Genomic DNA, 576,716 nt, shown 5'->3' on the forward strand with positions numbered 1-576,716 from the left:
TTGTCTTCTGAACTTGGATGGACCCCACTCCACCACTTCTGCTGTTCTTGCCGGTTGTCCCATGGTACTGGCGTCTCCAAAATGGTGTGGTCTTCTGTGGCAGGGTTGCACTTTCACCAGTAGCCTCTCCTTTGCTATCATTGTGATGCAAAGTCAACTTTTCTCCATGACCTTTGCAGTCCTGGGGTTTCCACTGCTGCTCTGCCTGTTCATTCACCGATGGCCTCTTGTGGCCTCTCACAGTGCAAAGCCTCAACTGTTCTCCATGGTCCCTTTGTGCCTTCAAAACCAATACTACCTGGGTGACTCTTACATTACCACATTTGGTGCCCTCTGAAACACAGCTTCGGTGTGCTAACTCTCGGGAAACAGCAGAAGATGTCACCTCAATGATGCTTGTCTCTGCTAATTTCTCAGTTCCAGCTAAGCAGCATCAATTGTTCCAGTAACTCCAAGGTTTCCCTTCAAAGGTGTCAGTCTCTTGTTAATCATGGTTGATTCTTCAATTTTAGCTGACCAGATGCAGGTCCTTCGTACACTTGGCCCTGTGGAGTCTTGGCTTCACTCTGAAACTTCACAAGCCAGCCAGCCCTTCTGTCTGCACTGCTCTCAACATTCTTATCTTCCAACCCTCTACAGACATCCCACTGAGTTTTCAACACTCAGTAGCTTTTCTAGTCCAAAGTCCCAAAGTGCTTCCACAATTCTTCCCAAAACATGGTCAGGTCTCTCACAGTGATACCCTACTTCTAGTACCAATTTCTGTCTTAGTTTGGGTTACTTTTCCTATGCTGAAACACCATGACCAAAAGCAAGTTGAGGAGGAAAGGGACTATGGACACATCCATAGTTCATCACTAAAAGGACAGGGCAGGAACTCAAACATGATGAGAATCTGAAGACAGGAGCTGATGTAGAGGCCGTGGAGGGGTGCTGCTTACTGGCTTGCTAGCCATGGCTTCCTAGCCATGGCTTGCTAACCCTGATTTCTTTTAGAACCTAGGACTACCTGCTGGGGGATTATTCCACCAACAATGGGCTGGGCCATCCTACACCAATCATAAAATTAAGAAAATACTCTGCATCAGTAGTTATCAACCTGTGTATTGAAACCCTTTGGCAAACCTCTTTCTCCAAAACTACTTACATTATGATCACAACAGTAACAAAAATACAGTTACAAAGCAGTAATGAAAATAATTTTATGATTGGGGGTCACCACAACATGAGGAACTGTATTAAAGGACTGAAGCATTAGGGTGTTTGAGAACCACTGCCCTCCAGCTTGCCTACATCCATATCTTACAAAGACATTTTCCCAATTGAGTTTCCATGCTTTCAGACGACTCTAGCTCATGGTAAGTTGATATAAAACCATTCAGTAGAACGATTCTTTGTTTGTATGGGTCCTGAGCAATATCCCTTGTGACTCAGTTGTTTCAGAATCTGGATCTTGTAGGTATTAGTGAGAAGGAAGTAGATTAGGCAGATCTAACTCTCCCTAAATATACAAGATGGCATACCTTATAAGGTTACCAAGGAACTGTCAAATATTTCTATTTGATGGAATTGACTTTGCTTAAGTTTATACTTTATACATATTTTGGGTCTGGAATAAAATCAGCTCTATCCACCTGCATTCACTATGACTTTTAACAAATTGGGTGAATAAACAAATAACAAGCTCTTATACTATCTATATCAATAGTTCATTTTTCCAAGGTAATATTGAGATTTTGTTTGGACATCAGATTTGACATCCCATATAATAGATACATTATAATTTCCCTAAAATTCACTCTAGTCTGTAGATTTTTCATTTTATTATTTTAATTTTAAATAGCTTCCTTCACATGTCAATCCCAGTTCCCTCTCCCTCCCCTCATCCTTCACCCCCCACTATCCCCCCTCAGCCTCCCACCCTGTCGCCACTTTTGTAGATTTTAACTTTCAACTTTTATCTGAACCTGATATAATTTCATAGAAAATACTGATTGCTGTTAATATTGTGAGAAGATAAAGCTGATCTGAGATGTCACAGTTATGAATTTAAAATATCAAACAAAAATCCCTCATGCAATGTCAAGCCATATTTGCAAGACAGGAACCTTGAGAAGAAGCTGATGGTGTACTTTCTTTTCTCCACAAAATTTACATGATCTTAATTGATTTATTTTTTTCTAGTTCTTCTTGGAATTTGCTCTTAAGATGATATAATCAGCCGGGCGTTGGTAGCGCACGCCTTTAATCCCAGCACTTGGAAGGCAGAGACAGGCGGATCTCTGTGAGTTCGAGGCCAGCCTGGTCTACAGAGCTAGTTCCAGGACAGTCTCCAAAACAATACAGAGAAACCCTGTCTCAAAATACCAAAAAAAAAAAAAAAGATGATATAATCTGTGACTTATTACAGATTTTATCCAAGATATCCTGAAGTTTCCATAGTAACAACATCATGACTCTAATCATCTTTGTGACTAAGGCTGAGTGCACCAATACTCTTTTTTTGTTTTGTTTTGTTTTTTTGAGACAGGGATTCTCTGTATTGTTTTAGAGCCTGTCCTTGAACTTGCTCTGTAGACCAGACTGGTCTCGAACTCACAGAGATCCTCCTGCCTCTGCTTCCTGAGTGCTGGGATTAAAGGCATGCGCCATCAATGTCTGGCCAATATATACTCTTAATGCTATCATACTTTGTTGTAAATTCTTTGAAAGTGGCCTTGGGTGAGCTTATTTATTCCACTTTTCATTTTAGCTTATGTGAGATATTAGATTCAAGTTTTAATGTCTTTTTTATTTCCCTTACATTAAAAATATAATGTAAATTAAAAACATAATGATTAAGTAGCTTTTCAATAACATTGTTTTTCTGTATGCAATTGTCAAATAACTAAAATAATAAGTAAATATAATTTACAAGTCTCTGATTATCCTTTCAAAAGCTAGGAATAGCTAATTCTTATAAAGTTGGATAATTAATGAAATTATATATTTCTATTAGGTGGTAAAATTTTAAATATATTTCTTATATTCTTTTATTTTTAAAAACTTCAAGACGGTGCCAAGAGAAATAGCATTATTGTAATTGAGAATTTAGTAGACATAGATTCAGATAAATTGTGTGCCAAGCAATGCTATATTAACATTGATTAGTATAGGAAACAGATTTTTACAAATTTCCTGTAAGAACAATGTGAAATATTGAACACTATTCTCCTTAGGTCATTTTAGTCATTGTGATGATGGCTGATTTAAAAGGTCTAGAGAGTTTCAGCTTTTCCTTCTCTATTATGTGCTCAGAGTCCCCTGACTGAATACCCCGTTGGCCAATTATAGTCTTACTTGCCAGTTCTTGTTGGCTGCAAAACCACCCATGCAAATAGCTACCCAATGGCAACGGCTTCATGGGGATCTCTTCCAAGCTTCCCTTCACATGTCTAAAAAGATACAAAGCTAATACATTTACTCAAACCAGAAAAAGTCAGCTGATTTCCTTTAAATTCCAGTAATAACTGATTAAATTCTGAAATTTGAAGATCAATGCTATTTACCATAGCACTCAGACAAATTAAGAATTTACATCCAGCCAAATACAGGCAGAATCTATATGATTACATTCTTTTATCTTGGTCTTATTTATGAGTAAAAACATTTTTTTTTCATAAAATCTTTGGCATTTTTTTTCACATGGACAGTCATGTCTCCATATGACTAATTTTTTTTCTTCTAAAATTTTATGTTTTGTTTTATTTTGTCTTAGTGAAACAGTTTTGAATTCTATAAATAAAAACCTAAGATATTTCATTTTGGCCTTGTTCCTGATTTTAGAAAGTATGTAGTCATCACCTCCAAACAAGTTTAACTGCAAGTGTTTGTAGATATTCTTCATCAGCTTAAAGATATTTTCTATTCTTAATCACATACAATAATTGTAATTCTAAAAAGGTGGTTCATGAGAGAAAGACACCATGGGACAGGGTTCAAGCAGAGGGTTTTTTTTTTAATTAGGGAAAAGAATCATAAAAAGGGGAAGGAAGGGGGTAGGCCAGGCTCCTGAGACAGGAGCAGCAGGAGAGAGGAGAGAGGAAAGAGTGGGGAGACAGGGGGAGACAGAGGGAGGGAGAGAAAGAAAGAGAGAAGGATAATAGGTGGGTAGGACCTTTTAAAAGGGAACATAGTGAATATGTACAGGTGATGCTCTTAGTGGCTGTAGCTGAGGGTCTATCCTGTCAGAACCCCAAGGACAGACCAGTAAAGATGCCTGAATACTATCAATAATACATTTTTAGAATGAGTGAATGCTGAGTTTTGTTAAGTGTATTTCTGACTCAAGTGGTGTAATCATATGATTTTTTAAAAAAAATCTTGATGTGGAGGATTATGTTATTATTTAAATGTTAAACCAGTTTACATACCTGGAATTAGTCACATTTGGGCATGATCTGAATTCATGGAGTCTGGATCAGTCAAGACCGTGCTGGTGAAACCCACAAAGACAGCTGACCAGACAAAGGGAGCTCTTGAACGCCAGACTGAAGGCTGACAAGCCAACAGGGGTCTGGTCCAGTGTAGTGTCAGTGAGGAGGCCTGAGAAATCTCTGGGGCCTTAGGTAATAGATCGGTGTTCACCATGGAGTACGAATGAACTTTGGGAGCCCATTCCACATGGAGCGATGCTCTCTCAGCCTGGACACGTGGGGAAGGGCCTAGGTCCTGCCCTGGATGAAATGACAGACTCTGGAGATCTCCCCAAGGAGGGCCTCACCCTCCCAGGGGAATAGTGTGGGGATTGGGCCAGGGGCTGGGAGGGGGACTGGTGGAGGGACAAGGGAGGAGGGGTGGGAAAGGGAGCTGGGATTGACATGTGAAGCATGCATGTTTCTAATTTAAATAAAAACATATATTGAGAATTTTTTTAATTTGCTTTTAGTTTTTCTTTTTAGCCCAGTCACAATTCCTATGCTGCATATGTTTGTAAATTTTTAAAAGAGTTCATAAATAATAGTAGAATATAATGTGTTTTGAATAAATCCATCATCCATCTGCCCCTCCTCCTCTCCCTGTTCTGTCCCCCACATCCACCTCCTGAGTTCATGTGGGTTTTGTTAAATGTGTTGAGCTCACTTGTGCTGCCTGTATGTGCATGGGTGAAGGGCCACTTTCTGGATTGTTGCTAGCCCCTCAGAGCCTGCATCCCTGAAGGAAACTGACCCTTAATCACCTTTTTCATCATTGATCAACTACTAATAATAGCTCCTTAGCTAAGGGTGGGACTCATGAGCCCATTACCCATTCATGCTGGGATTTTGGCCAGTTTGATCCTATGTAGGTCTTGTTTACATTATCACAGCTACTGTGAATTCATGTGTGCAGTGGCTCTTTCATGCCTGGCAAATATTTCCTCTGTAAGCGCCCACTACTTCTGGCTCTCACAATGTTCACACCCCTCTTCCTTCATGGTCCCTGAGTCTTGGGAGAAGAGGGTGTAATAGAAATATACCATTTAGAACCGAACAATTGAGTTTCTTGTTCTCTGAAAACTAACAAGTTGTGGGTTTCTGTATTTGTCCATCTCCTGCAAAAGAAGCTTCATGGATATAATGATATAAACTTTTGGGGCAGTTTATTATTGTGCCCATGTAACACAATAACAGCATTAGTTCTCTGTAGGGCATATGATCTTGCCAGCCATGGGCTTTTCACCCAGTTAGCGGTGTCAGGCATGAGTTTCATCTTGTGGATGAATACAATCATAAACTAGTTGCTTACTACCATAACTTACAAATCATTGTTGCCCCAACGAACATATCCTGCTGGGTGACCATTGTTGTTTCATGGTTCTTAGCTGGGTAATATTGTTGATTACTTTTCTCTGCCAGTTGCATGCATAGCATCTTCTAGCACTTTGAAAGTTAACTAGATGGGATGATGCTTCTGGGTTGGTACCAGCTTGATTTTTTAAAAATGTACTATGTCTTAAGTATGTGATGTTTCAACAAGTCCTGGAGATTCAGAGCAGTGACAAGGGCCTGTAATAGTCAGATGTGTGTGTGGGGGTTGTCTAGCGAAACCTAGTGATCAACTTCTGGAAAAGTGGTAACGTATACCTGGCCATCAATGGACTTTTTATTTGATAGCCTATAATGCCTGGGGAGGCACACATACACACACACACACACACACACACACACACACACACACACACACACACACTGTGTGCATGTATATGTATGTATTTTGAGCTTCCATAGTAGGTTTTCACATAGCATTTTCAAGGGACTTTATTGTTTCTTCTTCCTCCCTACACTCTTTGCTCTAGCCTCTCTTCCTATCACTCTCCTCATTCAATCCTTACAGGTTCATTATCCCCCTCTCCCTCTTCATTCTACCTCAGTCTATCATCCTTCTCTGCTTCCAGTGGCACTTAATAGTTTGCTCCTTCTCTGTTTGCTTCAATTTAAACATATGTATTTAAAGATTTCACAACTACTGTCCACCTATCAGACCAAATATGTGAGGCTTGTCTTTCTATGTCTGAGTTTCTTAATTCAGAATAATTATTTCTAGCTGTCCATTTACCTTTTAATTATATAGTTCAGTTTTTCTTTAGAGCTGAATACTTCATTGTGTGTATGCAAAATTTCACAATCCATTCGAACATGGAGGCTGTTTCCATTTCCTGGCAATTGTGAATTAAGTAGCCTCGACAAGGATGAGTCAGAATCTCAGTAGAAAGATATAAAGTCCTTTGTGAATATACCCTGGAGTGCTACGCATAGATCCTGTGGTAGATATATATTTATATTTCTAATGAATAACCACACTGATTTACACCATGGCTACAGTAGCACACATGTCCACCAACATGGACAAATTTTCTACTTTCAGCACATTCATGGCAGCATTTGTTATAACTTATTTTTTTGTTTGTGTTTTTATATCTTAGCTATTCTAACTTGGGAAAGATGAAACCTCTACTTAGTTTTAATTTATATTTCCCTGAAGGTTAAGGATTGTGAGCACTTAAAAAAAAACTACTTCTCAGTGATTTGTATTTCTTCTTTTGCAAACTCTTTCTTCAGTTCCACGATTCAAATTTTAATTGAGCTGATTCTTTTTCTTTTAAAAATTTTTATTGATTCTTTGTGGATTTCACATCATGTACCCCAACCCCATTTATCTCTCTGTTCCTTCGTGTGTGCTTTTTGCCCTTGAAACCCTCTAGTAAAATTTACTGTTATTAAAAACAAAGAGTGATGAAGTGAATTTATTGATTTAGGTTGAACCATCCCTAAGTCTCTGGGATGCAGACTGAATTGTCGTGGGTCATCTTTTTAATGCATTCTTGAATTCAATTTGTAAGTAATTTACTGTGAAAATTTATGTCTATGTTCATTATGGAGATTGATTTATACTTTATTTTGCTGTTGTTGGGTGATGGGGGAAGTCCTTCTGTATATATGTTTGTCTTATTGGTTGATGAATAAAACACTGTTGGCCAATAGGGAAGCAAGAAGATACATATAAGACTTTAGACTCATACAGATAGGATAGATGATAAAATATTTTTTTAAATCTTACTAAATGGACCAAATATTGTAACTATAGTTCTTACTTGATAACTGTTCTATTATATATAATTTGACTATGTTAAAGTTGAAGCCTTTCTTTTTATTTAGACAGAAAAGAGGAGTTGATGGGGGGGAGTTCTTTTGTGTATATGTTTGTCTCATTGGTTGATGAATAAAATATTTGGTATAAATGTCTAATTCTCTTAAGCTATATCTTGGCAAAAATCTATTTCTCTTTACTTCCTAGTACTCTTTTAGTCCCAATTCACTTAAACAAACACTGGCTTTGGAGTTAGATCTGGCACTACTCTAAATCCAAGCATGTTGTTAAAATAAAATTCAGAGTTTCTGTATTATATCAAGAAGCCAATTGATGTAAGACAGAAGAAAACAAAATCTAGGGACTGTCATTTGTCTATTCTCAGTTCTTTCTCTGAAAGCCTAATTTCCCTCATATTTATTATCTTTCTTATTGTTGCATTTCCCGGTATGCATACCTATGACGGTTGAGATTTCTTTGTTGAAATTAACATTTAAGTCCTCCACAGAGAACAAAGAATTTCCTAACAGCATTCGTTGAAAACTCTGAAAAGAAAATGGGGCCCCACTTCATCGATTCCACCTGATCCAACTTGATGCATCTGAACTGACAACTACCACCCTGAAACTGGTTTGGGACTACCTTGCTCTAGATAACTCCAGACTAGCTAACCGAAATGGTGCACCTTCTTATTACACTCAGGTCACAGCCTCAGACAAGAACTTCAAATAAGATTAAAAACTTCAGTCAAGAACTTCAATCAAGCCGGGCGGTGGTGGCGCATGCCTTTAATCCCAGCACTCGGGAGGCAGAGGCAGGGGGATCTCTGTGAGTTCGAGGCCGGGCTGGACTGACAGCCTCTAAGACAATACAGAGAAACCCTGTCTCGTAAACCAAAACCAAAAAAAAAAAAAAAAAAAAAAAGAACTTCAATCAAGCATCTTCCACCAAACAAAGACTGCGTACAAAAGTTGTAGCTAGTCCACTCAAGACCTTCATTACTCTAACATTTTCTTCCTACAGGATCCCATGAGGTTATTGTCATCCCATTTCAACAGGAAGTAATTCTGAGAATACTAAGCCCCCTTTCCCTGCTGTTGACATTAAAGGACAATTTACACCTGTTTAGAGTTAGTTTTCAATTGTTTAGGGTTGGGATTGGAAGGAGGTGTTCAGACTTGGGCATCTCTTTCGGGTAAGTTTAGGGTTTAGATGGGATATATATGCTTAGGATGGGATATAGGTAGATTATTATAGTTTCTGGTGATTTATAATTTGTTTATTGCAATTCATCATACTGTGTAAAGTCTCATTTCTATTCATGATGTTTGATGCATAAATATCTATGCATATATGTTTTATATAGGTTTGAGACTTTTTGTATATTGACACAATTTAGCTTTGTTTCAAGACTAAATCTTTTCTTTAGACTAAAAGGGGAATTGTAGGGAGAGGCCTGTAGTGCTGACCACACCTGTTTGGGCGTGGTCACAGGTATGTAGAAGAGCTGAGAGGAAGGGGACTTGCACTCTCTTTTTTGGGTTCCAGTCTGGTCTCAGAAAGATGCTTAGACTAATCTGGGTTGCCAGTTTTCTTGTAAGTACTTTCCCACAATAAATAGTCCCTATATGATAATCAAGTGTATGTTTAAATTTTCTTATCACTTGGGTACTTTATCTGCTTTTTGTTTCAGGATAATATTGCCTTTATAAAAACAATTTGGAAGTCATCTTTTATATTCCATTTTATAGAATAATTTGAAGAATATTGGTGCTAGATTTTAATTCTGTCCTGGAATTTTTCTGATCCTGGGATTTTTTTCATTTTGTGTTTAATTTTTATTAATTTGACTTTGATCTGTCATTATCAATTTGACTAAAGGTTTTGTTTTTGTAATGTTGTTTGAGGCTTTTAATAGTTTTGAAATTTTTATTTATTACTTTTATGTTTATGGTATTTTGCCTGCATGGATGTCTGTGAATTGTGTGCATACAGTGTCTATGCAGGCCAGAAGAAGGTGTTAGATCACAGGTGACTGGAATTCTAGACAGTTGGGTCCTCTGGAAGAGCAGTCAGGTGCCCTTAACTACTGAGCTTTCTCTCTGTCCTATACTTGTTAAGCTTTTCAAATCACCAATTATTTGTTTTGATTGTTTGTATTCTTTTTATATTGATTTCCTTACTTATTTTGATTAGTTCTTCTTGCCTACAGTTTTGTGTTACTTGTTCTTTTTCTAAAGTCTTTTTGTTGTTGTTATTTTTTGTTGTTGTTGCTTTTTTGAACATTTTTAATTATTTAAATTAGAAACAAGCTTGCTTCACATCTTAATCCCAGCTCCCTCTCCCTCCTCCTCCGCCTCCCACCAAACCCCAAAACCTCCCACCCAGTCCCCACTCGGATCCCCTGGGAGGGTGAGGCCCTCCATGGGGCATCTCCAAAGTCTGTCACATCATCCAGTGCAGGGCCTAGGCCCTTCCCCATGTGTCCAGGCTGAGAGAGCATTCCTCTATGTGGAATGGGCTCCCAAAGTCCATTCATATACTAGGGATAAACACTGATCCACCACCAGAAGCCCCATAGATGGCTCAGGCCTCCTAACTGACACACAAATTCAGAGGATCTGGATTAGTCCTATGCTGGTTTGCCAGCTGTCAGTCTGGGGTCCACGAGCTCCCCCTTGTTCAGGTCAGCTGTTTCTGTGGGTTTCTCCAGCCTGGTCTTGACCCCTTTGCTCATCACTCCTCCCTCTCTGCAACTGGATTCCAGGTGTTCAACTCAGTGTTTAGCTGTGGGTGTCTGCTTCTGCTTCCATCAGCTACTGGATGAAGGCTCTAGGATTGCATATAAGGCAGTCTTCACTCTCATTATCAGGGAAGGGCATTTAAGGTAGCCTCTCCACTATTGCTTAGATTGTTAGTTGGGTCATCTTTGTAAATATCTATACATTTCCCTAGTGACAGATTTCTCTTTAAACCTATAGTGGCTCCCTCTATTATAGTGTCTCTTTTCTTGCTCTCCTTTATTCTCCCCTCCACCCCTGACTCAATCATCCTGCTCCCTCATGTTCTCCTCTCCCCTCCTCTTCTCCCCTTCTCTTTCTCCTAACTCCTCCGTCTCCCCTCCCCCATGCTCCCAGTTAGCTCAGGAGATCTTGTCCCTTTTGCCTTTTCTGGGGGACCTTTTATATCTCCCTTAGGGTACTCCTTGTTTCCTAACTTCTCTGGCAGTGTGGATTGTAGGCTGGTAATCCTTTGCTCTATATCTAACATCCATGTATGAGTGAGTACATACCATGTTTGTCTTTTTGTGACTGGGTTACCTCACTCAGAATGGTTTCTTCTAGTTCCATCCATTTACATGCACATTTCAAGATTCCATTTTCCCCCTGCTGAGTATTAGTCCATTGTGTAAATGTACCACATTTTCTCTATCCACTCTTTGGTTGAGGGACATCTAGGTTGCTTTCAGGTTCTGATTATTACAAATAATGCTGCTATGGACATATTTGAACAGATGTCCTTGTTTTATGAATGTTCAACCTTTGGGAATATGCCCAAGAGTGGAATTGCTGGATCTTGTGGTAGACTGATTCACATTTTCCTGAGGAATTTCCATAGTGATTTCCAAAGTGGCACTATCACATCATCAGCAAGTAGTCAAAGTTTGACCTCTTCCTTCTCAATTTGTATTTCCTTGATCTCCTTTTGTTGTGTTATTTTTGTGTTATTTCTCTAGCTAGAACTTCAGGTACGATATTGAAGATGTATGGAGAGAGTGGACAGCTTTGTGTTGTTCCTGATTTTAGAGGAATCCAGTTAAGTTTCTCTCAATTTAGTTTGATGTTGGCTTGCTGTATATAGCTTTTATTATGTTTAGGTATGTTCCTGTTATCCCTGATCACTCCAAGTCCTTTATCATAAAGGGATGTTGAGTTTTGTCAATTGCTTTTGCCAGCATCTAGTGAGGTGATCATATGATTTTTCTTTTTCAGTTTCTTTATACAATGGATTACATTGATGGATTTTTATATGTTGAACCATACCTACATCCCTGGAATGAAGCCTACTTGATCATGGTGGATGAATTTTTTTTTTTGTTCTTGGATTTGATTTGTCAATATTTTATTGAGTATTTTTGCGTCAATGTTCATGAGGAATATTGGTCTGTAGTTTTCTTTCTTAGCAGTGTCTTTGTGTAGCTTGGGTACCAAGGTAATTGTAGCCTCATAAAAAGAATTTGGCAATGACCCTTCTGCTTGTATTGTGTGGAATACTTTGAGGAGAACTGGTATTAGCTGTTCTTTGATTTCTGGTAATTCTGCAATGAAGCCATCTGGCTCTGATCTTTTCTTGGTTGAGAGCCTTTTAATGACTGTTTCTATTTCCTTAGGGATTATAGGTCTATTTAAATTGCTTATCTGTTCTGGATTTTATTTTGGTAAGTGGTATCTATCCAGAAAATTGTTCATTTCTTTAAATTTTTGAATTTTGTGGAGTACAGGTTTTCAAAGTATGATTTGATTATTCTCTGTATTTCCTCAGTGTCCATTGTTATGTTCCTCTTTTCATTTCTGATTTTGTTAATTTGTATATTCACTCTCTGCATTTTGGTAAATTTGGATAAAGGTTTGTCTATCTTGTTGACTTTTCTCCAAGAACCAACTCTTTTTTACATTGATTCTTTGTATTGTTTTCCTAGTTTCTACTTTATTGATTTCAGCCCTCAATTTGATAATTTCCTGGTGTCTACTCCTCTGAGGTGTATTTGTTCTTTTTGTTCAGCTTTCTCTAGTGTGACTATTCTCTTGTTTCTTCATGTGGGCACTTAGTGGTGTGAACTTTCCTCCTAGCACTGCTTTCAAAGTGTCCCATAAGTTTGGTTATGTTGTGTCTTCATTCTCATTGAATTATAGGAAGTCTTTAATTTCTTTCTTTATTTCTTCCTTGACTCAGAAATGGTGCATTGTGCATTGTTCTATTTCCGTGAGTTTGTATGGTTTCTGCAATTTGTGTTGTGGTTGAATTCTAACTTTAAAGCATGGTGGTGTGATAAGATACAGGGGGTTATTCCAATTTTTTTTGTATCTATTGAGTTTTGCTATATTGCTGAGTATGTGGTTGATTTTAGAGAAGATTCCATGTGGTGATGAGAAGGTTTTTGTGTTTGGATGGAATGTTCTATAGATGTTTGTTAAACCCAATTGGGTCATAACTTCTGTTAGTTCCTTTGTTTCTTTTTTACGTTTCTGTCTGGTGTTCCTGTCTAGTGGTGAGAGTGGGGTGTTGAAGTCTCCCACTATAAGTGTGTGAGTTTTATATGTGATTTTAATTTTATTAATGTTTCTTTTACAAATGTGGATGCCTTTGTATTTGGGGCATAAATGTTCAGAATTGAGACTTCATCTTGATGGATTTCTCCTGTGTTAAATATGAAATGACCTCCTTCATCTCTTTTGACTGATTTTAGTTTAAAATCTAATTTGTTAGATATTAGTATTGCTAACTCCATTTGTTTCTTGGGTCCATTTGATTGGAAAAATCTTAACTTTGTGGTACTGTTTGTTTTTGAAGTTGAGGTGTGTTTTTGTATGCAGTAAAAGGATGAATTCTGTTTTCATATCTATTGTGTTAGCCTGTGTCTTTTTATGGGCGAGTTAAGACCATTAATACTGAGGTATGTTAGTGGACATTGATTGTCAATTATTGTTTGTTTTGAATTTGTTGTTGGCGGTGGAATTGTGTATGGATTTCCATCCCCTTTTCCTCTTGGCTGTTGGTAAAGTGGGATTATCTATTACCTTTGTTTTTGTGGGTGTAGTTAACTTCCTTGGGTTGGAGTTTTCATTCCAGAACTTTCTGTAGGACTGGATTAGTGGATAGACATTATTTAAATTTGGTTTTGCCATGAAATATATTGTTTTTTCCATCTGCAGTGATTGAAAGCTTGCTTGGTATAGTAGTCTGGGCTGGCATCCGTGGTTTCTTAGTGTTGGTAGAATATCTATCCAGGACCTTCTGGCTTTCAGAGGTTCCTTAGAAAAGTCAGGTGTAATTCTGATAGGTTTGCCTTTATATGTTACATGGCCTGTTTCCTTTTCTGCTCCGAATATTCTTTCTTTATTCTGTATGTTTGGGGGTTTGAGTATTATGTGTCGAGGGGACTTTCTTTTGTGGTCTACTCTATTTAGCTACTTTATAGTTGCAATGTGTTTAAATTTGTAAAGACTGTGGGACTTAAAGTTATTCATATTTTTAAAGTGAGATCTTGGGGATTAATAAGAAGAGATGTGGCTTAATAGTGATGTAGTTGTGTGTCAAGCTGACAAGGGGTCAGTAGTACTGGCTGGTCTTGTGTTAACTTGAGACATAAGCTAGAGTTATCAGAGAAGATGGAGCCTCAGTTGAGGAAATTCTTCCATGAGATCCAGCTGTAAGGCATTTTCTTATTTATTGATCAATTGGGAGGACACAGTTCATGGTGGGTAATGCCATCCCTCGGCTGGTGGTCCTGGGCTCTATTAGAAAGCAGTCTAAACTATCCAGGGGAAGCAAGCCAGTAAGGTGCTCCCCTCCATGGCTTCTGCATCAGCTTCTGCCTCCAGGTTATAGCCCTGCTTGGTTTCCTATTCTGACATCCTTCATTGATGGAGTGTGATCTGGAAATGTAAGCCAAACAAATCCTTTCTTCCCCAACTTGCTTTTTGGTGGTGGTGTTCCATCACAGCAGTAGAAACCCTAACTAAGACAGTTTTAGTAGACTGCACAGGCTGTGTTGGCCATTGTGATTTTTCAGATTTTGTAACACATCTTTTCCAATTATTCTGGCTTTAAAGTTTCAGCTGAATAATCAGATGTTATTCCAATGGGCCTGCCTTTGTAAATTGAGCTTCCTCTCTTGCTGCCATCTATACCCTGTTTTGTTTTTATTTTGTGTGTTTGCGATTTTAATGATAATGTCTTGGGAATTTATTTTCTTGTGTAAACAGAGGTGGTGTTTTTGTTTCCCTGCTGCCTAGTCCCAAAAAGTCACACAGAGACTTAATATTAATTACAAACTGTTTGGTCTATTAGCTTAGGCTTATTACTAACTAGCTATTAAAACTTAACCCATTTCTATTAATCCATGTTTTGTCATGTGGCTTTACCTGTGTTCTAATACATCTTGCTGCTCCCATGGCTGGGTGACTTCTTCACAGACTCCTCCCTTTTCTTTCCCTGTATTTTCATTTTGACTTTTCACCTGATTCCATCTTGCCTTGTTATAGGCCAAATCAGCTATTTTATTAACCAATGGGAATAAAACATATTCATAGCATACAAAAGGGTTATCCCATAGAAATCTTCTATTTAGAATTCCATGGATATCTTTGTACCTGGATAGGTATGTCTTTCACTAGGTTTGGGAATTTCAATTCAGTAATTTCATTTAAAATATTCTCTGTGCCTTTGATATATTTTTTCTCCTTCTCTGTGACTGCAATTTGAATGTTATAACTTTTCATGGTGTCTCACAGCTTTCCCACATGATATAAATGTAATTATTTTTAAATTTCTCATTGAGTTTTACTGAAAGATCTAGTTCCCATTTGTCTTTCAGCAGACTCTGGTTTTCACACGATTCATTCTCTTTATGAGATTTTGAAATGCAGTTGTTATTTGGTTAATTGAGTTTTTCATCTCCTACATTATTTCAGTTTGACTTTCCTGAAACAATTCTGTTTGTATTGAACTGTATTTCCATGTCTTGGATGGACTTCCATATTTAATTTGCCAGTTTGTTTTCATTTTCTTAGAGTGTGTAGATATCCCCATTGAATTGTATGAACATGATTATAATCATTCTTTTGTATTAACCTGGAAGATCATCCATGTTTTTCTCATTGGGGATCATTACTATTGGATTGGTAGTTTTTTTTATTGTGATTGTTTGTTTTCTTGCATCACTTCGATTTCTGTTCTGAGATTTGCATGTTTGTAGTGCGATAGTGTTTTGTTTTTGTTTTTGTTTTTGTTTTTGTTTTTGGTTTTTATGAGACAGGGTTTCTCTGTATTGTTTTGGAGGCTGTCGGTCCAGCCCGGTCTCAAACTCACAGAGATCCGCTTGCCTCTGCCTCCCGAGTGCTGGGATTAAAGGCGTGCGTCATCACTGCCTGGCGATAGTTTTGTTTTACTTTACGCTCAAATCACCTTTCTTCAAGTGCAAGCATGTGCAATATCCAGGAGAAGACAAGGTGTAAGAAGGTTGAGACACATAAATGGCTTTTTTTTTTTTGTGGAACTGATATTGAAGGTTTAGGTTTTATGCTTAGTCTTCTCTTGAGATTCCACCACTTTCAGCAAAATCATCATCTGTGACTCAGCATGCCCCTTGCCTATCCATTGCTCTGTTGCCTTTTCATGTGGCTACCGTTCTGGTTGCTCTACCTTGAGGAAGTTCTGATAAGCAGTCAGATGGGGACATGAGATTTTTGGGAATGTAAGCGTGTAGTCAAGAGGCTAATGGAGGAACCAAAAGGCCTATGTGTGTGTAGGAACAGAGCCACCTTGGTAAAGCAGAGGAGTGCAGTACTGAAGTGTTTGGGTGGACTTTGAGGTGAGAGGGAGAGGATCTAGTTGGTCATGTAGGTGTGGGAAGTCCTGTAAAAATAGCCCTGTAGAGTGCAAAAGAGAGGACATCCTTGGTTGCATAAGTAAATCTCTGGAAGAGCCAGGAGGCTTTTGGTGTGGGAAAGACATTAATCTGGAAGACTGAGGAGAGGAAATGTCTACTGAATGGAAAGGAGCCCATTTACTTGACAGTGCAAACAGGGAGTCCCAGAAGAGCCAGATGGGCTTATTTTGACAATATTTTTACCTAACTTTACTCTTAGGACAATGCTGGCCACCCAGAATAAGGACAAGTTCCTTTTACTTCTATTTTCTGGAAGACATGAGAATTGGTATTATTTCTTCTCTAGCTTGTGGTAGACTATTATTTTAAGGTGTGTGACTTTAGTTTATGCTGCATTTGTTTAACTCTGTGAAGCTGTGTTACTGTGCTGGTCTAAAACACCTGGTGGTCCTAAGAAAGAGTTGAACAGCCAATAGTGAGGCAGGAGCAAGGTTAGGTGGGGCTGGCAGGCAGAGAGAATAAATCAAAGGAAGGAGAAGAAGGAACAGCAGCAAGAGAACAAAGAGAGGATGATGTCAGGCCAGCCATCCAGCCACCTAGTCAGCCACAGAGAAAGAAGGAAAGTAAGGTATACAGAAATAAGAAACATAAAAACCCAGAGGGAAAAGGTAGATGGATTAATTTTAAAGATAAGAAAGACTGGCTAGAAACAAGGCAAGCTAAGACCAGGCATTTATAATTAAGAATAAGCCTCCATATGAGTTATTTGGACGCTGGGTGGTGGATCCCCACAAAATGGACAGAAAGAGCAAAAGAGTAAAAACATTTCACACAATACTAACCATTATGGAATGGAACTTTTCTAAAGGCTATAAAGTATAGATTTATTTCTTTCATCAATATAGGCCTATTTAGTTTATTTTATAGTTATTTAAATGCACTTTGTATTGTTCAAAGAACTGGTCACACACATACAAACACACACATACACATATACACATATGTTTTCCCTAATTTTGTAACACTAATGAATATTTTCAGATTCCTCAGGAATCCAGTTGGAATCACAGCGTTTTTTTTTATTATTTTCTGTTTTCAATTTCACTATTCTGTGATCTCTAGTTTCTTTAAGTTGATTAGATCTTACTCTTTTTCCCTAGTTTCTTGTGGTCATGTTATTGATTTTGTAATTTTCATTTTCCTAAATTGGCATCCAAATACTATAAATAACACTGAATTTCATAAATACTGATTAGTTTCATTTGGCTAAAAATATTTTCAAGTTTCATTTGCAAAGTATTTGGCCTTTTATAAATTCAATATTTAGTATGTATCTTTTGGAATTTTTCCTACTGTGTTTCAGTACAGATTTCTAATTTAATTCTACTATATTGAAAATAATTGCTTGTATGCTTTAATTTTCGAATGTGCATCATTTGCTCTGAGAAGAATGTGCATTAGGCTGTTAGATGTGACATTTTGTAAATTTGTATAGGATAGCATTGGTTGATAGTGCTATACAAGTCATCTGTAATCTTTTTAATCTCCCATATCCTTAGTGACAGAGATATTGAAGTCAGCTGTTATAATGAGTTTGTCTATTTTTTCTTGTGATTTCTATCAGTTTTTCCTGAAACATTCTGATAGTCCATTGTAAAATGTTATACTTTTAGAATTGTTGGATTTCTTGAAAAATAGAAGACCCTCCATATTAAATATTGCTTTCATCTTTGATAATCCTCCTAGTTCAAGTTGGTCTCTTACAAAACTACCATAAATATTTCTGCTTGGGGTTGACTCACATTGGCTTTGCACGCCTTTCACTGGCTCTTGACATTGAAGTTGGTGTGAGCCTGTGTTCAAAGACAGTTTCTTACAGCAATGTGTGATTGAACCTTTAAAAACACAGCAGAGCAATCTTCCTTTTCTAATTGGTATATTTAAGCCACTCAAGAGAATGTGGTTTACTTCCATAATTTATATGTTTATAATTATTTTCTAATGCTATATTTGTTCTTTGATTCTTTTATACCTTCTTTCTCCTATTATGTTTTCTAGTTTCAGCTGGAAATTTCTATGTAATTCTATTTCTTTCTGAGTGTATCTCCCAGAGACGGTCAAGGTTTCTTTTCATCCTTTCCTTTTCTTCTTTTACCTTTTTACCCCTTCTTATTTTCTTCTTCTCTTTCTTTCTCCTTTGTCTAGTTCTACTTTCTTTCTGTCTCTGTTTTTCTCTGTTTCCCTCTTTCTCCCTCCATCATCCTTCTCTCTCTTTATAGTATTTATATGTTCTAAGAACATAGTGATTTTCAATTACTGTCTTTTCATAATTTTGGCAAATTCATAGATACAGCTGTTTCAAACTGCTGTTACTTAATTCTCTTTCTAGTCCTGTTTAGAGCTGCAGATTATGTGTGTGTTACACCTGGTGAAATTATTCCACTATTCTTAACATTTTGTACTTTCTTCCTGCTTAGATTTTACTTCAGGAACTTTATATGCATGACTAACATTCAAATTAACTCTTCTCTCCCTTTCAAGTTCTGAAGGTCCCATAAAATACAGTTTTTACATCTGCAAATCTTTTTTTGTCATCAGGTTACTGGTTATAGATCAATTCCAGTCTAACTAGGGATCAGACTGTGTTTGAAGTCTGTTATATCTGCAGGTGGTAAATTCCCTCAATTTCTTTACTTTCCTTGGGATTTTATTATTGTCACTTGATTTGATTTTTTTTTTGAGACATGATATCATGGATAACAGTCTGAATTTGAACTTACCATGTAGTCAGGGATGACCTTGAAGTTCTGATCTTCCTGCCTCTGCTTCCTCAGGGCTTAAATTACAGATAAACACCAGGTGTGATTTTGTGTGGTGATGAAGGGATTTTTCCAAGATAATCAAGCACTCTATGAACTGATATAATTCCCTAGAACTGTTTTCTAACTTTCAGTCTAGGTAAGTACTCTACTACTAAGCTGTCTTCACTTCCTGCTTTGTCCTAACTTTCTGATGCTTCTACTAGGAAGACCTGATACTGACAGTTGTCCTGTCTAACTTTGTTTCATCAATGCTGCATTTTAATTCATTTTAGTGACTGACATTACATTTACATAAATTGAATATGTACTTATTTTAATGAATAATTATACAATTAAATATGAGAGAAAATTTGAAGGTCAATTTAAATCATACTTTTCAGATTGCTTGATTATGCTTAAGTCACCTTTAAGATTCATAAAACTTTGCAAATCCAAAAGAAGCAAAAGGTTACAGGGATATTTTGTGTGAAGGTGCACAAAGATCCTATGTCAAGTCTACCCACTTAGCTAATACTGGAGGAGATAAACTGCCAGTCATTCTGACTTATCACTAAGGTCAGTCTAAGTCACCAAATTTTGAGAACTTTAAAAAAATTAAAATTCAATTTAGTTTAATTTTTTATTTTAGAAACAATCTTATTTTACATGTCAACCACCCATTCCCTTGCTCTCCTATCCTCCCATGCCCCCCACCCACTCCCCAAGGACAGTGAGGCCTGCCACAGGGGTCCATCAAAGTCTGTCACATCACTTGGGGGAGGGCCTAGGCCTTCTTCTGTGTATCTAGGCTGTAATAGTATCCCTCCATAGGGAATGGGCTCCCAAAGTCCATTTGTGCACTACGGATAAACACTGACTCCACTGTTAGAGGTCTCATAGACTACCCACGCCTCTGAGCTCATTTTTTTTAATTGCCAAAATAAAACAAAATTCAAAATGTCAGAAAGTGTTTTTCAACATTAGGTTTGCTTGGTTGGATACAATTTTAAAGTTACAAAAATGTAAATGAAGAACAGAAGACTTTATTGTGAGAAAAGCCAAGGAAGAAAAAGCATGGTCAAGGATTTTACATGTGTGTGTATATAATTAGTTTTCTTGGGTAAAACAGGAAAAGTCATGGCATATGGGAAGAAGGTAGAGGGTTTTTGTAGCCCTTGTGAGTTATTTGTGAGTAGAACTGTCTTTTTTATATATGAGTAATTTTAATGAGATATGGACCAAGTCTGTAGATTTGCCATAGAGATTTTTCACTATATATTACTATATTTAAGGATATTGCAAAAATTTAATAAATAGGTCACTGAATAATTCTTATGATGTAACCTACATAAGAGAAGCAACATTCAAATGGATTATTCCATTAGGTTACACTAAAAAATGGTCAAAATTCTGTAATTGCTTATTCCGTGTTATTCTCTTGTCCACTGGTAATCAAGAAATAAGAATCACACATCAGGAATGAAATATTGTCTAGGAATACCAACAAACTAAATGAACTTTAACTCACTATTCAACAGCAATGATCTAAACTGTTTTAGAGTATGTAGTATTCTGATGTACTAGAAATTATACTGTAAGTCTTGCAATTCCTGCTTCACTCATTATAAATACAGCAATAGGATGCCATTTCACGTGTATGGAACCTCTTAGATACCTTGGCCTTTTGATATTTCCTCTGAAGAGTTAGAAAAGACAATGTCACATGAACTGTGGAGTTATGTTTTGTTTACAAATGGAGTGAACATTTCATGTTGCATGCAATTTATTGATAATTTTATCTGAGATTTTAAATATGACCAATACAGTTTAATGTCAGATCATATCAAAAATAAATAGCAATGGACCTTCTTTCATGTTCAATATTATTCATACAGTTCACAAATTCTACAAATATACAAATCCTACTGCTGTTAACAATTCCCAGAAAAGTCCCTTAATGTTCATGAGATTTTGAATATTGAATAGCATTCCCTTCCCCTATTGAGGAAGTGGGTCAGATATAGAGTAGACGGGCTAAGAAAGAAAACTTAAAGAAAGCATAGTAAAACATTCAATGAAAGTGAAGTGATTTCCTTAGAGTGAGTGAAATAGGTTAATGGTAACAACCTTAATACACTATACACCATACTTAGGTCTCTCAAATGTAGTTAGATTTGTTTAAAAAAGCTTCAGACCTCATAAGCAGTAGGCCTCCCAAAAACAACACCACACACACACACACACACACACACACACACACACACACACACACACACACACACGAGAACCAAAAAGGAATGTGTAAAGCCAATAGTGCTCCAGGGACACTCAGTGAATAAGACAAGACTCCTGACTTCTAGGTGATTTTGTTCTGGAAAAGTGTGTGGTATGAACTCCAGTTCTGAGAAGATTCAATTAAGACTTCTTAGATTGGAGTTTTAAACAACTGTTTTCCCAATTGATTACGTTATAACTTGAGTTTACATGTATCATGTATTCAGAGGAATTTTGATAGTGTTGGTCTCTGTCATTGACACATATCTAGAGAGTGATAGATCATAATGGTGGACAATTTATGAGCATATTTAAGGTAAAGTTGAAGATTTAAAAATATGTATGAATGATAATTCCAATAGTGAGATATGATTCTGTGTTATTATTTGCTTCTGTTTCCTGACAATTTTCTGTGACTGAAAAAAGCAGTCTGTTCCCTGAAAGAGAAGAGCCAGAGGAAAAATGATTGAAGGATGAGGAGAAAAGAGTAGGAGGAGGAAGGAAGAGGAGAGTAAAGAGGAGAAAGGGAGAGGCGGACTGGGAGGAGGAAGAAAGGACAGGAAGGAAAGGGAAGGAGAAGGAGAAGGAGAAAGAAGATGACAGGGAGTAATGGGGAGGAGGAGTGGGAGGAAGAGGAGGACAGAGAGAAAGAGGTGGGGAGGAAGGAGACACATTTAGAGATGCTTTGAGAAAGCTGATTTTTAGGAATCTGAGCAGGATGATGACTTCTTGCTTTTCCTTATTTCTAGTCATTTTGTGATCTAAGTACCACTTTGCTTTCAGAACCAACCCCTAATATTGTCATATACCAAAAGGAATTAAAAGGAGGAAAGAACAAAGGTCAGAAGATATTGCATGTCCTTTATTTGTATTTTGGAGGTAGCAAGAACTCAGTAAGCATTTAGTGATTGAATAGACTTGGAGATCATACTCAGCATCAATCAACAGCCGGATAGTCTAAAATGTCTAAATTATAGGACAATTGGCATTTTCATGAATGTTAGATATGCTAGCCAGTTCTTGCTCAAACATTCATTTTAATAAGTCACCATATGCATACTAAAATTAGATCATTTTGTCTAACATAATTTTGGAGTAACTTGGAAATAGACATAGCTGGTTTGTTTGTATGTTACAAAAATAGTAGAGTAATTGCTTTGGGGCTGGGCCTGTGGCATGTATATATTAAATATTGTCTTTGATGTCTGTTTAAACTTATATAAACCATTGCATTCTTCATAAACATATTTTCCCTAGCAAAAAAATAGTCCCCATGATCTTAATTGTGATAATGGGGAAAGAAACTCCACCAAATTCACATCATTGATTTCTTATGAAAATGGCACAAAATTGGTATTCAGAATAAATTGTATTTTATTCACTATTTAGAAAGAATGGATATTTTCATTATCACTCCATTCTTGATCATTTTTCCAAACTGTGTAGCATCAAAAGGTCCTAGACATTTTTTATTGACTTTTACAAATTTGTGTGACTGTACTTCTCCATCAAGGGAACTCTAACACTACTTGACTGTGAGATCAAAATCTACAACAATTTGGTTTCTCCAAGTTTGAGAAACTTTACACTTTCTTTAGGGGTATGAATTCTTTATAAGGGGAAAATATTCATTAAGAATCTAATCAGAAAGGCTCAGTTAATATTTAACCACTAAGTTTGAGAAGCAGGCTAAGCAAATGTGTATCTAGAACTACATTCAAATGACAAAAACTGCTGATCATGAGAAGAAAATTAAGAAAGGAATCATGGATCATATCACTGCACGACAGTTAGCATCATGTGAATTTCAATTGTGATGTCCAATCTTGCTGTCAAATATTCATTTTAATTATTTTACATTACCTTTAATGAGTGAGCAGAAAGACAGAAAAAATTCCAAAATCTAACTACATTGCATTGTGTACATCACTTATGCTTTCTGGATGTCTTTTCACTTGAAAACACACAATAAATATGTTGGTTGTAATGACTTCATTAATACTAATGTTCCATGTTTCTTCAAAGCATACTCAGCCCAATTGAATTCAAACTCTATTGTAATATAAGGTTAGGAAAATAATAAATTCTCAGTAACCTTACAATTAATAAAGGGCTCTCTTTTACTTTATTTCAAAAATCACAAGCTCATAAGCGATGAAAGAAGTTAACATTTTAAAGGTTAGCAAGATATGATTGTCAGAATTCTGGTTAGTTTTTACAAAGTTACATTCATCCAACAACAAAATGAAAGGAAATCACTATTACAGTGCTAAGAAAGTCAAATAACTTATGGGAAAAGCCATTGAATTAGTTCAAAATTTCATTCATGCAGAGTTGTGGTGAAGAATAGTATTTCAGATGTTTTACTCTCTTTAAATAATGATGCAAACTTTAAAGTTGTGCAACTATGTTATCATCTTTGTAGCAATTCCATTTGTGAATTTCTTGGAATTCTAAGAACTCAATAACAATAATTTGAAATATCTTAAGGATTGAAATATGTATAAAATGATAAATTTAGGAGAAGCAAATTCTTCAACTATGTATTTTTACTGAAGGAAAAAATCACACACACTAATTTAAAAACTGGATTTCTTAATTTTATTATTGCCTTATTATAATATTTTATTCTCAGTCAGAAACTCCTATTTTGTTTTACTTTTCATTTCCTTCCAAAGTTGGGCCTCAATTAGTATTTAAGTCCAGATGTCCCTAGAGTATTTGGAATAGATTGTACCTAAGAGTAAGATGCAGTAGGTCATGTTTTCTAACTGAAGCAAATTTGTAGTGGGTGTTTTATTTCTTAGTCATGGATCAATGTCTAGTTAATGCTATTAACAACAAATGCTATCCCTTTGTAACAATAGAAGACTTCGGAAAATTATATAAATTAATTAAATAAAGATTTATAGGAAGTGGGCATGTAATGTATAATTTAGTATATTTTTGAGAGTCACAGGGATAAATATTTCACAACAAATATATTTTAAACGATACAGGGTAGCTTCGCTGAAAATACAGTGGGTCAAAAGCTAAAGGCCAAAAGTGTATCTGTGAATATGAGTATGTATGTGTTGGTTGGGGTACATGGGAAGGAACATGGTTGCCATTGTCTCTTTTCATCTTCAGTGAAGATGACATTGGCTGGCCTTCATGTTCAGGAGCAGACAGATTTGTTGGTGTGGTTCATGTGCTGCCTCTTACAGCTAAAATAAGTGTCTAAGAAATGGCAAAAAGCAAACCACATCATAAAGGTCATCTCCAGTGTGTGGTTCTGTCCCTCCCATTAAGCCATTAAGAGACCTCTCTCTCAATATCCATTTCAAGCATTGCTTCTTGAGTTATGCAGTAGATTTGTGGATGTGGATTTTACTGACCACATTTCTAACTCATAATAATCATGCTCTATGCTGATTTATGTTTAACATGAAGGTACTAGTATCACTGTGTTCTGTACTTTGCCATTGTCTGTTCTTTGTTATATAGCCAGTGATCCTCAATACATATGAACCTCCCAAGACTGTTCTTCTGAGGGAGATCCTGCAGAATCTTAAAATTAAATCATGTTTTCCTTGGCATTTATGTTCATAAAATTCAAATACCAGATTCTTTTGAGACTGTGGATACCTTGAATGACATCAGTGATTGAGTTTCAACCACTGCTAATCAGCTCGGTAGTTTACTTCAGTGACACACAGTCTGTCTACAGAGAGGGTTGATTCTGTGTGCTCAGTCTAAAACTGTCCTGAAAGGGATACATTTTTAAGTTATTGGTATTAACTAGCAAAATTGGTTTGGAAAAGCTCTGATAACTAGCATGAAGGACTTCAGACTAGCGATGCTGGCAGAGAAAATTAAATAATTAAAATTAGAACTTGTTGTATATGTGAAATTACTACAGGGGCTATTTCTATTACAAGTGAAATTATCCTTTACAAATATTTACAAGATCATACTACATTAACCTTGGGGAAAGTTTCAGAAAATACAAGTAAAAGATGATTTTTAACCTTTTTCTTATTCATCTAAACTTCACATAATTTAAATAATTGCCTACATAAGTTCATAAGGAAAAACTTAATGGATACAACATTTGAATATAAAAACTTCCATTCTCTTAATCTGAGAGTGTAAACTGTGAGATTTCCATGAAAGAATTTAGCCCTAATGTCATCAGCTATCTAATACAATTGTGAGAAATGTCCTTGACAGTGGAATCATAATGTCCTCAGGAGGGATAAAGACCCCCAATCTAATAATCATGGTTGCCATGGAGTTGTTAGTGGGGAAAAACAACAACAACAAAAGCAAGCAACAAGTAAACAACAACAAAGAAAATTTTCTCAACTTTTAGTTTGCTTATTATTTGAGGTAATAAAGTAGTGGATGACAACCTATAAATGAAAAAGTTTATAGCAACAAATAGAGTGAGTTGCTCATAAACAAGCTTTCTGAGTATCCTTGGTGATGAGTCCAAGAGGAAGAAATACACTTAAAATAGAAAGGTGAGCATTTAAAGGTACAAGGACTTAAGTGTTCTGAGGGCACATTCTATTCCCTAGTTCCCAACACATCTGCTGAGAAATGGGGGAGCCAGGGAGCATTCATGAGGTCTGAAACAGGAGCATAGCATCCCCAGCTGTTTATTGCCTCTGAACAAATTACAGCACCCACAGGTTTCAGTTTTCTTTCAGGGGAGCATAAAACGAACTCCGTATGGCCATTAAATTGCTGCTAGGGCTTAAGCTTGTCTCAAATATGCATCTGTTTCCCAAGATTCTTGCACAAAGCTTGCTAAGTTGTCTAAGCCTTCTTCTCTGAGAGTAATTGTAGAAATGTTGCAACGTTCACACATTCTTAAGTAAGAAAGTATGGGCTTATGATAGATCCATACACAAAATGGATCTTTCTAATCCATTTACAGAGTACATAATTATGGGGATATCTGTTTCTCATGACATACTTCTTTTCACTCACTGATAACATCACTTTATGATAAAATTCCAAAGAGATTGCCTACAGAAAGCAATTCCTGCATTGCTAAAACTGCAGCTTACATACCTTCTTTTGTGTTAATTTTTTCCCAAACTGAAAGCATCACATATGTTGCTAATGTGTTTTCCATGCTTATGTTAAGACATAATATGACTGTGTATTTTTAACTTGCACATAGTAGATGAATACCAGTGAAGAAGGCAAAGTCTACCACACAGAAGAGGTCAGAATCTTGGAAAAGTACAGTCCAAGCGTTACGCTGGTTGTGCCAATGGATTCCTTATCATTTTGCTCAAATTATCCTACTGACTGATCATTTTCCTTTGATTCTATTTCATCCATGAGTAATTTCTATAAATTTCATAACCTATGAATACTCTATAAATTACATAGGCTTGACACTAATTTGTGTTGCATATCACTTATTTTTAAAATTGAGTACATACTCAAATGACACTTTTTGGAGTCCAATTTTGATAAGGTGGTAGTGCAAAGATCATATAATTAATAATTGTAAAAGCAGGTGGTCATTGCACTATTTTGATAGACATGTTAATATGTTTGAAGCAGTCATTAACATTATATTTGTAGTTTGTGAAACATGAAGAATTTAAGGGTCTAAACCTCAGGACCACTGGATATATATTGCCCATTTATAGTGATGTATTAGAATAGTCAAGACTGGACTATAATTTTTTATAATAATGTAATTTCCTTATCTTGTTTTCACTGTAGCATTAACGGTTATTTTGTAAGTGGTTCCAGTAATCAAAGAAGTAAATTACTCATGCATTCTTCAAAACGAAGTTTTGTGAGATTTCGACTAAAGAATGAGGGTTAGACATCAATCTTTGGGTTGTATTTTTAATATCCACTATATTGATACCACATGCAATAAATTGGATTGTAAAGTCTACAGCTAACCATATTAGGGTACTGATTACCACACTGTTTCTATGTTAGATGAATGAGATGAATGAGTGGTCATTTTATAAGGAGGATGAATAATTATCAAACAAAATTTCTCAGTGAAATCAGAAGAACTGCACACTGGAACCAGTAGTCTAGATACTAGAACAAGGAAAGGTTTAGTTCTAATAAATATGCTTCACTTCATTTCACAAGCTCTATCAAACAGCGTCTTCCCTAATATATGAAACAATGGCTTGATTTTGAATCAGCAAAGGCTCACTCTAGCTATCTATTTTATTAAGTTCAAATTATGGCAGTGGCCAAAAGCTTTGATTCAGAACTATTTCCAACTGGTTTAAGTAAATTATATCTGAGAGCCTATTTTTTTTTTTTTGTTCAGCCACTTACAGAAAGATGTGGTTTTGTGCCAGCCCCCTACCCCACCAGAACAGTAAAAGAGTGGGTCAAGGTCATTTACACTTTTCTGCATATTTAATGGTATGTGTTGCAGGTTGTATGCATATTATCAGAAGAAAAAGACTAGGGTAGAAAACCAACCCTCCTCATAAAACATGTAAAACCATGTATACCTTCAGGCTTGGTTTGCTTCTTGAAGAGACTTTCTCATGCATGGGAGCCTCCTACATCACCATTCTCTAACAAACTTGATATAGATATGGTAAGCATCTTTATAGCTCTATGTAAATCTGAGTGGAAGGCCAACTGAGTCACACGCAGAAGGGGCCAAAAAGATGTCTTTGGTGTGTAGTGGTCTCTCCCTCACAATGAGAAAGTCACATATATATTTAAGGTACAATATAATTTCTGAAGGGAGAACAGTTTGCAAAGTATAGAGGCATCTTCAGTCAAGAACCTCCAGGCTTGGGTGTGCTAATACGTGCCTACAACCTTTGTAATAATTATGGTGGAATGGTTTTATGAGGCTCCAGGAGACTCTCACAAGTATCCTTCCATCTTTGGTTTTTATAGGTTCATCTGTTTGTCTCTTTTATTACAGTGAGAGCACTGCCTCATGTTAAGAATATTAGGTTACTATAAATTCTCTTTCTGCTTTGTTAGCAGTTTTGACTTAGCTAAAATTTTAAATATACTCAGAGGAGTATGCTAGAATAAAGCTCCTAAAAATGTATCATGAAATATTTTTACAGTATTATTCTCACTGTGGTGAGACTGGGTTAAAGACTAAAGAGGTACATCTCTCACACACTCTTTTTTTGTGACTTTATTTTCAGAGAGAAAATTGTTCTAAACTTATGCATGGTTTTCAGTTCCTTCCCAGTGACACTCATTGTTAATGATCAGATCCAAATAGTGAAGTTACTTCATAAGGGTACTTGTCTCCCACCAAAGAGACACAAGAGCAGACTCATAATTAGCAGAATCCCACTGGACTTGCTATCTGTGCTTCTGGCACATGGATAAAGCTGAGATGTGAATCAAGACCCCTCAGGGCCTTTCCCCATAAGTCCCTTGTAGAAACTCGTGGTCTCTAAGCAACAGCTCGACTCAGTGAGCCAGGGAGAGACATGCTCTAAAGGCTACACTAGGAACCGTGCTAGCACAGTCTCAGCTCAGAGCTGCTCTGATAAATTTACTAATGGCATTTCTACAGCAGATGCCATGTGTTAAAGAAACTCAGAGGCATTAACTCTGAAAAGCGGGGTTCCAGGGAAGGCTGTATTCTCTCCTCAGAAGGACCCAGGCATTTGCTCTACTGCTGTGTCAGCAAAATCAACAGTGTAGAGTTGGGGTAATTTTCTTTTTATCCCTGAAGGCTTACAATAATTATTTTTCACCGCCACATTGACTCTTCTGATTAGTGTCTTTATGAGGTTTTTATACCTATCCAAGTGATTTGGGGAGTGTAGGTAGTTGCAGTAAGTGTGCATCAATCAAGGAGGAATGCATAACCATGTTTACTCAGTAGTAATTCATGGAAGGGAGTTGTCAATCTTCTGGAAAGCTATGGATAAGGATGAATGGAATCTTAATGGGAATCAGCAAAAAGGTACCTTGGAAGTAGACTCACTTCAATAGAACATTTGGCTATCAAGGAAAAAGTCATGCTTTCCTCTTGCTTGACCTTGGCTTTCTGTTCTTGAAATCTGATCTGGATTCCTTGATAGATATTTGGTTTAGGCACATGACACCAGGTGAGTCAGGCAGAATAATTTGTATTTTCACTCCCTAAATTATGGGCAAACCTATCTATGTGTATCTGAATTAGTCAAACTTTTCCCCTTCAAGTGAAATTTCCCATTTCCCTCCAAACTTGGAAATTTGTCACATTCTAGAGCTTGAAAAATTTTCAAGTGAAACATTTTGTCTTGTCATCTCAACCAATAAAGTTCAGTACAAGAAAAACTCAAGCCAAGCAAGTTCTGATTCCATACCAAATGCCAAGCCCCTGATGACCTTTGCAAAATTTCATCTGTGAAATTTAAAACACTAATGTCTACTTTCCTGAATCATTTGTCCTTCTTTTAACTGAAAGATAGCTAGATTCGTTTTAAGGGTAGCTTTGTATCTTTCTCAAATGTTTTGGAGTCTCTCATTGGAGTTGCAGATTACACCAATTTCTCAGGTAGCTCAGAATGTTTGCCAAGGAGACAAACAGTCAAACAGAAGAATGCCAACCAGACAGACAGCATAATGGACATGCAGGGCAGTTGGGCTGGTAATATTGTTTTTGAAACACTTCCTTCTTGTGTGTTTTTGCTCACAATCCTCATAGGATCAGGGTGGGCTACAGTGATACTGCTGCTAGTAGGGAGCCCTTTTCATTTTCTAACAGGGGGCCTTTTTCATTTTCTAACAGCAGTACTTTAAAATTAGTTATTCAACATAATTTCAGTGAGCATATCCTGTCACCCACAGCACATGTGATATATCCTAATCTATAGATAGATATAGCAATCTCTCTCTCTCTCTCTCTCTCTCTCTCTCTCTCTCTCTCTCTCTCTCTCTCTCTCTCTCTCTCTCTCTCTCCTCTCTCTCTCCCTCTCTCTCTCCAGGGCCCTTCTTAATGGAGTATTATAATTTTACATACCCTTAATTGTCACTAGGCTTCTTTACATGGAGAATTAAGATGCCACGTGTAGAGCTTACTTGATCTGTTTCTGTCAAAACTGAAAAAGCCACAGATCTTACAGTGGGTCATCATTATGTTTAAAGACAGGCTCTGTGTCCAAACAGGAGTACACAGCCCTAAGGACAAATGTTGGTGACCCCCCCACCCAGGCACAAACTACAGTGGGCAAAGTTCCCAGTGCCAAGGCTTCTGCTACTGGCAGACACAAATAATTTTTCTTATTTATGAGCATTCATATTATTGGATTCTTTTTTTGTAAAACATAGATTTCCCCCATAGAAATTCAATAAACAAAGGACTTAACCACTGGATCAAGGAAGCAGAGCTCCAGTTTTTAACCTTCCAGTTGGGACTAGTCCCTACCAATGTTAATTTGTACTGCAATTGGTCTTCCAGGAGGTACAGGGCGAAATGACCCCATGGCAGGTCCAGGGCAGACTGTGTTTGCTGTTCAGTGGTGGCCTCTGTGTGTCATTGAATGAGGCTGGAGCTATAGCTGAATCCATAGCTGCTGGACCGTGACAATGGTGGCTGAGCCTCTTCGCTCTGTTCTGGAGAATAGCTGGGAAATGTCTGTGCACGGGACATCTTTGATGAGCCAAACCCATGACCTGGAGAAGAGGAAAGGAAAACTGTAGCAAGAAACACACCAGAAGAAGCAAAGAGCATCCATAGAAAATAGAACAAATAAATCTAAACAAAGACTTCAAACCCATAACGTCCAAGAATGACTAGGATCTGGGCTTTGGAATCTTGACTTTTTTCTTTAACCCAATACTGGGAATTGAATATAGGGCCTCTCACATGTTAGTCACGGTGTTTACCCCAACTCCCTTTTATTTTGAGACTGGGTCTTAGCATGCTGCCAAGGCAGATTTTGAACTTCTGATCCTCCTCCCTCAGCCTCCCAATTATCTGTATCACCATGTTAGGCTTTATTTGTTGATCTTTGATGAGTTAGAAACATATTCAAGCATCAGTACTTTTCCCAACTATATCTTTCTTAGAATTCTGGACATCTAGAGAGCTAGGCTAATTTTTATGCCTTTCAATATTCCCCTCTGCAACCTTTGAAATAAAAGCTGAAAATACTTCCCTGACAGGAAGCCTTTTAGTTTCTTTCTCTTCCCTATACTCACTTTCTGCAAACAAAAGCCAATGAAATACTTTCTTTAAACCATCTGTAAAAAGACAATTTGGATTTTACCCTCATCAGCTAACAACTAATTACTGAAAAGATTTTACAATAATAGGTTAGAGGGTTCTGGTTTCTCCCAGGAACTTTGTAAGACCCTATAAACGATGAATATCTTGATTCACCAAAATGATCTGATTTGATGGTCACTAAAGTGTTTTAAGAGTTGTCTCTTACATGAAATATACCCCAAGAAAATTCTGCACATGCATTTGTCTGTTTAGATGATAGTGTATGACACAAAATTGTCTAATGGAAACCAAAGCACAAGTGATTGCTTAAAATGTGCCAGCATGTTCACAATGTGCAGAGAGAAGTCCACACACACACACACACACACACACACACACACACACACACACAAACACACACACACACACACACTTTAGAAACACTTTGCAATAGTTGTCTTACTCCTTTTGTAACCAGTATTCTTTGTGTTTAAGGGTAGTTTGTACCTGATGGAAGGAAGGGTTTATCAAGACAGAAGAAAATGTGCTGCCCTTTCAGAGTTTATATTGAACTCAAGAGAGGAAATTTGACTTGTGCTTTAGCTGATCTCTTGGGAGAAGAATCCAGAGAACACTATCTGTTAACATAGAAACATGGGGCATCCATTGGCATAACCCCTCTGTGCTCCTGTCCTTTACAATGTCATAGGCTCAAAGCCAGTTTCACTGCCATGTGCTTGAAGACTCCAAAAATATCCTTGCAGAGCTTGAGATCTGGGGAGAAAACCCATAGGAACTGGGTAATTAAAGGCTAATTAAAACTGGTAGAACTGCCTAAATGTTTAAAAAATGTGAGAGAGAAATCTTGCTTTCTAGCAAGAAATTGTTTAACTTTGCTGGTTTGATTCTCTTGCTGGCCAGGGGTTGGGAAGAACTGGAGGCAGGTTGGTTGCATATCTTAAAGGAGGAAGAATGGGGAACCCTTTCTGCCCCTTTTGGGGTGTCTCTTCCATCAGGTATATTTGAGATTTTTAAAACTTTTTCCTTCTATAGTTCTTCTCTATAACTGAATCTATGATGTGATATACTAAATTGATTATCTACTAAAATGGTCTGAAAGTTGAATTGTGGACACATACCAAGTCCTCTGCTCTGATTTTCCTTCCTTAGTGTCTTCATGCTTTGGAAGAAGGGGGAGAGAACACACTTTTATATTGGTTGTATGAGCACTAAATAAATCAATACAAAGAAAGGAGTGAGTGACAGTAGGTGTGTCCTAAATGTTAACTAGAGCAGTAAGTGAAGGCCTGTAAGGAGGTAGCACCTTGCCATGATATAGATGCTAAGCTGATGTCATAAAAGTACTTTTTTGTGATTTTTGTCTCTTTATCTTACCATTACCTAATGAGAATTCATAGTTCTTTTAACTAGGAACATTTTGTTTATCAACACATGGCAGCTGGAAAGTATAGTATTCACTGGGACCTTGGGTAGTAGATCAGTGTTTATCATGAATGATCTTTGGGAGCCCATTCCAAATAGAAGGATGCTTTCTCGGACTGGAAACATGGGGAAGGGGCTAGGTCCTGCCCTGGATGAAATGACAGACTCTGGAGATTCCCCCAAGGAGGGCCTCACCCTCCCTGGGGAATGATGTGGGGATTGGATGGGGGATTGGGGAGGCTGGTGGAGGGACTAGGGAGGAGGGGTGGGAGAGTAAGCTGGGATTGACATGTGAAGCATTCATGTTTCTAATTTAAATAAAAAATTTTTAAAAAGAATAAAAAAAGAACATGCTCTTGGGGAGAGAGATGTTATGTGGTTAAGAGTGTATATTGCTCCTTTTTTTCTTTTTTTTAAATTTTAAATAGCTTGTTTTACATGTCAATCCCAGTTCCCTCTCCCTCCCCTCCTCCCGCACTCCCCTTCCCCCACACCCTCCCACCCTATTGACAAACCCATCCAAATAGGGGATATCAGAGTCTGTCATTTTACTCTGGGTAGGGTCCAGGCACTCCCCTAAGAGTCCAGGCTGAGAGAGCATCCCTCTTTGTGCTATAGGCACACGAAGACTGTTTGTATATCAGGGATAGACACTGATCCACAGCTCAGGGCCCCATAGGTTGCCCAGGCCTTCTCGCTGACACTCACATTTGGGGGGTCCAGATCAGTCCCATGCTGGCCTCCCCACTGTCAGTCTGAGGTCCAAGAGCTCTCCCCTGTTCAGATCAGCTGTCTCTGTTGGTTTTGCCAGCCCATTCTTTGCCAATTTGCTCATCACTCCTCTCTCTCTGTCACTGGGTTCCTTGGGTTCAGTTCAGTGATTAATTGTGTGTTTGCCTCTGCTTCCATCAGTCACAGGATGAAGGCTCCCAGATGGTTATAGACATCAAGTTCATTATCAGGAATGGGCATTCGAGGTGGTCTCTCCACTATTGCTTAGCTTGCTAATTGGTGTGAGATGGCTCAGCCGTTAAAGGCTAGGCTCACAACCAAAAATATAAGTGTATATTGCTCTTACAGGGGACCTAAGTTCTGTTCCCAGAGCTCATGCCTGAGAATTTAAAACTGTTTGCTATTTCAGTTCCAGAGGACCTAATGATCTCTTCAGGCTTCTACTGGCAACTGTATTCATGGCCACATACCCACCCTCTTCCCCACATATGCATATAATTAAAAATAAATTAGATATTTAAAAAGAATAGACTTTTGGCTTTGGCTCAATGCTATTAAAGTATAAAAAAAATGAAGGGTGGGGAGCCGTATCTTTAATTCATATTACTAGTGGCCTGAAAGTGAAGGCTTAAGTTAAAAATAGACTGTTTCCTATAAACATAGGATTTTCCTTTTAGTTCTATAATAATCAGAATAAAAAGCAGATAGTACAATGGACATTTACCAACGTTCTATTTTAAAAATCTCCAGAAAAGAGCATGTTTGGAGAGGAGGTGCCTGGTTTTACAGAGTTGATCAGCTGCCTTGAGAAAGACGGTCAGGCAAGGAGAGCAATCTGCGAGTACCAAGTGAATGGTTTGTTCTGTGAATGCTGAGCAGAATCAGAGCAGGCATGGGTGATAACACTACATATCACTACAATACCCCTAACTGTTTCCTCTTCACAGTGTGAACAGTGTGCATCTCACTACTACAAAGGGCTTCAGAAATAAATTGAACTTTACTGTACTCTTGTGGTTTCATTGTCCTACATGGGGAGATCACATTCTCCATAGGTATTATGGAAACTAAACACATTGACACATATGATTGTTGAAAGCCAGCAGAACCTGAAGGTATGTGCTTAATGTTAGTTTTCTTTTTCAGTACACAGTGGGCTCACACTCCTATCATCCTCTGCCCAGCACCCACATTCCCTTACCATCTTAATGTGAGGCATCTCACTATGACACTTTTTGAATGTTATTCCCTTTCAAGGTCACCAGGATATTTTTCATCTCCTCTCTGAATCAATTCTGGTTTAATTGGAAATTAATTTATGACTTTATTTTACTTCAACTATTGCTTCACTTCAGACAGTTCACAAATTATGCTAATCAACAAAATAACATACCTCAATCAGAACTGAATATATGAAGGCTGTTTGATAGAGACAATAAATGTGAACAAAGAGAGAAATAATTAAGCCTCTTTTCAGCATTCATTGGAATCATGCCCTTAGGCAGTGTTGATGAAAGCAAAAAATCAACACAATAAACTGTGAGGCTTAATTTAAGAAATCAATGGAATAGACCTATTCATCCTATTGAGGGGGATCCAGTGAACTGCTATGTCAGTTTTCCCCCAGTTGGCCATAATAAGGTGAATACATGCTCACAGCATTTTCACAGGGCTACAAATTAAAAGCAACAGATCTGCTAACACTGATAAGTCTATTTAAAAATTCTCTTGAATTTTTATTTCCCCTCTAGCTGTAGTCATGTCTGCTTTAGCAGAAAATGATATTTTGCTTGAATGTTCCATGTTTCTACAGTGTTGATGACTATATTTACCCAACGGGCTCAAGTACCCTCTGACATGGTAATTGTATGTGCACCCAACAACCTAATCTGCAGAGTTTCACTCTAGAAGGAAGATAATAAGTCGGGTGTAGAGTCATTTAGTGAATTTGCTTTATTCTAACAAAATTATTCCCGGAACTGAAGAACATCACATAACAATAAAGACACAATAAATGCCTGCTTTAAAAGGAAACTTCTCTGCTGGATCCCCAAATGCACAGTGAACGGGAAAGAGTACAAATGTTGTGGAAAATGGCAGTCAAGCTGGAGTGTCAGAGCCAGGATTCTTACATAGAGAAGGCAAGGAGAGAGAAGAAGGCAGACATTATGCCCGTTCTCCCAGTAGTTAAGAAGTATGTTCTCAGCATTTTTTGCTGAGCTCCCCCAGTTTGACTGACATGTGCTTTTCTACTTTTATTAACCAATTTTATTCTCGACGTACTTTCTAAAGGAAATTGTTTTCACAAAAGCCAGATGGATTCCGCAAACATAAAACTTTTCAGCACTAGTTGGTGAAAGGAAGTGGCCTTGATAAAGGCACTTAATAGTTATGTGCTTTAAAGATTTGTTAGAATCTGGAGTAGCTGAAAGGGTGTTGTTCCTTTCCATAATAAAACAACATAAAAGTTATTACATTATATATGAATTGGGGGAAGTTCTCTGGTGAGGAAAGAAACACATAGAGGAAAAGCATTAACAAAAGTCTCAGGTGGCTACTCAGGAGAGGTACTGTCTTTAACAAGTACCTTCTAGCCACTAGCAGCAAGAAAAATGGACAGGCTGCATCTACACCCCCGCACAGGAAGGAAATGGTAGAAGGAAGAAGGGGGTGACTCAGAGCTAGGTTGTCTGAGAGGACTTACCACGGTGTCTTGTGACCAGAGGTGGGTTTTATGCTGTGTTCAATACTTGACAGTTAATCTTAAAAATAGGTGAAAGTTGAAACCACACTAGAGTTAGATACAACCCACAGCTCCACCATATCTCAATAATTAACTACCAGGGATTAATTATGCCTAGGTATGCTGGGACTTATTACCAAAATTTCTTCTACAAACTGTATTTGAATTTTCCTCAGTTGAAATTGAAGCCAATGTACATATGGGCTTGATCTTTGTGGTCTCTTAGAGTGTTCCTAAAATTCCTATGGAGATGTGAAGGTGTAGGTTTGTGACCTTGAATAAACTTTGGGGTACAGCAAGGTTCAGGTTCAGCATATTTGATCCAATGGGGGAAATGATAATTGATTTAATACACAAGAAGAATGGTTTAGAAGAAAATTATAAAAAAAACTGCTGCTCATTAAGTACAAATTTCATGGAGATGTGTGCTAAGTATCACAGAAATGCTGTGCTGAAAAAAATCATTTTATCAACCTGAGGAGAGATTGTGTATCATTTGTCACCCTGACAGGACTGAGGAACAGACACTCAGATTGGTGGTAAAATAACTATTTCCCAATATGTCTGTGGAGGTGCTCTGTAAGATGCTCAGTAGGCTATTCAGAAAAGATCTTCTCTCATCACTGTGGTCAGACATTGTCCAATTCATCTGCATAAAGCAAAAGGAAGAGCTAAGGTAAATTCTCTGTTCAGAAGCTGAGATGCCCATCTTTCCTGTTTTTTGGACATAGAATTCTTGGCTTTCAGACTCTCTGATTTTCAACAAGTTATGTTACTTACTGATTTTCCTGAGTTCCCAGCTTTCAGATACCATATTAAGTAATTTTCCTCTTTTACAATGAACAATCTCCAATTCTTAATAAAACTTCTCATGTCTTATCCATGTCCTGTTGGTTCTGTTTCTTTGGGTAACTATATGGTGATAAAGACATCAAGTGTCCCCCAGAAGGTGACTGTGCCAAAGGCTTGGTCCCTAGCTGTCGGTGCTTTTGAGGAGTGATTCAGTCATTGATGAAATTAACATTCTAAAATGAAGGTTGCTAATTTCATGAATGACTGAACTCATTGTTGATTGAATAGCTTAATGGGCTCTAGGGAAGCGATCCTAAGAGAGGGAAGTAGGTCACTGGGCTATGCATTTGAAGAATACACCTTGCCCCTGGTCACTATTCTCTGCTTTTATGCTGCTGAACAGTGAGCACCTTTCCTTCATTATGATTTTTCTGCTGTGATAGTTCTGTCTTGAATTATGTCTGAAAACAATGGAGACATGCTGAAACCTTTGAAACCATACACCAAATAAACCCACCTTCTGTGAATTTCTTTGCCAGGTATTGTATCACAGCATTGAAGGACTGACTTATGAAATGATACATATTTTCATTTTACAGGTAGATAAACTAAGGAAAGCCTACAGATGTTTAACAACTCCTCATTTGGTAGAGCATGAATCGTGGCTCATTCTCCTAACATATAGAAGCTGAGGTATTTCCTCTAATATTTTGTTCCACTTCCTCAGGAAGGCTCTTTAGAAACACATCTCACTTTATCAGAAGACAATCAAATGTCAATTTTTCTATTCGGTCCCTAAACACTTCACCTAAGTGCCGGTAAAATAATGAAGTAACTGAAAGAACAAAATCAATTCAAAATATAATGTTATGTCCTAGTTTTCTAAGGCTGACATAAAAATATTTCAGCATGTGTGACTCAAGCCACAGTAGTTCATAGTCTCGATTTTGGTGCTGCAGCTGACAAGGTGAGGGTTACTGTCTTCTGAGGACACTCTCCTTGAGATCTCTTGACCTCATATTAGGCTCTGCCTGCTAAGGTCCATCGTTTCTTAGCATCATCACATCTTGGACAAAATATCCAACATTTGAACCTTGACGGACACACTCAAATCACATCCAGTCCGTAGAACCAGTAGATGACATTTTTGCTTTTCAGAGGAACTTTCCCTATTTTTAAGATATAATTGATATTGGACATACAAGTGAGCATTTTCCTGACCTTTCTCTTTGGGTTGTTTGTACTTATTGTGAGGTACTAAAATGCAGTTTAAGACTTCATACAATGAAGTAAGCTTTCTCGTTAGACTATTTTGGACTAGTAGCTCACAAATAATGGCACAGATGCTTGTTATGAAACCTTAGCCTTTAGCTTAGTCTTGTCCCCAACTAGCTCTTACAATTTATTTAACTCATTTTTTTAATTTTAGGAATTATCTTATTTTACATACCAATCCCCCCATTCCCTTGCCCTCCCATCCTCTCATGTCCCCAATGCTCCCCAACCCATCCCCACCAACTCCCCAAGAATAGTGAGGCCTGCCACGGGGGATCATCAAAGTCTATCACATCAATTGGTGCAAGGCCTAGGCCCTCTTTCGTGTATCTGGGCTGCAATAGTATCTCTCCATAGGGAATGGGCTCCCAAAGCCCATTTGTGCACTAGGGATAAACACTGGCTCCACTGTTAGAGGTCCTATAGACTGCCCAGTCCTCCTAGCTGGTACCCATATTCAAAGGGCTTGGTTCAGTCCAGTGCTGGTTCCCCAGCTTTACAACTGGTGTCCTTGTTCTCTCTAGGTCAGGTCAACTGTTTCTGTGCATTTCTCCAGCACAATCTTGGCTTCTTTGTTCATCCCTCCTCCCTCTCTACAACTGAATCCCAGGAGTATGGCTCAATGTTTAGCTGTGGGTGCCTGCTTCTGCTTCCATCAGCTACTGCATGAAGGTTCTAGGATGACAATTAAGGTAATCATCAATCTCATTATAGGGGAAGGGCATCAAAGGCAGTCTCTACATGATTGACTACTTTCTTAGCTGGTCTATGCTTGTGAATCTCTGAACATTTCCCTAGTGCCAGATTTCTCCTTAAACCTATACTGGCTCCCTCTATTAGGTATCCCTTTTCTTGCTTTCTTCTATTCCTCCCCTGACTCAGTCTTCCTGATCCCTTTTGTATTCTTCCCCCTTCTCTTCTCCCCTTCTCTTTTTCCTACCTCCCTCACCCCCATGCTCCCAATTTTCTCAGGGATTCTTGTCCCTTTACCCTTCTTCAAGGGACCATGTGTTTCTGTCTTAGAGTCCTCCTTATTGCCTAGTTTCTCTGGTGGTGTGGATTGTAGGCTGGTAGTCCCTTTGCTCTGTGTCTAATATCCATGTATGAGAAAGTACAAAATATGTTTGTCTTTTTGTAACTGAGTTACATCATCAGGATGGTTTCTTCTAGTTCCATCCATTTGCCATCTATTTCAAGATTTCATTGTGTTTTTTTTTTTCTGGTGACTAATACTCCACTGTGTAAATGTACCACATTTTCTCCATCCATTCTTCCGTTGAAGGGCATGTAGGTTGCTTCCAGGTTCTGGCTATTACAAATAATGCTGCTATGAACATACTTGAACATATATCTGTGTTGTATGACTATGCATTCTTTGGGTATATGCCCAAGAGAGGAATTGCTACATCTTGAGTTAGACTGATTCCCATTTTCCTGAGAAACTGCCATACTGATTTCCAAAGTAGTCTTACAAGTTTGCACTCCCATCAGCAATGGAGGACTGTTCCCCTTTCTCCTCATCCTCTCCAGCATAAACTGTCATTGGTGTTTTTGATTTTAGCCATTCTGACAGGAGTGAGATGGTATCTCAGATTTGTTTTGATTTGCATTTCCCTGATGGCTAAGGATGTTGAGCACTTTAAGTGTCTCTCAGCCATTTTAGACTCCTCTATTGAGAAATCTCTAGTTAGTTCTGTACCCCACTTTTTAATTGGATTATTTGGTGTTTGGTAACTAGCTTCTTGAGTTCTTTGTATGTTTTGGAAATCAGACCTCTGTCAGATGTGGGGTTGGTGAATATCTTTTGCCATTCTGTGGGCTGCCGTTTTGTCTTGTTGACTATTCCTTTGCCTTACAGAAGCTTCTCAGTTTCAGGAGATCCCATTTATTAACTGTTGATCTCAGTGTCTGTGCTACTGCTATTATGTTCAGGAAGCAGTCTCCTGTACCAATTTGCTCAGGTGTACCTCCCACTTTCTCTTCTAAGAGGTTCAGTGTGGCTGGATTTATGTTGAGGTCTTTGATCCATTTGGACTTAAGTTTTGTAGATGGAGATAGATTTGGATCTATCTGCTATCTTCTACTTGTCAGCATCCAGTTATGCCAGCACCATTTGTTGAAGCTGCTTTCTTTTTTCCATTGTATAGTTTTAGCTTCTTTGTCAAAAATGAGGTGTTCATAGGTATGTGGGTTAATATCGGTGTTTTCAATTCGATTCCATTGGTCTACCTGTCTACTTTTGTGCCAATACCAAGCTGCTTTCATGACTATAGCTCTATAATAGAGCTTGAAGTCAGGGATGGTAATGCCTCCTGAAATTCCTTTATTGTACAGGGTTGTTTTGGCTATCCTGGGTTTTTTGTTTTACCTCCTAAAGTTGAGTATTGTTCTTTCAAGGTCTGTGAAGAATTGTGTTGGGATTTTGATGGGGATTGCATTGAATCTGTAGATTGCTTTTGGCAAGATTGCCAGTTTTACTATATTGATCCTACCTATCCAAGAGCATGGGAGATCTTTCCATTTTCTGGTATCTTCTTTAATTTCTTTCTTTAAAGACTCAAAGTTCTTGCTATACACGTCTTTCACTTATTTGGTTAGCATTTTCCCAAGATATTTTATGTTGTTTGTGGCAATTGTAAAGGGTGGTGCTTCTCTGATTTCCTTTTCAACCCATTTATTATCTATATATAGTAGGACTTTCATTTTTTATTTTTTATTTAAATTAGAAACAAACTTGCTTCACATGTCAATCCCAGCTCCCTCTCCCTCCCCTCCTTCCCCACTCCCAGTCTTCCCCAGCTCCCTCAGTTCCCCACTCAATACCCTCCATGGGAGGATCTCCAGAGTCTGTAATTTCATCCAGGGCAAGGGCCAGGCCCTCTCCCATATGTCCAGGCTGAGAGAGCATCCCTCCATGTGGAATGGGCTCCCAAACTCCATTTGTATGCCAGGGATAAATACTGATCTACTACCCAAAGCCCCATAGGTTGCCTAGGCCTTCTCACTGACACCCACATTCAGGGGGTTTGGGTCAGTCCCCTGCTGGCCTCTCAGACCTCAGTCTGGGTCCAAGAGCTCCCCGTTGTTCAGGTCAGCTGTCTCTGTTGGTTTCACCAGTCTGGTCTTGTCCCCATTGCTCATCACTCCTTCCTCTCTGTCACTGGGTTCCAGGAGTTCATTTCAGTGTTCAACTGTGGGTGTCTGCCTCTGCTTCCATCAGTCCCTGGATGAAGGTTCTAGGGTGGCTTAAAGGATGGAATATAAGGTAGTCATCAAACTCATTATCAGGAAGGGGCATTTAAGGGCTATTGATTTTTAAAATCTTGTATCCTATCACTTTGCTGAAGGTGTTTATCAGCTGTAGGAGTTATTGTGTATAATTTTTTAGGCAACTTATGTGAATTATCATATAATCTGCAAATAGTGAAAGTGTGACTTCTTCCTTTCCAATTTGTATCCCCTTGATCTCCTTTTGTTTTCTTATTGCTCTAGATAGAACTTCAAGTACAATATTGAAGAGATATTGAAAGAGTGGACACACTTGTCTTGTTCCTGACTTTAGAGGAATCACGTTGAGTTTCTCTCCATTTAGTTTGATGTTGCCTGTTGGTTTGCTATATATATCTTTTATTATGTTTAGGTATGTTCCTGTTATCCCTGATCTGTCCAAGACCTTTAACATGAAGACGTGTTGGATTTTGTCAAATGCTTTTTCAGCATCTAGTGAGATGATCATGTGATTTTTCTTTTGCAGTTTGTTTAAATGGTGGATTACATTGATAGATTTGTTTTTTGTATGTTACATTAACCATGTTTTTAAATCTGCATTCTACCACATGGTTTGGTTACCTCTCCTCTGTACCATATGTCTGACTTGGTCTTTGTCTCTTGTCTCTTTTCTTCCCTGCATTCTCTCTCTCACAAAAGTCCTGCATATTCTCTTCTGCCTAGCCATTGGCCATTCAGCTCTCTATTAAATCAATCACAGTGAGATCTATTAAATCTATTAAATATTAAAGAATATTAAACTATTTCCTTTATACTTTTCCAATATTTGCATTAATTACTTTTCTCTCTTTTGCTCTTGAACTGATGGGAAATTTACTTTGGTTAATGTTCTCCATTAAGTGTCTCTTATTGTGTAGGGGCCAGTTGCATGAGCTTCAAAGACTGCTTGGTTTGAGATCCAGCTTTACCACTCATTCCCTTGTGTGCCTAATGTTCCCTAACTACCCAGTCCCTCAGGTTTCTCAGCTTTGGGATAGTGTTTATAATCGTTCCTACTAATCAAATATGTGCTTTGCTATCATGCTGTGCAGGCTAATAGCTAATTACCAAATGCTAATACACAAAGAGCAGAGACAATAAGTACACTTAAAAAAAACTCATCAAATATAGTTTGTGCTGCATGGGTTTGACTGTGTGATCTTTACTTGATGATGATTAGGCCACTAGGGGTCACACTTTTTAAAAACGAGTTGCCCTCTCAGAAGCAGCTATTAACTGCCTTAGATTGAGAAAGGATTGTGCCTACCTTTTTTCCTCATGTTGGACTTTTGTCTGGCCTGAGTCTGTACAATTGTCCATGTGTGGGGACACCAGACCTTGAGCAGAAACCCACTTCCCCTTCGGCCTGGGAGCAGGCATCTGTGTAATGTTTACTGAAAACAATTCAGTGCTTTAAAGCTCTTGATAGGGCTCAGATAAGGGCTTGCTCACTGAGATACCATGACTTTCACACCCCCTACGGCTAGATGCCTCTTCCTGTCCCCGCCCCCTGCGGTGTCTCCCCGATTCTGGGGCCTGAGATTAAACCACCAGCCAGGAGGGTGAGAAGTGGAAAGAATGGTATGTAAATGGATGGCAAAAGTCCTTAAAAAGGGAAGCTCCTTTTTCTTGGAGAGACTTCTCCTGAGACTTCTCTCTCCTAAGTGTACTTGGAATCTCCTCCTAAGCTGACTTGGGAAGCATAAAGTTTTCTTAAAGCAACCGACCGGTCTCTGTGTCATCTATCCCGACCACCTTGCTACATTCTCGGATGCAGGCCGCACAGCAGGTGCGACATCCATGCTCATGTAACTACTGTGAGTTCTTGCATGCAAATACCCTGCTGTGTCAAGAAAACACCGGTTACTTTCCACTACCTGTGGCTGTTACAATCTTTCTACTTTATTTTCCACAATCATTGAGCATTCTCCAATCTCTTATTCTCTCTATGATGACCAAATTAGGGTCTCTGTATTACCATCTAATGCAAAAGGAATCTTCTCTGATGAGGGTTGAATTAATCATTGAGTCATTAGAAGTTGGTTTAAATCTATGCCCGTTTAGCAGAGTAGTAATATAATAGGTTCTTCAGTAGGGCCTATAACCTCTTTGGTTATATGTTCTTGGTCCCAGTAATGGGCCAGATATGGATTACATTTTGTGGAATGCACCATAAATTCAAGCAGAAAGTAACTGATTACTTCCATGACAATTAATGCCACAATTGAATCAGTGAGTGTGTCTTACCAGGCTTGTAACAGATATAGCTTATAGTGTTTTAAATATTTCTGATTTACTCTGTCTTCTACCAGTCTCCTTTTTTCCTTGACTCTTTGATGTTCAAATGTTTGAATACTGTATTTATAATGTTAGAGTTCAGTTTCACGTTCATTTTTGTTGCCTGACTTTGTTGTGGGTTTTAAATTTGTTTAACCTTTACTTCCAAACTTAACAGAATTGCAGGAAAACTGTACCACTTTAGTTTAAACTTGTAACAACTTTCATCTCCTTATTTCCTGTTTCTTATTTTTCCATTAAAATGTTTTTACTTTTTTCTTGTATCTTCCCAGTTTATTTTTTCTATTTTTTAATTTAAATTAGAAACATGCTTGCTTCACATGTCAATCCCAGTTCCCTCACCCTCCGCTGCCCCCCACAAACAATCCCAGCCCCCCCATCCCATCCTCTCTCTTCTCCCCAGGAAGGGTGAGGCCCTCCATGGGGAATCTTTAGAGTCTGTAATACCATCCTGGGTAGAGCCTAGGCTCTCCCCCATATGTCCAGTCTGAGAGAGCATCCCTCCATGTGGAATGGGCTCCCAAAATCCATTTGTATGCTAGAGCTAAATACTGATCTACTATCTAAGGCCCCATAGGTTGCTGAAGTCTCCTCACTGACACCCACATTCAGGGGATATGGACCAGTCCCATGCTGGTTTTCAGTCACCAGTCTGGGGTCCAAGAGCTCCCGATTGTTCAGGTCAGCTGCCTCTATGGGTTTCACCAGTCAGGTCTTGACTCCTTTGACTTCCTGGTTCTTTTCGTTAATGTACAAACATACAGAAATATAATATTTACTGCTATTATTAATACTGCTGTTATCATTGAAGTTATAGACTTGTCTTACAGGTGAATACATGACTATTCTTTACTCGTATCTTTAAAACTTTTATAAATTATTCAAATGCATAATGTTTAGTTTTATATAGCACTCAGTCATAATTAGACTGGTGATTTAAAAACATTAAGATACTGACAAATATCAGATATAATGTAGTTTTAGTATTACTAAAGATGCTTTAATTTATTAAAGTAGAATTTTTAATAGCCACTTCATACATTTTTTCATAACAAAAATAGTTTTATAAATTTTGTGGTTGATGTAACATCCATTTGTTTCTGTTGCTTGCATTTAATTTGTCTTATATTCTAATTCTTATAATTACCTACCAGGATACTAATTTTCTACAACTGTGATCTCTTTATGAAAGCTAGCTTGACTCTTTACTATTAGCAGATGGAGAATGCATTTTAATAATTATAGGCTTTACAAACAGTCTATGGCAGCCAATTAAATGACAAATGTTAAAAAAGGAATATTTTAAGTTGAACAACATGAGTACAGAATGCATGAAATGAAAATACATTAGTGTTGATGAACAAAGGAATGGCAAATAACCTACTGTGATTAATTTAAATGCTTTTAAAAGTACATTTTATCATCATTTTAAAGGGTTCTTTATAAAATTCGAGTACAGTAAAAATATAGTATATGTTGTTGTATATTGGTTTCCATTTGTGAGCATGTTGGCAGTTTTGGCAACCAATGATTACCTATGATTATAAATATACCAACTTCAAATAGAGACCTGAATGCTATTCTCAACTGATTAGTACTGAAAAAACACATTAAGGTCATACAAATTAAGGACAAGAGGATTCATATCAGCTAATGATTCTTTAAAATTATAATTAATTAGAAACTGGAAAATGGTGTTTGCTGCAAATACACATCTTTTTTCCTGAGCATGAGATATGCTTGGATATGACTTATGATGATAATGCTATATGTATAACTATCAAATGCCAAGTAAATTTGCTTGTGGATGGGTTTTCAGAAAGTCAGTCTAAATGAAACATCAGGATGCTGTCTAAAACCACCTTCAGATTTTTCAAATGATACAGCATATATTTACACTAACACAGATTGAAATCAAAGTTCACACTTAACCTAAAAACTTAAAAAACAATGTACAAGTCCCACTTCAAATTTGCATAACAGGATGAAATCTGGATTGTTCACCTCACTGGTTCTAAAAGTTTGAAAAATGATTATTACAATCAATTACTATAGTAAGAGTTTGACCAGGACTTATTAGACTGATTTTCTAAGATCCAGGAAACACTGCGATAATCACAAACAAAATCCTTCTTAACTTTGCAAATATTTAACAGTCTTATGTTTTTTTTTTGTGTGTGTGTATGTACACATGAGTGTGTCTCACAAAGTTCTATCACATAGAGCAACAACAAGGAAAAGTAATACAATTTTGAAAATATATCTTAGAGGTGCATAGTAGGGTTTCTAACCACTTTTTATGTAACACTATACCATGATCTAAAAAGTGTGTATAATAATTTGAATTATTTGTATAATAATGAAATGCAAATTCCCTGCCCCCAAAGAATTCCATCTCTATGTTCTATTTCCCTTTCATGATCATGGGAGTCCTTTCCATTAGTTTTTATCTTTTTAAATTTTATAAGACACATTTATCATAACGCAATCTATAAATCAGGCATAGTGATACACCTGGTAATTATATGCTGGGAGGTAGACACAGGTGTTAATGTTATATTAAGTTCAAGTCATACCTGGGCTACATGAGAATCTGTATAAGAAATAGAACATAAGGTTAAAACTTGTATTTTATATGTCAGAGTTAATCATTTTCACTCTTCTTAATTTTATACAGAACATGTATACTGGTTCCATGCTGGATTAGCAATAAATTTGAGATGATAAAACACTATCCTTTTTTGTCTTTTTTCTTTTCTCTTTTTCTCTTGAGACAGGGTTTCTCTGTGTAGCTTTGGAACTAGCTCTTGTAGACCAGGCTGGTCTTAAACTCACAGATATCCACCCTTCTCTATCTCCCAAGTGCTGAGATTTTGAGATGCCATAGATGTCATTTTGAGTCCTGGTTTTGTAGCTATATCTTTAGTTTAATTGCCTTAAAATTGTGATGGTGGAGAACATAAATAAACCAGTAGATAGAGCAAAGCCTGATATATTTAATCAATATATTTCATTATTATTTCTGGATCTTTGATTTACTGTGGAGAGACATTTCTCCAAAGAGACTGGGATGCCTAGATGCTGCAAGAATTGTGCAAGGCAAGTGTACCAGCTGGAACTTATACAACAGTACTATTCTATTATCACCTACTGGTGAAGAAGGAGGGGCCTTTGAAATGAAGGAAACAATTGTGTCTCTTTAGTTTGGAGTTTATCAACTGAATAGTAAGGCATGGTCAGGGAACAAGAACTTGGCAGTTACCAAGAATGTGCATGTCACAGATGAAGCATCACTCTTCTCTTTTGTGGGGGAATAGTACACATCAATTCTGAAGTTTATGTCTCTTGCCTGGGGAACATTAAGTCTCATGGCCTTGCTATCACCTCTTGCCTTGCTATCAGTCATTGAGTCCTATGGTGTCTACCTCCTTAGCACCTCACTGATCCACACATTTCTTTCATATTGTCTCTACCTTGACTTTATCATTAGGCTTGTTGCTAAGATTTAAGATGTCCAATTATTTTTCTTATCAAATTGACCACCTAAACTTAATATATTCTTTGCCAATGTAATTATGAGTATCTAGTTACTACTACTCCCATACATCTTTAGGGAAAGTGAAAACTTCCTAATGTAATGGGATTCTTAGTATTGTTAGAAACATAACTTTAGGGGTAATTTTAGACATAAATTTTACTTCTCCAGCAAAACCTATGTTAAAAATTTGTATTAGCTATGGAAACATTGATTTATGATAAGTCTGTCAGCGCTTTCTTCTACGTGAATTGTTACCCTGAACCAATTCTGTCATGCACTTGTATAAACATCTATTTATGGTATATGTATGTATGTATTTGTGTATGTATGGTGTGGTAGTAGTGGTGGTGGTGGTGGTGGTGGTGGTGTGTGTGTGTGTGTGTGTGTATTTACCAACTGAGGGTTTTTTATAACTTGAAATGTGTTTACCTTTTTACCTTTGCATTTCTCCAGTTTCTGTCTCATCCTCGTCTAACTTTAGCTTTCACCAAGCTAAAATCTCCTCTTTTCCATAGGAATATATTTAGAAGAGGGAAGTGGAGGCTGGCTATGGTTACTTAGAGAGACACAATCTCAAAAACAAACTAAAGGACTTGCCAGGCTGTCAACTTGGTAGAGGTGCTTGCCGAAAAGACTGGTGTGCTGGCTAGTTTTATGTCAAATTGACACAAGTTACAGTTATCTGAGGCATGTGGCAGGGGTGGGGAGTGGAGGTGGGAGATGGAGTGTAGGGGCTCTCAATTGAGACAATGCCCACATAAGATCCAGCTGTATGCCACCTTGTAGGGCATGTTCTTAATTAGTGATTGATATTAGAGGGCCCAGCCCACTGTGGATGGGGCCACCCATGGTTGTTGGTTCTGTATTCTATAAGAAACCAGGCTGAGCAAGCTAACAAGCAGCAGTCCCCCATGGCTTTATTATATCCTGCCTCCAGTTTCCTGCCCTGTTTGAATTCCTTTTCTGATTTCCTAATGATGAAAATTGACAAATAAGCTTAAGTCAAAACAAACAAACAAACAAACAACAACAAAACAAACAAAAAATAAAAACAAAAAAATGCTTTCCTCCCCAAGTTGCTTTTGGTTGTGGTGTTTCATCACAATAACAGAACAATAACTAAGACACTCAATAACCCGAATTTGGTTCATTGAACATAAATGATGCAGAGAAAACCTACTCAACCAGTTGTTTTTTGACCTTGATATGAGCATTCTGCACACACACACACACACACACACACACACACATACCACATAAATGCAAATGTATATAAGATTGTTTCCTCACCATTTGGCTAAGATTTAGTGTAAAAAACAATCACCTAGGAAGCCTGACTCCCCAGCCTGAGTGAAGAGCCACACCCTTTTTCTTTTAGCATCTGGTACACACCTCATTTTATCTTTTATCTCTTGAGTAGCTTCTTCTTTAAGCTTGAGAAGAGGAAGCTTATTTACCTTTGTGTTTTTGCAGCCTTGTGAAATGCCAGGCACACTGCGCTTAATAAATATTAATGACTAAAACTATGAAAAATGCATGTGACAGCTCAGTCCTGTGTGCACGGAAGAATGGATCATGCAGGGAATGAAGCAACCTCACATCTTGCTTTGCATACCTTTGATCATAAAAAGATTACATGTTGAATCAAAGCAATTAGAATGATGTGAACTGGTTCTGACTAATGGGGGGAACAGCAATCTTTTTTAAAGTGAAAATGTAAATCATAACATAAAACTAAATGGGATTGCCCAATATGCATTATAGGCATAAATATTGTAACAGTCCTAAGAGGAATGGAGACACTTTTTAGAGACACTTGCACTCTTCCCTTGGCTATCAGACTATGGAAACAATGGTATTCAAGGAATCAGAAATTTTCTAGTCTCTTGATGTTTCTATTACTATTATAAAACACCATCATCAAAGGCAATTTGGGAAGGAAAGGGTTTTTTTCACCTTGTAACTCTCATGTCAAACTCTACCATGTGGGGTAGGAGGCAGAAGTATGCAGATACCAAGAAGCAATGCTACTTACTAACTTTCTCCTTATGTTATATTCAGCTTAATTTCTTATAGAACCCAGTTACAGCAATCTAGGGGTGACAATACTGAGAGTGAGCTAGGTCCTCCCATAACCATCATTAATCAAGAAAATGATTGACAAAATCACAGACTTGCCTAGTCTAATCTTATAGGGGCATTTTTCAATTGAGATTCTTTTCTTCTACCAAATAACTCTAGCTTGGATCATGTGGACCCAAAAGCTAACCAGAAAACCCAGGAAGTTCATTGCAGGACAAAGAAAAGGCTAAAGTGTGGTGCCAATGAAAGGAAGGACTCAACTTATCTGACCAATATGCATGGTCAGCCTGTGTCTAGATAATGATGGGCCAGTGATGGACAAGACCACACACACCTTGACCAAGGTTTAGTTGTGTACACCTCCTGCCCTCTATTTGAACCCAAACAAGGCCCAGAGAGGGTGTCACTGGACCTCTTTAGACATTCCTTTTCCTAATGTGATCAAATTGAATAAATTTTCTTCTTTGAATTTCACCATTACCTGTGCAGTGATTTGAAAGAAAATGGCCCCCCAAAGGATTTGGGGATTTGTTGGAGTAGGTATGCCCTTGTTGGGGGATGTCACTGAGGAGGAAGACTTTGAGGTCTCATATATGTTCAAGATACCACCACTGTCTCAGTTTGCTTCCTGTTGCCTTTAGAACAAGAAGTAAGGACTCTTAGCTCCAGTACCATGTCTGCCTGCATGCTGCCTTGCTTCTTGCCATGATGACAATGGACTAAACTTCTGAAATGTAAGTGAGCCAACCCGATTAAATGTTTTGTGAGTTTTTTGTTTGTTTGTTTGTTATAAGATTTGCCATGGTCCTAGTGTCTTTTCACAGTGATAGAAACTCTAACTAAGACAACCTGTATCTTTCAGTGGCCTGTTGAGAAGAGGTGACTGAGCCTGGCCAGTTAACACTACCAGGGCAAAGGCTTTGGCCCTAATAACTCTGAGAAGAATAAGAGAAATGATATGATTGTCTCTAGCTTCACACAATGAATTCTCCCACCATGCTATCAATTAAAATGGAAATGCATTTGGTAGAAAGAAGACCCATGTCAATGAAGCTTGCTGGTAGACAGCTCTGTGGGTCTTTTGCACCTCTGCATGTTTTCTGAGCCAAGACACCGATTGACTTTTTTCCCTAATTCATCTTTTCAAAGGTATTTATAGAACTCAAAGATTTAGATTGGTTCTCATAGTACAAGAAATATAATGTCTGTTCTGAGAACACGCATGAAGCTAGAGGTGTCCCAAACACTGGGTTACACACCTATAACACATTTTACTTCCAGTACAAGGCCACCTGGCTACTCTATATGTTACCCAGTGAATGGAGCTTTGAACACCATCACAGATGTTGATGCAGTGGTTAGTTGTTGGGGAAGCCCTGTTATTTGCCTGTGCATTTGTCAATAAAGTACTGTCTGGCCAATAGAAAACCTAGATAGGAGGGACTAGGAGTCGAGGAGGATGCTGGGAAGGGGAAACACAAGAGAGTCAACATGTAACGCCATTGGGGGTAGGAAGCCTGGAACTATTCTCCGGTAAGAGACATACTTAGATTAACAATTATGGGGTAATTACTTAAAGCAGAGCTAGCCAGTAAGAGACAAACAAGGCCAACAGCTTCATAATGAATATAGCCTCCTGTGTGTTTATTTGGGACTGATGCGGATCTAGAACCAGGCTGGCGCGGCAGAGCCCAGGCGACTGGCGGGGGATAAACCAAAGCGGCTAGCAAAAGAAAAAGCTTCACTTAACAGTTAGTATCAAAGCGGTGAGTAGTCTTTGCCACACATGTTTCAGAGATTCTACTAGCAGCCATGAAATGGTGGGAAGTTAACTTCCAACACCACATATAGAGAATAATCTTAGATGTGTCTTTGAAAATAATAATAAATCATGATGTTTATGATTCTAATGCTAAAGGAAGTACTTTCAAAATTTTGGATGATTTTACATTTGCCCATTTAATAAGGCTGTATTAAGTTGTATTGAATTCCTTCCTAGCTCTGAAATAAGCACCATAATTAGGTAATTTACACAGCAGTGACCTATTGAATGGTTTCATACAGAGATATGAATAACTAACAACATGATACAAGGTTCAATGAATGAATATGGGCAACGTATTTTTTTGCTCTAGAGAACAAAAAGTGAGATAAGTTGCATTCTTATCACTTAAATCTACAGGATTGAAATGGACTATTAATCCCAAGTAATTTTCAGTACAGACAGCTCAGGAACATTGAAAGAGTTGTTCAAATTATCTCTTATAAAGAAAATAGATTTTGTTGTTACTGGTATTGTCTTGTTGGAGAGTCTATCTATCCTTTTGATGATGTTTTTAAAGAATAGCATGCTGTCAATGAAAAGATGAAACAAGAAGAAAAAAATCAGGGAGCTCATTTGAATTTTCACAGGGAAGCAAGAAACATTTTAGTAGCAACACAAAGAGGAGAAAATGAATGATTGAACGAAGCTGTTATCCTGTTAGAACCATTGTTAAAAAAGTGAAGCACGTTTTCTTCCTGAAGTATGGTAAATTGGTCTCAGAGATTTGCTGCTCTCCTCAATTACTCTAAGATACTATTGCTCTATGACAATAGGACCCTTTGAAAGGTAGAAAATAAAGTAATTGGAGGGTAAATAGGCCACAAGTCAGATGGTTGACATTCAGAGGATGACTCACTGCTGAATAGATATCCTATCAGAGAGTTTGTGTTGAGTTTCTTTCTGTGTCCTTTAACAGAAAGTTGCTTGAAAGATGGCAGACATGGGGAGTTTTGGGTCTGCAATGTTTTAGGATGTACCATGGAAAGCAGATAAATGTGGCCTAGCTGAAGAAGTGAATGTAGAGGGTTGGAGCAGGAAGTAGAGAGTCACACATGCTTGACTAGTGATTTTCAATCGCGTGCCTCACTTCCTAATTCTAGACCACTGCTCACCATTGTGTGTGATTCCCACAGTATGGCAAAACCTTGGCTTTAGTCACACCTACAAAAAAATGGTAATATATTTAAAAGACTTATGTTTCTGCCATTCTGATGTTTAGAAACTTTTGAATGATTTCATTATTTTGTTTAATGATAATAGGTTTCAATGATGTTCCCCACTGAAACTTCTTATTTAATTTTATTGTTTGAAATGGCCTGCTATTTCTGAATGAAGAGATGCATAATGTAAAAGTAGTAAGCTTAATGCTAGATGCCTTTTCCACCCTACATTCTTTGTGTTGACCTTTGTACCCAATGACTCAGTTCTGTGCACAGAAGTAGCTTGACATTTTCCTGAAATGGAATGTAGTTCATATTGTTGGAAAAAAATTCATCATTGCCTTATAAGTTTTTTCATAGCATTTTGCCTCTTGCTCGCCACCGAAGTTACTATTTTAAAAAGATTCGCATGAAGTTCTTTTAAATATACAAATCTATGCAGCAGAAATGAAATATGCATATTTTCACACCTGAGTACCCAAAGCTTGAAAACTCTGAGTTTCACTCATTTGGGTTCCTGAGATTTGGGGTTCTCACGTGGATTTTAGTGCAGAAAACAAGTTTTTCTTAAAATTGTTCTCAATAGCTAAGATAAAGGAATATCTAAATGTCAATTGGGATTTGATTGGACAGAGAAAACAAGAGTGTGTGTTTGTGTGTATGAAATGGAATTTATGTGGTAGAACACTATTGTGTTTTATGCAAGCAGTAAAGCAGCCATTTGCTTAAGAAGGGATGGACCTGAAGTATGTAAAGCTACCAAAAGTTCCTCCTGTTCTGGCATTTCAGGTATGAAAAAGGAAATAAGTTCTAGAGCTGCAGTTTAGCACTCTGTGCCTATGCTTTCTAGTATTGGCATGCATAAATGAAGACTTGACAGAAGGATGGATGTCATATTAGTGCTGTTGCTACAATAAGTAAACACTGATAAGGGTTGAAGAAATAGCTTCCAGGATACAGGCATTGCTGTACAACCATGAGAACCTAAGTTTGAATCCCAAAGAACCCATATAAAAGCCAGGCACACTGACAGGTATTTGTAGTTCCAGTACTCTTATGAAAAGATAAAAGACAATTTAAGGTCTGTCCCCGATCAGTGTTTATCCCTCGAATACTAACAGACATCATGTGTCCATAACACAAAGAGGGTTGCTCTTTCTGCCTGGACTCTTAGGGAAGTGCCTGGACCCTACCCTGAATGAAATGATAGACTCTACATATCCCCTATGCAGAAGGAATTGGCAATAGGGTGGGAGGATGGGGGGAGATAATGGGGGGTGCGGGAGGAGGGGAGGGAGAGGGAACTGGGATTGACATGTAAAACAAGCTATTTAAAATTAAAATAAAAAACCCCAAAAAAGACAATTTAAGTGCATCATCACAAGCTCCTTGTTTTGCCTAGCATATGCTGTGGTGAACAACAAAGATACTCTGTCTCAAAAACTGTAGAAGGGAAGGACTAAGGTGGTTCTCTAACCTCCATATATATAAGGTAGCACACAAACACTGCATACCCCTGAATCTGCACAAGCATGCACATGCCATCTCCTCCCATACACATAGTAGACTATTTTTTGAAATTCCATGATATCTCTGGTATTATACATACTGGAGTGACAAATGGATCTGGGAAATGATACTACTTAGTACTCAAGCACATTTTATTTTAAATAAATGTCTTTTCTATCAATAATGATAATAGTATTAATAATAAATAATACAATAGAAATTCACTTATATACATATAAAAGTCTGTTTCCCCTTTTGTATTTTAATACCTATTATTTGATTGAAAACTTTGCAAGAGCAAGTCAGATGACAATTGTCACTCAGATTCTGCTGGTGACTACTGACACCTATGTAACTATGAAGAGTTATACCAGCTGCCCGGGGATATCTTTCATTCATTTTGTTGCTTCCTTGGCTGGTAGCCAGGCATCCTTTACTATGCTAGTTTCAAGACGGTTGCAGTTCTTCCCCACATTGCCTGGCAGTCCTTGACCACATAATGCAATGTTACATTAGGAATGGTTCTTTGTCATATGAACAGGACAAATTATAGGCCCCAATTGTTAGTCAAACACCTACATGAGCATTGCTCTGAAGATATTTTTATAGGTGATGAAAATCATAACAAGGAAAATTATGTGATATAATCTTAATGACTGTGATTTAATGATCTGAAATAAGCCAACAGCAGCATTGAAAATTCTTGGGAGGAAGACATTCTGCCAATGGACAGTAGTTCAGCTTTGCTGCAATGACCCGTATGTCAACCTGACAATTGTCTACATAGTAACCACCCCCCCAACACTCATGTGGGCTGATTCACTGCCATAAGTCTCTCAATACATTTATACTGGCTCTGCCTATTCTTATTCATTATAGAATACACCATGTCCTAGAGATGTCCCAGGATACAGTGGAACTGCATCTAAAGTAGGTATGCCAATTACAGAGTTCTGGGGCAACCACAGATGCAATACAGCCCTGCCCAAGGGCCAGGTCCACTCTTGTCTCTGTGAGCATCAGAAGTCAGAAGGGTTTGGGCCACTTTATTGTTCCTGATCCTGAACTGAAGGAAAGTCTTCGGTGATCATTCATTGTGGCAAGCAGAATGTATTTTTGTTTGGTTCTGAGTCCCCAAGACTATTTCTAAATTTCACTGAAGTTTTACTTTTGCAAGCTTGAAGGGAAGTTTGTGAGCTCTTGTGAGATGTTAATGTAGGCAATACACTGGCCACAGGCTACTTATTTTGCATCTGGTATGTGGGATCCTGGTATGAAGTCAACTGATAGGAAACTACTCTGGATTGAATTGTGCCCCTCTCAATATTTGTGTTGAAGTCATAACCTCCAATACGACTACCTAGCTGCATCTTTGGCTTCTGTTTCCTTGTGACCTGCTTATCTTCTGTGCAAAGGTGGGGAAGAATTCACAAAGCACATGTGGTGGTCAGAACTCAATTTGCTGGGAGTACTCCTGTTCTTACACAATGAAGGTTCCAGGAATTGAATTCTGGTCATCATGCTTGGTGGCAAGTACCTTTATCCCCTGAACCACTTCAGCTGCCCAGAAATTCATTTTAAAGGAGAGGTCCTAAATTTGAAAGAGAGCAATGAAAGATCCTGGGAGGTTTTGGAGGGAGGAAAGAGAATGGGTAAATTAGTAATGTAATTGTATTATAATCTCAAAGATCACATTAATAAAAGTGATAACAACACAGTTAATGGCCAAGGCTTAACAGGATGATGCTGTGCACACAGTATTTAATCTTGTAAATGTCCAATGCATGTTATTTACTTAAGCTCATACCACAGAGGATGATATATCCTTTCTCTTCACAAAACAGAATCTCTCATTTCAAACCTGTTTTAAGACCTTTTAGTGAATTCATTACTTTGCTCATAGAGAGCATAGAAGCTCTCATCATGTGCACTTTCTGCTATTTAGAAGAGAGACAAACACACTACCCAAGAAATATAAAAGAAAGAATGAATCCTGTTGGCAGAAGGGAGTGCAGGGCCATCTGCTATGCTTCCAGAGTCCAAGGCATCTTTGGAAATGAGCCTTGTAAAGCCTCAGGTCTTTTTTGTCTGGAATTTGACACTGTACAAATTGAGAGCAATCAAGTTGGGGAAGGCTTCCTAATAGATTAATGAGCATGCTTAATGTTTAAAAGACACAGCAATAGAGAGGTTGAATAAAGATATCTGGTCAGTCTGTATCTCTATACTTGACTCTTCTCCGTTTTCTTAAGTCATAATGGCATATTTTCAGAAAACATAATTATATCTATAGATTTCAGTAAATCTTATATGATTTATTAAATGTAGATAAAACAGTAGTTTTCTTCATGTAATTCTATCAACCAATGAAACAAAATGAGATGAAATAAAACTTTAGTCAAATAGTGAATGACTCAAATTATAATCTACTTTTCTATATTCTATCATCTATCACCATCTATCTACCACCTATCTTTTATCAGTCTATATTCTACCATATTCTATTATCTGTCAAACTTCTATAATTTGTCAACATTCTATACCCTATGAAATTTCAGTTTTAGAGTCAACAACTGAAAATTACTAAAAATTTCATTTAGAGTTTAACCTCCCCATTATTTATTAAGAAGGAAATGTTTACTTATCAAGCTTTTTTGTCACCTGCCTTTTGCTTGCTTTTATTTAAATCGTTTATTCCCACAGCAATGTTCTTTTGTTAAGGCACAAACTTCACATGAAGAATGATTGTAATAGCACTAAGAATATCAACATTGCAAGCATGTCATGCCTTATTTGAAGCTCCAGTTAATTGCTTTGCTGAAGTTTGTGGCAGATCTCTGTCACATATCATTAATTATTATGTTCTTTTCTCTGGAGTTTCAAATCATACAAGGGATGCAAGTCTGCTGAAGCAAGTGATATGATATAGCATAAAGGTGACTGATATAAAGTTCTCCTCCTTGAGCATTCTCATTCAGTTTCACTGAGGCATCTCCCTGTGTGTTTTTCACCTGTGGAACCACACCCCTCTGGTCTGGGCTACCAGCTCACCTCCCTCCTCTCTCTTGAAGAGTTATACAAATATGTGTCACACTGTTTCCTGGTATGTTCTGTATCTGAGCTACGACATTTGCATCTATGTTCTGGTAACATGAAATGGGGTAGGATGGAGATGTTGTTTTCCCCTTTCATTCTCATGGATGTTGGATTTGATTAAATTGACTTCACAAATGTATTTGGAAATAAGTATCACCTCCATATGTTTTACTTTCTGTTTCTTCTTTATCCCCCCCTCCTTCCCTGAGTATGGTGGGAGGCTTTATTGGCCACAAACATTACTGTTGCATACCCCCACAGAGAAATTTTTATCTCAGTTCACAGCATCTCGGGTTCTATCTACCCCAGTTGGAGTCAAAATATCCTTACAAGCTCACATTTTCTGTTGTACTGCAGATTCTAACCACAGATAACTGGTATAACCTTGATCTTTAATTTCTCTTTTCAGTTGGTTCTTATTTTTGACTGCCACACTGTGGAGGTTTCCATGCTTTTATATGTTTGGTTTTCTCAAGGTTGTGATCTATCTTAAGCCCCTCATGGGCATCTCTCTTTCTTCTATCTTCCAGGGTCATCTTTAGCACCAACCCAATTGTTTTCTTCTCTCTTGTGAAGAGGCTGTAGTTCAGTTTTTGATAAAAATATAGTAAGTATATTGCTTATAGCAGTAATACTGTATGTATTTCACTTAATTTTCAAAACAGCATCAAGAAACGGGGGGGGGACAAAGAAATCTAAGTCACCATATCACAGAGATACATTCCCACCCATGATTACTGTAGAATTTTTCACAATAGCTAAGATGAAATCATTCTCGATGCCCATTGTAGAAAAATGGATAAAGAAACTGTTGTATACATAAACAATGGAGTTGCACTGAGCCATAAAGAATAAAATCATGTAATGTTCAAGGAAATGTATGAAATGTTATGACCATGCTAAGAGAAATAAATCAGATTCAGAGCACATATAAGAGTTTTTTACTCAGATGTGGAGTCTAAATCAATGTGACACACACACACACAGTATGAAAATAAGGAGCACTATGTGGAGGAAACGAGATTAAAGGCAGAGAAAGAAGAACAAAATGGAAAGTCTCGATAGGATGTGAAAACAGAAAGGGCTGCTGGGGAGATGAAAATGACATGCCTGCAGGAGTAAAGACAAGAAAGGGCAATGGCTATGACTAAAGTACAATGATATACGCATATTAAAGCATTAAAATGAAACCTAGCTTGTGTGCTAAGTGAAAAAAGCCAGTTCCTGACCTGTTTTTCACCTGGAAGAGCTGAACATGGCAGAGTAAGCCTGACTCTGATGTGACTGTTAGCATTTGCTGAGCTGCTGGATGAAATCTTGTACTCACTCCCCTGTTCCACACACAAGTTGTTCTCTGTGTACCCACCTGAGTTATGTGTAACCAATAACTAAAATCAAACTCTGTCTAGGTCTACCTTCCCATCCATGAACCAAAGTGGGGAAGCCTGGTTTGGACACTAACGTAGCTACACTCTTGTATAGAAGTCCTCTAATTTCTACCTAAAGAAAATAGTCATACAGGTTTGCAGAATGTTTTGTTTTCTCTATAGTTAGTTTTTGATGCAAGTTTCAGTTCTATTTGGACTTCCCCCAATCATATTCTGTCAGGATTGTAAGCATAGAAAAGTGAGTTGCAGGCCCTTGACTTTACCAGAATTCTGCAGGGTGATGATACAGCCTTCAATAGTCTTTACTTTAATTCTTCCTCTTAATATCCCCACCAGGACTTTAGTAAAAAACAAGCTCCACACAAACAATTCTGAGTTCATCACATTTAGATTTTTCTACACTACCAATCATGTATTTGGACATTCCAGGACATAATGTCTCTCAGCCCTCATCTTCAAAATAAAACAGGACCCTTGGCACAGGTTCAAGTTGTGAAGTTCATGTAGATTTGAAGTAGAATCCTGGCCTGGACACTGTGTACCTTTGAAGACAATATTATCTTATCTTGTCAATCAAGTGAAAAGTATTTCTTCTTTTTTTTTTTTTTTTGGTTTTTCGAGACAGGGTTTCTCTGTATTGTTTTGGAGGCTGTCCTGGAACTCGCTCTGTAGACCAGGCTGGCCTCGAACTCACAGAGATCCGCCTGCCTCTGCCTCCCAAGTGCTGGGATTAAAGGCGTGCGCCACCAACGCCCGGCTAAAAGTATTTCTTCAATTCTACTTTGGCATTTTGCAATTTATTCCCTAATGTGTCACTGCAAGACCAAGAATACAGATTGCCTTTGACTTAGTAAGTGTGGATTATTCACTCTAGTCATGCAAATTGGACGGAGTTGGCCTTCCCCTTACTTCCTTGATATTCAAATGATGGTAAGGACCTGCCCATCAAGGAACATCTGATTTCACCCCTGGAGTTTCAGGAGCTGACAAGACAGTGATATGACTATTTCTCTCTTTGCCAGCAACAATTATCCATTAGAAAGATCTGAAAATTCTTTAATTTTCAAGTTATTTTGTTCTTAAGTCTTAAATTTTATCATAAATACTATGTTTTGTTTATCACCATGAAAGGGGACTCTGATGGAGAGAAGGCAGTGGTACAGTGTCATCATTATATTCTCTTTAAGTTGGGGCACACGATATCAGGTGAAGACACTTTTTACACTTTACTCAAGGAAAAGATTATAAAGAAAAGTATGTGTAATTTGAAACAAGTACAGAAGTAACTGACCAACTTTGAAGATGGACTGTCTGGCAATTCTCTTTAATACTGTATCCTTTAATGTTTAAAATAACATTATAAACCACTGGCATTCTATTAAGTATATGCTAGCAACCACACACACACACACACACACACTCATGCTCATGTGTTGCCTGCTTCCTCTTTGTGAAAGTGTAATTCCTAAAGCCGGAAGCCAGATAATACACAGGAATTCAACAGATACTTACTTTATCTTGATATGTGGCATCATCAAGAGTATTCTTAGTAAATCTGTGGTTCCTTTTATTTTGATGTCCCACAATTTTGCTAATGTCACTAACAGAACTGGAAAAAAAAGGCCAGTTGTCTATAATTTAAACACACAGCAGAGTCATCCAGAGTTTTTAAAGTATGGGCTCTGGGAAGGGGAAATGGTTCTGGGGGGTATGGCATATATCATACAGATGTGAAGATCTGTTTGAATCTCAAGACCCCATGTAAAAGCCAGGTCCGTAATTCTTGTGTTCCTATGGCAAGATGGGAGGTGTAGCGAAGAGAATCTCTGGAAACTTGAGGCCAGATAGCATAGAGTAAGGAGTGTACGGCAAATACCAATAACAACAAAGTGACTTTGTCTCCAGCAAGAGCCAACACCCAGGGTCATCCTCTAACCTCCACAAGTGCATCATGACATGTTTACCCTAGTGCACACACACACAAAGTGTACACACACACACACAAAATAAATAAATAAATAAATAAATAAATAAATACATAAATAAACGAGGCTACCCAGTTCCCCTTCTAGAATTTCCGATTTAGCAGGTCATGGTGTTTGCAGGGCAAGGATGGAAATTTCTTATAAGTTGTGTGTGGTACGTTAATGAGATTAATTTCATGACTGTGTTTTAAGAGTTACTGGCCTATATAATATCTGGATTTCTATAAATTACAGTAGTTTGTAACAAAGAGTAAGAGAATGATTCATATCAATATACTGTCAATAACAATGTAACTTGGCACTCCTCATAATTAGCAATGAGATGGAGTGTGCTTTTATAAGTCCCCCCCACAACTTCTAACTAGGTTTGCATTAAAATTATCAGAATTACTGGAATTTATTATGGCAATTCAAAATTGAATGCAAGATGGTCTTGATCAGCTAGTGTTTACATTTTAGAAATTTATAAGGCTCTAACAGCAATCCAATTTCTGAATGTGTTTATTCGTTGATATAAAGGTTTAAATAAAAATCACCCCAGTAGTGTCTGTCTCTGATTGCCGAGTGTGCCTTTCAAAATACTGATCCTTAAGGCTGATGATCATAGGTCTATCCTGGTTGGTAAGTGAGATTTATATCACTGGTTGTTATAAAAGTCAATAAAAATGTGTATATTTGGTCGGTATTGCTAGTTTGTTGGCAGGTAAGCAGTTGCAAAATTTGCTTTTTGACTGTTATTATGCTGTGTTCATGTATTCTGAAGGAAATGATAATATTTTCTGCCTAATAAATATGGGGTAAGCTCATTAATTACACTGGGATTAATGTGTCATTTCATATAGATGCTCCAAAGATCATTTGTATTGAATATTTGACATTTTATATTATTAAGTAATAGGCCAACATTTAAAATATATCATAAATCCAAAAATAGAAACAGTATGCTCCTGAAAATATTTTTAATTTATTCAGTTGCCTTCCATTAAGAATTTCTATGCACCATAACCATCTAAAGCAGCATAATAGTGCTAATTTCTAAACTGTGGGGATTCTATTAATGACAGAATTTGTCCTACTAACTATAAACAGAGAAAATAATTCTCTTTAGTTGAGATTGTACTGAACTTGATGATAAACGATTCCAGATAGGAGAGACATTTAAATGGGCAGAATAAAAATTTCAGCACACAACTTTAAAATAGACAAAATGTTCTTGAATAAAAAGAGGCTTTTAACTATTGCCTGAGAATGTAAGGGGTATGGGAGGGGTTTGGGGAAAGGTAACTGTGAGGCACTGGAGGGAGAAAGCAAAACAGGAAAGTGATATAATGCTATATCAATTAAAACATATTTAAAGCCCCTGCTCTGTGACTGGGGGCTCTGCTCTGGGCCCCAACTCCCGACATCCCCCTGCTTCCATCTCCTTGGGCATGCCTTGCACCTAGAGAGGAGCTGCCCCACCAACAGGGATCACCTTGAGTCTGGTCACACCTCAGCCTTCAGTCCCCTCTAGTCCCTGCCCTGTGCTTGGGTTCCCTCCAGCCCGTGCCCTGTGCTTGAGTCTTCAGTCCACTCTGGCCTGTGCTTGAGAGTGTCTCAGATCCACCTGCAACCATCGTGAGACCCATCAGAGTATTAGACCAGCTGAAACACACTAGAAGAGATCCTTAGACCCAAGCACACTAGGAGAGGAAGAGACCCCATGTGCTCCCACTGAAAGAAGGTATGGGAATACAGCAATATAGAAACACAGAAGAACCAGTATGATACCACCAGAGTCTAGAAACTCTACACCAGAAAGATCTGAACATACCAACACAGATGATACAGAAAAGAATGACCTTCAAAACAAACTCGTGAAAATGATAGAGGCCCTCAAAGAGGATATGAGAAAATCCCTTAAAGAAATGGAAGAAAACACAAACCAAAAAATACAAGGAATCAACAAATCTCTAAAAGAAAGCCAAGAAAAAACAATCAGACTGATGAAGGAAACAATTCAAACAGCTCAAGTTCTGAAAACTGAAATGGAGACAATAAAAAAAAAACACAAACTGAGGTAATTCTGGAAATAGAAAAGCTGAATAAACAGTCGGGAACTCCAGATGCAAGCATAACTAACAGAATACAAGAGATGGAAGACAGAATCTCATGTACTGAAGATAAACTAGAGGAAATAGATTTGTCTACAAAAGAAAATCTTAAATCCAACAAATCCTTAACACAAAATGTCCAGGAAATTTGTGACACCTTGAAAAGATCAAACCTATGAATAATAGGTATAGAAGAAGGCAAAGAAGCCCATCTCAATGATGCAGAAGACATATTCAACAAAGTCATAAAAGAAAACTTTCCCAACCTGAAGAAGGAGATGCCTCTGAAAGTACAAGAAGCTTCCCAAACACCAAATAGACTGGACCAAAAAAAAAAAAGTCCTCTCGCCACATAATAATCAAATACTAAACATACAGAAGAAAGAAAGAATATTAACAGCAGCCAGGAAAAAGGCCAGGAAACATATAAAGGTAAACTTATCAGAATTACACCCAACTTCTCCATGGAAACTATGAAAGCTAGAAGGTCCTGGATCAATGTTCTACAAATACTAAGAGACTACAGATTCCAGCCCAAACTACTATTCCCCAAAAAAACCTCTCAATTACTATAGATGTAGAAAATAAGAGTCTCCATAACAAAACCAGATTTACACAATATGTATTCACAAATTCAGTACTACAGAAAGTACTAGAAGGAAAACTCCAACCCAAGGAAGTTAACTACACTCAAAATGACATGGGCAATAGATAATCTTACTTTACCAGAAGTCAGAAATAGGGGAAAAACTTACACACAAAACCACCACCAAAAAAACAGATCCAAAGCAAACAAGAATCAACAATCAATGGTCATTATTATCCCTGAATATCAATGGTCTTAACTCACCTATAAAAAGACACAGGCTAACAGAATGGAAACGAAGACAGAATCCATTCTTCTGCTGCATACAAGAAACACATCTTAGCCTCAAAGACAGATAGTACCTCAGAGTTAACGGTTGGGAACAGATTTTCCAATCAAATGGTCATAAGAAGCAAGCGGGTGGCCAGGCATTGGTGGCACATACCTTTTCTCCCAGCACCAGGAAGGCAGAGGCAGGCAGATCTCTGTGATTTCTAGGCTAGTTTGGTCTACAGAGTGAGTTCCAAGATAGCCTACAAAACAATACAGAGAAACCCTGTCTCAAAAAACAAGACAAAAACAAAAACATGAACAAAAAAGAAGCAAGTGGGTGTAGCTATCCTAATATCTAAAAAAATAGACTTCAAACTAAAATTAATCAAAAGAGATGAAGAAGGTAATTTCATATTCATCATAGGAAAAATCCATCAGGATGAAATCTCAATTCTGAACATATATGCCCCAAATACAAAGGCACCCACATTCATAAAAGAAATATTACCAGAACTCAAATAACACATTAAAACCCATACACTTATAGTGGGAGACTTCAACACCCCACTCTCACCACTGGACAGGTCAATCAGACAGAAACTTAACAAAGAAACAATGGAACTAACAGAAATTATGACCCAATTGGGTTTAACAGACATCTATAGAACATTCCATCCTAACAAAAATAATATACCTTCTTCCTGGCACCACACAGAACCTTCTTTAAAACCTACCACATACTTGGTAATAAAGCAAAACTCAACAGACAAAAAAATTGGAATAATCCCCTGTACCTTGTTGTAACACCACAGCTTAAAGTTAGAATTCAAGGTCAACATAAATTGCAGAAACCCGACAAACTCATGGAAATTGAACAATTCTCAATTGCATCACCACTGGTTAAAGGAAGAAAGGAGAAAGAAAGAAAGACAGAAATAAAGAAAGAAAGGAACGAAGGAATCAAAGATTTCCTAGAATTCAATGAAAATGAAGATACAACATACTCAAAACTGTGGGATACTCTGAAAGCAGTTCTAAGAGGAAAGTTTATAGCACTAAGTGGAGAATTACCACACTAGAGAATTAACAGAACACCTGAAAGTGCTAGAACAAAAAGAAGCAAACTCACCCCTGACGAGTATATGCCAGGAAATAATCAAATTGAGAGATGAAATAAAAAAGTAGAAACAAGGAAAACAATACAAAGAATCAATGAAACAAAGAGTTGGTTCTTTGAGAAAATCAACAAGATAGACAAACCTTTATTCAACCTAACCAAAAGACAGAGAGAACATGCTAATTAACAAAATCAGAAATGAAAAGGGGGATATAACAACAGACACTGAGGAAATGCAAAGAATCATCAGGGCATACTTTGAAAACCTGTACTCCACTAAATTGGAAATTTTAAAGGAAATTGGTGATTTTCTGTATAGATACCACTTACCAAAATTAAATCAAGAACAGATAAACAATGTAAACAGATCTATAACCCATAAAGAAATAAAAGCAGCCATAAAAACCATTCCAACTAAAAAAAGTCCTGGGCCAGTTGGCTTCAGTGCAGAATTCTACCAAAAATTCAAGGAAGAGCTAATACCAATACTCTTCAAATTGTTCCACACAATAGAAACAGAAGGATCACCGCCAAACTCTTTTTAGGAGGCTGCAATTACCTTGGTACTCAAACCACACAAAGACACAATCAAGATGGGGAGTTATAGACCAATCTCCCTCATGAACATTGATGCAAAAATACTCAATAAAATACTGGCAAATTGGATCCAAGAACACATCAGAAAAATCATACACCATGATCAAGTAGGCTTCATCCCAAGAATGCAGGGATAGTTCAACATATGAAAATCCATTAATGTAATCCATCATATAAACAATCTGAAAAAGAAAAACCACATGTCCATCTCACTAGACACTGAAAAGCCTTTGACAAAATCCAACACCTCTTCATGATAAAGGTCTTAGAGCGACCAGGAACATACTTAAACAAAATAAAAGCAATATACAGTAAACCAACAGTCAACATCAAACTAAATGGAAAGAAACTCAATGTGATTCCTCTAAAATCAAGACCAAGACAAGGATGTTCACTCTGTCCATATCTCTCCAATATTGTACTTGAAATTCTTGCTAGTGCAATAAGACAAAAAGGAGATCAAGGGGATACAAATTAGAAAGAAAGAAGGAAACTTTCACTATTTGCAGATGACATGACAGTCTATGTAAGTAACCCAAAAAATTCTACCAGAGAAATGCTACAGCTGACAATCACCTTCAGCTAAGTGGCAGGATACAAAGTTAACTAAAAAAATCAGTAGCCCTACTATATACAGACAATGAAAGGGATGAGAAAGAAATCAGAGAAACATCACCCTTTCCAGTAGCCACAAACAACATAAAACATCTTGTGGTAACTTTAACCAAAGAGATGAAAGACCGGTATAACAAGAACTTTGAGTCTTTAAAGAAAGACATTAAATTAAAGAAAGAAATTAAGGAAGATACCAGAAAATGGAAAGATCTCACATGCTCTTAGATAGGTAGGAGCAACATAGTAAAAATGGTAATCTTACCAGAAGCAATCAACAGATTTAATGCAATCCCTATTAAAATACCAGCACAATTTTTCACAGACCTTGAAGGGACAATATTCAACTCTATATGGAAAAACAAATGACCCAGGATAGCCAAAACAACCCTGTACAATAAAGGAACTTTCAGGAGGCATCACCATCCCTGACTTCAAGCCCTACTATAGAGCTATAGTCCTGAAAACAGCTTTGTATTGGCACAGACAGACTAATGGAATCAGATCAAAGACCCTGATATGAACCCACACACCTTTGAACACCTGATCTTTGTCAAAGAAGCTAAAATAATACAATGGAAAAAAGAAAGTATCTTCAACAAATGGTGCTAGAGCAAGAGGACGCTGACATGTAAAAGGCAGCAGATAGATCCATATCTGTCACCATGCACAAAACTTAAGTACAAATGGATCAAAGACCTCAATATCAACCAAGCTACACTGAACCACTTAGAAGAATAAGTGAGAAGTACCCTTGAATGAGTTGGTACAGAAGAACATTTCTTGAATATAACAACAGTAGCATAGACACTGAGATCGATAATTAATAAATGGGAATTCCTGAAACTGAGAAGCTTCTGTAAGGCTAAGGACAGAGTCAACAAGACAAAACGACAACCCACAGAATGGGAAAAGATATTCACCAACCTCATATCTGGCAGAGGGCTGACCTCCAAAATTTACAAAGAACTCAAGAAGCAAGTCTCTAAAACACCAAAGGATCCAATTAAAAAGTGGAGGTACAGAACAAATAGAGAATTCTCAGTAGAGGAGTCTAAAATGGCTGAGAGACACTTGAGAAAGTGCCAACATCCTTAGCCATAAGGGAAATGCAAATCAAAATAACTCTGAGATACCATCTCACAGAATGGCTAAAATCAAAAACACTAATGACAGTTTATGCTGGACAGCATGTGGAGAAAGGGGAACACTCCTCCACAGCTGGTGGGAATTCCAACTTGTGCAGCCACTTTGGAGATCAGTATGGAGATTCCTCAGGAAAATGGAAATCAGCCTACCACAAGATCCAGCAATTCCACTCTTAGGCATATATCCAAAAGTTATACACTCATACAATAAGGACATCTGCTCAACTTTGTTCATAGTAGCATTATTTGTAGCCAGAACCTGAAAGCAACCTAGATGCCCCTCAACTGAAGAGTGGATAGAGACAATGAGGTACACAATGGAGTACTACTTAGCAGAAAAAAACAATGGAATTTTGGAATTTGCAGGCAAATGGATGGCACTAGAAGCAAACCATCCTGAGTGAGGTAACCCAGTCACAAAAAGACAAACATGGTATGTACTCACTCATATATGGATTTAAACATGGAACAGAGGATTGCCAGCCTACAATACCACACCCAAAGGTCAAATACTGAGAAATTAACACAAGTTGTCAAATTCTTCTTTCCTTAACGATAATAAAGAAAACTTGTTTGAAAGGCCAGATGATTATAATTGCTTTTCTTGTGACTTATCTTGTAAAAATTTCAGTTAATCCTTCAAATATATATGATGACATTTCCGGGAAACCATGAGTGGCTTATTAGCCTACAATTACTAAGCACGGTATATTTGCATACTGTGATGATTCATTTTAATGTCAACTTGTCTCAAACAAGAATCTCCTGAGAAGGGAACCTCACTTGTAGAATTGCCTTTATTGTCTTAATATATGTGGGAATCCCAAACCCTTGAGTGTACTGTGGGTGACACCTCCTTTTAGCAGCCCAGGTAAGGGGATGGCTGCAGAACAATTCTTCACTTTGTGCTAACCTGTCCTTTCCTTTTACATATGGGCCTTCCCTCTTCCCACTGAGATGATTCAGCTTTTTGCTGTAGCTGCTTCCTTTGCTGATATTAGAAGCAGTGTTTCCAGGCTTCTGTCGTTAAGGACCAATGACTCTTCAAGAACTTTCCAGGCTGTGGTGCTAGAGTAAGAATGACCAGATATCAATCCTTGTTAATGGAGCAAATACTCATTCAGTGTGAGACAGCCACTGTGGGACTACTCCAGTTGATTAGGGTTTAGTCTCAAGAACTGAACAACTGCAGGGCACTCAGTCTTTCAGACAAGATACAATTTATTAATATTTAATGCTGGACTAATCAATAAATTCTCTCTCTCCCTCCACATACATACATACATACACGCACACATACATAACCATCCTGACCACTGCCATCATCATCCTATTGGCTCTGTTTCTTTAGAGGACACTGACTAACATTAGACGAGGACTTCTGTGGGATAAAACTGTTGCGAAACAGCTTGATCTGTTATATATTTTTCTTCAGTGTCATGGGTTCATGGAATATTAAATAAAGAACACGCAACAGGTTTAATTATAATTATGACACCACCTATTTGGCATGCAGCTATTACTTTAAAAATAGCTATATCACCATTTATATATATATTTATTTTTAAATTTAAATTTAAATTAGAAACAAGGTTGCGTCACAAGTCTGTTCCAGGTCCCTCTCCGTTTCCCTCCCCTCCTCCCGTGCCCTCTCCCCAACCCCCCCAATATCCCCTCATTTCCTCAGGGAGGGTGAGGCCCTACTTGGGGGTGTCCATAGTCTGTCATTTCATCCAGGGTAGGGCCTAGACCCTCCCCCAAGAGTTCAGGGTGAGAGTGCATCTCTCATTGTTGGATGGGAGTCCAAAGTCCATTTGCATACCCAGGATAAATACTGATCTAATACCCAAGGCTCAATAGATTACCTAGGTCTCCTCACTGGCACTACATTCAGGGGGTCTTGATCAGTCCCATGCTGGAGCTAAACCTTGTCAAGTCAGCTGTTTCTGGGGGTTAAACCAGCCCAGTCTTAATGCCTTTGGTCATCAGTCCTCCCTCTCTGTCATTGGATTTCTTGAGTTCAGCTCAGTGCTTAGTCGTGGGAGTCTGCCTCTTCTTCCATCAGCCACTAATGAAGGTTCTGTTTTCTAGACTGTCTGGCTATGGGATTGTAGGCTGGAACTCCCCAGATATATGTCTAAAATCCATATATGAGAGAGTACATGCCATGTTTCTCTTTTTGTGACTGGGTTTCTTCTAGTGCCATCCATTTGCCTGCAAATTTCAGAACTCCATTGTTTTTTTCCTGCTGAATAGTACTCCATTGTGTAAATGTACCATATTTTCTCTATCCACACTTCGGTTGAAGGGCATCTAGGTTGCTTCCAAGTTATGGCTATTACAAATAATGCTGCTATGAACACAGTGGAACAGACATCCTTGTTGTAGGAATGGGCATCTTTTGGGTATGCCTAAGAGTGGAATTGCTGGGTCTTGTGGTAGACTGATTTCCATTTTCCCGAGGAATCTCCATACTGATTTCCAAAGTGGCTGTAAGAGTTTGAACTCTCACCAACAGTGGAGGATTGTTTCCCTTACTCCACCTCTTCTCCAGCAGAAGTTGTAAATGTTGTTTTTGATTTTAGTCATTCTGACAGGAGTAAGATGGTATCTCAGGATTGTATTGATTTGCATTTCCCTAATGGCTAACGATGTTGAGCACTTTCTTAAGTATCTCTCAACCATTTTAGACTCCCCTATTGAGAGTTCTCTATTTAGTTCAGGCCCCCACTTTTTAATTGGGTCCTTTGGTGTTTTGGAGAGTAGCTTCTTGAGTTCTTTGTAAATTTTGGAGATCAGCCCTCTGTCAGATGTGAGATTAGTGAATATCTTTTCCCAATCTGTGGGCTGCCTTTTTGTCTTGCTTACTGTGTCCTTCGCCTCCCAGAATCTACGCATTTATTGATTGTCCATCTGTGTTTGTGCTCCTGGAATTATGTTCAGGAAATGGTCTCCTGTACCAATTCATTCTAGGGTATCTCCCAATTTCTCTTTTAAGTAGTTCAGTGTAGCTGGGTTGATGTTGAGGTATTTGATCCATTTGTACTTAAGTTTTGTGCATGGTGATAGATATGGATCTATCTGCAGTCTTCTACATGCCTGCATCCAGTTACTCCAGCACCATTTGTTGAAGATGCTTTCTTTTTTCCATTGTATTATTTTAGCTTCTTTGTCAAAGATCAGGTGTTCATAGATTTGTGGATTAATCTCAGAGTGTTTAATTCGATTCCATTGGTCTACCTGTCTATTTTTGTGCCAGTACCAAGCTGTTTTCAGGAGTATAGGTCTATAATAGAGCTTGAAGTCAGGAATGGTGATGGCTACAGATGTTGCTTTGTTGAGCAGGGTTGTCTTGGCTATACAGGGTTTTTTGCTTTTCCATATAAAGTTGAAAATTGTTCTTTCAAGGTCTGTGAAGATTTGTGCTGGAATTTTGGTGGGAATTGCATTGAATCTGTAGATTGCTTTTGGCAGGATTGCCATTTTTACTACATTGATCCTACCTATCCTAAAGCATGGGAGATCTTTCTATTTTGTCATGTCTTCTTTAATTTCTTACTTTAAATACTCAAAGTTTTTGCAACACAGGTCTTTCTTGTTTAGTTAGCATTACCCCCAAAGTATTTTATGTTGTTGTGGCAATTGTAAAGGGTGATGTTTCTCTGATTTCTTTCTCAGCCCTCTTATCATCTGTATATAGTAGGGCTACTGATTTTCTTGAGTTGATCTTGTATCCTGACCCTTTGCTGAAGGTGTTAATCAGCTGTAAAAGTTCCCTGGTAGAGTTCTTTGGGTCACTTATGTAAAGTATGATATCATCTGCAAATAGTGAAAGTTTTACCTCTTCCTTTCCAATTTGTATCCCTTTGATCTCCTTTTGAGTTCTTATTGCTCTAGCTAGAACTTCAAGTACAATATTGAAGAGGTATGGGGAGAGGTGAGAGCCTTGTCTTGTTCCTGATTGAAAGCTTTGCTGGGTATAGCAGTCTTGGCTGGCATTCGTGGTCTCTTAGTGTTGATAGAATATCTATCCAGGCCCTTCTAGCTTTCAGAGTTTCCATGGAGAAGTCAGGTGTAATTCTGATAGATTTGCCTCTATATGTTATTTGACCTTTTTCCTTAGGCGCTCTAAGTATTCTTTTTTATTCTGTATGCTTGGGGTCTTGATTATTATGTGGCAAGGGGACATCTTTTTGTGGTTTACTCTATTTGTTGTTTTGTAAGCTTCTTGTACCTTCATTGGCTTGTCTTTCTTTAGGTTGGGAAATTTTTCTTCTATGATTTTGTTGAATATGTTTTCTGTCCCTTTGAATTGAGTTTCTTCACCTCCTTCTATACCTATTATTCTTAGGTTTGGTCTTTTCGTGGTGTCCCATATTTCCTGGATATTTTGTGTTAGGGATTTGTTGGATTTAAGATTTTCTTTGATTGATGAATCTATTTCTCCTAGTGTGTTCAACACATGATATTCTGTCTTCCATCTCTTGTATTTTGTTGGTTATTCTTGCATCTGTAGTACCTGACCATTTCCCCAGTGTTTCTATTTCCATCATTCCATCAGACTGTGTTTCTTTTTTATTGTCTCCATGTGAGCTTTCAACCCTTGCACTGTTTGAATTGTTTCTTATAATTTTTGCTTCGTGTTTTCCTCCCTTTCTTGCATTTGTTGTATTTTTGGTTGTTTTTTTCTTCTATTTCTTGCATTTTTTGGTTTGCTTTTACTTCCATTTCTTCTTTTTTATTTTATTATTATTTATTTTTAAATTTAAATTTAGATTATAAACAAGGTTGCTTCACAAGTCTTTTCCAAGTCCCTGTCCGTTTCCCTCCCCTCCTCCCATGCCCTCTCCCCAACCCCCCCAATGTCCCCTCATTTCCCTAGGGAGGGTGAGGCCCTACTTGGGGGTGTCCATAGTCTGTCATTTCATCCAGGGCAGGGCCTAGACCCTCCCCCAAGAGTTCAGGGTGAGAGTGTATCTCACATTGTTGGATTGGAGTCAGAAGTCCATGTGTATACTCTGGATAAATACTGATCTACTGACCAAGGCTCAATAGATTACCTAGGTCTCCTCACTGACACTCCCATTCAGGGGGTCTTGATCAGTCCCATGCTGGATTTCCAGGCATCAGCCTGGGATTCAAGAGTTAACCCTTGTCAGGTCAGCTGTTTCTGGGGGTTAATCCAGCCTTTGGTCATCTGTCCTCCCTCTCTGTCACTGGATTTCTTGTGTTCAGCTCAGTGCTTAGTCGTGGGAGTCTGCCTCTTCTTCCATCAGCCACTGAATGAAGGTTCTGTTTCCCAGACCCTCTGGCCATGGGACTGTAGGCTGGAACTCCCCAGATCTATGTCTAAAATCCATATATGAGAAAGTACATGCCATGTTTCTCTTTTTGTGATTGTGTTACCTCACTCAGGATGGTTTCTTCTAGTTTCATCCATTTGCCTGCAAATCTCAGGATTCCATTGTTTTTTTCCTACTGAATAGTACTCCATTGTGTAAGTGTACCACATTTTCTCTATCCACTCTTTGGTTGAGGGGCATCTAGATTGCTTCCAAGTTCTGGCTATTACAAATAATGCTGCTATGAACATAGTGGAACAGACATCCTTGTTGTATGAATGGGCATCTTTGGATATATGCCTAAGAGTGGAGTTTCTGGGTCTTGTGGTAGGTTTTTTCCAATTTTTCTGAGGAATCTCCATACTGATTTCCAAAGTGGCTGAACCAGTTGGCACTCCCACCAGTAATGGAGGAGTGTTCCCCTTTTATGACATTTTCTCCAGCATAAATTCTGACAGGATTGAAATGGTATCTCAGAGTTGTTTTGATTTGCATTTCTCAGATGGCTAAGGAAGTTGAGTACTTTCTCAAGTGCCTCTCAGCCATTTTAGACTCCTCTATTGAAAATTCTCTATTTAGTTCTGCAGTCCACTTTTTATTTGGATCCTTTGGAGTTTTGGAGACTTGCTTCTTGTGTTCTTTGTAAATTTTGGAGATCAACCCTCTGTCAGATGTGGGGTTAGTGAATATTTTTTTCCCATTCTGTGGGCTGCCTTTTTGTCTTGCTGACTGTGTCCTTTGCCTTACAGAAGCTTCTCAGTTTCAGGAGGTCCCATTTATTAATTGTGGATCTCACTGTCTGTGCTAGTGGTGTTATGATCAGGAAGCAGTCTCCTGTACCAATTCGTTCAAGGGTACCACCCACTTTCTCTTCTATGAGGTTCAGTGTGGCTGGATTTATGTTGAGATCTTTGATCCATTTGGACTTAAGTTTTGTGCATGGTGATAAACATGGATCAATTTGCATTCTTCTACATGCCAGCCTCCAGTTATGCCAGCACCATTTGTTGAAGATGCTTTCTTTATTCCATTGTATATTTTTAGCTTCTTTGTCAAAGATCAGATGTTCATACATGTGTAGGTTAATATCAGGATTTTCAATTCAATTCCATTGGTCTACCTGTCTATTTTTGTGCCACTACCAAGCTGTTTTCAGGACTATAGCTCTATAATAGAGTTTGAAGTCAGGGATGGTGATGCCTCCAGACATTGCCTTGTTGAACAGGGTTGTTTTGGCTATCCTGGGTCTTTTCTTTTTCCATACAAAATTGATTATTGTTCTTTCAAGGTCTGTGAAGAATTGTGCTGGGATTTTAATGGGGATTGCATTGAATCTGTAGATTGCTTTTGGCAGGATTGCCATTTTTACTACATTGATTCTACCTATCCAAGAGCATGGGAGATCTTTCCATTTCTTTAAGGGATTTTCTCACATCTCCTTTGAGGGCCTATATCATTTTCCATGAGGTTGTTTTTAAGGTCATTCCCTTTTGCTTCATCTGCATTGGGGTATTCATGTCTCACTGGTGTGTAATCTCTAGGCTCTGGTGGGGTCATATTTTTTTTTGTTGTTGCTGAGTGTATTCTTATATTGCCTCTTCCCCATCACTTCTTCCAGAAGGTGTAGAAAAAGTCTTTTCCTCTCCTGGTGGGTAGGTGACCAGGGTTCCCTTTCAGTGGGTGCAAGCATATCCAATACTCTCTGGCCTCTTCTTTCTGTCCCCTGCCCTCTGCCCTGAGTATGGGCAGAATTGGACCAGCTCTCTCTCAGGCTCCTGGATGCTTGGTGGTTTGTCTGGGGGGAGTCTACCTGGCTGCAGTCCCCAAGCAGGGGGATCCAAGAGAGGGTGAGTGGGAGGAATTTGGGTCTAAGATGCGGACCCAGTGCTCACCTCTGCCCTCTGCCCTGGGTGTTCTGTTTCACATTTTTCATATGAATTTTATTTGTTGGGTCATTGCTTCTCATTATTCATTTTTTTGTGTGTGTGACATCTCTTGATGACTGTCAAGACTACCTTCAAACTTTGTGCTTCCCATTTCACCCTCTATTCAAGGACAGGGAAAATAAAGCCACAATACAAATGTTCATGAACTTTAACTCCCCGCGATGAAAATACTTCTTCAGTGACTATTTTAATATCTCAGCAGTATGTCTGCCTCCTTTATGCTACAATCTATAGAACAGATGCTATATTCCTTTGTGTTCTGTGCAGCTTCTGACTTGCTGATGGTCCTTAATAACAGCAGTCATTAGTGAGTAGCTTCCTAACCTCTCCTCCATGTGATTCCATTGTGGTAGTGAAATTAATCACACAGCTTGCTCACTTGCACCACCCTAAACTTTCATAGTGCAAAGATTCATCTTACTTACATAATAGTTTATTTTAACCTATCATCTCCATTCTTTTATATCCAAGCTTATGGACATTACTTTGGTAGATAACTTGCCAAAATCTAAGTGAGAAACAATTTGACTAATGCACAACACCAGAACTGGTTAGCAGTCTAGGTCTGACAAACAAACACTTATGTTACAAAGAAACATTTGATAATAAGCTTTAATGGGAGGCTCTGGAATGCAAGGCATCATGTGTCCTAGGAAAATGCTATAATACAAAGTTCTATGCATAGCTTGCCTTAGGGTTCTTTGAAGAAGGGCAAAAAAGTGGCTTAGTTAGAGGCTGAACCAGTTCTGTCTTGTTTATGTGCTGTAATTGTGGTCATAGGTTACAGATAGAAATAACAACTGCAACAGAAATTCTTCTTCTAAAGAATTCTTGTGAGGAATTTGTGAACATGGAACAAATAACAACTATGTGTAGTCAGGCCACCAACATTCCAGTGCATAGACAGAAAATATGAATTCAATCAATGAGTAAGGAATTTCTTTCAAGTCTCCTTGATTGTAGTTAAAATAAAGATTCAAGGGAATAAATGTGAATTCATAATTCTTATAGGATATGAAAGCTTACATCCAGACATGTAGTTTTTATAATTTAACTGTTAATAAAAGGACATTTTCTAAACTCCTCAAGCATAGACTTTACTTCAGTGATCTCAGCAGCTGACTACCTTAGACACTGGAAGCTACTTTGGGGACCTGGCAGTGGGGGACACTCATTGTCTCTATGACAGCACCTTAGACTCTCAGAATCTTAGACCCTCCTTCATTCACAAAGCCAAAGCAACAGGCAAACTTGAAAACTCTGATTTGGTTGTTTGGTTTGTTCTCTTTGAGTAGTCCATTGTCAAAAAAACAAAAAACAAAAAAGCAAAAAACGACAAAAAACAAACAAACAAACAAAAAAACCCAGCCTCTGCAATTTTGTGGAGAGAAGAACAATCCTTTCTCTGGGTTCTCTCCATTGAGTTACCTCTATTTTTATTTGGCTGGATTGCTTTTGAATGATAATTTATTCACAGTAGAGTTTTGGATAGTTTCCCCTCCCATACCTTTCTGTATCTCCCTTCAGTTTTTTCTGTATCCCATTTTCCAAAGTGTGGGTCGGAGCCATTTCTCTGAGAGATCTTGGCTACGCATTAGATCCTTCTGGAATTTCCTTCATCAGGTTATCAAGGTTGTATAGATTTTGTGAGGATATAAATCATCTTACTTTCCCCCAGCACATTTTTAATCCATTTTATTACATTTAGTGTATTTACCTCCCACTGCATGTTGTTTGTATTTTATCCAGAGGGAATATTCCCAATGCTCTATAAAATACACTTTTCCTCTATTAACTAGTAATTTTAGGGAAATTGTTATCAAAAACCAAATGTGTTGTGCTACTAGCAATTATGCTAATAACATGAAAGCATTTGAAAAATACATTATTGTAGCCAGCAACACTATATAATACACTGCAGAAAATTTAATTTGTCAGCATCCTCCTTTAACATACTAAGATAACTTTTAAAATATTTTTAAATGTTTATTTGTGTGTGGATGCTTTGCCTGCCTGGATGACTGTGCACCATGTATGTGCAGTGTTCACAGAGGAGGCAGGAAGGTGTTGGATCCTCTAGAACTGGAGTTCAGAATCATCTATGATTCTGAGCCAACATGTGGGTACTGGGAATTGAAATCAGGTAATTTGAAAAACAGTCAATGCTATTAACTGCTAAGCCATCTCTCCAGCTCCAAAGGTTATTTAATAACATAGTCAATAATGCTGGGAGTGTTAGGAAGTCTGCATAAATAGATAAATTATCACAAAATATCAAGGCAATATTATAAAAATGAGACAATTTTTACTAATGGACTTATATGTTTTATTATTTTTTCTGATGGACTTTTAATCTATCTCTGATGCATTTTGATAGAAACTATCATATATTCTTTAAATTTTTCTTAATAATAAGAACAAAGAAGTTGTTTGAGTAAATTTCTACTTTTATTGGTATAAGGTTTTGTAGGAAGCAATTCTTTTTTATTTTAGTAGATAATTTTTCATTGAAATTTGGGGTTAGGTATATTTCATAACAAGTATTTGTTAGAGGTCAGCTTTACAAAAGCAAAACTCTGTGAGTTTTCCATCTACTATAGAAGTTGTCAGGGTATAGTTAGACATATGTTTGCACCAAGCATAGTGTGGCTATAAAAGAGAGAGAGAGGATAGATTTGGTTTTCAGGAACTAACCCTTGGGGTGCTGGTGGGGGGTACATAATGAGGGGCAACAGGACCTTGCAAAGAGAGTAGGGGTGGTGATATGTGTGTGTGTACATGTGGGAGCCAGAGAATAAACACCTCAGGTGTTGTTCTTCAGGTGCTGTCACCTTCAAATATTCTTCCATTTATGTATTACTTATTGGGGTGTGTGTATGTGTTATCAGAGGACAGCTTGTAGGAATCAATTCTCTCCTTCCACTGAGACAGATGTAGGGAGTGCCACGTTGTCAACTTTGACAGCAAATGCTTTTACCTGGTCCATCTTTCCAGTCCCTTGTCTGATTTCCTTCCTTCCTTCCTTCCTTCCTTCCTTCCTTCCTTCCTTCCTTCCTTCCTTCCTTCTTTCCTTCCTTCCTTCCCCTCCCTCCATCCCTCCATCCTCCTCTCTCTCTCTCTCTCTCTCTCTCTCTCTCTCTCTCTCTCTCTCTCTCTCTCTTTCTCTCTGTCTGTCTGTCTGTCTGTCTTGCTCTCTGTCTCTGTCTCTACTTTTGAGCATATGTTTCTTAATGGCCTAGAACTCAACTAATTGATTAGGCTACTTGGCTACTTAGAGTCCTGCCTGTACTTGTACCATCATGTCCAGCTTTTTAATAGTGGGCTCTGAAGATGGGGCTCAGATCCTTATGCCTTCAAAGCAAGCAATACTGGCTGAGTGATTCTGTGAGTACTTTACAGTGACTTATAGGAATTAAGGATCAATGATTGAAATAAGTAGGCCAGGAAGCCAGTGTGAGGAGATAGGAGGAAGAGGATGGGGTGGGGAATACACCCTAAAATGAAATTGTCAAAGTCCTGAGGAGAAGATGAGACTTTGAATAGGACCACAAGAGCAATCAATGGGTTTTTAAGTAGGGCTTTAGGACAGGCAACATCATTACAGGATTGAACAGACTGGGTGATGGTGGTGGTAGTGGAGGAATGGATCACAGAGGTTGTAGAGGAAGAATTTAATTAGATAAACTATGTGGATGTTTTAAAAGTTCACATCACCCATAAATGCTTGTAGACCTGGAAATGATCATTTATCTCTAGAAACTTTGGCTAAAATTGTATTCATTGCAAGTTTTAGGTTTGATAGCTCCGAACAAAAGGAATCCCCAAAGATGGAAACAGCTTAAATACCTGATTCTAAGTGCTGATTATATCACGTAAGGTACAGATAAACTGGATGGAGTGTCACATAGTTATTATTAGCAATGCTTTATGGGTATTAATGATTCAAGGAGACTCCTAGGACATATTGCTAAAAAAATCATTATATATAGCATTGGGGCTAGGGATATGGGCCAATGAGTAAAGTCCTGGATGTGCATATGTGAGTACCTGAGTTTGAATCTCCAGCACCCACTTCAAACAACAACAACAGAGGCTTGGTGGTGGATGACAGTAACTTCCACACTAGGGAATGGAAAGCAGCTTTAGTAAGAGACTCTATCTACAAAAAAAGTGGAATGTGATATCTGTATGCACACATGGATACATACTCTTACTAATGAAAAATAAAGATTAAAAACAGCATTACGACAGTTTAACATGCTATAAATGAATATATAAGTGAGTAATAATCAAGAAGTCATGACACGTTATCCCTAAATGCTAGCACAATTGTCTCTGGAAATAAAAACTAAAATACAATTTCTGATTTTATCTTTAGTGCTCTTTTGTTTTTCAGATTTTCTTCAACAGTTACATATAATATTTTACCATAAATATGTTTATCTTGGAATATATTTAAAATGGAAAGTTTGCATAGAAGATGTCAATTATTCCTGTTACGTCCTAACGATGAAAGGAATGACTTCAAGAAATGATTTGATCACAAAAGACTCTGCATTAGCTGGCAAGTAGATAATAGACCATGAACGCAGTGTTTCTCTTCTTTGCCAGTTATGCTCCTAGAGTCAATGCAGGCAGGGATGATCATATGTCAAAATCATGGCCCATGAAGTGCAAAGGGAAGTCTGTCTACAAGTCCTGGAAAGATTTTATTCACCGACTAAGAAAAATAAGCTTTATTATGAAAACATTTCTCCTCTTCCTTGTTTTGAGGGTTGATATGATGTCTTGCGCTATAGCAGCCATGCTGTAACTATTAGCTGACAAGCTTGAAGACAGGAAGTGAAAGAAACACAAAGAAAGAGTCCCAACACCATCACTGAACAGCTCAGGCTATAGAATCAGCTAAATTAATTTTATTTAAGGAAAAAGCAAGCAAATATCCTGTCGATATAATCTATTTTATGCCAGCTGTTCTTTATGTTTACTTGACTTGGAGAAAAGGAAGGAAGGAAGGTAGAAAGGAAGGAAGGGAAGGAAAGAGGGAGGGAAAGGTGGGAGGAAGGAAGAATTTTGAAAGAAAACCTTATTATGAAGGCTGGGATCCTAGCAACCATTTCCTTCAGCTCTGCTGTAATTACTTTGCTTCTAAGTCCTTTGTGCAAACATGCTTGGGAGGTGAGAACATCTTCCCACAACTTGCCTGCCAGAATGTAGACAGGCGTAGGTTATATTCTCTGATACAGTTTCTAAAGTGATGTTTCCCCTGAGATAAAGAAACTTGAGAGTTAACTTAGTTTTGCTAGTTTATAAATGGCAGGAAGTGGCTTCTGTATTTTCTGTGGGAGCAGCACAGTCACCGTAGCCATAGCTACAGTGGGTTGTGGTACCTGCAGCAGGCAGGGCTCTCCTTTGTTGGTTGCCTGCATCTCAGGGTAGTATGTTGCCTACTACTAGGATGCAGTTGGATGACACTAATGATTTTATCTAAGACTCCATTTGGATGATTAATAAAGAGACTCACTGTCTCAGTGTCCCAGACACTGTCACATTTGCCACATGTACTAACAAACACAGTTTGGAGAGTAGGATTTGTAAATTTTTTTTTTGCTATTTTGTTTAGCCAAATACAGTAACTTTAAGAATTAAAAGAACTCCTCTATTGAAAATTCTCTATTTAGTTCTGCAGCCCAATTTTTAATTGGATTCTTTGGTGTTTTAGAGACTTGCTTCTTGAGTTCTTTATAAATGTTGGAGATCAACCCTCTGTCAGATGTGGGGTTAGTGAATATTTTTTCCCATTCTGTGGGCTGCCTTTTTGTCTTGCTGACTGTGTCCTTTGCCTTACAGAAGCTTCTCAGTTTCAGGAGGTCCCATTTATTAATTGTTGATCTCACTGTCTGTGCTAGTGGTGTTATGTTTAGGAAGCTGTCTCCTGTACCAATTCGTTGAAGGGTACCACCCACTTTCTCTTCTAAGAGGTTCAGTGTGGCTGGATTTATGTTGAGGTCTTTGATCCATTTGGACTTAAGTTTTGTACATGGCGATGAACATGGATTGATCCGCATTCTTGTACATGCCAGCCTCCAGTTATGCCAGCACCATTTGTTGAAGATGCTTTCTTTATTCCATTGTATATTTTTAGCTTCTTTGTCAAAGATCAGATGTTCATACGTGTATGTGTTAATATCAGGGTTTTCAATTCGATTCCATTGGTCTACCTGTCTGTTTTTGTGCCAATACCAAGCTGTTTTCAGGACTATAGCTCTATAATAGAACTCGAAGTCAGGGATGGTGATGCCTCCAGATGTTGCCTTGTTGAATTTTCAATAGAGGTGTCTAAAATGGCTGAGAGGCACTTGAGAAAGTGCTCAACATCCTTAGCCACCTGGGAAATGCAAATCAAAACAACTCTGAGATACTATCTCACTCCTGTCAGAATGGCTAAAATCAAAAACACCAATGACAATTTATGCTGGAGAGGATATAGTGAAAGGGGAACATTCCTCCATTGCTGGTGGGAGTGCCAACTGGTTCAGCCACTTTGGAAATCAGTATGGAGATTCCTCAGAAAAATGGGAATAAACCTACCACAAGACCCAGCAACTCCACTCTTAGGCATATATCCAAAAGATGTCCATTCATACAACAAGGATGTCTGTTCCTCTATGTTCATAGCAGCATTATTTGTAATAGCCAGAACTTGGAAGCAACCTAGATGCCCCTCAACCAAAGAGTGGATAGAGAAAATGTGGTACATTTACACAATGGAGTACTTACTATTCAGCAGAAAAAGACAATGGAATCCTGAGATTTGCAGGCGAATGGATGACACTAGAAGAAACCAACCTGAGTGAGGTAACACAGTCACAAAAAGAGAAACATGGCATGTACTCTCTCATATATGGATTTTAGACATAGATCTGGGGAGTTCCAGCCTACAGTCCCATGGCCAGAGGGTCTGGGAAACAGAACCTTCATTCAGTGGCTGATGGAAGAAGAGGCAGACTCCCATGGCTAAGCACTGAGCTGAACTCAAGAAATCCAGTGACAGAGAGGGAGGACTGATGACCAAAGGCATTAAGACTGGGCTGGTTTAACCCCCAGAAACAGCTGACATGACAAGGGTTAACTCTTGAATCCCAGGCTGATGCCTGGGAATCCAGCATGGGACTGGTGAAGACCCCTTGAATGGGAGTGTCAGTGAGAAGGCCTAGGTAATCTATTGAGCCTTGGGCAGTAGATCAGTATTCATCCTGAGTATACACATGGACTTTGGACTCCCATCCAACAATGTGAGATGAACTCTCACCCTGAACTCTTGGGGGAGGGTCTAGGCCCTGCCCTGGATGAAATGATAGTCTAGGGACACCCCCAAGTAGGGCCTCACCCTCCCTGGGGAAATGAGGGGATAATGGGAGAATTGGGGGGGAGGGCACCGGAGGAGGGAAGGGAAAGGGAGAGGGACCTGGAACTGACTTGTGAACCAACCATGTTTCTAATCTAAATTTAAACTTATAAATAAAAAAGATTTAATAAAAAATAAAAAAAAAGAATTAAAAGAACATGACGTTATAATTCTGAATTTGTCACCTGTGTACTGTTAGGGTTTTGAAAACAGGAGAAGACCTATCTGGAAGAATAAATAAAAAGTCATGCACTAAGATTTAAACTTTATTTTATTTTATTTATTATTATTATTATTATTATTTTTGGTTTTACGAGACAGGGTTTCTCTGTTTTGGAGGCTGTCGGTCCAGCCTGGCCTCGAACTCACAGAGATCCGCCTGCCTCTGCCTCCCGAGTGCTGGGATTAAAGGCGTGCACCACCAACGCCCGGCTCCCTAAGATTTAAACTTTAAAATGCCCCCTGAAGGCTTGATAAAGGCTTGCCTGCAGCCTGGTGGGTTTTGGAGAAGTCGTTGCATCCTGGGGTCTCTGACTTCATCAATGGATTACACATTAATAGATTCATAATTTGTTGACATTACTTTGAGGAGCTGAAAGCTCAGAGTCAGGGCCTGGTTGGAGAAAGCAGGTCCTTAGGGACATGACATAGAGGGACGTATCTCCTTCCAACCTCTTCTTTCTATGTGGCTGCTTTCCTCTATGTGTTCCTTGGCCATGAAATCCTGCCTCAGGGCAGGCTCAGAAACTTGGAGTCACATGACTATGAGCTGAAATCTCCCCCATAGCTTTCTCTTATTTTCAGAGGTTATAGCTTTAGATAATTAAGGTTTTGGAACTTGGCCCAGTAGCTTCTGGGCTCTTGTGCGTGTAGCCTCTAACAGTTATGCCATTGGCTTACTTGGTTTGGAGGGCGGCTATCATTGAGCGAGCAATGTTGCCAGATGGCTTCAAGTTCCATCTGTGAGTAGGTGCATTGTAATTTTCCACCTCTACCCTGGAAGAGCCATTTCTCTCTCTCTCTCTCTCTCTCTCTCTCTCTCTCTCTCTCTCTCTCTCTCTCTCTCTCTCTCTCTCTCTCTCTCTCTCTCTCATATTGATATATAAAATTTCCTATCATTTCTGACTTTCCCAGACAGTAACATTTTAAAATGGGGTAGGTACATTATCAAAGGGCTCAGACGTTGGCTCAGAAACTCGAGGTGACCAGGAAAATGGAAGCATGATATAAATCATTACAACAGCCTTTTAGAGGTCACTTTAAAAAATATAAAAGAAATGGGATTCTTCAACTATTGTGGAAACAAAGTCGAAAAAGTGTGGAGCTATTGCATGAGACTCTTCTTTCCTAAATGATCAGTTCTGACAAAATAGAGTAAGAGCTTTTTGTGTGACGGCAAGCCTCTTAGACATGTATGCAGATAAACGACACTGGATGAATAGCGTTTAATAATAGTACTTAATATCCTTCCCCCAGAACATAATGGGTAATTTCTGAAGCACAAGTGATTTCTGAAAAGAGGCACTAACTAGAGGCAAAATAAATGTAGGATGATTTAGCTTCTTTGTATGAGCAATTTGAAAATGCAATCAGGAAAAGCAGAAATAATTGTAATATAGGAAAAATTAGAATCTCATTTAATGAAAAACTGTTTCGTTAGTTGAGTATATAAAAGAAAGTTGAAATTGAGGAAATCCATAGATTAGTGCCATTAGGTTTCTTTTAGCATTTCAGTGCAACAGCAAAAGGAAGACAAATTGAATGGTCCTGATTGAGTGTCTGTACAGAGCATACTAAAAACTTAACTAAAAATAGTAAAAAGAAAACCCAAGAACATAATTCAATATGAGTAAGTTAGACTACAAGTGTTTCTTTGACTGTAGCCCATTGCTTTAAATTGTATATGCTGGGAGATGAATATAGATACTTATTTTGAATGCTTTTATATTAAAGTCAACAGCTTAGGGAATCAAGCTGTGCGGTTAGGTTTATAGGGTCTCTCATTTGGGGTTGGCTTTTGAGGGCTTTTCCAGAGATAACAAATAAAGCCACACCTTGAGTATATTAGCCCACGTCTTCCTCAAATGGCCAATGAAGCCTGTATATCCCAGACATTGATTTGAAATCTTTAATATTACATTTTCATCATATGCCTCAAGGCTGGTAAAACCATTTCATAAGAGTTTATTGACTTCATAGAGGTATTTTGTGATCTTAGATGCCTGTAAGATAAGTGCTGGAGAATGCACATCTTTTTTTATGAAAAAGTTCATGAAGAAATACTTCATTATATGTCTCATATATGGACAGCCTCTGTAACTTTGAAATAATGATTGCATAAGCCAGCTGTTGTATTTTATCTCATAGTCAAATGAGAATTCATGATTTCATTTGCTAGCAAACTAAGGTTAGGTTTCTAGACTTAAGACTTTTAATCTCCTTATATGACTGTCAGCATACTGTTGCTGACAAAATCTTTGTCAAACAAATATATATGTCTAATAGAAGATGGAAACTGATTTAAAACATTTGATATATCAGGAAGTGGTTTCATTTGGCTCACAATTCCAGGATCTTGTTATCAAGTCAGTATGTAAGCTGTAATGGAAAAATATCAAAACTGGTGACAGTTAACAAGGAATATAAGTTTATTATGTACTAAGGGGTTTTTGATAGTTGCATTAATTTTGCTTCTAAGCCAGTGACTTACTAACAGATAGTTCTGTTTTTCACATTAATAAACAGCATCAGCGCTGTCATTAAGATTCCTGCTCACATTGACACTGCCAGCACTGGGCAGAGGATTTCAACAAAGTCTGCATAGCCAAAAAACGTTCACTCTGAATTGGCAGCATGACAGAGTTAAACAAAAATGGCATATCAGTAAGATACTTATCTTTATCATCTAAAACTCATGAATGAAAGTAAGCCTAAAGTTTATTACTAAATTCTACAATTAGTAACAATAGCATTTGAGTATTATTTTAACTTCCTTAGGTGATTCCAAAATTAGAATAGAAAGCATTTTCTTTTCTCTGCAAATCTAGTAATATGAGAAGACATCTAATGTGCAGATGCTATATAATGGACTTATTTACTTTCTATACATTATATTAAAGATATAATACTATATATTTAAAAATTAACAACTTTATTGTAAAATAAAATAGACACATAAAGACACACACAAATCTAGCTTCCAGTCATTGTTAATTACTGCCAGTTTGAATGAATTTGGAGTCACTTAGGAGACACACCTTTGTGTATGTGCGTGAAGATGCTTCTAGGGAGGTTTGAAGACCCTCCTTGCCTGTTTGTGGCACCATCCTAATGGACTAAATAAAAATGGGGAAAAGGGAGAGGAGATAAGCACCCGCTCAGCTCTCTTTGCTTTTCGAAAGCAGGTACAGACTCTCATACTATCCTCACAATGTCATATCTGCAAACTGTGAGACGAAAGAAAACTCTTCCTTTTTAAAATTGCTTTTGTCAATCGTTTTTGTCATGGCAAAGATAAAAGCAACTACTATGTTCAATGAGTTGTTTTAAGCCTATTTATTCTATAGTTTTTGATCCTTTGTAACGATCATTCATATCAGAGCACAGAACTTTACTCTGTACCTTGAAGCCCCTCAACATCTTCATCCATATACAGTCCATTTTCTCCCTCAAAATAGCACTCCTCTCACTTTTGTAGTAATCACTTCTTTATAAATCTCCAGATTCATCCTTCATCCTTCTGCAATCTACCTAATCCAAACCCTTAGGGGCCTGTTCTCTGAGTGAAGACCCAGGATCCCCCTACTTCTCCTTCATGGCTCCTGTCAGCCTTTCCATCTAGTCCATCTCCATTCTTTGTAACTCTGCCACCTGTCATAACCTCTTTCCAATAGTAACCCAAAGCCCGCTGTAGGCTGGGGCTCAGGCAGTAGACCTTCAACCTCTTTCCTATCCCCTGTGCTGGTGTCTCCAGACTTACTCGTATGTGTTCATTGCTGGTTGGCAAATAGGAGCTAGAAATTGGAAATGGCCTAGATATCTATCAGCTGATGAATGGACAATGGAAATGTGGTACATTTACACATTGGAATGTTATTCACCTGATAAGAAATATGAAATCATATAATTTACGAATAAATTGAGGGATCCAGAAGCAATAATCTTGAGTGAGGTAACTCAGATTCAAGAAGATAAATATTGTATGTTTTATATTACATGTAGATGTTAGCTTTTAAGCTTTAGGTACATGTATTTCATTCAGAACAACCACAGAGGTTAGGTAACTATTTATGGAGCCAATGTGGGAGGAGATCTTCCAAGGAAGGGGAAATAGAATATAGTGCTATTAAGTTGGAGTTTTCTTTGACTATCTTCAGTGTTTGTGGCACTCTTTAAAAATGTATTCCACTTTGGTTTAAATCTTCCTTCCCACTTTTCCTCATTAGGCACTATGTTTTATTTATTTTCTCTTTTATTCTCTTAGTTTCTATTTGAAAAAACATTGTTGTGTAATTTCTATTTCTCTAACTTTGACACCCAATTTCAAAGTTTTTATTATCCTAAACTTAAATCGTTTCTTCAAGTACAAGCATTATTTTCCATATCACATTTGAAAGTATAAGGTTAAAGTTTTACTATTAGTAGCTATCTTAACTGTCTTTTACTTGATACTTCCCTACTGTTTGAGTTTGCTGAAACTATTCAAGAACAGCAATCCAGATAACCCAGTTTCATAGAGGTTCATCCAACCAGTTTCTACAAAAGGTCAAACTATATATAGTTTTGTCTTCGTTTCTAAGGTTGTCTGACTCCATTGCTTTACTTCTCGGATGTTTTCTGCTTGTTTTCAGTAGGCTTTGTTTATGTAACCTCCATTAAATGGTGTCATGATGTATTTTGAAGCCCCCCCTCCCCCGTGGGAGCCCTGACCCTATGGCCCTGTGGATTGGGGGGCACTGGGAGGTAAGGGGAGGGGAAGGAGGAGAGGTGGGAAGGAGAATTGTGCTTGGAGTATAAAATTAAATAAAAAAATAAACTTAAAAAATAGAAATGAGCAAAGCAAACAACAACAACAAAACCCAACCCAACCCAAACCAACCAAACACAAAGAAACTGACTGCATCATTAAAAGTTCAAAGGTAATGAATATGTGTTGACTTCCACAGGGTGTTCCTGGTTCTGTGTAACGCAGGGGTTAGCAATGATTAGGCAGTGATTGTGGTCTGCTGTTTTAAACCACCAAGGAAGCATTTCTTTCCTGTCCTTGGATGTTTGTGTGGTGAGAGAACTCATTTAGAGTTGATTTGGTGCAAAATCCTGCAGGTTCACTGCACTCTTACCTATGTTTTGATGAAAAAAATAAGAAGAATGGAATGAGACACAGTGATAGCCACCATGAGAAAATAGAAATAATACCAACCTATTAGAGTAAATGACTATGTAATGTTATTTGTAAAGCCATCTGAAAAGCATCATATTGGAAAAGAAAAAATATATCAGTTTGGAACAGGACAAAATAAACCCCATTGTGGGAACCAGCCGCAGAGAAAGACCCGGGAGAAATAAAAGACAACCTGTGAAGACATTTGCCATAATAGTTTCTTATGGTGCTTATGCTTCACATTCTTTTAATTTTAGTGTGTTAAGAATAATTTTTCCCCAGAACTAACAAAGAAACCCTGAATCTTGTTTCTATGAAGCTTGAATGTAAAAAGTTATTTCTGTAAAGGTTAGTGCCATTTCATATTTTAAAATCTCAAGGTAACTTGCTAATAACTTGTTAGCTTACTGAATTAAAAATACTTTAAAGTTACGACCCCAGTGAAACATAGCTTTTATATAGTAATTGTTAGTATTTAGGCATTTGTACTGGCACCTGCCTTTGGAATTCTGACAGGATACGCCCTCAGCTGCTGCCACTAAGAGCACCACCTGTACCTAGTCACTGTTCCCTTTTAAAAGGGCCCAGCCCACCTCCCATCCTTCTTTCTCCCTCTCCTTCTCCCTCCTCTTCCCTCCTCTGCTGCTCCTGTCCCTGGAGGCTGATCTCCCACTTCACCTTTCCCTTTTTACAATCCTTTTCCCTTAATAAAATAAACCCTTCACTTAAACTCTGTCACATGGCGTCTTTCTCTCTGGAGCCCTTTTAAAAATGACAACATTAATAGTAATTTCAGTTACATGAAATAAGAATGCATATTAGTTTCAAGAGTCTCATACCTATAATCCCATCACACAAGGGACTGAGGCAGGAGAATAGTTACAAGTCTGAGGAAATGCTAGGCTACAGTGGGAAGCCCTGTCTTAAAAGAAAAAAGAATGCAAATTTAAAAAAGGAAATTAAAGCAACTGATGTATATGCTTTCCTACTTGTTTATAACATGTTTTCCATGCTCAATTTGCATTTTATTTGGGTAAAAGTATTTGACTTCAATTCTGCTGGTGATTTTACACCCACAAAAAGACGAAATCCCTTTCCTTGGTACCAACAGATAGTATTTAATGCTTAGTTTCTCCCACACTTCACACTTCATTCATAGAACTATGCATTCTATGCAGAAGTAAGTTACAGTTTCATAACTCTCTTAGGATAAACACATAATGTTGTGGACAGAGAGTTATGAATCCAAAACACTAAATTAATTTCTATGAAACTGATCCATCAACAGCTTCAGTTTTCATATACAGGAGTCACCATAGCAGGTGACTCAGGACACGAGGTAGAAGAATCTTCCTAAAAACATAAAACTAAAACAAAACAAATATTCAATTAGGCTGATGGTGTTTTTACCTCCAAATTGTACTCTGTGTTAAGATATATTCTTGGGAGGTAAGTACACAACATCAAATAGCTTTAGTAATCCAGTAACTACCAAAAACTCTCTCTCTCTCTCTCTCTCTCTCTCTCTCTCTCTCACACACACACACAGAGATTCATGCTTTGTGCTTGAGATATAACATATATATGGATGTGTACAAATGTTTATGTTTGTGTATGCAGGTGCACACACCTGTATACACATGTGAAAGGCAGAAGATAACTTTGGATTTAATTCCTCACTGCTGTTCATGTTGGTTTTCAAATTAGTCTATCCCTCGCCTTCATCTCTCCAGCAATGGTAGGTTTGCTGACCAGCAAGCATCAGCATGTCTCCAGTTCTAGGATCATTAGAATTTGCCACCACACTCAGTTTTCTCTTTCTTTTGTGTTCTAGAGACTAAACTCAGATATCCTGCTGTTGAGGCAAGTATTTTGGCCAAGGATGTCCCTGCCTAGTCCCTAGAATATTATACTTTTAAAGATAAATGTGTGGCTACCTAGCATTTCTCAACCCATGGTTTCCAGAGTGGTGATCTCACATCCTTAGCAGCCAAAACAAGGCATTGCCACGTTTGCTAGTCTCAAGTAATGGACCTTCATATACTAAGAAATTAGCCAGAATGGGGAGGAATGGTGTGCTCTGCTTATATTGTTACAGATACATTTTTGGCCACACTTTTTCATTATATGGAATTACAGAACTGGTGATTAGAGATACTGCTTGGGAATATGAACCGTCAAGTATTTCCCAGAAAGTGTGCCAGGCTTGTTTGTATGCTTGCAGGAACTTTCTGAAGAATTCTCATGGTCTTCTCACTAAACTCACCTTGAAATGACAGGAGTTGCTCAGATCCATCTCTGCCTAATCCAGTAATTAGGACTCTGGCCACAGCCGGCTTTCCCCGCACTGTCCACTGCCCCGATAATTGCTGTGACATTTCATTTCTCTCTTCTGAAAGGGACACTCGGGTAGAAAGCTCATTCTTCTAGAAAGAGCTCCAGGCCCTCAGTTACTGTGTGATTGTGGTTCACAGTTCAATGCCTTGCTCTTTAGTTCACGGTCAAGGGCTGCTTTCCAGTTTGATTACTTTGAGGTCTAGGCAGAGACAGCACTTTTTCTTCTTTTCCACTTGTTAGGAGGTGGTTAAATGCAGATAAAGCTGCTCATTAAAGGCATTTTCCTTTGAGTGTGGCAACACATTCTGCCTACTACATGGATAAGATTCCCACATGGGCCACCATTAAATGAACCCCTCCAAATAATGAAGGAATTGTATTGCAAAAGAGCTTCATTTTGTCTTTTGGTTTTTGTGTGTGTGTGTGTATAGCACATCAACATTGCTGTCTGAATTTGTAGATGAAAAAAATCACAATGGTAGAAAACCATTCTGGAAGGCTTAGAATAGATATAACTTTCAATATAATTTCTTTCTCCTCAGATCATTGATAACAAGAAAGGCTCATTATCATACTGGAGCATAGGAAAACCTAGGTACTATCAGTGCAAAATATCTGAGGGTACTTCATAGAATAAATTTTAAAATTAATTTTATCATTATTCTGTGTGTGTTGTGCATGTGTGTGAGAAAAAGACAGAGGCAGAGACAGAGAGACAGGCATTTACCACTTGCATGCAGAAGTCAAAGCCTGAATGTCAGTTCTCTTCTCCTGTGGGTTCTCAAGATTTCACAGCCTCCCCTTTTCTCACTGCATTTTCTCCCTGGCCTTGGGTAGAACTCCCTACAATTGAATAGTGCTGTATACATGATGGATGCTAAATATGAAGTTGGGACCTGAATGACATGAGAAACAGGCAGGATCCTGGAAAAGTGAAGGAGAAACACATAATAGACTATCAGTTTGCTGAATGAGAAATAAACACCTTAGTGGTATGAGAAGCAGCCTGTGTTTATTACTGTCTTTAGCTAAAGTCTCGCTGCCATAGGTCATGATACGTCTAAGAAGAATAAGTAGACAGGATTTTGTTTAAATTTAATGTCTACAATACCACAGCTTCTCAACAGAAACAGAAAACAACTGCTCACTTCAGTCAGTGAAGCTGTTACTTTGCACTCATGTTGCTCCTTAATCCTATAATTCTCAGCAATAGGTATAATCTTTTTTCCTAGGGATGTTGAAAATGCCATTTCTTTCTGAGTTGCTCATTTCCTTCTCTAACATAGGGAAGATATGACTGGCAAGTGGTGATGGTTCAAAGAAAGCTTGGATTCTGTCTCCAGCGGTGAAAAGAACTCAAATTTGAACTAAAGTTTTACTCTGAATAGTTACATCATTTATTTTTTATTGTGAGGGAAGAGTTTGATTCTGAGTTCCTGACTCATCTATCCCCAGCAGTCATAAGTGTTTACTGGAAAGAAAGACTGCATCTTAAAGCAAAAATGATCTTTTGTCTTTGGGTGCCCATGTGACTACAATTACAAGTTTCAAAGGGACACTGGAGTTATATGCAATGGATGCAATGTAGCTTTATGTTTTAGACACTTTATTCATCATTGTGACCAAACACCTGGCAAAAAGCCAAGCTAAAAGATGAAGGGTTTATTTGGGCTCATAGGCCAGGGGAATTAAGTCAAGTATTCGCTGGTGTCATCCTTTGCCTCCTCCGACCTTGGCTGAACAGAAAGCAAGAGGCTAAGCCAGGCTGTAAACCCACTTACTCTCCCCACAGCCTACTCTCCAGTTTCCATACTTTCCCAAAACAGCACCTACATCTGGGCATCAAATTCTTACATTGGAGGGTTTCTACAGAATTGTTCACATCCAAATCATAAAACTTCAAAACTCTTGAGCAGTAACTAACCTGCTTTCTTTTCTGTCCTAACACGACGCCCAAACGAATGCAAGCTAATACAAATTTTATGCATAAAAAGAATTTGACACAATTTTCATCTTAAACCAAACCTGAATGTTACTATTTTACATTAGAAGGACTGATAATCTGAAATGGCACTTTTCCTAAGATGTTGAAGTGCTGTAATGTACTCTTTTCTGGTGTTTTTCTAATTTTCATGCATAGGAAAACATTATTACTCTTCCATGAGACCCTCCTGTTGAAAGGGTAGGACAGTTGAAGAATTTTTACATTGTTAATTTATAGATTGGGACATATTAAGGAAGTAAATGAGACAGCCATTTCTCATCAAGTTGTCGGGCTTCATTACCTGATGATTCTGCTACAGACCAGGGAGTGTTTAAGAGGCATTATGATGACAATTTACACATTCTGAGTACACTAATGCATACTGTCTTGTGCCAAACTCTTTTGCCAGTGTTCCAAATGATCACTCAGGCCTCTTGGATAGCTTTACTCACTGTTGGTTAAATGCCAAGTTTAAATGGATCACATATACTAAACTCCACCTTGGTATTGGGATCTCCATCTACTCAATTTTTATTTGTTACATATCATGGGTAATTTCTATTCTACCTCTCTAATACTATACACAGTGAAACTAAAATTGAGTTTCTAATTGTTTCATATTACAAGGGTCCCATTTATAGTTTTGGGTGATGGCCACGGTTTCTGGGAATTCAATAACTTGAGTGTGGAGAGGAAGGTGCAGGTATCCAGATTCCTGATGATACCCTCACACAAAGAGTGATCCCCTGTTTCATGAGGAAAGTGTCATAGAATTGATTTAATCTAGAAGAGACCCAATTTATAAACCAGTTCACCGTTAGAAGTAAGGAAGGTAGAGTGCTAACAAGTGTAGACCTCCAGCACATGAGTATCCCAGTCAATATACTCTCCCATATAAAACATATGGACCTTCTGGGGCTCCAGGAGGTTGCAGCATTGGAGAACTTGAAAATATCTAAGAGATGCCTGGTGATTCAGCAGCTTCTTCAGGAATATTCTGATGGTACCAAAGGGTTGATAAGTTAGTAAATAAGCTAGATCAATTGTGTGGATAGACATGAGCCAGCACCAGCCTAAATTAGCATAAAGTGCTTGTGGGTACAGCACAGAGAACTTGGATTATTTATTATTTATTGCATTTTAAATTATGTTTTTAAAAAAGTTATCTGCTCTTGGGGGGTCCTTTATGACATATATAAACTTACTAAATTAAATCATGTTCCTATCTTTTCTTGTTTTATTGCCTAAGGAACACATATTTCTTAGCTGATATTCACTAAATTTTTGAGTATTTTTGAAATTATAAATTGCATCTCAAAGCTAGAAAACTGAGACTTTCCATTACTAGAGAGTTACATTTCACCAGACAATATTCTCTTATACTCAAGGTATGAGAGATTAAATTGACTGCAGCACTCAAATCTATCACAAAGTGTGAATAAAGTTTTAACCTTTACCATCCTACATTTTAAAAATTGACTTCCTTATAGCAAAGATATATACACACTGGAAAAGAAACAGCATCTTCAAAAATGGTGCTGGTTAAACTGGATGGCTGTAAAGACCCCTATTTACCACCCTGAACAAATCTCAACTCTAAACGGATCAAAGACCTCAACATAAGGCCAGCTAGCCTGAATCTTGTAGAAGAGAAAGTGGGCAATGGTCTTTAGCTTGTTGGCCCAGGAAATACTTTATGAACAGAAAATCAAAAGCACAGGCACTAAGGACAATGATTTGTAAATGGGATAATATGAAACTGAAAATCTATAGTACAAAGGACACCATCATTCAGAAAAAAGCTGCAGGATACAGAATGGGAAATATCTTTACCAGTTGCATATCTGATAGAGGGCTAATATCTAAAATACATAAAGAGCTCAAAGAAAAGAGGACATCAAGAAAATAAATAACACAATTAAAAATGGGATAGAAAACTAAACAGAGAGTTCTCAAAATACAAAATATAAGAGGCCAAGAAACACTTAAGGAAATGCTCAAAATCCACAATCATCTAGGAATTGCAAATCAAAACTACTTTGAAATTTACATTATATTACTAGGAATGACCAAGATCAATAAAACAAATCATATATTGCTAGTGGCAGTGCAAACTTCTACAGCCTATGGAAATCAGGGTCACTGTTCTAAGGAAGCAGATACAGCTATACCATTCTTGAGCATATACTCAACAGGACTGTATATCCTACTATAGGGACACTGTCTCAACATTTGTTCATTGTTGCTGTATTCATAATAGTCAGAATTTGTAAACTGTCCATCAAGGATGAATGGATAATGAAAAATGTAGCAAGAAAAACTGTCCATTTTCCTGCCTCAGTCTCCTCAGTGATGGGTACATGCTACCCTGCTAAGGTTTATGATGTGTTTTTGAGTGATATATAAATTATAAACATAGATTTATAAGACCCAACTCTCTGTATCCTAAAATTAAATCTCCTTGTAGCTTTTCCATTTCAGTACATTATTTTATCTTACTAGAAATAAAATTCAGGGTAATTGAAGGTTTTCTTTATTATTAAATAGAAATAGAGTAGCTCAGGAGTTGAAGACTTTGATGTTTTAAGTTTCTGATGTGATTCTGCTCTCAGTAGGAGGATAAACAGAGACACTTACAAACAGCAAGATGAATTATATTCCAATTCTCTTTTATTCTCTCCTAGGAGTCATGCTGATTTTAGAAAGGCCTCAAGTTTGGGGACACCCATCTTCATTTTAACCACTCTATTCTTTTTTGTTTGTTTGTTTGTTTTTACGAGACAGGGTTTCTCTGTATTGTTTTGGAGGCTATCGGTCCAGCCCAGCCTCGAACTCACAGAGTCCGCCTGCCTCTGCCTCCCGAGTGCTGGGATTAAAGGCATGCGCCACCAACTCCCAGCACCACTCTATTCTTATTAGAATTACAAACCGTACCGACCACACTCTTCAAAATAGCTACTATAAAAATATAATAGCTATTAACAAAGATATGGAGCCAGTAATGTCCCATGTTCTTCCTAATGGAATAAAAACTGATAGGAAATTTTGGAGAAAGCTAACCATATCATTTAAGGCTGAGAATATAACTAATTGATAACAAAGATATTCCAGTCCTAAGATATACAAAGAACATTTACAAAAAGAACTATTCATAATAAACAATACTTCTATATATCTTAAATGCCAATTGGCAACATATGATAGATAATTAGTGATGTATATTCATAAGTACACTATAATATTATGTAAGAGTTAGAACAAGCCAATGGCTTCAATATTGATCAAAAACATCAAGTAATAAAATGTATATTCTCATGTTTTCATTTACACATAGTTAAAAACCAGGTGTTAAGGCTCAAGCTTTAAGTTGGAGATCAGAAAAGCAAAGTAGCCAAGCCAGTAGATCTTACCTCTACCTCAGCTCAGACCAAAGGGGTGATCCTCAGACTGCTCCTGACTTCACTGCTCCTCAGATTCTATCAGACGGCTATGTTCTCTTCAACATGACTAGAGACTCTCAATGATTCCTGTCCTCAGTGTGGCTGGAGAATGATTGCCAACTCTGAGACCCTATTCCTGTCTTAAATACCTTTCATGAGTCACATTAAAGATGTGAGCTCTAATTCTCAATGTATCCCTGGGCAGTATTGAACTAACAGAGATCCATCCATTTACCTTTACCTCCTGAGTCCTGAGAATAAAGATCTGTGTCACCACCTCCTGACCTCCATAGCTTGTGGCTGACATTGCTTTTCTGATCTTCAGGCAAGCTTCAATAAATCATAAAAAATGTATCACCGCAATTTGGCAAAACTTTGGGCACTAGTTCAGATACATGGCAATTTGAATCTTTAGCTAACCCAAGTAAATCTTACCACTTCCACCAAAAATGAAACTCCAGTCAAAGGAAGTTTGAAAGACCCTAGTATTCCTTTTCCTTATACATCTTTGTAAACTCTATTGTTTTCATGTGAAAAGTGGTCTGTTTCTCCGTGTTTCCATTACCTCTGGTTTGTACTATCCCCTTTCTTCTCCCAAAACAGCAAGCATTATTTCCTTTTTATTTTATGACTATATTGTCCCCACACACCATAGTTGGCTAAAATTCTAGTACAGACTTATTTGATTTGGCTTGATGTGATCAATATATGAATTTTTGTAGAAATGTAGGTTATTTTGTTATATACAGTATGTATGTTTTTAGGGCATTCCTGTGAAAGTTTTGTCATGGATTCAAGATGTCAAATACTAGCTACAATAATTATTGCTTTCTTTAATGCTTGAAGAGACACCATTGACAACATTATCTCCTCTCCAATAGTGGCTCATAACCAATTTAATAAAGTTCTCAGTATTCGTGCAAGCACTGTGATTTCTACAATTCATAAATTATTTCAGGTTTATCTAAATTTTCTTTTCTCATTTTTGTGGAATATAGTCCAATAGACAAAAGCAAGTGGTCTACGCATTCACTACATGGTTTCAACTGACCTCATATGATTATTTAATGTACCTTCAAAGGCACTGAACTGATAAACTAGAAAGCTTTTATCTCTTTTCTTTTCTCCCTATAATATGACAAATCACATTACTGACTGCCTTACATTTCTTCTATAGCTTGTTCTTTTTATTGCTTATTTTAGCATACCAATGCACATATAATGAAGTGCAAACACATTTTCTCAGTGTTGCACTTACTGCAATTACATAAAAAGAGTTAAACTGCTGGAAAAATTCATATATATAATCCATATACACATGTATATAAATGAGATAGTATAGCAAGAACTACAATTTGAAATTTTTCTAAGAAGGCATAGAATACAATGTGAATTGGCATAAATACTATATAATAAACAGTTTAGAAAAGGCACAATTTAATTATCATACACATTAATTATTCCTGTTAATACTACATACATATATATGCCAAATATGCATGGTGTTTTGATTCATTTACAGAAGATTTAAGTCTTCATATTAAAAAAAAAACACAACTGGGTGGTGGTGGTGCATGCCTTTAATCCCAGCACTCGGGAGGCAGAGACAGGTGGATCTCTGTGAATTTCAGGCCAGCCTGATCGGCAAAGTGAGTTCCGGGACAGGCTCCAAAGCCACAGAGAAACCCTGTCTCAAAAAACAAAAACAAACAAAAAACAAGCAAGCAAACAAACAAAAAACAAAAAAGAAAGACTTCAAAGAGTTAAAGCCATTTTATTTTTTAGTATAAATACTTAAAATTTGGATTGGCAACATATGTTCTCCTTGAAATGAAATTATGCATTATTGAGTAATTTTATAACCATGGCAGGTAGAAGACCATTAAAACATTAAAGGAAATAGAAATATTTCTACTTGCTGTCTCCTACTCTAATTTGTAAGACTGAATTTTAGAGCTAAGAAATTAGTTTCACATTATATTTTACTGAAGATATTTTAAAGTTTGCTAAGACTGAGTATACACAATTTTGAGGGCTTCACTCACTCAGAAACTATGCCTCTATAAAAAAGATACCAAGCATTTTAATGATATGCCCTTTGTAGTGCTCTTTAACAATTGTATACTAACCCCCTTTTTACTAAGTCATTACAAGACAGCACAACATAAGGAACAAGAAAAAGCAACAGAGAACTGGGGGAATTGTTCATTTGGTTAAATGCTTGCCCCACAAGCATGAGGATCTGAGTTCAGGTTTCCAGAAAACACTAGATAAGCATGGTTCATGTGACTTAGAAGAAGACAAGAAAATTTCTGGTGCTTGCTGGCCAGCCATTCTAGCTCAACCAGTGAGCTCTACATTCAGTGAGACCTTGTATCAAAAGTTAAGGTGGAGTTCTAGAAGGGAGGAGACTTGATGGCATCTGTAGACCTTTGGCACCTGTAGACACGAGAATGCATTAACACACACACACACACACACACACACACACACACACACACACATGTGCGTGCATGCCTGTGAGTGTGCATGCATGAACATTAAGTGAACTAATTGAAAAATAATGTTATGAATAAAGTATTATCAGAAAATAGTGAAATATAATATATGGTAACAATGAGCACAGCATGATTAAACTGCTGTGATAGGATTCTAAATTAGGCAATTGAATAGAAATAAATTCCATGTTAGTATGTACATTAATGGTAAATCTATTTAATGAAGAATCAAATGCTGGGTATAATTTAGGGAGCGTATCTGTCTTTTTTTTTCTTGGATTAGATGTACTGAGTCATTTAATTATTTTTCACTTGAGTATCCCTTTCTTCATTAAACTACAGTGGATTCTGTTGCAGAAAGAGAACCACTGAAGTGTTTAATTGAACAGACACCATAGTCAAGAAGTCTGAGGAAATAATTATAGATAACCTGAAAGACAGAATCAATTAAATTTCAATGCACAATATACATAAATGTACTTATTTTAATGAGATGCATAATTATAGATATATATTATAGAAGTAAATTCCAGGTTTGATGAATGAAACGTTTGATAGGAATTCACCCAAATGATCTTTTTGTTTTATAGCTCCACATAGGTAATCTTCTGTCCCTTAACATGTCAACAAAGTTATGCTGATGTTGGACTGTCATTATACACAAAAGTTCTGGGAAATGAAAGTGCTTGGTGATTGCATACATCATATGGCATTGATAATGGAAGGCAATCCACCAAGCCTGTTATTTTCCATTCTTTCAAAAAGACACTAAATGTACTTTAATTATAGTGAGTAGGATGAAAATTGTGCTTTTCAGTTTAAAGATTTGCCTTTGTGTTTATAGAATCAGGTTTTGACTTATATTTTCAGTGTTAGCATGGCTGATAAACACTCTGACTTTGGGTTTTGTAATTATACAAAAGAAATAATAAAGAAACTTTTATCTGCATTACTTTAAGGTCAGAAATCTATGACCACAAAAATGGAAAATCTAATGAAACTCCCCTTAACATTCTTAAGACACTATGTAAAAACTTTCTAAGAGAACTAAAATTTTCTATTTTGTAGAGATCTTTTTATCCCTATGGACTAGCTGTTGTCATATTTTATGTGTTCAGGAAAATTTTATGGATTCAGTTAAATGCAACAATAAAATTTTAACTGGAATGACGTCATGATGATTGATAGCCATTGTCATTCAGTCATATTTTAGAAATGAATTACAATTTTGTATGCATATACAAGTGCACCTATAGTATTTGATAATAAGCTCAAAGAGTATGCTTTGATATTGAAATGTCAATGCCATAACAATGCTTTGAATAGTTAAAAAGACTCCAAAAATATGATTTTTTAAAGAAAAAGCTCACAGTTCTTGTTCATGTCTAAAGATCACAGAATTCTCATGATTTTTATTATCATAAATTTTTATCACATCTAAATACATTTTGTCATTTTATATGAAAATTAACTTGTGATATTCTATAATATTACTTGCATTTAATGCCAGTAATGAAATGGAGGAAACAGATCAACAACCTTTTGAACATTTGAATATATATGAATATGTATGTGTGCGTATTTTTGAAATGGGTGTCACATAGCTCAGATAGCTTTGAACTAACAACATAGCCAAGATCATTCTTGATTCTTTGCCTCTAAATCTCAAGGACTTCTACTGCAGATATGCATCGCCGTGTTTGGTTTGAATGTTCATGTTAAGTAAAAAAATATTTAAGTTGTGTTTATTTTGCATGATAACACAGAATTTGCATGCTCTCTAAAACAATGAATATTAACTGAAAATTGTTTTAAAAAGTTAGTATAAAGCTTCATATTTTTCAAGCACATCTTAAATCAAGTACAGAAATATGAACTCATATGGTAGTAGTTTGGAATTTTACTTTTTTTGTAAATAAGAAAATATGGAGAGTAAATTTTTAAAAAAACTTGAAAAACGTTCTGAAAGATACAGAGTTTAGGTCAGAATCAGAATTCATTGTCATGGTTACCCGGAAAAAAACCAAACAAACAGCATTTGTCTTGCAAAGACAAGACTCTTGGTAAAAACAAGCATGTGATGTGTGTACCTGCAATGCAAGCCCCGGGGAGAAGCAGACGGGTGGATTAGTGGGACTAGCTCAATTTCCAAACTCAAGATTCATGGACAATTAAGGAAGACAATTGGCATCAACCTCTCACTCTGTGTGTGCACTGTATGCATGTACATACACACACTAACATACATGTACATACACACTCACACACATACGTGAGAAGTAATATGAAATCTCAAAGCTTTTCCTAAAGAAAGCATGAATAAATCATTTTCATTGAAGTATTAGCTTAGGTTTTTAAATTTCTAGTGTCAAGCATAAAAGTATATTGTTTGTTTCAAAGGGGAGAGTAAGAGAAAGGATGTGAAGTTGGAGGGAGTATTGAGAGGAGCTGGAGAAGGGGAGGGTACTGTGATCAGATTTTACTATGAAAAAAATGAAATATTTGAGCCTTTCTTAACTGTTATGGAAACACATGTCAATCCTGTTGTTCAATTTTAAATGAGTTAAGTTATGAAGAGTGAAGTACACTGTGGTTAGGTTTAACTGTAATGTTTACCTACCTATATAAAATGTACTCATAGAGAAAATGCATAATGTTGTATACATTTTTATTAGTGCTGGGACATACTTGGGGAAATATTTCATTTTCACTTTTTTCTTAATGCTTTTTCTATGCTTAATTAAAATACACTTTCAAAAATGTTGCAATGCGCAGATTGTGCTTGCCAAAACTTACCATAAAGTACTAACAAAGCCCTCCTATGCATTAGTTTCACCAATCTAATTATTTGCAAGCTAGCTATCTAGTTTATAGTGAATTTTGTGTGTTTTTCACAAACTTCTGACTTCATTTATGATTACTGTTGCTATGCTTGCTTGCTTGCATTGCTTTATGATGCTTCCTACATTGCCTTTGTTTCTTCCAGGCTGCTTTTTATTGGACCATGTGCTACAATATCCACATTCTTTTACACCTTTTTCCTGTCTAATGACTATTGCCTGGCTAAATATTATATGCCTCGATACATCTTGGCATCTATTCTGTTTCTCAAGGATCTGAGTTGAAAACCAGATTTCCATTTTTTTTCTGGGAAGGTTTTCGTACAGATATATTACTTATTATTTACTTTAGGAACACCTGATGCTCAACTTTTGTGTCAAACACAATCAGATACACTTATTTCTCTCTTTTGGAATTCATTTCTTGGTCATTTTATCAATTGTTGTTATTTCCAGAAATCTCTGCAGGTTATTTTCACCTATAGGTCCCTGAATTACCAAGTGATCAAACAACACATTTTTGTGCAGGATTCGTAAATCTACCATGATGGACACTTAAACTCTATGTCCTTTCCACTGTCTACACATTCATTAATGTCATAACTCCTTTGACTTACTCATCATGAAGTATATATTTTTCAAAAGTTTCTAGATGTATAGAGACATATTTTATTTATATTTCCTTTTTTTACTTTTCTTTGTCTGTCTACAAGCGGAAATCATGTTAAATACCTACTGAAAGTATGTAATTGTTGGAGAGTCAGCCAGCTTTCATTAAACCTGATACTTTTGAAGTGTGGGGAAGGAGAGGTGCAAATCTTTGAATTGGACATATAAACAATCTTATCAAATTGGTTTGCCCTTTGTGACAGGTCTTAAAGAAGCCTTTTATGACATGAGGGTCAAGCCTGGAAGGTGGGTCATCCATGAGGTCTCTATAACTGTGGGCTGAGGATTTGGTCATTTCTGTTATTCATCTGTCTCCAGTCATTTGTTGCAAAACATACTAATTTTGTTTGTGTCTGTGGGTGTGTGTTTTCAAACGCATTCTTGCAAGTGATGCTAGCTAGGAACACAAGATTCCAAAAAATAATAAGTCTTAACTACCTAAAAGTCCCAAGTGTCAAGGCTTGGGAGGTGGTAGAAATTTTAGAGTTAGGGCATAGTGAGAAGTTGTTAGCTCACTGGGCTCATGCTCTTGAGTGGCAGAGTTGGAATTTGAACTCTTTATAAGTTTCTCTGTTTTGTGGTCGCAAAGTGAATGACTTCTCCATTATATGTTTATGTCATGCTGCGCCATCTGTTCATAATCCCAGAGCAATGGGTCAACTCAATGTATGATTATACCGCCAAAACTCTGAGCCAAAAGGAACCCTTTCTCGTAGTCATGTTAAATTTAACTGCCAATATTTATCAGGGACTTTATGAATAACTGATTAAGTCAGTGTATCAGTCGTGACATAGAAACCCTCTCTGCAAACTGCCAATAGATAGCACTACCACACTGTGATGTTCACTGTTCTTGCTATCAGGAGCTTCTTGGCCCATCTTCCTTCCTCCCCATGTGACTTACTGAAACACCTTTTGGTGATAGTCTTAAAATACATTTCAAGAAGCCATATTCAATTGTCAAGGCAGAGATGTTTGTTTCAGGCTTTAGACTCCACCTCTAAAATGCAGCATGAACCTTAATAGCAGAACTGCCTTGTGTTTGTGGTACTGGGGATTGAACCTAGGGCCTCACATTAGACAGACAAAAGTTATTCTATTGACTTGTATTCCTAATCTCATTTTGTTACTTTTTATGTTGAAATAAGATCTTACTAAGTTGTTCAGGCTAGCCTTGAACTCACTGTGTAACCCATACTAAGCACAAACTCATTGTATAGCAGAGGGTAGCCTTGAACTTATGAAACTTCTACCCAAATCTACCTGCTTCAGTTTCTCAGGTAGCTGGAATTATGAGCCTCTGAGACTGGGGCTGATTTAACAATCTCGATGGTCTGATTTTTATAAGAAGGTAAATACTTACATTGTTTGAACTTCATTGCTCCATACTGGCTGAAATTTCATTGTTTCAGGTCAGGGCATGTGTATAGAAGTCTTTTGCTTGTCAGAGTTTACAAAAGTCTGTGACTAGAATTTCTTATCTGAGGAATGATGTGATTTTAACTAGTCCTTACACTTTGAACCCAGAGAAGTGGATGAGTGGTAATCTGCTGTATGGTAGTATGGATTATGATAGTCAAGAGACAATGAATACCAAGAGTGCTGGTATTGAGATATACCGTGACAATAGAGTTGGAGATGAGATATATGGTGGTCAATACAGGACAAATTAGTTGGACACAACTGTGAGCAATTCTAGTTCATGGTATACATCATACTCATCTTTATTCCTCACAGCCTACCTCAGGCCTGGTATTCATCTGGCATGTAATATTCATCTGGCTTATGAAATATACTGAGTCAATTGTTGGGTTAAGAGAGGATTGCCAGTTTTTGAGTATGATGCACAAGAGTTTGGTGATGTTAAAAATATTGCTAAGTAATTAATGCAGATAAAAGTGCTGCTTTGCTAAGTACGTTATGGATTATTTTTACCATAAATAAAATAATGAATAAATAAAATAGAATAATGAAGCTAATGAGAACATCATATTTCAAGTTCATATAACTTACTAAAATTATTCTTCTTAAAATACAAAATTTTAAGACAGGATAATTTATTAAAAGAAGATATTTGTTCATTTGCTTGCCTTCTGTGATATATATGTATATATATATATATTAATGAAATAAATTTTAAGAAAAAAACATGTAGAGAAAATAAATCAATATGAAGTTCTGGAATGTTGATATTCAAAAATATCAATATTACTTTCACTTTCTCTTTCTAAAGATCCAAGAAAAATGGGGCTGCAGGAAACTGATGTGTGCCTTATGCAGATTTTATACAAGTGTCTTTCTTTAGAGTTGTTAACTTTCATTTTTCTGGTTAGTTCCTTCAATATTGGCACCAGCTTAAAAATATGTGAGGGTAGTGTTCTATTATGTAGAATTTCATATAATTGAAACAAAGCAACTGGTAATTGTGTGATACTCTATTCCCATGTAGACTGATGCTCTGGAAATCGTGTTTGCCCTCACTGCGCTCATGAGTTATGCAGTCTCCTTCTTTCTTCCATTGTAATATCAAAGAGTTTTCTTTGTGGGAGAGGTTATTAATTATGGACCAATTTGAACTTTTGTTGACAAAATCCATTATGAATTACGTTTCCTTTCTGGAATTCTTATTTTACAATCCTGAGTACTATTATAGGAGGAATGGATTACAGTTTCATACATCTTAGGGAGTGGTGTTTGGCACAGATTTCATATGGATGCTTCATTTCAAGGGTTGGTGAAAGGTCATCTATAGTCAGTGCAATGCATGGTTTGCTTTTTAAATAATGTGTATGAGTTCCTACCTGCCTGAATCATGAAGGACAGCTAGTAATCTCAACTGCTGATTCATCATTCTAGTCCTTTGCACATTTTAAAATGGGTGAGTACTGGATTGTATAAAACATTTGTTTGTATTTGTTGAGATCATTTGATAGCATTCAGCTTCAAGTCCTTAATGCGAGGTAGTGTATTGATACATCATTATTAAACAAACCTAACAATATTGGCATAAATACAATAGAGCTGTGATGTGTGAGACTGACAACCTATATTCTTTTTTTCTTCTATGCTCATTTAAATGGAATTGAATGCTCAGGTAATTAATTATCTTTCCATCTATATTCTCTTGTAAACACATGCATTTGTGGCTAGAAAATTTCTTTCAACTACTAGCTTAGCCATATTTCCTAGGTTTTGTGCCATGGTCTCCTTATCTTTATTTTTTTTTGTGAGTTCCCCATTACATCTTTTTATTCAAGATCATAGAAATGCATTTCTAAATGTCAGAAGTTTAAACCATGTTCTTATTTTACTATATTATGACCAGAAAACACAAACACATGATTGGTTATCTTATAGATGTCAAGATATATCTGTGGGCTCATATATGCTCAGTTTAATGTTTCATGGATGTTTATAATGAAGTATTCTCTAATTTTGTTTTTACTTGAACTTCCTTAATGTTGATTAATTTTCTATTCCTCTGCACACCTTTTGGAGTGCTGTAACAATAATAGTGTGGTTATAAGGAGGAGAATGGACATGGTCATGAGGTAAAAAGACATATGGGTTGTGAGAAGTATTTTAAAATGTAGTGAAAAAACAGTAGAAAAGAAGATTCAGATTCACTATATTAGTCACGGTTATCTAGAGGAACAGAACTGGTAGAAATAATGTTTATAAAGGCTATTTATTAAGGGTGCTTACAGGTTGTGGTTCAGCCAGTTCAACAATGGCTTTTTATCAATGGAAAGTAATACAGTGATACAATAGTTGTTCAGTCCTTGAAGCTCCAGAAATTTAACTTAATCATAATCATTTCTTCCTTCAGAGGTAGGGATATAGTCAGTTAAAATTTATATATTAATTCTTTGGTACTTGTAAGGTTTTTCAGGGCCATACACTAGAATAGCCACCTTTCAACAGAAGATACAAACAATGTTTACTGAAGGGTGGTAAACCTGGAGGGCATTTGCACCTTTGCTAGGGAAGACACTTGAAGAGGCAACTGTGAATTCAATGGGAAGACCCTGCTGTTCATCCTTAATGATTAAAGCATAGAAAGAAATATGCAGCAGGGTGAAAAAGTATAGAATGAAAGGGAGCAGTGACTTCGAGAGTGATTTTGAAATCTGCAAAATAAGACACAAAAGAAGTTGGAGGAAGAGAGGAACATAATTGAACTTGTTGTAAACTTAGTTAAAAGCCTGAGAGATAATAATGAAAAGTAATGGTATCCCTCAAGGGTCAAACCAACTACTTTACATACACAATGTACTTTAAACTGTTTTCACAAAAGGAGCAATGCCCAAACCATACAGAACTTATATTTAAACACTAAGGATTTTCCACAAATTGCTTAGATGGCTTCCATCTGGGTCGTCTCATTTAAAGCCCATTTGAGAATAGCTGTTGCCTGCTCTTCAGAGAAATAATTCTTGTAAACCTTGATTATGGTTCAGAGAGAATGTACCCACACAGAAGGATGGAGACTATAAATGTTTTATTCTGTCCTGTCTTTAATTCTGTCAACCCGGGGGTTAGTCACAGAGTCACAAACAAGCTAGAAAACCAAGACAGCTTGTTTGACAAATCTAATCTGTGCCTTGAATGAGTTCTTTGCATTTTGTATCAGTGCCTGATAATTGGTGGAAAAGTGATCAATAAATGGGAAAAAAGTCTACAACACCTTTCTCCATACATGGAACCTGAAACCACAACTGACTTATTAGGACTTAAGGTGCTTTATGTGGGATTATATGTACAATATATTACCTAGTATAGTCTCTTGTTCACAGGAGAGTGATGCAGAGCATATGCGCACCTCCTTTCTGTAAAATGTTTTCAAACAGCTTCAGCTTCTTAAATTCCAATAAAGACTGTGCACACCCATGATAGAAGCTGGATCATTGTCTGTCCATGCTTACCACTTACTGAGTATGACAGTTAAGTTATTGAAGAAAAAGACTTGGAGTTTCCTGACTCATAGTATTGTGTAGTTTTCAGAAGAATGGATTTGATTCCCAGCAGTCAATGAAGATATGAATAATACATTGTGATTCCTATTTTTAAATAAATTTATTTAAATGAGAAACAATCTTATTTTACATATAAATCCCAGTTCCCTCTTCTTCCCATCCTCCCATGCCCCTCACGAAACCCCTCATCCACTCCCCAGGGAGGGTGGAGCCTTCCATGGGACATCATTAAAATCTGTCAATTCATTTGGGGTGGGGTCTAGGCCCTCCCCTGTGTATCTAGACTAAGAGAGTATCTCTCCAAGAGAAATGGGCTCCTGAAATCCGTTTGTGCACTAGAGATACATCCTGGTTCCACTGCCAGAGGCCCCATACATTGCCTAGTTCTCTTAGCTGACTCCCAAGTTCAGGGGTCCTGGTTCAGTCCTATGTTGGTTCCCCAGCTGTCAGAATGGGGTACATGAGTTCCCACTTGCTCAGGTCAAGTGTTTCTGTAGTTTTTCCCTACATGGTCTTGACCCCTTTGTTTGTCACTCCTCCCTCTCTGAAACTGGATTTCAGGAGTTTGGCTCAGTGTTTCTCTGCTTCTGCTTCTATCAGCTACTGAATGAAGGCTCTAGGATGGCATTTAAGGTAGTCAACATTCTCATTGTAGGGGAAGGGCATTTAAGGTAGCTTCTCCACTATTGCTTAGATTCCTAGTTGGGGTCATCCTTGTGGATCTCTGTATAATTTCCTAGTGCCAGATTTCTTTAAACCTGTATTGGCTCCCTCTATTGATGTGTCTCTTTTCTTGCTCTTCTCTATTCCTCTCTCCACTCAATCTTCTTGATCCCTCATGTTCTCCTCCTCCCTTCTCTTTTCCCCTCCTTTTTCTCCTCCCTCCCCTCTCTCCCCATATTCCTTAATTGTTCAGAGGCTCTTGTACCTCTCCCCTTCACTGGGGGACTATGTATGTCTCTCTTAAGGTCCTCCTTGTTTCCTAGGTTCTCCGGAGGTGTGGATTGTAGGCTGGTAATCCTTTGCTCTATGTCTAATATCCATATATGAGTGAGTACATACCATGTTTGTCTTTCTATGACTGGGTTAACTCACTCAGTATGGTTTATACTAGTTCCATCTATTTGCTTGAGAATTTCAAGATTCCACTGTTTGTTTTTTCTGCTGAGTAGTACTCCATTATGTAAATGTACTACATTTTCTTTATCCATTCTTCAGTTGAGGGGCATCTAGGTTACTTCAAGTTCTGGCTATTGCAAATAATGCTGTTGTGAACATAATTGAACAGAAGTCCTTGTTGTGTGAATGTGCATCCTTTGGGTGGGTGCCAGCAAGGAGGCCTGCGAAGTCTGTGGGATCTCCAACAGTGGAGCCAGTGTTTATCCCTCGTGCACAAATGGACTTTGGGACTCCATTCCTTATGGAGGAATACTATTGCAGCCCATATACACAAAATAGGGCATAGGTCTCCCCCCCAAATGATGTGACAGACTTTGATAATCCCCTGTGGAAGGCTTCACTTGGGGAGTGGGTGGGAGGTGGATTGGGGAGGTTGGTTGGGGCATGGAAGAATGGGAGGGTGAGGAAATGGGGGAATTGATATGTAAAATAAGATTATTTCTAAAATAAAAAAGTTTTGTTCTTAAAACAAAAGGGGGGAGTAAAATTGCTGGATCTTGAGGTAGACTGGTTCCCATTTTCCGGAGAAACTGCCATACTGATTTCCAAAGTGGCTGTACAAGTTTGCACTCCCACCAGCAATGGAGAAGTGTGCCCTTTTCTCCACATCCTCTCCAGCATAAACTGTCATTGGTGTTTTGGATTTTAGTCATTCTGATAGGTGTAAAATGATATCTCAGAGTTGTTTTGATTTGCATTTCCCTGATGGCTAAGGATGTTGAATACTTTCTTATGTGTCTTTCAGCCATTTTAGACTCCTCCATTGAGAATTCCTTATTTAGTTTTGTACCCCACTTTTTAATTGGATCCTTTGGTGTTTTGGAGACTTGCTTCTTGAGTTCTTTGTAAATTTTGGAGATCAGCCCTCTGTCTAATATGGGGTTTGTGAATATCTTTTCCCATTCTGTGGGCTGCCTTTTTGTCTTGCTGACTGTGTCCTTTGCCTTACAGAAGCTTCTCAGTTTCAGGAGGTCACATTTGTTAAGTGTCGATGTTACGGTCTGTGCTACTGGTGTTATGTTCAAGAAGTGTTCTCCTGTACCAATTCCTTCAAGGGTACTTCCCACTTTCTCTTCTAAGAGGTTCAGTGTGGCTGGATTTATGTTGAGGTCTTTGATCCATTTGGACTTAAGTTTTGTGCATGGAGATAGATATGGATCTGTCTGTAATCTTCCATGTGTCTGTATCTGTGATTTCCTCTCCTCTTTTTTTTTTTTTTTGGTTTTTCGAGACAGGGTTTCTCTGTATTGTTTTGGAGGCTTTGCTGGAACTTGCTCTGTAGACCAGGCCAGCCTTGAACTCACAGAGATCCACCTGCCTCTGCCTCCTGAGTGCTGGGATTAAAGGCATGTGCCACCAACACCTGGCTTGTGATTCCCATTTTTACAAGTTTATTTAATACAACCCTAGAGTAACTTTGTCATTAATGCAGAGACATGTTCAAGTAATAAAATTGATTATATTATCATTTTCAGCATCTTATTGCTTATTTATCTTAACTTTTGTAACATTATCTTGTAAAGGTAATATATGTCATTATTACTTATATTACATATAATATTACTCATTATATATCTTATATCTTTCATAACACCTTATTTATTTATTAAAAGATTTTTTGTTTTGTTTTTCAACACAGGGTTTTTCTGTAGATTTGGTGGCTGTCTTGGAACTTGCTCAGTAGACCAGACTAGCCTCAAATTCACAGAGGTCATCCTGTCTCTGCCTCCAGAGTGCTGGGATTAAAGGTGCGTACCACCACTGTCTGGCTTAACAGTTTTTTAAAACAAGGCCCTCTAAATCAACTGAACATAACTCTTATGAACTCAGAGACTGAAGCAGCAAGCACAGGGCCTACATGTCTTATAGCTTTAAGTTTAGTATTGTTATGGGACTCCTGAGATATGGTGAGATAGCAATGTGCAAAAGTTTCTGTGTGAATATGCACTTTTGAGCATTTAAATGCATATGCACATGGAAAAAGCTCATCTTATCTGTATTAATTCACCTGGTCATTTAATCATATCCTATGTGTATTATGTGATAAACAAAATGCACTATTTATGTACCCTCCATGAAACTTGATTGGCATTGAACTACGTATCTTACCTATATTTGTTGTGATCCAATAATTCAGTGGGGAAGTTTGGTGGAGAAGAAATCAAATTTAGAGCATATTTTAAAAATTTTTCAACTTAAATCAAAATAATAAAACAATTTTTTACAATCATTGCTGGATCATATTAATTAAAGAGAACACCTGGAAACCTTTATCTATTGATTTATGTAGTAATTACTGGGTGCTGAAAAGTGATTTCGTGTCTGATTTGCTTTACGTCATGTCTTCAGCATTTGTCTTGTGCTATTCCAGAGAATTTTACCATCTCAGTCCTGAGGTTCAAGTCTTTTACATTTTCAATAATGTAATGCTCTTGAGAACAAGATGAGCAGTACCAGATCCAGCCAAGAGAGTGCATGCCAGAGAAAGGGTGATCTCCAAAAGGCCCCTGGGCATCTAGTATAAGGCGGTTAGCAACACCCAATGATTGGGACTGGACACTGATGGGTTGAGTATGCAGAGTGATGGGGTTGGCGGAATGCAGCGTGAGTCTGTTCAGTGATAGTAAAGTCCTTAGGCTCTAGAACTCATTGGCTCCAAGAGCTTCTAGATTCCTTAGACAACCTGGAATGAGTGGCTTTGGAAAAGTGATTTCTTTGTTGAGGATGCTACGTCTTATACTTGATTGTAAGAAGAAAAAAATGATTCTGTGAAGGTTCAGAACTGAATCTTATTTTTCTCCTGTAAAATCCTGGGGTAGGTGAGCCTTAGAATCAGTATTTGTGGAATTCTAAAGGCTAGAAATGTGTCACAGTGTGAGCTTTTTATGAAGTCTTTGGGAGTGAAATTCTTCATGCATAATAGAAAGTGATTCTATTTGGAAGCAAATAATAGACCTTATTTGTATCAGGTAGCAAACTTGCCATTGCCAGAGAGAGAAACTTCTTAGTGTGAATTTAACTTATTTTAATACACTGACATTTACTTACATTTATTGAACACCTTGCATTAAATAATCCTATTTATTGAATGTGGTTAGTTCTAGTATGCTTATTTTAGGGACAAATAAAAATGAAATTTATTAAGGTTAACTATATTACCCAAAGTCAGACAGCTTAACAGTGGTAGAGTTACCATTCAAATCAGGTTTCTTTGACTCCAAAATTCAGGAATGGATGATGCCCTTTCACAAAACTTATCTCCCATAGTCTGTCTGAGTCAGTACCATAAAAATAAAACCATCCACAATGTCAGTAGAAAACAGCCCAAGGGAAAAATCTGGATTTAAGCAAATACATTGATATAAAGTTATGCTTTAGTTCCTCAGAGAGCAGAGAAGAGGGTCTGATTAATTATGACTGTAGGAGATAAGAAATATTTCACAGTAGGAATATTTTGTACATTAATTTGTCTCAAAACAGAGATATCCAGAGAGGTACTTTTTGTTTTGACTTACTTCTCTTAAGGTAAGGATATGCAGTAAATTTCCATAAATGTGGTTTAATAGACAGAAAGTGTCACTTCTGGGAGAGGAGTCATGTTTCTAAGAGCTGTTACTAAATTGCCAGGAGCATGCTGCTGCCAATGGGGAATGTTGATGTATTTGGCTACTTCTGATTGTCCTGCCTGCTTACTCCAAAAACATGGAATCTGAATATAGGAATGATGCAATGTAAACTACTCTTTCCTTTTGCTGCAAATTTCTGTATAAGTTTTTGGTTTAAAAGACTTTTACTCTGCAATCTATCTGGAAAAAGTGTCGTGGTGAAATTTTAAATAGAAAAATATCAATGGGAAAATTATACAGAATTCAAGTTTAAAACTGAATGGGATGTAAAGAAGGACAGAGGGTCATAGCTAACTGAAGAATAAATAAAACCTTTGATTTACCTCAGTAGTCTCTGTTGGAATTTTCTTTAGCATTTTCTGAAGGTTATCTCTAACTTTAATAGCCTGTTTCTGTCCCGTCCTTCTGAGAAATTGGAGCCACAGATGCCCTTTCTGTGAGCATCAAATGCCTTTGGTGTAATTAGGTGAGCTTCGGTGCTGACACTGGTGGTCTGTAGCTTAATTACAGACACACAGAGGGCAGAAGAGGGCATGCAATTCAGAGTTGGCATTTGGATCTTAATCGGTGTTAATGAAAGCAGAACTTCTAAAGCTCCCATCTTTACAGAAGAAGGAGCTCCAATCATCTTTATTCAAACTGTTCAGAAACAAAGCAAAGTATATCTGTCCCAATTAATTTTGCATAAAAATAAGAGATTTGCACATATCAAAAAATAGGAATGGAATGTCCTCCATAAGCACATTCTCTGAGACCACCACCCCTATCCTTTCAGTACAGTTTATTGAAGAAAAGCTAATCCTAGTGGGAGAGCAGCAGGTGAAGAGAGAAGAAATGGAGGTAATAGGTTAAAGGGACAGATTTACTACACCTCAGATTGGTTTGTGTGCTTGCTAAATTAATGACTAGCAATAGGAAATGTCTATGCTCAGTCACAATGTCCCCTCTCAATCCTCCCCTGCCAACTCCTCTTTCTCCTTCTCTCTATCTTTATTTTAATAGAGAGAAAGTATTGTGTCTAGAAGAGGCTCATCTTCCTACAAGCTGTTAACCAAAACACCAGAAGCAGGCTGATGAGTTCCCTTCAATCTCCCCCAATTTTCTTTCCTCTCTCTCCTTCCTTGTCCACATATATCCCAATACTTTAAAAGTTAATGAACAACTTGTGAGAATAGTAATTTTAAACATAATTTCAGAGTCAAAAGCTCAAAATCATGTTTTTTTTTTCCTTCAGCAGTGTAGGCTTCCTTGAATTTAGAGAAAGCATTTCTGTGTGGGTGTGACATGAACATTTGTATAGACAGAGAGGAAGTTAGATAAATACAGGCAATAAATCACCTGCTAATACAAATTAAAAATCTCTACCTCCTAAAATAAAGAGAAGTCCACTTCTGCAAGGAAAAGTGGGCAAAGTCCACCTACCGTGAGCTCCTTGGGGTGGTGGTGGTGAAGAGTAACTATTACTTAGGGCAATGGGAGGCTTGTTAGAAGCTAATGATTTCTTTTCTCATTTATTTGATCCGAACTCCATGATCTCTCACTCTGTCAGAGCACTCTCTGAGAGTAGCATGGAGGGAATCAGCTTAGTCTATGTCACTTATTCTCCAATCACAATGCCAAATGCTGCAACGCATTAACTGACATATTTATTTTTAAAGGAGTGTCTGGCAACATACAAAGAAACGAACAGAGCAAAACTTAGCTCAGTTTAAAGTGTAGAGGCTGACAGGCAATCGAAGTTTTATGTAAGTTTAATATAGATTAGTCTGTTTTCAGGCCATGAATTTTTTTCAGCTCTAGTACATGTGCTGCTTATTAATGAATCCAATCTATTAAACTTGGAGCACATAAGACTTTTCTCCTTTTCCTTCTGAATGAAATTCACTGCGTTTAATTCACATTGATCTGTAGCTTCATATCTCGGATGAAAAAATGTGATGAGGAAATTTTGAAAATGAATTTGCATTCCTGCATCTTACCTGTGGTTTGCTTGCTACAACAGCTAATCTTCATTGAGAGTTTTGCTGGGTTTAGAATTCTGTGGAAACTGTCTCTGATTGCACCTGGGACAGTGTTTCTAGAAAGGGATAACATAAGAGAGAAGACCTGTCTTGGATGTATATAGAGCTATCTCATATCTTTGGGTCTCAGGCTGAATACAAAGGAGACAGCTAGGGGAGAGTAGCTGCCTTCTTGCTCTGAATTCCAAGTAAAGTCCCGATGTGACCAGCTACCTTATCCTTCAGTTGTCACATGTCGAGTGTATTTCCCTGAACTGTTAATTAGAAGAACGTCTCCTGTCCTAGGATTCTTCTTGTTCATAGTCAATGAAATATAATTTACACTGAATAGATTCTTTTATTCCATGTACAGAAATTACCTTAATACAGTAACAAACCAGCTAACCAGAGAATAGTGTGACATGGAGCCTGTATGAATGAAAACTGACTGATAACTTGACAAACAACATTCACATCACTAGACTCTGCAAACTGCACAGTGACAGCCAACTGTGAAAAAGAAATGGTGGCAAGTCAAGGTCACAACTAAGGATGCAAGTTAACCATAGTGGTACATGCAATTTTGTTAAAATTAGAGATTCACAAAGGGGTACTGAAGTTCATTGCTTCTATTTTTATTTCTCCCTTGTTTCAGTAATTTTATTCAGTGCTGATTTCACTAGAATTTAGTTACAATGCAGAAAACTTCTAAGGATTCCTGTCCCCTGCTTATGTGGACTGCTACATAAGAGTAATTCATTTCTGTCAAGTGCCCCTAACAAGTTCATATCTATAACTGTTTTCTACCAACTATCTACTTATTTTCTGCCCATCTTTGTATCTAACTACTTATTTTATCTCCACGTGAATATCTAATTATTACTACCCTTGTGTATGTTATAATGGCAAAATAGTGTTACATCAAAAGGTAAAGTGTATTAGTCTAAGGAAAATGTAGTACATCAATCAACCCACAGTTAATGAAATATTATTTGTTAAGGGAAACCTTTTCCTTGAGAGAAGCCTTTCTGCCAGCCTGGTTCTAGAGCCGCATCAGTCCCAAATAAACACACAGGAGGCTATATTAATTATGAAGCTGTTGGCCTTGCTTGTTTCTTACTGGCTAGCTCTGACTTAAGAAATTACCCCATAATTGTTAATCTAAGTATGTCTCTTACCGGAGAATGGTTCCGGGCTTCCTACCCCCATGGCATTACATCTTGACTCTCTTGTGTTTCTCCTTCCCAGAATCCTCCTGGACTCCTAGTCCCACCTATCTAAATTCCTATTGGCCAGACAGTGCTTTATTAACATAAGACTTCCCCAACAATTATTTATATTGAAAATATATCCATATGTCTGTATGTATATAGTACAAAGTAATAACCAACCAAATAAGCAGGGAATAGCATGATATAGAATGTTCATTGTAAGTATAAAACATTTCAAATCCTAACTTTTATAGAAATTATTAATGAAGGTAAAAGCATAGAAAATTTTAAATGCTTACTATCTTGATTTTAGAATGCAAAATTAACATTGTCCTTCAAAGAATATCTGGCAGTGTTTAAAGAGATAGCTCAACACTCATTGACGTGAAATTATTTCATATCAAAAGCAAAAACTTTTCAGTCCAAATACTATCTCCTCTATTGGAGAAAAGCTTCAGTTATGTGGTCATGAAAACAACTGTCTGTTATTCTGGAATCATCAAACAAAGCTGAGTGCTAGGAAATTGCCTTCCAATCCTCCGTATTAATGTGTTAGGATATTTTACTTAGATATTTATTATCAATTATTTGATTCAAATGTTCCAGTTTCTACTTGAGAATAATACGTCCGTATATCCATATTTATTACCTTAAAAGCATGGTTTCTGACTTTAACACAAAAGATAGTGTCAATCAAACAAGATCATGAACTATTTTGGAGGGGGCAGTAGAGTGTAGAGACAGGAAAAACTCATTTATTCATTTTCCTCTCTGAACTTTTTTTTTAAATACCACATTCTTATGATATAGCCCTGGCTTATTTGGAACTCACTTTGAAGAACAAGCTAGCCTCAAACGTGCATAGATCTTTCTCCCTCTACTGCCTGAGTGCCTGTGGGCCATCACACCTGGTCCTTTTTTTCTGTCTGTTTTTCTCATACCAAGTGGGTATTTGCTTGGGGGGTGAGACTGGAACATTCTAGACAAGTCTTAGTACTAACCTATTTTCCTGTTACCTTTTTCTGATTTCTGACCTCCTCAGGATAGTTTCATTTGTGTTCCTTGACCTTCAGTTTTTAATATCTTAAATATTTTCTGATCTAAATAGGTAACACTGAAAAAAAAAACTGCCTTAAGTACAAGCATCAAGTCAGCCATAAATTTAAATGACCATTTAAAGTATAAAATGAATAAAATCCTTCCAACTTCTTTTCCTTGAAGAACATATATTTAATCATTTCTTGGGTGATCAAATTTATTCATCCCTATGAAACTCTGGCAAAAAAATAAGGCTAGAAAAACACATTATTTCACTTTGCTTGTAATGTAGTTTTTGTGTAGCAAAGCAATTAGTGCTGTTAATAAATACAAGACTAAATGTAAAGGATGAAAAAAAGAGCAACAAAATGAAACAAAAACACCAAGCTATGGCTTAAATAGTTACGCATTCCCTTGGTATTTTACTGGGTGCCTACCTCATTCAAACCTGTTGTGTGTTTTCAGCTGTGCATTTCAGTACTATACTTATGTTTCTTCATCCAGGGAGCATACTCTATATGAAGGGCACCAGTGATCATTTAAGACAAAAGAGAAAGAATAGGAAAGGCAATGGCAGGTTTTCTGTGGCTGCACATCAGTTGTCTGATACCTTTCCTGTCCCTTCACTCAGCAAACCATTCCCATATTGGTTAGCTGGTCACCGGGAAAACCACGGAGACATCCTGTTTATATTCTACCCCTTTTATGTTGCTCCTCCCCAATGGGTCTCTCTGATAAGATGTTGGCTACATCTGAAAGCTTCAGTGGGTAAGTCTGTGAAGCATTTTAGTACCAAGCCTGAAACCAGTTCCTGACCAGATGCTTAATCCTAGGAAGAATAAAAGACATCGAAAAAGAAGTACTTTCTAAAGCAGCACAACATTCAGTTTTCCGTTTTCCACCATGTGCTTTGTTTCAGTCAACATCTTCTGCCAAATTTGGTCCTCATCCATCACGATGATTTTAGGAATCATTTTATAGCATGTATGTATAAAATGATAGCTTTAAAGGAGTAATGGTGAATCTCAGAATTCCTACTGTGCCCTGAGACAGTTGATAAGTGGAAACAAAGGGAAAGCAATTGATGCAAACACACAGCAATTTACACAACTCCTTCAAGGAAGGAAGCCATTGGCAGCCAGTGTGGCCTCTTCATTGTAAAGCTACTTGCCTTGCAAGCTGTAGATTTCTCCGACGCTGTTCTGACGGGTAATGTGATGCCAGTATGCACTACGCGGAAGAGAGATGGATTTCGATAACGTCATTGGTTCAGTCAGGCTTGTCTGAAGCTAAAAGAGAAGCAAAATGTATCTTAGGCCTTCTTGGAGATATCAAGCTCAAATCAGCCTCTAAAATGCCAAGAATTGAATGAGAGTGACAGAAAGCAGAATATGTGAAAGATATCCATATAATTCCCCATTCAATGATAACTGTGTCAAAAGTGAAATTGCCCCTGACAGGTTTCCCATGCTCCAGTGGGACAGCCCCACAGATGTGCACATATAGACAGCTCTAACTAGACTTAGTGGGAGAGAGAGAGAGACAGAGAGACACAGAGACACAGAGAGAGACAGAGACAGAGACAGAGAGAGACAGAGGGAGTGCGGGAGGCAGGGAGGCAGGGAGGGAGGGACAGATATGGGCAGACAAGGTGGGAGGGTGGGTGCATGGGGATGGGGGTGAACATTGGAAAAGGGCAATCACTCAATGGGTACAAGAGCTTAAAAGTCAGTTGGCCAGGTGCATTCCTGTAACCCCAGTGCTGCAGGGATGAACACTTGAACAAATCATGTGCATTTGTCTGTTCATATGTGAGTGTACAGCAGGTCCTGTCTCAAGGGGATAAGTTGGAGTGTGATAAAACAGGAAACCTGATGGTCCTTTGATTTCCATACACAGGAGCTCACCTGTCATACATGTGCGTACACCACACACATGCCACTATTATATATTAAAACACACATCAAAAAGGAAAAGAAAAAATACACATTCTTAATTTGTTAGGAATGAAATCTGCCTTGTTACAAGAGGCACTAATGATCTCAGTGGCTTCTTGCCAATGGAGAAAGAACAATGGCAAAATACCCAGGGGAGAATCAGTCGCAGGCCACCTTGGGAACTGGTTTGCACTTCAGTAGTTGAGAAGTATTTACATTGCCCACAGTGTTTTGCAATGTATGGAATGGAGAAATGATTGAAGGAATGAAAGAGTAAGCTGTCACAGTGGCATGCCCTAGAAAAGGTACCAAACACAAAAGAGCCATTTTCAGACTTTTCCTAACACCTACTCCTACCTTTGTGCAGGGCTGCTTTTCTTTAATGCATTATTTTCTTTCACATACTGAATGAATATTCTGAGAATCTCCGTGATAAGAGAGCTAAATGTGTTTGTATTTTTAATGAACTGTTTTGAGGTTAACCGATTACATCATTCTCCAGAGATATGATTAACACACGCGAGCGCGCGCGCACACACACACACACAGATTAGCAATTAAAACAAGAAATTTATTTATATTGTTTAAAAAATACAGAAGTGGTTTGACTTGATCTTTATTACTTTAACACAATGTATAAACAGACCTCTTAGCTACTGCCTTCCCAAAAGCTAAGAATGCCATCAGATAACTTCTGAGCCCCACATCAGAGTTGTCTCTGCTTCACTGCAACTTTTCCACTTGACATTACCATTGCTGTATTTGGAAAATGCCTCAATTTATGCTTTTCTTTGTTCTGTTGGTATGAAATTTTCATGAAATGCTGTCACATTGCAACATTTAGAATAATCTGAATTTTCTGTCTTGTACAAGATCAACACACTTGGTTTATATGAAAGGCCTGCTGCCAGAGCAACTTTGCAGCTGACCCTTAAGTATCTCCAATGATACATTTCAAGTTCTCTTCCCTACTTACACAATATGCATGCTTCCCACACCCATAATGCATATACATTGGTATGTGTAGGAATGTGAAGGAAACAGATTTTGTTTGCTGTGTTGATATTAAGTAGGGCTGTCTGTATCTACAGCATCCTTGTTATGAATGCCCCAGCCCTGACAGCTGGAAACAGCTTTGTATGGGGCTATCCATGTTTAGACACCATCAATATGCCCACATAGATAAACTTCATCTCCCACTATTGTATAGAAGTAGACGCAGGTTTCATTCTATGGTGCTGTTACTGAGAGAGGAAGCCAACTTCTCATATGGAACATAGAGTTGATTAAACACATAAATCTTTATTTAATTCATGTCAGCAATGCCCATTAATAACATCAACTAAAGTGAATTCATACTAATCACAGTTCTGTTTATTATCTGATCTTTATTATTTTCTTAATCTAACCTAATTTATTATTTTTCATAAAATAGAGATTTCTGAAATTTAATGAAAGTCATTTTCCTTCTGTAGTTTAATTTTGGTAAATACTTTTTTTATACCAGATAGTATAGAAACATAATAGGTATATGGTAACTGTTGAAAATAAAAACCAGGAAACCAGCAGAAAATTCCCCCCTTACACATCTGAGGCATCACCCCTCTTGTTGCTATAGTTCTCCTTGTCCTTGCTGTCAATGCCTTTGGCTATATTCAGTTTCTTCATTCCTTTGCTTTCACTTTAGTTACTTTCTATTCACTTGTGGAAAGAGAGACATCTGTACTGTAAAAATTGGTTATGGATTTTTCTTGACCTGTTTACCTGTGTTTTCCTGCACTACATCATAGTGTCACTCGCCATTCATACCTATATAAAGCACTGTCATGGAGTGAATTATGTCATCACCAGATACACTGAAGTTTAAGATCCTGGTGTGATTCAAGAAAAGAGAGAGAGGAAAGTTATACAAAGTGACTATTTAAGGTTAAAAGAAGACAGTGGGGTACAACCCTAGTCCAAGAAGACAATGGCCTCATAAAAAAAGGAGGAGACTGCAGGGAATAACAGTCGTGTGAAAAACAGGCCATGGATGACACAAGTAGAAAACAGACATTTACAAAGCAAGCATTGAGGCATCAGAAAAAAAATGTAAACCTGTTCAGTGTTGATTTCTAACTTTCAGACTACAGAATTGTGAAAAAGTAAAGCCACCCACTGTACAGTATGTATTACAGCCATATCAGACTAATATAGGAGACTTTTAAGTAATCTAACAAGGAAGATGTCCACTCTCAAATCTGATCTGTCCTGTAATTTTTAATTTTCTTGTTACCTATAAACAATGCATTGAAAAAGCCTTTGAATAGTCATATTGGATAAAATATTATTTGTAGTAGAAAGATAGAAAGAAACATGCACATTTGCATAAATATGTAAAATAAAATTGTGAGACCATTTGTACAAACCCACACTTGGATTTTCTATTGCTTGGATTCAACATTGTGAATAGAAGCATCTTGGGAAGGAAAGGGTTTATTTCATTTTACAATTCTTCATTACTGAGATAAGTTAGGGCAGTCACTCCATGCAGGAACTGAAGCAGAAGCCACGGAGCCACACTGCTTACTGATTTGCTATCCATGGTTTTTTTAGGCTGTTTTTGTGTACAACTTAGTACCACCTGTCTAGGGGCATGGTCACTGTCAGTGACATCCTAGGGTAGGCACCCTCACATCCATCATTTATCAAAAAAATGTCATACAAACTTGGCTGTAGGTAATCTGATGAAGACTTTCTCAATTGAGGTTTTTTGGTTTGTTTTATATTTAATGCTAGCTGTGTCTAGTTGAAAAAAAGGATACCTTGTTTTATTATTGTGTTTTAATAAATGAAACAAGGATTGATTCGTGTTTTCTAGTTCCTTCTTTTGGGAGAATCTGCTATATTGATTATGTGTGTGGGTGTGTTTTTCTAGTGAGAAATTGTTTAAGAAACCAAACAAATCCTGGACCTTTGTGCCAGCCTCTCTGAGTGCTTATCCACTAACTCTCCTGCAGGCAGCACTGACCTGCTTTCCATTTTGCAGGTTAGCATTAGGCAGGGTTAGGAGTTAGAAAGGATGCTTCAGCACAAGTGCAGAAATCAGTTCGACAGGGGGACAGTTAACTCAACCCTTGAAACACTTGCCAGTGCTTCCTGTCACCTCCTTTTTGTTGTAGCCACTTGAAATAACATTTAGTTCACTGGAAGGCTGAGCAATGAACCAGGAAATGCTTATTTCGTGTCTGAAAAGAGTGCAGGTCACAGCTCCACCAAGTGTGAAGAGTAGTCGTGATGTCTGTGTCCTACCAGAGAGTAATGCCCACAGAGGCAAAGTCAAACAACATGGCTAAGGCCCAAAGTGCTCAATGCACAGATGAAGCCGATGCCTCTGTGGGCAAGCTGCCTTAGATATTATTTGGGCAATCAATTAAAGAAGTTTTTATTTGTATATATTTGAGATTCATATATAGCTAATATAAAACCAGATCCCAGTACCATTTGCAAAAACAGAGCAATCAAAGGAATGACATCGGAGGTGAGGACACATATTTGGTCTAAGCCAAGGTGATCTATAGAAGTACAAATCTAAGAAATATAAAGAGAAGGAATATTTGATCAGTGTGGGCAGGTAGGGAGAGGTAGAAGAGATATAACAGAGCTAAACATCTGTGTATATTCATGAGCGTGCCTGCCATGTATATGAGTGTCTGTGTGTACATGTGTACATGTGAATTACTCAAACTAAAACAAAAAAGGATAGTATCTTTCTTTCTGTTGATAGGAAGAAATCCCTGATAAAACCAACTTAGGGGAGGAAAGGTTGGCTTACAGTTAAAAGATACAAACACCATGGTGAGAAATTCAAGCAAGCCTGAGCTCAGCTGCCACATCACAATCATAGTCGGGAGGAGAGAGAGAGCAGTGAATGCCTTCTTTCTTTATTAATACAGTTCAGGGTCTCAGGCAGGGAATGGTGACCCCAACAGTGGGTGGGGCTTCTGCCTTGAATGTAAAATCTCCCATAGCCTTATCTCTCAGGTGATTCAGATCTGTCTAAATAACAATTAATACTAACCATCACATCAATGTAAAGAGTTAAATGCTTCATGGAATATAAGCAAACATTTTTGTTGATATGTCTGAGACAGGAGAGAATGGATAAGAATATATGCTATAAAAAGAAAAAAAACACTATTACAGTGGGACCAGGATTTACCCCTAGTGCTTGAACTGGCTTTGTGGAGCCCATTCTCTTTGGAGGGATATCTTGCTCAGCCTAGATATAGAGGGGAGGGCCTTGGTCCTGCCTCAAAGTGAAGTACCAGGCTTCATTGACTCCCCATGGGAAGACTTACTCTCTCTGAGAAGTGAATGGGGGTGGGGTGGGGTGGGGGAAAGATGGGGAGAGCAGGAGGAGGGGAGGGAGTGGGAACTGGAATTGATATGTAAAATGAGAAAAGACTTTTAAATTTAAGAAGATAAAAAGATACCAATAACCCAAAACACACTAATTAATATAACATGTGAAATGCATGTTAGCTGTAAAAAGAAAAATTTTGTGCTTTGTAATAAAGTATGTACAAGGCACTCCCAATTGAGAATACCACATTTAATTTGTTCTTAGAAACAAGTTCATGAAACTTTAAAATTGTATGTGAACAGAGACCCCAGGGACAGTAAGCCAGTCATGCTTGGCACTGTTTGTAGTCATTAAAACAGCCCTTTGAAGTTTGATGGTTTATGGGCAATTGGTTTCACATAGACTTGGCTTAATTTTCAGTAGGGGACACCTCTTACTTAATCTTCCATTTTATTCAGGATAAATAGGAAGGAATTAGAAGACATTTTTGTTGAGTTTGTTTCAAGGTAACAAATAAAATGTGATTTACATAGTCATTTAATGGAAGTTGTTCAATGTCATTCATTTGCTCTTCATAGAATATTATTTTAATTTAGCTTGGAACAGTGATTGTTATTATTATATGTTTTTAATTATGTGCTAGCAAATTACATTTAGGGAATTTGAAAAAAAATATAAAACAAATCCTAGCATTACACTAATGACATCAAAACAAGTAGTTTTAACAACATTATTTTATTTTTTATAATCAAGGATATATTTTTTTTTACTTAAATTAGAAGAAGGCATGGGGGAGTAGGAAGGTTGAGTCGAGGTAAGAATAGAGGAGAGCAGGATGAGAGATACCATAATAGATTGAGTCATTATAGGCTTGAGGAGACAGCTGACACTAGTGAGATTTCCAGAGATCTACAAGGATAACACCAACTCGCAAACTAAACAATAGTGGAGAGACTACACTAATAGTCCCTCCTTGATGATAGGATTGATGACTACCCTATATGCCATCTTAGAACTTTCATCCAGGGACTGATGGAAGCAGAGACAGATACCCACAGCTAAACATTGAACTGAACTCCTGGAACCTAGTGACAGAGATGGAGGGGTGATGAGCAAAGGGGTCAAGATCATGATGATGAAACCCACAAAGACAGCTGACTGGATAAGGGGGAGCTCTTGAATCCCAGACTGATGGCTGAGAGGCCAACAGGGGACTGATCCAGACTCCATGGGAGTCTCAGGGAGGAGGCCACAGAAATCACTGGGGCCTTGGGTTGTAGATCAGTGTTTATCATGGTTTATGAATGATCTTTGGGAGCCCATTCCAAATAGAGGGATGCTATCTCAGCCTGAACACATGAGGAAGGGCCTAGGTCCTGCCCAGGATGAAATGACAGACTTTAGAGATCCCCCCCTAAGGAGTGCCTCACCCTCCCTGGGAAATGATGTGGGGATTGGGTGGGAGACTGGGGGCCTTGTGAAGGGACAAGGGAGGAGGGGTAGGAGAGGGAGCTGGGACTGACATGTGAAGCATTCATGTTTCTAATTTAAATAAAAACAAAATGGAAAAACAAAAAACAAAACAACAACAACAACAAGAGAAACAAGCTTGCTTCACATGTCAATCCCAGCTCCCTCTCATTCCCGTCCTTCCTTACACCCCCAGCCTACACTGCCAGAGAGTCTGGGAAACTGGGAGGACTCTAAGAGAGATATACATGGTACCCCAGATCTACAAGGATGACACCAACTGGCAATCTAACCAATGGTGGACAGGCTACCTTAAATGCTCTTCAGCCACAATGTGACTGATGACTACCTAGTATGCCATCCTAGAGCCCCCATCCAGTGGCTGATGGAAGCAGAGGCAGACACCCACAGCTAAACACTGAACTGAACTCCTGGAAACCAGATGCAGAGAAGGAGGAGTGATGAGCAAAGGGGTTAAGACAGGACTGGTGAAACCCACAGAAACAATCAAGAATACTTTTAAGAAGATATGTGCCTTCCATTCAAGCCAGGCTGGTGCTGCTTTCTTATTATTCTAGTTATTCAAGAGACTGAGGTGGGAGGGTTCTGAGATCAAGGACAGACCAGGAAAATCAATGAGACCCTGTCTAAAAATAGAAAAAAGAAGAAAAAAAAAGCCTTGAATAAGGGTTGGTGGTGGAGGCTTTATGTTCTGTTTCCAGCAGCACAGAGATGAAAGAATATCTGGATTTCCTTAAGAGTATCTCACATTTATAATTAGGGGGTAGATGTATTTAGAGACCTACTCTTTATTTATTTAGATTAGAAACAATCTTATTTTACATACCAATCCCAGTTCCCTCTCCCTCCCATCCTCTTCTGCCCTCTACTGACCCTCAATCCCTCCACTTTCTGCTCCCCAGGCTGGGGTGAGGAGAGGCCTTCCATGGGGGATCTTAAAAGTCTGTCACATCATTTGGGGCAGGGCCTAGGCTCTTCCCTGTGTGTCTAGGCTGAGTGTCTCTACTCTTTTGCTACAAGACTACTGATGAACACATGGTAAATACTAACATAAACAGCTTATGGTTGTTTTTACAACACAATTTTTCTCCTTTAAAATTTTAAATAGATAATGCTTTCTTTAAGTAATTTTCAGTATTGATAAACATAAAAATCTGGGATTGATGAATTTATGTGTAGCTCATTTCTCTTTGTTAGCCTCTTTATGAATTAGCTATCCCCAAGTTTCCAAAAAAGCCCTGCTTCCATGCTAACTTTCTAAAGTAGATGTTATTGCCAGGCTCTGCACAGCCTCTCATAGGAAGATGTAGATAAAGAACCAGCTTCACTTCACACTGCTCTGTTAGTCTTACTAGTGCACATCGCTTCCACACACCATGCCTACAATCACCTAACCCCACAGGACATGAGAGATGTGATCACCTTCACCAAAAGCAGCACTGATTACCCTCCCACAAGTTCTTACTTTGTCAGACAGGAGCTTGCTATGAAGCTCTTGAATCAATGATCTTCCCAAATGCCAGAAATACAGGTGTACACCAGCTTGTCCATTCTCACCTATCAAATTATTATGTTGACTTTTAAGATTTATTTGGCTTTGTTTGTTTTGAAATAAGGTGGCCTTGCACTTGTAATATTTTATTTGTATGCTGAGTTATTTTAACCTTTGAAATCTATTGTTTTCATTTAAGAAATATTATATTTGTTTGCTGAGTTGTTTTAACCTTTGAAATATATTGTTTTCATTTAAGAAAAGTATCTGCTAAAGGAAATAACATAAAAGTTAGGAAATAACATGGAAGTTAGGATCTTTTATATTAGGTAGCCCCTTTTCTTATATAGTAACAGCTTTAACTAATTAAAAGTAAGAAATGTCAATCATCATATCCCCTCTCTATGCACATGCAATTTCTGAAGAGACATCTGGACTATCCATAACACATTCCAGCTAAAGGAAAATAAAGTAACTTTTCTATCAATAATGCATTGTAGCCTCAGTGATCAAACTATATACAGGATTTTGTCATGTCCATTTTATTGTTCATTTTGGAGAAAATGTGTGATTTTTCATGTGCATGAATCTATCATGTGTGTTTGTGAAAAACTAATTGTATTTTTAGTGTTTTGAAATGAAACATTAGTAAATAAAGTGATTAGTTAGGATCATAAGTTTACATTCATTATTGACCATAACTTATTTTAATTGAGTTGTGTTGGTTAATTCCAGTCAATTCATATCAAAAAAGAAAATTTCATGTATATGGCTTTGACATTTCAAAATGGATACTTTGTCATTGTCACTAATAACTGATCCTCTTTTCTTACGATTATTATTACTATTGATGAGTAGTAGAGTCTTGAACTTTGAGAAATCAATTTGCATTTACTTTTTAAAAATTCATTTTACTTTATGTGTATGTGTGTGTGTGTGTGTGTGTGTGTGCATGTGTATGTGTATGTATGTGTGGGTACCCATGGAAACCAGAAGATAACACCACATTCCTTGAAACTAGAGTGGCAAGCAGTTGTGGGTACTGTAAACTAAATCTTGGTCTTCTCCAAGAACAGTAAGTACTCTTAACTGCTAAGCCATCTTCCAGCATTTGTATTTAGTTTAAATAGATATCATTTCCCCATGTATATGCATATGATTCCTGAAATTCTAAAGCTTCTGCAACTATGCCCAGACAAGTATGTTAAAGATATTCTATGTATCACCACAGTTAGATGCTTCAAAGTTCTTCATATTTTTGCTGTAGAAATCCTTATCATTTTCATGCTGATGGAACTCCCTCAGAATGTGTCTAAGAATAATGTTTTAATGGCATCCTGCAGTAGAAGCCAGACTGCTAAGAATATAACCATCTGGGAGGCCTTTTAGTTCCTTCAAAAGTTATAAATGAATATATCCTTGCCGCTTATAAAAGCTATCACTATATTTCATGCACTCTAAAATTTCATTCATTTTAAGACTTAACTTTATTATACCGAGCACTACAAATGATTGGTTCTGTCAGTCAAACTGGGACTTACATTTAAGTGAGAACTGCTAAAATAAAAGAAAAAGAAACAAGACCTGATCTGTCATCTTAGAATTGATGCAATATGGTAGTTCTTTCCAGATGATGCAGTTGCCTATGAGACTGACATGCTATCTAAGTGCTGATAGAGCACTCCATGTTACTATTTATATAGAACATCATTTCATAGATGGGCAGTGATGAATGATTAGTAAGTGCTTAAGTAAAGTTTAATTGGAGAAGGGTGAGGTTCACTTTCTATTGATATTTAAATTACTTTTCTACAGATCTCACTCCATTATCTTTCTGTCTAGTCTTTCCTGTGACAATGAAATTGAGGATTTCAGGGAAAGAAAAGCATTTTAAGTATTGATTTTTGTTTTGTTTTTCTATACAGGGTTCTCTGAGTAATATCCTTGGTGTCCTGGAATTCGCTTTGTAGACCAGACTGGGCTTGAACTCATAGAATTCTATCTTCCTTTCCTTCCTAACTGCTGGGATTAAAGGCATGCATCATCACTGCCCAGCTAAATATTGATTTACAGTGTTCATCTGTACAACTGACCAGCTGTGTCTAGAAAACACTGTTTCCTTGTCATCCAGCAACCAGTTTCTGATTGGATTTCAATTTCCCTTCATGAAGTGAAACCCATCCTTGGCACTCTTCTTAGAAAGAATAAACCATTGTTTTTCTGTATAAAACATATTCGTGTTAAAAAACTAAAGAAAATGTTGAAACTACCTAAGATCCAGCTTTATACAGAGTTATTTCTGCTCTTTAGGATCTTTCTCTCTGAAGGATCCATGAATGAGCTTTTCAGAGCTTTCCAGAAACTCACTTTGACTCTACTGCCATGATAGAATTATCACAACATTGGATGATACAAACTATTTGATCTCACAAAACTGTAGGCAATCTGAAGGGGGAGACTTCTTTTCTCTTCTCTTGTATTCATCTGTACAGTTTACTGACTACCAAAAAGTGCATAATGGTCTGGTGCCAGTTATTAAGTAGCTACTATGTATACAAAACACCATAATTAAGTTATATTACTTATAAATGCTTGGACAACAGCTCAGGCTTGTTACTAGTTAACTCTTACACTTAAATTAAGACATATTTCTTATCTGTGTTTAGCCACACATTCTAATCTTGCTTCTCTGCCTTTGCTGGAAACCTACATTTACATATGACATTCCAATGTGTGACTGAAATTTTCAAATAAAACCTGACAAAACTTAAAAAACAATTAAAGATATACAAGAATGGAGTCAGACATGGCGTCTTGGTAGCTGCGATTTCTCAGGTGTGCTCTATTTGCTGGTGGTGAGCAGAGGCATGGCTCCTTTAAGAGACAGCTTACTTGCTTGGTGCAATGGCAAAAATGGGCAGCTCTCCTAAGTGGCCTCACTACCAAACACTTATATGGTGTTTATGAGCAACAGGTGGCATGCTACTTGGTGGCAGCATGGTACTAGAAACTTCCCAGAGTTGGGGAGGTAAACATTGTGCCCAGAGCTGGTGATAAATGACCTCCATCTTGAGACTATACTTTTGGGGAATCGAGGGGGAGGAGCCAGTTGCCAACACACCATGACTTAAGTTACACAGTAGCTTTTCTTGCTCATGCAGACAAAAAAATGTTACAGGTACACAGTAAAGACAGATTCAGACAGAAAACTAAACTGTAAAGAGGTTAGCCTGTGTTTAAAACTATACATGCTTAGGAGAAAAAAGAAAAAAGGGTAGAGAAAGTCCTTAAAAAAGAAATAGAGAGAGGGGCCTGAAGAGATGGCTCAGAGGTTAAGAGCACTGGCTGTTCTTCCAAAGGTCCTGAGTTTAATTCCTGGCAACCTGCAACCACATGGTGGCTCATAACCATCTGTAATAAGATCTGGTGCCCTCTTCTGGCATGCAGGTATACAAGCAGGCAGAATACTATATGCTTAATTAATAAATCTTTTTTAAAAAAAGAAATAGAGTAATAAAAATATAATAAGCAATGTAAAGATGGAAAATGCACAAAGGGTATGGAGTGTGTATGTTATTGTGTTGTCTTCAAATTTTTGACTGCTAATGAACAAATAATAACTGCTGAGAGACATTTGATTATGAAAGCTGCCAAATTAAACCAACCTATATATTTTAAAGGTCTCTTGACTTCAAAATTTAGTCAAAAGATATGTTACTTTGGGAAAGAGTAGGGTATTACAGACCTTAGAGGTTGGCCTTCATAGGTTTGGTAACAGGGGCAGAATATTGGTGAACACCATGCACTATTCAAATTTACTCATATAGATATAGTATGTGTCAGCCTAGGGACATTTATTCACAGGCATTAGGTTACAGAGGATGGAGCCTTACCCGGGCCTTCTGCTCCATTTCTAGCATTAATCTTTCATGTTGCTCAGCTATGGCCAGTGTTGCAGAGTGGACCTTCTGATAGATCATTTCTCCTTCCCTTGTTTGAAAAGTGAACAGTCCTTCTCCTGTGTCACACATTCTGCAAAAAAAGAGATAAAGAGATGGGTCTCTGTGGCTTCAAGTGTGTCAACAGTTTCCATATCAAAGGTTTCCTCCTGCATTCTAGTTCATTCTTGAACAAACCATCCAATATATGCATCTCTAAATGCAAATTAGAGGAAACTAAAGGTGAAAATCCAAGTGTTCTCAAGTTTTTAAATGATTTCCAAACTGTGCATGAATAAATAAAAATGATTTAGATATGCTTAGTATGGAAGTCTGAATGCTGACAGTGGGGTTTCCCTGCTCTCAGAAACAGCTATGTTAGTATTCAGGCATATGTACTGACCTGCTGGGACCCTGACAGGATACACCCTCAGGGTTGCCACTAAGAGTACCACCTGTGCCTATTCATTATTTTCCTTTTAAAAAGGGTCCTGCCCACTTTACATTCTCTCTCTCTCTCTTTGTCTCTGTCTCTCTGTCTCTCTCTCTCTCTCTTCCTCCTTCTTCCTTGCCCTCTCCCTCTCTCTCCCTCTCTCCCTCTTTCCTTTTTTATGTTGCTAAGGTCCCCGGAGACTAATTTCTCCCTTCCCCTTTCCTCTTTTTATTATCTTTTTCCCTAATTATAAAAAACTCTGCTTAAATCCTGTCACATAGCGTCTTTCTCTTACCCACTGCTTTTCTTAAATTACAACAGCTACCATATGCTTTACCTTTTGGGCAAAAAACATGAGTGCTAATATCTATCATAATACCCTATTTTATTTTAACATAGATTCTTCCAATAGCAGGGGTGTAAATTTAGGCAAGATGCTCAACCTGCCTATCTCTGCTATGTTTACAAAATAGGAATACTAGAACCAGTCCATATGGTAAACAGTTTACAGTGTTGCCTAGCATACTCAGAGTGTTAAAAATTCTTACCTACTTTCATTATAAAGTTTAGAACTGATAATAATGAGAGTTTAGAGGTCATTGAATAAATATCCACTCTAGAGAAAGCCTGAGTTAATGTATTTTTTCAATATGTTTTTTATTTAAATTAGAAACATGCTTGCTTCACATGTCAATCCCAGCTCCCTCTCCCACCCCTCCTCTCTTTCGAGCAGGGAACTGATCCACACCCCCTGAATGTAGTGTCAGTGAGGAAACCTTGGCAATCTCTGGGGCCTTGGGTAGTAGATCAGTGTTTACCATGGAGTTAATTTATTTTTGTATGAAACAAACAATTACTGTTTTATGTTATAAATTAGAAAGAAGTATAATGATTCGCAGGCAAATGGATGACACTAGAAGAAACCATCCTGAGTGAGGTAACCCAGTCACAAAAAGAGAAACATGGCATGTACTCTCTCATATATGGATTTTAGACATAGATCTGGGGAATGCCAGCCTACAATCCTATGGCCAGAGAATCTGGGAAACAGAAACTTCATTTAGTGGCTGATCGAAGAAGAGGCAGACTCCCTTGGTTAAGTACTGAGCTGAACTCAAGAAAGCCAGTAACAGAGAGGAAGGACTGATGATCAAAGAGATTAAGACTGGGCTGGTTTAACCCCCAGAAACAGCTGACCAGACAAAGGTTAACTCTTGAATCCCAGGCATCAGCCTGGGAATCCAGCATGGGACTGATCAAGGCCCCCTGAATCTGGGTGTCAGTGAGGAGGCCTAGGGAATCTATTGAGCCTTGGACAGCAGATCAGTACCCACCCCAAGTATACACATGGACTTTGGACTCCCATAGAACAATGTGAGGTGCACTCTCACCCTGAACTCTTGGGGAAGGGTCTAGGCCCTGCCCTATATGAAATGACAGACTATGGACACCCCCATGGAGGGCCTCACCCTCCCTGGGGGAATGAGGGGATAACGGGGGGGGGTCGGGGGGAGGGCACGGGAGGAGGGGAGGGAAAGGGAGAGGGACCTGGAACTGACTTGTGAAGCAACCTTGTTTCTTATCTAAACTTAAACTGGAAAATAAAATAAAAAAAGAAAGAAGTATAATGCAGTTAATGCTATTGGTGACAACATATAATATTGAAATTCTTATTACATATTATAGCAGAAATCTCAAAATCTATGTTCATTTTCAATGATAATCTCTTGATAAGAAAGTCTTCACTGAAAATTATTAGACAATAGATTTGCTTATCAGTTTTGTTAATAAAGGCTAATTATAACATAAAATCTTACTTTAATTAGTAGTTTAGCCCAGTTTTAAGCATAACTGAAGACTATATCCATGTGATATTAATACTCTAATATGAAGAACTAGCTGAGTTCCATGCTGCTGGATTTAAGTTAATATCATTGAAAGATTTACAGGTTACAATGTCAAAATATTCATGAGACAAAAACTATTGGACAATTTGGATTCTTCCCTATGACTCTCCAAGGGGATTTTAGTAGCAAAGAAATGTCTCAAGAGAGTTCCAGCATTGCCCAGGCTGTGACTGTCATCCCTCCAGGCCCATCCAACCAGTACTTAGCTTCTGTGAAAGCGATCTTAATAAAATTCACATGGCGTGAAATGGAAAGTCTTGGGGAAAAATCGAGAGTTTTCACAAAGTGAAACAAATGAGCTATCTTTGTTGATGCAGGGGTGTTTGGAAAATGCAAAAGCCACCGAAAAACCATTGATAAGTCCTGAACACATCCTGTTTGAGATGGAGATTTTGTTCACTGTCAAGTGCAAAACAGTGCTTATTAGCCTCAGGAAATGAGATAATGAAGGCACAAATTGTTATTTCAGACTCAATCATTGAGATGTGAAGTGCTGATGCCTGTCCACTTCCTGAGACTTAATTCTGCCCAGTAGGAGACTCTAAATGCTTACAGAAGGGTTTCCCTAATTTTAGAAATAACTACCATTTACTTTCTTTGAGAAAGGAACAAGCATTTGAATGTATCATAAAAAGTAAAGAAACATTAAGTACAAGGAGCTTCTTCTGCACCGTGATGATATCAACCAAGGGGGAGGTTTAGATTCTTCACATGATACATTTAAGCTTATTGCTATTGTGAGTCAAGTTGACTTGAACAGTTTGTGAGTTCTTGCCTTCACATGTTCTGTCTGAAGAAGGATAAGAAACAGAAGTGTAGGGTTTTTCTTATCTGTTTGAACAGTGTTGTGGTAGCAAGCCAAAAATACAAAACAGGATAAGGAGGATGCAATAACTTAGATTGCCTTTGACTTGCTTTTCAAAGTAGGGCCCCAAGACAGCAATTCCTATACCATTGAAAAATTATTCATGGTCCTAATTTATAATCTGTACCTTAACAATATCCCACATGGTTCATACGAACATTATGAGACTCAACCTGCTTACCTAAACATACTTTTTTCCTAAAGCTTTGTCTTGCAAATCCCAGACAGAGGTACTCATTGCAACTGAACATCCTGGCTCCATGCCCACCAACTTGACATTAAAAATGTGTCCATTTATTTTGTGAAAAGGTGAAAACATGGATGTTGTATATTTGACCTAACTCCAAAGTTAAGATTTTGTTCATAATTAAAGATGAGGGTATTATCTCTCTTCACACTTAAGATATTTTTCTTATCTAAGTTAAAATTATTAATGTTTTAATTTATGTATATGGGTGTGTCTGTGTGCAAGTATTTTGCACAGAGGCCACAGAGTACAGAGGAGGGCACCAGCTCCCATGGAGATGGAATTACAGGTGGTAAAGAGATGCCTGACATAGGTGCTGGGAACCAAAGTTGGGACACCTTGGAGAAAGCAGATACTCTTAATTTCTGAGCTGTGTCTCCAGCTCCCTCTTTATCTAAACTAAGTTGTTGAAGGACCTCTTCAGGACTGAGGAAGAGTCTGGGACATTACAAAAATTCTAAGTTAGTAGTGTGGACACACTTGCTCCCAAGTTTGTTGTGTTTTATCTGGACATTGTTATGAAGGAAATTATGTCAGTCTAGGACTCTGGAGGTGACAGCATAAATTTGGACCTTTTCAGTTCATGGCCTGTCATATACATTTATCACATATTTTAAAGTTGGTCCTGCAAATGAGACACTGTTTTGTGATTGAGAATTAAAAGGAGAGAAAAATATATAATTATTTTTGAGGCCTCCCAAGTAGCAGAGGGAAGAAAATCTTTGACTAAGAAGTCCTACAATGTAGTTGGTTGTGTAAATACTAGGATGTGAAACCACAGAGCCCTGACCCGAGAACAGTTTTCAAATGTCAACTCTTCATCTGTAGAATGGGGCTGACAAGATTTTAACCCAGGTTTTAAAGGTCAAACTTATTTATTGGCTCATGAAATGACCTAGTGAAGATTCTAATGATCAGGACAAGGCTCATTTGGCATGCCTATGTTACCAAACCCTTCTCATTCATTCCACAGTAAAGACTGTCTTCAAGATGGTTCTTGGGATATTACTTCTGTTACAATAATAAGCTTTGGCCCTTGTTGGACTATGCAGGTGGATAACAATGATGTGACCTGGGTGGTAGGCAATTTTGATGCTGAAGGTGTTAAAATCTCAATGACTGTTGGCATGGGGGCTCTTCAGGGAAACCTTGAATGTTTAGGCTCAAGTTCATTGTCTTTATTGTTTGAAAACACTTCAAAGGTGCTCCTGTCATGGCAGAGAGAATTGTGCCCTATTCTAGAAGTCTGTGCTCTGTCCCATCATCTCTTCACTCATTGACTTTAATGTGTGTTGCACGGTAATCAACCACATTGTGTAGAACAGCTTTGTCTTCTGAGTGTCATAGAAAATCATGATGCTGAGAGTTACCTTGGTCATAATACCATTTGAGATATTTAGTACATGCAAGGTTGTCAGAGTATTGAAACATGATCAGAATCTGAAAGTTTCAGACTTCCCTGATTGGATATATTTTAGATTCTATTTCCTATGGAAATCTCTGAGAATTTCTCTATCTTTATGCCATCTCAGTCCCTACTTCTATCATGACTCAAAATTACAACCTCTGGACTCATTTCTGTTATGTCCTGATAAATATGTAGTATCAAGAGTGTGTGAGACCATGTGTGTTCACAGGAACTTACATTCTAAATAACACACTTCTATTCCTCATTTCTATAGTTGGATTCCAGGAGAGAACTAGCCTTAACAGACTTCTTGAAGAAAAACATACATCACCAAACTATAGCCAGTGTTATCTTCTCCTTATCTCCAAGTCAAAAAAGTAGCTTTTTATGAAGTAGAGATTTAGAAATATCAATCATTCTCCCAAATGACAAGTGAAAGAGGGACACAATTGGTGAATGTGGGAGACAGAAACATGAGAATGAGACAGAGTAGTAGGAGCGTGCCTATAAGATACAATGATATGTGCATAGGAAATCACCATAATTAAACTCATTATTTTGTAAAATAATAAAATTTAGTTTTTTTGTAAAACTTCATTTATTGTAAAACTAATGAAAAAGAGACAAATATAGATAAACTTTCAGTGTTTTTGAAGAGGAAGAAAAGGAAAATATGCAGTTGGGTGGTAAGGAGATATGGATGATATGGGAGGAATTAAAGGATTAAGAAGATGATAAACTATATTGAATGAAAAATAATAAAAATAAAAATTGATAAAGTTCTGGGTTCATTTCCCATCACCACTTAAGTTATTATGGTAACCTAACTCGGTAAACTTAGCATTTGTGTGGAATAATATTCTGGATAAAATTTTGATTTATTTTCTACCAAGTTGTCATCGGTGAAATAGAACCAAAGCAAATTCCCTAACACTGTCGTATTTCTCTTTAGAATTTAAAATTAATATTCAACAATAGACAGTAATGAACCCCTAAAAACTAGTTTTTTTCAGAGCAAATTAAACCAATTGACACTTTTTATTCTATTCATGATTTAATCTTTATTATCACTTCACAATATTGGTATTTTACTTCTTTACTATGAAGTACTTTCTACTCTGGTGAGTCAAACTTAGAAATGATAGAAAGTCTAGAAACAGATCGAATGCATTTCAGTCAAGAAACTGACCAAATAGAATCCCAGATAGTGAAGGGAATCTGAGATTTTCCATGAATTCTACTAGATAATTGTCATTAAAAAGAAAAAAAAAACCTCATGTGAATCTATGTCTCCATCTACAATCATTTAACTTCCCAATTTTAAATAAAATGATGATAATAGTACAACATAAAGAACATGACAGAATCGGAACTCAGAGACGGGAAGTAATTTCATGTCAAAATGTGATAGATTGATGAATCTACTCTGTGTTTATTATGTATATATGTGATGTATGTGCATACTCCTGTGAAGGTATGTTGACCTGTGCATGTGTGAGGAGGCTACATATTGATACTGGTGTCATGTTCTGTCACTGTACACCCTATTGCTTTGAGTCATAATTTTCACTGAGCCTGGAACTATGCTAGCGTCTCTTGTGGGTCCATGTGGGGTCACACTTGACTTTTTATGTGGGTGCTAAGATTCTAATTCTAGTCCTACTGATTGCACAGCAATCACTATTACCCATAGAGCCATCTCTCTAGCCTTGAAAATTTTTATTTTAAAAAGAAATAAATTATAAGATATAAGAAAACGAAACTAGAAGTAGTAGTGGAGCTAACAGCACCATTAGTTTCTCACCTATAAAAAGAATGATGCCACAGTATTTTAAGGTGATTTTACTGTATGTTTTGACCATTGAGATACTACACACAACTCTACTCTTAGGAGTACCTATAATGCAACTGTTATTAAGTGAATATTATTTTACTACTACTAAAGATATATTTCTAAAATATATTGCTAAAAGATAAAAGAGAATGAAAATATTATGTACAGTGGGCTAATGTTTCTGTAATATGTGACACAAAATTTCAGTAGCTTGGAAGAATTAGAGATTTATTGTACAACATTGTACCTGTAGCAATCTTGAAACATGCTAAGAGTGGAATTTGGGAGACAGCATGCAAAAGGTCCTGGGTTCAGACCTCCACATCTCAAAAAAACAAAATCAGAAAGGTTGGTAAATGATCTTACCACAAAAGTAATTATGTGAGATGATACATACTAATTAGCTAGCTTTGGTCATTCCATGGTGTGTGTATGGTGAAACATCATTCTTGTACTTTGTACTTATCATGGTTCTTTTTGATTTCTTAAAAGTGTGAATGCAAAGAATTTATGAGCATTTCTGTCCCAACCTCATATGTCTGAAATAGCTTCAATTTGACTTAGCTGTAAAACATACTTATGAACTCACAGTAGCATAGTTGTCCTCACAAGATTGGTCAGTCAATACTCTAGTATGGATAGGAGTCTCATGAGGCACTACTCCAGTTGAGGAGCTACTGGCAATTGTTGGCCACTGTGGGAGGAATAGTCAGTTCTCGCTAGTGGTGTGACCCATAGTACATTGCATTTGCTCGAGTGGAAGGCCCAGCTCTACATCCATGTGCATTTGGGCAGCACTGATAACCCTTGATGGGTTATACAAAAAAAAGATGTAAAAGACTTGAATTTTATAGGACCATGTGTAAACAAGGGAAGTCTGGGAAGAAGTAAGTAAAAGGGAATGGGCAGAAATAATTTAAATACTCTGTATTCTTCTATGAAATTGCTACAGACTATATGTTTAAAAATAAGACAACTGTCTAAACAAACAGATCTAGAGACATTGCTCAGCATTTAAGATAACACATGCTCTATCACTGGAGTTTGGATACTAGCACTTACATTATCACAAAGGTTTGCAATTCAGCTTTAAGGAAGCCAACAACCCCTTCTGGTCTACTACCCATAGGCATGTGTGCGTGCACCCACACACAAATCTAGACAATAAATAACTCTACAAAACCATATGCAATTCAGTTTCAAAGAGTACCATGTCTACTTCCTTTTCTAAGAAAGTTATTTTGTAAAGACTTTATTGCTATCATTATACAATCTTACAAGTACACAGGTAAGATAATTCTTTCTATGAATTTGGCCAGAAAATACTTTTCTTTACTTGTTGCCCATATTTCTTTCTAATTCTTCTACCATGTTGTTCCTGTTCTCTACATCTGCTTAAGTGTTTGGAAAAAGCTAAGTATATTTTACTCTAATGTTATGACCACAACAGAGGCTCTTGGTGCTATTAGAAAATCATAGAAAGAATGAAAATAAAATGACACTCTTAGGTGCTGAGCCTTTTTGATGGTTATAACATAACGAGTTCTATAGACTTCAGTTTCCATTCAAAAGAATCCACCTTGCTTGAAGGTCCATGTTCTATCAAATGTATACTTTGAAATCCAAGGCCCAATGCAACATGTTCAATTTTGCTACTTTAAGTTCATCACCACAGAGCCCCTGTGGATAAGGTGTGTGAGTGCTCTTAGAAGTCTATAAAGCATTTCTTCCTCTTAGCACTGAAGAATGTGTCTAGTCTTGGTGCATCTTGTTATGTTGTATTCATTTAATACCCCTGGGAGGGCTACTCTTTTCTGAAGGGAAATGAAGGAACAGTGGAAGTGGGCAAGAGAGGATGTTGTGGGGGTCTGAGAGGAGTGGAGGGAGAGGAGGCTGTGGTCAGAATGCATTGTATGAGAGAGGAATATATATATATATGTATATATATACATATATGTAATTATAAACTAGACAAAAGGAGAAAGCACTTGTAAATTTCCAGTGACAATAAAGTTTCTAAAAAGTGAATAAATATTAGCTAGGCATTGGTGGCACATGCCTTTAATCCCAGCACTCGGAAGGCAGAGGCAGGTGGGTCTCTGTGAGTTCAAGGCCACCCTGGTCTCCAGAGCGAGTTCCAGGACAGTCTTCAAACCTACAGAGAAAACCTGTCTTGAAAAACCAAAAAAGAGTGAATAAATTCCAGCTGTGAAGCCCTGACGGAAGAGGGAGATCATTTTGCTGACAAGAAAACATGGAAGAGGCAGCAAGCATGCCGGCTTTCTGAGTAAGGTTTACGACTTGCGGCCCTGTGTGGAGAATAAGGGGTTAACTGAAAATGCTCTAGTGAGGCAGAGGCACAAGGTCCGATCTGTGGTTTGGAACATTTTCCCTGTCTAAAGATTTGAGAGAGAAGTTGTGGAGAATGGGATGTGGGCAAAGGAGACAACACGCAGTAGTCCAGACTGCAGTGCCCAACCACATTCGAAACAAATAAACAGGAAAGCATGTAAAGTGACTTCATACATCATAGGGAATAACACGAGTACAACTCACAAGGAAATGTTTTATAGACTTGTGGGGTTTAAACCATTTTCTTGTAACTTAAAGACAGAGACCAACAATAAATATGAATCATTTGTGCCAAATGTATTTGTGTGCTAGAATTCTTTCTGTTCTGGTCATCTGCACTTAAGATGAGGGAGTTTGAATTAGTAGGTTAAGATCAATTGTGTGGGTGAGATTCATGCTTGGCAAGAAAGCAAGGGTACAGCGTGGGGTGAGAGACAGGGAGTAATAACTATACAAGAGGCTAAGGAACAGAAAGACAAATGAGAAAGGCCACTGAGTCAAATGGTATTAAAAAATCAATGAGAAGTAGGGAGAAAGTGATTATTCAACAACGAGGATCTTAGCTATATTCCTTAGTACCAGAAAGGTCACGGGAGCCAGAGCGAAGGGAATAAAGGTCAAACACAGTAGAAAAGACAAAATCAAATTTAAACCTATGATTTATTCTCAAAATCCCATCCTTTCAGAATATTTATGCTTCTCTTTCATTGTGTATCCTGTCCACAGGTCTGGCTGAGTGTACTTACTGCATTCTCATGAACACCTAAGCCGGGCTACTGAGACAATTGAATTTTGTCTGCCGGATGATTTAAGGAAAAGGAACTGGTGTTCCACAATAGATACTGAGTGGGGAAGGTAGACATCACAAGGGGAAGCCTTTGTGGGTACATGGCCTTTTGTCGAGCTCGTAACCTTCCATTCCAATTCGTCTGGCCATCATATTTTGCTTTCTGTTTATGTAGTTTATAAGATACTTTACTTCCAGTTCACCTTATCTCTGTGACTGGACTAAAATATATTTCTTTCATGTTTCCAGGTATACTTTGGGTATGAATTAAGTACATTTGGATAACTGAATACTGCTGATAAGAATAAGTGAATCTCTTCTCAAGCTCAGAATTATTAACAGAAATATAACCTTATTTTTCTAGAGTGAGCAATTGAAGACTTTAGAAGGGGGACAATGACAACTTTGGTTTCACCAACCAACAGAGGCTCATGGAGATATTGGTGATGTGGCAGGCATGGAAATTGCTAAGGGCAGATGATGCTAGTAACGTTCTTTAGTCTTGTGGTAAGAAGTGTGTGAGGTATCTCAAACAACTGGATGACACCTAGATCCCTTGCAGACCTCCTTTTGGATTGGTAAACCAAGAATGGGGAGAACATAAAATAGTGGGTGTTCGCTTTGCTGTCTGGATCCAGAATTTGGAGCTTACAGTGCAGTGAAGGCAGATTGTAAGTGAACTCTAACTGGAGCCTTTTCTTCTGTTTTCAACCCTGTGCCAACTGTTGTAAAGAAGAGAATAAAAATGATAAAGGAAAATTGTTTTGAGATTTACTCTTTTACCCTTGAGACTTAATGGGAATTCAGGTGGTATACATTTTTATCTTATTTTTCTTAATGGTCAATGCCCTTGGCTGTGTATTGTAAATACCTATCAGGGATAGAAGCAATCTTGATGAAAGATATTCCTTCAGCTTTTCTGGCTGTTAAAGCTCCATGAAATGTTCATTTTAATCTTCTCTATGAACAAAAGAGTCAGCTGCTAAGTAATATCTATAGGACTTCATTTTTCTCATGGAATATAAAGATGCATTATAGAATCATAATTATACAAAGTCTTACATCTCTCTGCTTTTACGGCTTTTAAATGCTAGAGGTGTAAATTTATTTTACATTTATATAATACACAACTATATTTTTACAAATCAGGATTGATTCAACAATTCAATTTCCAGTTATTATTTATGCCACTATTTTTATCAGATTTCCCAATAAATTGAAGAGGAAAAAGAATTAGTGGTGCAAAAAGAGAAACTTAGCCAGTCCTTTGTGTTTCTTTTTAATTGACATATGATAAAGGGGTAGTAACAGTTTTGCAAGGAGGCTTAACTTGTTTGCTATACTAGGTTAAACAAAGCAGTAATAAGCCTAATGATGGAATTAAAGTGATGCCTTTGGGAGGTTTGTAGCATCTCAAGAGAGAATGACAAGAAACTGAGAGATTGGGTTGAGCATTTAATGTCCTGGGAAAGTCATCTACACTCCAAGTCTAAACTCTGCTGCACACACTTCAGAGAATTGCCTGAGGCTTAAAAGTAAACATGCAGTGAACACTGCCAAGAACGATGGCAGCATGCTTATGGGATGTGGCTGCACAAGAGCTTCGTATCATATGGGAAGAGACAATCTTCTCCATGGTAATGGTTTTTTTCCCCAAAATTTCCTTTTAGAAAAGGTGTGTGTGTGTGTGTGTGTGTGTGTGTGTGTGCGCGCGCGTGTGTGTGTACGTGTGTGTTCATGTGTATATATGGCCATGTATTTGTGTGGAGGTATCATTGTATACCTGTGTATATGAATGTAGGAATCAGAAGAAAGTCTTGCCATTACTCATTAGGTACTTTCAACTTCTGTTTGTGACAGAATGTCTTAATGACCTGAGATTTTGCTAAGTAGACTACACAAGATGGTCAGCAGCTTCCAAAGATGCACCTGTCTCTGCCTTCCAGTCTATTACTGGGATTATAAGTGGGGACCACCCATCCCAGATTCACATGTGGGTCCCAGCAATCCCTTTGGGAGATAAAACATTTCCTGGAGATATGGTGATATATTATTTATGATTTAATAAAGTTTACCTGGGGATCAAAATGCAAATCCAGCCACACTAGTTAGACATTGAAGCTGTGCAGTGATGACACACAACTTTAATCCCAGGACTCAGGAAACAGAGGCAGATGGATCTCTGTGAGTCCAAGACCACCCTGGGGTACATGAGAATGAATCAGTCTAAAAGAGTTCATGACTTTAATCCCAGAGGTATATAAGGAAGAAGTAAAGGGTCTCATGTGAGATTTAGTTTCCAGTCATGGAAGACAGGACTTCCATTTCAAACTTGGTAGAGGTAAGAGCTAGTGGTTTGACTGCTTTGCTTCTCTGATCTTCAGCTTGAACACTAGTATTCGTCTCTGGGTTTTTCCTATTCATGCTATAGGGGAGATGCAACACACACATCTTCTCAACCAAGTATCCTACTATATATACAGATATCACCAAAGTTCAACTTGGTAAATCAACAAATTTGGGGCAGGGGCAGTATTTACAGGAATATAGGTGAGCAGTTGCTTTCAGAAGCAGACATGACTCAAATAGAACTGACTCACTAAAACCCACCTCAGAGTAGGTGACAGTTCATAAAAGTTGGAAACCTAGAAAATATTTCACAGCCTACAGGCAGCTCAATAGGTTGGAGAGTGTCCTTTTCAGGTACCTCAGTTGATCCAAGCCCTTGTGTGGAACTAGCTTGTCTGTGTTCTATTTCTTCCAGGCATCTGGTCTGGTCTCAAGAGTCTTCCTTGGAGCTTAACTCCTCTGTGAACACTGTTCTATCTGTCCCCCTGAACTAGGGTTCAAGAACAGCTTCTCTTGTTCCCAGTTCTTTCGATAGCATCCGTGGTCCTCTAGTCTCTGCTGTTTGTGGGGATCCCAGATGGAGATGTCCAAATCTTCTAATGGCTTTGATAAACTAGCCCATCATGGACTAATTACCCTCATACTTTCTCACATTATGTAACCTGTGATGTTATGTAGAGATGCATAGTTTTATTACTTAACTAACTGTATCCACATATGTTGGGCCAATCCCATCCATACTCCATGTCTCACAGCCTCACAAACCAGGTTGCAACAGGCTCTTTCATTGCTTGCTTAAGTCTTCCACGATTCTAGAAATTCAAGCACCGAACATTTCCTGATAGCCCCAGTGTATTGCACTGGGCCATGGTTAATGCCTTCATCTGTATATGGGATCACAGATCCAAACCCCTCCCCCTCCTGCACCTTTTCTATTAAAGTTCCTGCAGAGTAGCTTCTGCTGCTTTTACCATGCTATCCTCCCCCTCACTAACTCTTCCTATGTGTTCCAAATTCTTGGATCCCAGGAAGTGCGTCTGAGCATAGATATAACATGTACTATCTTTTCATTCCGGCCTCTAAGTCTTAAGAAGCAGCAAGGCAAAACCTCCATCTTATCTTCTTGTATAGCTACTATTTGCCCTTCAATAACATGGAGGATTCTAGCTCCCTTTCCTGTTGTAATTTCTCCTTTCCATAAACAAATTCCTGCTTGACCACTATTTTGTCCTCAGACTCATTTCTAGAACCAAGAGAGGTCAGGCAACCTATGCTGCTGTTTTCTGACAATCTCAATCCTTGTTCTCTGATCTCAAGAACTGTACATTTTTTCTGGACCCTTCACTGTTTTAGGGCATCTCCAGATTCACTTAGTGGGCTCCATTCTTTGAAAAGACATGCCACCCCATAACACATAGATGAATACTGCAATCCTGGGATTCCTTTCACACACTCCTGATCCTGACTGTTCAGTCTTAGTTGCACATTTCACTACCCATAGTGAAATACGTAACCACTGAAAGACTGCCATAGCACAATGACACACGAACATACAATGAGGGGGCTCTGACTGGCCTGAGTATGGCAAACATGGCTCTGGAAAGCCTTGCCCTTCTCCTCCTTCTGCTCTGCCTTGCTAAAAACCACTGGATTACCTTCATAAAGCAATGCCTCAAGGCCTTTTCCCTTATTTGGTCACTTCCTCTTTCTGAGGCTACTACCAAGATCTGCCAATCTAAGTACTGAAGTCCAGCAATCAAAAGTCACCTTTGGCTAACACAATTAACAGTTCCAATTAAAATTAAATACGGCATCCTAACACAGGGTTTTCCCTTTTACCTTCAAAAACCACTGTTTACCTATGGGCCATGACTGTTACTTCTCTATCCAGAAGCAGTCCTTTGCACCCCTCCAGGACAAATACCTCTCTCTCCCCTCTCTCACTCCTTTTCCTTTGTTCCCCCTCCCTTATTCCCTTCCCTTTATCTTCGTCTATCCTCTGTCTTTGTCCCTTATCCCTGCCTCTTGTCCCTCTGGGGCAAATAAATCTTTTGCTGAGAACTTGGTCTTAGGGTGTCCTAAACTGATGTAAATTCTTTTATACATCATACAGCTCTATCGGAATTTCTTCCATGGATGCTTTTCCCTCCGTCTTCTCAGCATCAGTTGCATTCCTTGCTACCCATAACCATGATCATGCATTCACTCCTCCCTGACTCATCTTTGGTTCTGTTGTATCCTTGTTCAGGTGCCAATTATGTTGTGTGACAAAACTTTCCCTGAAGAGGTACAGCACACACATCTACTCACCCCCAGGTAGGGTTCACATGGCAGATTACGAAGTACAGATACCACCAACGTAAAACTAGGTGAACTGAAGGTTACTTACAGGAGAAGAAATGACTCACAGAGATACATCATCAAAACCCACCCCAGCATGGATGATGCTCGCAAAAGGTAGGAACCTGGAGCATACTGCTCAGTTCAAAGGCAGCTCAACAGGTTGAAGAGTGTCCTTTTCTACTAAATGCTCTAAACCTCCTCCAGGCAGCTTGGCTGGCTTCTTCTTCTTCCAGGTCTAGTCTCATAGTTTTCTTTGCAACTTTTGCCTTCAGAGAATCTTTGCAACTTTCCTCTCTGAGAAGAACTCTTAGTCTTTATTGCTTTCTCTGGCAAGGAGGGGCTTAGTGAATCTGGTCAGGTTGAGGGACTTCCTGAAGGTATTTTGAGATGCAGGATGGAACGTTTCAACCTAGGAGGAAACTATTACATAACAAACCAAACTCAAGTTTTCAAGGCAGTTACCCATTTGGCTGAGCCACATCTAACCCCATTCCTTTCTCAGTCCTTAGCAAGACATAACTTTGTGAATCCTTGGCTATATCAATGTCGTTGGATTTTCCATGTTTGGGAATAGCTTCTGTTTTGAGACTATGACTCACAATGCTTCTAATAGAACCAGTCACAGTGTATGCTCCATTAAATTAGCTTTTTTGCTTTTCTGAGAATTTGTCTGTGAAAAATTATTTCCCTGAAAGAGAGACAGACATCTTTCTACAAAAGAAGCCTCTCTAGGGCTCTATCAACACAGACAACATTTGAGAAGAGAGAAGAAAACACTGGTATTTTACCAGATGATGGAAAGGTCATTTTTCAGCTTATTTCTACTGTCCATGATTGTATAGCTCTAGTAATGTTTCCTTTTTCAAAATTCATTTTTTTCTTCTGGGGCCTGTGCTCTCTCTCCCCCTGCAGCAAGTTTCATTATATTTAGAGCGGCCGAGCATGCAGAAGATGTAGTTAGAATTTCAGGCCAAAAAGCCCACCCTTATTCCTATTGTCAGCTTTCTACATGTTTAATAGAAGTACAGTATACAAATATTTATAGCTGATTGGGATCAGAGGAACCAGAAAGGCTTAGGTTCTGCCTTTGGATTTGTGTAGCTTTATGCATTTTTCCTCTGGGGGTACTCTTTCAAACACATCGATTTTCTTTGGCACAAAGGGTAAGACAACACTTTTTTTTTAGTGAATACACTTTCTTTGAGGTTCCAATGGTATTGAAGGGCTAAATTTGAACCAGTTTTACGAGTGAATAGAATGGTGATCTGTATCTCCTCAAGTTCTTATGATGTTATTAATGCTTTGGGTATTGGGTGCTTATTAGCAAAGTGCTTAAATGAACACACAGGAAATTGGGTTAAACTTCACAGACATTATGAATTTTTCTATTAATGCAAATACTAGCTAAAGGAAATAATGCAATAGTTTACTGTTTAAATCTTGTAGTTTGTCATTTCATCATTGTGGATTCTGTTATCATAGTCAAAGGCTTTTTTATTCTGGGTTCAGTTGATAATGGCTATGTGACCCTGAATGTTTGGCTTGCTCTTTATCTTGAAATTTGTTCTCATTGTCTTGTATCTCTAACACTGTGACCAGGGAAGCAGACTTCTGCAGGTCCAGATTTCTTGACTTCTGATTTGACCAAAGAGAGACTCGTGTGTCAAAGAGAGTGAAAAGTGAGATGCTTTCTGACATCCTTTTACTTCCTGTCTCAGTACTGTGTTTGGACAGTATGCCACCCTCCAAAGATCCAAGTCATCTGTGGATTTTGGTTTCCTTATACCTTTGACCTTGTTTGGGAAGAAGAGGCATGTAAATGTCCCTCTACTGCTGCTCGGTGGTGTTTATTCATCTTAAGCAATTTCTTAATCATGCTCACACCTCTTGAAATGGTCTCTACATTGGGTTCTTCTTAGCTAATCTCTCCAAGTAAAGTATTTCATCATTATGAATCTGAACACAATTTATAACAATTGACTTAGACTTTGAAAGTCTTAGTTTGCTTCTTTATAAAATAGGAAAACAGTAGCTGTCCAGAGTCTACATTAAAGGGCTATACTGAGGGTGGTAGGAATAATCTAATAGTAGCTGGCATGTGTAAACAAAAAACCTGCTTTGAAGCTGACATTTATACACAACACCTCATGAAGGAACACAATAAACATATTGTTTTAGAAACATATTTAATTTTTTGAGATAATAGTATAATTACATCAGTTCCTCTATTCCCTTTCTTCTTTCCAATCCCTATCTGTATCTCCCTTGCTCTTTCAAATTCATGGTCTATTTTTCTCTAATTATTGTTACATGTTTATGTTTGGTCCTATATTCACGTGACACTTGTTGCTTGTGTGCTTTGAGGGCTGACCATTAAGTATTTGGTATTCGACAACCAGCTGGTGTGCTCTTTCTTGGATAGGAACATTTCTTCCCCCTCTCGGGTTTAATTGCCTGTAGTTCTTTGTCTATGGTTGAGGCCTTGAGAACTTTCCCCTTCAACATTAGTGTGTTTATTAGTGTCATTCTTTTTTAGGTGTTTCATGTTCAGGGAGTCATGTAGTGAGATTTTACAGTATTTTCAGCTCCTCTTCTGCAATGATCCCTAAGCCTTTGGTGTAAGGGTTGTGTTATATCAGTTGGGACTGGGCTCCACAACTCTGTATATTGATTGGTTGTAGTTTTCTGTAATGGTCTCCAATTGTTGCAAAGAAAACTTTCTTATCTGTGGATATAAGAGCAAATACTAAGAATGTTGTTAGGGAATATGCTGTTTTAGTAAAGTAGCAGTTGTAGACTTTCTTCCAAGATTTATGATTTCACTAGTCCCAGTACTGGAACCTTAGCAGTATGTCTTTGAAGATCCTCTCATTAAAGGTGGCATTTCTCCTTATCTTTTGACTTTGTGTCAGCCTGTGTTTTGGCCAATGGAAGACAGGGAATAGGCCAGGATTGGAAAACTGTATTTCATTTAGACACACTTGCTGCTTTGGAATCCCCTAGCAGTTAATAAAAGTATCAGCTGCTATTTTCCTATTTTTAGAAAACTGAAACTTAACAAAGTTATCAAAGTCTAGGTGGTTCCCTGGTCCATGAGACACTCCAGTCACAGCCATGTTGCATCAGCCATCAGAAAAGCACTGGGTGTCTCATTCACTCTCCAGTCCCAGTCCCAGCTGCTGACTACCAAAGATTGATGTGCAGAAACTGTTCTGGCTTTCCTCTGCTGTTGAAAAACCTAGAGACTTGTGAGAGGAAGTGGCTGATATTCAAGCCATTACATTTTAGGGTGAATGCTGACCAGCAAAAGGTAACTGTTGGAGTCATTCTTTACAAATAAAAAGAAGCTAAATATTTTAGGTATATTATAGAGATGAAAGGCTATGCATTGTCACCTCGTTGTCAGTGTCATTATGATAGGAAGAGAGTGACTCAGTGGTGTACTTTCTGGAGATACTGCCACAGCTGAGGAAACTGGGATGAGCCCCTTTAGAAGATGAGCAGGAAGAAAATTTCTAATATTAGTTTCCAAAAGCCTGTTGGGCATGCATATCAAGGAATGATTCTTGAGTGTCGCATAATAGAATTAGAAAGTAAAAAAATATGTATAAAGGAGCAACAAAACAGGAATTAGATGGCAGAAACAAATGTTTCCTGTGTTACAGTATTTTAACAACAAATATGTATTTTGACCCTGATAATTCTAAATATTTATTGGATACGATGCTGCTCTTTTGCTACCAAGTTATCCTCTTAAGAATGACACAACCTAGTGAACTCGAGTAATAGCTCAGTCAGTAAAGTATTTGCTGTGTAAGTGTAAAGACATGATTCAGTTCAAGGAACCTATGTAAAGCTGGGTGTGGTAGTTGCTTTTGTAATTGCAGATGCAGAACTGGGGAGATCAAGACAGACTGATCTCTGGGGCTTATTGCCTGGCTAAACTAGCTTAATCAAAGTTTCAGGTCTCAGTGAGAGACTCTGGCTCAGAAAGCAAGGTGCATGGTGTAGGGGCTAGCATGGTGCCTGAGAAGGAAAACAATGATACCTGATGTTGTCTTATGGCTTCCAGAAGCACCAGTGCATAAAGGTACATACATGAGCCCATGCGAGAACTTACACACCTGTAGACTCACACACACACACACACACACACACACACACACACACACACACACACACTCAAGAGGGGGGGGTTGTATTTCCAGCATATCGGGGGCCTTAGCTTAGACTGTTTAAGCTTACTTAGAATATGTCCAAGTCAAGAGTTAAGCCTTGTATCTTGATCGAAAGTTATGCTTAGAAGACTCAAGCACTAGGATCATAAATGTTATTCAGATGTTTTTCTGTCCTGATCTATAACTACCTAAGGATAATGGGCTCATTGATTTTTCTTAAGAGGTCTCCAGACTCCTTAGGTTGGAGAATTCAGGATCTGCATAGTTTTGGCTGGATGTTTAGTAAATTAGAAATGTATTTATGGCTTACAAGGGAACATCTAGGCTAGTGTTAACTCAGAGAGGTTTCAAAGGGACAGGGCTTTGGAGGGGAGAGCATTGTAATAGTCTCTAGAATTTGCTCATTAATGTCCTTCTCGTTTTAGATCAAAGGAAAAAAGTGAGTCAGTAGGTTTATGCTTAATGCTGACATCTTTCCTTCTAATAAGGACCTATTAGAGTGTTTGAAGGCACTCATTTGAAGAAAAAAGAGAATATCTTACTGTGGTAATTCCCTTTTGTTTTCAGCATTGGTGACATCATTTTCTTGCATGAAGAATGTATTAAGAATATCAAAGCTTCTTCAACTATGATGAAAAGTGGCATGTAGTCCCAAACATTTTACTTCATTTTATTAAATGGAATGAATATTATAGTTCCATTTGAAATAATTCCATGTCATTTTTTGAGGGAGGTTTCAATTTCTTAAGTTAATACAAAATTCAAAATCCCTATCTATGTACATGCCTTTGATGGATTCTTGTAGTCCAAACATTACATGAATTAGCTCTCTTTGACCAGCCAAATGTTTTACTGAATATGCAGAATGTGGCATTTCACACTAACCCAAACACACTTTCCATGATCTTTTAGCTTGACTCTCTTAAAGAGAGTCCCACTTCCATCACTTATTTATATAAACTTTAGATTATCATTTGTGGCTGGAGGGAAAATAAGACTTTGTTTTTTTGGTTTCTCTATTTTCTGTTCTCATCAATAAATGTATGAAATACATACTTTAAGTAAATTCCTAATAATGCTACTACTGCATTTTTAAAATTCCTTCCAAGGGAGATGGTTTAGGCAAGAACAAATATGATTAGCATTTTTTGATGGCTGACTAGTGTCAGGATACAGAGAAGAAACTACTTATTACAGTTCAAGAATTCACCTGAAGGTGTATTGTGTAGAACACCAAAATGCAGCAGAAGACAAAAAACTTACTCTTTACTTTAGAACAAACACATGGTGTTTCCCACTTTTTTCATTATATTCTTATATTTCATTGGTGACATTATGAGTATACTTTAAATTCTTATCAGATCTATAGGTGACCTTGACACTTCTGCTGAGTTGATCATCAATTATCCACTGAAAGAAGAAGTATGTCAGAATAAGGAAATTTCATTAATTAAATATTTGATTGGGGTATGATCTTCAAGTAATCAAGCAAATATTTATTGAGACCCTGATATATACTAGGAATATACTAGCTTGCTCATGGAAAGAGAACAATTCTCAGTAGTGATTCTGTAACACTTGTAGATCTCTTGTTGAGAGCATGGGAAGGACTGTCTAATGTAGAGATTTGTAAATCATGGGAAATTTAGGTCATGCCCTTCTATCTACTCTGAGAAGCATAATTTTAAAGTTTATATGCTTCCATGCTACTAGTTAATATAATGAATATTAAGAATAAAATGGTAAAGTGAAACCTCCACCTCCAAATATATCTTGAAACATGCTGTATATAAGACAGTATTCATTCATTCATTCATTCATATGAGATTTATTGACCTTGAATAAACTATATGCATCTGAGGCTGGCCTTGAACTCCTGTTCTTCCTGCCTCAACTTCATGATTGTTAATTTTACAGGCATGCACCATCACACCAGGCTAAAGGGAATTTTCTAAGTATAAACAAAATATATCTTCCTTTCTGGTTATATTCAATTATTTCTATAGGACCTTAGAGTCCACACCTGATTAAATTTGTAATAAACTATCCTTACAGGATTTAAAAAATTTTTATTTCATTGTTTTTTAAAGAATCATGGCTGTAAAATTAGCATGCAAATTGTACTAAAACAACAAACAGCAAGAAAGCCCCCAAATACAGAAATCAATTAGTTCTTTGTCTAGCATCAAGTGCAAACAGAGAATTTAGAGACTATGTTAATGGACTGATCAAGAATAATATCCATATATATATGTGTATATATATATATATATATATATAAGCAATGGTTGAGGGTATGGGATTTTTTCTGAATGTTTCTCAGAATTTCTGTCAGTGTTGAGATTCTGTGTCATCAGTAAATGGAATGTAAAAGATCTGCATTCTGAATTATAATTTTCTGTCTGTCAACTAGCAAATCTAACAATTTCTCCCTTGTCTGGACAATCACATACAGTATTAGCATACAAAGTCAGAAGTGATCTGCCAATACCATGACTAGACCACAATTCATCATTTTGTGATAATGGCTTTCCAAGTCACCACTTAATTGCAATCATTTGTGAGAATTTCTCAGTATATCTTGGTTAACTTGAATAACTGTGAGAAATGATGACAGTGATGGCAATGATGCTAGCTACTTCTATCACTACTCAAAGTAATAATTGTGTTGTTCAATATTATTAAGATCTAGGTAGTGGATGTTGTAATTTTAAAAAGGCGGTTAAAGAGAGAAAGACACTATGTGACAGAGTTCAAGCAGAGGCTTTTTTTTTTTAATCGGAGGAAAAGGATCATAAGAAGTGGAAAGGGGAGGGGGGGATAAAACTCTGAGGACAGGAGCAATGGGAGAGAGAGAAGGGGCAGGAACAGATAGACAAAGGGAGAGAAAAGAAGGATGGGAGGTGGGCAGGGCCATTTTACATAGCGAATAGGCACAGGTGGTGCTTTTAGTGGCTGCAGCTGAGACATTTCCTGTCAGAAGCCCAAGGGCAGGCCAGTACAAATTCCTAAATAATAACAGTGAATGAAGTTGGAGCATGAAAGTTGGTTTTTTTTGTAATTCTCATTTGCTCATTGTTATAGTAGTTTCCCATTTGTCAATGAAATTCTCAATCATTATGTATTGAAACCATATTTATCTTGTAGTCAGCATATGATAAGTGTGTTATTTGGTGATTTAGATATTTTTCATTATTCTCTATCTTTTTAGATTTGCTTCAGATTGCTCATCAAGCTTTGTTCTGTTTTTTTTTTTTAATATGCCTGTGGTAGACATTTTATATTAAAAAGAGAAAGTAAGTTCTGAGAGACATGTTTAGAATTCAGAGTCTTGTTCTGAGACACTTCATGTCCATCTTCTCTCTGAGCTCCTGCCTCTCTAAGCGTTGCATGTTGAGTCAGAACTACAGACAGAATGATCTAAGGGATGAAGAAAATTTCAGCAAATTATAGTAGCAAGATATTTACTGTAACTTTAATATTTTGAGAAATAAAGGAACATGAATCAGGTTAAATTCTTAGCAATTAAAAACCAATGAATTTTGAAAACATAGGACTAATTTATGTATATATACGCTGAGGTCACAGAGACTTACGAGTTAAGCACCAGCATTCTCAGATTTCCTCAGTAGAAAAAGGGGCAAAACTAATTTTAGATAATAGATGCTGTGATATAAAGAAATTTTCTGCATGAGGCAATTTCAAAAGGGTTTGGTAATGTGCTGGCAACAGTATGGGATCTGAGGTTGGCTTCATTATTATAGATTTCTGCACATATGGGTAAGAGGATATAAGTAACGATTATAGATAAAAGCAATAACTTTGACTGATATGTGCTTAATATAATTGTCAAGTATAAGCAATGCCAATATAAATGATAATAGTAAATATAATGATTAATAATTGTTATTTGTTTAAAATTGATGTTATTATAATTATGCATAGACAGGTTATGAAAAATATGATTATAACTGTAACATTTGAGGAAACCAAAAGTTAGTATTTGGCTTAATAAAGAATATCAGGCAATAAAGCATATATTTGAACTTCACCAATTCAGGTTGTATTTGCTAAGTTGTATTTCATGCTAATATTTAAATAGTGTTTTGTTTTTGAAAATTAGTGCTAATGTACACCTAGATGCCCATCAATGGTAGAACAGATGGAGAAAATGCAGTACATTTATACAACAGAGTATTACTCAGCAGAAAAAAACAATGAAACCTTGAAATTCACAGGCAAATGGACCTAATTGGAAGAAACCATCCTGAGTGAGGTAACCCCGTCACAGAAAGGCAAACATGGTATGTACTCACTCATATATGGATATGAGACATAGAGCAAAGGACTACCAGCATACAATCCACACCAACAGAGAAACTAGGAAATAAGGAGGACCGTAAGAGAAAAATACGTGGTCCCCCAAAGAAGGGGATCTGGAAGAGAACTTGTGAGCAAATTGGGAGCACTGTGTGGGGGAGGGGTGGTAGGGAGGTAGGAAAAAAAAGGGAAGAAGAAGATGGGGTGGGGGAGTGGGAGTGGGAAGGAGAATAAGAGGGATCAGGAAGACTGAGTTGGGGGAGGAATAGAGGAGAGCAAGGAATGGGATACCTTAAGTGAGGGAGTCAGTATAGGTTTAAAGAGAAATCTGGCTCTAGGGAAATGCTCAGAGATCCACAAAGATAACCCCATCTAAGAATCTAAGCAGTAATGGAGATGATGCCTTTGATGCTCTTCTCCTATAAAGAGATTGATGACTACTTTAATTGCCATCCTAGAGCCTTCATTCAGTAACTGATGGAAGCAGAAGCAGGCACCCACAGCTAAGCACTGAGCCATACTCCTAGAATCCAGTTGTAGAGAGGGAGGAAGGATGAGCAAAGGGTCAAGACCATGCTGGAGAAACCTACATAAATAGCTGACCTGACCTAGTGAGAGTACAGGGACCCCAGTTGTAAACCTGGGGAACCAGCATTGGACCGAACCAAACCTTCTGAATGTGGGTGCTAGTTAGAAGGCCTGAGCAGTCTATGTGACCTCCAACAGTGAACCAGTATTTATCCCTAGTGCACAAATGGGCTTTGGTAGCCCATTCCCTGTGGAAGGATATTATTTCAACCCAGATACACGGAGGTGGGCCTAGGCCCTTCCCCAAATGATGTGACAGACTTTGACGATCCCCCATAGAATGTTTCATTATCCTTGAGGAGTGGGTTGGTTGGGGGTTTAGTTGGGGGCATGGGAGGAATGGAGGGAGAGAGGATAGGGAATTGATATGTAAAATGATTGTTCCTAAATAAAAAAATTCCAAAAAAAGTTTTAATATGAAATATAGTATCTTTATCCTTTATATACTTTAAATAGCATAGACATTTATAACTTATAAAACCTTTTTACATTTTTTAAATTTGCAAACATGTACCTATGTCAATATTTACATATATAACTTTATTATATTTTTATCCCTTTGTTTATAAAATTTTAGTTATTAAAATTGAGAGGATTTGTGTCAATAAAATATAATAATATATAAAGCCATTGTTTTGCAGTACTAATAATTTAGGTTTTATTACAATTATGGATATATGTTCTAGCCTTCTTAGTTGATATTTAAATTATTTTTTCTAGGATTTAATGTTGTCTTTGGCTCCATCAAAAAATCAGAGGCAAAGAGAGGCCCAGTAGATTGGAGAGGAAGTGGCATTTACAGTGGTTCTTATTGGGCTCACTGAAGTGGTGGAATTCATGGCTAGTATAAAAACACTGGGCAGATTATGTCTTTATGTGCTACTGATACAATAGAAACTGATTGTTCACTCTTGTAGACAAGGCATAAAAATACTCTTCCCTCTTTAAGATGAATAGGGCCCTCATCATAACTGTAGAGAAACAATTTCTCTAACAATTTTATTGCCTTTTTATTTTCCACCCCTGAATGACAATTCCTTTTTTTTTTTTGATAAAATGTGCCTGGGATTTGCTGCTTGCTAAAGAGGGGATTAAACAATTCAGTGTATTATTATGCTTAATTGAAGTTTATTTGCTTCAGTGTTTAGTCGGGTTTATGGACTATACTGCATCTTCTGTCCTTAATTTCCCTGTATCGATTGCTTTAACAATCAGTAAATCCCCAAATGCAAGGACAACAACTTTCATCCCTCTCTTTAGCACTCAGTGTGAATAGTAGCACAGATTCCTTAGTACATCTTTCTCTTGTCAGCGGTGACACAGAACTGAGTTATACAGGCAGAACAGGATCGTCCTTCCACTATTTGTAAAGATGGTCAAAGGGCGAAAGAGATAGCAGCGAGGTTAAGAGCATTGGCTCCTCTTCCAGAGAACCAACATTTTCAATTCCTAGCACCTGCACCATAGCTGACAATCACATATAACTCCAGTTCAGTGGATTCAGTGACCTTTTCTGGCTTCTTTAGACACTGTACACACATTGTGTGCAGATAAACATGCAAGTTAAATAGCAAAATACACAAAATAAATAAAGTCTTTTTTTAAAAAAAGATAATCAAAAGGATGTTTAAGTAATTTCTCAAGCAAACAATTTCATAGGATTTCTGGGGTAATATATTATTTATGATTTATTAAAGCTTGCCTGAAGATCAGAAAAGCAAAGCAGCCAGGCACTAGCTCTTACCTATACCTCAGGCTGAAAGGGTTCTCCTATCCTCAGGATGGCTGGAGAATAAATCTCTTATGAGACCCGTTGGTTCTTCCATTTATACCTATCTAGTTCTGGGATTGAAGGTGTGTAATCCCAAGTGCTGAGATCACCTTTGTGTGAGCGGTTTCTCTTTAACACTGGATCAATTTTGTGTAGGTCAATGGGGCCTTGAACTCAAAGAGAACCATCTGCTTGTTTCTTGAGTCCTGGTGTGCATCACCATTGCCTGGCTCTATGACTTGTGGCTAGCTTTGCTTTCTGTACATCTACACTGTTAAGAATTTATGGCATAAATATAATTGGTGAGAGAATTGTTAGAGTAGAAAAAACACCTGGTCAGGACAATAAAATCTCCTGCTTTGGAGGAGACCCAACATTCCATCTGGACTTATACAGTAACCTGGCCAAGAGACCTGTTAGGAAGGCAGGCTCACCTTAGGCCATGCTGAAGAGATAGGCAGAAAAATTAGTACTTCAGTGAGATACTGTGTTCCTCCTTCCCGCAACCTCCTTCTCTCAAACAGAAGCCTATGGGTCCCCAGACATGCAGTTTCATATGTCTGCCTGCTTTCCTGAATTGAAAGATTAAACCTCCCATCTTCCTTCTCTCTCTTTTTCTAAGCATGTTTTTCTTAACACTTTGGGTTTTTCCAATATCTGGGCTTCTTTATTCTTACTCTGAAGCCTTCTACCCTACCAGGTTGCCTCTTGTCAGTTTTGTGTCTGGCCTGTATGCCACCTTAAAGGCATGACTCCCCCACACTTTCTGTTCATCATACTCCTTCTAGGTAGCTGTGGAGAGTTACAGCTTGCCTGCTCTGAGAGTTTTTCTTTTAAATGCTAGTAAATTTTTCCCTGAGTTTTCTTCTGAGCCCATTATTAGGTTCTTATTAATGAGACCATGAACCTCATGAGTGACCCGTAATTCTCTTGTATCATGTGTCAACCATAAAAGGATACCAAATCCAGTAATAGAATTATTCCTTTAAACAGAACAAATGAGTGGATATGAATCAAGACTCTAAAACAAGGGGTCTGGAGAGATGACTCAGCGGTTAAGAGCTTTGTATTGCTCTTCCAGAGGATCACAATTTGGTTACCAGCAAATTGGGTCAACTCACAGCTGTCTATCTGTAGTTGCAGTTCTAGGGTGTCTCATGTGCTCTTCTGTAGGTACCTGTACTTACACACCAACATGCCCAAACAGTTACAAATGCACACACATAACCCCAAATAATTCTGTTTAAGAACAACAACAAAACGAAATGTAGGATTCGTGACTGGTGACAGATTAAACAGTTGTACTATATTCAGCTACACAGGAGAGAGTAAACTACATGAAACAATGCATGGGTCTCAAAAGCATTGTGCTGAGTGAGAGTCATCACACATACAACCATTTGAGAGTCTTGTAAAATAGAAAACTGGGGGACAGAAATTAGATCAACCTCTCCCCAGGCCCCAGGGTAGGCTGAGTAGCTGTGTTTCTTGTGTGTCTATTTGGAAATTGGAACTAATTCAGAAATTCTTCTTAACAAAGGGACTGAAATTCCAGACACCCTTCTGGGGTGGGAATGCAATTAAAGAAAAAATGCCAATTCCCAGCTATAGATAACCAGAGGAAAGCAGTTTTTCCTTTTCTGCAGAGTTTCAATTCAAGTAAACTCTGGACAAGTGGAGACAGTCTGATAAGCCTGGTAAAGGGGCAGTTAGGGTCCTAAAACAGAGAAGGGGCATTTAAGGCAGATCAGGGTAAAAGAGAGTAGGTCTGAGGCTGAATAAGCAGAATTTATAGGCACATGGTAAAGACCCGGTGCTTGCAGTAAAAGTCCTCACCAATCCCACAGCGACAAAGAAGCACAAACACTTATCTTGGGATGCCACTGCAACACATTTAGTTTGTAATTTATAATTTACAATATTAGCAGAATTTTAAATTACCCATAGTTCTCATTTTACACTGGAACTCTCAGCCATTAGCTGCTCTATAGCAAGCCTTGCAGAACGCTGTGGGCTGAGGGGTATTCTAGAGTGTGGTAAGTAGAAAAGAGTGTTCCCTCAATAAGCTGCAAAGGTTACATGCCAGGATTTACCATCTTGGTTTGCCTGCCACACTTGGGAAAACTACAAATTTACCATTTGAATATATGTGGTACACAATCCCTGAGCTGGTGCTGCTAAGACATTTGTTTTTCGTTTGATTAAACCTCAAATTTACAAATAATTTACTTAATTCCAGAAGGATTCCGGTGTTTTGTTTTCCAACTCCGTTTTGAATAAACCAATTCCTGCTACTTTTCCTAATGGTAATATAATAAGTGAAACCTGAGTAGCCTCCAACACCACCAAGAGAGTTTAGAGTGGTAATAGGAAAGCAAATAGAAGGTCAATGGGGACTTTCCATGCCAACAAGACAAATTCAGAACCTGATTTGATTTAGTTCAAGTACAATACCATTGCAGAGTAATGGAGCATGAGCAGCTCAAATGTTATTTTAGAGTCCTTATTTTAAAGGCCATAAGGTTTCAAGAACTCATTTATCCAAAGAAGCTCAGTGTTAATTGTGTGTTTCCCATTCCTCATCAGGACTGTGGTAGGCGATGCATCCAATGGACAATCTTGTAATGTAGGGCATGGTATGTGAAGGAATTATGCTTCTTTGGTTTGAAAAATTACCAGGCCATATGTTCTTTAGTTTTACATACATGTGCACTGCACCAGAACACGACTTTACTTTCCTTCTAAAATAGAAAGAATCGGTCCTTTTAAAGATCATTTTCTACTTTAAAATACCACAAGGGACAAAACAAGGTTTTACTGATACTCATGACTCTCACTCCAGGCTGTCCTTTGTTTGGCACTGTGATAGTCTTTTGGCATATATCATCTCATTTCTTTCTAAAAACAATTGCACAGACTGTGAGAAAAACTCGCTTAAGATGAAAAAAATGATCCACAAGGGAGTACAGAACGTAGGAAATATCAGCATAGGCTTATTTTATACTCTTAATCTAGTGTAAGCTACTGCATACCATGACAAAATATGAAAAATGTATGATGTGACACTACCTGATTTGCTCATAAAATGGTTTGTGTTCTAGTGACTTCTGCTAGTTAATGTAGTTTACATATAATATTTATTAAAAATAATAACAAAAAAAGAAATATGCAAGAAAATTCATGTGGTACAGTTCACACAGATTCACTTTGAAGTCTTATATGCTTTTAGATGCATTCTGTTCATCAATGAAGATATAGCTCAGCTTATCTGTTTATAGATACATGAATGCATTCACTGCATTTTAAGTGTCACTGTGGCAATAAAATATTTGTTTACAGACATTTTAACATGTTTAACAATGAAATGACTTACCTTGAGATATCCCATTCTCGTCTTTCTATTAAACTGCTGGAAGACATTTTTATATTTCAACATGTTTGCAAAATGACTCTACTTACTATTCTAACATTTTCTTCCTAAAAACATAATTACTTCTAGGAATTACTTATTGGAAAGGAACATGAAAGAGACATAATTTCTGTTCTAAATTTATTTTGTCAATACCCTATCAAACACTATTGAGAATATTGCTGAGTAAGACAAAAAGTAGTCACATTATTTAGAAATATTACTAAATATCAACTAATACTGGTTATCAAGGTGCACAAACAAGGCAGATAGATGTCTGGGGAATCTAAAAAATCCCCAATGGGGCCTTGTTTTAGGCTGTGAATTTGACTGTCTAGCTCAGATACATGAGGTATATAAGAGTGAGGCTGGTACACATATAAAGGAATGCAAGAGTTAAGATATGTCCTTTATAGTCCAAATGTTTAATGTAAGTGGGTAAGTGGCATTCCACAGAGTTCTGTGATGTATTGTAGTTTGCTTACCAGACATAATCCAAAAGGAGGCATTCCCCACTCCCTGATAAAAGCATTAAAAACATTCCACATACAAGGAATCTCTCTCTCTCTCTCTCTCTCTCTCTCTCTCTCTCTCTCTCTCTCTCTCTCTCTCTCTCTCTCTCTCTCTCTCTCTCTTCGTTTTTTTGAGACAGGGTTTCTCTGTATTGTTTTGGAGGCTGTCCTGGAACTCGGACCAGGCTGGGATTAAAGGTGTGCACCACCAAACCCATAGAAGGAATCTCTTATCTCACCAACATATCTAAAGATGACAGACTTTCAAGCCGGGCGGTGGTGGCACACGCCTTTAATCCCAGCACTTGGGAGGCAAAGGCAGGCAGATCTCTATGAGTTCGAGGCCGGGCTGGACTGATAGCCTCCAAAACAATACAGAGAAACCCTGTCTCATAAAAAAAAATGACAGACTTTCTTTCCCCATACCCTATTTTACCTTTACTCTGATGGCTACTCTCTCATTTTTTTTTATTCTGATTTTAACTAAAAAGTTAAAAAGAGACTTCTTATTTGATTCTGAATTGTAGCTTGCATCCTTCAAGATGAACATGGCAATATTTATTGTGTTTCAACATGTTCCTACATTGAATGGATTTAGTTCATTTTAACACAAGTAAGGCTTATGAGAATAAGTTAATTTATAGAACCCACCAAACACCAAAAGCCAGGAAAACTTTTGCTTCTAGTACTTCTAATATGAAATGGCACTTTATTTTCATCAACTTGCTAATATTCTTGCACAACAGTGTAAATTTAATTGTTATTTATCACTATCGGTTATTAATTAGAACAGATCAAGTGATGATTTAATTTGGTAAAGAAACATCAGAATTTCAGGAGGCAGATATTACTATTTTACTAAATGACATCTGTAATATTCTTCAATATAACAACTATAATCCATGCAGATTCTTTTTCTCAAAGAAATCCATTTGGTTGGTTGCTAGTCATTATGAAAAAATATTAGTAAAAGTTCTAGAAACAACTTGATTGATTTTAACAACTGAATAGAAATGGTGATAACATTTAATCACAGAGAGCAGACAATTTTATACAAGTACATGTCATCTAGTTGCTCATGTAAAGAATCTATTGTCATGAGAATTTTATATCAAAAAAGAATGAATTCCACATGTGTTAATTCTATTGTAAACATTTATTTGCATATAGGCCTGAAGAGGAGAGTGTGAAGGGCTTGGGTTCTCTGTGCAGTTGTTTTCTTTTTGCTGTTTTTACTCCAAGGATAACCATGTGAAGGTGTTTTCTTTTTGCTGTTTTTACTCCAAGGATAACCATGTGAAGGACCTCATAGTGGCTGTGTTCTAGGGAATATGCATGGAAAATTAATTTGGGCATTTTTCTAGCTCCTATCTAAAGGATTAACTGACTATAGTATTCTTCTAGAACTGTGGATTCAGTGTATAGAATAATGTTGGCCAACTGTGTTACAGGATATTTGATCACACTATACACCGTGAGATTGTGTTATTTATTGGGAAAAAAACACAGAAATCTTTTCTACTTGTGGTGTGGCTTAGCCCTAGCACACACCTCTAGTCCAAGAGCTTTCTGCTTGACTGTTGTAAACAGGATTACATAAAATCAACCATACATCCAGAAGTGGAGCAAACAACCAGCTTGACAAGAAGGGAACATAGGCTTATTGATAAAAAACCATGAAGTTTAAGGGGGAGTCAGGTAGATGGATAGAGAGACACACATAGGAAGTGGAAGGAAGCGACATACAGTTTGTTTTTGAGACAGGGTAGGAGAAAGGGGGCTTCTGGGACATCAGGTGAAGAGGAAGGTCAGTTGAGAGCTTTCTCTGTCTCTCTGAGCTAGCCAGCTTTCGCCCCAGCATCCAGCATCTGATTCTTTATTGGTAAAATTGAATGATTGAGATTTTGTTATAAACACAAGAGAAAGTAGAAGACAGGCTTAATGGGTACCCATATCCGATACCAGATGCAGACATGGGCCCACCTGCTCTTCTCCTTCAGGCAGAATATCCTTTGATAGACTTTACTGTAATGCTCAACCAACCACTCACTTAAGCCTTTGTATGAAACCGAGTGTTAGAATTCTTGACATGTGGTTTTACTCTATTGTTTTTGATTTTCATAATCTAATAAATAATGTTTTCTCATCTGGAAACAATGAATATCACATTATTAATTTTTTGATATTAAAAATGAAACCTGAGAATTTTCAGCAGTGCTGTTTTATGAGAAAGACATGTATTCTACCATCCTGTTTGATACCGGTGGATCTGTAACATCTCTTGGCACGCTGCTCTTCATTCATTAGTTTTATTTCTCTCATTCATGATGAAAAGGTCAGAATGATATTTTCATAGGGCATTTGTGATACAAAACATGTGAGAATTAGTTTAATGTTTGAAATTTATTACTTTTTTCCTCTTTTTAATTTAGTAGAGTCTCTTCTGATCTGTTTCATTCATAATAATTATATTACTGAACTTTGCAATTTTGTAGCTTTTAAAATAATCATTCAGAAATCCTAAAGGCATATATTAAAAGGAATTGTGGAAAGAACAGTTTTGAAAGGACTGATTTTGACGTAACTTCAATTTTCATCACAACATCAAAAGCATAGTATTATTATCTGTAAGAGCTGGAAGATGGGGAGGAGATCTGAATTCTAGGCATGACATATCCATTGCACATCAACTTACAGAAGCCATGTTTACCTGCACAAGATCTAGACAGTCAACATTCCAGCATAAATGGGTGGAGGAACTCCAAAGGTACCACCCTTGGATGAGGAGTGGCAGTTCAGATGGCTGCTGAAGAGAGAGAGTCACGTTCTCTGGGAAATATGGCCCTCGTAGGTTGCATATGTCCTAGTGGAGCCCAACACCATGTGCTTATGGGCAACACTAACTGGACTTGGCTTATTAATAACAACTAAAAGGGAAGATAAATTTGGGAGATGGAATGGAGGGCACCATGGAGAGTAGTAAGCAGGTATTGTGAATGGATATATTAAATACCTTATACAAATAGCAACTTATTCAAAGAATAAATAAAAACAATATATTTTATTCATACTTTTCCTTTTGCCAAAATCCTAAACGTAATTTTTAAAATTTAGAAAATATGACTAATTTAAGATGTGTATTTTGAGTAATATGCTAATATGATCATATATAATTATATGCTGCTATGATCATAATAGCTGATGTAGACACATACATATACACCCACATACATATACACATACTGATGTATACTCATAACATACACTTAAATATACACTTAGTTTTTGTTCTTTACCTAGAATTTATTCAATGTCAAAAGGAAATAACCTTATAAAAACAAAAATGTTTTTGATTTTGATTCACCTTTTACCTCTTGACGTGAGTTTTAATATTTGTTTTAAAAAGTAACCTAGATTATTTGAGAACATTTTTGCCAACATGCTATGTTTTTAGATACAGTGGAAAAATGAAGAAAATATTATTAGAGTTAATGATCTTTTCTTATTAGAGACTAAAATAAGTTCATTTATATTCAATTTTGACAAGACAGTGTCTGTTTAATTAAAACTAATGTTAGTACTTCTTTCCTCCGTTCTCATTAGTGAAGGCTTTTGCATATGGGTTATCACTGCTCTGAACTAAATCACAGAGATATGCTGATCTTGAAGGGCATATTAGCTTACTTAGGAAAGTTCTTTTTACAAAGGTTTTGTAAAATAGCCTAAACAAATTGAGGAGATAGAAATAAATACATTGCCTGTATGAGGTGAACACTTTCTTTGAGAGATCCCTCTGTGTAATTATGTTCAAGCCACATGTCTATTTGGGATGTCTGTAAGTGGCACTGTAAAACCATATTATATTGTCTTAACACAGGACTGTGGCTTGTGTGGAAGAAGGCATCTTCTTTGATTCCTCAGATATACCTTTACTGGTGTGTTCATGGGCATCTACTGGGTTTTAATTAGCTCTTCTATTTGTGTTGTTCATAGGAGCTTTCAAAAACTTGTTTCAAAACTCATTTGGTTTGCACCTCATATTAGCATAGAAGGTGGACAAACAAATATATTTTTGAGTTCTGATGGATGAGGAAATCAAGATCCAGGAAGGTTAATGGGGGTAAAATGAACTCACATGGAGGTTTAAGTGATTGACAGAAGCAAAAGTCTCCTGAGTTGCCTGACTTGTTTTCCTTTTTTAAAAATCTTCTATGATTGCTGTGAGAACATTGACCTGAGTGTTCCATTTATTTGAAATTATTAACCTACTTAAATGATTCATTATTAAGATATCCACCACAAAACAATCAGATATATATGCATGAAATTTGAATCTGTGTTTCTTTTCTTGCCTTAAGAAAATAATTTCCTGATAGCTATAAGTCTGAGTTCTTTTGTCATGACTCAAAGTCACTTGGCTCTGAATTTAATCTCCTTTTCTTATGCTTTCTCTGCTTATTTCTTCTCTTTACTCTAAGTCACATCTGCAATGGCAACAAAACCTCTGGAGCAACCACCAAATCAAAACAAAACACCCAGCAAATTAGAACATCAATGCACTAGCCAAGCTCTTCATTCCAACTGAGTGCCTAGGCACCCTATCTCCAAACCATTTTCTCCTTAAATTGAAAAATTCTAGCTCATTTTAAATCATTACTCTGGGGGGAGTTATAACATTATTACATAATTACATAATTTCCTCCTCTTTTCTTCCTTGAAGCCCTCTCATATTACCCTCCTTGCTCTCTTTCATATTTGTGGCCTCTCTTTTGTTGCTAATTGTTGTTACATACATATCCTTTTTGTGTGTGTGTGTCTAGTATACATTCACATATAAATGTACACACACATATTCCTAAATGCATAAATTGATCTACCCTGTCTGTATAATGTTACTTTAAAGTGTACATTGTAAGGGATGACCATTTTGTACTAGATAACAGATTGGTGTGCTCTTTCTTCCCTTGTGAAGCTGTTTCTTCTGTTCAGTTGTCTCATTGGACTTAAGAAGTCCTCAACATGGGGGATAATCATGCTAAAACTGGAAACCCACTCAACTACCCAGGGTTTGTGAAGCCCTGGATCTTGAGGAAGAACCCACAACTACCACTCTACTAAGCCAGCATGTTCTCTAACTATATTCTGAATATTTGACCTTTGCCTACAAACTCTAGTCCTCACTACTTTATCAAGGAAATTTCACTTTGCAACAGATGGAGATCAATATAGAAATCTATGATCAAACAAATTAATACATAGAATTGTGGGTCCTATCTCATCAACAAAACCTCCTATACTTATGAGTGGGTAAAAATATTGTTAGAGACAGAGGATGAGTGAATTTACTGAATGATCACATGTCCTAGGAAAGTTGGAAGCAATATCCATTAAGTACCACCAACATGACTGCTTAAATATAAGTTGCACATGGATCATATCAATAGATAATCTTATGTAGGAAGGTGAAATCTCAGCAGGCCTCAATCCTACACAAAGACCCCAGGCAACTAAATAATGATGAGAACAGAAGAAATACTTTTTTAGGGAAGATCATAAACAATTGGCTGGCTAATACCAAGTGGTCATCCCTGAGAACATATATAAAAGTAACATTATCCAGACTGAGCAGGGATATTTAGGAATATATATGTGCATATATAACATATAATAGACATTATATATAAACATATGTACATAATCAATCTTAATGAAAATAAGAGGCCATGACTGTGAGAGAAAATGTGTGGGGAGTGATGAGGCAGGAAAAGGAAGGTGGAATGATATAATTATAGTATAATGTCAAAAAACAAAAGAGACAATTTTTTTTAAAGCCACAGAGAGAAGACCAGGTAAAATGCACAATCTTTGTAACAATGTTAAGACTATTGGTTGATTAAAGGTCAAGAACATTACCAGCTATGGATAATGTGTCTGCCATCATCTCTTAATTAGAGCTTATTATCTGATATGCCTCAGACCTCTAACATCACTTCTGAATTGTACAAGTGGTCTACAAACTTGTGACATCTAAGAAGAACCTTTTCCCATATCCATGTCAGAGATAGTCAAGGAAAGTGATGATAGTAAGTCCTTTCAAGTGGGACAGAGCAGAGTGAAAGTGACAGGAAGATGAGCAAGTTTCTGCCAAAGAGAAGGATGAGGACATGGATCTTTGTTAGAGATCAAAGATAGGTTGCCAGGATGTCCACTAACCATCTTTTCAGTGCTGACTGTCCCATGGCTTCCAGTCTTCTCTTCCTTAAGGGTGTATTTGCAGTGAAGTCTTCCTTTCCCTCTTAAACTACTGCTCATCTCATAGGACATATGAAGAAAAAATGATCCTTTTACATCATTCCTCTGGAATTATTCTTCTGATGTCTTGAACCAATGTTGACTACATTACAAATTTCCTGCAGACTGAACATTGATATACATTCTGGAAGTAGGGTACTTTTGGGAGGTTCTCTCTCTCTTATAGATATGAATGTAACATGGAAAATATTTTTTTTATTTTATTTTCCAGTTTAAATTTAGATAAGAAACGAGGTTGCTTCACAAGTCAGCTCCAGGTCCCTCTCCCATTCCCTCCCCTCCTCCCGTGCCCTCCCCCCCAACCCCTCCCCATTATCCCCTCATTCCCCCAGGGAGGGTGAGGCCCTCCATGGGGGTGTCCATAGTCTGTCATTTCATATAGGGCAGGGCCTAGACCCTTCCCCAAGAGTTCAGGGTGAGAGTGCACCTCACATTGTTCTATGGGAGTCCAAAGTCCATGTGTATACTTGGGGTGGGTACTGATCTGCTGTCCAAGGCTCAATAGATTCCCTAGGCCTCCTCACTGACACCCAGATTCAGGGGGCCTTGATCAGTCCCATGCTGGATTCCCAGGCTTATGCCTGGGATTCAAGAGTTAACCTTTGTCTGGTCAGCTGTTTCTGGGGGGTTAAACCAGCCCAGTCTTAATCACTTTGATCATCAGTCCTCCCTCTCTGTTACTGGCTTTCTTGATTTCAGCTCAGTACTTAACCAAGGGAGTCTGCCTCTTCTTCGATCAGCCATTAAATGAAGTTTCTGTTTCCCAGACTCTCTGGCCATAGGATTGTAGGCTGGCACTCCCCAGATCTATGTCTAAAATCCATATATGAGAGAGTACATGCCATGGATTATGAGTCCAATATGATGGAAATATTTGTTTTCTCACACTTCTATAGTAGTCTGAGATCACTGGTAAGCATGGTTAGGCCTTCTTTTTACTGGCAGATGGCTACTTTCTTTGTCTTCACCTGGATTTTCTTTTGTATGCTGCATAGAAGTAGGAGAGGGGAGACAGCTCTTATTTTCTTTATTGTTGATAGAATGTCATTAATCCTATTGGATCAAGACCTTATATAACTTAATTAATTTTGCATAAGTGACCCGAAAAACTCCGCAAGGGAACTCCTAGAGCTGATAAACACCTTCAGAAAAGTGGCAGGATACAAGGTTAACACACAGAAAAAATCAGTGGCCCTATTATGATAAAGTAGATGAGGAAGAAATCAGAGAAACATCACCCTTTACAATAGACATAAACAGCATCAAATATCTGGGGATAATGTTAACCAAAGAAGTGAAAGACCTGTATATCAAGAACTTTGAGTCTCTAAATAAAGAAATTAAAGAGGATACCAGAGAACGGAAAGATCTCCCATGCTCTTGGATTGGTAGGATCAACATAATAAAAATGGCAATCTTGCCAAAAGCAGTCTACAGATTCAATGCAATCCCTATCAAAATTCCTGAAAAATATTTCACAGACCTTGATAGAACAATAATCAACTTTATATGAAAAAACAAAAGACCCAGGATAGCGAAAACAACCCTATACAATAAAGGAACTTCAGGAGGCATCACCATTCCTGACTTCAAGCTCTATTATAGAGCTATAGTCCTGAAAACAGCTTGGTATTGACACAAAAATAGACAGGTAGACCAATGGAACAGAAATGAAAACCCTGATTTTAACCCACACACCTATGAACACTTCATTTTTCAAAGAAGCTAAAAATATACAATGGAAAAAAGAAAGCATCTTCAACAAATGGTGCTGGAATAACTGGATGCTGGCATGTAGAAGACTACAGATAGACCATGTCTATCACCATGCACAAAACTTAAGTCCAAATGGATCAAAGACCTCAACATAAATCCAGCCACACTGAACCTCTTAGAAGAGAAAGTGGGAGGTACCGTTGAATGAATTGGTACAGGAGACTGCTTCCTGAAGATAACACCAGTAACACAAACACTGAGGTCAACAATTAACAAATGGGACCTCCTGAAACTAAGAAGCTTCTGTAAGGCAAAGGACACTGTCAACAAGACAAAAAGGCAGTCCACAGAATGGGAAAAGATATTCACTAACCCCACATCTGACAGAGGGCTGATCTCCAAAATTTACAGAGAACTCAAGAAGCAAGTCTCCAAAACACCAAAGGATCCAATTAAAAAGTGGGGTACAGAACTAAATAGAGAATTCTCAATAGGGGAGTCTAAAATGCCTGAGAGACACTTGAGAAAGTGCTCAACATCCTTAGCCATCAGGGAAATGCAAATCACAACAACTCTGAGATACCATCTTACTCCTGTCAGAATGGCTAAAATAAAAAAACACCAAAGACAATTTAGGATGTGGAGAGAGGGGAACACTCCTCCACTGCTGGTGGGAGTGCCAACTCATACACCCACTCTGGAAATCAGTATGGAGATTCCTCAGGAAAATGGGAATTGATCTACCACAAGACCCAGAAATTCCACTCTTAGGCATATACCCAAAAGATGCATATTCATACAACAAGGACATCTGCTCTACTATGTTCATAGCAGCATTATTTGTAATAGCTAGAACCTGGAAGCAACCTATATGCCCCTCACCTGAAGAGTGGATAGAGAAAATGTGGTACATTAACACAATGGAGTACTACTCAGCAGAAAAATAAACAATGGAATCTTGAAATTCGCAGGTAAATGGATGGCACTAGAAGAAGCCATCCTGAGTGAGGTGACCCAGTCACAAAAAGACAAACATGGTATGTACTCACTCATATATGGATTTTAGACATGGATCAGTATACTGCCAGTCTGCGCTTCCACTGAAAGAGAGTCTGGGAAACAAGAAAAAAACCTAAGAGAGATATGCATGGTACCCAAGAGAAGAGGAATGAGGCAAGATCTTCTGAACAGATTGGGAACACGGCAAGGGGTGGCGGGGGAGTGGGAGCTGCGAAGAAGAGAGGGGGAGAAGATGAGGAGAGAGTAGGTCATGGGGGAATCAGAAGGTTGAGTGGGGGTATAATAGGGGGAAGAGGGAGCCATAGGTTAGAAAGCAGATCTGGCACCAGTGAGACCTCTAGTGATCTAAAGGGATGGCACCAACTAGGAAGATAAGAATAGTGGAGAGACCACCTTAAATGCCCATTCCTGATAATGAACTTGATGTCTATAACCATCCTGGAGCCTTCATCCAGTGACTGATTGAAGCAGAAGCAGACACCCACAATTAAACAGTGACCTGAACCCATGGAACCCAGTGACAGAGAGAGAGGAGCGATGAACAAATTGGCAAAGAAAGGGCTGGCAAAACCAGCAGAGACAGCTAATCTGAACAGGGGAGAGCTCTTGGACCCCAGACTGACAGCTGTGAGGCCAGCATGGGACTGATCCAGATCCCCTGAGTGTGAGAGTCAGTGAGGAGGCCTGGGCAACCTATGGGGCCCTGGGCAGTGGATCAGTGTTTATCCCTGGCATACAAACAGAAATCGAGTGTCCATAACACACAGAGGGATGCTCTCTCAGCCTGGACTCTTAGGGGGAGTGCCTGGACCCTGCCCTGAGTGAAATGACAGACTCTGGATATCCCCTATATGGAAGGAAGTGGCAATAGGGTGGGAGGCTGGGGGGGCGATGGTGGGGAGGTGCACGAGGAGGGGAGGGAGAGGGAACTGGGATTGACATGTGAAGCAAGCTATTTAAAATTGAAGTAATTAAAAATAAAAAAAATACAAAAAAATTTGCAAAGGCTTCTTCTCTATTGTTATGATACCGAGGACAATGTTTTTACATAATGAATTTTAGGGACACATAGTTCAGCCCATAACACCTACTAGAAATTTCCTTTGTCCTATTGTCCTGTTGTCCTATTGTCCTATTGTCCTATTGTAACCTATTGTTAGCTGAGGTAGTCTGGTGTACTTGAACTTCAAGGTTGAGACATCCTCAACTTTTTTAATCTATCCAACTTGGTACTTTGTTCAGACCTGTATCATGTTAGCATCATTGAGAAACATATTTTAATGTTGTTTAGCCATTGAATATTATGTTGTAACAATCATCATTTTAAATTATTCAACATAATTAAAATCATTTTCCTGATTTATAAACCTCATGGAATTTCTCTCCTTTTTCTCAGCTCTTTGTGCCACTTTATTTTATTTTATTATATATAATAACTTTTAATCTAACTTTTTACATATGTTACTCTCAGTTCCCTCTCCCTCCCCTCCACCCGCAACAAGCCATTCCTCCCAACCCCTATCCCACTCCTCCTCTCTGCTCCCCGGGGAGGGTAAGGGCTTCCATGAGAGATTTTCACAGTCTGTCATATAATCCTGGGCAGGGCCTAGGTCCTGCCCCATGTGTCCAGGCTGAGAGAGCATTCCTCCATGTGGAATGGGCCCTCAGAGTCCATTTGTATGCCAGGAATAAATACTGATCTACTCTCCAGTTTTTACATTGCATTGTAGCCATTCATAGATCCATTGGTATTGCCCCTTGAACTGCTTAAGGCCATTTTGTGTGCTTCTCATCTTAACTTCTTCAGTTCTTATCATGGCATCTGCTGAATAAATAATGACAGTTCAGGAAATAAGTTAGGTATTTTATTTCACAAAAACAATTCATTCATGATATCTAATTGAGTTAATTACATAGTGTAGAAGGCAGGAAAGGGGAGGGATGTGATGTGAAAAAATCAAAGCAAACGCATGTTAGACAAAGCTTTTTAGAAACAATGATTTTTTGGGAGTATCTAATTTGGTAATTCTCTTGCTATGATAATAGAACTAATTTTTTCCCCATAGGAAAAAGCATTAATTAAATGCCTTAGGATACCATTCTTATCATGAAATGGAGGTTCTGATCTTAGTTTTTGCTCCATTAACTCTAAAGTTCAATACATTTTTATTGAACTCACACATACTTTAGTGTGAATAGCTTTTCACTAATTGGTCTATTGGGATCACAGTGACAATTTTGTTCTTCCTTTTAGACTTTTTAATTTTCCTTCAGAAAGTTCCTAAACTTTGCTAATAGGCATTAAGTCAAAGAGTGATTTTTAGACTCATGGGGTAAAAATCAATAGGGAGACACTTTAAATTCTTGGTTAATCTTTCATCTAGTATATGGTCACTACTCAATGTCTACCAGGAAAATAATGAAACATATTGGATAATTCATTCACTAGATAAATGCACTAAGCTTTACATATTGTCATTTCTGAAGCTGGGTTACATTGCTTTATACTATTAGAGGTATCTTAGCTGAACTGTATTTTTTTTTTTTTTTGCTTTCTACCAGGGATGACAATCTCATAGCTGGTGTCACATACATACACAAAGTCAAACTGTCCTCAGGTTGATTGGAACATGTCCCCACACTCATTACTCTCTAAAATCTATCATGAACATCATTTGGTAGCTATAAAATACATCAAAGAGTACAGGATTTACAGAATGGATGTCAATAATTCAGACAACTTCTCTATTATGAAGACAAGAATCCCATTAATATTCTTTAGGGGAAACTTCTATTTTGAGAGAAGGAACAAGCAAGGATGGGGATGCCTCTGGGTTTACTTAGAAGTGCTGAATTAGTAATTTTTAGGTAATTTAAACATTATACATGTTGAATACCCCCAATACCCAAACACCCAAATCTAAAATGTTCAAAAATCTGGAACTTTTTGTAATTATATATGTGCTCAAAAAGTTTCAGATGTTGGACCATGGGGAGTCGGATTCTGAAGTTATGATCATTTCCCTGGTAAATTATATAAAGATACTACAAAATGTACACATTCCTCAAAGTCTCAAACACTTACGTATCAAGAATTTCAGAGGGGGGGATCTTCAATCTGTACAATGCACTATACACAATAAAACTCATATTATATATTCATGTATTCTACATCTTTCAAGATCTCATACCACATTTAAATTCTCTCTTTTTTTTATTGCTGCAAGTAGAAGTTGATTAGAGAAGACAGGCTTTCTATCTTAATACTCCTAATCTGAAAAGTTTAGGGATAAGTAAATTCTACCTATGGAATATCAGAATCCTTAAATATATATATGCAATATTTACTTTCATTAACACCATCTTTGTAGGAAATATACTGTATGCAGTGTTTCTTCCTGTTTCTTATTTCCTTTTTTTTTTTTTTTGGTTTTTACGAGACAGGGTTTCTCTATTGTTTTGGAAGCTATTGGTCCAGCCCGGCCTCAAACTCAAAGAGCTCTGCCTGCCTCTGCCTCCCGAGTGCTGGGATTAAAGGCGTGCGCCACCACTGCCCGGCCTGTTTCTTATTTCTAATTGTTAAAAATTAGGAAGCAGGTTTTCCCCAATCTTCCAAATACACCTCATATTTTTCAAAGTCAGTGAGACATACATGTGAAATGCCAATTTTGTTGTATTAAGCATTGTACTTAGTACGAGAGAATATATTTTGAGCAATAATTTTATAAAAAGGACTTGGGTTTACTTGAAATTTGTCATTTAGGAATTGCCACTCATTTAGATTTATGCTTCCAATATTTATGTGGTTATGTGAAGTGAAATTGCCACATCAGCAGTTTGAAAAGTAGTGTTGTCTTTCATAGGAAAAAATTGAGTATAATCAGGAGGCCTGCGACTTATTCTGCAGGTCTGCTAAATTTGTGATATTTTTGGAAACTAAGCTTCCATGAAAAATTGGTTGGTTCTTTTTCTCTTAAAATGCAAAGTTACAATCATGGTGAGAGAGCAATTTCTCCAAGCTGTTGTGAGAATGTGAATGAAAGCAAATCTCATATGCTATGCTCACCAAGGAAGCAGAGTTCTCTACTGTTGCTTCCTTTTAGCAGTCTTTGCCAGAGCATGTGCTCCCTGAGGCTCAGGAGGTATGATAATAACCATGAGGACAAATGAGCTAAGCTATCCCACCAGGACTAGTGATCAGATACTATGCCTATTGTTAATTTTCATAACTTAGTAGCACAATGATATTGATTAATATGTTTGAAAAAGGCTGTCAGTTGTCTGTGAGAAGAATATTTCACTTATCCAATTTTATTACTTTCCAGTAGAGTTGGTAACAGACATACACACACATACACACACACACTATATATATATATATATATATATATATATATATATATATATATACTTTATGCAGTGAGCTAGCTAAAAATCTTATTTTATAGAAAATCTGGGTTTCTGTGTTTGACTGGCTGGATATCATATACTCATCTGCTCCCTAAACCCAGCCTCATCTCCTAGGAAATAAAGTGTCCCATCTCTATTTATGTTGGTTAAACATGGACTAAGCCTATCAGCCTTGGTTTTCTTTAACAAGAATAGACATTCAATCAACATCTCAATCTTTAAAGGAAAAATAGAAGTTCACTATGTAAAAAAGACAAACCCCCAATGTCAAAGACGAACAAAATAGAAAAGGTTTTAAAAAGTGAATGGCATGTCAATGGGCTCTATCAAAAAAGAAAGACCTTGAATGTCCATGTTAATGCATGCATTCACGGGGCAAGAATGGCACTCTCTTTGTACTGTATGAATAGATTTTACATTCTTTGAAAACAATTTGCTCTATTGCAAAGAAGCTTTTAAAATATCACATGCTTTGACCCTGTAATTATTTTAAAAGCCTCTGTTAATAGCATAATCAGAATTTACAATTCTTTCCATAAATTTCTTGTGAGCTAATTTATTAAAGTTCACTTTCTCAATATCTTCTGTGTAATTAATAGTGGGCATAGCTTTATGTTCAGATACCATACTGTCATTATACTTAACTATAAAGCATTCTTATGCAATAATAAGCAAAACATGAGTGATAAAATCTTTATGTAAGTCAGTTTTAAAATACATTATACAAAAGTGTACCAAAATATTGCAAACAGTTTTCTCTCAAGAAGGAGATATTATGAGTGATTTTATGCTTTTGTTTACATTTCCCCATGCAAAGCTTATATTACCTTTTGAGCTCAAATAATATAAGGTAACACAATAAATCTCAAAAAGGGAAAGATGGTCATTTATCCTAAAATTTTTTTTAAAGTTCTAAACATACTCAGGGTGTTAAAACAGATTTGTGATCTCATTTTACTGGTATGAGGATGAAGATCTGGCCAGGCACATCACCTTAAGATATCTGGGTCATAGAATAACTAAGGGTTTTTCTCTCTCTTCTTTAGCCCTGTTCTTTTAAGATAAGGTATTTTATTATAAAGCCTTATTACCAACTGTTCAAGTAGTATGAAGGAATACAAAATGGAAATAATAAATATAATCATATCTTCTTTCCTCATAGATTTTCACATGAGGAACTTTGTGGTATAGTTTTCCTATAATAAAACACAAATATGCAATATTTAGTGAAAAATTCCATAATTTTCAACAAATGTCAAGCTGGAAGACAACATTGGTAATATGTAAGAGTCTCTTACATGGTACTGTCTCTGAAGGATCATGGAAAGTATCTGAGGTCTTCTACTGTGAGAGGCCTGGAGAGGCCATTGGTGAAGGAGCAGCTTCATCAACAGTGGGGAACCCTAGGTATTGAAAATACCAGGAATATGGGTAACTGTCCAGGGGTACATGTGGAGTGTAGCTGGCCTGGGTCTATCAGATAAGCAGCATGTGTTGGGGATAGCATAGTCTGAGATGTGGAGTTGCCAAAGGTCTTTGGAACCCGGAAGATCATGAGTGAGCTACAGACATTAGACATTAAATTATACTGCTAGACTTTGGTTTTACTTATTTGTTAGTTTTTTTGTGTCCTTGTCCTTCCCTCTCGAAATAAGAAAGAATGCAGCTTGATTTTTATTTTATAGTAGCCCACAGTATAAAGACTGAAGTTGTAAAGAGATATTGAACTTTTAAGTATTGAAAGTTTTATAAACTGTATGACTTTTATAAATTAGACTGTTTTCAACTGTAGTATTAATGTGGCATCTTGGGAATAAGAAATGAAAGCGGTATAGCTTATAACGATATGCTTATATCACAAGGTTGACCAAGGGGGTAACACCCTCTTCTCAGCTGTGTTCAGGATTTTTTTTCAACAAACTTGGACATTACTGGTAAAAGAGTATCTCAATGGAGGAGTTGCCTCCACAAGATTGGCTTGCGGGGATTTCTGTTGCGCATTTTCTTGATTGCTGGTTGATTTTGGAGATACCGCACCACTGCAGGTCAAGGTACCTGTGGACAAGCTGCCTGGGCCTAGGCTGTATAAGAAAGGAAGCTGAGAAAGTCTTTAAGCAGTGTTCCTCTTGTGTCTATATCAGTTCCCACCTCCAGGTTCCTGCTTGAATTCCTGCCTTGACTTCCACCACTGATAAACCATGATATTTCTAAGCTGAAATAAAACCTTTGCTCTCCTCAATTGGTTTGGTTGGTTTACCAAAGTAATGGAAAGCAAACTAGAACATCGTTAATTTTTTATAAGCAAGTAAATAAATTGAAATAACAATTCTCAAAACAATTCTAAGGAGAGGGGGAAAAGAGGAGGGGAGAGGAGGACATGGGGGAGCAGGAAGGTTGAGCCAGGGTAAGAATAGAGGAGAGAAGGATGAGTGATGGGGAAGTCCTGTGTATATGTCAATAAAGCACTGTTGGCCAAAAGGGAAGCAAGATAGGTGGGACTAGGAGTTGAGGAGGATTCTGGGAAAGAGAGACACAGGCAATCATGATGTAGCCTCCAGAGGAGTAAAAGGTCCGGATCTTTTCTCCAGTAAGAGAAATACTTAGAAGAGAAATACTTAGATTAACAATTATGAGTTAAATACTTAAGTCAGAGATAGCCAGTAAGAAACAAGCAAACAGCCAACAGCTTCATAATTAATATAGCATCCTATGTGTTATTTGGGGACTGCAACTGTGGCAGAGCCCCGGAAGGCTGGTGGAGGAAAAAAACCAAAGCAGCAGGCAGGGCAGACAACACTCAACAGATGAGAGATACCATAATAGAGGGAGCCATTACAAGTTGGAGAGATCTAGTACTAGTGAGATCTTCACAGATCTACAAGAATGACACCAACTGCCATTAAGACTACCTTAAATGCCCTCCCATAATAATGAGATTGATGACTACCTTATATGCCATCCTAGAACCCTCATCCAATGGCGAACGGAAGCAGAGATAGACACCCACAGCAAAAAAAACAAAACAAAACAAAACAAAACAAAAAAACTGAACTGAACTCCTGAAACTCAGTTGCAAAGAGGAGTGACGAGCAAAGGAATCAAGACTAGACTGGTGAAACCTACAAAGGCAGCTGACCTAAACAAGGGGGGGACTCATGGACCCCAGAATGATGACTGAGAAGCCAGCATGGAACTAATCCAGACACCTCCTCCCCGAGTCTGAGTGTCAGAGAAAAGGCCTCGGTAATCTATGGGACCATGGAGAGCAGATCAGTATTTACTCCTGGCATACAAACAGATTCTGGGAGCCCATTCCACATGGAGGGATGCTCTCTCAGCGACACATTGGGGAGGACCTAGGCCCTGCCTGGCATGATATGACAGACTCTGAAAATCCCTCATGGAAGCCCTTACCCTCCCTGGGGAGCAGAGGAAGAATGGAGTGGGGTGGGGGGCTGGGAAGAATGGGGGCTCGGGGGGAGGAAGAGAGGGAGAGGGAATTGAGAGTAACATGTGTAAAATGTTAAATAAAAAAAGAATTCTAAATAGCAAAATTAAAAATAAAAAGCATAAAAGAGTGTTCAACAGTATTAGTTATCAGGGCAATGAAAATCAAAAGTACATTGAGATTCTTTTTCATCTATTTCACCAGAAAGGCTACTATCAAGAAAAGAAACAACAAATCTATTGAGGATGTGGGTAAAAATGATCCCCCAATTGATGTAATTGGTGCAAATACTATGGAAATAAGGTCCACTAGAAGACTAAAATTAGGACAATCAGAGTATTTACTTATAGCACTTATAGCACACCTGGGACTATGTCTAAAGGAATATAAGTCAGCATACTATAGACACCTAGAAATCCATATGTACTGATGCATTAGTTTTGCCAAGTTTTGCAATCCACATAGATGCCAATCAATGGATAAATAAAATGTAGAACACACATATTACATACTCATAAATACATACACACAATTGAGTTATAGGCAACCATAAAGAAGAATAAAATTATTCCATTTGTGGGAAAATGGGTGAAAATGGAAATCATCATGTTAAATGAAATAGAGTGCATAGAGAAATACAAATATCACATTTTCATTTATGTGCAGACAATATATTATTAAAATACATGTTAAGCCATGTGGGAAAAGGAAGGGGACTAGTGGGAGGTGGAGAAGGGGAAGACAAGACCGAGTAAATGAGGAATGAATATGAGCAAAATACATGATATGCATGTTTTAAGTGGCTTAATTAACCCTGTAATTCTTTGTGCATGTGCAGTACATTATCCATATACCTCAAGCTTTCTGTCCATATAAATTAGTTTGACTCATAGAATTTTGTACAAATATACTCATATGTGCTACTTAAAATAATGTTTCCTTGCTTAGTTTTGTGGAATATTATTAGAAAGAGATGTTATATTAGATAACAATACTGTAATTTGTGTTTCAAGTCACACTTGCTGCAAGTTGTATTGTTTCCATCTTGACTATTACACAGAAAGATTCTAAGCATCTAGATATGAGTATTATTTCAAAAATAAATTTACATAAGTGAAATTTCTTTGTGATATTATACACACAACAAAACGATCAAGGATTTCTGAAAACTGCATGCCACTTTTCATTCACATTACCAAGAGAATCAGAGTTGTTCTGTCTCTAGTCGACATACTCAGTGTTTTGTTTTGCTTTGGGCAAGGTGGAATGCAGTGGAGCCTTGTTTTAGTTTATTATTCCTGGTAACCAATTTTCTGAGCATATTATCTTACGTGTTTTTTCAGACTATCAGTAAACCTTCTGTTATAAACTGACAACAATTTTGTCCCTTTTATGAATGGGCTATTTACCATCGTATTTGAGGTTGTAAAAATTGTTCACTAGTTGTAAATAGGAGTAATTTTCCCAATAATGATATCATTGACCTTGTCTTCTGTTTTAATTTTGTCTAGGATGTCTTCAGACAAATAGTAGAATTTAGCTTTGATGACATAAAATTCTTCAATGTATTTTTCATCCATTGTGTTTATTTTAGATTTAAAAGCCCTTGTATTCACATTTTATGAGTAAATGAGAATTTTCTTTGTGTTCCTTCTGTGAGTTCATAATTTTAAACTATACATTTATGACAATGCCTATTGTCCTAGTTTAACTTCTGTTGCTGTGCTAAAATACCCCGACAAAGAACATCTTAGGGAATGAAATGTTTATTTTAGCTCAAAATGCCAGGTTTCACACAATCACAGTATGGAAGACAAGGCAGCAGGAAATAAAAATAGCTAGTCACATCACACCAACAATTAAGGACAGTGAGAAATAAGTGCTCATCCTCTCCAAACTTATTTAGTCTAGAACCTCAACCCTATGGTGCTGTCCACCTCAAGGCTGGGAGTGGCTTAAGCTAAAGAAAATTGTGATCTCACAGTTCGGGAGGTTAGAAGGCTCAAGATCAATATGCTAGTAGGAAGTGATCTCATTTGCCTTGAAATGGATGTCTTCTTGCTGTGTCTTTACAGCAGTGGTTCTAACCTTCATAATGCTGAGACTCTTTGATGCAGTTTCTTATGTTTTGGTGACCACCAATCATAAAATTATGTTCATTGATACTTCATAATTCTATTGTGATGAATCACAATATAGTATTTTTGGAGATAGAAGTTTGCCAGTGGGGTTGCAACCCACAGGTAGAGAACCCCTGTTTTAGAAGCTAGGGGAGATGAAGAGTAAGCAAAGTCCCTGGAATCTCTTCTTTTTTATTTTTAATATTAAGACTCAGGTATGTGTCAGATCAGATTCTGGTGTCATATCACCATGGAGCAGTAGACACTAGCAATTGTGAGTCACTTGACATAGATCCAAGAAATTGAACTTGGATCTTCTAGAAACTTCGCAAACTCTTAACTGCTGAGCCATCTCTTCAGCACCTCCACCTGAATGAATGAAGATGCTGTAATGGAGGGGGGCCCTATGTCCACATTCTTACCTTCGCCTAAGTATCTTCAAAGGGTTCTGTCTACAAGCAAAGTTATCTTGGGCATGTGGGATTCAATATAATTTTGGGAGGACACAGTGGCATCAATAGCTGTAAGTTCAAAATGAAACTCAGATTTCTGACTTGAGGTTATGTAGTTAAAAGTTAAAAAGAAACAAAACAAGCAAAAAAGAAATTACCTGAAGTGCATTTTCTTAAACATATAAAAATTATATTCTCATTGCTTTACTGTCTGATTTCTCCATAGAAAATACTTTCACAGCAAAAAAACTCATCTAAAAGAAATGCAGATCATATATTAAAGAATTCTCATATATCTCACTGGCTCTTAAATGCTAGACACTTTTCTCCCAAAGTTAGCATAAGGTTAGTCACTCAATATATTCCTTTGATGTATTCTCAAAATATTTGCTTCAGTTATATTTTCACAAATGATCATAGATTCTGAACTTAGAGTAGGGAACTCTGGCTTTATTTCTAGAGAACTCAGACTTGTCTGTCAGACTTTTAAAGGAAAGTTTGTGTTTGGCTTTTTTCTAACCACTTTTTCTATGGCTTAGGGCAAGGGCATAACCCGCAGAATACTACTCTGTCTTTGGTAAGAATTCTTCAAGACAAGCTAGAAAGTTTCTAAAATATTAGACACAAGCAAAATATAAGTTTTATGAAGAAGAGTAAAAAAAAACGATTTCACCTATGCCAACTCTGTGACAATACTATACTATTTACATGGTTATGATCATTAATTTACTCAGCTTCATCAGATCCAGCTAAACGGTAGAGATCACAAACCCCTGACTATAAGGAAGAAAACTCAGCACTGGATTCGACAAATGGCCCAGGTTAAATGAATGAGCAACGAAGCAGTAATCAAAATACAACTCTAATTGCAGACTTACAGAAGCATGGTATCATTTTTAAAAGGTATTATTCTAATGTTGGAGGGAGAGCTCAGCCGTTAAAGGCTAGATTCACAACCAAAAGATATTATTCTGGCAAACAGCAAAACAAATAAAAAATAATAAACCAACAATGTACCAAATATTTGAAAAATATGAACCTTACATATTCTAATATGTTAGTGTGTTTTCATAACTACATTAACACTATTAAAACAGTCAAGGCCATAGAAGTTCAACTGATGTTATCAAGAAATCAGTTTGCTTTTGGGCTTGAGGATGCTAATTTTAAGGTTTGTAGAGAACCTATTTATTCCTCTTAAAGACTTTTAAAGAGTGATAAATGGATTAAAAACTGTGAACCTCAAACTAAAAAGAAATTGTGAACATTTTGTTCATAAATGAAATAAAACTTGAGTAATATACAGAAACATTACTATTTGTCCTTTAAACAATTGAGCCTGTTAAACATAAGTTTACTTCAATGCAATTCCTATCAAAATCCTAGCACAATTCTTCACGGACCTTGAAACGACAATTCTCAATTTTATATGGAAAAACAAAAGACCCAGGATAGCCAAAACAACCCTGTACAATAAAGGAACTTCAGGAGGCATCATCATCCCTGACTTCAAACTCTATTATAGAGCTATAGTAATGACAACAGCTTGGTATTGGCACAAAAATAGACAGGTAGACCAATGGAATCGAATTGAAGACCCTAATATTAAGCCACACACCTATGAACACATGATTTTTGAAAAAGAAGCTAAAGTTATCCATTGGAAAAAGAAAGCATCTTCAACAAATGGTGCTGGCATAACTAGATGCTGGCATGAGGAAGACTGCAAATAGATCCATATCTATCACCATGGAGAAAACTTAAGCCCAAATGGATTAAAGACCTCAACATGAATCCAACCATACTAAACCTCTTATTAGAGAAAGTGGGAGGTACCTTTGAATGAATTGGTACAGGAGATGGCTTCCTGAACATAACACCAGTAGCACAGACACTGAGATCAACAATTAATAAATGGGACCTCCTGAAACTGAGAAGCCTTTGTAAGGCAAAGGATACAGTCAGCAAGACAAAACGGCAGGCCACAGATTGGGAAATGATCTTCACCAACCTCATATCTGACAGAGGGCTGATTTCCAATGATATAAAGAACTCAAGAAGCAAGTCTCCAAAACACCAAATAATCCAATTTGAAAGTGGGGTACAGAACTAAACAGAGAATTCTCAATAGACGAGTCTAAAATGGCTGATAGACACTTAAGAAAGTGCTCAACATCCTTAGTCATCAAGCAAATGCAAATAAAAACAACTCTGAGATACCATCTTACTCTTGTCAGAATGGTTAAAAAAATCACCAATGACAGTTTATGCTGGAGAGGATGTAGAGAAAGGGGAATACTCCTCCACTGCTTGTGGGAGTGCCAAATTGTACAGCCACTTTGGAAATGAATATGGAGATTCCTCAGGAAAATGGAAATCAGTCTACCGCAAGATCCAACAATTCCACTCTTAGGCATATACCCAAAAGATGCAACAAGAACATCTGTTCAACTATGCTCATAGCAGCATTAGTTGTAATAGCCAAAACCTGGAAACAACTCAGATGCCCCTCAACTGAAGAGTGGATACAGAAAATGTGGTATGTTTACACAATGCAGTACTACTCAGTAGAAAAAAAAAACCAATGGAATCTTGAAATTTGCAGGCAAATGTATGGCACTAGAAGAAACTATTCTGTGTGAGTTAACCATTTGCAAAAAGACAAACATGGTATGTACTCACACATATATGGATTTTAGACAAGGAGCAGGGGATTGCCAGCCTACAATCCCACCACAAGAGAATCTGGGAAACAGGGAGGACCCTAAGAGAGGTATGCATGGTACCCTGAACAAGGGAATTGGAAAGGTTCTCCTGAGGGGATTGGGAGCATTGTAAGAGGGAAGGGGAAAGGGAGCTGGAAGAAAGAGTTGGGAGAGGAGGAGAGGAGAAGAGGACATGGGGAAGCAGGAACATTGAATCAGGGGAGGAACAGAGGATAGCAGCATGAGAGGTACTGTAATAGAGGGAGCCATTATAGGTTTGAGGAGAGATTTAGAACTAGTGAGATTTTCAGAGACTTACAAGGATGACACCAACTGGCAATCTAAGCAATAGTAGAGAGGCTATTTTAAATGCCCTCCCCCAATTAGGAGATTGATGACTACCTTATATGCCATCCTAGAGCCTTCATCCAGTGGCTGATGGAAGCATAGGCAGATACCCATAGATGAACACTGAACTGAAATCCTGGAACCCAGTTGCAGAGAGGCAGAAGTGATGAGCAAAGAGGTCAAGACTGGACTGGTGAAACCCACAGAAACAGTTGACCCGAACAAGGGGGAGTTCATGGACCCCAGACTGATTACTGAGAGACCAGCATGGGACTGATCCAGACCACCTGAATGTGAGTGTCAGTGAGGAGGCCTCGGCAATCTATGGGGCCTGGGGTAATAGATCAGTATTTATCCCTGGCATCCAAACTCTGGGAACGTATTCCACATGGAGGGATGCTCTTCCATCCCACACACATGAGGGAGGTTCTAGGCTCTTCCCTGGATGAAATGGCAGACTCTAGAGATCCCCCATGAAGGGCCTCACCCTTCCTGGGTAGTGGAGGGAAGATGAGGTAGGGAGTTGAGGGAGTTGGTAGAGGTAGGAGGGGAGGGGAGGGAGAGGGAGCTGGGATTGACAAGTAAAGCAAGCTTGTTTCTAATTTAAATAAACAAAGCAAAACAAAACAAAAGACCTGGATTTGACTCCCAGAACCCACATGGTAGCTCACAACCTTCTGTAACTTGAGTCTCAGGGGATCCAATATCCTGTTCTGGCATGAAGTAGCATTGGATACACAAGCGATGCACAGATGTAAGTTCAGGCAGAACACTCATGCAGATAAAATATATAAATAAATATTTTTTAACTAAATAAAAAAACAACCAACCAACAAAACCAACAAAAAACAAAACCCCATAAGTTTAACCAGAAAGCCACAGAAGGATGTGTGGTAGGATGGTAGGGCTAGGGGAAATGAAGAAAATTAACCAAACAATTCCCGTAAGAGTTTCATTACTTTTTTTGTTTGTTTTTTGTTTTTTATTTGCTTTTTTTTTTTGAGAAGAGTCCCACTGTGTAGCTCTGACTGGCCTTTGTGGTTCACTATCTATACTAAACTGGCTTTGAACTAAGAGACTGACCTCCCTCCCAAGTGCTGAGAGCTGAGATTCCAGCAACAGTAATTTTTTTTTGTTCAAAACTGTATTTATTCAGCAGGGCAGTGGTGGCACATGCCTTTAATCCCAGCCCTTGGGAGGCAGAGGCAAGTGGATCTCTGTGAGATAGAGACCAGCCTGGTCTACAGAGTGAGTTCCAGGACAGCCTCCAAAGCCAAAGAGAAACCCTGTCTTGAAAAACCAAAAAAAAAAAAAAAAAGTATTTATTCGCTTTATTTTTCTTCCTCTTTAATTTAAATTAGAAACAAGCTTCTTTTATGTATCAATCCCAGTTCACTCTCCCTCCTCTACTCCCCTGCCCCCCATGACCCCCCTATCCTATCCCCTTTCTGCTCCCCAGGGAGGGTGGGGCCTTCCATGGGGGAATCTTCAAAGTTTGTTACATCATTTGGAGTAGGACCTAGGCCCTCCCCCATGTGTCTAGGCTGAGAGAGAATCCCTCTATTTGGAATGGGCTCCCAAAGTCCATTTGTATACTTGGGATAAATACTCATCCACTACCAGAAGCCCCATAGATTGCCCAGGCCTCCTGACTGACACCCATGTTCAAGGGGTCTGGGTCAGTCCTAGGCTGGTTTCCTAGCTCTCAGTCTGGGGTCTATGAGCTCCCCTTTGTTCAAGTCAGCTGTTTTTGTTGGTTTCTCCAACCTGGTCTTGACCCCTTTGGTAATCACTCCTCCCTCTCTGCTACTGGATGCCAGGAGTTCGGCTCTGTTATTAGAGGAGGGGGGAGGAGGACATGAGGGAGCAGGAATATTGAGATGGGGAAGAATAGAGGAGAGCAAGAAAAAAGATACCACAATAGAGGGAGCCATTTTAGTTTTAAAGAGAAATCTGGCACTGGAGAAATGTCCAGAGATCTACAAGAATGATCCCAACTAACAATCTAAACAATAGGCTGTCTTAAATGCCCTTCCCGATAATGAGATTGATGACTACCTCATATGCCATCCTAGAGCAACAGTAATTTTAAAGCATGTGTCTGTATGTGTTTATATGTGAATGTCCATTTGCATATATGTTCATATGTTGTGCTCTGTCTATCTGTCTTCCTCCCTCCCTCCCTTCCTCACCCCCCTCTCTCTGTCTCTCTCTCTCTCTGTGTATGTGTGTGTGTGTGTGAATGCAGATGCTTGGTGAAAACTTTGGGTTTCATCCTCAAATCATTGATCTCCTTGAGACAGGGTCTTTCACTGGCCCAGCGCCCGACTTGAGTTGGGACGGCTGATGTCCAGGCCTCTGCTTCATTAGACTCCAATTACAGGCACAGATCATGATACCCAATGTTTTTGTTTGTTTGTTTGTGTTTTATTTTTATTGTGTATGTTCTGGAACTGAAATCAGTTCCTCATGCTTGTAGTTACGTACTTTATTAAATTATTTATCTCCTTATTCCCCATAACATTGATTTTTAAGTTTAGTAATCGATATTTATTTTATGAGTGAATATTTAAAAGATTATCATCCCTTTTATACAATGTAAGACTTTTTAAAGCAGTTTTCATGTCTACAAACTTCCTTTGTGTTGAAAATTTTACTTTCAAGTGTTATGAAGATTGTGATCATTATTGTACCCTGAGTTTTTAGGCAGAAAAGAATAGATAGTTACCTGAGCTCAGTGTTACTAAGTAAATATAGGAATCAACACTCATCAGAGAAATCAGTATGATAAAGCATAATATTTCCTTAGTGTAAAAGTACTTCATTCTAGGAAAATTACTGCAGCTGACAGATGTTTGTTCTTAAAATTTATTAGGACACAACTATACATGAATATTTAAACATTTTATAAGAGGAAAGTTATGGATTAAAGTTGCTACGTCACAAGCATTGGGGCCTCAGCCATAATTTTTTAAGACTATGAATTCATTTGAACAGTGTATTTTTTAATTTCAATTTTTTATTACTTTAATTTTAAATAGCTTGCTTCACATGTCAATCCCAGTTCCCTCTCCCTCACCTCCTCCCGTACCTCCCCACCATCCCCCCAGCCTCCCACCCTATACCCACTTCCTTCCACATAGGGGATATCCAGAGTCTGTCATTTCACTCAGGGCAGGGTCCCGGCACTCCCCTAAGAGCCTAGGCTGAGAGAGCATCCCTCTTTGTGTCATGGACACACAAATTCCGTTTGTATGCCAGGGATAAACACTGACTCTCACACTTAGGGGGTCTGGATCAGTCCCATGCTGGCCTCCCAGCTGTCAGTCTGGGGTCCAAGAGCTCCCCATTGTTCAGATCAGCTGTCTCTGCTGGTTTTGCCAGCCAATTCTTTGCCAATTTGCTCAGTTCTCACCTGGGAAGACTGATGCATTAACAGTCATATTGTTTCATAGAAATCTTAAACCTAGGCTGAAGATATAGCTCACTGGCTAGGGCACTCACACACACACAGGAGACTTTGAGTTTAATTCCTGATGAAGGAAAAAAAATCTCTAAACTTAAGTCTCTATTAGTCGGGTATTTTCCCAAAGAGGTCTGGTGATTAAAATGCTAATTTTGTTGTCTGAAGATCATGTATAATTTCATGTCTATGCATAATAATTATGAGCAATCCATTCATTTCAAGCATTTATGGGCATCAGCTATATGCTGAGATGAAAAAGTTAACTGACTTGCTTTATAACAATCGTGGCTATGCCAAAATTTATTCACTATTACCAGTATAAACAGTGGGATGAAGAAGTTGTGCAACTTATCTCAAACCTAAAATATAATTTTTAAACAATATTTAGTGTCATTTGCTTTTAATAAACTCATGAAGGTTATGCAACCAAGGACACACTTAATTGTATAGGAATATTACTGCATGAAGATGTGTCAAACTTTTAATAACATTTTAACACTCAACATTATTTAAAAAGCTTGATATACATGTGGGAGACTGAAATGATTTTGACTACGGTAGCTGCAATATAATTAATAATATTTTTCAAATCATTAATAAGAAGCAGAAGATATTTGTATTTGTTAACTTCAATGTTTTTATAAAGATAATGCTTATTCCTGGTAGCGGTGGCCAGAATTTACAGGACTTTGATACATGCCTGCTGTCTTTCTGTCATGAAATTGAAACTTACCTTCCTGACTCAAAGGTGAACCACGTTGAATCCCGACCATATCTTCTTAGTGAGCTAAGAGGCCACATCACCAGTTTGACTTTGGCATTGTGGATATCCCAGAGATAGATATTCTCATGAGTGATCTGCATTGTGCATTCACCATAAATGTCCAGGTTGGGTGTAGGCATTAGATAAACATTGAATCGTTCTACAAAGAAACAAAAGGCATGGGGAAAATCAATGATGTCTTCTCACAGTCCTTGACAACCCTGACATATACTGCAAATACTACCTCTCTTCATTTTTGAAGAAAGTTCACTAAACTATCATCACTCATTTGTTCACTCTGCCATCGCACAATACTGTGTTGTAACAATACTGAATCAGTCTCACCTTTGTAACATGAAGTATATAATGTCCAATCAGAGTGACTCCCTAACTACGGAGGCACTGCAAAATAATCTGTGTACACATAAAAACAATACAGTCAAGGTCAGAGTTGGCATACAGTAATTATAGATATTCATTACTGCCTTCTACAAAACTGGAGACATGCCCTTGGTAAGATATATAATTTCTTTCACTCTGGTATATTTTATAGTTGAAAATCCTATTCTTAGGCAGCAACTCTAAACCTTGCCTTGTAATTTTCTGTGCATCTCCAAGGCTGTTGCGAAGTTCTGAAGCCTTTGATTCCCATTTAAATGCATTGAATGCACTTTTAGAAACAAGGATTTGTAAGTTACAGGAAGTAAAGAACCTATAAAGTGCTATATAAAATAAGTGTGCTTCCTAGCACCATTTCCTTGGTTTATAGTAAGTGATCAATATCTATCTGGGAAGACATATGAATAAAGACAAATCAATAATGAATAAAGGATGTGAAAATTGAGGCATTATGAAAAAAATAACATCATGATAAGAAGTTCAAGAATTACTAGCAGAGAGGTCTCTACATTATAACTTCATTGTGGACAGTGCTGAAGAGGTAGTGTGGTTGAATTAATTATTTTGAAAAGCACACAGAGGCAGCTGAAGTTAGAAGATACATTTTGGAATGTGTTGCTATCGATCATAATGCCATGTACTTAAACACTGGACACATTCTGGTGCTCAGTGGGAATTGTCTGTATAATACGAATCTTTCTGACAGGTATTTTACCAAGTAAGAATTCTGTGAGTCGAAGACTAATATTCAGATTCCAAGTGGGTTAAATTAACTGAAGTTTGAAAGCTTAAACACTGATAGCCACATAGTCCACATTTATACTCAGTTCTGCATTTTTTAAAGCAAAAGATAATATGTTTTCATTTTTTTACTTTGGTTATTGATCCATGGAACTAATATGTACATGGATTTCACATTTATTTCCAAGGAAACAGCAATGGAGATAGGTGTTATAGCTGAAAACAAAGAACATTGCCCCATTAGTTATCTACAATGAAAAAGTTCAAATATGTACTCATTCCATATAGCTTATATTATTCTTACATGCAACCACTTAAAGAATAGACATTTAGTATTACATCAGTCAAACACCCACCATATTTCTCCTTCCAGTGGGATTACAAATAATAAATCAAAGAGACACAGATTTATGTAAGAGTTTTACATAAATGATATTTGAACCCAATGACAATAATGCAAAAATCTTGGTAATGGTTGAACATACTTCTTTGGTCAAGACACATTTGTTGAAGTTTATCATTTATATCTGTAGCTCATCATATTTCAGTGTCGTCTTTTGTGCATAGAAAAATGCTATTCTACCAGTAGCAAGTAAAATATTTCTCTCTATTTTTCTTTTCCTTAATCTCATTCTGAATATAGGATGCTAATAAATGAACTTCCTCCAAAATAGTTGAAATAAGCAGACAGAATAAAAAAGACTGCTATTGCTTAGGACTCTTTTGACACTTGATAATTCAGTTTGTTATCTTAAAAGTAGAACACATTAAAATAACCTTATCAATGAACAATACAAGAAACTTACACAAAATGCCAGAGTATTATTCCATTTTCACAGAAGTAACTATGTGATCAACTTTGGTAATAAAACTTTATAAAGAAAGACTGAATATCACCTTTTTACATCTCTTTGGAGATAGCTATTGAAATTTAAAGATAAATGAATTTAAAAAGAGTCACATAGATTTTTCTATGTATCAAAATCACAGAGCAATTTTTACATGAAAATGAAATGTGATTGGATAATTGTTTCAAAGGCAATCTCCCACAGACAGCTGTAGGCATCACAAAGTAGGTAGCATTGCCCATGGGTCTGCTTTTCTCTCTCTTGCCTCTGACTCCTCTTTGCCTCAAGCAAATTTCAATCACATAGATCAGGTTAACTCTTTGTTGTTGCTGTTATGGTTTAGAAATCTCCAATACTTCTTTTGATGCTATTATTTTTTTTACAATATTTGCAATAAAGCAGTTACTTATAGAAATATTATTTTAAGCTACATATATTCAAAACACATTATCTACTAATGACTGGATTTACAGGAATTTCAGATTAAATTAGTGCTAATTACCACTAATATTTGTGAAGTGTTTTGTTGAAATGTCATTTCGTCGAAAGGTTTTATTGAAAGGTGGTTTCAATGGGCACTGCTACAGTTTTTTTTTAATTTTTAACGTTTAAGAGTGTTACATGTTTATATGATGAATTCTAATAATTTTTACCCCTTCTCCTACTGGAACCGTCCTCTGCCCATCCTACTTCCTTTTCTTCTGTGTTGCCCACAAGTATAGACACATAGATTCGGATACATGGGAGTAGGTTAAATATAGGTTAATTTTATTCAGGGAGAAAACACTTACATAAGAAACCAATGACCTGCAAGTTCCAGCTACAAGAATCCACACCCAGGCTGCTCTCTGTGACCCGACTCAAACCAAGAGAGAGTGAGCTGGGGTCCGGAACCCCAAACCTAGGCTTCCCTTACGGCATCCCCACCAGTGACCATACCTAAATGGGCGTGGTCAGTGCAATAGGTGCGGGTGGCGTGGATATCTCACTACACACAAGTGTAGTTGGATTATCTTGTCTAAGTGTGGGTGAAAGGCCATTTTCATTTGGGGCAAGGTAGAGGCACCATATGTGTATCTGCACCAATAGAGACAATGACATCACCACCCAAATAAGTACTAATTACCAGCAGTCTTTCAGGGAGGTGGAATAAGTACATGAGGTGAGTAGTTTAAAATATTGTCAAATGTGAAAGAACAGTACTTTAAAAATAAAGATAAAATATTTCATTTTCATGATCCAAGTGCCAGTTTTTAGGACATTGAAGTTCCTCAAATTTACCTGTAAGGTGGGTTTAAAAGGAGAATTGAGGTTTCATCCAGTCTTGGCATCTCTACTGGGCAGATATGAGTTTTCACTTATTCTATAAGATGAGAAAACTTTCACTTTGAGTTCCACAATTGTTACGTTGCTGAATTTTAACATTAATAATTTGAAATATAAAATTAATGGTAAAGTATGGCCAAGAGTAAAATAATGGTGGAGAAAACAAGCTTGTAAAACATTATGCAAAATTCTAGCAGGACAAGCCAATACACTCCCCTGAAAATCTGTGCTCTAGTATTTTTTTTAATTTTTATTTTTAAATTTAAGTTAGAAACAAGGTTGCTTCACATGTCAATCCCAGCTCCCTCTCCCTTTCCCTCCCCTCATCCCATGCCCTCTTACCAACCCCACATACCTCCTCATTTCCCCAGGGAGGGTGAGGCCCTCCATGGGGGTGTCCATAGTCTGTCATTTCATCCAGGGCAGGGCCTAGATCCTCCCCCAAGAGCCCAGGGTGAGAGTGCATCTCTCATTGTGGGATGGGCGCCCAAAGTCCATTTGTATAACCAGGATAAATACTGATCTACTACCCAAGGCTCAATAGATTATCTAGGCCTCCTCACAGACACCCACATTCAGGGGGTCTTTATCAGTCCCATGCTGGATTCCCAGTCGTCAGTCTGGGATTCAAGAGCTACCCCTTGTTAGGTATAGCTGTTTCTGGGGGTTAAGCCATCAAATTTTTAACTCCTTTGCTCTTCAGTCCTCGCTCTCTGTTACTGGGTTCCTTGAGTTCAGCTCAGTATTTAGCAATGGGAGTCTGCCTCTGCTTCCATCAGTCATTGGATGAAGGTTCTGTTTCCCAGACTCACTGGCCATGGGATTGTGTTGGCTGGCTATCCCCAGATCTATGTCTAAAATCCATATAAGAGAGAGTACATACCATGTTTGTCTTTTTGTGACTGGGTTACCACACTCAGGATGGTTTCTTCTAGTGCCATCCATTTGCCTGCAAATTTCAGGATTCCATTGTTTTTTTTTCTGGTGAATAGTACTCCATTATGTAAACGTACCACGTTTTCTCTATCCACTCTTCAGTTGAGGGACAACTAGGTTGTTTCCAAATTCTGGCTATTACAAATAATGTTGATATAAACATAGTGCAACAGATGTCTTTGTTGTATGAATGTGTATCTTTTGGATATATGCCTAAGAGTTGAATTCCTCGGTCTTGTGGTCAGCTGATTCCCATTTTTCTGAGGAATCTTCATACTGATTTCCAAAGTGGCTGTAGGAGTTGGCACTCCCACCAGCAGTGGAGGAGTGTTCCCCTCTCTCCACATCCTCTCCAGAATAAACTGTCATTGGTGTTTTTTATTTTAGCCATTCTGACAGGAGTAAGGTGGTATCTCAGAGTTGCTTGATTTGCATTTTCCTGATGGCTAGGAATTTTAGACTCTTCTATTGAGAATTCTCTATTTAGTTCTGTAGCCTGCTTTTTAATTGGATCCTTTGGTGTTTTGGAGACTTGCTTCTTGAGTTCTTTGTAAATCTTTGAATATCAGGCCTCAGTCAGATGTGGGATTAGTGAATATCTTTTCCCATTCTGTGGGATGCCTTTTTGTCTTGTAGACTGTGTCCTTTGCCTTATAGAAGCTTCTCAGTTTCAGGAGGTCCCATATGTTAATTGTTGACCTCAGTGTCTGTGCTATTGGTGTTATGTTCAGGAAGCAGTCTCCTGTACCAAGTAGTGCAAGGGTAGCACCCTCTTTCTGTTCTAACAGGTTGATTGCAGCTGGATTTATGTTGAGGTCTTTGATCCATTTGGACTTACGTTTTGTGCATGGCGATAGACATGGATCTATCTGCATTCTACTACATGCCAGCATTCAGTTAAGCCAGAACCATTTGTTGAAGTTGCTTTCTTTTTTCCATTGTATATTTTTAGCTTCTTTGTCGAAGATCAGATGTTCATACATGTATGGGTTAATATCAGGGTGTTCAATTCCATTGTTCTACATGTCTATTTTTGTGCCAATACCAAACTGTTTTCAAGACTACAGCTATAATAGAGCTGAAGTCAGGGATGGTGATGCCTCCAGATGTTGCTTTGTTGAGTAAGGATGTTTTGGCTATCCTGGGTCTTTTGTTTTTCCATACAAAGTTGATTATTGTTCTTTCAATATCTGTGAATAATTATGCTGGTATTTTAATGGGGATTGCGCAGATTCTGTAGATTGATTTTTGTAGGATTGCCATTTTTACTACATTGATCCTACCTATCCAAGAGCATGGGAGATCTTTCCATTTTCTAATGTCTTCTTTAATTTCCTTCTTTATTGACTCAAAGTTCTTGTGATACAGGTCTTTCACTTACTTAGTTAGTGTTACCCTAAGGTATTTTATGTTTTTTGTGGCAATTGTAAATGGTGATGTTTCTCTTATTTCTTTCTTAGCCCTTTTATAATCTGTATATAGTAGGGCTACTAATTTTCTTGAGTTGATCTTGTATCCTGCCACTTTGCTGAAGGTATTTACCAGATGTAGGAGTTCCCTTGTAGAGGTTTGGGATCACTTATGTAAACTATTATATCATTTGCAAATAGTGAAAGTTTGACCTCTTCCTTTCCAATTTATATCTCCTTCATGTACAGTATTGAAAAGATATGGATAGAGTGGACAGCTTTGTCTTGTTCCTTAGTTTAGCGGAATCTTGTTGAGTTTCTGTCCATTTAGTTTGATGTTGTCTGCTGGTTTGCTGTATATAGCTTTCATTATGTTTATGTATGTTTCTGTTATCCCGGATCTCTCCAAGACCTTTATCAGAAAGGGGTGTTAGATATTGTCAAAGGCACTTTCTGCATGTAGTGAGATGATCATGTGATTTTTGTTCTCAGCTTCTTTATATGGTGGATTACATTGATGGATTTTTGAATGTTGAACCATCCCTGCATCCCTGGGATGAAACCTACTAGATTGTGGTGAATGATTGTTTTGAGGTGTTCTTGGATCCTATTTGGCTGTATTTTATTGAGAATTTTTACATCAATATTCATGAGGGGTATTGATCTGAAGTTCTCTTTCTTAGTTGTGTCTTTGTGTGACTTGGGTATCAAGGTTATTGAAGCCTCATAGAAAAGTTTGGCAAAAGACCCTTCTGCTTCTCTTGCATGGACTACTTTGAGAAGAATTGGTGTAAGATGCGCTTTGAATTTCTGGTAGAATTCTGCACTTAGGCCATCTGGACCTGGCTATTTTTGGTTTTTGGTTGGGAGACTTGATGACTGCTTCTATTTACATAGGGGTTATAGGTTTATTTAAATTGCTTATCTGTTCTTGATTTAATTTTGGCAAGTGATCGCTATCTAAAAATTGTCCATTTCTTTTAAATTTTCAAATTTTGTGGAGTACAGATTTTCAAAGTATGACCTGATGACTCTCTGGATTTCCTCAGTGTCTGTTGTGTCCCCCTCTTTGTTTCTGATTTTGTTAATTTGCATGTTCACACTCTGCCATTTGGTAAGTTTGGATAAAGGTTTGTCAGTCTTGTTGATTTTTCTCAAAGAACCAACTCTTCCTTGAATTGATTCTTTGTATATTTTCCTAGATTCTACTTTATTGATTTCATCCCTCAGTTTGATTATTTTCCTGGCATCTACTCCTCCTGGGTGAATTTGCTTCTTTGTGTTCTAGAACTTTCAGCTGTGCTGTTAATTCTCCAGTGTAGTATAACTATTCTCTAGTTTCTTCACGTGGGCACTTATTGCTATGAATTTCCCTCGTAGCACTGCTTTCAAAGTATCCCATAGGTTTGGGTATGTTGTGTGTTCTTTCTCATTGAATTTTAGGAAGTCTTTAATTTTGTTTTTTTATTTATTTTTCAGTTTAAATTTAGATAAGAAACAAGGTTGCTTCACAACTCAGTTCCAGGTCTCTCTCCCTTTCCCTCCCCTCCTCCCTTGCCCTCCCCCCAACCCCCCCCATTATCTCCTCATTTCCCCAGGGAGGGTGAGGCCCTCCATGGGGGTGTCCATAGTCTGTCATTTCATATAGGGCAGGGCCTAGACCCTTCCCCAAGAGTTCAGGGTGAGAGTGCACTTCACATTGTTGGATGGGAGTCCAAAGTCCATGTGTATACTTGGGATGGGTACTGATCTGCTGCCCAAGGCTCAATAGATTACCTAGACCTCCTAACTGACACCCACATTCAGAGGGTCTTGATCAGTCCCATGCTGGATTCCCAGGCTAATGCCTGGGATCCAAGAGTTAACCTTTGTCAGGTCAGCTGTTTCTGGGGGTTAAACCAGCCCAGTCTTAATCCCTTTGGTCATCAGTCCTCCCACTCTGTTACTGGCTTTCTTGAGTTCAGCTCAGTACTTAACCGAGGGAGTCTGCCTCTTCTTCGATCAGCCACTGAATGAAGTTTCTGTTTCCCAGACTCTCTGGCCATGGGATTGTAGGCTGGAACTCCCCAGATCTATGTCTAAAATCCATATATGAGAGAGTACATGCCATGTTTCTCTTTTTGTGACTGGGTTACCTCACTCAGGATGGTTTCTTCTAGTGTCATCCATTTGCCTGTGAATCTCAGGATTCCATTGTTTTTTTCTGTTGAATAGTACTCCATTGTGTAAATGCACCACATTTTCTCTATCCACTCTTTGGTTGAGGGACATCTAGGTTGCTTCCAAGTTCTGGCTATTACAAATAATGCTGCTATGAACATAGTGGAACAGACATCTTTGTTGTATGAATGGGCATCTTTTGGATATATGCCTAAGAGTGGAGTTGCTGGGTCTTGTGGTAGGTTTATTCCCATTTTTCTGAGGAATCTCCATACTGATTTCCAAAGTGGCTGAACCAGTCGACACTCCCACCAGCAATGGAGGAGTGTCCCCCTTTCACCACATCCTCTCCAGCATAAATTGTCATTGGTGTTTTTGATTTTAGCCATTCTGACAGGAGTGAGATGGAATCTCAGAGTTGTTTTGATTTGCATTTCCCGGATGGCTAAGGATGTTGAGCACTTTCTCAAGTGCCTCTCAGCCATTTTAGACTCCTCTATTGAAAACTCTCTATTTAGCTCTGCAGCCCACTTTTTAATTGGATCCTTTGATGTTTTGGAGACTTGCTTCTTGAGTTCTTTATAAATTTTGGAGATCAACCCTCTGTCAGATGTGGGATTAGTGAATATTTTTTTCCCATTCTGTGGGCTGCCTTTTTGTCTTGCTGACTGTGTCCTTTGCCTTACAGAAGCTTCTCAGTTTCAGGAGGTCCCATTTATTAACTGTTGATCTCACTGTCTGTGCTAGTGGTGTTATGTTCAGGAAGCTGTCTCCTGTACCAATTTGTTCTAAGAGGTTCAGTGTGGCTGGATTTATGCTGAGGTCTTTGATCCATTTGGACTTAAGTTTTGTGCATGGTGATAGACATGGATCGATCCACATTCTTCTACATGCCAGCCTCCAGTTATGCCAGCACCATTGGTTGAAGATGCTTTCTTTATTCCATTGTATATTTTTAGCTTCTTTGTCAAAGATCAGATGTTCATACGTGTGTGGGTTAATATCCGGGTTTTCAATTCGATTCCATTGGTCTACCTGTTTGTTTTCAGGACTATAGCTCTATAATAGAGCTTGAGGTCAGGGATGGTGATGCCTCTGGATGTTGCCTTGTTGAACAGGGTTGTTTTGGCTATCCTGGGTCTTTTGTTTTTCTATACAAAATTGATGTTTGTTCTTTCAAGGCCTGTGAAGAATTGTGCTGGGATTTTAATGGGGATTGCATTGAATCTATAGATTGCTTTAGGCGGGATTGCCATTTTTACTACATTGATCCTACCTATCCAAGAGCATGGGAGATCTTTCCATTTTCTGAGGGCTTCTTTAATTTCTTTCTTTAAAGATTCAAAGTTCTTGTGATACAGGTCTTTCACTTGTTTGGTTAGTGTTACCCCAAGGTATTTTATGTTGTTTGTGGCAATTGTAAAGGGTGATGTTTCTCTGATTGCTTTTTCAGCCCTTTTATCATCTGTATATAGTAGGGCTACTGGTTTTCTTGAGTTGATCTTGTAGCCTGCCACTTTGCTGAAGGTGTTAATCAGCTGTAAGAGTTCCTTGGTAGAGTTCTTTGGGTCATTGATGTAAACTATCATATCATCTGCAAACAGTGAATGTTTGACCTCTTCCTTCCCAATTTGTATCCCCTTGATCCCCCTTTGTTGTCGTATGGCAATAGCTAGAACTTCAAGTACCATGTTGAAAAGATATGGAGGGAGTGGACAGCCTTGTTTTGTTCCTGATTTTAGAGGAATTGTGTTGAGTTTCTGTCCATTTAGTTTGATGTTGGCTGTTGGTTTACTGTATATAGCTTTTATTATGTTTAAGTATGTCCCTGTTATCCCAGATCTCTCCAAGACCTTTATCATGAAGGGCTGTTGGATTTTATCAAAGGCTTTTTCAGCATCTAGTGAGATGATAATGTGATTTTTGTTTTTCAGCTTGTTTATATGGTGGATTACGTTGATGGATTTTCGTATGTTGAACCATCCCTGCATCCCTGGGATGAAACCTACTTGTGGTGAATGATTGTTTTGATGTGTTCTTGGACCCCATTTGCCAGTATTTTATTAAGTATTTTTGCATCAATGTTCATGAGGGATATTGGTCTGAAGTTCTCTTTCTTAGTTGTGTCTTTGTGTGGTTTGGGGATCAAGGTTATTGAAGCCTCACAGAGTTTGGCAAAGACCCTTCTGCTTCTATTGTGTGGAATACTTTAAGAAGAATTGCTATAAGCTGTTCTTTGAATTTCTGGTAGAATTCTGCACTGAGGTCATCTGGACCTGGACTTTTTTTGTTTGGGAGACTTTTGATGACTGCTTCTATTTCTATAGGGGTTATAGGTCTATTTAAATTGCTCATCTGTTCTTGATTTAGTTTTGGCAAGTGATAGCTATCCAGGAAGTCGTACATTTCCTTTAAATTTTTAAATTTTGTGGAGTACAGGTTTTCAAAGTATGACCTGATGATTCTCTGGAGTTCCTCAGAGTCCATTTTTATGACCCCCTTTTCATTTCTGATTTTGTTAATTTGCATGTTCACTCTCTGCTGTTTGGTAAGTTTGGACAAAGGTTTGTCTATCTTGTTGATTTTCTTAAAGAACCAACTCTTTGTTGCATTGATTCTTTGTATTGTTTTCCTAGTTTCTACTTTATTGATTTCAGCCCTCAATTTGATTATTTCCTGGTATCTACTCCTCCTGGGGGAGTTTGCTTCTTTGTGTTCTAGATTTTTCAGCTATGCTGTTAATTCTCTAATATAATTGTTCTCCAGTTTCTTCATGTGGGCACTTAGTGCTATGAACTTCCTCCATAGCACTGGTTTCAAAGTGTCCCATGGGTTTGGGCATGCTGTGTCTTCATTCTCATTGAATGTGAGGAAGTCTTTAATTTCATTTTTTATTTCTTCTTGGACCAGGAATGGTGCAGTTCAGCATTATTCAATTTCCTTGTGTTTGTAGGTTTTCTGCAATTTGTGTTGTTGTTTAATTCTAATTTTAAAGCATGGTGGTCTGATAAGATGCATGGAGTTATTCCAATTTTTTTGTAGCTGCTGAGGTTTCATATGTTGCCAAGTATGTGGTCGATTTTGGAGAAGGTTCCATGTGGTGGTGAGAAGAAGGTATATTCTTTTTTATGTGGATGAAATGTTCTATAGATGTCTATTAATCCCATTTGGGTAATTACTTCTATTAGACCCTTTGCTTCTCTGTTGAGTTTCTGTTTGGTATTCCTGTCTAGTGGTGAGAGTGGTGTGTTGAAATCTCCTGCTATAACTGTGTGGGGCTTTATGTGATTTAAGTTCTAATAATGTTTCTTTTACGAATGTGGATGCCTTTGTATTTGGGGCATAGATGTTCAGGATAGACACTTCATCTTGGTGGGTTTCACCTGTGATGAGTATGTAATGACCTCCTTCATCTCTTTTGATTGATTTTATTTTAAAATCTAGTTTGTTAGATATTAGGATTGCTACCCCTGCTTGTTTCTTGGGCCCATTTGATTGAAAAACTTTTTCCCAACCTTTAACTCTCAGGTAATGTCTGTCTTTGAGGGTGAGGTGTGTTTCTTGTATGCAGCAGAAGGAAGGTTTCTGTCTTTGAATCTATTCTGCTAGCCTGTGTCTTTTTATGGGTGATTTAAGGTCATTAATGTTGAGGGATATTAATGACCATTGATTGCTCATCCTTCTTCAATTTGCAATGGTTGTTGTTGTTGGAATTATGTGTGGAATTTCATCCCTTTGTTCTTTTGGCTGTTGGTAGAGAGGGATTCTCTAATGCCTATGTTTTTCTGGTTGTAGTTAGCTTCCTTGGGCTGGAGTTTTGCTTCCAAAATTTTCTGTAGGGCTGGGTTAGTGGATATGTATTGCTTGAATCTAGTTTTGTCATGTAACATCTTGTTTTCTCCATCTATAGTGATTGAGAGCTTTGCCGGGTATAGCAGTCTGGGCTGGCATCCACGGTCTCTTAGTGGAGGTAGAATATCTATCCAGGACCTTCTGGCTTTCAGAGTTTACATGGAGAAGTCAGGTGTAATTCTGATAGGTCTGCCTTTATATGTTACTTGACCTTTTTCCTTAGCTGCTTTTAATATTCTTTCTTTATTCTGTATATTTGTGGTCTTGATTATTATGTGGTGAGGGGATTTTTTTTTGTGGTCCACTCTATTTGGTGTTCTGTAAGCTTCTTGTACCTTCATTGGCATGTCTTTCTTAAGGTTGGGAAAGTTTTCTTCTATGATTTTGTTGAATATGTCTTCTGCCCCTTTGAGGTGGTTTTCTTCTCCTTCTTCTATACCTATTATTCTTAGGCTTGGTCTTTTCATGGTATCCCATATTTCCTGGATGTTTTGTGTTAGCAATTTGTTGGAATTAAGGTTTTCTTTGGTTGATGAATCCATTTCTCCTAGTGTATCTTCAACACTTGAAATTCTCTCTTCCATCTTTTCTATTCTGTTGGTAATGCTTGTATGGGTAGTACCTGACTGTTTGCCCAGCTTTTCTATTTCCTGCCTTTCTTCAGATTGTGTTTTTTTTTATTGTCTCTATTTGAGGTTCAACCCTTGCAGTGTTTGCATTGCTTCTTGCAACTTTCAGTTTATCTTTTCATCTATTTTTGCCTTTTATTAATTTTTTAGTTTGTTCTTTCTTCCAATTCTTGCATTTTTTGGTTTGTTTTTTTCTTCCATTTCTTGCATTTTTTGCTTTGTTTTTTCTTCCATTTCTTTTAGGGATTTTCCTATATACTCTTTTAGGGCCTCTATCATTTTCATGAAAGTGGTTTTAAGGTCATTCTCTTCTGCCTCGTTCGGATTGGAATGTTGGAGTCTTGCTGGTGTGGAGTCTCTAGAATCTGGTGGTGTCATATTTGTTTTTCTGTTGCTGAGTGTGTTTTTGTATTGTCTCTTTCCCATCTCTTCTTCTAGTGGGTGCAGAAAGAACCCCTTACTCGTCTGATGGTTAGGGGGCCAGAGTTCCCTTTTGGTGGGTGCTAGCAAGTCCAATAATCTGGTGGTTCTTCTATTCCTTGTCCTCATTCTGGTTCCATGGGTGGAGAAGAAGAACAGGAATCTGGGGCGCTTAGCCTCCTACCTGGTCTTCTGGACCCTATGCTGGATCCTGTTGTACCTGATCCTGAGGTGGGAACAGCTGCTCCCCTGGTCTCCCTGGCTCCTCTGGTTTCCTGGTCTCCTTGGTGGGAGAGAAGTTCTGGAGTCTGGGGTGCTTGGCTCCCGCCGGGTTTGGAAGCTCTGTGCAGTTCCTAGGTGATCTGCAGGCACTGGAACACAGGCCCAGAAGCCGGCCTGTTTACCTGATGCTGCCACCAGAACAGCTGCTTCCCTGGACTCCCTGGCTCCTCTCAGTCTTTAATTTCCTTTTTTATTTTTTCTTTGACCCAGGAATGGTGTAATTGTGCATTATTCATTTTCCTTGAGTTAGAAAGCTTACTGCAATTTGTTTTGTTGTTGAATTTTAATTTTAACGCATGGTGTTCTGATAAGATTCATGGAGTTATTCCAATTTTTTTGTAACTGTTGAGGCTTGATACATTGCTAAGTATGTGGTCGATTTTTGAGAAGGTTCTATGTGGTGCTGAGAAGGTATATTCTTTTTTATTTGGATGGAATATTCTGTAGCTGTCTGTTAATCCCAAATGGGCCATAACTTCTATTAGTCCCTTTCCTTCTGTGTTAACTTTCTATCTGGTATTCCTGTCTAGTGGTGAGAATGGGGTGTTGAAGTCTCCCACTATAAGTATGTGTGGCTTTATATGTGATTTGAGGTTTAATAATGTTTCTTTTACGCATGTGGATGCCTTTGTATTTGGGGCATAGATGTTCAGAATTGAAACTTCATCTTGGTGGATTTTTCCTGGGATGAGTATGTAATGACTTCCTTCATCTCTTTTGATTGATTTTATTTTAAATCTACTTTGTTAGATGTCCCGACCTGCAGGACATCAACCTGGAGCAAGAGACCTAAGGACTGGATGGGACAAGAAGACACGAAGGAATGACCACATGACAAGCAGCTGATCATGTGATAATTTTTATTTTTCTTAGGGCTGTTAATAAACTTTGTAGAGCTAGAGAGGGGTGAGGGAGTGATAGGGTTGCTTTATGCACCAGGTGTGCATGTAGCATGGTATTGTTTAAGCACATGGAGCAGGATATTGTCAAGGTAAAAAGTTCAGGAGGGAGAGGAATGGGTTGGTTAACAGCCATTGTCAAGGTGATGGTTAGGGTTGGCTGAGTTTAGACAAACTTTCTGGGTCATGGTGTTCCTATGTTCTACCTATGCTGTTTCTCTTCTGAGTACTCCCAGAAGGCTCCTTTGTTAAGGCTAAAGGCCAATTACATAAATCTTTAGACTTTAGAAAGTACAGGTTTGGCTCCAAAAGATCAAGTATCCTGAGTTGCTCCTAACATATTCCTCCCTTTTGTTTTACTACGTGGAGGAAGCCTGAGTTGTCAGCAGAGGGGGTACAGAGGCCTGGCCTCTATAGATGATGGAGAACTTGTACAACATTGTGAGGACATCCTCTTGGGGGCAGTCCCAGGGGTGGACCTGTTCTTTGGTGCTTTTTAGGGGATGGGGATCTAAGGTACCTTCACCTTGCAGGCTTGTTACCTGGATGCCTCCCTACATAGGGCTGTGCCCACCAAAGGTGGCCATCATGGTGGGTGGCCTGGGGAATATTTCCAGGGGTGTGTTATAGGGTGACTCCAAAGGAGCCTCCTCTTTCTTATTTATCATTAGATGATGATATTGTACCAAGATCCATTGGGTGGCAGAGTCAACCTGTTGTTTGATAAAGTTAACTAGGTTTTGGAATGCCCATGGTTCAAAAGAGACCACCAAAAGGAGCCCTATGAGGGCACAGAAGTCAACCTCCTGGAAAAGTAGACTGGAAAGGTAGGGAATAAGACCATTAAGGCATTCCCAATAAGAACCACTTTGGGGGACAGCAAAATCATCAGGGGAGCTGAGGACTAAAATGGTGTTGCAAAGTGAGGTGTGGAAAGGGGGAGGGAGAGGATGGGTAGGGGAGGTGATGTTGGCCAGATCCAATGACCTGCTGAAGGATGAGGTAGGTCTGAAGTTTCTTTGTGTTAAGTTTTGGCCCTAGACTCCAGGAGTCCAGAGGATCTGGAGCTTGCTTGTGTCAGAGGCCTATGTGTCTTTTCTGTAGCCTGTCATGGCTACTAGAGCAGGGGACTGAGTGAGGGTCTGGTCCCTTTATTTCTAAATTATTAGAAGCCCTTGAGTTTAGTTTGCCCCTTTCATTCCCTCCTATTTTTGTAGGTAACCCAATCCTGGGTTACTAGTGGACAATTTATATTGTCATCTTGTCCTCTATGTAAGGGAGTTTTCCTTTGACTTAGCATCTCAACCAGGGAAAAGGGGCAGCCTATTCTTTTTTGTCCTGCTTCTTGCTGACTTTGGGGTGTCATAGTCAGGGGCCCAAGTAAGCTGAAATGCTAGTCAAAAGCAAAGAGGGAATTTAGGCAGTGGAGTATTTATCAGAAGCATCATGCTGGCAGACTCTGTTGAAGAAACAGGGAGTGTTCACATCAGCTGGACTGGTTTACATCCACAGCAAGTCTAGAGCTCTTAGTCTTTAGGAGCAGGCTGATACTCAGATACGTCTGCCAGAAGTGGAAACGAGATTGAGTCATGTTTACATTGGGAACAGAAGTTAAAACTTATATACTTAATTAGAACTCTTAGGTTCATAGTTTTAGTTATCAGGAAGGCCAGGAGTTCCAAGACAAGGGGAGAAAATCCCTTCCTCAGGAACAGACAGGTGAGATAACAAAAAGTTGTACTTATCTGGAATTCTTTTGACCTGTGAGAAGTGGATCCAAGCTTATGACTTTTGATCCTCTGAAGCCTACATGGACTTTATTACACAAAAGGACTTAAAAGTTTTAGACATACATCAGTACTGTCAATCTGTACCAAAATCTACACTGTAGTAGAAGCAGATATCAGGTATCTGTAAAACAGCAGGAACAGACTTATACCTTTGAGTCCTAGCAAAAACTACAGGTTTGAGTAGGAAGCTTGTACATTTTTCTTCTGTCCAGTGAATCAGGTATAACTTTGACAGAGGTACCTTTGGCCTGTTGAAAAGCCCTTTAAGTTTATATTCAGATGACAAAACTTGAACTTGTGACTGAAGAGCAGGTAGTCATTGCTCTATCAGCTTATCAGAGCTTTATTAAATGAGCTATTAAGCTGGCTACAGTCTAACCAATTAATACTATCAGAGATCTGAAAAGGAAAATTTTATACAGTTTCTGAATCTATTAAGAGTGATAGGGTCCAGTCCACATACAGTTAGCCATACCCATGTCTCTACTAGCAGGTAGAAGCATCAAAGAACAGCATCAATATTTGCCAGGCCTATAAGGTGAGAGCTTTTCTCTCTGTGGAAGAGGGACATGGAAAAGACTGACCTAATTTTGTCTAGGCAAAAGGAGTACAATCAATTGTCCAGTGTCCTGTCACTTATCCACAGTCTGGGCCAGGTTCTGGCAGCAGGTGTGCATTGGGGCATCCTGCCCCCTGGTCAGGTTGTGCAGACATCAAGGTGTCCTGTTATCTTCTTTGGAGACTTTGGGTCACTGTCAGGATCTGCAATTCTCTGATATTAAAACTTTATAGTTAACATTTTAAATGCCATATTTTATAGATCTCTGGTAGCATTAAGAGCATTGTCTAGGTAAATATGAATAGACAACTTTGTTTTTAGTTATTTGTTTTAAGCTTAACTTTTGAAAACATATATAGGGGACTGAGTAAGGTTTATCCCTGTTATAAATTTTTTCTGTACTTAGTATGACTACAATGACAGTGTAGGATCTGTCTGGAGAACTGGATTCAAACTGAGAAGCTGTAACTGGTTTTAACTTAGCAAACAGACATTTAAAGAGACTAAGTAACTTAAAACTGTCAGTGACAAGAATGTACTTCTGCTGAAGATGGAACAAACAGGCAGAAATTTTGCATGTAATGTGTGCTCTACCAGGCCCTGGAAAGGGATGACATTCTGCAAACAAGCTATGTATAACAGAGCCAGTGAAAGAAGAAAACTGTCAGTGACCAAAATAAAGGGCAAAAAAGCAAATGAATTATGTCCAGCAGCAGATTTTATTGCCAGAAATTGACTAGATTGTCCCACTGTCTAGGCTGAGGGAATGGAGTAACTCATAGCAAAAATAAAATGCCCTTATGTTCTTAAAACATTATCATCTGGGTGATTGTTAAATTACAAAATTTTCATGAATTTTTTAGAACAGAAAACTCTAATTAAGAGAGTAGATTTTATTGTGCCTTAAAAGGAGGAAGGCACAAGTCAGGATGGTAATAGAATAGGCAGGGGATGGCCTGTACCAATGCACAGAAACCAACCTCCTGAAAAAGTGGAATGGAAAGGCAGGGCATAAGACCATCAAGGAAGGCCCAGTAAGAACCATTTGTGGGGACAGCAAAATCATCAGGGGAGCTGAGGAGTAAAGTGGTATTGCAAAACAAGGCATGAAAAGGGGGAGGGATAGAATGGGCAGGGGAGGTGATGTTTGGCCAGATCCAATGACCTGTTACAGGGTATGCAGCAGAAGGATGGATTCTGTCTTCAAATCCATTCTGTTGGCCTGTGTCTTTTTATGGGCGAGTTAAGAACATTAATATTGAAGAATATTATGACCATTGATTGTTCATTCTTCTTTGATTTGGAATGTTTGGTGGTGGTGGAATTATGTGTGGAATTCCACCCCTTTTTTCTTTTGGCTGTTGGTAAAGTGGGATTGTCTAATGCCTATGTTTGTCTCATTGTAGTTAACTTCCTTGGGTTAGAGTTTTCCATCCAGAACTTTCTGTAGGGCTGGGTTAGTGGACATGTATTGTTTGAATCTAGTTTTGTCATGGAATATCTTGTTTTCTCCATCTATAGTGATGGAAAGTTTTTCTGGGTATAGTAGTCTGAGCTGGCATCCATGGTCTCTTAGTGTGGGTAGAATATCTAACCAGGACCTTCTGGCTTTCAGAGTTTCCATGGAGAAGTCAGGTGTAATTCTAATAGGTTTGCCTTTATATGTTACTTGACCTTTTTCCTTATCTGCTCTTAATATTCTTTCTTTATTCTGTATATTTGGGGGTCTTGATTATCATGTGCTGAGGGGACATTTTTGTGGTCTACTCTATTTGGTGTTCTGTAAGCTTCTTGAACCTTCATTGGCATGTCTCTCTTTAGGTTGGGAAAGTTTTCTTCTATGATTTTGTTGAATATATTTTCTGCTCATTTGAGATGATTTTCTTCACCTTCTATACCTACTATTCTTAGGTTTGGTCTTTTCATGGTGTCCCATATTTCAGGGATATTTTGTGTTAGGGATTTGTTAGACTTAAGATTTTCTTTGGTTGATGAATCAGTTTCTCCTTGTGTATCTTCAACACCTGAGATTCTCTCTTCTATCAATTGTATTCTGTTGGTTATTCTTGCATCTGTAGTACCTGACCATTTGCCCAGCTTTTCTATTTCCAACCTTCCTTAAGATTGTTTTTTATTGTTTCTATCAGTTTTAAACCCTTGCACTGTTTGAATTGTTTCTTGCAATTTTTGCTTTGTCTTTTCGTCCATTTGTTGAATTTTTGGTTTTTTTGATTTGCTGTTTCTTCCATTTCTTGCATTTTTTGGGGTTTTTTCCTTCTATTTCTTTGAGGGATTTTCCCATACCCTCTTTGAGGGCCTCTATCATTTTCATGAAGTTGTTTTTAAGGTGATTCTCTTCTGCTTCATTTGCATTGGAATGTTGGAGTCTTGCTGGTACAGAGTCTCTAGAATCTGGTGGTGTCATATTTGTTTTTCTGTTGCTGAGTGTGTTTCTGTATTGTCTCCTTCCCATCTTTTCTTCTAGTGGGTGCAGAAAGAACCTCTTACTGGCCTGGTGTTTAGGGGACCAGAGTTCCCTTTCGGTGGGTGCAAGCAAGTCTAATACTCTGGTAGTTCTCCTCTTCCTGGTCCTAGTCCTGGTCCTGTGGGTGGAGAAGAAGACCAGGAACTTGGGGTGTATAGGCTCCTGCTGGGAGGGAAGGCTTACTGGCACTCCCCAGGCACTGTTTTTGTGGGTGGAGAAGACCAGGAAACTGGGGTGCATAGGCTCCCACTGGGAGGGGAAGCTCTGTGGAAGTCCCCAGTTAATCCCCAGGCATTGGAAGGCAGGCCCAGATACAGGGCCCAGTTTACCTGGTCCCATTGGTGGAAAAGAAGACTAGGAAACTGAGGTGCATAGGCGCCTGCCAGGAGGAGAAGCTCTATGGCAGTCTCCAGGCAGTCCCCAGGCACTGAAAGGAAGGCTCGGATACAGGGTATGGTTTACCTGGTCCCATTGGTGGAAAAGAAAACAAGGAAACTGGGCTGTGCTCTAATGTTTTGTCATGAACTTGTGACTTGTGACCGACTTGAAAGAATAATTTAACATGCCAAAAAAGGAAACCAATAATCATTCTCAGTGACAATTATATGGTAATAAAATAAAATTCTACACCTCATCAATGCTGCTGAATGTAGGAAAAGGGATTCTTAAATTATGTAAACATTTTTTCAGATTAAATATGCTTTTCCTGAAAACTATAGAGGTTTTAAAAATCCCCAAAATATCATCAATAAATCTACATTTTGGTGAAATTTAGAGTTATATATTTGCTGGGATATAAGAACACATAATTTTATTTGAAATGTCCAAATAAGAAACAAAACTGAATGTTTATTAAACTAGTTTGTCTAACAAAGATATGTAATAAAATCTAATCTCAAATATGATTAACAGGGCATTTCACACAACAAACACAAGAGATCCAAAAGCAAACAAATAAAAACCCAATCATGTTTTTAAACAGGTATAAGGTAGTAAGACTGCAACCTTAGTAATGGTGCAGTAGATATTATAAAATGGATTGTACAATGGTTTTAGCCTGATGGTGGTAGTTGTGGACAAGCAAAATGATCTATGTGAAGGACCCTAGTCAGACTATGCAACAGACTATGTTGTTGTTGGTTCACAGAAGGGATGAAGTCTTCCTTCCTCTGCTGGTGGGTTTTTTAAACAGGTCTAGCCAGGGCTGAGATTAACCCAGGTTTAGTTATTTGTTAAGCATGGGGGATGGAAAGAACTAGAGCTTGCATCTGTAGAGATTCATCTAGGTAATTAGTAATACATAATTAGAATGAAGGAACATTTTTTATCCCTCTTTAATAATACCATTTTATTATTTTGATCACCTAACAGAAAATACATACCAAGGCAAACAGTAAATTTCCGTGTACCTTCTTTCTTTTTTAATTAATATTTTATTATTTTTGAGAATTACATACAATGCTTTTTCAACACATTCAGCCCAAATTTTCCCCTTTGTAGCTGTTCTACCTCTACATCCCTACAACCATTTATTTTTTATTTTCATTATTTCTTTAATAACCCATTAATTCCAATTTCTGATGTTTATATACTTCTGGATGTGGGGCCATAAACTGGAGTGTTGTTCACTACTATGAGTCACACCTTTAAGAAAACTGACTCTCCTTTCCCCATAAACTCTTCTGTTAGGAAGAACCCCTTCTTCTTCCATGCTAAAATGTTACTTGGTCTGATCTTACACAATTCTTATATGGACAATGACAGCTGATGTGAGTTGATTAGTGGAGTTGTTCTCTCTTGTTTCAAAGATGCCATTTTGTGTCAGTCATTCTGAACATCTAGGTCTTACAATCCCTGGTCCTTGGGGAGGGGGTGTGATACAGCTGTTCCAATGTGGCTATGTACCACACAGTCACTTATCTGATGATCTTTAGCCAGAATTTCTACATTAACCACCATCTTTTGTACAAAGAAATTTCTTTGATGAGCCCTGAGAGCTACACTATATTCAAGTAGAGAGATGTAAATTTGGATGGCAGTTTGATTCCATGTCAAAGACCTCACTGTTCTTCTTTCTACCTCTTCCCCTTCATGTGGTACCATGTCATTTTCAATTTTTATAAGAAAGAGATAATACACAGGTAGAAAATGTTAACAAACCAGAAAATAGACATGTCTGTTTAGCCAAATTTATTGTTATAAGACTATTTTCAAACAGATGCTTTTGAAAATTTCATGTACTTAGCATGTAACAAAATCTAGTGTATTTGTAATAGTATGATAGTACCATTAGTTTGTCTCTGCTAGAATAAATTTGAGAAATGTTTGTTGGGTTCTAATACATTCTCTTTTTTTCAAAGAGCATTCCTTTCATTAGCTGACTGCTGTAGTATGAATAATGAAAACTAAGAGACAGATAACGGGGTTCAAGCTGAAGATCAGAAAAGCAAAGCAACCAAGCCACCTCTACCAAGACTGGGTCAATCCTGTCCTCAACATGGCTGGAGACTAATTGCCTAAGACTGAATGCCTAGTACCTTAAGACTGAATGCCAGCTCTAAGACCCTGCTCCTGTCTTATATACCTCTTTAGTGCTGGGATTAAAAGTGTGAGCTGTTTATCTTTTAGACTAATTCACTCTCAAGTAGACCTGGGTAGTCTTAAACTCATAGAGATTCATCTGCCCCTGTCTCCTGACTCCTGGGATTAAAGGTGTGTGCCACCACTGCCTTGCCTCTATGGCTCTGGCTAGCTTTGCATTCTGATCTCCAGGCAAGCTTTATTAGATCATAAACAATATATCATCACAGATTGCTGGTAACTTTTATCCACTCTATGCCTTTTATACCTCTTCTTTAGAAATAGTAGACCTGTATATTATGAAATGTAGTATTAAGTATCCTACACATCTAGATGGCAGGAGATGTATGTATATTAAAATCACTAGTTAAATCTGTCAATGATCTCATCCTCTTACAATTTAAATAGTGTTCAGAACTATAAGTCTCACAAAATAAGACATTGCTTCGATCTTAGGTTTTGAGCAGTTCTTTGAATTAAGTTTTATCTATAGTTTCTGTTCTGCCTATTTGTCTGAATTTCAGTTTCATGTTTTCCCACAGCAAAAAGAACTTTCATTTATTTTTAAGAAATATGTATTTTATTAATAAACAAAATAAGAATTATAATTATATACATTTACATAAACTAAGAAATAGCTAATTATGACTATGTAACCAGAAAAGTTGATGCTTTTGTTTTTTTCATGTTTTTTCTGCTCACCTCTGATTATATGAAGTAAAACTCATTGTTTGTACATCTCTCTTATTAATATACATCTAAAAATTAACTAAGATTATTTATAAAAGAGAGCATCTAAGTTAAATTTATTCCTGTCATTAGTTCAAAAACAGATGCAGATTAATTATGACATATTTAAAAAACAGTTTATTTTCTCCCAACGCTGCTCCAGGACAACTATTATTATCTTCTTCTTATGCCTGCCATCACCTGCAGTACATGCGCAGTTCTTTGTTCATTGTCAGCCATGAGCATAGATTCATCTTCATGCCACTAACGACTTAGTCACTGTGATCTGGATTTAACAGTTCACCCTCCTTTCTTGCAGGGGAAGGCAGTGGTTTGGAACCCAACAGATAGCCATTCTCATTTTCTCCAACATCTTATTTCTTCTATAACTTCCTTTTGTGAGGGTGTCTGTCTCACGAAAGAGAATAGGAAAGAAAAGGGGGGAGAACTCTTGCTAATTAGCTAAAGCTATTGGAGGTTTACTTCCATGCCACTGTATTGCTAATGATGAGCAATTCAGGAATGGACTGTCTTTTGGAGGGTGAATAGAGCATTTCAGAGAATCATCACAACATCCAGACCCTTACAGGGTAGTGCACTCTACTTGGGGTGTCTCATTTGAACATGGGTTTCTATCCTCCTGAATCATTCTTTTGCTCTTTGCATAGCTAGGCAATGTCCTGATGTGGATCATGTCAAGATGAATCCAGGTGGGCTAACCATAAGTATCTACTTATTTTCCAAGGAAATTCATGCATTACTGATGCGATCAGTGTAGAAATGTAATTCATTGGCTGATCCACATCTGCGTAATTGACTATCATGAAGAGCTGGATCTCCTTTTAAACCACAGACCTTAGATCCATCACAGGGAAATCAGAAACCACTTTAGATCCAAACACAGGTGTTCTGGGGACTTAGTCTGGCACTCTGCATTTCTAGCAGCATACTAGGGTAAACAGCCTGTCTGCTATGGTCACCAACAACCCCAACTCTATAAATAGTTCCATATTCCTCCTCTTTCTGCGAGTGTAGGGGTGGATTACCCATACTTTCTTTTCTCTTCATGTAAAAATGTCTCCATAGAATTGTGTTCATAAATCCTGTACCCTGTTCCAAATAGTTACTTAGTACTTTTCACTCATTATACACAGCTCTGTGACTATCAGACATTTTTGAGCCCTAAATTACCATTCTACAGTTGTTATTTCAGAATTGTGAGATATCACTTGCAAACATATATTTATAAGAATACAAAACTAATAAATAATGTAGTCAGCACTATCCAAGCAAAGCATCAGACACTGGTGTAGTATGAAACAATGAGGAGTAAGTAAACACAGATCTATATGAACAAGTGAGCAAAAGCTTGGGATTTATTGTAGATATACATCTGTTTTGAAATGAGGGTTCACCACATTGTGTGAATCAATGTAACAGTACTAGCTTCTTCTATTTTATATATTCTTATTTTAAAAATTCTTTTGTACAGTGATATTGAAATAGCCACCCCTTAATTAAGGACTGTAAGAAACTGATATTCAATGAGGACGTTGATTAAATATCTGGATACATCTTTAAATAATTAGCAGTAAAACATGATTCATGCTTGTCATAATTTATAGAACTCTTTAGAAAATGTGATTACATCCTTACCTAAACTAGGAATTTATCATCATTTATTTGATTGTAATGTGGCTATTAATTGCACATTCTGTTGCCATCCACTCAATGCACAGGTCGCTGTGAATGGGAATACTGGAATACCTGCATTTTAAAAGTAATCATTAGCTCTATCCATTCTTCCATTGAGGGGCATCTAGGTTGCTTCCAGGTTCTGGCTATTACAAATAATGATGCTATGAACATAGTGGAACAGACATCCATGTTGTATGAATGTACATCTTTTGGGTATATGCCTAAGAGTGGGATTGTTGGGTTTTGTGGTAGACTGATTCCCATTTTCCTGAGGAATCTCCATACTGATTTCTATAGTGGCTGTACAAGTCGGCACTCCCACCAGCAGTGTAGGAGTGTTCCCCTCTCCCCACATTCTCTCCAGCATAAACTGTCACTGGTGTTTTTGATTTTGGCCATTCTTACAGGAGTGAGATGATATCTCGGGGTTGTTTTGATTTGCATTTCCCAGATGGCTAAGGATGTTGAGCACTTTCTCAAGTGTCTCTCAGCCATTTTAGTCTCCTCTATTGAGAATTCTCCATTTAGTTATGTATTCCATTTTTTGATTGGATCCTTTGGTGTTTTGGAGACTTGCTTCTTGAGTTCTTTGCAAATTTTGGAGATCAGCCCTCTGTCAGATGTGGGGTTAGTGAATATCTTTTCCCAATCTGTGGGGTGCCTTTTTGTCTTGCTGACTGTGTCCTTTACACAATGGAGTACTATTTAGTGGGAAAAAAAAACCAATGGAATCTTGAAATTTGCAGGCAAATGGATGGCACTAGAAGAAACCATACTGAGTGAGGGAACCCAGTCACAAATAGAGAAACATGGTATGTACTCACTCATTTATGGATTTTAGACCCTGAATCAGGGGAGTACCAGCATACAATCCCACTGCCACAGAGTCTAGGAAACAGAACCTTCATTCAGCAACTGATGAAAGCAGAGGCAGATACCCACTGACAAACACTGAACTGAACTAGAATCCAGTGTCAGAAAGAGAACCGATGGGCAAAGGAGTTAAGAGTGGGCTGGTTTAACCCACAGAAGCGCTGACCTGAACAAGGGGGAGCTCTTGGACTCTAGATTGATGGCTGTGTGGAAAGCATGAACTGACCCAGACACACTGAATGTGGGTGTCAGTGAGGAGGCCTTGGTAATCTATGGGGCCTTAGGTAGTATTTACCCCTGGCGTACAAAGGGACTTTGAGTGCCCATGCTACAATATGGGAAGCTCTCTCAGCAAGGACTCTTGGGGGAGAGCCTAGGCCCTGTCCTTGGTGAAATTACAGTTACTGGAGATCCACCATGGAGGGCCTCACCCTACGTGGTGATCTGAGTGGGGATTTTGGGGGGGGTCTGAGGGACTTGGTTGGGAGGGAGGGAGAGGAGGGGAGGAAGAGGGAGCTAGGATTGACATGTGAAACAAGATCGTTTCTAACCTAAATAAATAAAAAAAAGTAATCATTAGCACTTAAAATTCTTAGTGAATTTCCAATGCCCAGTCATTTCCAAATTTTTCAAAACCTGACTGCTGGTAGAATTTTCCAACTAAATCAAGTTTATTCCAGTAACTATGGAAAATATTTTGAAAGTAAACAATCCATTATTGTTATTAATTATAGAGTGCACATCAATATGTGAACATACTCATACAAATTGTTATTATTTTGCATATAAAATATTTAACATGTCATACTTATTATAGTATATGCTCTTTCAGATGCTATTATTCCCTGAGCATAAAATTCATAATAACTTATCCATTTGAAAAGTACTAAAGTTAAACCAAATTTTTCTAATATATAATTAACCCACAATAATATAACTTGCTTTATTTTGTTTCACTGATAGAGTTTAATGTGTATTTGTATATAAGGTATAGATAGTTTAAATATACTTGATTACTATATACATTTAACACTAAGGTCTGAATTGTGAGCTAAATGGTAAAAACTTTTACAAGAATTGCTTGATAGTAGAATTCCAAATCCATTTATATATGTGTTCTTTTAAATGTCTTGAACAGACTAATTAAAAAAGTTATATAGCTTCTTTTGTTGATCTCAGAATTCTGTATCTGAGGTTCTTTAATTATCATGTTTTTGATAAATATTTTCATTAATGTTTCCTATGTTATTTAATTAAAGAAAGTAGGAAATAATTTTAATGTCAGTACTTTTTTATATTTTCCTGATTTTTGGAATATTGTCCCTTATTGGGACATATGAATGGAATGCTTGTATCTTTTGCTTTTGATAAAGACCCACTTGGGCTTAGAATATTCCTGTCACATCAGGACGCTCATTCTCTTCCACCGTGTCCTAGCGACTCGTCACTCAGAAGCAAGCACAGCTCTGGTTTCTAGTACTTGGGATATTTTTGCCTGTAATAGTAGGCTCTTGTGAATTGGCAGAAACCAGCTTCAGCAGAGTGCTAATTTCCTCCATCTGTGAATTTCTTTTTTTATTACTTCACCTAAAAATATTATGGTGATTTTGGCATTCATAAATTTGAGTCTCTTGATGTATTTTGGCTGATTTCTTTTTATAGTTCATGCTTTTAGTGTTATAAAAAAGTTGTCTTTAATTTCACTCATGTTAAATTAATTCTTTAGTATACATTAGAGACTCAGATTCTATTGTGTGACAAAACTTTTTCTAGTGAGATACAACACATACGTCTATTCATCACAGATAGGGATCCCATGATAGACCAAAGCATGGAGAGCACCAAATTTCCAACTTGGAGAACCAATGAGTTTTATCATGGTTACTTACAGAAATGTGGGTGAAGGGTTACTTACAGGAGCAGAAATCACTGAAAGTCAGCAGCAACATCCTAGTAAGTGTGTCAGTTAACAAGACCTTAGAACATGGATCACACTGCACTAATTAGTATGCTCTTCCCTGGAGGCGACTATGTCTCTCACTCTCAGTATTCCTTAGTTGCCTATAGTTGTGTAGTGTTGAGGCACCATGGTCTTTCCTCTTTGCATGATGCATCTGCTGTTGTCCTTCCTCAGCTCATGGTCAGCCAGGTTTTTGGACAGTGTTGTGTCACAGTAATAGAGAAGCAAACTAGTAAAGCTATCTGGTATATTTTGCCACTTAAATGAACTAATAACACCTTCTCTAGCTCAATAGTGATGTGTAGATTTATCCCACCTACAAAGTCCTTGGTTAAGATTATTAATAATTCTTCCCAGGCTGGAATTTTTTGCTTTGGTGGTATTATAATTTCAAGTCTGTTGTAAAGTTTATACAAGAATTACTTTTGCTTTATTTTTCTCTTATGCTTCTTTTAAAGAGGAAAACATACAGTTTATTATAAAGGTCTTACACATAATTTAATGTTTGCAAATCCTGGAGTACATATTGAAAATTTTCTTTCAGATTGCAGACAAACCCAGAGTATCATTAAATTTGAAACAGAATTGTAATACACTGAGGGATTATATTATCCACTTGAATGGAAACCATATGCAATTCCAGTTATTTGAAGTGAAGGCAAATATTTTATACTAGATGCACACGGTATTTCTACCCACAAGCTTATTCATCTCCTTTGTTTCCTTATGCTCTTGAAATATCATTATCAGCCACAGTTTTAACATATTAAATTTTGAATGTGTGTGTTACAAAGCACAGTTATGGAGGTGTACCACAGGAACCAGAAAACAATTAGAGAAATGGAAATCGAAGTGAGCATGGGAGAACATGAGAATATTTTTTAAAATTACAAAAGAGTTTCAGGAATTCTTTGATGACTTTGTAAAAGCTATCCAAAAGAGGCAACATCTGGACTATAACTATATAGATATATAAATATGTATATATGTTTCTGATCAGTCAGCAAGAAATGGTTTGCTTTCTTATTTCAGCTACAAAGAAAATACAGACTTTTAAGAGATTATGAGATAATGATGCTTGTTAACAACATTGGTATCAGTAGCAACAAGATTTTAATCACCAAGGACTCTCATGACATGCTTTGACCAGTGCTATTAATTTATGTAATACTTGTAATTCTGCAAATTCTTGTAAAAAGAAGAAACAAGTTGTATAATACTAATTGAACATCACAGAAGATTTTCTCCTTTTGTGATTCTAGATTTGTTGCTTGTAAAGAGAATTTTGTAGTTAGATAAAATGGGCCAATGATTAATTAAAAGTTACTACAAATGTAACCTAAAACATCACATTGAACAATATATTACTAAATGAAGTTGGTTTCATTAGTATTACTAATCAAGACTATGATGATATTGTAGACACAACTATGAAATTAAATAGCATTGTATTAGATAAACACATTAACTACTTTCCCACCAGTAGAAATATTAGTCAAATACTCTAAGGGATATAATATCCAGATAAACTAAATTTGTTAATATATAATCTATATTAGATATAAAAGATTATAAAAATGTTATTTACTCAAAAGTCACATATATAAAATACAATAACTACCTAAGTTTTTAGACACTATCAATAAATCAGGAACCTGGGTTGAACAACATAATTTTCTATAGCTACTACACCACTAAATTTTTCTTAATAACCTGTTGCTAAATTTGCTTTCTTTTTGCAATATTTTTAGTAATTCTCTAAGAATCCCATATGTTGTATTTTTGTTATATTCATTTCTGGCCCCCAACTCTTTCCAGATTCACCTTGCTTCTATAGCCACTAAACTCTGTGTCCTCATTTATTTTTATAACTCATGCATCATTTCCAACATGTTCTGCTTGTATACTTTTGGATGAATGACTTTCACAGGAATTTGCTCATGACCAGAGTCACATCCTTAAAGAAAATAAACTCTTTAAAGCATGAATGTTCTGAAACATCTGATTTTCTCTGCAGTGTAAAAGGCCACCTGATATAGTAGAAAAGTAGGCAGTCACTCACCATTCTGTTCCCGCTGCACCCCAGCTGCCAGTAGGTCAGGCTCCCCTAGACTGATGTCATTCAGCCTTGTCCCCAGGCATTCCATGCAAAGGTGTTTGCACCACTCCTCAGCCTCCAGCTCTGAAATGAGCACACATGTCAGGACAGGGGAAATGTAGTGGGAGAATGATTCCTGAACTTCCCCTAAGAAACTGATAGGACTTGAAAAAAGAAAGCTATATTGAGGAATCAGCAATTTTCCACAATTATTTCTTATTTATTAGTTTTAGTGTGTGTGTGTGTGTGTGTGTGTGTGTGTCCAGTGAAATCAAATAAAGCTTCAGAGCTCCTGATGCTAGAGTTATAGGCAATTGTAAACTGCCTAATGTACATGCTAAGAACTGAACTTAGGTCTTCTGAAAATGCAGCATGTGCCCTTAACCAGTGAGTCATTTCTCTGACCTCCCAGTTGTGATTGATTTATTGATATTGATATCTTCTGAATCATAAGCCAAAATAAATAAGTCTTGTCTTTCAGTAAGGTTTGTTATCATAGTAATGACAAAAGTGATCAACACACTCTACTAGGTATCTTTCCAATCACTTAATCACTCATTATTCTGGTTTGGATTATCTCTCAATTTTATTGTATTTAAAAGATACTCTTTTTCTTTTCTAGAAATACCAAAGTATCTCCCACATACCCAGAATTCCATCGTATGAAAGCTCTTGGGTTTTTGTTTAAATGAACTGCTAAAGTTATAGTATGAGGTCATTGTTGATGAGGGTTTAGTATGATGACTGAATAGGAGTCAAGTAGTCAAGCTACTTTGCTGATTTTTTTGTTAAGACATAAAGTTTATTATTTAGGGGCAATCATCAATATCACAATAAGAAAATTGGACCCAAACTTTTGCCTTGGCAACTGCTCAGAGAAGTTTCTGACTTTTTCTTGCCGCATAAATCTGCACTGGAACTATGTAATATAGATTTCCATCAAATCTCTTGCTCTTTGTGGATGACATTACAACCTTTGCATTGACATTTTAAACTCCCCATAAAAAGTTATCTGTGACAGGTTTGCTTGACTTCAGGGATTTTAATATCAAGTTCTTTCCTACCATGGGGCCAACTCTAGCAAGGTCAAATGATCCTTCCCTTCTGAGTTTAGGCACACTGCCTTAACATCAAATAGGACTGATTAACGTCATCTCATGACAGATTTGATGCTGCTTTTTAATTTTATGTAGACCACAACATTCACTAGAACATAAAGCAAAAAGATCCTGCATTTTACCACATAATAAAAACAATGGCCCTGACATTCAAATTATGGGAGACATTATAACTACCTCTGGTGCTGTTGAGATATTTTAGCATTTATGCCTTTGTATCTGTCTCATTAGAGTCAGATTCCTGCTCATCTCTGCATGTGAGTATTTTAGCAATTTTTAGGAATATTTATTAGAAACTGAAATGTCCTTCCTTCAAGGCTGAAGATACCATGATAGTAATTAAAATATCAAAAATTGTAGGGATAGTTATAGAAGCCTTTTCCCGACCTTTGAATGCACTGAAAATCTTCAAGTCAGTACACAAAACCTGCAGTCACATTGGATTGTAGGAGCAAGGAAGCATGTAAGCAGGTCACTTCCTTATGAAACTGCTCTAAGTAGGAACAACCACCCCATAAATGGGAACAATTGCCCAGTGATGCGAACTACTGCCCCATAATGGGAACAGTTTCCCCACAATGGGAGAAGAATCTGCTCTACTATGCTAGAGCAACCACTTCAAGATGGAATCTTGTTTGTTTTTTCAAGCAGTGGTTCTCAGAATCTCCTCACAGAACTGAAAAGAAGAAAGGTCCAACCAGACATAATCTGAACAAGCTAGTACTTATGCACAGCCCTGCTTCAGTTTTTCCCATTTAATCCAATATTTATACCAGTTACCCCCAAACAGACATAAAGATTAATGTTCTGTAATCTCATATGATCACACTGAATATTAAATTTCTTTCTTGCCTTCAGCATTGCTATTTTCCTTTTCTTTCTGGGAGTGGGTTGCTGGATATGACTTATTAGGACCTCCCTATGCCCAGAATTGAGTTTCTGGACTGGGGATGTGAGTTGCATCATCACCACAAGCCTAAACCCACTTCTTCCCAGAAAGCACCCTTCCTACTTTCAAGTCTTTTGAACATGTGTGACCTACTGAGTTTAAATGGTGTTCCTGCATAAACCTGAATGGGAGTTTATTTCCCAGAACATGGACAATCTGAGTGTGGTTACACCACTGAAAAAGTAGCACCCTTTCCTCTAGTCAGTATTAACTGTCTTTTATCAAATAATGCAGCTATGTTTCTTATTTGTTCTTTCTTATGTAAGCTCTGTATGTTGAAATATTTTGTTTTTATGCATATTAGTTTAATTTGTTCTTTTTACATAGTATTTTTCTGTGAACTATTTCATAAGAACATATGACCTCTTACAAACTAGGAAAGTACTTTATATCTAGGGTATACTCTGTACTACTCTCTCTCTCTTTCTCTCTCTCTCTCTCTCTCTCTCTCTCTCTCCTTGTGTGTATGTGTGTGCGTGTATATATATCATTGTTTTTATTTCTTATAAAGCTGAGGTTCCCTACAAATGGAAGTTCTATAGACCTGTTGTCTTTTGTCATTTGTTTTACACCTCAAACTTCTTAGTCTACACAAAATGTGCAAATAATTAAATTCCTTTGTGGATGGAGAGGCATTAAATGCCCCAAAAAGTTTTCCATATTTTTCTCTTCATGAAAGCAGTGTTTTTTCATTAAGCACCTTTAACCCATTAGTTTGTTGCTGAGACTTAGCTCTGGACTCTACACTAGAAACTCAAATATTTCAACATGCCTAATATTAAATTAAGAAATTGGCAATTTTCAAACTGAAAATCGAAAGGTACATGCAAATAGCAAGATAAATGGACAAAGGTGAATGTTGTGAGAAATGGGTTTGTTTTAGCAAGGGGTCCTGCAATGAATAAAAAGGAGAAACTAATCAATCTGAGAATCAGCATTCATCTTTATCAACTTTAAAAAAATGCAAATGTGATGTGACTAGTTTCATCATGTTCTTGCTGTCATGTCTTCCCCCTTCCCTGCCATGGTGGATTATGTGTATTCTTAAACTGTAGCTGAAATAAGCTCCTTATCTCTTAAATTGCTTGTGGTCAATCATGGCAACAGTGTCACTAAAGAAGTGACTAAGGTTTTGGGTTTTTTGTTTGTTTTTCAGTTTTCTTTGTTTTTTTTTTTTTTTTTTACTTTTTTACTCTACTTCTAATACTTAAGAAGACTCAAATTATATAAGCTTTCTTGGATTATGTTTCATTCATGTTCTTTACCAACTGAATTTTACTTAGATTGTGCTGTGCTAAGAAAAGATGGCAGAATATCTGGATTTGATCATATTCAGCATCTATTCCCCAACTCTTCCAAGATCCCTCAACATTCCTACCCACCAAACTTTCTGGTTTCTTTTTGCTTATTTGTTGTTTTGTTTTATCCCAATGAGGCCAATTTGTGCTGCCAAAATATTCTTGAAGGTGTGACCTTCCTTGGAAACATGGGGGCTACACACTAGGTGATTCCCCTTCTCCCAGAAGCTATCATTTACCAATAGCTTCATGACTGGGAGTGGGACTCTGTACCAATGTTAGTAATGTTCTGTTGCCCAAATATGTCTATGACACAACTTCCTTGTGTCTACTTTTACATTCTTTCAGCCTTCCTAAATAATTTCTAAACAATGAGAGAAGGGATGTGGCTATATACTTCATTTGTAGTTGAACACTCCAGTGTCGCTTATTGGGCAAGTTGTGAGTCTTTGCATTAATCATCATCTACTTCGAATTGAAGCATCTCTGATGAGTGTTGAGAGATCCATTAATCTATGAGTATGATGATATATCCAAAAGGGCTTGGTTTAATATGGTCTCCAAACATTACCAGATGTTACCAATGCTCTTGATTACTTTCCAGGATGATATTAAGACCCTATTTCTGAAGACACTACACACTTGGGTCATAAAACAAGGAAAATTCAAACTAGTACTGACATGGAAACTTCATCTCTATTGACTACTTTCATAGCCCTGAAAGGTGTCATGCATGCTATCAGAAGAGAATTTTTGTCTTCAGTCTTATTGATGTGTTGACCCTGTGAACTACAATAATGGCTGCTCTGGCAAGACATGCTCACTTGCACAATAATATCATGAGCATCATGGAAGTAATCAAGCACTTTCTGATTGGATTTATGTTCTGGCCCATAAGATGAAACTGATACCCACAAGCCTTATGAGGCAGGAACCCATAGCTAATTTTAGGATTTGCATAAAAAGATGCTTATTTCCTGCTCCTCACCTTTCTAGATATGCACCAGCTTCTAGCCTCTTCCTGAGTTGCTCATACTGGGATAAATTTCAACGGGCAGTCTCTGCCTCAAAGCCATGCCAAGGTGAGAGAGAAAGAAATGAAGCTTTGCTAGGTTGTTAGGGTGTTCTCAGCTTCCCATTTGTACTTTGCCCTTTGTGTTTGCTCACTACTATAATTCATATCTTTCTGTTAACAGTAAAATCATATGGGCATGTGTTATAGTGTATTTGGGGGTCCTGTCCTTTGAGTTTCTGATCTGGAAAGTCTTGATTCTGGGAATCTGCAGGGCTAGAAACTTCCCAAGTATACTGGTGATGTTACAGCAAAGACTACACTCACTCTTTGGTGCTCTACATTGCATTTTCTTATATGCCCTCTCCTACATATAAGAATAAACACAATGCATATTCTTACATAAAATTTCTTCTCATCTTTATATCATGTTTTAACTATCAGCTTTCTATTTATACACATACTAGGTCTGTTTTATATTTAATTGATTAATTTGATTTACAGCACTGAAACTGGACCTCACGGCTTCATACTATGTCTCTATGGTCACATTCCTTACCCCTAAAATCTAGTTGAAAGGCTTAAATACTATTCTTAGCACTTTATATTGCTGTTACTTTAAATTTAACAGTAAGTTTACTTTTTCTAAAACAGCATTTAATTAACATTATACAATGTACCAATGATTTGTAAATACTAACTTGTTTATTCCTCCACATAAAATGAAGGGTTTTATATTTTTGTTCAAAGGATGTCAAAACTGCTGTAGAGATTGGGAGAATCATGTACTGTTGGTTACACACCACAGCTGAGTCATTACTTGCACTCAAACAGTTTTGCTGTTTTGCCTCATCTTTGTAGCATACACCACCCCCTATTTCTGTTCTCAGTTTCTTCTTCCTAAAGAATTCAGACTTGGTTCTTCTTTCTATTATACTGACTGAGGTAACTCAGTCCATAAAGATAGATGTTGCATAGTCTCTCTTATATTTCCAAGTTTCCATTCGTAAATATATAACCGGGAGTATACAGAAACCAGGAAATATAAAAGGGACCATAAAGAAGGAGGAGAACCTCTAGAAAGATATATAGTAGAACAAAGATGCTATGAAAAAGAAAATATGAAAAACAGGGAAATTTAAGCTGGAGAGGTAGAGGGAAAGCGAATGTTAATGAAATTTAAAACTAGGGAAACACTGTTTTATGTTTACTTAAAATATATATTATTTTAGTATGTGTATTAAATCAATATATATATGTACATATATATATATTAGTCACATGAAGTAACAAAGCTCCTCCTATCAAGAACCATAAACTGTCTACAAAAGCCTAAATGCATTCTAAAAGCTACTTATCCATATGCACACAGATGAGTGTAGTTCTCAGCCTCTTCAAAGAAGGTTCTCTTTTGAGCAGATGAAGACCAATACAGAAAGCCCCAATTGGGCAAAATGTAGAGAAAAATACATTGCGGTGTGCCCAACCCCAATTTATAAATCTACAACAAAATCCCTGTACCCCAAATGCTTAGGGAATACCACTGCCAGGGGTATGGAAGGAGTGCAACAGCCAGAGGGTCATAATGTCCGTTGTGAGATTGTGTCTTTTATATAAGACAGGGAATCTGTGGCCATGAGGTAGCAGAAATATGGCTACCTAAACAAAAGCTGCAGAAGGACCTCAACAGTTGACATGCAAATGCATATTGAGAAATCTACCTGGGCACCACTACTAGATGAAGGATAACAGGAATTTAATGGCTGATGAGAGTAGAAGAATCAGTCTTCTCCAGGGATGAGCCATCGTGATAAGGTATCGAGTCCCAACTGGTCACCTTAATATGTATACACAACTTCAATACTTAAGTGAGTTCTTTTTAAACTGTTATAGAAAAGTTAATAATTTGAGAAGGAATTCAGGAAACATGAGAGAAGCTGGAGGAGAAAGAGTGGAAATGATGTTAATTCAGGATGCAAGTAGGAAATTATTGAAAAAATTAAAATTCCTTAAGTGTTTACATTCCTGAAAATGCCTTTATCATTATAATAAGCTTGACTGTTATTTTGTAAAAATTTAGGAAAATAACTTTCTAGGTCATGTCTTCCTAAGACTATGCTGAAACTTTCCCTGGCATTGCTTTCAAGTTTTCTTGTTTTATATTTAATAAATCATTTGCCACAACCTGTTTCATGGTGGTAGATGTCTCCTTGTTGGATTTATGAAACTCTGGAGAACAGCAGTTTGTCATTATGGGCTTTTAAGTTATTTTGTCTGTGTCCCACTCACTTGTTATTCCTTACATGATGAACCCTGTGTCATATATTTAAGATATATGTGCAACATTCTGATTATTTCATATCTTTGTATTTATAATACTTTCTTATATTTCAGAATTAAGAGTATATATTCTATGCTGTTTTATGAAGATTTCTTCAGATTTATCTTCTAACTAGTAATCTAGCTTAACATTTTGATCCTATTTTAAGAGTCTTGTAAGATATCTTAAAGATTCCCTGCTTTATTTGCTTATATTCTGTTTTTTGTTATACTATGTTATTCTAACATGATGTTTATCAACTCCTGATATTTTTTTTACATATAGTTATTTTACATTCTTTGCTCAGGTGCTAATCTTCCCTCTTTTGGCATGAGAAAATTCTCCCTCACTGTATGTTATTCATGTGAGGAGAATTCTGACTGTGAGAAAACTCCAAGAAAAAAAAACAACACAATATTCTTGTGACCCCAGTTTCTTTAAAAACATGGAATTATTCTTAGAATGTCTTTTCGTGGCTTCCCAGATGTAGTGGATAAGAGTAAGTTTCTTTAGGGTTATTCATTACAACTGCCTAGTGTTATTGTTTATATGACTCTCTGGAAAAAATGTTTTTGGTGTGTGTGGCTTGTTCACCAGGTGTGAGGGCTTGTCTATCATGTGCTGCTTGTCTTCCATGTGCAAAGGTATTGTCCACCATAGAAACATAGGCTTTTCTAACATTTGCAAAGACTTGTCGCCATTTTCCTGACTTGTCCTGTCCTTGTGATTGTACACTCTACTCATATGATTCCTTTTAACCCACAGAGCATAAATTGTCTGATGCTCTGAGTAAAGTTGGCTATTGCGTGATATTCTAGTCCACTTCATTTATCTGCTCCACTATCCCAGGTCCTATTGCCTATAGAGCAGTGACAATTTATTAATATTTATTTCTTTAAAGAAATACCAATATTTCAAATGCATAAAAATGTTTGCTTTTTTAATCAAGAATTTTTGAAAGTATGAAAAGTGTCTGAAAACTGTTCTGATTTTCATCAAATAAGTTCTTTTATACTTCTACCTCTGTTTTAGGCAAAGACAACTTCCTCTTTTATGGATTGGCTGGAAAACAGAATTGCTCAAAAGATGATCCTAATAGTAAGAGAAAAGCACCTTCAGTTTGCTCAATATGTGTAATGTAAGTCTAGAGGTTTGGTGCTTGTGGAAGTCATTACTGTCCTAGGAAGAGTTAGCAAACAAGGTCGTAGCTAAAGGATTCACAAGGGTACTGTCTGTGATCAAAGGTCACTCTTTGTGTTTCCTGTTAGCAAATCAATTTCTTTTTCAAGCTAACTTAAATTAGTTTCATTTTTTTATTTTGTCTTAAATGCTGACTGAATAATAAAATAACCTATAGTATTAGTTTTGGAGTCAGAAAGATAGTTCGCTGGTCTCTTCTGTTCTGTGAGAAGATGGTTCAGAAAACAGACTGGAGTGGCTGATGACTCACTGTCAGAGGTTGAGAGGATGGGAAAGATTTGATTGCTTTACAAAGAGCCAAGAATTTTATTGTAAGGGTAAGGAGAATGATAATATATATCCATAGGGGAAAGTGTGGACAAGATTGAGAAAAAAAATACAGAACTATTGCAGCTACTGCTCAGGGGTAGAATACTTGCCTGTCACATGAGAATTTTTGCATTTGGCATCTATTATCAAGTGTTTGTGAAGAAAAGAAAATTTTCATAATCTTAAGGATGTAGATCCAGTTTTGACAAAACTATTGATTTACATATATATGTATCCCATGTGTAAACCAATATATGTATATATATATGTATATATATGTGTGTGTGTGTGTGTTAACAAAGACTTCTTACACTATAAGAAGATATTAGATTCAAAATTGTGGATTAGCAAGAACTTTAGTGTTGATTGAGAAGATTAATATGCTAAGTACAGTTTTTAAAACATAGTACAATACTAATTTTTGTTTTGCTTCATTTTTTGTTTGTACAGTTAGAGAATATTCCATATAAATATTGTAACAAAGTTTTAAGCAATATGATAAAATATCTCAATATTTCAATGAGTAAGGTCTGGATATGATGTTATATCAAAAAGAGCCATCAATTAAGCAGTAGGATCATTGAGATATAAAAATACAACATCAAGCATTCACAAAAGAGTAATAAAGCAGTTGGAAGACAAATTTGAGAATATTAATATTTTACTGATTAGGACAAGATGTTAAAAATAGATGATAAATTATTAGACTCTTTGTCACTGTAGTTCTACATACAGTTAGAATGATAAGTTTTAGAATTATCAGACTGAAAAAGGAACAGAAGTAATTACCCAGGAAATGCTACTGAAGTCATAAAACCTTATAATTACTGAAAGGGAAGAATCAAGTCAGCTTCTAGAGCACCAGAAACATGAGTGACTCATAGACCTTCCAGAGACAAAAAAACTACATTAAATATAAGGACTACTTGCCAAAAAATGGTTTATATTTTTCGTCTGCCATAGTAGAATGCAAGATTGCAAATATATGAGGATTCTATACCTGGAAATTATGAATTAATGTTGAATGGAAAATCAACAGCTTTTTATAATGTCTTTTGAACCAGCTTATTAAACAAGCATGAGTCTCCTCTGGACTTTCCATTCTTGTTCACTGGTTTATTTGCTTATTCTTGGCTCCTACAACATACTTGCAATAACAATGATTTTTGTGTTTACTTGATTTTTCATGATTTGGCTCATTTCTATTCATTTTTATTGCTACTGTTTTTGTGGTAACCTTCAATATGAGATCTATCCTCTCAGAATTATCAGTTTTACATAAGTGCAGGTAAAATTATATAAAACAAATCTCTAGAACTTATTATTCCTTCCTGATGTCTGTTGAGGATCGCCCCACTGTGCATAGAAATGAATCAGTTTAACCAAGCAGTTTACAAGTTGGGAGAAGCTTCTGGATTTTTCTCACATCCTTACTAAATGCATAGCAATCCATGTCCAGGCATTTACTATACTGTTGCTTCTTTCCTAAGTCTCTGGTCTCCTGTGACTCTTCCTGTGCATTAGTTCCTCTTCTCATTGTTTTGACAAAATATACAACAAAAGTCATTTAAGAAAAGAAACTCTTTTGTTGTTGTTTGCTTTGGCTCATAGTTTGAAGCTAAAGTCTGCCATGGTTAATAAGATAGGACAGCAGGAGAATGCTGACTGCATTGGATCTCTAGCCAAGAAGCAGACAATTGGCTTGTTTTCTCCTTTTTAATCAGTTTAAGACACCACACAACTTACTGGCATGTCCTACATTTAAGGTGTGTATGAGTTACTTTTATATTGGTGTGATAAAAATACCATGACCAAGGCAACTAATAAAAGGAGAGAATTATTTGAGGCATACAATCCCAGATGCTAGGAGTCCATTGCTACCATGGAGAAGAGGTTGTAGCAGGTAGATAGGCATGGTACTGCCTTGGAACTGATTGCAACAAACCCCTAGGCATTATAATCCAGACCCTAGTGAAGAGGCCCTGCTGCCCATGGGCAAGAAAGGAGTCACCTTGATACTTTCCCCCTTATCATTGAGAAACTGACCCTCCTGTGTAACTCCATCCACAGGGAAGGAGGAATTTCATATACTCTCCTGGATTCTACCGAAAGTCAACCAGCTATTGGAAAAAATAAGAAATCCAGCGACTTTACAGAAATTCTAAGTCTGTTAACTGTCACATTGGGACCTTGAAGATGCAGCAAGGCACTTGGCACTAATTTTATGCAACTATTCTTTTTTTGTTTTGTTTTGTTTTGTTTTTACGAGACAGGGTTTCTCTGTGTTGTTTCGGAGGCTATCGGTCCAGCCCGGCTTCGAACTCACAGAGATCTGCCTGCCTCTGCCTCCCAAGTGCTGGGATTAAAGGCGTGCGCCACCACCGCCTGGCTGCAACTATTCTTATAAGGACAATTGACACAAAAAGTTTCTAGGGTGTTTGTGTGGATTTTGGTTTTAGCCTCATGTCAGTGGCTCTACCAAAGAGAGATGAGATCTAGGCTCATGATCAAGTTTTATTTTATTTTGTAAATCTTAAATTAGTGGCATTTATATTGCCCAGAAAGGTAAACATGAGAAGACTTGACATTTTACTATTCTATACATATTTAGCTTCTCACAAATTGTAACTCTTAAGGAGTTCATATAAAGTTTTTGTCACTGAAAGAAATTACTTCCTGTTGCCTTTTCTAAATGTGTATGATGTCTCCTTCCTTCCATAAATGCTTTTTGACATCATAATCACACCATTTCCCTTCCCTTTACTCCCCATAAGCCCTCCCACATACGCAGGTTTTATCACTGATTGGTGACAGAAAACTATTAATGGCTTTCTCATATTAGGGGTTTCCATGTACCTAGGAGATCGCCATTTTTAGAGTGTCTTTTAATACAAAGTGTATGGACACTAACAAAAGCTGTAAAAATCTCTGAACAATGGTCATTTTTTCAGCACTATCATCTCCAGGGGGATTATACACTTAATCTCACTTTTAGTAAAATATTAAGCTCATGTTGTCTCTCTTAATTTTTAGTTTTGAAAACATGAGCGTCTCAAAATTTCCAGGGACTTAACCTTCTCTGTATAAACAAGAAATAAAAAAGAAAAGAACTTACTACTATTCTCAACTGTATCAACAGCTCTCTTTTACTGTTGAATGAATAGGGTAGCTATAAGGTCTTTTGCTACAAACTCCATTTATGTCTAAAAATGTGAGGAATTTAGTCAAGGAAAGATGAACATAAGTGCCAGACAAGGCAATTAGATCCTAGTCAAGGGCTTACAGTGGACATTGAACACATACTCATTTCAATTCCTTCATATCCTCTAGTGGCAAGTAATAATTCTAGAATATTAATAAGCTATTTCTTATGAATGTTTTAAATTTTCTGTTAAAAAGTCATTCTTTGTAAGTTCTCAGCAGTGAGATATTGAAAATATCCTAAATAACTTTCTGAAACTAAAATCTTTATGATGTCATAAAGGTAACCATGGTTTTTCATTGTAGGTATGGGAAATCAGAATTGTTGGAAGTACTTTTCAATTAGAAGAAAGCAAAAGAGAAAAGGGAACATCAAGCTTCATTTTAAAACAAAGCAGGTATTTGACAGCCTGTGAGTCACTTTAGTATGTAAGCTGTCACCTTCAGAATCAGGGTCCTATCAGGCATGGCCTCAGGGTCTCTGTAGTGAGCATGCTCTAAGAAAAGAACTGGGCTGGCCACTCCTCTCATTTGCAGCCTCAGCATTTTCCCCGTTTCATACAGGATCACTGGGAGCTGTCCTCTGAAGTGACCATTTGTTAAAGTCCTTAAAAAGGAACATACATTTCCACAATCTCAAAATACTTCCATGCAGTTTATTCTTTCTCCTTCTGAATTCTCTCTAACAGTTTCTGGAAAACACAGGGAATTTGGAATGCTCATTCAGACTGTGATTGAATATTGAGATACAGAAGTGTGATAAAGGGCAACCTCATGAAAACTCTGTGTCTGAAGTAGAGGAACGTGTACTTTAGAGGTTTGGGGGAAAGAAAAGAACATGATGAGGAAAAATTCTGCTAACAAGGCAAGGAGAATTAAAACCAGCAATCATTTAGCCTGCACTCACTTATAACAAGTGGACACACAGAGAAGAGGCCTCATAATTAAACCAAATGAACCTGTCACACCTCAAATCCCTCCATTTAACAGACATTTAGAGGGAACATTATTTCAAAATTAATAAATTATGAGACATAAGCTGTACTCTACTATGAAAAAGAAATTAAGGAAAGAGAATAAAAACACATCTGCAAATATATCTTCATTAGAAATAGTCAGATAGGGCTGGGGAAATGGCTAAGCCATTGAATTCCTCATTACAGGGTTCAGATCCCCAGAACCCATGAAAATGTCAGGTGGGCAAGATGGCACACCTGTAATTATAGACTTGGAAGACAGACACAGCGGAATATATGGAGGAGATTACCCTTATCTGAGAGTTCTGGGTTTGATTTAGAATCTCTGCCTAAAAAAATAAGGTAGACGTGTGATGGGAGAGATTTCATTTACCAACCATAGACTACCTCATACGTGCACACACATGTGCCCAAACACATATGAAAACTACTATTATGTACATGCATGTAATGCATACAAACACATGAAGAGAATACAATTTTTAAAAGATAGCAGAGTGAAACTATAATACCACTCTTATTCTTATTTCTGTATTAAATACCCTCAAACAGTCCATTTTAACCACGAGCAAAACAAATTATATCAGTATGTTAAAAATCTTAGAAAAGATGTTGGAATAGGTGTACATATATATAACCTATATGTACAAATGATAAAATCAGATGTCTATATTTAAATTCCTAGAAATGATATCCAAAACAATAGAACAAAAATGAAATCATGATCAAAGGAAATAAACATCAAGAGTTGATATCCTCTTGACTTTTCTAAAGGGTAAGCAATTAACATAGTGTATTGTTATCTATAGCTTATGGATAACAAATTTATTGATGGTGAATGTTTAGTATATTTAGCTATATATTATAAGTGTATGTATAAGAAAAAGCTAGTTACCTCCTGAGACATACACCCACAAAAATCCAGGATGCAAATATCTCACAATGAAAAACAATAAGATTGAGATAACATAGATGATAAACGAAACACAATGAACTGAAAACATGAAAATGAATTGCTTCAGACAGCACGATTTTTGTACAGTATGATGCAAAACTGCTCAATAAAATACTGGCAAACAGAATCCAAGAAACATCAGAAAAGTCATCCAAAATGGCCAAGTAGGATTCATCCCAGAGATGAAGGGGTGGTTCAACATATGGAAATTCATCTCTGTAATCCATCATATAAACAAACTGAAAGAAAAAAATGCATGATCAATTCACTAAATTCTGAAAAAAGCCTTCAACAAAATCCTTCATTATAAAGGTCTTAGAGAGAATAGTGAAAACAGGAACCTACTGAAACATAATAAAGGTAATATACAGTAAACCAACAGCCAACATCATATGAAATGGAGAGAAACTCAAAGCAATCCCACTGAAATTGGGAACAAGACAAGGCTGTCCACTCTCTTCATATCTACTCAACATAGTACTTGAAGTTCTAGCTATAAGTAATAAAAGGAGATCAGAAGGGTACAATTTGTAAAAAAAAATGTCAAACTCTCACTATTTGCCTATGTAATGATAGTATACATAAGTGACAACAAAAATTCCATCAGAGAACTCCTAAAACAGAAAAACACCTTTAGTAATGTAGCAGGATACAACATTAACTCAAAAAAATCAGTAGCCCTCCTATATATATAGATGGCAAATAGGCTGAGAAGGAAATAAAAGACCGTCACCCTTTACAATAGCCACCAACAACATAAAATATCTTGGAGTAACTCTAAACAAACAAGTGGCATGAACTTCAAGTCTTTAAAAAAAGAAATTAAAGAAGATATCAGAAAATGAAAAGATCTCCCATGCTCTGGGATAGGTAGGATCAACATACTAAAAATGGCAATCTTACCAAAAGTAATCTATAGATTCAATGCAATCCTCATCAAAATTCCAGCACAATTCATCACAGACCTGGAAATAATAATACTCAACTTCATATGGAAAAACAAAAGCTAGGATAGCCAAAACTATCCTGTACAATAAAGGACTATTTATGGTAATAACCATCCCTGGCTTCCAGCTCTATTATAGACTTGTAATAATGAAAACAGCTTGGTTTTGGCATAAAAACCAAGGCACATGAACCAATGGAATTGAATCGAAGACACTGAGATCAACCCACACACCCATGAACACCTAATTTTTGACAAATAAGTTGAAAATACAAAATGGAAAAAAGAAAACATATTCAACAAATGGCACTGGTATGCTGTCAACATGTAGAAGATTGCCAATGGATCCATATCTGTTGCCATGCACAAAACTCAAGTTCAAGTGGATCAAAGACATCAATATAAATCCATCCACACTGAACCTCATAGAAGAGAAAGTGGGAAATACACTTGAATACATAGGCACAGGAGACCACTTCCTAAATAAAACACCAGTGGCAGAGACACTGAGAGCAACAATCAATAAATGGGACCTCCTGAAACTGAGAAGCATCTGTAAAGCAAAGAACATGATCAACAAGACAAAATGGCTCCCTGCAGATTGGGAAAAAGTGTTCACCAACCCTACATCTGACAGAGGGCTGATCTCCAAAATAAACAAAGCACTCAAGAAACTAGACATCGAACTACCAAGTAATCCAATTAAAAATGGAATATAGATCTAAACAGAATTCTCAAGAGAACAATCTCAAATGACAGAAAGACACTTAAGGAAATACTCAACATCCTTAGTCATCAGGGAAATGCAAATCAAAACCACTCTGACATTCCATCTTACACAGATCAGAATGGCTAAGATCAAAAACACCAATGATAGCTTGTGCTGGAGAGGATGTGGAGAAAGAAGAAAATTACTCCATTGCTGGTGAGAGTGCAAACTTGTACAGCTTCTATGGAAATCAGTATGGCGATTTCTCAGAAAATTAGGGATCAACCAACATCAAGACCCTGTAATAACACTGTTGGGCATATACACAAAGGAGGGACATTCACACTACAAGGAAATTAGCTCGACTATGTTCATAGCAACATTATTTGTAATAAACAGATCTTGGAAACAATCTAGATGCCCCTCAACTGAAGAATGGATAAAGAAAACGTGATACATTTTCACAATGGAGTACTACTCAGTTATAAGAAACAAGTGCATCCTAAAATTTACAGGCAAATAGACAGAACTATAAACATACATCCTGAGTGAGGTAACTTAGGCACAGAAAGACAAATATAGTATGTACTCACTCATAAGTGGATACCAGACATAAAGCAAAGGCTATCTGGCCTACAATCTACAACCCCAGAGAAGCTAGAACCCTCTTCCAGAAACAGATGGAAGCAGATGCAGAAATCCACAACTAACTGTTGGACCAAGCTCCTGGAATAAAATAGAAGTGAGGGAGGAGTGATAACATGAACAAAGGAGCTGAGATCATGATGGGGAAATCCACAGAATCAGCTGACCTGAGCTAATGAGAGATCACTGACTCAGATCTGACAAAAATGGGGCACCATTCTAGACTCCCTTAATACACGTGATAATAGTGCAACTAGGTCAATATACAAGGCCACTGTCAGTGAGTCCAAGGTATAACTAATGCATAAACTGATTTAGTGGAGCCCATTCTATATGGAGGAATTCCGTGCTCAGCCTATACACAGCGTTGTGGTTGGTCGAGAGATGTCTTGGTCCTGCCTACGAGATGATGGGACAGACTTAGTAGACTTCCTTGGGAGGCCTTACCCTCTCTGAGGAGCAGATGGGAGGTAGAGGGGAGTGGAGTGAACAGGGAGGAGAGATGAAGGGAGAGCTTCAATTGGGATGTAAAAAAATAATAAAACAAGAGAGAAAAGAAAAAATAAAAGATTTCCAGATTTCTTTACAATCATGAAAACACATATATTCTTTTTTATCATTTTTTATTTTAATTTTAAATAGCTTGTTTTACATGTCAATCCCAGTTCCCTCTCCCTCCCCTCCTCCCGCACTCCCCTTCCCCACACCCTCCCACCCTATTGCCAAATCCTTCCACATAGGGGATATCAGAGTCTGTCATTTTACTCTGGGTAGGGTCCAGGCACTCCCCTAAGAGTTCAGGCTGAGAGAGCATCCCTCTTTGTGCTATAGGCACACGAAGACTGTATACAAGGGATACACACTGATCCACAGCTCAGGGCCCCATAGGTTGCCCAGGCCTTCTCACTGACACTCACATTTGGGGGGGTCCAGATCAGTCCCATGCTCGCCTCCCCACTGTCGGTCTGGGGTCCAAGAGCTCTCCCCTGTTCAGATCAGCTGTCTCTGCTGGTTTTGCCAGCCCATTCTTTGCCAATTTGCTCATCACTCCTCTCTCTCTGTCACTGGGTTCCTTGGGTTCAGTTCAGTGATTAATTGTGTGCTTGCCTCTGCTTCCATCAGTCACAAGATGAAGGCTCCCGGATGGTTATAGACATCAAGTTCATTATCAGGAATGGACATTCGAGGTGGTCTCTCCACTATTGCTTAGCTTGCCAATTGGTGTTATCCCTTTAGATCACTCGAGGTCACTCTGGTGCCTGATCTGTATTCGATCCTATGATTCCCTCTTCCCCCTATTCTACCCCCACCCCCTCAACTTCCTGTTCCCCCATGACCAACTCTCTTCCTCTTCACCCCCCTCTCTTCTTCCCGGGTCCCACTCCCCTCCACCCCTCTCCGTGTTCCCCATCCATTCAGAGGATCTTGTCTCAATCCTCTTCTCTTGGGTACTATGCATATATGCATATCTTTTAGGTTCTTTCCTGTTTCCCCGACTCTCTATCAGTGAAAATGGCCCTGATCCATGTCTAAAATCCATATATGAGTGAGTACATACCATGTTTGTCTTTTTGCGACTGGGTTACCTCACTCAGGATGGTTTCTTCCAGTGCTATCCATTTCCCTGCGAATTTCAAGATTCCATTGTTTTTTTCTGCTGAGTAATACTCCATTGTGTAAATGTACCACATTTTCTCTATCCACTCTTCAGTTGAGGGGCATCTAGGTTGCTTCCAGGTTCTGGCTATTACAAATAATGCTGCTATGAACATAGTGGAGCAGATGCCCTTGTTGTATGAACTTGCCTAATTTGGATATATGCCTAAGAGTGGAATTGCTGGGTCTAGTGGTAGATTAATTCCCATTTTCCTGAGGAATCTCCATACTGATTTCCAAAGAGGCTGTATGAGTCGGCACTCCCACCAGCAGTGGAGGAGTGTTCCTCTCTCTCCACATCCTCTCCAGCATAAATTATCTTCAGTGTTTTTGATTCTAGCCATTCTGACAGGAGTAAGATGGTATCTCAGAGTTGTTTTGATTTTCATTTCCCTGATGGCTAAGGCTGTTGAGCACTTTCTTAAGTGTCTCTTGGCCATTTTAGCCTCCTCTACTGAGAATTCTCTATTTAGCTCTGTACCCCACCTTTTAATTGGATCCTTTGGTGTTTTGGAGACTTGTTTCTTGAGTTCTTTGTAAATTTTGGAGATTAGCCCTCTGTCAGATGTAGGGTTAGTGAATATCTTTTCCCATTCTGTGGCCTGCCTTTTTGTCTTTTTGACTGTGTCCTTTGACTTACAGAAGCTTTTTAGTTTCACAAGGTCCCATTTGTTAATTGTCGATCTCAGTGCCTGTGCCACTGGTGTTATGTTTAGGAAGTGGTCTCCTGTACCAACTCGTTGAAGAGTATCTCCCACTTTCTCTTCTAAAAGTTTCAGTGTGGCTGGATTTATGTTGAGATCTTTGATTCATTTGGACTTAAGTTTTGTACAAGGCGATAAACATGGATCTATCTGCAGTCTTCTGCATACCAGTACCCAGTATGACTCTTGGACTCACTTAAAAAATTTGCCTTGTTCAACTTACATTTGAGTAGTCATGCTGGTAAGACTTTACAATGTAGCTTCTGATGTTTTTAGGAGAGACAGTCTCACAGTAAACAGTTGAATAAGGAGGACACCAGCAAATATGCAAATTGATGGGGGAAAGCCTATTAGGTCAGAATCATACACAAAGAACTACAAGCAACAAGCAGGAGAGGTGACCCTTTTAGGGAAGAACACATAACTCCTTGTCTAACACTAAATGATCCACCTTGAAAACATATATATAAGTAACACTGCATGGACTGAGCAAGTTATATTTGGGAATGTGTATGTATATACAATTACATATACACAAGCAATAATAATGAATAAAGAGGCTATAAATCTGAAGGAGAAAGGAGAAGAGTTATATGCGAAGGTTTGGAGGGAGGAAAGTAAAGGGGGAAATACTGTAATTAAAATAAAATCTCAAAACTAAGCAAAAAAGAGTTTGGCAAAAGTGTAGAGGTAAATCCAAAGAGACAAGAAGAGGGAAGAGAAAATATTGTACAATGTTGCAAAATAAAACTGCTGAGTTCAGGTATAAATAAGTCTTTATAACTGTATTCTTTCTAATTTTTAAGTTTATAATATTTCAAAACATATAAATCAATGGCTCTCAACCTGTGTGTCATGACCCCTGTGGGGGTAAAATAACCCTTTCACAGGGGTTGCACATCAGATACCCTGCATATCAGATATTTACATTAAAATTTAGAGCAGTAACAAAATTACAGTTATGAAATAACAATAAAATAATTTATGGTTCGGGGTCACCAAAACATGAGGAACTATATTAAAGTATTAGGAAGGTTGAAAACCACTGACATTAAAAAAATAAATAAACTCCTGTAGTTAATAATTGCAACCAAATAAGTAAAAACATACCAAATTTATTCTCAGTAATCTTAATTCTGGTTACTGGAGAGAAACAAGCCCACAGTTTCGTAAGTCAAATAGTATCCTGCAGCATATTTTGATGTTTTTCTTTGCTGTAGCTTGTGTACAAGCAATGTATCTGCTGTGCAAATTGAGTGCAACTGACAATTTGGGATTTGATGTCAAATAATAGACATTGTTACCTTCAAGGAGATAGTTGACAGCTAACACTTACTTTGGGACCTCACTGCACTGTAGATGTCCTTATCTAGTATGATGGGGGATTTAAATCTAACACAGCAGTAAAAAAAATTGTACCCAGGAGGAAAATCATTGTAAAAGCAATTAAGAATTATTGTCATGATTTAATCATTCACTTCTTTAAAAATGGAGCACTGAGGAACACTCATTCAGCCTAGACAAACAGGGTGGGGGGTAGGGAGGGAGGGAGAAGGTGGAGGTCCTAAGCCTTGCTCCAAATAATATGACAGACTTTGAAAATCCCCCATGGAAGGCCTCACCCTCCCTGGGGAGCAGAAAGGGGATGGGATAGGGGGTTGGTGGAATGCAGGGGAAGAGGAGAGGGAGAGGCAACTGGGATTGACATGTAAGACAAGCTTGTTTTTAAATTTAAAAAAAGGAAAAATATAGTATGTTAGAATGACAAAAAAAAAATGGTGCTCTGAGTTCTCCTCCAGCCTTAAAGAATTAAAAAGGATAGGATGGCTTCAAAATCTTTTTCTAGAATCCACCCAATATAATTAATTATCTAATGTATTGAGCAAGTGAAATAAACTGTTATTCAAATATAAAAAGAGATGTAATCAAATTTCCCAACATATGTTTTGCAATTAGTATGATTAATCATTAGGTATGATTTGTGGGTGTGTATCTATGAATGCATTTTTATGTGTCTCTCTGTGTCTCTGTCTTTATCTCTTCCTGTCTCCCCTCTCTCTCTCCCAATAGGTGTGCCTGTGCGTGTAATAGAGCCAATGATACTACCTATTTAATTCTTAAGATGGTTAGTTTTTTGTGAAAAAAACATATTCTTATAGCAAACAACTATTCTGGCATATTATTGGAGAAGATTGGCATTGTTTAAAATAAGAAGCTGCTGGTAAGAGAGTAATTATAATATTTAGTGAAAAGCACTATCAAAAGATGTGGTTACTAATGGTTTTATTTATTTGTACAGTTCTAGAACAAGGAAAAAAACTAATGGCAGTCTTTGCTACAAATAAAAATATTCATTCACTTTCTAAAGTTTAAGTATTGTGGTTCTCCATAAAAGGAAGACCACCTGAGAATGAAGCCTTACTCCTCTCTCTTGTCCCTACAGTTTGCCCCTGTCTCTGATCTCCAAAAAACAGGTACATAAAGTTCTTCTGCCAGCAGAAACATTTTGCTTGCTGCCAGTCTGTGGATGTGCTCTAAGATCCTGCTATGTAAGACCATATTGTGGATTTGGATAGAGATTCCAAATAGCCACACAAGCAATGCAAATACTACAAGCTCCATGTAGCAAACAGTCTGCATTTGTCTCTCACTAAAATGGCCATCTTATATAATTACATAAAAAACCACACAATGTAAAACCGGGAACATCTATGAAAACTTGAGGATCTTTTGTTAGGTAGCACTTGGAGACCACAATTTTAAAGACATAAAGAAAAATAGCAAGAAAACATGTAGGTATACCAGATTGCAGTAATATTTTGCTACATTTGTAAACTACAGTTTTTCAGTCCATTGGCAATGGCAAGGGAAGGATGAGGTGAAACAGCCGGACCTTTCCTGGCATGCAGAGGCATAAGGGCAGCCAACGCTTTTAGGCTCTGTTAAGCAGCATACAGACACCATACGCTCTTATTTGTTGGATCCATGCTGTAGGTTAATCTGGCATTTGTGCATGCAGTGATTAGGCAGGGAGGATTCAGGCATGGAAATTAGCAAAAATGATGACAAAAATGAGGGTCATTACCTCATTGTGTCCGTGGAGAAAGAAACAAATGTCTACTTCGTCAATTAATGGAGCCACATTCCACGTGTATCAGAAGATATTGGGATTTTGGGAAGTATGGTTTTATTTTTTTTGTTGTCCACGGACATGAAAGGAATAAGTACATGATGGGTAAAACATTAAATTAGATTTTCCTTTACCAATTAATAGAAATGCTAACATTTGTGCCTTTCTTCTCTTTATTCTCACATGCTTTCCTTTCTCTGCCTTTCTTTTCTCTCTATTTTAATGATTAAATCACATGTATTCATTACAGATGTGTACAGTCATTACAGATGCTGTGTTTTTGGAGAGGCCTTTTACTGGTGAGAAACAAGTGAGTGAAGCAGACATTTCATTAGAATCCTACAGCCTCTTTTTTTGTTTGTTTGGGGTTTTTTTTGTTTGTTTCTTTTTGTTCTTTCAAGACAGGGTTTCTCTGAGGCTTTGGAGACTGTCCTGGAACTAGCTTTTGTAAAACAGGCTGGTCTCGAACTCATAGAGATCCACCTGCCTCTGCCTCCTGAGTGCTGGGAGTAAAGGCGTGCGCCACCACTGCTCTGCTCCTACAGCCTCTTAATGAGAAGGGTTACATAGATTCTAATCTTCAGAAACAATGGGAATAAGGAGACCAAAGCCCAAGCAACAGGGATTTCAGGATACACTGCAGGGTAAATTGGAGAGACTTTGCACTTGTCACAGACAAACCAGATCCGGCCTTCCTAGGGCATCCTTTCTTTGTGTTGGCCTCATCCTCTCCTCCAAAGGCCCTCTGTATCCTCTTCAACTGCGAACCCTTTATCTATGATAAAGCAAAGAAGATCTTTCATTGATGTGAAGGGAGTTCTCTAGGAACCAGAGGATCAGCAGGTACTTAAGAGGTGTTTATTATAAGGTTTGTTTCATAATAATAGAGAGGGGTTCATTCATTCCAAGATTTAGCAAGGTAGAGTAGCTAACACCTGTGATCCTAGTACTCCACTCCGGAGGCTGAGACAGTAGGATTGATGCAAATTTCAGGCTAGTTTGCATTACCAGGTGATTACCAGGTTAGCTTTTGTTAATTAAAAATGACCTTGTCAGAAACAAAACAAAACAAGAATAAACTGAAACCAAAACTCTAAGATCTCATCTCATCAGGGAACTCTCCAGATGTGGATTTCTCTAGAAAACTTGTGGTCATTGGTTTTGTTTGTTTGTTTGATTTGGTTTGTATGTGTGTGTTTTGATATTGTTGTTTATTTTCAAGAATTAAACTTTTACCTTGCTTCTTCTTCCTGAAATGTGGGAAGAAGCAAAGATTATGAAATTTAACATTTTGCCTTTATGGTCTACTTTGATTTGAATCATTTTTGCTACAAAAAGAAACTGTCAGTCTGATTCCTACAATCTTAAGGATTGTCTGGTTTACTGCATGAAATAACATCAACATTGATTACATACTAAGTGCTATTTAAAAATAAATTACTCTCGCCAGGCGGTGGTGGTGCATGCCTTTAATCCCAGTACTCAGGAGGCAGAGGCAGGTAGAAATCTGTGAGTTCGAGGCCGGGCTGGACCGACAGTCTCCAAAACAATACAGAGAAACCCTGTCTCGTAAAAAACAAAAAACAAAAAATTACTCTCAAGTAGCCATCTGCTATGCTGTGATGATATGTGTGTGAGTCCATGTGGGTGCCCATGCATGCAGATACCTTTACACTTTTACACTCATGCATGTGTGTGTCAGAGTTCAATATCTGGTGTCTTCCTCAGTTATCTCCAACTTACTGTTTGAGACAGGTTCTCTCACTGAACCTGGATCTCAATGAGTTGCCTAGACTGTCTGGCCAGCAAGCTTCGGTGACCTCCTAGTCTGATCCTACCAAGAACAGGGATTACAGGTGTGTACCTTCACCCCAGTGTTTCACTCTGCTGCTAGAGGCTTGAACTCACGTCCATACACTTGTATGGCCATTCTCCAACCTCAAGCTACAGGTCCTTCATTGAATAATTCTAGAACCTTTTTGGTATTATTGGTATCTTCAAACCGAAATGAACCAACCCCAAAACATTCAGATAAAATTAAAGTGCTAAGCTAAACTACAACCACTTTGACTTAATGTTGACTTAGCACAGACTGTTACTAATTAATTAAAACTAGCAAAAAATAACTCTCTGTGGGACTCTAATAACAAAGGAAAAATAAGAAGAAATCATCACATTTAATTGAACAAAGAAATGCAGACTCCCAAGCCTCATTCCAAATAAAAGTCGAAGAAGAAATACTGGAGTCTACATTTTGCCCATGATTTAGTTAAAAGATAAATAACTTAACAAAAATGTGATAGTTGAAAAAATGTGAGTTTCTTTCTAGATCCTGCTTGTTCCCTTTTTTATAAAAGAAATTATGTTTTATTGACCGACATTCCTATTTGTTTGCTCTAATACTATTCTATGACAATGTCAAAGTTAAATAGTGTTTACAGATGCCTTATGATACACAACAATTGTCATATTCACTGTTACGTCCTTCAAAAAAATTTCCTGTTCAGGAAAGACATTAAAAGTAATAGAAACACTGACTGAGGATTTAGCCTTTCTGAAGTCTACAGACAGTAGTGAGTGGGTCTGAGGTAAGATGCTCAACTGTTTGGAACCAGCTTATGTTAACATTAAGCAATGGATTCTGGGCAACACCAGATTAGATATGCTTAAGACTAATTCTCAAATGAGAATTCCTTTAAAAAATCAGCCAACTGAGACTTTAAAATAGGCCAAGAAATGTTATCAGTTGTATTCCAAAAGAATTAAAGAACCCCCCAAATATACCTATGACTTAATGTTAAATGAAAACAAGAGAGAAGAGGGAAACCATTATTTTCTAAATCTTTGGTAGAACACATCTTTCAGAGCATGTATAAGGAGAGATGAATAGAATAAATATATCTATTTTGCTGATAAAATGTTTATGGAGCACTATACTATGATTATGGGCCGGCAATTATTCTCTGTATGCCCAGCCAAAAGCTATTTAAAATGGAGAACAAGTCCTTCCAACACTAAATTTTGTGAACACAAATGTACCACATGGATGCTTCACAGTTATTGGGATCATGATTCTTCTTCTGTGAATGGTGGGAGGATGAAACATTCCCAGGGAGTAGGGGATTGACATTTAAGAGAGAGATAAAATATAGTTATTCAGGCTCATAAGTTTGGTAATTACTGAATTAAATAAGGATGAAAGTAGCTTTCTATTGCTTTTTACTCTTTTTCAATCCTTTAATATGTAAATGTGCCCGATAAATTTTTAGAAGGGAAGGCATATAACATTGTATTCCCCAAATTCCTCTGACCATGAAAAACTATTTTCTTGAATGTTTCTTTTAACCTCTTAAATAACAATGACTGGGACGTTTTCACTGGGTAGATTTATGACAAGTCCTCTGAAGGATAATTTGATTAAAGGATGAATCAGGAGAATTGGAAGGATACACATAGACAAAGCTAAGCTGGATGAATCTTCTCTTTAATAACTCAGCAGGTCAGAAGTAAGGATAAGAGATCTGCCTTCATATACAAATAGACTTTGGGAGCCCATTCCACATCAAGGGATTCTCTCTCAACCTGGACACAACAGAGAGGGTCTAGGCCCTGCCCTGGATGAAATGACAGACTCTGGAGATCCCCCATGGAGGGCATCACACTCCCTGGAGAGCTGAGTGGGGATTGGGTAGGGAGTTGGGGGTTTGGTGAGGGGCAGGGGAGGAGGGGAGGGAGAGGGAGCTGGGACTAACATGTGAAACAAGTTTGTTTCTAGCTTAAATAAAAAAGATTAAAAAGTAAATAATATATATATATTCATCCTATAAACACAGTATCAAAATAAAGTATCTACTTGTTGGAAGTTAATTCACTTCATATGACTTACATTTATCTCTTTATTTACTGTTTTTGTTTGTTTGTTTGTTTGTTTATTTTTTGCCTATATTCCAAATTTGGACTTCACTGACCTGAGTTTCATTCATGTAAGTGTATGTGTTCTGCAGTCTAACACACAGAATTAGGTGTATAACTGTAGTTTATTTTTATTTAAATTAGCAGCAAGCTTGTTTTACATGTCAATACCAGTTCCCTATCCCTCTCCTAGCCCCTGCCCCTGACCCCATCTTATCCCCCTTCTGCTGTCCAGGGAGAGTGAGGCCTTCCATAGGGGATCTTCAAAGTCTGCCATATCATTTGGAACAGGGCCTAGATTCTTCCACATGTGTCTAGGCTGAGAGAGTGTATCTCGTGTACTAGGGATGAATACTGATCCACTAGCAGAGGTCTCATAGATTAACCAGACCTCCAAACTTACATCCATGTTCAGGGAGTCTGGAACAGTCCTATGGTGGTTTCCTAGCTATCAGCCTGGAGTCCATGAGCTCCCCCTTGTTCAGGTCAGCTGTTTCTGTGGGTCTCTCCAGCCTAGTCTTGACCTGTTTGCTCATCACTCCTCCTTCTCTGTAACTGGATTCCAGGAGTTCAGTTCAGTGTTTAGCTGTGGGTATCTGCTTCTGCTTCCATCAGCTACTGGATGAAGGTTCTAGGATGGCGTATAAAATAGTCATCAATCTCATTATCAGAGAAGGCCATTTAAGGTAGCCTCTCCACTATTGCTTAGATTGTTAGTTGAAGTCATCATTGTAGATCTCTGGACATTTCCCTAGTGCCAATTTTTTCATTAAACCTATAATGACTCCCTCTATTATGTTATCTCTTTGCTTGTTCTCCTCTATTCTTACCCTAACTCAATCTTCCTGCACCCTCATGTCCTCCTCTCCCCTCCTCTTTGGATAGAACTAGAAGAAACCATCCTGAGTGAAGTAACCCAGTCACAAAAAGACACACATGGTATGCACTTACTCATATATGGATTTTAGACATAGAACAAATGATTACCAGCCTACAATCCACACCGCCAGAGAAGCTAGGAAACAAGGAGGACCCTAAGAGAGACATACATGGTCCCTCTGGAGAAGTGGAAAGGGACAAGATCTCCAGAGCTAATTGAGAGCATGGGGGGAAGGGAGAGAGAGTTAATTGCAATTTCTTTACAGACTCTCTGATCAGAAGTTTAGCCCAATACTGGCAGTTTCCAGAAGCAACAGACCTTTGTGTGTCTAATAATTTCCAGTTCAACAGTAGAAACTCCTATTGCATGGGTCATAGTCATCTTTGTTTGAGTGGTGTGTGATTTTAATGTACTAAAATTATCTTTAAAAATTCAGAAGTATTTTCTTCCTAGTCCATTTAAAGATACATAGAACTTACCTCAATATGTCTTAACTTAAAAATACAGCGTGATTAGAGAAAAATATCTAAGGAGTCATGAGTAATGCAAAATATAGTATTTCTACCCTCAAATTCTGACAAAATATAGACTGAGTGGAGACACATTGTCATGGGTAGTGTATGTTGGAGGATGATTGTGAAGAAAATACTAGAATTAAAACAAAAACCTAAAATTAAACAATGTCTCTTATAAGTTGCCCCAACCACCCTAATCATGATGTCTTATTACAATAGATAAGTAAATAAGACACAATATATATTATTGAGAGGATAAATAAGCTAATTAAATTCAGAGTCTTATAGGGAAACTGACAAGCAATAGATGCTTAGTTACTACTGACCAATGTAATTCTTGTAAGAGTATTATACCTTTCATTTGTAAGGAAACTATGAAAACAATAATCTTTATATGTATATATGTGAATCGGCATGGATATGGGTATAGGCAATGAAATTATAAAGAAAACCATTGGAGGGAGATAAGGTATTGAGGAAGTTGGGAAAAGCAAGAGGACACCTGAAACACGAAAGCTGAAGACTTTATGTGGTAGACTGAATGGTGCAATGGGGATTCAGAGAGATGATAGAGAATGGGCAGGAGGAGAATAGACAAAAAATAATTTTGTGTGGAAATGTTACATTGAAACCTAATACCATGTATGCCAATTAAAATTAAATGAATACAGAAGTTCAATGAAAATAAATCAGTGAAAATTATAGAAACATAATTAAGGTAAGAAAGGCTAGAGTTTCAGAACCTCGTGACAGTGCATGAATAAAATATAATCTGAGAGTCTCTGGGTTAAAATTGTGAGCTCATAACTGTTTCTGCATGAATGATAGAGATGACTCACATCATTGTGATCTAAGCTGCTCTAAGACCCTCATGGTGATGCTAGCTACAGAGGATTGTGATCAGAAGGATTATTACAGTTAATTATGTGCTACAAGTAGAGTCAAACATAGAAGCTCAAAGAAAAGTACACATGACTGTTGCTTCCTGAATTAGATAGATGCTAATGGTGCTCTCCCCTTTCTTTGTATTTCATGTGTGCAGACCTGTGGAATGTATTGAGCTGTTGACTTCTCAGCAAACACTTTAAAGGAAGACATTGAAATTGTTACTAAATATACAGAACTACATTTAGAACAACCTCATTTGTAAGTGTTTCTTAAGTCAATTCTTAGGATCATGTCATCAATTGGTAAAAAAATATTAGTTGACCTAGTCTACTGAGTGACATTAAAATTGAAGATCTATACATTTGTGAGGATAGAAACCCAACTTTCATCCTATACAGTAGATGGAATCTTGACATGTTAGTTTCTTCATGAGGACAAAGTATAGTTTCATTCTATTTGGAAGGCACTTTTGAAAACACTTTAAATGAGATGTAATACTTGAATTCAGGACTTTAAAATTATTAAAACAATTACCTAGATCAGTATTTATCCCTGGCATCTAAATGGCCTTTGGGAGCCCATTCCACATAGAGGGATACTCTCTCAGCCTGGACATGGGGGAGGACATAAGCCCTGCCCCTGGATGATATGAGATCTCCCATGAAGGGCCTCACCCTCCCTGGAGAGTTGAGTGAGGATTGGGTGGAGGGTTCAGGGGTTTGGGGAAGATGAGGGAGGATGGAAGGAAGAGGGATCTGGGATTGACATGTGAAGCAAGCTTGTTTCTAATTTAAATAAAAAAATTAGATTTGTAAAACCTCATGACTGAATCTAAATAACTCTTAAAAACTAATTAATCGTACTCTCATAAATTAAAAGATGAAGTTATTTTTTAAAAAAGAAATTCCAGAAAAAGAAAGAAGTACATAAAAATTGCACAAAAGTCTTTCCAAGCCTCACACACCAAGAGAACTGACATAATGATCACAGTCTTCGCAATACTGAACTTTTCAAAGTACAGACTCTTTCCTTGTATCAGTGAAATCAATCAGTATTTTAAAGAATAAATGAGATACTTTATACAAAACAAATAATATACCAGGTTTTATAATGTGTTATTTGCCTATTAAAAAAGAAAAATGCTTTTAATTAATTATGGTAACCATCTCTTTAATTTAAAAGAATTGATGTTTAGTTATGTAAGCAACAAAATGATTCCAAAGTGAATGATTGTGGTGGTGACAAAAAAGATTGGAGATGAAGGTAACAAACTTGTACAAACAAAGTTATACATTCGATATTTTTTCAAGGTGGTGTTTTGATTTGGAAAAATATTTTTGGAATGATGTTCATTGTGGTCATTTTAAGCCCTTTGGCAATAAAGATGAATATTCCACTTTTTTGTTTGTATACACTGTAGGGGAAGTATGGCAAATTCTCTCTGATGACTTCTAGTCATGCTGGGATGTGCTCACACTGTTCACATTGGTTCAGTGAGATCTCTGGAAGTTGGAAGAGGGTTAGATAGGGTATTGCTTTTTTTGTTGATGCTATGGGAAAAATGATCAGTTGGACAGACTGATGTAGAACAGAGTCAGGTAAAGAAATTAGGTCAGGAATATTTGATTTCTGCCCAAAGTCTTCTGGGAAAGGTCAGGCACAAATATTCTCTCAGTGCTTAAAATTCTGCTTTCAAGTTTCTTTGACTTAGTTGGCTGGCAATTACTTGGAAGACACAGCAGCCTCAGAAGACACTGTGTTTGTTCATCAATAAGAATTTTGGAGAACTATCTCATACAAAAGGCAATTTGGAAACAGTTTCTATCACATTGTCCATGTTTGTATATATTTCTGTAAATATTATATGAAATCAGGGAGGTACTCAAGTATATTAAGATAAAACTATATATAAATATACATCTAAGTGACAAAAAAGAATGAATGTCCAGGATTCATCATTAGAATAGGAATAATTTCCTGTTCCTTGTAAATAAATATGTATCCTAATTAAACAAAGATGATAACATCTTCAACATAGTATATAACAACTTGCGTTGATGTCTCTAAATTATAGCATTTCATTTACTCATATTTCTAAACACTCAAAACTCTTTCATCTACTTTTATAGCCATATGATGATATCATAACAAAAGGTTAATAATTTACACATTTCCTGAATAACAAAAGTGCTCAGCAGTTTTAGCAGTATCAAAAATCCTTTATGAAAGCATTTCATGGGAATTCAACAAAGATTTGTAAGAATATAATTTGACCATTCAATAGAGAACAAAGAAATCCAAAATAATGCCTGGGGCTATGGCAATGGAAATGAATATAATGATTAATTCTTTGTGCAACTTGCGGCACATTTTCCTCAAGAAGAATTACAGTGGTGCTCCATTATTATAATTTCATTTTTTTATTGTACTTTACATTACAATAGCAACCTTTTTACTCTACGCTCAGCCCTTTGGCTATACTCTGACAGTCTATTTGTATTTTTATTTCATGAATAATGAATGAGTGAATTGACAAAGATACAGATTTCATCATGCAAAAAGTTTAAAATAAAATAAATTTGAACATAAATGCTACTCATAAACTCATGAGGTCCCACCCCTACCTGAGTGACTATTAGTCTTTACATGTTTGGGTTGGAGGGTTCAATTTTTTTTAAGTAGTGTAGCTCCTAATCAGTTGCCCTTGCTCCAGTAAATTCCCTCCCACTCATATTCAGGCAAGAACTGAGTCACACATAGAAGAAATAAAAGTTGGGGGACTAGTATGCTGGCTAGTTCTTATGTCAACTTAACTCATTTTAAGGGTCATCTGGCAAGAGTGAACCTCAGTGAAAAAGTTTCCCCATCACATTGGCCTGTAAGCAAGTCTGTGGGCATTTTCTTTATTAATAATTGATGTGGAAGAACCCAGCCGACTGTGGGTGGTGTTATCCTCTGGGTAAGTAGTCCTATATGGTATAAGAGAGTGGGCTCATCCAGTCATGAGCAAATATCTAGAAAGCAATGTTCCTCCATGGCATCCACTTACATTTCTGCCTCAGTGTTCTGACTTATACACTCAGTATGTGATGGGGGAATCCTGTGTATATGTCAATAAAGCACTGTTGGCCAATAGGGAAACAAGATAGGTGGGATTAGGAGTCCAGGAGGACTCTGGGTAGGAGAAACACAGGGAGTCACAATGTATCCCGCCAGAGAAGTAAGATGTCTGGAACTTTTCTCCAATATGAGAAAAACTTAGATTAGCAATTATGGGGTAAATACTTAAGTCAGAGATAGCCAGTAAGAAATCAAGAAATCAAGCCAACAGCTTCATAACTAATACAGCGTCTTGTGTATTATTTGGGGACTACAACGCGGCAGAGCCCAGGCACCTGGTGAGGAAAAACCAAAGCAGCTGACAAGAAAAAGGCTTATCTCTACAAGTATGCAATGTGACCTGAGTATTGTAAGAAGAAATAAATGGTTTTCTTCCCAATTTGCTTTCGGTCATGGTGTTTTATCATAGCAGAAGAACCCCTAATTAAAACATTAAGATGAGTTCCAGTTAAATAAGGAGAGTGATGAGATGATGAGGTGAGGGATATTTGTGAAAATGACTAACATATATATATGAAACTATCAAATAAAACACTGAAAAATATCTTGTATTACCTAATAAACCACCATTGGGGATTAGCAAAATATTTTAACACTATCAATAAATGCTATTGTATTTCTATTGAACATGCATTGATGTGTTCAAGGGTACGTAGAAGACAGCAGTGCCGAAGAAGGATCTTATATGGAACGCAAAGAAATATGACAGTCTCACCTCTCCAGGGGCCAGTCTTCAAAATAAAATCAAGTTTTCAAAGATGAAAACTGTCCTTTAAGTTGTAATCAGAAAAATCATTGTGTATATCATATTGACTCAATTTTCAACACCTAGTGTTCATGATGCTTTCATCCTGATTCTAAATAAATCAACATTAAAGTTCATTTTTCTTGCAAATTATACTTTTTAAAAAGTGACAGATGCAAGAAGAGAGAGAAAGATGTGGGAGAAAGGAACCTGTCAGACTGCTGCTTTTTAATTAGATACAATATGTGGGATGTGAGACATGCCACTAGCAAGTTTAATATATGGGTATTTAATACGATCAAAAGAAAATGCAGCAATCATATTTAGGTCTTATTCGAGACTTCAGCAAGTCTCTATCTGAACTCAGAAATATGGAACAAATCACAGAGGCATTGCCTTTTTGCTCTATGTCTCTCAAGACTACATCATCTTGTTGCATTCCTGGCTATAGATACCATACAAAGCCGCAGTGGTATTGATTACAGCTGGTCTGAAAGGTTCTAGAACAGCATCCAGGGGTAGTTTGGCATGGTTAAGGTTCCTATAACTAGCAGATTCCTGACATTCTCTAGGAAGCCATCAAGACTTCCAGCCCTTGTTCCTAAATTGAGGCACATTTTCCTACTGTGTAATACCTCTCCTGCCAGAAGCTAAATGTTCTCTGAATCTTGGCTATGATCGTTCCATAAATACTTATACTAGATGGTCCACACTTGAACACTGTTCTACTGTCCAGCTCACCTCAGCTTTAAGTTTACTGTTGTGTATGTGAGTCTTACTCCAATTTACCTAAGAAACTTTTCTACGGGAAAAATTACTCATATAGTTAAGTTTAATACTCAGGCATCCCCAAAATAATAAACATAATAATAATTATTTCAGTGTGGCTCTAATTCAGACTATTCTATTTCAAAGATATTATATAAGAAAGAATTAAATAATGTATTTATAACTTGAAAATTTATTTAGGAAAAGTTTTATTGCATAGTCTTTTCTTTGGCAGATATAACTTGCTATAACATATAAATACTTTGAAGACTTCTAGAGTGTACAAAGTGATTCTGTGATTAGTCTAGGATTTCCCAAACATTTAACCACTCAATACTTCTCTTAGAATGTTAGTTATTTACCTTTTAAAACATGAATGGCCAATAGGCTATAATATGGGGAAATATTAATTTAAATACTAGTTATAAAGAAATAAAAATTTAAAACCTATTTTATAGGGATATTTTAGGGCACAGTGCTTTTTTGTACTTTGTGTAAAAAATAACTTAGAGCCTATTTTTTCCATTTTATGCATTTGTTGATAGGTTTATATGCCTTATATACAAATGTAAGTTATAGTTAACGTGAAGAAAGAGTGCTGGCCCAAAAGATAAATATTATCATGCTTCTAAGATTGCTACTTTTGTAAAGTGTATTCAGTCTCTTACTTGAATGAGTTGATACCTGGGATTCTTGTATTTGAAAATTGTAGAGTCATATCTATTCCTAAACTATAACTCAGGTGTTTCAATAAATCATGAGCATATCTCCATAAACTTTATGGCATAAAGCATAGTATGGTTTGATTCAGCTTCTATATGAAAATCTACAGTTGGTTTTCGTGTCTCCATCCCTCCTTTGGACTGTCATTCAGTCATTCACACTTCTGTGTTCTGGCAATGCAGTTCCTTGGCTGCCATCAGAGTCAATGTTCTTTTCCAGGTTGACCTCAGTTTCTCCAACGCCATCTTCCTCCTCTTTCCTCCTATGCTCTGATTTTCTTAACTGCACAACTGTGTTTTATGTCAAGACACCTCATCCTTTCCATTGCTTATCAATTCTAGCCAGTCTACATTAAAAAAAAAAAACAAAACACATGTACAAATTGTAATAAAAAATCTTAACTGTTCCTCTTTTAAAACAGTATTTTAGTCAAGTTTCTTCCTGCTTTTAAATGTTGAATTACCTGTCTGTCCCTAGGCCCTTAAGGTAGACAGGCAGCCTAAGCTCTGAGTCTTCTGTCTCCTTTTCCCTGAAGGTTTTGTTTTAGAAACTTGATGAATATAACTACCCCATTTAGATGTAAATCTCCTTAAAAGTTCCTTTGCCTGTTTGACCATCCAAGCATGTCTTTGTCTAGGGCTGTGAGCCAGCCTTTTAGTAATCAAGGAAGCCAATGTTACCGTCTCCTAGTCTCTGGGAGGTGGATCTAATGCAGAAGACATGCAACATGCAAAAGTACCCTATAATGTGAGTTAACAGAGTTGTTTCCTTGTGTTAATTCCACTATATATTATGCTTTGATTTTTTATAAAGCAGTTATTACTACATTATTAAATATTTATCTTATCTGTTTCACTTATTTTACTCCTTTCCCAATGGGTTATATGTTTTATTGCTTACAGCAATTTTACAGTATGGACTTTTCTCTATTTGCTACATGTCTCTACAACATGAAGCAACTTGGCTGACATCTGGTAAATATCTTGTTAGCTACTGAACAGAGAAAAAATTGGAAGAAGGTGAAAGGGCTTTTCTCTGGTAATCATCCATAAAAATCAATGTTGATGGATTGGGATAGGTTTTGAAAAGGATACAGGGATAAGTAGACACTGATGTATGCTGGTTCTCAGAGGACTTACCTGAGGGCTTGTGTTATAAGCACATCATGGATATTAATATTAACACAGAGATGGTGTTAAGTTAGTCTAGGAAGGTGGGGAAGGCACTAACTAGCCTTCCCTGACCCCTAATTAAGATTGGTTGGATTTACCAATGAACACATTGACTTATCTGTTGTCCTTTTACCAGTATTATTGTCATAGAGATTACACTGACAAATTAAAAATTTGGAAAAGCTAATAGACTTCAGGATGACCAAGCCTGAGCATATGAATATTTTCTCTTTGAGTTCTAATATAATGATTACTGAGTCCTGAATCAAAGAAAACATAAGTGATAAAAAATAATGTTGCAACAGTAGATCTCAGAAATAATCAGCTCCTTGATTTGTATATTTTTAAAGAAATTAGGAAATGTACTTGAAAAACTCAGACTCAGAAGACTTGAACATTTTTCCTTTTTCAGAATACAAACTTATATTGTAAATGTGTGCATTAGGCCTTATCATTTCAGAGCAAGGTAAATTTTATTATCAATAACAGACATGAGGATCCTAATTACAATGGAGGGTGGATAAAGACTCTTTTTTAGTTTTGGCTACTGTACAATTTATATTTAAGAATGTAAATAAATTTAAGAGTATAAATACATAAAGTCTCAGCAAGTCAGCTCAAGGTGAGTCACCCTCTGGTAATGCGCTACCTGAGTACTTGATCAAGTCTCAGATTTTATATCCCTGGCAAATTACAGACAAACTTAGCGTCTCTCCATAAAATATACTCTTCTTCGAATTTTAAGTCATGAGCATGTAATAAAACAACTCTAACTTGTGACCTTAAAATGAATTCTAATTTGGTCTTGGCACTCATAAAAAGTGTACTGCATTCTCAGGTCCTCTACTGCAGGGCTTTATAGACTTTTAAATGACAATGGACAGCTCCTTATATGACAAGGTCATGGAAGATATAGAATAAATGGAGGAAACCAAGTTTCATACCTTCTCTAGCATCTTGAATCTAGTTAAACATTCAAACTATTTTAAAACAGTTAAAGCACCTACTACCTTAAGAAACAAATACAATGTAAACATGTTTCCTGTTTTTGCTAAAATACTATTAGTCCTTAAAGTTGTACTATAATGCTTTATATGCTTGCTTTAATAGATATTAGTGATTTATCTTGTCACTATGCATATGTCTCAAAGCTATATTTTGTTTACATTTTTGATATTTATATAAATATACCTTAAATATTCCACTAGTAAGTTGTTATTTTTCTTCAAGATCATATTTGCAAACTTATACCTCTGTTAAATATGATTCTAGTTCATGATTTACCTCATGTAGTCTATGTATTGTATATTTTATAAATTGGTATTTGATTGAGGACTCACGCTGGAATGTGCTCAAGTATAAAGCACAACAAGACAGATATGTCTTATAAGAACAGGAATATTTTCAATGACTCATAAATATATGTACCCTAAAATTTTAAAACAAACCCTTATGCATAATGCCAGGATTACAGCATGGCACATAGATTTAAAATAATCTGAACCTTGAAAAATATTTGTAAAGCATATAAAGAAAAAAACACTACACTTAGTGTAGTGTCATATACAATCAAGGAAAAGGATGTAAAAGTACTATATAGATGCAATTTGTGGAGGAATTAGCTTGTATATATGACAAAGTAATGGAAACCAGTATTCATTATAAATCAAATAGCCAGTAATGGTTTTTATTAATAAATAAAAACACACTATAAGTTAATTAATTTTTTAAATTGACCCCAGAATTCAATCAAAAGAGTATCTTCATGAAATATTTACTAGACTAAATATTAGTTTGGTAATTGAAGGACATTTGGCATGGAAAATGGTGAGTTACTTTTATACATAAGCAATACAAAACACATTTCAGCAGATGTATTATCACATATGCTTTTTCTATAACAACAGAGAGAAGTTAAAAGATTACTCATTGGTTTTGGATTATGAATTATTAAGACTTGAATTATAAACCATTTGGTAGCAGAGTTTATAAAAGTGGGTATGTGTGGTTTTATATTGTTTATGATCTAGTAAAACCACTGGGGTTCAAAATGCAAAGCTTAGTCACAGCCATAGAAGCCAGGTGGCAGTGGTACACACCTTTAATCCCAGGACTCAGGAGACAGGTAGACAGATCTGTTAGTTCAAGGCAACCCAGGGCTACAGTGAATCAGTAAAAAAGAATAACAGAGCTGATGCTTTTAGTTCCAGCACTAGGGAGGTATACAAGGAAAAACCAAAGGGTCTCATGTGAGATTTAGTTTCCAGACAGGAAGCATTGCACTCTGAGGATTTGTGGAGCAGGATCACCCATTTTGACCCGAGGCAGAAATAAGAGCTACTGGCTTGGCTGCTTTGCTTTTCTTATCTTTAGTTTGAACTCCAATGTCTGTTTCTGGGTTTTTATTATTTATATTACAGGTATGTTTAAAACACATATGATATGCTTGCTAGTTTCAGCAGATAGAAGGCAAAAGTAACTATTGCATGGATATGCCTAATCTTCTGAGGTGAGTGGGTATGGTGATTATGGAGAGAAAAAATTGTCCTTAACTGCTTCAGTGTTTTGGAAGGGGGTAGAGAAGGATAGGGACTAATTGACACAGCTTAGATTTGTTACCTATCATGATTCCTAAATGATTGAAATATCTTTATTCTTTATGTAAAGAATTAATAAAAGTGTTAGCTATCTGAGCCATAGTAGTTGTAGCTACCATAGTATTGATTGAGTAACATGTGAATTATTTGTATTTTATCTAATTATTAACAATTATTGAAGAGGAAAACAAAAGGGCTAATCTGTATGTACTACAGCAACAATGAGTAGTGGCTTTTGAGTAACATTTCCTGGGTATATGCATTCCAAATGTATATGGGGATCATACCAATTGCCTATATTTCAATAATGCTATCATGCATGTGTATGAGGAGAGGTGCTAAATAATGTTGCATTTGATTATTTTTTTTAATTTGAACTCATATGCAGAACACAGTCCCAGGTACACAACAGTATTCAATATAAACAAAGCTGTAGCCATCCCCAGAGAGACTTAATGATTTGTTTGGCTAGCATCATAGCCAAAAATTAGATTTACTATTTTTCACTGTTCAACACAGTGTTATTTCCTTAAGAGTCATTTTTTCCTTTAAAATATGATATTTTTATGCCAGCATGGTCTAGATAACACATGTGTTCAAGTATTTAAATCAAAACTGAATTGTACTTTCCTAGACAGATTTTGGTAGATTTCATCTTTCTCCCCTATATAGTGAAACATTTCCATGATTTTTGTTTTTAAAATTTGCAAACTTTATTTTTATTCTGTGTGTATGAGTGTTTTGCTTGCATGTCTGTCATAAAGGGTTTTGGGTGCCCTGGGACTGGAGTTTACAGATAGTTTTGAGCTGTCATGTGAGTACTGGGCATCAAACCCAGGTCCTTTGGAATACCGGCCAATACTCTTAACCACTGAACTACCTCTCTAGCCCCAGTTGCTTTGAGTTTAATATATTGGATGTAAGAACAATGAAATGTTAATTCTAACTCAGATGTTTTTGTCAGATCCATGAGTGGAAGTCTCAGACACAAGCAATTGCTGTTTTCCCTTTGAATCAAACATTCCTGAAAACTGTAATCTTCCTCTAATTCCCAAGCAGAAACTGGTCTATGATCAGTTTCATTTGTTTCTTTTTCACTCATTTCTTTCACTTGAGAGAGGGAGAGAGAGAGATAGAGAGAGAGAGAGATAGAGATAGACAGAGAGAGAGAGAGAGAGAGTGAGAGAGAGAGAGAGAGAGAGAGAGAGAGAGAGAGAGAGAGAGAGAGAGAGAGAGAGAGAGAGAGAGAGAGAGAGAGAGAGAGAGAGAGATAAAGCCCTTGGAGGCCAGAGGTTTCTAATGCCCTGGAACTCAGATTACAAGTGATTGTGAGCATTCTAACATGGGTGCTAGGAACCAAAGGCAGCCTCTGCAGAGGGAGTATACATTCTTAACCCCTTAATGGTATCTCCAGCTCCATAATCAATATTTTAAAGGTGTTTATATAATATCATTTAGAGACTGCTAATTGCTACTCAAACTCATTGGTAAGAACCCCAAATCTCATTCTTCCACGTATTATTTTGCAGTTTTCATTCAATGACTTCGACTTTGGTTACAGAGGACATAGCAACCTGCATTAAATCTAATTTTATGTTGACAACTGCCCACACTATTTATAAATAAGTTCAGTCAGAACAACTTGGCAAACCACAGCTGTGTTCTTAGTAATATTTTTAAGAGCAAGAACATAAACCCCACTACTTATTTCATAGCATTTCTGTGTACAATGAAGAAAAATGCTTTTGGATGCAGGAACTTCTTATATATTCTTTACAAGAAATAATAGTTACCAGAACAAATGAAACCTAGAGATGTCAATGTAATGTGATTCTAAAATGTGAAGCATGAAATCACACCAGACAAAGGCTTCTGAATGGTGAGCAATTTCATCATTCCCCAGTCTCACTTACAAAGTCATGTACAAAGTCATGAATATAAGGTGTTGGGCTTATGAGATAAGAAGAACTCTGCCTACTGCTTAACACATTGCATACTTTGATCCCAGATCATAGAGAATTAAAGCTAAAACTGAGCTGGAAGTGGTGCTGGAAGTTTCTTTGCAGGCTGACAGGGAAGTGAAGTCATTGTCAGTCTTACCTATGCATGACAGGCTGTGTCCTCTACTGCAGTAGTGACAAGACTGTTAAGAGAGTGACTAAGATGGTCATAGGCCCTAACCGGGAGCCTATTACTATTGTTTCACTAAGAGTCATGCTCTTAAACTCCCTTCTAAATACTCATGCTTATATCCATAGATTAGAGCTCCCAACCTTCATCTGAGAAGCTTTTTACTTCAGAGAAAAGCAGTGAATGCAAAACCTCACAACTAATTAAAGTGCTGAGAACAAGTGACAGTGAAGTCCTTAGCCCTAATGGGGCAGCTAAATTGCCTATCACCCACTTTGAAACTTAAGGAACATTACAGAAAAAAAGACAGGCATGATGTAAGAACCAAAGGTGGGGTGATGTACAACAAAAAGAAGTCTTCTGTGTAGGACACAGTCATTGCACTCAAAATCTCAATGATGCTATGGTTGTTTACTCTACACTTGTGTAACCTTGGCCCCGTCAACATTTCATCATAGATGATGGCAGGGGTCCATTAGGCCTCTCTCTTTCTGAGTGACTATCATCAGTTAATAATTACTGGGGACAGTAGTGCCTTTGTTTTCCATCATGTAGCAACTGATAAATTGCTACCCTCTAATAAGTAATCTCTCACCCATGGTCAGGAAGAAATTCTGACTAAACTCAGTGAGTCATGTATAAGGAAAAGACATACAAGTATTAAGATGACTTATTTAAAAGAAGGCTTTGAGGAGGGAGTGGGATGGAGATGATGGGAACCAGGAAAAGAGGGTACAAGCATCAAAAATTCAGGATAAAAACGTATGAAATCCCAAATATTGAAAAAATGTTTTAAAAGTTAAATGCGTTTTTTTCAATTATATAATTTTAATGTGCTTTGAGATCATACTTTCCCTTTCAAAACACACTATAGTCATCAGCAATTGATTCTTTTTTTTTATTTTTACGAGACAGGGTTTCTCTGTATTGTTTTGGAGGCTGTGGGTCCAGCCCGGCCTCGAACTCACAGAGATCCACCTGCCTCTGCCTCTTGAATGCTGAGATTAAAGGCGTACACCACCACTGCCTGGCTCAGCAATTGATTCTTATAGTATGCACAATACCTTATCTTCTATCATTAAGAGATTAACTATCAAAATAAACTATGTTCATGTCTCTCATTAGATCCAAAACCAAGAACCAGGCCATGCTCTGGGAATCCAGTCAAATATAGATAGGAGGAAAATATGAGCAAGAGAAGGTGAAGAAAACCACCTCAAAGGGGCAGAAAACATATTCAACAAAATCATAGAAGAAAACTTTCCCAACCTAAAGAAAGACATGCCAAAGAATGTACAAGGAGCCTACAGAACACCAAATAAAGTGGACCACAAAAAAGTCCACTCACCACATAATAATCAAGACCCCAAATATACAGAATAAAGAAAGAATATTAAGAGCAGCTAAGGAAAAAGGCCAAGTAACATATAAAGGCAAACCTATCAGAATTATACCTGACTTCTCCATGGAAACTCTGAAAGCCAGAAGGTCCTGGATAGATATTCTACCAACGCTAAAGAGACCAAGGATGCCAGCCCAGACTACTATACCTGGCAAATCTCTCAATCACTATAGATGGAGAAAACAAGATATTCCATGCCATGCTCAGTCTTAATGCATGGAAGAGGGGCATGACCCTGCCCCAAGCTATTGTGCCGACTATGTTGACTCTTTATTGGAGCCCTTACCCAAGAGGAGGGGTGGACTAGGGGTGGGCTAGGAGGTAAGGTGCAGGTGGATGGAGGAGGCAAAAGGGATGGGAAGAGGAGTGGGAGGGAGAACTGTGATTGTAATGTGAAATGAAATGAAAAAAAACTTGCTTTCAAGCAAAATATTTTGATTTTAAATTAAAAATTAGAACTACTGCTTGATTCATAAATCTCAAACCTGAGTATTTATCTAAGGAAAGTTAAGTTGTCATCTTTTAAAGATATTCTCATATTAACAGCAACATAAGTCACAATAAATGAAAAAGGGAAACAACAAAATTATCTATGTACCAATAAATGGATAAGGTATGATGTATGTGCACAATCCAGCATTGACCAGAGATAGAAAGAAGAAAAACTCTGTTGTGTGTAATAGCACGACCAGAGAGATAGACTGTGGTAAGTGAAATATGCTAGGATCATAAAGAACTGTGCAGTCTTGTTCATACACAGAATTGTTAAATGTGAATCTCATAGGAACTATGAGTTGAATGGTGGACCAAATTTTAGGGGCAGTAGTGGGAGGGAAGAGATTCATGAGGTGTGACCATGGGGCTGTAACTGTGATTGGAATGAAAGGTTCTGGTGTGCTATTGTAAAGTGAGGCAAAGGTAGATAACTGTAATGCTACATATATTTAAATGTCTACTAAAGAGGAAAACGTGCTTGAAGACAAAGATATTTTTGAGCTAAATAGCATGTTATGCAATATGTAGATTATATCAAAACATCACATCATCTCACTAATATATGAAAATGTACTCATCATATTGATTAAATTTAAGTTAAATTTCACACCAATTTTCAGAATATTGTCTGCTATCTTTCCAGTTTCTCCACTGAGTGTATCATACTCAGCACTATGCTGACCCATTAAGACTTTGAACCCAGTGTGTTGATCTTCCACATCAAGTTCAACCATTCCATCATGGCTTTCATCCTTCCTTTATTCAGCCTAGGGTCAATTCTTCAAATTTCATCCATGATAAAGGATAAACTTAAAGTTCTCATCATACCCTGGTTCCTCATATTTTCATGCAAAAATAAGACAGAAAATTTATTCCTTTCTACCAAGACTATCCAATGTAAAAAAGAGAAGAGAATACAAACATTCAGTATTAATAGTGAAAAGAGAGTGGGTATAGATAAAACCAAGTTAAATTATTAAGACATATAGTAAAGGCTGTTGTCACTAAGAAAAAATTTACACATAGTCACTGTGACAAGTGATATTCTGAAACTATCCTTAAAAATATGCCAATAGCAAGCATTCTGGAATTCAAGCAAATTAACCCCCAATATGTTACTGATAATGGAGACCCTGAATTTGAACTCACAATGCTGATGACAAAGGCCATTGTCTCAGCCAGCTCACTCTACAAAGGATACTGAAATGCAAGGTGAAATGTATAATGTTCCAGGAACATCTATAATTAGAATATATTCAAATAGAAGCACGGAAAGCCAGAATGGCTATTATGTTGGTAAACAAATTTCTTTACAAAATCCTGACTGTAAGATGGATTAAAAACAATAGTAAGTTATAATGCATTTATTATTTAAATTGCTCTAGAGTTTAGAAAATTAAACAACTTGTAATCTTGTTATGTAAACACAATGTTCAGATTCTGAACCTTCAAGAAGAGAGTACAACAAATTCACAGACATACTTAAACTAAGAACAGGATTGAGAAAATCCCATGTGTTAGAAAAAATATAAAGAACCATGCTTCAAAACAGGTATCTGTTACATTCCTTCTTAGTAAAGGTGATGATAGTATTATCACTTATCAACTAATTAGCTTACCAAGTATTTTATACAATTATTCATTAAAAGCCACAGGGCAAGGTACTTGCCTCCTCACCATTTACATAGGACTGGTCAGAGCCCCAGGAAAATTTAAACTCCCACTCTGGCTTGCATGGGGCAACAGTGCATTTCAACAGCCATGTATGTGCACATGAACTCCTTAATTGGAATCATGGAAATTGCATGAGGAAACAGAAAGCCAGTGGTGGCCAGAAGACATGTTTCCATGGAAACATAGAGAGAAAAAGGCACCTAGTTGTTTCCCTTAGCTTGTATTGGGTTTTTCACTAACCAGTTCTCCATGAAAGGGTATAAGGCCCCCTTTCCCCTCAGTATACTGAGGCTCAGTGTACTCTCTTAGCCTGCTACCATGGCTGTTGAAATGCACTGGTACCCCATGTTTATTACAGAGTTGAGCATTCACACTGTGACTTGGGTTATTCACTTACTTTTAACTGTTTCTTATGACTTATTTAAGACATTGTAATATTCATTGTGCAACTTCTCAATGCAAAAACATTGATGTCATTTTACAGACAACCTATAACATTTTAATAATCAGAAATATATATGCTAATATCTATGGAAAGAGTATATTTTGGGGGGATGTATACGTGACTCAATGGTAGAATGCTTGCTTAGCTTACCTAAGACTCTGGGTTTAGAGAAAGAAAAATACAATTTAGAAATGAGAAAGAAAGATGTGGACCATTATGTTAAAAAAATTCAAAGATCTAATCTATTTTTAACTATTTCCACTCAGTTCCCATTTCCAAAATGATTTACGTAAAGACAAAAGAATTTTATAATTGTTTACTGTAATACACAGAATGCTTTTCATCTCTACCTGTTGAAATTCACTCAAAAGCACTGTGCACACACACACACACACACACACATACAAACAATTTTAAACTAAATATGGTTGTACGTGCGTTTAATACCAATCCTTGAGAGACAGATAAAAAAGGGTTGCTGTAAACTTGAAGCCAGTCTGATCTATGTGTTATAAGTTTCAGCCACCCAAGGCTACTACTTAGACCTTGTCTCACAAACCAAACACACACACACACACACACACACACACACACACACACAGATTTGTATTTATTTTTAACCAATACAGAAAATATACTATTAATGAGGGATCACATGTTATTTTGATACATGTGTATGTTGAATAATATTTTAATCAACCTATACATCTGTATCTTCTGAACCTGTCTATATTATTTCTCTATGATAAGACTTTTTCTGTCCTTTCCCTTGCTTTCCTGAAATGTGCAGTGCACAGCTGTGTCTACAGTCACTATGGTATGTACAGTGCACCAGAAATCATTGCTTCTACACAACTAGTAACTGAGTAACTGCATAACTTACTACCCACAAACCAGTATGATGTGGATGGAGGCAGTCCTTGCCATATTCCTAAGATAGTTATAACAAGTTATAATAGTTTAAAATGATCTATTGCCTCATACATCTGAAGGGAGTGTTAGCAACTGCTGGTTTTGCCTAGCTCCCAGCTTCTTTTGGCCCTGGTTGGCATTCCTTGGTTATATCCATGTCTTCACTACCACTGCCACCACACCTAGGTGGCATATTTTTCCTATGTTTCCAAATACACATCCACCTTTCTTTTCTCTTAAAGACACCATGTATTGTTCTATGCTGACACTGGTCCAAAATAACTTTATCTTTATTTCTTATCTCTAAAGTTATATTCATGTTTGAACACACATTGTGAGAACACCAACTACTCCTGTGAGAACTCTATTGTTTCTCTCCGCTTTGAGATTATTCTGAACATCTTTCCAATCTGTTTACAGTAGGTTATATTTCACACCCACACACCCACCCCCCACACACACTTTATAAGACAGTGTTTGGCAGAAATAAACTCAGTCTTGAAGTTTCTTGTACTACCTAATATTGTCTAATGTTTTCTAGAAATTTTAAATAACAGTATTACATATCCTTGTAAGAGTTTTTCAGTTATATTGTTACTTTAAAAGATAAATTCAAAAATATAAAAGTAAATTCAAGACCTTATCACTTCAGCTGAATCAGTTTTTTTCTCATAAATATATTCAAATCAGTTTTCTGCTTCAAAGATTTCAGCAAGTCTGGTTCCCAATTATAGATGGCTTGATTCCTTAGAAAAGTATAGTTCTGTAAAACATAGTAGCATATGCTAAAACTTCAGAGCAAAAATCAAAGGTAATATTTGTTATATAAGCTCTGAAAAATAAAGTTAAAGAATATGTTCTTAATGCCCCAAAGTTAAAAATTGGCAAGGCAATCCTTACCTACCCTATCAGAATCATATATGTGTTGTTCATGACATATAAAACATAGCTTTCAAATTTTCATGCATGGAGTAAATCATTCTATAACTACTTTGTGAAGCTCTGTTGCCTTTGGGGAAGATGTACCTGTCTATCTTAAGAGGTAGGTCACAAAGATAACCTGTCTGAATTATGAAATGATGACCATGTAGCTGGAAGAGTAGCATGTGGGCTGGCTTGGGCCTCTAGCATGAATGACATGCAACATTGACTCAGCATATGGCTACCAAGTAAAACAAAATGTCACCAAGTTAGAACTGAAAAAAAAAACTACTGGAATTAGGAGGAGAAGGCAAAAAATTCCATAATGTATACTAGGCCTTACTCTCAAGCTATCATACATTTCTGGAATATTCTGGTATGGTGTCTAGTGAAAGACCGAAGAAGGATGTATTGAGATTTTACATACTATGCTTAATATACTCCTTTCTTCTTCCAAGGCTCCAGTCTGAAAAGCCCCTTAGAAAAATGATATATTAGCCTCACTAATTCTGGATGTAACCAGACCATCCCTGCCCTGACTGTTATTGCTCTTCACAGATTATTTTTGAATGAGTTTGCCCCTCTTGTACACCATGTATTCACCAGAGACCAGAATCTACAAACTTAAAAGAATCATAAACTTTCTTTTACATATCAGTTTCTCTCTCCGGTTAATCTGCCGACCTGACCAAATCATGCCCAGAAATAATCCAAATAATTTAAATGTGTATGAGATGGTATTAAGTAATATGAGCGTGAGATATAATTTAAATAAACTATGAGATAATAATTCAAATTTGTATATATCATGGTAGGATTTATATCATGGTAGGATTTAATATTTTTCCTCAGTGTGAGTCTGTGAAGAACATTAAAAATTCTAAGTCTCATTACATTGTCATGGTTGCACACATGACATTTTGATTGTAGAATTAATTCCCTCAATTCTTACACAGTTCACACCACATCAGGCCACTCTGTTCTTTTAAGAAGCTCTTGCATATCTTGCTAAGGAGCCGATGATTTTAAGCTAGCAATAGTGGTTTGAAACAACAGAGTCAGGTAGCAATAGAGGCTGTTCCTACTTGGTTCAAACTGCCCTTTGGATTGAAGATTCAGTGAACAGAAATGTCTCTCATCACTTACAAGTAATGAATGGCTCATGAAAGTGCAGGACCAAAATTGCTAGAGTCAGAAGAATCCTGCTGCCACAGACCATGTCACTCTGGAGGCAACATGGGGATTTGATCTTTAAATTACTGCCTAATTTGGTTTTAAAAGGGTAAAATTGATTTCCTTCTCTATTTTCTTTATTTTTATTTTTATTTTTTTATTTTATTTTCCAGTTTAAATTTAGATAAGAAACAAGGTTGCTTCACAAGTCAGTTCCAGGTCCCTCTCCCTTTCCCTCCCCTCCTCCTGGGGCTACCCCCAACCCCCCCTCCCCCGTTATCCCCTCACTCCCCCAGGGAGGGTGAGGCCCTCCATGGGGGTGTCCATAGTCTGTCATTTCATATAGGGCAGGGCCTAGACCCTTCCCCAAGAGTTCAGGGTGAGAGTGCACCTCACATTGTTCTATGGGAGTCCAAAGTCCGTGTGTATACTTGGGATGGGTACTGATCTGCTGCCCAAGGCTCAATAGATTACCTAGGCCACCTCACTGACACCCAGATTCAGGGGGTCTTAATCAGTCCCATGCTGGATTCCCAGGCTGATGCCTGGGATTCAAGAGTTAACCTTTGTCTGGTCAGCTGTTTCAGAGGTTAAACCAGCCCAGTCTTAATCCCTTTGATCATCAGTCCTCCCTCTCTGTTACTGGCTTTCTTGAGTTCAGCTCAGTACTTAACCAAGGGAGTCTGCCTCTTCTTCGATCAGCCACTAAATGAAGTTTCTGTTTCCCAGACTCTCTGGCCATAGGATTGTAGGCTGGCACTCCCCAGATCTATGTCTAAAATCCATATATGAGAGAGTACATGCCATGTTTCTCTTTTTGTGACTGGGTTACCTCACTCATGATGGTTTCTTCAAGTGTCATCCATTTGCCTGCGAATCTCATGATTCCATTACTTTTTTCTGCTGAATAGTACTCCATTGTGTAGATGTACCACATTTTCTCTATCCACTCTTCAGTTGAGGGACATGTAGGTTGCTTCCAAGTTCTGGCTATTACAAATAAAGCTGCTATGAACATAGTGGAACAGACATCTTTGTTGTATGAATGGGCATCTTTTGGCTATATGCCTAAGAGTAGAGTTGCTGGGTCTTGTGGTAGGTTTATTCCCATTTTTCTGAGGAATCTCCATACTGCTTTCCAAAGTGGCTGAACCACTTGGCACTCCCACCAGCAATGGAGGAGTGTCCCCCTTTCACCACATCCTCTCCAGCATAAATTGTCATTGGTGTTTTTGATTTTAGCCATTCTGACAGGAGTGAGATGGTATCTCAGAGTTGTTTTGATTTGCATTTCCCGGATGGCTAAGGATGTTGAGCGCTTTCTCAAGTGCCTCTCAGCCATTTTAGACTCCTCTATTGAAAACTCTCTATTTAGTTCTGCAGCCCACTTTTTAATTGGGTCCTTTGATGTCTTGGAGATTTGCTTCTTGAGTTCTTTTTAAATTTTGGAGATCAACCCTCTGTCAGATGTGGGCTTAGTGAATATTTTTCCCATTCTGTGGGCTGCCTTTTTGTCTTGCTGACTGTGTCCTTTGCCTTACAGAAGCTTCTCAGTTTCAGTAGGTCCCATTTATTAATTGTTGATCTCACTGTCTGTGCTACTGGTGTTATGTTCAGGAAGCTGTCTCCTGTACCAATTCGTTCAAGGGTACCACCCACTTTCTCTTCTAAGAGGTTCAGTGTGGCTGGATTTATGTTGAGGTCTTTGATCCATTTGGACTTAAGTTTTGTGCATGGCGATAAACATGGATCAATCTGCATTCTTCTACATGCCAGTCTCCAGTTATGCCAGCACCATTTGTTGAAGATGCTTTCTTTATTCCATTGTATATTTTTAGCTTCTTTGTCAAAGATCAGATGTTCGTATGTGTGTGGGTTAATACCCGGGTTTTCAATTCGATTCCATTGGTCTACCTGTCTATTTTTGTGCCAATACCAAGCTGTTTTCAGGACTATAGCTCTATAATAGAGATTGAGGTCAGGGATGGTGATGCCTCCGGACGTTGCCTTGTTGAACAGGGTTGTTTTGGCTATCCTGGGTCTTTTGTTTTTCCATACAAAATTGATTATTGTTCTTTCAAGGTCTGTGAAGAATTGTGCTGGGATTTTAATGGGGATTGCATTGAATCTGTAGATTGCTGTTGGCATGATTGCCATTTTTACTACATTGATCCGACCTATCCAAGATCATGGGAGATCTTTCTATTTTCTGAGGGCTTCTTTAATTTCTTTCTTTAAAGATTCAAAATTCTTATGATACAGGTCTTTTACTTGTTTGGTTAGCGTTACCCCAAGGTATTTTATGTTGTTTGTGGCAATTGTAAAGGGTGATGTTTCTCTGATTTCTTTTTCAGCCCTTTTATCATCTGTATATAGTAGGGCTACTGATTTTCTTGAGTTGATCTTGTAGCCTGCCACTTTGCTGAAGGTGTTAATCATCTGTAAGAGTTCCCTGGTAGAGTTCTTTGGGTCACTGATGTAAACTATCATATCGTCTGCAAACAGTGAAAGTTTGACCTCTTCTTTCCCAATTTGTATCCCCTTGATCGCCCTTTGTTGTCGTATGGCAATAGCTAGAACTTCAAGTACCATGTTGAAAAGGTATGGAGAGAGTGGACAGCCTTGTTTTGTTCCTGATTTTAGAGGAATTGCGTTGAGTTTCTGTCCATTTAGTTTGATGTTGGCTGTTGGTTTACTGTATATAGCTTTTATTATGTTTAGTTATTTCCCTGTTATCCCAGATCTCTCCAAGACCTTTATCATGAAGGGGTGTTGGATTTTGTTAATGGCTTTTTAAGCATCTAGTGAGATGATCATGTGATTTTTGTTTTTCAGCTTGTTTATATGGTGGATTACGTTGATGGATTTTCGTATGTTGAACCATCCCTGCATCCCTGGGATGAAACCTACTTGATCGTGGTGAATGATTGTTTTGACGTGTTCTTGGATCCCATTTGCCAGTATTTTATTGTGTATTTTTGCATCAATGTTCATGAGGGATATTGGTCTGAAGTTCTCTTTCTTAGTTGTATCTTTGTGTGGCTTGGGGATCAAGGTTATTGAAGCCTCATAGAAAGAGTTTGGCAAAGACCCTTCTGCTTCTATTGTGTGGAACACTTTGAGAAGAACTGGTATAAGCTGTTCTTTTAATTTCTGGTAGAATTCTGCACTGAGGCCATCTGGACCTGGACTTTTTTTGGTTGGGAGACTTTTGATGACTGCTTCTATTTCCATAGAGGTTATAGGTCTATTTAAATTGCTTATCTGTTCTTGATTTAGTTTTGGCAAGTGATAGCTATCCAGGAAGTCATCCATTTCCTTTAAATTTTTGAATTTTGTGGAGTACAGGTTTTCAAAGTATGACCTAAAGATTCTCTGGATTTCCTCAGAGTCTGTTGTTATGTCCCCCTTGTCATTTCTGATTTTGTTAATTTGCGTGTTGCTTCTCTGCTGTTTGGTAAGTTTGGACAAAGGTTTGTCTGTCTTGTTGGTTTTCTCAAAGAACCAACTCTTCGTTGCATTGATTCTTTGTATTGTTTTCCTGGTTTCTACTTTATTGATTTCAGCCCTCAATTTGATTATTTCCTGGCGTCTACTCTTCCTGGGGGAGTTTGCTTCATTATGTTCTAGAGCTTTCAGCTGTGATGTTAATTCTCTGGTATAACTATCCTCCTGTTTCTTCATGTGAGCACTTAGTGCTATGAATTTCCCCCGTAGCACTGCTTTCAAAGTGTCCCATAGGTTTGGGTATGTTGTGTCTTCATTCTCATTGAATTCTAGGAAGTCTTTAATTTCTTTTTTTATTTCCTCTTTGACCCAGGGATGGTGCAGTTGAGCATTATTCAATTTCCATGAGTTTGTAGGTTTTCTGCAATTTGTGTTGTTGTTGAATTCTAATTTTAAAGCATGGTGGTCTGATAAGATGCATGGAGTTATTCCAATTTTTTTGTAGCTGCTGAGGTTTGATATGTTGCCAAGTTTGTGGTCGATTATTGAGAAGGTTCCATGTGGTGGTGAGAAGAAGGTATATTCTTTTTTATTTGGATGAATTGTTCTACAGATATCTGTTAATCCCAGTTGGGTCATTACTTCTATTAGACCCTTTGCTTTTTTGTTGAGTTTCTGTCTGGTATTCCTGTCTAGTGGTGAGAGTGGTGTGTTGAAATCTCCCACTATAACTGTGTGGGGCTTTAGATGAGATTTAAGTTCTAATGATGTTTCTTTAACAAATGTGGATGCCTTTGTATTTGGGGCATAGATGTTCATCTTGGTGGGTTTCACCTGTGATGAGTATGTAATGACCTCCTTCATCTCTTTTGATTGATTTTATTTTAAAGTCCAGTTTGTTAGATATTAGGATTGCTACCCCTGCTTTTTTCTTGGATCCATTTGATTGAAAAATTTTTTCCCAACCTTTAACTCTCAGGTAATGTCTGTCTTTGAGGGTGAGGTGTGTTTCTTGTATGCAGCAGAAGGAAGGGTTCTGTCTTCGAATCCATTCTGCTAGTCTCTGTCTTTTTATGGGTGAGTTAAGGCCATTAATATTGAGGGATATTAATGACCATTGATTGCTCATCCTTCTTCGATTTGCAATGGTTGTTTGTGGTGGAATTATGTGTGGAATTTCATCCCTTTGTTCTTTTGGCTGTTGGTAGAGAGGGATTCTCTAATGCCTATGTTTTTCTGGTTGTAGTTAGCTTTCTTGGGTTGGAGTTTTCCTTCCAAAATTTTCTGTAGGGCTGGGTTAGTGGACACATATTGCTTGAATCTAGTTTTGTCATGGAATATCTTGTTTTCTCCGTCTATAGGGATTGAGAGCTTTGCCGGGTATCGTAGTCTGGGCTGGCATCCATGGTCTCTTAGTGTAGGTAGAATATCTACCCAGGACCTTCTGGCTTTCAGAGTTTCCATGGAGAAACCAGGTGTAATTCTGATAGGTCTGCCTTTATATGTTACTTGACCTTTTTCCTTAGCTGCTCTTAATATTCTTTCTTTATTCTGTATGTTTGTGGTCTTGATTATTATGTGGCAAGGGGATTTTTTTTTGTGGTCCACTCTATTTGGTGTTCTGTAGGCTTCTTGTACCTTCATTGGCATGTCTTTCTTAAGGTTGGGAAAGTTTTCTTCTATGATTCTGTTGAATATGCCTTCTGCCCCTTTGAGGTGGATTTCTTCTCCTTCTTCTATACCTATTATTCTTAGGTTTGGTCTTTTCATGGTGTCCTATATTTCCTGGATGTTTTGTGTTAAGGATTTGTTGGATTTAAGGTTTTCTTTGGTTGATAAATCCATTTCTCCTAGTGTATCTTCAACACTTGAGATTCTCTCTTCCATCTCTTCTATTCTGCTGGTAATGCTTTTATCGGTAGTGCCTGACTGTTTGTCCAGCTTTTCTATTTTCTGCCTTTCTTCAGATTGTGTTTTTTTAATGTCTCTATTTCAGTTTTCAACCCTTGCAGTGTTTGCATTGCTTCTTGCAATTTTCTGTTTATCTTTTCGTCCATTTGTTGCCTTTTATGAATTTTTTGGTTTGTTCTTTCCTGCACTTCTTGCATTTTTTTGGTTTGCTTTTTGCTCCATTTCTCGCATTTTGTGCTTTGTTTATTCTTCCATTTCCTGCCTTTTTTGTTTTGTTTCTCCTTCCATTTTTTTCATTTTTTGCTTTGTTTTTTCTACCATTTCTTGCATTTTTTGCTTTGTTTCTTCTTCCATTTCCTGCCTTTTTTGGTATGTTTCTTCTTCCAATTCTTGCATTTTTTGCTTTGTTTTTTTCTTCCATTTCTTGCATTTTTTGCTTCATTTCTTCTTCCATTTCCTGCCTTTTTTGGTTTGTTTTTTCTTCCAATTCTTGTATTTTTTGGTTTGTTTTTTCTTCCGTTCCTTGCATTTTTTGGTTTGTTTTTTCTTCCATTTCTTTGAGGGATTTTCCTATATCTTCTTTTGGGGCCTCTATCATTTTCATGAAGCTGCTTTTAAGGTCATTCTCTTCTGCTTCATTCGCATTGGAATGTTGGGGTCTTGCTGGTGTGGAGTCTCTAGAATCTGGTGGTGTCATATTTGTTTTTCTGTTGCTGAGTGTGTTTTTGTATCGCCTCTTTCCCATCTCTTCTTCTTGTGGGTGCAGAAAGAGCCTCTTACTGGTCTGGGGACCAGAGTTCCCTTTTGGTGGGTGCTAGCAAGTCCAATAATCTGGTGGTTCTTCTATTCCTTGTCCCAATGCTGGTCCCGTGGGTGGAGAAGAACAGGAATCTGGGGCGCTTAGCCTCCTACCTGGTCCCCTGGACCCTATGCTGGGTCCTGTTGTACCTGATCCAGAACAGCTACTCCCCTGATCTCCCATCCTCCTCTGGTTTCCTGGTCTCGTTGGTGGGAGAGAAGATCTGGAGTCTGAAGTGCTTGGCTCCCGTCGGGATTGGGAGCTCTGTGCAGTTCCCAGGCGATCTGCAGGCACTGGAACACAGGCCGGGAAGCTGGCCTGTTTACCTAATGCTCCTGGAGGAACGGCTGCTTCCCTGGACTCCCAGCCTCCTCTGGTTTCCTGGTCTCGTTGGTGGGAGAGAAGACCTGGAGTCTGGGGTGCTTGGCTCCCATTGGGATTGGGAGCTCTGTGCAGTTCCCAGGCGATCTGCAGGCACTGGAACACAGGCCGGGAAGCTGGCCTGTTTAGCTGATGCTGCCAGAGGAACAGCTGCTTCCCTGGACTCCCAGCCTCCTCTGGTTTCCTGGTCTCGTTGGTGGGAGAGAAGACCTGGAGTCTGGGGTGCTTGGCTCCCGTTGGGATTGGGAGCTCTGTGCAGTTCTCATGCGATCTGCAGGCACTGGAACACAGGCTGGGAAGCTGGCCTGTTTACCTGATCCCTTCTCTATTTTCAGTATATACCAGCAGATATTTTGGATTAAACATGGTAAACTCATAACATCGTGTATTTGACCATTTAATACCACCAAAATGATGTTAGTTGTTTCACTGTCTTACTTTCATTAAATTGGTTCTATTATCATGAATATAAAATATTCTATAATCTAGAATGAGCATCGAATTGTAGAATCTTTGAAGAATGGACCCTTTCCTAATTCTGAAGTAGACATCATTGTAGTTATAGACATGCAACACTGTAGATGGCTGGGAACCTGAAACCAGGTCCTCATGATTTCCTAGCAAGCACTTTATCCACTGGGTGCCATCTCTCTAGTCCCCCAGTTATTCTTTGTTTGTCTATTGTTTGTCATTTAAGTTGTTCTAACTTCATTACTGTAACAGATATAGAAATGCTAATTTCTTTGAGATCCTGGTTTCAACTATTAGATCAGAGAGTAGTTCTATTCTTTTTTTCTTTTTTCTTTAACTAACATTGCTTCCCTTTATTTTATTTACCAACCACAGCTTCCCCTAACTTTTCTCCTCCCATTCCCTCCCCTCTACCTGATTCCATCTGCCCCGTCCCCATTGACCCACTCTCCTCTGCCTCTTAACTTAATATGAAGCATAACTGTGTATGTATATGGGTATGATATGCTGTTTGGTTTATTCATTTGCTGTATCATGGAGAAACAACATGATCTCCCATGTAGCACATTCTTATCGACATGTGCAATGTTGAGGTAGTCTAAAGCACTCGTCCTTTCTCAACTTTTTAATAGGTAACACTGGGCAGGTTTTACGTGACACTCACATGGTTTTGATTTGTATTTTCTTGATGATTAATCATGCCTGCAGTATTTTCATGCACCCTGTAGTATTTGCATGTTTTCTTTAGAAAAATGTTCTTTGCCTGTTATTTTAAAAATTGGATTATTTGCTATTGGAGAAGTTGTATGTATATATTTCTCAAATATTCTAGAGATTGTCTTTTTGTGTCCATGATTTATTAATCAAGAGATTCAACCAACTGTAAGTCAAAGAAAATTGCATTGGTTGATTATGAGCAGATTTTACCACTAATATCTAAAAGACTGAAATAGAATAGCTGCTTACATGATGCTTTCATAGTATTAGATTGCGCATGTAATCTAGAAATATTTCAAGTATAAAGGAGAATATGTATAAAATGTTTGTGAGTACTATGTCATTTTTATAATGATTTTGACATCGTGGGGATTTTGGTTTGTGTGAGGTCCTGGAATCAGTAGACCATAGATACTTCCTGACTGTGTTAAAAATAATGAACGTCTAAGATCAATAATGCAAGTTACAGCATTATTGGCAAGAATATGGAGCAAGAAGAACACTCTTCTATTGATAGTGGGATAGCAAACTTGTGCAGCCCTTATGGAAATCAATATGGCAGTTCCTCCAGAAAATTGGGAATCAATCTACCTCAAGGCCCAGCTATATCACTCTTGGGTGTATGCCCAAAAGATGCTCCATCCTGCCACAAGGACACTTGCTCAGCTATGTTCATTGCAGCATATTTCAGCAACCTTTGTGTCCTTCAAACAAAGAATAAAGAAATGTGGCATATTTACACAGTAGAGTAGTACTCAGATGTTGGAAAAATCATGAAATTTGTAGGCAAATGGAATGAGAAAAAAACATCCTGAGTGAGGTAACCCAGACCCACAAACATGATATGTATTCACTTACAAGTGGATACGTGCTGTTAAGTAAAGGATAATCACACTATAATCTGCAGCCCCAGAGATGCTAAGTAACATGAAGGACTCTGGGGTGGAAAGACATGGTCTCCCTGGGAAAAAGTAATAGAATAGATATTGCTGGTGCATTAGGAGTAGGTAAGATGGCAATAGGAGGGATCAGGTCAGAAAGGGAGGGGCGAGGGAAGGATGGAGGGAGAGAGTGCAAAGGGAGATGACTAAAATAGGGGGGCACTTGGGAAACGTGTATAAACAGTACAGTAGAAACTTCCTGGAGCTTATGATGTTGACTTTAGCAAAGACTGCTAGTATGGAGGATATAGAGTTCTAACTGGATAATTTTTGTAACTAAGCAATGCTCCCAGTGGTGGCACTGGAACCACAACCCAGCCGCAAAACCTTCCATCAATACCTGTCCTGCCTGCAAGGAATGCTGTGGCAATGGTGGCTCAGAGCTTGTAAAAGTGGCTAACCAATGACAGATCTAACTTGAGGCCCAAGCCTTGAGAGGGAGCAAGCCACCTGAAACAGTGAAACAATGAAAGCCAGAAGGTACTGGACAGATGTTATGCAGACACTAAGGGAACACGGATGCCAGTTCAGACTACTATACCCAGCAAAGCTTTGAATACTATAGATGGAGAAAACAATATATTCCATGATAATATCAGAATTAAACAATGCCTATCCACAAGTACTAGAAGGAAAATGCAACCCAAGGAAGTCAGCTACATTCACAAGAACACAGACAGCAGATGAGCTTACAGCTGCAAATCCCAAAGAAGGGAACACACAATGCCATCACCAACAATGAAAACAAAAGTAACAGGAACTAGCAATCACTGGTCATTAATATCCATTAATATAAATGTTCTCAGTTCACCTATGAAAGGACACAGGCTAAGAGATCAGATAATAAAACAGAATCCATCCTTATGTCACATACAAGAAACACACTTCAACCTCACAGATAGACATTACCCCAGAGAAAAGGGTTGGGAAAATATTTTCCAATCAAATATATATAAGAAACAAGCTGGTGTAGTGATGTTAATATCTAATAAAATAAACTTCAAACTGAAATCAATCAAAAAAGAAAAAGAATGGCATTTCATATTCATCATGGGAAAAATCCATCAAGAGGAAATTTCAATTCTAAATATCTATGCCCCAAACACAAGGGTTCCCACATTTGTAAAAGAAACATTACTAAAGCTTAAATCACAAATTAAACCTCACACACTAATAGTTGGAGACTTCAACATCCTACTCTCAACACTGAGCAGGTCTGCAATACAGCCAGCAGAATTGAGCTTCTGCTACCGGGACTTTACCCATTGTGGATCTTACCCTTAAACTGTAAACAATAAACCCTTCCTTTCTTAAGTTGATTTTATCAGGGTGTTTTTTTCAATGAGGCAAATTAATGTTATGTAGGTCTAGTTTCACCTTTCTGCACATGCACATTAAATTTTCCTACAACTCTGTTTTGAAAAGGCTGAATACTTTCTAAAGCATGTTCTTATCATATTTTTTTGAGCTGTGGTCTTACTATGTAGTCCTGGATGGCCTAAACTCTTTGTAAGGACCAAGCTAGAATCAGACCCACAAAGATTCTACCTCTGCCTCCCTACAGCTAGGATTAAGGTTTGAGCCACCACACCATACCTGGTCCTTAACTTGTTTTGAAATGCTTGTTTATAGATACATTGATTTATTTTTTGTTCCTATACTTAATGCCAATACTGTGCTGTTTCCACTATTTCAGTTTCAGAATACACTGCAAAATCTAGTAACAATGAATTCTACCGTTCTTTTGTTCAAAATTTCTTTAGAAATTTGGCATTATTTTTTACCTCAAAAAATTCTGGGATTGTTTTGTACAGTTATTAGAATTAATTTGGCACTACAACAGAGATGCATTTACTATATAGATTGTTTAGATAGTATAAGCAATTTAACAACATTGATTCTTCTACTCTATGAACACAGGGTTCTCATTTTCTTTCATTTCTTTCACTCGTGTTTTATAATTTTCATTATGGCAAATTTTTACATTTTGAGAAAATTAAACTTATTAGGTATATTGGTTTCTTGACTTTTATTACAAAGATCAATTTTCATAGAACAATATTGCTAATTTGCAGGATGTTTCTTATTTAATTTTGCAGAATTCTTAAATTTGCTTATTTCTAATATTAGTTTTCATTATATATATCTGCATACACATATATATTCATATGAATGAAGATATCATCTTCAAAGAGTAGCAAGTGGACTTCTTATAATTTTGGCATCTTCACTTCTTCCCCTGCCATGAAGTCTCTGGCTAGGATTTCCAGCATTATGTTGAATGAAGATAGAAAGTGACATTCTTTACCTTCTTTATTTTTCTTTCCTCAATATATGTTTTTATATAAATTAGAAACATGCATGCTTCACATGTCAATCCCAGATCTCTCTCCCACGCCTACTTCCTTGTCCTTCCACCAGTTCTCCCAACCCCCAACCAATCCCCACATCATTCCCCAGGGAGGGTGAGTCCCTCCTTAGGGGGATCTCCAGAGTCTGTCGTTTCATCCAGGGCAGGACTTAGGTCCTTCCCCATGTGTCCATGCTGAGAGGGCATTCCTCCAAGTGGATTGGGCTCCAAGAGTTCATTCATACACCAGGGTAAACACTGATCTACTACCCAAGGCCCAGAGATTTCTGAGGCCTCTTCATTGACACTACATTCACGGAGTCTGGATCAGTTCCCTGTTGGCCTCTCAGCCATCAGTCTGGGGTTCAAGAGCTCCCCCTTGTCCAGTCAGCTTTCTTTGTGGGTTTCACCAGCATGGTCTTAACCCCTTTGCTCATCACTCCATCTCTGCCAAAAGTGACTTTCTTATCCTGTTCCCCCCTTACTTAAAAACTCTGCTTTTCACAGTTCCATATGATCCTAACTGTTGGTTCATTATAAATTGTTTTTATTATGTGTATGCAGATTATTTCTATTTCCAAATTTTGCAGAGATTTTTAAAAATGTGATGAAATATAAATTCTACCAAAACATTTTTCTGAATTTATTAAGATGATTATGTGGTTTTTGTCTTTCATTTTTTCATGTAGTATGTCATATATTGATTTGTACATTCAATTTTTAGATAGAATGAATTTCAATTTATCGTGTATACATGAGTTATTATGGGCTGTTTGATTTGGTGCACTACAATTTTTTTGAAGGTTTTTCACCTCTATTTTTATTTTGGATATTTGATTTAGGTTTTAGTTTGATGAGTTTTTAGTCTTGGAGGAGGATTTTGGTATTAGAGTAATGCTGGCTTCATAGAATTCCGTCCTCAAATTCCTGAAATATTTATGAAGAACTGATCTAGATTTTTCTAGGCATCCAGGCTTGATAATGAAACCAAATGTATAGGTGATACAGATACACCACTGTGCTTAGCTTTGTACACAATTTCTATACTTCAGGTGCTTTGATGATTAATATATCTTCTAGGACCATCATTTGTAGTTACATTACTATCTATTTTATTTATTTCTGATTATGTTTCATTTTCTCCTTATCTTGCTTGGCTTCTTTCAACTTTACACAGACACATTTGGTAAGAGGAAATCTTAACTGAGAGAAACGCCTCCATAAGATTAGACTGCAGACTAGTGTGTCACTCTTCAAATCAATGATTGATGTGGCAGGGCCTAGCCCTTGTGGGTACCACCCTTAAGTAGGTAGTTCTGAGCTGTCTAAAAAAGTCAAGTGAGCATGGCTTCTAATCAAAGCAATAGAAACCATAACTAAGCTATCTTTCTATTAATTTGGCATTTGATTTATTTTTGAAACTCAAAAGCTTTTGTTATTAATAGACTCTCCCATTTTGAGTCATAAAATAATGAAGATGTCCTCGAAGTTCCTCTTTCTAGGGAGTGGGAATACCCTTCACACTAACGAGGAATAACATGCTTTTTATTAAACCTTAGAGAAAGTTTTATTTGTTTGTTTGTTTACCCAGGCAATTCATTCATGTGTTTAATAATCTACTGAGAGCAGACTGATCAGCAATGTTCAGGTTGGTATGGATTTGCCCAACTTGGGCTCCTTCAGGAGTTTGTTTTGATTGATTGGTCAATTAACTTAATTAATTCTGTTTTGTATTTTTCAGCTCTATAAGATGCTCTGGGTTCATGATGACTAGTTCCTACCTTTAGTCCTAGAATCAGCCAGTTCTCCACAAAGCCAAGTCAACTGTTTTTAGAAATTAAGTTCTAGATTCTGAGTATACTTGGTCATTTCATTTTAAATCCTAATCTCGTATGGTCTTCCTTGAAATTGTTTAAATCACTTGTGAATTCGTTTAGAAAACTGTGCTAGGTGCTGAGCCTTATGTACTGATGCTCAGGCTAGGGGACCTGGATGATACCAGCATATTGTCACAGTTCTTCTCTGGACACCTTGCTGCCCTGATTCCTGGAGTTAAATTAAAATCCTCATTTTAAGATCAAGACTCCAAGAAGTACTGATGAGCACATGGATCTGAGTCTTTATAATGAACATGAATGTTTCTGAATCAATTTACCAGTATTACGATGTGAAGGAGTTGGATTTTCTTTTTAGTCTAGGCGTGTGAATGAAGCACACACAGAACATATGTGTAGTATCTATTTAATACAAACTCATTAAAATGTCTTCAAATATCAGAGTACAAAGAAATATCTACTTTTCCTTTGTCCCTTTGGCACATACCCTTTATCAGACAAAGGGAGGTGACCATGGTGATGAGAAACAATAATACAGAGCAGCAAGGGTCTTTGGAATGAAATTCAGTATATGCACATATGTGTGTCTATATGTGGTGTGGTAGATTTTTTTTCTGAAGATTTGAGACATACACATCTTAATTTATCCCAAAGGAGAGTCCCTGACAGAAGAAAGTAATAATTCTAGCAATGCCAGATTTGGTGGAGAAACGAATTGGGCTTACTAACAAGAGTATGGGTGAGCGGTTATTTACAGGGAGCAGGGATTACTAAAAAGTAATTGTAACACCAGAAAGCTCATCCCAACATGGGTGATGACTTCTGAAACTGAAACCCTGGAGCTTTCTATGGAGCCAATAAGCAGCTCCACAGTCTGAATGTCTTCTCTCAGTTTGGTTGGTGAGAGTTTGTAGTCCCAACAAGTGTTTATTCCCACTTAAGTTTCCTTTTCTCTTTTCATGTGACCTTTGGAGGCCTTTAGTTTATCTCCTGTGGCTCATGAGCCTTCTTTTATTTTTTGAAGCAAATATTAAAGTTCCTAGGGAATGTTGCAATTGGGAGAAACATGCCATATAATACCAAATACATACATACATACATATATATATATGTATATGTTTACATCTATGCACCAAGGAATATGCACCCTCACAAACATTTTAGAATATTAAAATTTGAAAAGGAACAATATTGTATACATTCTCACAATTTGAACTCTACTTTAAAAATCAGCTGATAGGCAACTTGAGAGTGATTATAGCTATTTAATCATAAAAGCCATTTGGGTATACTGAATATTTCTACTATAATACAAATAATTATTAGAGTAAAAATTAGTATATTGAACTTATTAATTAAAAAACAAATTCTCCAAAAATTCCAAATAAAAATTTTGCATAAATAAATATGACTAAATACCATTTTTTTGAAATTCGACTCTAGAGTTCTTTATAAATCTCCAATACTTCTTTTTGCAATGCTGAAATACTAAACAACAGTGAAAATAAAATTAAGAAAATTATTTTTGTGTTTTTTTAGAAAATTATTTTTGGTTGCAATTAGTTAAAATATATGATATAAATATTATATATTTAGGAGCTTGGAGAAAATTACATGCTTAGAGAGTTTTAAGGAGTTGGCCAATAAGGCAGTGTTGGGGAAGTCTTATGCTAATAAAGCACTGTCTGGCCAATAGGAATCTAGATAGGTGGGGCTAGGAATCCAGGAGGATGCTGGGAAGGAGAAACACAGGAGAGTCGAGATGTAACGCCATTGGGGTAGGAAGCCCGGAAACCTCTCCGGTAAGAGACATACTTAGATTAACAATTATGGGGTAATTACTTAAGTCAGAGCTAGCTAGTAAGAAACAAGCAAGGCCAACAGCTTCATAATTAATATAGCCTCCTGTGTGTTTATTTGGGATTGATGCAGCACTAGAACCAGGCTGGCAGGAAAGCAGCTCTAGAACCAGGCTGGCGGAAAAGCTTCTCTCAAGGAAAAGACTTCTCTTAACAAGGCAGAAAGATGAAGTATTTTGGACAATAACATTTTAACAGTGAGGTTGAAACAGGACCAATAGCATATTTTAAATGAGATGAGGCCAGATGGCAACCGGAGAGAAATATACCAGAAGGGTATTGGTGGGTAAAGTCATTAAAGGAATAAACTATTTGATAAATTCCAGTTCAGCTAAGCCAATTTTGTATAAAATTAGATAAGTTGTAAGTAATTGCAGTTAGGCAAAATGACAGTATTAGCTTTTATAATATAACTCTACATTAAACATACACTTTTAGTCATATCTCATCTTAAAAATAATATCAAAGCTTCCCCCAAAACCTCACTACTATTTTAAATTCAATATTTAAGCTCTTTCAAAGCATTGGGCATTTTGCCTGCATCTGTTCTAAAAACATCCATTATAAAGCAAACGCAGCATTTCATTGAGCTGAATCTTTAAAAGGCAATAAACCAACTAATATGTTACATTGCACAGGGATTGCTCCATGAAAAATACTGCCAGTTCAAACGACAAACTGCTTGTGTCTCCATAATGTCCGAGTGTTTTATGAACTGGCATGCTAAAATTCAATCTAAAATGTATTGACTTATAGTACTGAGACTCCATGAAAGCAACACATTGCTCAAAGTTCTGTTCTAAAATGTCTGGGAGCTAGGCTGCTCTTGGCTGAGCTTTCTCTGTCAGCATTACTATTACACTAGCAAACGCTTCACAGTTATACTTTGCCAAACCCAAAATACAAGTCACATGCTGATTCTGAACATCTTCCAGGTATTGTTTACTAAAGCTTGAACAAAAACCCTAAGAGTCCTTGGACCACCTGGGAACAAACTCCAGACAAAGACAAGATAGCAGAAATCCAAAGCACCTGTTTCCACAGTATACCAGAATGTTCAACTTCTTACAAAGCTTTCCTCTGCTCATCTCATTACAGTATGCCATCCTAATCAGACTTGCCCGTGGCTTCATCTGTCTGAGTCATTGTCTCTGGAGCAACTCAATTTCCTCAAGCTGTAGATGGGCCTGAAATTGCTTACCTGACTCACAAGCAAATGTCTTTGACGTTTCGTCATGAAAGATAATGGCCACTGCATGCTTCTTTGTCTCTCGAGGCAGTCTGGTTATATTTTTTATGTTGTGCAGCTCAGTTACCTTGAAAGAGAAAAATAGTTTTTTCTTATTGCTTTTGAACTTCTGGGTATAGGCCCCCCAGAGCCTTGTGTGTGCTAAGCAAACATTCTATCCCTGAACTACCTCTCCAATGAGAAAATGTTTTTATTTTAATGTAAAGTATATGTGCTGCATTACAGTGCTTTAAACAAAATGACCAGTTATCACTACCTTAGCTCCTAAGCACTTTCCAATAGGTCATTGTACTAAGTTTGAATTGACTCTATCCATCACTAGTAAAGAACAAAACACAACATCTTCCATTAGGCCTTGAGTTTTGGTCATCATTCATATTGGTTGCTATATTTGAAACAGTCTAATGATCACGCAGAATAGCTTCATGAAAGCTGTGCTGTCATTAAAGTTGCATTTACAGAACGCAATAACCGTTTGGTACAAAGGGAGTTCTCATTAAATATGTGTTGAATATTGATGAGACTGAGCAACAAGTCCCTCCTCTAACACCTTCCAATTATATGAGTTCCAGACAAAACTAAGCCACACAACATCTGACACTTGCCTATGGAATAAATCAGAATTTTAATATTTCAAGCTTTTAGTGTTTGAAAAAATAGTTTCTGGATTTGTGTACCAGTCATTTGCACAAGCATGAACCCAAAAGAAATAGATCTAATTATTGCTAGCTCTCTGGTACCAAGAGCATTGAAGGAGCTTGAGAATAAAATTTCAGCCTAAGGTGGAATAGTGATACATGCTGAACATTTCTTCATGATATGTTTTTGTTTATTTATTAACAATTATTTTTGTTATTCGACAGTTTTCACATGTACCTAATCTATTCTGATTGCTCTTTTACCTCTATTACATTTTAATACCCATCTAAATAGTGTGGAAATGGGCATATCCATGTTTAGGATTGTTAGCATGACTAAGACGTTGAACTTGAATGTATGCTACATTGGTTATTACATCCTGATGAGCTAATATTAGGTCTATTATTGTATGAAGGGAAAAAACTTGATGATCAGAGGATATAGCTAGCCAGTACTACACAACGTAGTAAGCCGATCCAGTTCTAACATCCAGATTCCTGACTTCTCTAGTTATTGGTGTGTAGAGTCAGATCAATGTGAAGAGCATCTTTTTTAATAAAGACCTCTCTCTTTTGACTTACGAGTATAACAAACGATACTTTTACATTTTATCATATGTATTTCAAGTGTTTTGAAGAAAACTAATGAAAGGAAAAAACCCATTTCCATTTCTAACAGAATCTTTTAAGCTCAATCAAGTTTAGAACAATTAAACTTAGATATATTATGATCAATTATGCTGTGTTTTAAGTACAATGCATATACATATATCTTATATTTCAAAATTTCTTCCCCATATTTGGAAATAACACTGCTAATATTTATTAAAATTTCATAGTACAGCCACAGTTAAAGTGATTAATTCCTGACCAAAACCTGCACTTATATAAAATGAAATGTGCAAAACAAAAGTATAGATACTGTTTTAAAAGGGCTATGATCTACTTTTCATCTATTCTTTGAATATTTTTAATGATCTCAAATTGTAATACCACATACGACTCATGGTCTGTCATATCCCAGAGAATTTTCATATATCATTACTGACATTTGCTTTTCTCTCTACTTGTGGTCATCTCAAGATTAACATGAATCCATTAAAATGGTACAAATAGTTATTTCAAGCATAATAAAGTTGTCTTTATGTAAAAACATGTGCTTTTTTGTATACTTACATAATACACCAACTACCTATAAATGTATCTATCATCTATCTAAAAGTAGTTTATCTTCCAAGCAAGAACTGTACACAAACATCATATAATTTCTTCATCTTTTTTTCATCTTTAAAGAAAGATGAAAATTCTCCTTTGAAATGCTTACAAACATATTATATTTGAACCACACAAAATTCCATTCTCAAATAAAATATGACTCAAATTATAAATGATGTTTAAACTCAATAATATTCTAAGACAATAAATTGAAGTTATTTTTGAAAAGAGATATTATTTCCAAACATTATTAACTTTGCCTCAATGAATAATTTTATCAAAACTGAGTCTAAAATCAATGATGAACATGTATTGCTTAAGGATTATTGTAAATATTACAAAGGTCATAATCTGCTAAAGAGTTATATAAAATGGTTTACATGGACTAAACAAACAATTTAAGAAATGCTTGTCAGGATCCTTTCACAAATACTTTTATTTACAAATGAAGAATATGAGAAAAGATATTATGGACTTTACATTTTTTTGTTGTCCTAAAAAAAATTAATCCACAAATTTGAGTTGTAGACAGATTTGATAACTATCCTGGGCACTAAGAAATGCCTAACATCTGTGCCTCAGGCAATCTGACAGCTAATGCAGTTCAAAGTACCTGCTCTATTTGAAATTTTACATTTAGAAATACAAAGAGCCTTTGCAAGCAGCCTTTTTCTGTGGTTTCTGAAATAAACTGGGGTTTTGGTTGCTGATCAACTGAGTGATAAATTTACCTTTTTTATTTACGATTGTAAAGATAAAGAAAAGTACTGAGAAATACAAAATTCTACTTTCTAAAAGATTTTTAATCCTAACTATTTATGTTTAGACATATTATGTTTGAAAAGCTGCCTTCATTTTTCACTATCAACATTATCTGGATTTACCATATTGATGTCAACTATATTTACTTAAAAGAGAACAACTTTTAAAATAATATCTAGTGCATTAAAATTAAAATGTTTCTATGATCACTCTAAAACCTGTCAATGCAACATAGAATTATTATGAATAATCATTAAATTTGTAAAATCTTGCATTTTTCTATACAAAAACCAGTATTTTTTTATTGTTTAAAATTTTCATATGTATTTCTGATAATTGATTTTGTTTTTTAAATTTTATGATGGCATAACATATTGATTATAATTTGCAAAGGATTAAAGTAAATTACTTTAAATGAACATAAAATTAACATGGAATTGAAAATAACTCAAGTTATTTAGGTCTCAAAAGATAAAATGGTCAACAATTTTAAATATTCAGGTTTTACAAGTGCCAGAACCAGCACTTAAATATAAGCATATGTAGGTAAAGTTTTTTTCTTTTATTTTTTATTTAAATTAGAAACAAGCTTGCTTCACATGTCAATCCCAGCTCCCTCTCCCTCCCCTCCTCCCCTGACCCCCCCCCCAGGCCAGTCTCCCACCCAATCCCCACTCCACTCCCCAGGGAGGATGAGGCCCTCCATAGGGGATCTCCAGAGTCTGTCATTTCATCCAGGGCAGGGCCTAGCTCCCCCTGCAGCCCCGCCACCCGCCCCATGTGTCCAGGCTGAGAGAGCATGCCTCAATGTGGATCTATTACCCAAGGCCCCATAGATTGCAGAGGCCTCCTCACTGATACCACATTCAGGGGGTCTCGATCAGTCCCATGCTGGCCTCTCAGCCTGGAGTCCAAGAGCTCCCCCCTTGTTCAGGTCAGCTGTTTCTATGGGTTTCACTAACCCAGTCTTGACCCCTTTGCTCATTACTCCTCCCTCTCTGTCACTGGATTCCAGGAATTCAGTTCAATATTTATCTGTGGGTGTCTGCCTCTGCTTCTATCAGCCACTGGATGAAGGTTCTAGGATGGCATATAAGTTAGTCACCAAACTCATTGTCAGGAAGAACATTGGAAGTCAACTGTGGCTATTGTTCTTGGATTTTGCCTATAAATTGGCCCAATACTTTTCTTTTTTGGGGGGTCTTTTTATTTTAATTTTAAATAGCTTGTTTTACATGTCAATCCCAGTTCCCTCTCTCTCCTCTCCTCCCACACCCTCCCACCATCCCCCCCAGCCTCCCACCCTATTGCCATTTCCTTACTCATAGGGGATATCTAGAGTCTGTCATTTCACTCAGGGCAGGGGCCAGGCACTCCCCTAAGAGTCCAGGCTGAGAGAGCATCCCTCTTTGTGTTACAGACACATGATGTCTGTTTGTATGCCAGGGATAAACACTGATCCACTGCCCAGGGCCCCATGGGTTGCCCAGGCCTCCTCACTGACTTTTCTAAGGTTATAGCAGTAAGGAGTCTGAATCATGTTAAATACTTTTTATTCTCCTAGATCAAAATTGATATGTCAATTTTCATAGGTGTTTTACTCATTATGGTTTTATTTCAACTTGATGTGGTCATCTAAAAGATACAATTTACCAACTTGAAAATAATAACACTTTATTTTATAGCATAAAAATTTATTACTCTAACTCAATATTAGCAGAAAACTCTAAGTTTTGAGTGGTCACGTTCTATGACACTGGTAACATGTTTCTTGTATTTTTAATTATCTTTTGAAAACTCATTTTTTTCTATAAACACAGTCATTTTTTCCATGGAAGATGAACTTAAATGGTTCAGTCTGAGAAAAATTAAGGCAAATCTCACAGTCAGGTGACCATAGTTTGTTATTCAAACCTTCAATAAGACAGGTGCTCTTGTTCATTTTTATGAGGTGATTATTCTGAAGTGATTTCAGTAAAAACCCCAGTGCGCTTATGTACATAAGCATGCTATGCTGGTACACAGAGGCTTCCTGTCTCCCTAAAGACATTCCAAGATCCTCAGTGTGAAGTCTATGTCGAGAAAAAAATGAAGATTCTTACTGATCCAACAAGATTATGTGTAAGTTAATTAAAATAAAATCTCTATCTTTGTTTCTTTGTACGTGAAACTGCATGATTGTAAAAAATAAAATCACCTGCACTGTCTAGAAAAACAAGTTTAAGTACTGTTTTACCTATTTCTTGCTTTTACATAGAAGCATATCGGCTACATGTAGCATGGGAAAACTATTCCTTTAGGGACAACTGAAAGATCCAAGGCTCTGTCTGTGTGAAGCGCTCACTGGAATCTATCGCACATTCTTTGTGGTAAAGTTGTGTCACTTCAATATGTGAGCATTCTCCAACTTCACCACTCTTGACCCATTCAAAACCTCGCTCTTTTTCTTTTGAGATATTCCCATTGTGTTCCCATGAGCCCCACACTCACCACTCCCTATTTTACTCACAGTTTCCACACCACTATTACTAACCTGCAACTCTTTCCCTCCAGGGACTTAAAAACATCTGCTATCTTAAAAGTTAAGAGTTCTCTCTTCAGCAAGGACAGAAGTACTTTAAAATATTTAATTACTTGTATAAATCTAGTCTCATTTTTCCCACATCAACCTGAAACATAAGTTCCATCCATACTCTGACTATTCCAATTTTCCTTTACATAATATTGTCATTTAAATCTTCCTAGTATTCTCCGTGGTGTCCCTGGTTCCTATGTCTTCCTGTAATATTCAAAATCACTCTTCAAGAGGTAGAGGCAAGTCTTCTTGTTTTTATTTACTTTCCTGCTGTTATGACAAAATGCTTTGCAGAATTAGATGATTTCATAATAGAGAAAGGGTTCACAGTTCAAGGGTACAGTACATCGTGACCCGATGTCTAAGCAGCAGAAGGGTGAAGCAATGGTAATACCACATTCTCAGTCAGGAAAAAGAGAGATGAAAACACAGTGCTCAGCTCACTTTCTCCTTATATATCCTTTATTCTCCAGGGAATGGGATGGCCAGAATTAAGAAAGGTCTTCCCACACCAAAGTAATCAAGATAAGACTCCATAGGTATGACCAACAACCAAGTGCTTCTAGATTCTGTCAAGTTGATTGTTAATGTTAATCATCACACTTTCTCAGAGACTCATGAAAAGGGATTGTTCCTATGAGGTCATTTCTTTTGGCATTTGATCTCAACCAAATAGATCCAATCTTAACTGTTTATGATTTCTGTTAATTTCATGCACTTGACTCGATAGCTAAAGATGATGATTCCCTTGATTCATACTATCTATTATTAATTCTTCACGTAGACTTCAACACTGAATTAATTTATTCCATGGTTTTAATCACTTTCTCTTCACAGAGAAGGCCACCAGACATTTTAAAACTTATTACTTTCTTTAAATAATATTGAAGCAAAACTTGCTTTCTTGGGATGCATGCTCCAAATAGAACAGACATAGATATTTTAACAGTCATAAACAAATAGAAGACAAAATATCAAGGGAAACCTGTTCATAGAGTTCACATTGGAAATTAAGTTTTACTGTGACAAGTCAGTGAACAGAGGTGGTGTGATATATGCTGGAGACAAGGTGATACTTTCTCTAACTGACCCTTTGAGGTTTAGAATGGCTTTATTTGCATGCATAGTGACATTTAAAATAAATAAATTAGTAACAATTATAATTTAAAATTCAGCAATATGATTTATGTTATGTATGTTTGCTTTAGACTGATGGCAAATGATTCTAGATATCAGAATGTAATGTCAATCTGGCTATTTAAAAACTGTGAGTACATTATTTACATATGATTAGGTGACAATTATAATCACTAAAATTATTTTAAAAATATTGTTCAACTGTTCACTTCATGACAAGGGAAGATAGCTACCACTGCCTACCTAGGTGTTTAAAGCTTCTGGTGATAAATCTAATTATCTATTGAAAAGTAAAGTAAATATATTTTAGACAAAAATAGATTCAAATTACCAGATAAATCATATTCTCAATAAGTATTGTTATAATTTACTACTGTCTTATGATTGCTTCAATTAAGAATGAGTTTGTGGGTTTTTTTGTGAATAGGATTTTAGAGTTGAGTTTCCTAAAATTTTATTTGGATAGAAAACATTGATTTTTCTGTAAGAATACATGGGAATTTTATTATTTCTTTTCATCCTGTTATTTCAATCAGTAAGTGTCATTGTCTCTAAATGTGATTCCTTATCTTTCATAACAATAATTTAAATTTTCTATCACTACACATGATGAAGCGACTCATACATGTCACATGTCACACTTCACACTTCACACACTTCAATAACAACTTGACCAAATTTCTACTGAAATATTATTGTTGCTTTTACAAAATGTGTATTTGCATCATGGTAGCTGCTTCCTAAACTGGCCTCTTTTCTCAAATAAAATAGAATGTGTTTCAGTAAAAAAAAAATAAATCAATGTAATTCACTCTTAAAGCCACCTGTGATAGATAACATGGGCTCTGACAGATTCATCTAGCGGGTCACTTTATAAATACTCTAGCATGTTAATTACCATGAACTGGAATATTTATCTTCTATATATTCAGCCAATGTGAAATATTTAAAATATTATACAAATGCAGAAATGAGTATTTGCAGAAGCTGTTATGTTAGAACTGACATTAACTACAATTGACGCTCTGAGAATTTAGCAACCACAAATTGAAAATACCAAAAAGTAAATTATGTCTTTATGGATTAAAGAAAGACTTTTTCTTGTTATTTTATAATTCATATATCATAATGATATTTACATAGCATTTATATGACATTAGGCATTACAAATAATCTAGAAAGAACTGAAAGCATATGTAAAGGTGCATATAGGTCATATGCAAGTTCCTTGTTTTTTTATGAGACCTGAGCACTTGCATATCTGCTCACTAAAGTGACATGGGTCCTCTGTGGATACTGAGGGGTAGAGACAGAATGTGTAACCATGATTGTTGGTGTCTGCTCAGTTTATAGCTCCAATCCCTTTGTTCTTCTCAGAATCCAGCTTATCCAGTTAATTTTTCCTTAGTCAAATAGCTTTGGGCCCTAGTAGAACTCTCAGTATTAGTTTTTAATTCACTATTTCAATGCTAATTCTACTACCTCAAGTGATTTGAGTAAAGGCCCTTAGAAATGTGTGTTCTAATGTTTTTGGATCTCAAACACATGTACAAATCATGTGTTTTCCAGATGTGGTGATGATGCTTGTAATCCTAGTGCTAGGAAAACAGACACATGACTCTGTGGGGCTCACTGGCCACAAAATCTAGTGTACATGAGTTCCGGGCCAATAAGATACCTATCTCAAACTCTGAAGTAACGACACTGCAGATTGAGTTCTGAACTCAAAGTGTATACACAAAGGGGGGAATACATGTCCAGGTGTTATGAACTTGTTAGGATGTCTTTGTTTGGGAAAAGGGTTTTTGCAGAAGTAATTAAATACAGAATTTTGAGGGAGCATCCTGAATTTAGTTCATGTCCCACCTCCAGTAATTGGTGTCTTCATAAGCTAAGAACAACGGAGTTCGTAGAAGAAGACTGAAGATAGGTAGTTTTGTGGAGACAAAGAAAGACACCTTGATTTCTGATTCTCCCATCTAAATAATTAGATTTAACTTATATGGATTTAAGGCAAGAAGAATGTGAGAATTTGTTAGGCTAGACCTTGGAAAGCAATATAGTTGTACATATTGTACATGTATGTATTTTATGATAACTTTTAATCCCAAGGTTAAATTCTTAAATAAAAATAAAATGAAAGAATGTCATAAACATTTTATGTAGTCCTATACCCTAACAAGGGATATGTGATTCTTGGCTTTATATCTATTTAAAGCATTACATTTATCTTTTTATTTGCTTTTTGTTAGCAAAATTTTTATGCAGCTCTTTTGTGTGATTTCCCCAGAGCCTGGACCAGTGACTGATACACAGTCATAGGAAAAGGGGAGATCCACTCAGGCGAGACCTTCCTGTCAACAAGCTTTGTCAGTATTGCCGTCCTAGGGGAAAGGCAATGACAAGGTGACAAACTATAAAGCTTCCTTTGGAAAATTAACCTGCTGATATTTGATGGGGTCAACAGCAATGCCAACCTGCTACCCTGTTCTTAATTAGGGAGTTGGTCACTAGGAGTGGAGGACATGTACCTGCAGGAGGGGTCATTCAAAGGTCAGGATGAGAACTGAATGATGTTCCAGTAGTGCACTACTCTGCTCTTTGTCTTGTTCATTTATTGCTTGTAGTTATAGTTTGATTGTTCTAGTATGAAGCAAAAAAGAAATGCTATGGAAGACCTGACATCAACCTGAAAAGCCAAGTCTAAGAACACTGAGTGGCACACTGTCTCTTGAATAGGATTATCAGATTCTGGTCCACACTTTCAAAGAGATCAAATACCTGTTGGCAAAATATTGTTTTTATCTTTCCATGATCTCTAACCTTCAACTATAAGGTTGTCATGGGGACCTCATAAAACACTTGGCTTACATTTGAACATATTATGTTGATTAAAATTTTGTACAAACTGGTTCTTCTTGGCATTTCTGGACTCACCACATGGGAATATTCATTGAATAGCCAAGTTCAATTATTAAAGCTTGTTTCTGACATTGGGCAAAAACTATCATGATGTGACCATGATAGCTGCCACTTGACCTATTGCAGGAATAAGGACAGGAATAGGAAGTATAAAATAAAATAACACACAGAGAAAAGGAGTCTTGCTATAAAATGTTCTTGTAGCTGTTGGACAGACACAGATGAGATGGTTCAGCACACTTTCTGTTTCTCTAGAGGACACAAGGTTGATTCCCAGCACTCATATCACAACCACCTGGACACCAGTTCTAGGAGTTAGTGACATCTCTGGCTTCTGTGGGAACCTGCATTCATATACACATTCACATAATTTAAAGTAATAACCATAAATTTAAAAAATACATAAGAATATAATTATGTAGCAATTCTGACTATTCAAATTAGAACTGAAAGACAGAGAAAATAAAAAGAAGAAATATGTAAGATTTCTTCCAGAAGTACTAGGTGAAAGCTACCTCATCACTCAACTTCAGTCTTGTAAAATTCACAAATATTACTGGGTTATGCTGTGACCCACATAGTATGTTCATAAATCTTGCTGGCAGTTTCTTATCCTGTCTGCTTCTGCCACCCTCTTTTAAGCCCCAAATTAACACACACAGATGCTGTATTAATTATGAAACTGTTGGCTGGTGGCCAGGACTTCTTATTGGCTAGCTCTGTGTTCATTATTAACCCATAACTACTAATCTATCTATTTCTACATGTTCTTGGCTTACTGGAGGATGCCTGGACCTGTTACTCCTTGGGCAACCTACATGGTGATTCATTCTACCTTTCCTAGAATGCTCCTCATTTCCTCACCCACCTATCTTCCTGCCTTATTGGCCAACAATGTTTGATTCATCAACCAATAAGGGAAACATATATACAGAAGGACATCCCCCCATCACAGTGCTCTACCTACATCTACAGCAATTAATTATCCACCAGAAGAAAATTAACAATGTACCCCCAATCTTGTCAGCGTTTAAACTTCAAACAATTTGGGTTTGCAATAGGGATGCATCAGTTCATATGCAGAACCCAGCTGGAGTATACCGGCTCACCTCTGGCTAAGCAAACCTAGCTCCAAGATGGCAAATGCAATGTTGGAGGTTAATCCTTACAAAACTTTCTGTAAGGACAGAAAGAAATCTATGAAACTAGCACATTCCTGGAAACCAAGTTAAAATTCACAGTATACATGATAACTAAATTGACTGAATTCAAAGAAAACAGAACTGGGAAAATTGTCTTGTTATATAGATATTTCTAATATGTACAAGGTGTGTTTAGGTGTGCTTGTTGGCCTGGTTAAAGCATACGTATCTCAAATTTTTCCGCCAAATTAATAAAAGTAAATATAGTAACAAAAACTTAGTTTTCCTCAACACTGTGTAACAGAATATATGCCATTTCTTCATATTATGTGTGGCAGTAATTTTAGGTTAAGAATACAAACATCTGCTAATTATCCAACACATATTTCACTGAGTCTTAAAGCCTACAGTACTCTAGAAATTGACTTTTTCTAGTCAATCAAATGTGTTTTGTAGTTGCTTCTGAATGAAAGACAAGGATTGTTCAAAGGCAAATGAAATCTTTACTGTTGTTATGGACTTATTAAATTTAACATGTTTTCAAATAGTAAGCATATTAAAAATAAATGCAAATAATCATTATTTGATGAATAAAATAATTATGCTTAATAGGCATTTACTATGAGGCAGAAAATACTATTCAAGAATATATTCCAATTATTGTATTTTCCAGTTGTAGACTATGGATAGATAAGCATTCATTTCTCAAAGGCAAAAGAAACAGCATTCCATCTGCTATCTGGGTCTGGGTCTGAATTGCACAAATTTAAATCTGTGGAATGTAAAAAACATGCCTCAGAAATGATGGAATTAATGTTTAAATAGAATTATAGTCTTGAATATTCTTTTTTCTTTGATTGGGTTTTTTGCTGTTGTTTTTGTATTATTGTTAGATCTGACTTACCAAGAAAAATAACTCTTTAGAAATTGCAGGCTACCTTTGCTATCTGAATGGTGTCAAAATTCTTTTACAATGGGCACAAACCCCCTGATTTTTTACTTCCATCTTCTGAAGCAGAAATGAATTGAATAACGTGGCCTTGCTACTTTTTTTTTTTTTTTTTGGTTTTTCGAGACAGGGTTTCTCTGTATTGTTTTGGAGGCTATGCCTCGAACTCACAGAGATCTGCCTGCTTCTGCCTCCCCAGTGCTGGGATTAAAGGCGTGCACCACCACCGCCCGGCGGCCTTGCTACTTTTAATGTCCTACAGACAATGTCTTCTAACTTATGCTAGGATATTATTTACATTTACAGATGGGGAAATTTAAATTAGGCTATCCTTATAGTAAGTTGTTTTGAAAGAGAAAAATAAAGCAAATTACTTAAAAAAACTGAAATAGAAATGAGACTGTAGCTCAACAGTAAAGAATTTAGTGAACATGTAAAGGCCCTTGAATCAAACTCCTTCATCAAAATGAAAAACCAAAACTCTTCGAGTATTTTTTCTAATATAAATTACACAGTCATATACTCTAAATCAAGTTCACATTCATTGTACAGTGAATTTGATTCGTATTTGCTGTAATAGGATAGGTTAAGTAAAATATCCCACTTAAAAAGTAGCATGGAATAATTATAATTGGAGCTGCCTCAGTTTGGTGAAATTTTAATTGGCACCAAATCAAATGCTACCAAGGTCAAACTGAGCTCTGGAAGCTTCCTAACATCTTTAGGTTACAACTTCGCAGATCTGTTCTGGTCTCCTCCATCCAACAGCTCAACTCCTGAACTCCTCTGTTTAACCTTGACTTACAATCATTTACTCAGATACTTCATAGAAATGGCCCATCATACATTGGCAATTCCCTTTTTTCTTGTCCTACATGAAACCAATTTTCCATATTCATTTCCATTGAGTGCTCCCCAAGTAACTAGCATGTGGAAATAAGATGAAGACAGTCAACAATAGAATAGAAACAGTCCAGGATGACAGGTGGAGTCTGACTCTGTCAGAAACTGCCAAGGTGTTAATAGCTGTTCTTATTCATGAAACAAAACCTGTCTGCAGATGGAGGAATGTATTAATGTGAAAGTGAATAAAGGAATACAGGATTTTACTCATATAAATGATGTTGACTCAGAAATATCTTTCACCAAGCCATTCAACACAATCCACATTGTATCAACAATGTGATCATACTAACATGGAGTCCTGTTTTCATGACATCAAAACAAGAAAGTCAACATGACTGTATACATATATTATGTCTACACAAAAACATAGTTTGATTTTAAGGGTAAGTTGTAAAGGCAGCAACTTGTTACAAGGCAGTGTTAACCTTTTACTGGGTTCCCTCAGAAGCTTGTTTTAAATGAAATGAATACCCTGAACCAAGAAGGAGGGAGTAAAGAGAAATGATATTTTCAATATCAGGTGATGGGGATTGAAAAATGAGATTAGGGCTTTGGATGTGGTTCTGTGGCAAGAGCATCTTGCTGCTATGCACAGGCCCCTGAGTTCAATCTCCAGCAATGGAACAAGTAGAGATAAAAATGAGATTCAAACATCATTTTTCTAACATCCTACAGTCTTCATCTCTGAAACTTCATGACATCTATCTCCATTCATCTCTTCAAAGGATTCTATTGATGTTTTCTCCCTAAGGACAGCACTCATGTTTCTTTCATTAAAATTTCTTTAACAGTTCCTTTGTCATCTGTTCAGAAAATTAAGGAAAATGTATTAGCTGGTCCTCTGTAAATTGCTCTTGTTCAGTTTTCATTCAGGATAAATTTGTTTTGAATATCTGTTATGACAATTACATACAGCCACATTCTCAAACCTAATGCATTTTTAATAACTTCCTTCAGTAGCTAGTGATTTGAAATTCAAATTTCTTTCTACTAAGTTTAAAAAGTATATACCATTTAAAAATTATTTCATATAAAATTGATTTATGCAGCAAGATCTCTTTTATAGTAAACATATCAAATGTCTAAATGAGAACATTAATTCTTGTCAGTATATTTCAGACAGGGCATAGCACACACTTAAATTTGATAAAGAAATAGTTGTGCCCTTAGCTTATTTTTAGTAACCCTTCACTTAGGTTAGAAGCATTTTGCTCATTTGATTTATTATTTTAATTTATGGATATTAAGCATGATTTTGGCTTTTAGAGAAAGTCAAAATAACTACTTTCTAGTTAAAGAACTTAAGATTTAACAAACAGAGCACATCTGAGAAAAATCGCAAACCGTTTTAAAGCTTTTCCAAACCTCTCTGTGGTTTCAAGGACAAAACCTTAACTTCTGCACAAAGTCTTTCTGATCCCTCTTTGTGATCATCTTTCCATAGGCCATGTCCTTGTTGAAGGTTTACCAGTACTGAACTAACCAAACTCTTTCCCAGTCTAATGATAGTGTAATTTTTGCTACTCATATCGATACACATTCCTCCATATAATTCAGTTTTCTCCATCACTTGGCTTTTTGAAAACAGTGATATTTAGTGACGTTCCCACATAGCCAGTTCTTCCTTATTAACCTCTAATTATCAGAGGTAGAATTAACTCTTGCCTTCTATCCATCATTGTTCATTACAGTTAACTATTTTTAATTTTTTCTCCCTAGGTTGCAAAATGTTGAAACAATAATTAGTTGTTATGCTTTACCATTTAAGGTCTACCTCAACGTGTGTGTGTGTGTGTGTGTTTGTGTGTATGTACTCATGTTTGTATGTGTATATGTGTTTATGTATATGTATGTGTATTCAGATTCTATGTGTATGATGCACATTCATGTAGTATGCATGTATGTAGTGGCCAGAAGTAAACTTTCTTCAATGCTGTTCTTCAATAATCCTTCCATCATTTTTTGAGATACTCTCACTCTGAGATCTGAAGCTAGGTTATTGGATTAGGCAGACTAGCTAGTGAGACCCTAATATCATCCTGTTTCCACCTCTGCAGAACTGGGATTATTAGGTAGTAAAACCACACTCAGCTTTTTACCTGAGTTCTGGGAAAAATAAGCCTTTAATTAATTATGCCCCTAGCCCTTCTAAACATTCCTAAATCGTTTTTGGTTCAGTATCTCATTTATACATCATAGCAAGCATAGAGGTTAACTAGACACAGTGAAATATATATGTATATATATGTATATATATATATGAGAGAATGCATTAGCTTCCTAACATTCATAACGTCCATTACATAGAAATTGGGATTAATTAATCTTGATTTTATGACAAGGTGGATTCTTGGGCAATTTCTTCATCACAAGAAGCAATTACTGTGAGACAAATATGCAGTGCACTTTACTCATGCTACCCTGTGAAAGCACGAAGCACACTAAACTTGTTAGTGAAATATGCACAATTCAGGTACTTAAAGGGTAATATGCTTTTGAGGACTTGGACAACTTATTATATTTGAGTGATAAAAATGTCAATGGTGAATAAGAAAGGGATGGTAAAGAAGTGAAAGCTAGATGGTTATCCAAAAGGGGAAAAAACAGCTGTCACTGTCATGAAGCTGGTTAATACTGATTAGAAGAAAAGGATGTAAAGTGTGTATGACTTCGGCTGTGAGAGAACCAGGTTGCTGAGCAGGAGCATCAGGCAATGCAGCCCAAATAAAACTAAACTGAGCAACTAGACTGGAGGCATAGCTTTGCGACAATGAACCTTAATATAGCACCAAAGAGCCATGCTATAATTATTCTTCTGATTGATGCCAGCCAAAACTTCCCATTTCAGTTTCCATTCAGTAAAAAGAAAAAATGAGATAAAATTTGTGATGAGTGTCTCAAATTACTGAGATTATGGGTCAGCCCTGACCATGTTATAAAGAAAATGTTGTAGTAATAAAACAGTTTTCACAGGCAGTACTGTCCTGAGAAAGTGAAATTTGATCTGTCACATATGCTGAGTCTTTTTTGTTTGTTTGTTTGTTTCTTTGTTTTTCCAGATGGAGTTTCTCTGTGTAACAGTCCTGGCTGTCCTGGAACTCACTTTGTAGACCAGGCTGGTTTCAAACTCACTGAGATCTGCCTGCCTCTGCCTCCTGAGTGCTTGGATTAAAGGCATGCACCATCACTGCCTGACTACTGAGTCCAGAGATTTGTGTGTTTCATATATTTACATTTAGATCATTCCCAAACATTACAAATGAACTGAACTTTCACTTCCTAAGCATACATTTATATGAAATTGATTTTCACTTTTATTTAGTAAACTAAATTTAGAAAACTGGTTATCTATAACCTTTCTTAATATAACTGTAATATTGGTTGTACAATTTCATAATTGATATATATGTCAATCAACATAGATGAATCCTAGCTTCTCTATATTTTCACCAATTATAGTAATTTCTAGAGGTTTTTCTTTTGGTCATTTTAATGGATACAAAATGGATTTTGCTCTTGGTTTGGTCTTGACAGATAACTAAGGACAATTCCCCCTGATTCGTGCATCTATCTTGTTTGTATGTATCTTATGTTGGGAAGTGGGTGTTCACAAGTTCACATCTTGTGCCCATTTTTAAATGCTGGCTGCTTATTTTCTTGAGTTGCAATATTTACATAGCCTTGATATATTTTGACATTATATGCTTTGTAAAACTTTTTAGAAGTTTTAAAAGTAAAATTGCCTTTAGCAACCTGCCTTTTAAATTAAAAAGTTAGATGATTTGAAGGGAAATTATTTTTAATTTTGATGCAACTTAAATTGAATTTTAAAAATCTTTCCTTCTCCTAAAATATTTTGCTTATAGCAGTTTTGCTTATAAAATTATTTTCTCTTGAGCTTAATTGTATCAATGTTACACTTTTACTGTTTGAGAACAGTGATCAGCTTTGAGTTTGTACTTCTGTAATGTGAGGCAGCATTGATGTCACTTAATGTTCAGTTGTTTGAAGAAAAATTGTTCCCTGTTGAGTTTTGCCTATTGACTATTTGAATTGATCACCCAGTCTTGGATTTGTTGCTGATCTTTCCCATTAACGTCCATTGATCTGTGCTTACAGATCCTCACTTATGACACATGGCCATGATTTCTGTAATTTTAGAATGCTTCAACTTTGTTCTTCTGCTTTAAGCTTGCTTTGGTTAATCTATGTTAATATATTTTCAAGTGAATTTTATCCTGTCAGTATCTATAAAAAGTAACCTAAGATTTTGACTAGAATTATGTGGTCTATATGTCAATTTTGAGACAATGACAACTTAGTGACACAGAGGAGTCTTACACACAAATTCAACATTTTGTCATATATCTGTCTTCTTTCCTTCATTCTAAGGTACTTTTCATAATTATCAGCATGAAAGATTTTATATGTGGTTTTATACATTCACTTATTATTTGTTGACACTGTTTTTAATCAGTCCATTTGCCAAGTGTCATCTGTCACTATGTAAAAAATGCAATTGATTCTTATACTAAAATTTCCATGCTTATTGTTCACTGCATTCACTGGTTCTGGTATTTCTAGTTTAACAAGCATTTACAATAGTCATGTCATCTATGAATAGAAAGCATTTTTCCTTTTCTTTGGAAGATCCTTTTAGAAGCTCTTTTCCAAATTGTTGAAGCTTGCACTATTCTTGGGAGCTGTGCATAATCAAGGCAGGTTGAATTTGACAAATGTTTTTTTCTGAATTGCTTTAAAGGGTCCTGTGATGTTTTCATCTTTTATTGCTAATTATTCCATTAAATTAAAAAAACAGTCTGCTACTTATGGTGACTTACTGTTTTCATGTTTCTAATTAGATTTGTTAATAGTTTGCTAAGAGATTTTGAATTTACGGAAAATGTTAGTAGCTTTCTTTCAAAGCTCTGTCATGTTTGGTATTGGGATACTACTGACAAAGATAATTAGAAAGAAAAAGAGGTCATCAATTTGAAGTAGAGTATGGAAGATACTTGAGTTTGTAGGAGCCGGAGCGTACAAAGGAAGACACTGTAGTGCAGTCGAATATTATTTTAAGGTGTGTGACTTTTGTTTATGCTGCAATTTTTTAACTCCGTGAAGCTGAGTTACTGTGCCTGTCTAAAACACCTCGTGGTCCTAATAAAGAGCTGAACAGTCAATAGCAAGGCAGGATCAAGGATAGGTGGGACTGGTAGGCAGAAGGTGTAAACAAAAGGAGAAAGGTAAACGTATAAATAGAAGGAGAGAAGAGAGCAAGAGGACAAGGAGAGGAGGACATCAGGGGTCAGTCACCCAACCAGCCAGCCAGCCACAGAGTAAAAAGGAAAATAAGCTATGCAGAAGTAAGAAAGATAAAAGCCCAGAGGGAAAAGGTAGAAGGGCAAGAAACAAGCCAAGCTAAGGCCAGGCCCTCATAACTAATAAGCCTCTGTGTGTTATTTACTTGGGAGGTGGGTGGTGAACCCCTCAAAAGACCCTCATAAAGACTCAAAGAGCCAAAAGGATAAAAAACAATTTAAACAATACTGAAGGCTGAAAGGGGTATAATTCTATTTCAGTTAAAACACTAAAATAAATAAATATAAGTGCCAATTATTGAAAAAGAAAATAGTTAAATAAAATACAATGTAAGACTCCTGCCGAGCAATTCACAAATTGTCTCATTTCAGGTTTCTCATTTGTTGATTCTATTCCGCTCTTACTGCATGTTGTCTCTTTGCCGTGGTTCAGCTCTACAGCATTTAGATTTTTAACATGAACATTATGGCTGTCGGAGTAAACTCTATACTATGATTTTTGCTTTGATAGTGTTTTGCTCTTATTTATTTCCTTAGACTGTACTACCGAAAGTTGTATCTGTGGTAGCCTGTGGCTTATGCTTTAGGCAAGACACTGTAGCCTCAACTAGGAGGTGATCTCAGTTTGCCAGATCCTATCTAACTCACTGTCACCCACGGCCCTATACTGAGTATGTGTGTCTTTCTTTCATTTTTTAATTTAAACTTTTTTTCATTTTACATTCGAATCCCAGTTTCCCCTCCCTCCCCTTCTCCTGCCCCAGCCCCCATCCTCTGAGAGGGTAAGGCCTTCTTTGGGGAATCAACAAAGTCTTGAGTACCAAGTAGATGCAGGTTCAGGCCCCTCTCCCCATTATTAAGGCTAAGCAAGGCTATACTAGGTATATCCATAGGGAATGGGCTCCAAAATGCAAGTTCATACACCCAGGATAGGTCCTGGTTTCACAGCCAGGACACCCCAACAATCAAAATTGAATAAGATATCAGAAAATGGAAAGATCTCCTATGATCTTAGATAGGTAGGATCAACACAGTAAAAATGACAATCTTACCAAAAACAATCTACAGATTCAATGCAATCCCCATCAAAATCCCAACGCAATTTTTCACAGACTCAAAAGGACAATACTCAACTTCATATGGAAAAGCAAAAAACCCTGGATAGCCAAAACAATCCTGTACAATAAAGGAACTTCCAGAGGCATCACCATCTCTCAGTTCAAGCTCTACTATACAGCTATAGTAATAAAAACATCTTTGTATTGGCATAAAAACAGATGTATGGATCAATGGAATTGAAGACCCTGATATTAATCCACCTATGAACACTTGAGATTTGACAAAGAAGCATATGTGTGTGTTTATGGGTATCTTTCTCTAGCTGTCTCTTTTGAAGTGTGTCTTTCTTACTCTCTGACAGCCCAATGTAACCAGTGCCAGGCACTCCCTCTAGGCTTTCTAGTGGTCCTGTGAGAGTGGGTTTGCCAGTGTCAGAGCCATTACTATAGCCTATGATTGCAGCTGCCACTAGTGGAACAGGACCATTTTGCTTTGGCAACTCATTTCATTCTCCCTTCAAAGAGGCCAACTGGTACCTATTTGATGTTGTATATTGATGTTTGCAGGAGGATTATAAAGTTAGGGATTACTGCTGTCTATAGGAAATGGAAGGAAAAATAGGCATTTGAACACAATAGTTATACGATACACTTCCTGTTTAAGTCCCTTTCACACATTTCTATCAATTGTGGAATATATATCAGGTGTTTATTTGTTTTTAACCTCTTCTCCCACACTTTGGTTCAAACAGTCTCTTTCATCTTTAGGCATACTAAGTGTTTCTCCCTCAATTCCTTGTGCCAGGTGTTTTTGTCTTTGTTTAAGGAATGGTCCTTCCACTTCATCTTTGAAATTCCTAAGTGAAAGGTTCAGGCATTACTCTGGCCTGCCCTGTTACCTGGCAAGATGCGCTCAGGCAACACTCTGGCCAGCCCAGAGTTCCGTGAGAGCCAGGCAGGTGCAAAGGACCCCTTTAAGGGACTGACCCCTGCCCATTTACTCTCACTTACTCCTCTTCCTCTGCTCTTGCTCTTACTCTCTCTCTCTCTCTTATCTCTCTCTCTCTGCTCCCCTTTTCCCTCCCCGTCCACCAATAAACTCCACGTGGGATCGTTGAGTCGCGGTCTGTGTCTCCTTACTGGATAAACCTAAACGTTTTAACAACACTAAGGACTGCTGTTTCTATCACCTCATCTTGGTCACAGCAAGCTGTAGAAGTTTGTCTTTAATTAATTCTCTTTTACAGGACAAAATGCTTTATTTCCACAACACTTTCCTAGTCATTTAAGCTTAAGACCAATGGTAAACAGATGCACTGTTTAATAATTTTTCTCTACCCCTGAATCCCCAATGAAGAAAACAATAGTACATATTTAACAAGGCCAAGAAAATTGGGCGCCTAATGAGTTTGAATTTTAGGTCATGTTGATAGACAAAATAGCCCAGAGACTGAAACTTTCTTTCAGACTAACTGTTCACAGTGGAAATGAAGAAATTTCCACTACAGTACAAAACAGAAATTAAAGTTGGAAAAGTCAGTTTATGTAAAATGAGGATTGTCACGTGTGACTTTAATTCCTGCACCTGAGTAACTCAACTGAGAGGACCCCAAGTTCACAACCAGCTTGATCTACATAATAAAACGCAGTCTCAAAAATCAAACAAGGCGCACCCCTAGATGGAAAGTTATGAGCAATTAGTGACACCTAAGACACAGGGACTTAGTCTGTTATAGGAACAAGCCTCTGATAATTTCTCCAATCCACAAAAGTGAGTCCCAATCACAAATACATATGGGAAACAATAAATGAACTCAAGATACAACTACATATGTGTAACAACAATAACTAACAAGAGAACACAAATATAATAAACAAATAAAGCAAAACAACAACAGGATAAGCAAGGAGAAATGAGAACTGATTTAGATCTGTTTTAGAAATGACCCCTCCTCAGTAAGTGATACAGACAGCACTACCATTAAATTCATCATTCATTAGTCTGCTTTAAGTTATTTAAAAACACAACTTATCTTCATGATACACAATACCAATGAAATTTTAGAATGCAAATCCTTTTTTATTTAAATTAGAAAGCAACTTGTTTTACATGTCAATCCCCTTCCCTCCTCCCCTGCTGACAACCAACCACCCAACCCATCCCCTTTCTGCTTCCTAGGGATGGTGAGACCTTCCATGGGAGATATTCAAAGTCTGTCATATCATTTGGAGAAGGACCTAAACAATCCTCCATGTGTGTAGGCTGAGAGAGTATCCTTCTATGTGGATTGGGCTCCCAAAGTCCATTTATATACTAGGGATAAATAATAGAGGCACCATAGATTTCCAAGACCTCCTAAATGACACCCACATTCAGAGGGTCTGGGTCAGTCCTATATTGGTTTCCCAGTTATCAGTCTGGAGTCCGTGATCTCCCCCTTGTTCAGGTCAGCTGTTTCTGTGGGTTTCTCCAGCCTGATCTTTACCCCTTTGCTCATTACTCCTCCCTCTCTGCAACTGGATTCCAGGAGTGTGGCTCAGTGTTTAGTTTTGGTTATCTGCTTCTGCTTCTATTAGCTACTGGATGAAGGCTCTAGGATGGCAATTGAGGTAGTAATCAATCTCATTATTGGTGAAGGGCATTTAAGGTAGCCTCTCCACTATTGCTTAGATTATTAGTTGGTATCATCCTTGTAGATCTCTGAACATTTCCTTAGTGCCAGATTTCTCTTTAAACCTATAATGGCTACCTCTATTATGGTATCTCTTTTCTTGCTCTCCTCTATTCTTTCCCGACTCAATCTTCCTACTCCTTTCTGTCCTCCTCTCCTCTCCTTTTCTCCCCTTCTTTTTGTCTTAACTCCCTCTCCCCTTCCACCATGCTCCCAATTACCTCAGGAGATCTTGTCCCTTTCCCCTTCTCTGGGGGAACATGTGTGTCTCTCTTAGGATCCTCATTGTTTCCTAGCTTCTGTGGTGGTGTGGATTGTAGGCTGGCAATCCGTTGCTCTATGTCTAAAATCCATATATGAATGCGTACATACCATGTTTGTCTTTTTGTGCCTGGGTTACCTTGCTCAGGATGGTTTCTTCTAGTTCCATCCATTTGCCTGTGAATTTTAAGATTCCATTTTTTTTTCTGCTGAGTAGTACTTCATTGTGTAAATATACCATGTTTTCTTTATCCATTTTTCAGTTGAAGGGCATCTAGGTTGCTTTCAGGTTCTGGCTATTACAAATAACACTGCTATGAACATAGTTGAACAGATATCCTTACTGTATGAATGTGCATCTTTTTGGTATATGCCTAAGAGTGGAATTGCTAGATCTTGTGGCAGACTGATTCCCATTTTCATGATTCACCATACTGATTTCTAAACTGGCTGTATGAGTTGGCACTCCCACCAACAGTGGAGTTGTGTTCCCCTTTCTCCACATCCTCTCCAGTATAAACTGTCATTTGTGTTTTTGATTTTAGCCATTCTGATAGGAGTGAGATGGTATCTCAGAGTTGTTTTGATTTGCATTTCCCTGATGGCTAAGGATGTTGATCACTTTGTTAAGTGCCTTAGAGCCATTTTAGATTCCTCTATTGAGAATTCTCTGTTTAGTTCTGTACCCCACTTTTTAATTTGATTATTTGGTGTTTTGGTGACTAACTTCTTGAGTTCTTTGTATATTTTGCAAATCATTTTTATATGACCAAAACAGGCAGAATTATGTTGGCCATTTTATAATATACCATCTCAAATTATCATTAGAGACCTGCAATATAACTGTTAAATAGCCATTTACTGATGAGAAAACCAAAATGTCTGAAAGTTGGTAAATTACTGAATATAAAACCAAACCTGCTTTTTCTGGTTGTAAATCTATATTAATATGAAAAAACCTCACAAAGAGTCACATCAACTTCAGTTTTGTGCTATCTGATCAGATTTAGTCATAATATATATGGTTGGTAGTTATTTTATAGTTGGGTTATATAGATTATTAATATCAGCTAACATATAGTTAAAAATAGGGTAGAATGAAATTCAATATCATGTAAAATAATATATAAAAATTCATTTCATCATCATTATTCTCCATGAGTGATTATGTAAATTGCTAATGTGGAATTAGAGTCTGGATTGAGCTTATTCAGATCATGATATGCAGGATAAACAACTCCACAGTTCTGCATGCAGTGATTTGAAATTATCACCAAAGATAAGTTCAGGCCATATGTCTATGGCTATTTCTATATTCTTTTAGTTATTCACTCCTGAAATTTATGTAGCATCTACCTACCAGCATATTTAGTGATTATTTCTTGTTAATATGCTGAGTAAACAGCTAATGCTATCTACATTAACAGTGTCATTAACACTGATAAAGCTTGTTTGATAAATGTCATCTCCTAAATACTGCCTATAGTTTAATTCAGAGTAGCAAATGCACAATTAACCTGAACAGAGGAAAAGTGCCCGCTCAGCACCTAAGAATGGATCTAGTTGAGTTATGACTCATCTAATTTTGCAAAGCCACCATAAAAATGAGCTTTTCATTTTGCAGAAGTATAGCTGGGATTTACAGCAGATGATTAAGATAAGGAAGAAAAATAACTTTTGCATTTTATCAGAACGGGAGCATTTTATCCTGACCATGAATTTTTCCCTCTGTAGATGTCATCCATCAGAGAAATGTCTCCACAAGTTGTCAAGAGCCTAGCTGTTCCCCATGGACCTCTGCACTTGTGACTTACCTTGTGAAAGTTTCGGAAGTAAGCTGCTTTTTCATCTGGAAATTTTTCCAGCCTTCTGGGTCCCTTGCTAGAAGCCTTCTTAAAGACCAACCAGCATCGTCTGAAAATCTGAAACAAATAAAACAATCTGATTATCTACCTTTTCCTATGAGTTTACTGGCATTTGAGGTTTTATCTATTCAACTCATGCATTAAGAATGAGTTCATAAAACTCCATTTACTTCACAGTAAATGAAGGAGAAATGTATGACTAATAGAAATTGAAGAACAATTTAAAAACAATAATATATCATGTAAAAGATGTTGGCTTTAATCATCTTTAATATAAGTAATCACTTGGTTGTCCAACAATGAGAGATGTACTCTCAGCCTGGACTCTTGTGGGAGGGTCTAGGCCCTGCCCTGGATGAAATGACAGACTATGGATACCCCCATGGAGGGCCTCACCCTCCCTAGGAAAATGAGGGATATTGGGGGGGGTTGGTGGGTGGGCATGGGTAGAGGGGAGGGAAAGGGAGACGGACTTGGGATTGACATGTGAAGCAACCTTGTTTCTAATTTAATTATAAAAATAAAAATTAAAAAAATATATGGAGAAAAAAAAGAAATACATTTTTGTATTTGGCACATCTGCTCCCTTGTCTTAAAATTTTATACTAATTAGAATATACTAAATATTTATTATTTAAAATATATTTTAAATTTTATGTACACATTTAATCCTAATAACTGCTACTTTTAAAAAGGTACTGTTATGTTTATTTTAGGATAAAGCTAAGATGCAGGTCAAGGCTTGAATACTTGTCATACTGAATCTTTTGTTTCAGCTTTTAAAATTACAATTAATTTTCTAAGCTGAATTTATCACTTTTGGACCATGTTTTTATTTTATACAAATAATTAATACCAAACTTTTAGTTGATATCTCATTTTTACTGTATAAATGTTATATGGTCTCCTAGGTATGTTGATAAGGAAAGAAGTAAAATACATTTGCTTTTCTTTCTAGCAATTGAATTTTCTTGGTAATTTGAAATGGACACAACTTTTTGATCTCTAAATTTACCATATTTCATTTCCTGGTGAAAAATTTTCAACTAGCACAAGGAGAGATTTCATCAAAGGCAATTTCAGAAATCTTAGTTACTGTATCTCTACTCTGTGTCTTTATTCAAAATGCACAGTTGTCACAATCCCTTTTTGGCTAGTAGAAGACAATGTGTAATTCTTTCAAATTATTCCCATGAATAGTGTTTCTTACTCCTTGAAAGACAGTACTTTCCAAGTTAAAAGGCACTCTCAGAGCAATCACAAACGAATTTTCCCACTAAAAGCAAAATAAGTAGAATAGCAATGTGAACACTCACTCCCACTTCCCCTGCTTTCTTTCTAAGATATCCTGCTATCATTTTGAAAAACACATCAAGAATGATGTTGAGCTCAAAGAACACAATAACATGCCTGCCCATCTTTGGGATTAGATAGATAATCCTTATCAAAGGGCTAATAGCTGTATACTTGTAAGGTAGGAACTGCTCAATTTCTTTAGAACTATTGGTGTGTTTTGATATACTGTTTATTACATGACACTGTAGTTCTTTGTAATTCTTTGTTGGACCTATATCAATGCCCATTTCCAAAATCAAAATGTGTTAATGATTACAATATGAAATCAGCATATTATTTGTTTAGCCCCAATTTGCAGATTTTTGTCATTTTTATCCTACCCATTTCTTTTTCTCATCTGTATCAGATATTTTTCTGAAATCTTTCTTCCCAGCAAACCCCTATTGCATGTCTTTTATTGCATGTGAGGATCATTAAGCTTAATTACCTTCTTTCCTCAACATGGGTGGGAAGTTATTTATTGGAGCAATGGCAGATTACCAATAACTACAGCTGTAACACAATAAAATAAAGGACCCACACACAGATATTGGGGTTCAATCTGAAGATCAGGTAAGCAAAGCAGCCAAGCTACTAGAGAGCTCATACTTCTAAAAGGGCTAGGGCATTCCTATTCTCAACTGGGCTGGAGAATGAGTGCCTGATACTGAGACCTTGCTCCTGTCCTACATACCTTCCTAGTTCTGGGATTATAGGCATGTGATCCTAGGTGCTGGGATCAAAGACATGAGCTGTTTCTCTTTAGGACTGGATCAATCTTGTGTAGATCTAGGTGGCCTTGGACTCACAGAGATCTGTCTACCTCTTAATCCTGAGTCCTCGGATTAAAGGTATATACCACCACCTCTTAGCTTCTTGCTCCTGGGATTAACTGTGTGCCTGGCTTCTATGGTTTGTGGCTAACTTTGCTTTCTGAACTCTCAGGCAAGCTTTAATAGGCCATAAACAATATATCATCACATACAGCAGTGAAAAAAACTGGCACCCTCTCCCTCAGAAAACCATTCACTGCCAGTAGCACCTCAGGGACGGGTAGCTTGACTTGTTTCTAGCCAGTTTTTCTCTATGCTTTTAACTTTATTATTGCTGTACACCTTTCTTTCCTTCTTGCTTTACAGCTATCTGGATGGCTGAGTAGCTGGCCCCTGATATCCTGCTCCCCTTGTTCTCTTGCTCCTTTTATTTACCCTCTCTTTCTGCCAGCCCACCCATCCTTGTTCCTGCCTCACAATTCACTGTTCAGCTCTTTATTAGACCATTAGGTATATAGCTAAGAATCACAACTTCACTGAGTTAAACAAATGCAGCATAAACAAAAGTCACACAACTTAAAATAATATTCTACCACAGTTCACATATGTTGAGAAGTGTAGATGTACATGCTTACATTTAGAGATGCACAGTAAAAAATAAATGAATGAAATTTTATTCTCTTCTTAAAATTACCCTCTCTACAATATAACATGATGTAATTTTGTGCTAAAGACTTCAAACTGGTGACTGAGAGGCCAGCATGGGACTGATCCAGACCCCCTGAATATGGGTGTCAGTGAAGAGGCCTCGGAAATATATAGGGCCTTGGAAAGTAGATCAGTATTTATCCCTGGCATAAAAATGGACTTTGGGAGCCCATTCCACATGAAGGGATGCTCTCTCAGCCTGGACACATGGTAGAGGGCCTAGGCCATGACTGGGATGTTATGACAGACTTTGAAGATTCCCCCATGGAAGGATTCATCCTCCCTGGGTATAGGGATGGGGTGGGAGGTTTGGAGGGTTGGGGGAGGAGGGAGAGGGCCCTGGGATTGACATGTTAAGCTAGCTTGTTTCTAATTAAAATAAAAAAGGAAAACAAAGAAATAATTTCATTTACAATTTACTCAAACTGTTGTATTAGAATTAAGAACACTGTGATGTGATGTCTATGAGCCTAGACAACATTTGGGTGAGGTTTTTAAATAATAACTAAAAGTCTTGTCTGAAATAAATTATTTAAACTTATATTCAACTTAGTTTTTCATCAATATATTCATGTCTTTTACTTCAGGAAGATGGGGACAACCCTTTAGATTATAAGAGATGTCTTGAAGAAAACAGCAGTGCGTTTGAAAAATAACCTACCTTCCTATCAGAAATTGATGGGGTTTGGGTACTGAGTTTTATCTCTCCAAATTCATACTCTGAAACCAGTGTGCTGGTATTTGGATATATAATCTTGTTAGATGGGTTCATGGAGGTTAGATTTGATGGAGGGATTGGTGATTTTATAAGAAAAGACAAGGCCAGCAGTACTCTTCCTCTCTGCTTATTCAAAAAGCAGAGAGCACATGAGCACATAATAAGAAACCATATTCGACCATCCAAGAGAGTAGGTCATGGGGGTACAGGAAGTTGAGTGGTTGGGGGTAAAATAGGGGGGAAGAGGGAATCATAGGTTAGAAGACAGATCAGGCACCAGAGTGACCTCTAGTGATCTAAAGGGATAACACCAATTGGCAAGCTAAGCAATAGTGGAGAGACCACCTCGAATGCCCATTCCTGATAATGAACTTGATGTCTATAACCATCTGGGAGCCTTCATCCAGTGACTGATGGAAGCAGAGGCAAACACACAATTAATCACTGAACTGAACCCAAGGAACCCAGTGACAGAGAGAGAGGAGTGATGAGCAAATTGGCAAAGAATGGGCTGGCAAAACCAGCAGAGACAGCTGATCTGAACAGGGAAGAGCTCTTGGACCCCAGACTGACAGCGGGGAGGCTAACATGGGACTGATCTGGACCCCCCCAAATGTGAGTGTCAGTGAGAAGGCCTGGGCAACCTATGGGGCCTTGAGCAGTGGATCAGTGTCTATCCCTGGAATACAAACAGTCATCGTGTGCCCATAGCACAAAGAGGGATGCTCTCTCAGTCTGGACTCTTAGGGGAATGCCTGGACCCTACCCGGAGTGAAATGACAGACTCTAGATATCCCCTATGTGGAAGGAATTGGCAATAGGGTGGGAGGCTGGGGGGGAAGGGGAGTGCGGGAGGAGGGGAGGGAGAGGGAACTGGGATTGACATGTAAAAGAAGCTATTTAAAATTAAAATAAAAAATGATATAAAAAAAAAGAAATCCTCACCAGAACTCAACCACATGGGCACCCTAGTTTCAAATATGCATCGTGGATAACAGAGAAAAAATGGATTTCTGTGGTTCAAACCACGTAATGCCTGATATTTTATTATAGTAGTTTAGACTCATTAAAACAGATGCCATAGATAGATAGATTGAAAGATAGATAGATAGATGATAGATAATATTTTATTTGTAGCAATGATAGGGTACAAGTTGAAATAAAATATTGTAGAAGTAAAAATCATTCCCAGCAATCTGAGCAGAAATTTAAGTCATCATAAGCAACAAACTCTAATATTGTCTGTAAGGTGGGGTGTATATAGATTATAAATACTTTTCCTGATTTTCATAATTGCATTGAGAATCTTTCCTTGAAGGAAATTGAGATGCAAATCTTCAGTAAAACTGTTTTTGTTCTTTCCTACTAAGAAATGGTTCCCCCCTGTAGTGTTGGACATTTGATTGCTCACAAGCACTGTAATAGCAAATGAAACCTTAAAATATTCATAGAAATCCATATGTATTTCAATGTTCATTTTGTGTTTCTATAGTTAGTTTAATTTTATAAAGTAAGCTAAATATGAGCCAGAAAGTCTAAATGTTATTGTCTCAGCATTCACTGTTATTATAGAACAAGGGATAACAAATAAGATGATAGGTTTAGCTATTTAAATAGTATCATATCCTTCAGCTATTATAACATTAACAGAAGAAAACAACCACATACAAATGAGCATAATTTTTAAAGGTTTCATGAAATAAACTGTTTGAGAAGTTGAAAGACCTGCCACTTATTTTTGCACTGGATTTGGGTATCAAACAAATTCCAAAATTGATTCACCAAATTCCCAAATATCTAACCAAGTTTCTAATATTAAAACCCTGAAGAGACTTTGTATGGTTTTCAAAATGTAGATACTCACATTGGCAAAATACCAAAATAATTGATAAAAATGTTAAGCAAAAACAGATTTTATTCAGAATTTAGCTTTTTTTTCTTAGCCTGTTATTCTATTTCAGTGACTAAGACCACATTCTAAACCTCCAATCTGTAATAATTTCTTAGACTTTCTGAATTTTGTTGTTGATTGCTCATTGTTTTTCCTTTTAAAATCTTAGAAGATTTGAAGTATACTAGTCACTTGTTTCCTAGAGAATTCTTTCATCTCTGCTTGTCTTGTTATTTCTGATACCTAAAATTTTAAAGAAAATGTGAGAGCAATGTCATTAAATATAATTTATTGGGAAAATAGTACGAATGAATCATGGCCATGGACTAGTTATTTTTAATATAATTTCTAATTCAAAATTTAAAGATGAAAAGAGAATCATTTAATAAATGTTGATTTCTTTTCTCTTTAGTCATAATTTTTCTAAATGCTTTGAATTTAAATAAAAGAAAATAATAACCAAAACCATGGTATAGAGACATTTCATGTGTCACTTGTGTTTTTCATGGAAGTAAAATCAAGTATGAGTCAGGGAATAAATGCCTCCTCCACAGCAGGAGTAGGAAGTGAATGGGTAGGAGATCTCTTCCCTTTGATCTTTCCCTCAAACCAGCTTTTATTAGTGCACCACAATCTGTTGGACTCCCTAGAACTGGTGCTTTAAATTAGTATTTATAGATATGAGCAAGAAAAATTACTGATGGGAACTAGAAAATCATTGCTAGGAGAAAAATTATAGGTAAAGAAAAAGTTTTTGTTTTGCTTTTAAATGAAAAGTGTAAAACCTTTGAGGAAATGAAAAAGACCCCCATGGATGAACTAGTCACTTGAATGTTTTTGCATCCCATGAGAATAAGCATTAATTAATGACCTTTGTGGGGCTTTTTTGGAAATTGGGAGTGGGTGTTCTATTCTCCTTTGATACTTCTTGCATCTCAAGAGCATAGATACTACCAATTCGTTCAAGGTACCTCCCACTTTCTCTTCTAAGAGGTTCAGTGTGGCTGGATTTATGATGAGGTCTTGATCCATTTGAACTTAAGTTTTGTGCATGGAAATAGACATGGATCTATCTGTAGTCTTCTACATGACAGCATCCAGTTAGGCCAGCACCATTTGTTGAAGATGCTTTCTTTTTTCCATTTAGCTTCTTTGTCAAAAATCAAGTGTTCGTAGGTGTGTGGATTAATATCAGTGTTTTCAATTTGATTCCATTGGCCTACCTGTCTACTTTTGTGCCAATACCAAGCTGTTTTCAGGTCTATAGCTCTATAACACAGCTTGAAGTCAAGGATGATGATGCCTATGGAAGTTCCTTTATTGTACAGGGTTGTTATGGCGATTCTGGGTTCCATATAAAGTTGAGTATTGTTCTTTCAAGGTCTGTGAAGAATTGTGCTGGAATTTTGATGGGGATTGCATTGAATCTGTAGATTACTTTTGTCAAGATTCCCATTTTTACTGTGTTGATCCTACCAATCCAAGAGCAAGGGAGATCATTCCATTTTCTGGTATCTTCTTTAATTTCTTTCTTTAAAGACTCAAAGCTCTTGCTATATAAGTCTTTCACTTGTTCGATTAGAATTACCCCATGGTATTTTATGTTGTTTGTGGCCTTATATGCCATCCTAGAGCCTTCATCCAGTGTCTGATGGAAGCAGAGGCAGACACCCATAGCTAAACAATAAACTGAACTCCTGGAACCCAGTTGCAGAGAAGAAAGAGTGATGAGCAAATGGGTCAAGACTGGACTGGTGAAACCCACAGAAACAGTGGACCTGAACAAGAGAGAGCTCATGGACCCCAGACCGATGGTTGAGAGGCCAGCATGGGACTGATCCAGACTCCCTGAACATGGGTGTCAGTGAGGAGGCCACAGCAATCTTTGGGACCTCAGGTACTACATCAGTATTTATCCCTGGCGTCTGAATGGACTTTGGGAGCTCATTCCACATGGAGGGATGCTCTCTCAACCTGGACACATGAAGGAGGTCCTAGCCCTGCCCTGGATGATATGAGTCTTTGGAGATCCCCCATGGAGTGTCTCATCCTCCCTGGGGAGGAGAGTGGGGATTGGATGGGGGTTAAGAGGGTTTGGGGAGCAGGGGGAGGAGGGAAGGCATAGGGAGCTGGAGCTGGGATTGACATGTGAAGCAAGCTTGTTTCTAATTTAAATTAAAAAGAGAAAAAGTAAAACAAACAAAGAGACTATAGATAGTTGCAACTCTTTGGGTTTGGGATGTGTAAGGACAAAATTTATTGCTTGGAGAAAATCTTGACAAAATTCTTCCCCTTAGCAGGTGAATTCCTGCAGGTTCCACCTTTGTTTAGGGAAGTGTTACACCCTCTGTCTTAGAATAAGAACTGAGAATTCCACCTTCTCTTTCAGAAACCCATTCTAAATATGCTGGTTGCCTCAGCAACCTGTCTAAAAGGTGACCTTGGGGTCTCCTTACAGAGAAGGCCCTGTTGCTGCCAGAACTCTAGAAGTCCCACAGATATCCAGCTGGCCCATTCTTTGGTTTCCAATGTGTTAGGCATGCAGGCAGCTTGCCTTAATTACACACTCTTTTTTTTTAACACATGGCATTTTTTTTTCTTTTAGCATTTTTGCCATTTCAAGGTGATTTTATACAAAGTCATCTTTTTCCAGTTAAAACTTACCAGGAAAAAGTACATAGCAGAATTCTTGGCTTTAGTTCATAACTATAATTATTTAGCAAGGACTCATTCATAAGCTTAACATACTCAGTGTTAGATTTAATAGATTTATTCCATCAGAAGCCATTGACCCAATGAACCTTGCACATCAAAATATGACTTCAGTACTTGGAATAATTTTTGATTGTAGGAATTGTCAAACTTGACAGTTTATTGTAATAAAGAAAGTCATAGAATGTTTTTCTCTAGGAAGTACATATATATATATATACATATATATGTATATGCACATTTGAGTGGATTCTGAGTTTTCTCCTGAAAATTTCCTTCTCCCTCCACATATACACACAAACATACACATGAATTGCACATTGACATACAAGATTAAATAGATATGACAAAGTTGTGGTATGAGCAACTTCCATCAGCTAGTAGATCTTTGTCCTACCACAGAAGATCATTTTGCATGTGTGAAAGTGACCGTTTGATAGAAATATGTTTAATTACCTGGTGGATTTAGATTTATTGTGGCAAATATGAAAGTAACTTTGCTATTTACCAATACTTAATTGCTGTTATACATGTTTTAATACCAGAAATCCATTCATTTATTCATCAATCTATCCATCAATATAATCCTTTAGCTAAATTTTGAGAGATCTAGATTTCATTGATATAGTAATAAAACTAAGTTACTAGCAACAAACACCAAATATCTCTTCCTATAGACAGAATTCTTGTCCTGTTGAACTTATCCTTGAATTACTAGGTAGATGGTAACTGGTAAATGAATGTATTTGTGAATAGTTAAGCACTTTAGAGAGAATTATAGCACAAGGATGGGCTATGAATGCCAGATATAGTAGCTCACCTCCCTCACAAGGACATTTAATTCCAGCATTAGATAAAGTAGGAGAATGCATGATGTATACACCTGGCTACCGGAGGCTTTTGGGTGAGACCACTGAGATGAAAATGTGCTGATAGGTTAAAAATAAGAAAGTTTAAATGGAGTAACCTCAATTAGGGGAAGCTTAAATTAGAGCTGTGGCATCTCAGGAAAGTCCACAGTCAAGCTTTTTAACTGAAATATCTGTGCATTCACCTTATAAATTGTAATAAGAATTACAGCTAATGTTAGTATTCAGGCATCTATACTGGCCTGCCCTTGGGATTCTGACAGGATAAGTCCTCAACTGCAGCCTCTAAGAGTACCACCTGTGCATATTCACTGTTACCTATTAAAGGGGCCCCCTTTCTCTCTCTCTCTCTCTCTCTCTCTCTCTCTCTCTCTCTCTCTCTCTCTCTCTCTCTCTCTCTCTCTTTCTCCTCCTCCTCCCCCTTCCTCCTCCTCCTTCTTCTTCTTCTTCTTCTTCTTCTTCTTCTTCTTCTTCTTCTTCTTCTTCTTCTTCTTCTTCTTCTTCTTCTCCTCCTCCTCCTCCTCCTCCTCCTTCTCCTCCTCCTCCTCCTTCCTAGAGGCTGGTCACCCCCTCCCCTCCCCATTTTCCCATTCCATTTCCCCTAACATAAACCCTTTCTCATGAGCTCTGTTGCATGACATCTTTCTCTCTCATGTCACTTTTTAAAATTACAACAGCCACTTCTTGCAATACTATGCTTCTCTCCAACAATCACATTTTTGACAAACAAAAACTGTCATCTACCACCACCCTTCAGTTTAAGCAGTAAAAGCAGATGCCACTCAACAGTATCCTTTGTATTATAGCAAGGTGGCTTGAATTATCTGTTTCAGAGCTTCAAATTCTAGTGGCTCCAAATAAACTTAATCTGCCTTCATTCTAAACTAGATGGTTTGAATCTTGCCTGAGGATTCGGATCTTTCCAGCTGCTCTGAGAAATGAAAGAGACTCAAAGAGTGAACAAGGAAACAAGAGTAAGGGAGAAAGAATTTGGAGTTGTGGGGTGTCTCCTGCTCCTGTATGATGTTATTAGAAGCTCTGACTAAAGATGGGTCATGTTGTAACTTTGATAATAAAGTAACTATTATACCTATGTTCCCAAAGTAGGCATTGAGGGGAACTGTACAATATGAGATAGAGATACTGTAACATGATCAGAAGTTACTTCAGCAACATGCATAAAATTATGGAATATTTATATATGTAACCTTTACATTTTTGAATATTTATATATGTAGCCTCCTCATTTTCAGTAAAAATCTGAAAAACAAGGAATAAAAATCAGACGAACATTTTTAAAAATTGGTATTTATAAGAACATCGCTATGGATTTCCTTTTTAAATGCAAAGGATATCATCTCTGCTTAAATAAGTGTTACAACACTAGCTGAGTAACATTTCTGCTCTTTTAAAAATAATTATTTTTATTTATATGTATATATGTGTGTCTACATATTAGTATGCATACATGCATGTAGGTGTCCATTGTGACCAGAAAAGGGTGTCAGATTCCCTGGAGTGAGAGTCACAGGCATAAATATGGACTACACAGTATGGGTACTAGGAACTAAATTCAAGTCCTCTGAAAGACAAGTAAGAGTTCATAACCATTGAGCCAATTCTCAAGATTGCTTCCCAATATCTCTTTTTAAAAGCACATTACTCTTCTTTTCCTAAATGATGTCACACAGTTTCAGTCATAGGAGTCAGGTGAATTAAAATCTTTGAAAATGAAACTTTATAAAAAGCAGGTACTAATCACTATGTCAATGACCTCACATATCAGCAAAACAGGGCACTAAACATAATAAGAAAAGAAGGAATTGAATTAACTGAAGATTTATTTTTTTATATCAGGAATGAATAGTCTAAGAAATGAACATGAAACCATTGAAAAGGTCTTTCCTTTATGTATGACTGCAACTCGAACACTTCTAGAAGAAGTAAAGAACTCCAACAATTTCAAAAGACTATCTAGTTCAAAAAAGGGGAAGATACTCAAACACTCAAACTGCCAGTTATAAGAAGGAAATTTACATGTATCTGATAAGTTTAAGGATGTAACAAATTCTTAAAACTTGAGGTAATCTGAAGTAGAATGATAAAGAGACAGCTCAGCCCTAACAAAACAAAATAAAAATGACACTGGACTCCGGCGGGGGCAGTGGGCTTCTCTTGCTGCTAGAGTCTGTATTAGTGAGTCTGAAAGATGCACAACTATGGAAAATCTTGTGATGTTTCTAGAGATTTACATTGACACTAGCAATTCTGCTCTGTATTTTGTATACAGGGACAAAAATATATGTATATTTTACAACATCTATGATAGCATTACTCATAGAGGCCTCAAGTACAGACATTATGATTTGTGTACACAACTGAGCAATTGACACCCTTGAAAGTATATGAACTATTGCTACACAGACAAATCCCAAAATCATCACTTTAATAAAATCCCAATAAAAGATGATGTTTGAAGCTCCATATATTCACATAAATCCAGCAGGTTGCCTAAGCCAAGCTGTGCTGTGTAAGTTATATTTAGAACAAAAAAGTGATTTCCATCATAATCACCACAGTGACTGATTCATTGAGAGGTGCAGGTGTGAGAAGAAGGTCCATGATGGAGATCCTTCTTCATCACTAGAAGCATTCTATCTGAAAGCATGTAAGTCAATATTTGCTTTTAGATGCCTGCATGGAGTTTATGCCATTTCATCATATTACTTCAGTTTGTCTGGAGTCTATGTATGCAGTCTCTCTCTCTCTCTCTCTCTCTCTCTCTCTCTCTCTCTCTCTCTCTCTCAATCTCTCTCTCTCTATCTCTCTCTCTGTGTGTGTGTGTGTGTGTGTATGCACATCTGTAGTTGGTCTATCCATACAACAAAGTAGAACAGGACACTGGGTGTCTTCTATCACTCTCCCTTATTACTTGAGAAAAGTGTTTCACTGAGCTGAAGCCCCTACCATTTCCCATCCTAGCTAGCTAGTGAGCATATGGGATTCAGCTGTTTCTGCACCCCATACTCAGGTTACAGGTAAGTACAGCTATGCCTGACTTTTCTATGGGTCCTGGGGTATTCAAACTCAGGTCCTCATCATTGCTGAGCAAGTGTTCTTACTCATTGAGCTACCTCCGAAGTCCTTATTAATGCTTTTAAAGTTATAAATACCATGTGTTCAAGTTTACAAAAAATGTCAGGGGACACATTTTACTTTTCTTCTTTTTGAGGTTCCTATTTCTAAGTAGAAAATAAAGAAAATAACAGACACAGAGGATCCAATTCTCCTAGTATTTTCAGGGAAGCAGATGGCAGCCATTGGTAAGTGTGCTGAAAAGGTGTTAGGATCAACCATTAATTAGGCTGAACACAGCAAGGAAACTGACAGACACCACACAGCTTCTGGCTAAGACTCGGGCATCCCAGAAGTACTTATGTCTAATGTTATCAAGTTTCCAAAATAGTCCTGGCAGCTTTAATTTATCTATTAAAAATAAGTTAACAAAGACTGGCTTTGCACTGGTGCCTCTGAAGGGGGAGATGGCCGGACTTTAAGTAAGGAGAGCTTTAAGTCAACACCTGCTCGCCAGTGGCTGAAACCCTATTGGGTACTTCATATAGGACCACGTATTCTATGTACTTGCTCACATAGAAGGGGACATAGAACTACCCTATTTAACTCCAGAAATTTGTCAAAGAATGTCAACTTCTAGTGGTATCAAAGCTCTAATGCTCTACTGTTTCCCTCTTGCTTCAAAGGCTGTGTTTAGGGTCTATCTCTGTAGTCAACCCTTATTTGCATCTGTATTGTCTGTAATATGAACTGACAAAATATTACCTTTAAAAGTAAATGAAGGACATACATAAATGAAAACATAATTTACATTTCACTATTCCTGTGGAAACAGTGATCATTTTCAGTTTTCATGAGTATGTAGGCATTGTGTATTCATGAGTGTGGATATGGGTAGCACTTGCCTCTGGAAATACATGTGGAGAACAGATATTTACTTCAGGCCCTCCTCTACAGTCCTTCACCTTAGAGTTGAGAGGGGATCTCTCCTTAAACCTGGAGCTATGCTGAATAGGAGTGACTCCTCAACCTGGGGCTTCAGCACTGCATCTTCAGGAGGACTACTTCACCTGCTGTTACATGAGTGCTGAGGGTATGAACTCATGTCTTCAAACTTATACAGCGAGCACTTGCTTACTGAGCCACCTCCCCAGCTCCAGTAATTCTTGAGGGTGTACTGTGATGGAACTCATCACATTTGATATTGTCTTTCATTTAATGTTTCATTATCTTAACTGCTGAATTAGAGAGCAAAAGCAATTCCCCTTTTCCTACTTGAAGCAACACAGGTCTTAAAAATACATTGAGTCCTAGACTGACAACTGGGGAACCTACATGGTACTGAGCCAGGCACCCCAAATGTGTTGTCAGTTGGGAGGCCTGGGCAGTGTATGCGGCCTCTGGCAGTGGAACCAGTATTTATCCCTAGTTGCATGAATGAACTTTGTTAGCCCATTCACTGTGAAGGGCTACTCTCTCAGCCTAGATAAACAGGGGACGGCCTTGGTCCTGCCTCAAATGTTGTGACAGACTTTGATGATTCCCCATGGAAGGCCTTACCCACCCAGAGGAGTGGATGGGTGGGTGGGGGCTTGGATAGGGAGATGGTGGGGGGAATGGGAGGATGGAAGGGAGCAGAAACTGGGATTGGTATGTAAAATAAGATTTTTTAAAATTTAAATAAAACTTAATTTAAAAAAGAAAATACATTGAGATATGTTAACCCCTTGAGTGCAGAATGTGTCTCACAGGTAGTGAGTGTCTCTAAATAACTCAGCCTATTTCCTTGTTCTCTGCTGGGGTAACAGTGGAACTATAGTAGTACAGAAGAGGCTAGGCATAGTGGAGCTTGAATTTTTCTATGTCCTGTGATACAAGAAGGAAAATCATGAAGTCCAGGTGTCAACTTCTCAAGAGAAAGCAGAGAGATGATCTGTGTGAAAAGATTTGGAATTTTTTTAAAGTACAGTGGCAGGATACAAGATTAACTAAAAATATCAGTAATCCTACTCTATAGAGACGGTAAGAGGGCTGAGAAAGAAATCAGAGAAACATCACCCTTTACAATTGCCACACACAACATAAAATACCTTGGGGTAACGCTAATCAAACAACTGAAAGACCTGTATTGCAAGAACTTTGAGTCTTTAAAGAAAGAAATTAAAGAAGCCCTCAGAAAATGGAAAGATCTCCCATGATATTGGATAGATAGGATCAATTTAGTAAAATTGGCAATCCTGCCAAAACCAATCTACAGACTCAACACAATCCCCATCAAAATTCCAACACAATTCTTCACAGAACTTGAAAGAACAATTCTCAACTTTATATGGCAAAACAAAAGACCAAGGATAGCCAAACAACCTTACTCAACAAAGCAACATCTGGAGGCATCACCATCCCTGACTTCAAGTATTATTATAGAGCTGTAGTCCTGAAAACAGCTTGGTATTGGCACAAAAATAGACAGGTAGACCAATGGAATCGAATTGAACACTCTGAGATTAATCCACAAATCTATGAACAGATGACTTTTGACAAAGAAGCTAAAATTATACAATGGATAAAAGATAGCATCTTCAACACATGGTGCTTTTTCATGTAACAATAATCTGGTCTTCATAATATACCTCTTGTGGCAAAACATAATTTTTATATTAAATATTTGTACAAGGTATCTATGAGTTACTATTTTGAGTATGAGTTTTCTTTCAGTCACCTCTATAAAAAATGGCAAATACAGGTATTATTTAATATCTAGCATTTACTTAGTATATTAATGTCTTTAATATATTCTTTATAGATTTGAGATATATTTATATATATTATATTTCTATTTCCCAGCATCTAAACCCCTTTTAGAATATGATAATAAAATGTTTCAAACTGCTTTAAGCATCTACAAATATATAAAAATTCCCAAGTAGCTTTCTGCTTAATATATTCATGAGACAATGATTTCTCAAATGCAGAAAAATGTTTCCTTTTAATCCTGTGTGTCATTTTTTCAGTGCCTTCCAGGAAAGTGATATCTTAATTATTTTATCTTTTGAACAAGAATAAGAGCCAGAGGATGAGAAAGTGATTTTTATAATCTCCTAATATATTTATCATTCAATTTTCTAGAAAACCACCAAAATTTTATAAAAATTTACTTTTCTTTCATGAAGATGAGACTTGAATAAATAGTCTAGTATTTGAATAATAGTGAGGCATTTTGTGTTTTTTTATTTGTTCCATGGAGATTTCAAGATATTTTAGGAATTGACTAAATGAGGATAGAGACATTCTTAATTAAGTTAGTAAATTTCAACTGTAAATACATCTTTGTCTATAAAGAATTTAATCTTTGCTTCACAGCCCCATGGGTTTCCTCAGAAGAAAAATTTTGGCATTTTTCTCTTGTAAACATTTATTCTTTTCCTAAGTATGATTTTCTTTTATTATGTATGACTGAGACTATAAACATTTTCTCTTCTGTTTATAAGGTACTAATTCACTCATGCATACTGATCAAAATATTTATTGACTAAAGGGCATCTATTGAAAGTGGAATCCTTTATAACTTATTGATTGCAAAAATTTATGTTTGAGACATTGAAATTAGTATTATTTGAGTCTTAAGTGCACCTTTATAACTTACGAATCAAAGGCTTTGCCCTTAATACATCAGGGTGGAGAGGAGTGATTGTACCACTAAGTGTTTGGAATAAGAAGGCCAGTTACAAAGAGGAGTGATGACCAGAGGAATCAAGATCAGGCTGGCGAAACCCACAGAGGCAGCTGACCTAAACAAGGGGAACACATGGACCCCAGACTGATGACTGAGGGGCCAGCATGGGACTGATCCAGGCATCCCCCCTACTGAACCTGGGTGACAGAGAGGAAACCTTTGCAATCTGTAGGACCTTGGAGAGTAGAGCAGTATTTATTCCTGGCATACAGATGGACTCTTGGAACCCATACCATGTGGAGGGATGCTCTCTCAGCCTGGACACATGGGGAAGAATCTAGGCCCTTCCTGGGATGATGTGACAGACTCTGAAAATCCCTCATGGAAGCCCTATCACTCTCTGGGGAGCGGAGGGGGGATGGAATGGGGGTGAGGGGTTGAGAGGATTGGGGCATGGGGGAGGAAAAGAGGGAGAGGGAACTGAGAGTGACATGTGTAAAAAGTTAAATAAATATGGAAAAAAAGAGAAGGCCACTGGAGGTTATGTCTCTCAGAGATTCATTTGCTACTCTTGTTTTTCTGAACCTTCTGCATTTTCCTATTATCATGAAGTGCTTCATCACAGTTCACTTCAGATGTCCTGCCTTGTCTCAGGCACAGAAAAAAATGAATCACCGGATTCTGTCCTGAAACCTCTGAGTGTATGATCCCAAATGGGTGTTTCCTGCTTCTTGTGGATTTCTTTCAGGTTGTCAGAAAAAAAGCCAACTACTAGAAATAATCATTTTCTTCAAAGTTTGTAACTCATGTAAAATTTGTCCCCTTGGGATTGTACATTAAAGCCCAGTTCTGAATGCCATGTTAAAGCAAAAACTATAAGTACCTGATTATTATGCGTTATTTGAACAGTTTTTACAACTACTTAATTTCCTCAAGATTTATCATTTAATCTCCTTAGAAGAAAGTTTTGTAGTTCACTTATCTGTACATACCTTAACTGCAGAATTTTAACACTATAGACAATATGACAACATCAATTCACCTAAAGTTGTATAAATCAAATGCTTTGGCATGTGACTAAGTTTAATAAAACTGCTGAAAAATACTGTGGCCATACAGCACTAAATAAGACCTAATGTTTGCCATTGACAAGTGTATGGAGTTATTTAAACTAACTCAACATTGTGTAATGTCTCCATTTTTTTAAGAGACACTCTCAAACTGTACTATGCAGTAGACTAATACATTACCTGGAAAACTGTGTGTTGAATAAGAAAGCAGAGTTTCCTGTGTATAAGTTGAATATTGGAATCACCTAAGTAAACCATTTCTGGGTTAAAAAACTGAAGGATGAATAAGAATATTAACTATCCTTCAGATAATTGACACCTAAAAATACAGATACAAGATGTAATAAACAAACAAATACTGGATCAAGAGCTAGGAAAAAGTTGGTTGTATAGTGTACTCAATTACAGGACTTTTGGCCACACAACTCTGCATTTTTATCTGCGATGATTTGCTGCAATGTTTTCCATTTGTTACAAAGAGAAGTTTCCTTGATGAGGAGTGATGAGGAGTGATTAGGGTTGTAAAGACAAATATTTAGAAATGTAGTTAGGGATTAAACTGGTTTGGTAAAGTGGTGGTTGTGGGTTCTCCTAGTCATGTCAGAAGATACATCCGTTAACTGTCAACAATATGGATGCCTAAATTTGTCCGGAACAAAGGCAAAAATAGACATGCAAAAGTGGACAGGGGTGGGATGGGGTGTGGTGGGGGAACCCATGAGGCCTGACTCTACACAAAGAACTGCAGGCAGCAAAGGATGGTGAATTCAGAGAAATGGGCTTCCTAAAGGAAGGGGACACATTGTCAGAGCTGAAAACACACAGCAAGCATTATTCAGACTGAGTAGGTTGTCTTTAGGAATATATGTGTATACACATATGCAGGTAGCAATGATCCGTTTACGAAGAGTCAGGGATTTTATATGAGAAGGTTTGGAGGAAAGAAGAGGAAAGAGAAAATATGTAATTGTATGATAATCTCAAAAAAACCAATAATTTACAGAGGGAATCACAGTCTGTAATTTCCTGACACATAATCCTGCATCACACAGTAGTAAGAATGCTGTATTCTGTAAATACAAGATCAATAAGTAGTGCATGTCTAATTTACAAGAAAGTCCTCATTTAAAAAAAGCCTTTAAACACAGATATTACCACAAGAAGCATTGTTACTAGAAATATGTATTTCTGATTGTAGAGTATTTTCCACTAATAAGTTTCATGCACTGAGTTAAATATTCAAGTGCTTCTAAGAAAGAAATCTCCTATTAAAGTTAGCTTTAAAATTTTAAGAGTCACTAACTTTTCCTTATGATAGAAAAAATTAGTAAACTGAAGCATAAACTTCTTAGATGAAATGTAGTATTTGATATTACAAGTAAAGTGAAATTTTTTATTAAAGATTTATTTAAATTAAAAATAAGCTTGCTTCACATGTCAATCCCAGATCTCTCTTCCTCCCCTACTTCCCTGTCCCCCCAACCCCCTAGACCCCCACCCCCATTCAGGTCAGCTGTTTCTGTGGGCTAAACCAGCCCAGTCTTGACCCCTTTGCTCATCAGTGCTCCCTCTGTGTCAGTGGGTTCCAGGATTTCAGTTCAGTGTTTAGCTGTGGGTGTCTGCCTCTGCTTCCGTCAGTCACTGGATGAAGGTTCTAGGCTGGCATATAAGGAAGTCGTCAAACTCATTATCATAAAGTGAAATTTTAAAGTAGCTCTTGTAAAACTAAAACAGAATCTCAATGGGTTATTGAGTACCTCAGTTTGACCTCTGGAGTTATGCCACAGTCCTCACAGCATTCACAGTTCAGCAGCTTATGTCTGCTTAGGCTCAGCTGGCCCGAGAGTGTGTGCAGGTCTGTGATGGGCCATTGTGCCTACTTACAGCTAGGGCATGGCTCCCAGCCTGCTGGCTCTATGAAAGAAATACAAGTGCCCTTTCATAAAAGGCAAACCGCAAACAATCTTCTCCAACTGAGAATTTGCTAGAAAACACCAAGGAAGGCAAGGACCGAAAAATCTAGGTCACAGGGAACTATAAAAAAAGGGGATGGTTCCAATGAAATAAATACTGAGGTTTAATGAACTGCAGTTCAAAAAACTGACCAATGCTTCAGGAAATGGAAATGATCAATGCTCCAGGAAATGGAAATGCCAGTTACACTGATGTGATTATTATACATCTTGTAATTACCATATTTCAAATCATAAATTGCTACAATTATTATATTAAAACTGCATTGAGGTTCTTTTAAAAAAAGATATCAATGTTTAAAAACAAGGTGAGAAGTCCATCTTGGTAAGTCACCTGTAATCTCAAAAGGCTGAGGGAAGGCCTGAGCTACTTACTGAGTACCATTTCAGCCTGGGCAATAGAGTAAGATACTAGCCCAAGGCAAAAAAAAAACTGTCCTTTCCTTGAGTTATGGAATATGAAAATAGTTTTAAAAATACTTAAACACATATAAATACAACTTTACCTAATATCTTAATATACTTACATTAGCTATTATCTTAGAAATATAAAAATTTATACCTCAGATTCAAGGATTATTTTCCTTTAGTAATTTGATAATATTTTTGATGACCATTGTGCTTTTAGTTAATCTGAGAATAGGGGCACAGATTGAGAATTAGGATGAAAAGAGTCTAACTATCATTTTCTGTATATATATCCTTTTTTTTTTTTTTTTTGGTTTTTCGAGACAGGGTTTCTCTGTGGCTTTGGAGGCTGCCCTGGAACTCGCTTGGTAGTCCAGGCTGGTCTCGAACTCACAGAGATCCGCCTGCCTCTGCCTCCCGAGTGCTGGGATTAAAGGCGTGCGCCACCAACGCCCGGCTGTATATATCCATTTCTACATTTGTGTAACACATGTACACAAATCATTTTTGCTTTATAAATCCAATGTCTGAATTTAAATAATAATATCCACATGTGTATATACATATATAATTTTTCTTAATCACATAGTTAGAAAGATCAAAATAAATGTGTTACTCTTATACTCTTTTTGGTTCTACTAGGTTACTTTCTCTTTATATTAGTGAAAATTGATGAAATTCCTCAAAGACTAAAGTTGATTCCAATGTTCTATCTGATGGTAATTTTGAGGCATCTGAGAAGTAAAAGATGTTATTTATCCTGAATAAATGGAGTTCTGCTTTTCTTTTCTTTAATCAGGTCATCAATGAATTGGCGCACGGTTAAGTCACAGTCAGAATGAAATGTTTCTCTTGAGAAGCAAGTTTCAGGTCATAACTAGAAATTGTCATTATTGTCCTGCGGCTGTAGAGCTCCTGCTGTGCAGTTCCTCAAGCGGAAGCAAATTTTAGAAATAATAACAGCACTGTGAGCAAACTCCAAATTGCACCTTTCTTTCTTCTAGAAAGAGTTTGGCACTGATGCGGTGAGGGAAGAAAATCCCCTTTCCCTGGCTCCATCCCCTGTCTTTCTTTATTCTGTTCTAGGTGTCAGTTTTACAAAAACCAGTCTGTGCTGGCATCATGTGAACTTAGACTTTTTGAAGCTCAGCTGTAGAGACACATCAACCAATGAGCAGGCTGGCTTTTATGTTGTGGTCGTTAGTAGAGGTTATTCTTCTCTTGTTAGATGCAGGTCCCAAAGATTCAGGAGCTGTTCTCGAAAAGATAACTTCTTTTTTACAGATACTCATGCATGCAAAACTTCTGAAATCATAGCTAATCCTTTTCTTTAACCTCTGTGGACATTTATTTTCTTGTGGCTCTCCATTGTTGACTTTTTAAAGTTTAAATAGTTTCTGTACTTCTGTTTTTTCATCTTCTTAGGTTTGGCCCTCATCAATGCCTCTTTTATCCTGCTTGTGATTTCTTCTGTGGTCCATTTATTAAGGAATCACATGCTCATAAATAATAAAACATCACTTCATGAGTCAGTAGAAGCTTCTGCTTTCAATGTTAATAAAATTCTTACTTGGTTATTGTGAAGCAAAAATAGCAATGTGTTTCAGTCTACCATTTTACCTCATAACTTTAATAACAGCACTTTTAAATCGTGTAGTTCTATATCCAATAGAAAGTTCATGGGCATAAGTAGTAATCTTCAAAGCAGTCACTTAGATTTTATTTGTCAAATTACAACTTCTTGATTAAATGGCTAGCATGGTCTTTTTAGGGTATACTGACTTATTGTGACTTATATTGCTCTGTAGGATAATCAGAAAACATATGTGTGTGTTACATAACTTAGATAGTATCAACAAGTATTTTATTTCAGTATAAAATGTATAAGCTGCTTGACTATTAGAGTTAAAATGATTAATTTGAATGAGGAAATTAATTGTAGCATGGTAAGCCTTTATGATGTTTGTGATGGAATGTGCTGTATGAATCTAGGTTTTTTTATTTTATTTTTAAATTTAAATTAGAAAATAGGTTGCTTCACATATCAATTCCAGGTCCCTCTCCCTTTCCTTCCCCTCCCTTCCCACGCACACCCACCAAACCTCCAATATATCCTCATTTCCCCAGGGAGGGTGAGGCCCTCCATGGGGGTGTCCATAGTCTGTCATTTCATACAGTGAAGGGCCTAGACCCTCCCCCAAGAGTTCAGGGTGAGAGTGCATCTCTCATTGTTGGATGGGTGCACAAAGTCCATTCTTATACCTGGGATAAATACGAATCTACTGCCCAAGGCTCAATAGGTTACCTAGGCCTCCTCATTAACACCCACGTTCATGGGGTCTTGATCAGTCCCATGCTGGAATCCCAGTCATCAGTCTGGAATTCAAGAGCTAACCCTTGTCAGGTCAGCTGTTTCTGGGGGTTAAACCATCCCAGTCTTAACCCCTTTGCTAATCAGTCCTCCCTCTCTATCACTGGATTCCTTGAGTTCCATTGTATAAATGTACCGAATTTTCTCTATCCACTCTTCGGTTGAGGGGCATCTAGGTTGCTTCCAAGTTCTGGCTATTACAAATAATGCTGCTATAAACATAGTGGAACAGATGTCCATGTTGTATGAATGTGAATATTTTGGATATATGCCTAATAGTGGAGTTGCTGGGTCTTCTGGTAGGTTTATTCCCATTTTTCCTAAGGAATCTCCATACTGATTTCCAAAGTGGCTGTATGAGGTGGCATTCCCACCAGCAGAGGAGGAGTGTTCCCCTTCCACTACAACCCCTCCAGCATAAATTGTCATTGGTGTTTTTGATTTTAGCCATTCTGACAAGAGCTAAGATGGTATCTCAGAGTTGTTTTGATTTGCATTTCCCTGATGGCTAAGGATGTTGAGCACTTTCTCAAGTGCCTCTCAGCTGTTTTAGACTCCTCTATTGAGAATTCTCTATTTCTATAGACCACTTTTTAATTGGATCCTTTGGTATTTTGGAGACTTGCTTCTTGATTTCTTTGTAAATTTTGGAGATCAATGCTCTGTCAGATGTGGGGTTAGTGAATACCTTTTCCCATTCTGTGGGCTGCCTTTTTGTCTTGCTGACTGTGTCCTTTGCCTTATAGAAGTTTCTGAGTTTCAGGAGGTCCCATTTATTAATTGTTGAGTTCACTGTCTGTGCTACTGGTGTTATGTTCAGGAAGCTGTCTCCTGTAGCAATCTGTTCAAGGGTACCACCCACTTTCTCTTCTAACAGGTTCAATGTGACTGGATAAGTTCTTTCATCCATTTGGACTTAAGTTTTTTGCATGGTGATAGACATGTGTCTATCTGCAGTCTTCTACATGCCAGCATCCAGTTATGCCAGCACCATTTGTTGAAGATGCCTTCTTTTTTCTATTATAAAATTTTAGCCTCTTTGTCAAAAAGCAAGTGTTCCTATGTGTGTGGTTTTCCATTCAATTCCATGGGTCTACCTGTCTATTTTTGTGCTAATACCAAACTGTTTTCAGGAATACAGCTCTAAAATAGAGCTTGAGGTCAGGGATGGTCATGCCTCCAGATGTTGCTTTGCTGTGTAAGGTTGTTTTGGCTATCCTGGGTCTTTTGTTTTTCCATACAAAATTGATTTTTGCTGTTTCAAGGTCTGTGAAGAATTGTGCTGGTATTTTAATGGGGATTTTATTGAATCTGTAGATTGCTTTTGGCAGGATTGCCATTTTTACTACATTGATCCTACCTATCCAAGAGCATGGGAGATCTTTCCATTTTCTGAGGGCTTCTTTAATTTCTTTCTTTAAAGACTCAAAGTTCTTACAATACAGGTCTTTCATTTGTTTGGTTAGGGTTACGCCAAGGTATTTTATGTTGTTTGTGGCAATTTGTAAAGGGTGATGTTTCTCTTATTTCTTTCTCAGCCCTTTTATTGTCTGTATATAGTAGTGCTACTGATTTTCTTGAGTTGATCTTGTAGCATGCCACTTTGCTGAAGGTGTTAATCAGCTGTAAGTGTTCCCTGGAAGAGTTCTTTGGGTCCTTTATGTAAACTTTCATATCATCTGCAAATACTGAAAGTTTCACCTCTTCCTTTCTGATTTGTATCCCCTTGATCTCCTTTTGCTGTCCTATGGCTCTAGCTAGAATTTTAAGTATAATATTGAAAAAGGTATGGAGAGAGTGGACAGCCTTGACTTGTTCTTGATTTTAGTGGAATCACGTTGAGTTTCTGTCCATTTAGTTTGATGTTGGCTGTTGTTTTGCTGTATAAAGCTTTTAATATGTTTAGGTGTGTTCCTGTTATCTCAGATCTCTCCAAGACCTTTATAATGAAGGGGTGTTGGATTTTATCAAAGACTTTTGCTGCATATAGTGAGATGATCATATGATTTTTGTTTTTCAGCTTGTTTATATGGTGGATTACAATGATGGATTTTTGTATGTTGAACCATCCCTGCATCCCTGGGATGAAACCTACTTGATCGTGGTGAATGATTGTTTTGATGTGTTCTTGGATCCGATTTGCCACTATTTTACTGAGTATTTGTGCATCAATATTCATGAGGGATATTGGTCTGAAGTTCTCTTTCTTAGTTGTGTCTTTGTGTGGCTTGGGGATCAAGGTCATTGAAGCCTCGTCGAAAGAGTTTGTCAAAGACCCTTCTGCTTCTATTGCATGGAATACTTTGAGAAGAATTGGTATAAGCTGTTCTTTGAATTTCTGGTAGAATTCTGCACTGAGGCCATCTGGCCCTGGGCTTTTTTTGGTTGGGAGACTTTTGATGTCTATTTCCATAGGGGTTATAGGTCTATTTAAGTTGCTTATCTGTTCTTGCTTTAATTTTGGCCTGTGATATCTATCCAGGAAATGGTTCATTTCCTTTAGATTTTCATATTTTTTGGAGTACAGGTTTTCAAATTATGACCTGATGATTCTCTGAATTTCTTCACTGTCTGTTGTTATGTCACCCTTTATGTTTCTGGTTTTGTTAATTCGCATGTTCATCGCCTGCTTTTTGGTAATTTTGTACAAAGGTTTGTCTATCTTGTTGATTTTCTCAAAGAACCAACTCTTTGTTGCATTGATTCTTTGTATTGTTTTCCTAGTTTCTACTTTATTGATTTCAGCCCTCAGTTTGATTATTTCCTGGCATCTACTCCTCCTGGGTAAATTTGCTTCTTTTTGGTCTAGAGCTTTCAGTTGTGTGGTTAATTCTTTAGTGTGACTATTATCAAGTTTCTCCATGTGGGCACTTAGTGATATGAACTTTCCTCTCAACACTGCTTTCAAAGTGTCCCATAGGTTTGGGTATGTTGTGTCTTCATTCTCATTGAATTCTAGGAAGACTTTAATTTCTTTTTTTATTTCTTCTTTGACCCAGGAATGGTGCAATGGTGCATTATTCAATTTCCGTGAGTTTGTAGGGTTTCTGCAAGTTGTGTTGTTGTTGAATTCTAATTTTAATTCAGGGTGGTCTGATAAGATGCATGGAGTTATTCCAAGTTTTTGGAGCTGCTGAGGTTTCATATGTTGCCAAGTATGTGGTCCATTTTTTAGAAGGTTCCATTTGGTGGTGAGAAGGTATATTCTTTTATATGTGGATGGAATGTTCTATAGATGCCTGTTAATCCCAATTGGGTTATAACTTCTATTAGACCCTTTGCTTCTTTGTTAAGTTTCTGTCTGGTATTCCTGTTAGTGTTGAGAGTGGGGTTTTGAAGTCTCCCACTATGAGTGTGTGGGGATTTATATGTGATTTGAGTTTTAGTAATGTTTCTTTTATGAACATGGATGCCTTTGTATTTGGGGCATAGATATTCAGAATTGAAAGTTCATCCTGGTGGATTTCTCCTGTCATGAGTATGTAATAACCTCCTTCATCTCTTTTGATTGATTTTATTTTAAAGTCTAATTTGTTAGATATTAGGATTGTTACCCCGCTTGTTTCTTGGGTCCATTTGATTGGAAAATCTTTTCCCATACTTTAACTCTGAGGTAATGTCTGTCTTTGAGGGTGAGGTATGTTCCTTGTATGCAGCAGAAGAATGGGTTCTGTCTTCGGATTCTGTTAGCCTGTGTCTATTTATGGGTGAGTTAAGGCCATTAATATTGAGGGATATTAATGATCATTGATTGCTCATTCTTTGTTTGGGAATGGTTCTTGTTGGTGGAATAATGTGTGGAATTCTACCACTTTTGGCTATTGGTAAAGTGGGATTATCTAATGCCTATGTTTTTTCTGGTTGTAGTTAACTTCCTTGGGTTGGAGTTTTCCTTCCAGAACTTTCTGTAGGGCTAGGTTAGTGGATATCTAATGCTGAATCTAGTTTCGTCATGGAATATCTTGTTTTCTCAATCTATAGTGATTGAGAGCTTTGTCTGGTATAGTAATCTGGGAGGGCATCCATGGTCTCTTAGCATTGGTAGAATATCTATCCAGGACCTTCTCGCTTTCAGAGTTTCCATGGACAAGTCGGGTGTAATTCTGATAGGTCTGCCTTTATATGTTACTTGGCCTTTTTCCTTAGATGCTCTTAATATTCTTTCTTTATTCTGTATATTTGGGGTCTTGATTATTATGTGGCGAGGGGACTTTTTTTGTCATCCATTCTATTTGGTGTTCTGTAAGCTTCTTGTACCTTCATTGGCATGTCTTTCTTAAGGTTGGGAAAGTTTTCTTCTATGATTTTGTTGAATATGTTTTCTGCCCCTTTGAGGTGGTTTTCTTCTCCTTCTTCTATACCTATTATTCTTAGGTTTGGTCTTTTCATGGTGTCCCATATTTCCTGGATGTTTTGTATTAGGAATTTGTTGGATTTAAGATTTTCTTGGGTTGATGAATCAATTTCTCCTAGTGTATCTTCAACACCTGAGATTCTCTCTTCCATCTCTTGTATTCTGTTGGTTATCCTTGTATCTGTAGTACCTCACCATTTGTCCAGCTTTTCTATTTCCAGCCTTCCTTCAGATTGTGTTTTTTTATTGTCTCTATTTCAGTTTTAAACCCTTGCACTGTTTGAATTGTTTCTTGCAATTTTTGCTTAGTCTTTTCATCCATTTGTTGCATTTTATGAATTTTTTGGTTTGTTTTTTCTTCCATTTCTTGCATTTTTTTGGTTTATTTTTCTTCCATTTCTTGCATTTTTTGTTTGTTTTTTCTTCCATTTCTTGCATTGTTTGGTTTGTTTTTGCTTCCATTTCTTTGAGGGATTTTCCTATATCCTCTTTTAGGGCCTCTACATTTTCATGAAGTTGTTTTTAAGGTCATTCTCTTCTGCTTCATTTGCATTGGAATGTTGGAGTCTTGCTGGTGTGGGATCTCTAAAATCTGGCTGTGTCAAATTTTTTTCCTGTTGCTGAGTGTGTTTTTGTTTTGTCTGTTTCCAATCTCTTCTTCTAGTGGGTGCAGAAAGCGCTCCTTACTTGTCTGGTGGTTAGGGGACCAAAATTTCCTTTCGGTGGGTGCAAGCAAGTCCAATAGTCTGGTAGTTCTTCTATTCCTGGTCCTAGTCCTGGTCCCATGGGTGGAGAAGAAGCCCAGGAATCTGGTGTGCATAGTCTCCCACTTGGTCCCCTGGTCCCATTGGTGGAAGTTAAGACCTGGAATCCCACTAGGATGGGAGGCTCTGTGGCAGTCAGTAGGCAGTCCCCAGGCACTGGAAGGCAGGCCTGGATGTGGGGCCTTGTTTTCCTGGACCTGCTGCTCCCCTGGTCTCGTTGGTGGAAGAGAAGACCTGGGATCTGGGGTGCTTGGCTCCTACCGGGCTGGGAAACTCTGTGGCAGTCCCCAGGCAATTGTAATCTAGGTTTTCAACAAGTAACATTTTAATGTACCTCATAACACTAATTGTATTTAAACTTTTAGGAGTTTGTGAAACTATACTATTAACACCAAGGACATGTCTCAGAACCTGCTGTCAAGTCTAACAACCTGAGTTCAGTCTTTGGAAGGGGAGTATTGACTCTAGTAGTTTCCCTCTGATGTCCCCAAGAGAACCACAGCATTTGCATTCACATACATAAACATATACAAATATACACATACAAATGAAAATGCATAAAATATAAAATATAATGCTAAAATATTAATAGATGTTTTAGTCATAATCAAGAATAACTAGCGTTAGAATAGGAAACACCTCATATATAAATTTTTTCTTTATGACAAAAGTTTTATCTTTATGAATGTTCTCATCTCAGATTTCTGCAACTTAACATAAAGTAATGCTGACAATATGAAATGATGCTTCACAAAGGAATATACCATTTAAACATAAGATGAAGTATCAACATAAAACCTCATATTGAGTAGGAATCACAATGCAGGTTAAGGTCAGATTTCCTGTGGTTGAAGACAGCAGGATCCAGAAGGTAGATTGTCCAAGGTCAGCCAGAAGAATAATTAAAGAAAAGCTTAGGGACAGGTTTAGAGGAATCATGAAGCTTAGCTGTTCAACCCTTGCCCTGCACTCTTACTACCTGGCAGGAACTAAATCATTCTGCAATTAAAATACAGAGAACTCAATGGAAAATCAAAACCCAGAAAAAGAAAGAAAGAAAGGAAGGAAGGAAGAAAGAAAAAAAGGAGGAAAACAGTAAGAGCACTGTACCATGCTACTGCTACACCACTGGAGTAGAAGTTATGTATTCTTGTGTTTTTTGTTGTTTGTTTGTTTGTTTGTTTTCTTGGAGATAGATACTCATTCATGTACCTTAAAGAAAGCCTACCCAGGCCTACAGATAGGGGAGGGAGGGGCCTTAGAGTAAAAAAGCATATAAAATAAGAATGTTTCACACAGAAAGTCAATTTTCTACATCAATATTTATAGTACTTATAAGTAAATCTATTAAAAATTTATACATAATTACTCCTTATGTTGTTTATATTTATCTACTGTATTTTGATGAAGTTCTATTTATATTTCAAATATATTTGTATGCTGAAGAAGGAAAAATGGAATATATTGTGAGTAAGTGAAGCAAAAATGTTAGTGGCTTCAGAGAACTTTATGTTTATTTTCTTTTATTGAAAATAGATAAGTTTCTCATACAATGTATCCTCAATTTGGTTTCATCTCCCTCTATTCCTCCGAGTTCCTCTCCTCTGAATCCACTCTCTTTCTTTCTCTCATTAAAATAAAAAAACAGACTTCTAAGAGTCAAAAGAAAAACAAAACAAAATACAATGTAATAAGATAAAACAAATGTCATCACATTGAAATTGAACAAGGAAAACCAACAGAAGGGAAAGAGCCAGAAGACAAAGCACAAGAATCAGACCCATTCATTTGTATTCTTGAGTACCATAAAAGTAGTAGGACTGAGTAACAATTCAATTGCATTGTTAGCTAAGGGGGTCCATGAAAATCCACAAACAACTCAGGATATTGCCAAGACAATGGGTTTCTCTCCACAAAATGACAACTCAGTCCCATTGCCAAGGGCAACACCCACACAACTCATTGAACATGAAAAATTCAAGCTGGTGCCTACATGGAACCTCCAATCATATGTTCCACACCTTCCCACACCAAAGACAACCAATAGAGAAATATAAATACCAACCCTACCATAAACCCTTTGACCTGCAATCTGTCCTGTTTGCACGATAGACTAGGGCAATTGTGGCTCATAACTTTTATTTGATTTAAGGTATAGATGGAAGTTTCTGTACCACCTTGTACTGTAGCAGTTCAATCCCAAATAAACACACAGAGGCTTATATTAATTAGAAACTATTTGGCCTATTGCTCAGGCTTATTACAAACAAAACTATTACAACTTAAATTAATTCATAATTCTTTTGTATGTTTAGCCATGTGGCTTGGTACCTTTTCTCAGTAAGGCATTCTCATTTTGTTTCCTTTGTGTCTGGCTGACAGCTCACCATCTGCCTTTCCTCTACCAGAATTCTTCTAGTCTGGTAGCTCCACATATACTTCATGCCTGGCTAATGGACAATCAGTGTTTTGTTAAAACAATATAAGTGACAAATCTTTACAGTGAACAAGAGCATTATCCCACGTCATTAAGGGCTACTCCATGAGATGGAACCTGTATGTGACACTGCTGTGTGAATGAAAACCAGAAACCAGATAGAACAAACATCTATGGTAAAATGAAATAATACTAGTCTTAAAAAAAGGTAAGAATTAAATTACTTCTAATGATATTCTAACATACTCATAGTTTCCTTATTCATTCATCATCAGAGAAGCTTCCTCCTGGGAACAGATGTAGTAGATCCACAGCCAGACATCACGCAAGGAAAGAGTCCTTGGAACAGACATCTCTAAATGGGATGTCTCCATCAAATCCTTCCTTCAGAGCTCAGGGAACCCCATAGAAGACAAGGCTGAAATATTGTAAGAAGAATTGGAGGGGATAGAGGACACCAAGAGAGCAGGCCATCTGAATCAACAAAGCAAAGCTCATGCAAACTCAGAGACTGAAGCAGCAAGTGCAGGACTGACTTGGGTCTGCACCAACTCCTTGGCATTTATATTGTAACTATCAACTTACTATTTTATGAGAAAATGATTAAAACTATATTTAATTTATTTTTAAATAACCATATTCAGAGAGGGACAGCTAAGACAAAGGGGAGACATGTGGAAACCTGCTACATCAGAAACTTCTAAAACACATGAATATCTGAAAACATCTAAATAAAATTGCCAAATAACAAGAGAGACTAATTGCTACCTACATATCTATCACCAAATGAAGCTTTCTGTACTAAGAATGTGTTTCATTTAATTGAGTTGTTGGCCAAAGGGGCCCCATGGAAACACACAAACAACTGAGGTCATTATCAAAGTTACAGTCTGTTCTCTACAAACTAATGGTAATAACCCATTGCTGAAAAAAATAATAATACACCTATACAACTTGAACATGGACAAGTAGATCTAGTGCCTACCTACAAAGCCTTTACTCAAGACTAGTGTTAATGCTATCACATTTCTGAAAGATACATTGCATACTGCCAGTGGAGAAAGGTAAACTCTTCAATCCACAAGGATGACCTCCTTGCAAGATGAGCCAGTGCAATGGTAACACAAAGATTGTTGGAGTGATCAACCAATAACTGATTGGATGTAAGGCCAACTCTATGAAATGGGACTCTTGCTTGACACTGCTCAGGTGGATAAGAATCTAGAGCAGACAGACCTAGTGTCCTAGGGAGGAAACCAGATATTAATGTTTTGCAAAGGAAGGTAGCCTTAAAATGACTCCTAATGTCATTCTGTTATACTTATAGATTATTGATCTGATTAGACATCATTAGAGAAGCTTCCTCTTGCAGCAGATGGGAACAAATGCCGAGACCCACAACCAGAAAATGTGCAGAGAGTGAGAGACCTTTAAATGCTCAGCACTAAGTAGGATGTCTCCACCAAATCCCCACATTCATGGTTCATGTTACCCTGCAGAAAAGGGCAGAAAAACCTTAAGAGTCAGAAGGGATGAACGGCACAAATGAAGATAATCCTTCTAAACACAGCAGGACCAACTCATGTATGAACTCACAGAGAATAAGGTTGCATACACAGGAAATGCATGGAGGAACACCAGAATAGGAAACCAGCCCTGGAAAAGTGGACACTAGCCCTCATCCCTGAATCAGAAACTATGTCTAATAAATAATCACTCACAAATAAAAAATTAGTTCAACTGAATTTCATTGGGGATACAAGATACTCTCTTTTTATATATTTTACACACAGTTCCCCAACTCCTCAGAAAAGTTAAGGCCTCTCTCATGGGGAATCAAGAAAGTCTGACACATTCAGTTGAGGGAGGATAAAGCATCCCCCCATCAAGAGTGAGCAAGGCATCCCACCATGTGGAATGGGCTTCAAAAAGCTACTTCATGCACTAGGGATAGATTCTGATCCCACTGACAGGTATTCCACAAACAGACCAGGCTACAAAACTGTTGTCCACAGGCATAGGGCCTGGTTTGAACCCATAAAAACAGACAGGTGGACCAACAGAATCTAACTGAAGACCCTGACATTAATCCACAATCCTATGAATACCTGCTTTTTGACAAAGAAACCAAAACTATACAATAGGAAAAAGAAAGCATCTTCAACAAATGGTCCTGGCATAACTGGATGTGAACTTGTAGATTGCAGATACATTCATATATAACATCATGCACAACACTCAAGTCCAGGTGAATCAAAGACATCAACATAAATCCAGGTATACTCAACATGATAGAAGACAAAGTGGGAAGTAGCCTTGAATGCATTGGCACAGGAGAACACTTACTAAATACAGCACAGACACTGAGAGCAACAATTAATAAATGGGATCTCCTGAAATTGAGAAGCTTCTGTATGGCAAGTGACATGGTAAATTAGACAAAATGACAGCCTACAGAACGGGAAAAGACCTTTATCAACCCCACTTCTAATGGAGGGGTAATCTCCAAAATATATAAAGAACCCAAGAAACTAGACATCAAAATACCCAACAAACCAATTTAAAAATGGGATACAGATTTAAACAAAAAATCCCAGGGTTGTCTCAAACTTTTCATGTATTTTTGAAGTCCTGAACTTCCGTCTTTCTAGTTCCGGGATTACATGTGTGCATCTGTCCCATCACTCCCAGGTTAAAGATATATTGTAGAAAAACAAAACAACAAGACATGAGAAAAATATACTCACAAAGGAAATTTAAAAAAAAATATGTCTCTCTCTTAAACTGAAAGGTCTAACAGGGATTTCTTGCATATGTGAGTCCTACACAAAATTAAAGAGCTACAGAAACGTACCTATAAATAAGAAAAACAAACACTCGGGAGGCAGAGGCAGGCAGATCTTTGTGAGTTTGAGGCCAGCCTGGTCTACAGAGCGAGCTCCAGGACAGACTCCAAAACAACACAGAGAAACCCAGTCTCGAAAAAACAAAAAACAAAAAAATTAGAAAAACAAACTGTATCAATTATTTTCTTTGTCTTTCTTTTATTTGTTTTTGTGCATTGTACATGTGATGCACATGCATTGTGTGCGTGTGAGTGCATATACATGTATGTGTGCAACTAGGGTGCACAAAGGTCTATGTTCTTTGTATTATTCAAGCACTCTCTGCCTGATATTTTCACTAAAAGGGCATTTTAGCTGTAGCAGTAGCATATATGAAATTTTAAAACAATAACTTCACTGGTAATGATCACACTGTACATTCCCAGGCTGAAAACATATGCTAATGAAGACACATAGTTAAAGGACCTCTAAAAACCAAGTTTGGAATGAAAGGACAAAGGAGAAAAAAACAGCCTTGGAGGGTAGCTTTGGGATTATCTTATGATATAAAATTATTTTTACTTTTAAGAATAAGCTCTTTAGTTATTAGAGTCTCTAATATTCACTAAACAGCTCATTGATTTGGCTAGATTTGCTGGCCAGGAATCCCTAGGGATCTGACTCTCTCTTTCTCCTGCCACAAGCTATGGGATTCTAGAAGCATGCCACCTTCCTGACCTTCACTTGAGTATTGGGGAATCCAGCTAAAGTCTGCATGTGCATAGTGCATGAACTTTACTGAGCTAAAACATTTCCCCAGCTCTCACTAACACTTTCCATTGCAGTGAATGCCCCTGAAGAAATATGCAAGAAGAGATGTAGAGGTTCAGAGGTCAGGCATATTTGTATCTCTTACAGAGGACCAGATTTCAATTTTCAGCATCCATGTTGTATGGCTCACAACCATTGTATATACACAATCTCACATAGGAAAAATGATGTTTAAAATATATCAACTCTATCCAACACAAATTTCAAAACCCAACACAATTCAGTGAAAATCTGAGGTTTTTATCAAAACTTGAGAACATAGAGAATTAAATGCATACAAATAAATAAAAATTTGAAAAAAGCAGGGAAAATCCTTTCTTAAAACAAAATCATAAAGTGTTGCTAGCAAATGCAAGCTTGAAATCCTTGTGATTTTCTGTCTTCTCTAACTCTTGCTTATTATTGGGACTAAATGTTACATCTCTGTGGCTATAGATATGTATTAGTTTGTGCAAGCTTTCCAGTGGGCTTGGAAAGCATGGTACATCAAGATGAGACAGGACTAAATTCTTCCCCTTGCATTAAGGCTGGTTAAGGTAATCCAGCATAGGGAACAGACTAACAAAAGTCAGCTAAGTGCTAGGGACAGGTCTTGATCTCACTGCTAGGAGCCTTACAAAGTGACCAAGCTGCCACACACACATACAAAGGGCCTAGGTCAGTCCCATGGAGGCTCCCTAACTATCAGTCTAGAGTCCAGGAGCTCTGGTCAGCTGTCTCTGTGGGTTCCCTGTAATAACACCCCTGGCACATACAATTCCTGTATTCGAGGTAGTTCAGGGAGGTAGGGGAAGCTGTGGTTGGGCTGTAAAATAGATAAATATGTTTTTAATTCTGAAAATTTTATCTTACTTAACTTAATCACAATTACTCTCTGAGAAACAACACAACTTTGCTTACAAGTCATTTCAAAAATTAATCTGTCCCTTATAGGCACTCTTTTGTGAACTTCTAAAATGAACATTTATTGTAGACAATACACTAAACACTTAAGGTCTACCAAATCATTAGTCTTTAGCATCTTACTATGTTATTCTATCATTACTTTTAGCATGAAGCAAACACAGTACACAATTATTAAAGGACAAATGGGACACACCAATCTATCTGAGTCAGGACAGCTCTAGAGTTTGTATTTATAATTATGATACCATGACTTGTTTTGAATTGTGTCATTTCTTCATCAATCAAGATATTCATGTCATATATTTTAGCTGGTAAAATTTACCTGAAACAATTGGATGCCTCCTGCATGAGAATCTGAGCTTAGAGTAGTTTGGGTGTGGTCAGATGAAGAATAAGCTAAAAATAAAGGATTGCAACTGCAAGGAGAACTGAGGGGTGTGTGCTTGTCTCTTCCTTATTTGTTTGCTAGTCTTGTTGATGGGAAATACTCTTTCTTTGTCTTATTACTCATCTATTTCTTTTCCCTGTTCTCTCTTCACTTCTCTCACAGAGAAAAACACTAATAATTCTTAGAAGAAAGCCTAGTCTCAAGAACTGGAAACTTGTGAAGGAAAACCTTTGCTGTACTCTGACACATTCACACTCCATACTCAGGCAGCTCATCTAAAGTTGGGAGAGACTGAAACAGTAAGGGAAGCATTGGCAACTTAATACACTTTAAGACTTCTGTCACTACTGCGTTTGTTTGCAATTAAATCAATAGAGATTTCTCTTTTAATATTCATTGGAACCCACTACCAGATCTTGGTAAAAAACCTATCTGGCCATGCTTTTTATTCTCTCATATACATTTTACATAGTATATTCTATCCCTAGCCATAAGCTTTTCAAAATCAATAGTTGCTGAGAAAGAGAAAATCAATTTTCTTCGGTAAAGTAACACTGAGTATATTAACCATATTCCAAGTCTTAGATGTATCTGGCCACCACAAATTAGACTCCAGGTTTCTTTGGGTTTTTTTATTGTTTTTAAGAGACAGAACTTGAAGTAGAGTGGATAGGAAACGGATGGAGGATCTGGGAGGAGTAGGCAGAGGGAAATTAGTATGCTCAAAATAATCCATATATATGGTATGACATCTTCAAAGAACAATTAAAAACATTTGGAAAAAGTCATGAGTGAAAGAGAACATCAAGATCTTTACTGCTACAATGCATGGAATTTGAAAAATATGAACACCTTTTTAGCCTCACAAGTTAGTCAGTTATCAGTAGCTGATGCTGCCTACCATAAGCACTTGAACTGACATCTTAAAGCAACCCTCACTTCACATGCATGAAAGTCTCAGAAATAAAAATCTTACTTTAGCTTTTTCACACAGAAGAGTAAATCAACTTACAGAAAGTACCCTTCTTAACAGGTGATTTCATTTATTTTCACAAACTTAATTTTGGTTGCTGTTTTAAAACAGCATTGGCCTTTTTTGGAACTCCACAATTAGATGAGAGTGCTCTGTGTTTGTCTTCATACTATTTTTGTGCTATGATTTAACTTGACTTTTCCTGGGTCAGCATTCTGGGCACCTCTGCTGCATTTGTAGCAGCAGTGACCTCAAAATTTCAGTATCAATAACTATCATTTTAAGTTCTTTATTTCCCATTGTCCTAAAAGATTTACAAATATTAACATATTTAAAAAGCATGCTGCAGAGCATCAAGTGAGCCCTCACAGACAGGAAGTAGTGAGTCCTGCCACAATTCCTGCTTTAGGAAGGAGGAGATTTCTGCCATAACCCACTGTTGGCTCCCTCTCCAACCACTGAGCTCTACATGAAGCCCGACCATGTAGAGTTGCAGATGCTGAAGTCTTGGCCTACATATGCCACAGGGAGACCAGTGGAGACAGACAGACACCACCTGCACCCACTTGAGGAAGACATGGGGAGATGACAATATAAGAATACGCTTGGCAATAGAAACACCAATATGACTCCACCAGAATCTAGAGAATCCACATGAGCAAGACCTGAAAAGCACAACACAGATGAAGCAGAAGAGACAGACTTTAAAAATTGTTTTATGAAGATGATAGAAATCCTCAAAGATGAAACAAACCAAAAAATTCAATAAATAAGCAAATCTCTTAAAGAATCTAAAGAGAGTCAAGAAACAAACAAGTGAAGGAAAAAACTCCAACAGTCCAAGCCTTGAAAACTGAAATAGAAAGAATAAAGAAAACAGAATAAGGGGATGCTGGAAACAGAAAAGTTGGGTAAACAATCAGGAACTACAGATTTAAGAATAACCAATAGAATACAAGAGGTAGAAGAGAGAATCTCAGGTGTCGAAGACTCATTAATGGATATATAGTCATCCACCAAAGAAAATCTCAAATCCAACAAATTCCTAACAAAATATACAGGAAATATGGGACACCATGAAGAGGCCAAACCTGAGAATAATAGGTATAGAAGAAGGTGAAGAAATACAGTTCAAAGGTACAGAAACATATTCAACAAGATCATAGATGGAAACTTCCCTAACCAAAAGAAGGATATGCCCATGAAAGTACAAGAATCTTACAGAACACCAAATAGACTTGACCAGAAAAAGAAGCCCCCTTGCCACATAATAATCAAAACATCAAACCTACAAAATAAAGAGAAAATATTAAGAGCAGCAAAAGAAAAAGGCCAAGTAACACATAAAGGCAGATCTATCCAAATTATACACAACTTCTCAATGGAAACTATGGAAGCCAGAAGGACCTGTGTAGATGTGCTACAAACACCAAGGGAACAAGAATGCCAGTACAGACTACTGTACCTATCAAAGCTTGCAATTACCATAGATGGAGAAAACAAGATATTCCATGACAAAACCAGATTTAAACAATACATAGCCACAAATCCAGCACTACAGAAAGTACTAGAAGGAAAACTTCAACCCAACAAAGATAACTACACTCACAAAAATGTAGACAATAGATAATCCTACTTTACCAAACACCAAAAGAAAATGGGGGGGGGGGGGGGGAATTGGCACACAATAACACTGCCACCAATAAATCCAAAATAAATAAGAACCAACAATCCTGTAGATCTGTGAAGATTTCACTAGTGCCAGATCTCTCCTCCAACATATAATGGCTCCCTCTTTTATGCTATCTCCCATCTGTGTCTCCTCTATTCTTACCCTGGATCAACCTGCCTGCTCTCCCATGTGTCCTCTCTTCTCTTCTCTCCCTATCTTTCTCCCATCTCCTCCTGCCCTCCCTTTTTTCCTCCTCCCCAATCTAATTAGGAGATCCCATCCCATAAAAGAGGAGTGATGACCAAGGGAAACAGGATCGGGCTGGCGAGGCTTACCTAAGTAAGAGGCATCACATGGACCCCAGACTGATGACTGAGGGGCCAGCATGGGTCTGACCCAGACAGCTTCCCACCAAACCTAGATGACAGAGAGGAGGCCTTGGCAATCTGTGGGACCTTGGAGAGTGGAGCAGTATTTATTCTTGGCATACAAGGGGACTCTGGGAGCCCATGCCATGTAGAGGGATGCTCTCTCATCCTGGACACATGGGGAAGAACCTGGGCCATTCCAGGGATGATGTGACAGATTCTGGAAATCCCTCATGGAGGCCTTTGCCCTCCCTGGGGAGTGGAGTGGGGATGGAGTGGAGGTGAGGAGTTGGGAGGACTGGGGGTGGGGGAGAAGGGGAGGGAGAGGGAACTGAAAGTGACATGTGTAAAAAAGTTAAATATATATAAAGAACCAACAATCAATGGTCATTAATATCCCTCAATGTCAGTGGTCTCAACTTGCCTATAAAAAGACACAGGCTAACCGAATGGATATGAAGACAGAACCCATCCTTCTGCTGCATACAAGAAACATATCTCAACATCAAGACAGACATTACCTCAGAGTAAAGAGTTGGGAAAATAATTTTCAATCAAACGGACCCAACAAACAAGCTGGTGTACCAAATCCTAATATCTAACAAATTAGATTTCAAACTAAAAATCAATCAAAAGAGATGAAGAAGGACATTTCATATTCATCACAGGAAAAGTCCATCGAGATGAAGTCTCAATTCTGAACATCTGTACCAAATACAAAGACACCGACATTTATAAAAGAAACATTACTAAAGCTCAACTCACACATAAAAGTTCACACACTAGTAGGAGGAGACTTCAACACTCTATTTTCACCACTAGGCAGGAACTCTAGAGAGAAACTTAATAAAGAAACAAAAGAACTAACACAAATTATGACCCAATTGAGATTATGATCCAGTTGGGATTAACAGACATCTATAATACATTCCATCCAAACACACAAAATAATATACTTTCTTCTCAGCTCCACATTGGAATAGCACATGCTATCTCATCAGACCACCATGCTTTAAAATTAGAATTCAACAACACAAATTACAGAAACCCTATAAACTCATGGAAATTGAAAAATGTGCAATTGCAACATCCCTGGGGCAAGGAAGAAAGAAAGAAAGAAATTAAAGACTTCATGGAATTCAGAAGATACAACATACCCAAACTTATGGGACACTTTGAAAGCAGTGCTGAGAGGAAAGTTCATCTCACTAAGTGCTCACATGGAGAAACTTGATAATAGTCACACTAAAGAATTTACCGCACAACTGAAAGCTCTAGAACAAAAAGAAGCAAATTCACCCATAAGGAGTAGATGCCAGGAAATAATCAAACTGAGGGCTGAAATCAATAAAGTAGAAACTAGGAAAACAATATGAAGAATCAATGCAATGAAAAGTTGGTTCTTTGAGAAAATCACCAAGATAGACAAACTTTTATCCAAACTTACCAAACGGCAGAGTGTGAACATGCAAATTAACAAAATCAGAAATGAAAAGGGGGACATAAAAACGCACACTGTGTAAATCCAGAGAATCATCAGGTCAGACTTTGAAAACCTGTACTCCACTAAATTAAAAAATTTAAAGGAAATGGACAATTTTCTGGATAGATATCACTTACCAAAATGAAATCAAGAGCAGATAAGCAATGTAAACAGACCTATAACACCTAATGAAATAGAAGCAGTCACCAAAAGTCTCCCAACCAAAAAAAAAAAAAAAAAAAAAAAACAGGACCAGATGGCTTCAGTGCAGAATTCTACCATAAATTCTCCTCAAAGTATTCGTCACAATAGAAGCAGGAAGTTCATTGCCAAACTCTTTTTACTAGGCTACAATTGCCTTGGTACACAAGCCATACAAAAACACAACTAAGAAAGAGAACTACAGACCAATTTTCCTCATGAACATTGATGCAAAAATACTCAATAAAATACTGGCAAGTTGAATCCAAGAACACATCAGAAAAATCATTCACCATGATCAAATAGGCTTCCTCCCAGGTAAGCAGGGATAGTTCAAAAAAGAGAATCTATCAGTGTAATTCACCTTATAAACAAACTGTAAAGGAAAAACCACATGATCTTCTAATTCAATGTTGAAAAAGCCTTTGACAAACTCCAATGCCCCTTCATGATAAAGGTACTGGAGATATCGGGGATAACATGAACATACTTGAACATAATAAAAGCAATATACAGTAAACAAACAGCTAACATCAAATTAAATGGAGAAAAACTCAATGCAATTCCTCTAAAATCAGGAACAAGACAAGGCTGTCCACTCTCTCCATATCTTTTCAATATTGTACTTGAAGATCTAGCTAGAGCTTTAAGACAACAAAAGGAGATCAAGGGGATACAAACTGGAAAGGAAGAATAGTTTTTCGGGTCACTTATATAAACTATCATAAGTAGTCACCCTATTATGTACAGATGATAAATGGGCTGAGAAGGAAATCAGAGAAATATCATCATTTGAAATAGCCATAAAACATAAAATATTGTTAAGTAATGTTAACCAAACAAGTGAAAGAACTGTATAGCAAGAACTTTGAGTCTTTAAAGAAAGAAATTAAAGAAGATACCAGAAAATGGAAAAATCTCCCATGCTCTTGGATAGGTAGGATCAATATAGTAAAAATGGTGATCGTGCCAAAAGCAATCTACAGATTCAATGCAACCTGCATCAAAATACTGGCAAAATACTTCACGACCATTAAAGAACAATAATCAACTTTATATGGATAAACGAAAGACCCAGACCCAGGATAACCAAAACAACACTGTATAATAAAGAAACTAGAGCCATCACCTTCCCTGACTTCAAGTTCTATTATAGAGCTATAGTCCTGAAAACAGCTTGATATTGGCACAAGAATAGGTGGGTAGACCAATGGAATTGAATTGAAAACCTGATATTAACCCACACACCTATGAATACTCGATTTTTGACAAAGAAGCTAAAATTATACAATGGAAAAAGAAAGTGTCTTCAACAATAGGTCCTGGCATAACTGGATGCTGGTATGCAGAAAATGCAGATACTTCCATGTCTATCACCATGCACAATGCTTAAGTCCAACTGGATCAAAGACCTCAACATAAATCCAGCCACACTGAACCTCTTAGAAAAAAAAGTCAGAGGTACTCTTGAGCGAACTGGTACAGGGGATCACTTCCTGAACATAACACCAGTACCACAGACTCCACAATTAACAAATGGGACCTCCAGAAACTGAGAAGCTTCTGTAAGGCAAAGGACACAGTCAACAAGACAAAAAGGCAGCCCACAAAATGGGAAAAGATATTCACTAACTCCCACATGTGACAGAGAGCTGATCTCCAAAATTTACAAAGAACTCAAGAAGCAAGTCTCTAAGACACGAAATAATCCAAATTAAAAGTGTGGTACAGACTAAATAGAAAATTCTCAATAGAGGAGACTAAAATGGCTGAGAGATGCTTGAGAAAGTGCTCAACATCATTAACTATTAGGGAAATGCAAATTATAACAACTCTGAGATACCATCTCAGTCCTGTCAGAATACTAAAATCAAAAACACCAATGACCAGTTGTGCTGGATAGTATGTAGGTAGAAGGGAACACTCCTCCACTGCTGGTGCGAGTTCCAACTCATACACCCCCTTTCGAAATCAGTATGGAGAATCCTCTGGAAAATGGGAATCAGTCTACCACAAGATCCAGCAATTCCACTTTTAGGCAATATCCAAAAGATGCACATTCATACAACAAGGATGTCTGTTCCACTAAGTTCATAGCAGCATTAATTTTAATAGTCAGAACCTGGAAGCAACCTAGATGCCCCTCGACTGAAGAATGGATAAAGAAAATGTACATTTACAAAATGGAGTACTGTTTGGTGGAAAAAAACAATGGAATCTTGAAATTTGCAAGCAAAAGGACACCACTAGAAGAAACCTTCCTGAGTGAGGTAACCCAGTCACAAAAAGACAAACATGGTATATACTCACTCATATATGGATTTTAGACAGGGGATTGCCAGCCTACAATCCTACAGCCTGGGAAACAGGAAGAGAGATATGCATGGTATTCCAGAAAAGGCGAATGAGTCAAGATCTCCAGAGCATGGGAGGAGGGGAGAGGTAGCCAAGAGAGGAGGGGAGAAGAGGACATGGGGAGCAGGAAGTTTAAGTCGGAGGATGTGTAAAGGAGAGCAGGATAAGAATCATTATAGGTTTGAGGAGAGATCTGGCACTAGTGAGATTTTCAGTGATCTACAATGATGACACCACTGGCAAACTAAGCAAAAGTGGAGAGACTACCTTAAATGCCCATCACTGATAATGAGTTTGATGACTACCTTATATACCATCCTAGAACTTCATGTAGTGACAGATGGAAGCAGAGGCAGACACCCACAGCTAAACATTGAACTGAACTCCTGGAACCCAGTGACACAGAGGGAGGAATGATGAGCAAAGAGTTCAAGACTAGGCTGGTGGAACCTACAGAGGCAGCTAATCTAAACAAGAGGGAACTCTTAGACCCCAGACTAATGGCTGGGAGGCCAGCATGGAACTGATCCAGACACCCTGAATGTGGGTGTCAACGAGGAGACCTGGACAATCTATGGGGCCTTGGGCAGTAGATCAGTATTTATCCGTGGCAAACAAATGGATTTGGTTACCCATCCCACAATGAGGGTTGCCCTCTCAGTCTGGACTCTTGGGGAAGGGCCTAGGCCCTGCCCTGAACAAAATGACAGACTCTGAATATTCTCCATGGAGGACCTCACCCTCCTTGGGGAATGGAGTAAGGACTGGGTGGGTGGCTGGGTGGTGGAGGAGGAGGGGAAGGAGAGGGAGCTAGGATTGACGTTGTTAATTTAAATAAAACCCCTCATAATTAAAAAAAGCATGTTGTGTAATAAGTAATACAATATAATTATTCTATTTATAGGGTAGACAGTTGCATAAAAATGTGCAATAAAATTATTTGTCCAAATATTTATAATTGTTGCTTGAAAAGTGACTTTCTTTTTCTTGTTTATCTCCCATTCTATATTATTCAATACTACACTATCAAAATAACCTTTTCAGATTTCTTAGGTGTATATGAAGGTTTCAGTATATCTATCAGATAATTAAAGTTGTGTTTCATGTTAATTAGCCACTATTCTCTTTATGCTTTCTGTGTGCCCTCATATTTGTTCAAGCTGATTATTTTGAATATTGCTTCTAGAATTATAATAATTACAAGGATGAACTCTTTGGGTTGATCATGGTCTCCTGTGTATTTCAGTGTCTCTATTGCCCATACTTCATGGTCTTATAGTCAACATGACAGGTACTATGTCTATCTTATTATTGTAAATCAGTATTTTGGAAGTTCATTTCTCCTATTAGAGTCTTTAGTCATTGAAGACAGTTTTATATGCCTTTTTTTCTCATAATATAATCCCACAGGGTTTCAATATATACAGATAGAAAGCATGAAGTTTAGCCCTTAAAAATCAGTAACCATTGTCCCATTCCCACTACAAAAAGTTAGCTATAGTTCATGGAAAGTTTAAATCATATTTTTAATAAAATATATGTCATTAATAGCCGAAAATAATTGGAACTTTTAACTACAATAATAAATTTAAAATATATGGATGATGTTTGTTCTTAATTTCTGGATGCCATCCACTACTACTTTCTATTTCACATTGTTATATATTTAACCATTATGAAGGCCATTGATTCTTCTATGACAAATGAAACGTTTCTGTTTAGCAATGATGCCAGAGCATGAGAACAAGTTACAGCAGGTTTCAATTTCAGAGGCCCAACTTATAATTGGAATTGCACAATAAATACATGTTGACAACGTGCAGAGCATTATAATAGTAAAGAATGAAACATACAATTGCATTCAAGGAGAAGATGGGGAGCTACTGAGCTTCATAATGGAATAAGATTTTTGATTATACATAAATGTAATGGAGATGAGAAGATAAAGGATTTTGAACAAAGAATAGAAGTATTTCTAGAAACTGGAGACTGAAATATACTTATGATTAAAGGTACTACTGTGTAAAGGAGTCTCTAGAAAGCCCCAGAGAAAGGGCACAGATATTTGAAAATTCCTGTTGCAGACCACAAAAGACAATGAATAGCCAGCTCAAGAGAAATGGCACCATTAGACCATTAGAGATGCCTGCTGTTGTCTAACTACTTAAGTTTTACACCACTCTTTTTCCATTTGTCATCCATGAAAATTCTCATATATAAAAGTACATCTCTTTCCAAATTTAGTTGTTCTAGACAAGAGGATAGTTGAGAGACTATCTACCACAGATTTCAATAATATAACATATCATAACCATAAAGTATCAAATTGATACTTTAAATTTTAAATCCATGCTTAGATTTAAATGCTTTAGGAAAATCCTTCAATCATTCCCTTAGGAAAAAATGGACATAAGGATGCCTTCTAAGGAGCTTATTTTTCACTAGTAGGCATAGCTCTGATCCATCATGGACTCGTTGGATGATATTGTAAATACACATTTAAGACACAGTGTCATAAAAACTATTAAGGCAGAGATAATGCCCTCTCTAAAAGATATTTTTAAAGGATCTTGGCCAATAGCTACTGAAAATTACTTTGAAGTATATTTTCTAGATGAAATTTACAATTATCCCTTGTTCCAAAAAAGAAAATCAGAGCAAGAGCAGTTAGCATGGTTGTATAAAATCCAAATGTGATTTTATATACATAAGGATGTATGAATACTCATCATTCTTATAGTGTGTATTCAACAGTTGGTGGAATACAAATGAAACAATGTAATATATACTTATTTAAATAAATTTACGTGGAACATGTTTGGCTTTATAGTAGACATTGAACAGCATAGGAAACTTGAAAGGATTTGCAGTGAAATAGAGCTGAGCAGCATACAAAAATAATTTCAACTAACACTAAAAAGGGTTAAGACAATGATGTTTTCATGATGAGAACACTTTTATCTCTCTGAGCTAAGGAAAGTTTTCTGATACAGCCTATAAACAAAAGATAGAAAAAAATAAACAAAACTTGTGTGATTAGGGGAAACAAAACATAATGAAATTTGGGGCCCAAGCCTTCATAAATCAAAATACTGAAATGATGTGGATAGTTTCATCTCATGTGCATATGAATTAAATTTTCTTCATTTCATGTTAATGTGTATATCATTTGCACAATTTTGGTTAGTTTAGGATACATTAAATTAATCCTTTGTTCACTAACCAGAACTTAGTATCTTAAGCAGCCACATTTTATTTTTGTTTTGATTTTGATTTTTCTTTGTAGACATGGCTTCTTCATGTAGGTCTGGAACCTCCATGGAGGAACAACTTATCTAAATTCTAAAATAATCCTTCTGTCTGTATCTCTTGTGTGTGTTATTAAGGTTATAATTATGCACCTTCCATTATCTCAGCAACCCCTCTGACTTACTCATCTTTCAGATAAAATTAGGAAGTGAACTAAATAAGTATTTAAAATTCCTTAAAATCAAAAGGTATCTTGATATATTGTAGATGTGTTGATAATGAACTTCAAAGTTTACATCTCCACTCACATTGTTAAATGTATTTAGAAAAACTCCCATGATTGTTTTACTAAGATGATGACCTCTACACTAATTTTAGGATTTTCAACTTACAAAAAATGACCCAGAATAATTTGACGAGTGAGAAATAAATCACTATGATAATCAGTATTTCCTATAGGTAAGTGATATATTTGATAAATGGATATATACATATTTTATTTTATACATGGTAGGGATGTGGGTCCCTGTATTTGTCTCCATCTTCTACAGAAGGAAGCTCATCTGGTGATGGGTGAGCAAGGTGCAGGTCTAGCTATATAGCAAAATGTCACCAGAACTCATTTCATTGCTTAATTTCTTGTTTTTATTTTTGGTTTTATCTCTGGCTGCTAGAGAATAACCTCATAGCCTCGACGTTTAAGTCAGGGCTTCTAAACCCTTTTCCATCCTTCCCATTTATAACTCATTTTCACCCCTAGAAGTATCATGTGACTCTCTGTACACAGGTATATTGATCAGGTGCACAAAGCAAATATCAACTTTAATAAATCACATACATTTATTTAGAGAAATTCTTTTGAATACATGCAGTTTTAGCACTTATTTTTAAAGGAAATAGTGCATTGTCCTGAACTGGATGTACTGAATCGGTGACATTTCTCAGCAGAATATGTGATACTTCAGGATTTAGAACATCTTCAAAGGTTTTCAAAGATGATAGATATGATTTTATAATCAGTGTTGAAAATATCACTTCATATAAGTAGGAACATTTCAGAAATTATTAGAAATTCTACATTAGTTATATGCAAAGCTTCATTAGTGTTTTCACTTTATGACACTCAAGGCAGCAACTCAAACAGCAACATTCTAACACTTCTAACACGTTGACACATTGCACTCCAAAAATGTACTACTTGTATCTTTATATTCTGAGGAATGATAATAGGAAATATTAAATCTTTGTTTTCTGCATTTAAGCCATTATATTTCTATAAAAGCTGAAAACTTTGTATGTAAAGTAAAATCATGCAATCAGAACATTCAATAGTCTCCAGTATGAGCAAAGTGTTTCAGGTACTGTTTTGGGTATTGTTTTGCTGCCATTGTATGGCATGAAGACAGATATGGTGAAGTGTCCTTGATATGTATCACAAAGCAAATTTACAATTATGCTCTGTGATACAATACAGGTGATTTCTGAATAAAACAACTCAAACTGTTATGTTTGGGGCACTGGATAAATTGTTAGTCATTACACATTTTAAAATGTTTATTTTTACTAAAATTTTCAAAATCATTACCTTCTGTTATGATTCTTTATGGGGTCTCTGGTCATAATTTAAAATGCTGAAACTTAGGCAAAAAGTTGTTCAATTTAATTTTCCTTTCCTGGTAGGCTAGGAAGTACAACATCACAGTACTAAAATTCTAATCTTAGTGAGATCCTTTTATGACTGCTTAAAAATGTTTCCTCACTGTTTCCTGACACGGTGGACAAGAGAGGCTCACATTAATGATAAAATAACACCTACAAAAGCTACAATTTTGTATGTATTGACTTGGATGAGAAATGCCCCCATAGGCTCATATATTTTAACACTAGGTCTCCAGTTTGTGGCACTGCTTGGTGAGGTAGTGGGTTCTTTATGAGATGATCCTTGCTATAAGTAAGTCCCTGGAGCATGGATGGCTTTGAGAGTTTATAGCCTTACACATCTTCTCTTTGCTTCCTGTTTGTGGATGAGAATATCAGCAGCAGTTTCCTGTACCTTTACTCATGCCATGAATACTTTACCAATATGGACAGCCCTCTTAAATGAAAGGCCACACACCCTCTTTTGGTGAGTTACTTTGCATCATGGCTTTTTATCACTGCAACAGAAAAGTAATGATTACATTCTGAAACCATCAGTTGTGACCTGTTCTTCATCCTATCCAAGTTGAAGGCTGTAAACATAGGAGGAAAAGAGTCCTAGGAGCAGGCAAAAGTGTAAGAGACAAATCCACTTTCACTGTTAGGAGTTCCACAAAAAACCCTCAAGATAAGAGTCAAAATATACACAGAGGACCTGATGTAGACACATGTAGGTCCCATGCTTGTCACTTCAGTCTCTGAGAGCCCAAATGCAATAACATCTTAGTGTTTATGAAGAATAGGTTCATGTTGGATTCTAAAGCAATTGCCTTTGAAGTCACATCTTCCATTTCCTCATATGCAACACCATTTTTCTAGAGCTGAAGCATTGTTTTTAATTACTGGCTGACATTAGTTCCATGCAATAGGCCCCCTAAGTCTCACTTTAAATTACACCACACATCCAAAAGTACCAAAATTGTCATGTGAGTTTATCTTAGTATGAAGCAGGAATTAGGTCTTAGAGTGTGGTCTTCTTTACATATTTAAATTATAAATTGTTTTAAATAATAAAAAACTTGTATGTAATATTCTTTTACCTCAGAAAAAGTAGATAGGCATTACATGAAGGTAAAGAGAGAAGGCACTGAACTGAACCTCGTGACGACACTCATTTATTCTATATTCCTGGTAATTTCCCTTGTCTGTCTATACAATTTTTGATCCTGTGTGTATCTAGGCTGAACCTACTTTTTCTATGGAAATATGGGCAAAATAAATACCCCTTTTTCCTCTTTCTGTTGCAAAAAAATGATCATGAATAAGAGAGTATAAGCACAGCCAAGTACTCTAAAGTAATGCTGTTTCAAGTTTTATCTAAAATGGGTGTTGAGTAATGCTTCCTAAGTAATGAGCTTGCTGAAGGTTGCTTAAGGAGTTCTGGGTAGTGTTATTGTCTGGGTGATGGATGCTCAGTCTATGGAGACCCTAATTTATTATAAATTACATTTAAATAGAAAGTCTAAAAAAGTAAATACTGGAAAGCAGTGTTTATCTACAGCTTATTGGCACTGTAAAAACTTGTGAGTTTAGAGCTCCCTTAGGGAAAAGCATTCTTACCAAAAAGGAGAGTCAGGGTCTACTACATGGAACTCTATGGATAAATGACAAGTACAAGAACCAAATTTGCCCTTGGAACAATTTGTCCAAAATCAGAAGACTCACAATCTGTTATAACCTATTGGTGAGTCTGGCACTACCTTATATCAGTAATTTTCCTGCATTTACCAAATCTGCACACTTAAGAAAAATCTGAAACATAAATAAAGGCTATTTTTATGATGATAATTATGTATAATTGTAGTGAGACTTTCTTTGGACCACCAGATCCTAAATAGTGGCATGGAGACTTATTAATTATGAAAGCTTGGCCTTAGCTTGGGCTGTTCCCAACTAGCTCTTGTAACTTAAATTAACCCATTTATATTAATCTAGGTTCTGTCATGAGGCACATTACCTCTCCTCCATACTGTATGTCTGACTTCTTCCATGTCTCGATAGTGGAAATCTTCAACTATTAATTCTTCTCTCAGTTCCTATTTCTCTCTGGAACACACACCTATCCTCTCCTGCCCAGCTATTGGCTATTCAGCTCTTATTACATCAAGTAGAAAGGGCTTAGGCATCCCATCCAAGTACTAACCAGGCCCAACCCTGCTTAGCTTCCAAGAGCAGACGAGATCAGGAGCATTCAGGATGGTATGGCCAATAGCCTATATTTCTGCACTGATCAGTCAAAAGTATGTGAATCCAAAATGAAATGCAAAATGTGAACAAATTGTCTTCCTGTATTAAAAATACATAAATACAACCTCAGTGAAATGGACAGATAATTAAGTGCCAAATTAAATAACTTCATAAAATAGTATATCTTGGAAGACAGAAGGCAATTGGGTATTCATAGGTGTTGAATTTAACTGATAAACTTTTCCTCCATAGATACAGAGTGAAACAAGTCTGAAGCATATACACTGGCATCAAGCAATTCAGAAATAAATGCTGGGCTTTGGAAACTACATGTCTCACTGTTGCAGGGAGAGGTTATTGATAGCCACGGGCAGGGGCCAGAAAGATCCATGTGTGAGAAGTGGAGACATCAGTAGGAGCTCACAGTTATCTATTCAGCTTCGTACCGATACAGATGGTCACATGAGTGTAGACACATATGTGTTAGTATACATACATGTATCTCCTTGATATATCACTTGATTATTGTTCAATATATACAATTTTATTACATACACAAGGAGTATTATACATTCTATACCACATCCTGAAATGCACAGTGAAATTAGAAGCCAATAAGTCAACATTTGTTAAATTTCTGTTTAGTAAAACACGTATATGACCAAGTAAACCTACTCTTTGAAATGTACTCAAAATAAATGCAAAAACACATCCACAGACATTAAAATAACAAAAAATTGTGTGTTAGCATTTATACGCAGAAGTAGAAATAATACAAATATTTATCATCTGCTGAATAGAATACACACAGAGTTCATGTTTAAATAATGTAAGATTATTAAGCAATATAAATGAATGTACTATGGAAGCAATATGATTATGCCAAGGGAAATAAATTGGTTATAAAACATGGAACTTCCAATGTAAACTAATCAATGGAAATCATTACTGGTTGTTACTGAAAGTTTAGAAGATAGAGTGGGGAAGTGGAATGATTACTTATGATTATGGCTGTTTTATGGTGATAAAACTTCTGTAGAAATTGATTGTGGCAAAAAAATACAAGTCTGTAGAAACGCTGAAAACCACTGACTTGTGCAAATTAAGAATGTGAATTGTATTCTATGGTTCTATTTCAATAAAACTGGTACAAGAATTAAATAGGGAAAACAAAAGTTTAAGTATATTTAATTTAAAATGATATGTTACTATACATGCTTAATTAACCAAAAATAATCTAAATAGACTAGATCAGTTTTTATAAACTGCATTGTGAATGTGTTGTGAGGCTAAAAGAAAACAGGTTACAGGCAAGATTAATGTGTGACATAGATATTCAAGAAATGTTTTTCCATTTTAAGTGCCTGAAAAATGTTATGTGATGAAAAATGTGAAATATATAAAATGCAAATTTTAATTTCCATAAAAGTATTATGAGAACAAGCCACAATCATGCACATTTGTCAATGGTGTTTTCTGCTCTACAACCAGAGCCAAGTAGATGTAAAATTGATGTTATGGACTATATAGTACAAAATATTAATTGTCTTTATTTATAGGAAAAAATTATTGTCAAATTTTCTACTCGTGGAAAAGCAGGGAAGTCAGTTGCCAAGTGTAGTAGTCTGTGGTCTTTTCCCAAGTCTTATCCCCTCCCCTGTGGCCAGAATCTAATTTCTACAATAACAACTTAAATTTCTTCAGTGATTACCCAAGATTTTGCTATGAAATAGAACCTCTCTAAAATATGCAAAGCATTCAAAATACGTTTTAAATTTTTAAATAGATTTTATGGTTAGAATTTTTATAAAGACAACTATAAGTCAAACTAAAATCTGTACCCTTAAAATTTAGTGATTGATAATTGATGATGACATCCCATTGATTATGACCAAAAAGATTTAGACTTTGAGATGTACCAAGAGAAATGACAAGCTATAATCACACAAAAACTGTCCTTGAATGATTACAGCAATATTATCTTACTATATGTTAAGTGGAAATAACCCAAAACTTCATTCCCTGATGACTAGAGCACTAATAACTGGTATGTTTGCACAGTATGACATTTTCAGCAATGTAAAGGAATGTAGTGTTTATACATGCTGTAATAAATTCATGATGTCAAGTTAAATTAGTTGATAATAAAACACTATATGAATTTCAAACTGATTTATGCATACTATACTTTATCCTCATAACTGCATGTTATAGGGAAAGAAAAAGAAATAAATTTTAAAGCATAAAAATAAATCTGTGAAGCAGTGATCCCAGTTGTGCATATGGACAAGGGAAATAGTATCAGTATACCAAAGAGATATCATATTCCAGTGTTTGCAGCAGCGGTGTCACAATAGCTAACATCGGGAATCAGAACAGTCACCCATACACAGAGATAGGTGCAGTATTACCAGTGTTGATCAAGCTGTGTTTTTCCTGGCTCCCTGCTCTACTGTTAGAGATAAACATTTACAAAGGTATATGAAACAGTAACCCCAAAGACACGAGGAATACAGAACTTTGTAAAGCACAAAAGAAATATTTTTCTTGGTAGCAGATCAATAGTTTGTGAAATACACTAAAGTCAAATATTTTACTATTGAGAAGAACATATGCTTTGAACTGAAACTACAAAAAAGAATGTTATGACAGTTTATATACTGAGATAACGGTAGTGAATTTGAGTTTGTACTTGTTTCTTTGAGTCATAAAGTAAGTTATTTACAACTGAGGTAAATATAATCTTTATTACTTTATTGATGAAAGTCAAGAACCATTTATGGAACTATCAAAATATTATCAACATTAAAATATGTTGAGAAAAACAAAGCCCATAGGAGCAAATGACTCACAATTTCAAACCTATGCGAAGTTTGAAAAAAAATGATCTCATATAAAATAGTAATTGTAGATTCAAAAAAAGTTGTGTGTCAGGGGTACTATGAAAATATTGTTCAAATAGTATATATTACCATTTAAATAGGTGTATGTTCAACAAGGTGACTACTGGTTATTGACAACATTCTGTGTTCTTTTTTTGTTTGTTTGTTTTTATGAGACAGTGTTTCTCTGTATTGTTTTGGAGACAGTAGGTCCAGCCCAGCCTTGAATTCACAGAGATCTGCCTGCCTTTGCCTCCCAAGTGCTGTGTTCTTAAAAATGATTAGGAGTGAATATTAAATCCTTCCAACACAAAATTATACCCAGTGATATAATAGCTTATTTAATTATTTAAATTGAGCTATTCCAAAATGTTGGGAGGAGGAGAGGGAAAGGGAGGAGATGGAGGAAAGGAAAGAAGGACAGACAACAAGGAGAAATAGGAAAGCATTGTATGCTTCCTGTTACATTTTCACAATTTTGGAATAGACTCATTCAAAACTGTAGAACCCTGGAAACAAGTTCTACTTCACCACCTCAGCAGTGTTTGCTTTTATGAAATTAAAGACTGATAAGCATTTTTCTTTGTAAGTATATTTTGTAAAGTTTATGATAAATAATAATTATGTCATGAATTATTAAGAAATCATGGAAATTAAGCTGCCAACAGCTATTGGGGAGAGCTACCAAGGGACAGGTAAAAGCCAGGACTTCCAGCTGGTGTATAAAGATATAATATAGCCTAAGAAAAGACAGGGCTGCTGCCAGGATTTGCCATATAGTTTGTGATGTGTAGAGCGCCTACAGAAGTCAAATCAGACAAAGGGGAATGCAAGCCCACATAACAAAGACAATTCCTTGGGCCATTTGACAGAACATACAGATTAGCATTATTTACTGGTCAGAACACAGTTTCTCTTAGAAAATGGGATGAAATATTTTTAAAGATCCAAGATATGACACCAATCTAAAATGGAGGTTGTACTCAGTTTAGAGACATCTAAAAGACCACTAAATAAGTGATTTAAGTTGAAAGCAATAATTTCAAAAGCACCTGAAAATCATCAAGCATCTAGCTATGGTCATCAGTTAGCACATGCATAGGCTCAAATATGGATCTCTTTATGACATGGTTTTCAGAAGAGATTATTTTGACTCTGTTCAATCATAGAAGTATCTCGAGAAGTATCTGACACACTCAAAGATTTTTTCTAGGCTATAAAATGATGCAAATTATAAATCTAATAGCATTTATAAAATCTAGAAAGTAGAGATGGAAAGTTTACTCAGTCAGTGAAATGATTGTCATATAAGCATGAATACCTGAGTTGCATCTCTAGAACCAAAATAAAAATAATAATAAAACACAAGCCAGGTGATCAGTGTGTATCTGTAACCTTATAATTGGGGAAGGGGAAAGGAAGCACCATCCCTAAGGCTTGCTTGCCAAAGAGTCTAGCTAAATGAGTGAACTTCAAGTTCTGTGAAAAAAAACTTGTTTTATAAAACAAGGTTCAGAGTGAATGAGAAAGACATCTAAAATATAGAATTTTAGCTATCACACACATGTATGCACCTACATGTGCACGCTCACACACACAGGCACATATACACAGGAACACAAACAAATAAAGATTATTTAAAAAAATACATAACTAAGACCTCAGTGTTTTGCTTTCCTTACACAACCACCGCATGATCTCACTGGAGATATAATTCAGTCAGTTGTTATAGCCTCATAGTGAAAACAAACATATTCACCTATTGGTGCTTATCAACACTTGGGAATCAGTCTCTGCATATATGCTTAACTAGGGGCCCTTTGATACTATTTTAATGTTTCATGTACTTACCAAGACTTTGCTTTGTTCATGTCCTCAAACACATCTGAGAAAAATATAGTGTAGAGACTGCAGTATCATTTCCCTTGACATTTAAATTTGTGAGACCTAAAAAAATTTATAGATGGAGGAAGGAGGGACGTTAAAAAGAGCTTTTATGAGAAAACACTAATTACATAGAATATGCAAGAATGCACTAAAAATGGATAAGATGATATAATGCATTTATAAGACAATGTCGATATGGATTTTAGACATGGATCAGGATAGTGCCAGTCTGCACTTCCACTGATAGAGAGTATGGGAAACAGGAAAGAACCTAAAAGATATGCATATATGCATAGTACCCAAGAGAAGAGGATGGAGACAAAATCCTCTGAATGGATGGGGAACACGGCGAGGGGTGGGGGGAGTCGGAGCTGGGAAGAAGAGAGGGGAGAGAAGAGGAAGAGAGAGTAGGTCATGGGGGAACAGGAAGTTTGAGTGGGTGGGGGTATAATAGGGGGAAGAGGGAATCATAGGTTAGAAGACAGATCAGGCACCAGAGTGACCTCTAGTGATCTAAAGGGTTAACACCAATTGGCAAGCTAAGCAATAGTGGAGAGACCACCTCGAATGCCCATTCCTGATAATGAACTTGATGTCTACAACCATCCGGGAGCCTTCATCCTGTAACTGATGGAAGCAGAGGCAAACACACACAATTAAACACTGAACTGAACCCAAGGAACCCAGTGACAGAGAGAGAGGAGTGATGAGCATATTAGCAAAGAATGGGCTGGCAAAACCAGCAGAGACAGCTGATCTGAACAGGGGAGAGCTCTTGGACCCCAGACCGACAGCTGCAAGGCCAGCATGGGACTGACCTGGACCCCAGAATGTGAGTGTCAGTGAGAAGGCCTGGGCAACCTATGGGGCCCTGAGCAGTGGATCAGGGTTTATCCCTGGAATACAAACAGACATCATGTGCCCATAGCATAAAGAGGGATGCTCTCTCAGCCTGGACTCTAAGGGGAGTGCCTGGACCCTACCCTGAGTGAAATGACAGAATCTAAATATCTCCTATGTGGAAGGAATTGGCAATAGGGTGGGAGGCTGGGGGAGGGATGGGGGGTGCGGGAGGAGGGGAGGGAGAGGGAACTGGGATTGACATGTAAAACAAGCTATTTAAAATTAAATTTAAATTTTTTAAAAAAGTCTTTGTCCTCACAAGAATTAATATCGAGTGAGCCTAACTGTGTGTTTCACTAACTTTTTACGAATGCTATTTCTGTCTCTGTCTTCACAGATACTTCTATTCATGTCTCACTGGAAAAGTTGCTAGACATTTTTATAAAATGGTAACTTTTAAAGACCCAGCATATAAGATTCCCTGGGATTTAAACCTTTCACGGATGGAGGGAGTCTTATAAGACATCCCAGGTCCTTATTGGGACATGAAAAGCCCTACATAGTTCACTAATTTTAGTTCAATTGCAGATTTCTTATAAATATGACTAAATTACAAATGTAAACCATACTACAAATCACCAAGTAATAGAACAAAAAACATTGACCAAGAGTTTGTCAGTCATGAAAATGTAATTGCTAAGTATTAGTGAAAATTAATCTCTTATAAATTTGTGATTAGAATCATAATTATAAACTGAGATAATCACAGCATGTGTTAATATGAAAACTCCCTACAATCTGGAAGCAGCCTCCAATTTCAGCACTCTCCAAATTTATGTGTTCATAAAGTGTATATATATTACTCTGTGTAGCCATTCTTGCCCAGATGTATCATGCTCCTTAACAAATACTGACATAAACTTACTCACCCACACCCATATTAAGTACGAAAAAAAGGAAGGATTGTCATCAATTTATTTCTCATTTCAGACTCCTCTGTAATGTCAGTTTTTAAAATTATTCATTTATGTTTCATATATTTTTATCATATTATTTTTCCCTTCCAACTCTATCCAGATCCTCACTTCCTTCCAAACCAGCCAAACTTCATTTTCTTCCCCTCACTATCTCAAAACAACAAAACAATAATAATAATAAAAATTAAAAACATAAAAGCTCAATAGAACAAATATTACTCACATAAAACAAATTAAAAAGTACAAACAAAACTATAGAGTTCATTTTATGATGGCTTTATGATACCAAAAAAATAGGTTGATACCTTGGCAAGTAGGAATTTCATCCATTCAATGCCAAGAAATGTAACCAAACAAAAATCTTGTAATAAACTCTCTCCTACTTCTATATTGCTTTGATATCTGAGAATTCTACCATGATGCAAAAGCTGCCCAAATTCACTCCTTTTATGCAAGATTTCAAGTAATAAAAAGACCTCCACACATTTTATGGGAGATTTAAATCTAGATTTAAACATAGATTTTTTTCTTCTCTCTTCCTTTTTCCTCTAACTTTCTCCCTTCTTCCTTCCCTCGTCCCTCTCTCCCTCCTCCTTCTAACCCTCCTTGTCACTTACCACAGTTTTGTTAAGCTTAAGACAAGATGAAAGTAATCTCTTGTATTTTCTATCTCTCCTACATGAAGATGTGTAGCATTTTCCTGCAATACCTTTCATCTATTATGACAACAAAAACTTTCTTCTATCCTATCTATTGTGGAAACTTCCTGAACATAGCTGTTTATTTTATTCTAAGTAGAAGGATCATACTCTATAAACAATGATTATAAAGTATTTCCTAGCAAACATATTAACCAGTAATACTGGCATGCATTACCATTATCAACTGTTATTTACTTGGTTAAAAAAAATGTTCTGACTATAATCACGGGATCCTTGTCTGCAGCTTCAGTGTCATAAGCATGGAAATAACACTACACCAGAAGATGATCATGGATACAGTACCAGGAGTCTCTGTCATTATAATTCTTCAGTTCTATAGCACGTGTATTCTAATATTGACCTACATACAGCAGATAATTCTTAGTGCCACTAAGGTTTGAATATAAAATGCTCCCCTTAGGCTCATGCGTTTGGGGACTGCTTGTCACTTGATGAGTTTTGGGGGATTTATTGGATCCTCAGAACTATGGTTTCTTCAATAGATTAATCCTTTACTAGGTTCATTATATGATGGTTTTATTAGAAGGTGCTAGAAAATAGGAAGTAGGGCTGGTCAGACTAAGTAGATCACTGGAGACTGCTGTTGAAGAATATCTTATGCATGCATTTTTGATGTGTAATGAACATCAGGTTGTACTTTTCCTAGCACCTGTGACCAGTGATTCGTGTGCTCACATTTGCGCTCATTCAGCCTTTCACTTCTACAACACATAACTTAAACAGTTTAAATCTAGAAAGGTTTATTTCAGGTACATGGTCTCAGAGATTTCTTCCTGGCGAATTTAAGGCTAACATGGGCTACATGAGACTTTGTCTCCAGAAAACAACAGCAAAAACAGCAACAACAAATGAAGCTCTATTTTGAAAATTATTGACAAGTTCATTCTTAAAAGTAATTAAAAGTGGCATTAATATGAAAATTAATAGTTCATATTTACACAGGCAAAACTAATGACATGAACAATGATTGGTAAGGTAGCCTACTAAGTGATTAAAGATGTTTGCAGTATTTAATGACTGATAGTAGCTAAAAGCAATACTGTGCAACTCCAGTAACATCATAAAAGATATATAGACTAATGAAGAATTAAATAGGCAGTGTTTAGTATCTTCAATTCAGTGTAATAAATTTTATTGCCTTTTGAGCTTAAGAAAAATTCTGGGACTCATTTGTTTTGAACAATTTTCATATTTAATCAAAGTGACTCTAAAATAATGAAACGTTTCTAAAGCATGCATTAGAGTATTAATCTCCTAGGAGAGTGATCACAGGTGACCAATCACCATTTTCCATTAGATATGCATGCTTCAAGTATTATTTAATAACAGGAAGTTAGATCCATTTGATTGTCATTAGTAGGAATCTGCCCCTGATATTGCTGCTGCTGTATCTGTGCTAAGAATGGAAATAATGAGTTCATCGCACATCCACTTGCTCTGGAATAACTGTGAACCGCACCCAAGATTATTTACAATAAGACAACAAGAATTTGGTTGTGTTCACCAAAGAATAAACTTACATGGGCATAGTTTTCATTTAAATATAAACAGCCTGATCCACAAAAAAATACTAATTGCAAAATATATTTTGGAGAGTGTTACTGAGATGAAACAGAAATAAAAGTTTCACTGCCACAGTTACAAGTAATTTGGCTATTAAAGTTGATATCTTGGCTACTCCCATTAATTTCACCACGGCTTTAAAGGATGGTTGGATTCCATATATGAAGAAAGAAGTTTTTGAAGAAATATAAAAGTAGTAAGAACAGATTGTTTTTAGGACCATGACTCAAGTAATTTGGAATAAAAGAGATAAGGAGAGGTTCTGGAGAACAGAATTCTTAAGACCTGAATGTATAACCTGGATGACAAATTTGGATTGCCTTGGGCAGTACTTCATCATGGCTAATGCTAGAAAAGTTATGAGACTACTTTCATGTACAGTATTAGCTATTCATAGTTTGGATCCATGTCATTATTTAGTTTAAATAATATAAAGCAGGACATTAGCAGCATCTATTCCTTCTTTAAGCACCAACAGACACCTGGCTGGTTCAATATTGGCAGCAAGTGTTCACTAGTAGCTTTCTACCAAAATGGTTAGTTCATTCTCATTTCTCTTTCTCACTTATGAATCTTTCACCACACAGTCATAAAGTCCTGTGACAGTTTGCACAAAAGTCATGACACAGCTTGATGAAAGAGCAAACATCCAGCCACCATCTTTAGTGACATCAAAGATGTATATCAGGTGAATCTATGTGATTTCCCATTCCCTCCCAAATTTACTCATTATTCCAGTTTTAGTCGTTTGTTCTTTGTTCTACTTTGTAAATACCGATGTCTATTTTCATAAAACTAGATGACTGGTTCCAGAATGGGATCTTACAAAGGCCACTGAAATATGCAATTTTTTCTCCTGAGACAAGGTTTCTCTAAGAAGCCCTGGTTGTCCTGGAATTCTCCGTGTAGACCAGAATAACCTCAAACTCACAGACATTCACCTGCCTCTGTCTCCCAAGTGCTGGATGTAAAGAAGTATACCACAACTGCTTGAATAAATATGCAGCATTTAAACACTAAACTTATGTTAAAATCTTTCCAACAAATTTTGCACTGGCAAAATTTAACAAGCAGATAAAAAGTTTACTCATAGTCTTGCAAAATAGAAAATAAGGGGCATTTCCCTACCATTCATCTAGGTTTGTCAGTAGCTGGACCACAAAACAAAACAGTTTTAGAGAAAAATTAAGGTACAGCTAATAACACATATGAAAACACATGCAAGAACCTTGGTCAAAAACCATCAAACAGAGCCTGAAAATAAATAAAAACATGTAAGAACAGAGTGAAGTTTATTTTGGGAAGGTAAACATGGTTAGATAAAACTAATGAATATAATGTACCATATCAAAAGGCCATAGGCAGCCAGGCGGTGGTAGTGCACGCCTTAATCCCAGCACTCGGGAGGCAGAGGCAGACGGATCTCTGGGAGTTCGAGGCCAGGCTGGACCGACAGCTTCCAAAACAATACAGAGAAACCCTGTCTCGTAAAACAAACAAACAAACAAACAAACAAAAGGCCATAGGCAGAAAAAAATGTAATAAGGTAAATGTGGTCTAGACACAGGAAACTATGACTATAAGTCAACTCCCTCGACCTGATTAACACTGTTTGTGGAAAATCCATATTTAACATCAGATATAAATTCAAGAGAATAAATATTTACTCCTAAAGTTGTGAACAGGTCAACCATATGTTCTGTTGATGCTCTTCTTCAGTATTTTATTGAATAGTATGTGTGTGTGTGTGTGTGTACATCATATACATATTCTCATCACTAAAAAATATAAAGGAGTTAAATAAATAAAGATATACATAGTTTAAAAATGAAACATGTAAGTTCTTTTCAGAATAATACTTTTTTTAGGATTTGACATACAAAAATGTTAAATAATTTACACAATTAAAAAATTAAAGAAAAGGAATAAGGTTGAATGTGAGGACTGTAGTGCTTAATCCTGTGCTTATCTAATATGCACAATGTTTGAGGTTTAATTACCCTCACCAAAAAATGAAATAGAACACAATCTCAGTGTTTAATCAATGAATATAGAAAGACAAAATAAAATCAAGAAAAAATAAACAAAAGAATTTACAGGTTCTGGCTATTACAAATAATACTGCTATGAACATGGTTGAAAAGATGTCCTTGTATGAATGTGCATCTTTGGGTATATGTCTAAGACGGGGATTGCTGGATCTTGTGGTAGACTGAGTCCCATTTTCCTGAGGAACCGCCTTACTGATTTCCAAAGTGACTATATGAGTTTGCACTCCCACCAGCAGTGGAGGAGTGTTCCCTTTTCTCCACATCTTATCCAGAATAAACTGTCATTGGTGTTTTTGATTTTAGTCATTCTGACAGGAGTAAGATGTTATCTTAGAGTTGTTTCTATTTGCATTTCCCTGATGGCTAAGGATGCTGAGCACTTTCTTATGTGTCTCTCAGCCATTTTAGATTCCTCTGTTGGTTAATATCATGATATTCAATTTTATTCCATTGCTCTACCTGTCTAATTTTGTGCCAGTACCAAGCTGGATGTTCTCAACTGAAGAATGTATGGGGGAAATGTGGTACATTTACACAATGGAGTACTATTCAGCAGAAAAAACAATGAAATCTTGAAATTCGCAGGCAAGTGGATGGAACTAGAAGAAACCATCCTGAATGAGGTAAGCCAGTTACAAAAAGACAAAAATTGTTTGTACTCACTCATATATGGATTTTAGACATAGAGCAAAAGAGTACCAAACTACAATCCACACCACCAGAGAAGTTAGGAAACAAGGGGGACCCTAAGAGAGACAGACATACATGGTCCCCTAGGGAAGGAGAAAGGGACAAGATCCCCTAAGCTAATTAGGAGCATGGAGGGAGGAGAGAGGGAGTTGTTAGAAACGGAAGTGGTAAAGAGGAGGGGAGAAAAGGACAAGAGAGAGCAGAAAGAGCGAGTAAGGGGAAGAATAGAGGAGAGAAAGAAAAGAGATACCATAATAGAGGGAGCCATTATATGTTTAAAGAGGAATCTGGCACTAGGGAAATGTTCAGAGATCTACAAGGTTGACTCCAACTAACAATCTAAGCAATAGTGGAGAAGCTGTCTTAAATGCCCTTATCCGATAATGAGATTGCAATTTTTTTTGTATCTGTGGAGATTTGCTGTTTCCTATTATGTGGTCACTTTTAGAGAAGGTTCCATGTGGAATGTTCTATAGATGTCTGTTAAACCCAGTTGGGTCATAACTTCTATTAGTTCTTTTGTTTCTTTGTTAAGTTTCTGTCTGGAGGTCTTGTCTAGAGGTCCTGTCTAATGGTGAGAGCAGAGTGTTGAAGTCTCCTACTAGTAGTGTGTGAGATTTTATGTGTGATTTGAGCTTTAGTAATGTTTCTTTCACAAATGTGGGTGCCTTTGTATCTGGGGCATAGATGTTCAAATTTGAGACTGCATCTTGATGGACTTTTCCTTTGATGAATATGAAATGTCCTTCTTCATCTCTTTTGATTGATTTTAATTTGAATTCTAGTTTGTTAGGTATTAGGATTGCTAAACCCACTTGATTTTTTGGGTCTGTTTGATTGAAAAATCTTTTCCCAACTCTTTACTCTGAGGTAACATATGTCTTTGATGTTGAGATGCGTTTCTTGTATGCAGCAGAAGGATGGGTTCTGTCTTCATATCCATTCTGCTAGTCTGTGTATTTTTGTAGGCAAGTTGAGACTGTTGACATTGAGGGATATTAATGACCATTAATTGATGATTCTTGTTGTGCTTAATTTATTGGTAGTGGAGTTATTGTTTGTAAGTTCTCCTCTCTTTTTCTGTTGGTGTTTGGTAATGTGGGATTATCTATTGCCTGTGTCTTTGTGAGTGTAGTTATCTTCATTGGGTAGAGCTGGATTCATGGATACATATTGTTTAAATCTGGATTTGTCATGGAATATTTTGGTTTCTCCATCTATGGTAATTGAAAGATTTATTGGATATAGTAGTCTGGGCTGGCATCCTTGTTCCCTTAGCGTTTGTAGGACATCTGTCCAGGATCTTTTGGCTTTCATAGTTTCCATTGAGAAGTCAGGTGTAATTCAGAAAGGTCTGCCTTTATATGTTACTTGGCCTTTTTCTTTAGCTGCTCTTAATATTTTGTCTTTATACTGTAGGTTTGATATTTTGATTATTATATGGCAAGGTGACTTCTTTTTCTGGTCCAGCCTATTTGGTGTTCTGTCAGATTCTTCTATTTTCAAAGGCATATCCTTCTTTAGGTTAGGGAAGTTTTCTGATGACTACCTTATATGCCATCCTAGAGCCTTCATCCAGTAGCTGATGGAAGCAGAAGCAAACACCCACAACTAAACAATGAGCCAAACTATGGAATCCAGTTGCAGAGAGGAAGGAGTGATAAGCAAAGAGGCCAAGACCAGGCTGGAAAAACCCACAGAAACAGCTGACCTGAACAAGGGGTTGCTCATAGACCCACAGACTGATAGCTGGGAAACCAGCATAGGATTGTTCCAGACCCCTTGAACATGGGTATTCTTTAGGATTCTTAGGCAATATATGGGACCTCTGGTAGTGGATCAGTATTTATCCCTAGTATATGAATGGACTTTGGGAGCCCATTCTACATAGAGGGATATTCTCTCAGCCTGGACACAGGGTGGAGGATCTAGTCTCTGCTTCAAATGATATGAAAGACTTTGAAGATCCCCCATGGAAGGCCTCACCTTCCCTGGGAAGCAGAAAGGGAATGAGATAGGTGGTTGGTGAGGGGCAGGGGAGGAGGTAAGGGAAAAGGTAATGGGATTGACATGTAATAGAAGCTTGTTTCTAATTCAAATTTTAAAAAGGGGTGTAAAGAGGTGAAAAATAATAAATATATATTCTGTAACTTCACAAAATACAGTGCCTCTTTACTTCTTATGCCTAATTTTAAGTAATCATTATACATACCTATATATGTATGTGTTTGTGTGTGTATAATACCATATTATAGAAATTGTTTTACAAGACAGTCTAACTTTAACTGGGGCTTAAAAAGAAGCATTATTCTGAAAACTATGCAAGAAAACCTGTTACAAAATGTGTCTAATTCCCAAAGATAAAACCATTAGTCTTCTTTTGGCTCTAGCCATTTCCTGTAGAACTCTAGCTGGGAGACAGCATGAATTAATGTGTTTGATGAAAAATGATAGGTATCAGTAGCATTCTCATCTGAATGTGTGATTAAAAATCATATATACACAAAATGCTAACTACGTGGGGTGTTAGATATGTTAATTAGTTTGATTACAGTAATCACTTTAAAGTGTATGTGCCTATCAAATCATCTCTTTGTATGCTTTAAGCATATACAATTTTAATGTCCCAATTATACCGTAATGCAGGAATAACGTGGAATATAAACATCCTAAGTAACAGTCACAAAAGCTTACTTCTGATATGTTCACCATATTTAATTTTATTCCCTTTATGGGTATGTGAAAATAGTTTCACTGTTTGAAAAGATTTATGCATGAATTTCATATACATAATCTTACCAAAATGGTAATACTTAGCTTTATTAACTCATTATCCTTGACACTTTAATAATTACTCTTTGTATTACTTGGTTCTCAAATTTTAGTATGCATTGTAATTTCACACTCAAATTGGCTCTCAAAATTTTAGTGTGCATTGTAATCACCTACAGTGCTTTCTCAAAAGCACACACTGACATTCTCATCCTAGTGTTTATGGGTGTGCAGGAAACGAGGTGATGGCTGCTGGTCTCTGAGAACATTCTGAGAATGACTGCTGGAGTATAATACCTGTGTCTTGGCCACTAGAAAATATATGGAGGAGGGTAAACAGTATCAGTATCATCTTACCTCAACACACTTGCAAGCAAGAACAAAAAATTATAGCAAGAATACCAAGAGTGATTGAATTAAATGAGTATATTACTAAAAGATGACATATTAAAATAGTTTCCCCTTCTACATCTATTTTTAATTTATGTGTATGTTTGTGTACACGGGTAGTAGAGGTTATCCCTAGATCTAGAATTAAAAAGAGCTGTGAACTATCCATTGTGAAAGTTGAGAACAGGATTTTGGTCCTCTGAAACAGCAGCAAGTAAATTTAACTCCTTAACTCCTTCTCCAGGCCCCCTTCTGTATTATTCAGAGAGCCAGAATTCAAGGAAGTCCACTGTGGAAGTCTCTTCTAGAAATGACTGCATAAAAAAGCAGAACAATGCACTATCAATGGACATATTAAAACAGATGGGAGAAAGTTTGTGGGATCCCAACCTCTACAAAAGAATTGTAGGCAACTAATGACTGATGGGGGAAAAATCAATTAGCCTTATGAAACCCACAATGACTTCCCATTGCAGAGTCATCAGCCTTGAAACCATATACATACAAACAACAAAAATGGATGAAGCAGATTGTAGTTAACTTCCTTGGGTTGGAGTTTTCCTTTCACAACTTTTGTAGGGTTGGGTTAGTGGCTATGTTTTGCTTGAAACTAGTTTTGTCATGGAATATATTGTTTTCTCCATCTATAGGGATTGAAACCTTTGCTCAGTATAGTAGTCTGGGCTGGCTTTCATTGTTTCCATGGAGAAGTCAGGTATAATATTGTTAGGTTTGCCTTTATATGTTACTTGGACTTTTTCCTTAGCTGCTCTTAATATTCTTTCTTTATTCTGTATATTTGGGGTCTTAATTTTTATGTGGCGAGCGGTCTTTTTTTGTGGTCAACTCTATTTGGGTTCTGTAAGCTTATTGTACCTTCATTGGCATGTCTTTCTTTAGGTTGGGAAAGTTTTCTTCTATAATTTTGTTGAATACATTTTCTGCCCCCTTTTCAACATTTTATTTTTAAATTTACATTTAAATTAGAAACAAGGTTGCTTCACATGTCAATCCAAGGTCCCTCTCCCTTTCCCTCCCCTCCTCCCACACCCTCCCACCAGCCTCCCCCCACTGCCCCCTCATTTCCCCAGGGAGGGTGATGCCATCCATGAGGGTGCTCATAGTCTGTTATTTCATCCAGGGCAGGGCCTAGACCCTCCCACAAGTGTCCAGGTTGAGAGTGCATCTCACATTGTGGGATGGGCACCCAAAGTCCATTTGTATGACAGAGATAAATACTGATCTACTACAAAAGGCCCAATAGATTGCCTAGGCCTCCTCACTGAAACCCACATTCAGGGGGTCTTAATCAGTCCCATGCTGGATTCCCAGGCAACAGTCTGGGATTCAACAGATAAATCATGTCAGCTGTTTCTGGGGGTTAAACCAGCCCAGTCTTAACCCCTTTGCTCATCAATCCTCCCTCTCTGCCACTGGGTTCCTTAAGTTCATCTCACTGTTTAGCTGTGTGAGTCTACCTCTGCTTCCATTAGCCATTACATGAAGGTTCTGTTCCCCAGTCTCTCTGGCCATGGGATTGTAGGCTGGCACGATCCAGATCTATGTCTAAAATCCATATATGAGTGAGTACATACCATGTTTGTCTTTTTGTGACTGGGTTACCTCACTCAGGAGGGTTTCTTCTAGTGCCATCCATTTGCCTGCAAATTTCAGGATTCCATTGTTATTTTCTGCTGAATAGTACTCCATTGTGTAAATGTACCACATTTTCTCTATCCACTCTTCAGTTGAGGGGCATCTAGGTTGCTTCCATGTTCTAGCTATTACAAATAATGTAGCTATGAACATAGTGGGACAGATGTCCTTGTTGTATGAATGTGCATCTTTTGGATATATGCCTAAGAGTGGAATTGCTGTGTCTTGTGGTAGGCTTATTTCCATTTTTCTGAGGAATCTCCATACTTATTTCCAAAGTGGCTGTATGAGTTGGCACTTCCACCCGCAGTGGAGGAGTGTTCCTCTTTCTCCACATCCTCTCCAGCATAAACTGTCATTGGTGTTTTTTATTTTAGCCATTCTGACAGGAATAAGATGGTATCTCAGAGTTGTTTTGATTTGCATTTCCCAGATGGCTAGGGATGTTAAGCACTTTCTCAAATGCCTCTCAGCCATTTTAGACTCCTCTATTGAGAATTCTCTATGTAGTTCTGTAGGCCACTTTTTAATTCGATCCTTTGGTGTTTTAGAGACTTGCTTCTTGATTTCTTTGTAAATTTTGGAGATCAGTCCTCTGTCAGATGTGGGGTTAGTGAATATCTTTTCCCATTCTGCTGCCTTTTTGTCTTTTTAACTGTGTCCTTTGTCATACAGAAGCTTCTCAGGTTCAGGAGGCCACATGTATTAATTGTTGACCTCACTTTCTTTACTACTGGTCTTACATTCATGAAGCAGTCTCCCATACCAATTGTTCAAGGGTACCACCCGCTTTCTCTTCTAAGTGTTTCAGTGTAGCTGGATATATCTTGAGGTCTTTGATCCATTTGGACTTGTTTTGTGCATGGCGATAGACATGGATCTATCCACATGCCAGCACCCAGTTATGCCAGCACCATTTGAACTAATTGTGTGTGTGTGTGTAACTTTTACACATATAATTAGGTTGTGGCAATCATACAATGGATATGTAAACCATTATCAAGTATACTTTGAGGGCTTACAGTCTTTGTCAATTAAATTGACAATAAATAGCTAAAATTTACATCAAAATGTGGATGTGAACTATTTTTTTTTTTTTTTTTTTTGGTTTTTACGAGACAGGGTTTCTCTGTATTGTTTTGGAGGCTATCGGTCCAGCCCGGCCTCGAACTCACAGAGATCCGCCTGCCTCTGCCTCCCGAGTGCTGGGATTAAAGGCGTGTGCCACCACCGCCCGGCTGGATGTGAACTATTTTTAAAGAACTATCAGCAGCAGAAAACTGAATTAGCTTCTAAATACTTCATTTCAATGCATATTAATGAATGACTAGAGGAAGATTTATGCCATTATCTTAGTGCATAACCTGCTAGGCTAACACCAAATTCTCAGCCTGAAAGATACAGCTTTTTCCAACTTTGCTAGTATCTTAATATTCGTTTATATAAATAAAAATACCACTCTTTTTCACTTTGACGTAGTTATAAAGAAATTTCAGTCAAGAGATTTTATGTTATTCAAAGGTAGTGTTTTGGGAAAATAATATTAAAGCTACAAAACACAAACTATTTTCCTTAAATTGAATGTACTTTAGGTGACAGATAATAGGATAATATCTGCAAGAGTTTTCCACAGACTAGTGAATTTTTTTTTGTTTTTTTTTTTTTTATGAGACAGGGTTTCTCTGTATTGTGTCAGAGGCTATCAGTCCAGCCCGGCCTCGAACTCACAGAGATCCGCCTGCCTCTGCCTCCCGAGTGCTGGGATTCAGACTAGTGAATTTCTTTTTGTCCTTTTCCCCTGATACCTCCCACTATTGGATCCAAATAGCACATTTTAATCATATGCAAGGAAATAATTTACTTGTTTTCAAAGGCACTTGGATCACCAATTAGCTTTTTAGATATATATCATATTGTTTCAAAATTTTCATTCTTGTGGTGACCCAGATTTAAGAGCACTTGCTGTTCTTCTAGTGTACTCAAGTTGGATTCCCAGCATGCATGTGAGGTGCCTCATAACTATCTTATTTCTAGCTTGAGGGGAACTGATGCCTCTGAGCCCCTCAAACTCCTGCAGTCAAGTAGACATGTCCCGACACCAACACACAACTACACATAATTTGTAAAATTCTAAATCCATTGTATGTATTCTCTGACAGACACCTCTCATGAATATTTAAATTCATAAGCCATTGGAGACTAAAGTGAAGGAAGAAAAATGCAAGTAGTCTCTTGTTGAAGCAGTCCTGAAGCCCGTGTGAATGTTGTCTGTTCAAATCAAAGAGTCATCAAACACAGCATACGAAGTCAGGAATGCAGGGTGAATTTCAATCGTGGGTTCAAATGGAGACAAAAATTGCTTAATGTAAAACAAGTCATGATCCCTTTCATTCATAACAGAAATGGCACAATAAATTAAGTATATAAAGTTCATACCCAACTTGTTTTCACCCACCCACCTTCCTGAACCATTCATTTGCTTTTCCCATCCTTTGAAGAAAAAATATTCAGCCTCTTATATCAAGGATCACTCTTCTGGAACTTGTGCTGTCTTCCTATCATATGCCTTCTTATCACTCATATTTATACTAAATGAAATATAGATAAATACCTCATTTATTTCCTAATAACTATCAGAAACTTCTGTGTGCCTTCTTCTTGTTCCCAATCTAGCTCATATTTACTTTATCTGAAAAGAGAATCTACCCTGATTTTTTCCAGTAACTCACTATTATGTCATTATGCCATGACTCCATAGCTCCCAAACTCCTCAGTCCTCACATTTCTAGACTATCTCAAAATTAGTACTATATATAAATAACCACTGCTTCTTGAGTACTATTAATAAATAAAATTTAAGTTTTATTTTTCTTGGGAAAATAAAGTCAGTTATGTTCTAGATGGACTAATGCATAACTTTATATTTAATATTTAATAATTGAGAATAGTAAAAAATAATTTGCAATTTAGTGCTCTTTCCAGATACAGAATTCTTTACAGCTTATGCTACAGGCTTTATTGTGAATCCACAAATTTCATGTAGATCTCAATATTCCCTATAGAATATCCAATGGCATCCAAACAAACTGAATGATAAATATCACTTTTCTTATTTGTCAGGTACAAACAGAAGTGGTGAAGTACAGCCACATAGTAGACTGCAATAATTGATCAAGCTGTTAGGAATTCTGGAACCTGTCATGGAAACATTGGTAGCTTCTCATCAGTTACAGAGAGAGGGCTGGGATTCTGGCTTGCTGCATTTTTGCTGCAACTGTGGCCAGATTATAGCATTTCTCAAATTCCATCGTGTAACTATTTCCATGAGCATGGTTTGTTTAAGGCTGCTAAGGTTAAATAGTACAATAAGCATAGATAATACTGACTTCCTTCACTTGTTCCAACAGCTATTGCTGATGGGAGCTGATGAACTTCCAATATTTGCCAGTTTATTGTTTGGAAGTAAACTACCCTCCTTTAAGTTAGTAAAATAGGCATGGAATTAAAGTCCTTCACATTTGCATTAGCTGTTTTATTCCCTTTTTTTTTTTGTTAAGAGACTGGAATGTTTCTTGGAAATTATGTTGAAAATTGGCATCCACAAAAGAGGCTGATTAGTTTAGATTCAATTTGACTGAATGGACATGTACCTGATTTCAGTGGTAGCTTTTTGTTGAATTTCTTCCAATGCTCTTACATGAGTAACCTGCATTCTTGTTAGTAGAAACCTCATTTGTGTTTAAAACTCGCAAAGTTGTAACAACTTGGATTCCATGCAACCTTTACTGGATACTTTTTTTTAGGAATAAACTATGGCTTTAATAATGTCTAAATACACAGATTTGGGATTTTATTTATTGTAAACTCTTTCAAATATTAATAATTATTTTCCATTTTAAATATAAATGTATTTATTTATGTAATATCCGGACTACAGTTTCCTCTCCCTCCTCTTCTCCCAGTCCATTCCCCCAGCCCCACTCTGTTCCCACCTCCCAATCTATTCTTCCTCCATTTCTGTTTAGGAAAGGACAGGTCTCCTCTGAGTATGAACAAAATACAGCATTTCAAGCTGCAGTAAGACTAATCACCTTCCCATGTATTAAGGCTGGGCCAGACAACCCAGTATGGAGGGGTAGAGAACCAAAACACTGGTTCCTTTTTGTTCATATGACAAAATGCCAAGGAAAAACAATTTAAAAGAAAGGAAAATTGATCAGTTGACTGCTACTTTTAGAAGATTTGGATGAAGGTTGGCATGCCCCCTTGCTTTGGTCCTAAGATAAGGCAAGATATTATAACCTTAGAAATGTATGTTGAACAAGGAAGCACACATCCTGGTGGTCAAGAAACAGAGAGACAGAAGGAAAACACAATCAAGACATAGCCCTGATGACAGGCCTTCAGTGACTACACTTGCTTCCTCCAGCTAGGATCCAACTCTCTATAATGTCATCAAATGATAGACCAACTGATGATTTTATTCATTGATCAGATTAGCTCCCTCACTCCCCATACACTCAGAATCTAAATGTACTGTCCTCAGTGACAGTTTTTAATATTAATTTTAAAATTTTAAGTATTTGTGTTTTTTAATATTTATTTTTTTCTTTGACAATTTCATACATCTGATTTTTGTACTCTCCTATTCTCTGTAGTCTCCTTCTCAGCATTATTGACCCCACTCTTCCCTACTATTCTCTCTCATCCATTGTTTTCGTTCAATTGAGTTTAAACTATCTTCTGTGTGACCACTGGTTCAGGACTACCCATTTGAACTTGGGATCCTCAAAGTGTACACAACCAAAGAATACATGACACTTGAATTGCAGTTCCAAAAGTTATTTACCCTTTTCCTGTAAATATCAGGGAAAATTACAGAATAGAAGGCATAAAGGATATTAGATCTAGATGATAATAAGAATGCTTGTGAAATGTCATTTCATCATGACACAGTCAATCTCCCCATAACTTCTCAACAGCTCTAGATATACACAGTAAGTGTGCTTAGGACTGGGTGTAACAGCAGCATATCACAGGTCTGAGAGAATCACAAGAAGTCTTACTTCTATAGACAATTTTGTAGCACTCCAACCTTTAAGAAGAATACAGCATATCCAAACCTCAGCACATCTCACTAGTCACAACCAACTCAGAGCAGAGACCCGAGTTCACTTCTCTATTAACTCTGCCATGGTTCATTAAGCATCAGTGTCAACTATAGTAATTGAAGTAGTGTAACACCCATGTCAAGTGGTGAACGGAGAACAGTGCCAGTGAGTCACAAGAACTACTGAGCGTGAAATTCTGGAACCTAAAGGATATGGGAGTACTAGTGGGAACTGAGAATGTGGGTAGTAGACTCATTTGAAGGAAGTATGGTGTGTACATTGCATATTTGTTTCTCTCACACATTATACATTTAGACATTAGCCCCAGTAAAGTTTTGTTATGAAGCAGGAACTTTGGAATCCAACAGGAGTTAGCTGAGGTCATGAGGTTTAGGACATCAAGATGGCTGCTGCCTACAAGCTAATAGAAAAAGGCTGCTGATAAAATAGGCCTTGTTGTTACATAAATCACTGAACATCCAGCTCAATTTTTATTATAATAAATTTCTATTATATAGGACACCTAGTCAATGGCATTTTGCTCTGCAAGCCTGAGCAGCTAGGAAAAAGAGGCTTTACATTAATAGAACATCTATATTGCTTGTGGACCTGGGGAACAGAAATTTACCTAGAGCAGAGGGATATTTTGTGAGCGTACTTGAGGAATAACCTAAAGGAATGGGAAAATGTAGTCAAGAAATTCTAAACTACAGTGATAGGAGCATATCCAAAGCAATAGGCAGGTAATGATTTTGACTCTGACTTTTTTAATTTTTAAATTTTATGTATTTTCTTTCCTTTTTAAATTCATTTATTTATATGACATTCCAGCTACAGCTTCCCCCTCCACCCTCACCCACCCACCCCCACCCCCAAATCCACTCCTTTTCCATCTCCATTCAGGAAAGGGTAGGTCTCCCATGAGTGTCAATAAAACATGGCATATAAAGTTGCAGTAAGACTAAGCACCTTACTATGTATTAAGGCTGGGAAAGGCAATCCAGGATGAAAAATAGGGTCCCAAAAGTCAATAAAAGAGTTGGAGACAGTACCTATTTCCACTGTTAGGAACCTCACAAAAGAACAAAGCTAAATAACTGTAACATACATGTGCATTGCCTAGGTCTTACTTTTTTTAGAAGGAAGCACCTGTGTATGCAGCTTGAAGAAGCTTGGCTGACTTTTTATTATAATGCAGTGACATATTCCATGAGACTAAGACTCCAGGGAAGTCAGTGGTCTTTCAATGTAGAGGAACTAAGATATCATACCTGAGAACTGATGAAAGGTCAGGGTCCCAATACTTCAGTTTATGAAACACCCATCACTATAACTTTCCTAGGTAAATGCTTGAGGTTTTGTTTTTTACATCCACTACAAAGATATATGAAAAATCCCTTAGCAGAAGGGGTAAATACCTAAAATTGCCTCAAAGTTAAAGAAAGCAAAATTTTATAGTTGTATTTAATATACAACAAATATAATTGTTAGGAAGAATGAAGAATAAAAGTATATTATATCTGCAGAAATTACAATCCAGGGAAAAGAAAACAGATTGGCTTCTTGTAGCCTCATCAGAGAGTCAGCAAAAGTTGGTTCCAGTTGCCCTCAATGCAGATTTCCACATATCCAGCTACCTTCATTTTCACTCCTTGTTCCCTAACTCTAGCCACCAAATTTACATTATATGGAGACATGATGTATATTTTGAAAGATGCTAAAAAGACATGGAAAATAATGTAAGTAACCATACATCCAGACATACACATGCTGTGCATTCCATGGTTTGCCATGGTCACTAAGCCATTAACAAAAAGGAACACATACGCTGGGACAAAGACAGCAGCTGAAAACAAAAGTGAATGAGATGGCCTAGGTGAGGAGAGATACAGGAACAACAGTGAAAAATATTACAGAGAGCCACTATGGATTTAGCGAGAAATATGATTTAGGGTAACTCCCAAGAGTCAACAAAGAAGACCCCAACTAAGACTCCTAGTAACAGTTTAGAGAATGCCTGAACTAGCCTACTCCTGTAATCAGATTGATGACTACCCCAACTATCATCATAGAGACCTCATCCAGTAATTGATGGAACCAGATGAAGAGATTCACAACCAAGAACCAGGCCAAGCTCTGGGAATCCAGGTGAAGAGGGAGGAGAGAACATATGAGCAAGGGAGGTCAAGATCATAATGGAGAAATTACAGAGAAAGCTGAACTGAGGCCATGGAAAATAGTGAACTCTAGACCTACAACTGTGGAAACCCCAGGGGACTGAACTATGCCCTCCATATATGGGAGAGAGCTGTGAAGTTTGGACTATCAGAGAGGATCCCTGAAGTAGGACCACAATACAAATCTGGTAGAGGAGCTAGCTTGTTGAAGTCCATTTTTTAGGGTGAGGTGACATGTACAGAGGCAGTAAGACCATGATATAATCCCAGTACATGAGCTAGCTTATTGGAGTCCATTGACTTTGGTGGGATGCCATTCTCAGTCTTAATGAATGTGAGAGGGGCTGGGCTCTGCCCCAACCTATTATACCAGACTGTGTTGACTCCTTACCTCTGAGTAGTGGATTGGGTGTGGACTGGGGGGAGGTAAGAGATGGCTGGAGGAGACAAGGGCAAGTGGGAGTTGACCAAGGTGTGGGAGAACTGTGGTTAGAATGTAAAATGGAATAAAAAATAAAAAAATTGGGGATAATAAAGAGAGCATCTGAGAACCTTATCCTTCTTCTCCTATTTATACACTCTTTGGTCTCAAGAAGCATGACCAGGATAGACATGGATGGGAAAACAATGACCATACAGAACACAAATACCATCAGTAACACAAAACAGAATTGTGCTGGCTAGTTTATAATGTGGACTAGAAACATGTTAGAGTCATTTTGGAAGAGGAAAACACAATTGAGAAAATGCCCCCACCAGATTGCCCTGTGGGCAGCTAAGGGACATTTTCTTGATTAATGATTATTGTGAATGGGCCTATTTCCTACACTGTCATGTGGAGTAGACAATCTCAAGTGCTACAGAAAACAGGCTAAGAAAGCTATAAGGAACAAGCCAGTAAATAGCATTCCTCCACGATCTCTGCATCAATGCCTACTTTCAGTTTCATGTCTTGAGCTCCGGCCCCAACTTATTAAATGATGGACTATAAACTGTAAAATGAAATAAAACCCTTCACATCAAAATTTCTTTTAGTAATGATGGCTTAATATAGAAATAGGGACCCTAACTAAGACAGTAATCAAGAAATAAATAAATATAAAAATAAAGAGACAAAAGGTAACAAGCCAAAGAGCAAAAAAAAAAATCATATATAAACTATAGATGTTAGTTCAATTTGAAATTTTCTGTATGTTGTGATAGGTTCAGTATTTACTAACAAGAATTACATGCTGACTTTAAAAGGTCCTGAGAGATACAACTATTAAATAAAATTAGATGTCTAGATTTTGTTCTACTTTTTATTTGACAAATATGAGTAAAACCATACCATCAAACAAAAAAGTTAGCACAGCCCCAGGCATTATGATCTGAAGATTGTACATGAAATTTTTAATTCTACAATTTGTAAGGTCAATGTTCCAGAACAGGCTAAAGACAATTCTAGATTGTGGACATTAGGCCAGGGAGACAAAATGGATTTCGAGGAGTGATTCAACATCAAAGTGAGGTACAAAACGAACATAAAAAATAAATGCACAGGACAGTGATCCTGCTTTCAGTCAGGTTACTACTCTCTTAAAATTGACATTATACATTTTAAAATGTTTTCTTCAGATGATATTTCAGAATAATTTAAGATTTAAGGATGATTAAGCTGAAATTTCCAAAGAGATGACCTATTCTTTAGTAGCCTTTTCCATTGGCTTGTAGGCAGTAGTTGTCATGGGGGCTCCAAGCAACCAAAATGTTGTCCTTAACTTTAAGGAATTACCTTATAATTATAAAATGTATTGTAAATTTACTAGTCAGACAACATACATGAGGTAGAAAGTCACAAAATGTTAATCTGAATCTTTCTCTGACTCAGTTAATTTGCCTCTTTTCATAAAACAACTATAATAAAATTTGAATTTAAAATTTTTCATGGTTGAATATAATGAATTTCTACTTATAAAAACAAAGACTTCTAATAGGAACTCAATATAAATCTACTGTCTTCAAAAGGAATAGATGCAGCCAGGCGTTGATAATGCTCGCCTTTAATCCCAGCACTCCGTAGGCAGAGGCAGGTGGATCTCTGTGAGTTTGAGGGCAGCCTGGTCTACACAGTGAGTTCCAGGACAGCCTACAAAACAATACAGAGAAACCCTGTCTCAAAAAACCAAAAAAAAAGAATAGATGCTATTATCAATTTATCAGATCATTTTCTTCATATTTAGAATTTTATTTCAGTGTACCTTAAATAATAGATAGCAGAAACAAATATTTCTTCACAGAAGAAATAAATGTCAAAGGCATAGAAACCACTACAGCAATTTCCATTAATGATTTAGAGTCTATGTCAAATATTTACATAGTTTAAATGAAAGTAAACAAACATGCATTTACAGGATTGAAGTGGCATTTTTCCAATGGATACTTTTCTTTAAAAGCTTGCTCAAAATGTATTAAAAAAGCTTTAGTAAGCCTCTATTATTGCAACATTTTTCATCCATGTTTCTGAAAGGCACTTCCTGACAGGTTTCCATCTAAGAATTCTATCAATTTATGATATTTTAATTACTATATTTTATATGTGTAAAAATTTATATTATCTGTACTAATAATATTAACATTTACAAATCTTAAATTTTAAGATATAAATGTGTGTTTTCTATGACTGGAATTTTTATTAATGATTTTGTTATGAAAAATCAAAGTACCAAATGCATAGGGGTATAAAATTAAAGATGAGCAAAATTTTTTATATTTTTTTATTTAAATTAGAAACAAGCTTTCTTCACATGTCAATCCCAGCTCCTTCTCCCTCCCCTACTTCCCTATCCCCCCAGGCCCCCAAACCCCCCAACAAATCCTCATTCTGCTCCCCAGGGAGGGTGAGTCCCTCCATGGGGGATCTCCAAAGTGTGTCATATCATCCCAGGGCAAGGTCTAGGCCCTTCCCCATGTGTCCATACTGAAAGAGCACCCATCCATGTGGAATGGGCTCCCAAAGTCCATTTGTATGCCAGAGATAAATACTGGCCTACTAAAACACCAAACATACAGAATAAAGAAAGAATATTAAGAGCAGCAAAGGCAAAATGCCAAGTAACATATAAAGCAAACCTATCAGAATCACACCTGATTTCTCCACAAAATCTCTGAAAGCCAGAAAACGTCCTGGATAAATATTCTACAAACACTAATAGACCACGGATGCCAGGCTAGACTACTATACCCAGCAAAGCTTTCAATCACTCTAGGTGGAGAAAACAAGCTATTTCACAATAAAACCAGATTCAAACAATACATATCCACTAATCCAGTGCTACAGAAAGTACTAGAAGGAAAACTCCAACCTAAAAAAGTTAACTACACCCACAAAAACATAGGCAATAGATAATCCAACTTTACCAACAGCCAAAGAAAAAGTGGGGTAAATCCACAAACAATATCACCAACAACAAAAATTCAAACAAACAATAATTAACACTTAATGGTCCTTAATTTCCCTCAATATTAGTGGTCTTAACTTGCCTATAAAATGACACAGGCTAACAGAATGGATACAAAGACAGAATCCATCCTTCTACTGCATAAGAAACACACCTCAACTTCAAAGACAGAAATTACCTCAGGGTTGGGATAAGATTTTCCAATCAAATGGACCCAAGAAACAAACTGGTATATCTATCCTAGTATCTAACAAATTAGACTTCAAACTAAAATCAATCAAAAGAGATGAAGAAGGTCATTTCATATCCATCACAGGAAAAATCCATCAGGAAGAAATCTCAATTCTGAACATCTATGCCCCAAATATGAAAGCACCCATATTTGTAAAAGAAACATTACTAAAACTCAAATCACACATAAGACCTCACACAATGATAATGTGAGACTTCAACACCCCACTCTCATCACTAGACAGGACCACCAGACAGAAACTTAACAAAGAAGCAAATTTCTTTTTATTAGTATTAAGTGGTTAACATACTACAGTATCTTATTTTAAAGTATAATGTGCTCTGATATACATGGAAACTGCAAAATTATTACTACAGTCTGGTTTATTATCCTATATTATTCTGCTTTATCTCATGTAGTAAGATTCTTTGAAGCACACATTTAGATGTGTAGGGCTCAAACCACACAATACAAAATGTACTGACCCACTATAATTAGGATCACTTTCATGATTGAGTACATTTTGTATTATAAAGAAAAGGTTCAAACAAAATGACCCCCACAAATATTTCATTCTTGCCCCCACTCGAAATCAGGTCACAGGAAATACACTGGCACCACTCACTACTCCAAAGGACCTTCATGTTGTTGATGCGTACTCAATCCTAGCACCTTAACTTGTCTGGAAGAGGAAGTTTGCAAAACTACTATCTTTTCTCCATATCACCTAGCTCTTCACAATCATGCGGGGCCATCTCATGAGTAGTCATCATCAGCATGATGTGTCACCTTCAGCACCCATGTGATAAGATTCAAGTAGGCCATATATTTCTAATAGAATGCTATCTATCCCACAGGACTTTGATTAACTTGGTTCCAAACAGACTTACAGAACAGAGCTTCTCACCAACCTCAGATATATGTACAAGTTTGCTCAAAATCTTGAAATAGAGATAAAGCTCTCCTTTTTAGATCATTTGATCCTTTAGACATATTTTGGCAATATAAGGCATGGACTGATAATTAGAAAGTTATTTGGAAGACATTTTCAAGCTTTTGACTGAACTAATTATTTACATAGGCTTTTCATGTCCTTCTGAACTATTTCAAAAATTCTGTCTTTCAAACAAAAAAAGATGTGATAGACCAAAGGTGGATAATAGATGCTGGATATGTTAGGCTGATTAGATAGATAAATAGATAGATAGATAGATAGATAGATAGATAGATAGATGATAGATAGATAGATAGTCATTCATTTAAATGAGAGATTTTGACATAAGCAATGTTGAAAACTCATTAATTGACACATTGATTCACTCATTGTAAACTCATACATACAATATATACATAAAATATTCGTAAATATTGAATAGTTTTTCAAACAGGAAGATAGTCATGAAACATGTAATACAAATTAATGAGTAATATTGTTTGTGTGGCAATCTTGAGCTTTTTCTTATCATTAAACTCTATGGATAAAGGAAAGTGTGTTTGAGACTGTTTACTAACATAATTTGAAATATGTTATTATAATTGTTTTACTTTCATTGTTGAGGAGGAAGGTGAGAGGTAGATAATATAATGGATCATGTTCTAAATCTAAGACACTGTGTTTAATTTATATTTTCTGTGTGATCAGGAAACAGTTTCTTTAGTCTCTTAAACCCAATCATAAAGGTGTTTCTACTCCTAGAGGTTCACCAAGTTTCTTTTCCTGAGAGGAGCAGAGGATGAGCCAATAGTCAAGCAGGTCTGGCTTTATCCTTCTAAAGGGCCTCAGTAATGAAAAACCAAAAGGGGTAAGTCCATCCCACAGATAGATTTTGAATGTGATGTCTGTGGGTTCCAGTGGCTAATGAGGATATTAGATAACAGGAGGTCTGATGCCCTCTGCGCCCTGAGTTAAACATCACCTAAAGCGATGCCTCTTCCACTACTGTAGATCCCCACCCCCTTTTTCTTTTTTATATCCTACTTGTTCAGAAACTTTACAAAGTACATTAAAATGGATTAGTCAACATATCTTATATAGGAAACTCCTTTAAAACGAAATCAAATTCAACAATCTAAAAATAGTTTGGACAGTTGCTACAGAGGCTCTAAATATGCATTGTCACTATCTGCCTGAGGTCATCATTCATTAGGATCTGATGAATGTCAGTGTGCAGCTATGGGTTAAACGAAGTATTGCTTCCAGGATTGCAAATTATATATGCTGAAGACCAGTAAATGGTATGATATGAAATGCAATCTATGCTCTTTATGTGAATTCTGTATTTTATAATTTATTTATTAACTAAATTTCATTGTCTTTCTCCCATTTAATGCAAACATGCAGAGAGCAGGGCCAGCGTGTCATTGTATTTCCTATTGGTCCCTAAGCATGAGAAGTCTAGGATGTGCTCATGCAGAAGACACATTTGATGTAATCATTGTTCTGGCTGGAGTTACAATGCTGAGGGCTGTGAGTTCAAATAAATATAAATGCATTAAATGTCTTTAAATAGAAGCAAAATCAAAATTAGAGCATGTTTGATGTGTTGATGAGACTATTACTTCAGGCTTGTGGGACCTGTCTCTATATCCACCTAGCAATAGTTCAATAGTAACAAGTGGCAAAGCTTAAGGTTTTTTAAATTAAAAAAAAGTTAGTTTTTTAATTCATTAAACAAACATGAAATGCCAAAACTAAAAATGTCTGAAAGTATTTTTGAACTATATTATAAAAGGAAAAATGGTTTCTAAATTTAGACTTTCTTCCTATCACCAAAAATAAAGCATCTAGGCTTTTCTAGGCATACTTACAAAGCTGAAACATTTATTTTATATTCCTTCTATAAATGAATTTTTATTTACTTAAAACTAGAGAGGTTGGAATTGTTGAAAGCATAAAAGCATAAAAATGATATACCAAACATTGATCAATGTGTTAAAAATATCAGCTTCAACTATACTAAGATTTTATAAATGTAGTGAAAATTTACTTTAGCGTTTGAGGTAGCTTCTTAAGACATTGTTTACAAATCATAAAAATAAGAATTTACTTTGCATTAGAACAACGAAGACAATAGCTATAAGTAGGATCTCTCAACCTTCCAGCTTCACAACAAAACAAGGAAAACATAGACTTATTAGGGGTTAATCGTTTTGCTAATTTGAAAACTAAAAGTTTAAAATTGAAATTCGTTTAGGATACATCAATAGAGATAAAATGATTCATTAGAAGAAAGCAAGTAAATAAAGTTTATTCTGCAAATACAAAGGAAACATGAAGATTGGAGACTTTTAAAGACCTTTCCTATCTAAACTTTGTTGGTACAAGCCACAGTGAAGCCTACCTGTTCATGAAGGTGCTGTTTTACTGAAGGAAATATCCCCTTTCAAGCTTACTACTGCAGTCTCTGAGGAAAGAATTACAGTATGCAAGGGATCAGAAGAAAAGGTAACAATTACGGACTTGATAAGAAGAAATTTTCAGGAAAGGTGTCTATGCTGTCCAAACACCATGGAAAGAGGTATGTGATAATGAGTCCTCCTAGACAGCCTTCTACAGCTTACATGAAGAAAGACTTATAAGATTCTGTTCTGTAATGAGAAGGAGTGTCCTAAACAGAAGGGCTCAGGACTCCTGCATTGCATCATGTCATTAAAGAAAAGCAAACAGGATGAGAAATACCATAATAGAGGGAGTCATAAGTTTGAAGAGAGATCTGGCACCAATGAGACCTCTAGTGATTTAAAAGGATGACACCAACTGGCAAGCTAAGCAATAGTGGAGAGACTACCTTAAATGTTCATTCCTGATAATGAACTTGACATCTACCTTATATGCCATCCCAGAACCTTCATTCAGTGACTGATGGAAGCAGAGGCAAACACCCATAGCTAAACACTGAAGTAAATCCATGGAATTGAGTGACAGAGAGAGAGGAGCAATGAGCAAATGGGCAAATAATGGGCTGGCAAAACCAGCAGAGACAGCTGATCTGAACAAGGGGGAGCTCCTGGACCCCAGACCGGCAGCTGGGAAGCCATCATATGACTGATTCAGACCCCCTGAGTGTGAGAGTCAGTGAGGCGGCCTGGGCAACCTACAGGGTCCTGGGCAGTAGATCAGTATTTATCCCTGGTATACAAATGAATTTTGTGTGTCTGTAACACAAAGAGGGATGATCTCTCAGCCTGGACTCTTAGGGGAGTGCCTGGAACCTGTCCTGAGTGAAATGACAGACTCTGGATATCCCCTGTATGGAAGGAAATGGGGATAGGGTGGGAGGCTGGGGGAGATGGTGGAGGTGTGCAGGGAGGGGAGGGAGAGGGAACTGGGATTGACATGTGAAGCAAGCTATTTAAAATTAAAGTAATACAAAACCTTTTCTTTGAAAAAATTATAAAAATAAACCCCCCCAAAAAGAAAAGAAAAGCAATCAGCAAGAAGACATTCAGCTTATTCATGTTTCTTAGGAAATTCTTTGGTTCACTGATAAAAAATTCATCTTCTAGAATAATATTTTTTCAAATATAGTAGAAACAACCCAAAATTTCTAAAACATGCTCTTTTCATGTTATTATAAATCATTAATCTTTGGTCCTTTTCAGTTTTCCTCATATATTCCCATGTTGGTAATGAGCAGTCCATAGTGAAAAGGGGTCCATTTCTTCATCATATATGACACTGTTCTAAGTTCATGGAACATGAACATAAATGAATACAATTTGGCTTCAGATACCTCCTATCAAGCGCTATGTTAAAATCGTAATGTTCTATTCCACTTACAGCAAATGGACACGCCCCTATCTCTCTGATTTTCTGTGAGGAGGCAACTCAAATGCCAGGTTTGGTGGAGCAAGCCTGCAAAATCTTAGAACTAAGGAGCTGAAAGCACGAGAAGCAGACATCTTGAAAACATAGCAAGTTGGAGGCCAGTCTTGGGGACATAAGATTTTGTCACATAAAACAAACAAAAAAAGGAAGAAAGGAAGGGAGGATAAAAAGGTTGGTCTAGTACATGTTAAAACGCCCATGTACTGTTTGATTAACGGCTCACTTCCTCTACATTTTCTAAACATAAATCATGAGGAATGTGAATGGGAAGAGTCTGGGCATTTTCTTTCTTCTCTTTTGTATACTTGGTGAGTGAAGACACTTGATAGTTTAGACTGGATGCTTGATTCTACCCATATCTCACTCTTATGCTACTGAATCTCAGGTGAAGTTGCAATGTAAAAGGGTGAATGGATCTTCTCACTTTAACATTTTGAAAGAAGAAGAACTGTGATTTTTCCATACTTAGGCCATCAGAGGACAATGGTTGAGATCTTCATAGCATCAGTGGTTGTCAAACTTACTCATATTGCAACCCTTTAATACAATTCCTCAAGTTGTGGTGACCTGCAACCATAAAATTATTTTGTTGCTACTTCATAAATGTAATTCTGTTATTATTAAGAATAATAATATAAATATATGATATTTAAGATATCTGATTTGCTACCCAAAAGGATCAAGACTCCACAGGGTGAGAACCACTGATTCAGAATCTTTCATATGCACAGGACCTCCTCCCCAACCATCTTTGATAGTAAACATTTTAAAAGTTCTTATTTGTTTTAGCTATCAGTCCACGTTCCTGTGATTCTCTTTCCAGTATAACCAATTTTACTTCTGCTAATGTAACAGTGCTTTCTCATGATGATACACTACTAAAATTACAATTTTTCTAATAACCAACCTTAAGCATTTGCAAAAACAAGACAGAGAAGCATACAAAATCTATATGTACACATGCTCTGTGATTCTCTCAAGATCCTTTGTTTCTTTAAGATTCTTCCCAGGACCTGTGTTGTATCAAAATCACAGCTACATCCTAATACATTTCCTATTGCAATAAAATGATTTCCAGCAGTGCAACACAAGGAAGAGTATTATCAAATGCCAACATATCAACTGTTAAGTAATTCATAATTTCAATTTCAACAAACCAAATAATACTACCTTTACAAAGTTTGATGTAAGTTTAGAACATTATATTATTAAAAATACTATATATACTTTAAGTGGTTTTCAAATATTTTAGAATTATTCTGGACGCTGCCAAGACCACATTTTTATACAGTAATTTAAGCAAGAATATGTAAGAAATGATTGACAGATATGTACGTTCTTGACATTATTAGAATCTGTTAATAGCCATTTCATTGCCATTTCAAAGCTTAGATATGGCTTAAGAGTTACAAGCGTTGCTGCTTTTCCAGAGAACCTGACTTCAGTTCCTAGCATCCTCATCATCCTCATCAGGTGACTCACCTGTAACACCAGCTCCAGGAGATCTGAAAATCTTTTCTGGTCTCTTTGAGCACATAATAAATGTGCATATGTATGTGCACATACACACATGCACACATACGTACACACACACACACACACACACATTAAACACATAGTCTTTGTCATAAATAATAAATCCCTATAGGAATAAGTTTTTTAAAACTTCTGGAAATAAAAAATAGATGATTCACCATATGTTTCATGTATTGACCTTATAAATTATACATAAGGAAGAATACTTTAAGACACAAAATTCATAAACTATAACACAAAAAGTGGTTTATCATTTACTTTAAAATTAAAATGTTAAGATAAGTCATTACAGCTATTAATTTAATTTTGGTTCATTATTTGTATTTGAGAAAAACAGAAAGGAATTCATAAATAATAATGTGTCTGTAAATATAATGAAGTACACCATGAGTGTCTGAAAAATTAGAAGTATTTTGAATGTGTTAATTTATTAATAACTTTTGAAATTGACTTACTCCCTCTTGATTTGTGTCTAAATTTATTAGTGGTTCTGATAATTAAATTAAAATTAGGTCACTAGCACATACTCACGAGAGATGAAACAGATGCAAAATAAAATTTTAATTACATTAGTGTCATCCTTCATTCAACACCCTGTATGAAATCTTAAGCATTTCATTAAATTATTTTATATCTGTACATAAGAGTTCAAAATAACTTTTTCTCCTCATGAGAAAAGTTATAATTTCACTCTGAGACCACAAATATCCAAGGTCTACGCTTTTATTGTGAAGATGTGATAATGCTAATGAACACATTATACTACCCAGAGACAAATGTTTTAAATTATGCAGTATTAATGCATGCTAGTAGCTTATTTCCTCTCCAAAAGCATTCCAATCACATCTGTAAAAATGTCTCATGATCGCCAGGCGGTGGTGGCGCACGCCTTTAATCCCAGCACTCGGGAGGCAGAGGCAGGCGGATCTCTGTGAGTTCGAGGCCGGGCTGGACCGACAGCCTCCAAAACAATACAGAGAAACCCTGTCTCGTAAAAACCAAAAAAAAAAAAAAAAATGTCTCATGATGACCAATTCCTGAATCTTGATAGTATGTCTTGATGTCAGTCACCTCTCAAACAGATCAGGGTGTTGTTATGTATTGTAGGAAAGACATGGAAATATCATGATATCCTGTTTTACCACATCTTGTTAAATGAGCTGTATTTGCTAGATTTCATATGAATTTGTGTTATTTCATTTTCTCAGTCTCTATACAGAACTCTATATTGACTGTTACTCTTCTGTTTATACTTCCACTGAACACTTTGGGACCATACTTGTTCACTTATTAATATCCCTCCTCCTCTGGAGCACCTGGCAGCCTCTGGTTGTAGAGTTTACACTGTCTGTAGAGTCACCAGTTCCTGAGAATATGCACCAAACATTCGTCTTTTAGTTACAAATTTCCTTGCCTTCTATTATAGATATCACTAAACATGCTAATCTATCAATCAGCAGTTTAGCAAAATTTAAATAACTATCCTAATGAGATATGTAATACAAATAATAAAAACACAGAGACTACTATTGTGGTTCAAGCGTGAAGCTGAAGATCAGAAAAGCAAAGCAGCCAAGCCACTAGCTCATATCTCTGCCGTCAGACTTAAATGGCAATAATGTCTCCAGGAATCCTCAGAGACAATGCTCTCCACCAAGCCTCAGACTGCAATCCCAGACAGCTGCCTCTCTGCAACGTGGCTGAAGACAAATTCTCTCTTGAGACCCTTTGCTACTTCCTTTTATTCCTCTCAAATCCTCCTTTGTGTGAGCTGTTATCTCTTTTAGACTGGATCAATTACATGTAGCTAAGTATGGCCTTGAACTAACAGAGATCTGTCTATCTCTCTCTTCTGAGTCCTGGGATTAAGATTGCATGGGGGACTGGGGGACCTGGTGGGGAGGGAGGGAAGGAGGGGAGGGAGAGAGGGAGCTGGGATTGACATGTGAAACAAGATTGTTTCTAACCTAAATAAAAAGTAAGTAAGTAAATAAATAAATAAATAATGAAAAAAAAGTGTGTACAACAGAAGCTGGGTGTTGGTGGGGCACGCCTTTAATCCCAGCATTCAGGAGGCAGGGGCAGGCAAACCTCTGTGAGTTTGAGGCCAGTCTGGTCTACAGAGTGAGTTCCAGGACAGCCTCCAAAACAATACAGAGAAAACCCTGTCTTGAAAAACCAAAAAAAAAAAAAAAAAAAAAACCAAAAACCAAAAAACAAACAAACAAACAAAAAAAAAACCAAAAGAGTGTACAACCACCACCTGGTTTCTATGGCTAACTAGTGTGGTTGGCTTTGTATTCTGATATTTCAGGCAATCTTTATTAAATCATAAATATTATATCACCACAGAAATGTGTATCTAAAAATGTTTTCAATTTTTTCTGTTGAAATTTGTCCTATATTCTGAAAGGTTTTTTTTGTTTTGTTTTGTTTTTTTGCCACGATTGAAAAACACATATTGAAATACCATTTAACACAATTCTCTCATCCAAATTTTGCCACACGGCAGTAAAAAAAAATCAGTGAATAGCTCATGTCATGAAAATAAGACCTAAAGTTCAGTTGATAGGAGCATACCAATACAAGTTTCTTAGCTTTGATAGGTCATTTGAGTTGTTAGCCCTAGGTTATAGTTCGATGAATAGGATCCTATCGATACAATCTTTGCACTCATTCTGTAAGTACATATCATTGTTCTTCCAGAATTAAAATTTCAGTATCATTGTAAACAAATAACACATCTTTTTCATTTATAATACCAACACTCTGTCCCCAAATAGACAAATTATATATTAGAAATAAAGTGATGGTAGACTATATAGAAATAGAAGTAATATACATGAATCCTACAATGGTACACAAAAATATATCTCCCAAAATGATAAAAAAATGAGGAAATTGTAATTAGAGAACTGGAATATTTTTATTTTTATCAAGTTTTTAAGTACAGAAATAAAAGATACTTCAAAATGATTGTTTTGCAATAATGCCAGATAAAGATGATTCAGCAAGAGAAGGAAAAGATGTAAGTGGAGGAGGAAAATTCAAGAAGGAAGCCAGTTAACCGGGATCATATTAGAAATGGAAGCCTCAGAACAAGCATACAAGAAAATTCATGACTAATACAATATGCCAACCAAATGTCCTGCACTAAAATGACACTGTTACTCTGACTTTTAAATTATACAAGAAATATAGCTAAATATAGTGTCTCCAAAGCAAGTAGACACTGAAAGAAGATTCTTTTCTTCCAGTGAGATCATGGAGATTTACACATGAGTGCACACGGGCACAAACACACATATACCTGTACTTTGGGAATTCTAGATTACACATGTGATTAGAATTTGAGGTAGTTTCCTGTACTCAAAATAAGGAGACAGTTTGTCATTTTTCATTTTCTAATATAAATGATTCATTTTTATTTGCCTTCACTATTGAAAAATCTATTTCCAGACTTAGCATAAATGAAATGAAGTCTAAAGTCCAGCCTGATGACTCCCACTGAAATTCCAGTCCTCAGGAAGTTCAAGCAGGAGAGCCTGACGCCAGCCTGAAATACATAATGAGTTTAAGGCCAGCCAAGACAACATGTGAGATTACTTTGAAAAAACAATTAGGGCTGAAGTAGTACCATTTTTTCATTGGACTTTAATGACTCAAAAGCACAAAATCTTAGGAAGAACAGGAACATTGTTTAAGGTTCAATGAAAACTAAGGTGTAGGGTTACCATCTTGTTTGTTGAGATGAAAAATGAACATTGATCTCAAAAAGTTGTCAGTTTGTAAAATGTTTTCTTTGAAATTGCTATGATGTCATATTACCTCTAATATAAACCATAAATTGGGTCAACTTTTAATTTCTAAACACACATGGATTAGCTTCTTCCAAATTTATTTGATCCTATGCTTAAATATAAAGCAAGGCCCTGAAGATATGGCACATCCATTAAGAGCCCCTTTTAGCCTTAAGGGCCTGAGATTAATTGCCAGCACACACATCAGGCCACTAACAACTGCCTGTAATTCTATCCTCAGGAGATCTAGTGATTTCTTCTGGCTTTCACAGATACACATACACACATTGTAGGCAAACATGCAGTCACACACGTGCAAAAAAACAAATCTTGCAGGGCGGTGGTGGTGCATGCCTTTAATCCCAGCACTTGGGAGGCAGAGGCAGGCAGATCTTTGTGAGTTCGAGGCCAGGCTAGACCAACAGCCTCCAAAACAATACAGAGAAACCCTGTCTCATAAAACCAAAAAAAAAACAAAAAACAAAAAAAAAAAACAAAAATAAAAAAACAACCCCAAATCTTTAGGAATAACCTTCAATATAAAACAAATAATGTTTTAGAAAGACTGAGCTAGACATCCTTAGTATTCACCTTTCAGAACAATAAGATATCAATATTATTGAATAACTAAAGAACACGGCTCGACAAAGGTTTCTACAGCAAGGTAACAGCACAGAGAAGGAGACATTGAAAATAAACATATTCATTATCCAGGTGAAACTTCAGAACCTCTAAAACCACAACATTTCAAAACCATCTGCTTGCTAGTTCCTGCCCCCTGCTACCATAGCCTCCAGAAGAAAGGAATGTCATAGCAATCCTACAACCAGTGCTTCTGACACTGACTGAGCCTAGTCCAAACTTCCATTTAACCTCAAGACAGAACAGAGCTTTAGTACTTTTCCAACATTGATTCCTAACTTTTCCTAATTAAGAGGAACGGTCCTGTAGGATACAATCTTGTTATATATTAAAAAGGAGCAAAACAAGGGCATTTTTAAATAAGTCTATTGCTTATATATTTCGATTTCCCTTGTTCTGGTTTATTTGGGGGGGAGGAGGGTGTGTTTATTACTTAACTAAATAGGGTTGGCTGTAATAAATGCAAGCAAAATATATGATCAGAATCTCTGGTGAATAGTAAATACAAGGTAGCATAATATTAAAATTTTTTTTCAAAACCAACACCAAATAGTAAATTTCAGTTGGCAAAATGGTATCAGACAGGCCATGAGAACAAAATCCAAAACCCCTTCATAATAAAGGTCTTGGAGAGATCTGGGATAACAGAAACATATCTGAACATCATAAAAGCTATATGCAACAAACCAACAGCCAACATCAAACTAAATTGACAGAAACTCAACACGATTCTGCCAAACTCAGGAACAAGACAGGGACGTCAACTTTCTCCATACCTTTTCAATATTGTACTTGAAGTTCTAGATAGAGCAATAAGACAACAAAAGGAGATCAAGGGGATACAAATTGGAAACGAAGAGGTCAAACTTTCACTATTTGCAGATGATATGATAGTTCACATAAGTGATCCAAAAATCTCTACCAGGGAACTCCTACAGCTGAGAAATACTTTCAGCAAAGTGGCAGGATACAAGATCAACTCAAGAAAATCAGTAGCCCTACTATATACAGACAAAAAAAAAAGGCTGAGAAAGAAATCAGAGAAACATCACCTTTTACAATTGCCAGAAACAACATAAAGTGCCTTGGAGTAATGCTAACCAAACAAATGAAACACCTGTATCGCAAGAACTTTGAGTCTTTAAAGAAAGAAATTAAAGAAGACATCAGAAAATGGAAAGATCTCCCATGCTCTTGGATAGGTAGGATCGACATAGTAAAAATGGCAATCCTGCCAAAAGCAATCTACAGATTCAATGCAAAACCCCATTAAAATACCAGCACAATTCTTCACAGACCTTGAAAGAACAATAATCAACTTTGTATGGAAAAACAAAAGACCCAGGATAGCCAAAACAACCTTATTCCACAAAGCAACATCTGGAGGCATCACCTTCCCTGACTTCAAGCTCTATTATAGAGCTATAGTCCTGACAACAGCTTGGTAGTGGCACAAAAGCAGACAGGTAGACCAATGGAATCCAACTGATATTAACCCATACATGTATGACCATCTGATCTTCGACAAAGAAGGTAAAAATATACAATGAATAAAAAGAAAGCATCTTCAACAAATGGTGCTAGCATAACTGGATGCTGGCATGTAGAAGAATGCAGATAGATCCATGTCTATCGTCATGCACAAAACTTAAGTCTAAATGTATCAAAGACCTCAACATAAATCCAGCCATACTGAATCTCTTAGAAGAGAAAGTGGGTGGTACCCTTGAAAAAAATGGTACAGGAGACAGCTTCCTGAACATAACACCAGTAGCACAGACACTGAGATCAACAATTAATACATGGGACATCCTGAAATTGAGAAGCTTCTGTAAGGAAAAGGACACAGTCAACAGGACAAAAAGGCAGCCCATAGAATGGGAAACGATATTCACTAACCCCACATCTGACAGAGGGCTGATCTCCAAAATTTACAAAGAACTCAAGAAGGAAGTCTCCAAAACACCAAAGCATCCAAGTAAAAAGTGGTCTACAGAACTAAATAGAGAATTCTCAATAGAGGATTCTAAAATGACTGAGAGGCACTTGAGGAAGTGCTCAACATCCTTAGCCATCAGGCAAATGCAAATCAAAACAACTCTGAGATACCATCTTACTCCTGTCAGAATGGCTAAAATCAAAAACACCAATGACAGTTTATGCTGGAGAGGATGTGGAGAAAGAGGAACACTCCTCCACTGCGGGTGGAAGTGCCAACTCATACAGCCACTTTGGAAATAAGTATGGAGATTCCTCAGAAAAATGGGAATCAGCCTACCACAAGACACAGCTATTCCACTCTTAGGCATATATCCAAAAGATGCACATTCATACAACAAGGACATCTGTTCTACTATGTTCATAGCAGCACTATTTGTAATAACCGGAACCTGGAAGCAACCTAGATGCCCCTTAACTGAAGAGTGGATAGAGAAAATGTGGTACATTTACACAATGGAGTACTATTCAGCAGAAAAAAACAATGGAATCATGAAATTTGCAGGCAAATGGATGCACTAGTAAAAGCCAGCCTGAGTGAGGTAAACCAAGCACAAAAAGGCAAACCTGGTATGTACTCACTCGTATATGGATTTTAGACATAGATCTGGGGAGTGCCAGTCTACAATCCCATGACCAGAGAGTCTGGGGAACAGAACCTTCATCCAATGGCTCATTGAAGCAGAGGCAGATTCCCACAGCTAAACACTGAGCTGAACTCAAGGAACCCAGTGACTGAGAGGGAGGACTGATGAGCAAAGGGGTTAAGACTGGGCTGGTTTAACCCCCAGAAACAGCTGACCTGAACAAGGGGTAGCTCTTGAATCCCAGAATGATAGTTGTGAATCCAGCATGGGACATATCAAGACCCCCTGAATGTGTGTGTCAGTGAGGAGGCCTAGGCAATCTATGGGGCCTTGGGTATTAGATCCCTATTTATCCCTGGCATACAAATGGACTTCGGGTGCTCATCACACAATGAGAGATGCACTCTCACCCTGGACTCCTGAGGGAGGGTCTAGGCCGTGCCCTGAATGAAATGAAAGACTATGGACACCCCCATGGAGGTCCTCACCCTGCCTGGGAAAATGAAGGGATATGGGGGAGGGGTTGGTGAGAGTGTGTGGGAGGAGGAGAGGGAAGGGGAGAGGGACCTGGAATTGACATGTGAAGCAACCTTGTTTCTAGTTTAAATTTAAATGTAAAAAAAAAAAAACAGAAAGAAAGAAGAAACCAGATGACTTGAAAATTGCAATGTGATATATGGTAAAAACAATTATTCCTTTGAAATACGGGAAATTTGCATCAGAGAGCTTGAAAGCTTCTGCAAAGTTCTCAGGCAGGAATTAGTGTGTATTCGAACAAAAGGCAGTTTTCAAGTTTTCATTAAGTAAAAGGTGTGTCACGTATCCATCTCATCAGTATGCAGTGACAGGAGCTGTGTCTAAGATGTAATATTGCAAAATCGGCAATGGCCTCCAAGATTCCTTTCTCTAGTGTTGCTAAGATGCTATGCCATGAAGGCAGAATGATTTCTAACAAATTATAAATCACACAAAGACAATTTCCTTCTAACACTGACCCATGTCTTCTCAGAAACCCTGCTCAAAGTCTGGGTATCAAGCCCAGGCCTTGTAAAACCCTGCTCACTAAGTGTCTTTCAATGTCCTATTTTGATGCTAGTGTACTATACTCAATTCCTGCCATACGGACTTAATATTTGTTCCTCACACACACAGAGGCTATTCCCTAAGCACAGAATGTCCTTCCCTCTTCCATGTCCTGCCTGCTATCTTCAAGCCTGCAGATGTGCTCCCCATGTGGACTTCTGTGCTCGCACTTGATTACTTGACTACATATTACTAGAAAGATGCAATGGGTAACTTCCAATGCACACAAGATTGCACTCCCAGTGTCATTGTATCACATCTTAGATCTCTATGCAGGATTTATCTCTATCTACTTCTTTCTTAATGACCTGTGCATTTAATTTATGCCCTGCTCCACTTATATCACTAAAGTCAAAGTTAGTAATTACCAATTAAATGAGCAAAATGTTTTCATGCTTTGATTTGTAGTCTTTGCTGGTGCTATTTTAATCAATGTTGTATAATATGTCTTAGATTGCATACATATTGAGTAAAGACAAAATAAAAATTCTCTCCCCAACAAATCTAATCATATTTTCCTATCTTGCAGAAGGAACACATAAAATAAAAAAAGTTGTATCCATTATAAAGTATTTAACTAAAAGTAAGGATATAAGATATTGTTTGAGCCTGTTTAAGCTTCATTATCAAATAATTACATTAAGAAATAAATCTGCTTTATGAAATTACCAGTACTTAATGATACCAGATATTAATAAATCTTTACTTATACTTTAGTTCAATCTTGATTTTCAATTTTATCACTTTATATATCAAATTTTTCTCTTTTCTGTTATTTTGATCAGTACAAACAACATTAAACACATTAGCTTCCTACATGGTCCTATGTGTATTTCAATAATATAATTTGCTTCTGATTTATCAAATGCAGAGTCATAATCTGTTAATGGACTATCCCAGCCTGCTCTTGTCCCAATTATCTTAGTAACTGCCAATCCAAATTCATCTTGTCACAAGAACCTCTTTATTTTTTAATTATTAATATTTAAATCCCAATTTTCATCCAGTGTTTTTTTCTAAACATCTGCAAGCTGTTTTCTCTTTGCATTAATGTATCTTGCACAGTCTCTATAGATGAAAGTTTCTGTCCTGCCCAGTCCTGCAGCAGTTCAGTCCGTGGTGACCACATATCCATATCTGCCTTTCGTCTTCCTAGAATCCTCCTAGTCTGGTAACCCCACCTATACTTCATGCCTGGCTACTGGCCAGTCAGAATTTTATTAAACCAATATGAGTGAACAAGAGTATTATCCCACATATTTCCCCCTTTTGATTTTAATTATTAATATTTGAAATCCTAATTTTCACCCAGTGGTGTTTTATTCTAAACATCTTTTTCTCTGCACTGATGTACCTTCCACAGTCTCAGTTAAATCATTGAGACCTACAACTTCTAACACAATGTACTTTATTTAAATTTAAAATCTAAAGCTTGTGCTGGATCTTACTGTATATCACATTTAATATGAAGCTTTAAGAGTTCTAAATTTCTGTTTTTGCTTCCTGCAACATCTCAGCTTTCCAGATCTCTGACACTGAAATATCTAATACTTGTGGAAGCAGAAGGATACCCATGACATTGATTCCAAGTACACACTCCTCAGGAGCAATGGTGCTGCCAAAAGCATTGCACAAGACCTGGTTAACAATCGGAGTTAATGTTTGTTATTAATGCTACACATTGACATACTCTTAGATTCCAAATGTTTTGAACCTTTATTAGAGGAACATTTAGGGAAAAATCTGCTCTGTTACATGCTTCACTCAGAAATCCTGAAATATTGACAATGTACAAGAAGGTAATTCCACTGAAATGACAAATATCAAACTGGCAATAGGATATCATGGCAGCATGAGATGACACAGGAACCCTGATACTCACCAGTGGAGGATAAACAATGAATTAACAACTAGTCATCCAGCAAAAAATCAAAGGGACTTTGCTTTGTGTTTGAAAATTTAATAGCTCTAAAGTTGGCCCATGATATAATGCTTTTGAGGGCGGGCTGAAGGATTTGTGTCTATGTCACACTTAACAGTACAAAACAGTGAAGCCTCCCATCAGACTGTCTTTATTTTCCTTTGGCAAAGATGTTAGCACGACCTCTAACACTGATATCAACAGTAATTTTTAAGGTGCTTCAGATAAATAGTCAAAAGTTGATATAGGAAGCTACAGATGTTCTTCAATTTTTTTATGTAACTCTCTGTTTTGATAGTCTTGTATCACATATTTTTCTCCTAAAAAGTATCAACATTTTCATTTACTGGATAATAGGAAATTATTTGGTATTATCTAGACTAACTTAAATAGCCTTGTAAAAATTTTTGTAACCTTATGAGTGAAATATAAATTAGCATAATATGGACTGTGAAAGGGAAGCTTTCGTCTCTGAGTAATTTAGAAGTGGTGCTTAAATGTGCTCTTCTTCTTCTAACATGCCTTTTATTTCCTAAAATCTGGAAAATTTCATAGTCCCATTCAAAACCACTTCTTGCTTAGTTTTTTGTTGTTGTTTCTGTTGTTGTTGTTGTTTTGTTTTGTTTTTGTTTTTTAATACTTTCATTTCTTTTTTCTAATCATCACCAATTAGCACCAAACAATTATAATGGACAACAAATGAAAATATATTATTTGCATGCATATTCTATTTTATGAATCTATTTTGTTTTCCTTGCTTAGTTTTTATTGACATCTTATTTATGTTAGATCGTCATTCCAAAAAACCCAGGCTATTACCAAGCTATTGGCTGTTCCTCACAAATTGATGATAAGATCCTATTTCTGAAGACAACACCTATATAACTCCTTGAATATGGTGAAGCCAGGCTGGTATCTAACTAAAGTCTTCACACCAACTAATAATTGTTTTTATGGCACTGAAAGGTATTCTGCACACTACCAGAGGAGAAAGGTAACCAACAACCCAGCTACAAACCCTGTAATCTACAATGCTGACCTGCCTGCAAGATATGCTGGTGTGATAGTGGTGTAAAAGTTGTGGGAAGAACAAACCAGGATCTGATTGGACTGAAGACACACCCTATGAGATGTAAGTGATGCGCAGTAATTCTTGGGTAGCCAAGGACATGAGATTGGATGGCCCATGAACCTAGGGAAAGCCAAATACTACTGTTCAATTAAGGTAATGTAGCAACAAAATGGCTTCTATTGACAATCTGCTATACTCTTGGTTCAGAGTCTTGTTCAGCCATCATAATAGAAGCTTCCTCCTGCAACACATGGAACAACTACAGAAACCCACAACTGCACAATGTACTGAGAGTGATACCTTGGAATACCTAGTACTAAATGAGGTGTCTTCATAATCTCCCCGTGGGGCTTTGGGGACCCTGCAGAAGAGGAGGCAGATTATAAGAGCCAGAGGGAATGGAGGACACTGAGGAAACAAAGCCTTCTAGACACAACAGAACTGACACATATGAACTTACAGAGACTGTAGCAGCATGCACATGGCATGTGCAGACCTAAGTCAGATGGGTCCATTGCTGAGAGATGAATTGGACATAAATTCCCATTTCTGACACAGAAGCTACCTCCATTGACAATCACTAGCAAAGGAAAAAAAGAATGAGTCTCACCAGACAAAGAAGCCACACTTAAGAGCAGGTCTCATGCCCAGATAAGAATGGGCAACACAAAATGAACTGAATGGAACTCTTTTTGAAGTGGTTTTGTCTGTTTTTTGGTTTTTGTCTCCTAATGTTTTATTCAGGCATTCTTTTCATCCATACAGGTCCTTTGCCTTATTATTGTGGTTTCTAATATTACATCTTTGTAGAATTTCTGTGTATGCCAATATGTGTTTCTCCTTCTATGTTTCTTGTTCTTTATCTTTTTCCTCTGTTTGCTTTTTCTGATGTAGGTTTGTTTTTATCTTATCGTCTTTCATTTTACGTTCCTCCTTTGTTAAATGTCTGTTTTCTAATGAGAGAGGGCAAGAAAATGTGTGAATTTGGGTGCATGGGTAAATGGGGAAGATCTGGGAGAAGCTGAGAGAGGGGAAACCATAATCGGAATAAACATTATAAAAACCATGTGTTTTCAATTAAAAAACTAACTTAAAAAACTTTGTATCTTATTATTTCCTTCCAATTTTATCTGATAAAGGGATACTGGAATTGTCAAACTTATAAGAGTTGTTATAAGTTTACGTATTATAGTTCATCACAAAACATGAAATAACAAATTCAATTTCTCTTATGGGAAAGAAGCTACAATGCTATCAATTTCCAGTGTTTATTGTTTTATATTTCAATAAAATGAAAGTACACCCTCTCTAGGATAGAAATCAATAACACCACACAAAAACAAAAATTGTGTATTGGGGATTCTGTGTATATATTTACACTATCTTTCCCCCATAATTGGATTGAAAAAATCTTAGATTTCAAGAACATGAAACTGAATTGGAAGTGCTGAAATTTAGCTTGTAGTGCTAACAAAAAATGTTTAATAAACAATTAGACAAACATGCAATAAAGAAAAATAAATCATTCAAATCATAGTTAATTAGAAGTAGTCCAACTGCCAATGTTTTCCTAATCTAATAAGTGCTGTGTTTAATTGCATGTAATAATGTTGTCAGTCTTTTACTACTCTGTAGTTTTCATTATTTTGTAATTCAGACGGAGTTCATAATTGACTCCAATTAGATTTTATTGATAAATATATCTATCAAAGGAGTTGTGCCTACAGAATTGTGTAGATTACTTTCTATCAGTAATTAGGTATACAAACCCAAATTAAATATGACTCTTCTAGGAGACAAATGCTGAAAAGTAACATTGCTACTGATGTGATGCCTTCCCCCCATTATCTATTATAAAGTCTCAGCTAAATAATCACACTGCTGTCACCAGACTGTGAACACATCTGAAGATGAAGATGCTGGCAGTTTGGCAACAGGTCCTTCCTTAACCAACAGAAAAGTGGGTCATGATAATTGAGACAGAAAAAATAAATAAACAGATAGCTCCATTGACATGCATATCATGTTTACTGTTGCTTAAGAAAAGCTTTTAACTCAAAAGGGTTTGAGAGAAGCATCAATCCCACATCAGGATATGTGACAAATTACAGGGATTCATATTGATTAGATAATTTCTTTCAGAAGTGAGTCTGTTATTAGGAAAATGTATTTATGAAAACAACATGCATGCTGTTAGGCTATTATCCTCATTAAGTGTGCTACAATTTGTAATTAGGCTGGAAGCTCAGGAAAAGCTGTGCATTGGAAAACTGGCACCTCTGTAGATGTCCCAATTTTTATTCTTTTAGATTATAGATTATGAGTGATAGAAAAACAGAAGGAAACAGTTTTAATAACAAAATATTGATAAAATCTAAGATAAATACTTCCAAAGAAAAGCAGCAGAAATTGTAATGATTGATGTTTAAATATTAATTTATATCAGTAAGATGCCAACAACTTTCTTTTCAAAGCTGACTCACTGCCATAACATCAATATAAGAGGCCACAATTGGAACTAATTCACACATACATATACAGCATAGCATTAGCACACATACATGCTTAAACTTGCACACACAAGCATAAACACATACAATTTTAATACATAAGTACATTCATTCTAATACACAATTACCTTCACATAATGTTATCTATATACATAGATGCACAGAGAAACATAAAGAAATACACATTCATACTCATTCAAGCATGGGCTCCACCAAATCTTCATAGACATACCTAAGCACAAATATAGATTTACAGATGAACACACTGACAAAGACAAACACACAGATACATACACACATAAACATGCACATGGAAAGATCCTTAAGTATTATGTCTATGTATATATAGGTATTTGAGTACAGGCACACATAGAGTCAGTGACAGAGAAACATACATAATGACGTATATGAAGCATGACCCTAATTGGTCTTAACAATAAATACCTATAGTCAGATATTAGAGCAAAAGATGAAAGACCAGAGATGCAGGGCAGCCAGCCACTAGAGACTTTTCTTCCTTCTAGCAACCCTCTGGGCAAAAGGGGCCGAAATCCTGTCTATGCCCCACCTTATCACTTCCTCTCACCACCCAGCCTCATCATTTCCTGTCTGTACAGACCTCTATGGTTAACTAGTGGCTAGCTCAATGCTCTGATTTCAAGACAAGTTGTATTTGCCAGAACACAAACAAAACATCATGCAACACATATGGGTACACAGACATATGCACACAGATCCATACTTGCACATGTACACACTGACACATACAAAGAAGTACAAGACCATACTCAATGAAGGGTTACTTATCTGTAGCACCTACAAACTAGGAAGTGTGCTGTGGATTTATTTCTCAAGTATCTAATTCAGTAATACATTGTCTTAAATTTTCAGTGAGTAATGTTATAACTTTATTGTTTAAAGTAATAGGAAACATATCTAAGAGAAATAAGGAAGGAGAGTCCAAAGTTGAAATCCAACAAGATAACTTCCTTGCTCATGTAGGTTCTAAGTACAATGAAGAACTCTTAGGAGCATAGCTGAGCTGGATGGTCACTTGCTGGAATGGTTCCTATTGCTTTAGGGCTGGGCTACCCCAGATTCCTGTGCTAAAAATTTAATTTTCATGGCCTTGGTATATGAAGGATGAGCCTCTGGGCAATGATTAGATAAAGAAGCCAGAACCCAAAATTTGGAGTTAGTTTGTTATGGAACAATATTTGTACACTGTAAGTGTGCATTACTCTCATTGGTTAATAAAGAGCTGACTGGTCTATAGCTGGGCAGGAGGATATTGGGCAGGAGAGTCAGTATAAGAGAATCCTGGGAAGAAGGGCAGAGTATGCCACAGGGTCAGCCAAACACAGAGGTAGCAGGATGCATATGAAATGAGGTAGCAAGACATGAACCATGTGGCAAGATGTAGATTAATATAAACAGGTTAATTTAAGTTGTAAAAGTTAGCTAGCCACAAGTTGAGCATTTATAATTAATATTGAGTCTCTGTGTCAGTTATTTGGGAACTGGTAAGTGGTTAACAAAAGTCCATCTAGTACCCAGACTGATGGCTGAGAGGACAGAATGGGACTGATTCAGACCCCCTGAACATGGGTGTCAGTGAGGAGGCCTCAGCAATATATGGGACCTTGGGTAGTAGATCAGTATTTATCTCTGGCATAAGAATGAACTTTGGGAGCCCATTCCACATGGAGGGATTCTCTCTCAGCTTGGACACATGGGGGAGGGCCTAGTCCCTACCTAGGATGATATGACAGACTTTGGAGATCCCCCATGGAGAGCCTCACCCTCCCTGGGGAGCAGAGGGGGGTGAATGGGTTGAAAATGTTGGGGGATGGGGGAGGATAAGAGGGAAAGGGAGCTGGGAATGACATGTGAAGCAAGCTTATTTCTAATTTAAATTCCAAAAGAAGTTCATTTACATTGATGTCCTGGTCAGATAAGCCTAGTAAAGAAACATGTCCCCAATATGAAACACCTTTTCTAGAGCAGAATCTATTGGTGTCATAAATTTTGATACTCAGTCTCTACAATTCTGATAAGTACTTGTACTTTAGTTTAATCTTGCATCTCAACTTTAACACTTTTTGTGTCAAATTTTTCACTTTTCTCTTATTTTTATTAGTACAAACAGCATCAAGCATATTAGCTTCCTACATGATCCCATGTATATTTCAATAATATCATTGCCTCTGATTTATAAAATGCAGAAGGCATCATCTGCTAATGGACTACCACAGCCCATTTGTGCTATTTATAAGCCTCAAGACTATCACTAATTATGGAAGTCCAAATGTGCTAAGACATTGGTTGAATGTGTTCCACAATTCTTGGCCATATGCCACATGTCAAGCAAAAGTTTCATAGAGTCACTGATGAAAGTACTGGACAGCAGGTAAAGCAGCTTTTACAGGCTGTTCCCTCCTGGCTCAAAGAATTTAGAAAGCAGAATGATCCTTAAAGTCTGTGGTTTATTTAGGATAGAATTAAAGTAATTGCTCAAATTCCCAAAAGAAACCACCTTTGTAATTCTTAAGTACCATTAATATGGATTTGCTGAATCCTGCAAAGATTTAAGTTTTGTAATCTTCTGGCAGAAGGATTAATGAATTCATACTGTAAACAAATGCTTTACAGAAATATTTTAAGGTCAGAGTTATTCACTAAAGTTTTTAATAAAAATGAAGACAAAAAAGAGTGTAAACAAGACTTTTATAATTTTAAAGAATGTGCTAAATAAATATGACTCAAATACTCATGATATTTTGAATTTTTAATAACAAAATTGAAAGAAGCAATAACACAATGAAAATATTCATGGAACGCTGATGTCTGAAGATACACTTCATAAAAACTCATAACCTTCTCAACCTTCTCAGCCCAAAGGGAAATTTAAGTATACACACACAAGCACATGCACACACATATGCACATGTACACACACACACACACACACACACACACACACACACACACACATCTATCTATACAGGAATCCTAATAGCTCATCATTTAGTCAGTGACTAGTGAATGACTTCTACTTAATAGAATTTAATAGGTAGATTTAGAGTGCAGATATTTAAGAAAATACAAAGAGTACTTGTTTTTAAGCCTTATAATAGTAGAAATATAAACCAATAAGTTATAATTATGTCATGATTATAACCAATAGTTACATTCAGGACTACAGGAACTTTTAGGGAAAACTGCAATTCATGGAAGACTGTCAAGATAGATCTACTAGAAGAAGTGATTGCCTATCTACATGAAAAAAGTTATTAACAGTCAATCAAATAAATAGAAGAAGAAGAGACTGCACAGAAGAATATCCTAGAAAGAAAGTGTAATCTGGGTTAAGTCTCAAAAGACAAGGAAAAGTCAGAAAAACATAATCTCAGAACTAGTTCACCCATTGCTGCTTAGGGACCAGCCCATCCAGAGACTGCTAGTGTCCTAATCCCACTTCCACACACGGGAGGAGGTAAGCCTGGGTGTGTGTCTGGCCTATCTTCTGATGCCCTGCTCGGAGCTTCCTGAGGCATGGGGCCTGCACATGGAGAACCTGTCCCAGTAGAACAGCCCATCCAGGGCCTGTCAACATCCTGGTACGAGTCCCACCTCCACCCATGGCTCTCCTCTTCCCATGGAATATTATTCATGGAGAACGTCAATGTGGAAACAGCAGAGGGCTTCGTATTGTTACCTTCAAGCACTTTACTCATACTTCTTCGTCAGGAGCATCCACTCCTCAAATCTAAGAAGCGAGCTATTAAAAAGCATAATTCTGAGAATGTGGACACATCTTAAATATTCAAAAATAGTATCACTTTTATTACTAGTAATATCAGGTAACATGAAGACCAATGAAGAGATCCAGAGTAAGTGTAGGTAACATATGCAAGGCTAGAAAAAGTATGTATCATTCAAAATACTAATGAGTCACAAAACACAATCAGCATTAGCTTTAAGTGACAATGAAGCTCAAGATAATGAGTTTGGAATAGGATAAAATAAGTTTTAACTACACAAAATTATTACATTTTGAAAATTACCCCAGACTTAAAAGAGTATTTTGATAACAATAAAGGGATATAAAACATTCTTCCCAGTTGTGTTTCTTTGCTACAATAGGTGAATAATGAGTACTTATCTTTATATGGTAGAAACATACTGAACTCATGTATTTCAAGCAAATCTAATGTCTTCAATGTCTGCTTTAAATTCTGGTTTTTAATCTGGATACGGTGAAGCCAATAGAAGTATCTTTAGAGAACTGACATTTTAAACTAGCTGTTCATTCTTTTGGGGGGGATTAAATTTGTCAGTATTTGCATGGATATAAAAAAGATAAATGAGTTCAAATTGCCTATAATTTAGCTTTTTGAATTTAAATGACAAGTCATTTGCCAATACAGCTTCAGGTAATTTTACTAAAAGAGAAGGATTGCCAATATTTTACATTTTATGTTGTGGCATTTACCCCTCAAATGTTCTATGCTGTTCACCTGCTGTCAAATAAAACCCTGAATTCTGAAGGATTCTACCTCACATCGGTGTGTGAAAGTGAACTCCCACATTGATCACACAGGTCCCATCACACAAACAGCATTCCATGTGTAATGTTGTATTGACTATGACACATGTAGTATAAAGAAGTGGGAAGGAGAAAAACAGAGAATGCATGCAAATTAAATAAAAATATCAAGAATGAAAGTCAGAATATTCACACGGACTGTATTTAACTAAAGTGATATGAAGAAGTACCTTTCAGTGCAAAGACTTCCCTTAGTTTTTCATTCCAAAGAACCACTCAAAGCCTGTGCACAAATATTCACAGTAGCTCTATTCAGTTTATGTATTTGAGAGTTGTGTGTATAAGTACATACATAAATCATTTCTACCCTTCCCATAAGCCTTCACTCCTCTCAAACTCAAGACCTGTTATTCTTTATTTTCTTAATTACAAAATGAAGTATATCTACAAATGAGATATCATTTAACTATACACATGAGATATTGATATATGATAAACATTCTTGAACCTCAAACACATCTGTGGTAAAAAGGGTCAGATGATGGGGGATGTCCTTCCTTGCTGTAAATTGTTAACTCTAGAGTTTATATGTTATCCTTCTGAGGTCTTTGGTGGAGTTGAAGACAGATAGTTATAATTACGATTTTCCTTAATTGTGATAAAAATTAAGTTACACACAAAACTTTAGACTCAAAAAACAGGATAGATGATAAAACATTTTCTTTAAATTTTGCCAAATACTAATGGACTAAATATTGTAATTATAATTCTTGCTTCATAACTATTTTGTTATATATAATTTTACTATGCTATCGTTAAAACCTTTCTTTTTATTTAGACAGAAAATAGAATAGATATCTTTCTGTAGGCTGTGAATATGTGTTTCTCTTATTAACTGATGATTAGAGCTGTAGCAGGATGTAGCTAGACAGGAAATATAGGTGGGGTGCTACCAGACTAGGAGAAGGCTGGGAAGAGAAATGGAGAGAGTCTCGAGAGAGACACCATGTAGCAACTGAAGGAGTAGCATGCCAGAGCATTATGGGTAAGCTACAGCCTTGTGGCAATACATAGTTTAATAGAAATGGATAATAATTATGAGGGAGCTAGCTAATAGAAGTCTGAGCCATTGGTCAAACAGTTTCTAATTAATGTAAGCCTCTATGTGTTTATTTGGGGCTAAACAGTTGTGTGACCAGGCAAGAAAGAAACTCCATCTGCAGTCAGACACATAACACATCACATGATTCCATTCACATAATATATACAAAAGATATAAATTAATAAGGGATGGGAGCATAGAGTTTTAGGATGCAGTGATAGAAAATGTGTAATTATGTGACTGGGGATGTGGGAGTATTTGAGGATGATAAAAATGTTTCAAATCAGCAAACATGATAGCTGTACCACACTACAAATGCAAATGCCATTAAAGTGTACATTTAGAAAGGTTAATTTTGTATTATGTTGCTTTCCCTTCAATAAAAATGTATATAAATTCTCAATATTTTAAAAAGAACTATCAAGGATTTTGATACTGAAGAGATAGCAATAAAATAATAAATTCATCCTTCTGAGGTTTTAACTGAGTTAGCCTTAGAGAAACAACACCAAAGCATAGAATTTGATGTCTGAATAAATACTTTCTTGGAAAATAAACCTAAATTAAATCAACTCCATATGATGCCATTTTCACATACCAGTGAAGGCAGCCAATTCCTGTTGTCACAGACGCACGACTGCTCTCCAATTCTCTGTTAGTATCTCATCAGGTCCCTCACAAGTGAACAGTCCCCAAGAATGACTGCACTGCTTTCCCAAGCAAAAGAAAAAAATAAAAGGCCTTAAAATTCCAAGTGCTCTGATAACAATTTTCTACCAGCTCAGTCATTTCCCTACAGTTATATAAGCCATCTTGAAACTTATATGCTTGAAATCTTTATTAAGAAGCTTCCCTGACTGCTCTGAAAGAATAGGTGATGTATACTATTTATTTTTATGGGTATTCACATATACATATGCAATTTCCTTGTGTTGCTATTCTTATGAATATGTGTACGTATGTGGTAGTACACGTGTCCCTGTTCATGTGTTTGTTTATACAGGTATACACACAGTGTGTTCATGTGTGTGTGACTATTTTCATAGATGTACATGACCTAACTCAGCAATTATTATCCAGTGTTTTTGTAAAGGGTAAATCTTGGGGAAAGGTCATGAGGAAATGCTTCTCAATCACAATGCTGGCTCGTACCAGTGCTAGGCTTCAACTCGAGACAAGATTACTGAATGCATTTAACCATGATGTAGTCATGGTCTTGCAAGGTCTTCTTGTATGATCCCTTAAAGAATCTGTGTCAAGGCAGTAAATGTGGCACATGGCTTCTAGAAAAGGAGCCAGAGTGGTCTTACATCTGACACTAGTCTAAGCAATAAAGAGAAATACCAACAAAAATGTCTATGAAGAGTGTTTGCTGGCAGGGAAGCATTTATCAGATTAATGAAACAATCTCATTTTTAAACAAACACTAAACTCTCTTAAAACTTCAGATATCTATTAAAATTAATGCATCACAAAGTCATATTTGGAAATCCATACATTATATACAAATATTTTCTTGACTTTGAATTAGAAATATATTAGTTTTGCTGATCCATTGTTGTAAATTAGATAGTCCTTTTTTATGTTTCCAATGACACATAAAATATTGACTCACCCCATTATTTTTAAACTTATACAATGAGTAAAAATTAGTATAAGTTAATATTTCTTTGTGAACAAATGCAACAGATACCTGCTATGGGTTAACTTTGAGCTATGGGAATATCTTGAGAAAGGAACAAAGTGGTTCCAGTCTTGTGCAACTCACATCATCAATATAAAGATATTGACAATGTATTTACTGAAATCTATAGTTAAATTGTAGATATGTGTTACAAGGTAAAAACCACAAGAATTTTAAGAAGAAATAATTAACCTGCCAACATAGCATTAACTCCATAATACTGAAAAATAATTCAAAATTATTATTAACAATTCTTAAAATCTTTAAAACCAAATCTACACAAAATAACTGAATATTAAAATTCTTAACAGAGTGGAATTGACTTTAATTTGAAATGAAAGAACCAAGTAAAGGTTCATATTAATGGTAAGTTTTTAAAAATTGAGGAAGCAGAGGAAAAAGAAAACATATTTATGTATGATTTACTTACTATCTATTGTTATTCATACCCTCTGATTTCTTGATTTTGTTCTCAGTCCATTTCAGCATGTTCCATAGAAACTGCATCAAAATCCCTGGCTTAAATTGTATGTCCTTTCAGAAATGTGTTTTTTTTCAAAACTCTACTCTCCTTCCATCCAAGAGAAGCTGTTCTTGGTCTAAGTATACAATACACTTCTTGTGACTTCCTTGAGGCACTCATTGGATAAGATTATGCATAGCAAGTATCAATGCTTTTCCTGTTCCACAGTGCCATGTCTACATAGCATGGATACCTGTGGTGTTTTTCACAAAGCAACAGCTTTTGCATGAGCAATTCCCCTGTACATCCTTGGCTGCTATTATGCAAAAGAAGAATATATTTTTATCTAAATTTATTACAACTGTGTCCAAGGATGTTATGGTGAGTCAAAGTTTGTAATTATCCCACTCAGAAATACCTTGGAGACTCAAGTTATCTATGCACCTGTGTTTGAATGCACCACTGAGCATAAGTAACTGTATTGCTCTGAAAATTTCTCTTCAATGAAAAAAATAGTTTTAAATAAGTCATACAAATGTTGGAGTTTAATATTATATGTCTCCCACAGACCCATGTATTTGAACACATAGTCCCCCCGTGGTAGTTCTGGTTGGGAAGGTTGTAGAAATTTTAAGAGATAAACCCTTGGTAGAGTATATGGGTGTTAACTATGTACCTTGAGTGTCATATCCAGATTATTTCCTTTTGGTTCTGTACTTCAAGTTCCACCCAGATCCAAAGGATTGAAAATTTCCAACCATATACTCCCCATGCAGTGAACTACCTGTTTTCTTGCCTTTCCTATCATGAGGCAATACATTTCCTGAAACTGAGTGAGAGGTGCTTGCCCTTCATTCTATTACATCTATGAGAGAATATCAACAAATAAATCATACTCAGTTGAAGAGCTATAGATAATGTAAAAATGTATTGTTGAAGGAAGATTTTTCTTGACTTCTAATGTCATCAATTGTAAACATTCAAAAGCACGAAAGAACTGATATCTCCAAAGGAAGATGCATATGAAGGAAAGATACATGAAAATGATATATAATATTTTAAAAAGACAGATGGACAGGGACAACCTACTTACCACATCTGAATAACTAAAATTGTCATAGTAATACTATAATATTTATATTTATAGCACAATTTTGACAATGACAGTATATTAGCAATACCTGTAGTGGGATGTTACTTTAACTTATTTTGGTATTTTTGCAGGGAGTGTGATATTTTTCCAGTTGAAATTACTAAGATAATATGAAGCCAAGCACACACACACATGCATACTTCACTAGGAACACAATAAAGAGCATTTGACAAGTTTAATTTTGTACCTTTCTTCTATTACAGTTTAAGAAGTTTAAAGTATGTAAGTAATTTTTAATTAGTCTCCTAAGACTCAAACAATGGGATCTGAAAGGTTTCCAGAGACTGCTGTAGCTTTCTACCCACTCACTCAGTTCTCGAATTAACCTCTACATAGACAATAAATGGTATTTTGCAGTTCAAATATTGAAATTATTCATAAAGACTATCTTCATTGTTTTTCATATTCAACATTTCTCATAGTTCCAGAAAACGGCATGTGTTCTCAAAAGAACAAAAATCCCAGCAAAAATAATTTTAGAAAAATGTGAGGTGACAAAAAGAACACAGATGTTCAGTCAATGCTAAGAGGCAGTGAAGGGTATCTAAAGCCAACCCCACCTCTCAAAGGAACACTTCAGGTTGAATTGTTCTGTAAGAGCAGAAACACTCATCCCTAAAACAACATAATTCATAACTTCTCTTACTATCTTCATGGATCTATCTGTTGCTAAAAGGTTAGAATTTGTGTAGTATAAATACATACCAAAATGATGGTGGCTCCATGAAGACACTGTGGTTGTAAATGGTCTCAATTTAAATTGTGTCCTATAGATCTATGCAAATATTATGCATCAAATAAAAGTAAACATATGATGCAAATTCACAGAAGTAATGCTTAAAATGCATGAGAACTATAATTATCATTCAAAATGAGCTTACTTTAAACACTGAGAAAAGACACCTAAAAATGCATGCTAGCTGTTTCAGTAGGAGATAAAGGGACATTGTCCTAAACATTTTACCCAGAGGCTATAAATAATGCACTTTTAACCAAGAAAAAGAAAAGGTGCACTGCAGGGAATGAATAAAAGAGAGCAGAAATAACAAAAAAAATGTATGTCTTCCTTCACATATAAATATTTTTATTATTTAAAATAATGAATTTTAAATATTTCAGTAAAATAATTAGAAATAAAAGATTTTAAGATATATTCACTAAAATGGGATGACAATACTTACCTTTATTTTAAAATTTCATACTATTTCATATGTTCATAATATTGATACAGTCATTTATCATGTAAGGATGTAATGGCCAGGGCAGATTACATATGTAATGAAGGTCTTATATAATTAAATCATTTAGTGATGAGGTGGCTGCCTAATTTGGAATTTGCATGCTTTAATGGTTACACAATAAAGATGCTTAACAACTCATTTCTCCAGATGAGAAGCACAGAAGTACAAAATGCAGGTTCAAGATCAACATCTTCAATAAATGCCGCAGTAATCCTTTCCCATAACTTAATGAGAATTGTTGTGGAATATTATTTTTAAGATATGTTACATTTGTTTATGCTCTGGAACATTTGTTTTATTGATGCAAAGACGTGCTGCATTCTTTTATGTTGCATTTGTTTAACTCTGTGAAACTGTGTTACTTTGCCTGCCTAAAACTCCTTATTGGTATAATAAAGAGCTGAATGGCCAATAACAAGGCAGAAGAAAGAAAAGGATGGGTTGGCAGACAGAGAGCATAAATAGGAAAAATCTGGGGAAATAAGGTTCAAGGAATGAGGAAAGTGGTCAGTTGCCCTGTCACACAGCAAGTCACAGAGAAAGAAGTAAAGAAAGGTATGTAGAAATAGAAGTAGAAGTCAGAGACAAAAGGTAAACAGGGTAATTTAAGAAAAGCTGGCTGGAAATAAGCCAAGCTAAGGCTGGGTGTTCATAACAAGCCTCCATGCCTTTATTTGGGAGCAGGGCAACAGACTCCCCAAAGAGCAAAAAGAAAAATAAGAAAAAAAGGCTACAGGTAATTGTTTCTTCAGTGCCTCATAAAACTCAAAACATCCCTCCAAGAACCCATAGACATATTCGTTTGCCAGACCATCCACTGAATTCAATGCATTCTAAGTAGAAAGATCCATGTCTTACCTGTCTTTACATCTCCAACAGAGTGTTGGGCTTCAGTGGGTAATATACCTTAAAAGAAAGGATACTGAAGGCTGGGAACAACCTAAGGTTAGGAAGTGGCTGGTGAAAATCTATAAAGACTGACTTCTGGGGCTCAGTGTACCACAGCTTTTAAGGACATGCCCGCTCTAAAACTTCCCAAGGAGCTCCAGACACACAGAACAAACGTGGATCAGCTTCTCTTCCAACAATATCACCTTCTTCATTTCCTTACACAAGTAGCTCTTAAGACTAATCACTAGTCACAGCAGACCTTCCATGTGCAGACCGTTGGTACATTCTGCGTCGGCTCACAGAAAGCCCCAGCATTTTAATTGAGCCCCAATCCAGTCTATAAGGCAAACATTATTTTCCAAAAATCTCCAATGCCTTGTTTACAGGGTAGTTTTTAAATAGCTCATTCAAGTACACACAGAGAGCATATGGCAGAAGAATTAACCAGGAGGAAACCAAAAACTAAACATCTAAGACAACTGAAGAAAGGATGAAAATTTGAAGACATGTTTCACACTACTGTGCTATGCTATGATCCAAGAACACATCCAATTGAATATTATCTCATGAAATTATGCTTAGATAGCAAATTTACAACTCAATTAAGAATGACTTAAAAGCATAATGAAAAACGGAGGAGATGATCTTAACTGAAAATACTAGAGTTGACTAGAAAATATTGGTGTACTGGGTTTATAAACTCCACATTGTGCTGGCTAGTCTTATGTAAACTTGATGCAAGCTGGAGTCACTGGAGAAGAGAGAGCATCAACTGAGAAAAATCTCCCATAAGTTTAGGCTATAGGCAAGTCAATAGGGTATTTTCTTAATTAGTGATTGTGGGTATACCATCCTTAAGCAGGTAATCTGGGTTCTATAAGAAAACAGGTCCAAGCCATGGGAAGCAAGCCAATAAGCAGAACTCCCCTTTGACTCTGAATCAGCTTCAGCCTCTAGGTTCCCACCCTGTTTGAGTTGCTGTCTTGACTTCCCTGAATGATGAACAGTGATGCAGAAGAGTAAATAAACCAGGTAAACCTTTTCCTCCCTAAGTTGCTTGAGTCATAGTCTTTCATCACAGCAATAAGAAACTGTAACTAAGACAATGATGTAACATTATGATGCTCATGCTTTGGCAGAACTTTATTTAGCATGCAGAAAACCTGAAGCAGAAAAGAACACAGGACAGAGTCTTGAATGTGAGCTCCCATTGCTGCCTCTACATTCACGCTCTCTAGTGATTTTGTTTTTTATGTTAGAACGAGAAGTTCAACTGGCTCCCAAGAATAAACATTCCACATACTCTCCTACCCCAAAATCTGCTTATAGGCAGGAATTAGAGAACAGTATCATGACTTTTTGGCAAGTATACAGGTATCAGAGACTAATAAAGACTCTATTTTTTTTGGCTTTTGCATGTTACTCAATTCTACTCAGAGCAAGGAACCAGAGTGGGAGTACTTCCCAGCAGTGTGCACTCTGTATTGTTCTCAAGACAGCATGAGAATTGGATTATAGGCTTTAACTTTATTTGGGATAATTTTTGGCTGCTGTTTTGCTTAAAATATATTTTATTTCATTATTATTAACTTGCATAATTTTTATAATAAAAATAATGATTTCTTAAAACGTATTTCTAATGCTGTCTATTTCCACTGACATGTGCCAAAAGTTCTCACATAATGTCAGAAAGGTCTTCATATGCAAAATCTATTAGATTTTTGCCATGCCATTACAGTTTTTAAAATATTTCATGAAACAACAGGAAAAGAAAAACTTACAATTAGAAAATCACTTTTCCTCAAGCAGGTGTCTTAATAAACTGCACTTCATATGCAATACTGATAGTTCTAGAAAACTCATATACAATCTATTAGAATTTCAAGACTAATTCAAATGCTATTAGTATGCAGACATAAACTAGATTCAAACCCAGGAGGGCACACAGTGTCAAGTTCTTTAAATTAAACTAAATAAGATATTGGAAACTTCTGTTTTAGTAATACCACAATTTTTACAACTAATACTCCCATGACATAAATAATCAGTAGCATTAAAATGAGCAAATAACTGTACTATGAGATTAAGAATACATATATAGAACATGTATGGTTAAGGGCTTTAGGGTGTCAAGACAATTGACAGTAAAAAACAAACATTGATGCTTTAATTTTAAGCAGAAAAAAATCTATTAAACAATGTATAAACTCTGCTATATTTTGACAAAACATTCATGTATTTCACCCTGGTGAAAATACAAAGGTTGTCCTGTTGTCTACATAATGACAACAATAATAGTAAGGAGGAACTGGAGACTATAAGGGAGTCTAACTTTCTATCCGTTTTCTATGAATTTTACCTTAAAAACTGTGCTCGTTTTTATAACCATGAAAATGAAATACTTTTAAAAGAGTAGGACTTTATGAACCCCTAATGCAAATCAAAATTAGATGTAAGTATTCTACAGCGAAATTCTGAATCATTCAAAGGTAATGAGGATCCCACCATGAACTGTGTGGGGCTTTTGTTTCTTTGCTTTTTTTTCAGAATGCCTACTACAAAAGAATTGGCACAGATAAAACAAGATATTCCAACCATGATGTTTCGTTTTTCCTCTCTAATACCTCCAAATCAACTCTATATTCTGAAATGCAAAGTGGAACTAATTGTTACAACTTTGGTCTACTTACTAAGAGATTCATGATAATTCAAATGTTTAGGTGGATAATGGAAAATGGCACTCTATCATGCCACAATTATTTCAGAAGGAAAAGGTTTACCTTAAATGTGCTTTGGTGGTTTTAAGTTTCTTGTTTTCAAAAGGAAAATCATTTACATAATGTGGCAAAATTTCATATTTAGTAATAACTTCTGTTCCATAAGATGACTAATAAGCTTAATCAGTTTCTCAATAGGCAGATTCAAACATGGAGAAATTATAAAATTATATGTATGTATACATTTATAGCTATAATGTACTAGTGTTGAAATTACCTTAAGGGTATTCTTGATCCACTTCTTAGCATACCAATTAAAAATAAAATGAAATGGGAAAAGAAATCAGAAAAAAATACACTTTAACTGTTCACAAGAATTCTCTATTTTTCCAGCATTGTAATCAAAGTCACTTTAACTTTATAAATATCTGGACAAAGTTTGATCAAAGAATATGTTTTTGCTCAAAATTGGAGTTCTTTAGAAAACAAAGAAAAATATTCATTAAATGATGTGCAAGGAATCAAATAAAACATTTTATGATTGAATCAAAATTCTAGTTTACATGTAAATGACATTTTACAAAATAAATCATTGTTGTGAAATTGAGAAGAAATTAATTTAGTAAATGAATAAGAATATAATCAAAATCAGAAAAAAGATAAATATGTAATGTTTTATACATAACAAATAGGGGCAGGGAAGACATAAGTCTTATTTAGGAAATGTAAATAAATCTTATTAACTAAGGGCCTTCTTTAATAAGCCATCATAATAGAAATAAAAGAAATTATATGAATATAGTTATATATAATTAAAAAATCATAAACCAATCCATTTAAAAATGATCATAAGCAATACATGAAGGCACTTTACTCACTGAATGTTTGCTGCCCAAAGTTCTCCTTCAGGCATTTTTGCTCTTGCTTCTATGTAGTATTTTTTGACTCTAACTCTGCCCCTGACAGTCTAGACAATTCCCCTACAAAGGTGACTAATTTGAACTGTCTTGACATAGTTTACAGACTTGTGGCCACAAAGAACTCTGTGCTCCACACCAGAGTCCTTCCTCCTCCATAAATAGTCACCCAACAACTTCCAACCCTTTGGCAACTTCTTGGTTCTCAATAGCAGAGACTTTTGTACTTTCCCCCAACATCTTCCCTTATCCTGGGCTCATGTGAGTCTCCCGCCATACAACTCTATATTTTTATATTTAACTCCTTAGTAGATTTACTCTTGCTAGGTGAGGTACATGTTGCTGCATTGATGTTTCCAAGCGCCTGAACAAAGCAATACCTTAGCATAGTCAACATGCAATTAGTGACTAAACGTAACATTGTAGCCAAACACTACAAATGAATAGAAAATGTAGTTGTTGGAACTTTCATTTATAAAAGCAAAGGTGGTGGCACATACCTTTAATCCCAGCACTCGAGAGGCAGAGGCCAAGGCGGACGTCTGTGAATTCGAGACCAGCCTGATCTACAGAGAGGATTCTAGGACAGGCTCCAAAACAACACAGAGAAATCCTGACTCGAAAAACCAAAAAAAAATTTATAAAAGCAAACACCATAAACCATGTAACAGTAAATATTTCTGGAACAGTGTGGGGCAGGCTGGAACACAGGGTTGGATCAAGTGTGCCAGCTCTGGGAAGTCTCGAGGTCGCGGAGTGTGTCCCTTAGTCTGGATCAAAGAAAAACGTTCTAGGCATAGTGGGCACTGCTCACACCGGGTGAAGGAGAAGAGCAGGGAGTCAGGTGTGGCTCATTTGACTGAAGGAGCCCACCTCAGCTGGCAGCTTCTCAGGGTCGGACTGCGGGCCACGTGGAGGTGATTTGCCCTGTCCTACTGTTAATGTTCTGGCCACACTGGGCACCAAAATGTACATGGAGTTCTTAATTTGTCTACATAATAAAAACCCAGGGTCAGATATAGCGGTAAAAGCTGAGAGATCAGAGAGAAGACGGAACAAGCTACAACCACAGCTGTAGCGTCTCAGCAGACAAGAGCACAAGGTCCTGTTTCTTCCTGCTTGTATTCTCTCTCCACCCAGTCATCTCACTTCCTGTCTGTCTGTGCAGACCTCCAGACCTCTATACTTAGCTAGTGGCAAGCTCCATTCTCTGACCTTCAGATAGGCTTTATTTGTACAAGCAAGGTATCACCACAGTATACATGGAATATTAGAAGCTCGATTTATATAACCAATTTATGCATGGGAATGTTTAATGTAGGTGAAAGCTGCCTTTTCCAATAGGAATAAACAGATCACAGATTCAAACATTTAAAAGGACAGATTAAGTGATTAAAAAACTATGTGTTAAAAAGTTGAAATAGCTCATTCTACAATTAGAATTGAAAATAGTGGTTTTTTTTTTACCACAGGGGACAACTTCTTAATTAAGACATAAAAATGAGTATGAGTGTTTTCATTAATATCTAAAATGTTAGTAAAAGATGCCATAAGAAAATGTAAAGGAAAACCGTAACGTGAGATCAGATCACTATTCAAAATATGGATAGAAGTCCTCTGAGTAAAGACATGGTTCAATATATAAAGTGTAATACCTGAATTTGGACTTTTAGAACCTAAAGCCTTTAGGGAGGGACACAGGATGATCTCTCAATGTTGCTGGCCAGCTGGTTTTAGTACATTGGGGTGAGCTCCAGGTTCACTGAGAGATTAGTGAGAGAGGTCAAGAGAAATAAATGAAGAAACTCAGACTTGACCTTGAATGGACACACCTGTATGTAAACAGGTGCAAGAACTCCCATACAGACATTAATATGAATGCCTTCATAACATAAGCATGCACACATGCACACACACACTCACACACACACGCACACACAAACACACACCTGGGTAATGAAGCCATGAACTCACAAGGCCAGGCCAGTGCTCTTTTACTGAGTTGCAAACACAGCCCAGTGAGTGTGATTTTTGCAAACTGAAATCTATCAATGCCCATCAATGAAGTGCAGCGTATTCATAGAACACCAGGTAACATGATTTTTGAAATTAAAAACTAGATATGTATCTTCATATTACAATTTACATTAGTAAATTCTCCCTAAAACTCCTGTGCATGATTTTATCAAGAGGTTCAAATGGGTTTTCAACCTTAACCATTTCCTGCTCTTTAAAAAATAAGCAGAAAAATGATACTGAGAAATGTTTGTAAATGTAGGAAGTTTATAAACAGGGGTTTGATTCCCTGTAATTTCTAGTACATTTAAAATATTACAATAAAAAACTAAATGCAACAACGGTTTTCGATGTGGACGGCTTTGCATTGCCACTTTAATCTTAATTACTACTTTAGGTAATAAGAAACTGTGGGAAATGTTAAGAGAGGAGGGAGAATTATAGGTTTTTAACTGAAATTTAGAAAATCAGTTTTGCCAGAGATATAAAGGTAACCCAACAGACAGTTTAAAAAAATCATTAAAGTCATGGCAACTCCTGAACTTCAAATTAGAGATGGAGAATGTTTCTCTGTGAAAGAATCAGGAGTTTTAGACTCAATGTACAGCCCCTGGAAGACATAATGATGACTGGATGCTGTGAGATGAAGGAAAAGTCAGTTCTTCCTCCCAGACCTACCACAGAGAGTTTTAGAAGGAGAGGTGGGACTAGAGATGCAGGGGAATGCACCGTATTTAGACTTCTATCACAATCAGTACTTGGCCGGATATACTTCACAGAAATTGGGACATGCAAAACTGAAGACTGAAAGTACAAACAAATTTCATTCATTAGATAGTTGTTCAGTTTTCCAAGAGTTTGTAAAACCTTCTGTTGTTTCTGCCCTTGTTGATAACTGACTTTAATACATGGTGGTCTGATAGGATGTGGGTAGTTATTTCAATTTTCATTTATCTGTTGAGAATTACTTTGTGGACAAGTATGTGTTTAATTTTGGAAAAAGTTCCATGAGGTGCATTAAGAAGGTATGTTTTTTGTGTTTGGATGAAATGTTCCAGTAGATCCATTTGGAGAACAGCAGGAGGACATAGTTCTCTATGTCAACTGAGCAAAAGCTCATATGAACTCACAGAAAATGAAGCAGCAAGCCCAGGCTGACAGGGTATGCACCATGCCTTCTGTGTACATATTATAACTTTCAGTTTAGTATTTTTTTGGAGCTTCTGAAAGTGTGAATGAGTGAGTCTGTGATTCTTGGACCTTCTCTTGGAGCTTGCTTCCTTCTGTTGATGGGTCTCATCCACCTTTGATGTGATGGCGTTTTTTTAACTTAATATATTTTATTTTGTCATATTTTATTGTTACATCTTAGATGCCTGTTCAAAAGAGAGACAGAAAAATAGTGAATCCAGATAAGAGGAGAGGTGGGGAGGAGCTGTGAGGAGTTGAGAGAGAGTAAACTATAATCAGGATATATAGTATGAGCAAAAGATTTATGTTTAATAAAAGGTGGGAAAGAAAACAATAAAATAGAAAACAGAAAAAATAAAAGTAGAAAAAATAATAAGAGGTGCGAACAAAACTTGAAGTAACTAATTGATAGAGATGGTTTTATGGCATGAGAATAAAACTATGAGGGCTGAAAATTAAAGGATCCTAAAGAAAATAGAAAACAGTTTGCAAAAGCAGACCAATGAGGGAATTCTTGTAGCAGTTCAGGAAGAGGACTCCTGGCCACATGGTGCTATGTGATCAGAGGAAGAGCCCTTGGAGTAGAAGATGATCTACAAATAGGATTCCTAGGTGATACCAAACTTCTGTGGGGAGGGTGCCACCAATGTAGGTGACATTAAAAAATATTGTCATTGTAAATGTAGTTATTGCGAATAACTGAACAGAGTGTTAGTAGGGCAAAGGTCTGCATCCCTACCATTCCAGTTAAGGATGCCTGGAACTCTCAAGCCAAGGTTCAATTAATTTAAGATTCTGGCAACCTCAATACAGGCTCCCATTTTTTGCATGAGAATAACATTGTCATAGTAATGTTAGCAACATTTAGTCATGTACTTATAACCTACCTGCCGTGGTTGTGCTAAACACAAACCCAGAAAAAAATTGTTTCCTCAAGGTAAAGAGAATTAGAAATTTGTGGTACTGCTTAATTGCGGAAAGTCAAATCAGTATTTGTTATTTTGAAATAGCGACAGGTTAAAGGATACTGAGGGTTCCTTGTCTATGGGATGCTGCTATTTGGAATTTGACACTTATTTACAAGTGGAATGCAGACCTAGTACTTCAATACATTCACCAAAATGTCTCTCTTTCCTGAGCTTTCCCTCTATACGATATTCTGAACTCTGAAGAGATCCAAATGCTTGAGCAGAGGCTCACATCATGTTACCAATCTAAGGTGTTTTCCTGAAGCAAAAAGCATGTGGATAGTTGCTTTAGAGACAAAATACTACAGTCATCAATGTAATAGAAGATTGAAAAAATCATGTAAACTACAAAATGGCAAGCTAAGAAAATCCTCATTAGTGATAAGGAAGAACATCTATTTTAGATTAATACTTTTTTAGAGGACTACTTCGATAGTGTGTTTTCATGGGTCAAAAATAAAAAGTAATGGAAGTATCATTATCTGGGCTTCATTGAGCAATGTAAACATCATCAGTTTACCATGAGAGCTAGAAAATCAAACAAAGGACACAGATAGTGATAGAGCTCTGAGCAATCACTTCCACGTGAGGAATTGAGAAACCGGGTTCACGTGTTGGAAGATATAAACTACACCACAGGGAAGCCAGTGCTATAGTAAGTACAAGATACTCTGACAAAGCCAGATTGTAGTCTAAGGTGGCATCCTCAATGCTATTTGGGAGCCTTTGGTGATCAGAGTGGACTGTATTACCATGCAATGTGTGCAGCCGTCCCCACAGGCATACTGATAAGAATTCAGTGTGGAAGAACTGAGGTTTTTGAATCAGTGTGTGCTCTTACCTGTCTGAGATTCACTGTCTTCCTGCGCATTACTAAAACTTCAAATGGCCTGTCCAGGCAGCAGCATGGATGTGGAGGTGGTAGGGAGCATGGAAAAGCATGTGCTGAGCTGCAAACAGGACTTCAAATCAGTGCTATAATTCTTAAAGATAGTTCAACTCACTGGAAAGCTTACTGTAAGATATCAGTTATATAAAGATGTATTTTTAAATTCTTGTATAGGGATCTATGTGAGCTTGCCTGAGTTCCTGTGCATCACATATGTACAGCTGCTTGTAGAGGCTTGGAGAGGATGTTGGATCACAGGAGCTGAAGATACAGGCAATAAGACACTGTATAACTAAATCTGGGAACTAAATCGAGATTTTTTTGCAAGAGAAGTAAGTATAATTATGCCCTGAGCCAACTTTCCAACTGAAAATACCCTAATTTACATACTATTTGAAATTTTATAGTAAAATTAAAAGTAAATAACTATATAGAATAATCAACAGAGCAACTGAAGCAAAGATAATTCAATATAAGGCAAACATCTAAAGCTAATATCCCAGAGTCTAACACAGTTTTAAATTTAGGTAACTTCTATAAAAATCTGTTTCCTCTTTTCTTTCCTTATGAAAGACTAATAAACATTTTTGTTTGCTTGTTTCTATTTGCTTTTAGCAAAGCTAACTTTAGGCTTTCACAGAAATTTTAAAAATTAATATGGTTAAAATTGTAAAATGTATTTTATGAAAGAATTGAGCTTTAACCATCTCCTTTTATCTAAGACATGACATTTTCTAGCCAATTGCTCTTCATATCACACTACATTCCCACTGAGAATTGCTGTCATATTTCATTGGCCTTATAAAAACATTAAATTATCAGGTACTAGAATAAAAGAGCATTTTCCTTAGAAATAAAATGAAGCAAAATATTCCCTCTAATACATAAAGAAACACCAAACATACCTACATACAATTAAAAATAAGGGCAATGTTCTAAAGAACTGGTATTCATATGAATATAGTCAACATACACTTGTTTATATTTACACCCTCTCAGCAATCTGACTAAAATTATAATTTATGTAGTGTTTATAAAACCTGAAATCATTTAGACCAAAGGAAAATTAGAGGATTACAATCCTAGGGGACTTTAAGAAAGACTGAAATAATGTGGAAAAGTCCAAAACCAATTCACATCTTAGTCTCTGTAGCTGTAGCTATTTGGACATCCACTGGGCACAGAGCTCACTACTATGTGTTGCTCTCTGGGGACAAATATATATTCCATGAACCCAGAGAGCAAAGAAAGGTGCTGTGTCAGATGAGGCAGTGAGAAAGACTGGTGAGGCCAGCATTTGAGTACTTTGTTAGACATATGAAATGCTAAAACAGTTCTTACTGTGCTTCATAACTGGTTAAGGATTTACTTCAGATGTTTATCTCTAGCTCCATGTATTGGAAAATTAAGGTAGAAGACAGAGAGGCCTCATTAACTAAGAAGGAACCATGCTATGTCCCACTCTGTTATGTGGCAAGGTGTTCTAGTTTTATTTTTACTGCTGCGATAAACAACTACCATAACCCAAAGCGACTTGGGGAGCAGAAGTTTCGTTTGGCTTTCAGTTTAGAGACCATCCTTAAGTCAAATCAGCACAAGAGCCTGGAGGCAGGAGCCAAAGCAGAGATCAAGAAAGAGCATTGCTTACTAGCTTCCTTCCCTTGTCTCGCTTGGCTACCATTCAGCACTCAGGCCTACATGCTTAAGGCTGGTACTGCCCACAGTAGATTGGGCCTCCAGTATTAATTGGTAATCAAAAATGCCTCATAGGTATCTCCATGGGCAATTGCTTCTCTCTCTCTCTCTCTCTCTCTCTCTCTCTCTCTCTCTCTCTCTCTCTCTCTCTCTCTCTCTCTCTCTCTTCTCTCTCCCTCCTCCCTCCCTTTCTCTCTGTCTCTCTGTCTGTCTCTGTCTCTCTCTGTCACACACACACACACACACACACTTAAAAATCCAAATACATAGGAAACTCTAATAAGATGAAGAAGAAGGAAACAAAGACCCAAGTTAAAACTAGACAAGTGTATGAGAAAATTCTCATAACAGTTAATTATCATCAACGTGTAAATGAAAACTCCAATGACATATTGCTCACATCTTTTAGATAACTTAACATCAAAAGACAAATGATAAAAAGTGCCGGTGATGGACAGATACAAAGCAGTCATTATTGAGGGCAAATAAAATAGGTATACTATGGCAAAAGAATATTTTAATCTTAAGATTGACAAAATAGTTGCGTCATACATCACCCTCACCACTGGGCATGCATCCAAAGGGGAGAACATCACATATCAAGGAGGAATCTGCACGCCCCTGTTGCTTGCAGCATCACTCACAATATTATATATCAACCTCAGTGTCAATTAATGATGGACAAATACTTATGTGAATGAAAACATAACAATATTATTTAGTCTTTAAAAAGAAGTAAATGAGAAACTACATAGATAAACATGGAGGGCTGATTATATAAAAAATAAGCCAGGAGCAGAAAGCAAGCACAGCCTGGTCCCATTTATATAGCATCTAAAAGAGTGTATTCAAATACTCAGCTAGGAAAATAGTGGTTACCAAAATAATGAAAGTAGAAGTTATTGGTCACAGTGTACAAAAACTCACTTCTATGTTAAATATAAGCTGGACAGACTAATGTACAGCATGTTGAATCTACATGATACATTAGGCTGGCAGCTTAAAATTTTCCCAAGGATGTTATCATCGATGTTTTCTATAAACACTCAAATATAAGGTGATATATGAGGTGATAGACATGAAGTGATAATCATTTCACAATTGTATACATGTATCAAAACATCACCTTATTTATCCTGAATACACGCAATTACTGTTGATTATAACTGAAACTAAGAGTTTTATTAAAAATAAACAGAAAACACCAGCTGGGCATTGGTGGCACATGCCTTTAATTCCAGCACTCAGGAGGCAGAGGCAGGCAGATCTCTGTGAGTTCGAGGTCAGCATGATTTACAGAGCAAGTTCCAGGACAGCCTCCAAAGCTACAAAGAAGCTCTGTCTCGAAAAAACAAAACAGAAAGAAAAAAAGAAAACTCAGAATTGTTTTCCAGAGGAATGTCTGAACCATTTCAAATTCCCACTAGTAGTGTCTTTAGGACCCAGTTTTTGTTTCATACTTGGTGGTGTTTGATAATATCATTTTACAGACTAGTATGTAGTCATTTATCACTGTTGGAAATTCAGTTTCCTAATGGTTAATGAGGTTAAACATCAAACATCTGTTCATCAATTTGCTATAAGTGCCTAATTTTTGTTTTTAAGTTTTTCATTATTTTTTCCACTTTCACAAGAGTACTGTAATTACATTGTTTCCATCCTCCTCCCTCCAGCTTTTCTGGTGATTACCTGTTCCCTCTCAAATTCATGGCATGTTTCTATTCAATTACTATTCTTACCCATTTAGATATATGAGGGAATATATATATACAACTATAACAGGGTAAATCCATTCAGCATTACTTATATGTATATGTTTTAGGGCTGATCACTTAATATTTGATAACCAATTAGGGGGGCCTTGTGCCTGGAAAAGATGAATACTCCTTCTCTCAGTAGTCATTTATCTATAGCTCTTTATCTAAGGGTGGGAGGTCTTGTGAGATTTCTGCCATCCACATTGGCATGTCAACTGGTGTTGTAATTGTTCAGGTATTTTTGATTCCATGGGTACAGCTTTCCTATCAGATATAGAAGACATAATCTCATAACAGAAATCCTGGTCTTCTGGAATTTATAATCTTTGTAACTCTTTTTCCAAGGTGTTCCCTGATGCATATACGTTGTGTTGTATATGTATCATTTGGGGTCAGTTGTTCTCTACATTTTTACCAGTGTAGTTTTCTGTAATGTTTTCCTCACGCTATAAACAGAAGCTTCTTTGATGAGGACTGAGAACTACAGTTATCTGTCGGTGTATGGATGTGTATTGAGGATGCAGTTAGTGGTTGTACTGGTTTTGGGAAGCCACAGCAGTAGATTCACCTCTAGGTTGCCTGACCTTACCAGCCATGGGGAGTGGTCTCAGTTAACAGCATCAGGCATAAATTCCCTCCTCTGAGCAACCCTTAAGTATAATTTGATTACATTTCTACAGAATTTGAAAGATTTTTTTGGAGGTGGGGGTTAGTTCTTTACCAAAGTTTGGGCATTTATAAGTATTTCTGCCTACCAGTATCAGTCTACTCGTTATCAAAATAGAATCCTTCAAAGTAGAAAAGTTTTAGCTTTGATGGAGTGAATTTATCAAGTTTCCCTTTGATGGATCTTGCTTTTGGTATAAGTGTATGATCTTTTTACTTGGTTCTACTTTTCAATAATATTTTCCATGATCTTATGAAATGCTTTATGGTTTTATATTTCTCACATAAATCTGTGGTCTTTTATGAGTATCAACTGATGATGACCCTCACACAGTTTGTTTAGGGATGTCTAGTCACAGCAGCAGCATCTACTAAACAGATGATGTCTCTTCATCATTGAATTGTCCGGAGTTGTTTTCAGAAATAAGAGACTGTGTGAAATTTCTCCTTTCCTGAAGTTTTGGAAACTCAACTTAGGGCTTCAAACCTTTGCCTTAATAATATCATACAAATGGCTCTTTATATCAAAGCATCTGTGTATCTCCTTGAATAACAAGACTTTAATAATGATATCCTTAGACTTTAATACATACAAGTATTCAGTGAAGGCGAAATGATTTCTAATGACCTTTCTAGGAAAAGTACTTTATATTCAAGGCTCAAGATACTATTCTAATATATTGCTCCTAAAATTTATGAGTTTACTCCAATAATGCTATCTAGCCATTCCTCTGCATTGTTTCATGCAACAAAATATGTCATTGTAAACAGAAAGGAATTTTTCAGTTTTGCATTATTTTTAATTAGGAATGGCTGGAGAACAAGGTTTAAGAATAAGCAAATGTAGATGACTATAGTAGCCTTCAAGTAGTTTGATGACATTATTGTCTTTTGACAGTAGTAACAATGACTCACATTGTTTCTATCATACTCCTACATAAACAAATTGATATGCTATAAATAGTTGTTTTGTGTTCATTGTAAAAGTCCTCTTTTGTTTATAACTTAAAAGCTCTCCTGAGTTCATACAACCAATAAATTCCAGCTTATGTTCACATGCCCTAGCTACAAAGTAAATGAAGCAAGAATACACTTGGTATTTCCTCTTCTATATTGCAAAGAATGCTTAGCTGTCTTTCACTGGAGTACTCTCCAACAAGCTACACTCTTTCTCTGTGTTCTAAGGTTTCTTCATTCTATAACAATGGCTACCAATCTTAGCATCATACAGATAACACCTGAACAATAAAGGTTTACTTGTGTTCAGATGTCAGGCCAGTACTGTGAGAAAGGCTTAAGTATAAGAACAAAGCTCCATAGTTAACTGTAATATGTACCCATGGCTTTTTAAAATTAAAATGTATATAATTATACAAAGTATGGGTAAACATAAAATGTGGGTTTCTGTCAGAACACAGTCAATGAATGAAGCTGTGTGGGGAGATTTTTGAGACCTATTGAGAAAACTCCATGTAAACAAGAGCCTTGTAATCTCTGCTTCTCCATAACCTGGTTTGTTCTTGGGATGCACTTTCCTGCCCCTCTCCCTCTCAGGTATAGTGAATAGGAGTGAGCTTGCTTCAGATTACTCATTACAGCTGGCTATTGTTATCTGTTTATCTGCCTCTACAGAAAAACGTGTTTCCGCAGTGTATAGCTTGTCCTTGTGACTGTATTCTTTACTCGCGTAACTCTGCTTAACCGTCAGAGTATACACTGTCTGGTATGATGCTCAGAATAAAGTTGGCTATTGTGTGACACTTCATTACAGCTCATTTTTAGGCCCTGTTGAATTCCAAATTGTTCTTATATGTTATATGTATTTCATTTTACATATGCACTCAGTTACAGTAAATGTCATAAATGAGCACTAAGAATACTTTTGCTTAGAAGATATACCTGGTCAATGCTGAAACATTCTGAATTGGAAGAGAGACTATAAAAGATTAGGGAAATGACAGCTAATAGAAAAGCATTGGTTCTAGGTCCTTAAAGCACTTGCAGAAATGTGTCTCTATACACTAGTAAGCTAACCTACAATAAGACATGTTTGTCAAAGAAATTTCTACTATGAAAAATGTGCTTTTCTTCTTATTTTTTGATATATGAGAAAACTTCCAAGATTCCTATTTAAAAAGTTAAATATAGTATTTCATTTGATTTACCACTTTTAAAATGATAGTGATTTGGAAAATTATACCAACTGTCAATTTTAGACTAATATGCTACCTATTTTGTTTTACAAAATAAGGACTACTTTAAGAATGCAACAATGTATAATAAAAATTATTACTAGTGTCCTTCTTAAGCATTTCATGAATATTTTTGAACCTGTAGCAGTGGTAAGGAAAAATAGCATTTATTAGTTTTCATGTTAGTATATTCACAGGCTATTTAAAAATACATATTATTATATTTAATCGTTATGTGATATATTGTTTAATATATGTATAATTATGTATATGTATGAATATACACATAAATATTACACATACATACTACTTTTAAATTATAATAAATAGAGAAAAGCAATACCACATTTACAATTAAAAGTGAAAGCTGGGCAGTGGGGGCATATTACTTTAATCCCAACAAATTGGGAGGCAGAAACAAGCTGATCTCTGTGAGTTCAAGGCCAGCCTGGTCTACAGAGAGACTTCCAGAACATCTAGGGCTACTAAGGGAACATTGTCTCAAAGAAAACAAACAAAACATTATTTTACATGTATAAATTTAAATACAGGATGTATTTTAGATATGAACACGTAGAATAATATAGTATCTAGAGCAATTTTCTCTCAAATTTCTTTTGTTTGGTTTTTTGAGACAGGGCTTCTCTGTGTAGCCCTGGAACTTGCTGTGTTGACCAAGCTGACCTCAAACTCAGAGATCCTTTTGCCTCTGCCTCCAGAGTTCTGAAATTAAGGGCGTGCACTCTGATAATAATTTTTGGTAATTTAAAAAATAGTAAAAATATAAAGGATATCAATTAAATATTCCAGCATCAACACCTGACCCTTAAAAGCAGTAAGAATAAAACAAACAAGCACAATAGATAGACACATGGCACAATATAGCGATTAATACGCTTAAAAACTTACTTGGGTCCCATTGTCACATTACTTGTTGTGTAATTAGATCACCATGTACTACCTATTTACTTATCAGATTCCAGTAAACCAGTACAATTTCTAAACACATTTTCCTTTAAATGAACTTGAATGTTATCTTTTAATCATCCGAAACAAAGGATCAAACCTATAAACCAAGATTAGATTCATTAGTTTTCTATTGCTCTAATAAAATACCATGACTAATACAAATTATCAAATAAAGCATTTAATTGGGTTTCTTGTTTCATTGTTAGCATCCAAGAAGGTAAAGTGAAGTGATGGCAGCAGGTGGCCAGAGCAGCACCTGAGAGCACATATCCTGAAAATATAAGGCAGAAAGAAAACACTGGAAATGAAGGGATGCTTTTGAAGCCTTGAAGACATCCCCAACCACACTACCCACACCCCATTCCCATCACATGCATCATATAATAAAGCCGTATCTCCTAATCCTTCACAAACAATTCAACTGAGACCCACTATTCAGACATATGAAACTATGATGCCATTCTTTCACAAATCACTATATTCTATTCCTTGAAATCTATAAGCTTGTGGCCATATCATAATGCAAAATACATTTATCTGTACTCTAATGTCTCCATAATCTTTCACAGTCTCAACCCTGTTTTAAAGTTTAAAGTTCAAAGTCTCTCTGATACTCATGGTAATATCTTAATTGCAGTTCCCTGTAGAAAGCAAGTTATAAATTTCCAACATTCAATAGCATAGAATGTACATTACCATTCCAAAAGGGAGGGATGCAGGAATACTAAGAAAGTAATGGACCAAAGCCAGGTCAAAATCCAGGAGGGAAAACTTCAAATATGGTAGCTGTATCTCTGATATCAAAGGGGTTGGCTGGCCCCATCACTCCAGTTTAACTGCCTGTAACATAAATCTTTTTCTTTGGTTGGTTCTATTCCCTTCATCCAGGCTCTCTTTGGTAAATATACCATGCCTCTGGGGCCTTCATGCAGGTACTAGCCTACCACATACTGGGTGATCCCAGTAGCTATCCTTAACTGTTGAGGAAGATTCCACAATCCTCTACTAGCACATTCGTCATAATTCTAAAGCCATAACCCCATGGATGACACTGCCAAATTTGAAAACCAGCTTCAGGAGAACCTTGCCACCCTTGAAACACACTGAAATAACTCCTCCCATCATTACATTTATAATCAGGTCAATCTTCAGTCTTCATTTTTCTTTCAGCACAAGCCTTGGCTCTAATATTCAATGTCCTGATGTTTTTCTCTTCCAACTTTACACTTTATTTTTTTTCTGCCCTAGTTGCTCATTTATGCTGTAGACCTGCATAAGAGTGATAACTAATAACCACAGAACAGAGGGAATATTAGGCTGCTCTACAAAACTAGTCAGTTGATTTTCAAATTAGTCTCAGGCAAATTCTTATGGCAGAAGTATAAAGGAGCTACATTTTTTCCAAAATCAATACAAGAACAGTCTCTAACCCAGTGGCTAATATTCGTCACCTATAAAACTTCAAGAGAAAGCTCCTACTAGAATGGTCCATTAAGCTCCACTTACAATGTTCATCCACTTTTTTACTCCAAAGGTCCAAAGTCTTCATATTTCTCGACAAACAGCATAGTTAGGGTCTTGAAAGAAATAACCCATTTCCTGGTATCAACCTCTGTATTAGTTACTGCTCTATTGCTATGATAAGCCACCATTATTAAGGCGATTTATAAAACAGGATGCCTACTCTTGCTTATATCTTTAGAGTGTTAGAATATATGAATGTGTAGTCAAGGCATGGGACCAGGCAGTAGGAACAGCAGCTGAGTTCTCAAATCTCACAGTTAGGAGGCAGAGAGAGCACATCGGAAATGAGGTAAGGTTTCAGAAGCCCCCAAACCTTCTGCAGTGATGTACCTCCTCCATCAATTTATACATCCTAATCCTTCCCAAACAGTTCCACCAGTTGGTGACCAAGTGTTCAAATATAGGAGCCTATAGAGATCATTCTTATTCAAACTACCACATAAAGTGAAAAATACGTTTAAGTATATTTTAAATATTTTAAACCATACTTAGACACTAGTAGCTGATATGGGGTTCTGCATTGTTTATTTGAAAGAATAAATTAGCTAAATATGAAACCACAATCAATGTATAAGGACTTGTGGTCATACTAAATGACCTAACTCTAGAAAGTTTTTTAATGTGGTATAAGGTCTTTTTCTAAATTTCTCTTTGGTTGCAATCTAAATAAATTTGAGTGATACAAGTGACAATGTTAGCTTTATACCAGTTGAGCACTGAATATATATATTTGGAGCTGTGAAGATGGCTCAGTTGAAGAGTGTTAGCTGTGCAGAATGAGAACCTGAGTGCTGATGCCAGAAAAAGCCTGATTTGTGGTGGTGTGCATCTGCAGTTTCAGAGCTGTGGTGTGGTACACAGGCTGATACCTCGGTCACATTAACCAGCCATGCCAACGTAAAGATGCTGGTCTAGGGAGAGATCCTGCCACACAAAAGTATACACACATATACTCAAAACTTTACTAATAGAAAATGTATTTAAAATCTGTTGCTTTTGACATTTGTAGCAAGATAGTAACTATAATACAGTATATACAATGCTGAACTTGAACTTAAAACTCTGCTTTCAATGTAGAAACCCACACATGCAGCATGGGTTTCTGTATCTCTAGTTGACCCATTTGCTCCTTTTAGATTTTACTCTATAAGTGAAATATGGAATAAAAATGAAATGTACTGTCAAAATACTGTTGGAAGAATTACATAAGATATGTAAGAACCTTTTATAATCAGAATAGTGCAGTGCACACAAAAAGCAGCATGGCTGGGTTCTATATTAATATATTTCAGATTAACATGAATACTGATGCTTTAGTGTTTTCAGTAGTTGTACTAGTTAGTTTTCAAGGCAGTATCTTATAATTAAATCAGTAAAATAGGAGAAAAATATCTTTCAAGATATAACCACTATTAATAAGTACATACATCATGAAAAAACAATAATTCAATGTATATCTTTTGTTTACAACAAACACAATCTATCATTCAAGGACAGATACAATACTCTTATGAGAAAATAATGATACAATGTACAAAACAAGTGACTGAGAGTATCTTAAAATAAAGCTAACAGATTTTGTGTTGAAAGTTAATTAAAATGTGAGTGCCTTGGTGGCACATGCACTTAATCCCAGCACTTGAGAGGCAGAGGCAGGGGGATCTCTTTAAGTTCATGGTCAGCCTGGTCTACAAAGAGGTCCAGGAGAGACAAAATTGTTACACAGAGAAACTCTGTCTTGAAGAAAAAACAACAACAAGAAAAGCAATACAAAAAAAAAAGACAACGAAAAGAAAACCTAAAAATGTCCTCAGTCTAGAATTTGTGGTCGGTGGACAAAGTTTTGGAATCTAAAGGATCAAAAAGCAAAGAAAAAAACTCAGTAAAGATAAAATGAATTAATCTGAGATTACAGAAATTGTATTTGTACTCCCTTCTAATAAATTAATCTCACTTGATATAAATTACTTTTCCTTTTAAGCTAAAATTTCCTACTGTGATGTCTATGCATCATCTAAAAAGTAAGGAGGCGGTGGTGGTGCACACCTTTAATCCCAGCATTCGGGTGGCAGAGGTAGGTGGATCTCTGTGAGTTCGAGGCCAGGCTGGACCGACAGCCTCCAAAACAATACAGAGAAACCCTCTCTCGTAAAACCAATAATAATAATAATAATAATAAAGTAAGGAAAAGGTCATTTTTTGTTCTGTTTATATGGTCGCTGCCTTATGTTCTGGCTTTTATGATGTGGTTTGTGTAAACAGAGTACTGCAAGGGTCTGATTATTTCATCGTTCCACACAGGTGTCTCCTCATGACTTATTATGGTACAACAAAAATATCAGTTAGTAACAAAATACTTCATTAGTGGCATTAGACAAATTCTTTATGCTACTACATATCCTGCAAAATATCAACCATGGTTGTATGTTTCTGGAAACAAGGAAGTAGAGAATGTATATGTTACAAAGATATTTGACCAGAATATCATGAAACTATTAATTTAATCATTTTAGGGATTTCTATGAGTACTTAGAGCAGTGATTCTCAACCTTCATAATTCTGTGACCCTTTAATGCAGCTCCTCATGTTGGAGTCACCCTAAACATAAAATTGTCTTTGTTGCTACTTCATAAGTGTAAATTTGCCATGATTATGAGTCATATCATGGATCCTTTTCTGAAAGCAATGTTCAAGACAAACAATAGTATAAATAAACATTTAAACATTGGAGTAAAAGTCCGTATCTTAAAAACACTGAGTACTCATATCGGTAAAGATGAACTTGGATGTTCTTTTTAAGTTTCTAGTTACTAAGATCATTATCTTGACTATTTAAGATTGTGTCTTAAATTTATCTATTCTATCTAATTCTTATGACATGCTAAAGTATGTTATATAGAATACAACTTCACTTCAAGAAGCAGTTTTAGTGATTCGAAGGAGAGATTGACTAGGCTTAACTTTCTCCAATGAACAAATTTCTGATTCTCATTCTGTGCTAATTGTTTTGATGACTTGGCTTCTCTACAGGGTCTAGCATTCACAGCTAGTCTGTCATGAGCAACTACCTTCTTCCATCTCTTATCATCAGAGGGAAACTTTATAATAGAGAGAGAGCCTCATGTTTGAGAACAGAAATCAAGAGTTATTAAGTTAGGAATATACATGTCTCAGGGTTTTCACTGAAGAGAGATGGCAGAAGGTGTGAATTCAGTTTGTTATAAAATTGTATGCTGATAAACATTGAAAATACTGTGTCTGCACTCAATTTCATAAATCAGCATGTACCGAAGATTTTAAGTATTTTTCTCCACATTTTGTCTCCCCTAACAGCCAAACTTGGGAAGCGAATGTGGTCCAGGGTGCTTAGTAGTACAAAAGAGTTCAGTGTGAGTAGAGATGGCTTAGCACAACATGACTTTGTAACACACACAGACACACACAAATCAGTATATGCTATCTGATGAACTGTATGGACTCCGTGACCACCTCGTTATTTGTTTATTATGCATAGTTATACACAACCACACACACCAAAATACCTTGAGATACTCTTTTGGCACCCCCACTTTCCAATGTGAATCATTCACCAGGCTTTGAATAATACATAGAAATCCAATCCTAAATAAAATACTATATTTCTGGTGTATATGTGCTTGAGGATAGTTATTCCTCAAAATAATGTCCAGATGTTGGGAATGTAGTTCACTTGGTAAAATTCTTGCCTGATACGTACCAAACCCTAGATCCTGAGTATTGTAGAGCAGTACATTCTTGTAATACTAGCATTTTGGAGATGGAGGTAGGAGAATCAGAAGTTCAAGGGTTATCCTCGGTTACAATGCTAGTTTGAGGCCTATCTAAGACACATAGTCCCTTCACAAAATAATAATAACAGTGAAGATAATCATAATAATATAATATTTCTAAATGGAATAAAAGATTGCTGATGAATCAAGACAAATCTCAAAGCTGACTCAATTTTTTCTTTGTAAATGATTTGTCCAAATGAGTAGACTGTCAACTAAAGACCATGGTGAATGCCATCCAGTCACTATAACCTGAAACCAACATACCCAGAGATCAAGAAATATTTTCCTTTTCCCCTTCAGTGTGATTCTAACCACTCATTTAGAGGGGTATAACATAAAATTTTATCACAAAATATGTTCTTATGTCACAGGTATGCAGTATGCAACTGGCCTCCTGCACTAGCCATTTTTCAACAAATTACTATAAAATTTGACTGCTGAAAATGAGTTCTTTTCATAATATACCAAATATAAGCATAAATACAGTTACAATTCTTTATCTGTTGAAATAAATGCTGCCTAAAACCACACAAGAAGCATCATATATCCATAGAATTACAAATGGTTTGTTTGAAAGAATGTGTAGCTTGGAGTCCATAAATTAGAAACATAAACCATTAATCGTAAAAGTAAATATTATGCCTATTCAATACCTATTTCTATGATTTGGGGTATGATAATACATTTCAATTCTTAAGTGCACACATTATTATTTTAATTAGGGTTTTACTATCTCATGGGACCTGCTTATAAACTGTCACAGAATCAACAATACAGAGCTTTGACATTTGACTTACTCTTTTGAATGTAAGAATACTCAGAAAATAAATATATAATATGAAGTTTCTTTATTAAATTAGCTTTAAAAATGGTTAAGGACATTTAAAAAATAAAGGGTTCAAACATTGGATGTTAAAGCTCACATTCCTCACTCAGAAAAGAAGTCAAAGATAAAAATAGTTTGTATATAGACGCATTTTCAATGTTTTTAAAGAGGCCTGCCTTTTAAAAGTGTTTATGTTTAAATAAATAGTGAATTTACAGAATATTCTTTGCTCTAAATTTGTATGTGCACACATGGTCAGGTGGAAATGGTGTTCTTGAGTGACATTTCGTGTGCTCTTAATGTCAAGTTATTCTGGAGGCAGTTGGTGGCCTTTCCTTGAACTTTATCATGTAACTAGACTATACATGCCGGTCTTATAGTATGTAATCCTGGATAACTTAAATGGGCAAAGAGAGGGAGTTCTCCAATTGTCAGCCCCATGTTCCTTGTCTGAGAGTAGAAGCATATTTCACTGAGAAGAGGAAGGAAGCTTAATTATTCCATTAGTTCACACATTTGGAAGATTCACACAAAACTAGAGTTCAACAGAACTGAAAAGACAGGTAAGATATAAGCACCATGTCAGAGCAAAGGGAGTCAGAGGTCAAGTAAGGAGGACTCCCATTCTTCAGGAATCCTACCTAGTCTTTTTTGGCCGGCAGCTGCAGGGGTCACAGGTAAGAGATTGCTGAATAGCAACTGGCTCCTTGGATAGTTGTAGGTTTCACCAAGTCAGTCCTTATCTCTAGGGGTGGGGGATGAGGCATGATCATCTACCCAAAAAAATCACCTGAGACCTTGCCCCTCCCTCTCTCTGTTGTGTAGGTGGGGCACTTGGTTGGGGGATGGAAATCTGGGACGTAAACTTTGTTGTCCTAGCTAGCTATGCATTTCTTGCTCCTTAAGCATCCAGCATTTGGTAATCTTCTTAAGTTTGAGAAGGGATCCATGTGTCCTTTGAGCCTGTCTGTCTTCAGTGAGAATGCCAGCAAAGGCAGCACAAGAGGCAGCTTGCTGTCTCCATCACTTGCCTCCAGCTAAGGGTTCATAAACCACTTCTGAACACGGGATGATGATGTACCTTCTTCTCAGGCTGCTCTTTACCTTTGTGAAACTACCCAAAGACACACTGCTTTTATTCTCAAATCTACTATCTCCCTCCTTCTATGCATAAATTTAAGGTCCCTTCACCTCCTTTCTCCAAGTTGGAATATTCACCCATCCTCTACTAGAAATCTGGGCACTTTCCACCTCCAAGCCAGGATTCCAGAAAGTCTCAGGATAAGAACTTTTGAACTCAGAAAGGCAGACAGCCTAGGGAATGGGCAAACCCCCACTCCCTTGCATACTGAGTTGAATTCCCCTTTCATTTTGTAGCCAGGTGAACCTGGGAGGCCACACTGCTGTGTCTTGGAGTTGGGGATACCCCTGCAAGTTAGTCTGCTTCTGTTCATATCCATTAGATCTGGACAGCTCCTCTCCAGGTGCCGGCCCATTCTTTCCATCTATATCCCAGGGCCGTTCAGGACAGTCAGCACTTCCCTTTAAAATGCCTATGGATTCACCAGAGAAGTTTTGTCTTCCCTCTCACTTCCCAGCTCAGGTCTACACTGTACCCCAAGTCAGACCAAACATCTCTCAAGAAGAAAGTAAAATTCCATAAACTTTGCCTCCACGGACTTTCCTGCAGTAGCGTTGGTGCACCAATGCACACTTGCCTATACACAGGCACAAATATACAGGTCGGGGAAAACAGCAGATGAGGCAGTCAGCCAGTGGGCAACTATTAAGTGTACGTTAAAGTCCTCATGGTAGCCAAAAGGAATGTGCTGCGCTTAAGAGGCATCAAAAGAGAATTCGAAATGGCTTGGGGAAAGAAGACCAGGAAATGGTGACTATAAACACACATAAAGAAAGATACCTTTTACCACTGCTGTCAGCACACAGCAGTTCTCCCGAGAGGCGCACACTTTTAAGAGAAATCATTGTGGGTTGCACCGAATGCAATAAATGCCCATGGCTCATATATCTATGAACTGACAATCCCTGTTTTCTATTGGACTTCTCGCTGTGGTCAGCAGGAGCCCAGTGCACTTAAGGATAAGAGACTCTAGGCGCTCCAGAGCCTTCGCCTCAGTGTGCAGAGTCCCCTAGGCTAAGCGCTTCTCGGGTCAAGCAACAAGCGGACTATCTGGGGAAGGCCAGCTGTCCTGGTACCGGCGTGGGTCACCTCTCCCCGAGTGCCACCATCCCCAGCAGCCCGCCAGGCCACTGGAGCGGAGGAAAAGGAGAAAACCGAGTTAGCCACTTACCCCTAGCTTCCTGCTGCGGATTTTCACATAGCCCTGCTTGACTATGTCGTTAAAGTTGGAGGCCATGGCCAGCGCGGTAGAGCTCCTCTACTGGACAATCTGCTTCTTGGAGTCGACAACCCAACCGCTGTCCACCGCCGGGTCCACGCAGGTCTCGCATCCAGCCGGCCGTTGCCGGCAGTCGCGCCACCGCCAATTCCTCCCCAGGCTCCTGCCAGCCCGGACGCAGGGTCGACAGCAGGGCCGCCAAGCACCAGGAACAGGAATCGGGCCCGGAGCTGCTCAACAGCTCCAGCACCTCGCGAGTGGTCGTCACCTTCGCCCCCGGCCACGAGTGGAGCACCGTGGCCCGCGCCGCCCCCAGCTGTGCCCCCCCTCCGCCCGCCGCCCCCGGCAGCACCCACGGGCTGGCGCCTCACTCGGCGGCGCACAGCTGGCCAGAGCGCACCATCGCGGCTCCCCGGCGCGGAGGAGGGGGAGGGAAGGCGGGGCGGGCCATTGCGCCCGCTCAGCTCCCTCCCCCTTGCCCGCGGGGTGGCAGGGCTGGAGGATGCTGGCAAGATGCACTCCATCACTCACTTCTTCGGCAGGGAGCTCTGCCTGCCACCCGCGCCTAGGGTACCGCTCCCACCACAGCCCTGTGCTGGCACCACTCGCCCAGGCGTGGATTCCTAAGGACATGGATCCTCATTCCACTGCTGCTAATCTCGCCAGTGATTAGCAGTGAGGACAGATCAGCGGGGGACTTCACAGGTTCACAGAAGGCAAAGGGGAGCAAAACTATTGTTTGTTTTAGAGATGGTTCTGTAATACATTCTTAGTTTTAGGCACACGTGGCCTTTCCAGGTCTTTGCCCTGTTGGGAAGTGTAAATCGAAGCCAAACCCTTCCTGGTGCACACACAAAGAGACCAACCCTGCGCATGTGTCTAATCCTCAGGCTGCTGAAGTCAGAAGGAATCCGGGAGGCAGCAGGTCGCAGATGTCCTCTACAGAAAAGGCTGTGATGCCTGGGTTGACACTTGCGTTTTAGTTAACTAAGGCTCAAGGAGCTACTGGCATTTCATCTGTTCCTGAAATAAAAGGCAGAACCGTAGATGCGCTGAAATGTTCAACTCGTAAAAATCAAAGGAATAAACTTTCTCTTCTTAATATAAGAAAACATACTAAAATTTATGTTTTTCTCTAATGTAAAGTCATAAAATTTTAAAGTTACATTCTTTAAGGTGATTCAAGGAAAAGGAGCATTGAGTATTGGCTGGCAGAAATTTATAGATTTTTAACTACAGTCAAGAATATGTACAGCTTAAGTAGCTAAGGAGGTAGCTAATTTTAAAAATTGGGCAAAGATTGGTTTCTTCATTTGTGAGGAATTCATATTGAATGGATCTTCAGAAGACCACGTTTAATTCTGCTTTACTTTGCCCCCCCCACTTGGGTTCTCATAAATTGTTTGCATTTGGATCATCATAATTCCTTAAGGAGGATACAAACTAAATTTGAGGGGAGAAAAATAATGAAATCCTGGAGAATAAGGTTACATGCCCTTCATCCTCAAAGGGGCAACTCTAAATGGACACAGAGGAGATGCTGGTCCTATCCTTACCAAGAGGCCCTATTTAAATCTAACGTGATGCAAGGGGCATCCTAACATGCCTCAATAGTGAACATTCCTTCTCTTTCATTTGTTTGTTGAAACTACAATATACCAGGGTAAATGTTTGAAATAGCAGGACAAATTCCATTCAGTTGTTACTATGAAAAGAGATCAATTTCTGATCTCCCCAGGAAATTCACACGCCTGCTTTCATTAGCCTCAGTGGTTATCTCCTTTAAAAACTTGGTACATTTTTTTTCTATTCCACCCATGTTACTCGTTTCACATATTTTATTTATTTTTAAAACATGATGCAAAGAATGCCTCACACATTTCTGAATGCATTTTTGCACATGATCCTCTTTGCAAGCAGAAATATCAAATGAGATATTCTCCTGATTTATTAGGAAGGACATTGAGACACAACCATTTCAAGGTTGGTGTCTGCAATAATTTTCATGATCATAAAAACTTTCATTTACATATCAAACTTTATATTAATTGCTTTTCTCATTGCAGAGACAAAATACCTGAAAAAGGCAAGGGATGTAAAGGTCATCTTGGCAGAGAAGGCATGGCAGCCATGTGATGATACCATTTGTTCAACACTACATCCATTTGCTTTACATGGAGAAAAGGATGCAGTACTCAGCTTTATTATTATTATTATTATTATTATTATTATTATTATTATCCTCCACCTCCTCCTCCTCCACCTCCTATTCCTCCCCCTCTCCCTCCTCCTCCTCCCCCTCCTGCTCCTCCTGGTTTAGGACTCCAGCCCACATTCTGGATGTGACTTCCTGTCTCTAGAAACAACCTTCTAGGTAATTCTAATCTATGCAATTTGATGGTGAAAATTAACAGTCTACTTTCACAGAAGTCCAAGACTGACTCAGCAACCATCTTAGGGCTTGATAATGTGTAGTGTGGGTAAGCAACTATAACTTGTAAGAATTATTTATTCCTTTCATATAATCACCTAAAGCTATGTGTTTCTTAGAACACTGATAATAAGGTGAAGTGATAGGTTTAATATCTATCTATCTATCTATTTATTTATTGCCCCATTTGAATCTGTGAAGATCAGAGGACAAATTGCTGTCCTTCTTTGATGTAAGTTGTGGAAATGGAATCAGGTCATGAGTTTTGGTGGCAAGCACCTTTGCCCACTAGCTCAGCCCTGGCAATAGGTTTCAATGATTGGAATATTCTCTTGTACTAATGTTGCATTTAAAATCTACGATATAGCTATTTGTGTGGCTCTTCTTCTATTTTAATATTTCTCCTTTACTTTCTACTTAAAAGTGGGTGGCAATTTAGATTCTTTCTGGTCTTGATTTGTGTATTTTATTCTTATGGTACCACTAAATATTTTCACTTGACTTGATATTTTTTGTTAGCCAATAATATGATAGAAAAATTAGGTTACATTCTAGGTTTTTGTTTGCAAGAATAATTCATGAGAAATTTTGTGTGCCTCCTACTAAATCATACTGAACAGAACAAAAGGTCTAGCTGTAGAATAGATTAGAAGCCTAAAATGTCAGCCTGATTCATACTTTATAAAGGATAAATTAAACCAAACTAAAAATTTAAGCATAAAACTAGACAATTCTCAACAAACTTCCCATCTAATGATGATGACTTTTCAAAGGTATTATTTCATTAGGCTTCAAAGTTCTGACTGCCTAGTTGCATTTGTTTTTATTCATTTACTGACAATGAAACAATCAAGCAAAAGCACCCTTCCTTGCAAATTAGAGGCCTATAGAGTTTTGACTTTATTGACCAAGTTTCAGAATCGGTAAGGGGGTTCTAACAATAAAGGGGTTCCTAATGATGCCCTGTTCTCTTTGGTGCATTTCCAACATCAGTAATTTATTTTATAGTGTATGAACTACAAAGGGTTTCTTCAGGTGACATCTTTAATTTAAAAGATAGGTACTGGAGGAATTTACTAGTCTTTCCATTGACACGAGGTAGTCCAAGCTCATCATATACATTTCTGAAATAGTTCTCATTTTTCTCTATTTTCAATGCCTTTGTAAGAAATCACTATCGTGTGTGTATATACTATTATTTAATATATATGTATACATATGCGTATATGTATGCATAGAAATAGTGTCAAAGATAATCAAGAATGAGAAGAGACATTGAGATCCCCTATATTCTATTGGCAGAAGTCACTCTAAGAGAATCAGCTTCAAAAATCAACTAGTTTATTTGAAACAGTGAGGATTACACAGAGAGAAGAAGCAAATTCATACAGGGCAGAATAAAGAATTGGAAATAATTGTATTCTAACCTTCAGAAATTATGTAAGGACTTCCAATGTTTCTCCACCAGGATTTCAAATTTATTATGATCTGATAAATTCTGTATACCTTCCATTATTCCCATTTTTGAACAAAAATATGTTCAGTATATGTATTAGGCTGGTCCCACTGTTGCCTGTTAGATTTGAGGCAGAGGACTCTTTTGTTTTAAGAAAATACTACAGTTTAAAAAAAAAGTTATACCTAGAACTTTCACTTAAGAGCCTGTTTTACATAACAAAATTCTGTGCTTTGTGCATGTATGTAATAGGGTGACAAATTGAGACGCAGTAGTGGGCGGTAAACATATTTTGCACACAAGATATATTAAATATCAGGGTCCTAAGGGTGGACTGTCACAGGCATTTTGTAAGGTGGATCCCAACCTCCTTGTAATCTCCTCTATGGGCTGGATTTACTGAGTGGATTACATCAAATGCACTATGACAGAAGAAACTTGATGATATTTCTAACATTAGGTTTTCAAAGGAATGTGGTTGTATTTCCTGGGTGTCTTGGCTCTTCCTGCCATTTGTAGAATGGCCATGCTTCTTCATGGGTGCCATCTGAAAGTGCTAACCATCCAAATGCCAGGTAAGAACACTCAGGAAGCAAAGCACACATTTTTTTCTAGTGCTCATTTTTAGTGGATTTTATTTTATTTGACTTAAAACTTTAGATTTATTTGGGGAGGACTAATTTAGAGTACCATTGTCATCTTTTTCTCTTTTTCCTCACAAAGTTGTCAGAGTTTTATTGTAGTTGTCTTTTTTTAATTATCATGAAAAAGAATGGATGTCATTAAGACATTTCATACATTTTTGTTGACTTTTCTTCCCATAACATCTCTCAAGTAATTCCCTTCCTCCTAATAGCCACAGCTTCTTCTTAATCCAATTCTTAGGTGTCTTCAAACTCCCTCCTATGTACTCTTCATCAGCGAGTATTTGAATCTGAATTTCTATCCTGTTGTTTTTCCCTTCTATTCTTAGACCTGTCTTTTCAAGGCATATCTTAATATTTCAAGGTGCTGTAGTCACTTAATTACACTCTACTGTTTCTGACTGACCATATTATCCCATGTGTAATATTCCTTATGGTATCTTGGTAGCTAGTTACATTAAGGGATTGTGTATAGATTTTATTTCTCTAAGAATCACAAATGCATTTTTATATAAAAGGACTTGAGATACTCAAATTAATTTTCCCCAGATGAATACATTCTTAGGAAATACATTTTGACCATCTTTTATTTCCTCAAATCAATATTTATTTGGTAAGATTTAGTAATTCATTTCATCAAATACAGATTTGAAGTTGTAACAAGTCTTCTGATTATTGAGACTGTTTGTAAAGTTTACAGATTCCTCTCATCCACCTCCAAAAAAATGGGGAAATAGAAAGTGTTAGTTTTCTGTTTCTGTGAAAAAAAATTAAATATTTTATTGAACTTTGACAACAACATCATTAGTACATAGTGTAGAAGTTAGTTGTATCATCATTTCAAAGTTGAGTTTAATCAGTCCCTCAGGTCTGTGAAATCTCTATCTCATGGACAAATGAAAGCTGGGTTCAGTAACGTTACATGCCTTGCACCTCTCTTTATAGCTCCAAATGTTAACACTTATCCTTTATTTCCATTCCTGTTTCACAATATTTTATAACCTTCATTGTGCCATCTAAAACTTCACAAATTAAAATCCTCAGGATATAATTATCCTTAAAGAGGTAGCAACATTAAATTCAAATCATTAGGGTGGCTCTAATCTAATATGACTAGGTTCTAATAAGAGAAGAAAATTTGTACATAGCCAAGAACACAGAGAAGATATTAAGCAGTCACAGGAAATAGTTGTCTACAAGCCAAGCAGAAAGGTCTTAGAAGCAATCAGCCCTGTTGAAACTTTGATCTCATACTATTAACATTTAGCATTTCAAGAAAATAAAATAACTGGTGTTGGAGTGGGCCAATCCATGGTTTTTCATTATGGGAGTCTGAGCAAACTATATTATGTTACCTCTCAAATGTCCAGTAGCTTTCTTAGAGATCTTCATACACATTTCCTTAAATTTCTTGCTAGGTATTTGTCCTGGTTCATTTTAGCCAGTTTGATCCAAGGTAGAGACATCTAAGAAGAAGAATCTTCTGATGAGAAAATTCCCCTAGCATATTGGCTTTCAGGCAATCCCAGAGAATATTCTTGATTGACCATTGATATAGGAGGACCCAGGCTACTGTGGACAGTGACATCCCTGGTCAGGTTGAAATATATAAGAAAGCAGGCTGAGTAAGTCAGAGGGCAAGTCAATAAGCAGCCCTCCTCAATGGCTTGGCTTCCATTCCTGCTTTCAGGTTCCTGCCTTCCTACTTTAGTATCCCTCAAAATGAACCTCCATTAGTTGCTTTTCCTTATTTTATTTTTCAATCAATAGAAACAAAACTAAAAAGGAATAAAATTTGTATTTGATGTTTTGACATCAATCTAAACAGTGGTGCTTTTCTAATATATCAGTGTATATATACTTTGCCCTTTCATATACAAATATTGACCTTGTATATCGATACATTGACCTTGCTAGATTCACCTGTTAAATCTGTGTATATAGTTCCAAAATATTCTGGTTGCCCATATATTCATCTCATTTTTCATAGATTTAAAGTAAATGTACAACAAAGAAGGATATTGTGGCACATGTCTGTTGTACCAGAAACGTGGAAGGTTGAATTTATGGGGAGTTCAAAGCTAGCATGGGAAATATGACAAGTTCACATTTGGTTTTTTGTTTGTTTGTTTTAGTGAGTGCCTGTAACCTGGGTTTAAAGTAAGGGCACTTTCTGTGCAAGGATGAGGACCTGAGTTCAATCCTTGATTACCTGCATAAAAAGCAAGGTGTGGCCACACATATGATCCTGTATTGCAGTTCTGTGGAGGTTGAAGACAAGAAGATCACTTGCTCGTTGTCAGAGTAGCTCTAGAATTGGTGAGAAACTATGTCTCAAAGGAATAAGGCAGAGAGAGTAATGGAGCAGGATCCATGGTGTATTTTCTAAGCCTTAATCTGAATGCCCAGGTATATGAGGCATATGACCCTCAGGCTCAAGACACACACACACACACACACACACACACAGCGTACATGTGTGTCACATAAACACTCACTAACACATATAAAAATTGAACTGGACATCATGATAGACACTGTTAACCTTAATACTAATGTGTCTGAGGCAAGATGATTGCAATGAGTTTGACATTGGCCTGGACTATGTAACAATACCTCTACCAGTCTTTCATAGAAAGTTCCTCTGTGTGTGTGTGTGTGTGTGTGTGTGTGTGTGTGTGTGTGTGTGTGTGTGAGAGAGAGAGAGAGAGAGAGAGAGAGAGAGAGAGAGAGAGAGAGAGAGTTCTTATGGCTCACTCCTTTCCCTTCCCTTAATTCACTTATAGTGAGTTAGGTCTACTCAATAATATTAAATTAGAAATGGCAAAATTGGGTACCTTAACTGTTTTTGTATTTGGGGAAATATTTTAATATTATAACGTTAATTATGATCTTAACTTCATAAGTAGCATTTTTCAGGGATATGTGTATTGCTGGCATTCTGTTCAGTTTTTATCATGAACAGATGCTGAACTTGATCAAATAGCAAATGGTTTTTAGAAGGAGACCATGTTCCAAGCACAGCAAGTCTCCAATCTGTTACTCAGACCTCATGCCACTCCACTAATGCCATTTGGTTTCTCTTTTCCACAGTCTTGGCCTAGTGCTGGGAGCAAAGTGTGTGTGTGTGTGTGTGTGTGTGTGTGTGTGTGTGTGTGTGTGTTTCAACTAATAAGCATTTCTGATATGTTTATGAAAGATTCTCCCTCTTGATATTTTCTGGGGAGTTCTGTGATTTTTCTATATGAATTACATTATTCAACAGGGGCTACAGAGATAACTCTTTTGTTAAGAGCACTGTCTAGTCTTCTAGAGGACCCAGTTTGAGTCCCAACACACTCATGGCATCTCATACCTGTCTGTATCACCAGCCTCGGGCATCTGCAGGCAAAACACTTATTCATGCAAAAATAAATAAATTGAAAAAAGTTAAACTCTATAATAACTTACAATTTTGCAATGAATTTATTGACTTAAATATGAAACTGTATTTAGTAAAAAATTTGTTTTTTAAGTCTTGGTAAGGTTTTTGTAAGTGGCCAAATATTTAAAATATTATGGTGATTCAATAATCTATTCAACTAAGTTTATGTTTTCCTTTTTCTGTTTTGTGTTAAGAAAGAAATTTTGGGTTCTCTCTTTATCATTTGAAGGGATGGTGACCTAAAAGCCTCAAGTGGCCTGAGAAACTCTAGGCATGAGAATTGGCTTGGCTGATAACACCTGGGCAAGCTTCTGATAGGGAATGCACACACAAACCCTGCTGACATCTGCTGTGTTGATAGTGCAGGGGAACTCATGTCCCTTTGTGCCCTATACAATCCCCAAACCCCACCAAGCTAAGTGTGCACAGTCTCTACTTCCCTGGAAATACTACAACCAGGCAAACTGTAGCCCTGCAGTTGTTCTGGAGGCATCTCTCTGCTTTCCGCTATTTACATATTTCCTAGGCAGAGCAGAGACCTTTCAATATTGATCTAACAGACTGCATCCACCAAGTGCTCACTGGGAAGGCTATGTAAGGTTCAGAGGTGTCCCACACCTAGGCTCCCTGTGGAACTCTGGAAAAGGGCTCCTTCTCTGCAAATCAAGCTCACTCCTTTGTCTGTTGACTAAACTAGGTGAAGACTTGGGAAAGCACTGTAGCCTCCTCTCCCATGCCTTCTCAGATGGTTCCCAAATAGCCTGTGCCCAAGGACACCCCTTTTGCATGCCTATAGTCAAAGCTCAAAACTTAGGTCCTGCTGACCTCAGACTCACTACTCTTATGTCATTCTCTAGTCAGATCTGTCCCCAGTATCGATTCGACAACAGCCACACCTGCTCTGAGTTAGGTACTTTCAGCTTCCAAATCCTCCCTGACTTTGACAACTTCCCTAGACTCAACGGCAAATGGTCTGCAGGACGATTCTCCAGTCCTGTTCTCACCTTTGTTCCTTTATTTCAGCGTTTCATATTTTATCAGCTCACATGTCTAACCCTGATTCCCTATCTCCTCACGCCAGATGCCAAGCTGGCTGATGAGCCCCTCTTTATCAAAGTGGAGCACGTTGTTATATTATTAACCAATAAGATGGCTTTAGGTGGCATTTGGCCTTCCCAAACCCCTATCCTGGGTCAGGTTGGCCCCCTCACTCTGATTGGGAAACCCCTTCCCCCATCCTGGAACTGGGTTGGTAACATTCCCTTCCCCCATCCTGGAACTGGGTTGGTAACATTCCATGGGAGGTTATTCTCCAAAGCACCTGTATCTGTCTGCTTATCTCTTTGGGAACTCTGAAGAAACTCCCTGCTGTGATTCTAGCTGCTCTATCAGCAAGAGTCAGCTTCCTTGAGCTGAAAGGGAAAAAAAAGTCGGCGTTTGACCTACAAAATGGTGGCTCCTCCAGGGGTTTCTGTCCTGATAGGGAATTTGGCTCACAGGGCCATGGGTCTGAGTTCAGTTTGAACAGAAAGCAACCATGTGGTTTGGTCACCATCTTTTCTAATGATTTTGTAAAGAAGGCAAATGTCATGTGACTTCACAAGCATCGTAGTAAATGACACTACATGGTGCAAGCCAAAATGGTGGTACCCATAAAACTTCATGGTCCCGTTGAGTTCTCTCGCTGCACCTCTTTTATGTTAGAAGAAGGAGAGAACATCAGACCTCTAACACGTTTTGGAATTTTATTTGTTGTTGAAATTTTAATGTTTTGTTTTAATTTTGACACAGGGTTTACATAATAATTTACTGGCTCTAAGGAGAACCTAAAACTTTCCAGCCCTGAGCACCAGCTCTGGCATGCTAACAAAGGGAGCTAACGCTTTGAGATTCACAGATCACAACAGAGTCTCAAAAATAAATTGCCAAGTGCTACACAAGCTGCCGCCAATGAGGAGCTGCTGCATCAGCTCTGCTAGATCTCAACGCCTGCTATTTCTGTCTGGTATCTCCACTCCGACTTTCCTCTGCCATAATATGTTCTCCACCCTCCCCAAGCCCCTTTTTTCCACATTGCTACCCGATCTAACAATATGTTTATTTTTAACCTTCCCTTTCACAATAAAAAATTATTAAAATATAATCCTAACAAAAATAATGCTTGAAATCTCGGGTTATTAAAATATTTCTTATGAATGATTATGTACATAAAGACTGTCCACATGTGGCTGTGGTTTCTTTTATATCATGTACCTAGTACTATATTTATTTATGAGTAAATACTAATGTAAACTAAAATTGTTAACTTGTAGACTTAATTTTTGTTCCCAGTAAAATTAAAATTTCAAAAATAAAAATGATAAAAGACAAAAATGTGTTTAATCAGTATGACCACCTAGTTAAAATAAATAAAGATGGCTAATGATCCTAAATCTTCTGTTGGCACATTAATACGAAATTTTAAATTTAAAATTCTAAAATTTGCTTTTAAGTATAAGCCACATAATCACACAATTCTGGTCAAAATGCTCTCTCCTTGATCCTAATCCCAACCGTGGTTCTACAGCACGGTCCCTGTTACATGAGAGTGTAATTAACTTTAAGAGACAGCTACACCTGCTCCAGGATATGTTTCTTCCATGGACAGTCACCCTCTCTCTCTAGTTAAGAAAAAATGTTTTTATGTAAATAAATGTATATATAAATACAAACATTACAAGGATTTTAAGTAAAAATTTTTACCACGAAAGGTTATTCTCATACAAAGAAATGAACTAAAGAATTTTTCAAGATCCAATGCATGGCTTCTCTCCTATCTTCTGAGGTAAACAACTACAGGGTCATACCTCTGTCAGATGTGTGGTTAGTGAATATCTTTTCCCATTCTGTGGGCTGCCTTTTTGTCTTGCTGACTGTGTATTTTGCCTTACAGAAGCTTCTCAGTTTCAGGAGGTCCCATGTATTAATTGTCTGTGCTACTAGTGTTACTTCAGGAAGCAGTCTCCTGTACCAATTCGTTCAAGGGTACCACCCACTTTCTCTTCTAAGAGATTCAGTGTGGCTGCATTTATGTTGAGGTCTTTGATCCATTTGGACTTAAGTTATGTGCATGGCGATAGATATGGAACTATCTGCATTCTTCTACATGCCAGCAACCAGTTATGCCAGCACCGTTTGTTGAAGATGTTTTCTTTTTTCTATTGTATATTTTTAGTTTCTTTGTCAAAAATCAGATGTTCATACATGTGTGGGTTAATATCAGGGTGTTCAATTCAATTCCATTGGTCTACTTGTCTGTTTTTGTGCCAATACCAAGATGTTTTCAGGCCTAGAGCTCTATAATAGAGCTTGAAGTCAGGGATAGTGATGCCTCCAGATGTTGCTTTGTGGAATAAGGTTGTTTTGGCTATCCTGGGTCTTTTGTTTTTCCATACAAATTTGATTATTTTTCTTTCAATGTCTGTGAAGAATATTGCTGGTATTTTAATGGGGATTGTATTGAATCTGTAGATTGCTTTTGGCAGGATTGCCATTTTTACTACATTGATCATACCTATCCAAGAGCATGGAAGATCTTTCCATTTTCTGGTGTCTTCTTTAATTTCCTTCTTTAAAGACTCAAAGTTCTTGCGATACAGGTCCTTCACTTGTATAGTTAGCATTACCCCAAGGTATTGTATGTTGTTTGTGGCAATTGTAAAGGGTGATGTTTCTCTGATTACTTTCTTAGCCCTTTTATCATCTGTAGATAATAGGGCTACTGATTTTCTTGAGTTGATCTTGTAGCCTGCCACTTTGCTGAAGATGTTAATCAGCTGTAAGCGTTCCCTGGTAGAGTTCTTTGGGTCATTTATGTAAACTATCATATCATCTGCAAATAGTGAAAGTTTGACCTCTTCCTTTCCAATTTGTATCCACTTGATCTCCTTTGTTGTCATATTGCTCTAGCTAGAACTTGAAGTACAATATTTAAAAGGTATGGAGAGAGTGGACAACCTTGTCTTGTTCCTGATATTAGTGGAATTGCCTTGAGTTTCTGCCCATTTAGTTTGATGTTGTATGTTGGTTTGCTGTATATAGCTTTTATTATATTTAGGTATGTTTCTGTTATCCCAGACCTCTCCAAGACCTTTGTCATGAAGGGGTGTTGGATTTTGTCAAAGGCTTTTTCTGCATCTAGTGAGATGATCATGTGATTTTTGGATTTTTGCATGTTGAACCATCCCTGCGTCCCTGGGATGAAACCTACTTGATCTGGGTGAATGATTTTGTTGATGTTTTCTTGGATCCGATTTGCCAGTATTTTATCGAGTATTAGTATCAATGTTCATGAGGGATATTGGTCTGAAGTTCTCTTTCTTAGTTGTGTCTTTGTGTGGCTTGGGGATCAAGGTTATTGAAGCCTCATAAAACAAATTTGGCAAAGACCCTTCTGCTTCTATTGCGTGGAATAATTTGAGAAGAATTGGTATAAGCTGTTCTTTGAATTTCTGGTAGAATTCCGCACTGAGTCCATCTGTACCTGGGCTTTTTTGGTTGGGAAACTTTTTGATTACAGCTTCTATTTCCATAGGGGTTATAGGTCAATTTAAATTGCTGATCTGTTCTTGATTTAATTTTAGCAAGTAATAGCTATCCAGAAAATTGTCCAGGTCCTTTAAATTTTTGAATTTTGTGGAGTACAGGTTTTCAAAGTATGGCCTGATGATTCTCTGAATTTCCTCAGAGTCCTTTGTTATGTCCCCCTTTTCGTTTTTGATTTTGTTAATTTGCATGTTAACATTCTGCCATTTGGTAAGATTGGACAATGGTTTGTCTATCTTGTTGATTTTCATAAATAACCAACTCTTCATTGCATTGATTCTTTGTATTGTTTTCTCAGTCTCTACTTTATTGATTTCAGACCTCAATTTGATTGTTTTCTGGCATCTACTCCTCCTGGATGAGTTTACTTCTTTGTGTTCTGGAACTTTAAGCTGTGCTGTTAATTCTTTAGTGTAACTATTCTCCAGTTTTCATGTGGGCACTTAGTGCTATGAACTTCCCTCGTAGCACTGCTTTCAAAGTGTCCCATAGGTTTTCGGTACGCTGTGTCTTCATTCTCATTGAATTCTAGGATGTCTTTAATTTCTTTTTTATTTCTTCTTTGACCCAGGAATGGTGCACTATTCAATTTTCATGTGTTTGTAGGGTTTCTTCAATTTGTGTTGTTGAATTCTAATTTTAACGCATCATGGTCTGATAAGATGCATGGAGTTATTCAAATTTTTTGTACCTGTTGTGGTTTGATATGTTGCCAAGTATGTGATCGATTTTTGAGAAGATTCCATGTGGTGGTGAGAAAAGGGTATATTATTTTTTTGTGAATAGAATGTTCTATAGATGTCTGTTAATCCCAAATGGGTCATAACTTCTATTAGCCCCTTTGTTTCTTTTTAAGTTTCTGTCTGGTATTCCTGTCTAGTGGTGAGGATGGGGTGTTGAAGTCTCCCTCTATAAGTGTGCGGTGCTTTATATGTGATTTGAGTTTTAGTAATGTTTCTTTTATGAACATGGATGCCTTTGTATTTGGGGCATAGATGTTCAGAATTGAAACTTCATCTTGGTGGATTTCTCCTGTTATGAGTATATAATGACCTCCTTGATCTCTTTTGATTCATTTTATTTTAAAGTCTTTTTTGTTAGATATTTGGATTGCTACCCCTGCTTGTTTCTTGGGTACATTTGATTGGAAAATCTTTTCCCAACCTTTAACTCTGAGGTAATGTCTGTCTTTGAGGGTGAGGTGTGTTTCTTGTATGCATCAGAAGGAGGGATTCTGTCTTTGAATCCTTTCTGTTATCCTGTGTCTTTTTATGGGCAAGTTAAGACATTAATATTGAGAGATATTAATGACCATTGATTGCTCATTCTTCTTTGATTTGGAATGGTTCTTGTTGGTGGAATTCCACCTCTTTTTTTCTTTTGGATGTTGGTAAGTTGAGATTATCTAATGCCTATGATTTTCTGGTTGTAGGTAACTTCCTTCGGTTGGAGTTTTCCTTCCAGAACTTTCTGTAAGGCTGGGTTAGTGGATACGCATTGCTTGAATCTAGTTTTGTCATGGAATATATTGTTTTCTCCATCTATAGTGATTGAAAGCTTTGCCGGGTATAATAGTCTGAGCTGGCATTCATGGTCTCTTAATGTTGGTAGAATATCTATCCAGGACCTTCTGGCTTTCAGAGTTTCCATGGAGAAGTCAGGTATAATTCTGATAGGTTTGCCTTTATATGTTACTTGGCCTTTTTCCTTAGCTGCTCTTAATATTCTTTTTTATTCTGTATATTTGAGGTCTTGATTATTATGTGACGAGGGGACTTTTTTGGTCCACTCTATTTGGTGTTCTGTAGGCTTCTTGTACCTTTGTTGGCATGTTTTTCTTTAGTTTGGGAAAGTTTTCTTCTATGATTTTTTGAATATATATTTTCTGTCCCTTGGAGGTGGCTTTCTTCACCTTCTTCTGTACCTATTTATCTTAGGTTTGGTCTTTTCATTGTGTCCCATATTTCCTGCATGTTTTGTGTTAGGGATTTGTTGGTTGATGAATCAATTTCTCCTAGTGTATATTCAACACCCAAGATTCTCTCTACCATCTCTTGTATTCTGTTGGTTATGCTTTGTAGGAGTAAACCCCACAAAGCTATCCACCCAACAGGGCGGGGTCAAGGTAGAGATAAAAGGAAGTGAAAGGAAAAGGGGCTTCCCTTTTTTCTCCTGGAAGCCTGCCACACTTCTAACTCCTGGTCTGTGCGACTCTCTCTCTCTCTCTCTCTCTGGTAAATAAATATATTGTTTTCCCCATATAGCTTCGAATATCGTTGTATCTGGTGTCAGAACAGCCCACGCCTTAGTGGCCTTAGTGGCCTTAGTGGCGGGGAAACCGCATCTGTAGTGCCTGACCATTTACCAGCTTTTCTATTTCCAGCCTTCCTTCAGAATGTAGTTTTTTTATTGTCTCTATTTGAGTTTTCAACCCTTACACTGTTTGAATTGTTTCCTGCAGTTTTTGCTTTGTCTTTTTGTCCATTTGATGCATTTTTTTAGTTTTTTGGTTTGTTTTTTCTTCCATTTCTTTTAGGGATTTTCCTATATCCTCCTTTAGGGCCTCTATCATTTGCATGATGTTGTTTTTAAGGTCATTCTCTTCTGCTTAATTTGCATTGGAATGTTGGAGTCTTCTGGTATGGAGTCTCTAGAGTCTGGAGGTTTCATATTTGTTTTTCTGTTGCTGAGTGTGTTCTTGTATTGTCTCTTTCCCATCCCTTCTTCTAGTGGGTGCAGAAAGAGCCCCTTACTGGTCTGGTGGTTAGGGGAACAGAGTTCTCTTTTGTTGGATGCAAGCAAGTCCAATACTCTGGTATTTCTCCTCTTCCTGGTCCCTAGTCCTGGTCCCTTGGGTGGAGAATAAGACAGGGAATCTGGGGTGGGTAGGCTCCCACTGGTCCCCTGGACCCATTGGTAGAAGAGAAGGCCAGGTATCTGTGGTGAATGGCTCCCGCCGGGACAGGAAGCTCTGTAGCAGTCTCCAGGTACTGGAAGGCAGGCCTGGATACAAGGCCTGGTTTACCTGGTCCCATTGGTAGAAAAGAAAACCAGGAATCTGGGGTGCGGTGCTTGGCTCCCACCAAGAGGGGAGGCTCTGTAGCAGTCCCCAGGCACTGGAAAGCAGGCCAGGATACAGAGTCCGGTGTACATGGTCCCATGTTCCCTTTGGAAGAAGAGAAGGCCAGGTATCTAGGGTGCTTGGCGCGAGCCAGAAGGGGAGACTCTGTAGCAGCCCCCAGGCACTGGGGGCTGCACAAGTATTTAGACTTCTTTTTAGGCTGTAATAACCAAGCTACTTATAAAAAGGGCTGCTTCTGAGTTGAAAACTTACAGGGACTCCTGTGAAATGTTTATGTGATGTGTATGTAACCTCCGTGTCTAACAATCACTTAAAATATAATAGAATAATTGTGGGTTTTGTCCTGTGTAAATTGTAGGAAAGATGCCATATAGAGGTGTCATGCCATTTAGCATCAATAGACACCTCTGAATTATTGATATGCCTTTTATTCACTGTGTAACTGACATTTGTAGAACTGGTACTACTGCCTTGCTCTCAGCTCCATGCTGTTTCTTCAATGCAGTTATTTTCAGAGATTAATGATTTCTTAAAAACTGTGAAGTTCGACATTCTATGGATGAGTTAGTGCCAATATTTTTCATGAGCAATTAGAGACCAACAGGAGTGCTAAAAGTGTCACAATATCTAACATTATATCTTAAAATTTAGAAGTGACAATGAATGTAGAAAAGGTAATTATGCCAAGGAGGGGGAAAATAATAAGGATAGGAGGGGAACAGAAGATGAGGGTGTTAGCGATCAGAATGCATCACATATATTATGGAATTGTGACTGAAGAGCCATCATTCCAGTCCCTTTTATTTTTTTTAATTATTTCCCATTTACTTATGTTTTGTGTATGGCGTTTGTCTGCATGTATGTTTATGCACTATGTGCATGCTTGCTGCCTGTCATGGCCAGAGGGTAGCATCGTAATTCCTGGCACCAGAGATACAAATGGTTGGTGAGTCACCTTGTGGGTATTGGATATGAAAACTGGGTCATGTAAAAGAGAAGCCAGTATTCTTAACTGCTAGGCCATCTCTCCAGGTTCCTAATTAAAAAAAAAAAAAAGAAAGAAAAAGGAAAAGTCAAAAACTTTGCCATGGAGAGATACACAGAAAACCCCATTCCTCTGATACCTCCCTTATACTCTGTCTGCACTTCCTTACCTGACCAACTTCATGATCTCTCTCTCTCTCTCCCTCTCTCTCTCTCTCTCTCTCTCTCTCTCTCTCTCTCTGACAAAACTGAATGTCAAAATAATAAAAAACAGTAACAAAAAAGCAAACAAAAATATTAATTAATTTTATATTTCCTCTTGTCTGTTTTAGTTTAGTTTCCTGTGCTTTTGAATTGTTATCCAACAAACACTGTCTATACCCAGTTTCTACAAAATAGATGGACCTAGAGAAATCTATATTAAGGGCTGGAAGTCAAATACTACTGGTGAAGTGCCACATGTTTTCTTTTGTATGTGGAGGTCTAAAATGTATGGCTTAAATATAACTGTGATTGCCACACTTCTGATTGTTAACTTCTTTGAAAATTCTTACTGGTTTTCATAATCAGTAGTAGTAAATTCTAGTTTTTCAGCACAGTGGGGTATCCATAGTTCAGAATAACTATATAATCTATGAATAACTACAAGAGAGTCTCTTAAATTTTCTAAATACAGAATAATGACAAGAATATAAATGTTTTAAAATATTCTGAATTTTCATATATATACATTGTATATATATACCAAATTATTATAATATACCCCAATGAAGATGCATTATTAAAATAGAAAATATTAAAAGCTATATTTAACATGAGTGTAGACTTCAAAATAACATAGGAATTCGCTATAAACAAAATGTCTCATATAATTGGGATGATGGTTAAATAGTAACTGAATATAACTAGCCTAAACTTCAAACATGTTATAAATATAAACCTTAGTTATTACAGGGTATTTGAAAACTACTTATAGGGTAGAGTGAAGAGAACATTTATTTCATAAAAGTCTGCCATTTAATTCTGTAAGAAAAAAACACAGACAAACATGACAGATAATAGTTTGTTCCTATAGGCAGAATGTTCAACATGTTACAAAATAGCTTGAAACGTTTACAATTGTTTTGTTTTTTAAAAAAACTTAATAAACGATTTAAATTTCAAGAAGTACATGCTTAAAGGAAAATAAAATACATTGAAGGTTACACTTAAGTATATTTAAGTATACGTAACAGACCGTTAGGACTTTCTTTCTTCTCTCCTCTGGGAATACCCCATGCTATTCCAGGTGAAAGAGAGGCTGTCTCTCTTCCTAAGGTATGAAAGATTCCATAGACAGTGCCTTGGAGGACAGAGGCATTTTAAAAGGATTCCCTAAAAGAAGCTACAGTTTCAAATTGAAAACTTCTGCAGGGTTAATTAACTAGTTAGAACACCGATGATTATGGAGAATTTGGAATACCACAGGTCCAAATACTAAGTATATTTGAGCTATCTTTAGTCCCTTAAATATCTCTTGTTAGACCTGAGATCCTGTGACTAACAGATAAATTCCCCTTGGAATTCATTAACTTAATAAAACTGTAGTTCCTACCAACTCCAAGGCGAGCCATCAGTCTCTGGAGCCTATAGTTGAGTGGTTTCTGCTTTGCTATAATCATTACTTGTTTGATGTTTCCACCTATGTATTTGAGAAGTGCCTTAATTTAGACCTTCCTTTGTTAGGTGTTAAGAGAAGCTTTTTCCTTTTGCTAGCCGCTTTGGTTTATCCCCCGCCAGTCGCCTGGGCTCTGCCGCGCCAGCCTGGTTCTAGAGCCGCATCAGTCCCAAATAAACACACAGAAGGCTATATTCATTATAAAGCTGTTGGCCTTGCTTGTCTCTTACTGGCTAGCTCTGCTTTAAGTAATTACCCCATAATTGTTAATCTAAGTATGTTTCTTACCGGAGAATAGTTCCGGACTTCCTACCCCATGCGGTTACATCTCGAACTCCTGGTGTTACTCCTACCCAGAGTCCTCCTGGACTCCTAGCCCCACCTATCTAGATTCCTATTGGCCAGACAGTGCTTTATTAGCATAAGACTTCCCCAACATCTCCTCTTTTCTGTTTAAACAAAAAGGTCTTAACTTTAACACAGTCAAATTGTATATAACAGAACAGTTATCAAATAAGAACATAGTTACAATATTTTAGCAAGATTTAAAGAAAATATCATCCAAAGTCCTATATGTAGCTTATCTTTTCTCATAACTAAGGAAAACTATAATTATAACTATCTGTCTTCAACTCCATCAAAGACCACAGAAGGATAATATATAAACACTAGGATTGACAGAGACATCTTACTGCCTGGACAGTCACCCGAAGTTCCTCTGTAACGTTGGGGCATCCATCTTCAGCCCATAGGCCACAATGTGTCTGGAACACTTCTCAGCAAAGCAGGAAATTTCAAACTGTCCATCTGCGTTGGCAGTCTGTCAGTCATTTTTCTTTGTCCTGCAGCAAGTCTCGTAGACTCTTCATCAAGCAGGAACCCTGTAAGACTGAGTTCAGTAGTCACTTTCCTGTGGGTCCTGCATGTCCAGATGATACAACAACAGTCAAACAATCTAGGCAAGAGCAGTTTCTTGCCCAAATGGCTAATCTTGCCATGTTGAAAGCAAACTTTATAACGAGTTTCTTCGATGCCCATCTTCCTCTCAGACATAATTGGTGCTGCCAGGAGCAGACATTTCTCATTGTCAAGACAAACCCTAAACCATTTTAAATGCCATGTTCTGAAGGTCTTTGAGAGGTTTGAAGACTGTCCATCTCAAATATATTTCTGTATATCTAGAAAACCTAACTAACCTAACTATAAATTCTGACTATTGTAAGTAACTATCTATAATCTGTATTTAATTACGCATTACATTTTAAAAGATCAGTATACGCACAATACTTAATCAGGAGGAGAAATATACATATCACAAAATTGACCTTGAATTTGTATCAATAAATGAAAAACAATACCCATACCATAGTTCCGGACTTCCTACCCCATGCGGTTACATCTCGAACTCCTGGTGTTACTCCTACCCAGAGTCCTCCTGGACTCCTAGCCCCACCTATCTAGATTCCTATTGGCCAGACAGTGCTTTATTAGCATAAGACTTCCCCAACAGTTAGGTTACTATAAAAACTTCGTAAATCCACTTCCACCTTAGAGCATAGAACTGGGTAACCCAAATAGGTATTCCTGGTACATGATCACTCATATTTGGATCCAGAATAAACTATCTCTTTTCCATTTTGAGGTGTGTGAAAGTTGTCTTTTCATTCCAACGCATGTGTGTATTATGTCTCAGAGAAACAATTTCTCATCAAAGCTATTCAAAACTTGATTTGTTGGAGCCTTTCTACTCTCAACTTCTAACAATATTATAGCAATTTCTGCAACCATGCTTTTATATTTTAAATATCAGAATTCTATTGATAGACAGAGGATATAAAATTTATTAAATAATATGCAATATGAGTAAATAAATGAATGAAGAAGAATTACAATACACCTAGAAAGTGTCTGGATATTCATATGCCATAGTATTAGACCCAGGAAATGTAAGGAATGGTTTGGGGGCATTATTTATGAAATACCCTGAAGTATAATATTTGAGGATTCAAATAACTTTTTTAAAAGTCTGATATTCTTCTTGGGAGTTCCACCAAAATGACAAAACTTTCTGAGTTGTTTGTGGAATCAGTATGTTTTCAGAAAATGTAAGCAATTTCTGTAGCACACATTATAAATAATCACTCTGTATAAATTATTTTCTAATGTGATTATTGTCTTAAATATTTGATTTAACATGCTAATCACTCAGTTAGACCAAGGGTGATGTATTATTTGCCTTTTCATTCAGTTCTGCATTTCACACATGCTTAATAAGAAGTTACCCAATAAATAATTGTGATGACAAATTTAAAGCCTCTACAGCAAGATGGAAGGGAAATCTCATATAGGAATAAGAATGCTCTAAACAGGAAAACTTGACTTTAACATTTAATTTTTCCAATAAAGTTGAGAAGTGAGAAAGTTTTTCTTGTTGGGTTAACTGCAGAACTGGACTTTCTTGAGCATACTTTGGTACAGAACATATAGCTTCCTCTTTATGGCTAGGTGTCTTGTGTGAATGTTTTTAAAACTAGTTTTCTTGATTTCATGACAAAAAAAGTGTGAAGGAGGAGGAAAGGTCTTCCATATGTGTATTATTTGTTGAATTATAGAAGCATTATCTGTCAAAGGGTTTTTTAAAAGTCAATAAAAATAACCAGCTGTTTCTTGGACAAATTTTTGTAAAATAAATTTGGGGTCATTTTCAAGGCTTTGTATGGTAAAATTGTGGGCAACATAAACTTGGAATTCATATCTAAAATGTAATGACAAGTATCACTGAGTCCTGATATCTAATAGAGACATGTGAAAATAAATGTGCATTAAAAAACATTATTGTCAGAAACTTTGGTACATGACTTGTTTTGGATAGGAAAAGCATCTAACCAATTCACAACACAGAAATACTATAGCAAGAGATGCACGCATAAAATATATGCCTAGAGTAAAGAAAAGGAGTAGTTACAAAAGAAAATATAGACAAACTAAAGCAGAGGGAAGCCAATATATGATGTATCCAATGACAGTTTTGGTAGTTTAACCTCCATTTCCAAATACAATTTTGGAGTAGTTATGTATTAATTTAAATCTCAGCTGGGCAGTTGTACTGCACACTTTTAAATCCAGCCCTTGGGAGGCAGAAGCAAGCAGATCACTGCTTTGAGTTCGAGGCCAGCCTGCCTGCAAAGTGAATTCCAGGACAGCCAGGGTCGTTACACAGAAAACCCCTGTCTTGAAAGAAGAAGGAGGAGGAGGAAGAGGAAGAGAAGGAGGAGGGGAGAAGGAGGAGGAGGAAGAGGAAGAGGAGGAGGAGGAGGAGGAGGAGGAGAAGAAGAAGAATCTCAACTATTGTTAGCATTTGTGTTGTGTAGCAGTATTCTCCAAGAAAGTAAACATTGTGAAATAGCTTCAAAAAGGTCCTCAAACTGACCAGACTCACTGAGCTTCTCCTTCACCTAGAGTATTTAAGCATTAAGTCATTGCAAGACAAGACAAGCTGCAAAGATGAGGAACCTAAGAACTTGAAAGAAGCAGAGACCAGCTGAGCTGCCTGGGAGAGTTAGGCCAATTTAGCCACCTAGAAGTGACCCTGTCTAAATAATTGTTGAGGTTCCTGAAGGCCATACAGTGTGTTCACTCTTTCCAATTTTTGTGACTTTTGATGGCTTTCGTGATGCAGTTCTCTTTGAGTCATTACCACTCCTGTAAGTAACCCCTGACCTATAGTCCTATTTTTAAAAATCCCAATAAAACTCATAGGTTCACCATGTTGGACTTTGATAGTACCATTTATTTGGATGCTGTGAGCTCTGGATCTTAATAAACATGTGCATGTGCTTCCCCAGAAAAAATCTGTCACAGAACAATATGACATAACTTTTGGGTAAGTAAACTGACAATTTTAAAATAGATAAATAGAAAGTTTAAGAAAGGATTGATTTCTTAATTTATTTCATTGTACTCTTGTGCCTCATAGAAGCAATCTGTAAAACTGTATCAAGTTTGTACCTAAAACTACCTCTTTCCAAGAGCTACACTAACCACCTTATAGCATTTTAGCCAGTGCTCTGCATTAGGGCCCATGGGCAGCAGACTCTGCCTCCTGGAGATCTTCCTTTTTGCTCAGCCTTATCTTGTTTCACTTTCTGGTATTTACTGTTAATGTAGGGACAACCAGCCCAAATAGCAGATCAAGGTACGAACTTACAGCACTTTCTTTAATTTAATTATTCTTGCAATAGCAGAATGAAAGTTTTATCCCAGATTAATTGGAACATGTATGAAATGACTTGGCCAAATCTGATTGTGTCTGTAACTCTTCCCAACATATGAGTTCCTTAATATTCCCTGCTATTGTCAGCACAAACTGTGGCTAGAGCAGGTGCCCCAGGGCTCTGCCACAAGGCTCGTGTAATTCAGAGCACCTCAGATAATTGGTAAAGGGCGACTGCAGGAAGGGACTGTATTCTGTCCTCTTTTACTTTCTGACCCTGGGGTAAGCCACTAGATAACTTAATCTGTGTGATCTGAATACTTTTGTATACTTGTTCCAGGGGTGAGAGGCATATTTAACTCCAAAGTCATGCCTACTTACATTGCCACTGTTTTATGATAAATCATGAGATTCAAAATTCTCATCCAGAGTGACCTTTTGTTTATAGTTGTATAATGCAAATTTAAACAAGACTGGACACAGTTGTGGTGGTTTGGCCATAGACATTTAAGGCAAATTCAGTGTTTCAGTTTAAAAGCTAGATGAGTGCTGTGGCAATTAGGAAGCACAAAAGAAAGCACATTAATACTTTCGTATCTGGAGGCACAAAGGACTGGTAATGACAGTTATAATATAGATAACAAGTTATGGGTCAGAACAAATAGCTCAATGTAGAGATGGAGCGTGAGCACCTGTCCTAGTTTTGAAAACTGAAGAGTGTGGGGTCTAGGGTATGGAGGTAAATAGACAACGGGTTAGGTATGAAAAACATAGTAGTAGGGACGGTAGTAGAATTAATATATTACCTACATTCTGCCATATGTCTCTTTTATTCAGAACTTTAGAACTTAGGAATGAATTATATGCTTTTTAATTGGTGCCTAGAATACTACTCCACCACGTAATAGGTTTATTTAATTGAACCTTTATTCAGTGTCTAATGCAGAGGCACTCAACATTTAAGCTTTTGTATGTAGACAGTTTTTATACTGGCAACATTAAATTATAGTAGAAAGAATAGAGTGCTTTGATATTGGTAAACATGTGTGTGCACTATTGAAAGTTGTTTCTAAAAGCCTATTATCATTTTCTTTAAGAGGTCAGTAAATTGTGAAAGCATTTAGCCTCATAGATATTCCAAATGAAAATATAAAAAGAAACAAAGGATTCCACATTTTCATTTCACAATGGAAATAAGGAATTATTCTTTGAATGGAATCTATGGGGACGTAAGTTTTAGATGTCACCTTTTATTAGAAAAAAATTCTATGGTTCCTCATGAGATACTTACCAGACATGTGTAATATAGAATGTCCTTCTGTATGCCATTAATATGTGTTGCTTTTATCAGTTGATGAATAAAGCTGTTTTGATCAATGACCAGGCAGAATATATCTAGCAGGGAAATCCAAACAGAGTTATGGAGAAAAAGAAGGCAGAGCCAGGGAGATGCCATGTAGCCACTGAAGGAGGTAAGATGCCAGAACATTGCCAGTAAGCCACGGCCACATGGTGATACAAAGATTATTAGAAATGGGTTACTTATGAGACAGCTACCCAGTAATAAGCCCAAGCTATTGGCCAAGCAATTATATTTAATATTGGCCTCTGAATGATTATTTCATAAGTGGCTGCAGGGACCCACAAGCAGGAGAGTAACCGGCCCAGGGGAACCAGACAGACAGAACAAAACATTCAATTACATCTGTAGGAAAGAGAAAAGCCATTTTGATATAGAAAATGTTATGGGATAATGGTGATATAGAGATAAATCAAGTTGTGTGTTCAGGAATGGTTCTGACAAAAAAAAGTGAACTCCTAAATTCAGTAAAATTTTGAAGTAAGCAGTCACATTCATTGTGGCAAATATATTGTATATCCAGTACAAACCATATTTTCTAATTCCCTTAATCCATCCTTGATCTATCAAAATTAGCTCCCATCAAGACCCTGCCAACATGAATGTCTGCCTCGCTTCCTATGTGAAGACCAAGGCACATTTGTATACAGGCCATTTCTCACCAAAAGCATTTAAGAAACTGTTATTGAATGTCAAGTGTTAATTTTAATTTTTTAAAATTAGTGTACTTTGAATACAAAATTATGCTTGAAATAGTCATATATCTTGTATATGGTTCTTGGGCCTGTATTCAAAAGAAAATGAAACCAACTTTGGTTAAGATCATTATCAACCTAGAATTGGTGCATGGTGATAGCAAACGACAGAAAGAGGATAATTTATCAAGCTTATTTACTTAAAATTTAGGATTAGTTGGCTTCCTTGTTCCCCAAAGAATGAAGAGGAAATTTTGTGTGAGGCTGGAGAAAATAAAAAAATAGAGAATGGAAAATGCATGCAAGGAAACTACATTTGTAAATTCATTGAAAAATTAATGAAAAGGAAAGAATAAATATCAAAATATCACTCTGGTGCTTGGGACATAGATGCCTAGTATAGTGTGTACTCTTCCCTCAAGCCTTCTGGGTCCCTGCCACTGTCTCAGTCCCCAAATAACACATGAGACACTATATTAATTATGAAGCTGTTGACCGTTTGCCATGGTTTCTAATTGGCTATCTCTGACTTAATTATTAACCCATAATTACTAATCTATATATTTTCACAAGGACTTATATTACCAAGGATACAGCCTCATGCATCCTCTCTTCCTGAGATCACATGGTGACTCCCCACTCTTAACTACATTTCCCAGGATTCTCTTCGACTCCTAGTCCCACCTCTTGCGTCCCTATTGGCCAACAGTACTTTATTTATCAACATATACACAGAAGGACTTCCCCCATCAGCCTAGAATATATGGGATTCTAGACTCAATTATATGTACTGAAACTAAATAAATATAAAGTACTATTCTTTGACTGTGTGCTAAGATCAGTTCATAGTCCTAGTGAATGGCAGTGGACAGAATGTAAAATAAGTAGATGAATTTTTTTAAAAAAGTACTATTCCAGCAGGAACCCACAGAGCTACATTAAGGATACAGTATGAGGAATAAGCAACAGAGCTGAAGCAAAGCTTCCACTGTCCTACAGAATAAGGTCAAATGTTACAGTATCCATTAAGTCAGAGTCTAGCACAGATACCAGTGTCCAAAGAAACTGATGTTGGGGGTGTGGTGATTGTCTTTACTGAGAATTTACAATAACATTTTAAAAATATCATTTAATATGAGATGTTGCATATTCATTACATGAAACTCATTTATGAATGACTCATCATGGGAATGGATTGATGGCTCATCTGCTAAAAGCTTGTACTGCTCTTGCAGAGGACCTGAGTTCTGCTCTCAGCACTCACATTGGTGGCTCACAGACTCCTTTAACTCCAGCTCCAGGGTATCTGATATTATCTTCTTGGCTCTGTGCACTCACACATAAACACATGCATGCGCACACACACACACACACACACACACGCATGCATGCACACACACAACAAAGAATGATTCAGCATATCTACAGAACTAGTAGCATGAACTAAATGTAACAATCATAAAACATGAAAAATGCTTTCAAACATATAATTAAAAGATAATAGTACTTTGATGCCACAAAATTAATATTGTGTTAAATTTATCACCCCAACTTCAAATACTCCATTATTCCACAGTCTTTACCTCTATTCAGTTCACTTTTATAATCACTTAGCTCTAGTGAGATTTTCTGTTTACTCATATATTATTCCTTAACTAGCCCTTCTCATGTTCTCCACCATACATCTGCATACCTGACTTCCCATGCCCCACAGTGTATACTTGACCCTCTCCCATTTATTCCTCTGTCCTAACCTTAGGGGCACCATTGCTCTCTGGTTTCTACATGTATTTATTCAGTATTAACCCTGACATAACTTATGATGAAGGGGGAAGATTTTGGTTGGATATGGATCTCTCATTTCACTCCCTGGCTGTATCCCTTTGTATGGTTATAGGCTCTGCAAAAATAAATGGTTTTTTGTCATGTTTATAGCTATACTGAAGCATGAGTTCTAATATTGTCTTCCGAATCACTTTTCTTGATCACTCCTGTTGTAGGTCTAGTTTTCTTTACCTGAGCTGCTTGTTGTCACAGTGTTTTGGATTTTATAAATTATGTATTATAAATGTATCATTTAAAATTTTTGAAGTATTTTTATGCTTAATAGTTATATTATGGATGGGACTCATGTTGAAACATTAAATATATTGATTTTAATGTATATTTTATGCACATAGGCTGAATGCAATTTCAAACATTTTGAACAATTTTATACATGAAGCAAAATTTCATAGTATGGTATTTTTCACTTAGGGTATTTTCTTAATTTATTTATTACTTTAATTTTAAATAGCTTGCTTCACATGTCAATCCCAGTTCCCTCTCCCTCCTCTCCTCCCACACCCCCCCACCATCCCCCCAGCCTCCCACCCTATCCCCACTTCCTTCCATATAGGGGATATCCAGAGTCTGTCATTTCACTCAGGGAAGAGTCCAGGCACTCCCCTAAGAGTCCAGGCTGAGAGATCATCCCTCTTTGTATTATGGACACATGAAGTCCATTTGTATGCCAGGGATAAATACTGATCTACTGCCCAGAGCTCCAGAGGTTGCCCAGGCCTCCTCACTGACTCGTACACTCAGCACTTAAGGTATATTCCAGTACTCAAAAAGTACAACAGACTTGGGAGTATTTTTAATTTTGGACTTTTACTATAGGGACCCCTTAACCTATCATCATGTTATATTTCATAGAGTAAAGCTATGTTATTTAGAACTAACTTTAAATAATGAATATTCCTCAGAACAAATCTGTTTAAGTTTAACTTTGATTGGCACAATTATCTACCCAACAGTGATCATCTCCTTTCTCTCATCATTGTTGAAATGATGTCCAAATGTCTGCCTCTTCTATGCCTCTCCTATTACAGATGAGGCAGTTAGAGGAAACACACAAAAATCATAAGTGATTGTGTTAGGCATTACACTGAATTCACACAAGTAACAAACTAGTTCTAAAACCCTGTGTATGACTGACATAAAAAATGGTATTCTATAGATCTATTATAATCTCAGGCCTTGAGATGAGAAGTTTAATTAATGTGGTTTACCTGGGTGGAACCCATGTAGCCATGATTTTCTAAAATCAGAGAACCATCCCCAAGACACCTATGGAGATTAAGGTTACAAAATGAAGTCAACCGTTTGTTGACATTGAGGGTGGAGGACAGACTATACAATAAAGATGCTGACTTTTTCGAGCCTGTGACTAGTTCTCACATATAGCAGTACCAGAGCTAGGGTCTCACTCCAACACCTTGAAGCACTGAATCCAACCAAATCCTAGCCAAAGACCCTGAGGCCCCTACAAGAAGCACAGTGCTGTTGACACCTGAATTCTGAAGAGACTTTAGGCCTTTTGATATACAGAACTGAAAACAATAAATTCACTATGCTTTAACCTATTGTGATGATGACAATTTGTTTTTTCAGTAGTGAGATCCTGGGGTAACTCTAAATCTGTGACTGGAAATTTAATTTTTAAATGCTCTCCTAGAAATTCTATAGTCTACTCCAACACTCTATATGATTATAAATGTTTACTAGCTTCTCTCCTCTCAAAATTCTATACCACCTCTTCCATCTTAACACATAAAATTTCATGGCCTTTTACTTTGCGAGAAGAAAAGCATTCAAAGAGAGCTGGCTGTAGTACTCATGCAGCACCCACCTAGATTCTTAGATGAAGCCAACTTCTGGGATTGAACAATGTGTTTCTATCTATGTATCAGAAATGTAACCCTAACAGGGCAAAATCATGTTTTCACTTTCTGTCTTCTCAGTTTCACCTGGACTTCCCCATATTGAATCCCTGTGCCTGTGTGTGTGTGTGTGTGTGTGCTGTAGATATGACTCATTTTAATCTCTAGTGACCAAGTATGTTTTCATTGTCCTCCCATGATAAGTTTGGCCTGAAATTTTTCATTTTAATCCATCAACTTCCCTCAAGATGCATGAGTTTAAAATTCTTGATCTCATTTGTCCCTTGAGTTTTCTGATTTGATCAGGATCCTTCCTAGAAGATATCACCAGTGTGTCTTCCTGAAAAGCAGATAGGGTGCTCAGTGCAGACCCAGATGATCTGAGTTATAGTGCATCTGATGACTTCTAAGACACTTGACATTTAGCTATCCTTTATTTCAGCATTTTTGGCAATACTTGGGGATGACAGTATCACATCATGTTAGGTAATTTTTAGTCATCATACATTATTTGGGAATATAAAGAATTTATATATGAATTCTACACAGATATATACAAATTTAAACATAGTTTGGAAACAGTTTGAAACTATTGTCACTACAAATGTTTTTTTAACAGTTCTACATTTTTTCGAGGCAGGCTGACACTCTGCTGCCCACATTAATTTGAAGCTTGTTATCAGCTTCCTACTGGAGCTTCCTAAGAGCTGTCTGCTCAATCTTTATTGTTGGTTTCTGTTTGTTAGCTCTCTGTGTATAACTATCTGCCTTTAACATTTATTTCTGAGCTTTAAGCTTTTCCCTATAACTTCTAAGCCAGAAATTTCCCCATCTTTATTTAATGACTAAGGGTGATCTCAGTCTTAATCAACAGTCTCCCCACAACCATTTTTCTAGATGGCTCAAACTAAATTAAGTTAAATGGCAAATCAAATCTTGTTATCTTTCTCCAAGGTCTTCTATTAAGTTTGGACTTCTGTGCACCAAAGAAATGATCTTTTCTTGTCCTCTTGAAAGTGAACATTTTGATGAATTTACCAACATTTTAGATAGGATAAAAGTTTCTGTTAAAGCTATGAACTTAAGTGCATTTGTATAAATGGTGGAATTTGATATTTATCTGTATGTTGTGTAGTAATTTTCTCTAAAATGAAACATTCTTTGCTGGAGGGAGGAGAGCAGCTCCTAAGATTTACAAAGCTCAGAAATCTCAAAAATCTATAAGATTCACAATGTCCCTCCCAAGGTTAAAGAAGCAGTAAGCAATTCCAAGGATAATGAATACTCTCTACAGTGGAAATACACACGTTGCACAGAGAACTTCAGGGTTGCAGTCTTTTGACTTGTTACTCATGCTGAAGAGGCCTTTTATGTGACTCACCTTGATTTTCCAAAATTCTGGTTAGTAACCTCTTATCATGCTATGTTATATAATCTCAATTAATTGTTTTCTAACCTATATTTGGTTGGGTTGAATAATTGATATGCTGTCGATTCCTTATCTACAGCAAGTAGATGTTTGCTCACACCTCCACATGAAAAATCAAAAAAGACATTATGATATATTGGCATCATAATTGAGAACTAAGGAAAATTTGAAGACAAATATCTTGGTAGTTAAAAAGCTACTCACTTAATTGTAAATATCTTTTGAAAATTGCAATTAAAAACATTGATATTGACCTTGAGAGCTTGTTTGGAGGTTCTAGCAGTGGAGCGCAGCTACTAGTATAGCTTTGACCGAAGACCGGTCTTCCTCTATTCGGGGAAGGTCGTCCTCTTCATCCTAGAACCTTCATCCAGTGACTGATGGAAGCAGAGACAGAAACCCACAGCTAAACACTGAACTGCACTCCTGGAACCTAGTGACAGAGATAGAGGAGTGATGAGCAAAGGGGTCAAGACCATGATGGTGAAACCCACAAAGACAACTGAACGGATACGGCGGAGCTCTTGAATCCCAGACTGATGCCTGAGAGGCCAATAGGGGACTGATCCAGACTCCATGAATGTAGTCTCAGTGAGGAGGTCACAGAAATCACTGCGGCCTTGGGTAGTAGATCAGTGTTTATCATGTTTTATGAATGATCTTTGGGAGTCCATTCCAAATAGAGGGATGCTCTCTCAGCCTGGACACATGGGGAAGGGCCTCGGTACTGCCCTGGATGAAATGCCAGACTTTGGAGATCCGCCCAAGGAGGGCCTCACTCTCCCTGGGGAATGATGTGGGGACTGGGTGGAGGGTTGGAGGAGATGGTGGAGGGATTAGGAAGGAGGGGTAGGAGAGGGAGCTAGGATTGACATGTGAAGCATTCATGTTTCTAATTTAAATTTAAAAAAGTTTTAAAAATTGCAAGACAAAAACATTGATATGAATCTTTCTCTCTTAAAGATAGATAATGGATATTCATGCAACAGGGCATATTGTTTGTATGAGATTTGATTATGTTTGGTGTTTCTATGCACAAGGAATTACAATTGTAGTGAATATGATGAACTATCCATTCCTCACAAAGATGTCCATCTACTCATTTAGAAAGTTTCCCCCACCCCTACCCTCGTCCCTAGACAATGGTCATTCATCTTTCTGTTTGAATAAACCTTATGTCCATGAACTGAACATGCATTCTGCAGTTGTTAGGCATGCTTTATAAATCTCTATCACACTTAAATTTTAGTTTTTCTATACTAAGTTTTAATTGAATTACAGAAACAATTGTGGAGACAGGTGTGCTGAAGTACTGTGCCCTTGCTACATTGTAATCTTCATTTAAAATTCTGCCAATTTTTATTTCACTTTTCTGAAGTTCTGTTAGTATTTGTACACATATTTACACAATATAAGCTCATATAACAATTTATCATTTTTTGCCATAGTGGAATAAGCCTGTTTATCCTAGGTGAAACACTTCATCCTGTAACCTATTTTACATAATGGGAATGTAGTTTCTCCAATGGCTCTGACCTTGCACTTTTTTGATGTGACAAATTTTTCATCCATTTACTTCTAATCTGTATCATTTTATTTAATGTGTCTTTCTTGTAGACAGCTTATATTAGAATCAATTTTTATTTGTTATATCATTAAGGTTTCTATAACCTCTAGGGATAAGAATGGATAAAATGAACTTTCATAGTTAATATTTAACAATTATTTATCAGTTGAATAAATTACATGACATTTCACCCATGTATTCCTCTATATCACCTCTCACTGACTTAAACAGTTGTTATTTGAATTATATAGACACACTCTGTAAGCCCTGTGAAACAATGCTATAATATAATGATTACTATTAATTTTTTTCCTTTTTTCTAAAATTTAAATTAGAAACAATCTTGTTTTCCATGTCAGATTCAGTTCCCTCTCCCTATCTTCCTCCCCTACCCTCCACCGACCTCTATCCCATCCCTTTTCTACTCCACAGGGAGGGTGAGGCCTTCCATGGGGCTCTTCAAAGTCTGTCACATCATTTGGAGCAGGGCCTAAGGCCTCCACCATGCGTCTAGGCTGAGAAAGTATCCCTCTATGTGGAATGGGATCCCGAAGTCCAATAGGGATAAATGCTTATCCACTACCAGAGGCCCCATAGACTGCCCAGGTTTCCTAACTGGCACTCACGTTCAGGGCATATGTGTCAGTCCTATGCTGGTTTTCCAGCTGTCAGTCTGGAATCCACAAGCTCTCTCTTGCTCAGGTCAGCTGTTTCTGTGGGTTTCTCCAGCCTGGTCTTGACCCCTTTGCTCACCACTCCTCCTTCTCTACAACTGGATTCCAGGAATTTGGCTCAGTGCTTATCTGTGGGTATCTGCTTCTGCTTCTACCAGTTATTGGATGAAGGCTCTAGGATGGCATATATGTAGTCATCAATCTCATTATTGGGGAAGGGCAGTTAAGGTAGCCTCTTCACTATTGCTTAGATTGTTAGTTGGGGTCACCCTTGTAGATCTCTGAACATTTTCTCTATATTCTGGTTTCTCTTCAGATCATATAAATCTTTTTTTACTATTAAATCTTTATGTTTTCTTTTTTTAAAAAAAATTCCCCTTTGAGACAAGGTTTCTCTATGTAGACCTGCCTGTCCTGGAACTTTCTCTTTAGACCACATTTGTCTCAAACTCAGAGATCTGCCTGCTGGGATTAATGGCGTGTGTCATCACCACTAGATATTCTGTATGTTTTCTAGGAATAAAAAGAGAAAAGCAACCTCTTCACCCAGAAATTAGTTTAGTTTTTTTTCCTCTATTACCTAAATTTCTATTTGGCATCTTAAATACTTTTTTCATGTGAAAAACTGTAAAAAAAATTCTTCTTTTTTTTTAATTTAGAGTCGTTTGATTCAATAACCAATGAGGAGGCTTATCCCTGGGAGACACAAATTCTCCCTTTCTCAGAAGTCATTGGTCATTGGTTGTCTGTTTTTCTTTCTCTAGGGGTGCATTGTAACATTTCAACCTTCCACATTAGAATGTCTATTGTCCTTGTTCAGGTTTTGTTTGAGTGACTACATGGTTGAGGCATTGTAGATGTGGGTGTGGCTTCCCTACCTCTTCTAAAAAACACAATCTTACACAATTGTCATGTCCCTTTGTTTTTAACATTTTTCCAACCTTTACTTATGTGTTAGTCCCTGAGTTGTAGATATGTTGATACCTGAATTATGGCCAGTTGAGGTTGTTATGGCCAGTTGTGGTTTTCAGTATTGGTTTCTACTTGCTGCAAAGAGAAGCTTCTTTGGTGAGGGGTTGACAGGCACATTTATCTATTGGTTATTATGAGGATCAGTTTTAGAATGCAGTTAGGCATTGTTTTTCTGGTCAAGTAAAGTGAAGGCAGTAGGTTCTCCTCTAAGATCCATGAAGTTATTAGTCCCTGGAAAATGATCAGTTTCCATAATGATTTCCTTTCTTACGAGCAGGGCCTTAAGTCCAATTAGACATTTGCTGGTTCCCATCAATATGTGAGCGCCATTATTGCACCTTTTATGGGTGTTTTCCATATTTGCCATTGTTGTGGTTCACAGGTGCCACATCTGGATAGGACATTTGAATTCGACCCTCACTTGGCAGTTTTCAGAGCACCTTCAGGAACCAAGACACCTAGCCTTTTGGAGGAAGTTTTCAGCTCAGATCCATTTAGAATATTCTGATTCCTCTGTCCTAAGTATGTGGTATTTTCAGCAAAAGGAACTTACATTCAATCTCTGAGTGAAAAATAAGGTAATAGTAATAGCTTATATTGTTTTGAGAGTCGCTCAATTTGAAAAGAGGTTTTTCATGTCAAGTATTAGAGTTTGTGTTAGATAGTCTATAGCTTGTGTGGGGAGCATTGTCAGTGCCAGTGATATAACTTCATTAAATATAAATAAATGTATACATGTATTAAAATATAATTTTAATATAAGTGATTCCCTAATGCTTTATCAAACATCCTTCCCGCTATTTGTCCTTCATCCTCACCTCTCTGTATTGATTAAATACTGTTTATTATTACTATGTGAGATTTATGAAGATTCTTAAATCAATAAATATTTTTGTTTCCTATTATAAGAAAGTGTAAACCATTATTTATGTGATTTCTGCTATAATCTACTTCTTGATATATTTTCATTACCAATAACATATAATGAAACTGTTTAAAGATCCTTGATTCTCTGTTCATTTTCTATTCTTTGTAATTTGAATGTTTTATCAATCTGATTGATTCTTTATTCTCTACTACTTCAGTTGAGTTATTGAAATTTCAATGAGTTTCTGTTTTAGCCATTTTTCAATTTTTAATTTTTCAGTATTTATTTCTCTGCCAATAATTTTTATTTTGTCTTGAATTTAAGATGTTTTGCTTACTTTTAAAATCTCTTTAATCATGGCATTAGTCTCCACCATCTTTCTTTTTTTTTCTTTCTCCAACATCTTTCTAGTTATGCTTTCTTTTCCTTTGGAGCCCAATCCTATTTTCTTGATGTTTTTGTTGTTTGTTAGTTTGTTGTTGCTGCTACTATTTTGCCTTTTTTAATTGCAATTGTATTTGTGTGCTTAGAACTTCTGGTTTGTATAACACACATTTGGATATTTTATTATTGACATAGTGGATCCTTTGTGACCACCTAAAAAGTGTTACTGTTTCAATTTAATTAGAAAACCAACCAATTCATATTCTTCATGCCACAATTTCTATTCTTCATTAGTGGTGGGTGACATGGGGATTCTGTTCTTAGAAACTTTGTTATGTATATTTGGGGCTGTTTAGAGCATTTCTGTATATTTATCGGTATTTCAGATATTAGATATACCCTTCCTGTCATCTTGGTCTGTTCCATGGAAGTGTGTGAAAGGGGTGATTTTGAAAATTGGGCTGCAGTTCAAGTAACCAACTTCCATGCTTTACTATTATGTTTGTCTCTACTTTGAATTTATATCTTTCAAGAGTGGCACTGGGATATGTCCAAAATTAGAACTACCCATTCCTGATCTCAACATTCTGTTCTTTCCTTTACTTTGAAATGCAAGATACTTCAATTTTCTCTATCAAGAATACAGGACCTCAGGGCTCATATTCTATCACTTCCCAGCATAGTCCCTTGATACAGGGTCTGTCATTCAATGTGTTTCATGTAGGTTTGCTGGCCAGCCAGCCCCATCAATCCTTCTGTCTTTTTATCCCTCCCCCTACACTAACCTGTTAGTTACAAGTGTGTGTGGCCATTCATGTCATTTAAGCAGACACTGGGGATTTGAATTCAAGCTCTCAAGCTTATGCAGAAAGTATCCTCATCAACTGAGCAATATATTTAGCCCAGGATTTGGAACTTCTCTAGAAGGTATGACTATCAGTACTATGTATCCTAACACTGAATTTATGGGATCTAATTAGGATAAAATCATCACTATAAATAGAGAAAATAAACTCAGCCACAGTCATTTTTCTGAAATCTGCCTCTTCATTGTCTGTTCTTATTAACTTTAAGTTTCTGGTTAATTGAGAGTCTGAAAAATTGACCCATGAATTTATTTTTCATCAGTGAGATACATGCAGTAAAGATTTGAAACAGTGTGTTGGAACTGACTTGACACACTTTATAGGACGTTGGAATAGAGGCAAGCACTCGGCTACTGAGAAGAAAAAAAGGGGGGAAATCTCACAATCCACAACTGTAATCAACCATTGGTTCCTGGCCCGTTCCTCTGGCTTCCTCTCCCTTTTCTCATGCCATTGTCTGCATTATACAGTGATTGTTTATCAGTGGCTGTACCTGAAATCCATGATATGGAGATGTCACATATGGGGTCTGGTACAGGCATGGGCAACTAGTAGCTTTAAGTACTAAACAACTACGAATGCATAGAGGATGTATAGACGTTAATTCTTTGGAAGTATAGATTCCTCAGATTTTATAAGGATAATACCTTTCTTCTCTCAATGATGGCTATGTGAATTACAAATGTGTTTCTGAAATCTGGCGAATTTTCTCTTATTTTTCTGTGCCTTGTGTTTACACAGATTTCTCTCTTTCCTCTTCAATTTAATGTCATTTATCTTTTGGCCATGTGAAATGATGACTCTAAAAAGGAGATATGCTTAATTAGACAGGTACAGTTGGGAAGACTTTTGGAATATTCGACCTCCTGCTCTTTGGGATGCATATCAGTTGACTTTTCCATTATCAGGAAGCTGTGAATCACTGACTTTCAGTCATTTCAAATGGTTTTGTTAGGAAACCTATACTGTCTTTCATTTTTACCAGTGACTAATAAGTCTAGCTTTATATTATAGTAAATAAACAGCCAACACTAAAATATTGTGAACTTTCCAATGTGCTAACTACAAGTTTATAATAAAAACTTCTACTCCCCAATCCTCTGTTCAATTTTAACTTTGGGAGAAATTCATTTACACTCTTTTCTTAACTTCATATTCAATCATATACTATGTTCAAATATTTCAATTTTAATTAATTCTCAAATATAATAATATTTTCTTATCTTCCTATAACCACTTGGACAAGCTATTTAAATGAATTTGGCCCAAAGGCAGAAGTCATTTAGAAAATAAATTATATTTTGATGGACAAACTAAATTCTACAATAGTCAAGGGAGACTTACATACCATAACCATGTTCTCAGCTTAAAAGAAGTCTCTGTTAGCAATTTCCAACTGCTGATATCCAAGTGCATAAAATAGAAGAGTGATACATTAATTTGTATAAATATATTTCTAAAGGGATGGAGTCTGGAAAGTCTTTCATTTAGATTCTGAAAGTGACTATGAATGTCTTACCCAGCCATAGAAACGAAGGGCATTTGGAGTATAGAAAGGGCTTAGTGCTGGTGCTTGGTGCTATTTTAGACACAGATATTCACCATTTATTTAGTGATTGTTTTTACTTGTGTTGAGTTATTCACAGATACACTACCTGAGTTTATATAGAGAGAAGGTAGTTCGGGATGTCAGCTCTGATAAGATAAGACCTGAGATGATGAACACGTGCAAGTGTGTGCATATTTGCTTACAAACCAGAGAGTGCTCAGGTTTCATGTTCTTCACATAAGGGGATGCAACACATGGAAGATTCGTTTCAGACTGGACTGCCAAAACTGACTCTTATTTGCTTGCTCATCTTAATATTCACGTGTTTTATTGAAAGTTATGTTAGAATATGTTACTTATAATAACCCTTTGATATATATCCTATTCAATGAAAATGAGAAGTTTTACAACTTTTAACCCCATGGAAGAGGGATAGAAAAGGTTGTGGGAGTCAGAGAGGATGGAGGATACCAGGGGAATATGGCCCACTGAATCAACTAAGCAGGGCACACATGAGCTCACAGATCCTGAAGCAGCAAGTATGGGACCTGCGTGGATCTGCATATGTTATGGCTCTTAGCTTGGTGTTTTGTGGTAGTCCTAATAGTGAGAATGAGTGTTTCTCTGACTTTTGCCTGCTCCTGGAACCCTTTTCTTCCTATGGGGTTGCTTTGTCCAGTCTCATTATGAGGGGTTTTGCCTTGTATCTTGTTTTATCCTGTATGGTTTTTGTCTCTTTAAAGCCTGCTCTTTTCTAAAGGGAAGCAGAGAGATAGTGGATATGGGGGAAAAGGAAAAAGAGAGGGATCTGGGAGGAATGGGAGGAGGGGAAACTGGTATGGAATCTATTAACTTCTTTTTTATTTATTCATTATGTTTACACTGTTCTGCCTGTATGCATGCCTGCATGCCAGAAGAGGGCACCAGATCTCATTATATATGGTTGTGAGCTACTGTGTGAGTGCTGGAAATTGAACTCAAGACTTCTGGAAAAGTAGACAGAGGTCTTAACTTCTGAGTCATTTTTTCCAGCCCCAAAGAATATGTTTTCAATAAAAAAATCAGAGAAACTCTATTATGTTATAATTTTGTTTCATAATGTTCTCATGATTTGAAAGAAAATGATATTTTTTCTCTTGATATGCTTGCCTTTCTAAATACTTTATCCATCACTTGCATCAGCATATGTCTTGCAATATTTTTATAATCAGTTAGCTTCTGTTTAATACCTCTTAGTATTTTATAGTGAATGCACAATAAACCCTAATTCTTTGATTAACAATCTTTTGTGTGATTTGGCTTTATGTCTCTTTATTGAATGCCATCTCACTTCCTTTCCTACACTGCTAGAGGAAGTATGATCAGTTTTAACAGAGAAAACAATCTGGCTGGATATATCAAAAGTGAAAAGCATGCAATCATTTTAGCATATTCTCTTATTTACAAATGGAAGTAGGAGTAACTGATCTGATAATAAAGGCTGTTTTCAAGGATGTTTAAAGCATACACTACTTAGTGCATTTAAAAAAATCAATGAAACAAAAGAAACTCTTAAAATAATTAGTTATTTACCAGTTTACGTACAAAAGCACCAAAGAAAAGAAAATCACTGAGTTGGGCGTTGGTGGCACACGCCTTTAATCCCAGCATTCTGGAGGCAGAGGCAGGCAGATCAATGAGTTTGAGGCCAGCCTGGTCTACAAGAGCGAGTTCCAGGACAGCCTCCAAAACGATACAGAGAAACCCTGTCTCGAAAAACCAAAAAAGAAAATCATTGTTGCTGACTTTAAAATATATTTGGTGTTGACTTGGGAATGTATTTTTATGGATATCTGGATGTGATTATCAAGAAAAAAAGATTGCATGTTAAGCAGTAAACTGGAATGACAATGTGCTGAGAAAATGTTTCCCTATCTGGGCCTTTCCACAGTGAATACCTCCTCTCTATTTTCTAAGACCTCCTTGTCAATCACATAGCATCATGCTGGTGGTGAGGATGGTATTTATTCTAGTATCACCAAGTCTCAACCCATCACCAATAAAATAATGCTAGCTGCTACTGAGACCTCCAGACTCAGTAAATAAAAGAAAGCAAAAAGAAAACAAAATGTGCAGAAACAGAGATAAAATTAATAGAGAAGTCTATGAAGTAACCTAAATTACAAACTAACCATAGTTGAGAAAAAAAACCTTCTAAATGAATTGAGGTGTATGTACAAGGTGTGATTTGCTTCAAACATTTTGTTTATTAAGAAAGTCAAACATAACTTGATGTCATTGTCCACCTTGGGCTGCTGTAACAGAATCATAATGACTGGGTAATTTATAAACTGTATAAGTTTATTTGTTCCATGTTCTAGTGAAATTGGAGGTCAATGAGGTATATTGCATTGTCCAAGAGTAAAAGATAAAAGGTTAAGACAATATATCAGAAAGAGAAAGAGACAGAGAGAAGCAGAGGAGAGAGAAAGAGGAAGCAGAGGGAGGAGGAAGAGATGTAGGAGTGAAGACAAGCCAACTTTTATATCAAATCTATGTTGTTATCATAATGAACTTCTCTGAGAGTGAAATAATACCACTTTAACAAACATGACACCAGCCTCCTCATCACCTAACCACCTCTTTGAAGTCCAGACTGTCATTATTGTTGCCTTTGATAATTAAGTTCTCAACGCAATAACTTTGAGAGATGCATTCAAACTAGAGCGTGTAACAAGCCACAAACAGATAAATCTGTATTATGGTTTAGATTACCACTGGGTGAGAATAGATTATACCCAGGTATATTTTTAATTTAGATATTAACTATAGTATGAGTTTTTCCATAAATCTGAAATATTTGTTATGTATTTTCATTTGCCAGTACTTCTTTCCAATGAGAGTATAACTGCAAATTTGATAATTTCTGTAGCAACAGGCTCCATACTTAAATTAAAATTGGAGTTTAGAAAATTACCATAGCAACTCTTAAGGATAGACAAAGGACAGAGAAATGGCAGAGATCTATTTTGTGTGCATTCAACATTGTATTTAGAAAGCCAGGTCAAAATTTTGGCTCAGAAAAGCTGACTGATTTCTGTAAAAGTGTTTCCTGTCAGCTCTGTTTGGAGGCTGTGAAGGGATTCAGGAAATATTTGTCCTGACAGTTGTCTGAGACTTCACCTGATTTTCTTTTTTATGCTGGGAAAATTTAACTCTCTCTAGATGTTCCAGAAGTCATCCTATCTGACCTTCAGATCTCATATTCTTCCCTAACACCATGATGAGGGAGAGATTTTTTAAGTTAGAAATAGCATTGAATACACTCACATGTTTTAAACATCTAACTGTAATAAATCACAACACAATGCAAGCATGACTATATATCACTAACTTGCATTTTGAAACTAGTATTTTTTTATTTCACTTTAGTATTTGTTTTAGGATGTGTGCTTCTTTAAAAAGGAGTATACAGAAGATGATAGCATCAATATGTGGAAAACAGACAGTTTGTTTAAGAAGAATTAAGTAATGAAACTCAGGAAATAACTGTGATCAACAATATAAGCTTGCAATCTGGTTTTTGGGTTTGAAGGTCTCAGGCATGTGAACCCAAATGAAGCTTTTATCAAGAGATGGGTTGGTGACCAAAGGTGATGATTAATTTCTTGCACCCATTATGTCCTGGGCTTCCTAGTATAATTTAATAAAAAGTTGTTAATGAGTGGGTGTGTACTCTGAAGACTTAAATTAGAAAATGCTGATATACATATATATATATATATAGTAGTGATTATTTTAATATTTTGTAAGATTATGAAATGATTGATCCTTTCTTTGGAACCACAAACAATAGTCTGCCAGTTTAAAAAGAACAGAATGAAATTCACTTGGCAAATTTAAAACTTTTAAAATCAATTATAAAAAAATCATTACTTTGGGGTGAAGATAGTATGGTGAAAAAACTCATAAGAAGGAAAATGTTTAACTACTTGTGGACTTGTAAGAAAAATATGTAACATGTGATCAAATTGTGATTTCTTCCTGTGTAAAGATTTTAATTTGTTTTTGAAAAATATGAAACTTGTAGTTGTGATAATATTATTCTTGCATAGAAATCTTTGTAATAATGGGTATAAAAGTAATAAGAAAAATAAGTAAGATAGAAAGAAAAAGATGTAGAAGGAAGACATCAAGAAAGAGGTGTAAGGAAAACATCAAGGAAGACATAGAGGGAAAACAGGGAAGAAATAAAACAGGAACTAGAAAGGAGAAGGAAAACATGAGAACAGAAAAAAGCAGAGTAAGAATAAGCAACAGAAGAAAAACAAAGAATTAAACTGTGGTCCTCAGAAAAGTCTCCTGTATGTATATGAAGTGGTGCAGACTCTATACCTCCTCTTCAGTTTCTCTGACCTGCTGAGGGTGAGTCCTACAGCTAAATTTACATGGGATAATTGTTACAAGGCCTAATTATTGTCTTTTTGTGTTATCTGAGTATGCAAACTGATATTATTCTGCATTTTGTGAAGATGCTCAAAAGATTTTTCATATTTTTATATTACAATAAAATGACATCATTTCTACCTTTGTGTTCCTTCCTCAAAAACAAATGCCTCTCCTTGTTCCTTTTCAACTTCATAGCCTCCTTATTCATTAAATGTTTTTAAGGACATATATGTGCATGTAAATACAGAGTGATTACTTTATGATTTAGATTCAACATGAAATAGTGTTTTTTTATATTTTTAGCCTTTAAGAACTCAGTAATGAATTGCAATTGCTTTGGACTCATTATGTCTGGGTTTTAATTTGGATGTACTTAAATATTTTCCTTTAATTTCTTCATAGGAATTTTTAAAGAGTATAGCATTAAAAAGGACACAGTGAAATTAAAAATTATTAATTGCAATTTATGAATTTTATCTTAATGTTCATTGCTCAGCTAAGTGTACAGCTTTGTTAAGACTTAATTTAGAAAAGAAAAGGAATAGAACAGAGAATTGCTTTAGCAAAGAACAGAGAGGTAATATATAATCCATCCAGCACAGTTCATCAGGATAAGGCACAGCGGTCCTCCCAACAAAAGTCTCAGATGGATGATGAACTCATCTAACCAGGCACTTCTACCCACCTTTTCTGCATCTATGAAGAGGTAGGTAACAGGGAAATGCTAAAGAGTAACCAGATGTACAAAGTTCAACTCTCACCTCATTTTTCCTTCTGAGCATTGACATTCTATAATAAAGCTGCATTTTGTTTGTCTAGTAGTTAACAAGTAGAAGTATATAACTCTGCAGTTTAGTCTCTCTTTTACTAGGCTGAACCCTACATTTAAGTTTTTTGCTAGTAATGTATTGGTATTTGTTGGACATGTTTGTTTATTAAACTGTTCAGGATTTGATAAAGAATAGGATCTTGATTGCACAATCCTCCCTGGGAAATGCTGAGCAGAATGTTCTCCAGTTTACATTCTAAAGCAGAGACAGCACAGGGTTAAAATTAAAATATGGGGACCATGTTGATAGACCATGACTCAGATTCATTTAATCCTAGAGTAGATGATAAGATCCTAACAGCTACATTATTTTGCCTTGATGAAAACTTTATAATGTGGTATTCAGCAAAAATAGGACCAACTAGTAACTTCTGTACAGCTGAACTGGTAGACAACAATTGCTTAAATTTGTCTTCATTGTGAAATGGTTTTGTTTTGCTTTCGGTTGTGATTGATAATTTTGCTGGGTATAGTAGTCTGAGCTGCCATCTCAGAGGCTGTAGAACATTCACCCAGAGTCTTCTGGCCTTCCACATATCCACTGATAAGTCTTTTATTATTCTAAGAGGTCTGCCTTTATATGTGACTTTGTCTTTTTTTCCTTACAGCTTTCCTTACATCCTTTCCTTGCTCTATACATTTAGTGTTTGATTACTATGTGTCATGGAGAATTCCATTTCTGGTTCTGTCTGTTTGACTCTTGTCTTTTTTTAGGGTCTTTTTATAGGTATCTCATTCTTTAGATTGAGGGAATTTTCTTCTAAAAAATACTAAAAATATTTTCTGTGCCTTTGACCTGGATTTCTTCTTTTTCCTATATAGCTGCTATTATTAGGTTTGCTCTTTTTATAGTGGCCCAGATTTCTTGGATGTTTAGTGACTGAATTTATTTTTTTAGATCTAATATAGACAATATTTTCTTTGATTGAACTCTCCTCTCCTACCTAGTCTTTAAGACCTTAGTTTAATGTCCAACATCTAGAAGGTGGCTCACAACCACTTGGGAAACAATGTTCTCTTCTGGCTACCATAAATACTGCATATATGTGGTACATATACACACAGGTAAAACACCCATACACATAATATAAAACCTGAAAACATAGAATCAACAACAATAATCATGATGTGAAAACTTAGGGTGTGCAAGAGAAATGTTATGGAACTAGCAATGGACTCCTGTATCTCAGAATCCTGGAGAAGTTTCTAGAGGATTGTATTGTTAGATACTGAAGAGAGAAGAGAGATAGAGAGTTCTTGGGAAGCCTCTGACCCACAAAGATCTTCAAAAAGAAATAGAAAAATAAATTCACTGTGTTTGTGTGAATGTCTGATATTCTCAACATCCAAGATTCTTGGAGCCCACTAAAAAACTTTAATCTAGAGACCCAAAGCATATGCAGGTTTCCTCTACTGAGACTATTACACAAGTCATTTTTGAGACTCAATTTGATAAGATTCACAAAGAAATAAATGTCTGTGGAAGCATCATTAAAAAAGATCCCACAGAAATCATAAATACAAATGGAAAACTGCTGGGAAAATGTGTGACTTGAGCAAAGTATTAATACCTAACAGATTCTATTAGAGGCCACAAATAATTTCTTCAAGTAACACACAGTGGGGGTGGGGAGAGACAGAGAGAGAGAGTTTATAACCACTGTCATTGAACATTGCTTTGAAAGGATACCTAGTGTGGAAATATTAAGCTACACAAAATAGGGATGTCCTATAATATTTTATTGAGGAGAAATCACTTATGTGAGAACCCAAGAAAGCTAAGAACCAAGGTCCTCACACTGTTCTCCAGGTCACAACTGGAACCTAAAGAGAAAGAGTTTCCTCCCCTTAGTTTTTTTATCCACCATACATTCTACATACCTGTGACCACACCCAAACAGGCATGGTCAGCACTATGGGTATGTAGATCTCTCCCTACAGGTAGCAATGGTTGGTATAAATAACCTAACCTGTAATTTGGAGAAGAAGGAATGCTATCTATGGCTGTAGCAGTTCTCCATAAAGTACTATTCTTATCCCATTTCTTGAAACAGAATGACAGAGTCTTGTATCTTTCAGTGCTCGGTTTAGCTATGTTATTTGCTTTGACAGATTGTTTCAGGTTGGAATCACCATGAAGTAGACCTACAGACAAGTATTTTAATGTATTTACATGTGTTATGAAAGAGCACACTTAGGAGAGTAAACAAAATATGTCAATGATATGGAAAAAAGGGAACATGGGTTGAATTGTTAATAATTTAGCACCCCAAGCCACTAAGGCATTCACCTAGGAGCTAGAGATACAGTGCACATATATCAAGTACATCATGACAAGAATGAGGTACCTAGTTTAGATATGCATCAACTTTAATCAGTTGTTTCTGGAGGACTAGACTTAAAACCTTTTGGAGCAGAGCAGGAGTCAGTAGCTAGTGAAAACTCTCAGAAAGGAAGTTGTTATAGTTAGAGACAGAAAGCATAAGAATGATTAGTTCTGTGAAGATTTGAGTGGCATCAAGGACATTTGTTCAATCTTCAGGACAACTCTAGTGGAAATCTTTGGTGTCCTCTGAAGTAAGTCATTAGCAGACACTGTTTCTCTGTTACATATACCTTTACCTGTTAAACTGCTTTTCTTTTCTGAGGTTGTTAAAATAAAATAATTTTAAAACCTTAGAATGAATTACTTATAAAACAGAAAATCATCTCTTAGTTCTAGAAGTTAAGAAGTCAAAGATGAAGGGGCTAGTAGATTGGGTATCTGATAGGTTACAATAATCTGATTATAGACAGTTGCCTTCTCACTGGGCTGCCCTGACATGGTAATTCCTAAATGCAAACTTGAGAAGTTCACAGAGTTTTAATGAACAAGAGAGGGAAAAGATGAAATTCTCCTTCCCATGCATTTTTAAATAAAGAAGTGAATTCCATGTGAAGGCGCTATCTTTTGAAAGTGATATAAAATTCATTACCTCCACAAAGCTTCCTCTAAATACTACAATATTGGGAATTAGAACAATTTGTAAATTGGGAGGTGGGATCATTCAATACATAGCAGCATCCATTACCATTTGGGTGGGGTAACGGGTTGATCCCCCATAAAATGATATGTTGAATCATCATAGATGTTTTTAATTAAGATGAGGTTGTCATGGAGCTAAATATTTCCCTAATCTAGTGTGACTAGGTACATTCCAGGAAGGTGAGAAATTAAAAAGGAAAAATGATCTGTAACAATGAAGACAGGCTGGGGATTGATGTATCTACAAGCTAAGGAACACCACACATTCCCAGCAAGCACTTGCAATTAGAAGCAAAGGAGTCTTCTAGAAGCTTCCCTGTATTCGTGGCCATGGTACACCTGATTTTGAATTGAAAACCTTCAGACTTTGAGATGACATTTCTGTTGTCTTAAGCCCGTCAGTTCTGTGGTACATTTTAATATAGTATCTGCTCTACCAGCTTGGCTTTAGTGAAGATAAATTGGAGAAAAATCTTCAGATGCCTTGTAAAAGGAAGCACTTGAGTAAGAAACAATTATGATTTTTACTGTTGTTTTTGAAGACAAGGTCTCACTATGTAGACCAGGAGGGTCATGAACTAATAATCCTGAAATTGTTTTAAGATATTAATATGTTAGTATTTTTTTAACTGCAAGTAATAATCCATCCTGAATTCCATAATTTGGAATTGTACTCGGCTACTTAAAAATCTATCTAAAAATCATGACTTGAAACAAATCAAAAGAAAGGACAGAAGAGAATGGACGAATTGGTTATCAATGGGGGACAAGAACAGCAATGTAGTCAGCAACCATGTTTCAGACCAACACATAAGTTAAATGATTCATTTTTCCTGAATTTTGTTATACTTTCTCCTCAGCAGATGAAACACTACCTCAAAAAACCATTTAGTTAATCATACAGTGTGATTACTTTTAACTGCTTCAGTATTGTTCATGCCATAAAACATTTATTATGCTAATAAACAGCGATTTGACTGGTTAAAATTCATTTGTAGCATTTATAAAGGATTCACCCAGAGGCTGGGAGATTTTTGTCACTGTTATTTTTACTATTTTGTTTTTACCAATTCTGGAAAAACAATCTCCTTCTTGAAGGCTGATGGCATCTTCCTCACACACTATACACAAAGCATCAAGTCAGCTTACTCAGTCATAGCCAATAAATAGCTTCTGATCTCTCAGCATGATTTAAAGATGTAACAAGGAGCAGGCACAATTATAATCAATCTTGAAAATTCTGAGTCAATTACATGACACCTACACTAACAACACAGAATATTGCTTGTCTTACTAGAAATTATGACAACAATGAACATAGTAATAGGTCAGTTCAACGTTTTCCCCAGGGTTCAACATGTCCCCTATCCATTGCCTTCTGTGGATTATCAAATTCCAAACCAATATCTTCTTCATTTGATACATGTCTATGCTGTCAGCAGCTAAGACATACATGATGTATTATCCCTGCTGGGGTTTTAGCTTTCATAATTGTACCATGATGCAATCCCCTAAGATATCTGGATGAAATGTGCTTTGAAGAAATGTGTATTTAAGGATGAAACAGCCTGAGATAAGAACATCAGGGTTGCACATTAAGTCAGTGTTATAAACCATTCCTCAATGTTTATGCCTGCCTTTCTAGCTTCCCAGCCTGAGATATCAGGAAAGTTCTGTAACTTCCCAGTGTTTTCTCTTTGGAAATTGGGATAAAAGCTACATTTATTTTCCTGAGTTACTAAGACTATTCAAGAGAAAATTGTGCAAAAATGAGCTTCTATGGCAGATAGTAACAAACATAATAACAGCATTAACTTCATTTTCCAAACATCCTTTTATAAATGAGGGTTTTGATTTTACAATACAATGCTCAGAAGAAATATTACTTCCTTGACCCTACCAAGAGTAAAGTGACAGACTCTAGATATCCCCTATGTGGAAGGATTTGGCAATAGGGTGGGAGGGAGGGGGGAAGGGGAGTACGGGAAGAGGGGAGGGAGAGGGAACTGGGATTGACATGTAAAACAAGCTATTTAAAATTAAAATAAAAAATGATAAAAAAAGAAATATTACTTCAAATAATGTCAAGTTCTGGAGAGTATTTGATTGTTTCATTATGTTTCTAATCATAACTGCAATGCATAGCCTGAATTTTTATCGTTCACTATATTTTGTTGATTTGTATAGAAAATTATTAGTTCTTATATGACTGTCCAATGCTATCTCCAAACTCTGGGAACATGTTGACTGGGTTTATGTGTAATACCATGTTTTTGTTTTATTGTGTCCATGACATGGACTTTTAATTAGTGTTTGAAATCAATACATTTACATGAAAAAGAGAAATACAAGGGTAACTTTATTTTGCATAACTGAGCCAATATTTTAAATGAAATATATATAAAAATGATGTATGCAATCTTTCTTAATGTTGTACTCTTGAAGAAAAAGATAAAATACAGGACAATTAGACAGAAGAAACCTAGAGTCAATGCTATTGGACCAAGATGAAAAGCATAATAGCACTGCATACACAAAAATGTACAACTTCCTTGGGATTCTCTAAGTGATTGTTGTTAAAAATCGGTCACCTATAAATTCAAATTATAGTGGTAAGAAATAGGAGAATCGTGCTAATTTACAAAGCCTGCCTATAATTTATAGTTTTTCTTTTCCTTTGATCACCGTGCTTCAAACAATGCATATGAAATCTAATGCAATAATACATGAACTAAAATATTTAGATGATATTGTAATCATTTCTCAGGGAAAAATGCCATGAGACATATCAGTTCTCATAAGGCAAACAGGATCCACAGTTTTCTAAATAGAATTTTCTTATTTCAACTCTGGATTCAATTTTCCAATTTTGACAAATGCCTGAGAGAAACACTTAGAGGGAGGAGTACTTAATTTTTTTCTCATAGTTTCAAAGGTTTCGCATTGGGTTGACTTTCTTATTTCTGACCGTGGTAAGGTAGAACATCATACAGAAGTGCAGAGAAGAATTGCTCACTTTGTAGTTACCAGGAGTCAGACATGGGTAGCAAGGAAACAAGTGCATATTGCTGGCAGTAGGTCCCACCTCCCAATAATGTTATCATACTATAAATCTGAGAAGGGATTCATCCACTGATTAGGTGGAATTCCTCATGATCCAATCACTTGCTAGTGTTAAGAGCCATTAACTGTAAACCTAGTTTTCAACATGCCTTTGGCTCACATTCAAGCCATTGCAGAAACAAATGGAGATATGCTTTTCACTACTCCCACATCTTTAAAACTTGTGGCAACAGTTTTAAATGCTTACTCTTTTGTAAAGTTTGTAACTAGATAATGCTTAGTGCAGTAACTATAATAAAAACACTATCATGTAAAATACCCCCAAATTATACTTTGGAACCTTCTTTTATATTTGCCATATTTTGTTTTACATTTTATTTTGTAACATAACATTCCTAAGGCTGTATTAATTGTTGCTAAGATTGTGAGACACAGTGTCACATGTCACACTATATGTAAAGCAGAAAATATTAGTAAAATTGTACAGATTTTCCTAGAATTACCCCCCAAGGGATGAAGAAGTAACTCAGAGGTTAAAACCACTTTCTGCGTTTGCAAAAGACCTGGGTTTGGTTCCAAGCAGCCATACAGTGGCATACAACTATCTGTTAACTCTACTTCCAGGATATCTGGCACCTTCTTCTGGTCCCTATGTGCATCAGAAATGTACAAGATGCACAGGCATAGCTACGTGTTAAGCACTAATGCACATAAAATAAAAATAAATAAATCTTAAAACAGTGATCAGTGCATCATAAAGAAAACCATGTCAACTGTGCTCTAAGCTTCCCGAGACAAGATAAGCTTTCACTTTTAGATCTTAGTCTTCAGTTCACCATGTCATTCTGAGCACTAAAATATGAAAAGAAACAAGATCACTCTTTATACTGGGTGAGCTAAGTCTAGAAGCAGAATGATGAGTAAGAACACTTAGCTCCATTGCAGCTTACGGATCAGATTAGCACCACGTAAGAGAAGGGCAGCAGCTTACATTCCACATGCAGCTTACCTCTCTTTTTTTTCTTTTATCATTTTTTATTTTAATTTTAAATAGCTTGTTTTACATGTCAATCCCAGTTCCCTCTCCCTCCCCTCCTCCTGCACTCCCCTTTCCCCCCACCCTCCACACTGAATCATAGTTCACCCTCTCACACTAACCGAATAACTAGGTTACAGCGCAAGGCACATCTTAAAGAGGCTGTGGACTGTGTAAGACAGAACTGGATGCTCTCAACAAGTTGTTCTTTCTCTAAAACAAAAAAATCTCATCAAGACATCTAGAAAATTAAAGTCAGCGCAACTGCACTTGCACAGAATTTCCTAGTATTTACTACAAAGGTGAACTATGTATATGTTTTAAGACAAACATTTCTTAGAGAAATGAGATAAATTAATTAATTAACTTGAAGTCTTAATATGATTCCTCACATCCTGACTAATTCATCTTACAGAGAACGTTACAAAGTCTATTAACACTTTGGGGCTTCTATTCACAAACTACATACACTCAGAGGCAACTCAGGTCTGGACTGGTGCAAACTAATTCTGAGTCAGAGTATAAAAATAATTGGAATAAAAACCATCCTATATTTGGGAGGTGGACTGATGCGAATAACGTGATGTCTTTTGTCTTTTTCTTTAGATTGCACACTGAAGTTTCTAGGTTATAATCAGATTTAAAATCTTCCTAAAACATTCATTTCTAAAAATACATCCAGATACTAGAAATGCAAGTCTAAAAATGTATCCACTATGAGCTGCCCAGTAGAGAATGAATAGCTCACATGCTAAAAGGTTGGTAGAGCATCCTTTTTAGTAATTACATCTGTGTTGACATGAGGGGAAGGTCACGAGGTGGCACAATTCATAGACCCTCACCCCACTATTAGGAACACCTGAAAAATTGGTGCTCCACACACCCCTTTCCTTCCTGGCTCAGAGTGGCATTGCACTTTAAGTCCCTTCATGGCAGCCTGGTACTGGCTAGTTACATGCCTGAGGCTTGTATGCTGCAGTGTGCTTTCCTCAGGACAGCAAAGGTCCAGGTATAGGGGTAGGAATCTTTGATACCACTTGCCAGCAAAGCACAGACACCCCTTTTGCCTCTGTTAGCCCTCCTGCCCTCAGCTCTGGGATACAGAGCTATTTTTGAGATTGTTTTTGTGTTGTTTGCTTAGGATAAAGAGTGCCTATCTTCCCTAAACTCAATGTATGATATCTCTGAGGAAATGCTTGGAGACTTTGCTCCCTAACACGAGAAGTGCTATTATTCGCAGGCATTTCTGGAAACCATCTATGCTACAGATTAAAGTCTGTACCAGAGAATGAGCAGCAGCCCACAAGGCTGCAGCAGCAGCAAGGTTGTGCTATGTAGTATCCAGGAGGTAGCTGTTTGCTGTAAACAGTGTTTCACTCGTGTGGATGAACAATGTGCTCATATTAGCGACTTCTCATCTGCAAGGGGAGGAGTTTGGCTTTACAAGACTTTTCACATGAAATAAAGCCAGGAGGACCGACATCTGATATTCACAATTATGATCAATATCAAACTCACAGGTAGTTACCAACAAGTACATGCATGTACACAAAGACCTAATTTATTTGGCTTGTTTGGAGTAAGCAGAACTATAGACAAGTCTGTAAAGCAACAGTAAAAACATTATATTGTATGTTCCCCGAGCAAAGTTCTTTGTCCTGAGCATGTAATAATGACAATGTTTGCAAATAAAAAATAAACCCCAGATTTTAACCATAGGATAGTTTTGTATGTGCTCTTAGTTATTCAGTCTGGTCAGATGCTGAAAAATGCCATCTTCATGCATAAGGTTCATAGTTCATGTGTTTCAGAATCTTCTATTTTCACTTTTAAAAATGATCTCAGCTCTTAATTTTCATATGTAACTAGAATTTCCAATTTTCAAGTCCTTAATTTCCTATTGCAATAGTCAAGGAACTTTGGCTTGACTTTCAAAGTGACCTACTATATTTTCTTGTACATCATACTCAGTGACACTTTGATTTGTCTACATAATTTTTTATCATTTTTTAAAATTTTAAATAACTTGTTTTACATGTCAATCCCAGTTCCCTCTCCCTCCCCTCCTCCCGCACTCCCCTTCCCCCCAGCCTCCCACCCTATTGCCAAATCCTTCCACATAGGGGATATCTAGAGTCTGTCATTTTACTCTTGGTAGGGTCCAGGCACTCCCCTAAGAGTCCAGGCTGAGAGAGCATCTCTCTTTGTGCTATAGGCACACGAAAACAGTTTGTATACCAGGGATAGACACTGATCCACAGCTCAGGGCCCCATAGGTTGCCCAGGTCTTCTCACTGACACTCACATTTGGGGGGTCCAGATCAGTCCCATGCTGGCCTCCCCACTGTCGGTCTGGGGTCCAAGAGCTCTCCCCTGTTCAGATCAGCTGTCTCTGCTGGTTTTGCCAGCCCATTCTTTGCCAATTTGCTCATCACTCCTCTCTCTCTGTCACTGGGTTCCTTGGGTTCAGTTCAGTGATTAATTGTGTGTTTGCCTCTGCTTCCATCAGTCACAGGATGAAGGTTCCCGGATGGTTATAGACATCAAGTTCATTATCAGGAATGGGCATTCAAGGTGGTCTCTCCACTTCTCTTCCTTTTATCTCTACCTGTGCTAATTTACTTGTCCCCGCCCTCATGGGCAGATAGCTTTGTGGGGTTCACTCCTACACATGTCTTTGCAGACTTTGCTAATTTAGTGAAAATGCAGGAATCTTAAGAATTTTGAGAAATTCAAAGGCACAAAGAGGCTTTTACTTCTCACCCAACATAACCTACATGAAATAGAGTTAATTTTCAGGAAAAAAATGTTTTAAAGTGTTATATATAATTGTCAAGGTAAAGAGACAGAACATGGCATTAGACAAAATACATGTACTATGAAAAATAATCGACATTACTGGAAATTACAAGCATGAGTGATGATTGCTGAAATAAATCACTGAAAATAATCTGCTCCCTTAAGAGCACTGGTATCTGTCCATCCCCCTAGAAAGAGGGACAGTATGTCTGCCTTGTTCTTTTTCCTAAATCTGCTGTACTTGTTCTCGCTTCAATCTAGAGGTACCTAAGATCTTCTTGAGGGTCTTGACCCGTAGACTTAGCAAATCTACTTTAGCTATGGAATATATTGGTGAGAAATGACCATTTTCTGGTGTTTGGAGTCCAGTTTTCCTAGGCTGTCTCTTTCTACAGGTTGTGTGCATCTGAATCATTTTATTCTTTTATTTACCAAAGTACTGTACAAACGTTTTTGTGTTTTTCACCTTCAACACTTGGTGCAAAGAAGTCACAAAGATGTGACACTTTATCTTTGAAATGGATTTTGTATACCAATAAATTCTAGTTTAAAAACAAACAAAAGCTATATAGCATGACAGACAGGTGGTCTTCAGTGAGTGACTGGGCTTTAGGAATTTCTTAATTGTGCAATGTAAAAGAATACATTTTGTTTTTTGTATTGGAAGACAATTGGATAAAATTTGAAAAATATCAACATCATAAAAACTATCATCACAATGTAGCTGTTAATAAAATAAGGAAAGACTTGTAATACTATTTTAAAAAAGAAAGGTAATTTTTGAAAGAAGAAACTCAGCATTCCTAAAGTCCATCCATTATAACAGTCTAAAGGAATTGAGATGAGGCAAAAATTGAAGCAAAAAAGATTCATATCTGCTTCTTTATATCTATCTGTAGGTAGAGCTATCAATCATTTATATCTATGTATCATCTATCTATGTATCATTATCTCCTATATACTCATCATCTATCATCATCATCTATTCACCCATCTATGTGATGTGAAAGGAAGAAATCCACCGCCAGACAGAACATAGACATTTCTATCTTGGAGTAAGAATTAGCTGCAACATTTCTATTCTTACAAAATTCTAAGATAAAATGGAGGTGAAATGTGTGTTTCTGAGAGAAATAACCAGGAGTTATATTCTGTAACTATTTAGATAATCATATGGTAGTGAAGAAAAAGGACTTTTATATACATAAAGTTAAGAAAAGTTATTTCTGAAATCTGGAAAAATGCAGAAAGGAATTAATTCCATTCAAATGCCAAATTCATCCTAATTAAAGGAAGCTGTAGGATATTGAAAAGGCATGAAATTCAGGCTCTCCTCAGGCAATATGGCTGTCATTAAGGAAGAAAATGGGTTCAGAGAGAGCGCAGTCTATAAAATATTTACTTGCCTCACAAGGATGGGTTCTTGAGTTTAATCCCATGTTGACATTGGTGGTACTCACAATCTCAGCACTGTAAGGAGACAGGCAGATCCGTGGGGCTTGCAAGTAGGCCAGTCTCTCCTGGTTAATGGATTTCCTGTCAATGAGAGAGACCTTGTTTTAAAGGAAACATACAGAACTCCTGTTATGCTTTGGCCTCTACATCTGCACACGTGTCTCCACACACACACTTGCACTTACCCACACATCTATACACACAGCACCCTCCAACTAAACCAAACCAACTAAATGAACAAAACCCCAACCTAAGTCTGACATAATGATGCCTGTCTTAACCCCAACACTTTAATCCCAGCAGGATCTCTATGAGCTTGAAGTTAGCCTGGTTTACATAGCATGTTCCAGACCAGCCAGGGCTATATAGTGAGGCCCTGCTTCATAAACAACAAACAATGATGAAGATAGGGAACAAATTTAATACACTTTAGGCATGTATATCAGTCTAGCTACTGCAGAAATCAGTGTGGATGTTCTTCAAGATATTAAAGGTAAAATTAACTTCTGATCCTAACGTATTTTAATTCCATCTATCTTCTAGTAATCAATTCAAAGTCAGCTTAGATTGCAGATTCCTGCACATCTATGATTATCATAGCACTATTCAAAATAACAGGAATTATCTTGGTGCCTGAAAACTGTGCTGTGTATACCCAATAGAGTTTAATTCAGCATGAAGAAGAAAGACCTATGCTGTCTGCAGGAAAATGGTTGGAATTGGAGAACATAATTTGAGCAAACTATGACAGATTCACAAAGGTAAGTATCACATATTTTTCTCACATGTGGAATTTCATAGCAAATAGGGGCATCAAATATAGGGGGCTATTCAGAATATGGAGGAATGAGGAGACCAAAGGAAGATATTCAATGAAGAAATGCAATCAACAACAGTTTGAAATCCATGAATCAATCAAAATATGGCAATAAAGCCAACCACTGTATATAATTAATATATTCCAGGAAATTAAACAAAATGAAAAGCTTATCATTAAATGTAAATCATTATCGCAAACAATCCTCAACTAATATAAAAGTGGAAATTATAAACAAACAAAATGTCTGCAAACATTGAAAGCTATTGACAATTTATTAGAACACAGGAAAAATCTTGATTTCCCAGTACCCACTAAGTTGTGTTTGATCCCCAGCTCTGCATAATATTGTTGCAAACCTGTAATGCAAATACTCTGGAAGGTAGAGACAGTATGATCAGGAGTTGAAAGTCATCATTAGCTACATAGAGAAGTAGGGACCAGCATGAGATATATGAGGACCTGTTTCAAAACATAAAAGTTAAGAAAATAAAGTAGAAACAGGTAGAACTGCACCAGTCTTATTAAAACAAGATAAATACCATAAAATGATAATACAGTTAGCCCCCAAAATTTGTGTATAGATAAGAGCCTCTAAACCTTTTGAAATACTAAGTTATGTTTTATTTAGTAAATGCAAATGAAAGCATTTTATGTTATCTATAAGAGAATTATAAACCTAAATAAGTATCACAATTGCAAAACTAAATATTGTTAATTAAAGTTCTTACTTGATAACTGTTTAGCTATATATAATTTTACTATGTTAAAGTTAAAACCTTTCTTTTTATTATTTAGACAGAAAAGAGGAGATGACGGGGGATGTCCAGTATGCAGTGAGTATGTTTCTCTTATTGGTTGATGAATACATGCTGATTGATCAGTAGCCAGGCAGGAAGTATAGGTGGGGCTACCAGACTAGGAGAATTCTGGAAAAAGAAAGGCAGAGAGGAGCTGCCAGGGAGACACCATGTAGCTGCCAAGGGAGTAGCATTCTGGAGCACTATGAGTAACACACAGCCTCATGACAATACATAGTTTAATAGAAATGGATAAATAATTGAGTGCTAGCTAGTCAATAAGATACCTGAGCCATTGGCCAAACAGTTTGTAATGAATATAGACTCTGTGTGTTTACTTGGAACTAAAAAAACCACGAAACCAGATGGTGAACAGAAAATTCCGTCTACAAGAATTCACTTTGTTGCTCTATCTTCATAAAGGTATTGCCTACATTTGACAATATTGATCACTGCAAAAAGAGTGTTTGAAGTGAAAGTAATGTACAAATAGTATTAAGTCAATAAAAACTAACTCACTAACATGCATTAAAGTACATGTATTTTATTTATCCAGTTGTTTACAGATTTATAAAATCTTCTTTCCATCATTTCCCAAACAAATAATTAATATCTTATAATACTTTTAATCTACAATAATTGTGATATATAAACTATACCACTGATGACAATAAAGTGAGTGAAGGAAGTTTCTGAGGCTGATTATATTTATCAATTATTACAACATTACTTTTCAAATTTTATCTATGAAGAATTTTATATGTGCCAAAATGCTTTAAATATTTGCAAATTCATAACATGTAATAATATTTATAGAAAACAATATTTTTTATTTTGGACATCTGTGCATTTGGATACTATTTTATCTAAATACATTAATTAATAAACTAGAAAATGTCAACAAAGAAACCATTATTTTACCCCTACTGTAATTGAAATAAAAAAAACAGTTTTTAAAGCAGTTTTGAATGGTACAGGGCTTTAGATTGTAATAGAAATTTTGTCCTCACCTTTGTTAAATTTATGACCTCTTTTACCTAGAAGACTTTCCATGTGTTTTATTTTATAACTTCAACAGAAATAACTGAAAATTGTAAATGATGGATTACTTTATTCCCAGGGTAAGCAGAAAAAATTGAAAAGAGCCATTCTCAGGGTAGAGACTCTCAACCTTTACCACAGTCTGTATCAAGAAGTATATGAATTTGCCCAATAATTAGTATAGGCTGCCTTAAAATATGCTTTTTTATGTATAGCCCTGTAATATCATATAAATAACAATACATTAGAGTATGAGGAAATTATGTTACACAGACCTATGAAGGAAGCAGAAGTGAAATACAGATTAGACTATAGTACGCCCTCTGCCTTATGTTCCAAAAGGAAGCCCAAATGCTAGTGTCTGTTCCTTTTGGGATAGCATATGTTCTGGAATATGGGATCTCTAATGCACTGCCTATTCCTGGACATGATATTGAATCTTACTATAGACTAGTGCTATGGCATTTACTTTATAACATAGGAATAATAAACCCATAGAAACACAGAAAACAGTATATAAGAAAGTATGTTTAGGGTATTAAATATTTTATAACCACATCAAAAGTAAGTTATTTGAAGCAACAGATTGAGAAAACTCAAGCTGTTGACAAAAGGACAGAAAAATCAATCAGCTGAGAGTAAACTGGGGAAGAAAAGAATCATCCAGGCACAGATGAGGAAACAGTTTAGGGAGACTGATGCATCCATACATGTAAATTCTTCTTTATCTCCTTCCCTACTCAGTACCCTTTTCACAAGGTAAGAGTCAAAATCTCTATTGCGAATTGTGAAATGCCAAGGTGTCTGGTCCTATGGTATCCAACTGCACCACTCCTGAAACATTTTTCTTTCCCCATTCTTTTTTTTTTTTTTTTTTTGGTTTTATGAGACAGCGTTTCTCTGTATTATTTCGGGGGCTATCAGTCCAGCCCGGCCTCGAACTCACAGAGATCCACCTGCCTCTGCCTCCCGAGTGCTGGGATTAAAGGCGTGAGCCACCACAGCCCAGCTTCTTTCCCCATTCTTATCCAGCCATTCTTTGGCCCCAAATGCACTTAATGGACATGGGAAAGTTGGTCTGAAGGAGTAATTTTTGTAGAGTACATGTTTTAACTATAAAACACATACAAATGTCTATGAATATTTGAACTTCAAAGAAAATATTTTAAGTTTACATATCACAACATGAAACGACTTGTGTAAGAATCTGAGAGGTGCACACTGTAGAGGAATAGGACCAATGATAATGGCAACTTCCTCTAAGACAAAGTAGGACTTTGTGGTCTGTGTTGTTTAATGTTACTAAATTCAGCTGTCACTGAGCAACATTCTATTACTTGAAATCCCCATAGTTTTAGGCTAACAGCACCAACCATACAGTATACAAGACAACAAGAAGGAATACAGAAAAGAATGTAGTGGAAGGAGACAGACCCATACCAATGTGGAAGGGGTCCCTTGTGTATCTCAATGCATAGACAACAGTAGATGTTTTAAAACTTGTTCCATGTACCCCCTACACTTCTGATTATTTTACTCAATCTATATTGTGATTGGTAGAGTGCCCTTATCTTTGATTCCTGGGGAACACTGCCCTCAGTGTTTATGCCTTTGAAGTAGCTTTCCTTTAGCTTTGACTGTAGACCTTCTTGTCCCTGTCCATCAAAATTTCTACTTAGTACCTAGAATCATTCACCTCACTCAAAAAATACATTTCTCCTTTCCTTATTTCTTGATATGATGAGTCAAGAACAACCAGCAAGCAAGAAGTTTTTCAATCCAATAAAATCACAGTTGCATGGATGAAAACTCTTCTTCTTCAGGCACCAAGATCTGCTAAATGAATCATGAAAGAACTAAGTAAAATACACACACACACACACACACACACACACACACACACACAGAGAGAGAGAGAGAGAGAGAGAGAGAGACAGAGACAGAGACAGAGAGACAGAGAGAGAGACAGAGAGACAGAGAGAGAGACAGAGAGACAGAGAGAGAGACAGAGAGACAGAGAGACAGAGAGAGAGAGAGAGAGAGAGAGAGAGAGAGAGAGAGAGAGAGAGATCTGTCACTGACATGATGTACCTGTACCTGGCTTCTGTGTTATGCCAATGAAAAGACATATAATGACTTAGTCATGAAGTCAATGAATACACTCACCTTCCAAGATAAAGTTTTAATTTCTCTCTTTTCTCAGTTGTCTCTGTAAGTCCATCTTCAGCTGATCAGTTTATTATGTGTGTTTCTGTAACTCATTTTTCTATTATATTTTATGTATTAAAACCAATGTTATGCCTAAGCACTATTCTTTTGTGAAGATATGTGTTTCTACCTCTGAAGGCTACTATAAAATATTCCTAAGTATAGAGATGATGATGTTAATTTGTGAGAATATTATTTTTGAAAGGCAAATCTGTATTGAGGACAAATGTTTTTTTGAAAAGTTATCATTTTGACAAAAACTGTAAGGGCATTCTAACTATTCTACCACCAACTGCAAGTTCCCCTGTAAAAAAATCCTTTGATGCCATTTCAAGGTTGCTTTATGAAGTCCCACATAAATCATCAGCACTTTCTGCATACTGTCAGGTTATGGATCTCTTTGTTAACAGTCACCTACTGCAGAAAAATTTCTCTGAATGTGGGTTGAATGAGTCACTGACATATGGATATAGTGATACAACGTAAGGAATCATTTTATTGCCATGAACCTTTAGCAGAATAATAGTATTATGTTTTCTCCCAGGCCAATTATTTATCTCATCTCAGGTCCATGGCCAATTTAGCAGTGTCAGATATGGATTTCATCTCATGGAGTGGGTCTTGAAGGCAATCATAAATTGATTGGATACTCGCATAATATTTGTGCCACTATTGCAGCAGCATATTTATGGGCATGTTGCTAATACAGATGGCTGTGCTTGTAGGTGGGTGATACTGATGACTACTTTTGTCCTCTGGTAGAATATAAAGTGCTTCATACAGCTAATTAACACTTTCAGCAAAGTAGCTGGATACAAAAATCCTGAGAAAGAAATCAGGGGAATAAAAACTTTCACATTAGTCTCAAATATAGAATACATATGTGTAACTCAGCTAAGCATGTGAAAGATTTGTCTGATAAAAACTTCAAATCTTTGAATAAAGAAATTTAAGGAGATAGCATAAGATAGAAAGATCCCCGATGCTTATGGAAAGGTAGGATTTAACATAGTAAAAATGACCATCCTACCAAAAACAATCTATATTCAAACAATCCCCATCAAAATTCCAACATAATTCTTAGATCTCAAAAAGATGATTCTCAACTTCATATAGGAAAGGAAAACAACAAATAGAGGTTAAAAAAATCCTGAATAATAAAAGAATTTCTTGAGGTCTCACGAATAAAAATTTCAAGTTATACTAAAGCTATAATAATAAAAACAGCATGGTATTGGCACAAAAATAGACATATTGATCAATGGAATTGAATTGAAAACCTAGTCATAAATCCACATGCCAATGAACACTTGAATTTTTATAAAACCATAAATACACACTAGATAAAAGACATGATTTCCAAGAAAGAATTCTGGTCAATCTAGAAGCCTGAATGTAGAAGAATCCAAATAGATCCATATTTATCACCGTGAACAAAACCCAATTCAAAATAGATCAAAGATCTCAACATAAAACCACACTGAACCTGCTAGAAAGTTGGAGAATAAGCTTGAATTCATTTGTACTCATGTGCAGAAGTCATGCTGAAAAACACACCATTGACACAGGCAGTAAAATCAACAATTAATAAATGGGACCTCATGAAACTGAAAAGCTTCTATATGGCAAAGGACACAGTCACTCATACAATATGATGGTATAGAGAAAGGGAAAAGATTTTGCCAACTTCACATCTGATAGATGACAAATATCCAAAGTATGTAAAGAACTCAAGAAAGTAGATATCAAAAAAACAAGTAAACCAAGTAAAAACAAGGTACAAATCTAAAATCAGAATTCTCTTTGTACCTGTTGTTTTTTTATTTAAATTAGAAACAAGCTTGGTTCTCATATCAATCCCAGCTCCCTCTCACTCCCCTCCTCCCCCGAAACTCTCCCAACCCTCCACTCAATCCCAACTCCACTCTCCAGGGAGGGTGAGGCCCTTCATGGGGTTCTCCAAAGTCTGTTATATCGTTCTGGGGCAGGGACTAGGCCCTCCCCCATTTGTCCAGGCTGAGAGAGCATGCATCCATGTGGTATATGCTCCCAAAGTCCATTTGGATGCCAGGGATAAATACTGATCTATTGCCTGAGGTTCCAAAGAATGCCAAGACCTCCTCACTGACACCCACATTCAGGGGATCTGGATCAGTCCCATGCTGGCCTCTCAGCTATCAGTCTGGGTTCCATGAACTTCCCCTTGTTCAAGTCAGCTGTTTCTGTGGGTTTCACCAGCCGGATCTTGACCCCTTTGCTCATCGCTCCTCCCTTTCTGCAACTGGTTTCTAGGAGTTCAGTTTAGTGTTTAGCTGTGGGTGTCTGCCTCTGCTTCCATAAACCACTGGATGGAGGCTCTAGGATAGAATACAAGGTAATCATCAGTCACATTATCAGGGAAGGTCATTGAAGGCAGCCTCTCCACTATTGGTTATATTGCCAGTTAGTGTCATCCTTGTAGAACTCTGGAAATCTCACTAGTGTCATATCTCTCCTCAAACCTATAATGGCTCCCTCTTTTATGGTATCTCTCACCCTGCTCTCCTCTATTCTTCCCCCGACTCAACCTTCCTGCTTACCCATGTCCTCCTCCCCCTTCCTCTTCAACCTCTTTCTCCCAGATCCCTCTCACCTCCACCACCCCAGGCTCGCATTCCCCTCAGGCAATCCTGTACTGTTCCACTTGTCTGGGGTACCATGCATATCTCTCTTAGGGTCCTCCCTGTTTCCTAGACTCTCTGGCAGTGGGCTTGTAGGCTGGCACTCCCCTGTTTCATGTCTAAAATTCTCAATGCAGCAAAGGCAAACGGTCAAGAAACACTTAAGGAATTGTTCAACATCCTTAACCATCAGGGGAATGCAAATAAACCTACTCCGAGATTCTATCTCACAACTGTCAGAATGGCTAAGACCAATAACACAACGGACAAGTCATGTCATGCTGGTGAGGGCGTGGAATAAAAGGGACACCCATCCGTTGCTGGTGGGAGTACAAACTTTTACAGCTAATGTGGAAACCAGTATGGTGGTTCTTCATAAAGGTTCAATTTGATCTACAAAATAGTGTGGATGCTAGGAGTGGGCTGGGGCAATGGGAACTGGGACTGAAGGTTCGGGTGGGGAGGGCAATGGGAGACAGGGTCGAGAGAGGGAATATCGGGATGAACAGCTGGAACTGAGGGGCATTTGAGCCTCTGAATAGAATACGAGTGCAATGGAAACTTCCTAAAATACATGAAGATAATCCTAAGGAAGCTTCTAAGTAACAAAGGAGACGTATTCCCAACTGGCCTCTCTTGTATCAAATGAAGCTTCCAGTACCAGGAACCATCCAATGAGCTGTTGGCCAAAAAAGTTCTCATAGAAGTCCCCAAACAACCCAGTCTTTTGCCCAGACTCTCCTCTCCTCTGCTCCCCACTTCCCTGCTGTTTCATACCTGCCATCTCTCACTCCGTTTAACCTGTTCCGTACTATCATTTACTTTCTTCCATCATACCAGCCACTCTGTTCTATGTGTCACTGCCTTGAATCCAACCCCCATCCCTTACATATTTTCTGACTTCTATTTATATTCCAATTGAAATAAACATATATAAATTTTCAAAGCTAGCACTCTATGAGAGACAATATAAATTATAGGAACTAAATATATAGGTGATAATGACATAGTGGTGAAACTGTGTGAAGAAGTCTTCCATTTCAATACCATATTCAGTGTTGCTAGGATATCTGTACACCCCATATTAATCACAGATTCAACTTCATCCTGGTCACAATCCTGTGCATGTTTTATGGGCATAGAAGTTCTCAAAAAACTGAACTGTTATGCAAGTATAAGACTGAAAAATTGCCAATGTGACTTTGAACAAGAAGTCAAAATTTGAGGATTTCTACTTCTGATTTCAAAATTTTGAGAACTGCATCAAATAAGAACATTTGGTATCAGCCCAAGAGTAAATGTGTGGATATGCCAAATGCATAGAGAACCCAGACATCAACTCTTAGTTTATCATCAGTTGATTTTCAACATAAGTGCCAAAATAATTAAATAGAAAAATGGCATTTCTAACAAATCATGACAGGGCAACTGAAAATCCACCTGTAAGAAAAAATTTGGAGAGCTTCCTGATAACACACAAAGCTCAGCTCAAAATTAACCCAAGGCTTCAACATCAGAGATAAGTATTTTAGCATAAAAGAATCTGACTGTTATTTTTACTGATCAATTATTTCTTAGATATTATTTCAAAAACATAGGTACACAAGGAAAAAAGAGATAAACTTCATTAAAATTAATAAAAATATTCTTTCAAATTATCAAGAAAGTGACAAAAGTAGAATGTAAGAAAATATTTGTAAATTATATATTCAATAAGGGACTTGTACAAAGAAAATATTAAACTTTTAAAACACATTATTAAAGGACAAATAATAAAATTCAAGAATAAAGAACTTGAATAGCCCTTTCTTCTAGAGTACATACAATTGGGCACTGGTCACATCATAAGATTTTGTCATCACTACTTATAAGGATAAGGGAAGTCGAGTGATGATTCAGCAGTGATTCTTTTATGCTGGATGGCTAGAATAAAATGGGTAGTGAGTTATGATGAAGAACATCTAAATTGGAATCCTTATACATGTTGATAGTAAGGCACAGTCATTTTTAAGAACAGTCTGGCCAATGTTTCCAGATACAAGAGATCACAGTATGGATAAGTATTATAAAACCTGACAATATAGGTTTTAGGGATTGACACAGCATATTTTATTAATTATATTTATATTTAGGGTTATTCTGACTGAACTGAAAGGTTACTGATGATATGATAATCTACAAAAGAGATTACCATGTGAAGACTTCCTTTGAGGGGATGACAAATGGAATCAAGTAAAAGACAACTGTAACATTCCACACCAGATATTGTTCTTGTTTATAACAAGATGTGAGTTCTTATAAAATATTAGCCTAGGAGATGGGTAGATGGGTCAGTGATTAATAGTACTTGTTCTTGCAGGGAACCAAATTTTGATTCCCAGCATCCATATTTTGGTTTACAAACATCTGTAACTCCAGTTCCAGGAGATCTGACTCCCTTTTTTGACATCTGTAGGCACAAGACATGTATATACATGATGTAAATACAAACATGTAGGCCAAAACACTCATATACATAAAATAAAATAAATTAAAATCTTTATAAACAAAATGAAAGAACAAATATAAGTCACCTTTATGCTTTTGCTACTGTCTTGGATTTGTATTCCTGTGATAAAGACCATCACCAAAAGCAGCTTGAGAAGGGAAGTGTTTATTTCATCTTACAACTCTTGGGTCACAACCCATTACTTAGGGAAGTCAGGACATAACCCAAGGCAAGAACTGGGAGTTAAGAACTGAAGCAGGAGCTGCGGAAGAAGGCTGATCACTGGCTTGCTTCTTACACACCCCAAGATTACTTGTCTTTGGATGGTAGCAACCACAGTAGGATGGGCCTTTCCACATCATGAGACTGGCCCACAGAATTAACTCATCAGGGCTTATAGGGGCTCATAGAGACTGAAGCAACATAGACTCTATATGGGTCAGAGCTAAGTTCTTTGCATAAACCTTATGGTTGTTGAGCTTGCTGTTCTTGTGGAACTCCCAATAGTAGAAACTGACCATGTCTCTGACTCTTTTGCCTGTGCTTGGGACCCTTTTCCTCCTACTGCATTGCCTTGTCCAGCCTCCATATGAGGTTTATGCCTAGTCTTATTGTAACTTATTAGATCATATACAGTGGATATCCCTGGGAGGCCTGCTCTGTTGTTTGTGTTTGTTTTTGTTTTAAGGGAAACAGAAGAGGAATGGGAGGAGTGGAGGGAGGGGATAGTTCAGTTAAATATATGAGAGAATAAAAGAAAAAATGCCTACTAAAAAATCTGTAGCCAACCGTCTTCTCAGATGTTAAGCTTGTATCAAGTTGACAAAAGTCAGCCATGATAGTTACTAACTTAGCAATTTTAAATTATAGCCCAGCATACCAGAGAATTATTTCTGGATATCAAGTACCTACTCACTGGTAACAAATTTAATAAAACACTGTATTCTTCACCGTGTCTTAGGATTTCTATTGCTGTGAAAAGACACTATGACCATGGTAACTCTTAACTGGGGTGGCACCTTGCAGTTCAGAGGTTAAGCCCATTAGCATCATGGTGGGAAGCAAAGTGGCATGCAGGTAGAGAAGGAGCTGAGAGTTCTATCATCTTGACGCATAGCAACAGGAAGTAGTCTGAGACACTGGGTTGAGCATATATGGTTCCTCGAAGAGGACTTCTACAGTGGCACACATCTAACAAGGCCACACTTACTACAACAAAGCCACACCTCATAACAATGCCACTTCCTTTGGGGACCATTTTCTTTCAAACCACCGCAAATCTCTAAATTCCATGTAAAAATCATTGTTGTATAAGAACTTTGACAAATGTTTTATGTTTACTGGGAATTTCAGACTTCTATGTAATGATAGAAGACAAGATACACTGAAGTCTCCAGTGCAACATTTCTAACTTTATATGCTTTCATGTGTAATATCATATTATCTGCATATAAAAGACACTTAGACTTTTACCTTTCTGATTTGTATCCCCTTGATCTCTTTCAGTTGCATTATTGTTATAACCAAGGCTTAAAATACTATATTGAATAGTTATGACAAGAGTGAACATCCTTGTCCTATCACTGATTTTGATGGAAATACTTTTTCTCTCCATTTAGAATGATGTTAGTGGTGGACTTGTTGTAAATCGCCTCTGTTATGTTGAATGTTGTGCTTCATATCCTTAATCTGTTTATGACTTTTTATCATGAAGGCCTGTTGGATTTTGTCAAAGGCATTTTCTGTATTTAAAGGCATCATCACATGGTTTCTGTCATTTATCTATTTGTGTGATAGATTATAAATTAAGTATGTTGCACCATTGCTGCATCTCTGGAATAAAACTGACCTGGTGTGGTAAGTAATCTTTTTGAATTCTTGAATTCACTTTGCAAGTATTTTTTGATTGTTTTTGCTCCTATGGTCATAAATCTTAAGAGACATTTGTATTTTCATCTTTTGTTGATTATTTTTCTGGCTTTGGCATCAAGGTAGTGCTGGCTTCATGAAATGACTTTGGAAAGACTTCTTTGATTTCTGTTCTTCATAATATTTTGAAGAGGATTGCTGTTGTTTCTTTCTTCTTTGAAGGTCCAGTAAAATTCTTCACTGCATCCATCTCTCCCATATGTTATGGTTTATTTAAATTACTTACTTAATCTTGATGTAGTTTTGGTAGATCACATATAGAGAGATGCACTTATGTCTTTGAGTTTTTCCATTTTGTGGAATAAAGTTAAACCACTTTAAAAATATTAACTGACTTTATGCATCTGTGTGTGTGCACCTGAGTGTATTATGTGAACCACAAGCATGCAGGGTAATGCATCCAGAAGAAGGCATTCTATCCTATGAAACTGGAGTTATAAGCAGTTGCTAACTACCTGATATGGGTGCTAGGAACTGAACATGAGTCCTCTGCAAGAGAAGCAAGTGATCTCAACTATAGGAGCATCTCTTCAGCCTCAAGGTTCAACCATTGTAAGTTCATAGTCAAACACTAATTTAAAATAACAAGACAAATTTAAAAATAGCTAAGGTATGAGAATGTTGTGAATTAATTTTAATATTGTTGTCATAGAAATAAATATACAAGTGGTAATAAGGCTTATGAACTTGAGTGATACAAGTATCTGATATTTGGATACTAATTTACCATATTATCTCAGTATTCTTTTTTTATTTACTATGTTATATGGTTTTTATTTACTATGTTACAGTAAATTTGAATTTGTAAAACAAATATTTTCTTTTGCTAACTTTAAAATAATGTTTTATTTAGTTACTTAAGTGGGCACATTTATTATTTAGGCATGACATTTCATCTATTTACAACATCAAGACATTGCAACTGATTACAACTCCACGACCAAACTTCTGCTTTTACCCCAGCTCACCTCCTTTTAAGGCTGGGTTTGTGCCTCTATGGCTTCCCTATTTTTATACACTCACCATGGAACTTAACATATGGTTATTTGAGAACCCTATTCTCTTTCCATCAGAAACTTTAGTGGTGACTTCCAATCAGCTCTGGCTGCCAACTTTGCTTTCTCAGAGGACGATACTTCATAGATGTCACCTACAGCACCCTGTTTCCTGTTGTGACAAACTACGGCCTGAGAATAACCTTTGTCCTGATGAGGCAATCAGCCACTTACCTCTCTGAACTTTAAGACTATGATAAAATGTTCAGGAACTTTATTAAATTGTAAACTCCCTGTATCAGCAACTTTCAAACCATGTGCTTTCTGAAGGTCTGGTTATCCTAACAGTAACTGGAGCAAAAGTTTTGTTGGCATGTCATTAGAGCCAGGAGATATCAGTCACCACAAGTCAGGAGTGAATTCTGCATAGAATTATTTCCTCATCATACTCACCATCATTACCATGGTTATTGTCATTAATAAGATAAATTAATCATGCATGTGCTGTTTCAAAGAAAATGCTTGAATTTCATATTCAGATAACACCTCATGGTATGTACTTATGTGTAATAAAACTGAGGAGTACTTTGCCTGTTTAAATTAAATACAGTGAGGAGGCCCATGCAATCTATTGAGCCTTGAGCAGTAGATCAGTATTCATCCCGAGTATACACATGGACTTTGGACTCCCATCCAACAATGTGACATGCACTCTCACCCTGAACTCTTGGGGGAGAGTCTAGGCCCTGCCCTGGATGAAATAACAGACTATGGACACCCCATGGAGGACCTCACCCTCCCTGGGGAAATGAGGGGATAATGGGGGGATTGGAGGGAGGGCACGGGAGGAGGGGAGGGAAACGGAGAGGGACCTGGAACTGACTTGTGAAGCAACCTTGTTTCTAATCTAAATTTAAACTTAAAAATAAATAATAAATAATAAATAATAAAAAAATTAAATACAAATTATTGTGATAATGCTGATAGGTGAGCAATTTCTTTTAATTATATATTAAGAATAAGTAGCACATACACAAATAAAATCTGCTTCAACTTTAAATATTCTCTGATATTGTAGGGTGCTTTAACATTTGGTACTTAAACACACACTGGTTTTTAGTTCCTTTAAAAATTAGAATTATTTATATGGCTCATGATTTTAGTTTTAACTGAGTTTATATGAGTATCTACCTTCTTCTTTCTAGTGAGTTTTCTTTACGCACATTTCTCTTTTAAATGAGCTTTGAATTTTTGTTTTAAAAAGTAGTTACATTTTAATAAATGAAGTTGTTTTCCCAAAACAGATGTCATCTTATAGTTTTAATTAAGAAAATAAATCTCTGTTTTATGTTCCCCCAAATGTGATGACTTCACTTCCCAATGAACATTGAATTGCTACATTTCAGAGCAATATTACTCTTAAAACTATCACATTTTGAGTAATAAGAAAATCTTTTTATCTGCATGAAAATAAATGTATATTAATAAGCACCATGTTAACACATAGATTCAGATGGAAATATGAAGGCATCAAGTAATGAGGCAGTGCTCTCCATTCAGTGTGAGACAGGAATTGCTTGAATTGAGGTGCCCAGACAAATCATTAAATGATATTTTATTCATCTTATTATAAAAAAGAAGTCATTTAGGAATCTTTTAAATTTTACTCTCCAATAGTCATATTTGATTCAACAACTTAAAAACAGGTTTTTTTTTTTGTTTTACGAGACAGTGTTTCTCTGTATTGCTTTGGAGGCTGTTGGTCCAGCCTGGCCTCGAACTCACAGAGATCTGCCTGCCTCTGCCTCCCTAGTGCTGGGATTAAAGGCGTGCGCCACCACCGCCAGGCTTGAAAACAGTTTTTTAAATGTATAAATATTTTGAGAGTTTTATCGTTTAAGACTCCTTAATTTCAGTACAAAACAAAAGGAATACTATTTACATTTATTAAAACAGATGAGCAATATAAGGAAAGGGAATTCTACCTAGCTAATCCAGGTGACATGATTCCTAGACACGAAAACAGGAAACTGAACAATTAGCAAATTCTTCCAAACTGAGCCCCAACCCATATTTTTTTTGACAGAAAGTCAAGTTGAACATTACCCCCGGCATCTGTTTACAAACCTATGTGGGCTTTGATACTCAGCAAGCTTCAGAGTGACACTGTTCAGTCATCAATCTGAAATCTCAGCTATATGCAACTTTACAGAGGAAGTGTTGCTCACCTGTGGTTTAAACTGGACAGTTTTCAAACTCAGTACCTCATACTTGGAAACCTATCTCCCCATCTCAGAGAGACAGTTTCAGTAACATAGACTTCCAGGCTAGCATACTATTCCAACATCAAAAGTCGTGATACTTGTGTGTTAATGAAAAAAACTTTTAATACTTAGTGTTGATTAATTTTCTGGTATATTTTACTTGTTTAATACACACACACACACACTCAGAGAGAGAGAGAGAGAGAGAGAGAGAGAGAGAGAGAGAGAGAGAGAGAGAGAGAGAGAGAGAGAGAGAAAGAGTACTTATAATTTGTGGATATGTTTCAATCCTTCATGCTAGCATACCATTTTATACAGTTTTGATCCTTTTAAATTTACCAAAAGATATTATTACATTGGATCTGGAAGACTAATTATAGAAGTGTGATAAAGGCTGATGAGTCTGAACATTTGCTTCCCAGCTAGTGACACTATTTTGGAGGGTTGTCAAACCTTTAGGAGGCAGAGCCTTGCTAAAGGAAGCAAGTCAACAGGGATGGGACTTGAGGTTTGGTAGATTCACATTACTCCCTGTCTATTCTCTACTTCCTGGCTACAGACACAATGTGGTCAGACATCTGCCTTCTTGTCTTCTCTACCACAATGAACTGTTCTGTCTTATAAGCAAAGATAAACTTTTAGCCTCCAACTTGCTTTTGTTGGGTATTTGGCCATGAGAGAAGTAACTGATGTGCTGGGATAACCTGACCTTTATAATAATAATGATCTTATCATGCTTAATATGGGTTGTTTAAAATGAAGTTTATCCATATAGTTACTACAGTTTTCTTTTGGTTGGTGCTTTCAGGGTATAGCTTCTATTATCACAGTTTTGGTACATGTCTGCCATTGTATTCAAATATCTTCCCCAAACAAAATGACAATCTAAAGAATGCCTAAAGGCATTCGAACTTGATGTCCTGCCCAATATGTTTTATGTTTGAATTTAGCATACCACTGTTATCTTCTATTTCTTTTGTGTTCTTTTTCATCTCCTTTATCATGTCATGCCTGGTATGTTTCTTATTTCTTTTGAAATTCTATCTCTTATTTGCTATGTTTATACTTTGGCTCCTGTTGCCTTTATGATATGTCTGACATATCACAGATAACCTCCAATTACTATTACATCAGTGTTGCTTGTCTTTCTAAATTATGGATGTTTTCAGTATCCTGCCATTGATATAATGTAGAATATTAACATGAATAAAGAATTGACTCCCACAAGGACTGAGGTCAACTCTGTCTTTCTTTTACTTTCTTATGAATATTAAGTTTTCCATATTGTGTTATCACTCAGCCAAAAAACTCATACTCTGTCACTGACTAGCATAATACAATTCCTTTACTTCCAAAGAATGTTAAAGAAAAAATTTTCCATTCTTTAGGCAGCATGTACAGCTTTGGGAGAAAACCATGAACTTTCTATATATGTGAAATGAGTTTTCCACTACTAAGATATTAAACAAAACTTTGCAAGCAGAATTTACTAATTTTGTTCCCATTTGGCTAATTAAGTCTCTTTAAGTTATCAAATTGCTAAACAACATTTTTCAGAATGCTTAAAGCCTGTAAGTTTTTATATTTTGTTATGTTACAATTTAGTTTGTTAGTTTCACATAAATTCAGGTTTATTGAAGTATCTGTGTGTTACATTATGACAAGAAGCACAAATGGAAAATGTGTTACTTTTACAGACTCTCCCAAAGGGTATATGTTTATAGTTTGCCTCTTTAAAGGAAATTGCTATTCATATAGTATAAATTTATTTATTTGTTTTATTTATTATTATTGATCATATATTCATGCATTTATGAGTGTGTGTGTATGTGTGTGTGTGTGTGTGTGTGTGTGTGTGTGTGTAGGCTCATATGCCACAGCCTGCATATCTGTGAAATCTATTTTCCCTTTTCATCTTCAATAGGTCTAGAGGAATGAATCCAGGCTTGGTTTTATAACTATGGGTGAGGAACACCTGAGTTTGAACTACCAGATCACATCAATGTGGAAGGAGAAGACAGGCTCTACAACGTTTTGTTGGGGTAAATGTAAATAGATTGTGAAGAATTCAATGAATTGAACTTTATCTACAAGATTTTCAATAAAAATTTATTAAGAGTCACAGTTGTGGGTACTAAGAAAATTGTGAATAAGAATATTTCAGATGAAATTAGGTTAAGAAAATACAGACAGAAACTGTGACACAAGGCCAGTACTAATACTGTATCCAAATGCTGAGTTGAAATAAAAGCAAAAACTTGACATATCTTCCTTGATTAAAATTTGTGATTAAAGATTAGCCCCCAAATTTTCATCACTTTTTTAGCTTACCATGTCTTATAGTACAATATTATAGAACATATATTTAAGGAAGCATCCATGGATCCTGCTCTCAGAAAAGTTTTCCATAGGATTTGGTGTAGGAAAAGAAGTCATGCTTCATGAAAGAAATATTGATAAAATATTTTGGAAATCTATGAAACACAGATGCTGTCTGATGGTGATTCTAACAGGAAAGCTTCGGGGAGTAGACACTTGAATTTCTTCAAAATGATAGAGAGGAGATATATAAGGTTGCACAGCCATGCAAAAACTTACAACAAACCAAGGTCTCTACAAACAGTAGATAACAGACTATCCTCACATTACAAAAAAAATGAGCTAGAACACTAAAATAATTTAAAACCTGGGTGGTGGTGGCAACACATATCTTTAATCCCAGCACTGGAGAAGCAGAAGGTGAATCTTTGTGAGTTTGAGGTCAGTCTGGTTTACAGAGTGAGTTCCAGGACAGCTAGCACTACACACGGAGAAAACCTGTCTCCAAAAACCAAAAAAGAGAATACAATTAAAGTTAAGGGAAAACAAGAAGAAGGAGAAGGAGGAAAAGGAAAAGGAGAAGGAAGAGGAGGAGAAGAAGGTGGAGGAGGAGGAGGAGGAGAAGAAGAAGAAGAAGAAGAAGAAGAAGAAGAAGAAGAAGAAGAAGAAGAAGAAGAAGAAGAAGGAGAAGGAGAAGGAGAAGGAGAAGGAGAAGGAGAAGGAGAAGGAGAAGGAGAAGGAGAAGGAGAAGGAGAAGGAGAAGGAGAAGCAGGAGGAGGAGGAGGAGGAGGAGGAGGAGGAGGAAGAGGAGGAAGAGGAGGAAGAGGAGGAAGAGGAGGAGGAGGAGGAGGAGGAGGAGGAAGAAGAAGAAGAAGAAGAAGAAGAAGAAGAAGAAGAAGAAGAAGAAGAAGAAGAAGAAGAAGAAGAAGAAGAAGAAGAAGAAGAAGAAGAAGAATGTCGTGAAGAGTTGGACTTGATTCATACTGAGTCAGGCAGTGGCAGGATAAAAGTTTATTTTAGGAAATGATGCAATCTGTCATGTGGAATCAGTGTAAAAGATGCAGAAGCTGGTAGACTGATGCCCCACTCACTTCCTTGCTTTTTTGTTGTAAGCAGTTTAAACCGCATTAGAATGCATAATGATCACATTACTTGATTTTAAATAAAAACAAATAAAATATAGAGCTATAGAGATGTTTTATTGTTCTGTAAGGATGTCCTACATAAATTCCAAAGATGCTCCAAATGATTTTCCGTTCCCTACATCACTATCCATTGGAAACATTGCCACAGGACAATCACCAGAGCAAGAATATGAGCACCCTAATCAAGGCAGATAAATTTCAAATCCATTTCAGTAACTTTTATACTTCTGCGCAGTTTCATCCGGCCATAAGACTATTCTTGCTGTCAAAGTGATAAATGAATCTCAATGCTACACATATTTATCATATATTGACTTAGTCATTATAATGTACTTTATCAGAACATTAATACAGCATGCAAATAAAGCTGCAGTAAGCACAAAATAGATTGACCCACACACTGGTAGGAACAAATAACTCATCAACATAAGAGCACATATTCACTGCTATTGTGTTCACTACTATGGGTGCCATATACAATACTTTTCCATATTCAAATGGCCCTGTTGATTATTTTCCAAGTGCAGTGTCCCTCCTCCCAGTTCACATAATCATGGGTCATTTGTTTTTCAAGCACAGATTGCATGCTCCAACACAATTCTTAGACTTTTTCATAAGATGGCATGATAACCTTAAATTCCTACATGGCAAGAATTAAATAAGCATCTTCTGATTGTTCCTTTGAAACTTGAGCAAAGCATTCAGTATGTCATTCCTATTCTTTTATTTGCACAATTTAAAATGGTTCTTTTAAAAAGAAGCAATATTTCTGTCCTATTATAAATCATAGATATAGAATTTAGAAACCAAATTTCTCCTGTGGATAATGCCATTACCCAATCTATAAATCAACGTTTTGCTTTTTTACTGGCCAAAATTAGACTGAACTTCACGAAATAAACTCAAACATTAGCAAAAACTTCAGCAGGAATTTTCTCATCTTTTTTAACCTATTCATTACTTTGTTGTATTTAATCCATCTCCTGGCTGTTGAGCTAGTAGGTTTCTGTATACCTCATATTTTTTGGTGTATGTCCACAGACCCTAGAAGATTATTTGATAATGAGTTTTGAATAGAGAACCATGGATGAGAGCAAAATTCATATCTCATATAAAACATGGTTCTATAAAACAAGAGAATTCGTAGAATCATGGTTAGGAATATTTTAGACTGAGTTTCTGTCCCACCTGGTCTCATAGGCCTTCAGTTCCAAAAAAGTACACAAAGGCTTATATTAATTATAAACTACTTGACTTGGCTCAGTCTTCTTTTTTGGCTAGCTCTCTCTTAATTATTAATCCATTTCTATTAATATGTGTATCTACACTTTGTCTTGGCTTACCAGTGATGCCTGACCCTCTTGCTCCCTCAGAAACTACATGGCATCTCTCTCTGGTGGCTCCTCTCCCCTTTCTTCTTCCCAGAATTCCCCTAGTCTGGTAACCCTGCCTATACTTCCTGCCTGGCTACTGACTGTAGCATGATGTATCTTGGCCCAGTTAGGTCCCACCACACTTCCCTGCCCCAAAATAGCACATGGTTGCTATATTAATTATGAAATTGTTGGCTGGTGACTATAGCTTCCTATTGGCTAGCTCTGTCTAAATTAACCCATTTTTAATAATCTAAGTATTTCCACAAGGTCTTCAATAGGAGAAACATATATCCACAGCATACAGAAAGACATCTCCAGTCAGGAACATGCCAAATAGAAGCAAATGCCACACTCATATACTGATATGTAAGAACTCAAACAGAATCAAGTGTGGCATCTGTGAACCAGTCCCATGGGGGACTTTACAAAGGCATCCAAATTCACCAAACCATCAATAGACATCATAGTGCATAGCCAGTGTCCACACCATGACCCTGCAGAGGTAAAGCAGACATAAGCCCTACCCTGGTAAGGTGAGGAAACAAATCTAGAATTTACACCCATTCTTATTTATCCTTCCATAACTTTTCAACTTATCTATTCACTACCTAATCTCAACTTAGTGAGTTTGTTCTGTTGGCACTACTGTTGGTTGAATAACTGTATTTTACTATTTCGGTTTTCATTCTACCTTTAGCATAAACTGCCTGAACTTTTTTTTTTTTTTTCATTTCAGGAGGACTCTAGGTCCATACTGGAGACACCAGTTTATTCAATCATCCTCTTTTTTTTTTTGTTTTGGTTTTGGTTTTGGTTTTTTGAGACAAGGTTTCTCTATATTGCTAAATAACTTCTAAAAGCAGGGGTACTGGCAGAAGGCATCTATTATCATGTATATAGGACTACCTAGGAAACACTTCCTTTAACCCTAGAGATGGTCCTAGAATGCACATACACAAGCCCTCAGACTTTCTGTAATGCCATGTCTCACCAGTCTTTCAGGCATGTCTTACTGGTCCCCAGGCACTTCCCACTAGCTCTCATGATGGGTTTGGGGCCTAGGTCTATTGTTACACAAACTAGAACCCATTCTGCACTTTGGCCAGGCCATCCGGAGGTAGCTAGCCGACATCTAAAAGACAATAGGAGATTCAAGCTCCTAGAATTGAGCTAAGGCCCATATGATATTCGGGTCCTGACAATAAAGCTGTAAAGAAGTGTGAATTATTATTTGTGAGAAATTAGATGACACTGGTTTTATTTTGCTTAAGATTAGAAATTAGAAAAAAGGAAAAAGAAAGTGTTGCAGGAAATGGGAACCAGGGACGGGAACCAGTGCAATACAGCATGAGCCATGGAGAGAGTGTTAACCGTAGTTTATTATAGCGATACTGAAAGGTGGGAGACAGACATGAGGGAGAGAGTAAGGTAGGGAAGAGAAGATGAGATGAGAGAGCATAAGTGGGCAGGGGTCTGTCCTTTAAAGGGGCCCTTTGTACCTCCCTGCAGACTGGTTCTCATGGAACTCTGGGCGGGCCAGAGAACTGCCTGAGTGAATCCTTCCAGGTAACAGGGGCAGGCCAGCATAATGCCTGAACCTTTCATTCTCACCTTTACTTATTATTAAAAAGAAATGGGGGTGTTAGACGTGGCAGGTTAGGGAATAAGGATGTTGAGTTCTTAAGACTGCTTCCTGCTGACCTGGGGGGCATTGACTATCTTTGAGGGACCTGAGAAAGCTGGGGTGTTGCCACATCCTGGGGGAGTTGGCTGCTCCATCACCATCCAGGCTGTATGGAACTCTCCAGCGCCTCTTTAGACCTCTGCCTAAACTTTTTTATTACTTCAATTTTCTGTTTACATCCACTCTTTCTATTTTTATATGTTGTTAAAATATTAATCATTATTCCTACTCTACTTGTTTTCTTTCCATTTGTACCCTAAGTAACCAATATTCACCGTACTAGCTACTACTACTAGTAACTCAGTGCATACCTTACTATAATTGTTTGTTTTTTTATTTTGCACTTATTTATTTTTGCCTTATATAGATTGCATGTAACATAAGGTTACATACAGGCATTTTATGAAATTATTTAGCTGTAGGTGCCTGCTTCTGCGTCGATCAGCTACTAGATGAAGTAAATGCCTAGATCTTAGTGTAAAACACAAACAAGATGCATCATCCAGAAGCTAGTAACTCTACTAAAATAGACCAAAGAAAAGCAATTAAATTGAAGCACAAAACAAGGATTACAAATTAGAAATTATGAATATGTCTAAGGAACTTAAAAAGGATACAAGTAAATGCCTTGGTGAAGATGATAAAAATACTCAGTTTGAATGACATAGTGTAACATTTTTAGACATGAAAGCAAAATTTAACAAAGATATTGGATCTCTAAATACAAAATGAAACTTATCTAAAAATGAAAAACTAAGGATGTCAATAAAAAAAACTTCAGTGGTAAGACTCGCCAATAGATTACAAACATGGAAAGCAATATCAGATCTTAAAAATTTGATAGATGAAATGGATAGATCTGGCTGAGAAAATGTTAAGTCTAAAAATCTCCAGGCACAGAACATACAGAAATCTGAAGCACTGTCAAATGACAAAGTAAGAAGCTAGTCACCAAAACACCAAATAATCCAATTAAAAAGTGGAGTACAGAACTAAGTAGAGAATTCTCAATGGAGGAGTCTAAAATGGTTGAGAAACACATAAAAAAGTGTTCAACATCTTTAGCCATTAGGGAAATGAAAATCAAAACAACTCTGAGTTACCATCTTACTCTTGTCAGAATGTCTAAAATCAAAAACACCAATGACAGTTTGTGCTGGAGAGGATGTGGAGAAAGTGGAACCCTCCTCCACTGCTGGTGGAAGTGCAAACTCATACAGTCACTTTGGAAATCAGTAAGGTGGTTTCTCAGGAAAATGGGAATTGGTCTACCCCAAAATCCAGCAATCCCACTCTCAGGCATATACCCAAATGATACACATTCATACAACAAGGGCATTTGTTCATAGCAGCATTATTTGTGATAGCTAGAACCTGGAAGTAACCTACATGCCCCTCAACTGAAGAATAGATGGAGAAAATGTGGTACATTTATACAATGGAGTACTACTCAGCGGGAAAAAAAACCGATGGAATCGCAGGCAAATGGATGGAACTAGAAGAAACCATACTGAGCAAGGTAACCCAGTCCCAAATGTCAAATATGGTATGTACTCACTCATATATGGATTTTAGACATAGGACAAAGGAGTACCAGCCTACAGTCCACACTGCCAGAGAAGCTAGGAAACAAGGAGGACCCTAAGAGAAACAGACATACATCGTCCCCGGAGAAGGGAAAGGGACAATATCTCCTGAGCTAATTGGAGCATGGAGGATGGCAGAGAGAGTTAGAATAAGGAGAAGTGGAGAAGAGGAGGACAGCAGAGATCAGGAAGATGGAGTCAGGAAAAGAATATAGGAGAGCAATAAGAGAGATACAATAATAGAGGGAGCCATTATAGATTTAAAGAGAAATCTGGCACAGGGAAGTGTCCAGAGATCTAAAAGGTTTACCCCCAAATAATAATCTGAGCAATAGTTGAGAGGCTATTTTAAATGTCCTTCCCTGATAATGAGATTGATGACTACCTTATATGCCATCCTAGAGCATTCATCCAGTAGCTGATGAAAGCAGAAAACAGACACCCACAGCTAAACACTGAGCTGAACTTAGAATCCAGTTCCAGAGAGGGAGGAGTGATGAGCAAAAAGGTCAAGACCAGGCTGGAGAAACCCACAGAAACAGCTGACCTGAACAAGGGGGAGCTCATGGACCCCCAGACTGATAGCTGGGAAACTAGCATAGGACTGTTCCAAACCCCCTGAGTGAGGATGTCAGTTTGGAGGTCTGGTTAATCTATGGGACCTCTGGTAGTGGATCAGTATTTATCCCTAGCACATGAATGGACTTTGGGAACCCATTCCACATAGAGGGATACTCTCTTAGCCTAGACACAAGGGTGAGGGTCTAGGCCCTGCTCCAAATGATATGACAGACTTTGACAATCTCCCATCAAGGCCTCACCCTCCCTGGGGAGCAGAAAGAGGATGGGGTACCGCATAAGTGGGGAGCAGTGGAGGAGGGGAGGTAGAGGGAACTAGGATTGACATGTAAAAGAAGCTTGTTTCTAATTTAAATTTTTAAAAAGGAGAAACAAAGACAAATTTTATGAATAATAGGTACAGATGAATGAGAAGAAACCCAGGTCAATGGCACATAAAATATTTTTTAACAAAACGATAGAAAAAAATTTTGCCAACCTAAAGGAGGTGATTAAGTTAAAGAAGCATACAGAATAGCAGATGACTTAAAACACACTAGAAATCCCCCATGATACATAATAATCAAAATACTAAATGTACAGAACTAAAAAAGGATGAAATGTTGAAATAGAAGATCAACTCACATATAAAAGCAGGGCCATTAGAATAACACCCAAATTTTCAATAGAGACACTGAAAGACAGAATGAGATTATTTCATTTTATAGAGGATGGATATAAGGGAATTCTTTTTTTAATAATTTATTTTTATTCTATGTTTATTAGTGTTTCTTTTTTAAAGATTTATTTTTTATTACATATACAGTGTTCTGCCTACATGCCAGAAGAGGGCACCAGAACAAATTGTAGATGGTTGTGAGCTACCATGCGGTTGCTGGAAATTGAACTCTGGACCTCTTGGAAGAGTAGTCAGTGCTCTTAACCTCTGAGCCATCTCTCCAGTCCAAGGGAATTCTTTTTTCTCAATATATGCTTTTATTTAAATTAGAAACATGTATGCTTCACATGTCAATCCCAGTTCGCTCTCCCACCCTTCCTCCCTTGTCTATCCACCATCCCCCCAACTCCCCACCGCATCCCCATAGCATTCACCAGGGAGGGTGAGACCATCCTTGGGAGTATCTCCAGAGTCTGTCATTTCATCCAGTGCAGGACCTAGACCCTTCCCCATGTGTCCAGGCTGAGAGAGCATCCCTCCCTGTGGAATGGGCTCCCAAAGTTCATTTGTATGCCATGGTGAACACTGATCTATTACCTAAGGCTCCAGAGATTTCTGAGGCCTCCTCCCTGGCACTACATTCATGGAATCTGGATCAGTTCCCTGTTGGCCTCTCAGCCTGGAAAGCTGTCTTTGTGGTTTTCACCAGCACGGTCTTGACCTCTTTTGCTCATCATTCTTCCATCTCTGTCATTCTTTATATTAAGTGAGTTCTGAAAAAATAATAAATACAAGTCTTTTTTCTCTCATTTATGAATCCCTACTTATTATGGATTCTTAAAATCAAGTAAATAAATGTATACATTATATTACACACATATAACATGAAAACTGAGGAAAGAAGAAACCCACAGGGAGTAATTTGGAAGGGAACAAATGAAGATAATGGGAAATTAATATGGTCAAAAACATGATATACTTGAAACAATTTGTCTTGGTGAAGCCCAACACCTTATGCCATGAAAATCCACCAATAATAATGATAAATTAGTTCTGAATATCAGAAGAATGTAAAAATTCAAAACAATGTAAATAATAAAATAGTCATTGCTGGTTTGTATTTTTAAAATTATTTATTTGAAAGTTATATGAAATTAAAAATTTATTAAATCAATAGGTACTATAATATTACTATGGTAAGCTTATATAGCATGCTTCAAAATCTACATTATTCTTTATTAAAGATATTAAAGACTTTTACAGATGTATTAATGTGGAAGTTTATAAACCTTTATTGTCACCAACAAAATGACAATTCATAATTTTGGTAAATAATTTCTCATATTATTTTAGAAGGTATTTTTTCTATGGTGTTGTTACACCTTTATCTTTTTTTCTGTAACCTTTTAATTGCCAGCCTTTACTCATCTATGTTTTCCATTATATACCACAAATAATCTTTCTTGACCTCAGCCCTTTGGTTAGGTTGTTCACCATACAGCTATCAGTTGACCAATGTTCTTCTTGACATATATTAGGTATGTACAGTGTGATGACTCATCAAATTGATAACTTGACTATATATAGTACCAATTAAAATGCAAGAAGCTGAGCACACCCATGAGGGATTTTCTTGATAAGATAATTGGAGGAGAGAAGACCTACCCTAAATTTGAGACACACCTTCTAGTGGCAGCCCAAATAATAGGACATGGAAAAATGAAAGTTTTGCTTTTAGTCCTTGCGCCCTCAGTCTAGCAAGCAAGTTATTCTATCCTGCTGCTGAAGCATTCCAATACCAGTATTGGAAGTTATGTGTTCAGGATTCTAAGGTATACAGAAGACTAGCAGCTGTCTAGGCATCCACTGTGACTCTAGCACCAGATTGGAATTGCTGAGACATCAAATCTCAAGGGCTAAACAGCTACTGTATTCTCGGCCTTCCCATCATGAGACAGCCATTGTTGGACTACCTGGGTCACAGTAAATAAGCATTCTAATTAATACACAATGAATATACAAATAATCATTCTATCAGTTCACTTTCTTTAGAGAACCCTGAGTAATATATTCAAATTCAGAAATGATTTTCAGAGTACTAGCCATCCAGATTCCATGAAGATGAGTACCCTTAAATCAAAATCTCTTCTTTTTATCTGTCTGTCACTATGACCTAGTGCTATGTGGCAATAGTTTTTCTGAGGAGACACAACATACATGCCTACTCACTTAGACTGTGTGCCCAAGACAGGTCAAAGCACTCATCCAGATTCCATGAAGATGAGTACCCTTAAATCAAAATCTCTTCTTTTTATCTGTCTGTCACTATGACCTAGTGCTATGTGGCAATAGTTTTTCTGAGGAGACACAACATACATGCCTACTCACTTAGACTGTGTGCCCAAGACAGGTCAAAGCACTCATCCAGATTCCATGAAGATGAGTACCCTTAAATCAAAATCTCTTCTTTTTATCTGTCTGTCACTATGACCTAGTGCTATGTGGCAATAGTTTTTCTGAGGAGACACAACATACATGCCTACTCACTTAGACTGTGTGCCCAAGACAGGTCAAAGCACTCATCCAGATTCCATGAAGATGAGTACCCTTAAATCAAAATCTCTTCTTTTTATCTGTCTGTCACTATGACCTAGTGCTATGTGGCAATAGTTTTTCTGAGGAGACACAACATACATGCCTACTCACTTAGACTGTGTGCCCAAGACAGGTCAAAGCACTCATCCAGATTCCATGAAGATGAGTACCCTTAAATCAAAATCTCTTCTTTTTATCTGTCTGTCACTATGACCTAGTGCTATGTGGCAATAGTTTTTCTGAGGAGACACAACATACATGCCTACTCACTTAGACTGTGTGCCCAAGACAGGTCAAAGCACTCATCCAGCCAAAGAGCAACTTGGTAAACCATGAGCTTTATTGAGGTAACTTACAGGAATGTGGGTGAGGGGTCACTTAAGGCACAGAATTACTAAATAAGAGCTGCATCACCAAGGGTCAATCCTAGAACACACTGCACAGGCTGCTGACAGTTCAGCAGACTTGATGTCCTGGTTAGTCTAAACCTCTTCCCCGCAGTTCATCTGGTCTCTGCTCCTTCCAGACAGCTGGTATGGTCTTGAGCTTTTTGCAGCTTGGCTTATCTAAGAGTGACTTTCATCCATAATTTTTGTTTAATCTTGGGAAGGAGGGCCCTATTCAGTTCCAGGGGTTTCCTGAAGGTATTTTGAATTGTTTTTCTTCTGGTTTATGGAGTTTCTATGCAAGAAAACTGCCTCACCACTCTTAGTAGTGATGATTTAGAGCAGACCCTAACATTCCCTTCCTATACAGGTACAATTGTTCTCTGTAATCCTGATTTTAATAAATATATTGATGTATAATACATTTAATTCAATCATTAATCTGTGTTTGTATTTGACTGAACTGAGTTAAGGAAATAACTATTATTTACTGAGTAACATAAAATCTGAAAACAACCACCATTATCTCTCAGTAGGTGTTGCATTTGAGATTCCTCAGGAATTGGATGAGAGAATTTTTCTTTAAAGTGATCACTTACTAAAACCACAACTTGCTTTTCTAATTTTGCTTTGGCTTGATTCTTATATGCCCCATGGCTTATCATTTAATTACAGTAACACTTTAATTACCATAACCAAGAAACATTCTACTTAATCTTACTTTAGAGTGTTTAATGGTTTGTTTCCCTTTAACCTTGCAAGCATAATATAGTTACTTAGAGAATAGAAATCCAAATCTCTTGCTTAATCATTGACTTTACCATGCTCAGATACTTAATTTATTCATACTTGCTTACTTGTCTTATAATAAAATTATTTTTAAACATGTTGTTTGTTTTATAGCAAATACTCCATTCCTATTGCAAGAAACACATATCAAATGAAGTCTTTGTTTATAAAAGAAACCTTAAAGAGAATCCCTAAAGTAGAATTTATTTATTGAAAAGACTAGGCAGCCTCTTTCTGACTTCCCCCTATGCCCCACATTGTATTCTCTTTAGAAAAAAAATGGTACCAGAACACTGGAAAACAAAGTTAGAAAATGGTCAGTCAGTAAGTTTTCTTGATATTTTTATCAAAATTGTGAAATCTTGGTAGCCTATAATGTTTATTCTTTTTGTATACAATCCAAGTTATGAAATTTAATTATGTAATATTGACTTGAAATGTACCTATACATTTTATGATTAAGTCTATATCTATGTTGCCATGGGGATTTGACTTTAGCTTAGCACTTGGCTAATTTATTTTGAGAAACAGCACAGCTGCTGCAGTATGATAACTTGTCCTTTGGATGAGTGCTCTGCATTGAGTGTTGTTAGCAGAACACACTGGGATTACTGTTGAAGGTGAACAGCAGTTTGCAATCCTGTTACACACCATGCTACAAACATACTGCATGTTGTTGGTGTTCATTTCTAGTGTGAGTTATTGTAATAAATTACGATCATTTGAGCATTCTGATTTAAGTAGATGATTAACTGGAGATCTATTTAAAATGATGGATTAGAATGCTACATGATGATAGTCTTTTAACACCATGATTTATCTCATTTTCCCACTAATACAGTCAGTATTCAAAAATATATAATTTTCAGACAAGACTGCATGTTTTTATTATTTTTAAAGTAAGGAAGTATCATTTAAGACTAGATTACATCTTTTAGGCTATGAAAAAAGGCATTATTTTGTCATGAGTAAAATTGCTATTCATTGAAACTCTCTATTTTGTTCTTTTCATATGGATAGACCCACTAATTTTTTCCCTTGAGATTTCAACTAGAAAAAAGGGGCCTTATGTATTAATTTTCTCTTTTTGTTTTAAATTTCTTTTTAAATTAAAAGACATTCCATAGTATTTCCAGTGGTGAATGGTGTGATGGTTGAACCTTCTTGTTTGCTTGCCCTGAAACAAGGAATTGAACTTACAAGCCTTCTATATCTTCATCTTAGTGAGACTGTGGACATTCCTCATCACCACACCCATCATTTTTAATACTAATTGTGAAGTATATAATCTATATCCTCTGTTCTCTGTTGGTATCATTTGCTGCAAAACTTCAATTGAAAATAATGTTTGTTACAGTTTGTACACCTGCCTTAAATGTGTTCATTAAAAACAGTTTCACATCTTCTTGAGTTATTTGGATATTGTGGATTATTTTTAAAGGGTTTATTTACTTATATGTGTTTGTGAGTTCCATAACATGGTCTGGTGGCTGCGGAGGTCTGAGGAGGGTGTCAGATTCTCTTGACTGTAGCTACAGTGACTCATTCCCAAATACTGGCTGGGCACCAAACCCAGGTTCCATGCAGGAGTAGTGAGTGCTCACAACCACAGAGTCATTTCTCATGACTGATACTGTGGGTTTTTTATTTGAACTCTTATGTATATAACATCCTCAAAACACATACAGAAACAGGAATTAACTGTATGTTTTCCCATTAATTAAGATACATACAAATGTTTATTTTGGAAATCTAATTTCCTCATGGAAATAGAATGAAGAAATTATGCAGTCAAGAAATGTAGCCATAATAAATTAACTGAAACCATCCTAACCCTTCCTTCCACAACAATGTTAACACTGTTTACAACACATAAGGGGGCACTGACAGATGATTAACATAGAAAATACAAGACCCACTCCCAATAGAAGGAAACACTGGAGTCTCACACAGTCCACATTTTTAATAGTATTTGGATTCTCCAGACTGGGAAAATCCAATTAAAGCATAGAAGTTTCACTGAAGCTATGGGGGATGGCCCAAGTTAGTAAATGGAAGAGTTGAAGTTTTTAGTAAATAAAAACAGAAAGGAAATACTAACCTATTTAATGATGGATACATTAAAGCCTGGAAGGAGAGAGGAGGGAAGGTAGGGAGGAGGACGGAAAGAAGGAGAGAGAAGAAAGAGACAGAGAGACACACATAGTGATGTTTGTCTTTCTATATAACACATTAATTCTGAGTTTAATCCTTGGACCTATTTGTCCTCCTCCATGAATATATGTTTATTTTTACTGTACTAAAGTCTTGTTTAATGAAGAATAGTTCCTTTATATTCCTTGAATTAATTCTCCCCACATAATGCCTGGTTTTCATAATATATATATGTATATATATATATATATACACATACATACACACACACACTTGTCTAGTTGCTCCAGTTATATAAAAATAATAAAACTTCTCTTATATTCCTGTGTAGTGTGATGTTTTTACTCTTTTGGCTTTTACTCTTTGAGAGGTCCACCACCCAGTTCCCAAGTAAGTCACTCACAGAGGCTTATTCTTTATTATGAGTGCTAAGCCTTAGCCTGACTTGTTTCTATTCAGCTTGTCTTTCTTAAATTAACCCATCTACCTTTGCCCTCTGGGCTTTTATCTTTCTTACTTCTGTGTATCTTACTTTCCTTCTTGATCTATGACTTGGGTGGCTGGGTAGCTGGCCCCTGATGTCCTCCTCTCCTTGTTCTCTGGTTACTCCTCCTCTTTCTCATTGCTGCCTGCCAGCCCAGGCTATCCTTGCCCCTGCCTCGCTATTGGCCATTCAGCTCTTTGTTAGACCATCTGGTGTCTTAAACAGACAAAGAATCCAGCTTCAAGGGTAGTTAAACAAATGCAGCATAAGCAAAAGTCACATACCTTAAAATAATATACCACAGTTATTCTGTATTATGAAATGCTTAATGCAGCTTATGAATTGAATGGTTCCCTAAAACTTGAGAAATTAAAGTATTTCACTGCAATTGTTGCTTCTCTCTGCTCTACCTTGTTGGGGAGTTGAATTAAGATTCCCTCTTTTTTGGTTTAGATTGAACAGCCTTAGCTATATAACATTCCCTTGTACCTTCCCAGGTGCCCCAGAGGGGGGTCACCTGACCAGGTCTCAGATCCAACAAGTATGCCGAGCCCAAGACGTCAACCTTTTCCTGCAGTATGTTGCAGGTAATCTCTAGGTAACCCCATATGGCTTTTCAGTCCATCTTTCCCCAGGTGCTGGTTTCTGCAAGTTCACCTGAGGCTCCCATATGTTCAACCTCTTGCAAGTTTCTGTCCAAGTGTCATCTACCAAGAGTTTTGACTTCAGAGTTCTTCAGGACTCCAGACTGCCTAGCTTCCACAAATCTTTTCGCTATGGTTGGTTTTAAGCATGTTAACAGGTTTTAAAAGAATTTAGATTCTTTGTTCAGATCATATTTAGATGTCAATGAGACTTTGTGATTTGTGGGTATAGTTTTTGACATTTCTGGAAGGCTCAGTCTCACAGGAAACTCCATGATCTTTTGGCCTTGGCAATTTTCCAATGTGATCTATGAACTTTAGTTGAAGGAGTTGGGTTGTAGGTAAGTCATTTGGACCTGGACTTTCATGTGACCTGAATAAGGATGACACTAAGAGACATGGTAACACCAGTGGGTAAAAGCTCACAGACTTCAACCTGACGCCAAGATATATGGGCAGAAAAAGAATGCAGAGAGAAGGAAAAAATAGTCTATTCCAGAGAAGAACAGACTCATTGGTTGTCCTATATCATATGTTCAGCCCTGAATACATAGGTACAAGTAGCATTGTACAGACTGTAGGCTATATTTATATATTTAGGAAATGATATATACATATATGCATGTGTGTATCTAGAAATGGCATGAGATAGACATTAAGAGAGGTGGGAGGGAGAAGGAGAGAGTAATCGCATACAGGTAGTGTGAAAGCTTTCTAAGGGATGTTGTTGCAGAGAGGGAGGGAGCACAGAAAAATGGGAGACTAAATAGGGAGAGACAGTGGAGGAGAAAACCTGATATGAACAATCCTTGAAAAGGCCTGTTACTTTGTATGCTAACTTGAAAAATAAATTATAATATGTACTACTTAGAGTACTACCTGATATTAGCAAATAAGCTAGGTGATCATTACAAATGAACATGAAAAATAGCAGTGTGACAAACTATCAGAAAAAAAGAGCTAATATAATGAGCTTATTTCCAATAAGATTTTTAGAGGTAGCTGCAACCTAGCTACCAGATGGCATGGTTACAGGAGTAATCACAATTTTACGAGTGTGTAGTTGGGTCTTTAGGAGCTGCTCATTGATATAACAGTGATGAGATTTTAGCAAACTGTTAATGGTGGATGTGAAAATAAATTAACTTTAGAGAATCGAGGAGTTTATACCTGTGGGCTGCAGCTTAATCTCAGAGTAGAGTAAAATTTTAAAACATCATTCAGTATGAAATTAATAATGTCTTCTTTTTTGGGGAAAAATGAGTAATAGAATTTAATGTTTCTGAACTATGAAGCCTCTCTTTATAGGGGTACTCTGGTTCTTAGATGCTTGTTGTGTTGTGATATATGATGATCCTGCTGTTAATTGCTAAAGCATTTAACAAATATTGGGCTGGAGAAATAAGTCATGTCTTACATCAGGACTCCCTATCCTCAGGCTGTCCTCCTCGAGAGCCTGGCTATTTTACCTAGTTAGATGCCTGGTTTTTTGTGGTTCAGGAGGATACTGAGCTGATGTAGCCTGTGTCCTCATTGCTGCCCTGCAGCTGCTGTCAGGTGATGTGATCAACCTAGTTAATTTTATGTTGTCAAGTGTCTCCTTTGGGAACAAATTACTCCTAGGCGATTTCATTAGAGTAAAATCCTTTGTCCTTAACACTTTAGTAAACCAAAGTAAAGTGTTCCTATCAGCATGAATAGACTAGTAAATCTTCTGTAAATATATTTTTATAAATTTTCCATTTCACATATACATTTTATGAGATATACCCTTGTGAAGGTTAACTGAGGAACTTACCAGGAGCCAGCTCAAAATATCAGTTTTCTTACATGAGAGTTATTGATTCAGTTGAGAGAGTATTTCTGACTTTGTGTTAAGAATTCTTTTGTTCCACAAACTTGTAAAAATAATGTAAGAAATTGTCTAAGTTTCATTCTGCTGCTGTGACAAATATGATGAATAAAAGCAACTCAGAGGAATTAAGGGTTTATACTTCAGATTACAGATTATGGTCCACCATCAATTCACTGTATAATTCCCACAATAAAGTGAAGGCAGGGAGGAACTAAATAGAGGAGTAGGCTTCCTTGCTATTCCACTCAGCATTACCTCTGATCAAGGAATTCATCTCACACTTAAAGAGTAAAGGAGGTGTGTTAAGTTTGTGGCCTGCTAACTTGGTCTCAGGATGGTTTATACTCAATCAGGGTCATTTGTTTAGGGATGAAGTTACTGAACTGTCCCTACATCATGTGAAATCAAGAAAGGCTCCCAAAGACATGATCACAGACCAATAATCCACCAACTAAGACCCTTTTCCAGATGGCTGTAGGCTGTGCCAAGATGATAGTTTTAGCTAATAGGACAGAAAGTGGAAAAGAAGGACGTGGAAACTGATACAGGGGAGGAAAAACGAATACAGAGAGACTCACACGTGTACACAGAAAGAGAGAGACACACAGACACAGATAGACAGACCATACACAGAGAGAGAGAGAGAGAGAGGGAGAGAGAGAGAGAGAGACAGAGACAGAGACAGAGACAGAGACAGAGACAGAGACAGAGACAGAGAGAGACAGAGAGAGAGAGAGAGCAAAGCAAAGAAAACCCAGACTCTTGGCATTTTCAATCTGAATTTCTGACCAGATTTTCCACCCAAGGTCATAGATTAGACTTTGATTTTACCATTAATTGACCTAACTTCATTTTAAAATGTCAATTGTGCAGTGATTAATTTTTTTATACTTTTATTCGTCACCCATTCAGGACTAGCAACTTTCAAGACACCTAAAACATGTGAAACTCTAACTCAGTGTCAGTGAACACTGCTACTATGTGGGTCTCATTTCCTTGTCTTGCTGAGGCATAAGTGTCATGATATTGGGTTTTAGCATGTAAATATTCCAGGTGGTTTGTTTCTCATCTTACTCACTTAGATAACTAACATGTCCATTCGTTTGATATAGATACTTGAAATCCAATAGAGAAAAAATATGAAAAAAATGAAATGTATCATCTTAAGCTTGTCATCACAAACCTCAGATATGGTCTGAGACATTTGCTAATTAATACCAGTATAGCTGATTACCTCCTCCACATGCCAAAATAACATCTAATAATAACAATAATCTCTCTAGTCTACATCTAAACTAGTCTGAACTTAAAGATATTGTGTAAATAGCTAACTGCTTTACTTTTCAACGTTACTTATGCCAACCTGCCAAGGTTTACTTTATCTTCCTACCAGTTACCATGAATAAATACAGTGATCCGAGAAGTTCCCTCTGGGTCTTCCACATTCTAAGCTGAGTTACTGTGCACAGCAAAATGGATGACTTTGTGATGAACAGATCATTTGAGGTGGTTGTGGTGCTTTGAATGAGAAGGGTCACCATGAGGTTATAGATTTGAATACCTAGTCACCATGAGGTAGCACTATCTGAGAAGCTTAGGAGGTGTGGCCTTACTGGAGGAGGTGTGTCACTGGGCTTTGAGTTTCAAAGGCCATGCCAAGGTCAGAGTGCTCTCTCTCTCTCTCTCTCTCTCTCTCTCTCTCTCTCTCTCTCTCTCTCTCTCTCTCTCTCTTCCATGGATCTGGATGTGGATCTCTCAATTATGTCTCCATCACCATGTCTGCCTGAACATTGAATCTTTTGTTGAGTTTGACTGCACTTGATATTGTTTTTTCCTTTCTTAGAGACAATAGAAAATTTTGTTCTCTAATACTTTGAATTCAGTATATGAGGACTGTCAAATGAGAAAATAAAATCATAAACGTGCAGACAAGTTTTTTTTCCATTGGGAATGGACAAGCCTCTCTGTCTCTGTTTCTGTGTGTGTGTGAGAGAGAGAGTGAGAGAGAGAGAGAGAGAGAGAGAGAGAGAGAGAGAGAGAGAGAGAGAGAGAGAGAGAGAGGAGACTTTCATGGAATACAGAGTAACTTGTAATATTTCTAGGTTTGCCTGAAAGGCATCCCAGTAAAGCATTTTTATCAGGCAATCAGTTTTACAGTATTCCATATAGCTGAATCACTTTCAGTAGCAATTTGGGGCAGGAGGTGAAATATTCAATTGAGGGTAGGTGTGCAGAGTTCAGTAAAATAGGGAAGAAGTTAGAACCAGAGCATTGTGGTATTAGGTGTATGCATTGAAGAGGGAATTGAACTTCTCTTATTAGCCTATAAAATACTGTACACCGATTCTCATGAAAACCTCTAACATACACATGACATTTTTAGATGAAAAGTGAAAAACTGACAGTTCAAATTGTAGACATGCATCACATAGTTAATAATGAAAGAAAAAAACCAAAGCTCTGGGCCTCTGGCAATTAATCAACCACATTGTACCGTCTCAATTTTATAGATTTGGTGCCTAATCCTGTGTGCATGCATTTTTATGGTACTGAAGACTGAATTCCAGGCCTTACAATACTAGATAAAAGATGGATTACCTAGCTGCACACACAGTTCTAAATGCAGATTTTGAAAGCTCCTCTTTAAAATAAAACTGCTTTTAAACAAACAACCACTGCTTATTTGTAATTGTGTAATTTGTTCATGTGACATTGATAAACCATACAACTATGTTCTTCCTTCTGCATCCAGAAAGATTCACATAATGAGGTCACCATTTACGAGTATACGGGATTGTTTGTGGAATAGGAAATAAAGAACACCTACTTTCACAAAACCACCTAGATCTCACTCTTTTTGAATCACAAAGGACTCAGCAACAGGAGTTGCTGGTAGAGCATTAAGATAGCCCATGTCAGGCATCATCACATCATCATTTACTTCTGATTTCTCTCCATTTATACAGGTTTTTCTACTATGCTTGTTTCTTACTTACAGTTTTTGATATGCATTCTTAGTGTGGGCCTCATAACTTGCCTGAAAACCTGAAGAGATTACTCAAATGTTATCAGGAAGCAAGCCAATGAAAAAAATGGGCCTTTCTATTACAAAAAGATGTGATACTGAGAATATACCTATTGACAAGAAGCAGAGTGAAATGAAGAAATAATAAGTAAGGTTATGCTCATACTCTTCAAAAATTATGAAATATAAGCAATTTCAGCCAAGCTGAAGAGATGTCAGTTAAGGAAGCTCTGAGAGAATTAGTTCCTACATAAATGTCAGATCATAAAACACCTCTTACAAAATGAATTTCTTTCCAAAAGGGAGGATTATTTGCAACTCCAATAAAAAGGGATAAAGGAGTTTTAAATGTGCTTTGTATCACAAAATAGCTTTAGATATATACAAAATCCATGCAACAAATGATGGTTTAGTGGAAAAGAAACTCCAGGACACCTACTCACCTGGAGTCTTTTGCTTTCAACCCATTCCATCACCATAATGTACTTACTGCAGTTAAGGGGACATTCTGGGGACAATGTGGCTAATGATAATCCATGTTTAATATTTTTTGTTTTTGTTTTTGCTGAATGTTCTTTATTTGTTGATAATCTCTTCCAGATACTACATTTAATTTTGTTCATGTTTCTTTAGCATCCTCTGATCTCTGTTTTTCCTCATTTTTGATGTTGAAGGTAATTTTGGCTAGTAATGGTCAGATATTTTGTAGACTGCTTCTCAGTTTAGGTTTTCATGTTTTCCCACATGTGGTTCAGGGATTCTGTAATTTGGGAACTGAGACTGCCAGAAATATGTTGTCATCCTCATCTACCCAGACCGTCAACATGACTGATAGCTGTCATGATTGAAAAGATTTTGAGGTAGTGTAGAGAACTGTTTTGCTATTATTTTGCAACTCTTCTCTTTGGAATCCAGTGATTTTTACATTCTTTGTTATTAAGGAAAGGGCATATGAATGTCATGAGATCTATGGGTGTTCAGCAGTATGAGCATGTTTTCAGTGTTTTGTATGTGTATAATATAGCTTCCTGTAGTTATGAGCATCTTCAGATGTGATGGCTTTTAACAATGAGCTCTGGCAAATAGAAATAACCCAAATATTAGGGATAAAACTGTCTGATTTTTATAACTATTAAAAATAAAGAAATTAACTCTTCCACTGGAAGACCTTGGGGAGTATACACAGTTTTTCCATTATAGTTCATAAAATATAAGCAGATATAGTTTCATATATTTTATTGTCTTTGATAAAAATTTTAAGATAGCCCTTTAAAATGTATAGAAACTTGAGAATATGATTGTAAGTATGCATAAAATACATTAAACTTTGCCTGTCGTTTAATTTAATTTGTAGATAAAGTTTCAAATAGCTGATTACTTTGGTTTTGTTTTTCGAGACAGTTTCAATCTGAAAAACTGACAATCTTAAAATGTTGACAATTCACACCCATAAGTATGAAATATCTCTCTGTTTCTTTAGATGTTTGACTTCTGTCATCAGGTTTTTAATTGTCATTTTAGAGATATTATATATGCTTTTTTAGTTTGTAAAAACTATTTTACTTTTATATTACAATATAATGGCATAATTTCCCCCCTTCATTTCCTTCCACCAAACTCCATGGATCCCCTTAGCTTTCTTTATAATTTATGGGCCCTTTTCCTTACTTGTTGTTGTTGTTATTGTGTGTGTTTGTGTCTTCAAATATGTGTTCCTAAATATACAATGTAATCTGCTCAGTTTGTGTAATGTTACCTGTAGTTATATATAATAGATGTGTCTTGTGGATGATCATTTGGTGTTAGATAACCAACTGCTGTAGTCTTCACTGGTGAGTAGTTTTCATGATCTTGGTTTTACATCTATAAAATGGCATGTTAGATAAGGAACTAAGAATGAGGATAGGAGAGACTGTTCTCTGGTCACCTTTAGGGTAATTCATTTATGTACACTGTTCTAAGACAAATCTATACTCACACCATGATTTATCTTTCGTTGAGGACTCAGAAAGTTCAAGTGTGTTCAAAGGCCCTTTGATCTTAGATTTCTGGGAGGTATAATGATATATGTAGGAGAAAGTTGAATTCTTATGCAAAGGAAAATATTCTCAAAGAACTAATGTGTTAGATTATTATATAAACAGCAGCTTCTGAAGATACATCGGTTTGGCAGATTTTATTTTAGCTATTGGTTAAAGAAACAGAAACAAGGAGGCAGATGATATAGGAGCATTGGAAAGTTAAATTTCAAAAGGCAATGGAAGGAGTTGCTGAAGTATACTTGCTATGGATGAACATGTTTAAAACCATTCTCTTATCTCTCATTGTCAAAAAAAACAGACTAAATTTGGCTTTCAGAGTTTCAAGTGTCTAATTTTTCTTAAGCTTCATAAAAGATATTTATCCTAACTCTCACTTTTACAACTTAAGTGTAGAAAGTATTTTACTATTGCATTTATGTCTATTAAATTTTGACAGATCCTGAGGGATTTATGTACTCAATACTGCCTAAATTAATCATGATTACTATAAAATTGTAATAATTTCTTAAGTTGCTTCATATCTTTGATTTCAAAGTTGATTCTCTCTACTACCTCTGCCCGAGATGGCATTGTTCATCCTTAATAGGTCAAAATAGAATACTATAACACACATGCATGCACATATAGGGAGGAAGGAGATTAGGTTTGTACATGTTTTTTTTAATTTTTAAAGATTACAGTATAACTATATCATTTACCCCTTTCCTTTTCTTCATCCAAACCCTAAAACATGTTCATCTTATAATGTTACTTATGCATATGTGTGATGAGATATTGTTTAATATCTAATAAATCCACTGGAGATTAGAATGCAAAGCCAGCCACAGTAGTTAGCCATAGAAGCAGGCAGTGGTGACACACACACTTTTAATACCAGGACTCAGGAGACAGAGGCAGATGGGCTAAACAAGAGTTAATCAGTCTAAAAGAGAAACAAGGCTGACACCTTTAATCCCAGCACTAAAGAGGTATGTAAGGAAGAAGCAAAGGGTCTCATATGGCAATTAGTCTCCAGATACATTGAGGACAGGAAGGGATCTAGCTTCCAGTCACAGGGAAGACAGGATCTCCATTTCAGCGTTGGAAGAGGTAAGAGTTACTGGCTGGCTGTTTTGCCTCTCTGATCTTCATCTTGAACCCCAATATCTGTCTCTGGGTTTTTATTATTTATGCTTCACATATGTGTTCAGGGCTGATAATTTGTTGTTGGATAACCAATTGATGTGTTCTTCCTGAGGAAGACTATGCTGCTCGTCCTCAGAATTCCTTAGTTGCCCCTGGTTATTGACTTAGTATTGAGGCCTCTTGAGCTTCTCTTTTTCAACATTAGCATGTCATCATTGTTCAGGTCATGTTTAGGCAGTCATGCTAATGAGACTTTCTGTATATAGTTTCTGACATCTACAGAGGCACAGTCTTTTTTATAAATTTTATTTAAATTAGAAACAATCTTATTTTATATATCAATCCCAGTTCCCTCTCCCTCCCATCCTCCCATGCCTCACACAAACCCCTGCATCCCATCCCCCATCCACTCCCCAGGGAATGTGAGGCCTTCCATGAGGGATCATCAAAATCTGTCAAGTCATTTGGGGCAGGGTCACTGTTGATGAGAGTGCCAACTTGTACAGCCACTTTGGAAATCACTATGGAGATTCCTCAAGAAAATGGAAATCAGTCTAGCACAAGACCCAGCAATTCCATTCTTAGGCATATACCCAAAGGATGCATATTCAGACAACAAGGACATCTGTTCCACTATATTCATAGCAGCACTGTTTGTAATAGCCAGAACCTGGAAGTAACCTAGATGCCTCTCAACTGAAGAGTAGATAGAAAAAATATGGTACATTTATACAATGGAGTACTATTCAGCAGAAAAAAAAAACAATGGAATCTTGAAATTTGCAGGCAAATGGATGGCACTAGAAGAAACCATCCTGAGCAAGGTAACCCAGTTATAAAAGAGAAACATGGTATGTACTCACTCATATATGGACTTTAGACATGGATCATGGAAGTACCAGCATACAATCCCACTGCCAGAGAGTCTGGGAAACAGACTCATCATCCAGTGACTGATGGAAGCAGAGGCAGACACCAACAGCTACACACTGAACAGAACTTCTAGAACCCAATGACAGAGAGGGAGGAGTCATGAGCAAAGGGGTCAAGACTGGGCTGGTTTAACCCACAGAAACAGATGACCTGAACAAGGGGCTCTCTTGGAACCCAGACTGATGGCAGGGAGGCCAGCATGGACTAATCCAGACCCCCTGAATGTGGGTGTCAGTGAGGAAGCCTAGGTAATCTGTGGGGCCTTGAGTAGTAGATCAGTATTTATCCCTGGCAAACAAATGGACTTTGGGTGCCCATCCCACAATGAGGGAATGCTCTCTCAGCCTGGACTCTTGGGGGGAGGGCCTAGGCCCTGTCCTGTACAAAATGACGGACTCTGGACATCCCTCATGGGGGGCCTTACCCTCCCTGGGGAACAAAGTGGGGGTTGGATGGAGGGCTAGGGCAACTGGGGGGGGTCTACAGGGGAATGGGGGGAGGGGGAGAGAGAGAGCTGAGATTGACATATGAAGCAAGCTTGTTTCTAATTAAAAAAAATAATATGCAAAATGAGGACTAATAAAGTTCATGTATAAATGAAGTACACACAATATAAAGAACTCAGTTTTCATATGCAAAGAAAGAGAGATAATGAGTGCCCCAAAATTGTAGAACTATAGGAAAAGCTTATTTTATTTGGAAACCTTGACATTTAAAATTTGACTGGAGAAAAGTCACAGAGTAGGAAATGACAGAATAGTAAGAAATAGTCTATCTTTAACTAAATGAATTAAACTTTGGATTCAATGGATTGGATTTAATGGTTTTACATATGAACTTTGTGTCAGGTACATATCTAGTGAATATTTACCTCAAGTTTGGGACTTGATTTCATTTGCTTATTATTTTAATATCTTCATTGGATAAACAAGATTTCTGAATTGTAACAAAGTCACAATGATCCAACTGTTTTATTGTTATTGTTATTGTCCTGTGGTCCAACAAGAACAGTTTTCACTGAATAAGGTTTTGAAGCTACTTCAGTGGAATGGGAATAGCTCCAGATAATTTATGGTAGCAACTTTGTGTTGTCTTGGTCCTGCAGTGCTGGGGAACACATTGGAGGTGGTTCTGTAAGTCTAATATAATCCATGCCCTTCAATCTGGGATGATAATGTGACACAAAATATACTCCTTCCTTTAAGTGGTCATATCAGATTCAAAACAACAGTTTTATTATCTTGACTTATCATTTCTAGATGAGCTTTGCAGCTGAATTTCATTATTATTCAGTAATCTCTGATAGATATGAGAACTCATGCACACAAAAGCCCCCTTGAAGTAAGGCAAATATTTTATTTCCTATCTCTTCAAAATAATGAAGATTTTGTAAGACACGCTTATTTGCATTTCCCTTCTTATCACTGAGATATATGAAAGTTTTTTCCATATTTGATTATGGTCAAATCCTTAGAATGGTTTTAAAGGACAAGAAGCCTCAATAATTAGGTACTGATATGGATTCACCTGTGCCATTATTCCTCGTATTCTGATTTTGGAAAGATAGTCTCTGAGCTTATTTTTCAATTATTGTTCACCATGCAAATTATAATCACAATTATATTTATAGAACTTACAACTATTCTAACAACAATGAAATTAACATATGCTTTCCAAACAAACATGAAAAGAACATATGACTTCTTAAACACATCAAACAATATATTAATGAGGAAAAGGAAATTTTAAAACAAGAGCTATAAACTCAGGGGCAGAGTGCTTGCCTAGGATATGTAAGGCACTGAGTTTAATCCCTAAAATTCTATTTATAACCTGAACATAGTGAGCAGGACTTCAATAACCACATGTGGAATGTTGAGGCAAGAGGATAGCTTTGAATTCACGGCCAACATCATCCACAAAGTGACTATCATAACAGTCTGTGTTTCATAGTAAAACCCTATCTCAAAACAAATAAATAAGCAAACCACAGAAATTTAAAAAGCTTCATTGCTAATAGTCTACTACTATTTAAAATTAAAAACTTATTCTTTATCACATTTTAAGTCATAGAATTCTATTAATAATTAAATTTTTGCCCATATTTACTGAAAAGATAAAGATATTGCTGCAAATTCTTCATAGATTTGAATAGTTTTATTGTTTGGATGAGAAAAAATTGATTTTTAGTGGGTAGAAGAAAACCAAAATTCGATCTTACTTACTCAGATAGGAAAACATTGGCAGCTTTAACAATATAAGGTAATTTCATTCTAAATATAACAGGAAAATTTTATTCATTTTGATATCAAAGTACAAAGAAACATACTTAACTTCACTAATAGGAACTGAATAAAAATATCTAGAAATAGTAGCATAACAACATGATACTAACAAAAGGAAACAATTGATCCACAATAATCATGAGTTCAAAGTTTGGAATTGAGAAAAAAGTACAGTTAACAAATAAGCAATATAAATGGAAATAAATTACCCTGTCACTTAAACAACACATTTATAAACAAATCACAGTCAGCTATCAGAGAGTTCTTGATCTTGAAGTAAAAAAAATGATATTCTATAACAGCTTAATATCTACTACAATATAAAAATGGCAATCCTGCCAAAAGCAATCTACAGATTCAATGCTATCCCCATTAAAATCCCAGCACAATTCTTCACAGACATTGAAAGAACAATAATCGATTTTGTATGGAAAAACAAAAGACCCAGGATAGCCAAAACAACCCTGTTCAACAAGGCAATGTCTGGAGGCATCACCATCCCTGACTTCAAGATCTATTACAGAACTATAGTCCTGAAAACAGCTTGGTATTGGCACAAAAACAGACAGGTAGACCAATGGAATTGAATTGAAAACCCTGATATTAACCCACACACATATGAACATCTGATCTTTGACAAAGAAGCTAAAAATATGCAATGGAATAAAGAAAGCATCTTCAACAAATGGTGCTGGCATAACTGGAGGCTGGCATGTTGAAGACTGCAGATAGATCCATGTTTATCGCCATGCACAAAACTTAAATCCAAATGGATCAAAGACCTCAACATAAATCCAGCCACACTGAACCTCTTAGAAGAGAAAGTGGGTGGTACCCTTGAACAAATTGGTACAGGAGACAGCTTCCTGAACATAACACCAGCAACACAGACAGTGAGATCAACAATTAATAAATGGGACCTCCTGAAACTGAGAAGCTTCTGTAAGGCAAAGGATACAGTCAGCAAGACAAAAAGGCAGCCCACAGAATGGGAAAAAATATTCACTAACCCCACATCTGACAGAGGGTTGATCTCCAAAATTTACAAAGAACTCAAGAAGCAAGTCTCCAAAACACCAAAGGATCCAATTAAAAAGTGGGCTGCAGAACTAAATAGAGAATTTTCAATAGAGGAGTCTAAAATGGCTGAGAGGCACTTGAGAAAGTGCTCAACATCCTTAGCCATCCAGGAAATGCAAATCAAAACAACTCTGAGATACCATCACACTCCTGTCAGAATGGCTAAAATCAAAAACACCAATGAAAATTTATGCTGGAGAGGATGTGGTGAAAGGGGAACACTCCTCCATTGCTGGTGGGAGTGCCAACTGGTTCAGCCACTTTGGAAATCAGTATGGAGATTCCTCAGAAAAATGGGAATAAACCTACCACAAGACCCAGCAACTCCACTCTTAGGCATATATCCAAAAGATGCCCATTCATACAACAAGGATGTCTGTTCCACTATGTTCATAGCTGCATTATTTGTGATAGCCAGAACTTGGAAGCAACCTAGATGTCCCTCACCCAAAGAGTGGATAGAGAAAATGTGGTACATTTACACAATGGAGTACTATTCAGCAGAAAAAAAAAAACAATGGAATCCTAAGATTTGCAGGCAAATGGATGACACTAGAAGAAACCATCCTGAGTGAGATAACGCATTCACAAAAAAGAGAAACATGGCATGTACTCTCTCACATATGGATTTTAGACATAGATCTGTGGAGTGCCAGCCTACAATTCCATGGCCAGAGAGTCTGGGAAACAGAAACTTCATTCAGTTGCTGATGGAAGAAGAGGCAGACTCCCACGACTAAGTACTGAGCTGAACTCAAGAAAGCCAGTAACAGAGAGTGAGGACTGATGACCAAAGGAGTTAAGACTGGGCTGGTTTAACCCCAGAAACAGCTTACCTGACAAGGGTTAACTCTTGAATACCAGGCTGATGCCTGGGAATCCAACATGGGACTGATCAAGACCCCCTGAATGGGGGTGTCAGTGAGGAGGCCTAGGTAATCTATTGAGCCTTGGGCAGTAGATCAGTATTCATCCCGAGTATACACATGGACTTTGGACTTCCATCCAACAATGTGAGATGAACTCTCACCCAGAACTCTTGGGGGTGGGACTAGGCCCTGCCCTGGATGAAATGACAGACTATGGACACCCCCATGGAGGGCCTCACCCTCCCTGGGGAAATGAGGGGATAATGGGGGAGTTGGGGGGGAGGGCACAGGAGGAGGGGAGGGAAAGGGAGAGGGACCTGAAACTGACTTGTGAACCAACCATGTTTCTAATCTAAATTTAAACTTAAAAATAAAAAATAATAATAAGTTAATTAAAAAAATAATATACTCAAATACAAAAAAAAATCTACTACAATAGGATGTCAGGGAGCTAAGGACAGAAAGACTACAGAAAGAGCATTAGTAGAGGCCACAGACATTTTTAACAGGAAATATGATTGCTTGGATTCATTTAGAATTGAGTAGGGCTCAGTCAGAAGCAGCAGAGAATTAAGACAAAGAAAAAGGACAATATATAGAAATGCTTGCTCTTTCTTAAAGCAATGCCTGTATAGTGTGACAAGAGGAGTATAGTGTGTGAATGCCTCATCTGAATGTTTTCAATCATACAGGGAGCCCATTGATTGGAAAACTGATAGAAAATATGTGGAAGTCAGGAGAAATGAGACGTGCAGACATCTGTGTATTAGTTGAATGAGCAATGAAAATTTTAAATAAGTATGATTGGAAATAGAGAAAAAAAGACACCACTGTGATGCAAATTTGTATTTATACATACATAGGGAATTGCCTTAACATATTTAAATATCTTCCTGGAAGAAACATGGTAGATAAAATTGAAGTAGTATATTATTATTTCCCTCAAATTTTCATCCATATAAAAATAACAACTCACTCATTTGTGGATATTAGACACAGAGCAAAGGACTACCAGCCTACAATCCAAACCTTCAGGGAAGCTAGGAAACAAGGAGGACTCTAAGAGAGACATACATGATCCCCCTGGAGAAGGGAAAAGGGACAAGAGTTCCTGAGAAAATTGGGAGCACAGTGAGGGGGGAGGGGAAACAAAGAAGGGGAGAAGAGGAAGGGGAAGTAGAACATGAGGGATCAGGAAGACTGAGTCTGGGGAACAATAGAGGAGAGCAAGAAAAGACATATCATAATAGAGGGAACCATTATAGGTGTTTTGTTGTTGTTGTTTTTGGTTTTTCGAGACAGGGTTTCTCTGTATTGTTTTGGAGGCTGTCCTGGGACTCACTCTGTAGACCAGGCTGGCCTTGAACTCACAGAGATCCCTCTGCCTCTGCCTCCCAAGTACTGGGATTAAAGGCATGCACCACCAACGCCCGGCTGCCATTGTAGGTTTAAACAGTAATCTTGAACTAAGGAAATGTCCAGAGATCCACAAGGATGACCCTAACTAAGGAACTAAGCAAGAGTGGAGGGGCTACCTTAAATGCCCTTCCCCTATAATGAAATTGATGACTACCTTATATGCCATCCTAGAGCCTTCATCCAGTAGCTGACAGAAGCAGAAGCAGACACCCACAGCTAAGCACTGAGCCATACTCCTGGATCCCAGTTGTAGAGAGGGTGGATGGATGAGCAAAGGGGTCAAGACCTTGCTAGAGAAACCTATAGAATCAGCTGACCTGACCAAGTGAGAGCACATGGACCCCAGTCATAAAGCTGGAGACCTAGCATTACACCAAACCAAGCCCTCTGAATGTAGGTGCCAGTAAGGAAGCCTGGGAGCCTCTGACAGTAGAACCAGTATTTATCCCTAATGCATAAATGGATTTTGGGAGCTCATTTCCCATGGATGACTACTCTCTCAGCCTAGATACATGGGGAAGGGCCTAGGCCTTCCCCTAAATGATGTGACAGGTCTTGATGATCCCCCATGGAAGGCCTCAACCTCCCTGGGAAGTAGGTGGGGGTGGGATTGGGGTGATGGTAGGGATATGGGAGGATGGGAGGGACAGGGAACTGGGATGAATATGTAAAATAAGATGGTTTTTAACTTAAATAAAATTTAATTTAAAAAATAACTCAATATAAAGTAATAAATAAAAGCTCTCACAAATTATGCTGTTACCAATTATCTAGCTATAGAATTGAGTCCATAAATGATTTAGATTATTCCCTCATGATCTAGGTTCATATATTTCCCTGAGAGTCGCATACATATTGGCAAAATGTCATTTTTAATGACATTGACCATTCTCACCATCTTGAAAACTCTTACATATATTCTCTGCTTAATTTAGACTTGCCACAACATTTTGTTGTTGCTTCTTACATTCTTTACTTAGATTTCCTGCCCATAAATACTTTTCCACATTAATCATAATAAAACTACCTCAGATGATGCAATAGATCCTAAAGTCACTGCAGGTTCATATGCAGTTATGAGTAGTAATTATGTTGGTGAAAAGGGTTTCAAGAGTAGCTACAGTGTTAGGTTCCAGAACCTATTGTAACTGAAAGGTCACTATGGTCATATGTGAGGGTTGACTATGAGAAGTGGCATGACCATCGAGACAGCAACAGATATCAATTAAAGGGGTGTAATACATGATGCACCAGGGACAGTATTCATATGGATTGTGGTTTTCTGTAGAAGTTCTGAAGTGCTTTAGAACAGTGAGGACTGATCGAAGGTATTATAGAACGGAGGATGTCAAATCAATAAGGAATTTATATAGAAGAAACTAGTTGGAAAGGAGAACTTAGAGTTACTACAATGCCAAGAAATCCATCTCTTCTGGTTTCATGGCTTTTATCTTTATTATCCTGTCAAAGACTAGACTGTCTCTACTCTTTGTTTTGGTTATTTAAAACAATAAAATTCTTACTTGGCTAGAGTTGTTAAATTCTTGGATTGGACAATAAAAAAACAGATAACTTCTGAAGATAAATTTTCATATTCTTTGATTATCTTAACATAATTAAGTGGGGTCAACATCATTCCCACTTGGATGTAAGATATGAATTAAATATCCTACTGAATTGACTCATTAACTTATTTAATGAACAATTTTATAATGTTAAATTGGCCTTAAATTTCATAGAAATAAATATTGCTTTTAATTAGGCTTCTTAACTATTGAATTTTGGCCTTGATTCAAGCCATTGGAAATGTTATTTGTCCAGTGGATGTATATGGTAGTGCCAGTGATTGCTCATTACAGGGGGTCAAAGAGCAAGCACAGATTTGCCATTTATTAAACCACTGCTACACATTTGCAAAAACATGATCTTTTAAATATTAACTAGCTAGAGCAGTAAGATAAGTGAAGAAAATCAAGGATATACAAATTGAAAAGGAAAAAGTCTAAGTATTGCTATTTGCAGATGATATAATAGTAAACATAAGCGACCCTAAAAGTTCCACTAGAGAACTCCTACAGCTGATCGGTACCTCAGCAAAGCACCTAGTTTCATTTTAGCTCACAAAAACCAGTAGCTCTGCTATGTACAAATGGCAAATATACTGAGAAAGAAATCAAGGAACTATACCATTCACAATAGTCTCAAATAATAACTTGAGGTACCTTTAACTAAGCAAGTGAAATACTTGTATGATGAAGACTTCAATTCCTTAAAAAATGAAATTGAAGAAGACATCAGAAGATGGAAAATATCCCCATGCTTATGGATCCTTAAGATTAACATAGTAAAAATGGACATCCCACCAAAAGTAATCTACAGATTCAATGCAATCCCCACCAAAATTCCAACACAATTGTTCACAGACCTTGAAAGCACATTTCTCACCTTCATATGGAAAAACAACAACAAAAACCCCAGGATAGCTAAAACAATCCTGAACAATAATAGAATTTCTAGAGGTCAGACCATTCCCTGTTTTAAGTTATACTACAGAGCTATAGTAACAAAAACCACATGGTATTGACATAAAGCAGACACTTTTATCAATAGAATTGAATTGAAGACCCAGAAATAAATTCACATAATATGGACACGTGATTTTTGATAAAGAAGCCAGAATACACACTGGAAAAGAAAATAGCATCTTCAACAAATTGTTACTGGTTAAACTGTATGTCTGCTAGTAGAAGACTGCAAATAGGTCCATACTGATCACATTGCATAAAACTCAAGGCAAATGGATCAAAGATCTCAACGTAAAAACAGATATACTAAACCTAATACAAGAGGAAGTGGTGATCAGTCTTGAATACATCAGCACAGGAGATGAATTTCAAAACAGAACATTGATAGTGTAGGCACCAAGATCAATGTTTAATAAATGGAACCTCATGAAACTGAAACATTTCTTTAAGGGAAAGAGCACTGTCATTTGGACAAAGTGGCAACCTACAGAATGGGAAAATATTTTTTATCAACTCCACATTCAATAAAAGACTAATATCCAAAACATATAAAAACCTTAGAAATCTGGGTATCAAAAATCTAAATAATGAAAACAAAAAATAGAGTACAGATCTAAGCAAATAATTCTCTATAGAAGAATCTCAAATGGCTGAGAAACACTAAATGTTCAGCATTCTTCACCACCAAGGAAATTATAATCAAAACCACTTTGAGATTCCATCTTATACTTTATAATGGCTAAGATTAATAACACTAATAACAGCTAATGATGGCAAAATTCAGAATACAGTAAGCACTCCTCCATTGCTGGTGGGAGTGCAAACTTGCACAAACAGTATGTAAATTGATCTACCTCAAGTTCCAGCTTTACCACCATTGGGTGCTGCATCCCAAGGGCACATGCTCAAACATGCTCATTGCTGCTTTATTCAATAGCTAGAAATTAAAAACAACCTAGATGTCCCCCAACAGAAAAATAGGTAAAGAAAATATGGTACATTTACATAATGAAGTATTACTCAGCTGTTAAAAAATGACATCATGTGGCTGAGAGGCCAGCATGGGACTGATCCAGACCCCCTGAATGTGGGTGTCAATGAGGAGGCCTAGGCAATCTATGGGACTTTGGGTAATAGATCAATATTTTTATCCCTGGCATACAAATGGACTTTGGGTACCCATCCCACAATGAGGGATGCTGTCTTGGCCTGGACTCTTGAAGGAGAGCCTAGGTCTTGCCCTGAATGAAATGACAGACTCTGGAGATCCCCCATGGAGGGCCTCACTCTCCCTGGGGAACTGAGTGGGGATTGGGTGGAAGACTGGAGGGCATAGTGGGAAGGGAGAGGAGGAGAGGGAGAGGGAGCTGAGATTGACATGTGAAGCAAGCTTGTTTCTAATTTAAGTAAAAAAGAAAAGAAAACAACATCATGAAATTTGCAGGAAATATATAGAAGTAGACAAAACCATCCAGATTGAGGCAGCCAAGATTCAGAAAGATAAATATGGTATGTACTCACTTATATGTGGATATTAGTCATTAAGTAAGTGATAACCAACTTGAAATCTGTAGGCCCAGAGAAGTTATAAATAAAGAAAAGGACTGTGGGGTTCCCATGGATATTCCTGGGTAGAGGAAATAAATGGATTTTTTTGGGTGGACTCAGGGGAGTGGGGGATGCAAACTGGAGGATCATATGGAGAGGGTAAGAGGAAATAGGGTTGAAGGAGAGAATGCAACAAGAGATAGCTAGAATTGAGAGGCATTTGAAGGATGGTATGGAAACCTAACACTGTGAAAAATTTCCCTAGTGAGGTCTCCTAATAATGGTGGTAACAGAGCCCCAACTGGCCATCTCTTGTCACCAAAAGAGTCTTCCAATAGCATAGCTGGGTTTCGTTCAATCGAGTTGTTGTCCAAGGGAGTTACATGGAAATTCCCAAGAACCCACACTATTGCAATGATAATAGGTTGCTCTCCACAAGCTGACTGTGGGGATGTGGATGAGCATTGATGAGGACAACACCCATACAACTCTTTGAACATGGAGAAGTATAGCTGGTGACTATATGGCGCCTTCACCCCCCTACATTCTAGTCTCTTTGGTTCAGGAATGCACTCTTTACATTACCAAAGGAGAAAGGTAAATACCAACCCAGTCACAAAATCCTTGTCCTACAATCTGTCCTGCCTACAAGATATGCTAAGATAATGGTGGCACAGAACTCATGGGAGTAACCAACTGATATCTGATTTGACTTAAGGCCTACTCCTTGAGAGAATGCATACCCAAAACTGATTGGGTGACCAAGAACCAAAGGCTAGATAACCCTGAGTCCTAGAGTAAAACCAAATAATACCGATCTATAAAATGTAACAATAAAATGACTCCTAATGATGTGCTGCTATGGTCATAGATCAGTACTTTATTCAGCCATTGTCAGAGAGGCTTCCTCCTGAAGCAGACAGAAACAAATACAGACATGCACAACCAGACATTACACACACAAAGAGATATTAGAATACACATGTCTAAGTGGGAAGTCTCCATCAAATCCATCCCCGAAGAGCTCAGGGAACCCCACAAAGAGGTGTCAGAAAGAGAAAAGGGGACAGAATGGTTGGAGAACACTAGGCAAACAAGGCCCCTTGAATCAACTGAGCACAGAGCCTGCAGCAGCAAGCACAGTGCTTACACCGGTCTGTACCAGTTATTCTGCATATATATTCTAGCTTTCTGCTCAGTATTTTTATGGGACTTCTGAAGGTATGAATGAGTTGGTCTCTGATTCTTGTGTCTGTTCTTGGAGATATTTTCCTTTGGTTTGGTTGCCTTATGTAGTATCAATGTAATGGTTTAGGATATATCTTAGTATATTTTACCTTGTCGTGTTTGGTTATTATCTCCCAGAAGACTGTTCTTTTCTAATGAGAGACACAAAGGAAGTGGATCTTAAGAGGATTGGGTGTAGGGAGAGCCTGGGAGGAACATAGGGAGGGTGCATTGTAATCCAGATATATTGTGTGAGAGAAGAATCTAGTTTAAATAAATAAAAAATTAAAAAACAATTAATATTGTTTTCCCTGCCTTAAAAATCATTGTTCCTCTCAAAAAGCAGGCCATTGAGAACTGAACTCAGGGTGTCTCATACCAATCAGACATAGATCACCTTGATAGTCTATAATTTCATCTTGCTCAATTTTTTGGCACTAAATTAGGAATTTATAGATTTCTTTCCTCCTAAAATAAAATGCCCTTTGTTTCTTAATCTTCACATTTTTGGATACATTTGCTAATAATTTGGCCCACATCATGTACCTGTTTAATACATATGTTTTCATTTTATCTTTGAAGGGGCAGTGCTAATCTTTACTGTATTTCCAAATATAGTACAAATCCAAACATTCAAGCACTAACTTGTTGATCCTTCTAGAGAATACACCTTCAAATAGGCAAAGAGAATAACACACATCCTGTTCAGTGTGATAAGAGGACAGTTAGTAACTGGATGTGCAGTGTTACCAGATATCAGTCTGTCGCTGCCACAAAAACAGTAGGACACCATCCTCATTGCAATCAGTTCCAGTATTCAGTTTCTTAAGTCTTACAGACATATTACTTACACTATACATGGGATTTGAACATTTCCATAAGCCTTTTATTTTGGTCTTTCCATAGAAATACAAATCACAAATTAAGCCCAACTACAACTTTGCTCTGAGTTTCTGATTTCAAATGTAACTTCACATTCTCCTCTGTCCTTCAGGAGTAGCTGCTCTAAGGTCACTGAGAGAATGCTTGACTTTCTTCTGGCATCTGCTTCCTGAGATCCAAAATCTTCAGAAATCAAATCACATTGGCATGAAGAACATTTAATAGCAAACTGAACTTCCTAGTGCACATCTCTGAGATAACCAAGATTTATTCAGTATTTTAAAAATAGTTGGAGGATGAATCACAAATTCCACTGTAGTTTGTCATATAGTAAGCACAGGAAGAAAAACACTGAGGCAATTAGATGGTTTTTAAACATGGATTTTCGCTGCCATTATCTTTGACAAACCTCCACTTTAGCTATAGGTAGCTTTTTATCCCTCCTAAATGTCAATATTCCTTTTGAGTAAAGGAGTAGTTAATAATCCCTTAAAAAAACATTGAAATCAACCCAAACTAGGCACAATGAAAGCCACCTTCCTTTACTGTCTGGTGAAAAAGTTTTGGTATTGGCTTCCTGCAACTGAAAAAGAAATGCAAATGGTAAACTGGTAATTTTCTTGAATATTATGACTTTTTTCTTTTTAAGTGTCATCTCTATGCAGTCTTGGAATGAAGAACAACTTTTCTGACTTTTCACAGGCTACTTAACAATTTATATATTTAGAAGCTACAGTTTTTTGAATGGATGAAGAGCCATAAAGTTGAAATCACAGTGAGGGTTTGACAACACCTCCATTTGCTGGTGGTTTTTCTAAACAAGTTTTTGTATTTTCTTTTTATTTAATCAATGATATAAAACATAAATTGGCCTCATGATTTGTAATTTCAAAACAATGTAAGAAGCAGAGAAATCAACCAGTCAAGACATGAAGGTCATATAAAACCATGAGGCTTTTTCCATTTGAAGGTAAACACGAGGTCTCTGGAATTATCAGTGTGAAATGTTTATCATGAAATAGATCTCCTGGATGGATTTGTATATCAGCAAAAGTTGGTGAGAATGTTTGAAATCAATCATCAGATAGAAACTAGTTAAAGTAATTAAGTATTGCAAATTCAAATCCTCTTTATACAGCTGTAGAGAACATTAAGTTGTACATTTGACCAATGAGACCAGGGAAAGAAAGAAACACATTTCTGCTGACAGTTAAAGTCTCAATATATGTAGCACTCATCAGCTAATACATAGGCTCTGGATCTCACCACCATGATTAATTTGACTTAATAGTTAATAAATCATGGAAATAGTATTTAAACAAATTTGAATTTTAAATTCAACTATTATCATTTGTTATCAGAATCTTATATTTTTCTTCAACATAAACAATATTTTACTGACCACATCTATTTTTTTCAATTAGGTTGCCAAATAATCAAGTACACAGAATGAAATACATACCTTACTTCTCAAACAGGTGGCACTGAAAATTATGCATACTATTGTTTTGAAAGTAAGTTTTCTATTAATCTAAAACAGTTGACTTTCGCATTTTACTTTTATTTAAAATTGTATACAACATATTTTGATCATGTTTTCCCCTTCCTCAACTCCTCCCAGGTTCTTCCCACCTTCTTTCCTACCCAAATATGTGTTGTTGCTAATCTCTCTCTTTATCTCTCTGTCTCTCTCTGTCTTTCTCCCTCCCTCCCTCCCTCCCTCCCTCCATTCCTCCCTCCCTCCCTCTGGTGGTACAGCTTTCTGAAAAGAAGAACAAAGAAAACAAAACAAAAATGAAAATCAACAAAGAAAAACATCAGAAATACAAACCAAAACAATTAGTTTTTTCTGGACACAAAAGGACCAAAGCACAGTTTTAAGCTAGCAAGACTCACAACACTGTGAAAGAAAAGTTGATAGGTGATCCCACCCCTTCGTAGAAACTACTTGTAACTGATACCTCTAGCAAAGAAAAATCAGCTTTCTCCAATGGAGTGTCCCTGGTATATCAACCACTTTTCAGAGCAGCCCCCATGCTTCTGAACCAAAATGCACTACTATTTCTCTCTCTCTCTCTCTCTCTCTCTCTCTCTCTCTCTCTCTCTCTCTCTCTCTCTCTCTCTCTCTCTCTCTCTCTCTCTCAATCTCCTTCCCTCCCTCCCCCTCCCTCTCCCTCTCTGTCTTTCTTGTGTGTGTGTGTGTGTGTGTGTGTGTGTGTGTGTGTGTAGGAGAAAGATTGCTTTTAGTTTCATTCTGATTTGCTTGAATGTGAAATAGTTAACTTATAAATTGTAAATTCCATGATTATGACTAATGATAAGGCTACATATTCTGATTATCTAATGTGAATGTTTAATACAAATATTTTATGTAACATCTGTCTCACAGATGTTGCCTTTATATTAAATCATTGCTAATAAGTTAATTAAAATATTATAGCATTATTTAATTATAATAAAATTTATTTGTTCAGTTTAAGCAACAATGCAAATAAATATTATATTATAAATCATACCATAAATAATATCAATGACAAATAATAATATAATAAATGTTTGAAAAAAAGATGGAGGTGGTTACAAATCTACTCAGAAGAATTTAAAACAATGGTTGCAGATGTTGTTGTTAAGTAGGGAATATTTAACTCCCCACTTATTAAATATGAGCCATAGTTACTATCTTCTCAAGAATGCAGAATGACAGAAAAAATGTAGCTTTGAAATAGAGAAACTGCTGGTAACGACCTCCTCAGTCTATATCAGTACAGGAAAAATGTTTAGTCATATGGGTAGTAGGTACCTTTGCTACCATGTGGTGGGAATGATACTTTGTCTTTGATCTTCTGAAACCAAATCAGTTTACAATCACTTGAACAAAACTCAGAGACTCATCCCAATAAAGGGCAACCTATTGTATCCTAGATTCATATTCTCTTTTATTTATTTTATTTTACAAGCACACTTATTTTACATATCAATCCCCTCATTCCTTACCATCCTCCCATGCCCCCCACAGACCTCCCCAACCCACCCCCATCCACTCCCCAAGGATAGTGAGGCCCTCCACAGGGGACCATCAAAGACTAGGCCCTCCCCCATGTATCTGGGAGGCAATAGTATCGCTGCATAGGAAATGGACTCCCAATGCCCATTTTGTGCACTTAGGATAAATACTGGCTCCACTGTTAGAGGTCCCATAGATTGTCCAAGCATCCTAGCTGGCACCCACATTAAGAGGACTTGGTTAGGCCCTATGCTGGTTGCCCTAGCTCTCACTAGGTCAGATCAACTGTTTCTATGGGTTTCTCCAGCACAGTCTTGGCTCCTTTGCTCATGCCTCCTCCCTCTCTACAATTGGATTCCAGGACTATGGCTCAGTGTTTGGCTGTGGGTGCCTGCTTCTGCTTCCATTAGGTGCTGAATAAAGGCTCTCCAAACTGACATCCTCCTTCTGGGGATCTGGAATGGTCCTATGCTGGTTTCCCAGCTATCAGTTTGCAGTCCATGAACAACCCCTTGTTCAGGTCAGTAATTTCTATGGGTTTCACTAGCCTGATCTTGACCTCTTGGCTTATCATTCTTCCCTCTCTGCAACTGGATTCCAGAGTTCAGCTCAGTGTTAAACTGTGGGTGTATGCTTCTGCTCCCATCAGCTACTGGATGAAGGCTCTTGGATGGCATATAAGGTAGTCATCAATCTCATTATAAGATAAGGGCATTTAAGGTAGCCTTTCAACTATTGCTTAGATTACTAGGTGGGATCAAACTTGTAACTCTCTGGACATTTCCCTAGTGCCAGATTTCTCTTTTTAAACCTATAATGGCTACCTCTATTATGGTACTGCTTTTCTTGCTCTCCTCTATTCTTCCCCTGAATTGATCTTCCTGCTTTCTTCTGTCCTCCTCTCCCCTCCTCTTACCCCCTTCTCTTTCCTATAATTCTCCCTCCCCTCCCCCCATGCTCACAATTAGCTCAGAAGATCTTGTCCCTGTCCCCATCTCTGGGGAGCCATTGAGTCTGTCTCTATTAGGGTCTTCCTTGTTTCCTAGCTTCTCTGGCAGTGTGGGGTGTAGGCTGGTACTCCTTCACTCTGTCTAAAATCCATATATGAGTGAGTACATACCGTTTTTGGTTTTTTATGACTGGGTTACCTCTCTTAGGATGGTTTCTTCTAGTGCCGTCCATTTGCCTGTGAATTTCAAGATTCCATTGTTTTTTATTTTCCGCTGAGAACTCCATTGTATAAATGTACCACATTTTCTCTATCCATTCTTCTATTGAGGGGCATCTAGGTTGCTTCCAGGTTCTGGCTATTACAAATAATGCTGTTATGAACATAGTGGAACAGTCATCTTTGTTGTATGAATGTGTATCTTTTAGGTATATGTCTAAGAGTGGAATTGCTGGGTCTTGCGGTGGAATGATTCCCATTTTCATGAGAAACCACCATACTTATTTTCAAAGTGGTTGTTTGAGTTTGCACTCCCACCAGCAGTGGAGGAGTGTTCCCCTTTCTCCACAACCTCTCCAGCATAAACTGCCATTGGTGCTTTTGATTTTAGCCATTCTGACAGGAGTAAGATGGTATCTCAGAGTTGTTTTCAGTTGTATTTCCCTGATAGCTAAGTATGTTAAGCAATTTCTTCAGTGTCTCTCAGCCATTTTAGATTCCTCTATTGAGAATTCTCTGTTTAGTTCTGTACTCTACTATTTACTTGGATTATTTGGTGTTCTGGTGACTAGCTTCTTGAGTTCTTTGTATATCTTGGAAATCAACCCTCTGTCAGATGTGGGGTTGAAGATATTTTCCCATTCTGTGGGATGCCATTTTGTTTTGCTGACTGTGTTCTTTGCCTTACAAAAGCTTCTCAATTTCAGAAGTTCCCATTTATTAACTGTCAATCTCAGTGTCTGTCCTACTGGTGTTATGTTGAGGAAGTGGTCTCCTATACCAATTCATTCAAGTCTTCTAAGAGGCTCAGTGTGGCTGGATTTATGTTGAGGTCTTTGATCCATTTGTATTTAAGTTTTGTGCATGGTGATAGACATGGATCTATCTGCAGTCTTCTACATGCGAGCATCCTGTTATGCCAGCAACATTTGTTGAAAATGCTTTCTTTATTCCATTGTATAATTTCAGCTTCTTTGTCAGATATTTGTAGGTGTGTGGGTTAATATCAGGATGTTCAATTAGATTCCATGGGTCTACCTGTCTATTTTTGTGCCAATACCAAGCTGTTTTTAGGACTATAGGTCTGTAATAGAGCTTGAAGTCAGGGATGGTGATACCTCTGGAAGTTCCTTTACTGCACAGGGTTGTTTTGGCTATCCTGGGTCTTTTGCTTTTGCATATAAAGTTGAGAATTGCTCTTTCATGGTCTGTAAAGAATTGTGCTGGTATTTTGATGTGGATTGCATTGAATCTGTAGATTGCTTTTGGCAAGATTGCCATTTCTACTACATTAATCCTACCTATCCATGAGCATGGGTAATCTTCCATTTTCTGGTGTCTTCTTTAATTTCTTTAAAGACTCAAAGTTCTTATTGTACAGGTCTTTCACTTGTTTAATTAGTGTTACCCCAAGATATTGTATGTTCTTTGTGGCTATTGTAAAGGGTAATATTTCTCTGATTTCTTTCTCAGCCCTTTTATTGTCTGTATATGATAGGGCTACTGATTTTTTTTGAGTTGATCTTGTATCCTGCCACTTAGCTGAAGGTGTTTGTCAGTTGTAGGAGTTCCATGGTAGAGTTTTTTGGGTCACTTATGTAAACTGTCATATCATCTGCAAATAGTGAAAGTCTGATTTCTTCCTTTCCAGTGTCCTAGAGCCACATTCTTATATCACTGCCCAGATCATCAAAAATAAGAAATATCTAATAAACTGACACAGTCAAGAGGAGACTAGAGATACATAACAGGCAGAATATAATATGCTATATAAAAAGGAAGCATTAGGTTAAAACTCAGAAAATATGAATAAATCATGGACCTTACTGAGATACCTACCAATATTTCCTGATTAATAATGACAAATATACCTCAGTCAATGCAAGGTTAATAACAGCCAAACTGAATGCTCTTATATGGACCTATGAACTATCAATTTTTAATGTAAATCTAAAATCCTTCTAGACTTAAAAACTAAACTTTATATATGTACACTTAATTTGGGAAAATCACTTGAATACATGGCTTTTTGTAATTAGCAAGTTAATATAGGAAAAGTAATGTGATAAATCAATTTTCATATCTTCAATGCGATATGTATTTCCTCTTCAATTGCTGAAAATTTTTGAATACTAATTAAAACATAAATAAAAATGAATTTATTTACTGACATGTGAAGACCATCTTCTTTAATCTGAAAATTGTGTGTTGGGTGCTTCTCAGCATGTTTAAATTTAAGTCTGTGATAAGTAAAAGCATTTATCTTCAAAAGGATTTTCAGTAGTACATGATGAGCATGCTCCAGGATAGGCTTACCACTTATACATAAAGGGTTGTTGTGTGGCAGTTTCCTACAGGATTGAAACTTTCCATCTTGTACAGAAACTTCTTAAGAAAAAAGGTGAATTGTGGTGATATCTTGCTTGCACAAATAAAGCTTGTCTGAAGGTGAAAGAATGGAGCTTGCCACTAGCTAACCATAGAGGTCTGGAGTTCTGAACAGCAAAATTAACAAAAGGTTAAGTCTATGTTGTCTTTTAAAGTTGGATAATTTATAATTATAGTCATAGTAAACTAATATAGTGTTTCAAATATATTTCATTCTATGTGTATACTTAATAAGTCAGTCTTTATTATTATGATAATTTTAATGCTCAACTCTGCTTCTTCATGTGTCATTAATTTTAGTTGAATAGAAATTTACTGCTTACAATTACTATGTAACAATGAAATGAACTGGCCACATTTTAGCATTTGGTAAAATAGTCATTTGAGATAGGTGAAATGTAGGTTTTGAAACAGCATTTAGTTTTCTTATTTTTAATTCCCAATTTATAGATGTAAAACTTGTGGTCTTTGTTATTATAGGCTTTAATATTGCTATAAGGCTAAGATTTAAGATTTAAAACTGGCATAGACCAGTCTTTCATGGATACATTCCTTTTCTTCTCTCCTGCAACACCACTCATATGAATAGTTATTATTAAAAATAGTTTCACTACATGGAAGATGGACTTCTGTAATTATTTAGCAGCCATAATGGATTAGTTCTGCAATTCCAATATTTCAGAGGTTAAGGCAGATAGTTTACTATTAATTTGGGAGTAGCCTTCACTACAGAAGAAAAGAGGCAAGGAATTAAAGAGAAAACAGAAGTTTTCCTATTATACCAAATGCTACCACGCAGATATGAGTGTCACTATCAAAATTTAGGGATATCTTGACATATTGGTCATTGCTATATTTCATAGGCATCAGAGATGAAGAGGACTATTAATTATGTCCCTCCATTGACAGCTAACATAGAATTTTCTGGTACTATAAAAACCAGACTTAATGAAAGAAATTTATAGGTTATTTCTATTTTTAATCTTCTGAGGCCTGTTATAGACATGTGTGACTTCTTCAGCAACCAAGGATAACAGTAATAGTTTATATTGTTTTGACCATTACTTGACCTACCATGACCAGCAACTCAAATAGAAGTTATTTATACCTAGTGAGAGTCCATGGTCATGGCTCTTATGGTTACAGTTGCCAGTCCAAGCACCATTACATATGTATGTAATTATATATGATTTAATACATATAATACATAATTTTCTGCAATTACTTAGTCTTTATCAAACATTGTTAGTAGTATTTGTTCCCCATCATCATCTAGTTATTCTCCCCTTACCAATCAAAGCCACCCTCTCTAGTTTGAAGGCACTAAAATGCTCAAAACACACCAACTTAGAAGAAATCTGGTACTCCTTAATTTATGCATTAGATAAACATATTTTATATGAACAACTCATTTCTAATGAAATGGCATTAACTTCAGTTTCAAGTGAAACTTAAAGACACAGGCTCTATTTTTCAAGATGGATTCAAGACTATTTTATAAGATTGTCAGAGAGTGTTTCTGCCTCTATGGTAAGCCCAACTAAGGTATGAAAGATTGTACTTTCTACATCACCAACAAAAATTCAGGAGAAAGAACTTTAATTGGATGACTTGTATAGGTCAAACTTGCTTCCTATATTACAAAAATAAGTGAGCCAATGCTTAAATAATACCTGAGAAGATGCATACAAGATAAGCATGAGCCATTCTGCTTCAGGAAGGGCATAAGTCCTGCCATATCCCACTCTTGGCTTCCCCTCCACCCACCACACTCTGCTCAAGTGGGGAGAATACTAGGAGAAGTCATACAATTTAGAGTTGCAGACACTGAAGTCTTGACCCACATATGCCACCAAGAGACCAGATGAGATGGAGAGACCCTACCTGCACCCACTCAAAGAAGGGATAGAAAGAAGACAGTATAAGAACACACTCAGCAATAGAAAGACCAATATGAAACCACAAGTATCTAGAGACTCCTCACCAGAAAGACCTGAAAAACCCAACATAGATGAAACAGAAGAGACAGACATTAAAACTATTTTGTGGATCTGGTCCTATGTTACAGTCCTGGGGATTATCACTGAGTCTCCCCTCCTGGTGGGAGCCTACATACCCAGGCTTCCTGATCTCCTTCTCCACTCACAGGACCAGGTAGACCTGGTCCTGCTTCTGGGCCAGTATTCTAGTACCTGGGGACTGCCACTGAGTTTCCCCTCCCAGCAGGAGCTAATGCACCCCAGCTACCTGGTCTCCTCCAACCATGGAACCAGGAAGAGGCAACTACCAGAGTACTGGACTTGCTTGAACCCACCAAAAGGGAACCCTGGTCCCCTACTCACCAGTCCAGGAAGAGACTCTTTCTGTACGCACTAGAAGAAGGGATGGAAAGGAGACAATACAAAAACACACTCAGCAACAGAAAAAAAAAAAAACCATGATACCACGAGAGTCCAGAGACTCTATATCAGCAAGACTCAAACATTCCAATGTAAATGAAACAGAAGTAAAAGACCTCTAAAAACTCATGAAAATGGTAGAGGCCATCAAAGAGGATATAGGAAAATCACTTAAACAGTAATAAGAAAACACAAACCAAAAGTGCAAGCAATGGAAGAAAAAAATGAAAAAATCTTTTAAAAATGCAAGAAATGGAGGAAATGACAAAGCAAAAATTGCAAGAAACAATTCAAAGAGTACAAGGGTTGAAAGCTGAAATAGAGACTATAAAAAATGAAGGAATGCTGTAAAAAGAAAAGCTGAGCAAACTGTTAGGTACTACAGATACAAGCATAACCAATAGAAAACAAGAGATGGAAGAAGCTCAGGTGCTGAAGATACACTAGGAAAAATAGATCCATTGACCAAACAAAATATTAAGTCCAACAAATCCCTAACACAAAGTATCCAGGAAATATAAGACATCATGAAAAGACCAAAACTAAGAATAATAGGTGTAGAAGAAGGTGAAGAAAACCAACTCAAAGGGCCAGAAAACATATTCAACAAATCACAGAAGAAAACTTTCCCAACCTAAAGAAAGACATGCCAATGAAAGTACAAGAAGTTTACTGAACACCAAATAGAGTGGACCACAAAAAAATAATAAACCCCTTGCCACATAATAATCAAGACCCCAAACAAAATAAAGAAAGATCATTAAGAGCACCTAAGGGAAAATGTCAAGTAACATAAAAAGGCAAACCTGTCAGAATTATACCTGACTTCTCCATGGGAACTCTGTAAGCCAGAAGGTCCTGGATAGATATTCTACCAACACTAAGAGACCACAGATGCCAGCCCAAACTACATTAACCAGCAAAGCTTTCAGTCAATGTAGATTGAGAAATCAAGACATTCCATGACAAAAACCAGACTTACACAATAAATATCCACTAACCCACAGTTCAAAAATTTCTTGAAGGAAAACTCCTACTTAAGGAAGTTAACTACAACCAGAAAAACATGGGCAATAGATAATCCCACTTTACCAACAGCCAAAAGAAGAAGGGTGGATATCTACATACAATCGCCAACAACAAACATTCCAAAATAAACAAGAATGCACAATGAATGGTTATTAAGATCCCTCAATATTAATGGTCTTAACTCGCTCATAAAAAGACACAGGCTAACAGAATGGATTTGAAGACAGAATCCATCCTTCTCCTGCATACTAGAAACACACCTCAGCTTCAAAGACAGACATTACCTCAGAGTTAAGGGTTGGGAAAAGATTTTCCAGTCAAAAGGACCCAAGAAACAAGCAGGGGTAGCAATCCTAATATCTAACAAATTAGACTTTAAACTAAAATCAATCAAAAGAAATGAAGGAGGCCAGGAAAAAAATCTAACAAGATGAAGTCTCAGTTCTGAATATACATGCCTCAAATACAAAGGCATTCACATTTGTAAATGAAACATTACTAAAGCTCAAATCACTTATAAAACCTCACACACTAATAATGGGAGACGTCAATGCACTGCTCTTAACACTAGACAGGACCACCAGACAGAAACTTAACAAAGGAGCAAAGTAACTAATAGAAATTATGACCCAATTGAGTTTACCAGACAGAAACTCAACAAAGAAGCAAAGGGTCTAATAGAAGTAATGACCCAACTGGTATTAACAGACATCTATAGAACATTCCATCCAAACACAAAAGAATATACTGTATTCTCAGAGCCACATAGAACCTTCTCAAAAATCGACCACATACATGGCAACATATCAAACCTCAACAGGTACAAAAAATAGGACTAACTCCATGTATTTTATCAGACCATCATGCAATAAAGTTAGAATTCAACAACAATACAAACTCCAGAAACCCTACAAACACACGGAAATTGAACAATGTGCAATTGCACTATTCCTGGATCAAAGAAGAAATTAAAGACTTCCTAGAATTTAAAGAGAATGAAGACACAACATACCCAAACTTATGGGACACTTTGAAAGCAATGCTAAGAGGAAAGTTCATAGCACTAAGAGCCCACATGAAGAAACTGGATAATTAACAGGACAACTGAAAGATCTAGAACACAAAGAAGCAAACTCACCCCAGAGGAGAAGACACCAGGAAGTAATCAAATTGATGGCTGAACTCAATAAATTAGAAACTAGGAAAACAATACAAGGAATCAATGTAAAGAAGAGTTGGTTCTTTGAGAAAATCAACAAGACAGACAAAACTTTATCCAAACTAACCAAGCAACAGAGTGTGAACATGCAAATTAACAATATCAGAAATGAAAATGAGGACATAACAATGGACACTGAGGAAATCCAGAGAGTCATCAGGTCATACTTTCAAAACCTGTACTCCATAAAATTAGAAATTTTAAATGAAATGGACAATGTTCTAGATGGATATCACTTGCCAAAATTAAATCAAGAATACATGAGCAATTTAAAATCTATAAACTCCCAGGAAATAGAAGCAGGTATCAAAAGTCTCCCAAACAAAAAAAAAAGCCCAGGTCCAGATAGCCTCAGTGAAGAATTCTACCAGAAATTCAAAGAGTAGCTTATACCAATTCTCCTCAAAGTATTCCATGCAATAGAAGCAGAAGAGTCTTTGACAAACTCCTTTTATGAGGCTACAATAACCTTGACACCCAAGCCATACAAAGACACAACTAAGAAAGAGAACTACAAACCAATATTCCTCATGAACATTGATGCAAAAATACTCAATAAAATACTGGCAAATCAGATCCAAGAACACATCAAAACAATAAAACACCATGATCAAGTAGGCTTCATTCCAGGGATACAGGGATGGTTCAACATATGAAAAGCTATCAATGTAATCAATCATATTAAAAAACTGAGAAACTAAAATCACATTATCGTCTCACTTTGACAAAATCCAACACCCATTCATAAAAAAGGTCTTGGAGCGATCTGGGATAACAGGAACATACCTAAACATAGTAAAAGCTATATACAGCAAACCAACAGCCAATATCAAACTGAATGGAGAGAAACGCAAGGCAATTCCTCTAAAATAAGGAACAAGACAAGGCTGTCCCCTATCCCCATACCTCTTCAATATTGTACTCTAATTTCTAGCTAGAGCAGTAAAACAACAAAAGGAGATCAAGGAGATACAAATTGGAAAGGAAGAGGTCAAACTTTATATATAGTATAATAGTTTACATAAGTGATCCAAAGAACTCTACCAGGAAACCTTCTCCAAAGTGGCAAAATAAAATCAGTAGCCCTACTATATACAGACAATAAAAGGGTTGAGAAAGAAATCAGTGAAACATCAACCTTTACAATTGCCACACACAACATAAAATACCTTGGGGTAAACCTAACAAAACAAGTGAAAGACCTATACTGCAAGAACTTTGAGTCTTTAAAGAAAGAAATTAAAGAAGACACCAGAAAATGGAAAGATATCCTATGCTCTTGGAATGGTAGGATCAATGTAATAAAAATGGCAATCATGCTAAAAGCAATCTACAGACTCAATGCAATCCCCATCAAAATCCCAGCACAATTCTTCAGAGACCTTAAAAGAACAATAATCAACTTTATATGGAAAAACAAAAAAACCCAGGATAGCCAAGACAACTCTGCTAAACAAAGCAACATCTGGAGGCATCATCATTCCTGGCTTCAAGCTATATTATAGAACTATAGTCCTGAAAACAGGTTGGTATTGGCACGAAGACAGGTAGACCAATGGAATCGAATTGAACACTATGAGATTAATTCACAAACCTATGAACAGCTGATTTTCCACAAAGAAGCTAAAATTATACAATGGAAAAAAGGAAGCATTTTCAAAAAATGGTGTTGGCATAACCGAGGCTGACATATAGAAGGCTACAGATAGATCCATGTCTATCACCATGCACAAAACTTAAGTCCAAATGGATCAAAGACCTCAACATCAATCCAGCCACACTGAACCTCTGAGAAGAGTAAGTGGGAGGCACCTTTGAATGAATGGGTACAGGTAAATGATTCCTGAACATAACACCAGTGGCACAGACACTGAGGTCAACAATTAATACATGGGACCTCCTGAAACTGAGAAGCTTCTATAAGGCAAAGGACACAGTCAACAAGACAAAAATTCAGCCCACAGAATGGGAAAAGATATTCACCAACCCCACATTTGACAGAAGGCTGATCTCCAAAATTTACAAAGAGCTCAAGAAGCTAGTCCTCAATACACCAAAGGATCCAATTTTAAAGTGGGGTACACTGTGCTTGGGGACTGCCATGGAGGCTTCCATCCCGGTGACTTCCATCCCATAACTTCCATCCCGGCAGTATGAGCCAAGGCACCCCAACAGCCTAGTCTCCTGCTCCACGCTCAGAGTAGGCTGGCTACCTGTGCTTCCTTCCCAGCAGTAGGAACTTATGCACCCTAGTCTCCTGTTCCACCCACAGGACTAGTTAAACCAGGGCCCATTTCCGGGGCACCTGCCTCTGCTTGAGGACTGCCACAGTGGCTTCCATGCAGGGGGCAGGAAAAAGGCAACCCCAGCATCCTAGTCTCCTGCTCTACCTACATGACTAAGACTATCAAGGACTGTCTCCAAGCCACTCTCCTGTGCCTGGGGTCTACCACTCAGGCTCCCATCCATCCTAGCAGGATCCAAAACACCCCAGCATCCAAGTTCATTTCTCCATCAAGGAGACCAGGAAGTGGATAGCTACCAGAGCATTGGACTTGCCTACACCACCAGAAGGGAACACTGATCCCACACCCACCAGGAGAGGAAGAGGCACCTTCTGGAATCCACTGCAAGAACAGACGGGAAGGAGACAATATAAAAACACAAGGAGCAACAGAAAAACAAATATGATACTGCCAGAGTCAAAAGACCCTACACCAGCAAGACTGGAACACCCCAACACAAATGAAGCAGAAGAGAATGACATTAAAAACAACTTTATAAAAATGATAGAGACCCACAAAGAGCATATGAGAAAATCCCTTAAAGAAATGGAAGAAAAAAACAATCCAAAAAATACAAGACATGGAAGAAAAGACAAAGCAAAAATTGCAAGGAACAAACAGTGCAAGGGCTGAAATCTGAAATAGAAACAATAAAAAAACACAGTCTGAAGGAAGGCTGGAAATAGAAAAGCTGGGAAAACAGACAGATACTACAGATGCTAGCATAAGCAACAGAATACAAGAGATGTAAGAGAGAATCTCAGGTGTTGAAGATACACTAGGAGAAATAGATTCATCAACCAAAGAAAATCTTAAGTCAAAAAAAAATCCCCAACAAAAAAATATCCAGGAAATATGGAACACCATGAAAAGGCCAAACTTAAGAATAATAGGTATAGAAGAAGGTGAAGAAACCCATGTCACAGGGGCAGAAAATATATTCAACAAAATCATAGAAGAAAACTTTCCCAACCTGAATAAAGACATGCCAAAGAAGGTGCAGGAAGCTTACAGAACACCAAATAGAGTAGATCACAAAAAATCCCCTCGACACAGAATAATCAAGACCCCAACCATACACAATAAAGAAAGAATATTAAGAGCAGCTATGGAAAAAGGACAAGTAACATATAAAGGCAAGCCTATCAGAATTATACCTGACTTCTCCATGGATAGATATTCTACCAACATTAAGAGACCATGGATGCCAGCCAAGACTACTATACCCAGCAAAGCTTTCAATCAATATAGATGGAGAAAACAAGATATTCCATGACAAAACCATATTTAAACAATACATATCCACTAACCCAGCCATACAGAAAATTCTGGAAGGAAAATTCCAACCCAAGGAAGTTAACTAAAACCAGAAAATCATAGGCAATAGATAATCACATTTTACAAACAGACAAAAGGAAAAGTGAAGGAAATCCACATACAATTCCACCACCAACTACCATTCCAAAAAAAATTAGAATAAGCTATCAATGGTACTTAATTTCCCTCAGTATTAATGGTCTTAACTGGCCCACAAGAAGACACAGGCTAACAGAATGGATTCAAAGACAGAACCCATCCTTCTACTGCATACAAGAAACACACTGCAGCTTCAAAGACAGACGTTACTTCAGAGTTGAGGGTTGGGAAAAGATTTTCCAATCAAAAGGACCCAAGAAACAAGCAGAGGTAGCAATCCTAATATCTAACAAATTAGACTTTACACTAAAAAAATCAAAAGAGACGAAGGAGGGCATTTCATACTCATCACTGGAGAAAGCCGCCAAGATGAAGTCTCAATTCTGAACATCTATGCCCCCAATACAAAGCAATCCACGTTTGTAAAAGAAACATTCCTAAAACTCAAAGCACATATAAAACCTCACACACTTGTAGTGGGAGACTTCAACACCCTGCTCTCACCACTAGAAAGGACCACAAGACAGAAACTTAACAAGGATACAAAGGATTTAATAAAAGTTATGATCCAATTGGGTTTAATAGATATCTGTAGAATATTCCATCCAAACACAAAAGAATATACCTCCTTCTCAGCACCACACGGAGTCTTCTCAAAAACTGACCACATACTTGGCAACATAGGAAACCTCAACAGGTACGAAAAAATGGGAATAACTCCATGTATCTTATCAGACCACCATTCTTTAAAGTTAGAATACAAGAAGACAAATTCCAGAAACCCTACAAACTCATGGAAATTGAACAATGTGCAATTTCACCATTCCTGGATCAAGAAAGAAATAAAAGACTTCCTAGAATTTAATGAGAATGAAGACACAACATACACAAACTTATGGGACACTTTGAAACCAGTGCTAAGAGGAAAGTTCATAGCACTAAGTGTGCACATGAAGAAACTGGAGGATAGTCACACCAGAGAATTAGCAGCACAACTGAAAGCTCTAGAACACAAAGAAGCTAACTCACCGTGGAGCAGTAGACACCAGAAAATAATCAAATTGAGGGATGAAATCAATAAACTAGAAACTAGGAACACATTACAAAGAATCAATGAAACAAAGAGGTGGTTCTTTCAGAAAATCAACAAGATAGACAAGCAAACCTTTATCTGAACCAACCAAAAGATAGAGAAAAAGCATGCTAATTAACAAAATTGGAAATGAAAAGGAGGACATAACAACAGACAATGAGGAAATCCAGAGAATCATCAGGTCATACTTTGAAAACCTGTACTCCACAATATTTGAAAATCTAAAGGAAATGTACAATTTTCTGGATAGATATCACTTACAAAAGTAAAATCAAGAACAGATGAGCAATTTAAATAGATCTATAACCACTAATGAAATAAAAGCAGTCATCAAAAGCCTCCCAACCAAAGAAGCCCAGGGTCAGATGGTTTCAGTGAAGAATTCTACCAGAAATTCAAAGAAGAGCTAATACCAATTCTCCTCAAATTGTTCCACACAATAGAACCAAAAGGTACATTACCAAACTCTTTTAATGACGCTACAATTACCTTGGTACCCAAGCCCCACAAAACACAACTAAGAAAGAGAACTACAAACCAATATCCTTCATGAACATGGATGCAAAATTACTCAATAAAATACTGGCAAATTGAATCCCGGAACCCATCAGATAAATCATCCACCATGATCAAGTAGGCTTCATCCCAGGAATACATGGGTGGTTTAACATACAAAACTCCATCAATGTAATCCACCATATAAAAAAACTGAAAAAGAAAAACCACATGATCATCTCACTCGATGCTGAAAAAGCCTTTGACAAAATCCAACACCCCTTCATGATAAAAGTATTAGAGAACAGGAATAACAGGAACATACTTAAACATGATAAAAGCAATATACAGAAAACCAAGAGCCAACATCAAACTAAATGGAGGGAAACTCAACATGATTCCTCTACATCAGGAATAAGACAAGACTATGCACTCTCTCCATATCTCTTAAATACAGTACTTGAAGTTCCAGCTAGAGCAATAAGACAACAAAAGGAGATCAAGAGGATACAAATTGGAAAGAAGAGATCAAACTTTTACTACTTGCAGATGATATGATACTTTTCATAAGTGACCCAAAAAAAACTCTACCAGAGAACTCCTACAGCTGATAATACCTTCAACAAAGTGGCAGGATACAAGGTCAACTCAATAAAATCAGTAGCCCTACTATATACAGATGACAAATGGGCTGAGAAAGAAATCAGAGAAACATCACCCTTTACAATAGCCACAAAGAACATACAGGTAATGATAACCAAACAAGTGAAAGACCTGTACAGGTAGAACTTTGAGTCTTTAAAGAAAGAAATTAAAGAGGATACCAGAAAATGGAAAGATCTCCCATACTCATGGATAGGTAGGACGCACATAATAAAAATGGCAATCTTTCCAAAAGCAATCTACAGATTCAATGCAATCCCCATCAAAATCCCAACACAATTCTTCACAGACCTTGAAAGAATGATTCTTGACTTTATATGGAAAAACAAAATACCCAGGATAGACAAAACAATCCTGTACAATAAAGGAACTTCTGGAGGCATCACCATCCCTGACTTCAAGCTCTATTACAAAGTTATAGTCCTGAAAACAGCTTGGTATTGCCACAAAAATAGGCAGTTAGACCAATGGAATCGAATTGAACACCCTGATATTAACTCAAACATCTAGGAACACCTAATTTTTGACAAAGAAGTAAAGTTGTTAAATGGAAAAAAGAAAGTATCTTCAACAAATGGTGCTGGCATAACTGGATGAGGACATGTAGAAGATATCTATCACCAAGCACAAAACTTAAATCCAAATGGATCAAAAACCTCAACATAAATCCAGTAACATTGAACCTCTTAGAAGAGAAAGTGGGAGGTACCCTTGAATGAACTTGTACAGGAGAATGCTTCCTAAACATAATACCAATAGTAGAGACATTGAGATCAACAATTAATCAATGGGACCTCCTGAAACTGAGAAGATTCTGTAATCAAAGGACACAGTCAGCAAGAAAAAAACAGCCACCCACAAAATGGAAAAATATTTTCATCAACCCCACATCTGATAGAGGGCTGATTTCCCAAATATACCATGAACCCAAGAAGCTAGCCACCAAAGCACCAAGCAACCCAATTAAAAACTGGTGTGCAGAACTAAATAGAGAATTCCCAATAGAAGAATCTAAAATGGCTGAGAGACACTTAAGAAAGTGCTCAATATCATTAGCCATCAGGGAAATACAACTCAAAACAACTCTGAGATAATACCTTACACTGGCCAGAATGACTAAAATCAAAAACACCAATGACAGTCTATGCTGGAGAGGATGTGGCAAAAGAGGAACACTCCTCCATTGCTGGTGGGAGTGAAAACTTTTATGACCTCATTGCAAATCAGTATGTCAATGTCTCAGGAAAATGGGAATAAGTCTACCTCAAGAACCAGCAATTCCTCTCCTGGGCATATACCCAAGGAGTACACATTCATACTACAAGGTCATATGTTAAACTATATTCATAGCAGCATATAATAGCCAGAACCTGAAGGCAACCTAGATGCCCTTCAACTGAAGAATAGATAGAGAGCCGGGCAATGGTGGCGCACACCTTTAGTCCCAGCACTCGGGAGGCAGAGGCAGGCAGATCTCTGTGAGTTCGAGGCCAGGCAGGACCGACAGCCTCCAAAACAGTACAGAGAAACCCTGTCTTGTAAAAAAAAATGGATAGAGAAAGTGTGGTACATTTACACAATGGAGTACTACTCATCGGGGAAAAAAAAAACAATGGACTCTTGAAATTCGCAGGCGAATGGATGGAACTAGAAGAAACCATCCTGAGCAAGGTAAACCAGTCACAAAAAGACAAACATGATATGTACTTACTCATATATGGTTTTTTAGACATAGAGCAAAGGATTACCAGCCTACAATCTACACTGTCAAAGGAGCTAGGAAACAAGGCATATCCCAAGAGAAAAACACATGGTCTCCAAAAAAGGGGAGAAGGACATGAACCACTGAGCAAATTGGGAACATAGGGTGAGAGAGGAGGGAGATGGAAAGGGGAGGGGGTAAAGGGGAAGTGAGGAGATCTGGAGGACTGAGACAGGGGAGGAATAGAGGAGGGAAAGAAAAGAGAAGCCTTGATAAAGGGAGTCAGAACAGTTTTGGAGAGAGGTCTGGCACAGAGGAAATTTTAGGGGATCCACAGGAATAAGTCCAACTAAGAATCTAGTCAGTGATGGAGAAGCTGCCAGGGAACCAACCCTGGACCGAAGAAAGCCCTCTGAAAGTGGGTGCCAGCTAGGAGACCAACGCAGTCTATAGAACATCTAACAGTGGAGCCAGTCTTTATTTCTAGGTCACAAATGGACTTTGGGAGCTCATTCCCTATCGAGGGATACTATTTCAGCCCAGATACAGAAAAGATGGCCTGGGTCCTCCCCCAAATGATGTGATGGACTTTGATGAACCCCTGTGGAGGGCCTCACTATACCTGGTGAGTGGTTGTGGGTGGATTGTGGGGTCAGTGGGAAGCATGGGAGGATGGAAGGGCAAGGGAATGGGGGAGATGGATATGTAAATAAGAGTGTTTCTAAAATAAAAAAGTACCTAAAAAACAATTAATTCTATGTATAAATGCATTTTGCTAATTTGTAAGAATGTCACATAGTCAATTTAATTTCTACTTGGTTATTGTTGATTCCAGCTGCTAGTCTGCTATTTTTTTTCTTTTTTTAATTATTTTAATTTTAAATAGCTTGTTTTACATGTCAATCCCAGTTCCCTCTCTCCCCTCCTCCCACACCCCCCACCACCCTCCCCATCCTCCTACTCTATTGCCACTTCCTTCCACATAGGGGATATCTAGAGTCTGTCATTTCACTCAGGGTAGGGTCCAGGCACTCCCCTAAGAGTCCAGGCTGAGAGAGCATCCCTCTTTGTGTTATGGAAACACGATGTCTGTTTGTATTCCAGGGATAAACACTGATCCACTGTTCAGGACCTAGAAACCTTTACCCACTTAAAAAAAAGATACGCGTGAGCTACTTATGATAACACAAAAAGAGAGAGGTTGAGGTGTTCCACACTGAAATCCAGAACAGATAATGCCCAGGGAACTATAAGCAATAAAATGAGGAATAAACTTGAGAGACAGGAAAGGGATGTCTATAGAGAAGCAGCAGCAGACACAACAGCAGAGAGAGAGAGAGAGAGAGAGAGAGAGAGAGAGAGAGAGAGAGAGAGAGAGAGAGAGAGATCCTGGAAAACGTTCATATCCCCACCACAGAGAGATAATGGAAGGGAGATTGGAGCTGATTGTCAAGAACCATCACCCACAAAAGGCAAGCTCAGCAAAGTGGAATCAATAAAGAACTTCCAAGCCAAGATAGGAATATACAGAGCTTCTCTTTATCTACACAACCTAAGGGTGAGGCACAACTATCATCTAGGCTGGAAGAAGCACCAGTATAAAAAGACAGATTCGAGTGAGTTAACCGTTTTCCATGATGGGCAAACACCAGTGCAGAGCCAGAGTGTAGACAACTGTGAATGGAATTTGAAGATAGGTAAACTGAGAATAATAAATATTCACCTCACACTGATTTTATTTCTAGAAATGCCATTTACATGTATATGGTATTATACATATAATTAGCATCCCAGTGTAAGTAATATACATTATGTATAAAAATTACTATCCACATTTTCTAGATTGCTGTAATGGTCTTTGATCATATCATGCATGGATGAAATGGAATACAGATCAATGTCTTTATAATTATTTATTAATCAGTCAATATGTATATATCTATCACCTATATTCTATGTATCATCTTTGTATCTTCCAATATTTCTCTTACCTAAAAATTACCTATTACTTATCTAATCTATGTACGTATTTACAATTTCTCAATCTTATACTTCTGTATATGACTGCTTATCTATCAGTTATCTCTCTGTGTCTAGTCTCCTTCCCTCCCCATCTAGGGCTAGTCACTCACTTGGTCTTCATAGATATCTAACTTACCAGAAAACCATAGGTCCCTTTGTTACTTTCTTGTACACAGCAATCTTTTGTTTGCATATGTAAATAAAATAGATTAAAGAAGTATATTTTAGAATCTATGCTCAATTTTCAGTTTTTTTGATGGTTTTAGTGATAGAGGTTCAAGGTTAATTCTTTCCTTATCTATCATTTTTAGGATATTATAAAACCCAATGGAGCAAGATTTATTTATTACTATCTGCATTTCTTTCTTGGATTTCAAAAATAACCAAAATAACTTGTAAAATATCTGCTTAGTATGCCATACAAACACTGAATGAACAAAATAAAGGTAACGATGATTTATAGTTATAACAATTGTCATAGATACCTATGTGTCATAGTACAACCCTGTAATCTCATAATTTTGGACGTTGAAGAAGAAATTTAAGGCCTACCTCAGTTACATAGAGAGCTTGAGGCCTGCTTGGACCATGTGTGGGTATATGTGGGAGGAGGGCACACACACAGAGAAACAGGGAGAGAGAGAAGCAAACAGGAAGAGAGAGAGAGAGAGAGAGAGAGAGAGAGAGAGAGAGAGAGAGAGAGAGAGAGAGAGAGAGAGAGAAGCAGAGAGAAAGCAAGATAAACTGCTTTTTCTACCTTAGTTTATAAACTTTCCTGAATTATAATTGTGTGTGTGTGGTTCACTTTATTTTCAGATTGTGTTACTTTCTAATATTGCATTATTGTAGAAACCATTTGAAATTCTAGTCATACACCCTTGGCTTTAAGAAGTAGTGAAGAAGATAAACCCATAAAATTGAGGACTTAAGAGCCTAGCCAAACTGCTTTGAAAAACTTAAGTGAGAGTTGGAAATTACATTGTCAGAGCATTATGGAATGCAAGGGCATTTGGCATGATATACAGAGATTAAGCCTGCCAGTAAGTAATGAAATAGTCAAGGAGAAAGAAGGGAAACAACTCAAAGGGCATTTTGATAAGGGCTGACCACAGAAATGTCAGATCGCATTGAAGTGAACCTCAGCTTCCTTGATGGAAGGCTTTGCAGGCATCACTGTCATGATAAATGAGGAACACAGGAGGGATAGAGCCACACTTTGATTTCCTGAAATGAATGGAGCCATGTTCCACATCAGAGAGCTTAATTGTTAAGGTGAGATGCCAGGAGAGAGGGACAGAAATAAAATTGACGGAGAAATGTGCTCTTCATCTAGTGACAAGAAGTTAAAAAATAACATGATGAGTTCTTTATCTTCAGAAATGGCCTGAAGCTTTTTCCCAGGCAACAGTATATCTGGGTTTTCCATTATCATTTATGTGGTGGTCTTGTTGGGAAGTTTCTTTTATGATTAGATTAGAGAGTCTGTCAGCGTTGTGTCTCAGGTTCAGCTGTGTTGGAGGCATTCTTCAGTGCAGCATGGGCTCACTGCAAGTTCACATTGTAGAGTTTTAATTAATTCTAATATCTGGAAAAATATCTTAACATTTCACAAGGCAATTTTATGTAAAATTTATCTAAACATCATATTTCATGTAGTAAATTCAAGAAGGATATATCATATGCAATCACAGAAAACTCTCTCCTGTACTCTATTGAAGAGCTGGTGTTTGAAAGTGGTAAAATAATTTTTTCTGCTCCCATACTAGTGTCAGGGGCCTACTAAGAGCTTACACATAAAATATAAATGAAATAATGTATTCATCAATTATATAAAGTACTTACAAAATTAACCTAAATTTTATTTCCTACAGTCCTAGTTACTTCTCACTCACACAAAAGAGTAAGTTGTGGGCAATGTTAACAACTAAAAGTTGAAATTATAATTCAAAATCCTAACATTTTATTTTCGGTTCTATGAAATAGCCTCATTTTGTGATCCAGTCTGGCCTGAACTACAATGACTGGAAAATTCCGCCTATGTGTCCTGAGTGCTGGGATAATGAACTACTACACTGGATATAAATTACATGAGTTTAAAATCGAGAAAAAATTACACAAATTTTTAAAAAGTTTCCTCTTGTCACAATGAGGTAGAGGAGTGAACACTTTGTAGTGTACAAATTGTTGTAGCATAAAAGGCTGGACAGGAATTGATGTCAATAAGATGCCTGTCATATGGATCCTGTGGCTACTCAAAGCTGATATCAACACTGTGTTAAGGTCACTGTTGATTTCAGCCATCACAGTGCCCCTCAGTCAACTTATTTCTTTTATTGACATCCAGTGACTTATCTAAACTTTGTGTTACTATGTTGGATATATGATATGGTTTTTTACTTTCTGGGTTGTATTGAAAATGAGAAACATTAACTGTTCATGTTTCCAGTTGTGTAACATTTTTAGAATGTAAATATTGGTGTTGTGGACTTTATTCCCTCAGTAAATTGCTGCCACACAAGTACAGTGACCTGGGACCTCAGAATCTATAGAAAGACAAAAGGACCTAGATGTTTTTATCCACTTCTGTAGCCCTAGTGTTAGGTCTTAGGGAGGCATAAGCATGTGGATCTCCAGAGCTTGATTGCCAGGGAATGTAGCCAATCAGTAAAGTCTGAATTCAGTGAGAGACCCTGACATAAACAAACGAACAGCAAACAGGCCAATTATTTGATGAGTGACAGAGAAAGGCATGTGCCACCAACCTGTGAGTTCAAATTCATGTACTAGTGGGCTTGCACATGGGCACATGTGTACACACACACACACACACACACACACACTGTAAGTCTTTTATTCAAGATATTTAAGAGATTGAAGGTATTTATTATCTTTCACAAAATGATTGGTATTTTGTTATATTTTATTGTTTGTCTTATTAATGTTTGTTTTTCTTTGTTTTATTTTATTATTTTTTTAGATACCTGTTTTCTAATAAGCAAAAGAAGGAAAATAGTGTGTATTCGAGGGGAATGGACGATGAGGAGATCTGAGGGGATATGTGAAAAATTGCAGGAAGGGAAGTCATAATCAGAATATATTGCATGTAAAAAAAAGATACTCTCAAAGAAAAAGAAAAATTAGAAGACATAAAAAATGTTACCTTGGATGCAATACCAAAATGACTGAATCTCTCAGTTGCTAAAGAATTAATGTATTACAATCTGGTTATGGAAGATTTATTAACAATTCAATATACTACATTTTTCTGTATCGTCATGACAAGACAACTCCCATAGATAACTTATAGAAAATATACCTGGAACATTTTGGTAAGCCTATAAAGTTGACAACTCATGAGATGTTACTTAATCTTATAATTTCACATCTTTTTGAATATCCATAAAATATATGTAGCATCTAATTCAATGGAATGATGTCACTCCTTTGACTACAAAAATAATTTAATTTGTTCAGGAGACGAAAGAGAAAGAATTCCAGAAATCTTGAATCTAGACAAAAATGTGTCATTTGTCCTGGGAAGTTAACAGACAGCAACCAGTAGAGTGCCGCAGTCTTTACAGAAAAAGAATATTACATTTTATTGAATGTGTAAGTTTTTAATTCACTCTCACATTTTCTTACCAGAACTATGAAAACTAGAATTTGTGCTAACAAGGGCTATTTGTTCAAAGCTTTATCCTATATTTAAAAAAACTAAACAGAGTCTTGGATAGGCATGATGAAAGATAGAAAGATATAGATAGATAGATACATAGATAAACAGATGATAGAGGATATATAGATGATAGATGATAAATGACAGATGATAGATAGATAAATAGATAGATGACATTTATACATATATACATACATATACAGGCAGATACATACATCCTGAGAGCTCCAGGTTCTAACAGAACATGGGAGGATTGAGGTCAAAAGCAAACTGGAATACATTGCAGTGTTTAGTAAATACCTATAGATTTAGAGTTATGAATACATTCTGGGAGAAACAAAGACTCCCAACAGACCTGAAACTGAGGTCAACCCCATTTATACCTGGTACTAAAAGTGCCCACATTTAAATGTAGCACCCAGAACGATAATATTTAGTTCATAGGCAAAGAAACAAAAATGCAATCTATTCTTTCAACCAATTGAATCAGATTTTACATTTCAGTAAGACCTCCAAATTGCTGAAGACAAAATTATCAGTGATTATTCCTCTCATTACCTACTGTTCACTCTTTTCAATTGAATTTGCAATGAAAATTAAAGTTTTCTGTTAGTATTACAAATTAAATACAAAGGTATATGGCTAAGAAGGATTAGGCCGAAGAGATGTAGGAAAAGCAAGGAAGAGTTTTGGGCAGTGTGGATGCATGGTTAGCTAGTAATGTTCTTGAAGTATTTGTTGAACTTACCCTTCAATATTGTTAGTATGTTGAGAATGGGATATGCTCTTCTTGTAATGCTGTAGCCTAGAAGGACAATTTTTAGAATTATCTTGGTGTTGAGTATGTATGCACTGACAATCTTCAATATTGTATATCTTATTCACGTCCTACATGCTATCTTTCTTTTAAATGTTAACTTTTCTGTGTTAACTTCTTACTAGAACTTGTTTAATTAGGCAGGAGAATTGTTAGCAATGTACTATTCCAAAACATTCCCTCTTCCCACCAATAAATTATATAGTCAACCTGTGACTATGCTTTAAAATCCCAGGAAGAATTCAACAATTCTAACTAATGTATCTGAAATGGATACATGCATAAAGCTTAACATCAGATTAACATATTATAGAACTTCAATTAGTAATATAATTGAAGGATACAAATAATTTCATTTATATAGTTGCCCATCAAATATATACTGAGTATCTACCTTCAACCAATAGTATACTAAGATCTAGGTGTATGTAGATAGATAGATAGATAGATAGATAGATAGATAGATAGATAGACAGACAGACAGACAGACAGACAGACAGAATAGGAACTTATAGAGTAGTTACAAAATGACAATGTGGCAAAAAACAAAAATATGCTTTTGCATTATTGTTGTAGCAATAATGGTATGATTATAGCAACCAAGGAGATGCAATCTGTGAAAGCATGACAGCATCAACTAAAGTATCTTTAAAGTAGATGGTTACAATAATAAAACAATTAAAGAACTCTAATCACATGGAGAACCAAAAAAGCATATTCTAGCTACTGTAAACAGAAAGCACAAGGTAGTACAACTCCCTTTAGGAAGACACTCTTCTGGTTGTACATATAAATTTTACAAATGGAATAAAATAACAGTTTGGGTTTATAAAGTAAAATTATAATATTTAGGATATAATTTGAAGATAGAGTTGACCGATTGGTTTACCAATTTGGGAATTAGGAGGGGCTCGTGTATCCCAGGCTGACCTTCAATTTATAGACAAAGAAGGTCCTGAACTCTTCATCTTTCTGTCTTACTCCACCTTCAGAGGACTGAGAGTACAGGCATGCATTACCAGTCCTGACATAGAACATAATTACTATGTTTCTGTGTGTGTTTTACACATCCTTTTGAAGTATGTTCTAATAGCAAGAAAAACAAATAGCATATGAGACTATTACAGGCAAATAAAATTTGTAACAGACTATTAAATGGATGACTTTACATAGAGAAAATGTGGTCCATTTACACAATGGAGTACTACCCAGCAGAAAAAAAACAACGGAATCTTGAAATTTACAGGCAAATAGACGGCACTAGAAGAAACCATCTTGAGTGAGGTAACCCAGTCACAAAAAGACAAACATGGTATGCACTCACTCATATATGGATTTTAGACATGGATCAGGGGAGTGCCAGCCTAAAATCCCACTGCCAGAGAGTCTGGGAAACAGAGAGGACCCTAAGAGAGATATGCATGGTACCCCGGAGAAGGGGAATGGGACAGGATCTCCTGAGCAGATTGGGAGCATGGGGGAGGAGAGGGAGCCGGGAGAAAGACAGGGAGAGAAGACAAGGGGAGAAGGGGTCATGGGAGAGAAGGAAGGTTGATACAGGGAAAGCACAGAGAGGAGCATTATGAAAGATACCATAATAGAGGGAGTCATTATATGTTTGAGGAGAGATCTGGCACTAATGATATTTCCAGAGATATACAAGGATGACACCAACTGGCATTCTAAACTGTAGTGGGGAGGCTGCCTTAAATGCCCTTCCCCAATAATGAGCTTGATGACTACCTTATATGGCATCCTAGAGCTTCCATCCAGTGGCTGATGGAAGCAGAGGCAGACACCCACATTTAAACACTAAACTGAACAGTGGCAGAGAGGGAGGAGTGATGACCAAAGGAGTCAAGACCAAGCTGGTGCAACCCACAGAAACAGCTGACCTGAACAAGGGGAAGCACATGGACCCCAGGCTGATGACTGAGAGGCCAGCATGGGACTGATCCAGACCCCCTAAATTTGGGTGTTAATGAGGTGGCCTCGGCAATCTATGGGGCCTCAGGTAGTAGATCAGTACTTATCCCTGGCATCCAAATGGACTTTGGAAGCCCATTCCACATAGAGGGATGCTCTCTCAGCCTGCACTCTTGGGGAAGGGCCTAGGCCCTGCCCTGAATGAAATGACAGACTTTGGAGATCCCTCACAGAGGGCTTCACCCTCCCTGGGGAGTGGAGTGGGGACTGGGTGGGGGGCGGGTGGGGGGGTTGGAGGAGAGGGGAGAGAGAGGGAGCTGGGACCGACATATGAAGCAAACTTGCTTTCCCTGTCCTAAATCTGATTGACAGTAATATAAAATCCTCACAAAATCCTCAACAAGTATCTTTTTAATTGTTTTATTTTCAACTATAATTATTTTTGTTATCACAGAACGTATGCACTTTGGAACTTCTTATTCTTTAAATTTTTCCATTGAAAATATGTCCTATTATAAATCATTTTGACACTGAATTTTTCCATTTCCTCATTTTTAATAATTCAAGTTCAAGTTACTTTAAGAGAATGGGGAAATGGCAGTAGAAAAAATTAGTTGCTTGCAAATTGTACAGTGAGTTGCAGGGATGTATCTTGTATGAGTAGCTTTGTGATGCAGCTACTTAAGTTATCAATGTTCCTGTAAGTAAGTCCTCACCAATACTACTAACAGTAACTCCAATAAACTTAGTGGATCATTAAGCTCTACTTAGGTTGAATAATTTATTTGGTCTCTCTTCAATGCCCTTTCTGGGGTGAATTGTCATTTACATATATCTCTTCAGTAAAAGTCACACAAATACGTAGTTCAAAATTTAGCCTTCTCTTTAGGAACCTACAATATGTATAATGCCCAAGTGTAAGAAAACATTACTTCTGATCTTTCTATTCCCTGACATCTTTATTAGTAACAACTAAAACAAACCTTACATATAAGCTTAGACATTTTATTGAAATTTAATATCTTTTCAATTTTACTTTATTTGCAAATCTGCCATAGGATAATTTTAGTATATATTCTACATATGCCTGTGCACATACTTGCACCTTATCATCTAGCTGTGTAACATTAATAGAACATTTTTAACACTTGTTTTCAGGATAAGCACTAATAAACAGAAAAAAATGATACATTTCTTTCCCTTTTTACCAAACAGAAATTAATGAGGAGAAATGCCATCTAAAAGTATTACTTAGATACTGGAGTAGCCTGCTTCTAATAAATCAGTCACACTTCTTGGTGTCCATGTTGTTGAAGAAGTAACCAATCTAACTGGTGATGCTGTTAATCACATGGGTAGGGAAGACTATGCTGGGAAGCCAGGTGATAGTTATGACGTCCGGTAATTCTGAGGAGGGTCAAATTAGCTGTGTGTAAAAGGCATATGGTAAGGGGCAAACCTGGTTACACAACCATCCCCAGAAGAGAAACACACGGGAGCACAACTACTGTGTGTGAACTAGATGCCTCAGTGGAGCCAAACCAAGTGTCAGGAACATCGCTGCTGGCCAATCAGGCCAATCTTTCTGGGTTTTACACATACCTGTAATAGCCACAATGCTACTAAACTCATTTTAAATGTGAATTTACAAATGTCTTGTTCATTAATCATGAGAATTATCAAAGGCTGCTTTATGTGTCACTATACTTGAGTCTTGAATACAAAGTCAGTTAAAAAAAATATATGTACAGAAGAAAAGCAAAAGAGGGCTTCTGGAGATGGTAGATTCTTGTTTCCAAAAGACACTGCAAAGAGAAATGGCAGGATGTCATAAGGGCAGATATCTAAAACGGACCAATAGAAAAAAAGAGAAGGACATAAGGTCCCTAAAAGATGCCCATGCCAGATTCCACTCAATGGACTCTCAGTCTTATGGCTCCTCTCATTCTGACACTTATCTTTCCTAAACACACATTTCTTTGCCTCAGGTAACCCCTAGATGTCAAGCACCACCCTGTTATAGTTTAAATCTTTATTTTCAAATGAACTTGTGCATAAATAGATCTAGCATTTGAGTCTGGGTCTTTGGTACAGAGCTTACAGGAAGAAGCTAAAAATTTATCAGAACAGCCAGTTTTAACTTGAGCAAAAAAAATCAGAGATTGAATTAGATTTAATAAAATGCATTTATAATAAGCAAATTAAAGAGAGAAGTATAGACTACATGCTTAGACATAATGCTATTTTAAACAATTTGTAGCTGTTAAAATTCTAATTTTGCTTACCTTACTAATAGGTTTAGAGTTTTTCTTAGGTAATAGTTTAGGCATTCTTACTATCAGTGGTTATTAATATCAACTGCTGACTACTCAGGAGAGAATGGCAGCCAAGAGCCCCATGCTCCTTTGCTGAAAACTGCAAATATATACATATATATGAATGACCTGGCAAATATATTAAACTGGATTATCAATTTTTCCCAATCCAATTATCCACTTTCTTATCAAAGAAGAAATTTCTCAGGCTGGAACCAGAAATGCAGAGTGGGCAGACGCTGCAGAAAGTGAAGTTTCACGCATTTAAGTAGAGACTATGAGCCAGAAAATGTAGGCAGTATCTAGAATCTAGAAAGGACTCTGGCTGGTTTGAATCAGCCCTTCCTTCATGTGATGAAGTTTGGAGTAACCATAATGAGCTTAGAAGCATAATTTATATAGAGCTCCCAAGTAAGAATCTGGGTATCTATATCCTACTATTTTACTTTTCCCAAATATGGAAACTAATTGGGTACCCCAGACTTTGTCACACAGATATGTGAGATAAGTTTTTAACTCTTCAAGTTTCTTAGTGTGAAAATTTGTGATACCAGCAATAGAAAACTAACATTATAACCAGTAAAACAGACTGGATAAGATTTTGAACATAACAAATTAAATTATTTAGTATATACTTTGGAGTTAGTTTTGTCTATGGATTAAAGTATGATGAAATCAGGTTGGGTAGCAGGTTTAAATGGTCCATGGGCATGATTTCAAGTGGTTTTTATGGGAGTCGTCTGGTAGCCTAGAGCTAATACTCTTCTTCTTTTTACTTGCTGGCAACTCTGATGGCTAACTCTGGACAGTGGGGAGAAAGCACTATTCTTAGTTAAGGAGTTGGCTAGAACAAATCAGGGTCTGTTCAAGTCCATTCCAAAAAAAAGCTGTCCCTCATCACATTAGACTAGTGTATTATATGATGTCTGGGTATAAAACCAAGGGTTTTCTGAGTCCCTGAGCTGCAGTGCAGAAAGTCACATATAAAAGGTTGACTAATGACCTTGAGTAGCTTACCCCAGCATCACAGGATTGGCAGGAAATGAACACTGGGCTTCTGTGTCCCTTACTGCTTACTACCCATGAGTAATGAGTCTATTTTGTGTTAACTCATGTGCGAACGTCTATCTCAATAGTCTTTGACAAGGGGGCAACTTGTACACAGCAAACACACCCTCACACCACATAGAAGCAACAGGCATGGACAGAGCTGGCTAACAACTTACAAATATTCAAAATTAAAGTTGTAGGATGAATTCTATATTTTAGAATAAATACATGTAAAACAAACAAAACTGGTAATGATAGGAACATCTAACTCCAGTACCACTGCCACCAATGGAAAACCTCCATTTATTCCTTTTACCGATGTGGAAAATTATATAAAAGAAAGTATTCTTTTTAAGTGATATCACTGGGAAAAAATTTATTTCTTTCTCTTTATTATGTGTATTATGTATCTGTATGTATGTGTGCTACAATGTGTATTGATACTTGTGGAGGCCAGAAAGGGCATCAGATTACCCTGGAGCTGAAGGTTTAGGTGGTTGTAAGCAACCTAACGAGAGCCTGAAACACACTTTGGTTCCTGGGAAAGCAAGTAGCAAGGACTCTTGACTATAAGCCGGAAGTCCATCCCCAGAAAACTTTAATGAAGCAAGAACTTTGGAAAATAACCATGCTACCAATAACTAGAATCACAACAAACTTTGTTGGTCATCACTATGACTGCCAATGAAAATTAGGTGATGCATTCCTCTTTGTGTCATAGATAACCAAACACATTAAAATTCTTTATGCTTTGTAATATTTCATATTAGTGCAGACTAATAAATTTTGCTCTAAAGATATGAAAATATTGAATTGACCCACAAGACATGTACTATATAATTAAGCACTGTTTCTTTGAGACATTTTATTTTATAAAATAGAAGGAAGATAACAATATTTATTTTCTGACAGTCTAACATTATTATAATAATCACAGAAGCATCATTCAAAATATGTTAAGTTAAAGGACTGATTTAAGTCCTTATTTAAGAAAGAGGCAAAAAGAGCTTTTAAGCTAAGACATATAATGCAGTTAAGTCCTCATCATTGGGTCAATTTATCTTTCATGATCATTATTACCAAGCTCCATTCCTTCTTAATGGTGATACAGACCTTATCTACATTTCTCCCATGGTATTTAAAACTCTTATGCTTTTTATTTGTTTTGGATTGTTTTGCGTTTCTTTCCTTATAGAATCTATGATGGAAAGCTGTTGTGATAGCATGAAATGCATCTCTGGGAATACAAGGCATTTCAGATATATCCTTGTGGGCAAAGATAAAACTGCAGATAAAAATAATGGAAATTGACATATCATTTCCCAAAATAGGAATATTTTTAGATGTAAAATTTGTTATTGCATGTGCTTTTGAGTAAGATTCAAAAAATCAAACACAGAATATTGCTCAAATTCATTTCTCTCTTTTAAGAGGCATTTTACAAAAGTAAAATTATTCCTATTATGAGTGAATAATTTCAAACAAAGACATCATTTTTAAATATAATTCAAGCCCTTCATGCCATGGAATCCCCCAGAGGGTCCTGGAGGCAGAAGAAAGCAGCCAACATCATTGGCCACCATCCCTGTCTTGCCCCATCCACCTCTCATAGAAAAGTGAGTGCCAGAAGGTCTTCTAGCCCACCTTACCCCCTTCAAGTCTCCTGATCTGTGATCCCCACACCCTTCCCACCACCGAATCCCCCAGAGGGACCTTGAAGAAGAACAAAGTAGCCAGCATTAGCAGCCATTATTCCTGTCTTGCCCCTCCACCATCTTGTAGAGAGGAGAGGGAGAGACCCCACTCATATCCACTGGAAGAAGAGATGAGAAGACAACAGTATAAGAACATATCCATAGGCTGGATGGACAGCCTCCAAAACAATACAGAGAAAACCTGTCTTGTAAAAAAAAAAAAAAGAACATATCCAACAACAGGAAGACTTATATGACACCACCAGAGGCTAGGGTATCTACACCAGCAAGACCTGAACATCCCAACACAGATGAAACAGAAGAGAATGACCTTAAAAACAATTTGAATGAGGCTGGGCAATAGAGGCACTGCCTTTAATCACAGCACTTGGGAGGCAGAGGCAGGTGGATCTCTGTGAATTTAAGACCAGTCTGTTCTACAAGACCTAGTCCCAAGACAGTCTCCAAAGCCACAGAGAAACACTATCTCCAAAAAAAATTCACGAAAATTATGGAGGTCCTCAAAGAGGATATGAGAAAATCCCTTGAAGGAATGAAAGGAAAAAATACAAAAAATCAACAAATCAGCTAAAGAAACCAAGGAAAGCCAAGAAAAATCAGCCAAACAGATGAAGAAAACCACTCAAGGAGTTTAAGACCTAAAAACTGAAATAGATACTATAAAGAAAACACAAACTGAGGAAATGCTGGAAATAGAAAAGCTGGGTAAATGATCAGGAACTACAGATGCAAGCATAACCAACAGACTACAAGAGATGGAAGAGAGAATCTCAGGAATTGAAGACGCACTAGAAGAAATAGATTCATCGACCAAAGAAAAACTCAAGTCCAACAAATCCCTAACACAAAATATCCAGGAAATATGGGAAATTGTAAAAAGACCAAAGCTAAGAATAACAGGTAAAAAAGAACGTGAAGAAGACCAGCTTAAAGACACACAAAACATATTCAACAAAATCATAGAAGAAAACTTTCCCAACCTGAAGAAAGACATGCCTATGAAAGTACAAGAATCTTACCAAACATAAAATAGACTAGACCAAAAAGAAAGTCCCCTCACCACATAATAATCAAAACACCAAACATACAGAATAAAGAAAGAATACTAAAAACAGTGGAGGAAAATGGCCAAGTAACATATAAAGACAGACCTAGCAGAATTACACCCAATGTCTCAATGGAAACTCTGAAAACAAGAAGGTCCTGGATAGACGTTCTGCAAACACTAAGAGACCATGGATGCCAGCCCAGACAACTATACCCAGCAAAGCTTTCAATCACTATAGATGCAGAAAATAAGATATTCCATGACAAAACCAGATTTACCCAATACATGTCCACAAATCAAGCCCTACAGAAATTTCTGGAAGGAAAACTCCACCCCAAGGAAATTAACTACATTCACAAAAACATGGGCAATAGATAATCACACTTTACCAGAAGCCAGAAATAGGAGGAAAATTCACACATAATACCACCACCAAAAACAAATCCAAAATAAACAAGAACCAACAATAAATGGTCATTAATATCCCTCAATATCAATGGTCTTAACTTGCCTAGAAAAAGACACAGGCTAAAAGAACAGATAGGAAGACAAAATCCATCATTTTGCTGCATGCAAGAAACACACCTCAGCTTCAAAGACAGACATTACCTCAGAGTTAAGGGTGGGGAAAAGATTTTCCGATCAAAAGGCCCTAAGAAACAAGCCAGTGTAGCAATCTTACCATCTAACAAATTAGACTTCAAACTAAAATAATCAATAGAGATGAACAAGGTCATTTCATATTCATCTCAGGAAAAATCCATCAAGATGAAGCCGTAATACTGAACATCTATGCATCAAACACACCACATTCAGAAAAGAAACAATACTAGAACTCAAATCACACAATAAGCCCCACACACTTTTATGGGAGATTTAAACACCTCACTCTCACCACTGGATAGGACTACCAGACAGAAACTTAACAAAGAAACAAAGGAACTAACAAAAGTTATGGCCCAATTGGGTTTAACAGACATCCATTGAACATTCCATCCAAACACTAAAGAATACACCTTCTTTTCACTGCTACATGGAACATTCTCTAGAATAAACCACAGACTCAGCAATAAAGCAAAACTCAACAGAAAAAAAAGAAATTTGAATAACCCCCTGTATCTTATTGAACCACCATTGCTTAAAATTAGAATTCAGCAACAACACAAATTGCAGAAACCACACAAAATCATGGAAGTTGAACAATGCTCAACTACATCACTCCTGGGTAAAGGAAGAAATAAAGAAAGAAATTAAAGACTTCCTAGAATTTAATGAAAATCAAGGCACAACATACCCAAACACATAAGACACTCTGAAATCAGTGCTAAGAGGAAAGTTCATAGCACCAGCACTAAGGGCCCACATGAAGAAACTGAAGAATAGGCACACCATAGAATTAGCAGAACACATGAAAGTTCTAGAACAAAAGAAGCAAACTCACCCAGGAATAGCAGACTCTAGGAAATAATCAATTTGAGGACTGAAATCAATAAAATAGAAAGAAAAAATACAAAAAATCAATGAAACAAAGAGTTGGTTCTTTGAGAAAATCAACAAGATGTCCTTAGCCATCAGGGAAATGCAAATCAAAACAACTGTGAGATATCATCTTACACACCCATCAAAATTGTTAAAATCAAAAACACCAAGGACAGTTTATGCTGGAGAGGATGTGGAGAAATGGGAAAACTTCTACATTGCTGGTGGGAGTGCAAATTTGTCCAGCCACTTTGGAAATCAGTATGGCAGTTTCTCAGAAAAATGGGAACCAGTCTACCTCAGGATACAGCAATTCCATTCTTAGGCATATTCCCAAAGGATGCACATTCATACAACAAGGACATCTGTTCAACTATGTTCATAGCAGATTATTTGTAATAGCCAGAACCTGGAAGCAACCTAGATACCTCTCAACTGAGGAATGGATACAGAAAATGTTGTACATTTACACAATGGAGTACTACTCAGCAGAAAAAAATGGAATTTTTAAATTTTCAGGCAAATGGATGGAACTAGAAGAAATCATCTTGAGTGAAGTAACCCAGTCACAGAAAAACAAACATGATATGTACTCACTCATATATGGATATTAGACATAGAAAAGGATTACCAGACTACAATCCACACCTTCAGAGAAACTAGGAAACAAGTAGGACCTTAAGAGAGAGACACATGGTCCCACAGTGAAGGCAAAAGGGAAAAGAGCCCCTGAACAAATTGGGAGCATAGGGGGAGGAGGAGGGATGTAGGAGAAAGAGGATGGGAGAAGAGGAGTGGGGAGGAGAACATGAAGGATCAGGAAGATTGAGTGGGGAGAGGAATAGAGGAGAACAAGATAAGAGACAAATCAGTAGAGGGAGCCACTATAGGTTTAAAGAGAAATCTGGCACTAGAAAATTGTACAGAGATTCACAAGGATGATTCCCATGAGGAACCTAAGCAATAGGGGAGAGGCTACCTTAAATGCCATTCCCGTATAATGAGAATGATAACTACCTTAAAGGCCATCCTAGAGCCTTCATCCAGTAGCTGACTGAAGCAGAAGCAGAGATCCACAGATAAGCACTGAGCCAAACTCCTGGAATCCAGTTTCAGAGGGAGGAGTGACAAACAAAGCAGTCAAGACCACGCTTTAAGAAGGAAGAAACAGAAAAGAGTAACTTACCAAAAATTATAATTTATATACATAGTCATTAAAGTTTAATCAAAGCTATTAATATATATAAACACCCCCATACATACACACACACTTAAAAACCTGAGACTGCATCTAAATTTTTAAGCTAGTTTATTATAAAGGTGAGGTTGGGATATGTCTAAGAGCAGAAATACCATGCTATTTTTAAATAGATTTTACTCTCAGGAATATATAATGAGATCTAAGCTACTTGCTTTAAAAGGTGCTAGAGATTCTAAAATCACCTGAAGTTTGTTTAGGCTAGCACAAATATGATGGAATTTAAAACACAAAAATGTTTAGATGGAAAATATGTTAATATTGCTGTAGTATTCAATGGCCCCATGATGGAGGTTCCTTCACTTTGCTTTGACTTAAGTTGAAATATAAATTGGGGCTTGGTTGCAATGATAGGCACTGTGATCACTGCAGACTAGAGCTCCATATACTAAAAAATGTCACCTGCAAAACACTTATTGGAGGAAAGACACTATTAGAGATAAATACTCAATAAATTTTCAAAGAAAACTAAATAAAAATCCATGTATATTCAAGCAGGACATGAAGGCTATAACTATTGTGACAATGGCAAAGCAAAAACTCTAGTGCAAATACCTTGAGTGTTCTTGCTCACACATAACAGACTATTATTAACTGTCCATTACTGTTTTCCAAGGAAACTGCAGAGACCATCTTGCTCAACAGATGTGTGACCCATTTTTTCTTGAAGCTGACTTGTTCACCGAAAAGAATACATCAAGTTGAATGTGAAACAAGAGAATTATCCTTTTCATTTGAAAATTGGAGAAATTAAGTCAACAGGATATCAGTGGAGAAAGAGAGTTGAACAAATATCTGAAGACTGACAAGGGTGGGAAAAACTGATACTACTAATATTAAAGCAAAATCGGTGAAGAAAATTTTTATTGACTTATTCTTTTATTCATCTTACTAAAAAACATGATTATAGAATCCAGAATGACATTGTATCTTCATATATAAAATAAGTGAGTAATTAACACATTAAAAATTACTAAACAAAGTTTATATTAGTACATATAAATGATAATAATCAACAGAATGAAGAATAAGGATGGGTTGCAAACCATAAAATGCTCAAGGACTTAAATTAACAAATAATAATAAATATGCTAAAGTAGCATGAAAGTAATGTAATATCTTAAGCTTGCGGGCCAAACTAAAATATACATAGTCAGAAAGAGATCCCTTGTGTTTTATTGTACATGAAAAGGGGCTCGACCGCCACTGAGCTTCCCCTCCCAGAAAGAGCCTACGCACCCCAGTTTTCTGGTCTTCTTCTCCACCCACGGCACCAGGCAATTCGGGGCCTGTTTCTAGGTCCACATTCCAGTGCATGGAGACTGCCACTGAGCCTCCCCTTCCGGAGGGAGCCTACACACCCCAGATTCCTGGTTTTCTCCACCCACAGGACCAGGTAAACCAGGGCCTGTATCCTAGCCTGCTTTCCAGTACCTGGGAACTGCCACTGAGCCTCCCCTCCTGGTGGGATTTATGTTGAGGTCTTTGATCCATTTGGACCTAAGTTTTGTGCATGGTGATAAACATGGAAGTATCTGCATTCTTCTATATACCAGCATCCAGTTATGCCAGCACCATTTGTTGAAGATCAACCTAAGAAAATCAGTAGCCCTACTACATACAGACGATAAAAGAGCTGAGAAAGACATCAGTGAAACATCACCCTTTACAATTACCACAAACAACATAAAATACCTTGGAGTAATGCTAACCAAACAAGTGAAAGAACTGTATCGCAAGAACTTTGAGTATTTAAAGAAAGAAATTAAAGAAGACACCAGAAAATGGAAAGACCTCCCATGGATAGGTAGGATCAATGTAGTAAAAATGGCAATTTTGCCAAAAGCAATCTACAGATTCAATGCAAACCCCATCAAAATCCCAGCACAATTCTTCACAGACCTTGAAAGAACAATAATCAACTTTATATGGAAAAACAAAAGACCCAGGATAGACAAAAAAACCCTATTCAACAAAGCAACTTCTGGAGGCAACACCATCCCTGATTTCAAGGTCTATTATAGAGCTATAGTCCTGAAAACAGATTGGTATTAGCAGAAAAAATAGACAGGAAGACAATGGAATCAAATTTAACACCCCAATATTAACCCATACATGTATGAACATCTGATCTTTGGCAAAGAAGCTAAAACTATACAATGGAAAAAAGAAAGCATCTTCAACAAATGGTGCTGACATAACTGGATGCTGGCATATAGAAGAATGCAGATACTTTCATGTTTATCACCATGCATAAAACTTAAGTACAAATGGATTAAAGGCCTGAACATAAATGCAGCCACACTGAACCTCTTAGAAGAGAAAGTGGGAGGTATCCTTGAATGAATTTGTACAGAAGACTGTTTCCTGAACATAAAACCAGTAGCACAGACAGTGAGGTCAACAATTAATACATGGTACCTCCTGAAACTGAGAAGCTTCTGTAATGCAAAAGACACAGTCAACAAGACAAAAAAGCATCCCACAGAATGGGAAAAGATATTCACTAACCCCACATCTGACAGGGGGCTGACCTCTGAAATTTACAAAGAACTCAAGTAAATTTCAAATTGTGTATGCTAATGTCAAATTAGGAACTGGAATAAGAGAACAGGACTTTGGTAGCCCAGGAAATAAAACCAATAACATATAAAAAGCTTTTGTACAGCAATGGAAACAGTCAACTGGAAGAAGAATCTAACTACAGAATCAAAAATATATATATCATAGGGAGAGATCTCACATATCCACAGCACTGACTACGGCCATCTGGGTGTTGTCACAAGTATGTGGGGGGAAGGCAGAGATAAAGGTCAAGGAAGGAGGGGTCACTTTCTCTCTTGGGGTTCCGGTTGAGGTCAGAGACCAGCAGAGCCCTGAAGTCAGTTCTCAGCTTCTCATGTAAGTGACTTCTCTCTCTCTCTCTCTCTGTCTCTCTCTCTCTCTCTCTCTCTGTCTCTCTCTCTCTCTCTCTCTCTCTCTCTCTCTCTCTCTGTCTCTCTCTCTCTCTTTCTCTCTCTCTCTCTCTCTCTAGTAAAGTGTCATACAACTTCCCTTCCCTGTATACTTGGTGTGGCTTGATATCCGTCATCAATATATTCAATATATTCAATATATTGTTGTTACCTATACATTGGATTAAGTAATAAAAAACTAAACTATAAAAAACTCTCACTAAGAAGACCATCTGAAAGCTGGGCGTTGGTGGCGCTCGCCTTTGATCCCAGCACTCAGGAGGCAGAGGCAGGTAGATCTCTATGAGTTCAAGGCCAGCCTGGTCTACAGAGCAAGTTCCAGGACAGCCTCCAAAACAATACAGATAAACCCTGTCTCGAAAAAAAAAGAAAAAGACCATCTGATGATTGTGTAAGACTTTATGAAACTGAAGAGATCCTCCTTTTTTGAATCAGTAGGTTCATCCCCGTCACATGCTCCAACTGTTCATAGATTTGGTGGATGTTGGGGTGGGCCAACTCATCTCATAGCCCTGGTTCTGGTGTTGGGTGGTAGCTGGGTTGGTCAGCTCACTAGCATTCCCTCAAGGTGAGCTCTCCAGCACTGTCTGTTTGCTCACCCAATGAAGCCGCCAATAGCTATGAAAAGGAATTTATTTAAATGCCATAAACTGATGAGTAAGAAACATATGACATATATGTATATATTATATATATAATGCAATATTATTCAAAATGATAACATTTTCAGGTAAATGGATCAAAATAGGGGAAATATTATACAGAATCAGGTATCCCAGACTCAGAAAGACAAAAGACATATGTAGATACAAGTTGAAAACAGTTTACTGTGTGTTTAATGTGGAATAGCGTGGAAGACAGGAAATTAGAAATGGGCCATTGGATACATTAACAGAAAAGTAGAAGACAGATAAAATGAAAGCTGAGAAGGGGAATACTAGGACCAAAAGTTTAAGCAAGGTAGGAGGATGTAGGAGATTGGGGGAGAGGGAAGAATAGTAACAAAAATTGAAAGTTTTCTATCTTCAAATCCAATTAAATTGCCTAATTGCTGGGAAATCATAGACTCATTGAGGAAGTTAATATTATTGTTTCACTAAATGATCATATTGTCACACTGGCATTATGGAGACTCGCGTGTATGTGTGTGTGTGTGTGTGTCTGTCTGTCTGTCTGTCTGACTGTCTGTCTGTCTGTCTGTGTGTGTGTTATAGTTTAAATGGCAGTACTCAGCCAGACTATACTTCTCTCAAGGGACATGGGTCATTAATGAAAAACCTGAGCACCAGGCATGGTATATATCTCTGAGTCACTAGTCAGAGAAGTTGTGAAGGTCACAAAAAGACATATGCCATTTTCATTGCTTTTTCTTGCCCATCATAACTAGATGGTAATATTGTATTTCTGAATACAATACACATTTCACTTTCAGGATGTAAAGAAACCAATCTTGAACTGACTGGGAAATTTATTCCCACCTGGCTAAGTTTAGTAGCCAGAAAGTGCTTTTCAGTTAGGGTTAGGGTTAGGGTTAGGGTTAGGGTTAGGGTTAGGGTTAGGGTTAGGGTTAGGATTAGGGTTAAGGTTAGGGTTTGGGTTAGGGTTTAGGTTAGGAAAAAAAGAAAGTGCTATTCAGGCCATTGAAGAAGAATAGGCATTAATAGTCCTTCACAAATAGTCCTTCCCAGCACTGGACCCTGAATGCTTCTGTGTCCAACTGCTAGGCACAATGAAATAGTGGCAAGACTATTATAGGATTAGAGCCCTGGTCACACAGAAGAGGAGTTGTGCCTAATATTGTAAAACTGTTCAAAGCCATGTCTAGGAAATCATAGACTAATTGAGGAAGTTACAATTGTTGTTTCACTGAATGACCATATTGTCACACTGGCATTTTAATATTTATTCTTAGAGCAATGAATCTGTACTACACCAAAACTCATTCAGAGAGGCTTTTCACAGTGGATAGTGATCAACTAGTAACTGATCAAAGTACTGAGAAAAAATTATTGTGAATGCTCATTGCTTAATGTGATAAATGTACCAGCTCCTTGACAAGACTCAGGAAACATCATGTAAGATGAGGAGGAAGAGTATAAGAACCAGAAGATGGGAAGCATGTTAAGGAATGCTGTCTTCTAGACATGACATGGCTGTTACATTCATGAACTTACAGTAGCTATTATTATGGGGAAGATGTGTACAAGAACATGCCAGTAAAAATTTCAGCACAGAGGGGTAAGAAGCCCATAGGACCCCGATATCTTGATTAGGCATTTTTGGTAGTTGATGGCTTCTGGAAGAAGGAAGTCATTTTCTCTGTGTTATAACCACTGGTAGATTGCTTATGGTCTCGTGGACTATCGTATGTTCTCGAACTCTAACTATAGTCTGTGTTATACAGAACAAGGAAGGTCTAGAGAGGGAGGAAGCAGAAGGAGATTGTGAAGTTTGCAGGGGGCATATCAGTGTATATCAATGGGCAGATAGAGGTAAGAAATAACGGTTATATTTATGATCAGAATATGATATCTATATACAGATTCTCCTAGTAATTTCAGAAGTCACACCAACATGACTGCCCAAACATGCGATAAGCAATTACTACACCAGTGTACATACCATAGTGGATGTGAAAACACCCACATGGCTTCCACCCTACACAAAGAACTACAGGTAACTGAGAAAAGCCGGGAACGGGAGAGGTGGTCTTCCCCAGGGAAGAGCTTAACAATTGGCATTCCAGTGTCAAATGGTTATCCCTGAAAACATACATAGGGTTAACATTTTATGGAGTGAACAGGTTATGTTTAGGACTATTTATGTATATACATATATACATGCTGTACAATTTAGTGAAAAAGAAGCCATGAATCTTAAGGAGAGCAAGGATAGGTATATGGGAATGTTCGGAAGATGGAAAGGGAATGGAAAATGTTATAATTA

At 37.1% G+C, this 576,716-nt stretch overlaps 1 protein-coding gene across 1 annotated transcript; it reads right to left on the reverse strand.

Annotated features, from left to right (window-relative positions):
• Positions 1-22,135: 22,135 nt before the first annotated feature.
• Dok6 (docking protein 6) lies at positions 22,136-429,286 on the reverse strand. Its single transcript, XM_005065385.4, has 8 exons — positions 428,987-429,286; positions 297,765-297,872; positions 274,345-274,459; positions 212,796-212,915; positions 184,129-184,318; positions 128,051-128,189; positions 116,064-116,181; positions 22,136-30,924 (listed from the first exon to the last, which is right to left on the reverse strand). The coding sequence occupies exons 1-8, from the start codon at positions 429,050-429,052 to the stop codon at positions 30,785-30,787; spliced, it is 996 nt and encodes a 331-aa protein (XP_005065442.1). The 5' UTR covers positions 429,053-429,286; the 3' UTR covers positions 22,136-30,784.
• Positions 429,287-576,716: the final 147,430 nt, after the last annotated feature.

This window comes from Mesocricetus auratus, unplaced genomic scaffold (assembly GCF_017639785.1).
Source record: "Mesocricetus auratus isolate SY011 unplaced genomic scaffold, BCM_Maur_2.0 Super-Scaffold_100015, whole genome shotgun sequence".
In the NCBI taxonomy this organism is placed as follows: Eukaryota; Metazoa; Chordata; class Mammalia; order Rodentia; family Cricetidae; genus Mesocricetus; species Mesocricetus auratus.

What these genes read in the sequence shown, in the direction of transcription:
- Dok6 (XM_005065385.4), bottom strand. Translation starts at nt 429,052, where the DNA reads ATGGCCTCCAACTTTAACGACATAGTCAAGCAGGGCTATGTGAAAATC. An exon ending in GGTGCAGCGGGAACAGAATG is followed by an intron (nt 184,319 to 212,795) that starts GTGAGTGACTGC and finishes GTTTCTTTGTAG; the next exon opens with AACGATTCAATGTTTATCTA. An exon ending in AAATGGAGCAGAAGGCCCGG is followed by an intron (nt 116,182 to 128,050) that starts GTAAGGCTCCAT and finishes CTTCTCTTTTAG; the next exon opens with CTTCAGACAAGCCTGACTGA.